The sequence below is a fragment of the Malaclemys terrapin genome, chromosome 7 (assembly GCF_027887155.1).
Source record: "Malaclemys terrapin pileata isolate rMalTer1 chromosome 7, rMalTer1.hap1, whole genome shotgun sequence".
Taxonomy (NCBI): Eukaryota; Metazoa; Chordata; order Testudines; family Emydidae; genus Malaclemys; species Malaclemys terrapin.
The window spans coordinates 42,427,321-42,994,368 of NC_071511.1; the positions used below are offsets into that span (position 1 = coordinate 42,427,321).

Below are 567,048 nucleotides of genomic sequence, written 5' to 3' on the forward strand. Positions count from 1 at the left end.
TTCATCTCTTCTTTGCCTGTCCTAGTGGTGTATAGATCTTGCACATCACATCTAGCTATGTGTGTCATGGTACTTAAGTCTTGCAAGATTTGCATCTGTGGATTTTATAGAAGATTATTGCTACAAATCATAAAGGCCTAGAAGTACAGCTAAACATGGACATATAAAATTGCAAAACAGAAGTTATAGTATTCACTGAGAACTAAAAATAGTGACGCCAACAAAATTTCAGCCAAGTCACTACATTAATTTACTGGTCACTGCTCTACAGGCAAAATGCTTCTGAAATAAATGTAGTCAAACTTTACTAATTCTGGGTCACTGAGAATGAAAATTATGTTTAAAATTGTTGATTGGCTCTAGTTTTCAAGATATGCTATTGGGTCAGTATATACGACCCTTGACTTGGGAATGGCGGAGGATAAATGAGTTATAAAGGGAAGGGATCTCAATTTAAACCAGAAATGACTAAAAAATGACTGGATCTATGAATAAATCTATGACTGGGTTTGGACAGTACGTGCTTTTTAGGCAAAACAATGAATGATGCAATCTGAAGCTGGTATTGCGTCATACATGATATGAATTGCATCATGTTAGTCCTAGAAGTCATGGATGATGCAATCATAACGAAGCTTACATCACCCTGCTGAACAAATTGCCCTATATCAGCTCTAGAAATCATACAGTGTCGTGCTCTCTTATTTGTCACTGTTTGATTTTGCAAAGGGACACATTTCTGTTTAGCCAAAGTGAGCAGAGATGCCTCGTACTTGTGTGAACAGTGCAGATAACTTCTGCTATGTTTGTGGTGAAGTGACTTTTGCATCACAAAAGCGCAGTATAACCACTATGGTTAAGAAAGCCTATCACCTTTATTTTGGCTGCAAAATTGGAGATCAGGACAAGAGGTGGGCCCCACACATATGCTGCAACACTTGTGCAACAAATCTTCACCAGTGGTTGAACAGGAAAAGGAAATCTATGCCTTTTGCAGTGCCAATGATTTGGAGAGAGCCAACAGATCATACTAGCAATTGTTACTTCTGCATGGTGCCTCCAGTCGGGAAAGGGGTGTCAAAGAAGATAAAGTGGACTGTGCATTATCCAAACATTCCATCAGCTATATGCCCAGTACCCCACGGAGAAGGACTGCCGGTTCTTGATGCACCAGAATCATTCTCACTTGAGTCAGACGAGGAAGAGGATGAAACTTCTGGTCCTGAACCATCAATGTCACCCACATTTTCTCCCATCCTCCTCCTCTGAACCACACCTCATAACACAAGGTGAACTGAATGACCTTGTCAGGGATTTGGAACTACCCAAGAGTAAGGCAGAGCTGTTGGGCTCCAGACTACAGCAGTGGAATCTCCTGACAGGTGATGTTAGGGTTTCCATGTTCCGTGACCGTCAAAAGGATCTTGTCCCATTCTTCTTCATGGAAGGTGATCTTGTAGCCTGCAACAACATCGATGGTGTGATGGCAGCCCTCAGCATCGTTCACGATCCAGATGAGTGGAGACTGTTCATTGATTCATTGAAGACGAGTCTTAAAGCGGTTTTACTGCATAATGGCAATGTTTTGCCATCAATTCCAGTTGGTCATGCAGTCCATATGAAGGAAATCTATGACAACATGAAACAACTTTTGAGGTGCATAAACTATGACCAACAACAGTGGCAGCTTTGTGGCGATTTGAAGGTTGTTGCTCTCTTGCTTGGTCTGCAGACTGGATACACAAAGTACTGCTGTTTTCTCTGCGAATTGGATAGTCGTGCAAGAGATTCCCACTACATCAAGAAAGATTGGCCACTCCGACAGTCATTGGAGCCTGGGAGGAAAAGTGTTCAGCATCCACCACTTGTTGAATCAAGGAAGATTTTGTTACCACCCTTACACATCAAGCTGGGTCTGATGAAGAACTTTGTCAAGGCCATTGACAAAACACAAGCAGCTTTCAAGTACCTCCGTGGAAAATTTCCAAGGTTAAGTGAAGTAAGATAAAGGAAGGTGTCTTTGTTGGTCCTCAGATTCGTGAACTTCTTCGAGATGATGCATTTGACCATGCACTGCGTGGCAAGGAAAAGACAGCATGGGAAAGCCTTCCAGTTAGTGGCAATACATTTTCTCGGAAACAACAAGGCAGACAACTACAGGTTGTTGGTGGAAAACCTCCTCAAGGCATACAAAAGCCTTGGTTGCATCATGTCACTGAAGATACACTTTTTGCACTCTCATCTAGATTTTTTTCCACCGAACTGCGGAGCAGTGATCGACGAGCACAGCGAGCGATTTCACCAGGACATTGCAACAATAGAGAAACGCTATCAGGGCAAATGGAGCCCATCAATGCTTGCAGACTATTGCTGGACAGTGACAAGAGATGCTCCATTTAATGAATACAAGAGACAAGCCAAGAAGCGCCGAGTAGACACTGAATAGGACTAAACTATGTACATAATAGTTTTTTGCCTTTTGTTTCATAATAAATTTTATTCATATAACCCTTTTGCTGATTTTTAAAGTGTTACATAAACAGGACAGGTGAAATATTATCATGGAAAGCAACCATAAACACATGAAAAGACCTAGGTTTACAATTTATGATTAAAACTCTACTATCTACACAATATACATAGACATAAAATGTAAAAACTTAAATATCTTAGAAACAGTAGCCAATCAGTTGTTTTAACTGTCATATTTGAATTCAGCACATCAAAATACATAATAAATAGCACATTTTATCTCTGAAGCAGACGACTTCTCAAAAATTGTAGACCAGTGTTATCAATATATAATAAGTTTTGAATCTTTACGGCAAGCAAATTTTGGGAACAAATGTTAAATTAATTTTTCAAGAAGAGAAAAGCTGCTGACTTTCCCACATTCCTTCACTTCAGAACATGTTGCTCACTTAACTTAAAATTTTTGGGAAAAAAGCTCTCTTCTGACCTAGGACTGATGTGAAATTTCAGGCCCAAATAGGTTGTTTCATCAAGTGTGTAAGGCACGGGGAATCAAAAGGCAAGTCTTATAACATTAAGACACAACCACAATTCCACCATGTACTGGAAGAGAGCAGGTGTCTTTTTGCGTCCTTTGTAGCATAAGTCAAATATTTCCTCACTAAACTGTAACTGAATTCTGGCCTAATCTCAGTTTATTTTTGCTAGCTTCTGCCTTCTGAGATATTGAAACTATTACATCCTCATTGCACTAAGTTTGCAGTTAAAATCTCTTCACCCTGGTTCTGTTTGTACAGACAATATGCTTCCTTCCTTTAATGGGACAAACTCCTAGTCGCTTTGAAACTGAGCAAAATGAATATTTGTAACCACATGGGAATGCAATGTTCTCCTCCACTTTGTCTTACTCCATTATAAAGGTCAATACTGCCCAACCCATCCACTGTGACTGATACTGTAATCAAGCAACAGGACTAAAAACGGATGACCAAAAAACTATTGTACTACAGTCATTTAAGCCTTTTTTGTTTTGAAAACTAACTCAGTGACAATGACCACTTCCTGTCCTAATGGAATTGCAAGACTCATGAATGAGAAATGTTACACTTGATTAAAATAGTGCACCAAATCTATTCTAGAGTCAAACTTAGATTTCAGTAATTCAAAATCATTGTCCAAGTGTTGACATCAAATTAAACTCTGGCAGATTTACTTCTTAGGCCTTGTCTACACTAAGAGCACTGTAGTAGTGTAGGAATACCACTATGACTATATTATTCCAGGAAATTGCTTTTAGAGTGGATGCAGCTATATCAACAAAGCTGTACTTTTTTATTGATACAGTAAAACCATCCTCCACACACACATGAGCAAAAGAAGCTGTACTGGGAAAAGCCCAGTTTTGCCTGTTTAACTGCATATACACTAGGGGCTTCTGGTGGCACAGCTATGTTGGTCAGAGATCACACTTCTTCATACTCCTGACCAACAGTGCTATGCCAGCATACGTCCGTAGTGTAGACTTGGCCTTACTCTGGCAATGCCCATGAATTTAGACCCTAGTTTACACTTAAGTTTTGCCAGCATAGGTTTTGCATAGGTATGTTGGTTGGTTAGGGGTGTGATTTCCCCTCCCCACTCCTAACCAACATAACTATGCTGGCAAAAGATCTGGTGTAGATGCAGTTTCACTGGCAAAAATATCCTTTTACTGGTATAGCTTATTTACTGGTATTTTTTTGCTTATATAAGCTGTGTTTCCACTAGCTACACCAGCAAACCTTTTCTAGCGTCGGCAAAACTTCAGTTACTGAGGTAACAAGTTAAATCCAAAACTTAATAGTCAGATAGGTCACAGAAATGCAGTAATGGAGCAGAGTCAATCTGCTTCCTCTGAAATCAAAGCGTGAAAAAAAATCCCAGAGCAATAAAATCGAGACTAAAGAGACTAATGGGCTTGTTTTCCTGCCTATATAGCCACTTAGGGCTTACTTTGAGAATTCAGGCCTCCTGCGTCCATCCCAATAAGGTCTATGGCCCAAAATATAGAAGGGTTTGATGACTCTTGAAAGCTGTCTCTGCCGTTTAAGAAGAAAACTTGTCCACATTATACCCCTTCCTAGCCACTCTCAAAGGGGATAAAATTATGTTTCTGACTACAGAAATTCAAAGGCCACTCCAAAAATGAATATACTCAAACGCCAACTCTGATGTACGTTAAAGTTTAACTAAAAGAGCCTTTACATTGTCAGAAACTGAACTGTTGGCAGCAATAGTTGATGACTATTAACTAGAGGGTCATACACTTCATTGTTTTATAGGCAGAGTTCATTACATACACTGTATGTGAAATGGGGATAATACTTGCTGATATTTGTGAAGTTCAGATAAAAAACTAATTACTTAATTTAATACTTCGTAAGTATTTCTGTGAAAAAAAAAATCTCAGAAGATTACCGTACTCTGCTGGAACAACACTGACTTAAGTCATCTCACTCAGCTGTAATCTAACATAGTACCAGGAATGAACTTCCAGAACAGAAGTTGTTCAGCAGCAACTATTTATAAGTCAGTTATTTAATTAGATGCAAACGTAATATAGCATCTGCTTATAAACTCAAGCTCCAGGACACTAATGTGTTCTAAGATATTTCAAGTTACTGAAACACTACTACACATATTCTACAATTAATAAGGAATATCTCAAAGAGGGGTAAAAATAAGCTGGCTGTCATCTTTGCTTCTCCTTGGCATGTGGGCTAGAGAGCAGTACACAAAGAAGATTCTGACAGAAATTAAGTTAATCAGCTACCCCACCTGCCCAATACAGTACTAACAAATTGACGTTCTTTTAAAAACAAGACAAAAACACTCTTGACAATCAAGAAGAACTCCTTACATGCAACAATAGATTCTTTCTGATCTTTCCATGTAGATTGCATGCAAGGGACCTCGTCTTCCTAAAGAAAAGTAAGTCAGAATTAATTTGAGGACTAAACAAAGAGCTGCAGGGAAGGCTTTTTTATCTCTACTTTTCTTGTACAACTTCCTTCTTCCAGTACAGGACAGTCATTCTGGTTTATCCACCTACAAACTGTATTGAAATTTCCTTAGTTTGGTGTTTACCTGAGAACACGATTTCACTGAAGTTAAAATCTATACAAGCTTATCTGGCACCTAGAACCCTCAAAAGGAAGGGGTTTGCTGTCTTCTTATATGGATGCTCCTGTGGGAGGCTCTGGGCTCATTTTGCTAGAGGTCAGGCTATAAGAGGGCTAAACAGGACCACATGGAAAGAAGCTCTCTTGTTAAGAAGTTGAGTTACCATATATATTTGTTCATTAGCCCATTCGTTTATAAGCCGACCCCCCAAGATGGTTAGGTAAAAATAGCAAAAATTGTATGACCCTTTCATAAGCCGATCCTATATTTTAGGGGTTGGCAAACTTTGGCTCCTGGCCCGTTAGGGTAAGCCTCTAGGCGCGCCACTTTCCGCAGCTCCCATTGGCTGGGAACGGCGAACCACGGCCACAGGGAGCTGAGGGGCTCCATGCCTGCGGATGCTCCAGGTAAACAAAACGACAATGTATTAGATATTCAATTCAATGATTCCATAGAGTTTAAAATCATCAGATTTTGGTGTAGACACATTTATAAGCTGACCCCCGCTCTTCGATGTGTCACTTTTTTACCAAAAATATTCGGCTTATGAATGAGTATATACGGTACTTAACAGATTATAGGGAGAAGCTGCTGTTATTCACTGCTAGGGAAAAGTTAGTTTCTAGGGTTTTATCCTGGCCTATCAAAATGTCCTTATAGCATCTTTTGTGCCAGTCAGAGTATTTGTGTTTATAGCTTTAACACCTGCACTTTTCTAGGACACATAGGCCCTAATCAAAGTCAGTGGTCCATCGTGCTATACAAACAAGTGTACAAGGAGTTTAAAATCGAATGTGAAATACGACATTAAAGGTAAAGGTCAATCCATAAGAGGGAAGGTGGAGCAGAGGAAAGGGTAAGATTAGTAGGGCTTTACAGTTAAAATGGCTAGCTATGTGCACAACTTGATGGTGCTGTGTGTTTTCTTTTTGCCATTGTACCATTAAAAGCAAACTGACTTTACCAAATGAAATCTGAACCTTCCCCTAACCATTCCCTTTAATAAGGAAAAACTGCCACTAAGGCATGAACTCTTAGATCAATATTAACACAGTTAAGGGCAGGCAGTTTCTTTCAAGGCTGTATCACTCCACAACCAAGCACTGGAAAGCATGAAGAGAACAATGCTGTGCTCTTACCCTGGGGATTGAGAACGACACTTCATCTCTGATTCCTAAAGTTATTCTTCATTTCATGTCATCCACTCATCCCTGGAGTGTATTTTGGATATACTAAATATCAGACTTTTCAGCACCCTTGTGAGTGTAAGTAGGAATAAAACTTCTTACTGAGATAAAGAAATAGTAAGACCCTTATACTCGAAGGAAAAACAAAAACAATATTCACTATTAAGTTTGTTACACTAGATCCATCACCAGTTGATAATGTATGCTACTGTTGAAGCCTAAAGATAAAAGTTTTAAAGTAAAATTCTGTGCACTTCATAAACACTGAAAAGGAAAATATAGCAATTTTCTTCAAGCTGCTCTTTGAATTAAATAAATCTGATACCTCTTAGCTTTGTTTTTCACTATTATTCTAGTCCTGCAAACATTTAATGCTTAATATTAAATACAGAAGTAGTTCCATTGCCTACATAGCTTATGTTCTTAAATTAAGCACATGGTTAAATATTTGAAGGACTTTGCTTCTTTAATATTTTCACATCTATAGAATGTATCCAAGGCTACCAAACTACTTTACAATGAACTCAGCCTAATAGCTCCCCATGAGATGGGCCTTCCACTTCTAACTTCTTACCTATTACGTATCCTAGGATCCAGGGTATAAGCTTTGCCATTGAGTACTTAGTTTGTAAGGATAAGGCCTTTTTCTGTAGTTATATTGTAAGGACTGAGGCCTTTGTCTGAAGCCATATTGGGAGAGCAGCAGCCATGAGCCAAGGAGCAGAACATCACATCCTCACATTCCATCTAAATTACATTAAAACAATGTAATATCGGGCTGTTAAGAAGATGATCCTGCCCTAACAGTACCCACCATCACCAGATAAAGAAACAGATCTTAAGATTGTTAAAGAAAACTTTGCATTTTGTCTGGCAAGAAACCATTTATCAATAGTTGTGGTTGTGAAATCCCTATTTCTTTATTTTTTTTTGTCTTTATGGTCCCCACTTCTCTGTTGTTTATCTGTATGGTCTCTGTCTGGTTCTTTGATGTTTCTATCTGTTACATAATCAGTTTTGCTAGGTGTAAATTAATTTAGGTGGTGGGGTATGATTGGTTAAAGAATTGTTTTACAACATGTTAGGATTGGTTAGAGATTTGTTTAGTAATATTTTAATAAAATGATTGGTTAAGGTATAGCTAAGCAGGACTCAAGTTTCACTATATAAACTGGGGTCCAAGAAGGAGATCAGCAAAAGAAAACGAAGAAGGAAAGACCTGGAAGAAGAACTCACCTCTAAGACACAGCCTAAGATCAGAGCTGCTAAGAATCCTCTGCACAACCATGATGTGCAGCAACCAGAAGCCAGACGAGACCAACCTTGCCTGGCCAACAGGGAAAGTCAGCCTCCATGATCAGGATTGGTGAGCATAGCATTGTATGCTTAGCATGTGTATTGTTTGGTAATTGTTAATAAATAGAGGATAAGGATATTACTGTAAGGCTCTTTCACTGGTAAAAAGTCCTGCAAATCTGCAGAAGCCCTAGTAACTGGGTAAGGATGGGTGCCTTTTGCCCAGAGCCCAAGGAACTTGGAAAGGGTGGGGGTGCCTAAATTAACAGGGTTATGCCTTGAGCCCATGGAAAGGTAAAGGTGGGTGCTCTAGAGTGTGTGTAACAGAGAATTGTGTGCAGGTAACTAGTCCCCTGAAACAGGATCTCTCTGTTACTGACATTCATCCCCCATTTGTAACACAGGTATTAAAATATTTACCCATCACACAGGGAAAGTGGTTGTGAGGCTTAAATATATCCATATTTGTAGAGTGCTTTGAGAGGTTTTCATGACAGGTATTTTTGTTACTACATTTGCTTTTAGTCTATAATATTTTAATATCAACATAAGGTTTGTAAAGTATGTATCACTGCCATAATTTGCTGCCAATACATTTTATTCTCTTGACAGTTGTTTTTATAAATCAAATCTTTTTTTAAATTCTCCATCTTTCAGTCCCTGGCTTGTCAGAGGATGGGAATGTTTCAGAGACAACATACTCAGCCACTCAGGATATGGCTACACTGAAGCTGGAAGTGAGCCTTCCAGCCTGGACAGACAGACTTGTGATAGCAGAACTACTGCTAGCATGCTAAAAATAGCTGTATTAACATTGCAGTCTAAGCTTGGATAGCTTGAAAGCTTGTCTCTTTTAACAACAAAAGTTGGTCCAATAAAAGATATTAACTCACACACCTGGTGTGTCTAATAATTTGGGACTAACATGGCTACAACAACACTAGCAACAAAGTTATTGGGGGATTTTCCTCAAACTAGTTATTTTAAAGTTTCCCTTTCTCTTGTATTTCAGTTTCCTTGCAAATCAGATCCCAGAACCAGCTTTGTGTGACACCCTGCAAATTTCATGCTAACATGTCACATCCACTACAGAGTGAACGTAGTTTTTAGGGTCAAGTGGAGGCTTTTTTTTTTAAATTATTATTATTAAAGCATACTGTGCATATTTATACCTTTTTTGTGTCTTTGTTTTATGCATAGTAGGATATAAAATAAGCACATTTAACTACAAAGTTAAGAGGCAAAAACTTAATTCCCTTGGTGCTAGTGCCTTGACATATGCCTCTGAATGTTAAAATCTGAGTACCCAAGTCAGATAAAGCAATTCAAACTCCTCACACTGGATTATGTGTAGGTGAGCTAGACAAATTCCACAGTGTAATTATGAACAACTGAAATAAAGGATACATAGGACTTGCAAAATAGGTTTGACTGAAAGACACCACGCTTCTCAGATGAGCTTTGTAAAAATTAATCTTGTGTGTAACTGTGCATAAGAAAGAAGAAATGAGAGAGAACATTGACCTGCTACACCCAGGGTTGTGAGTTCAACCCTTGAGAAGGCCATTTGGGGATTTAGTTGAGGATTGGTCCTGCTTTGAGCAGGGGGTTAGACTAGATGACCTCCTGAGGTCCCTTCCAACCCTGATATTCTATGATTCTATGAAATGTGCTTAAAGACAAAACAGCCATACCTTAAGTGGAAATAACAAGTAAGTTTCTCTATTACTTGGACTACATGGCCAAGACCTAGTCCAGTATACTTCCTACAAGCAATAAGAGATTTTTTGATCAGAAAAGAAAACCTCATTTTAGAAGAGAGATCTAACTATCCATTTTTGGAGAGCCAACACAAAAATAATAACTCTCTTCAGTTGTCTTTTATTTTTGACTACCTAATCAAATACAATTCATAACACAAAGTAAGTAAACATAAAAAAGTTGCTCATCCTACTCCCTCAGAATTTTTAAAATGTTTTTTCAGTAATGCCTACTTTCCTATGAGACTGCCCTCTTTATATGAGCCCTTTGAAAATTAAGGGCAGCTGTCTGGTCTCCTCTTTAATTTCCAGGGACCACTTCTGGGTCCTTGCACCACCCCTCTCCATCATGAAGACATTATGTTGCTTCATTAGAGAAATTGGAATTTTGGGGACGGTGTGTCACAAGGGCTTTAAGCGCCGCCTTTTGGATCCTGTAGGGTGTATATCACCAAAACAGATTATGAGCAAAATTAGGCAGTAAGCAAGTGAAAAGAAATGATCTGTTATAGAAGCCATTTTAAGAATGGATCAATTTAGCTGCATGGAGGCTACAGTTAAAGTCATTGACTAAATTAACAGAGTTGCAATGATACTGAGAATGATACTGCAATGCTACAGAAAATGACACTTTACACTTGTCACCCAGAGATCTCCAAGTGTTTTACAAAGATTGGTAAGTGTTATTATCCACATTTTACAGAAGGGAAACTGAGATACACGAAGGATGAAGCCTAGTTCTTACTAGAAAACATTTGCTGATATAGCTGCGGCAATATAGCCATACCAGTAAACCCTCCTAGTGTAGATGCAGCTTCTACCAGCAAAATGCTTTTGCCGATCTAGTTCATATTGATTCCCCAAGCAAAATAATCTATACCAGTAAATACACTTTTATGCCAGTATAAATGCGTCTACACAAGGATTTTTGCAGGTATAGAAATGTAGCAAAAAATCACACTCCTAACCAACATTACCACATTGACAAAAGTTTATAGTGTAGATCTGACCTGAATGTCTTGCCCAGGGGCACCCAGGAAATTATTGAAAAAACTCTGAAAAGAACCCAGTTCTGATTCCTATTCCCCTGCTTTAAACATTAGACTAGCTGGTTTCTCTTGAACCACTTGCAGTCATGTCTCTGTTGTGTAGCTTTCAATTGTTAATCTTGCATTCTTCTTTCAGAAAAAAAATGAGAGGGAACTGAAAAATATGATGACAGTATGATTAACACCCTTCATATAATGCTGCTGATGCAATAACAATACCAATGGTTTTTACCAGTGTTATTCTGTGTTGCATCATGTTCACCTATTTTTTCTGCAGTTTATTCTAACCAAAAAAGCCCAACCAACCAAAGGCCTTACACCCTCAGTTTTGAAGTCATAGAAATGAAAATTGCTCTGCTAGGATCACCACAAGACCCAATGTTTCTATAATCATCTAGATAGTCTCAAGGTGATCCTCCACAACAATCGAGCTAGGAGTCACAAAGAGGGTGACCATCTATGTTTAATGGAAATAATGAATAATGAAAAACTATATGAAAAATACAGGATAACAATTTTAAAGAGCAATGTGCCATTTGTGGGACACAAATCATGTTTCCTGCAAAATCTTAAATTCATAACATGTATACTTCTTTGCACAATTATTGCTGAAATACAGTATAAAGTGTACACTCCCATATATTATTGAATTGGTACAGGGCATTAGCCACCATAGAAAGAACATATAATCAAATAAGGATGGAATGTGTGTACAAAACACCAAGATATCACAATACAAACATGTAACACTATGATGTATCATGGCACTGTGATGTTGTCACAGTGTCATGGCACCACAATATTGGCAAACAATGCCAGAATCCATTATGGTGCTTCTACTTTACCAAACGATGCCATAATGCCATGATACTGTCAGGCTAGGCCCTGGTGTGTCATGACACCATAATGCTGCCAGATCAGGTCAAGCTATGTCTTTGTACCAAGAAATCAAGCTATGACATGCCACGCTGCACCATGGTGCTTCAACCCAGAGCACTGTGACACTACTCAGTCAGATCCTGTCACGTGCTGTGGTGTCACCAAGCAAGGTACTATGATGTGCTATGATATTGCCAGGCCATGTCATGTGCCAGGCTGTGATGTCAGCAGACCAGGCTGTGATGTCAGCAGACCAGGCTGTGATGTCAGCAGGCCAGGCCATGTCATATGCTGGAGTTACCATTCGTCCGGATTCCCCCGGACATGTCCAGCTTTTTGAGATAAAAATAGCGTCCGGGGGGAATTTGTAAATGTCCGGACTTCCCCTCCCTCCATGCAGAGCACGCGCGGCTAATAGGGCAGCCAGCCAGATGGTATCACTTACGTGGGGCTCCGACAGCCAGAGAGAGCCCCTCCTCCGCATCCCCTGCAGCAGAGATCATTCCCTCCCTCCTTCCCTGCATTTGCAGATTGCCTCCGGCAGTCTGGCGCTCCTCCCCCGCTTCTCCTCCACTGCTGCCCAGCGTGCCGGGACGAACGGCTCAGGCCGTCCCTGAGCAAGTTCACAGAGACATTAGGCGAAGGCCAACAACAAGGGGGCCAGGGAGTCGGAGAAAAGGCAGGGAGGTTTTGGATGGGGCAGTCAAGAGACAGGGGGTTGGGAGTTCGGGGCGGGGGGCTTTCTGGGGCGGGTGTGGATAAGGTTTTGGGCAGTCAGGGTACAGGTAGGGTCCTGAGGGACAGTTGGGGGGGGTCTTAGGAGGGAGCAGTTAGGGGACAAGGAACAGGGAGGCTTAGGTAGGGGGTGGGGTCCTGGAGGGCAGTTAGGAGCAGGGGTCCCAGGAGATGTAGTCAGGGGACAAGGAGCGTGGGGGGGAATGGGAGTTCTGAGGGGGCTGTCAGGGGGCAGGAGTGGGGAGAGGGATCGGAGCAGTCAGGGGACAGGAAGCAGAGGGGTTTAGATGGGTCGGGAGTTCTGGGGGAGCTGTCAGGGGGTGGAGAGTGGTTGGATGGGGCATGGGAGTCCCAGGGGTCTGTCTGGGGGTGGGGGTGTGGATAAGGGTTGGGGCGGTCAGGGTACAGGTAGGGTCCTAGGGGCCCAGTTAGGATGGGGGGAGGGTCTCAGGAGGGGGCAGTCAGGGGACAAGAAGCAGGGAGACTTAGGTAGGGGGTGGAGTTCTGGGGGGCAGTTAGGGGCAGGGGTCCCAGGAGGGGGCAGTCAGGGTACAAGGAGCAGGGGGAGGTTTGGGGGTACTGAGGGAAGGGCTAGGGCAGGGGAGGGGTGGGGCTAGGGCAGGGCGCCTCCCATCCTCTTTTTTGCTTGCTGAAATATGGTAACCCTACATATGCTGTGATGTCACCGGGTAAGGCTGTGAAGTTAACTGGCTACGCTCTGTCAGGGGCCACACTGTTCTGGAGGTGGGTGGCTTTGTTCTTTATCCCCACATTTTATCCATGTCATTCTCCCACGAAGGAGCCTCCAGATACCGGTCGCTTCAGGGATCCGGACTAGCGCGTAGAAACAACAGGGTGCTGAGGCAGGAAATGGGGCCTGCTGTTCTAGGCCTTATCCCTCACGCGGGCGCGTGACCAACCACTGACAAATTTACAGAGCTGGCCAATCGCTGAGACTCTTATATCCAGCAGCTCTACGCCCCTCTCTATCTGATCCTCCAGGGTGCCGTAGCGAGTTATGCTAGCCGGCCGTGCTCTGATTGGGTAGTGGGAATAACTGCTCGCCGCTGATTGGCTGCGCTGGCTGGCGGGGCCAGAGAGGGTGGGAAGGCAGGTGGTGGGGGTGCGCACCCTTTCGGGAAGGCCGCGATGCCGGGACAACAGCGGTGAGGCGGAGCTTCGTTCCTAGCCCTTGTGTGAGCGGCGACGAAGCGGAAGCTCGCGCGGTAACGGACCCGGTTGGGGAGGCAGTGCGGGCAGCTGGGATCGGACAGCGTTAGCCCCCCGCTGGGGGACTGTGCTCGGAGCTCTTGCTCCCGAGACTGTCCGGGGGTGGGAGCCACAAACCTCCGGGCCGGGGGTGCGAGGGGCGGGGCTGTGCGCACAGGTACATCGGACACCGTGCAAGCTATGCTCAGCTCTGCTCGCTGTTCGTGGGGGTCCCCATCCCGCTAGCGTGTCCAAGGAGGAGCTGTAGGACAAGAGCCCGGCGTGGTCATAGAGGATCTGATCCTTGAATATGGCCAGACGGACCCCAGCGCCCAGCCTGGCTTTTGCTTCCCCAGTTAGCTTGTTTTGGCATCCGTCAGAGCTGCAGGAGTGTTTCTGTTTGGTTTGTCTCATATGGCATCAGAGCGGACTCCGGCTGGAGATAATCGGAGTTCATTCAAAACCAGTGATTGTGGTTAGAAATATATTGTTTATGGCGGCAGGTGTCGTCTTAATTTCTTCCTGAATTACTTTTCTGTGTAATGTAACGGAATTGAGTAATGCACCTTTACTGCCCTGCATTAGAGAGCATAACATAATCTTGATATGATCTGACTTGTGTTAATGTAAAAGCAATCAAGAAAGTATCAAAGCAAAACTTATGTCAAAGACAGTTTAATTATATGTCTTTATTATCTGAGTAGTACTTTATTTTCAACTCAGAGATGTTAAAGACCTTTTAGGTTATCTACTTAAAAATACTCCTGTCTATAGTGGTGGGTTTGTGGGGGTTTTTTTGGGTGGAGGGGTACTTTTGGATGTCCCAAACAGAATGAGGTTTCTAGCATTTCCTTTAGGAAACCCAATTTTATAGTTTTTATAGAAATATTTTGATACTCAGACTAATTTTGTACTTCTTTATTTAATGAAACACTGGAGAATGACTTAGGCCCCCAACTTTTACAAACCTTTTAAAGAACATGTGATGATTATGGCTTGTCTACAGTTAAAATGCTGCACTTGTCTACAGTTAAAATGCTGTAGTGTTTCAGTGAAGACACTATTTGCATCAACCGGCCTCCTTGAGAGGTGGTAACTAGGTTGACGGGAAAATTAATCCCTTGACCTGGTGCTGTCTACACCACGGGTTAGGTTGGTTTAACCACGTAAGTCAGGATTGTGGATTTTTTCACACCTCTGAGCGACATAGTTATACCGACCTATTTTCCTACTGTAAATCAGGCCTTAGAGTTAAATGTTGCTTTCTAAAACAGATCTTGGCAGGACTGGCAGAAGTCTGTACCACTCGATGTATGTCATATATGGGTACTTTGATGCCAAGGGGACAACTATCAAGAAACTAAACATCTTTAGTGTGTTCTAAACTTTATCAGAGTAATATACAGATAGTGTTTTACTATGCATATGTCAGAAAGCTGCTTTTCTAATTGGGGGGGAATTAAAATAAAACTGTAACGATGTTATAAGGCACTCTTTTGTTCAGATTGTTAGCTGATCCTATGTATCAGCTAGTTTTGACACAAGATTGCTCTAGAATCTAATGCAACTTCAAAAACTATGTTGCTGTTTTTAGGCGTACTGTGACAGTTTTATGTTCTTGTTTAACTTATACAGAGACCCTAAAAATAAGACCATGTTGTGTCTTGCTCTTGGAAAACATGAAGTATAGAATTTCAAGGGCATGAACAGGGGCATGTCTCCTCCTTTTTCTCGCCTCCTCCAGAGCACTTTTTGAAAGTGTGTTTGGCCCTTCTGATTCATGGATAGGCTCCTCTTGGAGTCCTATAGTTAAATTTCCATGGTGTTAAATAATAATCTGTAGAATGACATTTTTCTTATGGATGTAAACAAAACTACAATTGTTTCTTTTGTTCATTTCTGATGGCATGAAAAGCTTACGTTTCTATGTTGCTCTCCATTAAATGATCCAAAATCCCTTTCCAAATGGATGGGAAACTCTGGAGTTTGCAACATCACTTCATCTTTTCCAGTCAGTTAGTGAAGGACTGTGCTGGAGACTCTTGAACCCAGATCACTGTGTGGTAGCACACTTGTTTCTTCATAAATTCAATTGTTTGTATTTTGTGGAATAAATTTAATTTGGAAAAAGGTCCTTTGAGCATTAAAATGTTTTGTTTTGTTTCACAGGGTAAATATTTATACAGAATGTCAGTGAACTCATTATTTGGGAATAAGAAGAGAAATAGCTCCATATTATATGATGTGGATCAGGCACAGATTATGGCTTCATCTTCTGTTTATCGAGAATCCACTAGTCGAGGATGTATTGGGAACCACGGCGATGGCTTCCCCCCAAACAAGCGTTACAAAAGCTTTGAGTCAAAGTCCAAGCAAACAGAAGATTCTTTTGGAGACAATGATGACTTCACAGCTGATGACTTGGAAGAAATAGATATAATTGCTTCACAGGCTTTATCACAAGTTCTAGACTCAAATACTCTTTCTAGAACAACACACGTCCAGAAACCTGAACAGAATGCCAGACCATCCTTAACCCCAAACAACACCAATCAAAAATCTTTAAATATTGAACAACGGAGTGTTGCCTCTAGTGCAGAAAGAAATATGAAAGAGCAATTCGGTAAGTGTAGTCTTGGAATATGGGAGTATAATTAGGGATGTGATTGCTTTGGTGTCTCCTTATTTTTCAGATCAGGGGATTGACATGCTGAACTTGTTCTTCCTAGAAAAATGTCTAAAGTAATTATCTTTTGAGTAGATTCTTTAATCTCAGCTCCAAAGTAAATTTCACTGTTGCTGAAATGTTCATTTAGGTTCTTGAAGCTATCTTGAGTTACCAGAACTAGTGGGGGAAATTGTTCTAATCGTCAGGGGAATCTTAGTTCCTGGATAACTTAACTGTCAACATTTCAGAGTTGGTATGTACATCTAATGACATGTCTTAAAGAACTAGCTATAGAGCTTGGCAAATAGTATGACTGCATGTGATAAAATAGCATTAAGTAAGAAGTACCCAGAAGCTGTGCTCCAAATAAGTGTGATCATTTGGAAAGATCACACTTTGATATGTAGCACTGTTTTGTGTGTGTGTGCAACGCTTTATCTAAGGAAAGTAAGCCAATTTAGCAAGCTTTAACTCAGTCACATAATGGCTCTGAACCAAGTTCTACTGTACCCATTACAGACAGTTAAACTGAGGTACAATAAGGTGAAGTAGCTTGCTGAAGGACAAGCAGCAAATGAGAGGCAGAAATGGAATTAGAAAGCAGGAGACCTGGCTTCCCAGACTTCAGTTCTAACCACTAGGTTACACATGTGATTGTGTAATACACCTCTACCCCGATATAATGCGACCCGATATAACACGAATTCGGGTATAACACAGTAAAGCAGTGCTCCGGGGGGGCGGGGCTTTGCACTCCGGTGGATCAAAGCAAGTTTGATAGAATGCAGTTTCACCTATAACGCGGTAAGATTTTTTTGGCTCCTGAGGACAGCGTTATATATCGAGGTAGAGGTGTATCTGTCATACCCACAAGTGATTTTTAAATTCCCTTTTGGGAGAGAAGGGAAGGTGACCTGTTCATAAATATCATGCAACAAACTTGAATCCTCTGAATGGATAGGATCTTCTACTCATTGTAAACGTTGATCAATAACTTTTTCTGGCCAAAACTAACCTCAATTGTTATTTGCAGTACTGTTTATAACATTTGTAATTTAATGAGAATCTACTAGTGGTCTAAGCACTGGTTATGAAATACCTCACTTCCCTGAAACATCACTTTTTAAATCCTAGCACAGTTTAAATCAGCTTTACATCCTTTTGGAGTACGTAAATTGAATTTTATGCAACTTGATTGTATATGGAGTCTTTCAGATAAGACAGGAATATCCATGTTCCTGACTCTTCGGCCAGTATGTGAAAGGTCCTGTAGCATTTGTGTAAGTAGAAGTTTGCCTGTGCCCTGGCCAAAATGCTCCCTCTCTTCCCAATTCCCCCCCCCTCCCCCCCCGAAAGCTGTACAGCATGCTGAATATGGCTGTGTTTCATCGGTGCTATATGCATAGTTTACATAGCACCTTACAAACAAAAGAAAAATATCTCAAGTATGAGTGTCTGCCAGTTGAGTAAGCTGTAATGGAAAAGAGAGGTTTTTTTTTTTTTTAATTGTTAGGAATTTAGCCTTAACTGGTCAGTGTCTGAATTTATAAAAGCTAAATTGATCCTTAACCCTGAAGTTTCTGTTTTGTGGGCAAAATTCTGTGCTGGTCCGTGGAGCCAGTCACAAGTTCAGAGCCCAGGTTTATGTCAGTTTAAGATTTGATGGGTGGGCACTGGAGAATACCTGGTGTTCTGAGCTCATTGCTTATCTGTGATAACAATGTGTACGCTTAAAGGACACTTTCTGTTAAATTTGGCTTAAAATCTAAGTGGCGTGTGTGAGAATGGGGTAGGAGAAAAGAATCTTCTACTAACTTAAGACCAATAGAAGTGATTGCATAAATTAGAAATCCAGTAATATTTATAACCCAAACAAGTCAAAGTGGATAGGAACATAAAAGAAAAATAGAATCTTTTTTTGTTTGTTTGTTTTTAGTCAACTTTCATTGAGGACGAATTAAAAAAGTAAACAATCAAGATAAATATCAAAAGTAAACTAGATGTTTAAATTCTTCTAATTTCCTAGTTTCCAAGGCCAGAAGTGACCATTGTGATCATCTAGTCTGGGGTGGACAAACTTTTTGGCCCGAGAGGCACATCTGGGTATAGAAATAGTATGGCGGGCCATGAATGCTCACAAAATGGGAGTTGGGGTATGGGAGGGGGTGAGGGCTCTGGCTAGGGGCACGGGCTCTGGGGTGGGGCCAGAAATGAGGAGGTCAGGGTGCAGGAGGGGGCTCCAGGCTGGGGCAGGAGGGTGGGGTGTGAGGAAGATGAGGGCTCCAGCTGGGGTGCAGGCTCTGGGGTGGGGCTGAGGATGAGGGGTTTGAGGTGTAGTAGGGTGCTCCAGGCTGGGACCGAGGGGTTCAGAGGGCAGGAGGGCGATCAGGCCTGGAGCAGGGGCACGGGGCTGGGAGTGCAGGCTCTGGGGTGGGGCTGTAGATGAGGGGTTTGGGGTTCAGGAGGGTGCTCTGAGCTGGGACCAAGGGGTTCGGAGGGCGGGAGGGGGATCAAGGCTGTGGCAGGGGTTGGGGCCTGGGGGGGGCGGCTCAGGGATGCAGGCTTCAGCTGGTGATTACCTCAAGTGGCTCCTGGAAGCAGTGGCATGGCCCCTCTCCGGCTCCTATGTGGATGCGTGGGCAGGTGGCTCTGCTGCGCGCTGCCCTGTCCGCAGGCACCTCCCGTGCAGCTCCCATTGGCCGTGGTTCTCAGACAATGAGAGCTGTGGGGGCGACTCTTGGGGTGGGGGCAGTGTGCAGAGCAGATCCCCCTGACTGCCCCAACGCCTAGGAGCCAGAGGGGGGCCATGCCATTGCTTTCCAGAGCCGCGTGGAGCAGCCCCTGACCCTGATCCCGGCTTGAGCGCTGGAGCGGGGCAAGCCGACGGGGGAGCGGGGTCTGGGGAGGTTGAGGGCCGGATTAAAATGGCTGGCGGGCCGGATCCGGCCGGCGGGCCGTAGTTTGCCCACCCCTGATCTAGTCTGACCTCTTGTATAAAACAAACCATAGAACTTCCCAAAATAATTTCTACAGCATATCTTTTAGAAAAATATGCAATTTTGATTTAAAAGTTCTTGGTGGTGGAGAATCAACCTGTGGCCAATTATTTCAGTAGTCTAAGGTACTGCAAATAGGGTGGATTGATTTAAATCTCCAAGTGGAAAACCTCGATTTAAATAATTGATTTTAATCAACTTTTCCATTTGTACTTTAGTTATTTTCTAAAGAAAGGTGCATTCTTATTGGTTGATATAACCATTAAAACATGTTGATTTACAACTAAGTAGTAGAGCCTTTACCCTAGATTTGATACATCTTTTTGCTACCTAGGAGAGCACACTATAATATACATTATTTTAAGCAGTGATATACCTTAATATTTTCAGATTCTTCTTTATTAATTGTACATTTTAGTATGTTAGAAAATGAATGATACATTGCTTATTTAGCAGATAATTAACTTTGTGCTCATGATTTGTCAAGCTGCATTAGGATGGTAAATGGAATTTAATTAAACACACACAAAACACATACATTTAATTCTTATTAAACCAAACAAGTCCTTAATATACTACATAACCTGTTGTGCCATATTTATAAAGCTTGACCTTGAAAACTTGACGTTTTCCCCCCTGATTTTTTTTCTTTATGTAGAAAAAAGCACACTTGGACTCAAATATTTGATAGAGGCTTCTGGATTCAGTGATTTTATTTAAATGTTTTGAGATTATAATAAGTTTAGGCCTTAACATATTCTGTATTAAATTCAGATTTTATTTTAGTCTTACTTTTTTTAAAGAAACACTTATAATTTAAATGATAAAATAAAAATCGTAAATTGTTACAAAGTTGATTTTATCCACCCTCATTACAAATTGTTAGGCTGGGTTTTTGTTTTTGTTTTTTTGAGTAAAGAAATCCTACTGGATTCATTATAGTAAAATTATTGTGGAAATAGAAGTATCAATTTCCTGACTTGGTGCCAAAATACTGTGTGTGTATATATAGGCTTGGCAGAATTTGATTTTTATTTGTTTTATAATTTTCAGTGGATGACAGATTATTTTAAAACATTTTTTCAATTTTAATCGATTTAAATTTTCACAGTTGTGGGAAACTGTGAGGGTGAGGTCAGACAATTATTTAATGACAGTAGATGTTGATCTTCAAAAAGTTAAAGCTTTATAACTATTAAAACACAAATTGTCAACATCACATTTCAAACTATACAAAGAAAATATGCTTAAATCAAACTGAGTTTCCAAACAACATTTTTCTCATTTTCCCGGTCTGTAAATTTTGATTGACAGAAATATTTTTTCATTGGTTTGCAAGTATACAGTGAAATGGACATTTACTGACATTTACCAATAAAAATATAATCCTTAGAAACTAGAATATATGTGAAAACAGCAAGGAGTCTGGTGGCACCCTAAAGACTAACAGATTTATTTGGGCATAAGTTTTCGTGGGTAAAAACCTCACTTCTTCAGATGCATAGAGTGAAAGTTACAGATGCAGGCATTGTATATTGACACATGGAGAGCAGGGAGTTACTTCACAAGTGGAGAACCAGTGTTGACAGGGCCAATTCAATCAGGGTGGAAGTAGTCCACTCCCAATAATAAATGATGAGGGAGGTGTCAATTCCAGGAGTGGAAAAGCTGCTTTTGTAATGAGCCAGCCACTCCCAGTCCCTATTCTAGCCCAGATTAATGGTGTTAAATTTGCAAATGAATTTGAGTTCTGCTGTTTCTCTTTGAAGTCTGTTTCTGAAGGTTTTTTGTTCAATGATAGTGACTTAAATCTGTATTAGAATGACCAGGGAGATTGAAGTGTTCACTTACTGGCTTATGTATGTTACCATTCCTGATGTCCGATTTGTGTCCATTTATTCTTTTGCGGAGGGACTGTCCGGTTTGGCCAATGTACATGGCAGAGGGGCATTGCTGGCACATAATGGCATATACCCTGTTTCCCCGAAAATAAGACAGTGTCTTATATTAATTTTTGCTCCCAAAGATGCGCTAGGTCTTATTTTCAGGGGATGTCTTATTTTTCAGAAATGAAAAATGCCTTATTATCGGTGGATGCCTTATTATCGGGGAGGTCTTATTATCGGGGGGATGCCTTATATTACAACGAGAGGCAAAACTGTAAGTAGGCCTTATTTTCGGAGGATGTCTTATTTTCGGGGAAACAGGGTATAACATTAGTAGATGTGCAGGTGAATGAGCCCTTGATGGTGTGGCTGACGTGGTTGGGTCCTCTGATGGTGTCGCCGGAGTAGATATGGGGACAGAGTAGGCAACGAGGTTTGCTACAGGGATTGGTTCCTGGGTTGGTGTTTCTGTGCTGTGGTGTGTAGTTGCTGGTGAGTATTTGCTTCAGGTTGGGAGGTTGTCTGTAAGCGAGGACTGGCCTGCCTCCCAAGGTCTGTGAGAGTGAGGGATCATTTTCCAGGATAGGTTGTAGATCGTGGATAATGCGCTGGAGAGGTTTTACCTGGGGGCTGTATGTGATGGCCAGTGGTGTTCTGTTATTGTCCTTGTTGGGGCTGTCATGTAGGTACCTACATGCCTCCAGCTTCCATCCAAGACACATCACACGATCCATTGTCTACAGCCAAGCCCTAAGATACAACCAAATTTGCCCCAACCCCTCAGACAGAGACAAACACCTTCAAGATCTTTATCAAGCATTCTTAAAACTACAATATCCACCTGGGGAAGTGAGGAAACAGATTGACAGAGCAAGACCAGTACCCAGAAATCACCTCCTACAGGACAGGCCCAACAAGGACAATAACAGAACACCACTGGCCATCACATACAACCCCCAGCTAAAACCTCTCCAGTGCATTATCTATGATCTACAACCTATCCTGGAAAATGATCCCTCACTCTCACAGACCTTGGGAGGCAGGCCACTCCTCGCTTACAGACAACCCCCCAACCAGCAACTACACACCACAGCACAGAAACACCAACCCAGGAACCAATCCCTGTAGCAAACCTCGTTGCCTACTCTGTCCCCATATCTACTCTGGCGACACCATCAGAGGACCCAACCACTTCAGTCACACCATCAAGGGCTCATTCACCTGCACATCTACTAATGTTATATATGCCATCATGTGCCAGCAATGCCCCTCTGCCATGTACATTGGCCAAACCGGACAGTCCCTCCGCAAAGGAATAAATGGACACAAATCGGACATCAGGAATGGTAACATACATAAGCCAGTAAGTGAACACTTCAATCTCCCTGGTCATTCTATTACAGATTTAAAAGTCACTATCATTGAACAGAAAAACTTCAGAAATAGACTTCAAAGAGAAACAGCAGAACTCAAATTCATTTGCAAATTAATCTGGGCTTGAATAGGGACTGGGAGTGGCTGGCTCATTACAGAAGCAGCTTTTCCTCTCCTGGAATTGACACCTCCTCATCTATTATTGGGAGTGGACTACATCCACCCTGATTGAATTGGCCCTGTCAACACTGGTTCTCCACTTGCGAAGTAACTCCCTGCTCTCCATGTGTCAGTATATAATGCCTGCATCTGTAACTTTCACTCTATGCATCTGAAGAAGTGAGGTTTTTACCCACGAAAGCTTATGCCCAAATAAATCTGTTAGTCTTTAAGGTGCCACCAGACTCCTTGTTGTTTTTGTAAATACAGACTAACACGGCTACCCCCTGATACTAGAATATATGTAGTGAGATGTTGAAATGTTATCAATAATAACTTGTTACATACTTCAAAGTGGAGTTGGTATCAGAATTCTCTCTTTTCACCAGGAAATGGCACTGAAGATATTCGAATTAAAGACACATTTGGATTTGAAGTACTGCAAACACAACATGAAGAAGTTAAGCAAAAGGTTAATTGCCTCTTTCTTTTTTTTTTTTTTTTTTTTAATCTGCTAGTGTACTGTTTATTATAGCAATTTTTGGTGGTGGTTTTAGTTGTGACCTTTGGATTAAGTCCAGTTTAAGGTATCTTTAATCACCTTGCTTATGATACCTGGATCTGCAGAAGGCCAGTCTGCTTAAAAAACAAATCAGTTTACTCTTCAGGAGAACAACTCTAGGCTAAATTGTGATTTCTGTTGGTTTTGGGTGGATTGAATCCATAATATCAGTGGTGTAAATCCACACTTCTTAAAGGTATGCTCTGCTTACAGCTGAAAGAAATACAGGATGAAATCCTTGTTAAAAATGGAGAAATTAAAATTTTGCGGGACTCAATGCTGCAGATGGAATGCACTTTGGAGGAACAGAGAAGATCATACATCCTACTGGAAAAGGAAAAAGATCAGACACTAAGTGAAAAAGAAAAGGAGTTCTCCAAAAAGGTAGCATGTGTGTGGTGGTTTTTTTTTTTTTTTTTTTTTTTCCCTGTGACAGCTGTCTAACTTCTTATGTGGAAAAGCTCAATTGATTACTATTTTGCTTAAGTCACAATCATTACCTAATCAAGAGAAGAGCACTTAAAGCAAACTTTCCTCTAATTTTTTATCCAGCAAAGTTACATATAGGAAAAAACAGGCTACCAAATTATGGTATAATTTCCTCATAGGGGATAGTGGTGATGTTCTTCTAACAAATTATAGGAGTGTTGCACAGGTGGCTTTTGGAAGAACCTGGAACATTCAAACTAGAATTACAATGGTTTTCAGTTATGGGGCTGTATCTCTGTTTTACAGCCAAACTCCAACTTCCGGTATCTTCAGTTTCCCCCAAAGCACTGTGAAAGGTTGCTGCTGCTTACTCCACTACTCAGGTCCTCTAGTGCAATCCTCCCTTGAGTAGCAACTAACTGCTGTAACCATCATAATGAGTTTGCCTTATTGTACCAATGTTTGGTTGTGTTGTATGGTATCTGATTCTCAGCTGGGATAGCATACAAGTGAACTGAGTGTTTGACTTAGGTTGCATTGAGTTAATAATTGTAGTTTTGGTATAGTAATATGGTAATCTATATGTAGGTGTGAGAAGGTTGGTGGTAGCTGAGCAAAAGGTAAATTATTAGCATAAACAAGTATCTCCACAGCGAAGCCCTTTTCTTTTGACACTGACTTGAAAGGGAAGGTTATCTTAAAGCTTCTCAGTAGCACTTGAAACTTTATGATTAATTTGGAGGTACAGAATGCACTTGTCATTTTAATAGGTTTGCTCCTTGGTGACTGCTTATAGATTAAGAAGATTGGTGAGATGCACACATAGAGACATTAGTTTTATTAATAGTATGATCAAGATAAACAAAATCACAGAACTAGAAAAACAAGAATGACAGCAGAATTCACATCATGTATATTCATGAATCCGCAAATCTGTGGGTTCCCCTTAAAATGAGATTTAGCGTTAAGATGGTCACCAATGTGTTATCCCAAGATCCTGCTGAGGGCTGGGTATGATTCCCTTTTTAGCCACGTATTCCTTAGATCCACCTATTTCCAAGACCATATTTGATTAAGTCCTGTCTTTTTGTTTATATTTGCCATTCCTGCTATTCATTTTTGGGACAACTGTTGTAAGCATTTGCACCGATAGAATGTTCTGTATGCAGTCCTGTTAAGGAAGTGTGGCTAAATAAACCTTAATTGTCTAGACAACAAACTATAAAATATATATATATATATATATATTGTTAAATCTTATGACCAAGGTTACTTACTAATGCTAACTTGTACTAGGCCTAATGTGGCCTTATGCTAATTAGTACTGCCAGTAGGCCACAAGCTAAATACTAGGAATCTGACTCACTGCAAAATGTTTTTGTTTATTCCTGTCTGCATTATAGCATTAGTTTCATTTGCATTAATTTAGCAAACATCTTAACTCTTTCTAAGATAGAAATGATTATTCTTGATCTGAGCTCAAGTCATGCGTCAAAGGTCAACAATCTTATGCTATACCATCCCAATCATTGAAGGTTTTAAAGGATACATTAGTCAAACACTGTCAGGATGGTTTAAGTATACTTAATTCTGCCACACCACTTGGTAGGAGGGAAGCAGGGGATGGAATGGACTAGATGACCTGTTGTGGTTCCTGCCAGCTCTCTATTTCTATGATTCTGTGTTTTGTTACTCTTCCAATTTATATAGTGTTTAATGCAAAATTACTCACATTCCTTTTTCAGTTACAGTCCTTGCAGTCAGAGTTGCAGTTTAAAGATGCTGAAATGAATGAATTGAGAGCAAAACTTCAGAACTGTGAAAGAACTAAGCCTGTTACTCCGTCAGTTACAAACGCCAGGTACCAAATAGTTTTGAAAGACAGAAAATTCAAATGTGAATTATTTCACGTATGGAGTTTCATTAAACATTGCAGACCAACTTCTCTACTGGCGTAACTCAATTGGTGTCAGTGGACTTATGCTGGGAGAGAATCTGACCATGTCTCTCTTCATATACAAATGCAAAGAGCAAAGGTTGTTGGAAAATTGCAGTGCACTAGCATTCTTTTGTCAAGTGCAGCATAAACATCACATGAACAAATAAAGTGTGTGAAAATTAGTTTCCCAGGGTATAAAATAACAAAGCTAAAGACTGAAGTGTAAACCTCTGATTTAGTCTCTCTTCATTGTAAAGTTGCTTCTAGCTAAAATGTGTCCTTTACTGTGAATTTTAAAGTGTTAGATTTATTAGATTTGTGTTTCAGGTTAATTCAAAGCATAGTTTTGATACAGCTCTAGAATATTTATTACTCAGATTAAAAACTGTTCAGTTCTCCGGGTCTTTCGTAAGATCAGAGAATTCTTTTTTTTACTTAACACATGAAAAATTTCTTTAATGTTTTGGGTTCAAACTCTTAGCATAGTGCATGCACTGATATCTGTAATCATTAAAGATCTAGAAAACATGACCTATGAGGAAAGATTGAAAAAATTGGGTTTGTTTAGTCTGGAGAAGAGAAGACTAAGAGGGGACTTAATAACAGTTTTCAAGTACATAAAAGGTTGTTACAAGGGGGAGGGAGAAAAATTGTTCTTCTTAACCTCTGAGGATAGGACAAGATGTGCTTAAATTGCAGCAAGGGAGGTTTAGGCTGGACATTAGGAAAAACTTCCTGTCGGGGTGGTTAAGCACTGGAATAAATTGCCTAGGGAGGTTGTGGAATCTCCACCATTGGAGATTTTTAAGAGCAGAAATGGTCTAGATCAGTGGTCCCCAACCTTCTTCATCTGGCAAGCGCCAGACGATGAGCCACGGAGGACCGTGGCGACGGACGAGCATCCGCCGAAATGCTGCCGACAAGTGGCAACGTCAATCGGTGCCGCCGCCACCAACAAGCAGCGTCATCCAGAGGCGTTGCCGCCGAAAATCGGCGACATTTCAGCAGCAACGTGTCTGGATGATGCTTCTTCTCGGCGGCATTTCGGCGGATGCTCATCCACCGGCCAGTACGCGGGCGCACTTAGACACCCAAGCAGGTGCCATGCCGCCCGCAGGCACCGCGTTGGGGACTCCTGGTCTAGATAATACTTAGTCCTGCCATGAGTTCAGGGGACTGGAGTAGATGATCTCTCAAGGTCCCTTCCAGTCCTATGATTCTATGTTGCATAAGTTCACCTAACATGGTTCCTTTGTCCTCCATTAGCCTAGGAGGATGTGTCTTTTTTTTTTGCTCTGGCCCCCACCAGTCCCAGATACTTGTACAATGGGATTTTAAAGTTCCCTGTGCCTTGCTTGGCTTTTAAATTGAGAGCTGGACCAGGACCCACATGTTTTACCTCTTGGAGCTGCTTGAGGGGGGTTATTTTAACTTTAATCTTGTAGTATACTACATGCCTTTACAGTCATAACTGGTGAGACAGTGGATCCATAACAGGAAGTTGTAGAGCACAGAAGACGAGATGCTCTACTGTGAACTCTTCCACTGTGCCTGTCATAACAGATTTTTTTTTTCTGTTGACCCGTGATAAGCTGACCTCTTCCCCCAACAAAATAAGTTTGACTTTTTCAGCCAGCCTCTGCATCTTGCATTGCCCCAAAAGCTATATGTATTTTGAGCTGGATCATGCCCTAGCTAGTTAAGTAATTCAAGTGTAAATAACATACACTAACAATACTGTAAATACAGGTGGAAATATAGTATGTTCTTGTTTTGATTTCACAGACAGTTAGCAAACACTTCAAAATGTGCAATTTGTCTTTGCGTAAATTAGTACATAATGCAATACCTTTGGCACATCAGAATTAATGGAAATTGATGTGTATTAAAAAAAAAAAAAGTGTGATACTTCTTATTCGTAACATTCAGAAATTAGCACAACACAAGTAGTACTTTATCCAAGCATTTGATTTAATCTTTTAGCCCTAGGAAGAGTCCCTCCAGAATTGTAAAATTGGAAGCATGTTCTCTTCAGACTGGAAAAAGATCTTTCCCTACAAAAGAGACTTTCAGCGCTGACATGTCCCTTAAAGTATCCTGTTCTGCAGCAAATTTGTCTTCTGAGACTTCTTTGAACAAGGAGGGTAAGGCACTGTTTTTATAGCATCCAAAAAGTAGCTAGATGTAAAGCTTTGGGTTTCACTGTTGCTTGTATTCATCTTGTACTGTATGTCTGAACAGTTTGTATGGCCTTTCTTCACTTACCATAGTAACATACTCTGGCTTTCCATTCAAAAATTCTCTTCTCCTTTGCAGCTAGTTGTATTAACTTCCTCTGGCTGAAATTTGTTTTAGCCCTCATGTACAGTCTCAGGAGCATGTATATTGCTCTCAGTCAACTATGAAATTTCTTTTAGCACTAGTGGGAGTTTTATATTGAAAGGCATGGATTTAAATGTACACGTTGCATAAAAGCTTTCTGTGCTGTCTTAGTAGTTTTTAGCCTTTTTTTAAAAAAACCCACACATTTTCTGTTTCTTGCCAAAAAACCAAGTTCTTTCCTCTTGAATAATTACCTTTATTTAACATCTCTTTCTGGATTTTTGGATTAGTACCTCTTGTCATTTAATAGCCTAATATTTCTTTCCCTTCAAAAAGGAAGGGATGTACGTATTCTATGTGTTTACTCGTAATGAAGGATTTGGAAGACTGTTTGCACAGTTATTACTTTTGAATGGATTTGGGGATTAAATACCATTAATAAAATTGTTTCAGTTGCTGGACACTGGAAGAGTACATGACTATTGGAGAACCCTACTTTGAGAGATCTGACTCTGCAAGATTCTCTCAATGAAGTAAATGGAATTACTCATTAGATTCTTTGTGAGAGTAAGGGGTCCAGGATCAGGTCCATACACCCAAACAGCAATTAAAATTTCATCTCTTCTAGAAGGTTGGTAATATTGCAAAAGTCTGCCAAAAGGGTGTAATAGTTCATCTATCTCTCAAAAATAAATATTTTAAAAATGATGTGGATAAGTAAAGAATACTTTAAAAGACAATTTGAAGCTGGGAAAACAACTAAATACAGTGATGTAAAGTGAAGTAATGCACATGTGGCAGAGTCACAGATTAATGCTAGGAAACAATAAAGCTCAGACATCTGCTCAGATCTGCAAGTGGCCAAACGATCAACTAACCTTTATAGGAACAACTAAGCTGAATCAGAGCAGTTGTCAATCTAGTCTAGTATCCTGTTGCAAACAAAGGGCAATACCGGCTGCTTTAGAAGAAAAGTGCAAGAAACCTCGCAATAGCTGTGAAGTATAAAAACTTACACATCCATTTCAAAACACTGGATTTTTAGCCATTACTGTTACAACATTCAATATTGTTATTTATATAAATGGCTAATATCTTTTTTTTAATCTGGCTAAAGTTTTGTTCTTAATTGTAACTTTGGGCAAGGAGTTCCAGGGGTGTCATTGATTATATAGTAAAGCACTTTGACATCCTCAAGTGGAAAGAACTATAAAAATGTTAAGTATTGTTGAGGACTGCATGGTCACTCTGAAAATCTAAGTCCACTTATATCCTCATTCCTTGACAACTAATGTTGATTAACTAATTTAAAAAAAAAAAAAATCACTGTGGAATGGTAATGTTGAACTAGCCTATGACTAAACTGTAGAGCAGTGGTTTCCAAACAGGGGTTTGTGAACCCCTGTGGCTTCGCGAAATGTTACAGGGGGTTCTCGGGGGGGGGGGAAAATTACCTTATGGTGGACAGAGCTGTTCCTAGGGACCCTGGGCAGTACGGGGCCAGCAGCCCGGAGCCCCTAGACTTCCAAGAGCTAAGCAGATCAAAGCAAATCTATTTATCACACTGAGGAGATTTAAACTTCAAGACTCATTATAAGAAATGAAAAGGGAGGTGGATATTTTTTTGCTGTTTTTAAAATTAAATAGGCAGCTAGTATTGTTTTTAAAATTACTATGAAGGACAAGTTTAAGCTTTATTGTAACATGAGTTGTTTGCCTAGACTGCTCAAGATCTGAATGCTTGTGTAGGAGGAACTCTTTGAGTTGGCTACTTAAATACCTTCATGCTGTTTCACATCTGATACTCCTTGATGAAACATAGGAGCCTTGTTTTATAACCGGCTTATTCAAAGTGATACACGCTATGAAAGTGAGATCTTGGAAGAGTGTTGCCATTTTCATAACGTAATAAAAATACTGTAATGATAAATAATAATTAATGATAGTGTGTAATAAGCATGTCACAAAAACAAATTCTATATTTCCAAGATCACTGCTTTTATAATTTATACTCAGGTAAAGAAGAAAATCCCTGGAAATATTCATTTTTAAGAAAGGGGGTTTGCAAAACTTGACCTTTTAGTGAAAGGGATTCATAGGTTGTTAAAGTTTGGGAACCACTGCTGTAGAGCAAAGGTACACTTTTTCTGTTGACTTTCTCACTGTCTAATGCAGAGGGATCAATTAAGGTTGCCACATCAACATTAACTCTTGAGACTTTGTTTGAAATAACTGAGTTAAGGCAAAGTAACGTAATCCATAATCACACTTTTTTCTCCAGGTACTTACTAGCTATATCACAACTGTTATCTGATTGAATATGCATGCCGATTAAATACAGTTACAAATGTATAAGGAGCTGGTTTTACTACTTGCATCACTGTACCCTTTTTGTTTCAGACAGTAAGATCCCCTGTCCTGAAATCGAACTTGTGAAGCAAGAACTGATGGAGAGAAATGTGTCTTACAGTTTTGTTCAAAGACAAAACACCCAAGGTAACTCCATCTTCTTAATTCAGAAATTAGGTGGCACCAGAGCCAGAAGTTGTCAAAGGACCACTGGGTATACTTCTATTAAGCAACATTATTATGTAGTATACAAAGTACAATATTATTGTTCAGGAAGGTGGTGATGGAATAATGTTTTCATTATTAGGACCGGGATCTTAATCTAGAACTTGTAGGAAGATATTGTTATCCTATATTGCTATAACCTTTCTCAAAAATGTATTTACTTTGGCACCAGTGGAAAGAGATGGGTTGAAAAATTTCTGTGGTGTAATTATATAGCCACCTCTTTCTTTGACTCTAAATCAATTGATGTTATGATTGCTTTTCACTGTAAAAAGATGTAGAAGAGAGGAAAGAATAGTTTTTGTTTGTTTTTAAATATAAGTACATGCAGTAAGAGTATAGCAGCATCTCCAAGCCTTCAACACTAGGAAGCTACCAGTACGCTATTTTATTCTGAGGTCAGAGTGGCATTATATCTGTTAACACCTAGTTTGGCTCTTGGATACTGTCCTGGGGGCCAAATAAGTAACTAGATAGAGTAGGTGTGTTACTAGGCCTTTGGATAAGGCATTTTACTAAATTGAGATGAGATAGGGAATCTGTGGATATGTTTCTGTGGTGATGACTATTGACCTAAAAATGTAATTCATGTTTGGAGATCTGTTTCCCTAATTAAGGTGAAAAAAATATTCTAGATAAATCTTAAATTCACATTTGTGTTAGGTGTACTACAAATACTGTGAAGTCTGTTTGGAGTTTAGATTCCTTGTTTCAGTGAGAGTCTTTTTAGTTTCACATTCCAATGGATAGAAAAGAACATCCTAAGACACTTATATATCTTTGCAGGTTCTGTCTTACTAAATGCACTGATGAAACAGCCTATTGCCCCTGGGTCATTACTAGGACTCTGTCATCTTCTTAGCAGTAACTCTGAAGTGCTATCTGGATCTGTCTTGCAGCCTAACTTTTTCAACACGTAAGTTTTTAACTGTAAAAGGATGATAATGGTCATAATTTATCTCTTTAGAGATAAATTTTACTCTTTACAGGGAGTACATTTACAGTACATTTTAAGTTTATTTAAATATGAATGTGGGACAAAAACCTACGTGCATAGGCCTTGCAGCATGGCTTACGAGATTGTTTTGCTCATTTCTGTTTGCCTAATTGCTTTTTGTAGATCAATCTCTTTTCACTTGATGTCTCAAAATAATTTATCCTATGCTTAATTATTCTGGTAAACAATCCTGTGCGTTATTCTTGTTAAGTGTCTTGCCAAACATGTTTGCTCACAATCTCTAGATCTTGCTGATATTTGGGGTTTTTTGTACCTTGCAAATGTTTTCTTTGATGTAATTATTCAGAGGTCTCTTAGTACATATAAAATTGAGTCACCATAAGTCTTGTCAAATTATGCTTTTAATTAATATTGCTTATAATGGAGGAAATTTATCTAAGCCTTCTCTGCGCTGCAACTGTCAAAGCAGTTATATAAGTTCTAAAATGTTAATACTGTAAGTACTTATATGGCATCTAGTTAATGACCTATACATTTTCAACTTTAAAGGATCTACAGTAATTTTTTGATGTGTATTTTATCTCTGGATCTGAAAGGACTGATCATTTTAGATCCAGTTGTATTTTGGGTGCATATCTTGAAATTAATTTTTTTTTTTTTACACCTTTTTTGGTTTTTCATCACTCTGACTTTCAATTGTATAGAAATCAATTTCTCCTGTACTTAGCTTCTAAAGTATCTTAATCTTGCATATCTTGCTCTAAAAGTACTAGTGTTTTCTCTTTTCAGATATAGTGTTCCAAGCCAAGTTGTCTTCAATACCATAGCCCTAACTATTTACATAAGTAAAAGCTGTGCAACTGATTTCTATGAGCCGCCATTGTTGCTTCCCCCAAGCCTCTCCATTGTTCGTTCTTACCTACTACATTTCCTGTGACCAGTTTACTCTCCATTGCATCAGATTGCCTACAATACAATAATTCTGCCTCTTGTATTGTTTGTCTGTGTTTTAGCCCTTCACTTATGGCTTCTACGTATTACAAGACCCTTCTTCCCAGAAATCGTGCTGGATTCCTCTAAATCAATTTGGGCTTTGATGTCTTCTTAAACCCTTTCATCACTTGGTGACTTTCCCTGTAACTAAAGCTAACGTAGTCTCGTCGCCAGGGCCGGCTCTAGGCACCAACAAAACAAGCTGGTGCTTGGGGCGGCACATTTTTAGGGGCGGCATGGCCGGCGCCAGAATGCTGCCCCTAAAAATGTGCCCCGGCCGCCCTAGCTCACCTCCGCTGCTGCTGCCACGGCGCGCGAAACAGCTGATTCGCGTGCCGCTACTCGCCCTCCCTCCCAGGCTCTCAAACCTGGGAGGGAGGGGGAGATCCTGAGCGGCCGTTTTGTGCGCCGCTGCTCCCCCTCCCTCCCAGACTTGAGAGCCTGGGAGGGAGGGGGAGAAGCGGCGCCCGCGCCGCAGCCACTTGGAGTCTCCCCCTCCCTCCCAGGCTCTCAAACCTGGAGGGGGGGGGAGACTCCGAGTGGCTGCGGCGCGGGCGCCGCTTCTCTCTCTCCCTCCCTCCCTCCTAGGCTTGAGAGCCTGGGGGGAGGAGGCAGGGCTGGGGATTTGGGGAAGGGGCGGAGTTGAGGCGGGACCGGGGGTGGGGTAATTAAATAAGGGGGGCGGGGGCGGCCAAAATTATTTTTGCTTTGGGCGGCAAAAATCCTAGAGCCGGCCCTGCTCATCACTATGACATTCTCATTTGTTCCAGGCAGCAAGAGCCTCTTAAACAATTGCATTGTGATGCTTATCTTGAATTATTCACTGTAGCAGATGAGCTGTTGCTTCTCTCATTTATTTACTTCTATTGAAATGGTAACTGGTGGTGGTTTGTGTGTGCGTTTATGTAAAATTAGATAAGGGCATTAAGCATATATAGCTCATGAAAGGTTGCTGAGGATTATAGCTCGGATGGATGAAAACCACATGACTCCAATCGTATTAATGCTATGATGTGTATCTGGAGGGAAGACTAGGGTTCTTCATGCACAAGCCTAGTATCCATGCTCCATTTGTGCTGTTCCTTATGGCCAAAAAACAAAAACCTGGGAAAAATCCATGTTATCTTGTATCCCAGATTCTTTTTCTGACTGGTCACCACTTCCTCAATAAATAAAACGTTTCCAGGCGTGCTTTCTTACTCCTTGTGCAATGAATTTGTATAATAGTCCAAACTTCCTCCTCTTCCTTTTAAGAAATTGTCTCCATGTTACACTCATTATTGCAGAGCTTTTTTTTAAGGCTCTTCAGTTTTTGTACAATTGAAGTACTCCAGCAGCTGAAACCATGCAAATGCTTGTATGGAGTTTCAGGTTTCATAGTATGTTAGCATCCATTGCTTTGTCCGCCACCCGATCATTCTGAAGAGAGGGCATGACAATATCATAGTACTTGTATGCATCATCATCTGGTCAGGACAAACTTGGGACAGGAAGTACTGTAGATTTAAAAGTTAAAAAATGACTCTCTAAGATGTATTTTACACTTTAAGAAAACTGTGTGTGTGCAATAATGAAAATGACTAGTTGGTTACATATGTTACCATATCTCCTAAAACCAGGAGACACCTACATAGAGTTTAGATGTAAATTGTTCCTCTGCCAAAGATGACGGAAATAAATGAGCAATGCAGCCATTTAATTTTACTGAGCTTCATCAGCAATCCTGCTAAATAGTTTATCTAATGAACATTTACCATACTTTTAAAAAAAAATGTACAATAGAGAGAATTATATATCAAATAAAAAATGTACACGCTAATTCCCCACATAATCAGTGGGGAAAAAATGTCTCTAAGTCCCATTGTCAGTGTCAGCAGATTAAGGATGCAAGTGATAAAACAGTAATAGTAGATTTTTTTTTTTTTAAGCCTAAAGTAGTAAGGGATCTTTCAGAATATTCTATTTTCTGTTTTGCAATTTAAATAAAACAGACTTGCATTTATTCACCATGTAGCTGACTGAGACAATGAAAAAATGGCCTTCCAGCAGCAATTCTACTGGGAGGACTAAAGATAAGGTCAACTGTCAAGTTATGCTGCTTGCATGGTAGGAAAGGGTGCTCTAGTAGAGCATTCTTTCTCCCACATGTGCATAAAACAGTGTCTTAACTGTCTTATTTTGAAATTGGACATCTTAACACAATTCATTTTTCATATTACATACAGAACATGAGTAGCCAGAGGATCAAAGGATATACATGGTCATTTTGCTATCTTTGGTACATTGCATGTATTGAACTATTTCATTTTGTTTTTTACTAGAGGATCTACAGGAATATCCAGCATCAGGACAACTTATTCTCAGGATGGAACTCCTTCTTCTCTTGCTGCTTTAAGAGAAGCTCAAAAACTTGCAATAACGGGATTGAACTTGATTGCTATGGATGAAGGATCATCCAAGGGAGACCTGACAGAAAGTGAGAGGGGACTATTCCTTCTTAAACGCTTTAAGATCCCAGGTGCAGTGCATCTTCTACCTCTAGTGGAATACCATATCAGTGCATACTGTCAAGCTCTGCAGCTGTCGGCAAAGTCAAGAAACAGTCCTGAAAATCAATCAGTTAGTTCTTCTAGAACTAACTCAAGTATAATATCAAGTACCGAGGATTTTAGATCTACTCTGCAAGAGACTACAATTACATCTCTAGGTGTTCTTTATTACTTGGTATATTACAGCTGGGATGTGGTTTATATATTACTATCTTCTGAAGTGAAAAGTGTGTCTGAGATGGAGAAGAACATGGTGTGCAATCATCAATCTGATGGTAAAAAAGAAAATTCCAGACCACAAGGCCAAACTGTAGAACCACAAGATGCTGCTAATAATGACCAATCCCAACATTCTTTGTTCAAAAAATTGCTTCAGCTGTTAGCTTTGTCTTCTACAGCAACAGGTTCCCAGACCAACAGTATCATGAATCAAAGCCTAAAGGTTTTGGTGAAACTAGCTGAGAATTCAACAGTTGAGTTACTAATGAGGTAAGACAGCTCGAGAATGTTAAAAAATTATTCCATGCCTTTTGTTTTACATTCCCAAACAATTCCTATTTTCCTCTTCAAAACTGTGATTCACACGGATTACAGCAAAATGTGTTATGTACGTGAGAGGATCACAAATTCCTCTCTGCAGCTACCTCTAATAGCAACTGAGGATCATACCAGTGCCTCCATTACTCATGAACATGATAGGTGCCCACAAGCAGTAAAACTGAACTGATTCCGCTAAGCTTACACTTCACAGCTGCTGTTGCCCCAGGAGGAAACTATCCCATTTGTCACTGGCAAGTGAAAAAATTTCAAGCTTTTGTTATAGTCATAATGCCCCTAAACATGTTCCATTGTATGATCAGAGTCACTGGTAAGTATGTACAGAACGTGGACATCTTGCTATGTGATTTGTGAACAAAATCCCACTTAATAAATGTAGCAAACCTCTAAAAGATCATTTGACCTGCAAGTGATTGTATGCATAACTGCAGGTTCAGTTTTAGAGGGTGGATTAGAGGCCCCTTTGAAAATGTACCTGACTGAGTCAGTATATTTACTTCCAGTGTTTTTCTTTTTTTCTGACAAATAGCTTTTCTCCCAAACTTGAGGAATAGCTGCATAGCAGACCTGTGTTTTGTCTGGCTAGAGCAGTGGTGGGCAACCTGCGGCCCGAGGGCTGCAGGTTGCCCACCACTGGGCTAGAGTCTCCTGTCCACATTATTGTTTAAAATCCTGAGTAAAATGATTTGCTTCCTAAAGTCATCGTGTTTCCAATTTCTAACTCTGATTTCCTTTTAAAAGTTTTTGGCACTTGCTAACTAGCCAGATGTTGCTTCGCTGTGTGTGTCCTGAGACCCCTTTGTCTGCTGTCCATCTGACTGTGCGGCTGTTGGCCATGCTTATTCATCACCAGAAGCTGGCTGCTCAACTTTGTTGTCACTCAGGTAAGAGAGAAATTACTAATCATCATCATTCTTAAACAACCTATTTATGAAACTTAGTTGAAAATGTTAGTATTTTTATAGGTGTGAATTATGGGTGTTATGCATAAGTCTTGCGCCAGTTATTAACTCAGAAAAGCAAACTATGCAGTATTACCTGAAAACTTGCTAGCTGATGCTAGTTTTCAACAATCTGAAATTTTAATAACCATGTGGATTTCTCTTGGCTATTTTCCAGGCCTACTTTCAAGATGTTAAAAGTTTTTAATATGGAAAAGTGCTACTGAGAAGTAAAAAATCAATTTCCCTCTAATTGGTACCTGACCTTAAATGACACTGTTGGTCTCTGGGGCTTTGGGACTCTAGACACATCACAAATGTCAAGTAGAAGGTCTTTTTCTAAGAGTCTACTTGATAGTGGATTCTGAATAGCAGTTCCCCAAAGCCATATAAATTAACTATTGAAAACTACAACAGACATATATGGTCTAATGCATAATGTACTGAACTAGTATTTCTTATGTAATGCTTAGTAAAGGTAGCTGTATCAGAGTGGATTGATTTAAATGACTGATTTTAATCATGATTAAAACCAAGCAGGAAACCTCGGTTTAAATCTATATTTTTAATTGTGTTTTGCATTGATGTATTTATTTTTCCCCAAAGAAAAGTTGATTCTCATTGGTTGGTAACCATTAAAACATACTGATTTGCAACTAAATGTAGCCTTTATGGTAAAGTAGCTGCTTTTTTCCTAACTAGGAGGTTGCACTATACCTATACCCATTTACTTAAGCAATTATGTAGCTTAACTTAAATCTACTCAGATTCTTAATTTTTCCATCTTTTATTATGTTAGAAAATTGATGAATCATACATTTCTTATTTACAAGATGGCTGCTACTTTACTTCCAATTTTGATCAAGCTCTATTTGGATGGAAGTTCAAATTCAATTAAAAATGCAAAAACATTTTCATTTTTTAATTAAAATTATCTTTAATGTGCTGAATGCATAAGAAAAATGTTTATCAAAGCATGTTTTGCATTTAAAACTAACTGATTTTATTAAACAAAAATTATCTGTAGTTAGTGAATTGAATTGATTGTTTCTTGTCTCCATGTCCTTCAACATATTAGAACTAGTAGATCTCATCCTCAAACACGTAGTTTGTATCCATGGATCGGAAGAGGGAAAACAAGCTTTCCTGCTTTTTCAACTCCTAGTTGATTTCTTAACTTTGAATGATCTAGTCATTGCACTAAACTAATTTAATAAACTGAAATGAAGAAAATATTCTCTCTGCACCTGCAGAAGAGGCTACTGCTATCAAAAGCTGATTTAGCATGTCAACAAACTCTTACTGGCTAAGCCCCTGGAATCACTGTCACCAATTTAGTGGCTTGACCTTCTTTAAAATTCAGCCGCAAACATGTACTGCTTAACATTATATTTATATTTAATTTAAATTCAAAAAATCCAATTTTTTTAATTGTAGATTTTTATCTGCCCTTTAGTCTAGCTTTGGACTAGAATTCATGGAACTGCTGGCTTGGTGAGCAATTTGTAATGGACTAGCTAAAAAGGCAACAGATAAATAACAAACATCCTTGGTTTGACACGAAATGAAGCTGTCTCTTAAAAACCCACATCTTAGAAAAGGGAGATTTATAATATTAAAAGAAAGGTTCAAAGGGAGGAAGGTATCATTTTACCAATAAATTGGCCGTTGGTCAATCTAGAAACTGAGTGACAATATATCCAAATTAAACATGCCATCTCTCTTTAGGTTGACCCCGACGCATGCATTGCCCCAGGCCCAGCCAAACTGCTTTCATTTCTTCAAATATTACCCAGAAAAAATTTAAACACAATTGAGAGGTTGTGGGGGGAGGGTGGAACTAGGCCAGTTATTCTCTGCTAACCAATGGAAGCAGGTTTAACTAATGCTCTGAACTGCTTCTTAGACCTCCAGTTAAGATTAATCCATCAGAAAATCATAAAGGTGGGCTGGGACGTGGGTTCAATTCCTGCATCAAGTTCCCAGGAGCACTCAAACCACTGGGCTATCCTCCCTGCCCAGGAGAAAAGATTTGTATCAACAAACAAACTACTTAATAGAAGAATTAATGAAATTTGTTAAATATTATTTCAGAAAGCTGTCTTCTTCTTGCACTGTACATGTATATTACTTCAAGACCAGATAAATCTGCATCTGAAAGGCTTTGGCTTCAGCTGGAACAAGAGGTAAACAAAGACTTTGTTTTCACACATGCTTGCTTGTTGTTTCCTGATAATGGAGAAGGTTTCCAGTACTGCCCAAGAATCAGCCTTGTAGCTGATTTGGTTGTGACATTGAAGTTATCTGCACTTGTATTAAGAAACTAAACTTTTGTTTTCAGGCAGAGCTATTTGAAACTTTTAATTAAGCTGAAACTATTTTTACAGCTGTACTCAGTCATGTTCTTGTTGGCCTATTAGTGTGAGTAGGAAAGTTTTTTAAAACAGCTGTATGCATTCAGGAACTTTATTCTGCTAGAGAAATGAGTTTCATAGTGATCTGTAACTGCTTCAGAAAATACTTGCCTTTTCCTCAGTGTGTGTCAATGACAGATTTTTTTTTCTATTATGTTTAAGTTCTTAGAATGTTATTCACTGTGGTATGAGTTCAGATTATTGGAGTGTAACCTTTATATTTTATTATGCAGTTATATGTAATAGAATCAGTCTGTGCCAGACAAACAGTTCCCAGTACAGAAAAGTGAAAAACAAACTTGTTCATAATAGTACAAGTACTAATATGGAAAAGCTGGCCTCTGATTTGTTGCTGAAGCACTTGCTGTACTGATGTACAGCAATGGCTTGCTCTGTAGGCTACTGTCCCTCATTCCTTTAGCATTGTAAATTCTTGGCATTTCTTTGAGATAAAACAGTTAACTTTGAACCCTGTTCTTAAACTTCAGCATGTCCTTACTTATTTTTTGATTGTACTGCTGTCAATGTAGCTTTAACATTAATTTTCAAGGCAGCTGGGGTTTGGGTTTTGTGCGCTGTGAAGATAGAATATATTCTGTTTTACCACTACTTAGGAACATTGGCACCCTTTCTCTGCAGTGTTGGAGAGGTTTTGCTTGCTAGTCAGGAGGAGGATCAAAATGTAAAGTAGCATTGGAAAACTGTTTATATTAGATTTGTATAAAAAAAATCTACACAACATTAGTTATAAAAAACTCGGGAATCTTTGAAACTAGTAATGAAATGCCATTCCCATTTTATTTGCAGCATAATCATGGTTGCTTAATCTCCAGAATCCTAGTTCTCAGTGTAATGCAATCTGCATGTTTTTTTTATTAGACTGTTAGATTCCTGACTAAGTGTGTGCGCTGCTCCAGTCCATCAGTTTTACTACTTGGTACAGATTGCCAGTGCAGCCTCGAGGTATGTAACTAGAGCTGTTCAATTAAACATATTAAAGAAAAATTCCACTTAACATTGTTATAGTAACAACATACATTGTGATTTAGGAGTGTTTAAAAGATGCTTTCTAATATGAAGCTTGAATTTCTCTGCTAGACTAGTATCAGAAGGGTAGCCGTGTTAGTCTGGATCTGTAAAAGCAGCAAAGAGTCCTGTGGCACCTTATAGACTAACAGACGTATTGGAGCATGAGCTTTCGTGGGTGACTAAGTGGGTATTCACCCACGAAAGCTCATGCTCCAATACATCTGTTAGTCTATAAGGTGCCACAGGACTCTTTTCTGCTAGACTGTGTCCTGAAACTTGGACACTTTCTATGGCTGACTCCAGTAAAAGTCATAACAAAATAATAGAAAAACAAAATGTTTTCTAATATGTAAATCTCCTATATGACTCTTTTTCTTCTGCAGGTAGTCAAGGCGCTTATTATAATGTTGCATAGACAATGGGTGAAGGTTAGAAGATCTGAGAGCAACTTGAGTGCGTATAGAGAACGAATTGTTCAGTTTTTACGGGACACTGTTTTGCTCTTGCATAGTCTATCTCAAAAAGATAAACTGTTTCATGAACATTGCCTGGAAGTTCTCCATCAATATGATGAAGCCATGCCTGGTGTCAGAGCCATCCTCAAAAAAACTCTAAATTTGAAGGCCTCTGAAGGTAAGGTCCTGGCAGAAACTAAAGTTGTGTTTTTGTTGTTGGTTGGTTGGTTGTTGTTCTCTGCTGCCAGGGTAATGGCTTTTAGAAGGTGTAACTGTATTTTATTTTGTAAACTATGAAAATTAGCCCTAAAATACTGTAGATACTGTATAAATAGGTAGTATTTTCAACAGGTAACTAACAGTTGGAAACACACAGCTAAATTTAAGGGGCTCTTTGGAGTGGTTCTTGCCTCCAGGTTGAGTTTCAACACGCGCGCACACACACACACCTCTCTCTCCTCTCTCCTCCCCCCCTTCACTGGATCAAACATTCTGAACTCTGCCAGGATAGCAGTCTTTTAAAAGGTGTTCTTGGAGTGGGAAGAGGGGAATTCCAGAGCAGAGTATTCTTGTTTCCTTGAATATTTGTGTTCTTAACCATATTAATTTTGGTTATGTTTAAATATATTAACTGAGGAATCTGATGTTTAAAATTATGTTCTGACATTTATTTGTAAAATGATATTCTGTTTCAGAGTTGGCTTTGGATGAGTTGTATCCTCCTGAGCCAGAAGTAGATGATCAAGAAATGGACTGCAGCTAGTAATTCAGCAATAATCCACCCCCCTCTGAATTCTTGTTTCTCAGCTTTGTTGCCGATATACATGTGAAATTTAACTTGTGTGAAATATAACCTGTATTGTAGTAAACTTCTAAATTAATGGTGTGCTAAAGATCAATTACTGTCACTTAAGTGTAGCATGGCTCATTTTACTTAATTGCCAGCTAAATTTAGCATTATAAAATATTTTTTATATCAAAAATCTTTTGATACTTAAAAGAGAATTAAACTTAATTTTGTTTTATTATGTATTTTTTCAGTTTGAAAATACTTATAAGTGACATGGAACTAAAATTGGCACAAACATGCTGTGAATGAAGTCAAAACTTCAAACTGTCGCAACACTTTCCACTTAACTCTAAGTCATTATGGTGTTGAATGTACTGAGTCCCAAGATCATTGTAACTTTAACACACAAGACATTTTTTTAAAAGTGTGTGTGTTCTCATATTTTTATTCAGTGTTTTGTCTAAATTACTCTATTTTGGGTTTGACAGACATCAAGAATTTGCTCAATCTGATATTGGTAGATGACTTTAGTACTCTGATTTTAAAATATATGTATTGCATTTACATAGTTGACAACTTTTGCCTTGAAAAAAGGTATTAAAACCTACTCTGCCCCTGCAACTATGACTAATAGTCATCAATGTTTCTGAACTTCGTAACGGGCAAAATCTAGGAACACAGACGTGGCAAGGTGAAACCAGTGAATCTCAAACCTTTAAAAGAAAAAAAAATGCAGTATGTCATCTTGTTTGAGGGTGCAAATATGAGGCAGTAGATTTTTGGGAAAAATCCTTCTTTCCTACTTTGCAGAAGAATGATTTCTCTAACGGATTCATCATGTGTGTGCATTGCTTCTTTTGCAATATTTGATACTATCTGCAGTAGTAAGTGTGTGTTAAGTCTTCATCCTATGATCTAGCAACACTGTTTGGAACAATGGAACATTGTTTAACTTTTTATATGTGCTGAAGCCATTCAGTGGCTATAATCTGTACAAATCCACTGTACCTTTACTGAGGTGGGGGGAGAGGATTTATGCTATTGTGGTAGCATCACCTGTGCCAAACATGCTTTAAAGATGAGATTTCTGATACAGCTTTTATTCTGTATATCTTCCTAGAGCTAGAATATATTTGTTTAATTTAAACTGTATGGAATAAGGCGGTTTTTGTAACTCAAAATAGTTACAAGTGTTTTTCAGAAGTTTAAATAAGAGATTCTACAAGCCTGGAGCTTAGAAAATGAAATAAATGCATCTCTTCCCCCTGAAGAATTACAGTTAAATTACCAGTCCTTTTAACATGCACAGAATTGAAAAGGTATTCAAGGCTAAATCAGTGGAGGTGTGTATCTAACAATGTAAGGTCAAACTTAATTGCATATCTCTGTTTGTAATGTGATAAGTCATTAATGCCGCATCTTTTCGATTCCAAACATTCAGGGAATATTCCAGGTAGCAACAGACATAACACTGTTGATTTTTGTGGAGATTAAAGTGGGAAAAGCCTGCTCCATGTGGAAAACCAGGTCCATTTACCTGCCTGGGGCAAGTGCTAAAGATAGAGGAATCTCTTTGTTGTCTTTTAACTTGGTGGGGGTAGGAAGTGTGTTCCTAGCCTGGTCGCTGACAGACAGAAGGTGGCTTTTATATCATGGCTGGTGAAAGAGGGAAAGCAGGTACCTAGAGGGAGAGGAAAGAAGAGTGGAAGTGGGGGAAGGAACAAGGGGGCAGAGTAAAGAACTGAGGAAGCTGTGCTGGGGGAGCTAGGCTTATGGTTTGAATGAAGTTGACTTACCAATGGCAGTTGCAAACCCCTGAAGTAAGGCGTACTGATGAGGGAAAATCAGGTGGCTGTGGGGGTAAGCAAGTTCACAGACCCCCTCTTGTGGTAGAAGGAGGGGCAGTGTGTGTGTGGGGAGAAGTAATGGAGAAAGGTTGATGCAGGACAAGTGCATTGCACTCAGCAGGTGCTTCTTGCCTATCAGCTGTGAGACCCCTTTAGTAGTATTTATGTTGTCATACTTAGACCCTGTCATTCAAAAACAGGCAATGAAGATAAGTAGTGGTAGAGTCAGGGGGACATGGTCTAATTCTAGCACTAAAATGCTGGGTGGGCGTACTGAGTAAGGGCACAGCTTCCATTTTAAATAAAGGCCTTCATCGCTGCCCTCTTTCAGTGGGGTAATGGTATAAAGTTAGTATTTACATTAGTGCTAGAGGTTGGATACTAGTAGTTCCTTACTCCTCCACATGTGGCAGAGATGGTTACTGCCCTACAGTTACCCCTCTCTCTTAGTTGTTCCCCCGTTACCCATAGCAGCTTCTCTTCCTCATGGCTGGGCAAGCACGCCAAAGGGCTGTAGAGCTTTTGATTTCAGCAGGGAAGTAAATTGTGTTCCAGTCCCCCACACACAGATTTGACACATGTCCTCACGGCTTGAGCTGTTCCTGCAGGGAAACACTTGCTGGAGCGGCCCTGTTTCAGCTCCTCCACTCACCAAGCCACCTGTGAGTACAGCCCAGCTTCTCAGTGTGCTGGGCTCTGCAAAGCAGCATGCTCGTGCCCTAGCAGTGCTGTGGAGGGAGGGGTACCAAAATTAAGATAGTAGAGGGCATCCTCCAGGGGCTCTTGCATAGTATATGCCTGCATGCTTGGTGTAATAGATTGCTGGGATCCAGGCAGAGGACCTAGTCTGTGTTTTGCAGGCAAGCATGATGGGTTGTTGTCCCCCAGGGTGCAGTCTGGGAGCCATAGGAACCACTTTGCCCCTTTAACCACCCAGCTGGGATGGCCCTGCTTTGCTGGAGATACAGCCAGCCTCACCAGGCCCTCATCACCCAACATGACAGCAGGTGGCACCACACACCCCACTGTGTTACCTGAGTGCTTTACTCTAAGCCACTCAAAGACCGACAACGCCAATTTCCCAGCTCCCCAGGCTTATACCCCCTACTAGAGCATAAACCCAGAATTATATAATCTTACACTGCACAGGGATCTGTACAAGGTTAGTTCATTAATAAAGTTCACCTTCCCCTAAATGTGGAAAAGATATGCAACAACCATTGCTCACAGAGCTGAGATTTCCCCCAGACATCTCACTTAAAGGCAGACTGGTTTAGATAAAAGCTTACAACAAGTTTATGAACTACAGAAAAGTAGATTTTAAGTGTTAGCCAACAGAGCAAAGTAGATTACCTAGCAACTAAACAAAAACGCAAACTAAGCCTAACATTCTAGATGGATAGGATCTGAATTAGCAATTTCTGACCCTTACTCATGATACAAGCAGTCCACCAAGTTTCTGTACACAGGCTAGAAATTCCTTTAGCTAAGAACCAGCACTTCCTCCAGTTCAGTTGTTGTTCCTCAGGTGTTTCCAGGAGGTTTTTTTTGTGGGGGGAGTAAGTCCCAGAGATATATCACCCCACTTTATATAGCTTTTCCATACAGTGGGAACCCTTTGTTCCAAATAGGGTGACCAGACAGCAAATGTGAAAAATCAGGACAGGGTGGAGGGGTAATAGGAGCCTATATAACAAAACCCCAAAAATCAGGACTGTCCCTATAAAATCAGGACATCTGGTCACCCTAGTTCCAAGTTCAGCTTGTGGAAAAGTACAGGTGCCAAAATGGAGTTCAGTGTCATGTGGTCTGGTCACATGCACTTGCTGAATCACAGCAACCATTACTCAGGGGTTGTCCGGAGCATTCTTAGGAAGGCTCACCAGGTGGGGGATAAGCTTCTCCTAATGTTTGTTTCCCTTAATGGCCCATTATCTTGAATAGAGCCTTCACGGTAACCAGCTGTCTAGACTGGAAGCATCTTGCCTAGTGGGTATTACCCAGGTGTAACTACATTTGAAATACTGATTGTCAATATTCATAACTTGATACAAAAATGATACATGCACACAAATAATCATATGCAGCAAATCATAACTTTTCCAGTGACACCTCACAAGCTGCATCTTGTACTAGCTGCATCATAATTACCATATCATCATACAATATGGGGTGCAGTGTCACAGACCTTTACTCCTGTTATCTGCACTAGCTGGATTCCAGTGTGCTTAATTTTAGTGTCTTTTTTCCAAGGAACTCAAACTGTTTAAACAGTAAGACTTTGTGAGCTACGGTGTATCCCTACTTAACAGATGTGATTTGAGAGGAACAGACTCTAGATCACAGCCTAATTTAAACTGACAAGTTATTTTACATACCAAGTTTTGATACTAACTTTCCACATTGGGGAAAATAGGAGAGAACTGCTTGTTTGGCATAGCTTCTCTGATTTTTCACGTCAGTGTCCCATTCTCCCCGTCCACGGATTTTGAGATGTGTGCCAACTTCTTCCATGGGAAAATTAATGCAGAGTGTAATATAAGGAACAGTTGCTTAAAATTATGAGAGCCTCACCTTTCTCTTTCAACATGGTGAAAAGTGCAACATGCCTCACCTTTCTCCTTCAATATTTGAGGCTAACATATTTGGAAGCAAGGTGTTCCTCCTTTATACAATATTCTGCTTATCCATTTTAAAAGGTCACCGTTCTTTGAAACAATGAACTGCTGTCAGGGAAAACAGTGAGGGTTTATAAACCAAGGACCAGGTCCTGTCTCCTAGTTCCATGCATGGAGGCCATCTGAGCAGCACCTGTTCCTTTCAAATTTTGGTCATGTGGCAAAAGAGAAAACTACTGTAAAATTATGAAAAAAAACAGATGAAGGAAAGGAGTTAGGAAGAAAAGCATCAGATAGGACTTTGTAGGTAAGTGGTTGACAGAAAATGGGTTGAATTTACTGATTTATTACAATCTCAGTAGGTCCAGATACAGTTTCCAGCTTAGACATTAGTTTACAAAACAAGAATGACACTAGCTACCTGCAGTCTGATTAATTTTGAGATTGGACTGTACATATCTACTGTCTAATACGTCAAGAGCAATTTAGTTGAGAGGACAGTGTGAAATAAAGTTTCTACACTTCATGTGTACACTAATTATCAAATTACACCTCTACCCGATATAACACGAATTTGGATATAACACCGTAAAGCAGTGCTCCGGTGGATCAAAGCAAGTTCAATATAACGCGGTTTCATCTATAACGCGGTAAGATTTTTTGGCTCCCGAGAACAGAGTTATATTGAGGTAGAGGTGTATATACAAAAGATTGCTACCTTCAAGGTGGAATGAGATCAGTGGAATACTCGTGATTATTCCAAGGTAAATAAATGCCTACCTAAAAACAAATTTTTTAAAATTAGAGATTGGGAGAGCCTGATAGTTCAATATTCTAATAATAACTGAAGGGTTCTGTGTCTCATTAACTCAAGACTTCTCAGTGACCTATATGAAATGAGTGGGAAGTCTAAATTCAATTTCTAGTACACAGGATCCATATTACAAAATCATCACCTCATTTGGACAGCTATATGCTCTTCTAGGCAGAATCAGAAAAGCTTACTACTATGCCTTGAAAAAGAAGAACAGGGGTACTTGTGGCACCTTAGAGACTAACAAATTTATTAGAGCATAAGCTTTCGTGGACTACAGCCCGGCATCCGAAGAAGTGGGCTGTAGTCCACGAAAGCTTATGCTCTAATAAATTTGTTAGTCTCTAAGGTGCCACAAGTACCCCTGTTCTTCTTTTTGCAGATACAGACTAACACGGCTGTTACTCTGAAACCTGTTACTATGCCTTGTTTACACTAGAGTAAAAGGTGTGTTAGTTCAAATGTTTTAACATAGAAGAGAAAGCACACTCCTCTTAACACGTGCTACATTGGTCAAGTTGAAGCATGGGGGTGCATCAGCTTTAATCAATCAGTTTAATGTGTGTTTAAGTGTATACTCGATTGTCTATACTAGACTTTCCCAAAGTGTTGGAATGTGTTGGCTAATGCATTCTAATATCACACCTTTTAATCCTAATCCAGATAACGCTTTACAGATGATCCTTTTAGATTAGGTTTGAACAATATTGTCAAGTCATAATGCCCCGCCATGTCTATTTTTGTCTAAAAGGTAAGTCTGAAGTGGCAGCAACCATGAGCAATATATTCACCATACAAGATGACTAGAAATACAAATGTTAGAGCTGTCAAACACACTGGCGCAACATGTAGCTAACCATGCATACTTTGAAAGTTGTCACATTTAGAAGTAATATGAAAACAAAATGGACACTATACTTCAGACATTTCCATTTATTATAAATAGATGTACAGACTTTATTCCAGTTCTTCGGAATACTTCTCACGTGTAACTACAAACTACTTACAAAGCAAGGTTATAATTGAGAAAAAAAACTAAAAATTATATGGTAAATTAGTACAACAGAATATTCTACTGTATTTAAATCACTAGACTGTTTTCAAAATGAAGGCACTTAGAGTTTATAAAAACAAAACTTTTGAAACATGTAAAGTTTGAATTCCATTCCTCTTCTCCCTTAACACTATCAGTTTTACATTTGCAATGTATAAGCTACTTTTGACTAACATGTTATCAATGCATAAAATAAGACTTCATGGGCCAATTTCTGCTCTTAATTACACCCACTATTAACATAACTACACGAGTTACATAGAAACAGAATTCACTGGGTTACATGGGAACAACAGATTTTGGTCCAATGTCAATCTTTTAGCTATGATTAATATTCACTATACACTAAGAATGAGAAACTGAGTTAAGTACTTCCACTATGAAACAGAAAAATATACAAATCTGCACTCATTTCCTCCTCCTTCACCCTGTCCAGCTCCAGGGGTAATTAATTCATTAAGCAATTTTTCATTACAAACACACAGCTTCCATTAACATATACACAGTGAGGAAAGGATACCACACATGCAGTTTCTATCCTACCCCTAATCACACGAGATCCTCCTCTCCTAGGATAGCAGGTCTCTCTCACCGTCCTGAAATTATCCTAAATGTCCATTGTACAGAATCTGGTCTATAATATCTCTACTATGGATCCTTCTTAGAGGGACCATTTTCTCAGGGCTATGGGATAGTAAGTCACATAGGCAGGGTATATGCCTACACACAAAGTTCACTTTGTGCCATGCTCTCCCCTTAAATGGAGAAAACCCGAGAGGAATAGTTATGTCCCAAACTGTACCACACTGTGGTACCGCAACTCAATGGAGTTACCACTTTAAGCAGAAGAAAGGACAAAAAGGCAGAGGCCACAGCTTTGTAATCACACAGAACCAAACTACTAAGGAAAATCCCAGCCCCAACTCTGAGGACCTCAGGTCATCTGTGCTGAACAACTGCCCCTTTCTGTTCAGCCTCTACCCTGGCAGCTGTCTAATCTGGTTGCTGTGATGATCTTGGTCCCCTCTACTGCGCCTCTGCACTCCTAATTGTCCAGCCACCCACACAGATAGAGGCTACAGAAAAGGAATTATGCCAGAAAACACTTCAGAAAATAAGACATACAGGATTTGTAGGGGAATATACCACAGCAGAAACTCCTCAGCTTATCTATCCCTCCCTCTCCAGCTGTTCCCACACAGCTCCAAAAGTGCAGTATTTACAGTGAGGTGCTACCCCATCTTCTGGTTGCAAAGCAGGGAAGAAAATGCACCATATAACAACAACTCCTTTCTGCCTGTTTCATGGCCCCATTTAATGTTATTAGCACAAGTGCTCCCCTTGGTGCTATGTAGCAAGGCAGACACGGGGTCTCCTATCAGAATACTGGACAACTGCTGAAAGTTTGTGAAATTCCCTGAAGACCATCTCAAACAAAGGTTGAAAAATCCAGGCACAGACTGCCTTTTAATTTCTATTTTCACTGTCTGATACTATGTTGAAGTATGGACAAAGCTGTTTTTGAAAGTTAGTTTCAGTCACAGCCATTCTGCAGATAGAGGCAAGATAAACAACACTATCAGTGACAAGATCATGTCTGTACAAACAAACTTGATTATATATATATATATATATATATATATATATAACCTATCACAAGTACAGGACCCAAAAACAAGCAGCTTGTAAACATCTCTAAACAAATGAAACCAGAATGAGAGTAATGTCATAATATTCCATCAGTTCAGCTGCACTGAAGTAATAGTTAACTGATTAGCTTCATCACTGGACAATAAAAGCCTATTTCAATTTTAGAGAAGAGTTGTTGAGGGTTTTTAAAAATCAGATTGTGCAGTGTGTCTAAAATTGTGACTAGTTTGGTAAATACAAGCTTTAAAATTGAAAGTAATGCCGTGATTGGTCACAATTACAATGGGTTATAAAAGTCAATATTTTAACACAAAGCTTTTATGATAGACAATTTTTCCCCCTGTACTTGTGCAATTCTCCCCGAAGTAAGCTCCTTTGCATCTCTGGGTCCAAATCCTGCCATCTTTACTTAGTCCAAACTCCCATTACACTCAGTGGAAATTGGAAGGATAGCAGGATTTGGTCTTTGCTGTACAGCATGTTGAGATTTTTTTCCCCAGTATTTTTGAAGTCAATATTTAATTTTATTGGAAGAGGTATCTTATAAAGTTCCTGTCTTAGTGTAAAAACACACTCAGGAAGTCCAGGGCTTGATCTTGCTGGGAGGCACATGGGGTACATCTCCATTTCTCTTAAAATTAGCTACTGCACACGTGAGTGAGCAGGATTTATAACTGGGTCGGACTGCTCTTCTGCAAGTTTGAGAAGCAGTGTTTTCATCACAGGGATAATGCATGGTTCTGTCAAGGTGAAATGTTTTTTGCAATATCAAAATGTAGTCAAAACTTGCAATGATGAAGCAAACAAATTCTCATCCAATTGTTCTCATGCAGCATTCTTAGGTTTTCAGCTTGTTGACATGTTTATTTAATTGAACAGTGGAGGGTTGGTTTGTTTTTTGCCAGGGATAAGAGAGAATTAAATAAAGGAAGTGAAAAGACACCTAGTGACTTGACATGTTTTTAGCTTTAAAATCGGAAAGGAATAGATCAACCCCCTGCCTGTTGGGCACAAAATAAATGCAACCAGTGTGGGAAAAAGCTATTAGAACATGTTCCACTATCCCTTTCTGAACACAATTATATTCCAGCAAAGGAAATTTCCCTTTAAAAATCACTAAGTTAAGTGTAGCTTAATTCATCATGTTAACTTGAAAACAGGAAGATCAAATTTTAGTAAAGTTTTCTGACAATTAGGTTTATATTTTAATAATATGCAGATGAATGCTACAGCTTTGGGTGCTTACGACTGTTTAACTTATTTCTGATCATTCTTTTCGAACACCCTTCAAATTATTGCACAATACACATTACCATGCTTCTTGTATCTGAACTATTCCCTTTTCACCCTTTTGTCACTGGAATTTGAACAAGTTCTGCTATTGTATTTGCTTGAGGTATGGAGTGAACTTCAAGTGATAAATTCTTTTGCTTGCTGAGCTCAGTGTATTTTAAAAAGCTACTGATTTAGATTTCTCTCTTTACAGAGAGACGAGGGACTGCTGCATTTTAAGAAAATGTGCCACAGCTGTATGGTGTAAACAGCATGTTATACTTTACAAAAAAGTTATGCACAGAGGCATAATAGAAAATCCATTCAATAGATGGGCTTCTGAGGGTCCATGTAAGCAGGATTGTAGGGGGGTTGATTGACTGGGTAGGGCACTCCAGCACCAGCTGCAAAAAACAAAACAAAACACAGGTATCATATATTAATGTTCTCATTCTATACTTACTTTTCAATGATAGCTCTAGTTCCTATTGCATAAGTCAAAGATTCAGCTTAGGTTGCATTTTAGTTGTGTTGGAGAATAATTTACTAGCGATAACATGAGAAATATTCACACTTAGCCCTGGTCTACACTACGAGTTTAGGTTGAATTTAGCAGTGTTGTATCGATTTAACCCTGCACCCGTCCACACAACAAAGCCATTTTTCCGACTTAAAGGGCTCTTAAAATAGATTTCTGTACTCCTCCCCCGACGAGGGTATTAGCGCCAAAATCAACCTTGCCAGGTCGAATTTGGGGTAGTGTGGTCGCAATTTGACGGTATTGGCCTCCAGGAGCTATCCCAGAGTGCTCCATTCTGACCGCTCTGGACAGCGCTCTTAACTCCGATGCACTGGCCAGGTAGACAGGAAAAGGCCCGCGAACTTTTGAATCTCATTTCCTGTTTGGCCAGTGTGGCAATCTGCAGGTGAGTGCAGATCGTATCAGCAAAGGTGACCATGATGGAGTCCCAGAATCACAAAAGAGCCCCAGCATGGACCGAACGGGAGGTCTGAGATCTGATCACTGTATGGGGAGACGAATCCGTGCTATCAGAACTCCGTTCCAAAAGACGAAATGCCCAAACATTTGAAAAAACCTCCAAGGGCATGAAGGACAGAAGCTATACCAGGGACCCGCAGCAGTGCCACATGAAACTTAAGGAGCTGAGGCAAGCCTACCAAAAAACCAGAGAGGCAAATGGCCACTCCAGGTCAGAGCCCCAGACATGCCGCTTCTATGATGAGCTGCATGTCATTCTAGGAGGTGCCCCTACAACTACCCCACCCCAGTGCTTTGACTCCGTCAATGGAGTAGCATGCAACAGGGATGCGGGTTTTGGGGACAAGGAAGATAGCTCACAGCAAGCAAGTGGAGAAACCGTTTTCCCTGACAGCCAGGAACTGTTTCTCACCCTGGACCTGGAGTCAGTACCCCCCAAATCCACCCAAGGCTGCCTCCCCATCCCACCAAGCGGAGAAGGGACCTCTGGTGAGTGTACATTTGTAAATATTATACATGGTTTAAAAGCAAGCGTGTTTAATGATTAATTTGCCCTGGCATTCGCGGCCAGTACAGCTAATGGAAAAATCTGTTAACGTGTCTGGAGATGGAGTGGAAATCCTCCAGGGACATCTCCACAAAGCTCTCCTGGATGTACTCCCAAAAGGTTTACTTCCTGATTGACTGCAGACTATATAGTAAAACTTGAGTTCTGCTTAGCTATACCTTAACCAATCATTTTACTGAAATTTAACTATCCAATCCTAACACATTGTAACAATTATTTAACCAATTATATCCAACCACCTTAATTGGTTTACACCCAACAAAATTAATTATACAGCAGACAGAAACAATCACAGAACCAGACAGAGATTATACAGACAAACAATAGGGAAGTGAAGACTACAGTGATAGAACAATACAGAAATGAGGATTTCACATCCCAGCTATTGATAAGTGACTTCCTGTCAGACAGGATGCTATCAAACTAAGTTTTCTTTAAATCTTTTTGGCTCTTCCCTTTCTCTGGCAGTGATAGATCGGATCACCTTTCTAACAGCCCCAGATTGCCTTATTTCCATGTGACTAGTTTGCAATGGGAGGATGTGACCGTTCACTTCCCAGTTTATGGCTGCCTCTGCTGCTTAGCCAAAGGCTTAGCCTAAGAACAGGGCCTCAGACTGTCACAGTACGAGAAGGCCCTTACACCGTCAGACAGTGATTTTGATTCTCTCTTTTACACTCTATAACTAGCTAAGTGATAAAAATACAACTAAATTCTTAAAGTACAGGCCTTTGCAAATAGGCCTGAATATTTATATCCTAACATCCCCCAGTCAGCAGGATCTTTTTTGGCTGGTGTTATATAAAGTTATGTCAATGTGGACATTTGTTTTATCAGAAGGTGCTGAGGTTCATGGGAATTCTGAAGTCTTCCAGAAACAGCTTCCACAGTAATGGGGTAGTTGCTGAGTAAGCTGTCTCCAGCACTCAGACTCATCCTTAATATTAACAGTTTAATTGTCCCAGGGAAACACAGCTATTGTGAAATATGATGATCATAGAGCATGACATTACCTTTCAGGTAATTTCCCTTTGCTATGATTATCATAATTTCTTTCTTACAGCTTCCTCAAGTCCCGACTTGTGTTCAGTGATGCTGCCCACTTCCTCTTATGTACAAAGCAGCACAACCATAGTATCTCAGTCTTTCATCTCCACTGGAAGGACTTTTATTTTACAATCCAGTTCAAGGCTGGCTTCCTTGTTTTCAAGACCCTCTTTGGACTCTAATTCTAGTTCCCAAACCTTCTCTCCTCCTCCTACTCATTGCTCCCTCTTTTTAAGCACTGGCCTCCTCTCTCGACTTCATCGTGAATGGTACAGAAGAATCTGCTTTTTGCTGATTCTGTCATCTGAAACATCTTTTCTGTAGAGCTCTGCCCAATCGATTCTAAGTTCCAGCACAAGTTCTCACTTCTCCTTTCTCTATACTTCCTAATGTTTTTGTTTCTGCTGTTTTTCTTTAATTATTTTATTTACTGAGCATCCTGAATTAAAAATATTGTACTTCCAAAGAGCTACTAAGTGTGCTTGTTTTCCATGCTACTCATGATAAGAAAATATATCCATACTTACATAAATTGTCTTTCCATCTAGTTGGAAAGTCCACAGATATTTTATAGTGGATTTTCAGCCTATTTGCACTTTGCAAGATGAGCATCTGTCCTCTAAACTACAAGCAAGCTGAAGCCCCCTTTATAAGCCATCTGTGAACCTTCTTCCATAGAAAAATTTTAATTTTCCATTTGTAAGTGATCCTAACAGTGGCGACTGGCAAGAGACACATATAGTACATGGAGCTATAGCCCTGGTCTACACTACAGAGTTAGGCCGACACAAGGCAGCTTACATTAACCTTTATAAGTGTCTACACTAAAATTTCGCTCCTGCTGACGTAACTTGCCCACTACACCAACTTAACTCCACCTCCATGAGAGATGCAGAGTCAATGTCGATGTGGTTAGGTCGATGCAGTGTCAATGTAGACACAGCGTTGCTTACATCGACTGTTGCTGGATTTCAAAAGTGATCCCACAATGCCCCACACTGACAGGTCAGTCTGTGCAAGTGCTCCTGGTGCGCACATGCACTGCCAACACAAGGAGCAAATTGTAGACACACAGAAGCGATGTACTTACTGCAGTAGCTATATGCCGCTGCAAATTAGGTGGACTTAATTTTGTCATGTAGACATGCCCTTAGAATGGATTAAAATGGTACATTTTTAATCTATTTTACTTAAAAATCCCATTTGGATAAATACAAATGAACAGATCACCTTTGTGAAGTATCAGTCATGCATCTGACGAAGTGGGTATTCACCCACGAAAGCTTATGCTCCAATACGTCTGTTAGTCTATAAGGTGCTACAGGACTCTGTCACTTTTTACAGATCCAGACTAATTAATCGAATCAGAGGGGTAGCCGTGTTAAACAAACAGACTGGTGGTGCTCATATGTATAATTAACACAGATTTGTTACAAATGCATTTGTCTTCCTAGTGCGCTTAGTGTAAGAAAGAAGAAACATGATGTTTCTCTTCAATTGTGGTTTGCCCTCCTTGCTATGGCCTTACCTGCCACTGTCTCATGGTAGGCTGGTGGTCCTGAAACTTGCGTTGGATAAGGTGGAGGATACTGTGTTGGGTAGGGTGCTGCTGGCATCCCGTGTTGTGGCTGGACTGGTACAGGATGATATCCTTGATAGGGTGCCACTGGGTAACCAGGTGGTATCCCGGGCTGCTGGGGATATGGTGCATGGACCACTGTCGTGGAAGTTGTGGTGGTCACAACAGCTATAAATATACAAAAGTAAGATGCATTTACTACTGATGCGTCAAGCAGACATCCAGAAGAAGTAATGAAGATAGGGAATATTTTGAATGTTCTTTCCTATTTCCAAAAGGGAAATCACTGTTTGATTTGCCTTTGTAATTCACACCAGGTAGAAACCCCAGTTCAGAGTTCTCCAACATATTCAGAGACTAGTACCCCCAGCCCTCACATTTAAGTCCATGACTAAACTTCCATCAACTTCCATGGGAGTAGAGCCATCATGAGCCAGGACAATGGTTAATTTACCTCCTCCTTTTACTCCACAAAGGAGCCTGAAAAAATATTCTTTGACTCTTCAGAAACTGAGAGCTCATCTGAGAAGTTACTCACAAACCTCTGTAAAACAGATTATCATCATCCAATCATATGACTTTAAGGCAGAGAAGGTAACAAAGAAATTAACTAGATTCTCTTTAGGCAGATAGTTTTTAATTCCGTGTGTGAGCATTGTTTTCCACTGGTTCCTATCGTACTTCATTAGGCTTTTTTTTTTTTTAAATCTGTTTCTTCAATGCATGCTGGCACATATTCATCTAACTGAGATTGGTAGCAAAGTACATGGTTCATGTTTGTTACTAAATTACTGGCATAGGTTAACACTAACAACATTTGATCCTTGTTAGACAGTTCTGTTACTCGGCATATTGGCTGAATAGGCACTTATTTTCACAGCGTTTGTTACATGATATGCCAATTACTCCATTAATTAATTAATTGTCTCCCAATTTATCTTACAGAAGGGTACTCGACTGAATTCTCTACCGTGCCACTTACCACCACTTTATATTGGCCTTGCAGCTTTATCATATACTTCATAAACCCTGTGTGATGGTGTTTACAGGCCACATACTAAAACATAGCAAGGCATGGGGCAGTACTGGGCCAGAGAGACCCTGCCCCTCAGCAGATGCAGGGCATGGTCCAGGTGGAGGGACAGTTAAAAGGGCCCTGGGTAGTCCATGGGCAGCAGGGAAGGAGTTACCACAGTATTGGTAAGGCCACTGTGGAAACGGTGATCCATAAATTCTACCCCCCCTTTCTCCTGACTTGGGAAACCAAGAGAGGACCTGAAGGAGGGGATGTTGTGTCCGCAGCAGAACAATGCTGATTCTGCAAAGACTGTGACCATGCTCCAAACAGAGGAGCCACAGTCTGGTAGGGAGTGACTCAGGGGAATTGTAACTTAGGGTGGCATAAAGAGTGGTCCAGAACACTGTAACACCCCTTTATAGCCCTGGATCAGAACTCAGTGGAATGGGAGGGCCTGGGTCCCCCCTCTTCTACTTCCCCTCCCTTCTGTCATGACAGAATCCTAAGGTGGATAAGAAGGGATGAATAGGAGGGAGATGCCTGCCATATACGACCCAAAAGAGTTCCATCTAGAATGAGCGGAGGGAAGAGAACTGTGGAGTCACCACCTGACCACTAGGCCAGCTTGCTATGAGACTGACCTGTTACACACAGTAAAATACATTCCTCTCTATAGCTAACAGTTAAATGGCATGTTTGTTCTTTAAATTGAGCAACTAGAACCATTTTGTTTCCTGTTTTACCTCCTCCCCTCACCCTCCCCCCCCACTCGAGAAGCATGGATACCACTCAAGACCTCTTTAAGCACAGGATTTAGTCCACCATACCTACTTTTAGTCCACTTTATCCTCATACCCTGCAAACATTCAAGTTTTTGATAAGCAGCACTGTAGCGGGGCTGGAATCAGGTAACAATTAAAGATTTTAAAGTGGTCTTGTTAATGTAGTCAAAACTAAATATAAAATAGGTTTCTAATTAAAATGTTCCCTTGTCTACTTGGTCAATAATATTAGTAGTTTCACACATGTTGGTCCAAGTGTGGGTTTTTTCTTTTAAAATATAAAATAGATGTATTTAAAATAGCACAGATTTTCAATATAAATACAGACATTCCAAACATTCTTTTGACTTCATGTCATTCTGGTTTTTAAAAGTTTAGGTTCTGGAAAATTATTAAAATAATTCCCATTTCAAACTGAATTCTAGGGGGATATCTAGATAGAAAATTAGGAGTTAAGACTTAGAGTGGTACAGTACGCTTTGAGTCAGTCAACACAACACAGCTTGTCCATTAACAAAAATTTCCTGTTTTAATTGACCTAATATGACTAGCTCAGGAAATGATTTAGATAATCTGTTCTTCAGTGATAATCCAAAAGACAGATCATCAAGATTCCTTGTCATGAGATGGAGAGGAAGAAGTCTCATTCTCTGAAGATTTGTTTAATCTCCTGGCACTGATGACCTTTCAGTAATTGCAACCACAGTTACTGTTGCACTGTTTGAACCTTAGTATATTTCCCATGGCCCCTTTCTTGCGAAGACTGCCATAGGGAGGAATTTTTAAAGGAATCAATTATTCCAACTTTTGCTCACTAAAGAAAAAACATTTGAAAACAGGAAAAGACAACTATGTCCAAAAAGATTCAGAGATTCCTATAACTACATCAGAGTTTGAAGTGTCTCAAAATGCTTACCTCTGGTATTCTGCGGGATGGTGTGTGGGAAGGGCGGGGAGAGGAGGAGTTGTGCTAGTTTGACAATGATGCTATTTACTAAAAACAAAACTTCACTGAAAAGAGATAAAAGTTAACAAAAACGTAAACAAATACTCACGCCGTGGCCTCCGACACGTTTTATACAAGCAGCAGCATGAACAGGTGAAGCACAGAATGACAGTGACTACGAACACCACGAAGAGGGTGACCCCTATAGCAACAAAGGTCCCAAAACTGAAAAAGAAGAGACACTTGAAAGTCACACTGGTTTTCGTACAGCTTCATTACCACACACCTACAGTAATATTCTTCAGCTATGCAAAAACGCTTAGGAGTCTGTGTGTCATTCCATTTCTATTTTTATTACCATTTATTGTTCACTATCACATATTTGAATAGTAAACAGTAAATAGTAAAAGTTTAAGGGTCCAGTCCTGAGTGAACTCAAATCTACTGAAAGACAATGCAAGCAGAAAGCTGCTCAGCACCTCCTAGGAAGCATTAAATGTTTTGCATGATTGAACCCTAACATGGATAGTTTAATCTTTTCTATTGTGATGTGGTTGTGTGTGTGTATGTACTTTCAAGACCAGAGATATAAAGCTTCAAACTCATTTTAGTCACATCTTGTATTTTTGGACAGTGGTTCTCAAATGTTCAGAAGCCCAAGACCACTTTTTTCATTAATAAAATTATAGATCCCCCATTAAACATGGAATGCTTGAATCAGTGAGAACCCAGGTGTTCTGTTTGTTCTTTCCAAGCATTCTCCCACTCCAAAGTCTTCACAGACCTCTTGGTGATTGCGGACAATGGTCTTAGACCCTGTGTTTTGCAGGTCTTGCCAGATCTGGATCTTGTGCAGTTTGGATGCAACCAGAAGTTATTACACTATCCAATGACTATCTAGTAGTTTGCATTAGAAGATCTGGTTTTAGTGCAATTTCTGAGAGACAGGAATACTCATCACAGATAGCACCCTTGTTGGCAGTCTCAACATAGGCGAACCAAGGATTGCTTTGGCATTTTCTTTTTTTTCAGTAGTACCAAACCAAGGAGACAGTACATGGTGTTAGGGTCTCAGAACTTTTTTTTTATTACCCCTGATTATTTACCTTTTCAGTCTAGCGAGTTAGATACTTAGTGGACGTCTCCCATTTTTGGCAGACCTTTTTACTGCCATGCCAGGTCCTCAAGCTTTTCTTAAAGATCATTGTTTAGACTTCCTACGTAGTCTTCTTTACTGATACATAAATCACAATGCCTGGGTTGTTCAAGCAAAGGCTTTTTATGCTTTAATTATAAAGTAGCTCAAATGTATGCATTTAGCCGATCTGCTATTGTTTTCTGTGATATGAAATCTAATGAAGCACTTCTTCCATTCAGACTATTTTGTGGAATTAGACTGAAAATCTTGTGGACAGTTAAATTTGGCATTTATATTTCTTCTTTATACTAGTTCAAAATGAATGAAGTTCTGGCACATAATCATCCAACAATGGTAAAAAAACAATAACAGGAAATCACTTTGTTTTAACAATGAACTTTAATAAGGAACACAAGATTATGTTTAGAATTATCCTGCCCTCTGCTTCATTGCTGAGCTTCTGCCTAAAGTATTACCCAGACTTCTTCCTGTCTTGCTTCCTGTCACAGTTTTAAATGAAACATATGTATGCCTACAACCATTTTCACATTGGCAACTGAATAGCTATCAGATGGTGATTAGTTTTCACTACTGACAACCCAGGCAAATTGAATGACTGACCTGAATTTGAGAGGCTTTGTGCTCCTATTACCAATTCTTGAGGCCTCATGTCTCAGTTTTCCAGTAGCCTATTAAGCAGCCAATAAACACTAGTGAAATTAGAAGTAAAGGCTCTGTACTGTTATTTATTAAGTGAATGGCCAGTGCAAATTAAGACTGGGCCACACAGACCCATTACAAGGTACTTTAAGCACATACTCAAAGGAACAAGAGGGAAAGGAGTCAAGTGCACAAAGAGTCATACATGAGAATAATTTTGTTTTGTGTGACTATTTCTGTATGTCCACAATCACAGCACAAGAAGATTTAAGTACTTCACATATGGTCTTGCTACATGTTTTGTATTTTTAAGAAATTAACTTACTTTAAAATAAAGACATTTCTGGCTCTTATTTTACAGATTGTCTTCACTGACAAAATTATGCCCTGGTGTCTAGTTGTTCTCTTTGCTTATATGACTTACAATGGCCTTTCTTACCAGCATTGTGATATAGATATAACTCACAGTTCAGCTGCATTGCCCACCAAACCATCATATTATAGTAATGGAGATATCCCATCTCCTAGAACTGGAAGGGACCTTGAAAGGTCATCGAGTCCAGCCCCCTGCCTTCACTAGCAGGACCAAGTACTGATTTTGCCCCAGATCCCCAAGTGGCCCTCTCAAGGATTTAGTTTAGTACTTAAACTAAGGCCTTGTCTTCACTGCTAAAAAAGGTGTGTGTTTTTTACCTCAGGGTAACTAACATGAATGAACTATCCTGAGGTAAAAACTACAGTAAAGACCAGACACTTCAATTTTATCATAAGGTAAACAGCTCCATATTTCCTCCATAAGTTGATCTCAACAAGTGTACATCATGGTAAAACTGAAGTGGCCAGGTCTTCACAACGTTTTTACCTCATCTGTTTTGGTTACCATGAAGTTAAAAAACAAAACAAAACAAACAAAAAAACATGAAACACACACCTTTTTAGTGTTGAAGACAAGACCTAAGTTGCAGCCTGCCTGTGATTGCCCCCGACACCTTGATTCCTTTTTATATGCCTATTCTTGTACTGAACTTAACATTGTAGGATCTCAGACCAATCCAAGGAGAAAAAAAAGTGACAAACTCTTGTATAGTCACTTCTCTTAACTGTAAAAGGAAATTATATTTGTTTTTATAAAACACTGGTTTGCTATGTGCTGCTGTTTGTGAAGACTAAGTTGAAGTTAGTTTCCGTACTTGATCAACTAGCTAGTTCACAAAGTTCTATTGCCAAAAAACTAGGTAATAAACATTTTGTCCAATTTTTTTTTTGACAGAGTACTAGCTGTAGCATCCTGGTCACTTAGGTAACTGCGTAACAGAAGGTGTGCTAATAATCAGCCAAACAACAACACAGGACTTAAGCTATTTCTGGCAAAGTGTTTTGTTGGGAGCAACTCTTTTCCCCATATTAAGTAGGATCACTTTTCTCGGTGTTATCGAGCCTTTGGTAAGCATTCCAGACAGAAGTCAGGCATACAAAACACACACAAAAAATTATGTATTCAAACATTTTGGGACTCCTAGAAACCATCTTCAAACTATTCCTCACACAAAGGGCCAGTTTCCTCCAAAAATACAACTAACATCAACAACCTCCTTCAGATTAACAGTCTTGCCACCATGGATGTCACCTCCCTATACACCAACATCCTTCACAATGACAGCATCACTGCCTGCCTTAAATATCTACAAGACAACAGTCAACACTTAGATATCCACCCGAAATACATTGCCAAACTCATCCAATTCATCCTCACCCATAATTTTACATTCAACAAACACTTTGTCCAAACCCTGGGAAAAGCCATCAGCACTAGAAGGGCTCCCCAATATGCCAGCCTCTTCATGGACCCCTGGAGGAATAAGTATGCGACAAAAATGCATCACAAAACCAATGTCATACCTAAGATATGTTGATGATATTTTCATCCTCTGGACAGACAACCTAAACTCCTTAACAGATTTCCACTACAACTTCAACAACCACCACTCAACCATTAAATTCTCTCTAGAACACTGCTACACTAGCATCAACTTCCTGGACACCACAATCAGCTTCAATAATGGAACTCTACAGACAACTATATACAAGAAACCTTCAGATCACCACATGTACCTTCACAAATCCAGCAACAACCCCAGACACACAAAGCAATCTCATCTATAGTCAGGCACACAGAAAAGAAACTAAGATATACACCTTAACACACTTAAAACTGCCTTCACCAAAGAAGGATACTCCACCAGAGTAGAGATTGCATCCTGGAATGGAACACCCAAATATTCAGAGAACATGCTTCAATACAGAAAAATACCTCTGATCATACATCTCTAGTTGTCACCTACCACCCCACTTTGCAACCCATATGGGGTATCATTAAACAATTACGACCCATACTCAATGGGGACCACATCCTGAAAAAAATCTTTCCCATACCCCTTCCACTGGCCTTTGAACAACCCCCCCCCAATTTTGCCATGCTCATCATCAGAAGAAACTCCCCACAGTTCAGGGCCCACCAAATCAAAGTGGCACCAGACCCTGCCAGAACATCAGATTCAAAACCTGCAGACACCTCTCCACTGCTATGATAATCAATACATCCCACAATACACCTTTCAAGATCAATTGGTCCTACACATGCCAATCACAACGTGTCGTATACCTCATCCAGTGCACTAAATGCCTCAGTAACAACTATGTGGAGGAATACAATACACCCATTACCCTCTCAAATGAACTCACATAGAAATATGACAAAAGACAACACTATATCACCTGTAGGCAAACACATTTGACAAAGTGATCACTCTTCCTGACCTCTCAGTCCTCATCCTCAATGGAAACCTGCACAATGCCTTCAAAAGTCAAGACTGGAAGCTTAAATTCATAACTTTACTAGACTCGACAAATCATGGACACAAAGACACTGGATTTACGATTCATTACAACAATCGATAACCCATTAACCCTCCTTTGTCCTATGACTGCAGAGGTGTTAACTACCTACGTCCCCTTAAAAAGTCTCTTGCAATATGTGTTACCTCCTTAAGCTAAACAATCTGTTCCAACTTGTATTTAGCTGTGACACTGAATAGCTCTCCCAGATCTGAAGAAAAGTTCTGTGCAAGCTAGAAAGCTTGTCTTTTTCACCAACGGAAGTTGCCTCACCTACCTTGTCTCCCTAAGTTCCGCAAAAAGTATTTACAAAGATATTAGCAAACATGCAGCAACAGCTATGTTCTAATCTCACAATATAAACATGTCCTTACATATATTCTCTTATGGTGCTCATACATTCAATCTTTTCCAACATTGCTGAGTGATGTATCTTTCTAATATCTTTCAACCAACAATGCAGAGATACCAGCCTGAATGTTAGTGCTGTATTATGGTGCTTCAGATAGAAGCTTTCAAAGAACAAGAACTGATTCACTCTGATGAAGAATGATGTGGATCAGCTCCAGACTTTAACCAAAAACCACACAGCAGGTATTCCGGTCTCCAGCATCCAAACACCCAGCCCCAATGGGATCCAAACCCCAAATAAATCCATTTTACTCTGTATAAAGCTTATACAGGGTAAACTCAAATTGTCCGCCATCTATAACACTGATAGAGAGATATGCACAGCTGTTTGCTCCCCCAGGTATTAATCACATACTCCGGGTTAATTAATAAACAAAAGTCATTTTATTAAGTATAAAAAGTAGGATTTAAGTGGTTTCAAGTAATAACAGACAGAACAAAGTAAGTTACCAAGCAAAATAAAATAAAAAACACACAAGTCTAAGCCTAATACATTAAGAAACTGAATACAGATAGTGGAGTGGCGGTCCGCACGCTGCCCCTGCCCCCAGCACCGTCTCTGCAGCTCCCATTGGCCGTGAACCAGCCAATAGAAGCTGCAGGGGCAGCGCTTGCAGGCGCGGGCTGCGCACAGAGACACGCTGTCCCCCTCTCCCCAGGGGCGCGCAGAGACGTGCCAGCCCCCAGCTGGTTCCGGGAGCAGTGTGGGGCCATGGCATGAAGGCAGGCAGCCTGCTTGAGCCCTGCTGTACCTCCCGGCTGGAGCCTGCACCTCACATCCCCTCTTGCACTAAACTCCCTCACAGCGCACACCCTCTCCTGCACCTCAACATTCTGCCCCAGCCTGGAGCCCCCTCTTGCACCCAAACTCCATCCCAGAAAGAAAATAATATAACAGCTGTTCTAAGGTAAGAAGTAGGCTATTTTGAATTAACTTAACTATATTCTATATGTTTTAAGACTGAAATGTAACCACAGAATGGCTTTATGTTAATTAAAAGGCAAGTTTAGTGTAGCATTTAATAGCCTCGATGCCATAATTGTGATCATTTTGTTTTAAATTAGGAAAAAGACTTGTATACAGGGGCTCCACATTATCTAATACCCCGGGCCCACAGGAGAGTTAATCTAGCCCTGGCAACAGCATACACTGCTCCTGAAGGTAGCACATGCCCCATTGCTCTATACTACTGACCACTTCTAACTAACTGAAAGAGCATCAGCAAAGTCCAGAAGGAACCAGGCTCCATGAAATACTTTGTATATTCTTACTGTTGTCTGCTAGCATCTTCATTGAAAAATAAAGGTGCTGTTGCATGATACACATTTAGATGTGGCAGTTTAAGATGTAATGAAGCCAAACACTTCTATTTAACTGTGAGCTAATTACCGATAATTACATATTTCACAATACTGCACTATTTTTGCATGTGAAGAGAAACAATATGATTCTGTTGTGTACTTTGAAATATTGTAAGCTTTTAATTTGGGTCTTGATAATTGTACAATAGTTGAGGGTGCAAGGAATGAGCATTTTCTTTTATTTTGTGAGGAAAAAATACTGTAGTAATTTTTATTTTCCACTTTAGAAGTCCACTTGCAGATTCAATGTCAGCAGGTAGGCTCATTGAACTATTGCTTTTAAATAAAAAAGTATTATATATTTTAGTGTAGGAAACCCACCAGCCTAAATTTCTGCTATGAATATTTATCCGTCAAATACCATCTCCCTTAAAAAAAAAAACAAAAAAACATTTTCGAGTTATTCCTACTCCTAGCTCTTTTCAGAATTTTGGCATAAATTTCTTTATCACTGGACACTGACTTAGATGAATTTTTAACATTTATCCTCTGGCTGTTATCAGGGACTTGCATGACTCTGAACATCTAGTTTCCTTTTTCAAGTAATTCATGCACCACTTTTTGCTAAGCTTTTAGAGTAATTAATTATTCGAATCCCTAGAGTTCTGGTTGCCTTCCTGTACAATTTTTGTACTAGTTTAGTAGTAAGAATTGCAGCACAACCTGGCCATCTTAATCCAGTGCCAGAATTATTTCTCTGTTACTTGTGTTCAGTTCCTTATGAATACCAAACTCACACTGGCTCTCTCCATGCACTCACCTTTAACCTCAAATGGCTGTTAAATATTTGGCATAAACACAGTCTGCCAATACTAAAAGTAATTTATGATAAACCTCATACTGTTTTGATAGTATGTATGTGGCATACAACTGCAGAAGCTGATTTTTTAAATCCTCCTTGCAATCCAGGTCAAGTTTTTGTTTTGTTTAAAAACTACCAAAATGTATGGCCCATCCAGACCCCTGGCACGACAGTTGCAGGAATAGCTTTTAAGAATGGTTTTCCTCATGACATAACAAAGGTATAAATTGGGGTCAGAAACACTTAGTGCTGGATTTACCATTCCCCAAAATCTTTATAGTTAATTAAATGTATTATTGTGTTCAATTAACAGTAAAAATGCCACTTTCTTAGCTCAATAGGCTAACAGTTTAAGAAAATTAAGTATTGTATTTCAGAGTTTACTACTTGTAGTGCCAACTATTCCCAATGTTATCAGAATGGGTGTCCCAAGCTAAAATATTTCAGAGATGCTTTATCCTTTATTTGCTTTGTCAGAAGAGTTTTTAGTTTTAATAAATCTTAACTTAAAAAAGTCTCATGAACTGTAGGGGCCTAAATATACTTAAAAAATATATAGCTGCTTCCATTTGAAGATCTCAAACAACTTTATAAATATTCAAGAATTAAGTTTCACAACCCTCCTGTGAGATGGGGCAAACCAAAGAAGTCACGTGACTTGTGGTAAGTCACCCGGAAAGCATAAGCAGAGCAAGATCAAAACAGCTCTTGCATTTCCTAGTCAAATGTCTTAAAAGACCATCTTTCTTCCCCCCACATTCGCAAATCATGCAACTTGTTAGTAAATTAGCCAGTTCCAGCTTAAAGGTTGAAAGTGGAGATTGTAGTTTAAAATAATTTTTCAAACACACTACTTTTTTCTTTAGGGAACAGGAATTTTTACCATTACGGTGAGCAACTTACTTGATTAACTTGAAACTTGGAACAACTCAAACTGTTTGTCAAAATCTGCAAATCCCTGAGTGGATCTAGGTCAATTTAGTGTTTGGGCAAAAACCACGAGACAACTGGTGGCTTCACAATGTTTCTACCCAAAACCAAACTTGGCATTTTTTGGCTGAGTTTTCACTCACATTTCTGAGTTTAAAACCTGAAATGCTAATGATTATAATTCACATGACCAAAAAAATAAAGAAGTCTTCAAGCCTCTGAAAACTGAAGCCACTGTTTTGCTCAGGTCTAGTTTCCACCTCTTGAATTATGATAGGTGGGGGGAGGGAAAGGTCTCTATTAAATAGAATTTCCATCCAGAGTTTCTTTAAGCTGCTTTATGAATAGGAGAAAAGCCAAATGTGAATTTTTTATCTTAACTAAGGTTATTTCCACTGCAAGGTTAGCCAAGCAAAGAACTTAGTTCTGTGACAGGTTTCAGAGTAGCAGCTGTGTTAGTCTGTATTCGCAAAAAGAACAGGAGTACTTGTGGCACCTTAGAGACTAACAAACTTATTAGAGCATAAGCTTTCGTGGGCTACAGCATCCGAAAAAGTGGGCTGTAGCCCACGAAAGCTTATGCTCTAATAAATTTGTTAGTCTCTAAGGTGCCACAAGTACTCCTGTTCTTTTTTTAGTTCTGTGAGTTCTCCAAACAAAGACTTTTGACTCCGAAATTCAGGATGGCCAGAGTAAGGTAAACCATCTTTAAGTTAAAACACTAACGTATGGTCTCTTGCAACACATGCTCAAGTATAAAACTAAACCTCACATTGTTATGAACAGCTTGACCTTATTCATTGCCATTTCCTGTTTCTTTCCCTTCAGACAAGAAACAAGTGCTCAGTTTGCCAGTAAGGAAAATTAAAAGCAAAACACAAATTAATAGCCACTTTTACTGAGGCAATGGGAAAATTTGATCAATAGCACCAAGTAAGGAAAAATAAATATGAAATACTGGTGTACCCTGTGGGTCTCTCCAGGCTAACATTATACATATGGCAAGCTTAAACTATAGTTGTAGTTTACATTTAATATTAAGGTAAACAGATTTTTTTATTCAAAATGTGTTTAGGAATTTATTTAAAGGACAAATTATGAATTAGAGCCTATTACACCAATCTCAATACTGAAGATGAGAAAATGGGCATGTAAAAAAAAAAAAAAAGAGTCAAAACTGTTAGGCATTTTAAAATTTGATAGAAGGAAACAGAGGACCTGTGGAATTATAGACCAGTCATCCTAATTTCAATACCTGGGAAAATACTAGAACAAGTTATTAAACAATCAGTTTGTAATCACTTACAGGATAATAGAGCTACAAGGAATAGCCCACATAGATTTGTCAAGAACAAATCATGCCAAACCAACCTAATTTCCTTCTTTGATGGGGCTACAGGCCTAGTGGATAGGGGAAGCAGTAGACATGATATAGCTTGATTTTAATAAGGCTTTTGACACAGTTTCACATGACATTCTCAAAAACAAACTAGAGAAATATGGTCTAGATGAAACTACTATAAGGTGCAACAGAGGGTCCTTGCATCTGAAGAAGTGAGGTTCTTACCCACGAAAGCTTATGCTCCCAATACTTCTGTTAGTCTTAAAGGTGCCACAGGACCCTCTGTTGCTTTTTACAGATTCAGACTAACACGGCTACCTCTCTGATACTTGATACTATAAGGTGGGTGCACAAGTGGTTGAAAGCCCGTACTCAAAAGAGTAATTATCAATGGTTCACTGTCAAACTTGGAGGGCATATCTAGTGGGGTCCACAGGGGTCAATCCTGGGTCCAGTACTATTCAGTATTTTCATTAATGACTTGGAAAATGGAACAAAGAGTATGCTTATAAAATCTGCGGATGACACCAAGCTGGGAGGGGTTGCAAGCACTTTGGAGGACAGGATTAGAATTCAAAACAACCTTGACAAGTTGGAGAACTGGTCTGAAATCAACATGAAATCCAATAAAGACAAGTGAAAAGTACTATACTTAGGAAGGAAAAAAAAAATCAGAAGCACGACTGCTGAAAAGGATTTAGGGGTTATAGTGGATCACAAATTAATTAAGAGTCAACAATGTTATGTACTTGTGGAAAATGCTAATATAAATCTGAGATGTCTTATTCAAGACATGGGAGGTAACTGTCCTGCTCTACTCGGCACTAGTGAGGCCTCAACTGGAGTAATGTGTCCAATTCTGGGCACCACACTTTAGGAACGATGTGGCTAAATTGGAGAATCTAGAGCAGAGCAACAAAAATAATAAAGGATTTAGAAAAACATGACCTATGAGAAAAGATTAAAGAAACTAGGCATGTTTAGTCTTGAGAAAAGAAAAGTGGAGTGGAGGGAAAATCTGATAAATCTTCAAATATGTTAAGGACTGTTATAAAGAGGGGTGTGATCAATTGTTCTCCATGTTCACTGAAGGTAGGACAAGAACAAAGGACTTAATCTGCAGCAAGGAGATTTAGGTTAGATATTAGTAAAAATGTCTAACTATAAGGAGAGTTAAACTCTGGAATAGGCTTCCAAGGGAGGCTGTGGAATCCCCATCTTTGGATTGTTTAAGAACAGGTTGGACAAACACCGGTCAGGAATGGTTTAAATGTACTTGATTTTGCTTCAGCACAGAGGGCTGGACTTGATGACTTCTAAAGGTCTCTTTCAGCCCTATATTTCTATTATTCTACAGAAATGCAAGGCAGTTTACAAGTTTTCTTGCAAGGCAGATCTTACCTTTAAGGATTCCATCAATGACTTTTCCACCTTTTTTACTGGCTTATTATAGCCCCTGCTATATAAGCCAACTGCATATACCTGTTTTCTCCATCATGCACATGCAGAGTTTATTTGCAATAGTGTACACTGCAAGTTGGCCCTTAAAAGGAAAAAAACCCATAGTTCTTCAGCAAAAAAATCATCTAACAAGACTACTAATTTCTAAAAGTAGTTCTTGAATTATTCTGGGATCTGTTCTGTTTTGTAAGGAATGTGTTGACCATGTCCCTTACCAAGGTGCTTCATGAATATTCACATTTAATAGCATCAAGAGTGATCCAGAAGTGTTTGGAGGTCCCCTCCACCATCAGTAAGTCAGTAAAACGAATACAAGAACAGTTATAGTAATGATCCACTCAGCTTTCTCAATAGCAGGGAGCTTCTGAGCAACTTCATTTTGCTGTTATCTATCTTAGTGTTTTATGTTGCAGCCCAGAACCATAGGCTGATCACCTGCCTCGTAAAAATCAATAGCAGAATCCCAAGTGGAATTCATGGAATCTCTGACTCTCTCCCCCTTTACAAGGACAGAACTCTGGGGTAGGTTTTGTGGGGAGAGGGGGAGGCAGTGCAGGCTTGGATTTGTGAAGGTCACTTTTGGTGGAAAGACTCTCTCAAAGAGGAAGGTTTTGCAATACCCCTGGCCACGCCCCTTTCCCACCCAGCCCCACCCCAACTCCGCCCCCTCCTCCCTCCCACTCCCAGCCACGCGAAAAGGGCTGCCCGAGCGCTACCAGCTTCACGGTTTGCCGGGCAGCCCCCAGACCCTGCGCCCCCGGCCGGCGCTTCCCCAGCGCAGCTGGAGCCTGGGAGGGGAAGCGCCCAGCCGGGGGCGCAGGGTCTGGAGGCTGCCCAGCAAACCGTGAAGCCGGTAGCGCTCGGGCTTCGGACAGCCCCTATGCCTCTGGACCCTGCGCCCCTGGTTGGGCACTTCCCCTCCTGGGCTCCGGAGGCGCAGGGTCCGGAGGCATGGGGGTTGCCCAAAGCCCGTAGCGCTCAGCTCTTAAACAGAGCCGAAGAGTCAGGGGAGGAGCAGAGCCGCCGCGGCCGGAGGCTCTGCTCCTCCCCTGACTCTTCAGCTCTGTTTAAGAGCTGAGCTGCCTGAGCACCACCGGCTTCGGGCAGCCCCCATGCCTCCGGACCCTGCGCCGCCGGAGCCCAGGAGGGGAAGTGCCCGGCCGGCGGCTGGGGTCCGGAGGCAAGGGGGCTGCCTGAAGCCCATAGCGCTCAGCTCTTAAACAGAGCCGAAGAGTCAGGGGAGGAGCAGAGCAGTCGCGGGAGGGGAAGTGCCAGGCCAGCATTTTCCCGGACATGTTCGGCTTTTTGGCAATTCCCCCCGGACGGGGGTTTCATTGCCGAAAAGTCGGACATGTCCAGGAAAAACTGGACGTATGGTAACCCTACTTAAGCTGGTGTCAGAAGCTGACTGAAAGTCAGTGGAGGAACTTGAACGCAGGCCTTCTGCACTCACAATAGCATGAAACATGGAGAAGCTTTGCAACAATATTCTGAACCAGCTGGTGCCTCTGCAACATCTTCATATTCACCTTCAGATACAACGGATTACAGTAATCCAGCCTGGAGGTGGCAAATGCATAGATTAATGTGGCAAGTTTCTCCTCTAGGATGAAGGCACAAAGTTTCTGAGCAAGCTGGAAGTGAAAATGCATTTTTGGAAATAGATGTTACCTCATTATCCAAGTGAAGCAAGGAGTCACAGGACCCCAAGGCTTTGCACCACTTTGACAAAAGGGGCTGTCAACACTTTCCAGTGGGCATACAAAATCTTGGGCAACACTTTAAAGCGCTTCTCTTTTCTGACCAATATCACTTTGGTCTTGGCTGGGTTCAGTTTGAGCCAACTGCTCTTCATCCAAGTTGTTATAGGCATTCTGACATTTTAGTAGTAGTGGCGGTGGTTGCATCAGTTGAGTGTCAAAGCCCATGAAGTCTCACTCTCTCTCCCAGTGGTTTCAAGGAGACATTGACGAGAAGAGGGGATAGTCTGGATCTCTGTGGGACACTGCAGGTTAGGGCTTTTAGAGTGGAGGAGCAGTTATCTATCACCTCTGAGTTCTGCTAGAGAGGAACAACTGAAGCCACTGCAGTGCTGGGCCATTGACTTCTGTTATGTCATGTAGGTGTGTTAATAGTATCTTGTGGTCACACTGTGCCAAAAGCTGAAGTGATCCTGTAGTACGAGCATGGAGATCTTACCCTTGTCCATGGCAATGAAGATGCAGTCTTTTGGTGCTAGTAGAGCAGACTCTGCTGTGCCCTGGCCTGAAACCTGATTGTGAGGCATTCAGGATGTTGGCTGATGTGACATGTTATTTGGAGCTTGGTGGTTACTACTTTCTCAATTAATTTTGCCCAGAAGAGGGTACAGTTGCTAAAAACAAAGAGCAAAATGAAATAAGTTTGGATATAATTTTTGTCCAGTTTTCTCAAGGTATAATCTTGAGAATAGTGTACAAATGGACTTGCAGGATTCAGACAAATGAACATTGTCTCAATATCCACTGGGAAACCGAACTGGAGCAATTTAGAACAGTTTTTGGATAAAACAATATGATTTTGGACTGTTTGCAAGCCAGGATCTTTCAGATGGAGCATCAGATTTTGCAGTTTTAGAGTAATGTGCTTCCCAGTAGTTAAATACTATTCTGGGGGCAGGGAGATTCAAAATTGAATGGAGTCACATTTCCAGGTACCACATACAAGTTTTACTCTTGTATAAATACTAAACAACTGTCCATCTTCTGAATTCATCTGCTGTAAATTTCAAGGTTCCCCAATTTTTCACTGCAGTTTAGAAAAGTGTATCTCAAGATTCATCACTGCAGCGGCAGGAAACAGTTGGCAAAACAAGTGGTAGATTTGACACACAGTCCTTAACTTGGTATTCCAATCAAAGTGTTCTTGGGAATTGCTCTAAAGAATCATTACTGGAAGAAAATTAGGGTGTGTATACTTGAGTAATTTTTAAATCATGCTACAACATGCAATACAGAAGAACACATTGTTTTACTGGATTTGCCCATCTCTGGGCTTGTCTTTACTGCAAAGCTAACTCGGGTTAAGTATAACCCCTAATGTGAGTCCAGCCCTAAACACAAAACTCACACTCAAGTATAATGGTGCTTTTAACTCAAGTTGGCTGGCCAATCAGTGGCTCAAGCTAAAGTTCAAGTTAACACAACTAGTCAGTGTCACCGAATGCACCTCTGTATTCACACACTATCGGAATAATCTTTGACAAAATATGCTTTGTGAGGTATCATTTGAAAACTAATAACTCACTGGTCAATAATATGATGTAATATGTGTAGCAACATTATTTATAAAATTATTATCATAAGATGAAATTATGACTGAAATGTGATTACCAAACAAGTCTGGCGAAAGGGTAAACAAGGAAAGGACTGAGACACCCTGGCACCCCAATATTCACCACTGTCATGTAATTAGGATGTGTTTTGTACAAAGTATGCCTTGCGAAGTATCATTCTAAAAGTCTTCATATGCTAGACATTAACATCTCATTAGATTGTAAGTGCTATTATTGTATGTGAAGTTATGAAGTTTGGCTATGTATGTGTTACTAAAACATGTTGTGAGGTTGAACAACACCCACAAGGAGCCTTTCAGATACAACAGTAAAAAGGCCAAACAATGTTAATGGCTCATTGAGGAAATGCGCACAAGCACAAGGATTACCCCAGGAACTGTGTACTACAGAAACCTCTCAGACATAGCTGTACACAATGGGAACTGTTTGACCCAGGTCACAGCAAAAGAGCTTTCCAGCAAGTGGGAAGAAGATATAAAAGGGGGATAATGATATCATGATGGTACCTCACTCCCCCTAACATCTGGAAACACTCAAGAAACAAAAACTGAACTGTGGGAAGTGATGGTCCCAGGCTAGAAGAATTTTTAGCCTGTATATGAAAAACTGAGAAAGCCAAGGCAATTTGTGCCTTAAGAATCTGCGAGCCTGTTTATCACTCAGGGTGAGAATTTGCTAATTCATATCCCACCTATTTAGTGTGTTAAGCTCAGTTTGTGGTTTTGTTTATTTACTCAGGTAATCTACTTTGATCTGTTTGCTATCACTTAAAATCTATCTTTTCTAGTTAATAAACTTGTTTTTGTTTTGTCTAAAACCAGTGGGGGGGGGGATCATAACATGGGGCAGAAAGCTGTGTATATTCCCCTCCACACTGAGGGAGGGGGTGAATTTCCTGAACTTACGCTGTACAGTTCTCTGTGCAGCACAAGACAGTACACTCCAGAGGGGTTGTGCATTTTAACTGGGTAGTTCCTTAGCTAAGCCTTCCCATGCAGAGCTGATCTCAGCATCTGTGTGTATAGCTGCAGCTGGGTGTATCCCTACCTGTGTGCCAGTAAAGTGCAGTCTGAAGCCTGGGGGAAGGCTTGGCTGGCTTGCCTTGCCTCAGCAATACAGTGTAAAGGGAGCCCAGGCTGGTGGGTCAGGCAGGCTCAGTGGTGCCCCAGTTCCAAGTGGCACCCGGGGGGAAACCCATCACAAGGACAAGCTATTGCTTCTAGCCAGGTGTCATCAAAGTTGATTGGCAATTGCCTGTCAAGTGGCCATTCTTTGGCAATGAAGGGGGGCAGTAATAGATCGAGCCGCATTTTAGTAAGCAACAACATGGAACCTTTTTCACCACAAGACCCTATGTCTCTGTCCTCACAACTGGAAGGAACTTTATCTAGGGGTAACTCTCAGAAAAATGCATTTCAAAGGATAACTAGACTATAAAAGTGAGGGGCAGAAACACCCCAGGATCTTTCTTTCTCCCACCCCTCCCTTTCAGCTAAGATGACAAAGGAATCAGCATTTTGACTTTGGGGGTGGGAGGATTCCTGTCTTGAGATTTTGGTCAGCAATGTTGCTAGGAGCATATGTTAAGGATTTTACCTTGAAACAAGTCTAGCCTGTTAAGTTTTAGTTACTAGAAAGCGTTTTATTTCTCTTGTAACCATTTCTGACTTTAATACCCTATACTTGTACTCTACTTAAGCTCTCTTTGTAGTTAAATAAACTTGGTTTTTTTTTTAAATCAAAACAATTCTACTGTTGTGTTTAAACTGAACTGTTGGGTAACTCCAGGTAAAGTAGCAAGCTGTTACATATTGACCTCTTATGGGGCAATGGACCTTTAATATCTGAACTGCCCAGGAGAGGGCTGCACAATGCACAACACACTGTGTTGGAACACCCTGCAGGTAGTAATCCAGGCTGCTGGAAGCCAGAGTATGGCTGGTGTGTTGCTGAGAGGCTGCTGGGATCAGAGTTGCTGGACCCAGGCTGTAGCTATACACAGATACTCAATGTGTGACCTGCATGCTGTTAAGTTGTTTGTGAGCAACACAGGTGGGAGCCACAACAGCAGAGCATTGTGAGGCACCCAAGGTTGCAGGGCAGGTGGTGACAACCCCTCACTGGTCTGCATTGCATCCCAGAATGTAACAGTCAGCTGGTAAGACAACCACTCCAGCGTGTGACCGCAGGCCACTGGAGTGCCAGTAGTCCTTCAGTGCCTTCCCACAATTCTCTGTGCACCCAGAAAGGACAGACACTGTCCCACAATTCACTGGAAAAGACTTTAGAGAGTATCTCAGCTTACTGCAGCACAAAGAACAGTGGGGTATGCCCCTGGAAGTCTTAGTGCCACAGGGGTGCAAGCACAGCACCTGTGTGGACACAGCAGCCCAAGTGTTATTTTGGGGTCACTGTTGTCACTCAGACAATGCTACCTTAGAGATTACCTACACTTCAGTTACCTCTTTTATTAACTCTGCAGTTAGACATATCCTATTAAATTTTATTCCATGTGTTTCTAGGTAAGCATGTTGTATGAACAATGGCCTTCTCGATCTGTATGTTGGAATTGTCTGTGGCTGGTGGACTCAGATAATCTGCACATGATCTGTAGTTTGACAGAGTACAGAATTTGTAGCAGCAAGAAATTGAAACAAGGCAGTGAACTAATTGATATACAGGGAGAATATGATGCAAAGTTACATATCTTAATAGACAACATCCTGCTGCTGCCTAACTGTGAGCAGCTCCCATAGCAAGTTTGGAGCCATTACTTTTGACTATGAGGACTCAGAAGGAAATTATTATATACCTACCAGATTTGCTATTTCAGAAATATACACATTGGACTTCACACACACACACACACACCTCACCCTCACAAGCTGCAATTGCAAAGGAGCCAGTATCACTCACACACACAAACCCAAACCGGCTGTGCAAAATGAGCACTATGACATAATGTACTAAATGTGTCTTATTTGAACAAATATAGGAGAAGTAAATATGGGTAACTTTATCCAGATTTAAACCTCCAAAATAGTACACTTCACTTTCATATACACGAAGAAAAGCCCAATTCAGAACACACTTAACTATTATTTTAGAGAGAGACTCATTTTTTTAAAATATTTGTAACACTATATAAAATAATGTTTAACATGTGCAGCACAACAATTTATTTTACGTCAAAGGCAATTAACTGGGGGGAAGGGGAATTTCTTGAAGTTTGTGGTTTTACTCTATCATGAAGTTGAACATCAAGAGGCAGCAGGTTTGGTACAGAACCTCAGCAAGTACACATTCCCTGGTAGACAAATATTTTTCTTTTTTTGTCTATAAAGGGAAAACTGAAACTAAATACATCTGTTTACATGAACTCCTTTGTGGATGTAATAGATTTATCATTCTCAGGACAGTGTCCAGGAATACTCCCAATATACACGCTGGTGGATCAGATAATTAATATAGTACTTCTAAGCTATGGAAAAATATACAAAATACAAAAGGGGAAGTATTAGCAGCTGCATTCGACATATAGAGCTTTATGCTACACTCATTCTGACAAGACTCATTGCGTTAAGAAGAGTGGGTTTGAGCCCACAGAGGAGTAGGCAGACATTAACTTAAATTTAAAAAGATGAGAATAACTTCAGACTTTCAGATGTTAGCAAATGTTCCACCACTTCCTAATGGTGAGGTGGAATTAAGGTGGTGAATTTATGCAGTTACACTTAACAAATTCTTATAAAAAAGAGCTCCTTAATAGCATAGCAGGGGAGTTGCAGTTCAGACTTGAAGTGTATTCACAAAGTTTGTGAAAATTTGTTCAGTGCTTTTGTCCACCATCCCAGGCTGCAGCCAGTGCGGTCAATTTAAGACTTGACTAAATAAATTAATCCATTTATTAAAAAGAACGAATAATTAACAAGTTTTTCGGCAATTGGGCTGCAGTCACCTTTTTCTGGAACTTTTATACAAAGAGCAAATTTGGAAGTGGCCAATAATTTACTGAATTATCTGAAGAAAACCAAGCTTTTGGCAATGCAGGAAGGACACACTGGTTTTCTGGGTAACCGGTTAGCAATGAGGGAAGTTTGGTGGAAGCAAATACAGTACAGTACTGTGTTAAACAAACTACAAAAAAAATAAAGCGAAACAAGCATTTTTCTTCTGTATAAAGTTTCAAAGCTGTATTAAATCAATGTTCAGTTGTAAACTTCTGAAAGAATCACTATAACATTTTGTTCATAGTTACTAACATTTCAGAGTTATGAACAGACTCCATTCCTGAGGTGTTTGCAACTCTGAAGTTCTACTGTATTTCTTTCATCCATAGAATCATTTACTAATAAATGGAAATAGAGCCCTATTTCCTAGCAATTGTCACTAAAGTGCTTTAAAACTCAATTTTAATGGTAAATAGGTATGTCAAAAAGCATAATTTCCAGACAAGGCAGGATTAATAAGGCAGTTAATGCACTGCAGAAGCATAATCAATTTTTATCTGAAGCTATTAAACATGACTTTTCATGTATAGTGCATCTGAACTGATACATGCTTTTCGCATTGATAATGAATGTTATGCACAGATATCTTCTGGTACATTTCTAACCTGCAGACTCTCTCTATCCTTGATATATTCATAAAGCAACATGGAAGTCTGTCTTGAATGGACATTAACAGGTGCAGCTTGGACAATACAGAGTTAATAGATATATATATGATTCCACACTTTAATGGAATGATAGATATTACACATAATTATGGATTCAGACAAAAACATGGATTAAGATGGCAATAAATATGGGCCTGTAGAAAGGCAGAAAGCAATTCAGAAGGAAAATGCATAGAGAAACTAAGATTGTGACCTGCGTAAGTGGGTGAGTATTTAAAAAAAAAAAAAAAAAAAGAAGAAGAAGAAGAGTATATATCCAAATAGAGTCACCTCTCGTGTACATGTCAGAAAAGTCTGCATCTTCAAGTGTTAATGTGAAGAGATGGTTTCCTCACTAAGGTTGCTCCATATAGTTCACACAAATAGGTCAGAAAAAAGTATACCTTTTGGGATTTTGTTTTTCCAAAAAACTCAAAATGGAACGAAATCCAGACTAAACCTCCTCCCCAAAGTGTCTCTCTCTCTAGCATTCCTTTCTGAAGCCTGCTCAATCAATTCCTTAGGTCCCTTCTCTACAGAGGCACTCCCACTTCCCTTATTTCAAGGTGGGGCAATAAGCCACCTGCCAAAAATGAGTGACTAACCATACATTCTTCAGCAGCATAGTCATCTGCTCACAGGGGGAGTGTTCCAGGCAAGCAGTGAGAGTCTGTTACACCTAATCATCCAAAATGCTCTTAAATCCAATGTAAAATGAGAAAAACCAACACCACAACCATTTGTATGGACAACTAAGTTCTGGAGAGCACACCCCAGCAACATTTAAGGTATCTAAAAAGACCTAACAAGTTTCTGCACTGGCACAAAGTAGTTTCTCTGAACTCCAGATGAAAAACAGGAAGTTATTTCTGGTGTACCTCAAAGGATTCAAAATACAAAAATAAAACAAAGCAGAAAAGTTGTTTTTCTTCACAACTCAACATTCAAAGAAATCAGACTTTACCTGTTACAACCTGACCCAGACCCACTCTTTGGATGGACAACAGTTTGTTGTGATTGGCTGTAGTGGCTGAATCCCATGTGCTTTTAAGCTCCCTAGGTCTGAGTAGCAAATGATCACTGTTTCTAGTTCTGGGTCTATCAGGCACACTCCCAGGTGCAGATCCAGTGTCTGACACGTCTTGGGAAGTGGGACCCCATAGTCCAACTGCCAAGACTCTGGAACCAGTGTAATTCTCCTTCTGAGCTCCCAGTTGCTTAGACATGTTCCCCCGAGAATGCACCTGGCTGTCAGAGATCTGATTTCCTAGTTACGCTCTTCAAGGACAACATGGCAATAAAACAAAGCACACGGGGTTAGCAAAACAATTTCTCATCCACGAACACTTTACTCTTAAATAGACATGAATCTATGGAAAACAACTGAATGCAATCCCCTCATCTGACCTCACCACTACTGAGAGTCCTAGGTTTGGCCCCAATCTTTAGGCCCAGCAGCTCTTCTGGCCTGGTAGTCTTGCTTCTGGCAATGGAATGGCCTCCCTTGCTGAGAAAAGTACACCTTTTAAGGACAACTCAGTCACGTTTCCCCAGTGTTGTAAGCTGCAGGGAGGTCCAAGCACCAGCTTCTGCCCAGAGAGACATTTAAAGTCATTGGTTCTGCTGAGAGAAAACCCATTTCCCAGTAGGCAAGAGCAATTCAAAGTTGGTGGCCTTTGATTGCTCTGTCATAGCTTCTCAGACATAGCCTGTTCAATAGGTATCAAGCCTCTGCTACCAAATGGATGCCCTAATCCACAATGAAAGTCAAAAAAGGTCAGAAGTAGTGAAAACAAAATGGTTCACAATTTGACAGGAATATCCCCAGATGGTCCTGACATGCCTGATAGTTCTAATGCAGATTAATTTGAAATAAAGCAGGTTTTTCTAAGTGAAATTCAGATGTGAATTGTTCCTAGACATGAACTTTCTGTTTGGTCCATAAAAGAAAGTTCAAGTAGCTTCAGGGACTAAGCCCACCTTACTTTCTAGACTCCTTGCCAGTTTTTTAAAATACTGCAACCACATTTTGATTTAAACAAGTATTTCCCTCCCAGCTTTGGCTGTGTGAACAACCCAGAAGGAAGGGTAACTGTGTTGTCAATTTCATCTTAAGATTTTCAGATACAGGCAGTGCTGTCAAAAGCACAAAGTATATCAAATTTTAAAAAAATAAATCTGTAGTAATCTTACTTCTACTTGTAACAGTAAGTAAAAGACTCAGATCTCAGTGGTTTTTTTTTTTTTTTTTTTTTTTAACATTGATAGTGCCTGAAACTTAAGAAGTTACACGGTAAGTTGTCAAATGTGTATTACAATAAAAATGACCTCTTTTTAAACACTCCTGATTGTAAAATATGTTCTTACTTGCTAGGTTTACATTGCGGCTTCACTTTTGATAATGAGATCTGGATTGTTTAAAGTCTTTGTTGCTTCCCACCTCATGAAATATACCCACCATTAATACAGGTCTCAGAATTCAACTCTGGTTTGCTGTTGATTCTTGATCCTTTGAATTTTTCCCAAAAATTATACTACAACTTTTTAAAAGTTAACCTTTTATACAGCAAGGAAAAATTAACTCATCAATATCAAGCAAGTTATATATAAAAAGAGTGTTACTCAAATGTAACATAATCCAATAGTTGTATGAGTCTACTTAAGACCAGTCCTGCATTTTAAGTTATCAATAACTAATTCAACCCAAAAAGAACAAGGCGTACTTGTGGCACTTTAGAGACTAAAAAATTTATTTGGGCATAAGCTTTCGTGGGCTAAAACCCACTTCACCCCAAGAACATGATACAGTTCTGCAGTGACCTGAAATCCTACTTTCGATGTCTCCGACTCAAGGAATATTTCCCACACACCTCTGAACACCCCATTAATCCACAGGAAGCTTCCTACCAACACTACAAAAAGAAAGATTCTGCGTGGACTCCTCCTGAAGATCGAAACAACAGACTGGACTTCTACATAGAGTGCTTCCGCCGACGTGCACGGGCTGAAATTGTGGAAAAGCAGCATCACTTGCCCCATAACCTCAGCCTGCAGGACACAACGACATCCACAGCCTCAGGAACAACTTTGATATCATAATCAAAAAGGCTGACAAAGGGGTATTCTATCTGCTTCTCAAGATCCATAAACCTGGAAATCCTGGATGCCCCATCATCTCAGGCATTGCTACCCTGACAGCAGGACTGTCTGGCTATGTGGACTCTCTCCTCAGGCCCTACACTACCAACACTCCCAGCTATCTTCGAGACACCACTTACTTCCTGAGGAAACTACAATCCATTGATGATCTTCCAGAAAACACCATCCTGGCCACTATGGATGTAGAAGCCCTCTACACAAGCATTCCACACAAAGATGGACTACAAGCCGTCAGGAACAGTATCCCTGATAATGTCACGGCAAACCTGGTGGCTGAACTTAGGGACTTTGTCCTCACCCACAACTATTTCACATTTAGGGACAATGTATACCTTCAAGTCAGCGGCACTGCTATGGGTACCAGCATGGCCCCACAGTATGCCAATATTTTTATGGCTGACTTAGAACAACGCTTCCTCAGCTCTCCTCCCCTAATGCCCCTACTCTACTTGTACTACATTGACATCATCATCATCCGGACCCATGGAAAAGAAGCCCTTGAGGAATTCCACTATGATTTCAACAATTTACATCCCACCATTAACCTCAGCCTGGACCAGTCCACACAAGAGATCCACTTCCTGGACACTACAGTGCTAATAAGCGATGGTCACAAACACCACTCTATACCAGAAACCTACTGACCGCTATACTTACCTTCACGCCTCTAGCTTTCATCCAGACCACATCACACGATCCATTGTCTACAGCCAAGCTCTAAGATACAACCGCATTTGTTCCAATCCCTCAGAGAGAAACAAACACCTACAAGATCTCTATTAAGCATTCTTAAAACTACAATACCCACCTGCTGAAGTGAAGAAACAGATTGACAGAGCCAGAAGAGTACCCAGAAGTCACCTATTCCAGGACAGGCCCAACAAAGAAAGTACTGGAACGCCACTAGCCGTCACCTTCAGCCCCCAACTAAAACCTCTCCAGCACATCATCAAGGATCTACAACCTATCCTGAAGGATGATCCCTCACTCTCCCAGATCTTGGGAGACAGGCCAGTCCTCGCTTACAGACAGCCCCCCAACCTGAAGCAAATACTCACCAGCAACCACACACCACACAACAAAAACACTAACCCAGGAACCTATCTTTGCAACAAAGCCCGTTGCCAACTCTGTCCACATATCTATTCAAGGGACGCTGTTAGGATATAGATATTCAGGCCTGCTTGCAAAGGCCTATACTTTAGCTAAGTGATAAGAATACACCTAAATTCTTAGATATAGGTGTATAAAAGAAAGAATCAAAATCACTGTCTGCTGGTGTAAGGGCCTTCTCGTACTGTGACAGTCTGAGGCCCTGTTCTTAGGCTAAGCCTTTGGCTAAGCAGCAGAGGCAGCCGTAAGCTGGGAAGTGAACGGTCACATCCTCCCATTGCAAACTAGTCACATGGAAATAAGGCAATCTGAGGCTGTTAGAAAGGTGATCAAATCTATCACCTCCAGAGAAAGGGAAGAGCCTAGAAGATGTAAAAGGAAACTTAGTTTGATAGCATCCTGTCTGGCAAGAACTCACTTATCAATAGCTGGGATGTGAAATCCTCATTTCTGTATTGTTCTATCACTGTAGTCTCCACTTCCCTATTGTTTGTCTGTATAATCTCTGTCTGGTTCTGTGATTGTTTCTGTCTGCTGTATAATTAATTTTGTTGGGTGTAAACCAATTAAGGTGGTGGGATATAATTGGTTAAATAATTACGTTACAATGTGTTAGGATTGGTTAGTTAAATTTCAGTAAAATGATTGGTTAAGGTATAGCTAAGCAGAACTCAAGTTTTACTATATAGTCTGCAGTCAATCAGGAAGTAAGGGGGTGGGGGGAATGGGAATAGGGATTGGGGGTGGGGGAATTGGAATCATGTTTTGCTAAGGGGGGGGAAATCAGAACAGGGACACAGGCAAGGCTGTCTTGTGTCAGAGCTGGGAAGGGGGACACTGAGGAAGGAAACTGGAATCATGCTTGCTGGAAGTTCACCCCAATAAACATTGAATTGTTTGCACCTTTGGACTTCGGATATTGTTGCTCTCTGTTCGTGCAAGAAGGACCAGGGAAGTGAGCGGGTGAAGGAATAAGCCTTCTAACAGACACCATCATAGGACCTAATCACATCAGCCACACCATCAGAGGCTCGTTCACCTGCACATCTACCAATGTGATATATGCCATCATGTGGCAGCAATGCCCCTCTGCCATGTACATTGGCCAAACTGGACGGTCTCTACGCAAAAGAATAAATGGATACAAATCAGACGTCAAGAATTATAACATTAAAAAACCAGTCAGAGAACACTTCAATCTCCCTGGTCACTCAATTACTGATCTCAAAGTCGCAATACTCCAATAAAAAAAAAACTTCGAAAACAGACTCCAATGAGAAACTGCAGAATTGGAATTAATTTGCAAACTGGACACCATTAAATTAGGCTTGAATAAAGACTGGGAGTGGACGGGTCATTACACAAAGTAAAAACTATATCCCCATGCTAATTTTCCCCAACTGTTACTCATACCTTCTTGTCAGCTGTTGGAAATGGGCCATCCTGATTATCACTACAAAATTTTTTTTTCTCCTGCTGATAATAGCCCACCTTAATTGATTAGTCTCGTTAGAGTTGGTATGGCATCACCCATTTTTTTAATGTTCTCTGTGTATATATATCTTCCTACTGTATTTTCCATTGCATGGAAGTGGGTTTTAGCCCACGAAAGCTTATGCCCAAATAAATTTGTTAGTCTCTAAGGTGCCACAAGTACTCCTCGTTCTTTTTGCTGATACAGACTAACACAGCTACCACTCTGAAATCTGCCACCATGCTAGTTCAACCTAGTGTGCAAACTGAAATCCCTTACTGAGATTAGAGAGTGCATGACTGAATGCAAACAAAATAAATACAGAGCTAGAATTAAGAAGTATGCAGTTTGGTTTAACTCATAATTATGGATTATGTAAAATATTTAAGGCAAGCATTTTAAAGGATACCTCACTCTTATGAGCAGAGAGAAGTTTTCCAATACAAATTACAACTTTTTATAGGTAAGTGATAAATTATGGGCCTGTAACCAGTCATTGAAGCAAATTACTATGACGGTTACAATTTTGACTCAGGTAGACTTTTTGACTTCCAGTTGACTTCCACTTACCCACAATGTCCCATGTGATGATTCACTAAGTAATGTGAAGTGAGGGAGAAAGGAAAGTATATTAACCAACGGGTCCATATTTCACCCTCAAAAAGCATAATATACTAAAGGAGCGTCTCAAGATAGGTCGATCAGTCATAATAACCAGATCTTCAGGTAAGAAGTCACCCTTTCTATCTTTAGATCCACAGCTTGAGCTGATAAAGTTTTGTACAACAGTATTATATCCCAAGAATGAGTAGTGGAAGCAGCAACACATTCATCTATATCAAAGCAATACCCCAAGGACTAAAATTTTTCTGAAAATCCAAAATGATCTTTGAGTCACAGGAACAAGCAGCAAGGGAGAAAAACTTTTTTTCCCTCAAATTGAAGGTTAATACCTACACACACTTCAACCTTCCACATCCTGGAAAGTGCAAGACTTTCCAAAACCTGAAACTACATCACTAAGATAATGCATTCCCAAGGAAGAGTCCCCAGAAATGCACCCTTCCTAACCCTTATATAGAGCAACACTGCTAACTTCAATGGAATTTCTGTAAATGCATAACTCTGAAAGCCTCTTCCTCCTCAACTCCATGATATTTAAAAAATTTAAATTTTGTAATGACAATAAATTGCATCATTTCCTAGCTTGTCTTTTGATCACGTTAAAATACCAAATATGGCAAGGAGTGTCAAGAACATCATAACTGCAAAAACGGAAAACCTCCAGTTGGTAGAAGACTTGCTTAAAATATAGAGACTAACAGATGGAACCCTTCCTCCCCAGACACATCCAAAAATAAGAGGACTAAATACAGCAGTGGCAGTGCTTCAGATTTATGTACTTTTCCTCTTTACTATTGATGAGGCCACTGAAATGGAGTTGCCGCTATAGGAATGAGGGGGAATCTGTCTGAGGATGGAATCTTTATAGGACTCTTCTTTTGTTTTGGTTCCTTGGACCACTTTGCTCTTCTGAAGTACTAAAAAGAGTGGCTGATTTAGTTCTCTTCATGGTCCAAGCCAGCCTGTTGCAATTTGTGACAATCCCCAATATGAAAGTAACATTATCACAAGAATGAATTGTGGAAGCAGCAACACATTCAATTATATCACGTGGGGTGGCATTTTGACCAATTATGAACAATGTGCCAGACTGGGCAAAATTGGGTGAGAGACTGAGTCCCATAAAGGGGTGAGGAACAAGGCATTCTCTCGGTCTCAATGTTTGTACCCAATGGAAAGCATCCTTTCTCCCTGATCAGGGGCAGTATCATGGCAAAAATATTTTGACCACGGAGCGTTGGTAGTTTGTGAGGAGCACTACAACATGAGACACCCATGGGATTGGGGGAAGAAAGGAGCAGGGAGAGGCTCTTTTCTGGACTGAATTTTGTAAAAGCGGCTAGTTTAAGCTGTGTGAAAGCTGGCCTTTGACACATCTTCCCCCTATGCTAAACTACTGAAATTAAGATCAGCACATACACTCAGGCAGAAACCTGCTCAGTACGAAAAAGGAAGTTCCAACCCGAATGCCTAAACTAATGTCAAACCTCCCTCTCCCTGCACAAAATGCCTTTTTTTGTATATAAACTATCAGAGCACACTGCAAAGCCCACCTTTAACACACATCTGTGTTAGGCTAAAGGCATGGAGAGTGTAATACACTGTTTTCCTGACTGGTTGTTTTATGCAGGTGCATTTTGCAGCTTTTTTGAAAACCTTGATTCAGTTTAGTTTTGTTATGACGTGTGCTTTGGGGTGCCCAACTTGACACTTTAAAAAAGCCTAATGTTCAAGAAGTGCTGGGCACCCTATGTGCCAGCTCATACCATGGCCAAGGGCTTCACTGAACGCTGACAAATGCATAGTTGGGAACCAGTCTGACTCACCTGTGCGTTAGTATAGTTAAAATAGATATTAGTGTTGTAAGACTGTGTTTAGACTTTATGGATGCTTGTAGGATGCTGCATATATTAATCCTACTTATATCATCTGTATAGTTATATTGAGTGTTTACATTGTAGGCCTCTGCAATTGTGTAACTCAAACAGGAAAAGAAGCATTCATTAAAGTAAAATGCTCAACAAGATGGCCCAATGAAGGCAAATGAAGCACTGGGTAGCATCAAAGGACAGAGGCCTTGTTGATTGCATTCCTTACTCCTTCCAGGAAGGGAAGACCTATGCATGAACTCATCCCATCAGCTTGGATTCTGGAGGGAGGGGGGTAAAAATCCCTGACAAGGAGAAACTGGGTTCTTTATGCTGCCTGGACTCTGAGGGACAAAGATTCCAAAACATAAGCAATAGATATCCAGATTGCTTGGCACAGGTCAGCTCTAAAGCATATATACACATCTGCTTATTATAAAAGCTTATATTACCTTTTCAAATCTAAAACTAACTCATTTGTGTGTATGTATGTTTGTAAATAACTTATTTCTTTTTCCTAGTTAATACACCAACAGTTAGTTTATTGCAGGATTGGCTAGAAGCGTTGTGTTTGGTCTGAGATCTGAGTCCAATTGACCTGGGGTAAATGATTGATCCTTTGGGACTGAGAACCTGAATATTATTGTGATTTTGGGTGTAAGGGACCCTCATTAAGTCCAACTTGCCAGGGTGGCAAGATAGACTGAACGCCCCAGGGAACGGTCTTGTGACTGCATGGCAAGGCTGTTACAGAGCTTTGGGAGTTCACACTTAAAGGGTTGGTGAAATCTAATTATAGAACATACAACCTGTTTGGGATTTCTGTCCTGCCTTTTGATAGTCTGCCCTGAGGTTGGCACTCATCGTCGTGAGCCACTCCAGACAGTGTGATACACCCATCCTCTGATAGTCAGGCCCTTTAAGAAGTCTCAAATCAGGTACCGAAAATTCACTAGTAATTTCTGAAAATCTTGGTATATAGTTTTAATTGATGGCAGAGCACCCAGAGCCTAATTTAGGCTTCTGTAATGTTTATTAAATGAAAAATAATTTCTGGGAATTGTGATGGCATCCGGCACTGTTAAAGACACTCAACAGGACAACAGATTGATACAAATACTAAGTCATTTGGACATGAGCCAAGTTTTAAAACCATTATGACACAAAGGAAAAGAGACTGGAAGAGTCACTAGTAATCCATTTTCCTAAGGCAGATTCACCTTCCAAGCCTTGGGGGGGAAAAAACACAACTGAGAAAAGTGGGATCAGATCAGTTAAGCGATTCTTTAATCTAATTTACTTAATAGTCACTTTGATAATTCTACCTCAATACTGTGAAAGGAGTTCTGAATTTCATAGGGTGGGCCATATTTTCAATACAGAGGTGGTCTTGGACACCTTCCCTCTCCCATCCTCTAGCTTCCCTCTCGCAAGTACAGCCACTTGCTTCCTTGGAGAGGTGCTACTAAGCAAGTTTATTTTTGTGTGTCATACTCCAATTTAGCAGCTGGAAAGAGCATCAGTATTTTGTAAACAGCCAATCTCTGACGACTGACAGCAAGAGTAAGGGCATTGCAGACAAACAGTAGTCCACAGATCAGTTTGTCAACTCTGAGCCAAGAGTGTCCATCAAGTAATAACTCTGACTGCAAGAAAAATGCCCCATAGCAATAATGCTCATGGCATCTTGATTTATCAGCCCCATTGATGCATTAGCCATAACTGCAAAGTGGGGCACAGGAAGATCCGCTTCAAGTTATCTGTTGCATATCCCATACTATTTTTTTTTTTTAATCTCGTGACAGGCAGATAGGATTCCTGGGTCCATGGAAATAAGAGACTCAAAGCAGTTATCCCAGTTTACACCTGATTCTGATGTGTTATGTTTATATTATCCCTGGGTGTCTTTAGTGGACTTTTTTTTTCAATAGCTCCTTTTTGTTTACTTATACCAGCGGTTCCCAAACTTTAACCTGTGAACCCCTTTCACTAAAATGTCAAGTCTCACAACCCCCCCGCCCCCTAAAAATTAATATTTCCAGGGATTTTCTCCTTTACCTGAGTATAAATTATAAAAGCAGTGGTCTTGAAAATATAAAATTTGTTTTTATGACATGCTTATTATATACTATTTATTATTATTATTTATCATTACAGTATTTTTATTACATTATGAAAACAGCAACACTCTTCCATTATCTCACTTTTGTAGCTTGTATCACTTTGAATAAGCCTGTTATAAGACAAGGTTCCTATGTTTCATCAAGGAGTATCAGCTGTGAAACAGCATGAAGGTATGTAAGAAGCCAACTCAAAGAGTTCCTCCTACACAAGCATTCAGGTCTTGAGCAGTCCAGGCAAACAACACACATTGCAACAAAGCTTAAACGTGTTCTTCATAATAATTTTAAAAATACTAGCTGCCTATTTAATTTTAAAACCAGCAAAAAATATCCACCTCCCTTTCCATTTCTTATAAGGAGTTTTGAAGTTTAAATCTCCTCAGTGTGATTGATATGCTTGCTTTGATCTGCTTAGCTCTTGGAAGTCCAGGGGCTCCGGGCTGCTGGCCCCATGCTGCCCAGGGTCCCTAGGGACAGCTCTGTCTGCCATTAGGGAATTCCCCCCCCCCCGAGAACCCCAGTTTGGGAACCACTGACTTATACTAATGGGTGTGGCCCTACATCGGTCTGCAAAGTCAGGCTCAAAGCAATGAAAAACAGAAGAGCTAATAGTAACAACATTTAACAAAGCATTTACTTTTTTCCAAAGGTTATGGTTATCCCCTGTATGGTATGTCATGCCTTAAAATATTTAGACAATACTTCTGTCTGTTGTATATGGGGAATAAAAATAGGACTAAAAATACAAAATCTGACATATGAAAATAATTTGGGACAATTTTCTTGGCAACAAATTCAAATTATGGACCAATCCTGCAAATATTTACTGTGGGTTGTAATGCTTAGTGCCAGTCCCATTGACTTCAACCTTTGAACATTTCTTATTTTAATGGGACTACTCAAACATTATATCCCACAGTAAATGTAATTATTGGCAAGAACAGGTAATTATTTGAATCTCCAAATTCAGAACAGTTTATTCCTGACACATATACACCTTTACTAATGAGACAACACAAACTTCATTTCTATGAGCTCAATACTTGAATTATCATAGCTATTGTACATACAGATTAGAATTTCATACTCTGCATTTTTCAATTTAAGCTATTTAGAGATTCCAAATATATATGAATAGTACAGGAAAATAAATCCCCCATGTGTGTCATAAATCCCCCACTTGTGCTCTTTACGCTAGACAGGAAACAAGTTAATGTTTAAGAAATCTTATCTCCATCTACATTAAACCTAAACATTATGCAAGGGTTAAAATCCCCATGTCATTGTTCAAGAATCCTTAAGTAACCCACTTCAAAAATATTTCCATTTTAAAAGTTAAAAGTTTGATGTTTATACACGGACCTTGCTTTGTTTTTGTTGAATCAATTTCAGCTGGAAATTTTGAAATAATGGGTTAGCTGCTATGACAACTCTGACTGCTTTCTCGGTTGTTATACAGCACATGGCTCATTTCATATCACGTCTGCGCACAGGAAGATTCAAGCTTACCCCATTTTAATTTAAATTAAGAGCTTCTGATCCAAAGTCTTTCCTTGAAATTCTTCCTTTGCAAGTCTTCAGGCTGTCTCCCCTCTCACTGAGAAATGAAACTGAACTGCATTTCTTGAAATGCCTCCAGATTTTGTTCAGTGACATCAGCTGAAAGACACACCTCGCTCAATGCTTAGAAAAGCCTTCTTAAAGGCACAGTGCCTTTCTCTTAGTTCAGGGGTAATTCTGTTTATGCACACACATTGAAGACAACATGACTCTTCCAATTTGTCCACTGTTTTCCAATAATTACATCTCAGTCTGTTAACCCAAGTAGTATGGATAATATTAAAACAATTGCAAATTCAGACAGACATTCACATTTAACCTGCTAACCTACATATTAAAAGCACCTGATGTCAAAAAGCAAAACATTTAAAGCATACCAAAAGTGTAAAAGTAATTCATGTTAAAAATTGAGTACTCTGCATGCAACTCACCATGGAAAGGGCTTGAGAGAAGTACTTACTGCTCAATTAGCACCATCAAGGCTGACTACAGTAACCATACCTGGACGGGGGTTAATAGTACTGTGGGCGTTAGGCACACTTTAGTCTGTATGGAGTCTCAGAGAGGAGCTGGCTTCTGTGGACATAAGCTCTGTGCACAAAAGCCATCAGTTGCCATCAAAGAGTATCGGAAATAGGTACAGCTGAACCTGGTCTAACTGAAAGCATAAGAACGGCACTACTGGGTCAGACCAAAAGGTCCATCTAGCCCAGTATCCTGTCTTCTGACAGTGGCGAGTGCCAGGTGCCCCAGAGGGAATGAACAGAATAGGTAATCATCAAGTGATTCATCCCGTCGCTCATGCCCAGCTTCTGGCAAACAGAGGCTAGGGACACCATGCCAGCCCATCCTGGCTAATAGCCATTGATGGACCTATCCTCCATGAATTTATCTAGTTCTTTTTTTAACCCTGTTATGGTCTTGGCCTTCACAGCATCCTCTGACAAGGAGTTCCACAGGTTGACTGTGTAGTTGTGTGAAGAAATACTTCCTTTTATTTGTTTTAAACCTGCTGCCTATTAATTTCATTTGGTGACCCCTAGTTCTTGTGTTATGAGAAGTTGTAAACAACACTTCCTTATCTAGTTTCTCTACACTAGTCATGATTTTATAGACCTCAATCATATCTCCCCTTAGCTTTCTCTTTTCTAAGCTCAAAAGTCCCAGTCTTATCAATCTCTCCTCATATGGAAGCCATTCCATACCCTTAATCATTTTTGTTGCCCTTTTCTGAACCTTTTCCAATTCCAGTATATCTTTTTTGAGATGGGGCTACCACAGTATTCAAGATGTGGGCGTACCATGGATTTATATAGAGGCAACATGATATTTTCGGTCCTATTATTTTTGGTCCTATTATCTATCCCTTTCTTAATTATTCCCAGCAGTCTGTTCGCTTTCTTGACTGCCGCTGCACACTGAGTGGATGTTTTCAGAGAACTATCCACAATGACGCCAAGATCTTTCTCTTGAATGGTAACAGCTAATTTAGACCCCATCATTTTATACGTATTGTTGGAATTATCATAACTCATATTGACAGAGTGAATAAAGCCCTACAAGCAAAAGGCATCACTGTTTCTCAGGCTTGTAAAATGATCAACGGATTATGAAATATTTTACAAGAGATGCGTGAAAGCGATAACGATATGGTCAATATTTTTACAGATTGTAAAAAAACGGCTGAAAATATAGATACCAGCAGAATTTATTGAATCCAGAAAGCGAAAAGTAAAAAGGCAGCACCTTTATGAATGTGCAGATGTATCTTCTAATTTATCAGCTGAACAATCTTTCAAAGTACAAATAAAAACCGTATTTGACACCATAATAGTTGAGTTAAATTGGAGATATGAAACTTTAAATGAGATATCTTCTGATTTCGATTTTCTTTCGGGTGATTTGCTTGTTAAAATGGACACTACTAATCTTCAAAAAGCAGCAGTGGATTTAAGTCTCAAATATGACAGCGATTTGAATGCCTCAGAAATTTCGTCAGCGATTCAGAGTTTTACACATCAGGCATTAGCGTTGTTTCCAAACATTTCATGTGCAACTAGTTTGGACCTTCTCCAGTTAATTCATGAATATAATTTGGCCGAATCTTATCCAAATTTAGAAATTGTATTAAGAATATTTTTCTGCTTGCCAGTAACTGTGGCTTCTTACTGTTACTGTTACTGTGGCCAGTAACTGTGAAGCTTCAGTAAGCTCAAATTAATTAAAAATTACCTTCGAGCAACCACAGGTCAGGAGAGATTAACAAATATGTCCATCTTGTAAATAGAACATGAAGTAGTGAATAATATTAATTTTGATGCAATTATCGATGAATTTGCCTCATTAAAAGCGCAAAAAGTACAATTTTGAAAAATAATCGTTAATCGTATCTGATATGATTCTACAGCTAAATTTTATTTGTGATTATTTAAATACACCTCTACCTCGATATAATGCTGTCCTCGGGAGCCAAAAAATCTTAATCATGTTATAGGTGAAACTACGTTATATTGAACTTGCTTTGATCCACCGGAGTGTGCAACCCCGCCCCCCCGGAGCACTGCTTTACCGCATTATATCTGAATTCGTGTTATATCGGGTCGCGTTATATCGAGGTAGCAGTGTAGTATGTTACATGCACTATGATGCACACCTGATATGTATTAGTTGATTTTGTACGCGGAAATTATTAAAATAAATAAACGTTCTATTATCATTATTATTCTTGTTATTTACGTATTTTTCTTTTTTTTTTTACAAAGTAACTACTATGAAATTATATGGAGGGGGGAGGGCGCAATTTTATATTCTTGCCTCGGGCACAAAAATAGCTAGTTATGGCTCTGGGATTATGCTTTCCATTGTGCATTACTTCGCATTTATCAACATTAAATTTCATCTGCCATTTTGTTGCCCAGTCACCCAGTTTTGAGAGATCCTTTTGTAGCTCTTCACAGTCTGCCTGGGTCTTAACTATGTTTAGTAATCTTGTATCATCTGCAAATTTGCCACTGCACTGTTTACCACTTTTTCCAGATCATTTATGAATATGTTGAATAGGACTGGGCCCAGAACAGACCCCTGGGGGACACCACTATTTACCTCTCTCCATTCTGAAAACTGACCATTTATACCCTTTGTTTCCTATCTTTTCACCAGTTACCAATCCATGAGAGCACCTTCCCTCTTATCCTGTGGCAGCTTACTTTACATAAGAGCCTTTGGTGCGGGACCTTGTTAAAGGCTTTCTGAAAATTTAAGTACACTGTATCCACTGGATCCCCTTGGTCCACATGCTTGTTGACCCCCTCAAAGAATTCTAGTAGATTGGTGAGGCATGATTTCCCTTTACTAAAACCATGTTGATTCTTTCTCTCAACAAATTATGTTCATCTATATTTCTGACAATACTGTTCTTTATTATAGTTTTAGCCAGTTTGCCTGATACTGAAGTCAGGCTTATAGGCCTGTAATTGCCGGGATCACCTCAAGAGCCCTTTTTAAAAATTGGTGTCACATTAGCTATCCTCCAGTCATCTGGTACAGAAGCTGATTGAAATGATAGGTTACAGACTACAGTTAGTAGGTCTGCAATTTCACATACGAGTTCCTTCAGAACTATTGGATGAATACATCTGCTCCTGGTGACTTATTGCTGTTTAATTTATCAATTTGTTCCAAAACCTCCTCTAATGATACCTCAATGTAGGACAGTTCCTCAGATCTGTCATCTAAAAAGAATGGCTCAGGTTTGGGAATCTCTCTCACATCCTCAGCTGTGAAAACCAATGCAAAGAATGCATTTAGTTTTTCCGCAATGGCCTTATCGTCTTTGAGTGCTCCTTTAGCATCTCGATCATCCAGTGGCCCCCACTGGTTGTTTAGGAGGCTTCCTGCTTCTGACGTACTTAAAAAATTGTTATTACTTTTTGAGTCTTTGACTAACTGTTCCTCAAATTCTTTTTTGGCCTTCCTAATTGTATTTTTACACTTCATTTGCCAATATTTATGCGCCTTTCTATTTTCTTCACTAGGACTTAATTTCCACTGTTTAAAGGATGCCTTTTTGCCTCTCACTGCTTTTACTTTGTTGTTTAACCATTGTGGCTCTTTTTTGCTTCTCTGACTATGTTTTTTAATTTAGGGTACACATAGCCAGAAACATTGTGTGCATCACCACTTCTGTGACTGTGGAACTAACAAGTAAGGGCACTGTTGGGGATACACCTTTCACACAGCAGGATCAGAGTGTTCTACATAGCCATGTATGGGTGTGAAAGGTGTCATCCTCCAAAACTCTTCAGCTATGGGAGTTTTTGCCAATTTTATACTGGAGGCTTGAGACTCAAGAATGACAGTCATGGAGATATTATCCTTTAAGAACTGAACTTGTAATAGAAAACATGTCACTGGCAATTTATACCAAAGTAGAATAATAATTGTGACGAGAGAGATTACTGGTACGGGCATTAAACTTTGGGATTCCTGAATCCATTACCCCAAATACCAAAGCTAAAGATTCAGTTCTTCAGAAGGAACTGGAAATCTTCATAAAACATGCTTCAATTTTTAGAATTTACCTAGTAGAATTTTGAGGAAAGAGAGGAGATGATTGCACAAAATGGTGAACTGGAGTAACCTGTGTGATAGCACTAGAATAATAATAATAATAATAATAAAAGCACTAGAATAATAATAATAATAATAAAAACATGAATAATTTTTTCCTTATGCCATTACAATAGTGACATTTATAGCTAATGATGACATAAGACACACATTCTGAACACTTATTCTTAGTTACCTTCAGGACTGAATTTTTTAACGCTTCATCTCAACTCACATGAATTTCATATGCATTTTCTTTGACATTTTTCCACTTATCAAAAACAGAGTTAGTAAAGAGTAATTTTTATTTAACAAATTCCTGATTTTTTTATTGTTTATATATTTTTTTTTTTGGCTCAAAGCCCTAGATCTACAGAGTGGCTTTGTCTTAGAATTGAGCATGTATATAGTCCTAAATGAAAACTAATGTCTGTCATGCTTGAAAAAATGGTTGCTATGAAATAATAAAAGTTAAAAATGTCTTGAGCATGTACAGTTTACTTTTTCCTTTAATCTATCCTGTTGAGTTTTGCTACAGTGAAACATGGGGAAAGCACAAGATTTTGCATTTTCATGCTAGGGGCTCTGGTGAACACTAAACCTCCCTCCCACATGGTTTCTGCAGTATTAGTATCCTTGCCATATTCAAATCACAGATACTGTTATACAGCTATGTTGTCAAAAATACACAACTTTGAGATTTGCAGACAATTTGAGACAAAATTTACTGGCAAAGTGCTCTGTGGGCTGTACCTTATACCAATAAATGTTGGGGCAAAAAAAAAAAAAGCCATCTGGTAGGGCACTTCTTTTACAACATATATTGGTGGATCCTAAAAGAAAGGGATTAATCTTGCCAAATAACATATTTTTCTCTGAATTACATGTCCACCAATCTGAATTTAAGATTTTTTTTTTAAGAGAGCTAATACGCTATTACAGGTTATTAGTATTAAGTATTTGAAGTTCAGCATCTGTTTGTTCTAATATATTTTTGTATCGCCATCTAAGAAACTTCAGGAAGAGCTTGTGATGGGGTGGCCATTTAACAAGTCAGCCTTGTAACTGACATTTGTTTCACTAGTAGAGAACATGTCCATTTCTGTGACTGATTGGTGGACATAAGATTAAAATTAGATTCCATTTGCTTTAAGAAATTTCCTTAAATACTTGTTCATTCAAATTCTGATCTGATAGCCATATGTGACTGTTAGCAATTGCCAAAAGTTACATCCAAAATGAATAGTTCAGATCTCTCCTAATTTATAGAGGAATCATGTAAATTAAATCCACAGAAAGAATTTTATTAGGCAAAAAAGTTGTTTCTTCCAATTTTCAAAGTTTGGAATCCATTCCAATACCTTTAACCAACTCTCACTGACATGGAAAAGGTTTAACTTGTAATGGATTGCCTCCTAGTCTACAAGCCAGCCACAAATCAAGCTCACAGAAGCCCAGATGGAATTGCAAACAACTAGGGTTCATCCCTTCACCTAGCATCTTGGAGTAATTGAGGTGAGGAAAGGCAAAATGCTGAACTTTGAGCCAGTGGGAGTGTTGCCTTTTATTTTAATGGGAGAGAGATCTTATCCTTAAAGCTTCCATGGAGAGAAAACAGACGTGCAAAGTCCCTGGCCTTCCTTTCCCCACTTAACTTTGCAGTGTTTCTTGTGAACTTTTTGTTGTTCCTTTAAACACAGATTAACAGCATTCATACTGCTCATGCACTGCACACTTCCTCCTGCTTTAAGGCTATTCTGAAACAGTTGCTAGCTGTACTAGACAGTCGGATGTAGATGTTGGAGTATGGCATTTGGCATTTTCATTCCCTCCACCATCACCACCACACCCCCACTTTGTGCAAGTACTGCTCAGAGTTAAATATATAAAACAGGGATTGGCAACCTTTGGCATGCAGCCCACCAGGGTAAGCACTGGCCGCGGTTTGCTGTCCCAGGCCAATGGGGCTGCAGGAAATGGCGTGGGCCGAGGGATATGCTGGCCACTGCTTTCCGCTGCCCCCACTGGCCTGGAACGGTGAACCACGGCCAGTGGGAGCCGCGATCGGCCGAACCTGTGGATGCAGCAGGTAAACGAACCGGCCCGGCCCACCAGGGTGCTTACCCTGGCGAGCCGCGTGCTAAAGGTTGCCGATCCCTGATATAAAATGTTATCAGCCCTAGCTAATTTCTTCATTTCAGTTAGCTCATGGGTCAAACTTAGAAAACAGATTGTAAAGCTGAACTGTGAATATAAGAACACAAAAATCAAATAGAACAGAAGTCTATATAGCACACCTTCTTGTTAGATACAGCGCACTCAAAGCCACGGGATGAGTATCACTCAGTCTTAACCCCAACACAAATCACAAACAGAAGAAAAAAAAATAACCCTTGAATATCCTGTTAAAATCTTCCATTTTATATCTTTTGAAGCAAAAGTCCTGTTCACTCCTTAGATGTAAGAAATATATAAAGTGCTTCCCTGAAATTATGGATATGCTATCTCATTTGGTCATTAATCTTGCTGATCGGTTTACTGTTGCTTTTTCAATACAGCAGCTGCTCAGAAAAAAACACAATGCTTTAGCTCCTACTTTGTGCACACTTCCTCCAAGTTATTTACTTTCTTTTGCTGAAAATAGGAGGCTTGCACAGAGTAACTAACACTAGCTTTATGAATCATAGCACATAGTGACAGAAAAAAATATATACAGTAGAGCTGGAACCCTTAAAAGATATGTTTTCCAAAGTGTTCAGACATCTAATAAAGCAAAGCATCATTACTGAGATGCAATAGCCTCTCTATAGGTAAGATGGCACCCAACTTCCATCATAAAGCCATATTTTAAAATCAGTGTTATATATTTTTTCCTAATAATGTTCAGGTAGGAAGTTGTTCTGAACGCATTAGAATGATAAATTACAAAATATTAGTGAAGTAAGTTAATATATTAACTTTATTCCCCACTAAACAGTATCTTTTAAGAAAATATTGATAGCAAAATCAAGGTAATAAGATATATGAACAAAGCATGGCCCTCTTTCTCTATCTCCACCTCCCCAGGGCCGGCTCCAGGCACCAGCTTAACAAGCAGGTGCTTGGAGCGGCCAAGGGAGATAGGCGGCACCTGCGGCAATTCGGGGGCAGCAGGTCCCTCACTCCCTCTAGGAGCGAAGGACCTGCCACTGAACTGCCGCCACCAATCGCGGCTTTTTTTTTTTTTTTTTTGCTTGGGGCGGCAGAAATGCTGGAGCCAGCCCTGCACCTCCCTTTCCAATAAGTCTACGGGTCAGAATTTAAGAAACCATGGGATGAATTAAGGATTTATTTGTACCTTGAAAGCATAAATGTTTAAATTAATAACATGGCTATTGGAAGATTTAGTGCTCTAAGTTTAATTCTGGGGGGCTTTTTATAGAGAGCTTAAGTGCTATAAACTACATGAGGGTTAAAATTAATTGCCATTTAGCAACCTTGACTTTTTAAAAAAATGTTAAGTTCTTTTTCAATTCTAATAGAGCTGAGTATCAATTATTTGTGCATACTTATTATATCACTCAAAATATACTCCACAACTCTACAGCAGTCTTATAGTCACATGAGTGGGTTTTAAGGAGCACTGAATACTTGGTGCAATAGAAGAAAACTAGTACAATAGGGCAGCAGAATTATTTAGTATAGAAGAGCTAATGGTTAAACAGGACCCCCCACTGCTACAAAAGCATGCCCCTCTCTTTCTCTCCTCTGCTCTATGAGTTTGTAAGTTCTACCGCCAATACCTAGTTACTTTGTTCTGTGGCTGGGGATTTTCCATTCGCCAAACCCGAGCCCAAACTGAGAAGCTGGTGACAACTGGTTTCCCCCTAGACTTCAGCTATTCCATTGCTCTGTCTGGGCTAAGGTTGACCCTTTCAAAGACTTGTAGACTGCCCTTCCTTGTGTCACCACCCCTGGGACTTACAATCCAACACAGAGCTAAAAAGACAGGGACCACAACTAGCCCCACATTCAGAATGGAATTTGCAGCCCAACACTGACAAACTGAGTCCCCAATATCAAACAGAATTTGTAAGTTAAATACAGACAGATTCCCTAAACCAACACACCATGTCATCACCTTTTTAGCTTGCCTTTCACTACCACATCAAATGTAATCTCCATCCTCATCTTCAAGACCTTTAACTCCACCCTGCCTACATATCCAGCTGTTTCTTATTATGGTTGTCCCCACCCACCACCTATGTCAGCTTTCTTGTACATTTGCCTACTCTTCCCAGAATCATTTCTGTGCTATTTTTCACACTTCCATATACACCTCTACCCCGATATAACGCGACCCGATATAACACGAATTCGGATATAACGCGGTAAAGCAGCGCTCCGGGGGGCTTGGCTGCGCGCTCCGGTGGATCAAAGCAAGTTCGATATAATGCGGTTTCACCTATAACGTGGTAAGATTTTTTGGCTCCCGAGGACAGCGTTATATCAGGGTAGAGGTGTCCTACCCTCCCAATTCTGGGCTTTCTAGTTTCTTGCTGGCTTCATCACTGACCCTAACTCATTCAAATCCCTTCTTTTTTCCATGATGCTCATAAGCAAAAAGAGTCAATTTTAAGTAATATTAGATAAACTTAGTGGAGCCATGAAGGTGTGCACATACTTAAACTAGAAAACCACATGATATAGTTGTATAAGGCAGACATCACAGTCCTCATCACTAAATTAGCGTAACCTTTGTTCTTCCTCTATCTCCTTTAGTCATCATATCCAAAATTAAGTTTTAGTTGCTTCAGTGCAAGAACGTAGTTTTTTATTTGTACCACACAATACCTAACATTCTTATGGGCACTGTAATAAATAAACCTAAAGCAAAAAAACAACTATTTATTAAGGCAGGTGTACTTAAAGCTTTTACCAGTTAGAGAACACTGATAAAACCGGTAATACTTCTCAATTCCATATACAGAGAATGTCAGAAATAATTAGACTCTTAAACAAAAGAAGCATTTGAAATTTAGCCACTATATGCTAAAAAAGTCTGCCAATGTTTAAAGAAATATAGTACATGAATAACAATGGTTTAGAAAAACTCCCATTCACTAAACAAGATGGAAAATTACATACTGTTCAGATAATGGCCTAAACTAACATTACACAATTTTTATCTCCAAGTTCCTATTTCTTCATATAAACTAAAATATACAGTAATCTTGAGAATGTTGTGGTGTGACTTGTTAGTATTTTCATTTTGCATGTGTTGTATACACCACATTAATAAAGTATCTTTGCTAAAAACAGGTTTAAGCCTTAAGTTATTTACCTGGGTCTAGGTTCCCAGTCATCATCGAAGTGTGAACGCAACTTCAACGTTTCTTCCTTGATGGGTTGATATGTCCTGTAATAAGACAAATACATGTCTCAAAAGTGGAATTTAAGTTCTTTTTACCAAGTACTCCATGCCTTCTCAATGACATTCTGTTCACAGGGGAAAGGCCAATCCAACCAAAACTACACTTGTTTCCACTCTTCAGAAGTCAGTGTATTATCTCTGGAATTCCTAGTACACATGAAAAACCATATGCCTACTCCCATGAGTACTATAGCTCAGGAGAATATCTTGAGCTCACTAACAGGAAAAAAAATATAAAGCCAGATGAAATCCAGTTAACAACTGCCATTCTCATTTTCAAGTTCAGTTTGATCTGTCTTGGTTAACAGAGATAGACGTTACTTTAATGTAATGCCAGACGGATACGAAGTATAGCATTCTTGTTCTCAAAGGCATCATCCTTTTCATGGTGAAAAGCCACAGCGATGTGCATATTAATCTGAATAGTCCCAAGCAGTTGTTCCCCAAACTTTTGAAAGCTGAATCAGGGAAATGAAACCAATAGCACCCATCTTCATCCTTGTCACGACATTAAAAGTCTACTTATTTTAATTCTTAATCTTTTGCAGTCTCCCACATGCAGTAAACACTGGCACAGAGTAACAAAATGATTAGGGTGGTCAATTAATCGCAGTTAACTCACGCGATTAACTCAAAAAAATTAATCACGATTAATCCACTCTGTCCTACTTCTTGTTCAGCCACTAGGTAAGACAAACAAGTTTGTTTGCATTTATGCGAGATAATGCTGCCCACTTCTTATTTACATCACCTGAAAGTGAGAACAGACATTTGCATGGCACTTTTGTAGCCAGCATTGCAAGGTATTTACATGCCAGATATGCTAAACATTCATATGCCCCTTCATGCTTTATCCAAAGGACATGCTTCCATGCTGATGACAATCGTTAAAAAAAAGTGTTAATTAAATTTGTGACTGAGAATTGTATGTCTTCTGCTCTCTGTTTTACGCACATTCTGCCATAAATTTCATGTTATAGCAGTCTCAGATGATGACCCAGCACACGTTCGTTTTAAGAACACTTTCACAGCAAATTTGACAAAACGCAAAGAAGGTACCAAATGTGAGATTTCTAAAAAGATAGCTACAGCACTCGACCCAAGATTTAAGAATCTGAAGTGTGTGGTGCATGCGGTCAAAGTTTTAAAAGAACAACATTCCAATGTGGAAATTACAGAACCCGAATCACCAAAAAATAAAATCAACCTTCTGCTAGTGACATCTGACTCAGATGATGAAAATAAACATGCCTTGGTCTGCACTGCTTTGGATAGTTATGGAGCAGAACCCATCATCAGCATGGATGCATGTCCTCTGGAATGGTGGTTGAAGTATGAAAAGACATATGAATCTTTAGCACATCTGGCACATAAATATCTTGCAACGCCTGTTCTCACTTTCAGGTGACATTGTAAACAAGAAGTGGGCAGCATTATCTCCTGCAAATGTAAACAAACTTGTTTGTCTGAGTGATTGGCTGAACAAGAAGTAGGACTGAGTGGACTTGTAGGTTCTAAAGTTTTACATTGTTTTGTTTTTGAATGCAGTTATTTTTTGTACATAATTCTACTTTTGTAAGTTCAACTTTCATGATAAAGAGATTGCACTACAGTACTTGTATTAGGTGAATTGAAAAATACTATTTTATTTTTACAGTGCAAATGTTTATAATAAAAATAATTATAAAGAGAGCTCTGTACACTTTGTATTCTGTGTTGTAATTGAAATCAATATATTTGAAAATGTGGAAAACATCCAAAAATATTTATATAAATGGTATTCATTATTCTTTAACAGTGCAATTAATCGCACGATTAATTTTTTAATTGTACAATTAATCAAGCTTAATTTTTTTTAATGGCTGGAAAGTCCTAAAAATGATCTTGGCAAAGCGATGGCTTATTTCTCTTTTTTTGTTTTATGCCATCATTACAACAAACATTATACACTAGGTCACAATTTAAATTTAAGCATCCAGTTTCTCCATGTTTGAAAAATATTATGCAACTAGTTTATACTGCAAAAAGACTAATTCTCCACTGCTTTCATCCGAGGATCTCAATAAGTCTTGCAAACAAACATTCAACAAATTCTACAATCCTGTCAAGTAGGCAAGAGTTTATGCCTCAGTTTACCCATCTACCAAATGCTGTTAAGGAAATAAGGCTTAGTGAAGTCCATGATTCAGTGACATGGCTAGGAATAAAACCCGAAGGACCTACCATGGCCGTAACCAGTATGGGGCGAGTGGGGCAGCCGCCCAGGGCGCAAAGCCGCAAGGGTGGAAAAATGGGGTAGAAAAACAGTAGGGGGTGCAAACATGCTTGCTTGCCCTGGGCGCTAAAATGCTTAGTTACAGCTCTGGGACCTAGTTCAAATTCTCTGTTCTAACCACAAAACCATATATCTTTATCTATCATCTTTTGGTATGCTGAAAAAAATGTTGTGCTAGCCCCACACTGGAGTTTGTCACATACCTGTCATCCAGCACATTACACATAAATTGTTCATCTTCTCCAAATTTATATGACCTATCCAAGCAGCAATATCGGCTGATGCAGTTTCCACAGCAGAACTGGGGGCAGGATTTTTCAGAATACATGCGTCCATCAGAATCTGTGTATGCCCTACAATATTCACCTGAAGCTGAAAATAAGGAAATAACCAACAGTCAGACATTAAAAAAAATCAAACACGTTTAGATGTATCTACATTAACTGTCATCTCATCTAGTGTCATATCATAGAATCACAAAAGATTAGGTTTGGAAGAGATCTCAGGAGGTCATCTAGTCCAACCCCCTACTCAAAGCAGGACCAACACCAACTAAATCCCAGCCAGGGCTTTAAAAACCTCTAAGGATGAAGATTCCACCACCTCCCTAGGTAACCCATTCCAGTGCTTCACCACCCTCCTAGTGAAATAGTGTTTCCTAATATCCAACCTAAACCTCCCCCACTGTAACTTGAGACCATTGCTCCTTGTTCTGTCATCTGCCACCATCTGTCCTCTTTGGAACCCCCCTTTAGGTACTTGAAGGCTGCTATCAAATGCCCCCTCACTCTTCTCTAGACTAAACAAGCCCAGTTTCCTCAGCCTCCCCTCGTAAGTCACGTGCCCCAGCCCTCTGATCATTTTCGTTGCCCTCTGTTGGACTCTCTCCAATTTGTCCACATCCTTTCTGTAGTGGGGGGCCCAAAACTGGATGCAATACTCCAGATGTGGCCTCACTAGCGCCGAATAGAGGGGAATAATAATTTCCCTCGATCTGCTGGCAATGCTCCTACTAATGCAGCCATTAGCATTATTGGCAACAAGGGCACACTGCTGACTCATATCCAGCTTCTCCTCCAACATAATCCCCTGGTCATTTCCTGCAGAAGTGCTGCTTAGCCAGTCGGTCCCCAGCCTGTAGCGGCGCATGGGATTCTTCTGTCCTAAATGCAGAACTCTGCACTTGTCCTTGTTGAACCTCATCAGATTTCTTTTGGCCCAAGCCTCCAATTTGTTTAAGTCACTCTGGACCCCAACCCTACCCAGCATATCTACCTCTCCCCCCAGCTTAGTATCATCTACAACATCATATCAGAATGTAATAAATACTATTTCAGTTGTTTCTTCTAAATTAATGATTTCCATCAGAGCTAAGGTGAGTTCTTAGCCTTCAGTCTTTCCATTTATAATATGCTGTCTCCAACCAAGATAGGTTAGCTCTCTCCAAGCATTCTCCCAAGCACATAAAGGATAAAACTGCTTGAAAATAAAGTTATAGACATTCCTTGTGGTGTTATTTTCATCACAATGGCTGCTAGCAAATATAGCAATGACTTTCAAGGATCATGGTACCAAATTTATCAGCCAATCAGCGCTCTTCTAAAAATCAGTGTTAAAAGAAAAACTTTTAATAACATTTTTCCAGGGATTTGATTTGATGCACAAGATGCATCAGAGTAACATGTACTAAAGATTCAGATGCCTACATGGATCTGTATCTTTTAAAGAACTGGGGCAAATCCCAATCCTACAGAATTCAATGACAAAAATCTTTCATTGACTTCAATGAATCCAGTGTTTGGTCCCCCCAGTTTTCAAGATGATCTGCAAGACTTTTATATTATGTTTTGTTTGATGTTGTTCCTTTTTCTCCCTATTATGTATAAAGAAGGAAAGGTTTATTTTATGTTTTTTCCTGCATATTAACTCTAGAAATATAATAAAGACCTCATCTGGTCTCTCTTTTGGCTAGGGGGTCTTAGAGGTGTGCTGTGAACTTTCATAGCTTAACTGAAGGTTTGGGGTGATTCAGCTTTAACCAAGTCATCACTTCTCTCCAATTTTTAGCATTGGAGCTAGGTAGGCAATTTATGTGATCCAACTTAGTCAAGTATTTGAGAAGGCAAGGGATTTTAAGTCTGATCTCTTGTGAAGTCAATTTCACAGTTAGATAGAAGAGACCTGCAGACCTACTGTTTAAAAAAAAAGTTGCACACATTTTACACATTTTTATACATAAAAGGCAGTTCAGTTCATCCTTCTCATTTTAAGGTCATCTTTAATATTTTGGCATATAAAATTCTGGAGGCTGATAATACTTCACTCCTTGCATCTGAGGATTTCAAGAAGCTTTACAATTTATCAGGTTCCACAGCATACTTTAGAGTTAAGTATTAGTGTGAAGACCAGGGATGCACATTTTGTGGGCAGAGGAGAAAACTCCTTGTTACTGAACTATTTTTGTTGTTTCAAGATTTATTTCTGTTAATAGTCTATAAGGTTTTGACACTTTCATTAGCCATATTTTAAAGCATCCAGTATAACCAAGTCAGGATCTGTTATTTAAAATAAATGTAGTTAAAAACAAAAAAACCTACGCGAACAATATCACTGAAAGATTGAAACTGTGGCTATCCCATTTCACACAACTTAATATGGCAATAAATGAGATGGTAGGGACTAACCCCTTATTGGACTTTTATGGTTTTAGGTTTGTCTCCTTTGGATTGGATTTGGGATTTAGAGATTACCTTACCTATGAGACAAGAGTAACCAGACTCATTGTTGCAACACGGAACTGAGAACAATATTTCCTGGTTTCTATTCCCTGCTTGACACTTCTGTTTACTCACTGTTTAACCATGTGCCCATCACAAATTATGTGCCTCAGTTTACCATCTGCAAACCAAGGGTAATATCATATTGTGAATTAACCAATGACGGTAGAAAACTTTGCCCTTAAAGCACCTTTTTATCTGAGGAGCTCAAATTATTTCATGTGTTATTGTTTCTCTGACAGTCTGTACCTTCTGAATAAGGATGTTGAGTTATTGTATATTAAAATATTCAATTAACATATTTTTATTAAGAGATTAAGAAGTTATTTTGGTTGTATTTTAAACTGATTCTGCTGTAGTTTAAATAATCTCTCCTCTCTCTGTTTCCCTCATTGCATAGTTCTCCAATACTAATCTTCATCTGAATATTTTATCCATCTCTAATTCTGAAAAATAACTATGTTCACCGTACCAACACAAAAAATAAAAACACCACCCAGATATGAAGACTCAAATATATTCAAAAGATAACAGGAAATTCTGGTTTATTAATACCTTCCACAGTGGTTCTGCAAATTGTGCCCATATGATCTCCCTACTGGTATAACAGTTTTCTTATGGAATAAAGAAATATGTTTGTGTAGAAAGCAAAAATCACAAACTGTTCTGCTTCCTCTATAAAATAAGGAAGTGCAAAGCAATTAAGATGCTTCCAGATACATTACTTCTGTGTTGCACAAAGACAAAAACAAAAGCGTTTATCCAGGCTTACCACAGGCCTGAGCACAGAGGCAAACAAATTGTAGGGTATTAAAATAAAGGCAGAAGAGGCACATTCTAATCTATACTAAGTTAAAAAATAGACAAGAAACATATTTGCAGGAAGGACTACTATAAAAAATGTAAATTTATTGTTTAATTTTACTGCAAGGTATAATAAACTACATATGAGCCTCATTTATTTTCAACTCCCTGTTATCCCCAAGGCCCTATTAATTTAATTGACAAATGAGTTTAGATAAACAAAGCTGTCAATGATAATGTCCTCAACTTCATTATTAATTATTTAGACCACACTAATGCCCACAATCTAGATTGTGCTAGGTGTTCTTTAAAATATAAGACAGTTCCTGCTCTGAAAAGTTTAAAATCAGGTGAGGGTGGGAGGGAAGAGAAGGAATGTAATAAAGTGGTCAACGTAACAGCTAGGAAGCACAGTTGCCAACTTTCACATGGTAAATAAGCATCGCAACTTTCACAATAAGCCAAAAATCAAGCTAATCCCATTTCAAAACGAGGCCACAACAAGCCAATCCCTAAGAACCCCAACACTCTATGTGACTAGATCCCCCCCAGAGTGCAGTTTGGGACTGTGGTGGGCCCGTTGTGCACCCCTGACTCTCTCCCCCCCCTTGCTCCTGCTTGCTGGGAGCCTATCAAAAAAAAGAAGCAACAAGCTACACACCAAACAAGCTACAAGCCAAAAACTAGCCAACACGCAACTCAGAAGCCAATTAAGCCAAAAACAAGCCCAATTGCTGTGTTTTTTCATGGGTTTGGCATGTCTGCTAGGAAGCCTACTGGTAGTTCTCCTTTTTAGAATTGCATCAACTATCCCCAAATGTTCTTACCTAATAATCAGCTAATTTAGTTGAGTTACTTGATTGGATAAACTCCTTATCAGGGAATTGTCCCATCACCAATTGCTACTGTTCAAGAACAGATTCATGTCAGTATAGGATTCATAATTGTTACCATAACTCCTCCACGACCACCCCAACAGATGTTTTATTATACTGTCAGTAAGTCAACATGGACATAAGTCATAGCTAACTTGATTAATAAACTTCAAAACAGATCTGTGAATATTCCTCTCTCTCCCTCCCCCCTCAAATGAATGGAACTAACTTGCACTGAGTGTGACGACCTTGATGTAAAGGAAAAGCTGAAGCTCCTTTACCTTTGACTTTTTCCTGAGCTCCAAGCCAGCTAGTCTTCCTAATTAAGCTCCTTTCCTGTAAATACTTTCCACTTATGCCTGATGTCTTAGATCAAAAGTTTTCTTTGCATGAAACAGGTTATTAGAGCTGTATGAAAAATTTAAAACCAATTTTGTAAACCTTGACATTTATGTGTTGACTTTTTTGGATGCCCAATCTTCATTACCTTGAAAATGCTCAATTTCCATAAGTGCTGAGCACCCGCTTCTTTAAAGAAAAAGGGTTCCTTTAAAGATTTCTAGGTACTAACAAAAATAATAAAATAAAAATGGGGCCCCATAAATCACTAGTCATGTTTGAAAATCTTAACAAGAAAGTCCAGAGCAGCGTTAGTCACCAGTGTTATTTGTGACTGTGAAGTTCATCCAAATTCATATGATCATGGTAGGACATTAACAGCCTTGTGACTTTTTTAGCTCAGTAGTTTACTCAGAACATGCCACCATCGTAAAAAAATAAAATAAAACCCAAACCAAAAAACACTGTAACAAGATAGCACAAGGTAAAGCGCATCTTGGTTTATCATGTGAAAACTATTACACCCCAAGATCAATTATATTACTAAAACATTCTCTTGGGAAACCATAGCCTTCTACCTGACAGCTGCTTTTTAGTTTTGAAAAAGAGTGGTTTGATGTTCTGAACATTTTTGTTTATTTTTCTAATTCTTGTGGTAAAGGGGCCTCAAGCCATCAACAGCAGCTAATATATTTTTTGAAGAGCCCCAGGGCCACTTGCAAATATGCTTCTGGTCTATTTGAGCTTCCTATGTATTCGGACAGACAGGAAACTGGACTGGATGGACAGGAGAGGGTTTTTACATTAGTAGCAGTTTGGGGGGAAGGGTGGAATTGTATCTAATGTTAATGCCTAAATGTTTGGGACCAAACATGCCACAACATGAATTCAGAATGAAAAGATGTAATATTCAATATTGTTAAGAAATCAATCAGGAACACATACAAAAATAAATCTGTTAGTCTTTAAGGTGCCACCGTCCTTCCTTGTTGTTTTTGTGGATACAGACTAACAGGGCTATCCCCTGAAACAGGAACATATATGTTCATTACAATTCCTGATAAGTCATCTAGTCACTCCTTCTCAGCCTATCGGCCAAGGCAAGATTGTTTCCAATGATACTCTCCAAAGCTTCATCTAATTTTAAATGACTCAGCTATTAGGCTCTTCATTGCTCTCTCCTACGGAATCTATTCCATGATCTAATGGATCTCGCTGTCGAGAAAGTGTTTTCCAGTATCTAGACAAAGTTTATTTAGTCCCTCCTGCTGAGTAAATACTGAGTATTTACTATTCTCCCCCGTTGCCTCCCCCAATTCCCCTTTACAACGGTGCCAGTAGCTGGAGCCTTGCCGTCACTGCCTCTCCTATACTTATGGGAGACTGAAGAGTGGATCCCTGACGGGGACATTTGAAGAGAACGAAACCAAGCCCCCGCAGCACTGAAATTAGCTCCCCCACGCCCAGCCCCAGCGAGGCGCTAGGGAGAGTTCCCTCGCTGGGATGGTGACGTTTAAAAGGGGGATTCCCAACAAGATGCCTGAGGGGGGAGACGACAAAGCCCCATCCCATCCCCCGTGGCGTCTGTCCTGGAGACTGTCGACACCCACCCTCGCTCGGCCCCTGCCAAGGGCCTCGGGAAGCAGCACCTCCGCGCCCCAGTTCACCAGGAGCAGCCCTCACTGGGCCACCTCAAGCTCTGGTGTGCGGGCTCTGCCCAGCCCAGCCGCCCCCGCTCGGCACTCACCGCCGGCCAGTAGGAGCAGGACGCTGAGGGCCAAGCGGCTACAAGCGCCGGCGGGAACCATGGATCGTCCGTCCGGGGAACAGACGGCAGCCGCAGCTCGGTGGTGGGTCGATGTGTGACTGTTTTCCAAGCGAGGCGGGCTGAGCGCCCCCTGCGGCCGGGAGCCCGCCCAAGAGCCCCGGCCTCCGTCCGCCAGAGACTCCCCCTGCCTGGCTGAGGGGAGGAGTAACCAGCGCCTGGCGGCCTCCCCAGTTCAGCGCCCCCTTCTCCTCCCATTGTGGCGGCGGCCCACGCACCTCCCGCCTGTAACCTGAGGCGCCGCGGGCGGCACCAGAAGCCCTGCCCCGACCCACTTGGTCACCGGGATGCCTAGGTTCATTCCCCCTCTGCCACAGATCCCTCCGTGCCTTGGGACCTTCGCCAAGGCGAGCCTCCCCCTCAAGGAAGCCGGGAGATCCAGGGTGTAACTTTAGCGGTGGATTGAGGCAAAGTATAGAACTGGCCCCTTTGGTCAGGTGCCCTTTTGAGCTGGAGGCTGCACACTGGCAGCGTTTAAAACATGAGGAGAGCGGGATCGTAACACTCCCCTCCGTCAAAGGGCTACATGCCCAGAATGGTATAGGAGAGACCTCAGAAAGAGAGAGCTCTTCCCAGCCCCAGAATTCAAAGGGCTTTAGCTGTAGGGGTTCTAGTGTGGACACTTTTCTTTTTAGTTTCCCCTGGTACCGCAATAACTAGGGTGGTTTTATTATTTATCATGGAGTTTAGTATAGGAATCAAGTAAACGGGTCAATCCTTCAAATAATAAATATTTGCAGACTAAGTTCACATAGGTGCTGCTAGATTGAATATAGGTGAAGTAAAGCTTTGCCAAAAACAGACCTAGCCTTGGAAAACAAAGACTTTGCCCCCTTGTGGAAATAAGTAGGTAATAGCAGCAAGTTTGTGTATAACGGGACTAAGGGGGGTTTGAAAGTCACCATTAGACTTCTGGCATAACTGATTCTGTGACAATTTAATAGCTTTAGCTGAGCTCAGCCTCTGCAAAATGAGGAGTACTTTGTTACCTTAGAGGATCTTTATAATGACGAATTGAGGCTTGTAAGATTCTCCCACATTATAGGGAGTACGGTTTAAGAATTTAGATCATTCAAAACACAATTTGATCCCATAGCTCAATGGAAGTCTGTGTGATTTGTTTCAAGGGGATTTTTAAGTTTAACTTCCTGCTGCCGTGTGTAAACTAATGGCAGTTGTGCAACTTGTACATGAGACACCCATATGAAAATGACTAGAGGCAGATGAGAAACAGTAGAACTTCTTTGTCTACTGAAAGAAATGCAGAAAACAAAGATGACCACTATAAACACTCTCAACATGAACTAATCCTCATCGCTGCTGGATTATATAGATAATTATTTTGATGGGGGAAACTAAGGCAGAAAACGTAAGTGAGTGGGTCAGGACTGTAGATGGAGGCATTGTCAGAACCAGTGTTTTAGTGAAGGAGTTCTGGGCTTGCTGCTTTGTTGAGAGTGCGTGTGCGCGCGCACACACACACACACACACACACACACACACACACTTTGTTTTATTCATTTAAATCCATGCAAATGTTTCATTTTGAAAAGTAGTATTTCATCTAAGCTGTCATTTTAAAGGTAAATGTGTTAACTAGAGTTACTCACTTCATCTTGAAGAAACAAGATTAGTTAATTGTCACCCTCCTCCCCCTGCAGTCTTCTGGGTTGTGTAGAAAGTTACTGTTCACAAGAAAGCAAGGGAGGGAGAACATATCTTTCTCGGCCCCCAAACACTGTATAAAAGTGGTCCAGTTTACATTGTGTTTGTAAATTAGTGATTTACAGAAACTATCAAATGCTAGTATAAATTTAGGGATTACCATGGTAATACAAGGTTTCAAGTTACCTTCTGTCCATTTACTCTTATTTGTTAGGGCAAATATTAATATAAACTCAAACATTTATTAGCAAGTAACACTGTATGAAGAGATTTACATAGCTGTGTAAATAGCTCACCCCTAAGTTGTGGTTTGGAAAATATTTAGCTCGAATATATCTGTGATAAATAGAATCTTATCACATTTCCAATAGTGCCAATCCTCAGCATCCAAAGATCAGCATATCCTCAACAAACAAACAAACCACCACAAAACAGACTTAAAATAAAGATTTAATATGCATGTAAGGTTTTTATTAGGGCTATTGATTAGAATCCTAGAATATCAGGGTTGGAAGGGACCTTATAATAAATAAATGTGTTAATTAAAATTTGTGACTGAGCTCCTTGGGGGAGAGTTGTACATCTCCTGCTCTTTTACCCACATTCTGCCAGACATTTCATGTTATAGCAGTCTCAGATGATGACCCAGCATGTTGTTCGTTTTAAGAACACTTTCACTATAGATTTGACAAAACGCAAAGAAGGTACCAATGAGATTTCTAAAGATAGTTACAGCACTCGACCCAAGGTTTAAGAATCTGAAGTGCCTTCCAAAAAGCTGAGAGGGACGAGGTGTGGAGCATGCTTTCATTAAATCTTTCAGAATCTTAAAAGAGCAACACTCTGAGTCTGAACTTTTGATGAGCTTAAACTTAACCCAGACTTGATATCTGTCTGAGCTTTTAATCAAAGCTCTGACCTGCGAACTACTCATGACACCCCTCTCCCCTTAAGTAGCCATCTCCCCTTTTCTCTTTCTGAATTTACATTTTAACCTGTTTTATCCTGTAGAATCTTAATTAATTATACATGACCATTATGATCTGTTAATCACTTTGTTTACTTCTGTGTATAAATATTGATGCTCACCCCTAATAAACTTGCCACACTTACTCTGAAGCTTTTCAAGCTAAGGATAGTGTGAGCCCGTTGATCAACGAATTGGTGTCTGGTCTCTAACAAATTGTAAGACCCATACCAACTCCGCACGAACTCGGGTGCTGGAAAGGTGAGTAAGAACTTGCTTTTTACCTAACAACTCCACTGCAGAAACTACAGAAACTGAACCACCAAAAAAGAAATTCCCGCAGCTCCTATTGGCCGGGAAAGGCAAACTGGGAGCTGCGAGCAGCCGTACTTGCAGATGCTCAGGTAAATAAAGTGTCTTGAGGCGTGCCAGGGGCTTACCCTGAACAAGCTGCGAACCAAGTTTGGGAACCCATGTGCTATTGGTATCTGCACTGCCTGCTTCTATTTGGCAGGTGGGTCCAACAGTTCTATTGGTGTTCTTTACAGCTGCAAAGATTTTCATGCAATGATTTGCTTATTTTAGTATTTTGCAAATGTATATTGATTTTATCAAACAAATGCCTTTTTTGTAGATTCATTTCAGTAAGTAGGTTCCATAATACTGAATGGGCATTAATTGCTTTGTTTCTACAAAGATACATGTGTACATTTACCAGGTTGCAGTGACTTTGGTGTAGGGCGATGTTGTTTCTAGACAGATTTTTGAAGAGTTACAGTTGTTGCAAACCTTGAAGATGAAGTGGGCAGAGAGGGCGCTTCCCCTCCACCAGCCCAGCCTGTTTCCCTTCCTTTTTTACCCTTGTCTCTAGGAGAGAAAAGTATGGCAGCAGCTTTAAATGCTTTTTTCTTTTTCTTTTTGTAGTTGTATTTCTAAAAATAAAGATCTTTATTCCCTGTCTGAACCTTACTGTAGTTTTGTGGTTTGAGAAGTTTCAGTTCCTGCTGCCCTTTTCCTGAACTCTCAGGTCCCTAGCCATCTGTGCAGAAGGCAACACTGATGCAATGTCAACTATTGCTCTATTTATGCCCTGCCCTAGTGGAGCAGGGAAGATAACTGAGTTACTTAAGATACAGACTTCTTTTACTGAGGATATTGTAGTTTACATTGCTACATAAAAACAGGGAAAGAAGCCCTCAGATTTACAAGTTCTCTTTAAAATGGGGATTTTTGGATGCTGTAGTACACACAAAGCAGTAAAAAGAACAGGCGTACTTGTGGCACCTTAGAGACTAACAAATTTATTAGAGCATAAGCTTTTGTGGACTACAGCCCACTTCTTCGGATGCTGTAGTCCATGAAAGTTTATGCTCTAACAAATTTGTTAGTCTCTAAGGTGCCACAAGTACTCCTGTTCTTTTTGCGGATACAGACTAACACGGCTGCTACTCTGAAACCTGACACAAAGCAGTGACATTTTGGATGTGGAACCATAATAATCTCAAACTACAACAAATATACTATCCTGATTAATTTGACTGTTAGAAAGGATAATACCAATGTGGTGTCATTAAATGAAGTGATAACAGGCTCTTTTACTTTAAGTGTATTTTTAAAACACAGTCGTACCATGATTAGCTGAATCAAAGTAGCAGAATTTACATATTTCAGGTGGTAGCTGTGTTAGTCTGTATCAGCAAAAAGAACACTGAGTACTTGTGGCACGTTAGAGACTAACAAATTTATTTGAGCATAATCTTTCATGGGCTAAAACCCACTTCATCGGATGTGTGCAGTGGAAGATACAGTAGGAAGATACACACACACACACACACAGAGAGAACATGAAAAAATGGGTGTTGCCATAGCAACTGTAACAAAGGTAATTAATTAAGGTTAGCTATTAGGTGAGCTATTATCAGCAGAAGAAAAAAAACCTTCTGTAGTGATAATTAGGATGGCCCATTTCCAACTGCTGACAAGAAGGTGTGAGTAACAGTAGGGGGGAAAATTAGCATGGGAAAACAGTTTTACTTTGTGTAATGACCCACCACTCCCAATCTTTGTTCAAGCCTAATTTAATGGTGTCTAATTTGCAAATTCATTCCAATTCTGCAGTTTCTCATTGGAGTCTGTTTTAGAAGTTTTTTGTTGGAGTATTGCGACTTTGAGATCAGTAATTGAGTGACTAGGGAGATTGAAGTGTTCTCTGACTGGTTTTTGAATGTTATAATTCTTGACGTATGTTTTGTGTCCACTTATTCTTTTGCGTAGAGACTGTCCGGTGTGGCCAATGTACATGGCAGAGGGACATTGCTGGCACATGATGGCATATATCACATTGGTAAATGTGCAGGTGAACAAGGCGCACTTGTGTCATCAGTGTGGTTAACTCAAAGAAAATTAAATACAACATTAACAATAATGAGTTAAAGTCTACTGAAATAAAATAAGCAGAGAATGAGTTGGTGTAAACTAGATTCTAAACCAATTTCCAAGCCCATAAATGAAAAGTTAATGTGGAGTGGAATCCAGTCCTTCCACACAACCGCTCCCACACATTTGAGCCTGTGGTTGAATTCCTAGGCCATCCCAAGGGTGAGGAACACCAACTATGGCAGCAGTGATTTGGTTGGCATAGCATTTAAGAAGCTTCATGTTTCCAGTAGATTCTGCTTAGAATAGGGGAAGGGAATAGAAGAGGAAGCAAAACATGAAGTTATTCTTTAGCTTGCATGCATTGCAGTATTGCACCTACATTTTCTAACAGTTTTCCTTTAAAAGATGCTAAAATAATGGTGCCTATACACAAAAGCATGTCTATAGGATTTTGGAACTGGGGCAAAAGTACTTTGGCAGGGTGGCAGTACAAGGGCCAAAATTTCATGTAATGGGCTAGATTCAGCTTTAGTTTTCACCAGTTTCTGCAAACATGATCCAGGGCCCCTTGTGGTAGAATGTCCTCCTGAAAGGGGGGTTGTAATGACAGTGCATGGCATCTGCAACCCACCCATCCAACAGTGGGCTTTTAACAACCTTAGCTTGGGTAATGGCCTAGGCAGCCTCCCCTTGCAATGTTCCAACCACACTTCAGGACTGTTCGCCCTAGCACTATCCCTAAGGGGTGTGATGGCAAAAATTCCTGATCTTCCTTTAGGAGCACATCCCCACTGGGTCAGGAAGTGGAATTTACACTTGCCAGCAGTAGTTGGGGTAACAAGCTCATTTACTGCACGTCAGCATGATTATTTTTTCTTCCACCCCCCTCCTTCAGGTAGTATGTAAAAGGTATTTGCATCTCAGGACAAATAAGTGCACCTCCCAGGCATAAAATTGTGTTAAAAGGAAGTATTCTAATTAAAATAATTCATAGCATCAAGATAACTGTGTGAACTTACTACAACCCAGCCACTAAGCCAAAGATAAAACACATTTTGTTGAGATAAAAGCATAATATTGTTCAAGGAAGTCAGAAGTCTGAGTCAACACCTAGGATCCACCTGCTCTAGCCCTCCAGAAGTTTTTCGCCAAGTGAGACTAAGGGGAAAGTTACACAAGTCAAGAAAAAAAAAAGGGGGGGGGGCACAAAATCTAAACTACTACAACATGGGCAAACTCTTCAACCCCACCATTGTGCATGTCAATCAGAAAGGTAACACTAAAGAGTGTCTGGAACAGGCATCTACACTAACTGCAAACAGCAGTTATGCAGAGCATCTACACTAACCATTTTGTTTCAGATGCACAGTGCACCACATCCACATATAGAAGCACTGTTGGGTACATTATATCCACTGTCTATTTAGACTTCTTGACAATTGTTTGTTACATTGAACATGTCAGTTTTCCTGAAGGAAAAAAAAAAGTACATGTATGTCATCAGGGTCAGCCACTATGCAAGCACAAGCATGCAGCAGAGTAGATGCCATAGGGAAAAAAAACACACACACCTCATCAGCTCCCTCTGGACCACTTGCTAGATTGCTTTTGGGCCATGAGGTCCAGTGTAGATCATTGCAAGCACTGACAACTTTTGGTCTTGGTTTTTGAAGTGTAGTGTTTGATTTAATTCATTTCTCCCCCCCCCCAAAATAATTGGGTTTTGTTTTATTTTATTTGTGGAGAAGGTTGTGTTTTATTTTGTTGCTATACCAGTGGTTTCTTTCTCCAGTGTTTCTCTTTAAGAAAAAGACTGGAATGGTGTGATTCCAGGTGATACTGCTCCACATACCTCCATCAACTAGTGGAGTGTTCGCTGTCTCCTTTATCACATAATGCAATAGAGCAGCAGGGGATGTACTGCTTCTCAGGAGGCAAGTGGGGAGGCAGGGTAAATTTAAGTGATTTTGTGCCATGTTTGGTGACAATGCCGTTGTGTTCGCTTTCAGATTTCAGAAGTGACACTGCTGGGGCAGTGGGCCTAGACAGCTACAGCAATCCCCAGTGAAATGAGTGAATGAGTCTTGTTTGCTTATCAGCCATTGATTTTCATCCTGGCTTTTTCTGATGCAATCTCAAAGGAGAAGAGATTTTTAATGTGTTTTTTAAAAGGTAGATGTCCAAGCTGTCTTTATTATGCTTATCTGTTTTATTGATTTTTGGGTTGAGGTGTCAGGGAAGGATGAGACAGCTGCCCAGGGCAGCTGACTTCAGCCTGATACTTGGGCAGCACTCAGATTAGACTCATCATGAACAGTTAGGAGGAGGCAGAGCTGAGCAGCCACAGCTGTCTCAGGCCTGTAGCAGCCAGTTTGACAGGTAACCAAGCATTTTTAAGTTATAAAGTAGTGCCTGAAGGGTGGCCAAGAGTTTTGTGCGATTCCACTGGGAGGATTAGTTGAAACAGTGTAGCTGCTATACTACTTCTTCCTATCTACACTGTTAGTCCACTGGAACATATTGATATAGTGGTGGACAAACATGGTTAGTCTTAGAGCATGTACCATCACAGTGGTGGCCAAAGCACCATTGAGGACAACATTATAGGCATGGTAGAGGATTAATAAAAGTGATTTAGGCTTTGTCTATGTCAAAAGTCTGGTGTACTAGAGAACATGGAATTTTGTTGGCCATCCTTGTTACCATATAGCATTGCTAAATACAGTTGGGAGCAAGAGGGAACTGTACAAAAATCAGTACTGACACTTATGGCATTCATGAAACCCAGCAAATCTCAAAGTAGTTATCACTCTTGGGTTTCAGATTAAATATCCTCTCCACTACTACCCTCAGGGAGTGGATTATGGGCCTGATTTGGGCCTCAATAGCCACTCCCACTGACACTAGCAGGGCTGAGAGTACTCAGTTCTTTGCAAGAGTAGGCACTAGTGGCCCTTATTCACCATTCAGTATTTCTGCAGAATTTCCCAAATATCACTGGGAGCTCTGCTTGGAGACAGGGATAGAGTATGCGCCAACCTTCAGTCAAGCTACCCTCTGAATTTAACAGTGAAACAGGAGCTGTGCCACTTGTCTCATAAGGAGTGCAACTGAATAATTAAACCCTGTCTCTGCAGTGATGCAGGATACCAGCAAGTGTAATTGATTTTCAAATGGATGTACTGGGGGGGGGGGGGGGGGTCGGAAGGCAGCTGAAGACAGATAAGGCCAGTTCAGGCCTTTTTCTCAAACTGTCCTTAGAACATCCTTCTTATGTGAAGCTTTTTCAAATATGCATGAACTGTCCTCTACTCCAAAAAATTACACTCTCAGAATATCCCTACCACTGATCTACTCCACACCCCATGGAATATTTTTGTAGTCTTCTTGATTATAAGCCCCTCAGGTCAGTGACAGTATCTTACTATCCATAAGCTTTCATCCACACCAGAGCGCCACACAAATATTCTTCCTGGAGTACTTTAACAGTAATACAGTATTTCTAACAGTGCTCTGCACAGGTATAGCATCTTTCAGCTGGGGATATCAAACATCTAATCCTCAACACCCTCAGGAGGAATGTTACTGCACTTTATAGAAGGAGAAAGTGAGGCACAGTTAAGCAATTTGCCCTAGTCACAGCTATTTGTTGGTAAAATGGAGGGAGTTTAACTCAGTTTGTGATCCCTAGTCCTTTCTTCTAACCATTAGATGTTTTTGCACTGTACAGCCAGTAATGAATAGAAAGTAAGCAGTTTCATTTATTAGTTTCATCAGGGTTAGTTGCTCCTCTACCTAGAGTAATGGCTTCAAGAAAGCTACTTAACATTTGGTTGTTACTATGTGTATTATCCCTCACTGCTACTTCTGATTAGCCTTTTTTGGGCATCTTCCCTGTTGAGCTCATCTGTGCAGCTCTACTGGCAGGAGAGCTGGCATAGACAGGGCATTGACATTTTTATCAAAATGACCTCTAGACCTGAGTGGCAGAAGGGATTCAGGTCAATAGAATTCTGGAGGACTCCTGGAGCCTCATCTGCACTAGTGCTCCAATCATTGCTACCGCTAGTGGAGCTGAACCAGTGCTGTTAGTGGGAATTTCAGAGGAAAAGCATATAAGCATATGCCCATACCTTGAATACTATGTGCAGTTCAGGTCGCTTAATCTCAAAAAAGATATTAGATTTGGAAAAGTTACTGAGAAGGGCAACAAAAATGATTAGGGTATGGAACATCTTTTATTTAAGAAGAGATTAAAAAGACTGGGACTGTTCATCTTAGAAAAGAGATGAACGGGGGGGGGGTAAATAGAGGTCTGCAAAATGATGAATGGTGTGGAAAAAGTGAATAAGGAAGTGTTATATATCCCTTCACATAACAAGAACCAGGGCTCGCCCAATGAAATTAATAGGCAGCAGGTTCAAAATACATCTAAAGTAGTACTTCTTCACACAATGCACCATCAGCCTGTTTAACTTGTTGCCAGGGGATGTTAGAACATAAGAACGGCCATACTGGGTCAGACCAAAGGTCCATCTAGCCCAGTATCCTGTCTGCCGACAGTGGCCAATGCCAGGTGCCCCAGAGGGAGTGAACCTAACAGGTAATGATCAGGTGATCTCTCTCCTGTCATCCATCTCCACCCTCTGCAAAACAGAGGCTAGGGACACCATTCCTTACCCATCCTGGCTAATAGCCATTAATGGACGTAACCTCCATGAATGTATCCAGTTCTCTTTTAAACTGTTATAGTGTTCGCTTTCACAACCTCCTCAGGCAAGGAGTTCCACAAGTTGACTGTGCGCTGTGTGAAGAACTTCCTTTTGTTTGTTTTAAACCTGCTGCCCATTAATTTCATTTGGTGGCCCCTAGTTCTTGTATTATGGGAATAAGTAAATAACTTTTCCTTATTTACTTTCTCCACATCACTCATGATTTTATATACCTCTATCATAGCCGCCCTTAATCTCCTCTTTTCCAAACTGAAAAGTCCTAGCCTCTAATCTCTCCTCATATGGGACCCGTTCCAAACATCTAATAATTTTAGTTGCCCTTCTCTGAACCTTTTCTAATGCCAGTATATCTTTTTTGAGATGAGGAGACCACATCTGTATGCAGTATTCAAGATGTGGGCGTACCATCGATTTATATAAGGGCAATAATATATTCTCAGTCTTATTCGCTATCCCCTTTTTAATGATTCCTAACATCCGGTTTGCTTTTTTGACCGCCGTTGCACACTGCCTGGACATCTTCAGAGAACTATCCACGATGACTCCAAGATCTTTTTCCTGACTTGTTGTAGTTAAATTAGCCCCCATCATATTGTATGTATAGTTGGGGTTATTTTTTCCAATGTGCATTACTTTACATTTATCCACATTAAATTTCATTTGCCATTTTGTTGCCCAGTCACTTAGTTTTGTGAGATCTTTTTGAAGTTTTTCCACAGTCTGCTTTGGTCTTAACTATCTTGAGGAGTTTAGTATCATCTGCAAACTTTGCCACCTCACTTTTTACCCCTTTCTCCAGATCATTTATGAATAAGTTGAATAGGATTGGTCCTAGGACTGACCCTTGGGGAACACCACTAGTTACCCCTCTCCATTCTGAGAATTTATCATTTATTCCTACCCTTTGTTCCCAGTCTTTTAACCAGTTCTCAATCCATGAAAGGACCTTCCCTCTTATCCCATGACAACTTAATTTATGTAAGAGCCTTTGGTGAGCCTTGTCAAAGGCTTTCTGGAAATCTAAGTACACTATGTCCACTGGATCCCCCCTTGTCCACATGTTTGTTGGCCCTTTCAAAGAACTCTAATAGATTAGTAAGACATGATTTCCCTTTACAGAAACCATGTTGACTTTGGCCCAACAATTTATGTTCTTCTATGTGTCTGACAATTTTAATCTTTACTAAAGAAGGCCAGAAGTAAAAATGGGTTAAAAAAATGAATAAAATAAGCTCATGGAGACCATTAGCCAAGATGGTGCAGGATGCAACCCCATGCTCTAGGTGACCCTTTACTTCTGACTGGTAGATTCTGGACTGAACGACAGGGGATGATCACTCAATAGTTGACCTGTTCTCTTCATTCCCTCTGAAGTCTCTGGCACTGGGTCCTGTTCGAAGGCAGGATACTGAGCTAGGTGGACCATTGGTCTTATCCAATATGGCCATTCTTATGTACTTACAAAGCCGCCAAGTCATTCTCCCCATGTGCTGAGTGAGGGTATGTCACAGGAGAGTCAAGATGCATGGGTTGATGTTTGCAGATGTAAAGCATTATACAGCTTTTACTAATGGGGGTGTGTGTGTGAAAATCCACTCTAGTAAGTTATGGTAAAATACAAGTAATAGAATAGCCAGATAAACAATAATTAATCTTCCAAGAGTTGGTACACTCTCCAGCCCTCAAGAACTTCAGTGGGTTAGTTTTAAAATATATAGTCAAAGACAGCCCTAATTTAGCCCATGGAACTCCATTAATTTAATTAGGCCTGTGCAGGTTGCAAACCAGGGTGGAGTTTGGACCTTATTCTCCACTGCCTTGCGCCTTATGAATTCATTTACATCTGAGCAGAGTGAATCTAACACTATCATTCTCTTCTGGTAGAAGTGCAAGGCAATGGGCAGTCTGGTCGTTAGTCCCTTACTTGCTATATAGCATTTGCCAACTTCCTCCTGTATCGAGTGTACAGTGGGTCATTTGAATTATAAATAAACCCAGATCATCTAGGTTTTCCTGCACAAGATCATTGGTTCTCTTTCAAACAATTCAATATCAAAAGCTGAAGCTACTTTAGAGAGCTGCCCTCTAGTGCTGTACAGTAAATTAAGGAGCAGTTGTATTATAAAAGCTTATTTCAGATATTTCAATCAGAGTTTGCCTGTTTTTACACTTTTCTATTGCATCTTGTGAAAGTGGAGACATGGCTTCTCATCACAGGCAGGGCTGGTATTGCCACCTATTAGGGTTGCCTGACACTTTCCATTATAAACCCTGCTTTCAGTTGTTTATATATCTTTGCCACAGTCTGCTTTTTTTTTTTTTTTTTAATTTCAACCAAAACGTCAGCCATTTCCAAGAATAAGGCTAAGAAAAATTAATTTTGCTATGTGAAATTCTAGATACCTTTTCTCTAGTGTCTCCATCTTTCAGAGCAGGTATTTTATATTAAGCAGGAGGTGGCCTTTGTTTCAGGGATATGACTTCTGCTGTTCCTGTGTCAATCTAACCAAATTTTGCCACATAAGCCTTTAAAAAATTAGTCTGTACATGCTCAGTAGAGAGATTTTGGCAGCTCAAGTGTCCAAAGATTGTGTGCACACTGAGCGCACTTATGCCTCACATGTAACAGTATTGCAAATGCACTATCCCCACAGAGGATTTGAACACGCTTCCTCCAACCCCAGGCTACAAGGTTAATACTGGACTTTCCCTGTCATGGTTGCTCTGGCTGGGACAGGGTGTGGCTGGGCACCAGAACTGAGACCAGCGAGCATTTTTCTCCTGTGCTTTCAATGGCCCCCTGCTTAACACTGAGGCAGCATGGATAGGGTGACCAGACATCAAATGTGAAAAATCGGGATGGGGGTGGAGGGTAATAGGAGCCTATATAAGAAAAAGACCCAAAAATGAGGACTGTCCCTATAAAATCGGGACATCTGGTCACCTTAAGCATGGAGAAGGGAGCTGCCTGACTCCAGTGCAGAAGGGACCTGGTGAAGTAGGGAGAGGGCAGGCGGGGAGTTGATTGGTACAAAGAGGTAGGGGGCAGGGAGACAGGTTTGAGTCTGGCTGGGGGCAAGAGAAAAACTGACTGGGAGCCAGGCAGGGAAATGGGGTGAGAGAGGGACTGGATGCTAGCAGAGTGGTAGAGAGTCAGACTGGATCAGGAGCTGGGAGAGACTGACTGGTTGGTCCAGAAGACTGGGAGCAGAGTGAGGGGAGGACTGGGAATGAGTGGGCAAGTAGGAGTTGGAGGGGAAGACCGACTTGCTGGGTAAGAAGACTGGGATGAGAAGCGTAAGGAGCAGAGACTTGCTAGATGAGGAGAAAGTCCGGGGAAGAGTATTGAGATTGGGCAGAACAGTTGTCCACTATAGCATGCTCCCCTTGAGAATGGAATAGAACCCAAGATCCCAAAGTCAAACCATTCCTCTGCCATCAACAAGTCTGTAAAACCTACAGGCAAAGCACCCCATCCTCTAGTGCCAACCCACAGAGGATAAAAACCCCAAATGTCTAGTAGCTCCATTATCTACTACTATGATCAAAGAAGGATAACAAACATCTGAAATTTGCTAGTAACATTTGGAAGTAGTGGAATTGCTAATTCAATACATTTAAGAAACCACCAAGAGACATTATGACTAATTGAATATATCATTCCCCTACCCAGTTAAAAGGCCTAATTAAAAACAGTGTACAGCTCAAATTTAAATGAATATTTGATTTTACATTACATTTTTATATTTCACACCAAGATCAGTAAATAAAGCATACATGGATATTGAGGAAGCCAGTGGTACAGCCCAGTGTGCTTCAGCTAAATGGGATGCATGTAGGGATGATTCTGAAAAAGGCAGAGAGCATCCTCCAAGATGCTGAACACTTACACCTCCCTTTACTGTAGTAAAGGAGACACTAAGCACCTTGCAGGAGCTGGAACTAACTGGGATGTTTGCTTATTTGGAATATCTCACATGGAACCTAGTTATCCTAGTGATAATGAATAGCAGTTACCAATATCTAATAAGGAAACCATTTGTTAAACTTCATTTAACAGGAGCAGCCAACAAGCCAGTACCAACTAGTTAACTGGCAGATGTTAATAGATGAAGTTTACAAGTCCAATCCTTAGTCCCAAACCTCTTCCTACTTGTCTTCTCTAGAAAAGTAGGAGGTGTTAAACACAGCCAAAGTTGTGTTGATTAATATGAGATAAAACAAACATTGCAGTCAGCATACACTGCCATGTTTAACATTGTCAGCTCATCCTGGGTAAACCCTCCTGGAACCACAGAGTTAACTGCAGCCAACTGATAGGATAACAGCTTCACAGAACACTAACCTCAAGGCTTGTTCAACATTATGCACTTCATATGACACCCCCTTCTCCCCCAGGTCATGTTCTAATAGGATCTAATTTCCTAATTGACATAATCCCAATACATTCCACCAGCCTTACAATAATCCCAGTCCTGCAAGGTGGTGAGCATCTTCCAGTTATTCAGCAGCTCCCAGGAAGAAGGATCAAATGAAAATGAAGAGCAAAGAGTATTATTTTTACTTAGTATAGTATTTTGTCAGAATTTTCAGACTTCTTGTAATGGCCTTTAATCAGGGCAGCTGATTCACCAAGACAATAGGCTACTTGTGTTTCTAATTAATACAGTTGTACTGGTATTCATTTCTGATAGGAAGTATTTAAGTACAATAAAGGGTATTGAAACTGTCAAGTAAATTAAGCTGCGAATGTTAGAACCAGAGCAATATCACTGGAGGAAACAGTGTTTAATATGATAAGGAGGGAGAGCAAAAATATCTTGTAAGGAGATGATATAGAAGTAGGGAGCACCATGACAATTGAGTAGGAAGGCACAACATAGCAGACATATGTAGATTGACACTATCAGGACTTAAATTCTCAAAAATAATATCCTGGAACACCCCTCCTCCCAAATTTGGGGATCTGTACTTCATCCCCATGGGGGGATGGAGAGGGGCAAACACCCCTTGCAGGGCTGAAATCCTGAACCCTGGCACCACTCCCCAACGGGGCTGAAGCCCCATGGGAGACACCAGGGATCCTGTGGTTTGAAAATATTTACTAGAGCTCTTCTCAGGTGGGCTCTGGCTGAATTTAAACCTTGTGCTATATAAGGACAATATAATTCTAGAGAGAAAACACTAAATTGGAATTTGAGAGAATTGTGTGATAGTGTTTGGATAGAACCACAATCTATCTTTTGTACTGTGTCCTGCTAGTCAGCAGCAAACAGGTTGGTCAGACTACCAAATTTTCCATGTAGATTGGGTCAGGGAGAGGGCATTTTCTTAGGCTGGGCCTCATGTTCTGAATCCTGTCACTTTCAAGTAGAATTTTTGGTGCTGTTTACATAACATGTCCTAATTAATTCTACTGTCCCAAACAACCATTTAACTCCCCCTTGTTTCCATCATACTGCTACCCCTTGGACCCAGGTGGTTAGACAAATTTAGGGTGTTGGTTGTTCCAGTTTGGATGAGAAATTCATTGTAGAGCAATTTAAAAAAATCCATTGTTATTTAGAAGATTATACATAAAGTCCTCTTTCCCTGAACACAATAGGAATCAATCAGGAAGAGACAGTTTCTTTGCTTACTGTTAAAAGTCTATCTTTCTATCCAGCACTCTGTACCCAAAAAGCTTTCTGTCAGGAACACATCAGCATTTCTGTTATGTCTGCTTGACTTTGTCTGCTTTCCCTCACACCCTCCCTTGCCCAAACCATGTCCAACCAAAGCTCTCCATCCATAGTTCAAATCCCTGGGCAGACTCCTGTAGGCCATTGTTTAGATGAGGGGCTGCTTAACCATCTCACAGCTATCTTAAATGAAGGACAGCATTTACACCTGACTCAGAACAAGATTTAACCCAATCCACATCAGTAATTTCTTACACGTGCATGGAGAGGAGGATAAGGGTTGGATGTCTGTGGCTAGGCCATTGAACCAAGATAGGATTATTTTTTATCATTATTATTATTTTTTACATGTGCAGTGCCCAGCAACGTGTTTAGTTACAAATATTTAATAAAATTCAATAAAAGCAAAATACTCATCTAATTTGTTTGTATTACAACAACCACCTGAGGTCTTCACCAGGATTAGAGCTGCATTGTGCTACATGCAGTGCAGACATATAGCAATATATATTCCCTGCCCATAAAAGTTTACAATTTAATTTGAAATTAGATGGATCAGTTGGGTTTAAACATGCACTGGGAGAAAATAAGGGTTCCAGTGATAACAGTAATAAGATCACTTGGTTGGCTAGACTAGCTAATGCACAACTTGAAAGTTGTTCTTAAATAGTCTGCTTACTTTAATTCAATTCATTGCATTATTCTTGGTTTTATTTTCTCACCTATTGTATTTTAGCTTCTGCCTACTTTTAATTTGCCTTTTTAGACTTGGTTTTACAGTATTGTAGCAGGTACTGTACAAAAAGTGTCAGTCCTTGCCCCCAAATAGCTTGTGCTCTAAATGAGCTTTTGTCTATCCATTCAATCTATTGTATTTAAAATTATATTATGGTAATGGAATTTTTACCTTCCTTTTTTCCCTGTCCATGTCCTTCAAGATGATCTCATTGCACAAGGGAGGTCTTCTCAGGGAGGACTGGGGGCCTTTTCTAGATTCTCCTTGGCAGGAGAAATTGACACAGCCTACTCAATAGGTGACTCGTGTCCTGTATCCCTCAGTCTTTTCAGCTTATTGTTCTAGCTTCTGCAACTACTTCCAGGGATCAGCAAGGGCCTTTTTTATTAGACTAAGTATTAAATACATTTCTGCACATGAGTAGTAATTTTTCTGGGAGGTCCATCATCAACTGTGGATGTGTGTGTGTGATCATGTATCCTGAGGAACACCATTTGGTGGCTGAAGTAGACAGGATGTGTTTTGGTAAGTCACTTTCAAGGCTCAGTCTAAGTCCAGAATCTCAACATCTCTCAGTTGCACCTAGCTGATTGATGTCTCCTTGATAAAACTGTTTACCTACACTGGACTTGATTCTTCTCAAACCATTTTTACACCTGCCCTTAACTTTAGTGGAGTTAATCCTGATTTAAGAGATCAAAATTTAGCTCATAGAATCCAGTCTTGTGAGGCACTTGAGGCACTAAATAACCTCGTTTCCGAGTTGAGGAAGTTCAGCACCTAACAGGACTGGATCAGTATGGACCTCAAAGTTTAGATTTTATAGAAGTTTAAAACAGCTCAAAGATTCACTATTAAGGGACTAGCATAGTCAGATCATGTCCATGAATAGAAGAATCCTGTGAAGTCCTTCATGCGTAGATGAAAGGTATAAAGGTCACAACTAAAACTGGAAAAGGGCAATACAACTCATGCTCTCTCACTTCTAAAGTTTCACCTTTTACAAAATTTAGATAAAAAGTAACATTGTAAGAAGATGCATTAGAGTACTTAGCTTTTTATTATTAGTGTCATGTACATTCAATGCAAGATTGAGGATTTTCTGTTATATAAAAACAGTGATTCATTGGTAACAACTGGTCATGTTTAGTTCTTAACTAGTGCCACATTAGGGCTTAAATAGTTAAACTAAGTCTAATTAATGTAAGATAATCATATGAGTTATGTGCCAATTTTTTTTAGAGAAGCTATTAAAATGGTTCTGTTGCTACTAGCAGTGAAATAATGTATGTTTCACTTCACTGTTAATTGTTTAGGGCTCAGTGATGCACAGCAATGAGAAAGGCCGGAGGGAAGGTTAAAAGTTAAACTGGTCACAAGGAGAAGTTCAAGTTAATATGCCTGGACTTTTGAAATCATGAAAGATTTGGGGACAGTGTATATTATTCATTGAACTGGACAACTGAAAGCCATTTCCATAAGTTCCCTTCCCCCTTGTTGGGCATTAGAGTCCCTTTTATTTGAGCTATTTATGACCCTGAGCTTGTTAGGAAAATGTCTGCATACGCTGGCTGCAGTTTTTCTATTTCTATGTATTGCACATTTTCCCCACATGAGGCCACCACTTTCCTCAAAGTCAAGAAATCATGTGGCCCAGATATTATATCAAATAAAATGCTGAAACAGCAATGACTGCTTTAGGAAGGCCTATTTTAAAAATCAACTCAGACAATTTGTGAGGTACACTGAAAAACAGATGCCCTCAACCCACACTAACAGACATATATGTTAACTATAGTAACTGCAAATTCTTTTGTAATATCTATTAAAATACATGGCTTGACAAACAATATAGTCCCTTAAAAGTCAGGTTGGATTCCTCTTAAAGCTGCAAGCCACATTTTTATTCTACAGATACTCAGAAAAAAACAGAACAAGGTAGCATTTGCCTGCTTTGCAGTCCTCCCTCTTTCCCCCACGCACCCCAAAGAATCATTTAACTCAGTCTGGCACCTAGTATTAAATCTTACAATGATTAGAAAATAGAATTGGTGGAAAAACAGGACATGAAATCCATATGCTAATCTATCAAATGTAGGATAGAAATAAAAATGCAAATAGGTTAAATCAAGAAAGGAAAGCCAACTAACTTTTTTCAACACAGTCAACAGTGATTAACTTGCCATATTGGAACCAGCCCCAAACCTGGGATTTGCACTAGACAATTAAATGCTCATTGATTTTTTTTTTCCCCTCCAGCAAACAAAAGTCTCAGTATTTGAAAGAAAAGGCAAAAAAGTCACCAGACTAAACTAATGCTTGAGACATAGAAATCAAATACAGCCTAGGTTATACATACCTGGGCTCATAAGAGAGATAGCGTTGTTCAGAATTAGACAAGCACTCCAAGCAATCTGTGTGGGCCTCTATACCATGAAGAAACCACTCAACACTCCAGTAAACCCTTTAACAGTGTACTCCTACTCATTCTACTGTTACACCTATTAGGACAAAACCTTCACAGAAACCCTGTGTCAGCTACAGGCTAATAGCACTTCTGATCCCTCTCAGTCGGAGCACACCCTCTCTAGGTCTCAGGCCTCTAGACATCACCTCTCATAGTGCCCTGGGTCACAACTGTGATTTACCTCAGCAGGTCTCACTTCTGTTCCCTATGGGGCAATGACAGTGGTAATCAGTTACCAAACAGCCTCATGAAAGCAAATATTTATTTACTGCAAAAGCATTTTCAGAGAAGGCATATTTAAAAAAAAAGAAAAGCCAGACTATATGCATGTCTAGCTTACCAAGAATGTAACTATCTTCTACTTGGGAACTCTGGTAGGTCTGTTCTGCAGAGCTGTGTCAGCTTGTCTCCTTATCAGCTCCTGGCAAGTCAACCCCCTTTGCTATAATCAAACCACTTTTTAGACTGTTTGTAGACCTTTAATAATAATAAATGGAGATATCCTATCTCCTAGAACTGGAAGGGACCTTGAAAGGTCATGGAGTCCAGCCCCCTGCCTTCACTAGCAGGACCAAGTACTGATTTTGCCCCAGATTCCTAGGTGGTCCCCTCAAGGATTGAACTCACAACCCTGGGTTTAGCAGGCCAATGCGCAAACCACTGAGCTATTGCTCCCCCCCACTTAGTAAATTGATTTACTAATTCCTACTTTAGCAAAACAAGATTTGCCACTGGTTGGCGGCAGGAGCCTTGAAGGCAACAGCCTGCCCCATTGTCTTCCAAGTGTGTTTGAGTGTTCTTATTTGGGAAGCCACTCAGTCACCTTCATGCAGAGACCTCATTGAAATCAAGCATTATAGACATGTAGTAAACATTCCACTACTCCCAATGTAAATATCAATTCAGTCACTTGAGAATTTTTATTAACCCAATATACAGTAACTTACCCTGACCCAGTCACCTACAGTGTTCATAAAATTGCTCTCAGTATTCATATTATGTATAAGCTTTATGTCACTACCTTTATTTACAGCTCTTTACAGCTCTGCTAACAGATGTGTACATGAAGTCCTGCAATAGGGTATGCAGAGCAGAACTGGATCAATTCCCCTTATAATCAACACAGAAGTGAACACTGGACTTCTGGTGACATCACAACCAAATTTTCCCTGTACTACAAAACACAGGAGACTGAAAAACAAAACAAAAAACCCAGTGGATTATGTTTTCATTTAATGTCATTCCTGGGACTCAAAACTAGACTTCCAACCAGTGAAAGAAACAACCCCACCCAGACAGAAAAATGGGAGATCAACAACATTAAATAACTGGAAAAAACAACCCAGTTAGGCTGCTACATATCCCTGCTCCAAACTACCAGAATAGCAGATTTCTTCACAACAGTGAAGTATTCAGGCAGATAAATGCAGAATTGAGGATTAAGATGTGGAACGTGTAAAAAACAAAATTGGATATTTTATCAGATCTGGGCAAAATTCAAGGAAAAATACCAAACATTGTCAAACACCTTTCTAGGCATGTAACGGATATATGCTATCCAAAATAAGGGCCTGATCCTGTGAGGTGCCTAGACCCCCAAACTTCCATTACTTCAACGTTATAGTTAGGATTGCTTGGCATTTCACAAAGGGCACTCAGAATTTTGCAGGCTTGGGCTAAATAGATTATGTAAATTGTACTATACTGCACCAGGGGCAAAGCCTATTACTAGGGGTTTGATCTTACAGCCATTGAAGTCAATAAGATCATTGTCATTTACAACATTTGGAGCAGGACTGGGCTCTTGATTTTTCATACATCCCAGGAGGACTTTTCGTACCTAAAGATTTTGCTAACTGCCAGACTTGTGAGCTAAGTAAGTTTAACATGGATTCTGGTGAATAAAAAACAAGATGGCCTTTAATATCTTTACAAAGCTATCAGCTTTGGGATGTGTAAATACATTAATGAAACTTTCTTTACTTGAAGGAGCAGAGTTGGACATTTCTCCTCCTAGGATACAAGAAATTTCTCAAAATCAATATGTTGGAATTCTATCCTCATCAAAAAGTAGTTTGTCTAACCTTTATTTTAGGTTTAATTCTCCATCTGTGCAGCGAAGACTTTCACTGGTACAAACTGCCATTTTTTGTGCAAAATGGTTTGACGCTGTACTCCATTTGCTTTATGAAAATATGCTTTGAATGTGAATATAATGTAACTGGAATATGCTTTATGCAAAAGGTTTCTTGTAAGATATCATTACAAAGCTTATAATCCTCTGAGTGTTCATCCTGTTTGTATGCATGTATCATTCTTGTATCTGAAGCTAGAAATATGAAGTATAACTCTGAGGTCCTATTGTAATTATGCAAAGTATGGGCCATTAATGGTGGTTTAGAATCTTGATGGCTCCCATTGACTAGGACAATTAGTTGTAAGTGGTTTATTTACCTGCAAGCCTTCCTGTGTACTTGTGAGCCAGCCCAGGAAGAATGGAGGCTGGGGTCACACAGGATATGTGAACATGTCATCTGATACTGGAATCCATCTTCAATCTGGTACTTTTCCACTTAGAAGGAGACAAAAGATTCCTGCCTTGGGCCAAAGCTATAAAAGGGGGGTGGAACAGAACAAAGTGGGCTGCCAGTCATGAGAAAACCCCTAGTTTCCACCTAAGATGTCTGATAACAAGGACTGTACTGTGGAAAGGATTGGGCCCAGACTAGGAAAGTCTAGTCTGTGAAAGAAACTTATTAGAACATCTCTGAGGGTGAGATTTTACCTGCAATCAGTTTCTTAATTTATTAGGCTTAGACTTGTGTGTTTTTGCTTTATTTTGTTTGGCCACTTACTTTGTCCTGTCTCTTATTACTTGAAACCACTTAAATCCTACTTTTTATTCTTAATAAAATCACCTTTGTTTATTAATGAACCCAGAGTAAGCAATTAATGCCTGGGGGAGCAAACAGCTGTGCATATCTATATCCCTATCAGTGATATAGAGGGAAAACAATTTATGAGTTTACTCTGTATAAGCTTTATACAGAGTAAAATGGATTTATTTGGGGTTTGGATCCCATTGGGAGCTGGGTGTCTGGATGCTGGAGGTAGGTGACCTGCTAAGCAGTTTTTGGTTAAAGTCTGCAGCTTTGGGAGCATGGACCAGACCTGGGTCTGTTTTGCAGCAGGCTAGCATGTCTGGCTCAACAAGGCAGGGTTCTGAAGTCCCAAGCTGTCAGGGAAAACAGGCTCAGGTATTTTCAGCAGGTGACAGTCCCAAGGGGGTCTCTATGACTGAACCAGTCACAAATTGATTTCCAGTCAACAGTTGAAATGGAATTACCATGGCCAGTTTTCCAATATTCATGTTGGTTTTGTACAGTTAAAAAAACTGACATGCATTTCAAGTAGTGAAGTGTAGCCATACACCTATTTTGCTAATACTCCCAGGTGAATGCTAGCTTTAAGACGTACTCTGCCGACTGTTAGAATAAGAAATTCAGATAAATACTAGTACCCAAGTCAGTCATTGTTACATGATACCATAGATTAAATAAAGATAGTATCAGTCTTTCATGCAGAAGTCGCAGTTCAACTCCTTCAGGATTACTGTAAGCACCACATCATTTTACCAAAACAGATTTAAGATTATGCGCCACTCCAGAAAAACTCAGGTTAACATAAAGAGAAAAATCCACATTAAATCAATCTGGAATCCAATTTATCTTAACCCTTTTTGATAGTATATCTTCAGCCCTCACTGGGGTCAATCGGATTGCATAGGCTAATGAGCCAAATGTGACCCTCAGAGTTGCTAAAAGCTATACTTGACATAGATACATGTGCCCATCCCACATGTGATTGTATCAGCACTGGGATGTGCAGACCTTAATACAATCCAAATGAAGGCTATAAGTTTCTATCAACTGTAGAGAAGCAGGATATCCATGCAGACTCTGTCAAGGATGGTAGGCCCAAGAATTGACCTTCCTTGACAGTAATACCATATTGATGTACAGCTTCATGTATTATTTTTTTGGGAGGGGGATGGGGACAAAACAAAAACCAGATGTTGCTGCTCAGAAAAACAAAGTTAAACCCCAGACATTGTGACTTACTGTGAGATACAATAATAATAATAATAAAAAAAAAACTAGGGCATGTGCATTGTCTGAGTCATGTGTTTCTAAAAATTTTATTTTTATTTTTGGACTGAACAATTTTTCCTCTTTATGAACTACTACATGAAAAACTCTTAAAGGTAAAACTTTGATAGAATCTATGTCATGCTAGGACAATTTTAGACATGCTGGTCAGACAGTGTCTATTTATGACTCAAAATTATTCATTTCTCCAGTATCAGGAGATTGAGAAGATATACTTCTGACAGAGAAATTGTTTAAATAATTGTATGTAAAACACTGAGACAAGGCTATTGTTTTGTGATCAGCTTATCAAAGTAAATTTTCTTTTCATTCACTTTTGTATTGTTTGACCTCAAAACAAGCTAGCATGGTGTTGACATTTTCAAACTTACTTAATACAGGATTTTTCATATCCCAAGTCAGTGTGATTAACTATTTTAAATTACTCACAAGCATTGCTAAGGCAAAGAAAAATCATGAAGAATTAAATCTTGTAATAATAATAGTAGTCTAGCTGTGAAGCTATTGTCTGTCCACTAAATTAGTCCAGAAATCCTTCATTTTCAACTTGGTTTAGAGAACGAGTCTCTTTGGCCGTAGATAAACCACTCACTTATCTGCCTCAGTTTCCCTATCTGGAAAATTAATCTAAATGTATTTATTTCATAGCAATTTTTGTTCTACTTTGAAGACAAAACATTCTAAGAATAAACTTGAAACTTTTTCCCCCCCATGTACGAGTATCACTACATAGTTTACATAATTAATAGAATTAAGGAATTATACACAATATACAGAATATAGACATGGGATAATATGTTAGCTGTTAAGGGTAGTACATTGGAATATAAAGATACATTAATTTTTTGCTCTCTCCACAGGAGATGATTTTGGAAAAAAGCTTTCACTATTAATCTGCATATTAGTAGGTTGGCTTAATGGACTCTCTCTCTCTTACTGACAGTCCAGGAGATTGATAGAAGCCTCTGTCCTAAGAGGATCCACAGCATCTCTGCTAAAGATGATCAGTTGTAGCATGAATCTTAACACTGGGAAAATGTCGTGTGACATACGAGCCATTACGCGAGACTGCCATAAACAGTTTCACAATTTTCAACAGCAAGCATGAAGGAAAGAGAGAGAACTTCCCACTAAAGAAAACAGTTAAAGCATGAAGATAAAGAATGGGGTCTTTGGAAGTAATATTTGTTTACATGATAACTAGATACTTGATAGATTAGTGCATTAGAATACCTTAGTCTAAATTATGTATGATATACATTTTAAGTACTTTTTAAAGATATAGCACTTCATAAATTATACACAACAGCACCAAAACAGAGTAATTTATAGGGTGGAGTTTGCAACATACCATTTGAAGTCTCAGACATAACATACAATGCTATTATTTCAAAGTAGTGCTAAAGTGCTATTTGAAGACCTATTCTTCTGTACACTGTTAGAAACAAGTCCCTCTGATCTTCTATACAACACCTGGACAGCCATGACATACAGAGGCTCACAGAAATCTTAGCAGGCATTGGGGATGGGAGAGGGGCAATTTCAAGGTTCTCTCAAAACAGAGAAATTTTAAATAGGAATTTACACTGGATTATACAGATAAATGAATATAAAACAAACACACTAAGTTACTATATAAAGCAAATACAGTGTGTCTTACCTGTTAAAAAAATCAGTTAGAAGTTTTCTAAATAAAAATACTTTTAGCAAATAGAACTTAGATCTTGTTGAAGCCAAAGACTTTAAAGGGCTTAAACACTTCCTTTTATAAGGCCTTATTTCCTAATGAGACCCAGCTGTGAACCTCTCATTCTCTGATTGACAGTTCCCACACTCCCTTTGCAGTGTTAACAATTTTTTTTTAAACTTTTTTCCAGACAAGCTCTGTAACTTTTTCTTCCCCTTGTTAATTACAGAGTACATACACTCTGCTATGGAGTCATCACAAAGGGTTAAAACAAAAAGAACCATGTTATCCATCAAACTAAATAGCTTTTTGAATGAGATGTTGTGAATCAAGGTGCTGGATTTTTTTTGTAATTTATTAGCACAAAGAACTTGGTCTCATGCTTAAAGTTAATCCTGTGTTTGTGTTTAAGTGTTTGTAGAATCAGGAATTTACTTGTTTTTTATTCCTCCTATACAAATAAAGAGATCTTTTCCCCTCTATTATTTTAATTATTTACTAAACTACTTATTTGAGTACTTTCACAGTTTAGATCTTGTTTTTACTTTGATCTCTGAACTGTTGTAAATGCTTCCTGAAGGCCACTCGGCCATATACAAATTATATGTGATTAGACATTTATATATTGAAGTCAAAGGAAGCTACAGGTTCTCAGTACTTCTGATAATCAGGCACAAGCTGTTTTATGTTGGGTACCCATAAACTGAGGATCACAAAATCAGTGTCCTTTTTTGAACATTTGGGCCCTGATCTTTCAAACATTTATGCATATGTGTGTTCTTCCATTGACTTCATTGGGATTACTCTTGGAAGAGTTTGCAGGACTGGGTCTTAGTTTGGGTTGTTCAGGATGCTTTTTGAATGTTATTGTTCTAATGTGCTATGGTACATGGAAATGGCCCTCTGTAAAATAAATAATAACAATAATTGCTAAGAAATCAAACAAGTGATCCATATGTAACTGATATGATTTCAGACATGGCTTGCAAACTGAACCAGTCCATATATCATAGAATTTTGGGGTTGGAAGGGACCTCAGGAGGTCATCTAGTCCAAACCCCTGCTCAGAGCAGGACCAATCCCTAGACAGATTTTTGCCCCAAATGGCCCCCTCAAGGATTGAACTCACAACCCTGGGTTTAGCAGCAGGGCCGGCTCCAGGTTTTCTGCGGCCCCAAGAGGCAGGGGAAAAAAAAAAAGCTGTGGCAGTGCGATCACGCCGCTCCACTCTTCGGCGGTAATTCGGCAGCAAGTCCTTCGCTCTAAGAGGGACTGAGGGACCCGCCGCCGAAGACCTGGACGTGCCACCCCAATAGCAGCTGGAGTGCTGCCCCTTGGTATTGGTCACCCCAAGCACCTGCTTCTTTAGTTGGTGCCTGGAGCCAGCCCTGTTTAGCATACCCACCATACCTGTCACTGGTTGACATCTACATACTTGGAGATATGTGTGATATCCACCACATGTCTATAAATATTTATGCATGTCAATAGGCCTATTTATATGAGTAAAGTTAAGCATAGACCATTACAATAGAATACTATAGTACTTTTAGATTAGGTTCTAAAAGTGTGATTGAAAGTTAGAGTATACTGGTTATTATGTCATAAGCCACAGAGAACAAATATTTTGTCCATGCACCTAATACTTTATGCCACACTAATTTACTGATTCTCTAAATGGAATCCACTTGTGCATATGTAGTTTGCACCAATTGCACATATTAGTTAACCTCTTTTCAAAGGTGTGTTTTACTCTTCACTCCAATATGGGATACACTAAGGCTTCAGTCCTGCAAACACTTATACAGATGCTCAACTTTAAGCCCGTGAGTAATCCTGTTGACTTCTGTGAACTGTTCACATGCTTATAGTTAAGTACATGTGTAAGTGATTGCAAGATTAGGTCCTACATTAACAATGGACAGAGATTGGTTATTACAGGAAATTGACAGGTTATCTTGTTTAGATTTTTCTATATAATGAAAACTGGGTAACTAACTGTGTTAGTAATATAGAAAAGTGAAAATAAGGGTTTTAGAGACCATTAGTAGAGATTTGATTTTATGAATATGGCATTTTTAAGAAATGTTGCTTTTTCTGGTAATTAAAAAAATAAGATAATGACTCATTCTGTGTTCTTAACTAGGATAATTGATAATAAGAAGAACATATATTTTAGTTTTGTGTTTGAAACTAGCATTAGTTACTGAGTCCATAGTCAAGACTTTCCTTTGTGCTGTGTGGAGAAATATATGGTTAAGAACTACCAGCAGTCTTTTCTTGTTGAGTAGTTGCTGTCTCTAACAAGTGTTGTATTTAAACTGAGTTTATGTTAAGAAAAGGGAGGTGCCTTTTGTCCTCTATAAAAACAAAAACCTTTGGCAGGAGGGAGGGGAATAGTGCTAGACTTTTAGTTTCTTGTATGTGTGAATTCCCTTCTATTATTAGATGTATAGTAAACAACTATAAACCAAAAATATAGTTGGCTATTAGTAACTGGTTAATCTTGAGGTTTTGGGGTGGGTTTTTTTATACTTTTCAAATTACTGAAAATTGTGTAGTCTTGTTGAAAGCAGACCTTTATTAATATCAAAATATAGGTGGTGTCCCTGCCTTGAACTTGGTAACTGAAAACTAATTATATTAACAATTATACTCTTCAAACTTATACCTAAAGGAATATGTAGAAGGGAAGAGTTGAATATTCAGCACAGATAATCCTGTTATTTCAAACTTGGAGGTAGTTTTTAACCTGTTAACAGATAATAGTAAACCTGCATTGGGTAATATGCTCTCAATGTGTCACAGATCTAATCATTCCTTAAACAGACTCAGTAGGGATTGTTAAAATTGATGAAAATGCATGGAATTACAAGAGGCAAATACTTATTCTATACAAACACATCCACTAACTTTTCTTCCATTGTTTCAGTACCTGTGTTTGAGATGCCTTCACCGTTACCTGTGCCTCAGACAAGTCTAACTTCTCCTAATCCTGGAATTTCACCACCTCTATTTTCTGTTTCTCAAACAACAAAAGAGAGGATTAAATGGAAAGGAAAACCCAAAAGAAACAAAATAAATAAAGATGACATTAGTTATCCGAGCAACTTCAAGTAAGTGAGGAAAGAGCTCTTATTTGTGGATGAAATACTAAATTGGCTTATGTTGGTCAGTGTAGTATCCAGTGGGACAAAAATATGTATCTAGCTTGCAAATTGTTTGGGTATCAAAAAGTTATTTAACAAATCTAGCAATTGTTTTTCAACATTTTCTGCACTATTAATAAATATCCAAAATTGCTTTTTCTTATTCAGTACAGGCCTTATTGTATCCTAGGGAAGGACTAGGAACTAGACTTCCAAATTTTCAGGTACTTTAAGCTGGCTGCCAATAGATAAATGTGCATTGTACTTACTAGCACCCAATATCTACTCCAACTGAAACACACGCAATCTCTGCGTAACAGTGAACATGAGCTTTTCAGGTAAAATACTTGGCCCTTACAGAGTGCCTCAGACTGTTGTTATGGGTGTTTATGAAAGTGCTGTTAAGTAAATAATGCACACATTGTACAGATGGCAAACTACTGCATGGAGTCATGATGTAAAGAGACAAATGAGTTAATGGCAGAGGTGGGACTAGACTCTAGGACTCCTTGGCCACAATTTTCCAAGAGGTGGACCATCTGAGAATTGGGCCCCTTTATGGCTTATCAGGTTGGGCACACAAAATTTATAGTTGCTTTTGAGAATTTTGGCCCTGAATTAGTTCTGATCAGACATGAAGTAATATCATTTTCTCAATAGAAGGCAAAGTGGGGAAGTTAACTGGAAGATCAAATATAGCCTATAATACAAGGATATATAAATTTGGTCAAGCTTGTCTTGCCACCTGTAGAAAATAAACTACCATAATTTAAAGGTCGATAAATCAGTCTTTCTTTCATCCTCAAACTTTTGTTGGCTTTGCGTACTTTAAATGGTGGATAGCAAATAATGTCTGTTTCTGTTTACTTCTGATTTGTCAGATGATTCCCTAAATACCAGTTGAGGAGTGATACAGTTGTGTTACTGTAGACTACTACTACCCTTTAAGTCCTTCCCTGGCTTACTAATGAGAACCCCTTATAGGGCCAATACTGACTTGGGAGATACTGAGCATCTATTTCTTCTAAAAGAGAATATTTACTTGAGCTATACTTCATAGATCCTAGAAAACTGCTGTCACACCCCACCTTGTTCTGAGAGGGAGAACAGGGTTGAAGTTACTGTGGCTGTTTTGAATCGTTATATGTGGCGTCTCTAAAGTTGCAACAGTTTGCAAGTATGGGCTTTGCATAGTATTGAATACCAGAATGAGAGAATACCATGGTACATGAAGGACTGGGCTGTTTGTCCAAGGATTTTGGATGACTCATGCTGTAGAAGGCTTCTACAATGGAAAGCATGAGGAAAGAGAACAAAAAGTGGGTAGTGTCAGTTTTCTCTTCTTCAGATGATTGAAGAGGACATTTTAGTTCTAGCTAGTCTAGGGTAATCAGATGAGAGGAAGAAAATGTCAGACACGGGGGGTGGGGGGGGATAGGGTCTGCCAGCGGAGCGCACACAAAAAAAAAAAAAAAAAAAAAAAAAGCCGAGTGCTGCCAGCCGAGCAAAAAAAAAAATCAGGACAAACATCTAAAAGTCACTCTAAGCTAGTCAAATAAAGGGACACCACTAAAGAGACCCAAAAGCTACTGACACATCTGAATTGTTCTTTGTTGCCTGACGCTATGTTTTGAGACTTTAGGAGGGAGGACTAGAAATCTGTCACTTTGTCTTGATTTTTTTTGTGGTCTATGAAAGACGACTAAAGGTGGAAGGAGTTAATAAAGAGACTGTTAGCTGTGGCAACTTCTATAGGTAGCACAGAAGGACTTAATATTCTGTGGCTCTTTTCTAGGACTACTGTAATGTACCATCGCTTGTGAATGTTACTCTTGAAGTCCCTCCATAATGTTAAAATGAATCCACTTACTTAAAAAAAAAAAAAAAAAAAAAAAAAAAAAGTGGACTTGCTAGACTCCAGAACAAATGTTGCTACTAAAAGTCTACTAGACAAAATGGGGATATACACACATAATCTAAACTTATTCTTCAGCTATTCCTGAGGCAGCGTATGTACATCATATGATAAGGACTCTTATTTTCTATGCATGGGCCCCGTGGTGGAGTTTCCATGATCACTTCAAATACAACTGTTACCCATGACATTCTAGAACTTGAGTGCAACTGACTTCTTGTATATTTTCAATATGTCTCAAATAAGGTGTATATGGTGGTGATTTGACTAATTTACTTACAACTGTTCCTAATCTTGAATCGTATGTCTGCAGTGTGTGGTGCTAAAATGAACAAATATTTTCTCCCTAGGCACTTGGGCCATGTGGGATGGAATCCACTAACTGGATTTGCTGTAAGTATTTACCAATACAACTATCAAACCTAACTCATAATGCTTCAGCTTGTGTGGAACAATTTTAGAATCAAGAGTTAACTTCTATTAACTCTTAATAGTTCAGTATTGTGATCATGAGATTAAAAATTGCACTGGATTGCAACTTGGCATTCCTTGAGTTAAAACTTGTATGAAACTTTCTTCAACATCTGTAAGGAAAGGTGTGGGGGAAAAATGAAATGGAAAGGCCTCTTCTGTCTTGCTGAAGAGTGGCCAAAATGGAATAATGAGGGTATATTGTTAAAGAAAGCCAAACCACTTAAAATCGGGTGGATAAGAGCTTTAAACTTCTTTGCAACATATTTTAAGAATAGATAAAACAGTAGATCTAATAAATCACACTTCAGAAAGCTTATTTCTCATGGTTTTTATTAAAGGTCTCTTCCAGACTGAATAGTCACTTGAACTTTTTCTAGGATAAAATAGTTGAACTTCCCCCAAGGAACTAACAAGAAACATGAACTTGCTTCAGCATAGAGCTACACTTATTAATCCTCTTAAAGTAAGATAGTGGAATGTAAACAGATTTCATTTAGTGAAGGCTTTCACAAACTTGTATTGCATTCAGTGTAATCTGGAGACTAATGGGAATACTCAGTTTGAAAAGCCAGGTTTTTTACCAGTTAGCTCCCCAACTTTTTTTTTGTTAATTGGCTTAAATTTTAAGAAATATTCTGGAATCTAAAAAAACTGATAGCTTGTCTCCAATAGTGTTGCTGAAATCGTCTCCTCATTATACTTCTTCTCATGCAGCCTCAGGAAGGGAAACACAAATAAATATTAGTATTGCACTATTTAAGGTCAATGAGTGGGAAAAAGATCTGAGATTAGTTCTGTCACATGACTAGCTTAACTGGACTCTTACTCATCATCTTGTAGACTATCTTGGATTCAGATCTGAAGAAGCTATTTATTCAGGCTGGTGTAACAGAGGATCATCTAAAAAACAAGAGAACCTCTGAAAAGATCTTTAAAACAATTGAGAGGAAAGGAGGAATAGAAGCTGTACGGAAAGAGGTCCAGATAAGAGGTACTTATTCATTAGTGCAAATTAAGCTTAGATACAGCTTAAGTAAGATACCACTTTGCCAGTATTTTAGCATTCATCTCGTTACAGTAATATACTGGATTGAAGTAGGCTCTACAAGCTTGCCTTGTTACAAAAGCAAGTAAAACGTGACTTCATAGATGATATAAGACTGAGGTAACTGAAGGTTCTTTCCATATTTAATAGAGAATCTGTTTAGAGGCATATTGATAGTGTGTGAGGGCAATGCAAGCCTCAAAGGTTGGATTTGAGCTTTCCTAAAATACAGGGGTGTTCACATCCAGAGGTTTTGCTCTAGGCACACTTAGTAGGCTAGCTATATTAAGAGTATTATTAGCTAGATAGCTGATACTTTCTCTAGTGCCGTATAATGTCTCATCCCTATCCCTTTGTATCGTACAACATAATATGGGATAAGTGCCTCGGAATTCTGCTTCTTTAAGAGTTCTGATAAGTGAAAAATGTTGCCAAACAAAGGCTAGGTGCTGAGGTTGATTGGGTAGGAAATCAATCCGACACAGATATACATTAAATCTAAGAGCATAACTTTATTTTTCTATAGCCACATCTTCAAGATCCAGTTCTCATCCTCTACTTCATTCTACATCATCTTCAGAGCGAAGTTCAACCATCAGTCCTAGTATTGAACTAAACTCCCCAGTTCTAAGAGCAGATGATGGACTCAAAGCAATTCTACTAGCACCTCCCTCTACATCAAAAGTGCTGTTACCTACATGGAATGTCCCTTCAGTTGTCATTGCACCAGCACCTCCAATGCCACCTCCTTTGTCTCCTTCTAAAAGGGCATCACCAATGGGTCTACATAAACCGACTCTCAGTCTGAAAGGACCGCAGCTGCATAAAATAAAAACTGAAAAGACCCCAATTACTTTGCATCAAAATGATGCAATGGGTCAGATCAGAAAGGGAATCCAGCTGAAATCGGCAAGTATCTTTTTTTTTTTTTTTTTAACCAGTACTAATTCATACTAGTGAGCATATGAATTCTCAGCAATAAGAAAAGCTAAGTATAACTAATAATATATCCCAACTGGAGCAAAGGAGAGTGTGGAATCTAAGGGTGCAATTTAATACTTGATGTAGGCCTGTATGACTATTGCACAGTTGTGCTGCAGCTAGAAAGCTGACTATGATACAATGTAAACATAACTCTAGAAGACTTTTTTTTAAAGGGTATCTTATTGTCAAGATACAGACAACAAGAATGTGAAAACTGAGAATAAGCAACTTCAGAGTAAAATGCCCCCCTGTGCTTGGATGGGTCACTTCCCCAATCTTTGCCTCTAAGTGGAACTTGCATGGAAGGTGCTGTAACTTACCTTGGAGTAAGGAAAGCAGTGACTCTTCAAAACATGATTTAAGCAATAAATGAATGTGTTTAAAAGGTATCTTAGGTAGAAATATAAAGTTGAACAACTAATACGTTTCTTTCAAAGAACTCTAATTTATAAAGTGAAAATGATCAATGTAGTATCAAAACTCTTATTCGAGAACTGTCAGGGTAGTTAAGTAGTGAACTGTCACGTCACCTGTAGAGTTCTGCTACTTAAAGTAACACTCAGGTTGATCAAAAAGATCAAACAAGGTTCATACTAGCCAGTCTGGATGAGCACATTAAACTTCCTCCTCTTGTAAAATTGCACATAAAATAGCCTAGAAACTGGGCCGGCTCCAGGCACCAGCGCAGCAAGCAGGTGCTTGGGGCGGCCAACGGAAAGGGACGGCACATCTGGCTCTTCGGTGGCAATTCGGCAGTAGAACGAAGTGGCGCAGTGGAGCTGCCACCGAAGTGCTGCCGATCGCCCCTCTCCCCCCAGCCGCTTGGGGCGGCAGAAACACTGGAGCCAGCCCTGCCTAGAAAGGAATCTTTCCTAAATATGGCTTAAAACTAATAGCAAGACTTGAGACTTGCCTTTTCTCTGCTAAATGCATAAATTAGTGGTATGTGGACTTGTGTACCATCAGTCATATGGAGAATCCCAAAGCACTTAAATGTTAGGTAGGTAGGCTGACTTGTAAAGGTACATGGTGAGGCAGAACTAAATAGAATAAAGAGTCCAAATTCTTTTTCTGCTTTGATCTAAAGTTGAGATTCATTTCCAAAGCTGTTAGAGTGGAAATCTTGCAAAACTAGGCTTTCTGCTGGTGCTTCTGGTGAAGTTTTATTCTGTACTCATGACCTGTACCCCAAACTGCCAAAAAAACCCTCAAGTCTGAGGCTCTGGCTATACTAGAGAGCTTACAGCAGTGCAGCTGCAGTGCTGTAAGCTCTCTAGTGTAGCCACTCAAAGCCGATCGGAGTGAGCTCTCCCATCAACTTAATTAATCCACCCCACAATGAGTGGCGGTAGCTATATCAGTGGGAAAAGCTCTCCCATTGATGTAGTACTGTCCACACCAGCATTTAGGTTGGTGTAATTTATGTCACTCGGGGGTGGCATAGTCCTACCCCTGAGTGACAAAACTTATACTGACATAAGTGGTAGTGTAGATATAGCCTGAGTTCTTAGATCCTGTGAAATCACATGAATGGTTGTTGTAAACAGAAAAATACCACCCTCTTTGGGAAATTCCAGGCACCCTGATGTCTGGATAAAAAGAGCAACTGGAGCTCTATGCTTAGAAAACATGCACATACAGTACAGTGAACAACAGAATTTTATTTGGAACTGCTAATGTAGTTAAACTTGAAAAATAACATGAGAAATCAAGAGGTTGAGTTTTGGAACAGCTGCTGCATCATCTATAGGTACTATAATCATTTAGCCCAGCAGTACTAACTATAATATTTAGTATAGCTGTGCTCAAAATATGCTATTTATCAGCCTCTTTCCTGCAACTTTCTGTGCTAGAAGCTACCAGATGGGTCTCAAAAGCATTCTCATTTGCTTCATATCTGTTTCAAGAGTCTCTGGGGGGAGGTTAAGGGACATAGCTGTATTTTCTCAACAGCATGGGTTCTCCAGATGCTGACCATTATTGTAGCATATCCTCAGCTAGCTGAACACTGCCTCTTGCTGCAGTTCTTTATCCTATCCCATATAAACATGATTATGTTCTGTCATAACAATCTAACTGGATCTGGTTAATTGCAGATGGAATGACTTGAAGGTTGGACTTCAGTTGTAAAAGTAATGCAGACACTAGTGCTGGGAACGTGAAATAGACCCAACAAGTGTCAGTAGTACCTGCTCCATATGTTTGTAGTATTTGCTTATGAAGCTCTTGATATATGGGAAACTGAGTTTATCCCACAGCTGTGTGTCATATAATGGCCTAGTTCTGAGGAGGGAGTACAGCATCAAAATAAGTAGAAGGGACCCATTTTATTTTGAGCATAGGTTTCAATGATAAAATAATGCTGGTACTCTCTAGGGTGGGTTTAGGAAGCTATTTATAGTAGCTTTCTTTTACAACTGTCATGGAAGAGGACCCTTTGGGTGCAATTAAAATGTTATCAGAAGTCTTTTAGTTGGGGTAGTTAACCACAGAGAAAAGTGGCTTCCACAGACAAAAATCTGAGAGCCTATGAAATCTGATAGCAGAGAAAGCACGCTCAGTGACTGTAAAGAGAGACTCTCTAACAGGAAGGCATGAAAAAATTCTTTCCAAACAATGAAGTAGCTTGAGTGCACTTCTCCAACCTGAAGAGGGCCCTGAGTCTCACAAGGAGTGTGTGTTGCTGGCTCCTGCAATGGGAGAGGGCAAAAAGGACAAGACAAGCTGGGTCCTGTGAGATTTCCAGTCTTTACAGGACATTTGGGGTAGGCTTGAGGTCTCATAGGATTTGACACATGATTTGGAGCCATAACAGCCATGTGGTCAGAGTTACTTCCTGGTTTCCAGTAGTTAACCCAACCTCACTCCTTGGCCCACCTGGATAGGGCCACAACAGGGAAGCTTCCCTAGGCTTTGCCTCATGCTGCTGCAGGTGGGCCAGCAGCTATGCAAGATGGTGAGAACATGCCCAGATGGGTTTACTTCAGAGCGATTCACTTTCATGGTGCCCCATCTGGAGCTGCTCATGGGCCTGGGCCTGGCCCAATGTAAGGGCTGTCCTACCTCCCCTGTGGGCCCTGCAGGGCTCAAGGTGCTAGGGCAGTGGGAGTTAGGAATTCCTAGGGAGGACAGGGGCCAGGGCTGAGCCCCATAGCCTGGGCAGAACCCTGGTGGGAATCCTGGCTGCCTCTGGCTGTGGGACATGCCTATGAAGAGCTGCTTGCTGCCTTGTCACTTGAATGAGGCCCCTCTCTTCTCCCCCCCCCCCCCCCCCCAACCCACACATGAGGTGGATTTTAGCAGTGATTGTGCCTTGCTTTGCTAGTCTAGTTGGTTCTTACCTGGGTCCCATCACTGCTTCGGCAGGGCAGTGTGGTGGCTGGGTTGATGGCTTTGATCTGGGACTAGGTCTGATGCTTCCTGGCTTGGTTCTTGTTCCTGGTGCAGAGACCCATTCTATTCAAGCATTCCTTTATGCTTGTCTATCCCTAATCTCCTGTGGACTAGTCATGCTTGCAGCCTAAACCTATGCACAACATAGAAACTGGCATTTTTGGAAGTGAAAAGGGAAACTCAATCACTAGCAATAGACAGTATATCTGGTGTTGCTGCTGGTGACTTTGTCCCTGTGAGATGTGGTCTGCAAGACTGATCTAATCAGACACCTATTGAGGAGTGTCCTTTTCTAGACTCAAGGTCTTTTTCTGCAGCAGTTTAATGGGCTAAAGCATTTCAGTTAGGGGTTTGCAAACTTCCTTAATGTAGACTGCAGAGACTGTCATCTGTCCCCACCCGAAGATGAGAAATTTTCACTTCTAAGCATACTGTTAGAATTTTCCACTGCATTCTAGTGAACTTGGCTGTCAGTGCCCATAAACCCCACTGTCCCTGCAACACTTACAGAATAGAAGTTATAAAAGGTGCCTCACCCCCACTCCATCCTGGGCTCTGGGAACTTCGTCCATGAGAATGCAGTCTTTTAAATTCTAATGTACACTACAAGCTGAGGGAGGACAATCCTCTGCAGTTGGAAGGCAAATGACTACTCCCACACCTTCCTGAGCCCACCTTTCCCAAGGGAAGCCAAGACGATGGGGATACAAATAGGTTGTCTAACGAAAGGTGCTTGAAAAGCCCTGTGATAACCATACAGTGAGCAGACCGTGATACGGACTCAGGGAAGGGGCTTGAATGAGAGGCTGTACAGAACTGATATTGTTGTTAGCTTATTTTGGCTGGTGTAATGTTTCACTGGTGATATTCCTCTCAATGAACCCTTGCTTCTAAAGCTGAAGTGACTCTTCTTGTTAAGTTAGAAGCCACCTCTACGCTAGAATCTCTACCATATTGTGGATATGGATAAACATGGTAGCCCCTGATGTACCTCTGTGTCTCAGGGCTCATGAGACTGAGCCAGATCCCCAAAGCATGGTGCAACCTTCAGGTTTGCAGGGCTGCAGTCTGGTCTATTAAATGGGAGAATCTAAAGACCGCTTCCCTGAGCCCCATGTTCTAACTGGGGCCAGAAAACCAGGTGTTGGTATAGGTGGAAGCTTAACCTACTATCCTATGTCCGGATTATTAGACTATGGCTTAAATGGCTTTGAGTGTTTGTCTCTGTCCTTGCATAGCAGTCCTGCTCAAGCATGTCAGTCAGTGACAGTGCAGAATTCTTCCAATCAGCTGGGTGTTTCACGAACCCACAGACTGGCTACAGTGAGTGCACCAGTCACTTGCTGGATGAACTGAACACACTCTACTGGTTTTCTGAAACTTGGGGGAAATGGTTCAGCTTTGGAATGTCTTCTATATCTCTCCTTGTGTGCACTCAAGTGGCATGGGGAATACAGATCAGGTTCTGAGATGAGCAGAGCCACCTCTGGGATGGAGTCCTACTTGCCCCAAATAGTCCATGCTTTTGAAACGTGCGCATTGTGCTCTGAACAGAGGCTGGTCTGTCTCCTCTGTCTTGCCTGATAGGAGCTGGAATGCACTTAACTCCACTCTTGCTGGAATGATTTAAGAGCAGGACATATTTTGTTGTGTGTCACCCATAGCCCTATGGAAAAGACAATTTCCCTTCTCTCGGGGCACAGCAGCCCTTCACAGGGAAGGGAAGGAGTGACTCCATCTGCATGGAATTCTTTGTGACTAAGGCTCTCAAAACACTCTTTTCTGTCTAGAGACGTTTAACAATTAACGCTACCAAACAGAAATCTGTATGCAATATTCATTTCACTGCCAAGCATGTGCCTGGGCTTAACAGCAGTATAGCTGCTCTCTCAATTGCAGACAGCAGATTCAGAGCACTAGCACTGGAAGCCAAGGAAGTGCCAGAACAGAGGTGGGCGGCTCTATGGAATCTTGGTTGCTAGAAACAGTATTCACAGCCAAGGGAGCATGTGCATCATGCACCTTTTTAGCTTACACAATGGCGTTTGTTTGTTTTGTGTGTGTGTGGGGGGGGTGAAGGTCTACTAGGGACTTGCCTATACCAGAATCCCCAAATTTGGAGCTTCATGGTCTTGCTTTAGGTAACTGGTTATCTGTGGTGGTCTCATTGCAGGTCAACCAGACCCCGTTCTGGGGATTCATAAGTCACAGGATGCAGGAGAGTTGAACCCAGCCTGCTGGGACTTGGAGCAATGTCAGGAAGCCAGTGACCTTGCAGATCCTTAGGCAATTAATTCAGGCTCTTCCTTGGGTTTGCCATTTAGGGGGGTGAGACTGCACTGTTAAAAGCAACCTTTCTGTTGGTTTTCTTCAGGGCCTTCTGGGTCAGTAAGTTATTTCCCTTGTGCCAAAGGAGACTCTTTGGATCAGTAGTGTAGCTAGGGGGGGGAGCGGGGCAACGGCCGCTCCCCCACTGAGCACAAGTGGTGCCTTGTCAATTTCTTGGTGCCTTCTTACTCACCTGGGGAGTGATCAAAGTTTGGGGTGGGCTCTTGAACTACAGGACATGCAGTGGAGAGGTGAGTCTGTACAACTTAAGGTGCACAGATCACAAACTGATCAAATTGGGGTTGGTGAGGGTGACCTGTGTCCTATAGGGGCATTGCAGGCATATGTGGCTCAATAGCTATCTGGTGAGGGTCCCCTGCTCAAATTCCAGTTTGTGGGAGTGTGTAAGAAGGTGCTGTCATTCTTAAACTTGCCACTGGAAGATTATGGCTCCCACTTCTTCCATATGGGGCCTCAACAGCAGCTACCCAGTTGAACATGGGTGCGTCAGAGGTCCAGGCTATAGGGCACAGGTGATTTAGGCTCGAAGTTCTTTGTGTGGTTGCCTGAAGGGAAGCTGATGGAGTTGATGGGCCATAATCACCACAGGCTTTCACAGTGTCTGCTTCCTTCCCCATGTCTATCATACAGAATGATGTAGGCATGCATGGATGCCTACAGCTGGGGATATGGATTTGGGGGCACAACATTGTGCACTGGGTTTACAAGAAAGCAGCTGGGTATTGGGCTGGATGGAGTTGTGTTTGGCACAGCAGATGGACATGTGGTGGGATCAGCCCATTGATCTTTTGAATAGCCTGATGCTCCATCAGGCTTGTTATCCACCTAGGATGACCTGGGAATGTGCCATGGGCTCCAACTGATCTGGGAGGCTAAGTGGGTTATTGGACTACTGGTTGACTTGGTTTCCTGGTGTGAGGATAGTATGGTTGGACATTCTAGCCCACGGGATTTGGTGGACTGCTGTCTATCCACAAAAAAGGTGGCTAGGGCCCAGAGGAAAGCCAGTTTGAAAGAATCAACATGGCTGGAATCCCAAGGGGACTGAATGCACTTCTGATATACGTGCTGATTTGTTCCTGGATGATCTCAGTATTGGGTTGGCCAAAGTTCTAGGCAGCCTATGCAGAGTGGGGTGGAGGCACCCAAGCTGATCCTGGTGCCCAGGGCTGGCTCCAGGCACCCAAGCACATGCTTGGGGCGGCACCTGGTAAGGGGCGGCGGGGGGAGCTCAGCGCGGCATTCCGCGGGGGGGGTGGCACTCCGGCCGTGTGGCGCTGGGGGGGCGGGCTCCAGTTGCGCAGGGCTCGGTGAGGGGGCGGCGCGGGCGCGGCGCTGGAGGGGGGTTCTGGCGGCACTCGGCAGGGGGCGGGCTCCGGCGGGGGGGGCAGAGCGCAGGGCTCGGTGGGGGTGCGGCGCGGTGCCAGATGGGGGTTCTGGTGGCGCTCGGTAGGGGGTGGGGGCGAGCTCCGGTGGCGTGGCGCTGGGGGGGGGCGGCAACGGGCTCGGGGGGGGCGGGGTTCTGGCGGCACTCGGCGTGGGGGGGGGGGGGGTTTCCGGCACTTGGCGGGGGGGGGCTCAGGGGCGGCGCTTTTTTTTTTTTTTGCTGCTTGGGGCAGCAAAAAAGCTAGAGCCGGCCCTGCTGGTGCCTCCTTGTGACAGGTGCCCAGGGCAGGAACTCACTGATTTAGGCTCCAGATACAAAAAGGTAACATAGTGAACATTGTGAGGGCAATCTATATGAGAGGGGGCATTGTGTCTAACCCCCAGAGGAAAGGTGAACCAGGGGCTGGGGTTGTCTGGGGGACCATCCCGCTAATGCTGAATGTGGTGCTGGCTGGGGGATCAAGGTCCCCTCCAACCACAACCCCTGGAATGGGAAGGGATATTAGCGGGCAAGTGTAGGTTCCTAGAGACCATCCCAGTGTGATGACTGCCTCCCCCAGGAATTGGCAAAGGTCAATGGAGTGTGAGTGACTGTGCTGGGCTGTCCCACAGTGGTAACCTTGGTTGCAATTTGATGAATAAAGTTGCAGCCTGATTAAAAGCCATATCATATGTCCTTGCCTCCTTCTGTGTGGTGAGCATACTATTTTCCATTACTGTGGGTAATAGAAAAATACAGCATTAGCAATGGAATACTCCATTAAAAGCTGCTAATGCTTGTCTGGCTGTGCTCCAAGCTTTAGTTCCTTTTCTTTTGAGTAATGCTTTGAACCACAGCTTGCTATCTGTATTGAAATGTAGGTGGGGAGCCATGTAACTTCTGGATTGACCTTGCAAAAACTCTGTGTATGGAGGTGGAGTCCTTTTGGGGCTCTTTAAATGCTACAATAATTCTATTCATCCTTAAGTATTACACTCTGCACCCTTCCAGTCTCCAACTAACCATAGATGGAGATGGTACTTTCTCATAGATTTTGCTTTTTTGGGTGGGTTTTGCATTTAAAAATCATGCAGTTGTGATCTGTTATGTTCTTGTATTGCTATTTTTAGGAAATATGGGGGAAGTTAAACTGGACCATAGACTATGGCTTTGTTTTGACTTTGACAGAAATAACTAATCCCGCAGTTGCAGAGAACTGATGAAACAGTACTGTACAAATTCGTGCATGTCAAGACTGAAAACCTCTGATGCAAAATTTGCGTTAACAAAACATACATTGGTGACATTACTCTCTTTAACTTTACTGCTGATGCTTACTGACAAATGTCTAAGCAAATTGTAAGTAGTGAGCTCTGATGCTTAAGCTCTAACAGTTACACGAGCAAAAGTGCCTTGGCATGTGGAAGCTTGTTTTGATTCTCTTGTGCTTAAAAAAATAAATAAAAATAAAGCCTAGTGGCTGGGCAACTATCACAGCTGCTTCTTTGAAGCCAGGAAAAAGCTGTCTAACTCAGTTTAGTTAGACAACCTGCAGTTGCTCCAGACATTCTCTGATACTCCAAGCCTCATCTTCACTGGTTTTGAACATTAACAGTCTACAAAACTAGGTGGTTTCTCCTAAACATCTTCCCTCCTGGGAGGAGTTGTTCCTTCCCTACAAAAGGCTTTGTAATACAGGGAGGGTTGATAATTTCACTATAAATGCAAGTACACCAAGCCTATCTGAAAGCAGAAGTGTCCCTCTTATTACCTCTCTATCTGCAGTATTTTCTTGTATTTAGGAAATACTTGAATCTCTATTTGAGGCAATTCACAAGTTCTTAAAGGTAAAGTATGAGTCCACTGCTCAAATCTGGGAAAAGCATGTGTACTAGCTATTTTCCATCCTGAGGTTAAAATTGGACAAACTGTGGTCTTATCCTAATAACTAAGTGGCAGTTTCATTCCTAATTTGAAAAAGGTCAGGGTTGGGTCTTGTAAAGCTTCAGTCAGTTCACTTAAAGCATCTCGTCCAAATTAATTCATTTTCCATGACTTGTTTAGCCTAAAACTAAATAAACAGTGATTCCAAATGCTCATATGTGCATCATTATTGATGTTTGTTTGGTCAGGTTTTTCATTCTGGTAATATTTTAAAGTAAACATTGGATGCTTATAGCATAATTATTTTGTAAAAATAACTTTAATAGTAATATTCCCACCTCATATCTGGAGTGGAATTTCTAATGTTTAAGATTTCTTCAGGGAAGAGTTTTGCTTCAACAGATTGTTAATCATAATTCCTAGTTAAGTAACAGTCTAATAGCCATAATCCTCAGTGCTAGTTTATTGATATAATCCTGTGAGGTATTTTTGGCAGAACTATGCTAATCTAATTTGGAAACTCTTACAAATAGTTTGTTCCAAGGCCTTCAAAGCCCTTTGTATAAAGCATTTGTTCATGTCTACGTAGTCACTGTCTAGTAAAATGAACATCTTTCATGATCACTGTTAGTAGCACGTATTACAATAGGTCAGAAAGGACAACAAAAAGCTAGGAGTTGCAGTGGCTTCTGTTTCAAAGTTTCATTTGTCTTGTTCAGTGACAGTATCAAGGGCTGTCTCTAAAATGGAGACTGGAATGTGAACACCACATGGTATTGTGGATGGAAAGTGCAGCCTTTCCGGGTCCTAACCTGGAATTCAGTATCTCTTGCCAGTGTCCAGGTTCTTCATCCAACGTCCATGATGTCACCATGATTCCAGGTCTTTATGGTGGATGGCTGATTGAAAATCTTCTAAATTGTGTAGCTCTGAGTGAAGTCTGTGCTCCATGTAAGGTGTCAGAAAGATTTAAGTCCTCTTACCACAGAACTGGCAGTTGGAGGGCAGATAGGCTTGGTGTATTTGCATTTATAGTGAAGTTATCACCCCTCTGTGTATTACAAAGCCTTTTGTAGGGAAGGAACAACTCCTCCCAGGAGGCAAGACATTTATGGGAAACCACCTAGTTTTGTAGACTGTTCATGTTCAAAACCAGTGAAGATGAGGCTTGGAGCATCAGAGACCACCTTTTATCTCTGAAAGAGCTGCAGTTGCTCCAGGCACTCCAGCTAAGCTTAGTTTGCTTCCTCCTGTCCTAGAGTGGCTGTTTGGGATATATTCAATCCTAGGCTGCCTTCTAAGGATGCATACATCTGAAGCTGAACTGAAATCACTGAGTACAGATCAGCTATACTGGGTAAGAACTAGTTCTGTCTGGCTTTTGACATGGAACAAAGTTGAAGTAGGGAATAACTAATTCTATGTCCCCTGCCAGTGGCATGAACACCAACCTGCATGTCTACCACCCAATCAAAGACCAGTAGCTTCATGGTACAGCTATCAGACTAGCTTGAAATAGGGTATGTGGTTTCTAGCTGTAACTCTCCCAAATACTGTATAAACTGACCCAAAGTTAATGCAGAGTTATTGAACTAAAACAAATTTTATTTCTTATTTTGGCCAACCAATTAATCATCATATAATACACTTAAAGAACATGTTGAATCTTTACTAAATACATTCTTGCCTAACTTAATAAATAGTAACTTAAACATAACTCCATATTTCTGGTCTGAATAGCTCCATTATACAAGTCTAAATGATCACTCCTATTTAAACAGGTGACTCCAAGTCCAACATCACCACAGTCACCCAACGATGGAGGAATAGTAGCTGCTCTTAAAGATGTTGTTCAGAAGAGATATAAGGCCCTTTACTCTTCAGGTAGGCTTTAAATCTTTTCTCTTTGCTTAGAAAACTTTAGTATTGTGCTTTTCTCTAAAATTAGGAAATTTTACCAGTGTCTATTGGTATAGTAGTTAGACTGAGCGCAGTAGTGTTCCTCCAGCTTGGTTCTAAAAGGTTCACTGTCTCCATTTAGTCTGGATTTCTGACAGACGTGGACATGGATTTGGGAAATTACCTGTAGACAAGAGTTAATGCAAAATTTAAAATAGTAGTCCAGTATCTATTACAGAGGCTACTTCCTAAACTGGTGAGTAATACCTACTAAGTAATTGCAAAAAAATAAGTGTTGCTGGAATAGCATTCTTGAGGTATGATAGCTTACATCAGGGGGTTTCAAACTTCATTGCACCTTGACCCCCTTATGACAATAAAAATTACTACACAACCCCAGGAGGGTGGAGTGAAACCTGAGCCCACCCAAGCCCCACTGCCCCGGGTGGGGGGAGAGCAAGCCCAAGCCCAAGAGCTTCAGACCCAGACATGGGGGCTGTAACCTGAGCCCCACCACCCAGGGCTGAAGCCTTTGGTCTTGGGCTTGTTCTCCCCTTCCTCCCCCCCTCCCCCCCGGGGCAGTGGGGCTTGGGCTTTGGCTTTGACCCAGGCCCCAGCAAGTCTAAGCCAGCCTGACGACCCCATTAAAACAGGGTTGTGACCCACTTTGGGTCCTGACCCACAGTTTGAGAACTGCTAGCTTACATGTTTATAAGGAAAGTGATCAAAACCAAATACATCAACCAAGTATTGTATAGGCAAAGGAGAAGGAAGGGCTGCAACACTAAAGCTGCAACACTAAAGCAAATACTTAGTTGTATCAAATTTAATATTTTGTTTCAAGTCTATTTTTAAAAGATAGCTGAGCAGAGATGAGTATGCTCTAAAAAGAGTCTCTAATGAAAACTCCTGATTGACCTAGTCAGGCTAAGAATGTAGTAGTAGTTGGGGGGTGTGTGTGTAAAAAATATAAATAAACGGTATATCTTTCTTTCACCACAGCTCCTGTTCTTTTTGTAGTCTGGATCATCCCGTCCCTTGACTAGCAAACTTTTTTTTTTTTTTTTTGGCCTGAGGGCCGCATCGGGTTTTGGAAATTTGTATGGAGGGCCGGTTAGGGGAGGGGGACATGGCCTGGCCCCCCTGCTTCTTGCCCCCTGACAGCTCACCCCCAGGACTCCTGCCTCATCCAACCCCCCTGTTCCCTGATGGCCCCCCAGGACCCCTGCCCCATCCACCACCACCCCCGATCCCCTGACTGCCCCTGGAACCTCTGTCCCTGACTGCCCCGCTGGACCTTTGCCCCATCCAACCGCCCTGATCCCAATCCACACCCCTGAACTCCCCTGCCCTCTATCCACCCCCCCCCCCCGCGCTCCCTGCCCCACTAACCGTGCTGCCTGGAGCACTGGTGGCTGGCGGTGCTACAGCCACACAGCACAGAGCACCAGGTCAGGCCAGGCTCTGCAGTGGCGCTGCCCCAGGAGCTTGCAGGCCTGCCACCCAGAGCATTGCGCTGGCGGTGGGGCGAGCAGAGGCTGCGGGGAAGGGGAAACAGCTGGGGAGGCGCTGGGTGCTAGCCTCGTGGGCCAGGAGCTCAGGGGCCAAGCAGGAGGGTCCCAGGGGCCGGATGTGGCCCACAGGCCATAGTTTGTCCACCTCTGATCTAGTCACTTAGTACCTGTAATCACACTTGCATACAGGTTTAATTGTTCCACTTACTGATACCCAAAAGTTAGAGATGGTCCTTCTTCAAGAGATGTCCCTGTGGGTGCTCCACTCCAGGTGTTGGTGCGTCCCTGCGCCTTCGCTCAGATTTTATTTATTTATTTTTTTTTTGTAGCAGTACTCGTACTGGCCACGCATGCGCATAGCCTGCCCCCTGCTCGGAGTTTACCTTAATAGTACGCATGCGCAGCCGGTCTTTCTCTACCGGCCTGAGATGGAGCTCAGCAGACTCGTTAAGAACTTCTTTCCTCTTGTTACAATTACCCTTCTAGTTAGTTTGTTAGTCATAGGTAGATACCATTTCTATCTTTTTCTTTAAAAAAAAATTTTCTTCGTTCCTGTCAACCGCAGCCGCTTCGGACATGCCTGGCTCCACAGACTTTAAGCGCTGCTCTACCTGCAAGGAGCCTATCCCCGTGTCAGATGGCCACTCACAACGTATAAAACGTTTTGGGGAGACCCACATCCCCCAAAGATGTGCCCACTGCAGTAAACTTAGCTCCAGGGCACGGAAGGACAGGGAGCTTAGATTGAAACTGCTCCTCCTTCAGAAATCCCTAGGCGCAGCTTCAGACCCAGGCGCTACTTCCTGCTCCGCTGACTGCCACAGCCCCCCCACCTCGAAGAACAAGAAAACTTCAAAAAGAGGGCACCTTTTGTCATCCACAAAGGAAACCCGGTGAGACAAGATTTCTCTGGGCAGATCTACCACTTCCCTCCCTGTGCTCCTCCAGCACCGTGTGAAACCCACCTGTGGCGTCGGCGCAAAACTCCGGTGCTGAGGCTTCCAGTTGCCTGCCTTTCTTCTGGCACCATTCGGCACCGTGACGGATGCGGTGCCGACATATCACGACCTGCCTGACCCCCTGCAGGCTGATATTGATCTTCTGGCACCGACACCTGCTGAGCTGACTGGCAGTGAGCCCAGGCTCAAAACCCCAGTGCAGAGGAATTTCTCCTCACAGCAGCTTCCTCCTGCACAGCCTTCACCTCACACAGGAGCCTCAGCGCTGCAATTTACTCAGTCAAGAGATCTGCTCGTGTCACCTATCCTGCAGTCACCCCTCCTGAATGCCTGCTTCTCTCCAATGGCTGAATCAGGGTCTGAACAGCCTTTCTCTCGTGAGGAGGAAGCCAGACTGCAGGGGGATTTTTCACTGTATCAAGACTCCCATCCTCAGACCCCAGTCAAGAGGTCATAAAAAAATTCCCTTATCCTAGTCTCAGGATTCTGCCCCCTGGTGTGTGTGAATCCCTGGATGGCACCACCGATGCCCTTCCCACCACCATGGCAATATTGGGCCCCATGGGCATCGTATCCTCGAACACATGCGCTACTCCACCTCAACCAGGCGCAACACCTGCTGTCCCCGAGCAACAGCATTCTTTCAGCTCCATCAGAGTCCATTTAGCTGCTATTACAACCTTCCATGACAGAACCGACGACACCTCTGTTTTTGCTCATCCAATCACCAAGTGTTTCCTCAAGGGACTCCAAGCCCTATACCCAGACATTAAGCAGCCTATCCCTCTGTGGGACCTTCATTTAGTACTATCCTGCCTAACTCAACAACCATTTGAGGCCCTAGCCACTTGCCCCCTTTTACACCATTCAGTGAAAACAGCATTTTTAGTGGCAATTACCTCTGCCAGATGGGCAGGAGAAATAGCAGCTCTTAGGGCAGATCCACCATATATGATATTTTTCAAGGACAAGGTTACCCTTAGATTACATCCCTAATTCCTTCCAAAGGTGCATTTCCCCATTCCACATTAATGAGGTGATAAACTTACCGATCTTCTTTCCGAAACCACATGCGAACTCTTTCGAAGCCACAATACATACGTTAGATGTACGCAGGGCCTTGTCCTTCTATTTGGATAGAACCAAACCTTTTAGAAACTCTTCTAGACTTTTTGTCTCCATCGCGGACCATTCCAAAGGAACACCTATTTCTACCCAGAGACTTTCAAACTGGATTTCTGAGTGCATCCGATTGTGTTATCAGATAAAGAAAGTTACACTGCCAGCTGGCATCAGAACTCACTTCACTAGATCTCTGGCTGCCTCAGTGACTTTCTTACACAAAGTTCCCCTAGCTGACATCTGTAAAGTGGCCACTTGGTCCTCTGAACACTCGTTTGTTAAACACTATGCCCTTTCTCAGGGCCCTCTCTCTGATACACGATTGGGCAGGGCTGTATTAGCTACTGCATTCCTATCAGATCCGAAGTCCCTACCTCCTTGAGACATACTGCTTTTAAGTCACCTGTAGTGGAGCACCCACAGGGACATTTTTCGAAGAAGAGGAGGCGGTTACTCACCCTGTGCAGTAACTGACGTTCTTCGAGATGTGTCCCCGTGGGTGCTCCACTACCCACCCTCCTCCCCTCTACTTTGGAGTTGGGGTAGCCTCCGTTGTAGAGAAGGAACTGAGGAGACTGGCTGCGCATGCATACTATTAAGGTAGACTCAGAGCGGGGCGCAGGCTATGCGCAAGCGTGGCCGGTACGAGTACTGCTACAAAAATCTCCGAGCGAAGGCACAGGGATGCACCAATACCTGAAGTGGAGCACCCACAGGGACACTCATCTCTAAGAATATCAGTTACTGCATAGGGTGAGTAACCGCCTCTTACATATTGTTATGCCCCCAAGGCTGCTGTTGTGATCACTGTATGATAAAGTTGTACTTCTCCTATGCAGAGAGGCATTAGAAATTATTTCAAATCTCCCATACTGACTATTCTTTCCCCCTGCATCTGTCCCTCATATAATGGCATGGGTGCTGGAACAATTTGTATAATGGGAGTGCTGAGAGCCATTGAACCAAACTGCAACCCCTGTATATGATAGGAATCACTTCAAACCAGGGGTGCTGCAGCTCCCCAGCACCCCTAGTTCCAGCACTATGAATAATGGGGTTACTCAGGTTGATAGTCTCTCCTCCACCACCTAGGTCCTTAATAATGGCAATAGCGGGTGTTGTGTGTGTTAATTTGAGAATGCACAGAGGTCGCAAGTATTAATCTGACCTATAGAGGGGAAACGTGCGTTTTGAATCCAAAAAGGCTGGTGCAAGTAATTGAGAACTACTACATCTGACCTGAAAATGAACTACTTGTAGAAAGGCCTCCATAAGTTAGTATCCCAATTCATGCTTACTTACCCTCCTCCCTGCCTGACTTTTGGATTGGTAATTTTGATACTGAGTTAGCTTGTAAAATTACTCATGTACAGGGCCAGTGCAACCACTAGGCGGTCGCCTAGGGCACCAAGTGATTGGGGGCGCCAAAAAGCTCCCTCTGTATTTCGCCGGATATGTCCTTTTTGTCTTTAAAATAGCCATCCTAGAGGAATTGGTAGAAAGATCTGGGATTTCTCCCTCCTCCCCCCCATGCAGAGTGCGATGCGGCTGATTGGGCGCCTGGGCCAGATTGAGCCGCTTCCATTGGCCTCCAGCAGCCAGAGTCCCTCCCGCTGCCTCAGCGCTGCGTCACCAGCATTCTGCGGGGGAGGGGCTCTGCGCTTGGCAGCCTGTTTGGTTTGGCTCCACGTGGAGCCAGCGGCTTGAGTGGCATGGTGGTAAGGGGAGTCCCAAGGGGCTGTCAGGGGGTGGGGAGAGGGTTGGATGGGTTGGGAGTTCTCGGGGGGTGGGGGAGCTGTCAAGGGGCAGGGGTGGGGAGAGGGATTGGAGCAGTCAGGGGACAGGGGGAGGGTTGGATGGGTCCGGAGTTCTGGGGGGGGCTGTCAGGGGGTGGGGAGTGGTTGGATGGGGCGTGGGAGTCCCGGGGGTCTGTCTGGGGGTGAGGATATGGATAAGGGTTGGGGCAGTCAGGGGACAGATAGGAGGCAGGGTCCTAGGGGAGCAGTTAGCGTGGGGGGGGTCTCAGGAGAGGGCAGTCAGGGGACAAGGAGCAGAGAGGCTTAGGTAGGGGTTGGGGTCCCGGGGGGAAGTTAGGGGCAGGGGTCCCAGGAGGAGGCAGTCAGGGGACAAGGAGCGGGGTGGGGGATTGGGAGTTCTGAGGGGGGCAGTCAGGGGGTGGGAAGTGGGAGGGAGTGGATGGGGGTGGGGCTCTCCCACCCTCTTTTTTTGATTGTTGAATTATGGTAATGCTAAAAAAGCGGTGCCCTGGCTCAGCAGGGAGAAGCCGCCTTCCGGAGGCACTGGAGAACCAGAGCATCGGCTTGCGGGGGTGGCGAGCTCCAGCCATGGAGGAGCCAGCATGGTGCAGGGGTGCAGCAGCCCTGCAAAGGCGGCGGCACCATTGGTGGGGAGCAGCTGCGCCTCTGCCCCCCCAGGGGCTCCTGCAGGCCGCAGCAGATGCATGCGGTCAGTGGCCCCTGTGCGCCCCCCGGCTCTCCCCTGGCCACGCTTGAGCTCTGCAGCTCCTGGGTGTGTGAACTGCTGCTGTCCCTCCCGGGGGGAGGCTCATCCATGGCTGGGGCTCGCTGCTGCCACAAGCGGGACGCTCTGGCTCTCCGGTGCCTCCGGAAGGCGGCTGTGCACCCTCCAGGGGGGTTCAGGGGGTGGGGAAGGGGGCAATCTGGCCCCTGGGGTCTATAAAGGCTCGTTGGGATTTGCCCCTCAATGAACCGATGTGCGGGGGGGGGGGGGGGGTGGAGGGAGAGGGCGCAAGGTGGAAGTTTCGCCTAGGGTGCAAAATATCCTTGCACCGGCCCTGTTCATGTATTACATTTAATTCCATGGACTGCCACTGTGCCCTGTGATCTGACTTGTTAACTTTTAGGCTGACTGACTTACAGGAAGAATCATCTGAAGATAAACTTGAAACCCTTGTCCTGAAGGCCCTACATCGCTCTCACATCAATAATTTTTATAAGCAGTTACTAAATGAAGAGCTATGTATTGTAATTTAAGTCTTAGGAAACAGCAATAATGAAACATATGCCTGTCTAGCTTAGTTACAATACAAATCAGCTAGCACTTCTAGTGAATCTATGATAGGGAAGTTCTTAAAAATCTTTTGCCTAGTATGGGACACTTATACTCTAAAACTCATTTTGCAGGTGAGGAGACTGGGTCAGAGAACGAAGAAGAATGGAAAGACTAAAAGGTTTTCTTTTTCCTTGAGGTATAAGAAAATTACAAGCAAACTCCCCCTTTCTTTCTCTCCCTCCCCCCCAACCCCCATAGGGAAAAACTTGAACTCTCCAGTTGCTTTAATGTAAATACTACCTACTAAAATCTCAATGTAGATGGATTTTAAACCACCAACTTTCAAATGTGTTGTTAGTATGGGGTGTATAAAATAAACTTTTTTTTTTTTTTAAAGTTTGTGCTTATTAGGAAATACTACTTCACATTTGCAAGTGGTCAAAAATGTAATGAAGACCTGCTTTTTACTGCATGATTAAAATACAGTACAGAAAACGCCTAGAAAACTAACCTTTAAATTATTTACTTCAAATATTTATACTTCAAAATAGATACCTTGGGTAGGTCCATAAAATTAGACATGATGGACATCCAGGCAATGGTTCTGTAAAAAGGGAGGAGGGGGAACAAACAAACTCTTCACTTAAACTTCTAAGGGCTATTTTTTGCTTCCATTGAAGTAAGTGGATGCTTTCCACTGTCTTCAATGGGTGTGGAATTTAGCCCTAAATTGTAGCAAAGTATTCAGCAAGCTGTTGAACACTAAACTTAAAATACCTGGGAACTTGAAGAATACTAAAGAGCGTCCTCTAGCTAACACATTGCCCAGAACTGAAAATGCAACTCAACAGTTGAGCAGGGAGGGGGAAAAAATTACTATATAAACTAACCAGTGGAGGCTTTATAGTTGGCAAAATTTTGCTGTGGAAAGTACTATGGTGGCTAGTGACAAAAAGCAGTGAAATAGCTAGGTTTCTATGTCTCCTACAAACAGATTCTCCCAATGTCCCTTAGGGCATTGGTCATAGGAAACTTAATGGTTTATGCTGCCTCATGCAGCAAAAACTAAGTTTAGTAATGAGCAGTACAACAGGTCACTTAAAACTGCTTAATTTTACTTTGAAAGTTGCTGTGGTAAATTACAGCAGAGAATATCAGCAAAGCAGGTAACTCTTAATTTAAACGGTTGTTGAAAACCTGGTCCAGATAGTAGTATGCAATTACTATTCAACAGGATTATCACTTTATTAAGGAGCTGCTTCATGTGAACATGCAATAACAAATTGAGTACTTACCACAAGAAGAATCTATCAGTAGGTCTCTTTCCACAGGCAGTTCCTAATCCATTAGGTCACAGTAGCCTTAGCCATCTAACTAAACCTTTGTGCCTTAGTTTTCTCCATATGATATGGGGGCTAATGTTGGGCACTTCAACACTGCCCTTTCACCTGGGGAAACTTAAGCACTTTACAAAGGTGAATAAGCATTAGCCCAATTTATATGGGTTTCCTAAATAAAATTTTAAGCACCCTGCAAAAAGGCTCTGTGAACTATTGGCTAAGACATGGATCTGTTGCCTTCAAGTTCAAGATTTTGCTTGTGGTACCACAAGCTTATGCCCTGATTCTGTAAACACTTGCCAGCATGAGTTAGGCCCATTTACTAGAGTTCAGAAAAGGGGAGAAGGAAAGAGTGGGTGGGATTAATAAGGAAAATCATTAGGGAAAAAAGTGATAAAAGAAACTTAGTATAACTTTTTAATTTTAACATTAAAATACAGAGACTGTTCTTTAAAATGCAGGGGATGGGCGTTAGTAGGGTAGAGTAACACAGATGAACACTTTTCCAAGTTCTACTTACATGCACTCTATCTGTAGAAGTGATAGCAATATGAAACTGCAGAGCTAGTGATAAATTTCATTCACCTGTGTCCACTTATCTGTGGCCCTTGGATTTATTCTAATGTTCTTAAACTCTGAATAGCTTCAAACTACCACTCTTAAAAACAAAACAAAAATTCCCTATATGTTGTCACCTCTTAAATAGAGAATTTCTCCCAAGCCATACCTGCTAACGAGCCAAGAAAGGCAAGATACATTTAAGGGCAAATGACAGCAATTCTACAAACAAGTGTCACTGCTTCCATATTGAGTGTAGTGTTTTTGCAGGGCTAGAAATGGGAGGGGAAGGTGTGAAGATAATGATGTACTTCAGTCGTGACTGCATAAATATAGAGAAGCTCGTTGTTTCCCGAAGCCACTTTTAGACATTTTGTCTTTTCTGACTCTGGTGCATATTGACTCGGTGGTAGGTATCTTGTATGGCAGTGCTTCTCAAAGTCGGGCCGCCGCTTGTTCAGGGAAAGCCCCTGGTGGTCCGGGTTGGTTTGTTTACCTGCCACGTCTGCAGGTTCGGCCAATTGTGGCTCCCACTGGCCGCGGTTCACCGCTCCAGGCCAATGGGGGCTGCGGGAAGCAGCACGGGCTGAGGGATGTGCTGGCAAACCACGGCCAGTGGGAGCAGCGAACCGCGGCCAGTGGGAGCGGCGATCGGCCAAACCTGCGGACGCGGCAGGTAAACAAACCAGCCTGGACCGCCAGGGGCTTTCCCTGAACAAGCGGTGGACCGGCTTTGAGAAGCACTGTTATATGGCATATTGAGGAATAGCTAAATTCAACCTTAAAGCATTTGTAAAATTCTTTACTGAATTTATATCAGTACAGGGCGGCCTAGTATCCCAAAATGTTAAATGACCGTTTTGGGAAGACTTGCATCTCTTGAGGCTTTGCCAGCTGGGTTTTACGGTATATTCCAGTATCAAGCTGGCAAGACTTGTATCACACCACACTTCTTCTTTGGTGTATATCTCACACAATGTGTCTCTTCCCTTTAGGTCTATTAGACCCATATGCCATAGCTCCTTGTGCTTCTGTGGAGTTAAGCATCTATGTCAACAGGAGGCAGGCCAAGCAAAGTGTTTATCTAGATACTTCTAATGTGCCTGTCACCTACTATCTCCTAATTTAGTAGATGCTGCTGCCTGAGGTGCTCTTAACCAAACATGCCTCTCTATTTGTACCTTTTGATACAACTGGAGAACTGGGACTTCAGACTAAAGTGCATATATTAAGTAACAGATATGATTAGTAGACTTATACTGTTTAGTTTTTTTAGGAGGTGCATTTACAAAATATTCCTTTCATATGCTGGGTTGCCTTCCTGGCTGTTGGCAGTTGATTCTCAATCATCTTTTAGGTGGGCTCTTGCAATTCATTCCAGAATAGTTTTGGTGAAGTTAATTTACATAACTTGCTTTCTCTCTTAATGAGAGAATCAGCTTGATCTCTTCCTTCTCACCCACCCCCAACAAAAGAAGTTGATTGCTCTTTATTGGAATGAACAGTTTATTTTTTTTAATTGTAGTGGTAAGCTATCACTGGTTTTTCCTTTACATTTTGGTATTCAAATGCTAAGCAATAAAGCAGGGACCCCTAAATCTAGTTAAAGTAGAAACAAATGTCTAAAAATCTCTTTGGATTTGTTTTAAATGTTTTACAAATGTAGTTTGCCTTACCTCCTCAACAGTCTGTTAGAAAATGTAACCAACTGAAAAGGTTTCATTCTAGTTCAGGTAACTGCAAATGGTCCCACCTGAAATAGAGAATAGTTCAATGTTTTAAAACTATACAATAGAGTGAATGGGACATAGTAGCCATAAATTTTTCTGACCATATTAAATGGGACAGGGAAGCGGTAACCGCATTTAAAATTTCTATCCATCCAAACAAGCTGTTACTCATGTGCATTGTCCTATCTACTTCATGAGTAATGGCACTTGTCTTGATCCACTGAACAGGGTCTACCATCAGTTGCATTATGTTCCAGTAACTCAATGTACAGCTGTTTGGACCTGGGCTGCTTCCTGAGGTAAGGCAGGGTCATGAGGTACCTTGCTACCAGCTACCCTTACTGTGAGGAAGCTTTGTCCATGCCTGGAAGTGGTCCACTCTCTGACGTAACAGGCACCATAAGCACACTTCTCTCAGGTCATGTCTACGCTGGCAAGTTTCTGCATAGTAAAGCAGCTTTCTGCATTGTAACTCCTGAGGTGTACACACTGCCAAGCCACTTAGTGTGCAGAAACTGCACAGTTGTAGCACTTTAAAAAAACCACCCCCACGAGAGGCGTAGAGCTTTCAGCACTGCAGCTACAGCACGGCAGTGCCAATGTAGACACCAAGGTCGATTACAGCACTGCGATTGGCCCCTGGGAGGCGTCCTACAATGCCTGTTCTTGCCTCTCTGGTCAGCGGTTTGAACGCTACTGCCCTGCCCTTAGGTGACCAACCATCACCCCCCACCCCATAAATTCCTTTGGAATTTTGAAAGTCACCTTCCTGTTTGCTCAGTGATGTGTGCAGTGGTCTCCGTGCATCTTTCCAGGTGGCCATGCCTGCTCCATGCACCAGGTGCTCACCTGCTTGGGAGCAATGCTGAGCTTCTGGACCTCATCAGCATTTAGGGAGAGGAGGGTGTCCACTCCTGGCTGCACTTTACGGACAGATTTCACGATGCATGACGGAAAGGGGGCATGACCAGGACACAGTGCAATGCAGGGTCAAAATGAAGGAGCTGCAGAACACCTACCACAAGGTGCAGAAGGCAAACCGCCATTCTGGTACTGCACCCACGAGCTGCTGGTTCTACAACGAGCTGGACATGATACTCAGTGGCAACCCCACCCAGGGCCGGCTATAGGCCGATTTGGCTGAATTGGGCCCCGCGCCTAAGAGGGCCCTGCAGCTGTCCATCCTGCAGCTGTCCATCCTGCCCCTGCCCTGAACGCTCCGCCCCCCTGCTCCTCCCCCTCCCCTGCTTCCCACGAATCAGATGTTTGCGGGAAGTCTGAAAAGAAGCAGGGGCAGGCAGGCACCAGCAGGTAAGCTGGGGCGGGGGGGCGCGGCGTGGCCCCGGCCGAGCACGTCCAGTCCTGGCCCCAGTGGCTCTGGCTCCAGCCCGGCTCGGCTCCTGCCCCTGGCCGAGCGTGCTGGCCTGGCCCCAGCCTGAGCGGCTCTGCTCCAGCCCAACTCGGGCCCTTGGGTGCCAGCCCGGCCCGAGCGGCTCTGGCCCAGCTCGGGCCCTGTAGCGCCGGCCCAGCCCCCCGGCGCTGGCCCGAGCAGCTCCAGCCAAGCACCCCCGGCTCCGGCCCTGGGTTGAGCGGCCCTGGGCCACTGGCCCCGGTTCCGGCCCAGCCCCAGCGGCTCTGGCCCAGCTCGGGCTCCAGCTTAGCTCGGGCCCCAGCCCGGCCCCGGCTGAGCGATTCCAGCCTGAGCAGCCGAGCACCCCCGGCCCTGGCCCCAGCGGCTCTGGCCCGGCCCTGCCCCAAACCCCGTGACCCCGGCTGGAGTGTGGCCCACCCCCAGGAATCAGGCCCAGCTCTTGCTAAGGCCGGCCCTGACCCCATCTCCACTGCAAAGGCTACTGTGAATACTTTAGTGGCTCCCATGCCAGTTGAGAGTGGACGGAGCCAGGAGGAGGAAATCTTGGCTGAGGATGTGGAGGGGAAGGGGAACCCAGAGTCAGAGCTGGGCTACTAGCAGAAGGCACATGTGCATAGGTAGGGCCCATGTGCTTTTATTAGTGGTGTCTAGAGTGCAGCTGACAGGGTAATATAAAGCCTGAATCCAACTTGCACCTCATGTTCCCTCTGCTGCAGCAACTGGGGAAGATTGCGTGACAGCTACTGGTACATAGTATGCCCCTTTCTCTAGTGGGCCCTGAGCCACCATTGTAAATCAATATTAATGTAGTCCTGCAAATCATCTTGGATGGGTCCTTAGCTGTGCAGATGGTTTATTAATAAACTTGTCCCCATGCCATGCATGCTTGTGCCTAAGAATAGGCAGGATGAGATGTTTCAGGAAGGGGGTGGGGCTGACCATTGCCTAAAAAGAGGCAGTAGTGTGTCTGGGTAGCAGAGAAAACTCAGTCCCTCCCAAACTCTGATCCTTCTGACTACCCCTTGTTGGGGATGCTCACTTTAGAAATGGAAAAGCTAGTGATCTTCCTCTTAGGGGATACCATCCTTCTAGGGCCTTCATATATGTGTGTATGTCTCTGGCTGTAGGAAAACAAAATATCCCCTAGTTGCAGCAATGAGCCTGGAAACAAGTGGGTCTCACCCATATAAGAAGTGTCCCTTTCTAAGCTGCCTGGAGATGATGCAGACTCCCTTTGCTCAATATCATGTGGTACTGAGGTACTGTGCCCCAGGTGACAATGAACTTCGGGATATTTCGGGGGTAGCCCTAGGAGCTGAGATTGGGTAGTGTGGGGGTGATGGTGAGAGAATGATACCTGCCTCCAATTTGTATATTTTGATTCACACTTATTCGAGGGGCTCTAGTTGATCCAGTGTGTAAAACATTAAGCCTCCCCAAACATCTCTGCCCTAGATAGGTATGCTATATTTAAAAGCTGGCCGTCCTGACCCCTAGTCCCCTACGGGCGGTCCTTTCTTTCTCCCGCCTACGAAGCGCTTTGAGATCCCTCGGAACGAAGGGGCGCTGCGCTGGTTATTATTATATCATTCCTCCGCCTCCTTCTCCACCCCGCCTGCCCAACCTCTCCAATCACCGTGCCGGCGTTGCGGGAGCGGCCGGTGCCCTGTGCAGCGGGAGCGCACACCCGCTTCCAGCGCTGGGGGACCCTCTCCAGGGCTCTGCGCCCTCAGCGGGATGCCGCCGCGCCCGGCTGCGTTACCGACCCGTCTCCTTCACCTAAGCCCGGCGCAGTGAGCGGGACTGGGCGCCCCCGGACCCTGCTCCTTCCAGCCAGCCAAGGCGGCGGGTCTGGACGCCCCTCGGACGCTGCCGAGCCGGGTCAGCGGCTTTAGGCGCCCCCTTGCCTGGCTCAGCTTGCAGAAGGGGACGCGGGTGCCTCTCCGCCCAGGCGCAGATGTCGGTCTCCAGGTGCAGCGGCGGCGGCTGTCAGGGGCGGCCGCAGAGGCGGGACTGGAAAGGTGAGGGCGGCGGCAGCAGCGTCCCTGGGGAAGGGGCCCGGCTGTGTTCACGTACACACACTGCCGGAGGGCAGGACCCGCGGCACTCCGCCCCCCGGGCGGCTGTGGAGGCGTTTCTCCTGCTTCGGCCCAGCCCGGCCGGCTGCTCGCTGCCTGCCTAGGGGCCTCTTTGCTCGGTCTCGCCCGGTCCCCCGCTCCTCATGCCCCAGGGCCCGGGGGCTCCGGAGCCGGACTGAGGCTGCCGCTTGCCCTGGTTCCCGCTGACATGAGGAGTTGCCCCTCTGCTCTGCAGGGGGGCTTCCCCCTTCCTCTCCTGTCTGCGCTGTCGCGCTCCCCCTGCGCCCTTGGAGTACGGAGCTGCTTCCCTCCCTCACCCCTCGCGGGGGGAGCCGCCTCCTTCCCAGGTTGGAGAGTCCTCCCTACCCATGTGGGGCGGGGAACTGCTCTCTTCCCTGCTGCGCCTAGGGCTCCTGCAGTTGCCAGAGCTCGGGGGGACTTCCCGAGGCGTGGGGCGTTCCCCTTCCCCTCTCTGGCTCCTTTCCCTCGCGGTGCCTGCCTTGGCTTGGGCGATTTCTCCCCGCCGCTGAGCTGCCGTTTGTTTACCAGGCACCTCACTGGGGGGAGGGGCAGGTCTGGAGCTGCTGCTTTGATTCCCGTCTGCCGTGTGCTGCTGTCACGGAGGCTTGGCTGAAATGGGTCAATGGTTTGTGAAGCCAGGCCCTTTCCAGCCTCGAGTCCCAGGTCGCGCTATAGGAGGAAGTGGTGCTGGTGATTCAGTAGGGAGCCGCCTTCCTCCTGAGTCAGGGCTGAGCTAGTTCCTCGGCTTGGGGTTCTGGGAGGACATAGGTCAATGCCTCTGGGGTACCAGGTGTCAATCTTCCTCTGACCTCCCAAGCTTTGGTTCCTTTCCCCTGTGATCCCTTAGGGTACATCTACACTACAGGGGGGAGTCGATTTAAGATACGCAAATTCATCTATGTGAATAGCATAGCTGAATTCGACATATCGCAGCCGACTTACCCCGCTGTGAGGACGGCGGCAAAATCGACCTCTGCGGCTTCCCGTCGACGGCACTTACTCCCACCTCCGCTGGTGAAGTAAGATCGTCGATTCGGAGATTGGGACGCGATAAATCGATCCCTGGGAGGTCGATTTCTACCCGCCGATTCAGGCAGGTAGTGTAGACCCAGCCTTAGAGGGAGCGGGAGGGTTGCTTCATCTCTAGCATCCCTTTGGAGGGTACAGGAATTGAATTTACCCGTGAAGTGAAGTCCACTCCGCATGGCATAGCACCTAGAAACCACAGGATATGAAGTGGCATCATGGTGCAGATTAGCACTGGCTGAAATGCTATTGGAGATGACCCATTCCTGTTCCTCTGCCCATCCCTGTTTTGGGGGGGTTGGCGAACTCCTTGATAAAAAGGGGAGAAAGATGCACAGACTCTTTTGGAATATGAACAAGCTAAATACACAGCCAAACTGCAGAATATCATACCTCTCGTCATTGGTATCTTTTTAAACCAGCAATTAATTCTCCAAGAGGTGGTGTTTCTGTTGTAATACCTAAGGGTATTGTTGAGCTTGGTATTGTACAAACATGTAAATAGGCTATCAATTTTTAAAGTATTTCCAGGTTCTTCCCCCTCCATGCATTCATCCAAGGGCTGGTGTTAGGCTTGGTGTCTGAAGGGAAATTATGACCCAGATACCACAGCAGGTTGTCAGATGGGAAATGGAAACTTTGGCTTACACTGGGAGAACTGGAGCAAGTCAGGGTGTCAGAAGCCTGAGGAGAGATTGTGAAGTGGGAAAAAGGCATGATGTACATAAATGTATTAGAATGCCAGAGTCTGTGACTTGTTCCAAACTAGTTTTTAATATTGCTTCCTTACTGGGGTGTTTTGCTGCTGGAGGTGAGATCTTTGGAATGAAATGTTTACTTGTGGTCACTATAAACATTTTGCCAAGGGCAGGTTGTTAACTGCAGTGTTCTGGTAAATTCTTAGGAAGCCAACTGTTATCTTTTGTGTTTTTCTACTCTCACAAAGAGAAGCTGTTCTTAACTTTCTGTCTTAAACAGCTATGTAGTGCTACTAAGAGGAGGTCTACCCTAGAAAGGGCTGAATTTCGGTAATGCATTAAGTGCTCAGTGTATTGATAAAGTATTATGAGTAACAATTCAGAATGAAAGGTGTCCCACAAATGTAGTTTATTTAAAAGATACTGAATGTTTTGAATGCTGGTTCAGTGAATCGGCCCAGCTGATTAAGCCTTTTTAAGGAAAAGTGTGTCATATAGATATTCCAGAAATCATCTCTTACATCCGAAGAAGTGGGCTGTAGTCCACGAAAGCTTATGCTCTAATAAATTTGTTAGTCTCTAAGGTGCCACAAGTACTCCTGTTCTTTTTGCAGATACAGACTAACACGGCTGTTACTCTGAAATTTGGTGAAAGGGTGAGAATAGATTTGAATAGTATAGACAGTCCATCTGTATCATAATTCTCAACCTGTTAAGGCCTAACTGGACATCAACCCAAAATGAGGGACCCAAGGAGATTGTATATCCTAATGATAAGGATGATATAAAGATCTTGGTAGATGATCTAATAATGCAGAAAGCTTAAAGTCTTGAGAGACTCGTGCTTTTTTAATATAAATGTTTTCTGTGATCCTTGTTTTTAGCTCCTTGCATGTGTATTGCATGTGAACAATTTGGATTAAATACTAGATAAAAGCAAGTTAGTGTGGGACAAAATTAGGGTAATTTGAGAGGTATCCATGGTATGGTCACTTGTTTTTACAGTGCTATGCTTATGTAAAAAGCTAAAAATGGAATTGAATAATAATGATTATCAGGCTTCAAACCACACTTCAATATACTATTGAGCAGTTCCATTTTTTTCCAAAAAAATTGCAAATGTGGTCTTACTCAGTTGTTAGATGCTACCTTAATTATAGTTGCAATTAAAATTAGCGATTTAATGTAAATGAAAAATAATAAAAGCTTGAACAAAGTTATTACTGCATTTATTTATGCACACAATTTGTATAAGGCCTCAATCCTGGAAAGAGGCATATGCTCAAATAGGACTAATCATGGAGTGATAGTTAGTCCTGTGTGTAACTGTTTGCAGACTCAGGTCCTAGATTTAGAGTAAATCTAAGACCACTTCAGAATTAATATCTTGAAGTAATTCAGTAATTGTCTTTAATTGTTGGCAAAGCAATAAAAGTATGTATATAACCACTTACTAATATTGCAATAAGAACAGGAGTACTTGTGGTACCTTAGAGACTAACAAATTTATTAGAGCATAAGCTTTCGTGGACTACAGCCCACTTCTTCGGATGCATACCATCCGGGCTGTAGTCCACGAAAGCTTATGCTCTAATAAATTTGTTAGTCTCTAAGGTGCCACAAGTACTCCTGTTCTTTTTGTGGATACAGACTAACACGGCTGCTACTCTGAAACCTAATACTGCAATGAGAGCTTGCTTTTGACATTTACTGTTTCTTTGGGGTTTACATTTTCCATATGTGATGGTGTGTGTGTGTTTTTCTCTTCTGTGGTCAGGATGAACATACATTTTGTCTGCTGACTCTGTTCCCCTTTTCAGAAATAAAGAGGTTGTAAAGTTCTGACTCTTTTTGTTTGTTTTGAGTATTACTTTATTTTAGAAGAAAATTGAAACAGCTCCTTTTATGGGAGGGTCCTCATTTTGACACTTCTGGGGGGGAAAAAAGAGATTTCAATTGAGGAATCTAATGTGAGCCTGTGCTTTCAGACGTGGAGTAGGCAATATGAGTGTGATTCTATGATGGGGTTGCTTGTGATGGTAGGGGGCAGGGCTCGGCAGCTCTGGGGCTTACTTATGGTTTGTCGTATGTGCCTAGAAACTCATAGTTAAGAGTTTCAACCGACCATTTGCAGGGATCAGGAAGGACTCAATCATTTCCCTGCAATTATGGGAGCCACAGATCGTGATGCACTGTGGTCATTACTGTTCTCTGCCTATGGTACACAATAGTTTAGTCTCCTGTGCACTGTAATACTTTGGCCTAATTTCAGTTGTTGGGTATAGTGTGTGGGTGCGAGGTGGTGGTGTGTGATATTCTGGAGGTCAGACTAGATGATATTGTGGTCTCTTCTGGCCTTAAATTCTATGACTCTGTGCTTCTTAGGAGAATTCACAGGATGCTTGTGATAAGATAAAAAATTAAGAAAAGAAAATATGATTAAAGAAATAAAAGGGACAAATCTCACATTCATTTTTTTCTTTTGTTTTTATCACAAGATTTTTCCCATTTCAGATAAATTAGTGTAACAAACAGTGATAAAAGTGAACAAACATAGTAGTTGTCCGACTATCTCTGGGGGAATTAAAGCTCTGAGAGTCTGCTGGTTGGGCTTTTTGTATAACTGGACCCTTTATCAATTTGGCCACTGAAAATAGACTAGCCAGTTTCACATTTTGTTTTTAGCCCATTTCTGTGAAGTGTTGGGATATTACTGGGATGAACACCATATAATAGCCTATAACACAAGGAAATCATAATGTTATTCTTGAAGGTTGTGAACTTCTTAAAAAGTAGGAGTAGACTGTGCATGGGCCTAGTTCAGGGGTTCTCAAACTGGGAATCAGGACCCCTCGGGGTCACGTGCTGTCGGCCTCCACTCCAAGCCCCGCTTTGCATCCAGCATTTATGATGGGGTTAAATATATAAAAAAGTATTTTTAATTTATAAGGGGAGGGGGTCTCACTCAGAGACTTGCTGTGTAAAAGGGGTCACCAGTACAAAAGTTTGAGAACTACTGGCCTAGTTTCAGATAGTCTTTGATGACATTTTGCCTGGTTGATTATTATTAATTATTATAATATTAATAATATATATATTGTTGTTTCTGGGCACCTACAAGAGGATGGGCCTAAATGTGTCTGTCACATATTAATATGAATGCAGGTCTTAAAACTTGTTTTAATACATATTCAGATGAATATTAATCATTTTTTTGTAATTGAATATCAGTATGTACCTAAACTGATGTATGTGGCTGTTTTTTAAAGTGAAGTGACTTTTAAAAAATTTAACATGATTTGCTTGTAAATGTGTATCATACTAAAATAAGAAATCATTTCATTTTTTGTGGAAAATGTATTGCAAATGCTATAGTTACAAATTACACATGTGATGGAACATCAATATTGACAGCCTTTATGAGTTTTAATTTCAGCTAAGCCCATTAGCCCTGTCTGAGTTAAGAAGTTGCAAAATAACTCCCAATACTATCTTCAGTAATTTCAAGGACCAAGCATCTGAATCAGCAAACTGAAATTGGTATCAAAACCTTTACAGACGTAGCAGGCCTTGTGCATGCTAGACACAAATGGTAACTGTTTTAGAGAACACTTTTAACATGGTTTCAATTGCATAACTGTACTAAGTGCTCTAACCCGGATGCTAGAACCTCCATAGTACTCTTCCAGGAACCCGTTCAGATGTGTTCTGGAGCACATAGAATTGTGTGACAGTTAAAATGGTTTTTCTCATGTTAGTTTGTATATACACAGTAGGAAGAATGCCACATTGCTTCCCCCATGGAATATATTGTATTTTTGTTAGCAGCTTTTATTCACAGCTGTATTCAGTTTTTGGTGCTACAGGTGAATCATACAGTTGAGACGACGACACAGCATTGGTCTCTAGAAAAGTCAGGACACTTAGTCCCTGTGTGGTGATCAGGCATTCATATGTAACTACAGTAAATAATAGGTGTATTAGACTGGTTTCTCAGGTCCCCATTTCCTGGTCTCATTAGATAGTTGACTGTTTAGCTGTCTGACCCATTTCTAAAAAACTGTTTTCAAGATAATTTTTTCCACACTCACTATACAGTATCATACATTTCACTTAGTTTCTTACCCTGGAAAGTAACTGTTCTTCACTCTTATAGTTGGCATAATGAATTGCCAGATTACCTGGGAAAACCGACAATCAAGGGTATGCATAACTCTTCTTTCAACTAAAATAGTTACAGCAGATGCTAGCTACTAATTGCTTGCAGTGTTTGTACATAGTTCTGTAATGTCATTGAAAAGTAATTTAGAGGTGCGTACTGTGGACACAGCCGTATTCGTCGTTTTAAAAGTGGTATTACTTTCCTTTGAAATGGGTTAAAATATGTAGTGGGATCAGGCCTTCAGTTTCACTGGAGCGAGCCAGTGCCTGCTTGCAGAGGAATACAAACTTTGTGTTTAGGTTAATCCCTGATGTAACTCCATTGATTTCATTTGAGTTGCATTAGGAATGATTTGGTCTGGGATGTATTCTAGAATCTAGATAGTTCAAGATAACTTCCATTAAGTAATGAGAGAATTTCTGCCCTCCTGCAGATTACATTCAGTCTATGAATGTGTAGCTCAAATCATGTGCAAGACACAAAGCATAGAATATTTGTGGTGATGTATTTTTAGTTGCTAAAGCCAAGCTTCCATATGGTACATGAACTCTTCTTACATACTAATTCTCTGTTGAGCTCAAATGACTGGAGGATTTTAATAGGCTTGAAATATACTTCCATCAGTTATCATTGCCCAACATGCTATCTGGATTTAGGACTGTCTCACTCTTCCTCTTAAATTCTCTCATGCTTAGATTTCCCTGAAGACTTAGTTGATGCAGTTAATGTAACACATGTTAAGTTTGTGGTTCATGGGAATCCTGATTTTTGTCCTTTCCATTCCTTGAAGTCAGAGAATTTCATGGCATTTTTCTTCTGTGTTATTTGGTGGGGAGGAGAGGGAAAAAAAAGTAGAAGAGCGTTCATAGTTTTTCCATCATTAGTGTGAAACAAATCTTCCCAAGACAATGGGTAGTTTTACAGGGGTTCATGACCTTTCTCAATTAAAAAGTTCCAAGTGGGCCTGTAAGAGCAGTCCCGTGAGAACCAGGCTGGTGAAAAATACAGCAACACATCTCTGTCTGAGTGAAATATTCCTGTTTGCACTTGCAGTTACCCTGACCCACATCCATGCCCATTTTTCACTGTAGAGCAGTGTGGCTGTTCATATAGCTGAGAAACAGTTCCTCTTTTGTATTGGAGAAGGAAAATTTAAATAACATCCCAATAAACTCATGTTTCATTGAAAGGAGCCAGTTAATTGAAAAGCATATAGTTTACATTAACACTGTGAACCTGGTGTGTGTGTAATGTGCGTATATATAAACAAACTAGGGCAGATCTTAAGGTTGTGTGAATTGTCATAGGCCCATTAACTTGAAGTCAATGAGCCTATGACAATTTACACATAGTGATGCAAATGCTCATCTGCTGTGTGTGTATATATTGTACATAAGCAGCATTCTTGGGTAGTCAGAATCTCTGTGGCTGAGATTGGATAATGGACACTTAGACTGGAGTTTTCGAAGGAGCCTATGTAGTGTTATTACAGTCTTTTGTACCAATTTTGTGTGTGTACGAGGTACCATTTTCCATTCTGCTTGAATAACAGACCATCAAAAATAACTTGTTCTAATTATAGCATTAAATAATGGTTTGTCTGTTTTCAGAATGCCATCTTAATTTCTTTGTCACCTGAGCCATATAGGTCTGCTATTCTATCTTGCCTTGAGTTTGTGTATTATAACTTGTGATATTGCAGTCCCTTCCATGTTCCATAGAGGCATGCAAGGTTATGACCTCTCTAACAGCCAAAGCAAAATGAAAATTTGTTTCCTAGGGCTAAATCTCGTATTCAAACAGAAATGTCTTCAGTAATAATAGTGAGAAAAATACAGGGATATTACTTCTAGTAAAATCTTTGTCTAATTTTTTTTGGTTTTAGGTTTATTTTTAATGCAAGTATCTCATTGGGTAAATATTTGCATTTATCACAGCTCTGTTTGCTCATGTTACTGCTCCTGGTTAGTTTATCTGTGTTTGATAAATTAGATTATTTTGGATGTTGTAATTTTATTATCCGTCCTATGTAAATTTATTCACCACCTATGTTTTGTTCTTGAAGATTCTCAGCCCACAAACTATCTAGCCAGGCTTCCAAATGCAGGAAGATGAAAAATCTACCCTAAAGGCCATGGGAACAAGATTCCATATCAGATCATGGCATCTCAGCAGCTGTCTGTCCAGTCATACTTGTTCCTTGTGAACTAGGTGTTAACATAATATACATTAGGGGTTGGCAACCTATGGCACGGGTGCCGAAGACAGCACACGAGCTGATTTTCAGTGGCACTCACACTGCCTGGGTAATGGCCACCGGTCCGGGAGGGCTCTGCATTTTAATTTAATTTTAAATGAAGCTTCTTAAACATTTTAAAAACCTTGTTTACTTTACATACAACAATAGTTTAGTTATATAATATAGACTTACAGAGAGAGCTTCTAAAAACGTTAAAATGTATTACTGGCACGCGAAACCTTAAATTAGAGTGAATAAATGAAGACTTGGCACATCACTTCTGAAAGGTTGCCAACCCCTGATATACATATTAGCATTACACTTTTCTAAATTCAGATTAGTTTAACTTCTCTTCAGATTTTAGAAAGGGGTTCTATAGAAATGGTTTTCTGACTGCTGTGTTTTTAATATAAGGGTTTTTAAAATTATTATTCCTATGTGCATAAATTGCTTATTTTTTCCTTTAACTTATTTTTTTAAAATATGTCCACAGAAGCCCACTCATGTTACTTTCTCGGTGACTTTTCTTTCATGGCTTACGTATTATTAAAATAACTAAGTAACAGACTACAAAAAGTCAGCCTTGAAAACAGAAGCCATCTTTCTGTCTCAGCTTCTTGGGGGTATACATGATATTTGCTCTACATCAAAGATTGTCTACAGGTATGCGCCTGATGATCAACTATCCCAGTGATCGGATCCTTTTACACTTCTGTACTTCCATTGTCCCAGGCTCACTCCTTTCCTCAACTTCTTGTTGTCCTCTGGCACCTTCCCCATACAATACCAATATGTCATGGTGTACTCTGCCCTCTAATATTCTTCCTTTGAAATCACGTGTCTCTCCATCTCCCTCCTCTTCTTTATTGAGTATAGTGTGTACCTCAGTTTCTCCTCCTCCAAGACTATCTTGGATCCCTTCCAATTTGGTTTCCATTATCTCCAAGGAAGCCTGCTCTTGCTAAAACGGCTTTCACAAAAACCTATGCTCCATTCTTATCCTTGTCCTTTCTGTACTGCATTTTGCACTGTCAGTCATCCTCACCTCCTTGATAGTCTGTCATTGGGCTTTCATGATACAATCCTCTCTTTCCTACTTGGTATGTGTGTGTATCTATCTATATGTTCCATTCTATGCATCTGATGAAGTTGGCTGTAGCCCACAAAAGCTTATGCTCAAATAAATTTGTTAGTTTCTAAGGGTATATCTACACTACGAAATTATGTCAATTTAATAGAAGTTGATTTTTTAGAAATAGATTAGATACAGTCCATTGTGTGTGTCCCCACTAAGTGCATTAAGTAGGTGGTTTGCGTCCACAATACCGAGGCTAGCATTGACATTCGGAGCATTGCACTGTGGTAGCTATCCCACAGTTCCCACAGTCTCTGCCGCCCATTGGAATTCTGGGTTGAGCTCCCAATGCCTGATGGGGCAAAAACATTTTTGCAGGTGGTTCTGGGTACATGTCATCAGGCCCCCCTCAATCCCTCCCTCCGTGAAAACAATGGCAAAAAATCGTTTCTCGCCTTTTTTCCTGGGTTACCCGTGCAGACGACATACCACGGCAAGTATGGAGCCCACCTGTTATAAAGGGTAATACAACCAAGATCCATTTAGGAAGATAGGGACTACACATCTTGAAGACTCTCCAGTTACAGGTAAGTAACCTCCATTACAACTACTTTTTTGTGATGGCATCTTACTTTTCATTCAGTCAAGGTGTTGTAAATGTAAGGAGTAAACAGAGCATATACTGAATCTATGAAATAATTTGTAAATTGAAAAAATTTCAAGTGGTGTTAACACAGGTAAGGATTTGTTTAAAATGCTGTACATTTTTTTTTCCTTCAGTGTTTCTTTAACTGTATCTTGGCTTCCACACAAGCAAAACCAAACTGTGAATTGTGCAGAGCTGTTGTATCAAACTTACCTTAAGAGAATGACAGGCTTCAGAGTAGCAGCCGTGTTAGTCTGTATCCGCAAAAAGAACAGGAGTACTTGTGGCACCTTAGAGACTAACAAATTTATTAGAGCATAAGCTTTCGTGGACTACAGCATCCGAAGAAGTGGGCTGTAGTCCACGAAAGCTTATGCTCTAATAAATTTGTTAGTCTCTAAGGTGCCACAAGTACTCCTGTTCTTTTTAAGAGAATGGAATATTAAGAATATTTTCCAGGACATGGGAGTCACTGTTGTCATTTTAATCTGCCCAGAAAAGATGATGGAAACATCACAGTGACTAGGAGATTCCTCCTTTCCCCCTGCCTCTTCCTCCTCAAATATTCTGAATGCTTTTAAGCATCAGGCCTTCTGACTTGCATCACAATTTCCAAACAGCTGAATCCACTTGCAAGTGAAACTGACAGTGCTGTATCATAATTCCAGGAAGGACAAAGAATGTTGTAAATGTTTCACAACACACCCACAGACAGCCGAGAGATTGCGTAATATAGTACGTGCTGTTGCTGTAGTAACATCATTGGTTGCTACCAGAACAAGGCATAGACATGACAGTCCTCAATAAATTTACCATGTTGGAAATAGAGGGTGTTTTCAGTTACACCTCTAGGTCCTTTAAAGAAATTGGGTAACTTCTGTAGATGCTGTGTCATTTCTCTTTACTGTATGTTGGTACTTCTCTCTATGCATATCCCCAGAGACGGACAGGGGAACACATCTCCCACACCCCCATATTTAGTTTGAACGCCCAAGTCTGTACAAAGTTACAGGATTTAAACACTTGCTGATTAAAAGAATTTCATTGTGTATGTTTCTGAAAACGTACACAATGAAATTCTTTTAATTGGCATGTGCATCGGTCTATCCTTACCCTATAATTGGCAGGTTTAAAATAGAAATTGTTAAAGATATTGTGCTAGACACTCATCTGGAGAAAATGGAAATCAGTTGAGGATCTGGACCATTGTTTCCTCATTGTGTATGAAGTTATGATAATGTTGTACAGGGGTTGCCTGACTAGTGTGCAAAATAGCTGTTATTCTAACAATATTTCAACTCTAAAGGAAGAGGAGGTGAGCTAAAGTAGACCAGCATAGGTCTGTACACTATCTTAGGCCATTGTAAACATTAAAACGAGGGTATTTTTACATGAGTGCATCAGCAGCTAATTGGTGTACTTCCCCATCCCCCCAATATTATTTTGTTCTGTTTCCGTATAAGTAGTATTTCATACAACTCTCTGAACCTGGTTAACCAGAGTGCTGATTAACTGACTTCTTCATATATTAAAAGAGGAGGGAGTAAAGCTTCACTTAAGATCAAGCTTCTGAGAATGGGCTTGGGTTTACATAAGGGTAACAAAGGAGGAAATGATTATGATAGTATAGCAATGAGTGACTGTTCATCTCTTTAGCAAACGAAAATATTCTTTGCTGTGTTGTGTTTCAACCATTTGGCTATGCTTGGGATTCTCATATTATAGGGCCCTACCAAATTCACAGTCCATTTTGGTCAATTTCATGGTCATAGAATTTTTAAAATAGTATATTTCATGATTTCAGATATTTAAATCTGAAATTTCATTATGTTGTAACTGTAGGGGTCCTGATACAAAAGGTGGTTGTGGGGAACAGTGCAAAGTTATTGTGTGTGTGGCGGGGTGGTCATGGTATTGCCATCCTTGCTTCTGTGCTGCCTTCAGAGCTGGATGGCTGGAGAGCAGCAGCTGCTGGCCAGGCATCCACCTCTGCTGGCCGGGCACCCAGTTCTTAAGGTAGTGCCACCGCCAGCAGCAGTACAGAAGTAAGGGTGGTTTGGTATGGTATTTCCACCCATACTTCCGTGCTGCTGCTGGCAGGGCGCTGCCTTCAGAGCTGGATGCCTGGCCAGCACCGCCGCTCTCCAGCCACCCAGCTCTGAAGGCAGCACAGAAGTAAGGGTGGTAAAACCACAACCCCAGGCAACCCCCTTTTGGGTCAGGGCCCCTAGTTTGAGAAACGCTGGTCTCCTCCAAGAAATCTGTATAATATAGGATAAAAGTTACAAAAGACCAAATTTCACAGAGGAGACCAGATTTCGTGGTCCGTGACGCATTTTTCACAGCCGTGAATTTGGTAGGTCCCTAGTCATATAATATGTAGGCTGTTGTGATATTACTCTTCTCTGATAAGATGTACCCCAATCATCTTAGTTAATTAATTTATAATGCTATCTTATAGATTCTGTGTGCTCCTGAGAGAAGCATATGCTCCAAATAGGCATTTCCAATGTGTATTAGCATAATTTTCTTCTGTAATAACACTAAGCAAATCTTCAAAACTGTAGACGCAGTGAATATTCCAAATCCGGTTACCATTAGCTCAGATCATCACTATGTAATTTTTTTTTTTTTATATTCTGCACCTAACCGTGAGAATCAACCCAGACATTCACAAATGCTCCTCTAAGGGCTACACATCCATGGCTTGTAATTCATTGTCTGGGCAAGATATGTTGGGATGTTTCACTGAATGATTCTGGGAAACAACATAAATGCAAATTCATTTGGTATTTACTTTCTCTCCCACAAAAGGGATGTTGGGATGAGGTAACTGGATGACTAAACCCTATCAATTCTTTTACTTCATCAGATTAGTTTTATTAATACGGATGTGAATTAGTTTCTCACTCGATGTACTTGTTAACAGTGCAGACTGAGAACTAGAACACTATCTTGCCTTCAAATTGTCTGAAAACTGAGGGGATTTAGTTGTGTGAAGCAGTACTATTATAACACAGGTTGGGGAAACTCTCCTTACATTATGCATTTGCACAGCTTTGTTTATGTGTAGGGTCTAAGCTGCTACTTTATTTCTGATTTGTTTAGCACTGAACAATTCTTTTTTTAACTGTTGCTCATTCTCAAATAATTTGTCATGTTGATTCACCTCTGCAATAGTCTGGCCTACAGCTAGGAAACTTAACCATAAAGTGTACATTTTTAAAATGAAACCATTTTTTAAAAAAAATATGAATTACAAAAAGCTTATTTTTTCATACGCTGACTCATGCTAGGCTTTTGATGTTCATGTATTAACATGAACCAACCTTTGAAATAAAGATAATTGTGCTGCCAACACATGGAGGTTTCTCTCTCGCTCTCTCTCTCTCTCTAGATAATCATAGAAGACATAATAAAGAACTAATGGTAGCAATATTGCACTCACCTGTTTAAAACAGAATATTATATTAAGGGTCTGATTGTTAAAGGTGCTCAGGATCCTAAGTTTCCACACTCTTCAGTGTAAATAAGGGCCTTGATGCATAACTCCCATTAACTTCAGTTGGCTTTGAAGGAACTACCAGGGGAAAGGTCTTCAGGTGACCCGGCTGAATTGCTTACCTTGCCGTGTTGGTAGCTCTGGATGCTTAAAGTGTTGGGGTACTTTGTTTTACTGTTTTCTCAATTCCGGTGGAGAGACTGTTGGGTAGTGTGGCGGGATGAGACTCACCGGCACGGTGCCTCCTGCTGGTTGTCCTGGGAATTAGCTCTTCCAGCCTGGAGCACCCTCTGCAGGCCGGTGTCTCGCCTGCCGCTGGCCCCCCCGTGTTCCTCCTCCGGTGCCCCTCTACGTTAGGGTTCTGCCCCAGCAGTAAACCTGAATCTTGGTTTTCCCCACCCAGGGGAACCCCCAACCCTCTATCCCCACCTTGCCTTAGTGGCTACTGCCAGTCACCATCTAGCCCCCACTCACTGGGGCCAACTGCAGTCTGTAAACCACTCATCATTGGCAAGGGGGTTAGGACTTGCTACCTTTCCCTATTCCCAGACTGCCCCTCTGCAGCTCTAGTACCTTTGTAGGCCTTCACCAAGGCCTGCAGCCTGGGGTTCTACTAGGTTGGAGCTCCCCAGCTCCCTCTGCCCTTCCCTAGCACTGCTCCACCCTAGGTACTCTCTTCAGCTCCCAGGCAGCCAGGTCCTTCTCTCTCAGAAGCTGGAGAGAGTGTGTCTCCTTCCAGTTCCTGTTCCACAGCCCTCTTATCAGGGCCAGCTGGGCCCTGATTGAGCTGGCCACACCTGTGGTCAACATAGTCAGCTTTCCCCAGCTGTTCTCACTCCCCTTATTTCCAGCTGCAGCCCTCTCCAGAGCTGCTTTTAACCCCTTTCCAGCAGGAGTGGGGCAGCTGCCCCACTACAGGTAGGGATTGGGCTAAATAAGTGGAGGAACAAAGGAAGGCATTTCAAATGGTGGGATGCAGATTAGGGCAGCAGAATGTTTGGGAAGAAGGGAAATGCAGAAATAGAACAAAAGACACGCACTGAACTTAAACTGTGTTACTTTGCTGCTTATTGCATCCATTTCTCTTAAAGAGGCTAGGACTCTTCAGCTTGGAAAAGAGGAGACTAAGGGGGAATATGATAGAGGTATATAAAATCATGAGTGATGTGGAGAAAGTGGATAAGGAAAAGTTATTTACTTATTCCCATAATACAAGAACTAGGGGTCATCAAATGAAATTAATAGGCAGCAGGTTTAAAACAAATAAAAGGAAGTTTTTCTTCATGCAGCGCACAGTCAACTTGTGGAACTCCTTACCTGAGGAGGTTGTGAAGGCTAGGACTATAACAGAGTTTAAAAGAGAACTGGATAAATTCATAGTGGTTAAGTCCATTAATGGCTATTAGCCAGGACGGGTAAGGAATGGTGTCCTTAGCCTCTGTCTAAGGGTGGAGATGGATGGCAGGAGAGAGATCACTTGATCATTGCCTGTTAGGTTCACTCCCTCTGGGGCACTTGGCATTGGCCACTGTCGGTAGACAGGATACAGGGCTAGATGGACCTTTGGTCTGACCTGGTAAGGCCTTTCTTATGTTCTCATTCCTCATTCTCTTCTTTTGAAGCTCTTGAGGGCACGGAACCTGTCTCATTCTCTCAGTGTGAATCTGTGTAATATGGTAATGAATAAATGGACCTTTTATGTTTTTATATCCTCTGAAAGATGGCATTTCCCTAAGTACAGTGTGCTTTGTCTTGTGCAAGAGTGTTGGTTCAGTGCTAACCCACAGGGAAGAGAGCCACCTATTGAATCACCAATATCATTTCCTTCCTTCAGTTCCTGGGATTTACTTGGATTTCCCCTCCAAGCCCTAATCTGGCTCCTTATCTTATAAAATATGGCAACATAGCAAGGTTTAGTGAAGCTGCATGTTTATTACTAAAATCATTTCCTGTTGGATTCTCTCTTTTGTGTTCAGTATTTTTAGCATCAGCACTTCTCTCTGTGGTTGTCTCATTTGTTATCTTGGTTACCTTTCTCCTGCCTTGATGGAATGTTGTCATTCAGTTCACAGTTCTTGATCAGCAGCTGCTTCTACATCTGTGTTTGTGAGGTGCATTTGTGGCGATGCATTGGCCACATGCATCTCTTAAACACGAGAGAAAGGAACATAATCTGGGCTCCCCATTTCCCGCAAACATGGACAAGAATGTTTCTTTCATGATGGAACCTTATGTGAAGATGCTGGTAAGGGGAGCATGTCTTTCCTCTGCCCCTGCTGACCTAAGTTGGACCTGGCAGATGGCTATCTAGAGATTGTATTTTAAAGTTAAACATGGAGGGGTGGGTAACCTGCTTTGTTATGTTTGTTTTTGTGTGTAGTGGTTTTTGCACCTTGTCATTCTATCCCCAGATCCAAATCTTGAAATTTAGAGTGTGGTTTTCTCCATGCAAATTTTACAAAAAAAATCTTTATCAATCACAATTTTCCTTTGTCTGTTGAGAATGTTGTAGCATTGGCCAGTCACAAGGATAGTGACTTATATTTTCATGCTGAGTGTTGGCCAGCTAGCACACCCAAGACAGTCTGCTGGCCATCTAAGGATCTGCCACAGCTTTGAGGAGCTGTTTGAGTTTTGTTTTACTAGTGAGGAACCATCAGAGATTTCCTTTGCTCCGTTGGTAGTATATGCAAATAATGTGGCTTAAAGGTAGGGCAGATCTTCAGCTAAGTAGTATGTTAGAGCATGCATTGAAGAACATGCTTATATTTGTAAATTTCTTTGAATACAAACATATTATCTCTAATGCTATGTATGAATTATGTATTTTTATTTAATATCTCTCACATCCTTTAAAAAAACACCTTGCATTATTTTACCTGTTTGAAGAGGCTCTTTTGGAATTTGGTTTCATATAATTTTTTAATATAAAATATTATCCTGGTGTATAGTGTGTTCATTTTAAAGGTTCTGAAACTTGGACTCTTTTCAGTTGAAATCTATGGAAATAAGTGCATTACCGGAAAGGATTATTTAAACTAACTGGTGATACCCTGGTTTGAAAGTGAAAAATAAGTCTGTCTTTAGTTGTTTTGGAAAGTAATGAGAATTTGAGTCTGTATTTTCACTAGGTACACACGCTTAGTGTGTTATCTCAAGTAAGTGTGTGTGTGTGTGTGTGTTTGAGGACTGCAAGATTTAAAGACATCAGCTATTCTGACCTCCTTTTCAAATTAACGTATGGTTGATACTGCAGGGATTCATTTTTTATTTGATCTTGTGACAGAGCAGAAAATGAATTGTTTCAGAGAAACAGAATTGCTCAGGCTAAATGTAATGAATAACCTGATAAATTAGTATTTGACATTTTGAGAGATTGGCATACTCAGCCCCTCTTAGGATGTGTGTGTATAACAGTGATCATCTACTTTTGTCAGTAAATTGAACAGAATGGTAACATTCTTTTTTATTACATGAGTTTACTACTGCGATGGAATGGTTTAGCAAATTGAATGGGATTAATAATTAATTAATTAATTAATGGGACTTACTTGGGTAAAATCCAGAGGAATTGATTTGTCTTGTTTTCCAGGAAACAAGACTTGTATAATCCCATGTCTATTGTACTTGAAATTGGGTGTATTAAACACACAATGCTGTATGAACTAGGTAGTCATGGGAGACTTGGAATAAGTTCCAGTATCTGTGGTGGTTACATTTTAATGCTAACATTTTGTGAAGGTTTAAAAGGGCTGAACTTGGTATCTTGTTGGCCCCAATGCTGCAAATAGTTACACACAAGTAACCTCTAAAGTTACTCGCATGCAAATGTCTGAAGCATTGGGATTTAAGTAAATAAAATTCTCTTTCTCTGTCTCTCTCTCTGTGTCTCTGTCTCTTTCTCTGTCTCTCTCCCTCCCAATCATTGCCCCAGGTTTGGTTTGTGTCCAGTTTTCTGTCCTAAGTGAAACTAATTGTAAGTGACTTGTGAAGTGAAAACATGAAAGGAAGTAAAGATACCAACCAGTCGGAATTACATAGTTAAAATATTTCTTTAGAAAGCTAATCAGGTCAATTAGAAATCTGCTGATGAGACTGTCTTTTGTAGAGCATTAACGTGTTTATTAGTGTAGTGATGTTTTTATATAATGGTGAATTACGTGTCTTTGATTCTGAATCTCTCTCAAAGTGTTCATGCAGCATCCACATGATACTGGTCTGTATGCTTAGGAACTACTTTTCTTAAAACTTTGTAATTGTTGTGCGTAGAACATCAGAATATATGTTAATCTAATATAATTATACAGTTCAGGTTTGTGTTCTGATCCTCAGTTGGCAACATATTAACAACCTTCAAAAGGCTTCTTTGAATGTAGCATTTGGTCTGGAACCTTTAATAAAGTGTGTGTATTATACAGCTATATTTTATATTTAAAGAAATAGTCCAGCCTTATATGTAAAGCATTGAAAGACTGAAATATTCTGCAGGATAGTGGGTTTTTTTAAAATAAAGTATAGCGCGCTAATGTAACATAGCTTGGTTTGCCAGGTTCTGCTTCTTATGCACTCTTGCAAGATGAAAAAGTAGCAGTAGTGCCATCTGTTGGGCAGTGCTCTTCCCAAAAATTTTTTTTATAATATAATTTTTCCCATTTTCAGAACTCAAGTAATTGTTCACACTGCAATGCAAGCTGATCAGTAAAAAATATTTTTATATCTGGATATCTTAACACTTCCCTTACAAGAATAAAAGTTGTTAATCTTTGTGTGTGTGTGTGTGTGTGTGTGTGTGTGTGTCTGTGGGGTGAGTGTAGATGTAATCTATTTAGCAATGTTTCACCCTCACATATAGGTAGCATCTTGGCTTTTATTCTCCTTGTCATTCTTAAGACAATTGCTTACCATACACACACTTTGTGTGTGTGCATGTGTGTAATTAAAAAAACCAAACAAACTTCATTCCAGCAGTCTTGTCAATTTAACTGTTAGGTACTATTGTCTGATCATATAACTATGATTTTATAACTAACTTTTAAACTTGCCTCTAGGCCAGACGGTGGACTTCAAGGTCCCAATCCTGCACCCACTTACAAGTGCATATTTAAGCATGTGCTACTGAGCTTCTTGGTTAAGCACTTAGGCAAGTGTTCATAAGACTTGTGTAGCGCCCCTCTCCACCTGGTTACCGTCTTTAATGGCAATCTGCTTACAGGTTTTGAGGGACAAGTCTGGGTTCTTTTGGATCCCGCCACCCACTCAGCAGGGTGAATCTTTTTTTCTTGTTTTTTTTCTATGAAATTATTTGGTGGTGCCTCCACCCCCCTTCCTGGCAGGGTCACCAGGGCAGCTTGGGTGGAAAATTCTAACTACAGAGTAATCCCCACTTACTTGCCAGATAGTTGGAGACTTCCAAGAAATAACACAACACACAAAAATATATTCAACACAATAATTATATTAAACAGGCAACAAATACAACATAACAGGGTGAAACGCTATTTTTAGGGTCATCGGTGCCCACACTGAAAATACCCGTGACTTGATGTAACAAGTGTAAAATTAGTGTCCTGTTGGTCCGCGTACTTTGCTGGGGCCCTTGATGACCTATAAAATTCTCTGCCGTGGTTTAGCAGTTCAGTACAGCCCAGAGGACCCACAAGTGGGAGGAGGTGGTGAATCCCTCCACAGGTATTATAAGCAGCAGGTTATAAAATCCTCAAACCCTTACTCCCTGGCTTGAGGACACAGTTCAAGGAGTAGGGGGTCCCCAAAACAAATTCCCTGACTAACTAACTAAAAGACGGTGCACTCACGAACTCTATGAATGATCTTCAGGTTTGAAGATGACGCTGGACTTATCAGTCACTGCAGAGGGGCTGCTGTCTGCTGTCAGAGATCCTCCTCAAGCAGATATCAGGCTGCGTTGGTCCCAGGATTTCCCCTCACCACAAAGGGGTGCAGAGCTCAAAGTGTAGGTTATACAACTACCCTAACATCCAAACTGTAACCTCCAACCCCAGCCTCCAGTCATACACTCAGCAGGCAGCTTCCCTGGACTAGCAGAGCTGACCATGTGGTGACTAGTCTCACCTAGGGAGCTGGAGGTGAACCCAGCCTGGCTGGGGAAATTTCTCAGCAAACACTACCAACTGGGACTCATCTGTGGGGAAAGAAAACCCAGGTGAGGGATCGGCTGTCAGGTTCCTAGAGGCCAGTTCTCAGGGGGAACCTTGCTTGCAGGCCTGGGACTCACCAGCTCCCCACACAACCTAGGGTTACCATATTTCCACAAGCAAAAAAGAGGACACTAGGGGGGAGGAGCCCTGCTCTAGCCCCGCCCCTACCCCACCACCATCCACTCCCTCCCACTTCCCACCCCTTGATTGCCCCCTCAGAACTCCCAAACCCCCCCCCCCGCTCCTTGTCCCCTGACTGCCCCCTCCTGGGACCCCTGCCACTAACTGCCCCCTAGGACTCCACCCCCTATCTAAGCTGCCCTGCTTCTTGCCCCCTGACTGCCCCCTCCTGAGAACCCCCCACCCTCACTGCCCCCCTACGACCCTACCTGTCCCCTGACTGCCCCAACCCTTATCCACACCCCCACCCCATATTCACACCCCCGCCCCCAGACAGACCCCCGGGATTCCCATGCTCTATCCAACTGCTCCCCACCCCCTGACAGGACCCCCAGAACTCCCGACACATCCAACCCCCTCTGCTCCCTGCCTGCCTCGACCCCTCTCCACACCCCTGCCCCCGAAAGCCCCCCCAGACCTATCTAATCCCCCTGCTCCCTGTCCCTGACTGTCCCAACCCCTCTCCACACCCCTGTCCCCAGAAAGCCCCACACTCCCCCCGAACTCCCGACCCATCCAATCCCCCCTCCCTGTCCCCTGACCAGGGCTGGCTTTAAAGAGCACAGGAATCGGGCTGCGCTGCGGCTGGAGCTCCAACCAGGGTTGCAGGGCTTGGGGCCGGGCCGGAGGTGCTCGGCTGGAACCGGGGCCGGGCCGGGGGTGCTCAGCCAGCGCTGGGCTGGCGCGCTCGGACGGAACCGGGGCTGCCACCCTGGGGCCCGAGCCAGGCCGGAGCCGCTGGGGTTGCCGGGCGGCACTCGGGCCGGGCCAGAGGGAGCCGCTCGGTCAGGGCCGCGCCTCCCCGGAGCTCTCCTCCTCGCGCCCCCCCCCCCCCCCCCGGCTTACCTGCTGCTGCCTCCCACCTGCCCCTGCTTCTTTTCAGACTTCCCACGAAGATCTGATTCGCGGGAAGCAGGGGAGGGGGAGGAGCAGGTGGGCGAAGCGTTCAGGGGAGGGGAGGAAGGGGAAGACAGCTGCGGGGCCGGACAGTGTGGTAAGGCTGCAGGGGATGGGGGTCGCTGGGAAGGGGCTTTGGCTGCCCAGTGGCGCTTGGCCGCCACTTTTCTGTCTATAAATAGCCGACCGGGGTAAATCCCAGACATTTTTAGATTTTTCAAAATCCTCCCCGGACAGCTATTTATAGACCGAAAAGCCGGACATGTCCAGGTAAATCCGGACATATGGTAGCCCTAACACAACCAGTCCTGCCCTTGCCCTGGCTGGCTCCAGCCTCTCCAAAATGGCTTCTCCTCTCTCCTGAACTCCCTGGGAGGGGCATCTCACTCCCTATTGGTTGCCGGGCAGACTCTGAGTTTGCCTTGGCTCCTCCTCCCTGAGCTGCCAGCAGACAGAGCTCCAGGAATCTATGTAATCTCCTTGGGGGTTACACTTGGGAAATACATTAGTGTGGGAGAAGTCAAGCTTTCATAAAACCAAATAGACTTTGCCCCATATTTGGGTGAGAGCGGGAGTTTTAAGATTCTGTGTTTTCTTTTTCTTTAAACAGAAAAAAGAAGAGAAAAAAAAAAAAAAACACAGCCGTAAGGGAGGAGGTGGGAAGACACTGGCAAAACCGCAGTGTCCTGGATGCCAATCTCTCTCAATAAAAAACAAGAATGGTTATAATCACTCATAGGACCATTTATAATGATGCCATTTCAATGTGCAGCGGCATTGACATATTGGCTGTAGTACTATGACCATTCCCCCAGCTTTTTAAGAATGTTTACAGCTTACAACACTCCCATTATATTTCTTAAGATAGACATGAGAACTGCATTTCAACCAACAAGAATGACTTGCATTAGTTGACTGTCTTACACACCACTGCTGAATTGGAGTTCTTTTGTAAAGAGTTGTTAATGTAGCTTTTCTATAACTGAGAGGTGGTTTTGTTTGCAAATACCAAGTCAGATCACCACATGCCATAGTATTGCTACAAATGAGTTCTTTAAACTCAGCAAAACCTTGTTAAAATTCCTCATTCCTACAGTATCTTCATATGATGCTCAATGCTGACAATTATAACTGTGTCTGGTGGGTTTTTTTCTTAAAGCCTTAGCTCCAAGACCCATGTTATGTCATTCAAATATCTTAGCTTTCACTTGGGGAAAAAAAATAAGAGTAAGTTTCTAGGCTCTCATGGTTGCAGAGAAAAGCTTGAAAATGCAAGTGAAAAAGATTTTAAAAACTAAAGGCAAACAAACCCCCATAATGTATTGCCTTTTTTAAAAAGTCATAATTTTTAAGCCAATTGATAACTTTCAGGGGGAAGAAGGAGGGGCAGGAGGCACTAACTCCTGATTTTTGAGCTCTAGGGATTGACTGTGCTGGTCCTGAGTCTCTATTCAGAATAGCTAATGAGGTTTTTGCTCCTTTACTTCTTCCTTTGGTATGTGTAATCACTGCTTTCCTTTTCCCTACTTCTCTGCAGCTTCATTTCAGCAACTAGTATTGCATGGTATGTATTTGAGGTGGTATTCGATGTGAAGGAGCTAGCAGGAAGGTATTGGTAGAAACAGTACAGTGATGTAATTATTGTAATATAATTATTAACTGACCCTCTTCCAAATTCGATTAAGTCATATGGACATATAATAAAAGCTTGCTCTGGTGTAATTTAGGGTATTAATATATAATGTGCATTCAAAAAGAGAAGTGGAAGATAAAATACACAGGAGTGGAGGTAAGAGGAAAATGAAAATGAATATACACCTCTACTCCGATATAATGCGACCGGATATAACGCAGTAAAGCAGTGCTCGGGGGGGGGGGGGGGGGGGGCTGCACACTCCGGTGGATCAAAGCAAGTTTGCTATAACGTGGTTTCACCTATAACGCGGTAAGATTTTTTGGCTCCCAAGGACAGCGTTATATCGAAGTAGAGGTGTATAATGCTTTGAGTTACTGTGAACCATAGAAATGCCGTGCTTCCATTTTTATTTTGTGAAGTAGAACTTTGAATAGAAAATGTGTGTAACTACTTGTTGTGTCAGGAGAGTCTTTAGATCTGTAGGCATTTACATGCAGCATCACTCTTTCCTTCAATATTGATATATACAAGAATCTTCCTTGCCAAGGATCTGGATTCTTGTACCTTTCAATGCCCAGTTCTGTAAACTTCCAAATATGGAGCTGATCAGCAGAATGGAGGTAATGATGTGAATATGTGCCTGGATCATGTGCATGCTGTACACGTACATATTTCATGAATAAATCAGATATCTAGAGAATATTATTACTCCTCAGCAGAGCTAAAATTTCACAGATTCATAGATTCCGAGGCCAGAAGGGACAATTGTGATCATCTAGTCTAACCTCCTGTATAACACAGAGCATTTAACGTCTCCAAAAATCATTCCTAGAGCATATATTTAAAAAATAATAATCCAATTTTGGTTTAAAAAATGCCAGTGATGGAGAATCCACCACAATCCTTGGTAAATTGTTCCAGTGGTTAATTACCCTGGCTCTTAAAAATTAAAGCCTTATTTCCAGTCTGAAATTGTCTAGTTTAATCTTACACACATTGGATCATGTTATACCTTTCACTGCTAGACTGAAGCCCCTTTATTATCAAATTTTTGTTACCCATGTAGATACTTGTAGACTATGATCAAGTCATCCCTTAACCTTCTCCACGTTAAGCTAAATAGATTGAGCTCTTTGAGTCTGTCACTATAAGGCATGTTTTATAATCCTTTAATCATTGTCGTGGCTCTTCTCCAAACCCTCTCCAATTTATCAACATCTTTGTATTGTGCACACCAGAACTGGACCTAGTATTCCAGCAACAGTCACACCAGTGCCAAATAGAGGTGAAATAACCCCTACTTCTATTCAAGATTCCCTTGTTTATACATGCAAGGATCGCATTAGTCCTTTTGGCCACAGCATCGCACTGGGAGCTCCTGTTCATCTGACTGCCCACCACGACCCCCAAGTGGTTTTTCGGTCACCGCTTCCCAGGATAGAGTCCCTCATCCTGTAAGTACAGCCAACATTCTTTGTTTCTAGATGTATGACTTTCCATTTGGCCATATTAAAATGCTTATTGTTTGCCCAGTTTACCAAGTGATCCAGATCACTCTGCATCCGTGATCTGTCCTCTTCATTATTTTCCAGTTCCTCAATTTTTGTGTCATTGGCAAACTTTATTGGTGATGATTTTATATTTTCTTCCAGGCCATTAATAAAAATGTTAAACAGCATAGGGCTAACAACTGATCCCTGTAGGACCCCACTAAAAACAATCTCTTGATTCCCCATTTACAGTTATATTTTGAGGCCTCTCCGCCGGTTTTTAATCCATTTAATGTGTGTTCTGACTTCTTAATCAAAATGTCATACAGTACCAAGTCAAGGGAAAGGATTCCTAGAAATGATTCTCTCTAATCTCTGTTCAATTATTATACCTCTTCTGTGACATCGCAAACATACATCTCTGTAACAGTCTGAGACCTGCACCAGGCTTCAGTAAGATACTTTCAAATCAGAAAAGCTGTTTGTGCAGAAAATGAAAAACATTTCAGCATGTGCTGCTTGGAGTTGATTTATGTCAAATAGCAGACTGTAACTTGCAAATGTAACATTTAATATAGCTCCCAAACACTTGATTTTTAGCTCACTTAGTAAACCTACTCTTTATGGATTACCAAAGCCCCAAGTCAAATTCTTAGCTCTGAGGTCATGCAACGCACACCTGAAGTCCTGATACCATAAAATACACTCCAGTTCTAGTCAACCAATTTGCAGAGTGTCAATTTTTGTTTGTTTTGGAAATTTATTGTCAGCTGATTATCCACCATGACCCCCAGATCTTTTTCAGAGTCACTGCTTCCCAGGATAGAGTCCTGTCCCATCGTGTAAGTATGGCCAACATTCTTTGTTTCTAAATGTATGACGTTCCATTTGGCAATGTTAAAATGCTTATTGTTTGCTTGTGCCCAGCTTACCAAGTGATCCAGATCACTCTGTATCAGTGACCTATCCTTCATTATGTACCAGTCCCCCAATTTTTGTGTCATCTGTAAACTTCGTTAGTGATGATTTTGGGTTTTTTTAGGTCATTAATAAAAATGTTAAATAGCATAGGGCCAACAATTGATCCTTGCAGGACCACACTAAAAACACACTGGCTTGAGGAGTCCCTGTTTACTGTTACCTTTTGAGGTCTGTCAGTTAGCCAGTTCTTAATCCATTTAATGTGTGCCATTTTAATTTTATATTATTCTGTTTTTAATCAAAATGTGTGGTACCAAGTCAAACAACCATCTGCCCCTCCCCCTTAGAAACCCTGGGAATTTTTGAAATTCCATTTCCTGGTTCATCCTTTACCGCCAAGGATCTCTGTGATTGTGTGTGCTGTTTCTTGTGCAATAAAAGCAAACTTTTATAATGGTAAATCATCTTTATTTTTGTTCTACAAGGTGAGATTGCAGGCACTGCCAATACATGCACAGGCATTTTAATCACTTGATGACAGGAATATAAGGCCCCAAATGTCACCATTGCCCTCTAGGAAAACTACATGTAATATAACATTGAGGTAAAAGGCACTTTCAGCTGTCATCTGGGACCCACTGAACCTATTGTTGAACCACTCGTTACTGCTGTCCAGGTGTTCTGTGTAAGGTTTCATGAGCAATGGCTGTAAGGGTTACACAGGGTCCCCCAGGATCACTATTGGCATTTCAACACCCCCCACTGTAATCTTCTGGTTAGGAAGGAAAGTCCCTGCTTGCAGCTTTCTGTTCAGGCCAGTCATGGGTGAAAGTAACTTAAAGGACTTACCGGTACGCCGGAGTCCTGAGCAGGGGCGTGGCCTCAACTGGAAGAGGCGGGGCCTTTCAAGATTTAAAGGCCCTGGGGTTCCGGCTGTGGCTGGGAGCCCCAGGGCCTTTAAATCACCTCAGAGCTACAAGCTGCAGAGACAGCTGGGAGCCCCGGGACAAATTAAGGGCCCGGGGCTCCCCGCAGCTGCTGGAGCTCTGAGCCCTTTAAATCCCCGTCTGAGCCCGGCTGCCGGAGCTCCGGTGGCATTTTAAAGGGCCCGGGGCTCCCCACAGCGGCAGGAGCACCGGGCCCTTTAAATCACCGCCACGGAAGCCGGTCCAGTCCGGCACGGTGTACTGGCTCTTGCCGGTACGCTGTACCGGCTTACTTTCACCTCTGAGGCCGGTGTTCCTGAAGATGCATGCATTGTGCGCCTTCCCAGAGCACCTCATGTTGATGTCAGTGAAACACCCACAGTGATCCACAAGTGCCTGCAACACCATGGAGAAATACCTCTTCCTGTTGATGTACTGCATTGCAAGGTGATCTGGTGCCAAAATTTGGAATGTGTGTGCCATCTATCACCCTTCCACAGTTAGGGAAACCCATTTCTGCAAAGCCGTCCACTATTTCACGCACATTTCCCAGCGTCACAGTCCTTCGTAGCAAGATGTGATTTATTGCCCTGCAAATTTGCATTAACACAGCCTCAACGGTCGATTTCCCCACTCCAAATTCATTCATGACTGACCGGTAGTAGTCTGGAGTTGCCAGCTTCCACACAGCAATTGCTACATGCTTCTCTACTGTCCTTGTGCCACAGATCTGGGGCGAGCTCTGTGCACAGATCCAGGAAGGTGGCTTTCCACATCTGAAAGTTCTGTAGCCACTGCTCTTCATCCCACACCTGCATAATGATATGATCCCACCATCCAGTGCCTGTTTCATGAGCCCAAAAGCGATGGTCTACCTATGCACCTGCTCTGTGAATGCCAAAAGCAATCTAAAATTGCTCCATTTACAAATGTAGGTGACTAAAGATTCCGATAGGTGCCTGCTGGGGTTTTCAAAAGTGCACTCACCTACGTGCATCTTTAGTCACCTAAATATACCTTTGTAAATCTAGCCCTTTGTCACTAAAACAAGCTGTTTCTCTGGATGCATGTGTGGAGCAAATCTGCTGAGGGGAAGGTGTTTCTTTTCCGTAGTCAGTTTTCAGAGATGAATTGCAAAGAACTGGGGGAGAAATTGACTTTTTGCTATTTCATACTTTTAAGTGTCAAGAAGGCCTGAAAAGCAGGTGTGGTTTTTATTTGTAAGTAAAAATATTATTTCTGCTTATTTTAGTTTTGTAGATATCAGGAATGTCAAACCTGGACATGCTTGGCTTTACTGGAGGACTATTTGTCAGTTTTGGAGGATGTGTATTGTGAGATTTTGCACATCAGTTGAAGGGGTGAGGTGCTGAATCTTTCACAAAGATGTATATTTTTTCCAAAATGTTGATTACTCACTGGAATTAAATGGTTATTAACAAATAAATTAAGAGTTTTGAGCAGTATAAAAATTCATTTCTCTCTCACTTGCTCAGCTTTAAGTTTCTTGACTCTTGTGACATATTTTAACTCATTCTCCCATTGCTATCAAGTCTACTGGATAGACAAGATATTGAATGCGATGGACCTGCAGGGAAACACTGAACACTAAACAAGAGGAGGGGAAATGAGATGGAAGGGGAGAGAGAAACCAAGCAAATGGAAGTGCTAAGGAGAGAGAAAAGAAATATGCAGCATTGCCAACTCTTGCAGTTGTATCATGGGTCTTGTGATATATAGTGTTTTTCGTACAACACCAGTTTTGTGGTTATGTGTGAATCTCAGCTTTCATTTTAAAAAGTAAGTTTCCAGCCTTTGTGGTTATGAAGAAAAGCTTGAAAACATAACCCCTAAAGGCTCAAAACCCCTAAAGGCAAATAAAAAGGGCCCACCATTTATTTTTATTTTTAAATCTCATAATTTTTAAGTCAGTCTCATAACATTTGAACACTTATTGGAAATAGAAAAGGTTAAAATGATTTAATGAATATTTAATGCATTTTATTGAATGTAGATTATTATAAGTGAAAGAATTTTGAATGTGTCTTATTTACTTTGTAGAATTTTTCTCAGTTTGGACAATGAAATTAGCTTAACTTTTGTTTATATTCAGATTCACTGTCTGGTCCTAAATTGTTCGAAATATTTAAGTTTCAAAGGCTGAAGATGCTTGGGTACTAGGGTGATTAGCACCAGTACAGTATAAGAACCTTGATATATGTTTGTTTGAAAACAACTGTATTCGCTTGATTTTGTGCCCAATTGTGGGACCTTAAATTTTACCCAAAATGTAAAGTTTTATGAAAACAACCTGTATTAAAACCCTTAAGTGTGTAATGTCCCTTTTAAAGACTAACCTCTTGGCATGGTTTTAGCTTTTAGTGCAGAAGATGACATTCACATATTTGAAGAAATATGGATAAGAAATATCTTCATTACTGTTTTAGTATTGTATACTGCAGATGTGCAGTATTTTTAATATGGTTTTAAAGAATATTCTGAGGTATATAGTGTAACAGAGTTTGATTGCACTTGCTTACAACAAGTCCATCTGCAGAAAAGGAGAACACTTCCCCGGGTTTGTGTATAACATTTTGTGTATTGTTAATGGCTGCAATACAATGCAATCTTATTTTTTAATTGAGTACTGTCTGCCGTGTAACTACAAATTACCATATTATTATTTAGGGTACAGAAAGTAATTTTGTGTTCGTATCTTCATCCCGTTAGTGCAAGGGTGCTGGAACAATTTGTACAGTGGGGGTGCTGAGAGCCATTGAACCAAACTGTAAATGCTGTATATAATGGAAACCACTTCAAGCCAGAGGGTGCAACAGCACCCCTATTTCCAGCACCTATGCTTTAGTGTTCAAGACTTCTTTTCCTTTGGGTATTGTGTGTGGAGGTTTGGATGAAAGATGATACATAAAAATTTATTATATGTATTGCCTCTTCAGCCCAGATCAGCCTCAGGACAGCATGAGGCTGTGATAATGGAGTAATAAGGAGCATTAAACTGTAACAAAAGCCTCCTGCCTAGAATCAAATTTCATATGCAGTGAATTGAAATATATTACCCCCTCAGAAGCAAGCAGAAAGGTGTATGCAAATATTTTTTTAAATTGGCCATTTAATCTTAGAATAAATCCCACTTGCTAAAGGGGTCATGTTGAATCCTTGTTTGCGAGCTACGAAAAGAAACTGTGGAGTCCTCGAAAATAAGCAGTTGGACTCTTTTTAAGGGGGGGGGGGGGCGTATCTGATATAACTATGGCCAATCAATGTTTGGCAGTTGATATAGACAGGCCAAACTGCTCCAGAAATGAGCAAAGTGTGGTTGCCATCTCCTTGTGCATCAGGAATTAAATAAGACTTGTCCTCTTTATGCCAGCAGTAAAGGTCATTTACAGTACAGGGGTAGCTCATGGCAGAAGAGGCATGTTTGGAATAGAGGTTCAAACCTGGCTCATTTTCCAGAACAAATGCAAGCAAGAAAGGCTAACAGACTTGTATCCTCACCAGAGTAATCAATGTAAAAAACTGTGGTGGAGAATTAGCTCTTGACTAGCCCTGGAATAAGTACTTGCTCCTGCCTCTCTTACCCAAGGTACAAAAACTGATTTTAAAAAAAAATTATTGCCTACTTTTTTTAAAAGGGACTAGAGGTTTTCAGTGCCTCCATTTCTGGATGTCCAGTTTGAGACAAGTTTAAGAAGCTTGATTGTTCAGAGAGTTTCCCCTGCAAACTGCAGAAATATATATAGCTGTATAGACACACTCTGGTCAAATTTATATAGCAGGGGTCAGCAACCTTTGGCACACGGCTTGCCAGGGTAAGCACCCTGGCGGGCCAGTTTGTTTACCTGCCGCATCCACAGGTTCGGCCGATCACAGCTCCTACTGGCTGCGGTTCACTGTCCCAGGCCAATGGGGGCAGTGGGAAGCGGTGGCCAGCACATCCCTCAGCCCGCGCTGCTTCCCGCTGCCCCCATTGGCCTGGAGCGGCGAACCGCGGCCAGTGGGAGCCGCAATCGGCTGAACCTGCGGACGCAGCAGGTAAACAAACCGGCCCGGCCTGCCAGGATGCTTGGCCTGCCAGGATGCTTACCCTGGCGAGCTGCGTGCCAAAGGTTGCCAACCCCTATTATATAGCGTAATGGGGATGCTGTCTGGTCAAATTCAGCCAACAGTTTAGGCGGTGTACAATTAAGCTCCAATAATTTCCCAAGGCTTCCTTATATTACGGAAAACTGCACTGAGTTGACTACATAGATGTAGTTTTGTTGACCCCTAGTGTAGACACATGTCAGCCTGTAAACCTGAAGTAAAATTAGAGATTCCTGTACAGTCTCTGTTTTTTAAAGTATTTATTTATTTGTATGGTTAACCAACGTAAGTGATTTTAGCACAGCCATGGGAAGTAGTAAGCTAGGGTTACCAAACATCCGGATTTTCCCGGACATGTCCGGCTTTTGGGGGCTCAAATCCCCGTCCGGGGGGAAATCCCCCAAAAGCCGGGCATGTCCGGGAAAATCGGGAGGGAGGGCTGGGCCGGGGTTGCGGGGCCGGGCGCGCGGTGCCGGGCCGGGGCCGCGGGGTCGGGCCGCCGAGGGGGTGCGCTGGGCCGCGGGGCCGGGAGCCGGGGGGTCGGGCCGGGAGCCGGGCCGCCGGGGGGGTGCGCTGGGCCGCGGGGGTCCGCGGGGCTGGGAGCCGGGGGGTCGGGCCGGGAGCCGGGCCGCTGGGGGGTGCGCTGGGCCGCGGGGCCGGGAGCCGGGGGGTCGGGCCGGGAGCCGGGGGGGTGCGCTGGGCAGCGGGGGTCCGCGGAGCCGGGGGGGTGCGCTGGTCCGCGGGGCCGGGAGCCGGGCCGCTGGGGGGTGCGCTGGGCCGCGGGGCCGGGAGCCGGGGGGGTGCGCTGGGCCGCGGGGCCGGGAGCCGGGGGGTCGGGCCGGGAGCCGGGGGGGTGCGCTGGGCAGCGGGGGTCCGCGGGGCCGGGAGCCGGGGGGGTGCGCTGGGCCGCGGGGCCGGGAGCCGGGCCGCTGGGGGGTGCGCTGGGCCGCGGGGCCGGGAGCCGGGGGGTCGGGCCGGGAGCCGGGGGGGTGCGCTGGGCAGCGGGGGTCCGCGGGGCCGGGAGCCGGGGGGGTGCGCTGGGCCGCGGGGCCGGGGGGTCGGGCCGGGAGCCGGGGGGGTGCGCTGGGCCGCCAGGTCGGGCCGGGAGCCGGGCCGCCGGGGGGGTGCGTTGGGCCGCGGGGCCGGCCACCGGGGGGGGGGGTGCGTTGGGCCGCGGGGCCGGGCCGCGGGGTCGGGCCGCCGGGGGGGTGTGCTGGGCCGAGGGGTCGGGCCGCCGGGGGGGTGCGCTGGGCCGCGGGGTCGGGCCGCCGGGGGGGTGCGCTGGGCCGCCGGAGCCGGGGGGTGCGCTGGGCCGCCGGGGGCCGGCTGGCAGTGCTGGGCGGGCCGGGGGTGGTCGGCCGGGGGCCAGGGCTGGCACCCCAGGCCCCGAGCCGACCCAGGCTGGAGCCGCCGGGGGGGCCAGACTGGGCCGCACCCCCTCCCCCCGCACCCCCCCTTACCTGCCCAGGCTTCCCGCGAATTAAATGTTCGCGGGAAGCAGGGGAGGGGGCGGAGACTTTGGGGAGGGGGCGGGGCTGGGGGCGGGGCCAGGGCCCCGTGGAGTGTCCTCCTTTTGGAGGCACAAAATATGGTAACCCTAAGTAAGCTGCAAAAGGATTGCAAAAGATACTGACGCTTCTGTAGGTTGAGCAATAGGTTTGATTTATTTATTTTTGTTTGTTTGACCCAATGATATATTTAAAAAAAAAAAGGGGGGGAGGGTTGCTATATGATTAAGACCGTTTTTTGAGAGGGTTTGAATGTTGGCCTCAAACTATTCGCTGCTCACTTGGAACCATTGTAAGTGCCACAACAAAGAACTCTGGTTTCTCTCGGCCTCCCATCCCTCCCAGAATCATGCGGACTGAATGAACGGCCAGTAGGGCGCTTCCCGCCCCTCCGCCTCCTGTGCGTCGGTGGGTAGCCCCGGCTTGTGGGGACTTGGGAGCTAGCCGCCCCTCCCTGGTGCAAGGCTCCGGGGCGGGGTGTTGTACGGTGCTCCCTCGCCTTCCCTGCGCTGTTCGAGTCCGGCGCTGGGGGCGCGTTTGTTCAGTCCCTCCTCGTCTCCTTGTTCCGGGCCTCGGTGGGCCGAGGAGGCGGAGCTGCAGCTACACTCCGCCGGCTGCCGCTGCAGAGTGCCCGGCTGCTACTACTGCCGGTGGATCGGGGCCCCATGCAAGGATGGCGGCGTCGCCGGCCCGGGAGCTCACGCAGAACCCGCTGCAGAAGATCTGGGAACCCTACAACAACGGGCTCCCGGCCAAGCACAGCGCCCAGCGCGGGGGTGAGCACTTGGGGGGACAGGATCCGCAGGGGGAAGTGGGCGAGCTGCGTTATAACTAGGAACAGAAGACACAAAGGGGTTGGGGGAGCTGAGCAGGAGACACAAAGGGGTTGAGGGTTCAGCAGATGGATAGGGGATTGGGCCAGCAGGATAGTCTGGGGGAGGTATAGTGCGGGTTGTATGCAGCAGAAAGGCAGGAGAGGGAACAGCTTATCTAAGGGGGGGTGTGTGTAAAAAGCAACAGAGGGTCCTGTGGCACCTTTAAGACTAACAGAAGTATAGGGAGCATAAGCTTTCGTGGGTAAGAACCTCACTTCTTCACTTGCATCTGAAGAAGTGAGGTTCTTACCCACGAAAGCTTATGCTCCCTATACTTCTGTTAGTCTTAAAGGTGCCACAGGACCCTCTGTTGCTTTTTAGATATTCCGACTAACACGGCTACCCCTCTGATACTAAGGGGGATGTAAATGTGTAAAATACCGTACATCCTGTACTGCTATATATTGTAACAGGGACTGAGAGACCTTGGGGGAGAAGTGCAAGTTTTTTAGGGGGGCAAAATAGAGGGAGACTGTGCAAGATGTGACTCGAAATAAGAGGCAGTGGAGGAGGTCATGTTTAGGGGACAAATCGGGGGGAGGGGACAACAGTGTCTCGAGCAAATGTGGAGTTGGGGCAATGCTGGTGAGGTGGTAATAGATGGAGATGGAATTGGTGGGTCATGGGAGTTGCAAAGGACTTGGTGGAGAAGATGCATGGAAGAGGTGAGGTGGTGGAATTGAGGGGCAGAACAAGACCTGCGCCGAAGATGAGATTGGGGGACGAGTGTTTGGGCCATAGGGCTAGCGTGGGTTAGGTGCTTGGGGAAGGGGGACAACACAGGAGTTGTTTTGGGCAAGGGATTTGGCAGTGGAGGCAGAGCAGGAGTTAAAATGTATGGACTGGGAGACATTGCAAGAGCTGGGAGGGGGGTATAATTTTGATGGTGAGGAACAGCGTGGCATGATCTTCAAGTTTTTTATTGTAAGCTACACTTGGCACATTGGGAAATGGAGAAAAATCTCTGATTCCTGTAATTTTTCTTTTTAGGAAGCATAAGGTGATTCATCTGGAAGTTCTCTCTGTTCTGTGGTATGGATATTTCCTTGAGGTGAAGTTGTGAGGTTTGAGGTAGAAATCTGGAGTCTGAAGGGAAATACAACTTGCCCTTTGAGTAAAGCCCTATCTGAGTTGCTTAGAACCTCTTGTACTTTGCACTTTTTGCTACGCTAGTGCTTATAGAATCAGTAAAGAAGTCTGAATGACAGAGATGTCTCGTGCCTTTTACATTTTAAGAACATTTGGTTGGCTTCGGAATTCTCCAGCTCGCACTAAGGTCCCATCTATACTAGAAAAACTAGTGTGTTGTGGGACTTGGTTACAACATGATAGTCCTTGTCAACTATTGATCTTATGTAGATGGGACCAAACTGCAGTCCAGAACCTTGCTGTAAATTTGAACTTCATGTGTCTTCTGCAGCATGACTTGGTAACTCAATTAAAATTCGGTTTGGTTCCATCTACACTTGGAAGACTGAACCATACATGGTACTACCATGTTACAGTGTGGTAGTTTTAATAATGTAGGCCAGATCTAAATAGTTTGTATTTAAAACATACAGAAAACCCTGTGAAGTCACTCTTCCACAAATACTGTAAATGAATGCTGGCTGGAAAGGCACTTTAGTGGTGTTGGTCTCTTTTACTTCATATTAACCAAGTAAAGTTAAGGTGTTAAGAAAATTAATATTCTTATAGCGACTAGTGGATCTCAATAGCCCTGAGACAGGATCATAAATGGTAGAAGGACCTTCCTCTCACATGAAACCCTTTCCCCTTTCTGCTGGACTGCAGTAAATCCTTTTGGTTTCCCTTTTCGTTCCTTTCTGTTTAACTTACTCATTGTATTGCCGTATCATAAATCATTTCTAGCTCAGGACAGGATTTATCATTTTTTACAAAGCTGTAGCTAAGGCTGCGTGGAGGATTTATTTGCATCAAAAACAGATCTGTTAAATAAAAAGAGCGTACATTTTCACCTGACATGGTTTTGTTCATTTATTTGTTTTAACTGCAAGATGTCTTAAAACAGTGGGCTAAACTCAGACCTGGTATAAGCAGATCTGATTGTATGAAGTTAATGGAGTTGCACCTCATTGGGCCAAAGCTAAATTTGGCCTAAGGAATTTAACTACATGTTTCAGGTGCTTTTAGATGATTCTAAGTTAGTTAATTTTTTAAAATGAAATGTTTAACTAGGACATCTGTTCTGTCACTTAATAGATTTTTTTTTTTTTTGAGGTCTAGCCAACCAAGTTATTGGGCATTAGGACTTATGGTTTCAGGTTTTGTAACGTTGTAGTCAATTTTGTAAGCGATTTCATCACAGAAACGTTTGTCTCAATTTAATTAAAACCCTACCACGCTTAAATCATGATAACCTTATTGGGCCAAGTGGTTTCAATAGTACTGAATTCAGTAGTGGATGGACTGCAGTTATTGTGGTCTTTTAAGGCAAATACCCACGATCATGTTTACGTGATCTAAAGCAGGGGTCCCCAATGCGGTGCCCGCAGGCGCTGCGGCACCCGCTGGGGCATCCATGTGCGCCCGCCTCTTGGCCGCCGGACAAGCAGATGCTGAAATGCCACCATGAAGCGGCAATGTCAAGAAGCGCTACCGCCGAAATGCCACCGAATTTCGGCGACATTTTGGCGGCGACGCCTCTTGATGACGCTGCTTCATGGCGGCATTTTGGCAGCGACGCCTCTTGACGTTGCCGCTTCATGGCGGCATTTCAGTGGCTGCTTGTCCGGCGGCCACGGTCCTTGGCGGCTAGTCGTCCGGCGCCCGCCCCACAGAAAAGGTTGGGGACTACTGATCTAAAGTATCACTTTGGTCCATCCATTAAAAAATGCTCCTAAAGATAGACTATGAAACTAATTTTTGCATATGAAATAAATCACTCAATTAAAAAAAATTGTGTAAGAGCAATAGAATATGGAAAAAATGGAAAACCACTTAAATATCAGTTGCTACTGCAAAAAACACTTTGGAAGACTTACAGTTACTTCAGCCAAACTTGTATCTGTTTTCAATAGATGATAATTTGTTACAGTGGCAGCTTTTAGATAGGTAAAGTGCTTCTGAAAAAGAAGGCCTGAAGAAACTAAAATTTCATGTACACAATGGAAATGTGTATTAGAAATCGGTGAACGGATTATCTGCATGAATCTTCTCAAACAAAAATAAGTGGCTTCTGATGGTAATAAATAACAAGTAACCAGCTTAGACTTTTAATTGTTGTTATTAGACTGTTCTGTTTCTTGGTAAAGTTCTGTAACTCTTCCACAGGCAAGATCTATTTAAATAGAGAAGCCTTTTCAGCAGAGCATTAGATAATATAAAAATAAATTTGAATTCTTAAAATATTTTCTTCTGCTCATGCACATTTTTCCAGATTGGCCTACCTTTTTCACCTTTTATGTTTGTTACAGTATTATTTTTTTAACTGATTTAAGGTTTTATTTTTAAAAATAAGTATAAATCCTAATTATGCATATACATGTTTATATTAATTTAAAAAATGTATGTTTGCAATGAAAACTTTCACTCCTTTAATTGTTGTAAGCTCCAAGCTTATGCTGTGCTGGGGCACAGAACCAGAAAATGAAACTAACTAGTTTATTTTAGCTCCTGTCTACATTAGTTTTTTAACAGAGTCTGAAACTAGTAACAGGTTTCACAGTGGTAGCCGTGTTAGTCTGTATCAGCAAAAAGAACGAGGAGTACTTGTGGCACCTTAGAGACTAACAAATTTATTTGAGCATAAGCTTTCGTGGGCTAAAACCCACTTCATCAGATGCATGCAGTGGAAAATACAGTAGGACGATATATACACACAGAGAGCATGAAAAAATGGGTGTTGTCATACCAACTCTAACAAGACTAATCAATTAAGGTGGTCTATTATCAGCAGGAATAAAAAAATGTTTGTAGTGATAATCAGGATGGCCCATTTCCAACAGTTGACAAGAAGGTGTGAGTAACAATAGGGGAAAAATTAGCATTAGGAAATAGTTTTTACTTTGTGTAATGACCCATCCATTCCCAGTCTTTATTCAAGCCTAATTTAATGGTGTCCAGTTTGCAAATTAATTCCAATTCTGCAGTTTCTCGTTGGAGTCTATTTTTGAAGTTTTGTTGTTGTTGGAGAATTGCAACTTTTAGGTCTGTAATTGAGAGACCAGGGAGATGGAAGTGTTCTCCGACTGGTTTTTGAATGTTATAATCTTGACATCTGTTTTGTGTCCATTTATTCTTTTGCGTAGAGAACGTCCAGTTTGGCCAATGTACATGGCAGAGGGGCATTGCTGGCACGTGATGGCATATGTCACTTTGGTATGTGTGTAGGTGAACAAGCCTCTGATGGTGTGGCTGATGTGATTAGATCCTATGATGGTGTCCCTTGAATAGATATGTGGACAGAGTTGGCAACAGGCTTTGTTGCAAGGATAGGTTCCTGGGTTAGTGTTTTTGTTGTGTGGTGTGTGGTTGCTGGTGAATATTTGCTTCAGGTTGTGGGGCTGTCTGTAAGTGAGGATTGGCCTGTCTCCCAAGATCTGTGAGAGTGAGGGATCATCCTTCAGGATAGGTTGTAGATCCTTGATGATGCGCTGGAGAGGTTTTAGTTGGGGGCTGAAGGTGATGGCTAGTGGCGTTCTGTTATTTTCTTTGTTGGGCCTGTCCTGGAGTAGGTGACTTCTAGGTATTCTTCTGGTTCTGTCAGTCTGTTTCTTCACTTCAGCAGGTGGGTATTGTAGTTTCAAGAACGCTTGATAGAGATCTTGTAGGTGTTTGTCTCTGTCTGAGGGATTGGAGCAAATGCGGTTGTATCTTAGAGCTTGGCTGTAGACAGTGTATTGTGTGATGTGGTCTGGATGAAAGCTGGAGGCATGTAGACAAATATAGCGGTCAATAGGTTTCCGGTATAGGGTAGTGTTTATGTGACGGTCGCTTATTAGCACTGTAGTGTCCAGGAAGTGGATCTCTTGTGTGGACTGCTGCAGTGAAGTGGGTTTTAGTTGAAACTAGTAAGTGATTTAGCTGGGTCTAAATGTAATCTATGTCTACATGCAACATTGTTAATACTCTGTTAGGAACTACAATGCTGAGTGTTATATGCGTCCCACCATCTTTGACAGAAACAGGGATTGTTTTCCTGTAAACAGGCTGTAAATCAGGTGTTTTATGGTGTAGGCAGGATACTATAACTATGTCTGTGTAACTGCCCAGTCCTCCTTCCTCCCAAATTTTTGTGCTCACAGAGTATAGTACTGCTGTGTGTGTGGATGGGATCCCTCCCCAGATTTTTATAGAATACACTCATTATGCATAGGGGGTAAATAGTGAGGCTGTTGTTTGTACACCAGCATGGTTGGCACATGGCTTTGTTAGTAAATGATTCAGAGAAAGGGTGTCAAAAGCTGGTGATTAACATCAAGGTTACAAACAGTGTGGTGGTATTGGCTAAGCTATTTAGAATGCAAGAAGAGAAAGCAAGATAAATGGTGAAAGGAAACTTCTTGTTTTTTTAAAGTATGTTCAATTGAATTGATCTAAAGTGGCATTTAAGAGGTAAGGATTTAGTTCTTTTGTCTTGATAATGTCCCTTTAAATTACTTGTATTATTTTCTGTTTATCTTTTCCTTGTCTTTCTGTTTGTTTCCTGATATATTTCAAAAGTAGCTCGGCTCTTCCGATGGCATACCTGTGGTTAATTGGACTTTCTTTAACATTGAGACTGGATAATACTTAGTGGATTCCATGGATGCAGTTACCTTTAGTGATCTTATCTGAGTTGGAAGAAACCATATTAGGTATCTCAGTAAACAATTAGAACACATGAAACACTAATATTTTTAGATTCTGCCTTGACCATGATAATCCAACAGGAGTAAATCTGTATAATTTTGGACTAGTAAAAAGCACAACAAAGTACCATCTGAGACAGCTTGGTGTGAAAATATAGGGCTTTTAAAAAGTGTATTGACTTCACTAAGGTAAAGTGAAAATAAATTGTTCAAAATGACACTGTAGCTGAAGTAGGGGAATAAAACTCACTAAAAGTCAGCTAAGTGTCAATTTTATTTACATCCCCCCGTAACTTTTACAGTAGTCTGTCTTGAAAGCATTCTGTAACTGGTTATTTGGGTGCAACTGGATATGTCTATAATTGGCCTAGATCAAAGCTACTTTCAGGTTCAGCTATTGGGTTGCTTTAAGTTCTGTGCATCTAGGAATCAAATCTAAGCCTGAGATTTAATTGAGAACAGTGAAATATACCAAAGCTAAATACTTTTTTGGGGGGGAGAGGGAAGATTGTAGAACAAAGGTGAAAAATAAAGGCCACGTTTCCTGCAATTAAAATAGTTTTTCCTGGAACTGTTTTTCCTGGAACTGTATACATCAGTTATTCTTAAAGATAGAATTTGACAAGTTGAGTAACTTTTTTTTTTTTAAATTTGAGATTCATATAGCACTGTAAAACTAGGTCACTTTCAAAAATATAAAGACAGACATGATCACTGCCCTGGAGAGCTTACTTTAAGAGCTTGTAGGGCCTTTAGATACAGTTATCTGTATAACACGATGAAGGGGCTTAAATGGGGAGAAGGGGACGATGGTGGGCAGAGCAGCTGTAGAAGATGACGACTACAACAGTATTTTGGATAGATGAGAAGAGGGGAAAGAAAGTAGTGAAAGGCAGATAACTCAGAGAAGGGAAGGTTACAGTAATAAAATGTTAGATGACCAAGATGAGGTAAGGTTGGTGTGGTAATATCCTTTATTGGACCAACTTCTGTTGGTGAGAGATACAAGCTTTAGACTAGAGCTACACAGAGCTCTTTTTCAGGTCTGGGAAAGGTACTGAGAGTGTCACAGCTAAATACAAGATTGAACAGATAGTTTAGCATAAGTAGTTAGCACATATTCTAAGGGACAGTTCAAGGTGAAGTGGCCCATTAACACTCCTGTAGTTATAAGACAAAAAGGGATGATTAGTGAGTTACAGATTATTGTAATAAACTGTAAATCTGTGACTTTAGATGAGCAGTTTAGCATTGGGGATAGGGAAGATGTCTTACAGGGAAAAGCAGCAGGATTTGAGAAGAACAGGAATGTGAATGGGTGCGTTGAAAATCATACCAAGATTACAAGGCTGGTTCCAGGAGGGTACTGGATTAGTCAATGCTGGCAGAAAAGAGAGGCTGTGGAGAGGAATTGTGAACAAGGATGCTCCATATCGCATATCGTGTGTTTGGGATGTCCAGGAGATAGATATCTGACAAAGAGCTGGAAATGTAAGACCAGTTTGAGAGCAGAGGTAAATTAGGAATCACCTACATGAAGGTGGTAATTGAACTTGATTTGAAAGGGAGAGAACACACAAATGAACCCTGAGAGGCTTCCACAGATAAGGAGCATAAATCTGTAAAGCAAGCAGATCAGTAAAGCAAGGGGAGAACCAGAGGCAAGAAGGAGGATGACCACAATCATCCGTGTAAATACTGCATATAGATCTAGAACAAGGGCAGAGCAGTGCTCCATCCCCTCACTAGTTTGTTAGTCTCCTTGGTCAAGATACTTTTGTTGAAATGAAAAGGGCAGAAGCTAGATAGGAGGGGAAATCTGCCTTGGCAGCAGGAGTAGACAGTGGAGACAAAGAGAGGAGAGAAGGTGACAATCGGAGAGACAGATGGGGCTGAGTGAAGTTGTCAGGATATGCATCATAGGTGTGTATCTGTGCTGACTGGAAAGAATTGAGGGTGGGAAAGCTGCTATAGGTAAGGGAGAGGGAGCAAGGTAGGAGAAGGAGCAGCATAGTGTAACCCTATCATTCAGTGTCCTGGTAATGAAACTGGATGGCTTCAAAGACAAAGTAATACATTAGAAATGCTGGGCAGAATTAACATAAATGGATGTTACTTCAACGTGTGTATGTACAATTTTATAAAATTTGCTGCATCACTGGCTCATCTTCCAACCCGTAGGGCACTCCTAGTTTTGAATTGCTTTTCTAAGCACTTTGTTAGAGATGTAGCTGCTATCTGTTGTTGGAGGAGAATCAGGCCAGGGTTACTGCTGTGCTCTTCTTTGTCTTCAAGATCAACATGCTTTTGCAAAATGAGCACTGCATTTAGCCATATGCTTTTGCAAAACACCGAAACAAAAATATTTAAATTTGACAGGTCATAGGATGGGACACAATATGTAGAACAGTCTTATTTGGGAGGGAGGTATTTTCAACCCTCTGTCTATTCTAGTCAGAGAGGATGGTGTGGGCCTATTTAAGAGCTAAATAGTGCTTTAATTTCAGAGACTAAGGGCTTGATACAAAGCCCATTGAAGTTAATGGAAAGGTTCTTTTTGTCTTCAGTGTGCTTTGGGTGATACCCTAATACTTCTGCTGACCATAAAAGTTGATTTAAGTACCAAATAGAAATGAGAAATTTATTCATCAGTTTTAAGTATGTGGAAGGGGAGGGACATTTTCACTCACATAAGTGAAACATAATTTTTAGGCAGTATGTAAACTTAAAAATAAGTTAAGACATAAGTTTCACAAGTTCACTTGTTAAATATTCCGGTCTGATTTCAAAACATTGACACAGCATGTGAACATCTATTGTGAAATAGTCCAAGTAGGAGGAAATAAAAACATCACTTGTTTTTTCTCAGTCTTCAGAAGTTAATAATTTTAACTCCTTTGTGCTCACTATTACTTTTAAAAGGCTACTAGACAATCCTAACTTTACTTTATTGTGGGGAACCTATTTCCTTTCCTTTTTCAAAATTCATATGGAATCTAAAATGAAAAATTTGCTATAGAGTGACAGGTTGGTATGAACAATGCTATTTCACATAGTCACATTTTCATCAGGATAACAAACTATATTTGTTTTTCCCAATTGTGTTATAACTTGTGGCCATATGACAATTTCTGTCTGTTGCTTGGTAATAGGAAAATGATTTGACAGGGTGAATACACAATACTTTTCTTGATGTGGTTACTTTTATAAGCTTATGACTATTTGGTTAAAAAAAATCTTATTTGCTTGCATGCATTACATATATTTCTAAAACAAGACTGAGTAAAGTATGCAATACAGTCATGAAGTCCTGGATTGTAGCAGTCCAGATTCCCTTTGCCATTCTGCATGGTAGTGAATATAGTAAGGTATTACAGTGTTCTTGAAATGTCAGTTTCTATTAAGAATACTCTTGTAGTATTTTTCTTTTGGGAAGCAAGAATTATTGTAGACCCTGAATGCATTGGGGGCATTGGAGGCAATTCTGCTAATCACTGCCATAGTATTAAAGTAATGCTTGCACTATGTTTTAGTGGTAGTATTACAATTTCCTCTTTAAACATTTTGCGTTGTAAACATAATTTTATAGTTTGAGGTTTTATAACAGTTATCCTTTTCCTATCCCTCTTTCCTCCCTCCTTTTCGTTGGGTGCACTAATAATTAAAGAGCACAGGCCATCTAGACTAATTAGATCAAATTTTTATTTCTTGTCTCTTAATTAAATTGAAAGACGTTAAAGCCCAAGGGGGGAAGATCTCATCTAGTTGTCAGGAAATGGAGAAGGGAACAAAGCTCAGCTTCCAATACTAAGTGGCATTGTTCACAGGGAGATGTGAAAATAGGGAAGTTTCAGTTATTTTTAAAAAAAGGGTTTACATTTTTTGGCAGTTTACATTGGCATGGTGGAATTTCTTAAGCTGCATCACCTTAGCCCTTGGGACACTGGCACTTTCCATGCTATGAACTAAATGAATACATACAGTAATGTTTCTGTACATGTGTTGTACTTTGTCAGGAGAAGTTTCAGAGTAACAGCCGTGTTAGTCTGTATCCGCAAAAAGAAGAACAGGAGTACTTGTGGCACCTTAGAGACTAACAAATTTATTAGAGCATAAGCTTTCGTGGACTACAGCCCACTTCTTCGGATGCATATAGAATGGAACATATATTGAGGAGATATATATACACACATACAGAGAGCATAAACAGGTGGGAGTTGTCTTACTAACTCTGAGAGGCCAATTAATTAAGAGAGAAAAAAAAAAAAAAAAAAAAAAAAAAAAAAGCTTGATTATCACTTCAAAAGTTTTTTTTTTTTTTTTTTTTTTTTTTTCTCTCTTAATTAATTGGCCTCTCAGAGTTAGTAAGACAACTCCCACCTGTTTATGCTCTCTGTATGTGTGTATATATATCTCCTCAATATATGTTCCATTCTATATGCATCCGAAGAAGTGGGCTGTAGTCCACGAAAGCTTATGCTCTAATAAATTTGTTAGTCTCTAAGGTGCCACAAGTACTCCTGTTCTTCTTTTTGTCAGGAGAGAAATCTATAGTTAAGATTATGTGAAAACTTCTGCTATCTCCTTTTTCTGTATATTTGAAACTTCCCAAAAAGTTCTCCCATTTTTTCTGACATTTAATACTTGGTCTCAGCCAAATGTGACTCTTCCCCCCCCGCCTCCCCCCCCCGGAAACTAATGAGGAAAAATAGTGTACCCGTTTTTTGGTTAGGTGATTGTTGCAGGGAGAAAAAGTAAAAAGCTTTATTTGTTCCTGCTGAACTCAAATGTCTGAACTTCAGAAGTTTAAACTTCCCAGGTGGCTAGTCCTTGCTGAGGGCACATCTGTCTTCAAGCTACCTTACTACTGAAATATTTCAAGAGTAATAGAGTATTTCCTCTAAGGTTAGTTACAGTATTAGTTGCAGGACTGTGGAGTTAAGTAAATACACAGTACTAGAGATTATAGTGCCTTAAAGGCTAAGGCTGAATTTAGTTTTGTTCCTCTTCCCTTGCATATGTAGTAGCTGTCGCTTATTGGTACCAGTCTCTTTGTAGATGGAAGGCATCCCCCCGACCAACTTGGCATTTATAACTGAAGTATTTAGTGAGAGTGGGAATCAGGGCTGCTGTTGTAATTGGGATCAGCAAATTATTCCCTTGGCTTTCTAATAGTAGGGTGACATATCCAAAGAATTGTGCCTATGGTGATTAGAGCACCAGATTCGGTACATATATTAAACAGTAGGAGCATAGGTTCCTAATAAAGGGAGCCTTGTGAAATTGTACTTATGGGAGTTATTCTCCGTCTTAAGCATAGTTAGACAAAAAAACATTAGTCATATTTATGCTACTGCTCTTCACAGTTATGGAATAAAATGTGTAAGGGCTATCAGCCCATGTATTTCTGAATATAACCTGGCCACTCGCTCCGTGGCATTCGGAAGAAATGTCCCTCATGGACATGCTGCATAATGGATGTGGGTTTTACAGCTTCTTCTATGGAATCTAGCACTAGTTTGTGATGGGACGCTGAGGTATGTGGGCCATTGGTCTAATCAGAATGGCAATTCATATGTTTGTCAATGAATTACATTATCTAAAAGAGGTAATAGTGCTGCATGGTTCTGAACAGTCCGTAGGTCTGCAACATGAAGACTAGGGGCATATTTACATGAGCACTTGCTGTGTGACAAGCTGGGATGTAAATGTACAGCGTTCCAGCATGCTGTGCACTAACTGCCCATGGGTACCCTGCAGATGTACACTAGAAGTTCCCAAGTTCATTTTCAAACTAGGGAACTTTTAGTGTGCTTCAGCAGGGTTCCCATGGAGAGTGCACAGTAAGCTGGAGCGCTGTTGATTTACACCCTAGCTTGGCATGCTTGTGCTTGTGTAGATGTGGCATAGGAATCTGTGCTAGTTCAGCAATATGGAAAGTGGTGTCCCATTGTAATGCCATATTACAAGTCTTTGTAAGTGTTCCGTGAAATGACTGCTGTGGAAAGAAGGTTGAATCTGCATTGCTCACCCTAGGCAAATGTCAGTATTTATTGTAAGAATAATTTTGAAGTCGTATATGTTAGCCATACATGTCATGTTAAAGTCTGGAAATTCTGTTCAGAAAGTAAAAAATCTTTTTGGTTTACACAGGCCCCGTATAGAGTATGTTGAGCGAAGCAGCATTGTGAGCTTTCTCAGCACATCAGTTGGATACAAATCAATTGCTTATTGTCAGTTTCTACAACTTGTATTCCAGTGCTTTCTCTGGATAACTGTTCAAAATTCGAATTGAGTATTTCAAATGAAATCTGCAAGATGTAAATAATGATGCATCTCTTGGACATTCTAGGGTCACTTCGATTTTTCCTGGCAATGATGTCTCGCATCTGGGATTTTTCAGGGAGCTTGTGAGAAAAGCTGACAGGAGAATAAATACCATACTTCTTCCATTCCACAAACTTCTTGTATCCCCCCTCCTTGCTATTTGGAATTATGGTTCGCAGAATTGAGAGAGAGGAAAAATGTACCAGAAGACATTATGGTCCTGGCTTGACAAGAATGTCAAAGTCCGTACACAGACAGTACTGCTTGGTTTGGTAGCTGCAAGGTTTTTACCAGTGTCTTTCTGGAGTCTTAGAATCACATACAATCTAAAGTATCAGGGGGTAGCCGTGTTCGTCTGTATCTACAAAAACAACAAGGAGTCTGGTGGCACCTTAAAGACTAACAGATTTATTTGGGCATAAGTTTTCGTGGGTAAAAACCTCACTTCTTCAGATGCAACATTTTACCCACGAAAGCTTATGCCCAAATAAATCTGTTAGTCTTTAAGGTGCCACCAGACTCCTTGTTGTTTTTATACAATCTAAAAGGAGTTTAAATTTCTATTCTGATTCATCCATTTTCCTGGAAAAATAGTTTGCTTTCTGCAACCTTTGCTTGATACAGTACAGTAACTCATTTAACATTGTCTCACTTAACGTTGTTTCAGGGTTATGTCTCTGCTCAATTAGGGAACATGTTTGTTTAAAGTTGTGCAATGCTCCCTTATAACGTCGTTTGGCTGCCTGCTTCTAAGATTTTGTGGAAGAGCACCGACTTTACAAGGGAGCATTGCACAAGTTCTGCTTCTCCGCCTCTCCCTCCCCTCCCAGCTCGTCCCCCACCGCCAAACAGCTGTTTGGCAGCGCTTAGGATTTTCTGGGAGGGAAGGGCAGAAGCGGGGAAGCGCTGTGTCTCCACTCCCCCTCCCTCCCAGAAAATCGTAAGTGCTGCTAAACAGCTGTTTGGCGGTGCTTAGGACTTTCTGGGAGGGAGGAGCAGGAGCGGGGAAGCACTATAGTGAAAGCGCTATAGAGAGAGGAAATTAATGTCTGAATTAAGTCAGGGGGAAAAAACTATCTTTTTTGTTAGGCTGTTTGTTTTTCATTGTTATAAAGGCCATGGACTATTTACATATGTTCTTTCCTTTTAGGCAGCCTTGTACTATAAAGTTTCATTTGTAGCCATGATGGATTAAAGGAAGGTAGTTGAATCCATACTGTTTTACCACTTAAAGTATTTGAAACACTTGCCATTTGAAAGGAATACTGCCAAGGTTTTCAAACCCCAAATTTAACTTGTTTTAAAGTATAATTTCATGAAATTGTCTAATTTTAAGCATATATATTGAGAATTATAGTTGTGGTGATGTTTTATTATCTTATCCTCTGTTGGCTGGACAACAGTAGTTAACACAAGCACTGTTTCTAGAGCTGTGGTGACATCAATAGTGTTTGGAAAGAACAAGAGAGTGCTGTTTTGGTATGATAGGGAACTCCATGATGTATTAAACAGCAGCAGTCATGTTTGTTTAATCTCCACTTGAAAAACAGGAAAGGAAATGATTAATAGGACTGAAAACTTGCATTTTAAGAAGACATTAAAAATTGAAAGTTTTAAAAATGAGACAAACATCTGTGTCCTTTCAGTGTAAATGCAGAACTGAAGTAGAAGGCTTCATCACACCCACCCCTGTTGTTTTTTAATGAGTGCAGATGTGTAAGTTTATTGTTTGTTATCCACATAGCATGGATAAATGTCCAGTGTTGAACTGCTTCCACTGATTCACTTTGCTAAAGCTGTGCACAAATTAGAACAGAGTCCAGTTGCACTGCACTTGCTAGGGAAAATTTTGAAAGTGGTGTAAATGGAATGCTGTAATGGAATAACCACTGAGTGCATGACCTGTCTGATCAGCCACTTCCTTAGGGGCTTACACGCCATAATTTCCTGCTTTTACTTGAGCCTTTGCTTGGCATCATGTTAATTGTAAACATTTCTTTTTCTTTCAGTCTGTATGACCAATTGTCCTACACTGATTGTCATGGTGGGCCTCCCAGCCAGAGGGAAAACATACATCTCCAAGAAACTGACACGCTACTTAAACTGGATTGGAGTGCCTACAAAAGGTTTTGTTCTGCTTTTGTTTACATCACAAGGTTTCTTTTGGGACTGTTAGCTTTTTTAATATATTTCCCTGTTGTTTCTTCTTGCCCTCTTGTCAATGTCCTTCATTCGGTGTATACTTATTTCTTTATTCCATTTAAATTTCATTCTGTATATCAGCTGTTTTGTCTGATCAGTTTTCCCCTTTTTCTAGACAGATTCCTGAATGAACTCTCTGCATTTATCTTCCATGTACTGACTCTTACAGTTGACTAACTTGTTTTGGTATCTGAGAAGAGATTTTGTTTACTGGAGGGGTCTAAGTTAGCACTCCTGGAATCAGTTCCTAACTTTACCATTGCCTTCCTATGTGACCTTTGAGGAAATCTCTTAATTTCTCTGTGCTACTCTTTATCTTTATTACATAAAATGGATGTAATAGTATCTATCTCATTGTTGCTCACTGGGTAATGTTGGTAAAGCACTTAGAGAGTCCCGAATAAAGGCACTAAGTAAAAATAAAGTTATAGTTTATTTGTGGAGTGGCAGGGACTCTGAATCTTTAGAGATGACTAAACAACTAAAGTTTGGAAGACTTAACCAACCCATTACTAAGTGTGAAGACTCAGAATGTTACTACAGTAATGGGGTGGGGGGGACATATAAATACTATAGATATCTACCTATAATGCAGTTAAACAACATAGTTAATGTGAAAGGTCAAACTTCTGATGCGTATATTGAGATCAGACACTCATTTCTTAACTGCTTTTGAAGGAAAAAAAATGAAATATGGAAAATGTGTTCTGGGCTGAATTTAGACTGCCATTTGACTTTGTCAAACCCTTCCTATTAAATTTAGGATTGGACTTTTAAAATAATTTATTTATAATTTTATAAATCTCTAACATTATTTGCATTGGGTAGATGATTCTGGAAATGATATATAGCTTATTCGTAGGTGGTAGATGCTCAGTGTTCTTGTGGAACAGTGGGGTGTATATATAATATTTCCAAAATATTGTTGTCAGTTCTGACACCAGTGTCCTCTCTGACGAGTGGTAGCAAAAATCCAGGGCCTTGTACTTTGGTTTCCAGTGGAGGAGAAATCACTGATTCAGATTCAGGATACCTTTTAAAGTGTAACCTGGTTTTTATAAACACATGCAGCAGTCATGAAATGAGACAGTCATGTAGGCCATTGCCTTCTTACAGGAAACTCAGGCCAACACTGCTGTCTAGTTCTCAGGGAGGAGCTCTATGTCAAGAAATTTTCCTAATCAGAGCCCAAGGCAGAGAGCAAATTCTCCTGCTGCTCACACAGTTTCCTCTCTCTCTCTTCCCCCTGAAGCTTCTTCTAACCAAAATTAACATCCCCACAGAGTCAAAACTTGACTCCCAAGAGTCAAAACTTGCTTGCACATTAAGAAAAATAACTTAGAAGGCTGTGCCACCTGTTGACATCTCCTATTCAGATGATGGGGCAAATTGACTTTATTTAAATTTTTTTTTTAAAAAAATAAGGTATCTAAGGCTGGGTTTACACTACCCGCCTGAATCGGCGGGTAGAAATCGACCTCTCGGGGATCGATTTATTGCGTCCCGTCGGGACGCGACAATCGATCCCCGAATCGACGCTCTTACTCCACCAGCGGAGGTGGGAGTAAGCGCCGTCGACGGGAAGCCGCAGAGGTCGATTTTGCCGCCGTCCCTACAGCGGGGTAAGTCGGCTGCGATACGTCGAATTCAGCTACGCTATTTGTGTAGCTGAATTTGCGTATCTTAAATCGACCCCCCCCCCCCCCCGTAGTGTAGATGTAGCCTAAGGGTATGTGTACACTACGAGAGTATTTCGATTTTACTTAAAGCGAATTTGTGGAACCGATATTACAAAGTCGAACATGTGTATCCACACTAGGACAGTAATTCGACTTTGTGAGTCCACACTAACGGGGCAAGCATAGACATTGGAAGCGGTGCACTGTGGGTAGCTATCCCACAGTTCCTGCAGTCCCCGCTGCCCATTGGAATTCTGGGTCAAGCCTCCAATGCCTGCTGGGGCAAAAAATGTGTCGAGGGTGGTTTTGGGTAACTGTTGTCATCCAACCATCACTCCCGCCCTCCCTCCGTGAAAGCGTCGGCGGGCAATCAGTTGGCGCACTTTTCTGGTGACTGACAGCGAGGACGCCACAGCACCGCGAGCATGGAGCCCGCTGCGATCATCGCTGCAGTTATGGCCGTTGTCAACATCTCGCGCCTTATCATCCACCTTTTTCAGAGGCAGATGCTGCGAAATCGGGCGAGGAGGCTGTGGCAGCGCGGTGAGGACATTAAGTCTGAGAGGGGCACAGACCTCTCACAAAGCATGGGACCCCACGCCGTGGACATCATGGTGGCAATGGGTCATGTTGATGCTGTGGAACGGCGATTTTGGGCCCGGGAAACAAGCACGGATTGGTGGGACCGCATAGTGCTGCAGGTCTGGGATGAATCACAGTTGCTGTGAAACTTTCAGATGCGTAAGGGAACGTTCCTGGAGCTTTGTGAGTTGCTGTCCCCTGTCCTGAAGCGCAATGACACCCGGATGCGAGCAGCCCTGACTATCCAGAAGCGAGTGGCCATAGCCCTCTGGAAGCTTGCAACGCCAGACAGCTACCGGTCAGTCGCGAATCAGTTTGGAGTGGGCAAATCTACCATGGGGGTTGCTGTGATGCAAGTAGCCAACGCAATCGTTGAGCTACTGCTCTCAAAGGCAGTGACCCTGGGAAACATGCAGGTGTTCATAGATGGCTTCGCTGCGATGGGATTCCCAAACTGCGGTGGGGCTATAGATGGAACTCACATCCCTATCCTGGGACCGGACCACCAGGCCAGCCAGTACATTAACCGAAAGGACTACTTTTCAATGGTGCTGCAAGCACTGGTGGACCATAGGGGATGTTTTACCAACATCAATGTCGGATGGCCGGGCAAGGTTCATGACGCTCGCGTTTTCAGGAACTCTGGTCTGTTTAGATGGCTACAGGAAGGTATTTACTTCCCGGACCACAAAATAACTGTTGGGGATGTGGAGATGCCTATAGTGATCCTTGGGGACCCAGCCTACCCGCTAATGCCCCGGCTCATGAAGCCCTATACAGGCGCCCTGGACAGTGAAAAAGAATTCTTCAACTACCGGCTGAGCAAGTGCAGAATAGTGGTGGAGTGTGCTTTTGGACATCTGAAGGGGAGATGGAGAAGCTTACTGACTCGCTCTGATCTCAGTGAAACCAATATCCCCATTGTTATTGCAGCTTGCTGTATGCTCCACAATCTGTGTGAGAGCAAGGGGGAGACGTTTATGGCGGGGTGGGAGGTTGAGGCAAATCGCCTGGCTGCTGATTATGCCCAACCAGACACCCGGGCAATTAGAAGAGTCCAGCGGGACGCGCAGTGCATCCGGGAAGCTTTGAAAGCTAGGTTCCAGAGTGACCAGGGTAACCTGTGACTATTACGTTTTTTAAAACAGAAGCTGAACCTGCCCCCGTTTCTTTACACAGTTAATGTTGACTATCCTCTCCAGTTACCAACTCCCTTCCCCCCATTCCAACACACCTTTAAAAATAAAATAAATGAAACTTTGTTCATTAACACCATTTTCTTTATTAAGGATTTCGCGGTAAAGGGTTGAAACTGGGACGCAGACTGGTGGGAAGCGGGTGTAGTGATGGAAAGGACGCTTCTAAACTCGAGGAATGACAGGCTCCTGCTCCTAGAGCGGTTCGCAGTGGTGGACTGGTTGTTTCAATGGAGCCTGCCACCCCTCCTTTTCGGGACTCTGTGTGTGGGGGCTATGTGACTTTGTGGCGGGGGAGGGTGGTTACAGATCCCCTGCTGCGTGGCTCTGTCATCCAGGCTAAGGACCGCTGCATAAGATTTGTAACCGCCCTCCCCTGCCACAAATTCACATAGCCCCCCCCCCCACAGAACATGAAAACCACCTCCCAGACTGACCAGTGTGCCTAGTGACTGCAATGTGTGTGTGACCTTCTGCTGAACCTGCCCCTGTGTCTGTACCCTGGTAAAGGTGACTGTGCTTTCCAATTACCAACCCCCTTTCCCCCCGTTCAAACACACAGTCCTCTAAAAGAACATGTCGGAAACAGTAATTAACAGAAACATATTTTTTATTAAGAACTACACACTTAGGGGATGAAACTGGGACAGGGGCTTGGGTGAGGTGCATTTGGAGGGAAGGAAAGGACGTATCAAATCTTTGGGAATGAGAGCCTTCTGTTACTTGAGCAGTCTGCAGGGTGGAGTGACTGTTTTCACGGCCCCTGCCGCCCCTCCTTCTTGGGACTTTGGGTGAGGGGGGGATGGGACTTTGTGGTGGGGGAGGGTGGTTAGCGATAGAATGCAGCGGGGCTCTGTCTTCCTGCCTCCGGTCCTGCAGAACATCTACAAGGCGCCGGAGCGTATCCGTTTGCTCCCTCATTAGTCCAAGCAGCGTTTGAGTCGCCTGCTGGTCTTCCTGCCACCACCTGTCCTCCTGTTCGCTGTGTGATCGCTGGTATTGTGACATGTTCTCCCTCCACTGGGTCTGCTGTGCCGCCTCGGCTCGGGAACAGACCATAAGTTCTGAGACCATCTTGTCCCGTGTCCTTTTCTTTCGCTGCCTGATCTGCGCCAGCCTCTGGGAGGGGGATGCCGGGGTAGCTCGGGAGACACTCGCAGCTGTGGGATGGGAAAAAGGGATTGAATTCCTCAAAAAGAAACATTTTTGCAAACAATAAATATAGTCTTTCTCTGTGAACAAGACCATGCACAGTACCTATCACATGTGCAGTCAGTACAAGGTCAAATTTTCTGTCTTCACATTGAGTGCCTGGGGTCTTGCTGTACAGATCACACAAGCGGGGCCAGACAACGGAATTCTGCTAGCAGGCAGCCTTGGTAAGCCGTAGACTTTTGGCTGCTTAAAGTTTAATTTACAGCAGTGACCTCCTTTCACGTTCCAAGCAATGCTCCTAGCGTTGGCCAGTTCCTGCTGCCGGCGATCCGGCCAGCATGAACTCTGCCCCTGTCCCACCCCCGGCGCGGCTGTCCCCGGGAAAGATCCCTGCATGCTGCCGGCGAACCGCTCAGCAGGAACGGTTCGCCTCCCCGCCTCCACTGCGTGGCTGTAAACCGCCGGTTACAGTTATTTAAAGGAACAGGCAATCAGTCCCCATACTAAAATTCCCCTAATTCAAAGCAGGTCACCATGAGTGATATCACTCTGATGAGGATTACAGAGACAGAGAAAGACCGCATGCTGCGTGAATGCCAGCAAACACCAGGGCCGTATGCCGCCATGCTTTGCCAGGCAATGATACCGGAGTACCTGCTGCTAGCCTGGCGCGGAAAAGTTTCCTACCATGGAGGAGGCAATAAGGCCGCTCTCCCCAGGAACCTGATGCAAAGGCTTTCACATTACTTCGTGGAGATGTCCCATGAGGATTTCTACTCTATCCCCAGATATGTTAACAGACTTTTCCAGTAGCTGCACTGGCAAGGACTAAAAACTTAAGCGCCTAAGGCAAACTAATCATTAAAAACCCAGTGCTAACATACCATGCCTATTCAATTCAAAATAAATGTTTAAAACGCTTATTACTGATCCTTCCCCTGATTCCGGTCTGGGTTACCGCCTTGGGAGGGTTGGTAGGGGATCTCCGTGAGGGTGATGAAGAAATCCTGGCTGTCGGGGAAATCAGCGTTGAAAGCGCTGTCGACTGTCTCATCCTCCTCATCTCCTTCCTCACTTTCCCCGTCCGCGAACAGCTCCGAGGAAGCGGCCGTCGACAATACTCCATCGTCAGAGTCCACGGTCAGTGGTGGGGTAGTGGTGGCGGCGGCATCTAGAATGGAATGCCGTGCCTCGTAGAAACGGCATGTCTGGGGCTGGGATCCGGAGCGTCCGTTTGACTCTTTGGTCTTCTGATACGCTTGTCTCGGCTCCTTGATTTTCACGCGGCATTGCGTTGCATCCCGGCTGTATCCTCTCTCCGTCATGGCTTTTGAGATCTTCTCGTAGATCTTTGCATTCTGTCTTTTTGATCGCAGCTCCGAAAGCACGGACTCATCGCCCCACACAGCGATCAGATCCAAGACTTTCTGATCAGTCCATGCTGGGGCCCTCTTTCTATTCTGCGATTGCTCGGTCACCTCTGTTGGAGAGCTCTGCATCGTTGCCAGTGCTGCTGAGCTCGCCACGATGTCCAAACAGGAAATGAGATTCAAACTGCCCAGATAGGAAAAGGAATTCAAATTTTCCCAGGGCTTTTCCTGTGTGGCTGGTCAGAGCATCCGAGCTCGGACTGCTGTCCAGAGCGTCAACAGAGTGGTGCACTGTGGGATAGCTCCCAGAGCTATTAGCATTGAATTCTGTCCACACTAACCCTAATTCGACATGGCCATGTCGAATTTAGCGCTACTCCCCTCGTCGGGGAGGAGTACAGAAATCGATTTAAAGAGACCTCTATGTCGAACTAAATAGCTTCGTTGTGTGGACGGGTGCAGGGTTAATTCGAATTAACGCTGCTAAATTCGACATAACCTCCTAGTGTAGACCAGGCCTAAGTGTAATATCCTTTTAAATTCAGCAAGCTATTATAGTAGCCAGGATTCCTCTGCTGCCTTATCGTCCTTATTGGGGATAGTTATCGAGCTCAAAGAGATAAATGCTGCACACTCAACTTTGCGAAGCAAAAATCCTATGTTGGACAATACGTAAGACACTGTCCATGTCCAAGATTGGGGGAGTAGATTCTGGGTCTCGTCCACAGGCACTGGCTTCCAGTTGTCCTGGGGGGTGCTCAACCCCTGCTCAGCCTCAGGCCCCGCCCCCACTCCACTTCTTCTGTAAATCCCTGCTCCGCCTCTTCCTGCCCGATCCCCACTCCATCCCTTCCCCCAATGCTGCACCCCAACCCTGCCTCTTCTCACCCTGCCTCTTCCTGTCCCCTCCCCCAAGCATGCCTGGTCCCTGCTCCTCCCTCTCTCTCCCAGCGCCTCCTGCACGCTGTGGAACAACTGTTCCATGGTGTGCAGGAGGCGCTGGGAGAGAGAGGGAGGAGTTGATTGGCAGGGCTGCTGGCGGGCAGGAGGCGCTGGGGGAGGTTGGCTTATCAGTTGCAGTAGGCAGGGATGGTTGGCTTGAACTGTGGTAAAAGTTCCACAGACTTAAATAACAGGTCTGTAAATTTAAATGTTTGTGTTTTAAAAATTAAAATTTTAAAATGAACTGGATATTCAGGAAGGGAATCCTTCTGTATCATCTCCATTACAAACCTTGCCATTTGTATGGCTCAGTTGCTATTTCTAATTCCTGACTAGGCTGTCAGTGAGGGTTGTCCTGATAATGGCTGCTGGGGATTTACAGTCATATGACCTGTAGTCTAGTCCCCCTTGCTACTGTTGGAAAATATATCTTGCATTTAATCTTTAGCTTCAGAGGAACAGCTTGTTGTTTTGTCATCACGAATGCAATTTCATCAGAGCTGAATCAGTTTAAAATACCTTTCCTCTGATCGAATAGATAGCTCTTGCGTTGTCTATCACTCTGTTGTCATAGGCTAACTTGATGGATGATATTTGTGTAATAAATGTCTGGTCATGTACTCTTTTTCACTCTGAGGTTTCTTAATGTCATTTAAAAATAACAGAATGTACTCAGTATAATAAGATTTTATAGCCTTTGATGTGGGTATGAAAATTACTAGATTATCAAAAATCCAGAGATCAGGTGAGTGGCATCTTCTCACGTAGCTCATGTTGAATGAAATAAAGAACATTGAGACAAATAGCCTGAGACTCCCATAATGAGAATTATTTAAAAAATAATTAGACACTTGCTTTTATCCTTTCCGATCAAATCAAATCCAAGTAGCCTAAGGGAGCTAAGTGCTCAAATTCAATTGAATTTCAGTGAGATTTGGGTATTCTACTTCCTTTTGGAGGCTTTTTTGGATAATCCCAAACTATGTACCACATTTGGACCACAAGGTGCTAAATTAAATTGGGTTTCTTCAGTGAGATTTCTGTATTGAATAGATACTAATCATAAGGAAAAGGGTGCCCTAGGGAGAAGCAATATAGAATCTTTTTTCTTTTAGAAAGAATTTCATGTATGGCTAATTTTGCAAACTGTACTTTTCGGTAGTTCTTAATTTTAAAGGGCTTTGACATGAAGAAAAGATCTGTTTCTTAATAAAATAATAATTCTTAAAGTTCCTTTCCCTCTTCTGCATATTCTTCTCCTGGGTTTGTAAACGATGACTAGTTTGTGTGGAAATTGTCCTGATGCCACTCAGGACATAGATGCCATTCAGCTGGTTACTAAAGTTTTCATTGGCTGTACTAGCTAATTTATTGTGATGACTGTTAAAGTTCAGCAGTATGTTTTGTCCAGGATTAAACTACTATTAATTTCCTAGTCTGTGACCCTTTTTAGTGCTGTTGTCAGGAGAGTCTGAACAACAGCTCAGTAGTTAATTTCCCCTATTTCTTTATCTTCTTCTGGAAATGAAGACTGGCAAGTAACAGTAGTTCCTCAAACAGAATGTTCAATCCAGGTTAGTTTAAACAAATGCTCAAGGTACAGCAAAGAAAACCCATAAACACAAAAAAAGATAAACGTTAGTTGCTGTACTCAGAGCCCTATTTTATAAACTTAATTATGGTACAATTCCATTTGCCTTGTTTGCTAAGTTACTGGTGCCTTGCTTTGATCATCTGTGCTGTGACACTCCTGCTGGCGTAGACCTTTGTCCAGACACAAGACAATTGCCCTTTGATCAGTGATGGCACATTCAGTGTATGTGCAATAAATGCACTGCGCTTTGTGCCCCTCTATATATTTTTAACCTATAGGAGGTTTTTCGGATGGTATATACACTTGTTACTTCTTATAGAATATAAATAAATAGGTTGTGTTCACATAATACAGTACATGGGGGGGAAAGTAAGGTGTATTTAGCCAAAAACTAGGCTGACTAATTCCATATATAACTCTTTTCTCTTTATGTAATAGTTAGTCTTTGGATATTAGGTGCTATGGAAATACAATTTCACTATAATAATTTGTGGAAGGAAAAAAGATTATTGAAGTGCTTTACAGAAATGAATTAAATTAACTCAACGTTTCTGTGAGGAAGGAAGTAACTTAACCTATTTTACAGGTGGGGAAACTGAGGCACATGAAGGTGAAGTGATTTGCCCAAAGGTGCACAGAAGGCTGTGGAATAGAACCCAAATTTGCTCACACTTGGTCCTGTTTTGTAACCACAAGGCTTTACTTTACTGAAATGAGATGTATAACTAGTTTTGTTGTCCAGGTACAAACTAGACTGATTCCTGGAGGTGAATTTTTTCAGAACTGTCATTAAATGTGTTTTTTTTTTAATGCTAATTACTTGCAGGATTATTAATCCCAACTAATAATGACTTTTCTCCACAGAATTTAATGTTGGTCAGTACCGTCGAGATTTGGTAAAAACATACAAATCCTTTGAGTTCTTCTTGCCAGACAATGAAGAGGGCTTGAAAATCAGAAAGTAAGTTGGAATATTTTTGGCTTTACACAATACCAGTTTAATTCTAATGATATTTTATAATGTACTATTGGGAACCACTGTATATTCTGATTTTGTATGCCCTGGAAATCTCTGTAGGACTATATCAGATACCAAAGAAATGAAATCTTAGAGGAGCAAAAACAATGAGGAGTCCGGTGGCACCTTCAAGACTAACAGATTTATTTCGGCATAAGTTTACCCATGAAAGCTTAAACCCAAATAAATCTGTTAGTCTTGAAGGTGCCACCGGACTCCGCATTGTTTTTGTGGATACAGACTAATGGGGCTACTCCCTGATACTTAGAGGAGCAGGGGCAGAGTCTCTTGTTTGGACTGTTTAAAATTTAGTTTAATCTTTGTTTTAACTCAAACAACTAAAACAGTTGGCTTTATTTAAAATTCATCACCTCTGGCCCTTCAACAGGCTGTGAATGCTGCCATTCCATTTCACAGGTACCTCAAGTAGACTGCCAATAAAAACCGAGTAGATGAGACTTGACAGTCCTAGTATTTCTAAGGTGGTAAATAAGTAGACTCCCTTTGTCCCCTTTTTCCCACTGCCAAAAAGGGTGCACACCTATCTTTTCTCTTTTGCCGCACATATTAGAATTTCTATTCTAATTTAAAGTGTATTTGAATATATTCCAATCAGTGCTTCAGGGGAGCTGGAACTGCACTGTCTTCGTCTGACAGCGTGAGAACTGCTTCGTATTCTGTATGCAGTCAAGTCTGCTGGTGAATTGCACTGATTAGCTCTCTGTTTGCTATGCCTGGGAATTAGGTGGAGGGAGCGGAGCACCAGTGGTAAATACTGCGGACAAAGAAAGCAGATGGAACTCCTCCAAACTATGAGGAGGAAAGTCTGTTGGTCATGGTGAGAGAACCACTGGTATGGAGTGGGGAGAGAGTTTTTCTATCACAGAAGCAGAGATAAGGGAGGCAGATGGGCAAGAGGAAGCCAAATCCTCTCTGAATTGTGATGCAAAACCAAATATTTGAAATTTGTGTCTTTTCCCCCCTCCATCACTGAGACCTTCTGTTCAGTATTTTGTATGTCCCTTGCAACAAGCAATATCACTAATACAAGGAACAGAAGAACCTGCTGTGTGGTTTTGACATGAGATAGATGCGTTTCATTGGCCTCCTAAGTCTCTACCTTTTACTTGTAGCTAAAATTCAGCTTAATGTGCCTCCATGATGCTTATTAGACTAAATTACTGGAATTACAGTAATTGATAAGCCACGTGATCAAATCTGCCCCATTTGCTGCGAAGGGAATGGGAAGTGTGTTTAGTTATCGAAGGATTTATTGATGCATCTTAATTTACAAACTCTATTAACAAGTAGCTGTTGGTATAGAAATGTTTGCAATGTAAAAGTTGTTGGAATTAAAAAGCACTCATTTTTTCTTTTAAGACAAAATTTTTACCAAGAGCACAGAATATCAGTTACACTTGGAAAACTAGACATTTCACTCCAGAACCTAAATTAGAAAAGCAATGCCAGTAAAACCCAGTGTAGGATATTGAGCCAAATCCGGCCTGTTTGGCAGCTACCATATGTCATTTAGGTTGGTTGTTAGCAAAAATTGTTGCTATCTGATGGTTCATGTGAAATCCCATTTCCTGGTAGATAAATTGTCCATTTCACAAAGAATAAACAGACATTATCCATAGTATTATTTAGGTATTGAAAATTTCATTTTGAGATTATTACTAGATCTGGTCAAATAATTGAGTGGAAGAAAATTATCTGAACGTTAAGCCATTTTAAATAAAAAAATGCAGGGTTTTCTGTGTTCTTCCAGCCAGTTCTAAATATTGTCTTGTATCATTTGTGATTCAGTTTCAGACTAGTGGCTGTGGTTGTGTTAATTTACATTAAAACGAATACACACTAAGTTTAAGACAAAATGAGAGTCGAGCATGCTAAAAACAAGAGAAAAACCATAAGAAACCCAGCATAGAAGTCCAAAGCAAGTAGACTACTGAGAAATATCTTGAGACAAAATGGTTGTAACAATTATTTATTTTAACCTAAGAAAATGAGGCCACAACTCAAAACACTGAGCAACCATGTTTTCTTAATGGAAGACCAAATTAAGAGTCAGCTGCCCATGGGTAAGCGTTTGGGGGAGGAGAGGGAGGAACCTTTCAGCTTAAGTGGCGTTTTTATTATAGTATTATTTTATGGATCTGTGAACATTGATCCAGGGTTGTAAGCTGGGCAGTAGAACATTCTGTATGTTATGTGCTGACCTGTGCAACGTGTCAGATTGCCAGAGGATGTCTGCTTTCGTTTTTGTCCAAAGCTGCGTGCCTGTGATCTATGGCCTTGGGCAAGTCAGTTCACCTCTCTGCCCATTTCCCCACCTGTAATGTGGAGATAGTACATATCAAATATATTGATGACTGACTAATGTTTCTTCAGCACTTTGAAAGCAAAGAGTTGTGTAGTGCTAAGCATAATTATGGATAATTAAATTAGTTAAACTAGCATGTGTCTTTTTTCCTTTAAGACAGTGTGCCTTAGCAGCTCTGAATGATGTCCAGCAGTACCTCAGTGAAGAAAATGGGCATGTGGCTGTAAGTTTTCTGTCTTCTTGAAGGCAAATTCTTGGAGTGTGGTCTCTGCAAAATCACCAACCTGTCCTGGATTATACATAATCTGATTCAGTCCAGAATCATTTAATTGTGTGTCTTACATTTTCTTTGTAAATGGAAACTGGATTTATGTTGCTGCTGCAATGGTCATTTTGTGAAAGGAAAACATGATATTTTCATAATTAAATCCTGAAACAGCCTCCCTTAGAAATGTGTGGGTGATGTCTAATGCTACCAAGCTGTGCTAGTGCTGAGGAAAGTGCCTGTGCTTTTATATGGTAAAATAGCCTGTTTAATCATAATATAGATGCATCCAGAACCATTTGGTATCCTACTCCAATGTTTAAATCAAAGGTAAAAATGTTTTAAATTTTTTCCTAAAAGAAGTGACTTAATACTAGTGTTATTGACACTCTAAAAATGCCTCTGAGAAGAAGTAGGACAAACCTGCTGAACATTTTCTTCCCTTGTGAAAATAAAACCCAGTGGACCACACTCAATGGGTTGTCAATTAAAGTTAATGCCACCAATGTTGCACATAGTGTTTTTAATTTTGCTGGCAGTTTGATCAGTGATGGCACAAACTCCTGTTGGAACACAGTTAATATAACTGTTAATGGAAAACTACTTGGGAATGCACATGCACACGCTTTTACTTTCTACTAAGTTGTAACTTATTGGCTTGGTTTTTGAGATTTGAATCTTCAGTGTAAAATTTGGCTGTTAGAATCTCTGCTCATCTAATGCCAGTAATATGCAAAGGATTCAAAACATGGGCTGTTCATTCAAATGACATTTTAATTTTGTTTCCTCTGGGGGATTATTAAGGTTTCTGCATAATTTGAACTCTGTTTTTGAGACCGTTGACATGTGCAGCTGTCACTCAGTGTTCAGTGAGTTAGTCAAACTAGCATTTTATTGTAAATTTAAGCCATAATTTGGGACTCAAAATAACATTTTATATCTTATATACTATTTAAATGTTGCCTATGAAGAAATTGATGCCTGTTTCACTATTAGGAAAACCTACAATTCATGGGTATGGTTTACAAGTTATGCAAGGCACCTGCTCTCTGTTTTGATCATTACACTTTACCGTACATTTAATGTTTTGACTAATGTAGTGATTGTTTATATAATAAGGTGTATACTTATCTGCCAAAACAGTTTTTCCATTAGAACATGTAAGGATCTAAATGTGCAATATGAATTTATTTAAAAACTCAGTCTGTCTGTGAGTTCATAGTAGTGCAGGTATCTTTTTATTTCTGAGTATTAAAAAAAAAAAATTAGAAGAAGCTAAATTTTATCCTGTTATTTGGAGTGTTGAAAAATAAGGACATGCTATTTAAAGGACATTTTTTACTTTTTATGCTCAATTTTAAAAATCAAAATAAATTGCCAAATGCAACCCATTTCATAGAAGTCTCAACAAACATGAAAGTTTGCATAATAGAATGTATGTGGCTGAAGATATTTTGCATTTAGTCACCCATTTTGCGATATACCCAAGGTGTGTGCAGTTATCTCACAATAATGTTCACCATGTACATTCTGCTTATGAATAGGAAAATTATGAATATGATTTCTAAAGTCATTATAAATGGAGTATAATTCATGCCATTTATTATAGTCAGAACCTCTCTTTACATCAGACTTGCTTTTCAGTTTTTATATGGATAATCACATTCTCTTATGGAGGTTTTCCCATCTTATCTAGTTTCTGAAAGCTTTTGGCAGCTGGAAAACTTCTACAGGGAAATCCAATAAGTTTACCTCTTTGTATAGTGTTCAAACAAGAGTAGGAGTATATGCAGCTATTGAAATGTATGGGAGGTACATGGCATAAGTACAAGAGAGCAGAACAGGATCCCATGAGATCATGCTCATCATGTTTGTTCTTGAACTGAATAATATTGTGAGGCTTTTTATTTTCTAAAAACGTGGCATGTTAAATTAGGCACCTTTGAAAAATTCCAGCTTTAATCATCAGCAGTACTGAACTAGATTGTGTGTGTCTGTGCGGCATTTACTTTTTGAAAGTGTAGGCCACTTTAGAAATGTAACTTGACATTTTCACTACTAGGACAGGTAGAGATGCTTCAGAACAGTGGGTTCTCAACCCAGGTGCTATTTTATTTGTTCAGAATTCTTATGGCCGTAATCTAGTGCCAGCAAAGTTTTTGACATTGTTCCTGGGAATGACTTATTCCTGTTTATAGGGTTTGTTTGTTTGTTTTTTAAGTTGAAGGACTTGGAAACTTTTATTGATCGTTTAGTGCTGTTGTTAAGATGTGGCAATATTTTGACTCTACTATGATACTGTTGTCTCTGTCATTTGTCTTAGGTTTTTGATGCTACAAACACAACACGAGAACGCAGAGAAACCATCTTCAGATTTGGTGAGGAGAATGGCTATAAGGTGAGTCAATAGCTAAAATGCTTGGGATATTAATCTGACTAATGTGGATGCGTGGTTTTGTCTTGTGCTCTAGTGACATTCTGATCAGAATTGTGCTAACAGCAACTAAGTTTTTAAATGATGTTGGCCAGTAGAAATCTAGCACATTTTTTCTGACGAGTTTACAAAGGTGTTTTTTTCCCCCCTGAGAATGCTGTTTTCATCCTGGTGAAATTAATCAGTAGCCCTGTTTTATGTTTTGGCTTCCTATAACAGATAAATGTTCATATAAATGTTAGCAATAACTGTTTCAAACATAAACAACAAGGAGTCCGGTGGCACCTTAGAGACTAACAGATTTATTTGGGTGTAAGTTTTCGTGGTTAAAAACCTCACTTCTTCACTCCATGCATCTGAAGAAGTGAGGTTTTTTAACCATGACAACTTACGCCCAAATAAATCTGTTAGTCTTTAAGATGCCACCGGACTCCTTGTTGTTTCTGTGGATGCAGACTAACACGGCTACCCCCTGATACTTGTTTCAAACATGGTTGTCATTAGCCCAGTTCTGATTCTGTTCTGAACAAGGTCCTGTCACTGCCTTCCTTTAGTTACTTTGATAAAGGGAAAGAGGTTTTCTGTTTTGTTTTTATTCAGATAAGTTTCTATTTAAAAGACTGTATTATTTGGGTATAGGATTTTTTGTCATTCAGCATTTTCCTAGTAGTCTGTTTTTTTCCCCCTGATCTAGCTTCTCCATAGATCTTTGGGAAAGCATGTCATGTACATCTCATACGTAAGAGCTGCTCTGTTAGTTTTAACACCAAAATGCTTTTATTTCAAAGGTATCAATTACCTTTAGGAGTGCTGATTCACTTTCTTCCACTCTCCATTTCCGCTTCTTTGCCAATCTGAATTTTCTTGCCATAGAAGCTTTCTGTTACTGAAAGGTGCTTGGGAAAATTATAGAGCCTCATGCTGCAAAGTGCAGAGCACCCTCAACTTTTAGTGGGGCATTGAGTACCCTGTAAGACCAATCCTAAGTCGACATAGGAATGTTTGAAGCATGGCATAATTAGCAAGACTTGATACATGAACTGGTGGAAACTGTGGGTTTGTGTTGTCAATTACTGGAGCAGTTCTAAGGTCTCTCCCTTCTTCCCTCCTTCCTTACATGTGATTTCCTGTTTGGATTAAAGACGTTCTTTGTTGAATCAGTATGTGTAGATCCAGAGGTCATTGCTGCAAATATTGTGGTGAGTTATAGAAAAGTTTTCTTAAATTGGTTGAAGCCGGGAGACACTGTAGCGTCTCTAAAATCAGCCATATGATGATGACTTTTTTAATGTTACCTTTCATTTAGTCTCATTTTCCCTCTCCTTTCACACTGGTCTTGCTGAAGTACAGAACAAGAATGTAATTTCATGGCAGTAATATAAAACTGTACCCTTTCATTTTATTTTAAAAGGAAAAATTATTTGGCAGTTGAGTCACCCTTCACATGGGTTCTGTTTTTTCTTTAATCTACCTTTAAATAGGCTGTTCTTTGAGTGGCTTATTTTAGCAGGACTCCTAAAAGAAAAGAAACATCATTTATCTCCTTTTTCCTTTTGATTTGTTTTCCTACCCATTTATATAGTAAGTACGGAATTTAGGTTTAATTAAAAACAGCCATCCATTGCTACACACATTTGGTTAAAATGTCTTTAAACTTTGCTGAAAATGGGGAAAAAATGCATGTGCTCTTTTATCTTTACTTTAAATAGCAAGTGAAACTTGGCAGTCCTGATTATGTTGATTGTAGTAATGATGAAGCTACAGAAGACTTCATGAAAAGAATAGAGTGCTACAAGAACACATATGAGATGCTAGATGAAACTCTGGACAAGTAAGTGGCAGAATAATACTGTGGTCACAACCACTTTATTTCATGACATTACATTAGGGAATGTGTACTCAATCTCATTGTCATGGAAATATGTCACCATTTTTTTTTTGTTTTTTTTGTTTTACTATCTCATCTGTTGGCAATTTAGAGAGAGTTTTTCAAAGGCCTTAGCAGCTTGCCTACACGGGGAAATTTACTGGTATAACTATTCCACCATAGCCGTCCCTGTGCTTTATTCCAGAATAATTACTCTGGATTTGCTATAATCAGAATAAAGTCACTTTTATTTCAGAATAGTGTCCCCATGGGGAAATTCCTGAATAGCTATAGTATTCCAGGATAGCTATAGTGGAATTGTTATTCTGGAATATTTTTGCTGGTCCGTTTCCTCTAGGTAGGCAAGGCCTAAGTGATTTAAGAGCACAAGTCACATTGACTCTTAAATCCCTGTGGCAACTTTGAATGCCTTAGTCTTAAGAAATTTGACATCCAGACTCATTTGTTCAGTGTTTTAAATGAGGTGTACTTACCATTCACATTTAACACACTGTGAGATTAAGGTAGAGTCTGGAAACTGTGGGAAGAACTTTGTCATGGTACATCCCAGTACCAGCACTCAAGCTTTCTTCCTAGGGTTTTATGCTAGACTCATCCTCTCAGTAAATTTCTCAGTGTTTGTTTTGTGGCTGTTGCCATGCTGAAAAATCATTTTAGTGTAATTGACCGTGAGCAGTGACAAGCTGCTTCTGTCAGATCTATCTGTGCATATCATGTCTTTAAGAGCCATGATATTTGTGCCTGTGCAGATCAGTAATGATTAACGTCAGCAAATGCTTTCAGTGATTAAGTGATGGTGGTTGTTCCTTACTGCATTTAATAATAGGTTATTTTTTTTTTTTAATCACGTGGTTTCTCAGCTGAATGGGCAAAACGCAAAAAGGCTAATTTTAGGCTCCCCAATCTTGACACGCTTTTTTGTTAAGTTGAATGTTGCTCAAAATTGTTAGCTCGACTATACAAGTTGGTGGAGATGGGAGTGGAGAGGAAAACAAATAGATAATATGAGTCAGATTGTACCTTACCCAATGTGAGTGGGTAGAACTTGGGTGGGAGTGGGGCTGGCCAAAGAGACATCCACAAGGTGGCTGGGATTGCTAGCTCTTCTGGTGACCCTTTTTAGAAGGGGTCAGTGAGGCATGTGGATGTGACGGTGGCTCCAATCCCTTTCTGTACCGGACATCTATTAGGTGTGGGGAGCAACAGCTGCAATTTGCAGAATGGTGTCAGGCTTACATGAGCAAGTCAGAATTTTTCCTGGGACTGCTCCTGAATCTTCCTTTCAATGAAGGGCTTTGCCTTTGAGGATCTAGCTGGGCGGCAGTGCACAAGTGAAGTGGTACAGAATGGTGTGACATGAGAGTTTTACATGTGAGGAGAAAATTAATTGTTTGCATGAGTTCATTGCACCTCTGTTGACAATACTTTGCTGCCATGCATCAAGGCTGAGGATTTATAATGAAGATTAGCCCTTTTGAACTGATATTATATATTTTCACATATCTGAAGATTTATTCAATTTGTGGTCTCTTTGGCAGTTGCCTTTTTGTTTTTGAGTGGTGATGTTTGTTGGTGGGGCTTGGTACAAGTTAGAGGAGAGAGGAAACCAAATGATGATTTATGAGTCTCATTTGTTTACCATGAAAGGGATCTTTCCTATATTAAAATCATGGATGTTGGAAGGAGTTACCTTGTGAATAGAGTAATGGACCATATCCAAAGCCGGATTGTCTACTACCTCATGAATATCCATGTAACTCCTCGCTCGATCTACCTCTGTCGACATGGAGAAAGTGAACTGAATCTGAAAGGGAGGATAGGAGGAGACACTGGACTGTCCCTTAGGGGGAAAGAGGTAAGATCATTTTTATTAAGTAACTTCAAATAAATGGTGTCCTTGTGTGGGTGGATGTTGGAATTATTGTTTATGGAGGATTGGTCCATCAATGGCTGTTGTCAGGGATGCAACCCCATGCTCCAGATGTCCCTAAACTTCCAACTTTCAAGATCACTTGAAATTGCCCTGTTCGGTTCATTCACTCTAAAAGCATCTGTCACTGGCCACTGTCAGAGACAGGATAGTGGGTTACGTGGACCATTAGTCTGACCCAGTATGGGTGTTCTTATGTTGTTGACCATCTCTTACAGCTTCCTTTCTTTCCTCTGTCCTTTCCTTATAACAAACATAAATATCCCTTTTACCTTGACTGTAATGTCATGCAAGTGGGTAAGAGGTTTGAATGGGCAAGTTGTATTGTAGTTTGCTGGTAGCTCTTCATATATGGCTTCTATTTTCATTCTTCCCTGATACACTTGTATAAACCTTGAGCTCAAAGCACTTTTCAAGGAGTCCTTATTTTAAGTTGGGTTTTGATTTTTAAACCTGTGGCGCTCCTTAGTTGGTGGACACCTGTGAACCTTTGTAAGGTAAAGATGGAAGAGGAAGTTGTTTTGGGGCTGGAGTGGGGTACCAAATAGGATTGTTGTCATCTTTGTATCATCTTTTCATTGCTGAACAGGAACTGTCATATTCTTAAGAAAAGTCTAAAGAACCTGTTTAAAGTAACATAATGAACTTGCAGTAAGGGACAAGAACCGATTGGGTTTCAACTCAAGCACAGTATATTGGCACTGATCCCTCATCCAACCTCTAATGTCTTTTTCAGTTTGCCAAGAGCTTGGCGCAGTTCATTAATGAGCAAAACATCAAGGATCTGAAAGTTTGGACCAGTCAGATGAAAAGGACGATTCAAACTGCGGAGGCTTTGGGAGTGCCTTATGAACAGTGGAAGGTTTTGAATGAAATAGATGCAGTAAGTTCTCCCGGGTTTCCGTTTTTGTAACTATTCAAGAAAGTGGTTTTGTTTCAGATGGGGGGAGTACTTTATTGTGCAGTAATAGGGTTTGTGTGGATTAGAAGGTAATTAGTAGTATGGTTCTGGAGATCAGGCGGCTTATGCCCTTTCCCCATTAACAGTGTTAAATATTTTAGTAAAAGGTGCCCTAATGAATTTAGACTTAGTCTTGGTTAAACGGTATGCAACTTAAAGGGTCACTGTGGTAGGGCGCTACAGGGGAAGCCCTAATCAGCGCCTGCCACTCCAGCCCCAATCAGGGGAAATGAGTTGGGGCTGAGCCACTAGCTAGGACTGGCCTGGAAACTGGCCACACCTGCCAGCCTTGTTAACAGGGGCTAAAAGCTAGAGAGGAAGTGAGTTGGAGGGGAGGGGGCAGAGACCAGGAGGGGAGAGTAGGCTCAGAAGGAGCCAGGAGCCTGATACCCTGTTGCCACTGAGGCCTGTGCTAGGCCAAACCTGTAAATACTCTGTAAATGGAGCTTGGTGGTGGGGACCGGACACAGTAATAAAGAGCATGGGTGTTGCCCCAGCTTGAAGTGGTCCTGACTCACTGGGGAGCGGGGCCAGGAGGCTGAACCCAGCGGGGTGTGGTGAGCACCCCGTAACAGTCACACAGTTAATTTCTTCTGTAGGCTGAGCATGGGTACCTTCGCCACCCTCACAAGCTCCCTCTCTGCTGCTAGGGGCGCTGTGGTGTTCTTTTCTCTCTCCCACCCTGCTCAAGTCCCCTTTTCCTCCTCACCATTCTTAAGTCTTCCTCCCCTCCCCCTTTCTGGGAGATAAGTCATTTAGGGTGTCTGCATTTTAAACTCTTATTGGGGCCATGAGCAGAGCTGAGATGGGGGGGAGAGTATTGTTAGGTTAAAGGTGTTAGTGGCTACTGTCAACCAGTTCTTCGATATGTAGACAATTGCAGACTTGTTTGAAGCTAGTAGCTCTGCATGTTCCCTCATTTCACCCGTCCGGTTTTCTGACTTTTCACAAATTCAATAGCATTCTGCCCATTGATATCTAGAATGTTCCTTGAAATTTTTTAGTGGGTCATATGCAACATTCAAAGGTTATTGCATTATAGGCAAGCAGAGAAATGCCATCAAGTTGTGTGTTGGACCAGGCTAATAAAAAGGACACTCAATATAATTCTAGGTCCAAAATTTCAGACATGTTCTTAGGAGAGAGAAAATTTTAATATTTGGCACTTGTCACTTGTTTACCATTGTAAGGCACTTATACTTATAAATTTTGAAGTTTCTTTGGAGACCACATGTAGGATCCTTGAAACTGGTAGCTTTCCCAATTGTCTGTTAAGTGTGTGCTGGGATGTTCTTATCTGGGAGTTACTGTCATCATTCTGAGGACATCCTGCATTGAATAAAAGCAGTATATGTGGATAATAAATATTCTTCTACCTCAATATGACTGTGAAATTGACACAGTCTATGTCAATGACTGGGTCACCTATAGGATTAATACGTTATTACATAGAAGCTCCAAATTTGCCACTGTGGGTTTGGGAGATAAAGATCTACTGATATGCCCATGGGCCTGATGACTCTCATGGATATTGTGTGCCTTTTGTTTTTGTTACCCTTAGGGAGTCTGTGAAGAAATGACATATGAAGAAATTCAGGAAAACTATCCTCTTGAATTTGCTTTGAGAGACCAAGACAAATACAGATACAGATACCCTAAGGGGGAGGTATGCTGCTGTTTTTCTTTCTTTCTTTTTTTTTTTTTTTTTTTTTTTTTTTTTAAGTTAAGAGAGCGTCATGTTTTCTAAGATACTAGGTATCTTGAAGAAAATTGAGTAATATGTTGTTTTCCTTGCCAGGTGGAAGGACTATAGGAGCTTGTAGATCTTATTTAGCCAAAACCTTTTAGCTGAATACACCCTTGATGAAGATTTATGGGTTTTTGGGTTTTAAAATAAATACCATATTTGGAAATATGCCTGGAAGGATTTTCGTATGTTACCATTAATTTTATATTGATAGTTTGGTTGTTTCACAAGGTGGCTGAGCAGGTTTTATTATTATTATTAGACATGCAGCTATATGCTGTCAAGACTATTTATAATTGTCATCTTTGTGTGTGGTAAATGTCACATATCACGTGCATTTTTGTTCAATACTGTGTAAATCTGTAGACACATTGGCTTCCCTTGTAATCTAGCAAGTCTTGCACTTCAGAAACAAAAATGAACCTGCTAGCATTTTTATAAGGAGACTAATATAATTAAACTGAGGCAATTAATGGATAGTCATATGGTCTGTCTTTGTATGCTAAGGATTAGGATTCATGGAAGCAATTAGAACACCTGTTGTGATGTTTCTGAAGAGTGCAGTGGACTTCATTGGTACATAAATGAAGCTTTGGTGCTCTCTTCCATCAATAGTCTGAGTGATCATCATGCCCAGAATAGGTTTGTGATAAAGTGTTTTCTTCTAGATGTGAGTAATCCATTTAGTAATGACACAGTCACTAAACTGAAAAGTTTTTAATCTACTCAAACAAGGACTGTTGGTTTTTTACATCAGTGCTTACTCTGAAAGATTACACTACTCAACAGCCAAAATGCTTCTGAAATAAATGCAGTCAAACTTTACTAATTCTGGGTCACTGAGAACGAAAATGATGCTTAAAATTGTTGATTGGCTCTAATTTTCAAGATATGTTATTGGGTCAGTATATACGAGCCTTGACTTGGGAATGGCGGAGGATAAGTGAGTTATAAAGGGAAGGGATCTCAATTTAAACCAGAAATGACTAAAATACATCTTTGACTGGATCTATGAATAAATCTATGACTGGGTTTGGACAGTACTTGCGTTTTAGGCAAAACAATGAATGATGCAATCTGAAGCTGGTATTGCCTCATACATGATATGAATTGCATCATGGTATTCCTAGAAGTCATGGACGATGCAATCATAACGAAGCTTACATCACTCTGCTGAACAAATTGCCCTATATCAGCTCTAGAAATCATACAGTGTCGTGCTCTCTTATTTGTCAGTGTTTGATTTTGCAAAGGGACACATTTCTGTTTAGCCAAAGTGAGCAGAGATGCCTCGTACCTGTGTGAACAGTGCAGATAACTTCTGCTATGTTTGTGGTGAAGTGACTTTTGCATCACAAAAGCGCAGTATAACCACTATGGTTAAGAAAGCCTATCACCTCTATTTTGGCTGCAAAATTGGAGATCAGGACAAGAGGTGGGCCCCACACATATGCTGCAACACTTGTGCAACAAATCTTCGCCTGTGGTTGAACAGGAAAAGGAAATCTATGCCTTTTGCAGTTCCAATGATTTGGAGAGAGCCAACCGATCATACCAGCAATTGTTACTTCTGCATGGTGCCTCCAGTTGGGAAAGGTGTGTCAAAGAAGAAAAAGTGGACTGTGCATTATCCAAACATTCCATCAGCTATACGCCCCATACCCCACGGAGAAGGACTGCCGGTTCCTGATGCACCAGAATCATTCTCACTTGAGTCAGACGAGGAAGAGGAAGAAGATGAAACTTCTGGTCCTGAACCATCAATGTCACAGGACGCACATTTTCTCCCATCCTCCTCCTCTGAACCACACCTCATAACACAAGGTGAACTGAATGACCTTGTCAGGGATTTGGAACTACCCAAGAGTAAGGCAGAGCTGTTGGGCTCCAGACTATAGCAGTGGAATCTCCTGGCAGGTGATGTTAGGGTTTCCATGTTCCATGACCGTCAAAAAGATCTTGTCCCATTCTTCTTCATGGAAGGTGATCTTGTAGCCTGCAACAACATCGATGGTGTGATGGCAGCCCTCAACATCGTTCATGATCCAGATGAGTGGAGACTGTTCATTGATTCATCGAAGATGAGTCTTAAAGCTGTTTTGCTACATAATGGCAATGTTTTGCCATCAATTCCAGTTGGTCATGCAGTCCATATGAAGGAAACCTATGACAACATGAAACAACTTTTGTGGTGCATAAACTATGACCAACATCAGTGGCAGCTTTGTGGCGATTTGAAGGTTGTTGCTCTCTTGCTTGGTCTACAGACTGGATACACAAAGTACTGCTGTTTTCTCTACGAATGGGATAGTCGTGCAAGAAATTCCCACTCCATCAAGAAAGATTGGCCACTCCGACAATTATTGGAGCCTGGGAGGAAAAGTGTTCAGCATCCACCACTTGTTGAATCAAGGAAGATTTTGTTACCACCCTTACACATCAAGCTGGGTCTGATGAAGAACTTTGTCAAGGCCATTGACAAAACACAAGCAGCTTTCAAGTACCTCCATGGAAAATTTCCAAGGTTAAGTGAAGCTGAGATAAAGGAAGGTGTCTTTGTTGGTCCTCAGATTCGTGAACTTCCTCGAGATGATGCATTTGACCATGCACTGCGTGGCAGGGAAAAGACGGCATGGAAAGCCTTCCAGTTAGTGGCAATAAATTTTCTCGGAAACAACAAGGCAGACAACTACAGGTTGTTGGTGGAAAACCTCCTCAAGGCATACAAAAGCCTTGGTTGCAACATGTCACTAAAGATACATTTTTTGCACTCTCATCTAGATTTTTTTCCACCGAACTGCGGAGGAGTGAGCAACGAGCACAGCGAGCGATTTCACCAGGACATTGCAACAATGGAGAAACGCTATCAAGGCAAATGGAGCCCATCAGTGCTTGCAGACTATTGCTGGACAGTGACAAGAGATGCTCCATTTAATGAATACAAGAGACAAGCCAAGAAGTGCCGAGTAGACACTGAATAGGACTAAACTATGTACATAACTTTTTGCCGTTTGTTTCATAATAAATTTTATTTATATAACCCTTTTGCTGATTTTTAAAGTGTTACATAAACAGGACAGGTGAAATATTATCATGTAAAGCAACCATAAACACATGAGAAGACCTAGGTTTACAATTTATGATTAAAACTCTACTATCTACACAATATACATAGACCTAAAATGTAAAAACTTAAATATCTTAGAAACAGTAGCCAATCAGTTTTTAATTGTCATATTTGAATTCAGCACATCAAAATACATAATAAATAGCACATTTTATCTCTGAAGCAGACGACTTCTCAAAAATTGTAGACCAGTGTTAACAAACCTTTCAAACTGTCTCAATGTTTTTAGTGATTAATGTATTTTGTTAATTTCTCAAAATAAATGTATTTGTTGGTGATAACAGCAAAGCTGAGTCATTCAATATTACCAGGTTGGAATATATTCAGTGTTACTGTTGCCAAAATCAAAATAAATAAAGTTGTAAACGTTCATGCCATTTATATTTTAGCTTTATCATACACACAAGAACTATTAAAAGTATTTGTGTGTGAATTCATTGCTTGAGAAAGCAGCAGGTACAGAGTGGGCGGTGGCAATAAAAATTTCCTTATAGTGTCTTGTCAGTGTGCTTGTAACAGTCAACTTGAGAGACAACCTTTTAGAGGTGACAGGGTAGCTTCTGTGAAAAAGGTGTATAGAGTTTGATAGAGAATGTTATCTTTTCTACGTGTTCAAATCAACAAGCACGATTAGGGCTGTCACTCTCTGTGAAATTCAGTTGTCTTAGTAGAGTGGGACTTATTTTAATAGTAAAGTAAATTTACTATTTTGAATTGTTTTTATTATTTTTTATTTTTGTGTGTAATATGGGTAGAAGATCAACAAATGGACATGAGATGAAAACAAGTTTTAGGGCACGTCTACACTGACAAAGTTACAGCACTGCTCAGAGAGCGCCAAAGGAAAACCACTGTTGTGTATTCACGCTGACAGCTGCCTGCGCAATAGCGTGTTCTCGCTTGCGGTGCTATTCAGAGCAGTGCACTCTGGGCAGCTATCCTACAGAGCACCTCTTTCTCTTTTTCTGCTAAGACTTGTGGGAAGGCGGAAGGAGTTGCGTGGCATCCTGGGTCCTGTTCCAGTGCCACGTGATGTGTTGCTTCGCATCCCAGCAATCCTTGTACTTCCGTCCACATTTGGCGTCAACTTTCAATGGTTTGTGTACTGTGCACCCTGCCCTGCCTCTTTCTGGCTGCAGGAATGGATTCTGAGCTGTTGACATAAATGGTTCTCTAAGAACTTGTGGATCATTGTGGGCGTTTCACAGACATTAACGCAGGCTGGTCTGGAAAGGTGCATGACACACGCATCTTTCGGAACACTGGTCTGTTCAGGAAGCTGCAAGCAGGGACTTTCTTCCTGGACCAGAAGATCACCATAGGGGAAGTTGAAATGCCCATTATGATCCTGGGAGACCCCCGCCTACCCCTTAATGCCGTGGCTCATGAAGCCATACGCAGGGCAACTTGACAGCAGCAAGGAGTGGTTCAACAACAGGCTAAGCAAGTGCAGAATGACTGTGGAGTGTACGTTTGGCTGTTTAAAAGCCCGCTGGTGATGACTGTATGGGAAGCTGGACATGGCCGATGACAATATTCCTATGCTTATAGCCGCATGCTGTAAGCTCCATAATATTTGTGAAGGGAAGGGTGAAAGCTTCACTCAGGGCTGGACCTCAGAGGCTCAATGCCTGGAGGCTGAGTTTGAACAGCCAGAGACCAGGGCTATTAGAGGGGCACAGCGTGGGGCCATAAGGATCAGGGATGCTTTGAGGCAGCAATTTGAAGCTGAAAGCCACTAATATTTGTTGCTATGCTTGGGATTGCAGTACTTGTAATGCTAGGAAGTGATTGGTGCACATGATGCAAGAAGGAGCTTGTAGTGGGGCGGCTGCCCTACTCCTGAGGAACAGAAGTTAAAAGCAGCCCTGGTGAGGGCTGCGGCTGTGAAGAAAGCCTCGGCTGTTTGGGGAGCCAGCCACAGATGCGGCTACGCCCCAATCAGAGCCCAGCTGGCCTTTATAAGAGGGCAGTGGGCCAGGAGCACGCAGAGTGTGTGTGTCTCTCTCTCTCTCTCTCTCTAGCAGTAGAGAGGAAAGGGCCTGGCTGCCTGGAAGCTGAGAGGCTACCAAGACTGGAGCAGGGCTGGGGGAAGGCCAGAGGAGCTGTGGAGCTCCGGCCTAGAAACCTCCCCCCAGGTTGCAGGCCTTGTTAAAGGCTAGAAAAGAGTACTTTCGTTGCAGAGGGGCAGCAGGTCCAAACCCCCCTTGCCGGTGATGAGTGGCATTTACACTGCAGTCTGTCCTAGTGAACAGGGGCTAGGTCGAGACTGGCAGTAGCCATAGTCTGAGGTGAGGTGGGGATAGAGGGTGGGGGTTCCCCGGGGAGGGGAGACCCAGATCTGTGGGGGTACTGTCAGGGGGCAGCACCCCTGAAAGGGGCACAGGGGTCCAGGAGGGACTCGGGGCCTAGCGGCAAGCGGGACACTGGCCGGCAGAGGGCACTCCGGAGGCTGGAAACGCTAATTCCCTGGATGACCAGCAGGAGGCACTGTGCCAGTGAGTCGTTGCCCCGCCACAGGGCTTTAACATTATTGCATGTTGCTTTGCAGTGCTCTTTTTGCTTTCACTTAATAGAAGAATAAATATTGCTTTCAAACCAACACAATTCTTTTTTTGAAAGACAACAACCAAAGGAGAGAATCAAACAAAAAAATTCATCAGCGGGGATGGGGGAATGGAAAGAATGGGGGAATGGAAGGTCTCAAGAGGAGGGAGAGGTCCTAGGACGGCTACTGATTTGTGTATGTCCAGGGATCATACCCAACCTTCTCCTTTGGAGTACGATGCAGCGAGTGCTGTACTTCAGCAGGTCCAAACTGCAGATGGATGGGTGTTGAGTGCAGTGAGTATTGGGAGTCCACACTGCTGGACTGTGAGGAGGAAGGAATGTAATGCTGCGGGTAGAGAGTGGAGCCAGGAGGTTGATAAGAGTGTGTTGGCGGTGTGTGTGGGGAGCGTATGGGAAAGAGTTTTGCAACAGCGGCTGCAGGGGAGGGCAGGTGTGGGGCTGCTCGGTTTGAAGAGCTAGTATTGCCTGGAGCGTGTCCGCTTGGCCATTCCATAACTGTTAAGAGTCGCTCTGTGGCTTCTTTCTAGTGTGCCACATTCTCCTTTGGTTCCCTCTTCTCGCTGTCCTGCCACTCCTTCAATTCCTTTTTCTCGACAGTGGAGTGCATCATAACCTCACGCATAAAGTGCTCCTTAGTTCCTCTTGGACGCTTTCTAATTCTTTACAACCGTTCTGCCGCCAATAACAAAGAAGGAGGCTGTGCTCCCAAAGTCATCTCTGTAAAGTTTAAATGCAACATTTTACAGAAGCAGTATTGTTTGCAACACAGACAACACCGTTTCAGTGCTTTAAAACAGCCACTACACTCACACCTGTCACTAACTGGCTGACCCCAGGCAAGCGCACATAAGTCACAAGACCCCCAGAATGGTGAGTAGCCGCAGGGGCAGGGTAAATCACTGTTCTCGGACCCTGCTGTACACTGGGCATGTTGGCTCTTGGGCACTTGGGGAGAGCCAGCACTGTTGGGGGAGCCTGATAATCATTCCTGTCCCCACACTTTCCACAGGAGGTGATCATTATGGAAGATATCTTACTGCTGAAAGTGAACAGGGACTCAAGGGAGGGTCTTCTCCAAGCCTGCGGCTTCTGCCCTCTGACATCCCCCCTCCTCCTCTCTTCCCCCCCCATGACGGCACAGTGGCGCGGGAAAGTTACAGTGAATGGGGCAAGAAACAAAGCAGCTCTGCCGAGGACCCTGCGGGAGTGGATTTCCCAGTATCTCCACGAGAGTTTCCTGGAGATCTCTGAGGGAGATTCCCGTGAAGTGAAGGAGTGTATCAACAGCCTGTTCCACTGCTCAAACTAGTCATGAGGTGGGAGACAAGCTGCTTTCTACAACCCTCCTGACCCCAACAACTTGCTTCAGCAGTTCCCCAAATCAGATCCACTTATCAGGGGCCTCATCTCCTGCTTGCGCTTTGCCAAGATCTGATTGGCTAGGCTCCTCCAGGGTAGAAAAGAGCTCCTGACTGCATGCATCTCTGGCCTCCGAGACATCCTCTGCCACTGGTTCCCCCACCTCCTCTTCATCCAAGATTGCCTCCTCCTGGTTTGGTCCACTCTTGACTGGCAGTGAAGCCAACGAAGTATCCACAGTGGACTTCACAGTGGAGGTGGGGTCACCACCGAGTATTGCGTCCAGCTCTTTGTAGAATCGGCACCTTGTGGGCGCAGCACCGGAGTGGCGGTTTGTCTCCCACACCTTGTGGTAGGCATTTCGCAGCTCCTTCACTTTGATTCTGCACTGCAGTGGGTCCCGGTCATGGCCCTTTTCTATCATGCATCTAGAAATCTGTCCATAGGTATCATAACGCCGACAGCAGGAGTGCAGCTGTGACTGCACTGCCTCCTCTCCCCAAATGCCAGTGAGGTCCAGCAGCTCAGCATTGCTCCAAGCGGGGGATCGCCTGGTGCATGGAGCAGGCATGGCCACCTGGAAAGATGCGCTGAGACCACTGCATGCATCACCGAGCAAACAGGAAGGGGACTTTCAAATTTGCAAAGGAATGTATGGGGTGGGGCTGATGGTTGGTCCCCTGAGGGCAGGGCAGTAGAGTTCAAACTGATGTGAGATGAGAACAGGGATTGCGGGACACCGCCTGGAGGCCAATCGCAGCGCTGTAATCACCACGGTGTCTACACTGGCACAGCAGCACTGTAACCATGGCGCAGAAAGCGTTACACCTCTCATCGAGGTGGTTTTATTTTAGAGCGTTGCATCTGCGCAGTTTCTGTGCACTAAGTGGCTTGGTGGTGTGTACACCTCAGGAATTACAGTGCTCAAAGTTACTTTACTGCGCACAAACTTGCCATTGTAGATGGTGCCTTAGTCACCACTCACTGGTAACTTACAGGTTTAAAAGGTATATGTTTTTGTTTAAATAATCATTTAGGCATGGGGCACTTTTGTATCAAAGTCAGACTCTAACCTTTTTTTTTTTTTTAAAGACCAATATAGAGCAGCTACATAAATGTTATCACCCTCAGGATCTTCTTGCAGAAGTTAAATAATTGTGGTTAAGATGACCCAAACAAGAAGGGTTATGGTGTTAACTGACTACGGCTATGTCTACACTAGAGATCTTAACAGTGGCACAGCTGTACTGCTGCAGCTGCGTCACTGTAAGTTCTCCCGTGTAGCTGCTCTGTGCTGACAATAATTAAATCACCCCCAACAAGCAGCAGTAGCTGTGTCAGCGCTTCTGTCGGTGAAATTTATGTTGGTCGGGGTCCGGGGGTGGGAGTGTGTGTTTTTTTTCATACCCTGGCCAACAAAAGTTTTCCTGACAAAAGTGCTAGTGTAGAGATTGCCTAAGATGAGACAAAGCTTAGGGTTTTTTAATTTTTAATTTTTAGTTTAATTGAGCAGGCGTAATCCTGAAACTAGGGAAATAACAAAGAAACAAAAACACGCGTTGACTTTGGTCAGTCTTCTTTAGTGTGTGGTTAGTGTTAATCTCTGTTCAGTACAGCATTTTACCACATGCTAAAGTTGCATTGACTTCAAGTTGGCATGCTTAAATGCTGTCCTGAAAAAAGGTGCTTTTCTGAATCGGAGTAAAAAAATGTAAGATGGAAGAGAACCTAGCAACCAAATTAGTAATGAAAGGTTTGGTATTTCCCATTGGAAGGATCAGGCCATAAATTACCAGCATAGGATATCCCATGAATGGGAAACTGAAGTTAAAAAACAAACTAACCAAAAAAGTATGAGTAAGAGTACATCAAAGTATAGAAGTTCATGCAAATAGAGGGAATTTTCAGATAAATATTAATAGTAAAATTCTATATTTGAGAGGGTTGAGTGATAATTTGGCTTCAGAGATGATGGCAAATGAGTAAACCACTTCCTCTACAGAGCAAAAAAAATTGTAAACTTTTTTTATTTTTCTTTCGTGGAGTGCACTATATAGATGTAGGACCTCCTTTCTGGTCAATAGCCTGTCTTAATAAAATGTTTATAAAACAACTAGCATTAGTTGTTCCTTCTGACTGTGCAGTAATTCCTGCCTAAGTAAGCCTCTGACTGCTCAATATGCTTTTGTTTTCCAGTCATATGAAGATCTCGTTCAGAGATTGGAGCCAGTAATCATGGAGCTGGAAAGGCAGGAAAATGTGCTTGTTATATGTCATCAAGCAGTTATGCGCTGTCTGCTTGCTTACTTTCTGGACAAGACTGCAGGTATATGCCCTTAATCAGTATTGATGTTTTAATACAATGGGTCCACCTTAGCCTTGCAAATGGTCTTGGCAACTTATGCAGCCCAGGCACAAAGCTCACCCTTCCCTTGATGCGATGTTAATGTCACACAAATTCTAACATGATAATTTACTTCCCCTGGGTGAATAGGCAAGTTGAATTTTTTTTCATGGCTGACCAACCTTTCTGCATGCCTGGTGTGTGATTTATATTTAACAATTCCTGTCTTTGAATACACAAATGTTTTTTTGCTCAACCAAAAAACAGGTCTCAGTGTCACTTAGGAAGAAAAGCTTTTTAAATAGTTTTAATATAACAAACATTACAGCTAAGTGAATTTTCTTGTTCCCAGTGTTTCATATGTATTTTTGTTTTTCAATTTCTCAGAACAACTGCCTTATCTCAAGTGCCCACTCCATAGTGTCTTAAAGCTAACCCCAGTGGCTTATGGTAAGTTAAAACATTTTTTTTGTAAACATGCTATTATCAAATTCCACCCTTGATTTTATTAAAATAAAGATACATAAAGTGAAGTCCTTTCCAGTATAACTTTAGGGAGAAGTCCTTATTTAATTTTCTTTCCCAATATCAATAAAATTATTTAGTCAAAACACATTTTTGTGAAACATCTTTACAAATTTCCTTTATTGGAAAAATAAATAGTTAAATCTATAAATGCTGAGGGCCAAATTCTGTCCTTATATATTCATGTAACTCCCTTCCAAATTAATGGGTGTGTGCATATATGTATTTGTGTGTTTTGATTACACCAGAAAAGTGTATAATAATGAAGATATGAAAATACCAATTTGTGTGTGTGTGTGTGGACACTTTCTTGTGTGTATTTCATTAATTTAGTCCAGATGATATTTCACCAACTTAACCAGCAAGCAAACCTTGACTATGTTTGTACTGTGCCAGCTCTAGGGGACCCCAATGCTGGTTGGGTCTTTTGGGCACTGATTTAATATCCCTGCTAATTAAAAATAAGCAAGTGAAATTCTGAAGGTTGCTCATAAAATGGAAGTTTGGTAATTGTCAAACTTTACCCCCAAAGAGTCTGCTGGTTGTTTTTTCTGAGGTATTTATTTATGGTCTCTTTCTTTAAAAAAAAAAAAAAAAATTAAAATAAAATAAAATAAAATTTCTTCTTTCCTGGCTGTGTCTTCATTAACAATTATTACTGTTAGATTGTTTTTCAGCAAATCTGAACTCTTAGATTTACCAGAAGTCTACAGAATACAAGAAATAAAATTCAATAAATTCTAGAGTGGTTTTTCAGACACAGTTCATAAACTCATTACTACTAAGATTAAGTGCATCTCAACCCGGATTCAGCATGTCTTATTTTAATATGCATCATTACATTGTCCTTAGAATAGTTGTTTAATTTTACACAGTGATGGCTAATCACTGTTCAGAAGATTAATTGTAAAAAAATTTCTCACGATTTATCTGGGAACAAGTTACCAAAAAATCATTTGACAATTTAACTACACGATGGAATTCAAATGGCAAAGGCTAAACGATATATATATCCAATTTAAACAAAAACAAACCCAAATTGGCTTCTGTTCAGATGTAAGTAAGATTAAGGAAATAGTTGTTAAAAACCAAGGGAATTCATATCTGGAAAAAAGAGATTTTTATAGACTTCATAACAGTGATCTAAAATATTCTTGCTTTTTAAACAAGCTAAGAGAACTCTTCACTTTAGTGACACCTGGTGTCCAAAATCATTTATAACAAGTTGCAAGGCAGATGTGCTGGGAGTTCTGATATTTAAAAATATCTTAACAGAGAAGGAAGGCATCTTGTACAAGTTACCAGTCCCAAACTATTCTAGTGTTTCATATAGAAATTGTACTGAACTGTTAAGTGATTTTGAGTACTTTGTAGTCTGTATTTGGACATTGGACCTGAATGTTATTAACAGTATTTTAAGATACCAGATAGGAAAACAGAATTAACATTGAGACCCCCTCTAGCTCCTATTGACTAAAATAGGAGGAAGGCTGTGCTTATGAGGATGGATTTTTGTATTTGTATGACTGATAGGTGCAGCATAACCTACTTTTTAGTAAATTCACCAACTGAAACCATGACATTTGTCTTCAGAAGTTAAAATATATAAATATTTTAATTTGTTAATATTTCTGGGAAACTAATATTGATGTGTCACTTGGATTCCATGAGACAAGATGTGAAAAAGCATGAGATATTTAATAACCATGTGTGTTTCATGTGTTTGGGAAACCTTTGTCCCCTAGTAAGTTGTCATTACCTAGTGCTTTGAACTTAACATGTCTTAGTCCCTTTCTTATGTGTGTAATTGTACTATGTTAGTTCCCATAAGTACTTGCTATGTGTCAGATCATTCCCCAAGAATCCTACTTGGCAGTGTGTTCATCCCTAGTGACTAGTGGGGATGGACAGATGGGTTATGCTTATTATCTTAACACTCCCCTACAATGCACTCCGAGGCAGCTGCTTAAAAGTTAACCATCTGATGCTATATTATCTTCGATACAAAATTCTGTGATTTTGGACCCCCCTTTAAGGAGATGAGGCAGGGAGTCTGGGGCTCTGAGAGAATCTCTCAGTTAATGGCAGGGAAGCAGAAGGCTCAGAAACCTCTGTGGAAATAGTTTTAGAATCGAACAGTTCCCCAACAGTTGCACATATTACTCCTGGGGGGATTTTGTGCCAAAAAAAATAAAAATTCTATGCACAATATTTTAAAATTCTGCGTATTTTATTTGTCAAAATAACACAATATAATCAAGCCAGTTTCAAGTATTTTGGTAATTTATTTAAAAATATCTGTCAACAAGTATGTCTGTAACAATGGAGACAACAAAAATCCAGAAAATGTTTTTGACAAATAGATTCCTTACTAGTTATATTAGTATAGAACTTTAAGTAATAATTCATTTAAACTACAATACAGAAATGTATTTCCTGCACCCCTCAGAAGCAATGTAAAGGCTTGGGGGAGTCAGGAGTAATGGAGGAGCTAAGGAAGAGGGAAGTAACTGCTGGAAAGAAGCCCGGGAGTGAACCTGGAGGGCTGTTGGGTATGGGTGGGAGAAGAATGGAACAGTTTGGTTTTTGGGGGGAGGGATTGTTAGAGAGTTGGGGAGTCTCACCTATGCAGACTCTGTCTGACTCCTAACTTTTCCCATTCAATCAGGCACATCTGCCCCATCCCCATGTGTCTCTGCGCCTTCACTCAGCCACCATTCCTCTCGAATCCCCATGTACCCCTGCATCCTCACTCCCATTCAGCCCCTGCCCCAGTCTATCCCCCCACTAGCCCTTCTGAACCTCAGTCTGTCAGCACCCTCGCTCTGTCCATCCCCCTCCATGTTCTGTGCCTCCTCACCTGGTCCCATTGGCAGGGCGCTGTGTGGAACACAGCCTCGTCTCCTCCCTATTGGCAGAGGGCTGCTCCCACCCAGAATCAGTTGCCCTCTGTTTGGGTGCCAGAGCAGCCCCTGGTGGGCAAAAGGTGTAACTGCAGCACCTCTCCAGCAGAATGTATTTTCTTCAGAGAAAAAAATTCTGTGGGGAGCATGTGCACAGTAGTGCAGAATTCCCACAGGAGTAAAATATCAGGGGTTTGAACCCTTTGCTGCTTGTATGTGGGGACGAGAGTGCCAGTGGAAAAATTAATAGGGTTCTTCCTTGAGGAACAGAGTTTCACCCCTGGCCCTTTTAATGGGGTTTTCTGCAGGATATGGCCAACTGGCCCAGTGTATTCTCTCATTACTAGTTGCAAATGGGTTTCTCAATATTAGCCTTGGTCTACACTATGAGTTTAGGTTGAATTTAGCAGCGTTAGATTGATTTAACCCTGCACTCGTCCACAAGACGAAGCCGTTATTTTCGACTTAAAGGGCCGTTCAAATCAATTTCGGTACTCCTCCCCCGACAAGGGGATTAGCGCTGAAATCGACCTTGCCGGGTCGAATTTGGGGTAGTGTGGTCGAATTCGACAGTATTGGCCTCCGGGAGCTATCCCAGAGTGCTCCATTGTGACCGCTCTGGACAGCCCTCTCAACTCCGATGCACTGGCCAGGTAGACAAGAAAAGGCACGCGAACTTTTGAATCTCATTTCCTGTTTGGCCAGCGTGGCGATCTGCAAGTGAGTGCAGATCTCATCAGCAGAGGTGACCATGATGGAGTCCCAGAGTCACAAAAGAGCTCCAGCATGGACCGAACAGGAGATGTGGGATCCGATCGCTTTATAGGGAGACAAATCCGTGCTATCAGAATTCCGTTCCAAGAGATGAAATGCCCAAACATTTGAAAAAATCTCCAAGGGCATGAAGGACAGAGGCTATAACAGGGACCTGCAGAAGTGCTGCGTGAAACTTAAGGAGCTGTCGCAAGCCTACCGAAAAACCAGAGAGACAAACGGCTGCTCTGGGTCAGAGCCCCAGACATGCCGCTTCTATGATGAGCTGCATGCCATGCTAGGGGGTGCAGCCACCACTACCACACCCCTGTGCTTTGACTCCGTCAATGGAATAGCATGCAACAGGGATGCGGGTTTTGGGGATGAGAAAGATAGCTCACAGCAAGGAAGCAGAGAAACCGTTTTCCCTGACAGCCAGGAACTGTTTCTCACCCTGGACCTGGAGTCAGTACCCCAGGAACCCACCCAAGGCTGCCTCCCGGACCCACCAGGTGGAGAAGGGACCTCTGGTGAGTGTACCTTTGTAAATATTATACATGGTTTAAAAGCAAGCGTGTTTCATGGTTAATTTGCCCTGGCTTTCGCAGTAGGTACAGCTACTGGAAAAATCCGTTAACGTGTCTGGGGATGGAGTGGAAATCCTCCAGGGACATCTCCATAAAGCTCTCCTAGATGTACTCCAAAAACCTTTGCAAAAGGTTTCTGGAGAGGGCAGCCTTGTTCTGTCCTCCATGGTAGGACACTTTACCACGCCAGGCCAGTAGCACATAGTCTGGAATCATTGCATAACAAAGCATGGCAGCATATGGTCCCAGCGTTTGCTGGCATTCAAACAGCATCCGTTCTTTATCTCTCTGTGTTACCCTCAAGAGAGTGATATCATTCCTGGTCACCTGGTTGAAATAGGGTGATTTTATTAAGGGGACATTGAGGTGCCTGTTCCTGCTGGGCTGTTTGCTGTGGCTGAACAGAAATGTTCCCCGCTGTTAGCCACTCGGTGGAGGGAGGGGTGAAGCGATCATCCCAGAGACTTGGGTGTGTGTGTGGAGGGGGTTTAGTTGGGTTTGTGCTGCACGTTAACCCGAAAACCTCAGCCCCTCCTCCTTTTAAATGGCCAACCCAACGGCTGCTTGGTATGGGAAATGAGGGCGCTGCTGTTTGAAATCATTCTCACATGTAATGAAGGTTAAAGAAGCCAAAAGACTGTGTCTTACCATGGCTGCCTGCAAGCCAAATTCTGTTGCCCGGCCCTGTATGAAAGATCTCTCACACCAAACCGGCATACCCTCAATAAGAGGCAAAATGCGACCTTGTACCGAAAGCACATGTGCTATGTAATGTTAACAGCAAGGTTTACCATGAAAGAGTCTATCCGTTGTCCTCTAAAATGTGTGTTTTTAATTACCACTCTCCCTTTTTTTTTCCTCCACCAGCTGCAAATGTTTCAACGCTCACACTATCTTCTCCTTCCTAGAGGCTAGCGAAGATTAGAAGGTGAAAAAAATGCACTCACGATGAAATGTTCTCTGAGCTCATGCAGTCCTCCCACACTGAAAGAGCCCCACAGAATGCGTGGAGGCAGACAATGTCAGAGTCCAGGAAAGCACAATATGAATGTGAGGACAAGTGGCAGGCTGAAGATAATAAGTGGCGGGCCTAAGAAGATAGGTGGCGTCATTCAACCACCATTCTGCACTTGCTCAGCCTGTAGTTGAACCTGCCCCATTAACACCACGATCTCCATATTGCCGGGGCCCGTACTTTGAGAGAAGTTTGTGTCCATGTCCTCATCACTCTCGTCACCGTGCTGCCGTTGCCTCCTTGCCTGGTTTTGCTTTTGCAGGTTCTGGTTCTGCATATACTTCAGGATAATGCGCGTGGTGTTTACAGTGCTCATAATTGCGGCAGTGATATGAGCAGGCTCCATGCTTGCTGTACTATGGTGTCTGTGCTGAAAAAAGGCGCGAAACGATTGTCTGCTGTTGCTCAGATGGAGGGGTGAGCGACTGATGACATGGCTTATGCTCAAACCACTGAGCTATCCCTCCTCCCACTATTCATGGAGGGGGGAGCAAATGAACACAAAACAAATCTGGTCTCTTTATTGTTTTGATCCACTTCATCTCTCTTATACATCTTAGGCTGGCAGCAGACGGTGCAGTATGACTGCTAGCCATTGTCGGCTTCTGGCTGCTCACCAGAAGATGGTGCAGTACGACTGCTGGGCATTGTTGTTTCCCATTTATGTCCAGGTGCCCCCGGCTGACCTCACGGAGGCCAGCCAGGAGCACACACATCTGCCCAGGTGCTCCAGGTCGGCTAAAAGAGCACCCAGGAGACGACGATGACGGCTACCAGTCATAATGCACCGTCTGCTGCCAAAAGGCAATGAGCTGCTGCTGTATAGCAATGCAGTACCATGTTTGGCAGCACCCAGGAGACATATGGTGACGGTGAGCTGAGCGGGCTCCATGCTTGCCGTGGTATGTCGTCTGCACGGGTAACCCAGGAAAAAAGGCGAGAAATGATGTATTGCTGTTGCTTTCGGGGGGAGGGGAGTGACGACATTTACCCAAAACCACCTGCGACAATGTTTTTGCCCCATCAGGCATTTGGAGCTCAACCCAGAATTCCAATGGGCGGTGGAGACTGTGGGATAGCTACCCACAGTACAATGCTCCGGAAGTCGATGCTAGCCTCGGTACTGTGGATGCACTCCGCGGAGTTAATGGTCTTAAGTGGGGGGACACACAATCAACTGTATAAAATCGATTTCTAAAAAATCGACTTCTATAAATTTGACCTAATTTCGTAGTGTAGACATACCTTAGTAAAAAAAAATCCTCCTCTAAGGAACGGTACAAATTTGTACCATCCTGACTGTTGATGTAGCTTTAATTTTTGGAAGTAGGGTGGATTTCTGCTTGACTTGCATTTGGGGAAAGAATGCATTATAACTTCTCTGATTTACTGTAATTAGTAAGTGAACAGACTAATTAGAACACACATAATAATGCATCACAAATGGTACTTTGCTTTAATGTTGTGTGAGGCTTGAGAGCATATACTAATAGATATTTTGTAGTGTATTTCATAAAAATAATGCCTTAGTAATATGAGACCTGAACTACAGCCATTGGTTATTAAACATAGCTGAGGAGTGAGGACAGACCACCAAATTATGGCGAGTGCAGATTTTTTTTTTTTTTTTTTTTAAATGCACTGGATAGTCACTAGTCTGTAAATGGATCAGTTTTTGCTGGAGGCATCTGTTAAAACCAACCCAGCATGAGAGGCAAATATGGCTTTCCTACTTTCTCTGAGCTTACTGGCTCATCCAATAGGAAAAAAATTGGCTTTTTCCCCAGAGGTTAGCTTTAGATTTCCATTTATATAAATTGTTAAAATGTTAGGTAAATTTAATAATAATTTAATAGCCTTGCCTGTGCCAGCCTTAGTAATGTGGGCTTTTAAAAATCTGAAATATACATGCATTCGGTCACATTCACCGTTATTAAGAGTTTGAGGTCAGTATTTATCTTCTGCATTACAATGTGATGCTAAGGCTAAAAATATTCCAGAAAACAGAAGTGGATGTGAAATTTTATGATTGTGTGTATGCCTATCATCATTTTTGAGGGTTTTTGAACAAAGTGAATTACTTAGTTTCCTTGTCTTGTTAAAAGTAAGAAGAAGAATGTGAGGTTGAAGATAGTGAGAACTGGATTAATCACCAAACTGGGATAAATACTAAATCCACTGGGGTTGGTTCATTGTGAGGCCAAGGACAATCAGAACTTAGCAAAGGAATTCCAAGTAAAAGCTAAGAGGTGGAGGGAAAGACGGGAATAATCTTTTAAAGTTAGATCACATATTTACTGTAACTTTTTTTTTTAAAAAGCAACACAGTTTTAGAAACATTAATTGCTTATCTGGTTAATTTCTCTCAACAGGTTGTAAGGTGGAATCTATATTCCTGAACATTGAAGCTGTAAACACACACAGAGATAAACCAGAGGTAGGACAAGTGTTCAATACAAATACCTTAATACATTGCATTTTCTGAGATGATTATCATAAAAAAAAGTCTATTTCCCAGATTTAGAATTAATTTGTTACAATTGCTGAGCATATTTAACTTTACACACCAACTTTGTGTAACCAGTACGTTACTCATCTGGGTATTGTTTTCTAGATAAGTTTGTGAAAAGAAATGTTACATTTCAGACATAAAGGTAAACTCTGGCTCTTGCATTCAGAAATATCAACTGTGTGTACATAGTGTTACTAAGTCAATGCCTTTTATATTTTTATGTTAGAAAACACAAATGCCAAAGACTTAGTAATGATCAAAGCAATGAATAAGCTATTCAGTCTGTTAGGAACAAGCTTATCATGCATCTATTTCACTTTCCAAGTGCATGATAATGTATTTTAAACATTAGAGGAAAATTTTGTTTGAGCTCTTTTTCCAGTTTGGAATTGGCATAGTTCCCCATGCATTTCCAAAACGTGCAAGAACTGTTGGTAGTAGGGATTAATGAAGTCTCTCTTGCTTTAGGCTGACTGCAATTACAGGGCTTTGTCTATACTGAGAATTTTTATCAATGCTAGCCAATGGTGGGAACACTAGCACAGAGAAGGAACGGGTGTTTTTATATCTGTCATCTTGTCCACCTCAAAGCAAGCCCAGCCAACTGAGACTTCATCTTTTCACTGCAGAAGATAGGGGTGTGTTTACACTGAGATACCTAAGTTGAGATATCTTAGTGGATGTAGCTAGTCAAGGTCAACCCGTATACCCCCCCAGTGGCTTGTATGTGTGTAATGTGTAAGCAGAGTTAGGAAGTCAGGCTTGTGGTAACTTATTGCATTCTTGCTGAATCAGAGTATGAGATGCTGTGTGGTGCCATAGCATTCTATAGTAACATGAGTTTGGATCGACCATATTACTCCCAAAAGGCTCTGCCATTGATGGATTATAAAAGCTTACCCAAACTTGATATGCATGGTGCTTATGCTACAAGCTTTTGTGTCTACGCTTTGTCTCCCTTGAAGTAAATCGGCTACCATTGCAAAGAATAATATGGGTAGAGTTGAGGCGAATGGATTAGTGCAGTATAGTCAATTTATATTATAGTGAGAAGTTGGGATTTGTGGTATTGATCAGGGCCATACGTGTGTGAAGATATGAGTTTTTGTATGTATGTGTGCATGGAAATGATGTGTGTGTAATATGATTTATATATATGGCTTTTTTGTGACTAATCAGTTTATTGCATGCTGTTTGCTACCGGGCTTTGCAAGAAGTTTTATTATCTTAGTTACACTGAGTTGACAAAACATTGGTTTCAGTAGCGATTCTAGTCAAGTGCTTTCATTTATGGATGTTTTTTTTACCATGTTTAGGCTTCACTGCTTTCATTACTTCTTTCCCTTTGTGTATTACATTTTACCAGATTTTTAATTTATTCTTGTTGATGCAGCTTGCATATTATGCTGAAAGCCACTTAATAGGAACAGAGTGTAAATAATGGGATGCTTTCTGGCAAACACTTCACCTCACCCATCAGATGGAATATTAAACAATTCTGACGAATTGAACATGTTCTTTACCACCAAAATGACATCCTTATGTGCCCCTTTGTGAATATCCTTATTTTCAAGCCATGACTTTTTCAGTGATGATCCATCTGCAGTTCAGATGAAGAGCTGCTGATTAACCTCAGTCTGCCACAGTGTCTTACAGCATGCCACATATTTTTGGGAATATTTATTATGATGTTAGCTTATTAAAAATGTTTATTTGGGACAAAAACCTGTTGAGTCACCGCATTAGCTCTAAATGTTATAATTATGGTTACCTGAGCACCTAATGCTGTTACTTAGAACCTTTTGACCTGAAATGCTTGACAAACTACACATCTGGTACTGCTGAAATGTAATCATGTTTGGGGAGAAGGGCAGAAGTCAGGCAACAACTGTACAGTAGTGAAATTAGTGGAAAAAATTGACAAAGGATAGCAGGGTAAACCTGAGTTTTTTTTCAGGGAAGACCCATGGGGATTTTATTACCCATAGAGAGTCACAGACGGGACCTGTATTTGAGATGTCTTCTGAAAGACCCACACTGAGTAAACTTCGTAGTATACAGTTAAACTAACTAGGCAGGATGAAAGGCTAAGTTGATTAGGTCAGGATTAGAGTGTGGTATAGAGTATAAAATATTTCCTTTATGCTATCTGTGTAAATGGGAACTGCTATTGTAAAATCTAATTTTAAAATACTCTTTATTAAAGCTGAACAACTGTAGTATTTAATTTTAAAAAATTACCATTACAAACAAAATACTTTCCTAATAATTGTACTGTGTGCGCCTTAGATATAAATTCCATATCAATACATAAGGCATGCTATAGTGCATAGCAGATGTTGAAAAAACTGTTTTAAAATACTTTATGTACTCTAAGAAAAATTCAAGACTGTCATTTTTACATTGCAAAAATACATATAAAGGAGTAGAATAACTGACTTTCCCGTGTTTTCTATAATAAAGATGATCTATCTGAATTTGGACTGCAGATTTGACTGGTCATGTACAGTAGCATCAGATTTGTAATGACTTCAGTCTCAATCTGGATAGGATGAAGGAGGAGTGATCTTTGTTTTTTCCCATAATAAATCTTATGGAACTACTTCAACAATCATTTGAGTTCTCTCTCTGATGTTTTGGATTTTATTTCAGAAAGCAAGTTTAATGCCTTTGTGTGGCAGGAAAATCTATTTCCTTTGCTACATATCTTAGTCCATAAATTAGAGATTCATTGCAAAAACTCATTTTAGATTATTTCAGTTAATTCAGTTTTTATCATAAAAATAAAAGAGAAATTTGCTCACCCTAACACAGAATCAGGGAAGTGAACAAAGAGAGAAACATGTAACCCAAATGCCCAAAGCCTTTTTTTTAAATGGAAAATATATTTTTGGAATTGAAATGGCTTTGGTTTGAAGAATGAATTGATCTTTCAAACTGAATCTGAATGCACATCATTTGGTTTTTATTTAAAGTAGTAGGTAGGGTACTAGGTTAGCAGGTACTTTGTTTGAATTTAGTGATACTGTTGTAGGCCCCCAACTTGAGCTGCATGGGTGCAGCCAACATCAGGCTTATCAGCTAAACTGTCTTGGAACACCCTTGGAACGCGTGCTGCATTGAACATGGGCAATACTGTACACCTTCTGCAAAAGAATCAGACGTCTACCCATAGGTACCATTTTAGTCTTGGAGGAGGGATTTTGTCATAACTCACTGCATCAGGTGTAGTTTTTGTGTTCTAAACTAGCTATATTACAAGTAAAGTGAAGATCATGCTATGGGAATGCAGTGTACGGCTCTAGTTCAGGAAAGTATTGCTATTCAGAGAAACCAGTTTATATACTCAACTCCTATTGAAATCAAGTATGTGCTCAGTGGTTTTCCTGGGTAGGAATAGATTTAAGCACATGCTTAAGAGTTTTCCTGATTGGGGCCTATAATAGGAATCCTCTACATGTGAATAACTGAAGTGTTACAAATAAGATTTATGTAGGATTGATGGTTATTTTATATAAGTTGTGCTGCTGTATGTTCTAATGCATTAAAAAGCTGTTACTTCACTGAATTTTCTGAGTGAAAAATCTTCTGTTGAAGTGCAGCTGTGTACTTGTGAAGGAATCTGATTGATATTTTACTGCTGCTTATTGCTGCATGATAAATATTCTCCTCTGTATTTTTATTATTATACAGAATGTAGACATTTCCAGACCTCCCGAGGAAGCCCTTGTAACAGTCCCTGCTCACCAGTGAACCCGTGTCCAGATCAGCTATCAAACGCGTGGTGCTGTTTTCATCCTATTACTTTAAAATACATCTTTAAAAAAATCATTCCAATCACTTTGAAATCAATTACAAAAATAATATTTAAATCATTGTACAGCACATAACGTCTAAAATTGTCTAGGCATAGTGAAACTGTATTATACTAATTCAGTTGAACCTTAATTGGCTGCTGTTTGCTGTTTTTTTTTTTTTTTTTTAAGATTTCTATAATCCTGTGATCTTGCAGTTTTAATTTTTAAATTGATTTTTTTTTTAGGTCCAGTAACTGTTGGTCTTTAGTTGAAGTATGAAAGCTACGATGCATAACATACTGTGTGTGATAAGCACAAGCTGGGCACAAGTAGTACTTGTTTCCCCGACCTTGGGAGTGATTGGACTGTTAAATGTAGCAGAAAATAACATTTCCATAGTTAGCAAAACATTTAGTTCTACTGATCCATAGTGCTAGTCTGGTAGATCTGTTAGATTACCAAACTCTTTAATGATATATATTTGAAGAGGAAGCTAGTAAGTTGAAGCTTATTTTATTCCAGACTTCAAACATAATGAGGAGAAGTATATGAGTAGTTTAATGTGTGCGATTTTTCTTAAAATATATTTCTGCATTGGGCGAATGGCAGAATTCTTTGGGCACATAGTAACAATTTTCATTTGGTTTCTTTTGTTTAGGAATTAAGAAACACAGAATCTTAAAGTTCCCTATTCATGGTCTGGCAAGCAGCAGCCACACTTACTCCTAGTAGTATGCTGCTCCTAGCGCATATGTGGATGACCTTTGAGTCATCACATAGTCTTTGAGTCTTCAATAGTGCATACATCTTATCAGAGCTTACCTTGGGTACAATACAAAGGGCAATGGCCATTTCAGATTAGTCTGTACCTAGATTTTAGCTTATACTACAAAAAAAAAAAAAAAAAGTTGGTTGGAGGTTGTCCTGGCTAAAATGGGTGCATACACCTCCCGAAGCATGAATAGAATGTTTGTGTGAAAGATGGCGTGTTTACTACGGATTGTCAAGCAGTTATTCACCAAGAGAGTGCAACATGCCAGTGTCTAAAATCCTTTACACATTGTACAAAAAGAGACTGTAGCTCATTTGAAAGTTGAGTAGCAGCACGACCTTGCTGTTTTCTGGGGGATAGAGACCAAATTAAAATTAGAGGTGTCCGAGTAACAGGAGCAGCTTTGTTTTCATTGCATTGAATCTTGGAAAATAGGCTATTTTCTAAGCAATTGCTTTTCATCTAAAAGAATAGCACAAATCCCTTGTTGTATAAACTGTTTGTTCAGTTAATAGGTCTATTTCTCCAGCTTGTACATTTTTTACAAACATTTTGCATTTTGTTGAAATTAACTATTTGCATTTTTTGATAATTTCTGTTGAGGTCATGTACCCCATTATGAGCTCCTAAATACTATAGTGATAGGGATTAATTGATAGCTAGCTGGCTCATGTAAATAATCTATTGTACAGATAAAATCCTAGTATAGAATTTGAAGTTTCAAGTGATAGCATGTATCACTGGGTAGGACATTAGACTGGGAGTCAAGTGACCTGGGTTCTGCTCCTGTTGCTGCCATGGGTATCCTTGAGAGGTTTGCAGGGAAGTTAGTTATGTAAACCAGAGATGTGGAAAAGTAACAAGATAGTGAGTAAATGAGAGTGTGTGTGTGTGGCCCATTACTAAGGAGAATCCCATGCAATAGTAAATATATATTCAAAGTTAACTTAAAGCTGTTTCTGCTGTCTGATGCCTGTATACTTATATCCTGCAGGTGTAGGTAAGAGTCAGTAAGTAGTTCTAAGAGGTCTTTTTCAGTCTGTATAACTGCCTGGATGTGGCAATGGAGTAAGTGGTTCAAAAACCGCTTACAGTTATTGTAGCACTAGAGAAAACCCTAGTAGAGGACAGAATGGATTTTTAACTGTTGTTTGTACAGAGCTCCAAGGGAAATCAGCTAGTTATAGTTCCCAAGCTGCTACAATACACTGATTTAAAATATCTATTCATTTATTTTTATGTATTTTACCTTTTGGGTTTTGGATGTAAATGCTTTCACAAATTGAGTCTGGTATTTTTTTATTTTTATTTTTGTGTAGTAAACTAGCCATGTCTGCATTCAGTGTATTTAACAACTCCTTGTCTGGCTTCTTTCTGAAAAATACTGTCCTCCCTACTTCATTGCTTCCAGACTTGTTTTTCTTGCAAACCAAGGATATCCTGGAGACAGGCATAAGCCCATCTTGGCAGTCTCAAGAGCTGCACAATTCCTGCCAGTAAAAAACCACTATTAAGCTCTCTCCCATCCTGGTTCCATCTACTCTCACAGACATGGTTGCCATAGGTATCTGAGATGAATCCCTAGAAGATTTAGGACTATGCCCAGAACTTCTCATTACCAGACAATGTAGCTACACCATCCTTTCTCTCCCTCCCCAAATCCTTTCTCCCTCATTGCACTTTTTCTGATAGAGATGTCTCCCTTTTTTTTATCTTAGGCCTCCATCTATTATGGCATATAGTCTACTCCAACAAATTCTTGATCTCCTCTTATTTTCCCTGGGATTTCCTGGAATTTGGCTTCTTGCCTTCCATCTTTTTGAATCAACAGCAAATGCCCAGCCTTCCATATACTGCAGCCAATATTGGGGCTCTCAGGCAGCCCACATAGACAACCCTTCAATAACTTAGTCCCAAGAGCCTGGTGGATGTGTCATTTTGATCCAAGTGTTGCACAAGTTATTCTGAAAAATATGGACAGATTGAACAAATACCATCATCATTGCTCCTTTGTGGTCATTCAAAGATTGGCTTGCTAAAGGCCAAATATCCATAGACAGGTGTTGACTCCAAATCCCTTATAGTCTCTCCCAAAAACAGGACAGTCACTCTTTTCTCTCCAGAATTTGGCCTCTGCTGGTTTGTTGCACAAGAGATTATTGCTTCAAGAAAAAGGAGTCTCTGAAAAGATCATAAAGGCTCACTTCAACTCCTGGAACCCCCTGATCCCATTAAGAGTTTGAAAGACATTCTGAATTTGCTGCCTACCCAGAGAAAACTCAGCTTTCAGTGTCATCAGAATGACCTCTTGAATTTCCTCTGGAGGGATTCCATATGGGCTTAGTTGATGGCAGTGTAGGTTTCAAGGTTTGGTTTCAGGCTTGCAGGTAACTTAACTTTCAGAGTGGCGTTTCCATAATTCTCTCACAAGACTCAGATCTCCTGTAAGATATATTGCCCTAGTCTGGGGTCTTAACCTAAGTCTTAATAACATTATTGGAACCACTCCTTTAAGTCTATTGGCACATCTCTGATTAGACTGTAAACTCTTCAGGTTCTGCTTGATTACTGTTTCAGCAAGGAGAGTCAGTGAGCTAACAGTCCTCACTTATCACTCTCTCACACATTGTCTTCCTCAGTTTTAAGATGGTATTATGTACTGAAACGCCTTCCAGGAACAGGACCGTCACCCAATTTTATTGAAATGAAAGGTGGTTCTGCTCTTGATTCTCTGCTGGGCAGAAGAACAGATTCACTGCCTGGAGCTCAAAAAGCCTGCAATGACTCATCAATGCTCTGGCGTTAGTCTTTTCAGAAACCTTAGCTATTTCAGTGTGTGTGAGAAAATAATTTCTGTGTCTATCCAATGCTATAAATGTTGATTTGAAATAAAGGGAATGAATTAAAATAGAGAGGTTTTAAAAAAGAAAAAGTGGGGGTGCCCTCAACTTAAGAAAAATCACAGGCTTTTTTCTACATACCGTTTTCACAAGTAAGAGCTAGATTTCTGTCACTGAAATAGGGTAGAGGAAAAAACGGATTTCTCTGTTTTTCAATTACTTTTCTGTGTGCTTTTGACCGTTCTCTATGTCTAGTCAGTTCAGCCGCTTCCGCTGTGTATAAGTCATTGTATGTCTTCTTATTAATGTAGGTTTTTACAGATCAACAAGAATATTTTTTTAAAGGCAAATATGAGTATAAAACCACAAAAATTGACTAGCAGTTGTGGTTGTTGGGCATATTGGCAGGTGTAGAACCCTGAAACATGTTTAAACTTATTTTTGAAAACAAATTGTTTTCCAGTAACTTGATAGTATCCCATTAAGTATAATAAAGCAACTTATCATCCCAAAATCAATTTTCCAACTCACTTTTTTATTTTTTCATTAAATCAAGTCATTGCCGGGATGGATGTGTGCTGTAGAGGAGGAGCTTGATAAACTTACTAAAAGTGCCAGCTCTTATTTTTTAATAGTTATACTGCAATAGTTTTGCCCCCTCATTGCCCTTTAGACCAAAACAAAATCAGAAAAGAAGTTCAAATCTCTTTTGAGACTACATAGAAACATGGGGGGAGGGGGCAGGGTTCTGGTGAAATTTGTGCAATTCATGAAAATCTGAAGTGCAGTAATAAAAGCAAGTTCAAACAGAATTTTCAGTAAAGGTAGTTTACAATGTTTATAGTAGGAGAGTGGTTTTGTGGTTAAAACACAGAACAGGGAGATAGTCTGTGGCAGAGTCAGCAATAGGTGCTATATCTCCCATCCGTTGATAATGGGCCTGATGCAAAGCCAGCAGGAGTCTTTCCTGTGACGACATTGGTCTTTGCAGCTGGGGTTTCCTCTTGTTAGTGGTTGAAAGAAAGGGCTCTGCAGTAGAGAACCCTAAGCATGCAAAACTTTTCTGCAACCATCTTCTTCCCCAAGTTCTGTAGACTTGTTACTTCTCAGTTAAAATTTATATGGTTTCAGAGTGAAACTAGAGTGGTATAGAAACTATATGCTATCCAAACAGCTTTGGGAACAGTATTGCAGTAGAGATGGTAGAAAAAATGGTTTTAAAATCACATCTAAATGTCAACCACTGGCACCTATCCGCGTAATATGAATGATAGTATCTGTATGCCCTAACAGTAATTGTATGTGTGTGGGGAGGGGAGAATAGATCCTTCAGTTTTATTTACATTTTGCTTATCCAGCAAATAACCTTGAATGTGTGTGTCTTGCCCTGTGTGCTTGGTTTTGTGAGACCAGAGAAGATAGTCAATGAAAAACACTTTCTCTAAGACTGCAGAAACCAGTAAAAATGAATTCACTCAATTTCAGTTAATATAAAATCTGCTAGTAGCTAATAAAACTTGAAATCTGAACAGTTACTATTTTGGGGACGAGTAAGTGAATAACTCGGGGACCTGACCCATGTTCCTCATCTTAGTCAAGCAGGCCCTAATGCCCAGAGGTGTGTGACAGTTATTGCTAAGTGCATAGTGCTACCTCATTTTCCTATGGAGTCTTTGCAAGCCTGTATCTGAGGTTATGCTCGTCCACAGAGCGCAGTTCCAGCTAAACTGGCATAGCGCACAGTGTGGAGAAGGAACCGCATCTTTAAAGATAAACTTAATAAGACACGTGCTCAGTGGACAATATGAGAGTGTTTTAACAGCTGGCATAATGGATGTCCTAACTGATGCTTTTTTATTGGCAGCAAAGAAGGCCTGTGATCTGGTATTAGAGAGTTGGCTTTGTAGAGAACTTAAGAGCTGGCATGAAGTTTTAATCATGGTTTTTGAACTCTATATACTGGCTGGCGTAGGTGTAGATTGGGCCTTATGTCTCATTTTATTAAGTCTTCTGAGAAAATGTGTCCAAGGTGCTATGTAAGAAAAGCAAATTCTGTCTGTCTTTTGCCCTTTGTGATGTGCCATAGACTGAGTAAAAACCTACAGCAAAGCAGGAAGAAACTTTGCTTAAATCCCCTTTCTGTCTTTGGCTTGCAGAATGTAGGTGTTGATCGCTCGAGAGAGGAAGCCTTGAGGACAGTACCTAATCATCTATAACTCCCGTGGACCATGACAATATCCCCTGCCTGCCACAGAAGCGCTAAGGAAATAGCCTTACATGAGACTGGAGAAGACATCCAAGGAGGTCAAGCAGTGTCACATGCACACACTCCCTCTGACTGTAAGGCTTTTAGAATGTGATTCAATGACTTGTGGGAAAACCCATGATTCTGGAGGACCCTTAATGCTGCAAGTTGAAATGTGCAAGGCTGGAAATATTTATGGGGAAACCCAGTGAAGTTGCTATTAATTTTTCTTCTGTGAATATGCAGTTTTTCAACTGTTTTTATTCTTCACCTGTGGCTCATGCAAGATTGTTAATTGCTCATCAGCTTACTGTCAAGTTTTAACTGAACTTTTACTTTTTTCAATAATGGCTTTTCTAAGAGTACCTCTTATTTTTACTGTGAATGACTGCCTAGAATTAGATGACTTTTTTTTTAGTGTGTGTGTATATATATATATATTTTTTGAATACATGTGAAATTCTGCATTTAATGCTCTGTAGGCTCCATTTGCTACAAAACCAGTTCATATTGGAGGCTTGCTCTGAAAACGTTTCTCAAGTACTTTTTTTCCATCCCCTATCTATGTTTGAGCATAGTTCAGGTGTTGCAAAGCACCGTGTATGTGTGTCTTTTGAAATAGGGATTCTTTCCCCTTTGCCAAGAAAAAAATATTTGATATTATATATTATATTATATTGACAGTGAGAGAGGCTTTGCTATCACAGTAAGTTCCTTTATCATCTTCGTGCAAAATGGCATTTTGTACCATGGTGGGGGTGCACTATTATACAGTTGATCGTTATAGAAGGATGGTTTTAAGTTCAGATAGCTGGCTTGTTAATTGTCTAATTATCCTAGAAAGAGATTATAAAGGGTAAGATGACAGGATATCCTTCAGAATATCTGTACTGTCCAGGTTAAGCAGCCTTTCCAAGAGAGAACACAACTTCCACATTCAGGGTGAAATATACTCCCATTCAATGGGCCCTCAAAAGACCCAATGCATCACTTGAATGCAGGAAAACTTCAATGTAAACCCTAAATGGGCTCTAATAGAGTGAATTTCACACTAAAAGTATAAGGTTTTTTATGTGGGAGCATTAAGTAAATAGAAGAGAATGTTAAAATAAAATTTTAGCCTCCTGAGAATTGTATAAGTACAAAACCCTTGAGTGAATTTGGAAATTGATTTTTTTTTAAATGTCATCTCTATATTTTGTTTTTAAAATCTTCTTAAACTTCCTGTGAAATTGCAAGTGCATTTATGTCCAATGCTAAAAAGTAATAGAATTTTCTATGCATGTCAAGGCCACTCACTACCTTCGTTGTTCCAAGCCCCTCTCTCTCTTTCTATATATATATAAAAAAAATACATGCGTTGTTGGATGATAGAATTTAGGTAGCAACACCTAATTGTTAATGAAATGAAGAAAGCTGCCCATTAGTTATTGGAGTATCTTTTTGATGTCTGCTAATCTAACTCTTGCATTTATCCGTTAATACATTTAGTTGAATTTCAGTGCAGAGAATTGAGTTCTGTCAAAGTAGCTTGCAGGCAAGGGCTAAATTGTTTTTTTGTTTTGTTTTATGCAGGGCAGGGGACTCTAATATGTGCTGCTGTTGTGATTTGTTTTATTAAGCTAGTCTTAGCAATACAGTCAATGTACTGGAAGTAAGCCATATAGCTAGATTTCATTTCAGAAAACGAATGCATAGGATATCAAAACACTTGCTTGGAACCTTAGCATCAAAAGCTTTTTGTCTGTAATCCATGCAACCAGTAATATGCATTTAAAATTATATATTTATTTAGCTGTATTAATAGTTATTGTCTAATGTTATAGCACAAAGCACTGCTAAGACATTTATTGATGCACAGCAAAACAAACCCTAAAGATGCTTATGGAGAGGGAAGAGATGCTATATAGTGGTTTCCCTTCTGATAATCTATTTGTTCATAGTTCAGAAGAACAGCCCTATCCTCTAAGGTGCCCTATTTCCTCTGGATCTGGGCCACGACCTACAGTAGGGATTATTTATGTTTAATGATGGTAAATTGAGGAAGTCTAGCTTTTATCCATAGTTATCCAAGGCAAATTCCCAAATATTATGTTCTTAATGTGCTTTGAAAAGCAGAGGTTTACCAAGATAGTTTGGATTACTGTAGTTTTGAGCTTCGTCCTGGTAAAGAAAGCGTGGTTATAAAAGGGAAATGTTTCCCTATATGGGTTTTTAATCTCAGAACTTTCAGAGGTGCTGTAAAATTCTATATAGTTAAATGTTTTATGTATAGTAGATATTTTTATAGACTGTGTGAATAAATTGTGTCAGTACTTGAAAATAAAAAGGAGAATCTGAAGCTGTCAATTCTGTTTTAATTTACAAATAATGTCATTGACTGTATCTTAGTTAGTAAAAGAAAAATACTAGAATGTAAAAATAAGTAAATGATCACCCCCATCTCTCCTGTAAAAATTGAGAGTTCTGGAACTATATTGCAAGAATTACTCATTACTATCTAAAAGCTGTATACATATTCCCATATGTTTCGGAAAAGTGAGTCATCATCCAGAGGGGGTAACTTCTAAGCATGGTCTAGTATGTTTGTTTTATGTTGTAGTGATTGGATGGGATTAAACTAACCTTTCTGACATGACTGGTCTTCAATTTAATCTTCTAGGCAAAATGAATCTCATGTGATCTTTGAGCCAAGTAATAAAGATCAAATGTTAAAACTCAAGATTTGTGTTTCTTTCCTTGTCCCCTTAGACCAGCTATACTACAGTAACATGTAGAGTTGTGTAAATATCTCCTCAGGTCAACACACTTTATGAATTTGTCCACTGTGGAAGGCTCTGAAATACTTTTTACGAAATCTATCTCAGATAGAGAGAAGTGTGAGAGTAAAGATTAAGTTCATTTCATTATCATCTGCTCCAAAAAGAGGTGAGATATACTGATTATACTACCTACAATGTGTGACAGAAGCTGAGATCTGCTCAGGTTGGCAAAAATCTTTTGCAATAACGAAGAAAAAGCAATAGTTCAGATTTAAAATAGAAGAGGAAGTCAAAATTCATGTGAAATTATGATTGTAAATTGAGGCTTTGTGAATTTCAATGAAAATTAACTGTTACATTTTGTCATTCTAAATGTTTAGGATTCTAAAACAAGACAACTTTGTTTTTTAAATGATTAATTCTCATCTACCTCATCTAGTCTTCAGTACCAATAGCTGCAAATTAGTAAGTAAAATGTTAATCTGCTGTAGCATTTGGATTTAAATAGTCCATTATGCATGTATAAATAACCTAGACTGCATTGAGATGCAATAGCATTAGTAATGCTTTTTCTATTTCTGATGCAGTTTATGAGAAGGCAAAACTTACCAGAGGTCATTTGTCTAGACTAGGGGCTCTCAAACTTGTTCATATCGGGAAGCACAGCTTACTGTGTTCACATCTCCTCTTTGGAAAGTACTGATCGCTACTAACTTTAGTCCCTCGTGGTGGTGTATTATCTACAACAGCAATTGCTATACCCTCTTCTCTTCCAATGTAGTAGCATTCTTTATTAGAGGTAACTCATTTCCAGGTGCCTTTTTTTAAAAAGCCTTGAGACTGCTCTTTGCAGTGAATTGAATGGACACTTAGCAGCAGCTGGAATTAAGAACACCAGCCCTTGTGCCCAGTCTGGGAACCAGATAGAAAATAACTGCAGTCTACTATCTTCCACAAGGTGGCTCTCACACACAATGGTTACAGAAAAGAAGGTATGTAATAAAGGTTGTAAATCTCTGTATTTAATTATTGGCTGATGATGATAGTGATCTAACACTCCATTTATGTCAGTTCCATTTATCAGTGGGGAATTAGACTGTCACTTAAGTAGCAATACATCAAATATCTATAATGTATTAAATCTGAAATATTTATTATGCTGATGCAGATAAAGATCACAATGTGTGTCTGGTTACTTGTTGGAGGGTATGTTAGTTGGTCTGTTAAGCCTCCTGATACATTGATGTGCATGTGTGACACCAATTGGCTGAAGCAGGCATTCCCAGCAAGTCATTTCAGCATCTCCTACCAATTAGAGTGATGTGCGAGAAAAGAGAGCTTTGTAGAGTAGGGTCATCTCATATTTTAAAAGAGGAGCATGGGTAAATGTAACCGGTTAGAATTCTATTTTCTTTTGACATATTTTAAAATTCCTTCTTTCCTTGTTTCAGAGTAACAGCCGTGTTAGTCTGTATCCGCAAAAAGAAGAAGAGGAGTACTTGTGGCACCTTAGAGACTAACAAATTTATTAGAGCATAAGCTTTCGTGGACTGAAAGCTTATGCTCTAATAAATTTGTTAGTCTCTAAGGTGCCACAAGTACTCCTGTTCTTCTTCTTTCCTTGGTTAAAGCAGATACACATTTTCCCTGCTTGAAGGCTGAGAGCCTGATTTGAAACTGTACTTGTAATAACTTACTTTTAATCTTAGGGTGCATCTCTACCATTCTGTTGCAGAAGGATCAAGCATCCATAGGCACACCAATCTCAAATATAAAGAACAAGAGTGTAGCCAGGCAAAACATACCTAAGCCTTCTCTGTTCTGGTGATTTGCCCCCTTTTCAGCCATTGGTTGGCAGCCATGGTTCTGTTACCTCTGCTTGAAACCACAAATTGCACTTTGTTTATTTTTGTTCTGTCTACACTGAGGGTTTGCATTTATGCTGCTGATATTAGGGCAAATCCCCAGTGTGTAGGCAAACCCTTCCATATGAAATAAAACGCCAATCTGGGTCTCCCTATATAAACCTGAATTTATTATGAGAACACTGAAGCTGTAGGTCCCAGCTTTAAAAGGTAGCACTGTTTTTATAAAAAACAAAACCAAGAATGTATTATATGATTGAGTCTACAGTGGAGCCTCTTTTAAAAAGCCAGAGCTGTCTTCCTGCTTCAGTAGTACAGGGCTACAGAGGTTTCATCTGCCTGAGACTTAAGGTATGTCTGCGCTTGGAGCTGGAGCTGTAAATTCCAGCCTGAGGAAACATACCCAAGCTAGTGGGCTCAAAACTAGTGTAGTAGTGGCAGGAGGGGCTAGCAGCACCAAGTACATATGTGTTCGAGCTGCTACACATGTACTTGTGGCAGCTTGCCCCTCCTGCTGCTGTGGCTACACTTTTTTTTTTTTTTTTAAGCATGCTTGCTTGATCAGCACTAGGGCAGGTATGTCGCCTTGAGCTGGAATTTACGCCCCCAGCTCCAAGTGTAGACGTACTCCAGGTTTTGCTATTCTTTCACTATATGTTCTGTAAAATACTGTAGCATGCTGTGAAGTATTATAATTAAAAAAACTATGCTGGTCAAATTAACGAGTGTATATTTTGTGATTAATTCTTTATCTGCTTACTCACTGTTTGGAAAATTAAACCTTTCTGCACTGGATTTGCCAGAGATGGCAAGGTTTTCTTGTATTTAAATGAATTATACTCACCTTCTGCCAACTATTCTATGTTTAAGCACTGCACTCAGTAGAAAGTTTTTCTAAAACTAACTAGCCTTAGTTAGTTAGCATAGTTCATCACAGTACCTTAGGAAGGTTTTCAATAGGGTATTCTCATGTTCAGTAACAATAGTTCCTAATTCTAAATTCTGAGAGGACCCCCCTCAATTTTTTTGGTGCATCTTGGATAAAGAAATCCAAAGGAGGAAATGATTCCCTTTTGATCTCAGCATAGTGGCTTGTAGCCATTTAAATTTTAAGTACATTTGATTGTTGAATTAATGAGCAGTTTTGATTATGAAATTAACATTTATATAGCTTCTGTGCAGAAAAGAATTTTTTAAACTTAATGGACATTAGGCTAATAAATATGCTGAAGCACCTACACTTAATGGTTCTCTCTCACACACACATATGCTGTCTTCTGTGACAATCTGGTAGGTAACTGTTTTTATTCTTGCTGTATAGCACTATTTGCTGAGCTAATGGCAGTTACATAGCTGTGGAATATTTGTACTGGTTAGCAAATCAGGGCCCTCTTTTATGCAATACACTTATAGAACAGCAGCACTTCAGTATTGTTTTTTGATCTATGCACTAGTTTAAGGTCCATAGTATGCCACAGGCCCAGTTATTTTATGTAGTAGAGCAAGTGGTGTATGTCTAGCTCTATAGTTAATGTTGGTTATGATCCAAATCATTAGAGGTGGTGCATTGAGGAAGTCAACTTTCTATTTACTTGGAAGTAGACCTGTGTGAACTAGTTTTGTATTAATGAAAGTGGTTTAACCCAGATGAATCCTTTCCCCCCATCATGTACAGATGTTATTGAACTGTGGAAAGTTCACATGTGGTTATAACCTACTAAATGGAAGTATGGCTTTGCTTTAACATCCGTTACGCTAAAACACATGGAGCCACAGATGTTCTATTTGAAAGCTGGGGATTTATATGGAACAGCACCATGTCTGGCAGTTCAGCAGAAATGTTCCATCTCTGAAAGGCCAGGTAAGTGGACCCAATATTCCATATAATAGCTGAACCAGGGCTTTTTTGTAAGAGGCAGTGAGCTTATTGCTCACATCTACAGTATAATAAATGCACTTTATACTTTAGCAGTGGAAACTTGTACTTCAGTCTCTAAAAATTTACTCCTAGTGGGTTGTTGCCAGATACTTGGGCCAGAACATCTGATGCATATGTTTGCCAAGAATAAATATTTAGAGTAACCAATGAAGCATAGCACATGGAAAAAAGATGTCACACAATGAATTGGAACTAGTTTCTTTTTTCCTAATGTAACCCATCCTTTTGAGTTACATTGCAGGTGGAAGGTTGTAGCAGTTAATCTTGTAAGTATTGTAATGATGCAGGATAGAAAGGAGATGTAATATTGGTTGGAGGAGATGAATGATTAAATACTGCTGAATTTAACTAATTTTTATATTTCAAAAACTAGAGCGAGACACTGAGGCTAAACTTAAAGAATAGCCAGTGTTTTATCTGCAGCCGCAGACAACAACACATTTGTTACTTAATTGTGGCATGAAATTGTTTGGCACAGAAGACTCTGGAGGCCCCATAGTTACATGAGTTCTTAAACTTTTAAAATATTGGATGTTGTCTTAAAATAAAGTATTAGTTTGTAATAAGGCAAAGTTGTTTGGTCAGAATAAGCCAACAGGCAAGCATCTGACACTAAGAGAAACTAGTGTTGGGTACAGGTTTCAGAGCGGTAGCCGTGTTAGTCTGTGTCAGCAAAAAGAAAGAGGAGTACTTGTGGCACCTTAGAGACTAACAAATTTATTTGGGCATAAGTTTTCGTGGGCTAAAACGAAAGTATGGTGTTGCCATACTAACTATAACGAGAGTAATCGGTTAAGGTGGGCTAGTATAAGCAGGAGATGCCAGCAATGCCATGTACATTGGCCAAACCGGACAGTGTCTACGCAAAACAATAAATGGACACAAATCAGACGTCAAGAATTATAACATTCAAAAACCAGTTGAACACTTCAGCCTCCCTGGTCACTCAATTACAGACCTAAAAGTCGCAATTCTCCAACAAACAAACGTTTTGAAAATAGACTCCAACGAGAAACTTGAATTAATTTGCAGACTGGGAGTGGATGGGTCATTATACAAAGTAAAACCTATTTCCCCATGCTAAATTTTACCCCCCCCCCCACTGTTACTTACACTTCCTTGTCAACTGTTGGAAATTGACCATCCTGATTATCACTACAAAAGTTTTTTTTTTTTTTCTCCTGCTGCTAATAGCCCACCTTAACTGATTACTCGCGTTATAGATAGTATGGCATCACCCATGTTTTCATGTCCTCTGTGTATATATATTTTCCACTGCATGCATTCGATGAAGTGGGTTTTAGCCCACGAAAGCTTATGCTCAAATAAATTTGTTAGTCTCTAAGGTGCCGCAAGTACTCTTCGTTCTTTTTATAGTGTTGGGTACAGTATCCTTAAAAAACAAACAAACAAAAAAAAAAACTTTGCTTTTTAAATCAGGAACATTTCTATAATCTTAATTTACCTCTTTCAATAGATTGAGAGTAAATGAGAGTCATTTTGGAGAAAAAAGTGTAATTGCTAAAATCACAAAAAGTTTAATATAACTTTTACTGAAGATGAATAAAAGGGCCTCAACCATATTTAAAAAAAGACAATCTTTTCTAATGTCTTGTTTCCAGAGCAAAATATACAGCATATATATATCTATATATATATAAAATTACCAAACACAAAATTTACATTTTCCCAATTAATGCACACGATTCTTAATATCTTAAACCTGACCATGCAAAAAACCACTGCCAGTTAATCAGCAGTAAGAAATTTTTCATGCTACTGTATATTATTTTGAAGGAAAGATATAGAGACAACATTGTTGGACCACATGTCACTTAAACATTGTAAACAGGGGCTTCCAAATGCTAACCCTAAATGTTCAGAGACTATTTAGCCAGGATCTGTTCAAACTTAGGGTTAATAAAAGAGAATCCAGCAAATGCAGACTGATCCATAGATTCAATCAAGTTTTTGTCACTGTAAGATAACCGTGCCTTCTCACTCAGAAACTCTCGGTCAAAGTTGTTGTAGTCACTTGCTGATTTCTGTGTTAAACAAAGAGGGTGGAAATATAGTTAGTGGCTTCTTTGCTTTTCTGCACAGCTTCAGCCTAATCAGATTTGCTAAAGAGAAAGTTTAAAAACTCGTAACTGTGAGCACAACATTAAAATGCTTCATTTACTATATGTAAGATCTTGAATCCCCACAGAGCATTACTTGAGCATATTTTCAGAGTTATCACCCAACTAGTTCTAGTCATTGGAAGAGTATTAAATCACACTTCTTTACTGATGTAAACTCAAGCCAAACTAGTGAGAAGGAAGTTAAGTAATGCTTTGTTGAAGTTTGAAAAGTTTAGAAGTCTGTAAACAATGTTCTTGAAAGCTCAAAGTGTCAATCTTTCTACATTTACTTTGTGGGAAGTTCACTTTGAGGTAGATGAACACATCCAGCATTTCAAAAGAAAAAGGCAGTTCATTTTAGTCAAAGATGTCGTAGTTAAAACCGTAACGGATAGGCCAACAACTAATGATCTTAATACTGTGCTAGCAGATGATGGAGATATTAGCTAACATGATCCCAGTAGAGAAAACCAGAACACTCATCTGTTGAGTTGTTCATTCTCAGTCAACAGAAAGATTCCATGACTATCACTAAGAGGTTTAGACACGTTCTAAGATGTGCTTTTTTAAAAGTGGTATTGCTAGAATTCCACCATGGCTTAGAGGCTCTCTACAGGGGAGGAGATATCTAAGTAATAATTAAAGGCAAATAGCACTAGGCTTGATAGTTCCTTCTGCTGTGTACGTAGGGGGAAAGAGCCATGTAAATACCAAACAAAGAAAAAGCTAAATTGAGAATGAGTACTAGCCAATTTAATATGGGGTACAACACACATGTGTATAGATAGCCTAGGTACTACTACTGGAACTTAATCAATAAAATTGACAGGTGCCTGGGCCTATCCTTGGCTCTCCTTAAAGAACTTAACAGTTAAACTGTGCAGATGATGGAGATAGAAATCCTTTCTTCCCTCTAGATATTAAAAGAAAACTGATTCGAGGTAGTGTGGAACACTTGCATTTCCTAGACTGGTACTAGATAGGCTATTGCCTCATGTTTTGGCTACTGTTCCATTACAGGAAAGCAGCATATGGTGCTAAATGAAGTGTTTTACGTATGTCTATGGAAGATTCCTAATCCATGTATAAAGGTACTGTATGTCAAGAAGGATTATAGTGAAAGTTATCTTTAACCATATATTGAGAAATGCAATCATTGTTCAGATTTTTTGGCCTGAGTGGCAGTGGTAATGATTGATTCTTTATAATAGAATATACAGTTTATATATAGTTATTTTGAAGTGTCATCTCAAGTGGTAGTATGAGTTGTTAATCTTTTATCATGTGAGCAATCCCACACTATGCTTGATAACATGCAAGTACAGGATGCTCTTAGTTGGACCAGCTGTAGATTTTTCCATTGATTGCTTTCACTGAAAAATCCTTATATCCATTTCCCCCATTCAGCTTTAACTAATGGGACTGTTCACATTCCATTCCTCCTGTTAGGAAACCTTCAAGCTTTTTTTATCATGTTGTTTCTTCAACAAGCACCTTTATTAGTGGTATCCTCATAGCCATACTATCTAACAGTTTTTGTTTACGTCACCACCTGTCTCTGGTTTCAGGAGAGAATTGGGAAACTCAGAATGGCAGCAGCTCTGGCTCTTATAGTCAATATGAATTATCTGGGTAACCAACTCTGTGAGAACAGTGCAAAACCATGTAGAGTACAATAAGTGTTGGAATGATACATACCACTTTTGGTTTGAAAGGAGGCTCTACCTCCCTCTTCTCTAGTGCTGTCCAGTTGATTGTTTTGAAGAAAGAATGCTCCTTGATGTTCCCAGTAATTCCTAGTCTCTTTGTTGGATCCCTTTCAAAGAGCTTTGAAATAAAATGTGTATCAGATTGAGTTCTGTATCATTACATCTCCTCAGTGGGAAAGGGAACACAGGGCTTTAGCTGGTTCTGGGGGTACATGGGCACTGACAAAGACAGTGGAATTGAATCATATGTACTGTTGAAGGGAACAGGTAAGCCACTGACCATGTGATTGCTGTGCAGACATACTTTGTTTTCATGGAGTGATAGCTCAGGTATGTCTACATTGAACTGCAAACTTGAATCAAGCTAGCTCCGGTACTCAAGCAATGAAACTGTGGCAGCATGGGCTTCAACATAGGCTGTACAAGCCCATCTAAGTCACTGTTCTAGTACCTGAGCATGCTCTGTGACTGCAGATCAGACATACCTTAAGGGTTTCCCTGTCCCCTCTAACATAGTATAGACTAGCCTTAGTGCTAAATCTGCTTTGGTTTCAGTTAAATAAAAATCTTTCACTGCTTGCCTAATAATTGCACTTCTTTGAAAGGTTTAAAATTATGAGGAGATACTTTACTGAAAGTGCAATTTGGTAACCTGTGAAGTTAGTGCCAGCTACTCTTCCCTTAATACAAACTTAACAGTAGGACCTACTGACTGTGTCAAAGGCTACACCTACCTTCTCTAATAGGTCCTTCGATTCCTTGGTAATCCACCGCGGGTAGTGAGGCGTGTCCACTCGGATTGACTCGAACAACTCATCCTCATCATCGCCATGGAAAGGAGATTGTCCAATAAGCATCTCATACAGCAAGACTCCAAATGACCACCAATCCACAGAAAATGTGTACTTCAAGCCCTGAAGAATCTGTTGCCATGACAGGACATGTGCAGGGGAGAGAAACACAAATTATAATAAGGAAATGCTACCTCCAGAGGCTCACTTAACTAGATCCGCAAAGACTTAAAAATAACTTTTTGGTCATGTCCAAAATCCCAATCTGCACCTTAAAAGGTTAAATCAGTTTAAATATTAAATCATAAGTACTTAGATAAATGGATTACTGGTAGAAAACTGATTAGGGATTTGCAGCTTCTTTTCATACACAATGTAGACCTGCATGTCAACTACAGCACAAAGAATGAGAGGCATTTTCAAACAGCAAAATCTTCATAAATCAAGAAGCCATAGAAGAAAAAAATAAGTAAGCTTTTGACATGATTATGACCTACAAAAAGGAGCTTTAGGTCCTACTTAAATGGGTACACTTTAGATTGTAGCTAGCTGGATATGGAAATTGTGTAGCTATTTTTTGTCCAGATTTGTAAATATATTGGTTGTTCACTTGTAACATGGACTTCCTAGGCAGAAATATTGTTGGACACCTGACAACTTGGTTTTTCAATCTTTAGAAGATAGTGTAAGTCACTATCACTCCTCTGCAAGATGAGGAACATGATAAATTGTGATCAAAGAAAATAATTTACTAATGAATGGACATTTGCTGGGACGGCGCTCTCATAGCTGTAACTAGGATTTCAATTATTTCATTCTGGACTATAGTATAGGTGAGATTTTAAAAGCAAGCAAGTGATTTAAGAGCACAAGTCCCCTTGAATTTCAGTGGGACTGATGTTAAGTCACTTAGCATTCCCCTGCCCCAACCCTCCACATCAAAATGTTTTATACCTACAAGCTGGTTTCATTTTGAGTTTCATGATGTGGGAGAAGGAGTCAGCAACGACCAGCTTTGATTTTTTTCAAAGAAAGGTATAACAATCCAGTGGCTGGAAGTTGAAGCTAGATAAATTCGGACTGGAAATAAGGTGTAATTTTTTAATTGTGGAACAAACTACTAAGGTTTGTGGTGGATTCTCCATCACTCAATTTTTAAATTAAGAATGGATTTTTTTCTAAAAGATTTACTCTAGGAATTATTTTGGAGAAGTTTTATAGCATGTGTTATAGAAAAGGTCAGACCAGATGATCACAATGGTCCCTTATGGCCTTAGAATCTGAGGCATGTAAGGTCTCTAATGAAAGCCTATGTCACACAATCATTGCAACATGATATATATATATATATATATATATATATATACACACACACACAATTATGTTCTTAAGGTCTGTGACTAGTCACCACACAAGTAAAAAGCAGGTTTTCTTTCAGGCACAAAATGTCTGCTTACACTGTAAAATAAGTATCATGGTTCATAGTGGCCCTCTATTTACTGTCTGAGGTCAATGTTAAGAAAGGATTGTGAAATCTTCAGAAAGGAAATATACAGGAAGACATGAACTAGCACTTTATAAAAAGGACAATGAACTTTTGGTGGTATAACTATGGGACATGGAGGTATATTCTCATTCTTTCCATCTGTGCAGCCAAGCTGCTAGCAAGCTTGTCCTTAGGAGATGGGGGTCTTAGTCACTTGACTTGAAAATGCTGGGGAAAGGACAGGAGGTAAACGATCTTGTAGGAACTAGGGGAATGCCTTGTAATTAAGTTTTAGTCTCTAGAAAGTGCATGGATTTTGTTTTATATGTAACCATTTTTCTAGTATTCTGACTTTCTATCATGTGAACCTCTTCTGTTTGATAGTAAACCTAGGGTTGTTTGCTTCACCCACAGCACTCATGAAAAGTGTTGATCCTGAGTTGAATCTTACAGCTTGGTGTGTACTATTCCTTTGGGAAGAGCAGATCTAAGTTCTGGGAGTGTTCAGGGGAACAGAGGCTGAGCATTCCTGAGGGACACTCTGACAGCCCAGTGGATGGGATGGGCCTATCACTACCTGTACAGAGAGTGAGAGGCCTAAAAGGCAGTGCTTCTGTTGCCAGAGGGTAATGATTTTCGGGAGCTGATCCACAGCAGACAGAGACAAGACTTCCTCACACTAAGGGCAGGAAGGTGATAGGGAATAGCCAGCATGGATTTGTAAAGAACAAATCGTGTCAAACCAATCTGATAGCTTTCTTTGATAGGATAACGAGCCTTGTGGATAAGGGAGAAGCGGTGGATGTGGTATACCTAGAATTTAGTAAGGCATTTGATACGGTCTTGCATGATATTCTTATCGATAAACTAGGCAAATACAATTTAGATGGGGCTACTATAAGGTGGGTGCATTATCAATTTTTTTGTACTGGATTTACTAATGTTGGGAAACATGAAACAATTTGGAACGGAAAACTTCAGACATTTTATGTTCTAAACAAATAAATGGAATGCACAAACTTGTATGTGGATGCATGTGGATTGTACAAGAGAGCTTGTTTTTCTACATACCGTTTACTTACCATAGTAGTCAATATACCAAAAAATATACTTCTTCAGTGTTCACTAAACTACACAATATTGTGTTTTGGAAGGAAGTTCTGCAAAGCGTAAGCCCTCTCTGTTCTTTCTCCTGGTGCAAATCACAGCTGAAATTTCCCAAAGTCCAGAAGCTCAATAGAGTTAACTTAAATCCTATAACTTTTATTTTATCTCTATTTTTAGTCAATTTATAAATACCAGGCAAACAAAAAATTTAAATGAAAATATTCTCTCATAATTCACATGTGTAAAATATGTCCCAAATGTCCGGATGACCAAAATGGCTTGTGTGTATGTATATATATGTATATAAAGCTTCATTGTTGGATGGAAGCATTTTTTCACTTGCTCAGAACTTTCTGAATAGTTTCCATGGACAGACTCATGGGTTAACCTTAACCCATATGTGACTTTTTTGTTGTTGGAAACTGGAGGCTTTAGAATTAGATAAATACTAATGAAGCTTAAAAAAACAATTAGCTGTACTTCTATGAATGGAGCTCTGAAAGTTCAGATTTCATAAGTGGCAGGTTTTTAATGATCAACATTCATTTTGCTAAGTTTGGACAGACCAAGAAAGTCAAGTGATGAAAAATATGTGCTGGTGCATGTACAGTGTTCTTACTGAATTTTTAATTGTTAGTTGTCTGAGGCACTGTGGAGTTGTGTAAAATCCAGTATGATAATGTTATGAACTTAACTCAAAACTACAAAACACAAGCGCAGAACTAAGCTATAGAGTCCAAATGGTCAACTCCACTTCTAGAGAAAGATATGTGAAAATGTCATTAACTCTCAATTGTGCAAAAGCACACATTTTTGGCTAATTGTGCTTTGGAAGACTTGGCCAGGCTTGGGGCAGAGCAGGGGGATACACTTTGACATGCACGTTATTCCAGGTTAGTTTAAAGTTAAAGCTGAGTCTGGCATAGTTTACACCCTGATGAAGCAAAGCATTATTAAGCACCATGCTTAAACATGTGCTTGAAGTTATGTCCTTTGTTGAAATCCAGCCTCTGTTCAGCACATGCTTAAATGCTTTGAACTGGGACCTAAATATCACAAGTACCTGGCCCTTGCTGTTGACCCTCCATCCCTTGAGGGTGATATGGTAGTCTTACAGTGTGGGTGAGAGGCAGTGGGAGTAGGCCTCCTGTGCTGCCAATAGGAAGAAGTCTAGGGAGTAATGTGTGGATTTCTTGGTCCTCCATTTAGTTGTTCCAAAATCCTTGATGCTTCCCAATGATTCATTGGAATAGCAGAGACTTTGAAGGCAACGGGCCTGTCATAACTATAAAGGGAAGGGTAACAGCTGTCCTGTGTACAGTACTATAAAATCCCTCCTGGTCAGAGACTCCAAAATCCTTTTCCCTGTAAAGGGTTAAGAAGCTCAGGTAACCTGGCTGGCATCTGACCTAAAGGACCAATAAGGGGACAAGATACTTTCAAATCTTGGGGGGGGAAGGCTTTTGTTTGTGTTCTTTGTTTGGGAGGGTGTTCGTTCTCGGGACTGAGAGGGACCAGACATCAATCCAGGTTCTCCACATCTTTCTAAACAAGTCTCTCCTATTTCAAACTTGTAAGTAAATAGCCAGGCAAGGCGTGTTAGTTTTCCTTTGTTTTCTCAACTTGTAAATGTACCTTTTACTAGAGTGTTTATCTTTGTTTGCTGTACTTTGAACCTAAGACTAGAGGGGAGTCCTCTGAGCTCTAAGTTTGATTACCCTGTAAGGTTAATTTCACAGAGATGATTTTTACTTTTTTTCTTTAATTAAAAGCCTTCTTTTTAAGAACCTGATTGATTTTTCCTTGTTTTAAGATCCAAGGGGTTTGGATCTTGATTCACCAGGAGTTGGTGGGAGGAAGGAGGGGGGATGGTTAATTTCTCCTTGTTTTAGATCCCAAGGGGATTAGATCTGTGTTCACCAGGAGTTGGTGGGAGGAAGGAGAGGGGATGGTTAATTTCTCCTTGTTTTAAGATTCAAGGGGTTTGGATCTGTACTCACCAGGGAATTGGTGAAAGGTTTCTCAAGGCTACCCAGGGAAGGAAGTTAGCCTTGGGATGGTGGCAGCGGAACCAGAGCTAAGCTGGTAGTTAAGCTTAGAAGTTTTCATGCAGGCCCCTACATTTGTACCCTAAAGTTCAAAGTGGGGATCCAGCCTTGACAGGGCCTCATCCCAATCCCTCTTCAGGAAAGGAACTCCTTCAGACACTATCTCCAGCTGCACCAGTTTGAACTCTCAGGATTTTTCTGTAAGAGGTGTGACAGACCCAGACCGGTGGGGTACAGGAGTCTGGTAGAGGGCACTCTGACAGCCCAGTGGATGGGATGGGCCTATCACTACCTGTACAGAGAGTGGGAGGCCTAGAAGGCAGTGCTTCTGTTGCCAGAGGGTAATGATTTTCGGGAGCTGATCCACAGCAGACAGAGACAAGACTTCCTCACACTAAGGGCAGGAAGGTGATAGGGAATAGCCAGCATGGATTTGTAAAGAATTTCAACTATAAACTGTATACCACTTATTTTAGACAAAATTGTTAGAAATAGCACATCATCAATGGGAAAATGGTTAGTAGCAAAGGTAAAATGACAGATGTGAAGAAAAGCTTTTGTGGCATACTGGAGAAGACAGGCAAGATTAGGGTAAAAAATGTATTCATACTCTTAAAGTATCATATATCAAAGGTACTCAGAACACTTTACATAAACACTTTTCAAACTTCACAGTACTCCATGAGGTAGTTTAGTTTCTTCTTCGAGTGCTTGCTCATATCGATTCCAATTAGGTGTGCGTGCGCCGCGTGCACGATCGTCGGAGAATTTTCTACCCTAGCAACACCGGCGGGTCGGCTGTGGAGCCCCCTAGAGTGGCGCCCTCATGGCGCTGAATATATACCCCAGCCGACCCGGCACCCCCTCAGTTCCTTCTTACCGCCCCGATGGTCGTTGGAACTGTGGAGCGCGGCGTAGCTGTTCTCCACTCTCCCTAGCTTATTCCGTTTATTGATAGTTATAGTTATAGTTCTAGTTGTATATAGTTAGATAGTTGTTTAATTCACTTTATTAATAGTTGTTGTATAGTTAAAGGGGATTAAGGGGGTTGTCTCCCCCTTTTTCCCGCGGCGCGTGGCCGGGCTCATGCCCAAGGCTCCCGGCTTCAAACAGTGCACGTCCTGCGCTAAGCCTATGCCAACAAGTGACCCGCACGACTCGTGTCTGAAGTGCCTGGGGGAGTCCCATCAGACAGATAAGTGTAAGATCTGTAAGGCCTTCAGACCGAGAACCAAGAAGGAGCGGGACTTTCGGCTTCGGCAACTCCTTATGGAGGCGGCACTTAGCCCAGACGCTCCATCGGCGCGTCAAGCCCCAGCACCAAGCGCCTCGGTGCGCAGTGCCCCGGCGGCACCGACCATTCCGACTACGCGAGTGGCGTCGGACAAGCCTCCACGGCACCGGACCCCGTCGGCACCGCACTCACAGCAAGTGCCTCGGCGCCGTTCATCATCGCCGGGACATAAAAAATCCCATAAGACGCAGGGGACTGCCGTACCGAAGACGCCGGCTCCCCCGGGGGTAGAGCCGCGTCCGCCTGTGGAGCACCAAAAACAGGTGCCTCCGGCACCGTCTACTCCGGCTCCGAGGCCGTTGAGTCCGGTGCAGACAGGGTCACCACCACGACCGGCGGTGATACAGTGCCTCCCGTCGACCCCAGAGACCTTCGCGACGGCGAGAGACTTGATCGCTCTCACGGAGCCGGCACCGCCCCAACCACCGGCACCGTCGGCGCCGTTGACTCGTCCAGTCCAGTCCAGGGGGAAACCTGCCTTGTTGCGCCCTCCATCGCAGGGACTGGAACCATGGCACCGTTCCAGGTCCCGAAGCAGGTCCCCACGCCGCTCGCAGTCCCGGCGCCGGATATCACCTCGGCACCGGTCGTACTCGCGGCTAAGATCATCGTCACGGCACCGTTCTACGTCCCGGCACCGCTATGATCGTCGGTACCGGTCAACATCGAGACGTAGTTCTCGGCACCGTTACGATCGACGCTCAACATCGAGGGGTCGCTCCCGGCACCGGGCCTACTCGAAGTCGTCGTCCAGGTCCAGGTCCGACTCCCGGCACCGGCGCGGTCATCGGCACCGATCGCGATCTCGGCACCGATCGCCGGCACCGCACAGAGATAGAACATCTCCAGACCGGCACCGTGCGGCACCGTATCCAACGGGGATCGTCTCGGCGCAGTCGGCACCGCCATGGCCATCGAGATCGGTGTCTCGCTCCTCTGAGGACGTATCGAGATCGGCATACCCCCCTCAGGGGCAAGCCGAGGAGTAAGATATAGGCCACTGGTAGGAGTTAGCAGAGGACCCTGCTCACGGCCCTTCTCACTGGTCTTTCTGGACCCCGTGGGCGTACCATCAAGCGCAAGGGGCTCCACTAACTTCAGCCTCTCGCTCGGGACACTCTGATAGAAGGGCCCCAGAGTCCACCATCTCTCGCCCTCCTCCAGGGGGCATGGAGGCTTCCGTGCCCGCACCACCTGACGTCCTGGACCCAAGGGCAGGTGATGCTCCGTCCCAGGAACAGGGAGACCAGGACCCTCCCTTGGATCCCTTACCACCTGAGGCATCTTCCTCTTCCTCTCCAGATGAGGCAGTGGCGGGCACGTCGTGCACAGGTCCACCCCCGATAGATCTTCGGGCTCATCAGGACCTCTTACGTAGGGTGGCCCGTAATATGGACCTACAGGCGGAGGAGATAGTGGAGGTGCAGGACCCCATTGTAAATATCCTCTCGGCGGATGCCCCATCAAGAGTGGCGTTGCCCCTGATCCGCACGATCCAGGCTAACGCCACTACGATATGGCAAACTCCTGCCTCTATTCCACCCACAGCCAGAGGGGTGGAGAGAAAGTACTTTGTCCCCTCAAAGGACTATGAGTACCTGTATACTCATCCACAGCCGTGTTCACTGGTGGTGTCATCGGTGAATGCAAGGGAGCGCCACGGTCAACAGGCCGCAGCGCCCAAATCGAAGGAGGCTAAGCGCCTCGATTTGTTTGGCCGTAAAGTTTATTCAGCCGGAGGGTTACAACTCAGAGCGGCTAACCAACAGGCGCTACTGAGCCGTTATAGTTTTAACTCCTGGAACTCTATGGGGAAGTTCAAGGAGTTGATTCCCCAAGAGTCCAGGGAAGAGTTCGGGGCCCTAGTTGAGGAAGGTAAGAAGGTGGCTCGGACTTCCTTACAGGCCTCATTAGATATAGCGGACTCGGCTGCGAGAACCCTGGCGTCGGGTATCGCTATGCGAAGGACCTCCTGGCTCCAAGTTTCGGGTTTGCCCCCTGAGTTGCAACAAACCCTGCAGGATTTGCCCTTTGAGGGACATGGGTTGTTCTCTGATAAGACGGACTCTCGCCTGCAGAGCCTCAAGGACTCCAGGACAATCATGCGCTCCCTGGGGATGCACGTTGCGGGTCCTCAGCGCAGGCCATTTAGGCCTCAGCCTCAGCGCTTCTACCCCCCCCCCCACCTCGTCAGAGACAGGACTCTGCCCGGGAGCGAGGTGGTAGAAGAAGGTGGACCGGCCCTCAACCTGGTCAGAACCAAGGGCCACCAAGGCCACCCGCAGGCCCCAGGCAGAACTTTTGAAGGTGCGGTCGAGGACGGCGCCCCAGTCATCCCCCAGGATCCAGCCTCCTCCTTTCGGGATCGCCTCTCCCACTTCCACCGTGCTTGGTCCCTTATAACTTCGGACCGTTGGGTCCTTCGCACGGTGGAGAGGGGATACGCTATCCAGTTTTCTTCAATCCCTCCCTCCCACCCCCCTTCCCCGTCCCTCTTCAGGGACCCTTCTCACGAGCAACTTCTTATACAGGAGGTTTCCACGCTCCTTGCTATGGGGGCCATAGAGGAGGTTCCAGTAGAGTTAAGGGGCAGGGGATTTTATTCCCGTTACTTCCTGATCCCCAAGTCCAAAGGGGGTCTGAGACCCATCTTGGACTTGCGCGGACTCAACAAATTTATAGTAAAGTTGAAGTTCCGCATGGTCTCCTTAGGAACCATTATCCCTTCCCTCGATCCTGGAGACTGGTTCGCCGCCCTCGACATGAAAGACGCATACTTTCATATTGCAATTTACCCGCCCCACAGATGCTTCCTGCAATTCGTGGTAAGCAAGGTGCACTATCAATTTGCAGTCCTTCCCTTCGGCCTATCCTCGGCCCCAAGAGTGTTCACGAAATGTATGGCTGTCGTGGCAGCATACCTTCGTCGACAAGGGATACAGGTGTTTCCGTACTTAGACGACTGGCTGGTACGCAGCCGCACCAAAGAGCAAGTTCGAGCTCACGTCCACATGATAGTGCACACATTCAACAAGTTGGGCATCCTACTCAACAAGGACAAATCCACTCTAGAACCTACCCAGAGAATAGAATTCATCGGCGCAGTCCTAGACTCCAGACGTGCACAAGCCATCCTACCGGACAACCGCTTTTGTACCATCACGAGCCTCATTCAAGGGCTCAGGGCCTTCCCAACTACCACGGTGAGGTCGTGCCTCACCCTGCTGGGTCACATGGCTTCCTGCACGTACGTAACCAGACATGCCAGACTTCGGCTTCGCCCACTCCAGACCTGGGTGTCATCGGTATACCGCCCACATCGGGACAGCCTGAACTTGGTGGTCATGGTCCCGAACTCGGTCTTGACCTCCCTCACCTGGTGGCTAGATCACAGTGTGGTTTGCGAGGGGATGCCGTTTCACGCCCCTCTCTGCACCTGGTCACAGACGCTTCATCTCTGGGTTGGGGCGCCCATCTCAACGAACACCATACCCAGGGCCTGTGGACTGCACCCCAGCTAGCCCTGCACATCAATGTTCGGGAACTGATGGCGGTGCGCCTGGCGTGCCAGGCATTTCTCAATCTCCTACGTGGCCGCTGTGTGTTAGTTCTCATCGACAACACCACGGCCATGTTTTACATCAACAGGCAAGGAGGAGCACGTTCGTCGACTCTATGCCAAGAGGCGATTCGCCTATGGGACTTCTGCATCGCCCACTCAATCCATCTCACGGCATCGTTCCTCCCTGGAGTCCAGAACACTTTAGCGGACCGACTCAGCAGGTCCTTTCAGACGCACGAGTGGTCTATCCGTCCGGACATCATACATTCCGTTTTCCAGAAGTGGGGGTTTCCCCAGATAGACCTGTTTGCATCTCGAGACAACAGAAAGTGCCACGTGTTCTGCTCCCTGCAAGGTCGAGCTCCGGGCTCCCTCTCGGATGCGTTTCTCCTTCCCTGGAAAGACCACCTGTTTTATGCTTTCCCTCCATTTCCTCTGGTCCACAAGGTACTGCTCAAATTGCGCAGAGACCAGGCACAGGTAATTCTGGTCGCTCCAGCGTGGCCGAGACAACATTGGTACACCACACTGTTGGAACTCTCGGTTCAGACACCGATCCCGCTTCCATTATGTCCAGATCTCATCTCTCAGGACCACGGCCGGCTGCGTCACCCCGACCTACAATCTCTTCACCTCATGGCGTGGCTGCTCCATGGTTCACCCAGGCAGAGCAACAATGCTCACTCTCGGTCCAACAGATTCTGTTGAGCAGTAGGAAGCCCTCAACATGAGCCACGTACTTGGCCAAGTGGAAGCGGTTCTCCTGTTGGTGCGAACAACGAGCCACGTCCCCGTTACAGGCACCTATTCCTCTCATATTGGAATATCTCCTCTCCCTAAAACAGCAGGGGTTGGCGATATCTTCAATTAGAGTTCACCTGGCCGCTATATCGGCCTTTCACCCAGGGGAACTCGCGTCCTCGGTATTCTCTAACCCGATGGTCGTTAGATTCCTCAAGGGCTTAGACCGGATGTACCCACAACAACGTCAGCCCGTTCCGACGTGGGACCTCAACCTGGTTCTCTCCAAGCTCACAGGTCCTCCATTCGAGCCATTGGCCACCTGTTCACTTCTGTACCTATCCTGGAAGACAGCCTTCCTCGTAGCCATCACCTCAGCAAGGCGCGTTTCTGAACTCAGGGCGCTTACATCCGAGCCCCCTTACACAGTTTTCCATAAGGATAAAGTGCAGCTTCGTCCACATCCTGCCTTTCTCCCTAAGGTGGTTTCTCCATTTCATATCAATCAGGATATATTTCTCCCGGTCTTTCATCCTAAACCACATGCTACTCGCCAGGATCAACGTTTGCATTCTCTGGACGTACGCAGGGCCCTGGCTTTCTATATTGACCGCACAAGGCACTTTAGAAAGACGACGCAACTCTTCGTTGCAGTGGCCGACCGAATGAAAGGCTTACCGGTCTCCTCACAACGCCTATCCTCCTGGATTACGTCTTGCATCCGGACTTGCTATGACCTGGCAGGTGTCTCAACACCGCACCTCACCGCTCACTCCACGAGGGCCCAAGCTTCCTCGACTGCTTTCCTGGCTCAAGTTCCGATCCAGGACATTTGTAGAGCTGCAGTTTGGTCATCAGTCCACACATTTACAGCTCACTATGCACTAGTGCAGCAGTCCAGGGACGATGCTGCATTCAGATCAGCGGTTTTGCACACAGCAATGTCTCACTCCGACCCCACCACCTAAGTTGGGCTTGGGAGTCACCTAATTGGAATCGATATGAGCAAGCACTCGAAGAAGAAAAGGCGGGTTAATCACCGTTGTAACTGTTGTTCTTCGAGATGTGTTGCTCATATCCATTCCAAACCCGCCCCCCTTCCCCACTGTCGGAGTAGCCGGCAAGAAGGAACTGAGGGGGCGCCGGGTCGGCTGGGGTATATATTCAGCGCCATGAGGGCGCAACTCTAGGGGGCTCCACAGCCGACCCGCCGGTGTTGCTAGGGTAGAAAATTCTCCGACGATCGTGCACGCGGCGCGCGCACACCTAATTGGAATGGATATGAGCAACACATCTCGAAGAACAACAGTTACAACGGTGAGTAACCGCCTTTTACTTTACGGACTCGGATGCTGAAAACATGGTGAAGTCACAAGTCATACAACAATAAAATGACAGTGCCTGGAATAGAATCCTAAAGTCTGACTCCTCTCTTGTGCTTTTAGATGAAGTAACACCCAAAGGTAATAAAACTCTACAAACATATAACAAAATGGGAAACCAATCTGATAGCTTTCTTTGATAGGATAATGAGCTTTGTGGATAAGGGAGAAGGAGTGGATGTGGTATACCTAGACTTTAGTAAGGCATTTGATATGGTCTCGCATGATATTCTTATCGATAAACTAGGCAAATACAATTTAGATGTGGCTACTATGAGGTGGGTGCATAACTGGCTGGATAACCGTACTCAGAGAGTTGTTATTAATGGTTCCCAATCCTGCTGGAAAGGCATAACAAGTGGGGATCCACAGGGGTCTGTTTTGGGACCGGCTCTGTTCAATATCTTCATTAACGACTTAGATATTGGCATAGAAAGTACGCTTATTAAGTTTGCAGATGATACCAAACTGGGAGGGATTGCAACTGCTTTGGAGGACAGAGTCATAATTCAAAATGATCTGGACAAATTGGAGAAATGGTCTGAGGTAAACAGGATGAAGTTTAACAAAGACAAATGCAAAGTGCTCCACTTAGGAAGGAACAATCAGTTTCACACATACAGAATGGGAAAAGACTGTCTAGGAAGGAGTATGACAGAAAGGGATCTAGGGGTTATAGTTGACCACAGGCTAAATATGAGTCAACAGTGTGATGCTGTTGCAAAAAAAGCAAACATGATTCTGGGATGTATTAACAGGTGTGTTGTGAGCAAGACACGAAAAGTCATTCTTCCGCTCTATTCTGCGCTGGTTAGGCCTCAACTGGAGTATTGTATCCAGTTCTGGGCACCGCATTTCAAGAAAGATGGGGAGAAATTGGAGAGGGTCCAGAGAAGAGCAACTAGAATGATTAAAGGTCTAGAGAACATGACCTATGAAGGAAGGCTGAAAGAATTGGGTTTGTTTAGTTTGGAAAAGAGAAGACAGAGGGGACATGATAGTTTTCAGGTATCTAAAAAGGTGTCATAAGGAGGAGGGAGAAAACTTGTTCACCTTAGCCTCTAAGGATAGAACAAGAAGCAATGGGCTTAAACTGCAGCAAGGGAGATTTAGGTTGGACATTAGGAAAAAGTTCCTAACGGTCAGAGTGGTTAAACACTGGAATAAACTGCCTAGGGAGGTTGTGGAATCTCCATCTCTGGAGATATTTAAGAGTAGGTTAGATAAATGTCTATCAGGGATGGTCTAGACAGTATTTGGTCCTGCCATGAGGGCAGGGGACTGGACTCGATGACCTCTTGAGGTCCCTTCCAGTCTTAGAATCTATGAATCTATAAGTGGCAAGGTGCCTCACAATCATGGAGAAGCACCACAGTAGAATTATACCAGTGTTCATTGGGCAATAAAGCAGAAGGGATAACGGCTGCTTAAAACTTCACCAGCTGGATAGATTTAATATAAAAAATGAATTGATATTTCAATAACCCAATGCATGCTTTAGAGTTCTGCAGTATTTTTTAGGACAGCATCTGGATTAATCTCTTTCTAATTGGATTACTAGCATTTAGGAATACATATTTTTAAAATGCTAACTTTTTAAAAGTAAATTCAGTAACAGGAAAGATAATTACATGTTGGTGAATGCCAAAGGAGGCTTTCTAAACAAATTCCACATAACTATTATCAGAGCTTTGCTCTTCTAAGCACTTGACTGGTTCTGTGCGTACCTCAGGTGCTATGTAGTCTGGGGTACCACAGAAAGTGCTTGCTCTGTTTTCTCCAACCACATTCTCTTTGCACATCCCGAAGTCAGCTATTTTAATGTGGCCTTCTTTATCAAGCATCACATTGTCCAGTTTGAGGTCTCTAGATGGAAAGGTAAAAAAAAACAAAAACAAAATTTCAGTATACTACTATGTTGAAAACAAGTGTCACACATTACTGTCAGGAAAGGTTAAACGGCCTCTCACCAGGTGAGCATACTTTCAAAATTACTAAAATAAGTAGGTTTTCCCCATATGTCTCAGTGCAAGTTATTTATATTGTTAGTAGATCTGGGCAAATAACAGGTTTTTTTATTTGGGTGGAACCGAAAATTTATTTCCAAAACTTTCAGCAAATCAGAGAAAAAAGTTTTCATTTATATTTCAGGAAACTTAAACAAATGTCTTGATTTTATTATAATAATTCACCAAGATCTACGCAAATCTCTGAAATATTTCAGTGTTGGCGTATCTGCAGTCTTTGCAGAAAAAAATTTCACCCGGCTGTAAATGTGAATCCAAAAGACAATCTGTTGTGTGCCCTCTCCTCCCCCTCCATGTTTTAACTATTTCCACATTAAGACAATACCTAAGAGGTGAGCTAGGTAAAACTGAAGTTTCTGCAAGCATAACCACAGGAGCTATGGCTAGGTGCAGCATTCCTACTATTACTTGCATCTGTTATAACTATGAGTTCTCCCTTTCCCTGTAAGCACATGGTAAATTACTATAATCTATTTTTCTATCCTTACCACATGTGCCTTTTGCCAAAATCCATTGTGATATTATTATTACCTAGAAGGAAATAGACTTATGTTCAGGACAGTCTCTCCTGGTCCCTGTTTTCATTGGTGGCTGAAGGGAAGAAGTTAAATGTTTGGTACAGAATTACTTAGTAAGTATCTGGAATTAATAACTCACAATTTGTAAAAACTAAAAGACCTGAAAACAGCTACCTTCTACAAATGGCTCACAAATATTTTGCAAGGGTCTCTGCCATAGCGTGAAGGGAAAAAATCATAGGCAAAGTGTCTGAGGATTTTGGGACAGCAACGTGTACCTTCCAACAACTGTTCTGAAACTATTCCACATGAGAAGCTATTGCCATTGAACAGATGCCTGCACAATGAGTAACTGAAACATCTTAGCTCTTCCCTACTCATGTTGCAAAGATGGCATTTGTCCAGAATATCTTTGAAAAATTGAACAAGGCTAATCACTAATTTCATGTATTGGTATCCTCTGTGGAAATCCTTGGGACACTAATGAACCACAGAACAAACTTATCTTCTGCTTTTCAGCAGCTCAATTTGGATTCTACATCTCTGTTTTGTAGCAAGTAAAAGGATTCTTATTTCTGGCTGGGATTTTCAAAAGTGGTTAGGTGACTTAGGAACATAGCTCCCTGTGCAAGTTGAATTCTTGCCTTCAGTTATTTTCTTTCAGGGTTAAAAAATAGTTCCAACTACCCTGTCATCGCTTGTACACTGCCAATAGAAATAGCAATAGCTCTGACATATCCTCAAATACCTGAACACTTCATGATTTAGATGTAGCTGAAATGTCAGCCTAATTTTGTTTAGTTGTGAAGATTATAGACCACTGCATTATTGCTAATTCTGTTCTATAATACTAGATCCTTGCTTTGAATTCTCTTAGGGCAATGTTCTGTGTGCCCAGAAACTCACTCAGATTCATTTGTACTACATTTTGTTTTTGGAAGTTCGGCATGACCAGAATGAGATTTCATCCAAAGGCCAACCAACTTGGCATCTAGTCACAGATGACTGTACAAGTATAGGAGCAGGGGATTGCACTATACTTCACAGTGACCACAGTAAATTAATGTTAAACACTGTGTTCACACTGTTTTTCTGAAGTCTTGTTAAAGCATTTAATGGTGTGAACATTATTGATGCAGTATCTCCAAGTCTGCAGGAAAAGCAGTTACATTCCCTTCTTCAAAGCATTATGCATTTTTTTGTGTGCAGCTGGATGCAGCAACACATACCAAGGAAGGCAGACTGAACAGCTGCCAACAACCCTGCTACTGACCTATACAGACATGATTAGAGCAGATGTTTCACAAGATGACTGGGAATTTTTTCTTCTCCTTGGTGAGTTCCCCAAAGCAGCTGCTAAGATTGTCAAGAGAGGGTGATCTACTGCTCAAGACCATGAAACAAATGTCAGAATTGTCCCTGACCACTCCAGAAGCACATGGTGTGACAGGCTGCACCGTTAATCCTCTCTGCAAGATTGGACATGACCCCCTACCTGTCCCATTGGATTATAGTTGTTGATACATAGACAGACGTCATTATTCTCATTTAAATGATTGTTAGTTTACTCCATTAAAATCAAATAACCTTTGAAAATTCACCTGGAATGTGTTCATTCCAGCATCACAAATGTTAAGTTTGTATTGATTTTTAGGGCTTGTCGACGTGGGAAAATTTACCAACAGAACTCCCTTTCAGGTGGGGGCACATCTTCTAAAATAAGAGTGTGTTTCCACCTTTTGTTTTTGCTGGTAGATGTCCTCATACAGATAAATCCTTAGGCTGTTAAACAAGGGTTTTTCATTTGATTGTCAAGTGTCTTGGGGTCTGCTTCCATTGCCTTCTCCCATGCCACCTGTACATTACAGCCCCTCTGTGAAGATACAGTGTGGGCTGCCTTGAGCAGCACCCACTTTCAGAAATTTGCTAGTAGTTGATGGATGTATACAGGAGATGCAACCCAAATATTCACAGGAAACATGAAATGGAACATTTTCTCCCCTCTGCCTCTTTAAAAAAAGAGGGCCCATCCCCACCCTTCAAATTTAGCACATAAAGGCTAGTATGATCAGAAATGCTGACTTGCATAACTAGCACCAGCACTATAGCATATGGCTAGTCTTCTTTTTCCTAGGTCCACTACTAAATATGGGCGAGTGTACATATATGCTGAACCAGGGTATTACATAGTAACTTAAGTCTTAACCTTTGCTGCCTCTTACTTGTATGTTTCAATAAGGGAAAGTGGTGACAGTTTGATCTCAGCAGCACCAGGAAATGGAGTTACATCATATTTACTCAACTGCACTTGAGATCAGTATGTAGCCCACAAGGTCTAAACACAGTGTGAAGAATTTGGACATCTGCAAGCTCATTTCTGACTTGAAGTTACAGCCCTGGAAGCAGTGTCTCTCTCCTTATTTCCTAGAGACGGCAGCAGCAGAGAGCTTTAGCCTCAATGCTTTTCACAAAGTCAAACACAGCCTCAAGGAACCTCTAAATCTCCATTACCACCAACATAAAGTCAAACTGTCTCAGTCTGAGTACTGGCAATAACTAATGTGAAACAAAGACACTTCTGTGTAATATAAATAATATTTCATTATGCTTGTTGCCAAGGAGAAAACACAAGAAAACAATCATAGATTCATCTCAAGTACTTGCTGAATTGCATCTTAATACCCTTGGAACAAAATCAAATGTTTAATGAAGAACTGTTTCTTATATATGTCTTGGTTGTAGGTTAATCACAGAATCCACTAATACATCACAAGAAATATACCAAGTGTTAAGGGCCCCATATCAGAGGCGATCACCACTCACCTATAAATAATGCCTTTGCTGTGAAGAAACTGTAAACCGCATACTATTTCAGCTCCATAAAACCTGAAATAGAGCAACAACACTTCAAACGGGCTTGCTTAGACATTTACTACATTGTGAATGCAACTAAGAAATTTTTTTTATGAAAGATGAATAGTATTGTAAGTTTACATAATTTAATTATTGGGGGGGAGGGAAATCCCATATATTTAGTTTTTGCATAATTACTTTGTATATCTTGCAATATGGACATAGTGCAGTGTTGAATACTATTACTTGTGAATTACTGTATGTAATAAAACTGCAGTTAAAATTAATATCTCATACCTTTCCAAGGAATGTGGCCTGAAAGCTACAAGGTTTTTGTTATAACACTACTGTTCAGTTCTATACACACAACTCCAAACATTATGGAAGATAGCAACTTCCTTTTCTTCCACCATAGAGCATTCTCCCTGATCTAACCTTTAATCTTCCTTTACACACTTGCAGAGAGGTGCATAGCTGAGCTTCAAGAGGCAACAGTAAAGAATAAAAGGTCAGAGTACCAGGAATCTCATGGGATCACCTTAAAATGGATGGGGTTCTTCATGCAAGAGAACGTTACACCCCATCTTTCACTAGTAAACCTGGCTATAAAAGAAATCAGTGAAATAAAGGTAGAGCTGAACAAAGCTAAACACCTTCCTTCAGCATTCACCAAAATATCTGTGGCATGGGATTTTTGTTGAATTTTACTTAGATCTTGAATGGAAAGATCTCCATCTCTGATGAACTTTAGCTTAAATTATAGAGAAAACCAGCCTTAAGATGTTACACAAGAGGCTGTGGTTTAATAGAGGTTGGTCTTGTAAGACAGACAAAACAGAACTGTAGGCAATTTGGGGATATTGTAGGGTATTCTTTTAATGAAAGTGGCCTCCTGTAAAGTTTGTTGGGAGGCTCACTGCTGTTTGGGGAAACTGGAGTCGGATCAAACTCTGATCCTAGCAGTACACTCAGGATCTGGACAGGAGGGAGCTGTCTCTCGTTGTCTATGTGGCACCCTCTGGTGGTCCTAAAAGTAGGATGTGCCAGTCTAACATGGAGTATTTGAAGGGGGAAGGAAGCGAATAAAAGGATCCCTTCAAGCTTCCCATGCCCCCTCCCTTTTGTGAAGAACTATACTGAATAATTTAAAAACCCAACTGCCAACTTGTTCTCATTCCTGGAACAAGATACATCTGGCAACCAACCCAGAGCTTCTGAAAAAACACACTGTGGAAAGAGAGACTCTCCATATCCTGCACTCTAACCTACTGTTCAAGTAAAAGTAATTTGAGACGCTTTCTTATTGAAAGCAATGCAAATAACATGACTGGATAGCTAGGCATGAGAGTGAATGCTGCAAGGTGGGTTCCCTCTGTTGGAAATCCATCTTGGACTTTGCCCCACAGCCCTTTATGCCAAAACTCTGTGATGAAATGAAACTTGATATTTGTTAATACAGTGTATAGTAATTTACATGTAATCCAAACTGCATATAATCAAGTCCATCGCTAGGGTTTTTTAATTTTTACAGTATCACACACAGATTAAACGTTTATCCAATGCCCTTCCCTATTAAAATTTTTGCACACCCTAAATTTAATGAAGACAATAAAAGGGCTAGTGCCTTTTTTAAACCTGTTTCACAGAAGGCATCTATCTACCAACCCTGTTGCCTGAAGTTTAATTCCTTCTAAATCATATGATTATTTGCTCAATGTGCCCATAAATGATGCATAATCATTACTACTAAAATATGAATGATTTAATTTTTTTGTGATTTTTTTTTTTTATTGATAGTCTCAGCTAAGAGAACAGGAAGTATTTGTATCTGATCAGTCTCCTTTTGCTAAACACTCAGAAGAGAAATTACATTTTTATGAAGTTTAAACAAATAAGTGGATACTGTACTCTAATGCACCAGCCTGTTAGCTTGGTGTTTTTATTCTGCTAATTTTTGGAACTTAAGAAAATAAATGAAGCTTGCACTTTAAATTTGGCTTGGAGTATGAGGTAGATCTGTGGGAAATTCTGACATCTCTTCTCACTCCAAATCAGGACATAGAATCATAGAATATCAGGGTTGGAAGGAGATCATCTAGTCCAACCCCCTGCTCAAAGCAGGACCAATCCCCAATTAAATCATCCAACCAATTTTTGCCCCATATCCCTAAATGACCCCCTCAAGGATTGAACTCACAACCCTGGGTTTAGCAGGCCAATGCTCAAACCACTGAGCTATCCCTCCCCCAAGGACAAGAAGTTGAAATTTATAAAAAATAATTCAGAACAGAAATTTTTTTATTGAACTAAATCTAAAAATGAACCATTACAGGTCAGTTTAAAAAAACAGAATATTTGAATTCTGAAAGATTTCATTTTGATTTTCCCAATGGAAATGGAAATGCTTGAAGGGAAGGCAGAAAATGTTTGGATTCTAATCTGCCAAATAAGTAGAGAGTCTCCATGTACTATATCAAGTTTGCAACACAAGGCATCCTAATTCACCAATGGTTACTTGTTTTTACTATGCCAAAAAATAGAAAATTGAAGGGGGTGGGGGAACACTTTTCTCACATGTAGGAGTTCAATATATAAGGATGTAGGCCCAGAGTCTAGCACGAGACACTATCCTAATAGGAAAATTGCATCTGAAACACTGCTAAGAAACATAATTCACATTCTGCAGCTTCTTTCTTGTCTAGAAATGGCTTATTAAGTTCCTCTGGCTATTTGATGTAATTAAACCCAACTTTACAAAGGAAATTAAAAGAAGGATAAGAGAACATTTCCCTGTGCCACCATACACCACCAGTCCATTATTACAGAAGGTCATTCAGTGTATGGAACAAATGCTTTCAAATATGTCTTGACTATTCAGCCAATTAAATAGATTGGCTGAAATCACTAGGTCTTTAGAACAGGGATCGGCAACCTTTGGCATGTGGCTTGCCAGGGTATGCACCCTGGCGGGCCGGGCCGGTTTGTTTACCTGCCGCATCCGCAGCCCCCATTGGCCTGGAGCGGCGAATCGCAGCCAGTGGGAGCCGCGATCAGCCAAACCTGCGGATGCGGCAGGTAAACAAACCGGCCTGGCCCGCCAGGCTGCTTACCCTGGCAAGCCACGTGCCAAAGGTGGCCAATCCCTGCTTTAGAACTATAAGTAGTAAAAAAAAATTTTTAAAAATCATGAACTGTTCTCTCAGCCTAGCTTGTCCAAGATGCATTTTTTTGTTTAAATCTTATTTTAAAAACTCCAAGAAAAGCAAGTAGCAAAGTAGCTCACTTATTTGGGACTTACGTTGCTCTATAGAGATCAAAGCGCCCCTTATCCTGTATGTGGAACATCAGGTCTCCTCCATTCAAGAACTCCATAACAAAAAACAGATGATCCTATTTACAAAGCAGGAGAGAACACAAAATTAACTTGCTTATGCAATTGTGACTCAGCATGGAGGTGCTGCTTCTCTCTGACCAAGAAAAGGAATAAGAACTGGTGCGGGAGAGAGGAAGTTGGCAAATGGCTTTTATGGAATGGTCTTTGACTTTCCCAGCACGCTCAAGCTTTTCCCTCCTGCTCCACCCCCACATAAATCAAGAGTCCCATTACTACAGATTTCATTAGCTCAATGACATCCTATGCATCTTATTTTCAGAGTTTATGTGCTTACAGATCGGATATGAATGTACATTTTAATAAATCTTCCATTTGTGCTTCCCTTAACTTATGTGAGTCATCATTTTAGATCGTGGATGAAACCAGTAATTGAAGTATTAAGTGTTTAAATTAAAACTCCTCTCTCTGGCTGTAGACTTTGTAAATGTTGTACTTTACCAGTCTGACTTAGTGTTATTTTACACTCACTTTGCACAAACTACTACCTAAAGTGCAAGGCAGGGAAGAATCAGAGCCAATACCTCCAGTCAATTAAAACATATTTCACTCATGCAGAGAAACAGATTGTATCTGGTCACTAATCCATTTTGCTTTGTTACTGATACCAGTATTCTCATAAAGGCAAACGTTAAATCCATATTATACCTTAGTCTGAAATGTGCAGTAGAGGTGAGTAAGAAATGGGTTTTCCCATGCAAGAGCTAGGACCCGCTTTTCCACCATGGTACATTCCACGTCATCATCAATTAGCACCACATCCTTTTTCAGAGCTTTAATAGCAAAGAATTCATTCTTCCCTTTCAGTTCAGCAAGCAGAACCTGCAAACACAGGAAGACTTCAGGGCATACGTAAGAAAAGTTGATTTAGCTATTGCTGCTAATCAGCAGAGGAGAATTTTAGGACGAGGCATTTAAAGAAGGTTGCATAGCACTACAAAAAAGTTATTAAAAAATAGGGAGATTCACACCACCCCTCTATAGCCCCTCAGCTCAAAGGCAAAGCTAATGGATTTTATGATGGGGTGCATCACAGAAATTACGGTGTACCAGCCCAAACAGGTGGCAAAATATAGGACATCTCTGCATTTCCTCTGTTGCTATCACTTGAGCTCATGGACTAGAAGAAAGAACATGAACCCTGTTCATCCCTTTGCGATTTTTCATTGCTGCATTTTTCATTGGTGTGAAATAACCCAACTAACGGTCATGTCCAAAATCCCCCTCCTTATTGACCTGTGCAGGGCTAGCATAGAACTCCGCTCCACCATAGACAGAGGACATGGAGTCACTCCTGCTCTGCAGCAACTCTGCTTCTGTCCAACTCAACTCATGGTGGTGCCACTGCACTGGGGTGCTCTGTAGCCACCGCTGTGTTGTGCATATGAGTGCACAGCATTATTTCATACTGTAGAGCACAAAGGCTTATGAAGAAATCAAGAAACAAAGGGGCGGTGGGTAGTGCATTGTAGGTCCTTTTTTGAGTCCCAACACTGCTCTTAGTCAGTTAAATTTTACAGGCGTTGGGATTTTTAATGACTGAGGCTCAGATGATCACAATCCATTCCATTAGCAGTAACAGTTTCACAAGAAAGGGTTAATAAAATTCTCTCCCCACAAAATGAAGATTGTGTTTACTTAAGTGAAATTAGCCCATAACACTTGAGAATAAAAGGAAATCAACTTAAGCGCTTGTTACGCACCTTTCCAAAGCTTCCTTTCCCTAGTACTTTCTGAAAGACAAAGCTGTCTATGGTGAATTGTCTCCTGGTTCGTGAAGCTGGTCTTGGTGTACTTCCCTCCCAGAGCTTATCATACTCGCTGTTATCTGCTAATGCAAACCATGATTTTAAATTCAGCATGGACACTTTTCATGACAGAGATCTCTATAATTTCTGACTTTCAAGTGCTAAAATGCCAATAGTTCATCAAATCTGCTGCTGCTGTTAGTGACCATAAACATGAGGACCTTACAAAGAAGCTGAATCATTCAAATGGAGTTAAAATTCGGGGTATAAATCTGGGATTTTACTAAACTCAAATCTTGGATTACTAAACAACATCTGGCATTTTACTAAATTCATATTATGCTCAAAGGCCCTGAATATCCGCTCTGCCCAAAGAATACAAGGCATAACCTTGTTTAGGGGAAGGGTATTTGTTAAAGGCTGCTTTAAACCATCTGCTCTGATCCTAGGTCTGCTGTGCAGCAGATTACAGCCTGCTTACTTACACCAGGGGACTAAACTTCTCTAATTTATGTGGGGTGGCAGTGGGCCATTGTAACAGCTACGGACTGCCGCGAGGCAGGGAAATCTTGGCTACACCCCTTTTTACCAGCCATGCACTCAAACATGGTTGCATAGGGGTATAAGCACACGAGTTGTTATTCCATCAGAGGATCCTCATATGGTAAGTTGATTCTCCCATTGAGGGCGGTGCCAGCTTTAGAGCTGCTTTGCATGTCACAAAGTGGCTGTACTGCAGGAAAGAATTTGGTCCAATATGCCCTTACTATACTTTTTTAAGGCCTTTCTTGCCAGAAATTAGTATGGCAAATTGGAAAGATACATTAAGAGTGATCATTTACCAAGCAATTCAATAAAATCAGCTCAATACATAGTAGCTTCTATCAGACTTCATGGGACCATCTACATTGGTATAAGTCATTTTGAATTTTAACTCCAATATTCTGATCTGTGTTACTGAGGATTTCCTCCCCTGATTACCCTATCGGTTCTCACTCTCTAAAAATATTTTAATTATCACATTAGTAGAATAATAATTACGTTGAGAGGACTGATACAACTCTGACAGTAAGATTATATTAAATGTGTTATAAAAATGACATCCCATTCTCTATATTTTTGAACAGAACTGCACACATGGAATTAGTGTTTGTGGGTTTTTTAAGTACTGCTTCCATTTAGTCCCAACTAATATATTTTAGTTGACTCCAGTTTTTCAGATCAACAGCATGCTTGTCATTTCACAAAGATTTCTACATTCCGTGAGCCAGTCAAGATCTTAAGAATATGCACTGTATAGATTTCCCATTACAATATGCTGAATATTTATATGTGCACCTCTCCAATTAATGTTCCTTTCCCAAATTCTGTCAGAGAAATTATGCTAGAATGAGAATATAGCAAAATCTGCAGGAATTTGAGCTTGCTCTCATTTATCTCAATACATCTCTGGTTACTCTTGGGCAAAGCAATCCACAGATCTTTATAAATGTTCATATTGTTTCACAATGTTCTCTGTGTTTTTGAAGAAAAAGTGTCCGAGGAATCAAATTTTACTAATATTTTCAGTATTCTAGGGGAGTTTCAGTCAGCAACCTTTTAAGTATAAATTAATTACTTATTTTAATCATTTAAATTAAATTAATGTATTAAATTAATTGTAAGTCTAAATTATTAAAATGGTATTGATGTGTTATTGATATTTCATGTTCACGCTGATATTTGCAAAGCTCTAAACATTACTTATCTGAACATAAGTTAGTCACAAGAGTTGTGCAGAGACTGTAAATCTCTTTGTATATTAAATCTGCCTTTTTGTTAGAAAAATAATAAAACATTGTTTTCAATGTATGGTAATAGCAAATAACTGCCTGTGATTAACATTTCAGTATATGTGTCAGTCTGGTAATTACCTATGCATAATTAAGAGAAAATTCAATAAATTTCATTTCTTACTTGTATCTCCACCCAAAGCTTTAGATTTCTTATCAAAATCCTGGTAAATACCAACATTTTCTAGTGACCCAGAATCCGATTTTCTGGTTGATTTCTGTACAGGAGTAGAAGGCATTTGAGGTTATTAATAATGGTAAGTATCAACTGAGACGTTTTAGTTGTTGTTTTGCCTTTATTATAAGCAAATCTCACTCATGCAAAATGTGTATTTACTACTTTGTCTAGAAGCCTTTGGTAATGGAAAGCTGAAGAATATTAATACACACACTTTATTCACTATAATCCCTTTTATAGCATCCGCACTCTCCACTGTCATACGTTGTAAGAAAATAAACAGAATAAAAAATGGTGTTAAAAATGTTTGAGCACTCTATTCTACAACCTCTGCCAGTGCTATCCATTGAAAATTATGGGTTCAAAATACCATAGCTTTAAATGATAGAGAGGGAGAAACAAACAAGAACCAGGGCAGGAATGCTGGTGGGGGAACAGCCTTCACAAAAGTGTGTATTACTTTAAAATTTAAGCAATATACAGGAGGAGTCATTATGTCCTAGACACAGAAAAGAATCACTAGGTTATTGGTGTTGAGCACACGTAAGCAACTTTTCCGTATTGATGTTCTTTACTTAAGTGCACTGTTTAATTTTGCTTTAGTAGTTAACCTCTTGAGATTTTCATGTAGTGAAATATTCTTCTATCTGCCCTAAGATTTTTAAAAAGTAAATATCACACAAAAGCTTAGGAAAGGTAGCTTGAGATGGAATTCTGAGATGTACTTCACTTTGTTAAGAATGTGGCTCTATGTTTTTCAGTTATGCTGGTATTTCACAACCAGTATACAGTTTTCTGCTTGTAAACGAAAGCCAGTGGTACCCAGCTGTAAAAGAAGCAACCACCAGGCTCAGGAGATCAAGAAGTTAATACTGGGGATGTGTTAGTTCCTCTGATAAGCTAAAATCATGGAGTAGAACATTTGTGTTTTCGACATGTCGTGAAAAAGTACAGAGATTACTAAAAACAAAACTTTGCAAAATCTGATTCGTTTTTCACGATTTACACCAAACACTGCAGAAGAATGTTTAAATACAAAAAAAAAAAAAAAAAAAAAAAACACTTGTTCTTGTTGGCATTAAAAAAACAACAACAGTTCAGTAGAACGTTTCCAATTATCTTAGTTTTTTTTTTTTTTTTTTTTTTAAACCTGAGGTTTCCCTTTAAAGCCTCAAAAGGGCTTTCACCACTTACAATGAGGCCCCCCAGCAGCATATTTCACTTAATGACCAAAATGATAAGGAAAGGAAAAACCTCCTTCCCATGCTTGTAATACAACTAGTTGAATGACAAACAACAGTGCAACATACCTGGCTAACTTGATTTAAAGCTTCTGCTAATAGTTTCTGGTTGATTCCACATAGATTTGCCACTTTCTTTTGACATTTGTGGTGCACATTCATCCCACACTCTAAAAGAAAGGAAAGGACAGTAATGTGAATTTCATGCAAAATATTGTTAAACAGTAGATCCATCAGAAAGATTTTTTTTGTATTCAGTACTTCTGTTCAGAAACGTTTTCATAGCTCAGATTTGGGTATGAACAAATTGCTCTTTTAATTGATTATAGCCTTTAATAAAACTGCAATTCAAATTTTACCTTTCTCCCCCGCCAAACTCATTTAAAATGGAAGTTGCCAAAATCACCACAGGAATAGAGAGGTAAAGCTTTGCTGATTTGGAGTTATGCCTGTTTAATTCAGCTGTAATTTTGGCCCATTATCTTACAAACTAGAAAGAATACTTTAATTAAATTTTGTCTTTCTGGTTGGAGAATTATGACGAGAGGGATTTATAGTTAACATTCAGAAAATGCATCGCCAGTTTGGGAGTATGTACTCAGATACTATACAGCATGACAAATATACTCAACTGCATTGCATCTGGGGGCTACTTTTCCCTAATGGTACCAAAGAGACAATTTTTCTTGCTCTTGTCTCCTCTGTAACACTGCAATAATCAAAATGCTCTTTAATTGACAGAGCCAAGTGTTGTTTTTAAGAGAGCTTTTTGTGAATCACAAGATGTCATACAAACTCAAGAACATCCACAAACAAGAGACTTGGACACACTTCACCACAAATTAGTTTTTCTATGGAAAACACCCTGGCAATTCTCTTTTCCCCATCCTCCATAAAAGCGGAGACTCAAATAGCACAGAAGCCCCTTGCGTACCTTCACACTTTAATCCTTGTTTAACTAATCCCCAGAGAAGGCTGCCGCAATGATCACAAAAGGTGGGACTCATGTAGTTGTAAACTTTAAATCGATGAGGCATATCAATGTTGAACCGCTCCTTCTGAAACTGAAGGCATATTTACACAAATAAATCATCTTTTCAGACATTAGGGGGCTAATCTCTCTCACACTCGTGTTTATAATTTCAAAATCACATTTAAAAAGCATTCACAAATGATCCAACACTGAGTACTTTAAGTGTACAGTCTCTGAAGAAATGTAACATGCTGAGTTCGGGTGAAATGTGTGTCTATCAAGGGGAAACTAGATGCCTACTGGCAAATTAAAATTGTTTCAGTCAAAAGTTGACTCATTGCAATGCACTAGTCTACCTCTCAGCAGAAGTATCTCTCGTGTGTCACATATTTACATTTTATTATGGATGTGAAGCCATTGTTATAGATATATGTATTTATTTTGTTTTCAAAATGCCTGCATGTGGAGGCCTAGGTGCTCTGACAACAATGAAAAACATACAATCACAAAGACTGTTGCCCAACAGGATAATACAATAGAACAATTCACATAGCACAAAGTATGAAGTGCAGGGAAATATACCCCCGTTTCTTGCTTGTCCTGAAATCCCTGACCCTCATAATTCCTGAAGAGATAAGCCACATTGCAAAAACTTTAAGATCAACAAATTTGAGCTGTGTTGTATTTTAAAATGTCCCCAAACCCATATCTGTTACTGCATAATTTATTCAACTCAAAGAATTAAATCTTTACTTGGGGAAAAAAAAAGTTTCTGTCAAGGGATTGTAACTGCTCTGCCTTCTCCAGAGTTTCACCCGTGCGCCATCTCCATAAAATGTCTAGTATCTAAAGGAGGCAGTAAACAGCCATTGTTATGCAGCAAAGTACTTCCCAACTTGCAATTCTTAAACTCAAGGAGCAATGCTCTCAAGTTGCAGTGGGGGAGGTCCAGGTTGGATATTAGGAAACACTAGGAGGGTGGTGAAGCACTGGAATGCGTTAGGGAGGTGGTGGAGTCTCCTTCCTTGGAGGTTTTTAAGGCCCGGCTTGACAAAGCCCTGGCTGGGATGATTTAGTTGGGAATTGGTCCTGCTTTGAGCAGGGGGTTGGACTAGATGACCTCTTGAGGTCCCTTCCAACCCTGATATTCTATGATTCTATGAACTGGATCTTGCTGTTTCCATCGAAGTCTTGCCACATTTACAATCAAAGTCTTGCCACATTTACAATCATACATTCTTAAAGAAATTTTTTCATCTCTTACCATTGTGTCTCTGCTGTTGGCTGCAGTACCAGTACATCTCCCAATGATTTTATCGATACATTTCTTATGAATAGCAGCATTGCATTCTTCAAGAGAGAATGAAAAGGAAAATAACCCATCAGTTAACTGATACAGAGGATTAGGTGTTCCTCTTTGGAAAAGTTTAATATGAAATATGCATTCTCTAAAATCTACAAGTGTTAATCCACATTTCTCAAGTGAAAGTGCCTCTCTCTGTAAGCAAGAGAGGTATCTGTAGGAGATTACTGTCTCTAGTTTATGTCTTTATTTCTGAACCACCAGCCTCTCCTGTAGGTGATGCCACCAGCATTTGAGGGTGAGGTGTGTGTGTGAAAACATTACTACATTTGCAAATTTTGGAAACAAAAGTACTTTGGCATCGACTGATGCTACCATATAGCATACATCAAGATCTACTTTGACTAAAAGGTACTGCTATCACTAACTACATAAGAAATGAATCAAGGGTTTCTTCTGATTGGAAAAATTGCAATTCTTAAACTCTATTTAGAAGATTTCCCATATGTTCCAATATTTACTAAACACCAAAATGGAATTACTGGACCCAATTTTTTGATGTTGTAAGTGGGTGCAGCTGTTATCTTCAATGACATTTCACCCATTTACACCAGCAGAGAATTTGGCCCATTAACCTTATTACTCAAGGCTCTATGATGGAAAGGTCAATCATTTGACATCCAACTACAGAGCCCTATGTTAGCACTTAACACGTTATAATTAACATCCGTATCATTGAGAAAGTGATTATACACTTTGTATGATAAATGTTTACACAGTATATTATCCATGTTACATATACCCATCTACAGAGTAATATTAAAAAGTTTGTCATAGTTACAAAATGCATACAGTCAACTCACGTCTACATTTGTATCCCTGCTTGTTAAGTCCCCTGAAAAACAAACAATACAAAAAGAAAATCACAAAGGTAGAAAGTGTAGCTCTAGATATTTGTCTTGTTCAAAACAGATTTTTTTTAGTTGCTTTCACATGCCTGAGATTCAAGGTTTAAATCACAATATTTATGCTGATTCTATCAGTCTAGGTCCTGCTATTATAAACGTTTCTCAATGAAGCATGTAAAAGATTTCTGCTTCTTCTTCTCCAAGAAAACTTCCATAAAAGGTTTGAACATCACTGCCTTATACCCAAGGCAATTATCAGACATATTCCTTTGAGAAGGTTTTGCCAGTTAAGGGCCAGATTTTGCTCCCACTGAAGTTGATGGAAGTTTTGCCAATTACTTCAGTGGGCTCAGGATCCATACTTAAATTATTACTATGACATAATGTGGGAAAAATGTATGAGTTGGGCTTCTAAGTGCTACAGTACTACATAACATAATATATTGTTCTCATCCAATGTGATACATAACATGTAACATCAAGGGCTATAGAGTGATTTACAACATTTCCCATCATTTCTCAGTACATCTGAAGCTAGTTGTTTTTTAATCATTTCACTCCCAAGAATAAACCTGAGCTTACATATATTGTTTCCTTCTTACCAGACAAAGTCTTTACAGACAGAGCAAAATGTGGGCTGTCCAAAGAAGGTGGCAATAAACTCATGATTTTTGATGTAATGGATTTTGGCTTGCTTGATAGCTCCTCTCCTATTCATAGTCACAATCCCCTCATCTTCCCTCATTGACTGCTTGCAATCTGGGGAGAAAAATAAAGAAAGAAACTGTTTTAAAATGATACCAAGTTGAAATGAAAATGAATTAATACCACCTTCCCAAAAGTTATAATTTAGTCTTCTAATTTAGATATATATGTTTATCTCTCTCTCTCTCTCACCCCCCCCCCCCCAACATACAGCACTATGAAATGACAAAATTATCCTTATCAGGTTTTAGACCCAGACATATTATAAAAGTTATGTGTAAAAGAAGGTCTATGTTCAATACTCTTTCCTCGTCAATGTCAAGCTTTTTTAAAATTTAAGCAGCAACCTTAAACACTTTTCCTAGTACTGAGTGCATTCAATGGCATTTTCTTGAACAAAAACTGCTGCATAATTTAAATGAAATGAAAGTGAAATGATGTAAGACAAGCTGAACCAAAAACAGGCCATGCTGATGTTTCAAGTTAACAGAGGAAGAGGGGCGGGGGAGAAACCAGGGCCCGTGCAGCTTCAGAAACACATAAGAGGAAGTGAGCTTCTCAGACGCTGCCAATATTCCCTCTTTTAATAAACATGATATATTTTTCAATACTTCTACAGTTGCCCAAGAGGAGACAACCCTATGGTGCAGCTTTGAGACAAGGATCCTACACTACCTTGGTGAGGAGTATGACACAAAAATCCCAAGTTGCTAAAATAAGTGGATCATACAGGTCTTGGAGCGACCTTATTACTAATCTTTCATTTTCATTAAGGAGATACAGAATTCCAAGTAAAGTGATTCTCTTATTAATCCCTTCAGTGACACTTGTTCACATTCAACCAACTTTTTTTTTCAAAATGTAAAGGCAAGAAAAGATATTGGAATGGGATGATCCTAACTGAGACATTTTAAAGTGGTTAAGAGAAAGTAAAAAAAAGACTGGAATCACTGGTATAGCAGTACACTCAGCCCCAGAAAAGGAGATGTGTTTTTTTTGCAGGGCAGGGGATAAGGAAATGCTGCTCAAGAATGACCCCATCTAGCCAGTTAAGGAAAAGCACAAGTCAACTATGGAGAACTGATCAGTTGTTCAATGCATTCAGAAATGCTCATCCACTGCTCTTTGTCTGGGGTGGCTGAAAAATTTATAGTAGTGAGAGGTTGTAGTTTGGGATGTAGAGAATTCCATGGTGATGGAGGGAGGAGAAAGTCAGGTAGGAACAGACAAGGGGTAAGAACCATATCCCTTGTAAGCATAATTATTTTTTAATACGCCTAAGGCTACGTCTACACCATGAGCTAGGTGTCCGATTCCCTAGTCAAGTAGACACACTCATGACAGCTGTCATCTGAGCTAGCATGCTAAAAATAGTAGTGTAGACACAGTAGCACAGGCAGTGGTGCACAGGCTAGCTGCCTGAACCCCATGGGTACATACTCAGCATGACTAGCCCATGCCATTGCTGCTACTGCCCATGCTACCACATCTATCCTTCTATTTTTGTGCACTAACTCTGATGAGAGCTAGCATGAGTATGTATGAGTATGAGCACCCCTTGCCTGCGGTACAGATGTAGTCTAAGTCGATTTCAGCACCGTGATAATACAGCACCGCAGTTAGCAGCCTGCCTTGAAGCATGCTCTCCTGGAAGTCAAAGGATGTTTTGCCAAAGTCTTCAGTTGGAGCCAAGTTGGCCCCTCTATCAACAAATACTCAAATATTCTATGTATTAGAATACTACCATGATATTCAAACTTACTGCATCCAACAACCTTCACATTCTCCTACTTTCCCATGGATTTCTGTTTCAGACATGTCCACTGATCTGAGTGATAGTTTTATTTTCCATTCTGAGGTACCGTTTGAACACACACTGTATGCAGCCTCTTAGTGGTGGTTATCCTAAATTTACCTTCAGTCCCATTAATGAAACTGAATTGAGGAGTAAACAGAGCTATTGGAAAATAAAATTTTACAGCCAGAATTGACAAAATAACAAATCTATGAATACTCCAAACCATGACCTATGATGATAGCATTTCTCAAACACTGGTGAAGTACGTATTCTCCTTCTAGCATGACGTTGCTTTTGCCATTAGATCAGATGGCTGTCCCCACCACACTTAAAAAGGAATCAACAAATGACAGAACTTGGGAGAGTTATTGTCTGTGTATACCGCAAGGACAGGAGACTTGTTAGGGGTTTTAATCAGGCCGCAACTTTATTATATAGATGTCTGGGACTACCCGGCAGATAAAGTGTACAGTGCAGGCAAATCCATGTTTATTCAAATCAGTTCTCCTAGGCTTCCACCAGCCCCCCTTTGTTTCCATCCAGGTCCCCCAGCCGACCCATGGCTTGGACCTTACCATCCACCAGCCTCGCAAGAAGCTTAAGGAGGGCTATGAGAATGGAGGAGGGGTTGGCTCTCTGCCGTACCGGTCATGGGAGTCCCTGAACCCCCTCCCCCATTCTGTTTCTTTATCTAGTACCTCCTTTTAAGTCCTTTACCAGGCCATTTATCTGGTCACTGGCTGCCCTCCCTATGGAGTACCTGCACTGAACATCCGCCACAAGGAGGTGCCAGCCATTTGCTTGGCTGCCTCCCCCCACCCAACCCCGCTGGGTTCCCAGACATCCGCAAATGGCCTCTTGGCTAGCAGCCCTACTGAGGAGAAAGAACCCACTGTTCCATGTGTGATCGTCAAGGGACACCAGCAACTGCATTGTCCTTGACCTGGTACTGCAGCAACTGCCCTTAACGGAGGGCCGCATAGGCCACCCATTCTCTGGATACTTGTATTGACAAGACTCCTTAAAAGAAAACAAAACAAACAACTTGAAAGCTGGAGACAAAAAAAAAATAAATCTGCATTTCGCCAGCCACATGACATTCCGAGGTTGCAGAGAACCCATAGCAAACTGGAAATGAGACAAGGCATCTGCTATGCCATTATCCATGCCCAGCACATGCTTGGAAGAAAAAACAGATGTTGAAGTTAAGCACTGGAGAACAAATGCCCTTACCAACTTTCCAATCCTGTGTGATCTGGAAGTTTGGCAACTGATAACCTGTACCACTGCCATGTTGTCACACCAACAGCACACCCGTATATTAGACCCAAATTAATAACCATTTGTACCTCCACAATGATACCCCCTTAAATTGACTTAGAAAACTTTTCCACACCTACATCTGTAATTGTGTGGTCTGGCTATGCCAGCGATTGCCACTGCCAGCTGGGCTCAAAAAGCCCACCCCGGGGCAACAACCCTGCAAGCAAAATTCAGCTCAAAGCGAAGAAGTGAGGTTTTTACTCACGAAAGCTTATGCCCAAATAAATCTGTTAGTCTTTAAGGTGCCACCAGACTCCTTGTTGTTCAGGTAGGTTAATGTCGTGAAAGGGGTCTTCTGTTTTGTCCTTTGCTAGGGGTTTCCCCAACTATTTAGCCAGGGCCTGAAATGTGTCCAACAGGTGAAAACACTCATTTGACCCAGCTCGCCCTGCAAACAAAAATTGTGCAACATTGCACTAAATTTCTGAAAAGCTGCACAGGATTCTGAACAGCCGATGGGCATAGCCTTGAAATAAAATTACCGGTGGTAGCGTCTTAAATAACCACCATTATTAAATGCCCAGCAAATACTATTACATGCCCGGAGCCCTTTTTGGGCTTGTTGCGGTATGAACAAACCGCTTGCGCCCTTGGTGTTATGCCCTTGAACCAGAGTGTGTGATGCCACCTTATTCCAGTTTGTGTTGCTGCCCTTAATGGAACCTTCTTATGACATGCCCCTGAACATATTGGGTGCCCGCCTAATTATGTTCATATAATTAACAAAGGCCGGGCTGCTATCTGGGTAGGCCTGTACCATAACACCCGCCTAGACGATGAGGGCAGCCTCCCAATTTTTTCATGTTCTAGGCATCTTTGGCCTCTTGGACAGTTCACTGTTTTGCTTGCCTTGTCCATGTTTACTGTCTGTGAACCCCTTCCCGTGCCATAGGGATATTACATGCACAAATTGCCTGTGAGGATTCTATATTTAGTTGCGCTGAGTAGGTGAACGCCCATCGGGTAAGCTACCCCGGCATAACCGTACTGCAGAGCTCTGCTCCCCCGGAGGCCCCCCAGGAGTGTCTACCCTGTCCCCTGCGGTTACATGCCCTGATGACCGATGGGTTGTCATGTGCCCCTTCCTTGTCCTGCTGCTGAAACTTGAACCCATGCTGGGCTACCCTGTCACCCTGTGCAGACCCCTCACATCTGGCTGCCTGAAGCTGCTGTTGTAAATGCAAATTAGCTTGCATCAGCTGTGTAATACTGTCAGTGATCCCCACTGAAGGTGCCACCCCTAGGTGGGTCTGCCCAGGCTTCTCAACCTTCCACTCCTGGGCCCAGAGTATTTAATAACCCAATCGGCTGACTCCTGTTCCCCTTAGGTGAACTCACTGAGTGACCGGTTGAGCACCGTCCCTGCACCTGGCTGTGGCCCCTGCAACTGCCACCCTTTGCCAGGCTGGAAGGCCGGATACCACCTCTGCCATCCATTTCCCCAACCTCTGTGTGGTTATTACACTAACCCCGGGGATCAGCCATCCCTTGTGTTAGGTGGAAGAAAACATCATGGTTTTTTTAGGTGACCCTTGCACCCTTTGAAGCGTAATGCTGTGGAGAAAACCTCAGAAACAATGTCACTGACCATTTGCTGCACATCTTAGCTGACCATCCCATTAATGCACACAGCCTGCTCACCTGAGTGCGTGGACACTTTCCTATGATCATTTGCCTCCCTTAGTCCTTGATGCTGCCGTGGGTTATTAAACACACCACGGGAAGTAGCAGTCCACGTACTTGTGAGCCCCCCTACCCCTGCTGCAATACTGGCTGTCTTGGGTTTCCTTCCAGTCCAGGGGCTCCCTTGGGGCTGCCCTGCCTCTGCCTGTCCCCTTTCCAGCAAAGGTATAGGCACATGAGCAGCAAGCAGCACATAGCCATGAAACAGTTAAAATTTCCTTTCCTTGCTGCTTTCACATAGAGACTTGATCCACCCAGGTTTCCTACCTTTATGCACATTCGTGTGTGTGTGTGTGTGTGTGTGTTGCAAAGTTGACCACCAAGCACCTTTTGCAGCACTTTCTGACCTTTTTCCTCTCTTCCCCCACCCCCCAACCACAAAGCAGAGCTGTCTTTCTTTGGGTAAGCCCACACAAATTCTGCCCCACCTTTAGTTGTGGTGCGGTCACTGTCCTGAGTCCAGGTGCTGTATCCCTGCCTGATAACTGCATTCACATCTACAACCAAGCTTGGCATGCAATCAATTCATATGTCAGGATTTAAGAGCACCCTCAACTGGTTTTCTGGTTTCACTGGAATGGGAAGAAAGAACCAGTGATCCATGAAATCTTAGAATAAAGGACAGACCCAGTTTTATGAGGTAAGGCGAGGAAGAGACAATTAACTGTGAGAAGACGTCAATGGCTGGTGCTGCTAAATGCAAATAGAGTTTCCTGAAAAATTTGGGAGCCATTGGCTTAAAACTACTGATGTTTGATCTTAGCCCACAGGAGAACTTACTCCAGAACTCATACTCTAATATTAAATAATCATGATGATGATAATGATACACATAGTAAATCACATCTCTGCACCAGGAACAAAATTAAAAATAGTTCAGTTTTGCTGTTTCAACTTATCTTATTGAGATAGCCAACCCAAGACTAACCACAACAGCAATATTTCACTTGTAAACCATATTACCCCACTGCTTAATGCTGCTGAGCAAGTGGTATTTTGATATATACAGACACCAAATCTTTGAATGCTTCAGTAAAATCACACACTGAAAAATGTGTGCAAGTGTGTAGGCTGGGGAAAGGAACATAATAGTAACTCTGCCAAATGTTAGTAACATTTTGGATTATCAGATGCATAAAACAGATTGTCCAGGGGAGTGATTTAATCAGCATTATAGCCAAATGGGGAGAAAAGCTGTTTCTTGCATAACTGTACCCCAACAGCCTCTCTTTTCAGGCCTATATTTTGATAATTTAACTCAATGCAGATGGAAAACATATAATAAATTAAAGCTTCTCAGGTGGGGAATCGAATGAAAATATAGCTTCAGGAAAACCTGCAAGCTGTGAACCTAACAGAAGAGTTCACCATAAAAATGGGAAGTAGTTCTCTTCATGCTGAGGTTACTATAGCAATCTAATACTGTTGCACTCAATTCCTAGCCAGCTGCTGATCAGTACATGGGACAAAATCATAATATGTTTCCCCCACTTGAGGTAAAACTGACAATGAACTCCAAAGAAAAGCATTAGGCTGGCCTCTAAGCTTCAGAAGTCGGTGCATATAGGTAGTGGGAAGCATAATTTAAAGCTAGTAAAACAGTCACTGTACTTAACCATTGCATCCCCATTTTATCTTAAGAATCCTTGCAGACAGTATCAATGTCAAAATCTGTATTCCAGAACAACCTGCTTCTACAAGTGACTGCCTTATTAAATTACATATCTGCACTGCTTTGGCCGAAATCAACCAATATATCAAACTATTATTGAAAAGAACATTTTCACCTCTGCTCCAGAGCAAATAGGGAAGTTTGCACAGCAGCTGTTAGACTGCATCTGAGAAGCTAAGACTGGTTTAAAATGATATCTAAAGTGAATTACAGTAAGATTACAGTATAGTCCATTTCAATTCTTTATATAAATGCCTTGTAGTACATATTGCCAGAAACCACTTCAAAAAGCGGAGCTATCATAAGGTCAAATGGGAAGAAAGATTTTATTTGTGAGCTGAGATTCAGATAGCAGTAGTGGCTGGGAGGAGCAGGCTGTGGAAATGAGTCAGAATTCCAAATAGTTGGGGGCCACACACAAGCATGGGGAACTTTGCCCTTCCCCAAAAGCGTGAAGTCATGGGAAGTGCAACAGAGATTGGCAGGATTTTCACAGACTAGATCCTTATGCTATACATGCTCAACACACTCAGAAATGGTAACATGCCAACTGCACAATCAACAATTATGCTGTTGATGGTGTCAGAAAAGTCCCCACAACAATTGTAATTACTATCTAGATTTGTAATGAATCATTTTAATCCCAGAACACACCATTACATTTAGCTTTTCTAAATGTTTCCTGCCTAGTAAATAATGAGAAAATAGAAATTAATGGAGATAGCCCATCTCCTAGAACTGGGAGGGACCTTGAAAGGTCATTGAGTCCAGGCCCCTGCCTTCACTAGCAGGACCAAGTTATTTTTAATTTTTCTTTGTTTACTATGTTTGCTGCCAAGTTAAAGAAGTATGGGCTGGATGAATGGACTGTAAGGTGGATAGAAAGCTGGCTAGATCGTCGGGCTCAACGGGTAGTGATCAATGGCTCCATGTCTAGTTGGCAGCTGGTTTCCAGCGGAGTGCCCCAAGGGTCGGTCCTGGAGCCGGTTTTGTTTAATATCTTTATTAATGATCTGGAGGATGGTGCGGACTGCACTCTCAGCAAGTTTGCAGATGACACTAAACTAGGAGACGTGGTAGATACACTAGAGGGTAGGGATCGGATACAGAGGGACCTAGACAAATTAGAAGATTGGGCCAAAAAAAACCTGATGAGGTTCAACAAGGACAAGTGCAGAGTCCTGCACTTAGGACGGAAGAATCCCATGCACTGCTACAGGCTAGGGACCGAATGGCTAGGTAGCAGTTCTGCAGAAAAGGACCTAGGGGTCACAGTGGATGAGAAGCTGGATATGAGTCAACAGTGTGCTCTTGTTGCCAAGAAGGCTAACGGCATTTTGGGATGTATAAGTAGGGGCATTGCCAGCAGATCGAGGAACGTGATCGTTCCCCTTTATTCGACATTGGTGAGGCCTCATCTAGAATACTGTGTCCAGTTTTGGGCCCCACACTACAAGAAGGATGTGGAAAAATTGGAAAGAATCCAGCGGAGGGCAACAAAAATGATTAGGGGTCTGGAGCACATGACTTATGAGGAGAGGCTGAGGGAACTGGGATTGTTTAGTCTCCAGAAGAGAAGAATGAGGGGGGATTTGATAGCAGCCTTCAACTACCTGAAGGGGGGTTCCAAAGAGGATGGAGCTCGGCTGTTCTCAGTGGTGGCAGATGACAGACAAGGAGCAATGGTCTCAAGTTGCAGTGTGGGAGGTCCAGGTTGGATATTAGGAAACACTATTTCACTAGGAGGGTGGTGAAGCACTGGAATGCGTTACCTAGGGAGGTGGTGGAGTCTCCTTCCTTGGAGATTTTTAAGGCCCGGCTTGACAAAGCCCTGGCTGGGATGATTTAGCTGGGAATTGGTCCTGCTTTGAGCAGGGGGATGGACTAGATGACCTCTTGAGGTCCCTTCCAACCCTGATATTCTATGATTCTATGAAAATATGAAAAATATATAACAATCACTTATTATTCAAATATCTCCTTTTCTCTTCTTAAAATTCAGATCCTTTTCTCAAACCAGCTCTTTTAATATAGCTAAAACCTACTCCCAGCATTTATAAATTGAGATAGGGGATAAAATCAGCCCCCAATCATGGCACTGCTATCAGACCAGAAGAACTGTATCTATATGAACATAGTTTTTATTTAAATTCTTCAGTGCCTAATCCTGCTTCTAGGTAAATCACAGTAATTGAAACAAGTAGTATTTCATACTTTTAACAATCTATAATATATTTTATTGAGCTACCTAAACAATATTACTAGATCTAACCTAACCACGACAATAACCCCCATACCAAGAGCATGATCTCAGCCCAATCAGCCCATTCGTTTCCAAATGCCCAAGGAAAAAGTTTTGCCAGAAGCTGACAAACCAATATTCATAGAGAGAGACAGAGAGCTGAGCTCTAAAGGGATTAATTTATTCATTATACAATATGGATTCCCCCCTCCCCCCCCCGGAAAGCTTAGAAATGGGAAAGCAAATTGTGGGATTTGAAAAAAACAGAGAGCTTGCCATAAATGTTTCACAGTGGTGGATTTGTGTGGATAGGTGAAATCCAGTTTTGTGGTAAATGGCTGACCAGTTAAAGGAGCACTGCCAATGTAAAAACAACATACTGCAAACACATTTTCCCCCATGTTAATAATACCACCTTCAATTTAAAACTTACTAAAGCTGAAGTTCACAGTGTCCCTTTAAACATTCTATTGCATTGCTATTGGTTTGTTTGAATGTTAACAAAGCCCTTCGGGCCAAATTCAATAAAAACGTCCATCTAGAACCTTTGCACAACAATACACATTTTTCCCAAACTAGATTTCTTGCCTTGCACAGGCTCGTTCAGCTCAGAGAAAGCAGTTCTTCAACCTGGCCCTACAGTCTGCATGCATGTTACAGACACACATGCTATACACACACACACGAATGAATTATCTGTACAAAAACTATTTTAAAAGGGAAAACTTTCCAGAACTCTACATTTTAATAAAATAATAAATCTAAATATACATCTGCTACTCTTGATTATTTTTAATTTTTCTTTGTTTACTATGTTTGTTGCTAAAACAGTATATTTTGTTCACATTTACTTTTCCACCATCATGTATATTCTTGTTCTATGTATTTTAATGTTCTCTGTATTTTATTTTATCTGTATCAGCTTGTTTGTTCTGAGAGTACTTGTGCATTTGGCTTTGATGACATATTTTAGGTTTCAATACCAATAAAATTCTGCATTTGTTTACTAACATGAGCAGTACCCTCTTGATAGTGATCTTGCATAGAACATTCAATCTAAATCTACACCAGCCCTAGGCAGTTATGCTAAAACCTTTTATACGAGTAACTAATCAAATACTCTTTTTTCCACGGAACCTTTTAACAGGACTTATATATTTAGAAGTTTCTGCACTTCCATTGCAAGGGTAACTGAATGAGTTAGCTGTATAGCTGTTTTCTTAGACTGCCAGGGCACCTTGCCCTATAGATATATATGAGAGAGAGAGAGAGAGTGTTAAGTAAATAAATAAATAAACTCCACACCAAGAATTGAGCTGACATCCCACTGCTTTGACTGAGATACTGCAGCATAGTATTACGGGAATACTGCACTTATATCTACCTTTGAGTGTGATCTAAAGGTCCTGGTCTTTGGTGAAAGTTAATGTTGCTGAAGCACTCTTAGAAAAAAGACAAAGTAAGGACACCAGTGTTTTAGCAAACTGCCTTTTAAACAAGGGGCGGGGGGACAGATTAAAATGGACAAATCTGCAGTCCATGCATTGAACACCACAGCCAGCACAAGTTTTTAAACACCCAAATGGTAGGGGATCACACTGAGAAAAGGAGTAAATAGACAACTTACTTCTCATTTAAAAAATTGCTAATGCTCATTCTTGAGAGGTGCTACTGGTCCTTTTCTCATCATGTTATTTCCTCCGCACCAGCTTAGTGGCTTAGGGCTTGATCCTCACCATTACAGTTAACAGACATTTTTCCATGGACTTGAATGGAAGCAGGATGAAATTCCTAAATCCTACTGTCACCAAGCTGCTATTCTCCTGCCTGACATACCACCTACATCAGATGCAAGGCAAGGGAGGAACTCAGGATTTCCAGCTGTGATGGTTTGCGTGTGAATAATGGTTGAATGGCAAGAGGCAACACTGTTGCAATATTAAAGTTTTCACCTTCCCACTCCACCCACCTACTGCCACAGCAAGGCGCTATGGGGTAGGAAGTGAGGAGAATTCAAAGGGTGAAATCCTGACCCCATTGATCTCAAAGGGAGTTTTGCCACTGACTTCAATGGAGCCAAGACTTCACCCTAAATGTTTTCATAGAGTTAACATGTCTGCACAGAAATGCCTGATAGTTCTTGCTCTCTGTAAACAGAGGTACCCTATTTTAAAGCACAAGGAGAACCAGTGCATCCTAACATCTGAAAATACATTATCTACCTCCTGTGCATTGGCAAAACTAAATTCAGTTCCCTCTGTCTTGTGGTTTATGGTACTTGGCTGATACTGTATATTGCTGGCTTATTGTCTACAGTGTAATTTGTGTCTATGACAGAATAAAATAAATTTAATATTTTATTTGATTTTCAAAAAAATCTCACCTTCCAGAGGTATGATTTTCAGGAAGTCCATTTATGGTCCCGTATATAAACCATCAATTTATTTGAGGGAGAGAACTGAAAGTTCAGTTTAGTACAAGACAGATCACAATATACTGAATACGGCATCTCTTAAGAGATATTATTCTCCCCCAGAGTTCGCAGATAAATTTGCTCTCCCTCTCATCTTACAAATTATAGGGCCATCTTCTGACTTTTAATTTATCATCATTATGATTTATTAATATTTTTAAAAGGAGACAAGAATGCCAAACATGCTTTGCGCACCACAGAGATTGCACTGTATTGGAATTTAGCCCTACCCAGCATGCAGATGGTGTTAGCAAAACACCTGTACGTCTGTCTCTTAGAATGAAAAATAAGCTAAATTATATCTCCCCCTCTTAAAATTTCATGTTCAGTTACTCAACACTCCCCACACAACATGTAGAGAAGACACATTACATTTAAAGCAGTGTACACACATCTTTGAGCAATTCATATTCCCTCCTCCCAACAGGACCAGCTAATTTGCTGGAAGTAACTTGTGAAGCATTTGCCTTCCGATATAACTTATAACTCTGAAAAGAAAGATAATTCACTAACCCCTTCTCCTAGAAGCTGAAGCGAGCAGCATGGTAATTCAAAGTCCAGAAACAAATAAACAAAACAAAACAAAAAGATATTCCAACTGCTTCCAAGCTGCTCACACACACAGTGAGGCTCAGTCTTAAACCATGCACTGTGATGCTGGGTTTTCTTACTGGATAAGGTCATTAACTACATTTGAATAAACAAGGTCAAGCAAGGCATAAAATGTATTGCATCTGCACACTATTAAGCTGCAGCTGCTTTTTAGGAGCATCACTTATTTCCTATTACACAATATGAGGGTGGGGGAGAAAGTACATAACATTATAGATTGTGAGGGGGTCACATGCCTTACTCCCCATTCCCATTTTCTGTTGCATGAAAAAAAGTCACCTGAGTTCCATCCGCAATATTCTCTCTTTAAAGGAAAGGTAATACGGAAGGCAAGAAGAAATTCTCAGGACAGGACAATCTGGGGGCCTTGGGTTCAGGTACCTGAAAGAGTCCTTGAGAAAGGAACTTCAAGGACTGGGAAGGAGACCTTTCTGTCTCCAAATTATCTAGCAGGCTTCCTGTCAGACCCTAATCTGCAACAAAGGAACATGAGTTAAGTGCTACTGCTATATCTCAAGGCAGCCCTTCTTTGCTTACCATTTTAATAGCAATTTATTCCAAAGAAACTATGCTGTAATAATATATTTGACGGGATATTATATATATATATATCACAATATTAAACACTGTGATGTTACATCCCATATTCTTTATGGAAATATGCTTATGATATGAATATGGCATAACTGAGATATATGTTATGCAAGATGGATCTTGTAAGGTATCATCGGAAAGGTTTTAATTTACTGACTGTGATTATCCAATTTGTATGCATATATCATTTCTGTATCTAAAGTTAGGAATATTGACTATATAACAATTGCAACTGTGTGTGTATTTGGGAGACACCCACCAAATAACAGGTCATCGGTCTTGATGGGCCATTAGGAAGAAACAATAAGACTTTGAAGATACTAATCTCTCGCCTTCCTCCTAGCTGTGACACTACTAGGTCAGGTGGTCCTGTCATCTGGTACTAAACATCATCTTGGACTTCTAGTAATTTTCCACTAAAAGGAGGGGGAGGTCAAGAATAGGAAACAAAAGATTCCCGCCTTATGTAAATTTTATTTAAGGCTGGGGAATAAGGCAAACAGGGATCTTCCCCATTGCCTTCCTGCCCAAGAAGAAAGACTGCTGAAAATACCTGAAGAGACAAAGGAACTAAGCTGAGGGAAAGGCAAGGGCTGAGTTCAGACTAAGACCGGAGTCTAGTCTGTAAAGAGAAATAACTGGAACTCTAAGCTACAGAAACTCTGCAACTTGCCTAAAACAACATTTAGGGTGAGAAATTACTTCTTGAAACCAGTCTCTGTAAGACCGTAAGCTTAGTATGCATGTTTAGTTTTATTTGCTTAGTAATCTGCTTTGTTGTTTGTTATCCCTTATAATAACTTTAAATCGGTCTTTTATAGTTAATAAACTTGTTTTGTTTATTATTAAACCCAGTTTGTGCAATCTCTAACTGCGGGGGACTGGCAAGAAATTGTGCATATCTTCCTCCACATTGAAGGGGGGTTGAATTTATGAACTTACGTTGTAAAGATTTCTCTACAATGCAGGACATTATTATTTTGGATATACTTTTCAGAGGGGAGCTGCACTTGAGTGCTGGGTGAGTTCCTAGCTGAGTCTTCCCATAGACAGCGGTGTGCAGACTCTGTATGATTCTACAGCTGGTGCGTCCCTACCTGTGTGTGTGTGCTGCCAGAGGCAAGAGAGCATAATTCAGCAAAACAGGGAGAGGGAGCTTGGGCTACTGGAGCAGGCAGGCTCAGTGAAATCCCAGTACATCAGGTGGCATCCCAGAAGGGGGGTTAAACCCGTCACAAACACCATATAAACAAACATTTAGGACAGAATTAAGGAAAGGTAGTATTGTCAAGGAGGCAATAGTGTGTGTCTAGTAATTAAAACAAGAAACTGGGAATCAGGTTGACTGGTCTGATGCATTGCTTTGGGCAAGTCATGGTCTCATTTTCCCCATCTCAAAAATGGGGATGATTATACACATTTGCAAAATGTTTTGAAACCTTCAAAAGCAAGGTAATATATTAAGGCAAAATGTAATAAATAATATCAGCAATATCCTAAAATAAACTGTCAGAAACCTGAAATACTAGCTCTAAAACAATCTTGTTTTATATTATTTTAGAGAAATCAGCAAATAAATTTAGGAGATTTTCATGAAAATATATAAGCCTCCGAGATAATAACAAAACCTTGTCTGCACGGAGATGTGGCTAAATGTAATCTCAGTTCCTCTTTATAATAACTGTAGCTTTTACTGTAATAGCCAATGGTTGTATTGCCAATACGAAAAGTAAAGATGAGTGTGCAGACATTCCTCAAATGCACTAACAAACTTTTCTGCTTTAACAGTTAATTGGAATTCTACTTATAGCATTAGTATATAGTGCAATGCAGTCAAAATACTTGTTCTGCAGAACCCAAATCATTATCTCTTTACCCATAAAGATGACAAAATGGTTTGTTTTCTTCCGATTATTTTTGAGGTTGATTTCCCTCCCCCCCCCAATCCATTATTGCTGCTTATCGAACAGTTTTTAAGTTGATATTGGAAATGGGTGTTGAATTGTCAGTGCACGAATGGCCGATTCCTTTTGTAAAACGCACATTTAAAAAGGCACTTAAGTGCAAGTCTTGAAGGTGCATCTTCACTGACTGAACATCCTGCACCAGAACAGGGGGTTAGCTTGTAATTGCTCTGAAAGCTAGGAAAGGCTCATACTTCCCACACAGAAGTTCTTGTTGAATTTTTTTTTTTACGTAACAGGAAAATTAAAATATGAATCTAGGCCAGTCAAGATGTCCTACATGGTGATCTCTTTTTATGTTTGGCTCAATATTTAGGCTTTTTAAAAAAAACCAACCTACCGGTACTTAAATTTTGAATGTCTTAGTTCATAGATACATTTTTTGCCATCAAGCAGCCAGATGTAACCCCACGTTCTCACATACAAATGCTTCCCTCTCTCAACACACCCAATAAGCATATACACCTTTTTATAAAAAGTAGCATAAATTATTGTAGCATTGTATAAATGTTGGCTAGAGCAAAACATAGTCTATGTAGAACACTTAAACCCCTTATGTGATGTCTTAATGTATCTACTCTTTTTTAGTTATCAATAATTAGAACCTCTGATTTTCTGTTGTGATATGGAATGACTCATCAGGAAAAACAATATTTAGCTGTCCCTTTTTAGAAACATACTCTGGCAGGATGGCAAAATACCTCACAAAATTCTCACTTACAATCCCAGTGTAAGCATTAATTCTTTTGCCATTTTTGCTTCTGAATAGATTACAATCTATTGAGACAAATTCAAGAAACAAAAGTTCTCTGAGTTGTGATAATTAGATGCTTGGCTTTTAATTAAAACTCCTGCCATCAATTAGGGCATTTAGCCATAGTTCTTATTGTACAAAGCCATCAGCTCTCAGCTTTCAAATATTTAAATATTAGTCTTTCTGAAATGATTGTTCTGCAATTTTCATTCTAATTTTGGCCCTTTTGGCAGGGTGCATATTCTTGGTCCACACCCTCAAAAGTACCTGAAGAAGTATTAAGCAACTCTCATGCACTGCAACAAGGTAACTTTAGAGCACAGCACAGCAACCTTCTGCTTTACTTACAGTAAATCATATCCTTTCTTAGGGTTTGCCCATACATGACGGTTTATTCAGAATACAGGAGGGTGTGAACTGAAAGTGGATTAACTATTCCTGATTAAGGTAATTTGGAGTAAGGCACTCTTATTCAAGACTAAGGCTACATCTACACTACAGAGGGGAGTCGATTTAAGATAAGCAAATTCAGCTACGTGAATAGCGTAGCTGAATTCGATGTATCGCAGCCGACTTACCCCGCTGTGAGGATGGCGGCAAAATCGACATCTGCGGCTTCCCGTCAACGGCACTTACTCCCACCTCCGCTGGTGGAGTAAGAGTGTCGATTCGGGGATCGATTGTCGCGTCCCAATGGGACGCGATAAATCGATCCCCGAGAGGTCAATTTCTACCCGCCGATTCAGGCGGGTAGTGTAGACCCAGCCTAAGAGCATCCAAACTTGAAGTTAATCAGGAATAGCTATTCTGGAATAAATTTTCCATGTAGACAAGTCATCAGTATTATCCCATCCACATGAGTGAGAAACATTTTAAAGAAACTTCTGCAGTAGTTCAATTAAGCACTATAAACTGATGATACTATTATGATACATTCCTGTCTCATTCGAGGTTTTAGAGATTTGTTGTTGGGTTTTGGGGGTTTTTTTGTTTGTTTTTTATATGCGGGGGCACAAGGGGTAGTTGGCATTTGCACCTATATTTTACAGTTAGGAATAGGAGATCATAGGACTGAATAATTCAGGAAGCCAATTACCACAGCTCAAGGCCTTCTGGTCTACATCTAAAATGGTCAATAATTATTAATTTCATGTAATTTTTCTTATCTATATAAAAGCTGCTCCCATTCTGGGCATTTACTTATACCCATGGAAGCATCCAAAATAAGATGCTGTTTTGCCAGCACTCTCAAACTGGTCAAACAGCCTAATGCATGTGCAGCATGACATGCAATGGATTGTATTAGTTTGTCCTAGATTTAAACATTTCAACTTTCAGTGATACAGATCATGGTGCCTAACTTTCCACTCTACTCCCTAATGTTTTCTTCCTTTGCCAGTTCTCTCATGAGCTCAAGCCATCTATATTCTCGCTCTGAGCAGCTTCCTCATTTCCTTCTTCGATACTGAAGAGGTCTAATACATAGCACTAGTGTATTGAATAATTGTACCATGTATACACATTGTGAAGGGTTGGGTCACAGAAACACCCTTGGGACTGCCACCTAATGTGCTGAGACTACCTCTGAGCCCGCTTTCCCTGCCAGCTTGGGACTCCAGTACCCTGTCTTGTTGAGCCAGACACGCTAGCCTGCTGCAAACATAGACCCACGTCTGAACCATGTTCCCCAAACGCTGCGGACTTAACTGAAAACGGCTTAAGAAGTGCTCCTGTCTCCAGCATCGATACCCAGTTCCCAATGGGATCCAAACCCCAAATAAATCTGTTTTACTCTGTATACAGCTTTTACAGGGCAAACTCAAATTGTTCGCCCTCTATAACACTGATAGAGAGATATGCACAGCTGTTTGCTCCCCCAGGTATTAATTACTTACTCTGGGTTAATTAATAAGTAAAAAGTGATTTTATTAAACATAAAAAGTAGGATTTAAGTGGTTCCAAATAATACCAGACAGAATAAAGTAAATTACCAAGCAAAATAAAACAAAAACACGCAAGTCTAAGCCTAATACAGTAGGAAACTAAATGCAGGTAAATCTCACCCTTGGAGATGTTCCAATAAGCTTCTTTTACAGACTAGACTCCTTCCTAGTCTGGGTCCAGCAATCACTCACACCCCCATAGTTACTGTCCTTTGTTCCAGTTTCTTTCAGGCATCTCTTTGAGGTGGAGAAGCTATCGTCTGAGCCAGCTGAAGACAAAATGGAGGGGTTTCCAAGGCCTTACATAGTCTCTCTCTTGTGGGTGGATACCCCTTTGTTCTCCTGTGTAAAATCCCCACTACAAGATGGAGTTTGCAGTCACTTGGGCAAGTCACATGTCTATGAATTATTCAGCTTTTTGCAGGTTGATGCCATTGTTTACATGTTAGTTTGAACGTTCCCAGGAAAGCTCAGATGTGGATTGGCATCTCCCCAAGTCCATTGTCAGTTAAGTGTTTCTTGATTGGGCACTTACTGAGAATAGTCCTTTCTCAAGAAGCTGACCAAATGCTTCACTAAGGCTACTTAGAATCAAACAAATTCATAGCCAATATTCATAACTTCAAATCCAAAAATGATACACACATACAGACAGCATAATCATAACCAGCAAACTACAAACTTCCCATAGAAATCCCACTTGGCCTCCTCTATATAAGAACTGGTGCAACCATAGGACCCTGGTTGCAACAATGATCTATACGGTCACAGTTTATGTCAATAACGTCACACACATCTTTTATAATGTAGGTTAGAATGACCCAGAAGCAGGTAGCCAAAGCTCTTATGTAAAAAGATATATTTGGATCTAATTACAGGAGCATGTAAAGATCATGCAATACTCAATTCAAAACAAGTGAAGCAGTGTCTGCCCTGTAGAGTGTTAATTAGTCTAAACTTATAAGTCTATTTCTAACTGTCATTAAGCAAACACCTCATATGTTATGTTAGTGGAATAATATTTATCTTATAAAAACAAAGCCCTACACAGTAGAAGAAACAAGGTGAAATGTTTGGAAACACCTTAGTGACTTAGGAGCACAAGTCTTTCAATGGGACGTGTACATCTAAATACTTTTACAAATCTTATCCTTAGTTTTCTGGTGTAAACTGAAAAAATAGAAAGCCTCAGGGAAAATCAGTTTCCCCTACAAGGCTTTCCCCTATAGTATAAGAATATTAGCACTATGCTGTCCCTAGTTTTCTAATGTTCCTTTTTAATTTAATTTCTCAGCAAGAAGTCATGTCAGCAATAATAAAGGCAAGATTAATGCTGAAAAATATGTAACACTCCCTAGCTATAACACACAAAACGACTATTCCAAATATCTTCTTTTTTGTTTTACTGAAACTGCCAAACTTGCCTGATCATAAAACCAAGTACAAAAAGAGAAAGAAAGATTTAGATTTAGATTGACAAGAATGAAGAGCAAACTGTCTTGGATACTGACTTTATCCAAAGGTTTAACAACACTATAGATTAACACTCTCTCTGTGTTAATTATAGGATGATTTCACTAATTCACAACTGAGAGACTTATGATTTAACAAAGAAGGAGGTAAAAAAGCACAAGGATATTACATCTATTTTCTCCATTTGTTTTGATAATTGCCGTTTAGTTTTAATTATTATTATTAAAACTAAACTCATAGCATGCCAGCATGCTGTGTAGTATATTAGAATTTTCGTAACAGCACATCACTGCTACAATAAATCTTTGAGAAGAGACTATAGGCTTGTGTGTGATAACTTTCAAAATGCTATGGTATTTACAGTGCAAACTATGATTATTTTTCATACTCCTTAGTGAGACAAAGATAGGCCTCAGTCTTGTTAAATGAACCATCAAAACATATTTAGAAAAGTTCACTTTGCTCACTCTCAGCCCAGAACATTGCAAGCTTTTGACAATCAGATTTCTATACATTATCCCTGTGTTTGTCAAGTCATATGCTGTCATAGTACTACTCTCTAAACTGCAGCAATCTTGCATGTGAACCAGCGATGTGTGTGGACCAAGATAAATGTTTCCTAACACACTTCCCTGATGCCACTTTGAACCCAGACTGGAATAGTGTTGACCACTATATATAAAGCATTCAGATTTTGAAGAGATTTCTGTTCATAAATCCTTCAGATTCACACAAATTTTGTTGCTTTACAAAGTTTTGTTATTTAAGAGAACAATCATTAATGGTATGTCCAAACGAGAACTCTGTGATCACACATATCACACTATATTTTATCTTTAGTAACCATACAGTAGGTTTCACACAGATGGTACATGTGGTGCAAAAGGACTTCATGTTGAAGAGTTTCACTACAATAGAATCATTTTTAGCTTGATTTTTTTAAACTCCCGTTTCCTTGACATTCTTTTAAAATATGTTTTATGTATAACTAGAACATAAAAGGATTACCTGCAGCAGATTCTTTTCCAAAATACTTTTTTCCTTTATTTATTTTTCTGTGCAAATGTAGTGCTTGTCAAAGGTGCCAGCCTATTTGAATCTTGGGTAAGTAGGTGGAGCCCACCAAAGAACAAAGTCCTATCCCTCAAGTAAGGGAGGGGCTATACAGCCCAGGATTTAACTAAGTATGGGGGACAAAGAATGAAAAAAAGCAGGGATGAGGGTGCAGGTCTTGGGGTCAAAACAAAGGATTCAGAGATGGAGAACTCTAGACAATGTCCATTTATATGAATAGTCCAAGAAGTCAGTGAATGCTGCCTAGAGGAACTCTGGCTGAATGAATGCATTGTTGAGAGACTAGAAAAAGACCCTACACTTGTAGAGATATCACGCACCCTCCAGTCCAGATTCCTCTTCCAGTGCCAGAAGGAAGCTGATAAAGAGATATTTGGACTTTATGTGGCCACAGATGGGGAGTGCATAGAGTAACAAGTGCAGGGAGAATTGCCAGATGGGTAGTCCTAGAGAAAGAAGCTTGTATATCTTATCCATAGAATAGTTACACCACACGTAACAAGAGTACAGTCTTCCTGCCCCATCATTCCCCCATGAATGTGTTTCAACCTGGTCTTTATAGTCTGTTTAGTTCTTTGTTCCTCTCTTGGGAATTCCAACAAGCATTACTGCTAACTAGGGGATTGATTTTTTAAATGTCAACACTTGTCTAATAGCAACAGATCTGGGCTGAGTCTATCAGCTCCATTTGTGTAGGTCAAACAAACAGCAGGTGGCAAAGCATTTCCAAACTAGATGGGATTTGAACTGGTGTTCTGCAGGTGAAAGTGTCCTAATTAGAGTTGTGCAAATATTTTGAAATGAAATTCAAACTGTATTAAACTCTTCTAGTCTTACGTGTGTGGTGTGACAGACCCAGAGCAGTGGGGTACAGAGTCTGGTAGAGGGCAAATATACGGGTCACTGGATGAGTAGTTTTCTGTTCCCTGAGTGACCAGAGCAGGGGCTACACTAGAGTAATCAGGAACCTGCTAGAACAAGTTAAGGCAGGCAGGCTAATTAGGACACCTGGAGCCAATTAAGAAGCTTCTAGAATCAATTAAGGCAGGCTAATCAGGGCACCTGGGTTTTAAGAAGGAGCTCACTTCAGTTTGTGGTGGGAGTGTGAGGAGCTGGGAGCAAGAGGATGTGCTGCTGGAGGACTGAGGTGCATAAGCGTTATCGGACACCAGGAAGAAGGTCCTGTGGTGAGAATAAGGAAGGTGTTTGGAGGAGGCCATGGGGAAGTAGCCCAGGGAGTTGTAGCTGTCATGCAACTGTTACAGGAGGCACTATAGACAGCTGCAGTCCACAGGGCCCTGGGCTGGAACACGGAGTAGAGGGCGGGCCCAGGTTCCCCCCAAACCTCCCAATTCACCTGGACTGTGGGTTCTCCCAGAGGGGAAGGTCTCTGGGCTGTTCCCCAACCCACATGGTGAATCTTTAAGGCAAGAAAATCCGCCAGTAAGCGCAGGACCCACCAAGATAGAGGAGGAACTTTGTCACACTGGTGTCAGGTGTGGGATCTTGGGGTGCACAGCGCGGTGGAAGAAGGAGGGTGATTTAAACAAAAAACAAAAAAAAAGGGAGAGGGTTTATTTTATATTTTTCATCCCCAATGGATGATGTAGTGTGGGCACTGATACAAGCTACAGTGGCCCAGCAGGAGGCTACCCGTGTCCAGGCAGCAGCCCAATAGGAGGCAGTGCGGCTGCAGCAAAAGACTAATCGCCTGCTGATAGACCAGGCTGCTCAAGACCGAGCTATGTTGCGGGAACTGGTAAACCAGGTAAAGTCCCTTACAGAGCTGAATCACAGCCATGATGGGACGCGACTCATACAGGGCAGCCATTGGTGGCAGAAAATCACACGGGAGGATGATGTAGAGGCCTTTGAAGGACAGCCCTATGGGAGGCCTGGCCTCGAGATCAGTGGTCTGGCATCCTTGCCCCATTCCTGTGTGGGGAGGCCCAGAAGGCCTACCATGATCTGCCTGAAGAGGCTGCGGAAGACTACCCCCAGCTGAAAGCAGAGATCCTGGCCAGATCTGGGGTAACGACAGCAGTGAGGGCCCAGCAGTATCACGGTTGGAGGTACCAGGAAGACAAAACCCCGCAGTCCCAATTGTATGACCTCATCCATCTCGCATGAAAGTGGATGCAAACAGAGTCCCGGAGTCCGGAAGAGATACTAGCAGTTCTCGTCATCGACCGATACATGAGGGGACTACCACCAGACCTTCGTGCCTGGGTAAGCCAGAACGAACCCTCCACCTATGATGAGGTTGTCGCCCTGGTAGAGAGGTGAAGGACAGCGAGGGAGCTGACCCGACCAGTTAAGGAAGAGGCACCCCGGGTTAAACTAGCAGCACCAAGCCCTAAAGTTCAGGTGACTGGGCCACCAGGAGGGCCCAAGTGGAAAAAGAGAGAGGCTGAAGGCCCATTAGAGGCCACAAAGAGTTGGAGCACTGAGGGAGAAGAGGATCGTGATGTTAGACTGCCCAAACCAAGAGACCGGGAAATGCCTAGGGCTCCATACAGAAGTCATACCTGTGGAGAGTGGGGACACACAGCTGCACAGTGTCCCAATGCTGAGGAGTCTATGCAGTGTAACCTGGGGAACGGGGCAGATCCATGCTCCCTAATCCACCTTGTGGGGGTCTCACTAACCCCACATATGTATACCAGACCAGTGAAACTAAATGGGGTAGGGACCATGGCACTGGTTGATTCGGGGAGTGCTATCACGCTTATCTCAGGGAAGCTCGTGAAGCGTAGTCAGCTGCTTCAGGCTAAACGTACGGGGATAACATGTGTCCATGGGACAGTTATTTACTACCCCACCATCCCAGTAAAAATCGAGATCCAAGGGAACACTACTGAGGTAGCAGCAGATGTAGTCCCTAAACTTCCATACCCAGTGCTCATAGGGAGGGGCTTCCCAGGGTTTGGAAACTTACTCCCAGTAGGGGGATTGGAGAAAGATGGGGACCCTAAAATTGATGAGGCATCCACAGCAGACTGTCAACCCCCAATCTTCTCTGAAATATCCCCAGATTTGTTCTCCACTCCCAGACAGGGTAGAAAGACAAAAAGGGAAAGAAGGGCAGCAAAGGCCTTGGGAACCCGAATACTGACCCAAAGCCAGAGGGTCGCTCTTGTAGGTAGGCGGACCTGCGCAGCTGAAAAGGAGGTCACGCAGGAGGGAGAAGCACCTGAGTCTGACCCCCACCCTAATGCTTCTGAACCAGTAGAGGCAATAGAGACTGGGCCCCTAGATCTTGGGCAGATTAGCCCCGGGAGAGGAAATTTAGGATGGGACCAGGCAGAAGACCCAAGGTATGACAACATTAGGAAGGAGGTGACTGAAATAGATGGGGTCCCCGTGGAAGGAAAAACCCAGGGACCAGGACCCTACTTCATAATGAAGAAGGATCTCTTATACCGGGTTGCACCAGTACAGGGGCAGAAGGTACAGCAGATCCTAGTACCTCAAAAACACCAGAACGCTTTATTAAGTCTTGCTCATAGTCATCTTTTTGGGGGCATTTGGGGTAGAGAAGACCCTGGCACGAATCCTACGATGGTTCTTCTGGCCCGGAGAACATGAAGAAGTGCGGAGGTACTGTGCCTCCTGCCCGGAGTGTCAGCGGCACAGTCCCCGTCCCCACTTGAGGGCACCTTTAGTACCCCTTCCCATCATAGAGGTCCCCTTCGAGCGAATAGCCATGGACCTAGTGGGACCCCTGGAGAAGACGGCTCGGGGCCACCAATATATAACTTGTTGTTTTGGACTATGCTACTCGCTACCCAGAAGCTGTCCCCCTGCGGAACACGGCCTCTAAAACTATAGCCAAAGAGCTACTGGGGATCTTTGCCCGAATGGGGCTACCGAAGGAGATATTAACCGACGAAGGAACCCCATTTATGTCGAAGCTAATGAAGGACCTTTGTACGTTGCTCCATATACATACCCTGAGAACTTCGATCTACCATCCATAGACTGATGGGTTGGTAGAAAGGTTTAACCGAACCCTCAAGGCTATGATAAGGAAGGTGGTAAGTCAGGATAGGAAGGATTGGGACACCCTACTACCCTACCTTATGTTTGCTATCTGGGAGATACCTCAGGCCTCAACTGGGTTTTCCCCCTTCGAGTTATTATACGGGCATCACCCCCATGGCATACTAGATATCGCCAAAGAGGTCTGGGAAGAGGAACCCAATGAGGGGAGAAATATAATAGAGCATGTAATGCAGATGCGAGAGCGGATAGCCCGGGTTACCCCTATTGTACAGGAACATTTGGAGAAGGTACAGGAGGCCCAGCGAACCCATTACGATCGCCAGGCAAAAGTGCGACAGTTCCAACCAGGGGATCGGGCTATGGTGTTGGTACCCACCACAGAAAGCAAGCTTCTGGCCCAATGGCAGGGGCCCTATGATGTGGTTGAACCTGTGGGGGAAGTAACCTACAAGGTGCAGCAGCCAGGATGCAGAAAACAAGAACAGATTTATCACGTTAACCTTCTGAAACCCTGGCATGCACAAGAGGCATGCACAACGGTCCAAAAAGACCTAACCCAGGAAAAACACCAGACACCAGGAGGAAGGTCCTGTGGTGAGAATAAGGAAGGTGTTTGGAGGAGGCCATGGGAAAGTAGCCCAGGGAGTTGTAGCTGTCATGCAGCTGTTACAAGAGGCACTATAGACAGCTGCAGTCCACAGGGCCCTGGGCTGGAACCCGGAGTAGAGGGCGGGCCCAGGTTCCCCCCAAACCTCCCAATTCACCTGGACTGTGGGTTCTCCCAGAGGGGAAGGTCTCTGGGTTGTTCCCCAACCCTCATGGTGAATCTTTAAGGCAAGAAAATCCGCCAATAAGCGCAGGACCCACCAAGATAGAGGAGGAACTTTGTCACAGTGGGTAGAAATGAAACAAACTGAGTTTCATTCCAACCATGACATGAATCTTTTTGCCATCTCCAAATAGGCACAATTATTTTGGAGACAGAGTGGGTCATAGTGCTACGGCTTCTAATTTACTGGAGACACAGTATAAAATCACAGACAGATGAGAGCTATCAGTGGTAGGTAATTCAGCTCATCTCTCTGCCAGTGCAGGACTGTTCCCTGGGCATACTTAAAAGTCCACTGTTCAGTCTGAGTTTAAAACATCCCAAGTGATGGGGTTTCTACAACTTCCTAGAGGAAGTTATTTACAGCCTGTCAGGAAATGTTCTCCATTTTTCAGCCTAAATGTCCCCTTTCTTAATTGTATCCCATTACCCCTAGTTTTCCTGCATAAACTATATTCATTCCTTCCCAATATATACAAAATTTACAGCATTTAAAATAAAATGGTACAGCACTGACTTTATTAACATGCTGACACGCATTCAATTATTTCACTCATATGGTTTTTAGCTTCAGTGGTTAGGACACTAGCCTGGGACTTGGAAGATGCGTGTTCAATTCCTTGCTCCACCACAAACTTCCGGTGAGACCCTGGACAAGTCACTTAACCTCTCTGTACCTCAGTTCTAGAACAGCACTTCCTTAATTCACAGAGGTGTTGTCAGCCAAGATACATTAAAGATTGTGAGGTGCTTAAATGCTACCACAATGGAGGCTATACAAGTATCTGAGATAGATACATTAGATATGCACCCAAGACCAGTCTTGCATAAAGTGATGGAATTACAAAAGCATAACTTCATACATTAGAAAATTCCACTGAGTACAATTTTTCTGGAAGAATGCACTTTCCACAATGTGATTTCATTTGTAGAAGACAAAATATAAGAAAACGTTACAAATGTTGGTACTTGACAAAAATAAAATGTTTACTTTACCTGCATCTTCTAGAAGATATTGCACAGCCATCAATACCTTCCCTTGAGGTTGTAAGTCAAGCTGTGAGAGGAAAGACCAATAGTGAATTATTGGGTTGATAGGATAATTGCAATGATTTAGTTTAATTGATATTTCTCAATAGAATTAGAAAGTGTCATTTAAGTAAAATTACAGGATTACGGCTTTGGAAACAGGGATATTTCTCCAAAACCCTTGTATTTCATTGCAGCGACAATGCCAACTTTATTTCTTTTTATCTCTTCTTACCTCTTTCATTGCTTTGATGTACCAGTGTCAGACAGACCATGCAGTACAGTCAAAGTGTTGCTGAGCTTTTTATTTTGTTTCTGCTGAAATCAAGACAACTGACTGAGTGGTTAGTTTTTTTATTTTCTTAATTTTGATTTACACAGATCTTCCTGCTGACATAGTCCACCAGTATGATAAACAGCAGGGGTAGTTAGGGCCAACCCCTGGTGCAGTGTGGTTTAGACTTCAAAGGGACTTGTTTTTCCAAAACATGTTCAGATCACTCTTAAGTCATCTGTACAGAGCATGCACCATAGTTATTAAACCTCAGGCTGGTGTGAGCATCCTTCTGGGTCGATAAAACTCCATAAACTATCCTGTTGGTATTCTAACTGCTTTTCTATCCCTTGCCATATTACAAAGATGGCACCGCGTCCTCTCCTAAAGCTGAACTTTTTTTGTTCCATCATTCTCCTATCCCTCGCTTCCAGTATCTTCATCCCATGCAGCAACAGCTTTATCCATCAACAGTTTCCGTGTTAATTGATGCTTCCTTTCTTATGTATTAGGACCAGCATAGACTGGCATCTGTCTTCAGGAATTCTCTTGTCTTGCCATATAGTTTTAATGACTCTGTTCATCCATTTTATGTCTCTCTCGCCCAAGACTTTCATCAAGTCCTTACCACTCTTCATTTCCTGGATTGCATTTCTGACTTTCTCCTCTGTTATGTCAGGGCCAGGCACCACATAAGGATCACTAGAGAGCTGGATGGTAGAAGGAAATGTAGTGGGAGAATGGAGTTTACCATTCTCATTCTCAAAAGTCATTACCTTGTGATGAATGTCTGCTGGTCTATATAAAGTTAGTGGTGGACAAGGATTCACACCACAACTCCTATTAGTTGGCGGTCTCTGCAGGCAGACCTAAGACAGATCACTGGAGACTGAACTACCTTCTCGTCCCTAGATATGGTCCCTTCAGGTCAGGATTAACGCAATATGGAGGAAGCTTGCACAGTTGCTGCCTGCACCGTACCTGTTGCATGGGTAATAGAGGACTTCAGTCTACAATGCTGTCTATACAGTACCATTCACCTGTGCTCAAATTCAGCTTTTTTTTATTTTTAACTTCCAAAAAACGAAACATGCAGGTCTGAAGAACTGCAGGGAACCCATGCAAAGTTTGAAAGTGTTACATTGGAATACAAAGGATGAACAAATACTTTAATATTGTATCCCAGCAATACATGTAAATGAAATTAGAATTAAGCTTGTTTTAATAAAGATGTCCTCTAAAACCTGTTTGGCCCATTATCTTCTATACCGCTAAGTTTAAAGTGCATACTGCTACCATATTGGTGTGTGTAGCATCAACGGAATGACATGTCGTCTTGGACTCACATTCTAGATACTCTCTCCTCACCTTGTTTCCCATGTTATTTTTTATTACTACTTATAGTATGGTAGTGTTCAAAAGCCACAACCAATATCAGGGCCTGAACAGTGCTCGGTACAGTGCAAACACACACAAAGACATGGTCAGCAATGTCATTTTCCTTTTCATTGGTCTTCACTGGCCTCTACTGTTTTTTTGGATGGTCAGTCTGGGTTGGGGAAGACCTTAATGGTTAAGGCTCTCTCTTCTCCTTCAGCAAGGTGAGAAGAGGCCTTCGAGTGCAGCAGAATCCATTTTCAGAGCAATCCATTAGTGGAGCAATACAATCAAGCCTCATCCTGTGGTGAAATATCCTGTGTTGCATCATTTAGATTTTGCTGTGTCTGTATTACTGGGTGCAGTTAAAATACTTGTTGCCACATTGATCGGAATCTGCTGAGAGCCAAATCCTGCTCTGTGTTACAGAAATATACTTGTAAAAGGTGCAAAAGGCCTTCCTGTACCCAACCGACGCATGTAACAACCCCTGGGCTTATATAAATAGCGTTCAGAAAGGGCTAAGAGGGGCCCATGAAGCCACCACACCTGCTTCCCAAAGGGGGAGTGGTTTGTTGGTTATGGATGCAACCAAACCACCTTCCCAACCCTCTGCCTTTAAGCACATATACTGCAGCGTGTTGCACACACCAAGAAATTATGCACTCCACTCACTCCTCTTCAGAGCAGCAACAAGAATACTCCCCACTATTGTTCTCCACCAACTGTCCTGAGCCATCCTGCCGTGCACTGGCAGGAGGACTCTAACTCACTGTGCAAGCTGGCACTTGTTTGTTCCCTCCTCCCACGCCAAGACACCCAGTGGTACACTCTCTCCTTGAGTAATTGAGTTCTGGGAAAACCTAGCTGCTTTGATGCAAGCTTTAAACGTCAGAATAACATAAGAGCTTCTAAGGAGGTCAGGTCAGCCCACTCTCATTGACTAAAATTTTCCTCCACACTCACCCCACTAGCCATGCTGGGAAAGGCAGAGATCTACTACATGGATACCACACACTACCCTCACATCATCAATCTATCACGACTACCCCTAACTGGAACTGAACTATCCATACTCTCCAAGGAACTGAACTTCTTCTGAACTGGAACAAACATGTGGAGAACTACAAACATTCCTCTGCTGACTCTGCCTCAAGGAATTCTTTCACAACAAAGATGACACCTCCCTCAACTACTAGGGGGGAGGGATAGCTCAGTGGTTTGAGCATTGGCCTGCTAAACCCAGGGTTGTGAGTTCGATCCTTGAGGGGGCCACTTAGGGATCTGGGGCAAAATCAGTACTTGGTCCTGCTAGTGAGGCAGGGGGCTGGACTCAATGACCTTTCAAGGTCCCTTCCAGTTCTAGGAGATAGGATATCTCCATTTATTTATTTATTTACCACTCCCCACAGACGGTCACAAGAAAAAAGAATAATCTGACTGGACCCTCCCCCAGCGGACGAAAGCACAGACTGGATCGTTACATTGATTGCTTCAGGAACAAAATAAATCAACGGAATTCCTCAAAACATCACATTCACCACCATCTGTCCACCACTCAAAGAACAGCTATACCATCCTTGAATTCCAACCACCAGATAGTAATCTAACCAGCACACAAATCGGGCACCATTGTAGTCCTTAATCAGATGGCTGTGCCAGTGAGGCCAACAGACACTCTCTGACCCCACCTACTATAAAAAAGGCAAAGACCACCCCGCCCCACAATTTACACAGGAATTTAAAGACACCATTAAATCCTTCCCCAAACATCTCTGAGAAAAACTATCATCTTGTCCCCCATGATCCACCTAAGGGACATTCTACTTGCTTCTCAAGATACACAAACAAAGGAAACCAGGCAGACCCATATCTCACCATGGCACTCTTACTGAAGGAATATCAGGATACACAAAACCATCCTCAAACCACTCACCATACAAAGGGCCAGCTTCCTCCAAGACACTATCAACTTCCTCCAGAAACTCCAACCTCCCACAGAACACCATCCTTGCCATCATAGAGGTCATCTCCCTATACACCAGTATCCCTCACCATGCCGGTATCACTGCCTGCCTCAAATACCTACAAGATAATGTACAATGCTCAGAAATCCACTCTCAACAAACATCAAACTCATTTCATCCTTCACATTTAACAACAAACACTTTGTCCAAGCCATGGGAACAGCCATGGGTATTAAGATGGCTCCCCAATCTGCCAACCTCTTCAACGGCTACCTCAAGGAAGAATTTCTGGAAGAACGCACCACAAAACCAAAGATATGCCTGAGATACATTAATTATTTCTTCATCCTCTGAACAGATGGTCTAAGCTCCCTCATGAAGTTGAGATGGAAATCTAACCACCACCACCCATACATCAAACTTACTCTAGAACACTCCCACTCTAGTATTGACTTCCTGGACACCAACATTAGCTTCAAAAATGGAACCCTAAAATTGACTATATACAAGAAACTCATGGATCACCACACTTCCCTCCACAGATCCAGTAACCACCCCAGACACACCAAGAAATTGGTTATCTACAGCCAGGCACTCAGATACTGCAGAATTTGCTCCAAAGAGGAAGACTGGGATACACTAAATGCACTTAAAACTGCCTTCACTAAACACTAAATCTGCCTTCACAGAGAAGTAGATCACATCTTAGAACGGACCACCCAAATACCCTGAGAGAACTTGCTTCAATAAAGACGAAATACAATACAAAAAACTCACTGACTGAAAAACTCTATTTGTCACCTACCACCCCACACTAGAACCCATATTGGGTATCATCAAACAATTACAACCCATACCTGATGGGGACCACATCCCAACCCCCCCACTTCTGGACTTCAAACAACCCCCCAACCTCACCACGGTCATCATTACAAGCAAGTTCTGCACAGACCAGGACACAGTAACTAAAAGCGGCATCAGAGCCTGCCAGAACAGCAGATGCAAAACCTATAGACATATCTCAACTGTTCTGATGATCAATACACACCACACTATATCTTTCAAGATCAGTGGGCCCCACACATACCTATCACAACCTATGGTGTACCTCATCCAGTGCATCAAAGGCCCCCAAAACAACTATGTGGATGAAACTGGACAATCACTATGCTCTTGAATAAACTCACTCAGAGAAACGATACAAGACAAAAACACAATATCATCCGTGGGAGAACACTCTTCACAAAGCAACATACTGACCTCTCAGTCCTTTTCCTCAAACGAAACCTGCGTAATACCTTCAAAAGACAAGCATGGGAACTTAAATTCATAACTCTGCTAGACACTAAAACCACAGACTTAACAAAGACACTGGTTTTATGGCTCCTTACCACAATTTGTAACACACTCCACTGCCTGTTAACCCTTAATTGCCCACATCATTTTAAGTGGACGCCTACAGCACGTGTGCACCTCTTATGTTTAATTATCTCTCCCACTTTGTATTTAGCTTAGACGAACTGGTTACCTTCCCCAGACCTGAAGGAGAGCTGTGTGAAGCATAAAAGCTTGTCCCTTCCACCACCAAAAGTTGGGCCAATAAAAGTTTACCTCATGTATCTTGTCTCTCTCATGGGCAGAGATAGACAGGTTCCTGTATTATCAGACACAGCAGCCTTCCGGTAGAGCTCTCTAGAGTCCACTTTTACCCTTACATGCATATTAGGCGATGTAATACTTTCTTACTAGGTACAATCATAATTGGGTGTCCCCAATCATATAAATGGAGAGGTCCCATCCAAATTATGGCAAGCATAAGCCATATTTACAGACTCTGAATTATTAGGCAGGTATTTCTGAATGACTGATTTAATATGCAGAGACCCACTAATATTTTAAACACGGATTATGCCACTGCTGTAAGTAATGAGAACAAGCACTTCAAAATACCAAAAAAAAAAATCTGTTGGATGCCGCTAACTCATCTTGACCTTGAGTGATACAGCAGCTCTGTATTATGGGATTAGGGTCTGGTCTACCTCAGTGAATGAGGAAAAAGGGGAAATCACAAATGCATTAGAAAAATATTTCCTTGTTCACTTCAAATGTATGAAACTATGGAAGTGTAGAAGGGGAAGGGGGAAACAGTTTTGTAATATGACAGTTAGGATTTTAGTTAATGAAAAATTAGTTAAGTCAAATTAATCAAATGAAAACATCAATATATTAAATATATATATATTTATATATATAAATGGGATGAGTTAGTTGGGAATTGGTCCTGCTTTGAGCAGGGGGTTGGACTAGATGACCTCCTGAGGTCCCTTCCACCCCTGATATTCTATGATTCTATGATTAGAGATGGACCTAGGCTCAGTGGTGAGCTGGAGCCGGTTCCCACCGGTTCGTGGGAACCGGTTGTTAAATATAGAAGCCCTTTTAGAACTGGTTGTCCCGGGACAACCGGTTCTAAAAGGGCTTTTAAATTTAACAAAAGCTCCAGCAGCTCCCTGCCCTGCCTCTGGCCCCAGCTCACCTTGCTCCGGCTCCGCCTCCACCTCCTCCCCTTAAGGCTTCTGCTCCCCAGCTTCCCGCGAATCAGCTGTTCGTGCGGGAAGCCTGAGAGGGCTGAGAAGAAAGCAGCAGCTTCCTGCAGGTGAGCTGGGGCGGGGGACGTGAGGAGGGCTCCAGGCACCGCGCGGCTCCAGTCCAGTCCCGGGCCCTGACTCCAGCCGGCCGGGTGGCAGGGTTCTGGGCCTGGCCCCAGCCCCGACTCCGGGCCGGCCTGCAGCCCTGCGGCTCAGGCCCGGCCCCAACTCCGGGCGGCGTGGCTACAGCCCCCGGCCCCGACTCCAACTGGCCAGGCGGTGCAGCCCCCATCTCCAGGCAGTGCGGTAAGGGGGGCAGGGAAGGGGTGTTGGATAGAGGGCAGGGGAGTGGATTAGGGTCGGGGCGGTCAGAAGGCAGGAAACAGGGGGATTGAATGGGGGCAAGGGTCCTGGGGGAGGCAGTCAGGAAAGAGCAGGGGTGTTGGATGGGGCGGTGGGGGACAGTCAGGGACAGGGCTTCCAGGGGCAGTCGGGATAGAGAGAAGGGGTGGTTGAATGGGGCAGGAGTCCCGGGGGGCCATCAGGAATGAGAGGAGGGGTTGGATGGGGCGGCAGGGGGCAGTTAGGGGACAGGGAAGGGGGGGTGGATGGGGCAGGAGTCCTGGGGGGTGGGGTGTCAAGGAACATGGGGGGTTGGATGGGGCATGACCCCCGGGGAGCAGGGGAGGCATGACCCCCTCATGGGGTGAGGAGGAGGGAACCGGTTGTTAATATTTTGGCAGCTCATCCCTGCCCAGGCTGCAAAGTTTGAATTCTGATCTGAATTTCACCAGATGTTTGGATGTTCAGATCCAGGGTTCTGATCCCGTTTCTATTGAAAACATAATTTTGAATGTTTCCATCTTTTTGTCACTTGAGGTTTTCAATGTCTACCTACCCAGAATCATTTCCAAAATGATTAACTCAGACTCGGAACTGTGTTTAGGAAATTTGTAAAATGTCATGAAGCAACTATGAAAGTTCTGATGAATTTTATATTGCCTAATTTGAAGCCACTTTAAACACAAAGGTCCCCTACTTTGTTATTTTTCTATGCTTGAGTCAAGGTTTTATGGCAGAACTCATTTAGTAAAATAATACATATGGAGACCACAGGACTACTGAGAAAACATTCAATCTTTTGAGATAAACCAGACCCTCATCCCATAAGACAGAGCTGCTCTTTACTCAAGGGCAAGATGAGACAGTGGCATCCAAAAGATTTTTTTTATCATCTAAGTATTTAATGAGGAAGTTTTAACAGGTTTGCAAATCATTTGCCATGTAAATAGCAGAGACAAAATGATAATCATTGCAACAGTGAGCTTTTGTTTAGAAACAAGGCATTCAAAACTGCATTTGTAAACAGAACTGGTCACATGTGTCCAGGGCCGGGGCAAGGATAGTTTGCAGCCTAGGCGAAACTTCCACCTTGTGCCCTCCCCCCTCGCCCCCCGCACATCTCTTCACTGAGGGGCAAATCCCAATGAGCCTTTATAGAGCCCAGGGGCCAGGTTCACCCCTCCCCACCCCCTGAACTCCCCTGAAGTATGCACAGCCCCCATACGAGCCCTCCCCACCTCACCCCAGTGACCCCCGCCCGAGTCCACTCACTAGCTTTGCCAGGCTTGGGCCGCTGCAGCAGCTCGGCAGAGAGGAGCCGCCTTCTGAAGGCACTGGAGAGCCTGCTTGCAGCAGCAGCAAGCCCCAGCCGTGGAGGAGCCTCCCCCCGGGAGAGGCAGCGGCGGCTCACACACACACACACACACACACACACAGGAACGGCAGAGCCCGAGCGTGGCGAGGGGGGAGCCGGGGGGCGCACAGGGGCCGCCGACTGCATGCATCTGCTGCAGCCTGCAGGAGCCCGCCGGGGGTGCGGGGGCACCGGGCCACAGCATGGGCAGGAGGCGCGGCTGCTCCCTGCCAGCAGTGCCGTCGCCTTTGCAGGGCTGCTGCCTCCCTGTGCCATGCTGGCTCCTCCATGGCTGGGGTGCGCCGCCCCCGCAAGCTGAAACTCTGGCTCTCCAGTGCCTCCAGAAGGCGGCTCCTCCCTGCCGTTACCATATTTCAGCAATCAAAAAAAGAGGATGGAAGGGGGAGAAGAGCCTCGTCCCCATCCACTCCCTCCCACATCCTGCCCCCATCAGAACCTCCAACCCCTCCGCTCCTTGTCCCCTGACTGCCCCCTCCTGAGACCCCCCCACCCTATCTGCCCCCCTAGTACCCTACCCCCTACTTGTCCCCTGACTGCCCCAACCCTTATCCATACCCCCGTCCCCAGACATACCCCCGGGATTCCCACGCCCCATCCAAGGGCGGCTACAGGCACCAGCGCACCAAGCGCGTGCCTGGGGCGGCAAGCCGCAGGGAGCGGCCTACCGGTCGCCATGAGAGTGGCAGTCAGGCTGCCTTTGGTGGCATGCCTGTGAGAGGTCCGCTGGTCCCGCGGTTTCGGCGGTGGGTACACCGAAGGCGCGGGACTGGCGGACATCCCGCAGGCATGCCGCCGATTCTGCATTACCAGCAGATCTCCCGCAGGCATGCCGCCGAAAGCCGCCTCACTGCCGTGCTTGGGGTGGCAAAATACATAGAGCCGCCCCTGGCCCCATCCAACCACTCCCTGCCCCCTGACAGGACCCCCAGAACTCCTGACCCATCCAACCCTGCCTGCTCCCTGACTGCTCCGATCCCTCTCCACACCCCTGCCCCCTGACAGCCCCCCCCAGAACTCCTGACCCATCCAACCCTCCCCCCACCAGCCCCCCGGGACTCCCCTTACCACCATGCTGCTCGAGCCGCTGGCTCCACGTGGAGCCAAACCAAACAGGCTGCCGAGTGCAGAGCCCCTCCCCCGCAGAATGCTGGCGACGCGGCGCTGAGGCAGGGGAAGGGGGAAGCGGGGGAGGGACTCTGGCTGCTGGAGGCCAATGGGAGCGGCTCAATCAGGCCCAAGCGCCCAATCATCCATGCCACACTCAGCATGGGGGTGGGTGGGTGGGGAATCCCGGACCTTTCTACCAATTCCTCCCGGACGGCTATTTAAAGACGAAAAGGACATGTCCGGGGAAATACGGAGGGAGCTTTTTGGTTCCCCCAACCACTTGGCATCCTAGGCGACCGCCTAGTTCACCTAGTGGTTGCACCAGCCCTGCATGTGTCACAGGACATGAGGGCAAGAAAGGGTGATCAAATAGCAAGGGGTCAGGAAGGAAGGAAACAACTTGTTCCAGCACAAGTAGAAATTATTTTTGAAAAGCAATACACAAAATGAAAGAGACTTAGAATTAGCTTCACTTTTTATCATATACAGGTTAATTATGACAACCCAACTCTATTAACATATATGCTGATCACACTCATAGTCTGTGGTACTTTTTAAGATAAATTCTGAGTGTGATACGGGTCATTATTTCAGACACTGAAGCCTAGGATTTTACTATCAACTTCATGGACATTGACATTTCATTATCTACATCATTAGCAATTCTAAAATAACTGTCTTACTTAGACAGACTGGCATGCATGTCAAAAGGGAGCAAACACTCATATTTTAAAAGCAAAATGGCATGTCTATTCAGCTTGAGTGAAATCACACAAGACAAAAAACACAAGAGTGATTTTGAACGGATTCATCTTCACACTTACCCAGAACTCTGCTTTGCCGTTGCCCTTCTTGCATCTCTCTGCCAAGACTGATACCCCTACGGTAACCTCGGACAGTGGGTCTTCTGCTGCCTTCATGAGAACAATTTGAATGACACGCCCTTCATAGATGTGGGCATCAAAGGAAGATTTCCATTCTGGGTACATGGTGGGTTTCTTCTGGACCAAAGTTTTTCCCCTCTCTGAAAACCTCACAGAAAGTGGGGTAAGTGGTAAGTGATGGCTCTACATATGACAATATCTGATTTGACTTTAAATGGAAAAACAACATTGAGATGACGCTTACTATGAAATCATAAGCAGGAGAGAACCTCAGAAAGCATGAGGTTGTGGTTGCCACCCGGATAAGCACCAAAATATTCAAACATTGGTAAACTCTCTGATCCCTGAGAGTTATGTTTATCCACATATCAGTTATAGCACAAGCACCAGCAGTGAAAATGCAAATGTGCATCAACTTGGATCTAGAGGGAAGAGCTATATGGTAATGTTCAGAGGGTAGTTCAGTGTTCATGGACATTCAGTTCAGTCATTAGACTGTTTGCTGAAAATGCCCAGAAGGCATTAGTATATTGTGTGATGGGGATTAGATCACTAGCTTCTCATGTCAGGCATCCACTACTAGATGACAAATTAAGAGATGTTTAATGCTGGCCTAGTTTGAATTGCAACTGGTGGCCTGAAGCTGAAAAATCTCATTAACTAGTCTCCTAACCTATTCTGACATTTTTCTCACAGTTCTATTCAGAAGCAGCATAGGGAAAAGGCATTCTAAACAGTACTGTGGTCTGATCCAGTCATGATTTCTACAGCTTTCAAAGTATTGCAGGACCTCCCTCTTGCTGTACAGCATGCATGTGCTTCAATTATTATTATTATTTCTATTATCATGGTGCAGAGAAGCCTTAGTCACCAACTGGGATTCTCCTGTGCTAGTGCTGTACAAACCAGAACAAGAGCACAGCCCCTACCCAAAGGAGTTAGGCCATGATCTTCCTCCCATCAAAGTAACTGGTAGAATTCCTGTTTACTCCAATGAGGGAAGGGTTGGGCCCTTATTATCTAAACACCTTTCTGAAGCATGAATTCCAAGTTAAGTTTGTATTAATTCAATAACAGTTTGTTTGATGCACTCTGCTCATTGTGATGAGCTGTCTAAACAGCAGTAAAGAATAACACCTTAGTATTGCTTTATTAGGGAATGCCTGCCAAGAACAGCATTACAAATTACAGCTTTGACAAGTAAGCTTAAGTCTGCTTGCCAAAAGGCATTCTCAAAACGTTCACAAACAGCCACCTGAGTATCTCCTGCATTTTGTTATGACCTTCTGTTTTTTCTCCTTTACTTGTATTCAAAAGCTTTTACCTGGAATTCAGTCTTGTAGACAGCTAATCATAGCAAAGGTTTCAATTTATCAAAAGTTCCTTCCAGAACTCAGCACTCTCTATAGCTACTATGAAGGTTTTTAGATAAACAGATAGTGAGAGTAACTATAGAAAGCCCTAAGTTAGACAGAACTTTTATTATAATCCTAAAGGATCTTCTCATACCCCTGTTTTTCTTCTCCAACATCACGATCATCTTTCAAACAAAAGATAGGAATGGCTAACTGGCGATATACGTGGTTGTACTTAATTAGGTGTAAGGGCGTCTGTTGAACCACAAGACACTTCCTAAAAATCTATGGGATGAGCATGCTATCTCCCCATTGCTTGGGGTTTCTGCTGCACCGGGCAATAAGAAACTGGCCATCAAGACTAGGTTTTCTGCATGGCACATCCAGTAGACCGGTCTAGTCATCTGATTGTTAAAAACGGAACCCTCTCCTCAGAAAGCACTGTATTATAGAAAGTTGCCCCTGGAACATCAGAAAGAGTAATATTAATGAAGAGATCCTTCAATATAGAGAGAAATATATGCACCCATCCCTGCCTTTTTAGGTCTGTTATATGGATCTTATAAGTCCCATTAAAAGTGCTCTGTTACAGCAGAGTTACAGAAGTTACAGCACTGAGCATCGGGAAACCATTCCACGGAACAAAAAAGATTCCCAGGCTTCTAGAAACCTTTTAACTAAACAAAAGTCTATTAGACACTAGCAGGGACCCATTTCCTGTGGAAATTCTATGTGGAAACTTGTTTAAAGTTTACACACTGAATAGGTATTTTACACATGTACGTATTCTTTAAAAATATTCAAGACTGAAGGAGCAGCCAGAGTTGCTGGAGATGATTCCACCAAGCCATGCTGATTTTTATTTATTTATTTATTTAAAATAATTCATATTAGTCAGGATTTGTCATTGATCAAGTTACCTGCCTACAAATATTAATACATCAATGTCACTGACGAACAGCAATAGAGAAGAATGTTCAGTCATTTCCTATTTTGTCTATTTACAAGAGTCTCTTTAAATTACTTTTTAATGTTTTATAACAGGGGTTGGCAACCTACGGCACGCATGCCAAACACAGCACGCGAGCCGATTTTGAGTGGCACGCTGCCTGCCTGGTGAGAGGAGGAGGAGAAGGGGCGGAGGGGCCGGAAAGTGCCACGCTGGGAGAAGAAGCGGGGGAGGAGGGAAGCTTGGCTGCCGCAGGACCAAGCTTCTGCCTCCTGCTCCCACAGGGGAGAACGGTGGGGGGGTCCTGGCCCCCAGCCCCACTCAGCTCCCCCACCCACTGCTCTCCCCTGCGGGGGCAGGAGGCAGAAGCTTGGTCCTGCAGCAGCCAAGCTTCCCCCCTGTCCCGTTTCTTCCCACAACGTGGTGCATTCTGGCCCCTCCTCCCCCCAGAGGAGCAGAGCCGAGCGCAGCGTGCTCGCTGCTCCATAGAGCAGGCAGAGAGAGGTAGGGACGGGCCTGGGGGAAGGGGGTGGAACAGGGCATATCCCTCCCAGCCTTCTGCCCTGCACTCCCCACCCCTCTACCCTGAACCCCCCACCCCAACACAAACCCATCCCTCTGCCCTGCACCCCCACAGCCTCATCCCTCTGCCCTGAACCCCCCCCAGCCTTGTGCCCTGCACCTCCACACCCCCCAGCCCTCTGCCCTGACCTTGAGTCCCCCCCAACACCCAGCCCTCTGTCCTGAACCCCCCCCACACCCAGCCTTGTCCCCTGCACCTCCACACACTCCAGCCTTCTGCCCTGACCTCGAGTCCCCCCCCCAACACCCAGCCCTCTGCCCTGAACCCCCTCCCCACCCAGCGGGCTGAGCAGGCTGGCGGCGTAAGATCAGCATTTTAATTTAATTTTAAATGAAGCTTCTTAACCTTGTTTACTTTACATACAACAATAGTTTAGTTATATAATATAGACTTAGAGAGAGACACCTTCTAAAAAATGTTAAAATGTATTACTGACATGCGAAACCTTAAATTAAAGTGAATAAATGAAGACTTGGCACACCACTTCTGAAAGGTTGCCTACCCGTTTTATAATCTGCTTAATCCCAAACCCCATGCAAATTTACTTTTTCTAGTGTTTCTATATTTGTCCCAGGGGATGATCTTTTCCCTACTCAGGATGCAGTAACGTTAAGTCCCAACAAAATTATTCATGACACCCTCTAGCTCCACAGAACACACCCATGAAAACTGGAAATGAGCTTCTTTCTCCCACTGTAAAGGCCCAATCCACCACCACTCCAAAAGGAGAAAGAGATTGGGAGGGAAAAGGAAAGCTGAGACTGCACCTGCTTTCTCTCCCTTTCCTCAGTAGTCCTTCTCAACTGTTGGACCTTTTATCCCAGAAAGGGTTTGTGCATTCATCCATATTGATTGTGTGTGACTCGGCCAGAGGGCTGAGCCACTGAAGACCCACCTGACAAGGGCAACAGCTGACGGGGGGGGGGGGGGGGGGGAGAGCAGGGGGAAGGGTGGCGCACCATGAAGAGAGTGTGTGCAGGTTTGCACCCACCCGACAGGAGGCGCTCAAGCCCCCTAGTGAGCCTCTTTTTTCCAACCCCATTAAAACAAGATTTTCAGCATGAGGTTGCTGGATCTTGTTCTGTGTCACCTTACTGCCTGTGACCTTAAGAACCACTCAAGGCCAACTGGCAAAAGGGTTCATTGTTCTGTAATAGTAACTTCTGACTGGCTTGACAAACTCACTACACCCACCATATTGCACAAATACTATGAAAGCAAAGACCATCAAATGAGGTCTCTACTAAAAGCTTAGGTCATACTGATCCTCATAATCATTGTGAGATGTATGTAGGGTTGATATTTACAGAGCTGTGTATATGTGTGTACACACACACAGAAATACGTTTTAAAGACTGAATCAAAACAGGCTTAACAAGCAGGTTTTGACCAGACAAAGGATGTATACTTCTGCCTTGGTTCACATGTAAAATAAGCATTGTAAGCTAACACAATGGAAGCCTGTTTGCATATGACAGTGACATGAGGATGTGAAGGCAACATGGAGTCAGCACACATGGGAATAAACCACAATTGTCATCCTGACTCTGGGGACAAAACACTGACTTTGGGGATACAATGGGAAGGCAAAAAGGACACCTTTTTGTCCTTCACTGAGGAAGCAAAAAGGTCAGTGCTTTTTGAATTCATGAAAGAGGGATCCAAGCAATGTTGGCTGGAGACACTGAAAGATTACTTTAGCTGAGAAACTATTGTAGACAAAGGTTTTAGCCTGATAAAGTTAAGTTGAGACTCTATGAAGCATATTATACTTAGTTTTATATATACACATTTCTCTTTCCTTTGTTATCCTTACTCACTAAATTTTAGCCTTTTGATAATAAACTTATATTTATAGTGAAAACAATCATATCTCTGTGCTGTAATGTTATAGGTGAATCGAAGAAGCTCATGTGTGCACTGTTCTTTTGGGGACAGTTTACCTGGTAATTTCTGAGAGTGTTCAGTGGCTAAGTGCTGGCCATGCAGGGGAATGCTTCAAGGAGGTTTGGGGACTGGCATGCATCTAGGCACAGCAAGGACTGGCAGAACCCTGAGGAGATTGCTTGGGTAGCTAACACCCAGTTAAGCACAAGGAAGTCTCACTCTCCTTCTGAGGCAGGAGGGTAACAAGATGAATCACAATCCTGGGTACCCCGAGAAAGCATCATACTGCCCCATCCTGGTGTGTTGTTATTGACCCTACAGTTTAGCAGCTGTGTAGGACCACACTCTGTGCAAAACCAGTCACTGCATCTCAACCCCCCCCCCCACCACCACCAATAAAACTGCAAGGTTCGAGAGGGTTCAGAGAAGAGCAATGAGACTGATCAAAGGCCTGGAAAAAACCTCTCATGAAGAGAGATTGAAAAGATGGGGATTGTGTATCTTAGAATGGAGACAAGAAAGAGACATGGTAAAAGTACATAAAATAAGGAATGGTGTAGGGAAGGGAAATCAGGAGTGCCTGTTCTCCCTGTCACAGAACAGGAAAAAGGGGATGTGCAAGGAACTGGAATGGTTGAGACATTTAAAACAGAGAGAAGGAAACGCTTTCACACAGCACGTGGAATTTACTGCCACAGGAAATCACTGAGGCCAAGGATTTAGCAAGATTCAAAAAAGGATTGGATATTTATGCAGGTAACAAGAATATTCAGTTATAGTTAATTCTAACAATTTTTAGGAGGGATGTAAAACCTCATGCGTCAGATCTTAAGACAATCTCTATCAATTATAGATTGGGGAGAAGATTATCCCATATCTGCCTACTGTGGTGTTTCTTGCTATTTCTCTGCAGGATCTGGTGCTAGCAACTGTCAGAGATACAATAATGGCCCTTGGGTTTGAAATGGCATAGCAATTCCTATAATTTTACTGCCCACTCAATGCAGCTATCATGAGTGACCACAAGATAAATATCATAGGAAGAAATGGGCCTAAATTCTTGTTATAGGAAGACAGTTTCTACAGGCCTCTAAATCCTTCAAACATGTTAACTTTGTTTTGTTTAGTATAGCCATACTGTACTAATTTAATTTTGAAATGAAGGTCAGAGAACTTGCCTCCCACCATCCCATAGGTAATTATTATTGTTTGTGTTGCATTAACATCCATGTAAATATACTACATGTGCTCATAGGGACATGTTGACATGGAATACAATTAGTTTCAAACAAATTAATTCCTATCAAGAACCCTTGGTGATAATAATAAACCAAATTTCCCACTAACATATATTTCATTTAACGCACTGCAGCCATTTACTGTCCTGCATTTGAGAAAAAGGGCTCTCATCCCAGTGCAATTTAGAGTGCTTTTCCAGGATACCACAGTTCTCCCAAAACTTTCAGGTAAGCATATTTTACCAATTTAGAAAACACACAGACAGCGGATTTGCAAACGTTAGCTCATTAGCTAGTCACCACAACACCCCATGCAAATAGGACAATTAGACAGTTTTGCCACGTACATTTCTTTTTTGTAGAGAAACAGGAAATTAATAAGGAAGGATTTGATCCTGCAAAGCACTGAGCAATCTGGGCCACATCCAGCAAAAGCATGGACTCCACTGAAGTCAATGGAACTTCTCACATTTCTTTAAGTGAAGCCAACGCTTCTAAGTGCTTTGCAGGATCAGGGCAAGAGTGCACAGCACCTTGCAGCACTGAGTCTTGAGTCCTGCAGCCCTGCCACAGCACGTGTGTAATTTCTAATAAGCATATTTAAGTCCAGAAATGTGTCAGTCATTACTGTACCTGTTGTCAAAGCTTCTTTCATCTTTATAGCACAGAAGGGCTGCAGCTGCTCCCCGTCATTCTGCATAGGTCCCAGCTCAAATGAGTTGAAAGATATCCGTAAGAAGGGAGCCATTGCTCACAACAGTGGAACAAACCTAGGTGAACAAAAGAAAATATAAAACCTAAAATAAAAAATTGGTCTGAAGCAGATAAGAAAACCAAAATCTAATATGGAGATTCCTCAATCAGAGTGACCCCCAAATCCAGTCTCTAAATTTGCCCTTACAACTTTTGCTAATGCATCTATTTGAATGTGCAAAACTTGCATGGTAAAAATTTAGGGGCAGGTTTTGAAAGCATGACCTTAAAACTAAAGTGTAATAAAGACACATTATTATATATGGCTAAGAGGATATTTTAGCCAGACAAGTTTGAAGAGACCTCCTCCCCAATTCATCGTCATAGTCTTCATGCCCCTTTGAAAACATAAGGCTGTGCAGCACATTGTTAATAGATTAACTTTGATGTTAAGCTCCATACCAATAGAAGCGCTTAGTCAATGGATTAACGAAGTGTTTCTATTGGTATGGAGCTTAACATCAAAGCTACAGAAACACTCAACATAGTGTCTATGAGCTACAAAACTCAACTGTAACCCAAATATATTGACCTAACGTGCATTAAACTTGTTGAGCTTCCACTGCCTTGAATATGTTTATCTGTTAAGACTAACAAAATTATGATTTTTTTTGGAAGCACTTATGTGATCTGACAAAGTGGATGTGACCAACTATCATGCGGCATGTTGGCTCACTTGGCATAATTAGAGATGTTAATTTTTTTAAAAGTGCTTTCTCCCAGTTGGAAGATTCTCTTGGAAGTTTGCCTGCTCTACTCCTGGGGGAATTCTGTGCCACTGCATGCGCAGAATTTATGTCCCCAGCAGATTTATTTGCTTCCCCACAGAAAAACGGCTTTTTGACAGGGAAGCAAAGGGAATCCACAAGAGCAGTCATGTGACCCTCCCCAGCAGTATGTTTCGAGTGCCCAGGGCAGCTGGCAGAGACGTAAAATCACTGTGGGGCAGAGAGTGGAACTGAGGAAGACCCGGCTGGTGGCTCCTACCCTGCATCAGGCTCAACTGCTAGTCCTGGCTTGGCAGGACAGGACTTCCTCTTCCCCTGCACGACATCCGGAGCCAGGTCAGACTCACCCCCAGATTTCTCTCCCAGCTGCAGGAAGCTCTACAAACTCCCTCCTCCCCTCCCCGCCCGTTTCCTGTACCCATCACTCCTCAGCTGCAGGGGGAGGGATCCCTGTACAGCTAGCTGCTCCCCCATCCGCTCAACCAGACACCCTCATACTCAGACCCTCCTGCTGAGCCTCACCCCCCTTGCACTCAGAACCCCCCCAATGAGCCCCACTCCCCTTGCACCTGGACCACCCTGATGAGCCACCCATACCCAGATCCCCACCTCACCTAGCCCCAACCAGCTGCACCTGGATCCCCACCCCACTGAGCCCCGCTTCCCCAGCATCTGGACCTTCCACTGAGCCCCAGCAACCTTCACCTGGACCCCCCTGCAGAGTCCCATTGCCGTTGCACTCAGAACCCCCCAACAAGCCACTGTGCATCCAGATCCCCCAGCACCCGGATCCCCCACTGAGATGCCCACACCCAGATTTCCCCACACAGAACTCTCTCAACCCACACCTGGCAGATTTGCATAAGGTACCTTTAAATATAGACTTCAGGCTATATATACATTTCTATCATTTTCTTTGGCTCTAAGCTAGTTCTGAGGAGTTTAGAACATTACAACTTCAGTAGAGGTCTAGCCATCAGTTCAAGCTCAGTATGACTAAAATAGGGGTTTTCATCTATCTCCTCTCGCGATCATTTTGGACACCATCACCATTTACCTGTCACTCAGGCCCATAGGCTGGGTGTCATCTTGAGTTGGACCTCTCTCTCTCTAGGCCTTCACATACAGACTATTTCTAAATCTTGCTGTTTCTTTCTTCATAACATCTCTATATTACAGCATTTCCTATCCATCCAACTCAGCTAAAACTCTTGTCCAGTCTCTTATCTCATGTCTCAATTATTGTTACATCCTTTTTTCTGTCCACTGAGTTCACAACTAAACCTTGAGTACTCAATGTTTGTTTTATCATTCACAGAAACACTGAATCCTTTCAATACATCAGTACTGATAAAAATCAAATACAACTATGAATTGTTTTGAAATAATGGAGAGACGAAGACCTGAAACTGTCAACACTCCTCTGATTAAAGAAGAATAAAGAAAATAAATCTAAGATTAATTTATAGTACTGAGATCAGAAAATTCATAATACAGTGGAACACCAAGCTATCAACGGCGGGTTCTGCCCAAGTAATCATAGAAAAGTTTTGTTTGCTTACCTAGTTTTATTGTTAAATGAGGTTTCCTTTCTAAAGGGACATTGGAGGACATGAAGGCTGCCATGACAAGAAAAAACATTTATTGGTCTGTCATTACATTTTAAATTTCTTCTGTTAGGGAATTGAGACCCGATTCTGATCTCACCTATACTATTTTAAATCAGGAATAACTCCACTGTGTAAAACTGGTGTGAACAAGATCAGAATCATGTCCTTCATGTTTGAAGTCTAGAACTTACCAAAGCACTAGTAAGCATTTTAACTTAAGACAGGATTCTTCAGTAATTCAGATTTTAGGTCAGGAGACCTGTGTTCTATTCATGACTCTGCTGCTGACCTGTTTGGTGACCTTGTGCAAGTTACTAAACCTATCCGTGCCTCAGTTTCCCCATCTGTAAAATGGGAATAACAACACTGACTTCCTTTATAAAGCTCTTTGAGATCTAGTGATGAAAAGTGCTATATAAGAGGTAAGTGTTCAGTGTCCTGAATTTCAGAGGGTAGCTGCTCAGCACTTCTGAAAAGTCAGACCTCATTAACATTTATTTTTTCAAATATAAATTAAAACAATGAAGCACCCCAAATTAAGTCACTTTTGAAAAATTTAGGCTAGGCTTTTGCAAAGCTTGGAAAATCTAACTTAGCATCCACTGAGCTATCATTTTCTCATAGGTCATAGTAGCTGAACAGATATCCAGTGATATGTTCAATTCATGCCATCATTATATGTTGTATGGTTTCAAGTCCTCAGAAATAAACTTAAATGTCAAAGTGGTTTATTTTTCTAGTTTAGGAAAACAAACTAATTTAAAAAAATGAAGCAACATATGGTTTGCAGACAAGATATAACAACTGGTGCTTCAAGTCTCATATCCTGCCACAAGCAGTGGCCACCAACTGATGCTTCAGATAAAAAAAAAAGGGGGAGGGGGAAGGATGTAAAAAAGCCATAATGCACTTAGCCAATTGTGTGTGTGAGAGATGGGTGGGGAGGAATTTCTTTCTTTGTGAACCCTGCAATTATGAGCTCATTACTTTTGTCTTAGCAAGCCTAATAAAGTTATCGCTCATCAAATTATCCAGCTCCTTTTAAAATTCAGTTCTAGTAGGAGAATTTGATCTCCTGGAGCTCTGAATCCCACAGGCTGACTCCAAGCTCTGAAGAATTATTTCCTGTTATTGGCTTTAAATTTACCCAGCAAGTGACCCCTTGTTCAAGTGTGCCAGAATAAGAGAAGACTGATGAGATTTTAACTGCACATACACCGTTCTCTAAAGAACCTCAACTACTTTCCCTCTTCTCTCCCTTCAATGCTAATTTATTCTATTTTTTTTTTTTTTTGCAGTCTCCTATGTACTTCTATCTCTGTTAATTTCTGTGGACCTTTACAATTTTATTAAACACAATAAAAAAAAAAACTAACTAGAGAGAGGGGCACAGTTTTCAATCACAAATAATGTGTCAGTTCGACCCGATCAAACTAAATTTCCAAGTGTGGTAGTGTTTTGCCTTTAGTTAGATTCACTATCAATTATATTGCAAGTTATTGAGGACAAGCACTTTATTTTCATACTTGTACTCATACATAGTTGTGACTAGCTGACTGTTAGCAAAATATAAATGCTGCTAAATAATACATTTCCCTGAAGACAGATGAGGTTCACTAACTTGGAATTCCCAGGGTTTCTCTTGGCTCTGTTCCCTCCCTCCCCCCCAATTAGGCACTAAATTCTTCAGGAACAGTTGCTATTTTCAAAGCTGCATTGAATAACTGTGGCCTTGGCTACACTTGAGAATTCACAGCGCTGCTGCGGCAGCACTGTGAAGCGCGAGTGTAGTCGCGCCGCCAGCGCTGTGAGTGCTCTCTCGAAGCGCTGCAACTACTCCACCTCTCCGAGGGGAATAGCTTGCCGCGCTGCAGGTGCTGATTACACTGGCGTTTTACAGCGCTGCACTCGCTGCGCTCGGGGGCGGGGGGGGGGAGGTTCACACCCCTGAGCGCAGCAAGTTGCAGCGCTGTACAGTGCCAGTGTAGCCAAGGCCTGTGTGAGAATCTCTTTATCTCTTCTTTGTCACACTTCATTTCCTTCAGAAACAAGAAGGCCTGATGATTTATTACACTTGAGTTTCTCAAATTGCTCCATAATCAATATTCTTACAGACTTATACGTGTGTCACGGCCACACAATGCTCTCCAACAAGAGGTGCCTTTGGGAAAGACATTATCCCATCGACAGTCAAGAATGAGGCAAAATATTTCAATTAACTTTTCTATTATTTTGTTATACTCCCTCTGAAAATCCAGGTCTATGGTATCTTTACGCTTCTTGGTTCTCATACACCTATGTGTGAAGAATATTTGTTTCCCCTGCTCTGGCTCTCATAAGGTTTGCCAGCTTTCACAATGTTATTGTGAATCCTTCAGTATTTGGTGTTTTCTTAAATCTCCAGCTCTTGGATTCAAGAGACTGAATGAGAGTATAAGCCTTTGGTTTGTTAAATAGGGTTCTAGTCCTCAAAGTCATGGAAAAAAGCTTGAAAATGCAAAGAATGTGCTCAGAAACCAGCGGGAAAATAAAAAGAACCCAAAATGAATTTTTAAAATATCTCAATTTAAGTCACTCATGATTTTTTGGACCTGACTCAACACTTTCAATGGTTAGAATTGAGCATACTACTATCTGAACATCATATCATGTGTCTTTATCCTTTATCTTGAAATTGTATCTTACTCAGCATTGTTTGTTTTCCATTTCATTTATATTTTTTAGGCCATTTCCCAATATTTTTAAACTACATTTTTAAGCTCTAAGCAACCTGTGCATGTCACTTAACCAGAGAAAGGTATAACATGATTCAATTGCTTGAAGTTGAAGCTAGACAAATTCATACTGGAAATAAGATGTACATTTTTAATGGTGAAAGTAATTAACCATTGGAACAATCTACCAAGGGTTGTGGTGGTTTCTCCATCACTGGCAATTTTACAATCAAGATTGGAAATTTCTCTAAAAAGACTCTCCGGCTGGTGGTGCTGCCGCACAGCGAGGCTGACAGGCTCCCTGCTAGCCACTGAACCACGCGGCTCCCAGTAAGGAAGCAGCTGGCATATCCAGCTCCTAGCCTTAGGGGCAGCCGAGGGGGGAGGTGGACAGGGGTCTGCATGTTGCCCCATCCCCTGCTGCTCCCATTGACTGGGTGAGGGTAGGGGAGAAACTAGCGTGAGTGTGATTCGCGAGCGCTCAGCAGGCGGCTGTTGCGGGGTTGCGTGGCACACACCTCTCCCGCTGATGCCCAGTCCTCTTCTCCTCGCACTCCTCGTGTGGCTGGGCTCGAGCTGTGGTGCGTGCCCTGCAGTGAACCACTTTCTGTCTATCGCCCCATCACCGGCACCCAGGAGTTCGAGGTATGTGTATCCCCATCTCTGAGTGGTGGGAATGGGCTGCACCCCCATTCCCCCATCATTCCCTCCCTCCCCGCCCCAACCCCTGTGCACCCTCATCCCTGTCACTGCAACCCCGCCCTGCCCCAACCTCCCCACACCCCCATCCCCTCACTGCATCCCTCCTCGTCCCAACAACCCCATCCCATTTTGTCCTGCCCCCCACACCTAACCATCTCAGCCCTGTACCCCTTATAGCGTTCTCCCACCCATCCTCCCACCTCCCAGAGCTGCAACCCCCATGTCCCTCATCCCCCACAGCCCTGCACCCCATTCCTCTCCATACACTGCTGCACTCCCATTATGTTCCTATACACCCCTGTGCCCCCCACATCCTCATGCACCTGTAGCTTTCTACCTCCCCTTGCATCCACGCCACATACCCTCCTGAACCCACTCCTCTCTCCTTTACTGCCCCCTCTCACCTCCACCCTGCTCTCATCCTTGGCCTCTTTCCCTCCCCATCCTCTCTCTTCCACTCCCACCCCATCTTTTCCCCTCCAGTCCACCCTCCTCCCTTCCCAACTAGGTGATTTAGGCAGCCCCTGGCAAAGTCTATGAAAAAGTGTCTCTGTGTAGGCCAGTGTGTGCATGTATGCATTGTATGTGTGTAAGAGACTATGTGTCTTTGTGTAAGGAGGTGTGTGTATTGTCGCATGTGTGTATACTTGTGTGAATAAAATTTGCAGCCTAACTCTTTGACTGTTATTATTCCCTTTGCTGGCTTGCGAACAAAAAAAAAATTGATGAAATAAAACGTGTGTATTCATTTCATACATTTTTAAAAGAGAAGGGAACTCTAAAAGAAATGTATTATTTCTTAAAAAATGAATGTTGTTGACTAGTAATTGCAGAAGAGCCAATGTATCATACATTTCTCCCACCTTTGTCTAGCTACATTATAAACTCTTTGTTGCAGACTGTAGCGGGGTGGCTACCCTGCTCCTAAAATAGAAGGGGTTGAAAGCAGCCCTGGAGAGGGCTGTGGCTGGGGACAGCTGATTGGGGAAGCGGCCACACCCCAATCAGGCCACAGCTGGCCTGTATCAAAAGGCTGTGAGCCAAAAGCCCAAGAGAAGTCTCTCTCCAGGCTGGGAGAGAGCCGGGCCTGGCTGCCTGCAGAAAGGGTACTGGGAGTGAAGCAGGGCTGGGGAGAGCCAGAGGAGCAGGGGAGCTCCAGGCTGGCAACTCCCCAGGCTGCAGGGACTGGTCCAAGGCCCATAGAGGTATTGGAAGGCAGAGGAAGGCAGCAGGTCTGAACCCCCTTGCCTATGATGAGTGGCTTTTACACTGCAGTCTGGCCCACGAAGCGGGGGCTTGGTGATGACTGGCAGTAGCCCAGACTGAGGCAAGGTGGGGATTAGAGGATTGGGGGTTTCCCAGAGGGGGGAGACCCATAGAGATTGGTGGGGGTATTGCCAGGGGGAAGCCCCCGGGTAAAGGGGCACCGGGGTCCTGGGAGGGACACGGGGGCCAGTGGCAGTGGGACACCGGCCTGAAGAGGGCGCTCAGAGGGCTGGAGAGCTAATTTCGTGAGACGACCGGCTGGAGGCGCCGCAAGGGTGAGTCACGCACCATTACACAGACTCTCTCTTTTTATGTGCATGTCCAGCACCTACCACCCTGGAGCCCTGATCTTAGTTGGGGTTTCTAGACACTAAACAACAATTGTAATATTAAATAATGTGGAATTATATATGTTAGTGCATGCTAGATGTGCACACATGAATACACATTTGTATCTGCATGCAGGTGTGGGAGTCAGTTTCTACAGATTTATTTATATAGCTATCTGGACAGGTGTGGATTTCTGTGGTTGTACTCTATAGATTTGTATTTGGGCTTCAGGAGTGGGCCTTTAATGCACCCATTGCAGCTATGATAATGTGTGGTCCTAATTCCACACATAAAATTACAACTACTTTAGTGAACAAAAAACATGGAGCTGGTTACAAAAAATGCGAAGAGGGGAGGGAAAGAGTCATGAAAACCTTTCATTTTTTAAAAAATTACCCATTTTGACTATCTTGCTGCCAGCTCTAGCATCCTGCAACAAATAAAACCTGAACTTAGCATAATACATCTGTCAAAACAATCAATATGCCTGTTTGAGCCTTGCAGTGAAAATGAGCATGTGAAAGAGGGTGGGGGAGAGCAAGTGACGGAGGGAGGGGGGATGGAGTGAGCAGGGGTTGGGGTCTCGGGAAGGGACGAGGCGGGGCAGAGCCTCAGAGAAGGGGCAGGGCAAGGGTGTTCAGTTTTCTGGCATTAGAAAGTTGGCAACCCTAATAAACAGAAGTATACTATATTCTAAAATGCAATCACTTAGGTATTAATAATCTCTCTCCAAACAATTCCTAGATGAATGGTTCTGTTAGTTGATAATGGAGCAGTTAATATTGCCCATTACAGTATTATTTTACCAGAAAATACTGCAACTTCTGTATTATGAAATCTTGATCACTATTCTAATCAGGGGGCCTGCAGGCTTCCTCTTTGAATTATGGTAGTATTTCAGTTAAGTGAAATTTGTAACCAAATAAACTCCACTCACTGATCATTTCCACCATGGGATGATACCCTGATTATACAGAAGATATCTTTCACAATTAATTTAATCCCTCCAATTTTGCAAAGTATCCTGCTTAAGTAGAACCCAAGAATCCTTTATCTCATTGAGCCTACATCCTAACACATTTCTAAAATGAAAATTTTGCTGATTCATTTGAGAAGCCAAATGTTACATCTCTCTTGGTTTTGGTCTGAATCTCTGGATTTAGCATAAAGGTAAGTATATTTTTTATGTCTAACAGGAAGCCTGTGTTTATTAATTAGCCTAATTTAACTGAAAATTTTTGTCTGTACCTTATTTGATATTTTACTGTGAAATATAAGATAAATGGTCAATAAATGTATGATCTTTCCTTCACTAAGTCAAAAAAGATCCATCACATCTTCTGAATCACTAATTTGCACAAGCAAAATGTTTACTCTTGGAAGGATAGGCTGGCAAGGTAACACTGAAGACTAGAGATTTCACCGGGGTGGTGGAGGGGAGAACCTCTCTCTTTTTTTTTTTTTAATATTTTATCTGGAAAACAAAGTTAAGAAGTTGAAAAAAGTATTGCTAATATGAGAGAAAGTATGTTTACTTATGTTTTTATATTACAGAATTAGTGATTTAAGCCAAGGGCTATGAAGCTAGGAAAGCCCATATGAACCCATGACTTCCTAATGACATTTTATAACCAAATTCAATGTTTACAAGCTTCTTAGATATATAATGAACAGCAACATCCGCTTTTTGTTATTTTAATATCAGTATTTTGATACTTAGGCAATAGCTGTCCAACCAGCAAACAAGGTTTCAACATGTAATGCCTCATCATTAATTTTCTTAGTTCACTGTAGAATGCTGGACTTGTCCTAGATCAACTGTTTTTGCCAGCAGGTAGCACAGGTGTGGCCTGGACTTTATACCAACTTTTTGGACAATTTATGAGATCTTTCTTTGCCCTTCCCCACCCTTCCAGCTAGCTACCCTCTCTTTACCAGCAGAACATAGTTATGCTGTTCTTTCTGGGAGAAGAATGTGGAGAACTATTCAAAATCCTTCATGGAGTCAAGACAATTTGACCCATTACTCAATTTCTTTAAAGCACCTCTTAGCCAACCCAAAATGCTCCACATCACATGACTAGCATTCTTCTATTATTAGGTTCTCTTCAGAGCCTATGAGCATAATTTTTCAAATTGCTCAGAACCATCACTGTTGAGCGGCAACAAGCATTTCTTCCCAACCTCAAGGGGATCAGCACACTGTCATTTAGACAAAGGATTGTGAAATCTGAGAAAGTCAGTGTATTGCAAGGGATATATTTGTTAATACTCTTTTTTTGTGTGCCATACAACTACTATAAACAGAGACCTTCCTACAAAAATTGTAACAGGAATATTTTACAAATCCCCAAAATAAAATAGTCTATGTTAATTTTGATCAATGGCCTGTTCTCCTCCACAACAACAACAACAAAAGCTGAAAGGCTATGTTTTATTCAGCTTTGCAATTACCTGGTGACACTATTTAGCCCATTGGACAACTGAGAAGCACCACTATAATGCAAATATCCACAGTATGTCATCCAGGCACTAATAAGATAACTCTGCTATGCTGAACCTCAAGCTGATTTGCTGGAGTTCCATTTGATGGGATTAGGGATTCAGATGACCTCCTCAAGAAAGGAAAACAGCTTTAGTAAAAGTAACAAATCCCAGCTATACCTCACACCATCCACTGATAAATTCAATGTAAATATAATGCTAATCAAAAACTCTAATGAGGAACATGTTCTAACTGCTAGACTAGGAATCGATACCTTAAATGGCTGAGCAAATCATCTGCCAACACAAGAGTACAGATACAGTAACTCCTTGCTTAACATTGTAGTTATGTTCCTGAAAAATGCGACTTTAATCAAAACGATGATAAGTGAATCCAATTTTCACATAAGAATTAATGTAAAGGGGGGGGGGGTATTAGGTCCCAGGGAAATTTTTTTCACCAGTCAAAAAACTATACATTATATAGATATACACACAGTATACATTTTAAACAAACAGTTTAATACTGTTCACAGCTATGATGATTGTGAAGCTTGGTTGAGGTGGTGAAGTTAGAGGGTGGAAGAAGGAGGGATATTTCCCAGGGAATGCCTTGCAGCTAAATGATGAACTAGCACTCGGCTGAGCCCTCAAGGGTTAACACATTGTTGTTAATGTAGCCTCTCAAACAAGGCAGCACGAACAGGAGGGAGGGGAGACAGCATAGCAGACAGAGACAGACACACACTTTGTGTGTGGGAGAGAGATGCACACTGCCCCTTTAAGTAAGCTGACCCACTGTTAAGTGCATTGTCTTTAAGTGGATCAGGAAGTTGAGACAGCAGCTGCTGCTCCAAGCTCTTTCTCGGTCCTGACCCCACTCAGCTCTATATGGAGAAGGGGTAAGTGGGGTGCAGGGGGAAGGGGGACACGCTGACATTAGCCCCCCCTGCACAGCAAGCAGGAGTCTCTGGGAACAGCTCCAAGGCAGAGGGCAGGAGCAGCACATGGCAGTTGGGGGAGGGACAGCTGAACTGCCAGCAATTGATAGCCTGCTGGGTGGCTGCAGCACAGGGAACTTAGGGGAGTGAAGAGTTGATAGGGGGAACTGATAGGGGGGCTGCCGGTCCACCCTGGTTACAAGCCCCCCACCAGCTAGCTGCAACGGGCTGCTCTTATTGCAAGCAGTGGACAAAGCAGGCAGCTGCCAAACGTTAGAAGGGAGCTGTCATAACTATAAAGGGAAGGGTAACAGCTGTCCTGTGTACAGTACTATAAAACCCCTCCTGGCCAGAGACTCCAAAATCCTTTTCCCTGTAAAGGGTTAAGAAGCTCAGGTAACCTGGCTGGCATCTGACCTAAAGGACCAATAAGGGGACAAGATACTTTCAAATCTTGGGGGGGGGGGGGGGGGGAAGGCTGTTGTTTGTGTTCTTTGTTTGGGAGTGTGTTCGTTCTCGGGACTGAGAGGGACCAGACATCAATCCAGGTTCTCCACATCTTTCTAAACAAGTCTCTCCTATTTCAAACTTGTAAGTAAATAGCCAGGCAAGGCGTGTTAGTTTTCCTTTGTTTTCTCAACTTGTAAATGTACCTTTTACTAGAGTGTTTATCTTTGTTTGCTGTACTTTGAACCTGAGACTAGAGGAGAGTTCTCTGAGCTCTTTAAGTTTGATTACCCTGTAAGGTTAATTTCCATACTGATTTTACAGAGATGATTTTTACCTTTTTCTTTAATTAAAAGCCTTCTTTTTAAGAACCTGATTGATTTTTCCTTGTTTTAAGATCCAAGGGTTTTGGATCTTGATTTACCAGGAGTTGGTGGGAGGAAGGAGGGGGAATGGTTAATTTCTCCTTGTTTTAAGATCCAAGGGGTTTGGATTTGTTTTCACCAGGGATTTGGTGAAGGTTTTTCAAGGCTTCCCAGGAAGGGAATCCATTGAAATGGTGGCAGCCGAACCAGAGCTAAGCTGGTAGTTAAGCTTAGAAGTTTTTCATGCAGGCCCCTACATTTGTACCCTAAAGTTCAAAGTGGGGATCCAGCCTTGACAGGAAGCATTGCACAACTTTAAACGAGCATGTTCCCTAATTGATCAGCAACGTAACAAGGAAACAACATTAACCGGGACGACTTTAAGTGAGGAGTTACTGTAGTGAGTAACAGGTAGTATGCACGGATGACTGGGAACCAGATGCTGTAGACTTTCACCTCTGGAGAGAGAGATTCAAGTCAAGTCCTGATTAGGTCATAGGTGAAAATGAGTTGAATGGTTTAGATCCTAGTCCCCCTTGGAAAGTTAATCAGATCATCAAGTCCCCACATAATTCAGCACAGCTGGGAAACCACTAGTTAAATAAACCCAGGACTAGGACTAGCGGGGAGCTCTAAACTGAGATTGAGATGCATTGGCGAGGCTGTGTCTGGTTCAAGCCAGTGTTAGTCCCTAGAGTGAACATAAGCCCCATCACATGAACTTTGAGCATTAAATTCATAACTACAATGTAAATATATTGAAGAAGTATGTGTTTTCTAAGTGAACCAGTGATCTTTCCCCTTCCTGATAGCCAGGTGCAAAACTGACCTTTCAAGCCCCAGATGTAGTTGTCTCCTAAAAGCTGTATTCTTTTTTTTTCCCCACGACAGTCAACTTCACTGTGAACTCAAACACTTACCTACGTGTAATCAGCTTGCCAAAAACCAAAAACATACACGTGGGGACAGCAAGATCCACCGCACACTAATTGTACTGATATGAGCAAAGTCAGTTCAAGACTGCTGGCAAAAACAGAGGCTACTTCTGCTCTTTTATTACCAATAAAAATGAATTCCTCTGGGAAGTAAACTTGCTCTCAAAAGCAACTCTGTTTTCTTTACACACACAGGCTATGTCTTCAGTGCCAAAAAGGGTGTGTGTTTGCTGCCAGGTAACAAATATGTATTAGCTATCTTGCTGTGAAATCCAAGTGCACACAAGGGTCTGTAGTTTTTATCCACAATGTAGGTAGTCAAGGACAACACTATTTCCTCCACTCCACATCTGCAGCTGACCTCACCTAGCTACATCATGGTAAAAGCTACAGAGACTTGTCTCCATTAGGATTTTACAGTGAGATAACTAATGTGCATTAACTATCTTGCTGTAGAAATACCCACCTTTTTGGGCAGTGAAGACATAGCCACAGAGACTCATTCTAATCAACAGAAATTTCTCAAAATCCCTGCAGAATATCCAGTCATCTAAAGTTCAGTCACATTCAAAAAACAAAACAAAACCCAACATATGCACATCTAGTCAATATACAGAGTTCTCTCCCAGTGTTTTCTGTAAACTAAGATCCTCCCCACCTCCCACAACTTCACACTGGAAGAATCATGAGCATCTGAATGCTGATTCAAGCTTTTAATTACAGCATTTGACAAGAAGTCAAAAGGTGCTGCAAAAAGTCAACCTATGAAATAAGAAAGGGGAATTCACATACAACTCATGAGAAATTTATTGCTGCTATTAAATATGACAGCCAAATGGCTTTCCCTTAAGCCCTTGTCTTCCTTCAAACCTAATGGTGGGAAAATTGAGATGTGTGCTCTTAAAGAGACCAATGGAAGTTGCAAGTTCTATATCTCAAATAGTTAAAAGCTCAATGTGTCTCTTATCTGAAATAAAAAAAGGGGAAAAAATCTTTCATAACATTGTACATAGAGAAAATTGCAGATGCTGCATCAGACTACAGAGTGTGACAGACCCAGAGCAGTGGGGTACAGGAGTCTGGTAGAGGGCAAATATACTGGTCACTGGATGAGTAGTTTTCTTTTCCCTGAGTGACCAGAGCAGGGGCTGCACTAGAGTAATCAGGAACCTGCTAGAACTGGTTAAGGCAGGCAGGCTAATTAGGACACCTGGAGCCAATTAAGAAGCTGATAGAATCAATTAAGGCAGGCTAATCAGGGCACCTGGGTTTTAAAAAGGAGCTCACTTCAGTTTGTGGTGGGAGTGTGAGGAGCTGGGAGCAAGAGGCGCAAGGAGCTGAGAGGGTGTGCTGCTGGAGGACTGAGGACCACAAGCGTTATCAGACTCCAGGAGGAAGGTTCTGTGGTGAGAATAAGGAAGGTGTTTGGAGGAGGCCATGGGGAAGTACCCCAAGGAATTGTAGCTGTCATGCGGTGGTTACAGGAGGCACTATAGACAGCTGCAGTCCACAGGGCCCTGGGCTGGAACCTGGAGTAGAGGGCGGACCCGGGTTCCCCCCAAACCTCCCAATTGACCTGGACTGTGGGTTCTTCCAGAGGGGAAGGTCTCTGGGCTGTTCCCCTACCCACATGGTGAATCTCTGAGGCAAGAAAATCCTCCAATAAGCGCAGGACCCATCAAGATAGAGGAGGAACTTTGTCAGAAGAGCCATTCTCAGACAGTGGCCAGTACCATATTTCACTGCAAAAAGAGTACTCTAAGCAACAACTCATGTGCTCTGTGCTAAGCTAAAGCAAAATTCTACAGCAAAAGTCCATGGATTCTGCAGTGCTCTGGCAGGCATTCTGAAAATTCTCCAGCAGCTTCAGGTTAGTTTTAGAAGTTGGAAGTTTTTAGGGAATTACATTGGAAAACAAATCAATCCATACAGTCATCTTTGAATTATTAATCTTGAGAGATCACACAAGTAGTCCAACATTTGCTCACTAGTAGGGTTACCATATTCTGTACCTCCAAATGGAGGACACTCCACGGCCCCCGGCCCCGCCCCCAGCCCCGCCCATACCCCCTCCCCAACCCCGCCCCCTCCCCAAAGTCTCCGCCCCCTCCCCTGCTTCCCGCGAACATTTGATTCGCGGGAAGCCTGAAGCAGGTAAGGGGGGTGTGGGGGGGAGGAGGCGCAGCCCAGGCTAGCCCCCCCGGCGGCTCCAGCCTGGGTCGGCCCTGGCCCACCACCCCCGGCCCGCCCAGCACTGCCGGCCCCCGCCGGCCCGGCCGACCCGGCTCCCCGCCGGCCCGGCTCCCCGCGGGCCCGGCCGACCCGGCTCCCGGCTCCCCACCGGCTCCCCGCGGGCCCGGCCGACCCGGCTCCCCGCGGGCCCGGCTCCCCGCCGGCTCCCCTCCGGCCCGGCTCCCAGCCCGGACCCCGGCCCAGCACCGCGCCCCCAGCTCCCCGTCCGGCCCCGCGCCCGGCCCTGCACTGCGCCCCTGGTTCCCGGCCCGGCACCATGCCCCCGGCCCCGCACCGCCGGCCCCGGCCGAGCACCACCCAGCCCTCCCGATTTTCCCGGACATGCCCGGCTTTTGGGGATTTCCCCCCGGACGGGGATTTGAGCCCCCAAAAGCCGGACATGTCCGGGAAAATCCGGACGTATGGTAACCCTACTCACTAGTGAGGGGAGTGTGTGTGTGTGTTTGAAAATCCTCATAGAAAAATCAATCGGTGCAGTCTCAAACATTCCAAGCCATAAAATATTGCCATTACAAAGTTCAGCTAGAGCAGAAGTCTCTTCACTAACAGCAGCTGCTGGTGTGAAAGACAAGGGGTTAATGTTGTATCCTCTCCCATTCCCCAAAGTCTTTAACAGATAGCTGGAGCTCATAAACAACAGCACTCAAGTCAGCACTACAGACTTGTTAAAGTTCCTTTGTTACGGTGTAGGTAATTCTTTCTTGTTAAAAAACAGCAAAAGCAATCCACCTCTATAGTGATCCAAAAACACAGACATAGTTGCATCTCCTCTGCATCAAAGTAACACCAAAGCTGTGAGTTACATCATCCAGAAGAAACAATGACAACCCTACAATAGGCCAGAAAACAAGACCCATGTGGGCCAGAAATCCAATGGGTCCAAGCAGTGGACACATTGTTCAGCCACTGACATAGACACAATGTTTAATAAAAGCTTCTGCTGGTTCATGTTTCCGATTTCTTAGCAGCCCACAGAGAGACAACCAAGTTTCTGCATATTGCAATATGGACCTACTGCACATACTAAAAGGGTCACGAACTTTTCCATGCTGTCTGGCAGGAATACTTGAAGCTGCATACAAAAACTGTTTTCTTCCAATAGTAAAGAGTGCACATGGCTGTTAGCTGATGCTGTACTTGCAAGGCAGCCAAAGGCCAAATAGCACAACCCCTTTGGCACTTTAGCTGTTTTATTATTGCTTTGTTTCCCCCTGCATGTAATATCTGAAAGCTATAAGGCAATAATAGTCTAGCAACATTTTTTTAAATCACTAACAAGATTAATGATAATTAAAATAAGACAATTGCTTTAATTTAAAATGTCCCTCTTCACAAGATTGGCTTTTAAAAATCCTTCTGGGGATAGGTTCAGAGAGCAGCCTGAACCACAATCCCACCCCACCTGCCCCAGAAGTGAACCTGGATCTTTTGCATGCTTGGACAAGGGCCTCCCTTCCTCCCAAAATACTACTTTTCTCTTATATGCATTCATTACTACAGTAGGTAAGCATCTTCCAGCAGCATATTAAACAATATGAATAACATCTCCTATGTCTTTGTTCTCTCATCCTCTCCCCAGTGGAGGGTTTTGTTTTGGAATTTTTTTTTGATAGTAACAAATTATACACACACATTGTTATAAATTTGTTAGAGAAGGCAAGGTCAAAATATGCACCGTGTACTTGCAGTGGAAGATGGTGAGGTTTGTAATGGTCATTAGTTCCTGGGGGAGTTCTTTCCAAAGTAGTGGGCCAGCTCTGAGAAAGCTATCTCTTGCACAAAGGAGTTTTACTCATAGTGCAAAGCTGTCAACCACAGTCTTCATCCCAGAGCTTTAGGTTATCTTTTAGATACCCTGGGACTAGGCCATGGAGTGCATTGAAGATAAGGACCAAGACCTGGGACCTGATTTGATATTCTGTGAGAAGCCAGTGTAGGGAGCAGAGGACAGTATAGATGTGCTCATGGTAGCCAATATTGGCAAGATGGCACATTGCAGCATTCTGTAACAGTTGGAGTTTTCTAGGTGCTGAAGGTTTCATTTCCAGGTATATTGTAGTCCATCTGAGAGGTGATGAAGGCTTGAATAAATGTGGCCAGAACATCATAGGCCAAGATGGGACAGAGTCTCCTAACCAACCCAAATGGTAGAAAATGTTACTTGTGGATGCTGTAATGTGAGATCATAGCATCAGTGAGGAATCCAGAAGCACTCTTCTTGAGTCAATTGACCAATTAAACCAAAAAGAAACTACACTGTGCCTGAAAACTCTACAAAATGCCCACTAGCATAACCTCTGCCTTACTCTGGTTTAGCTTCAACCAGCTCTTCCCATCCATGAGCTGATCTCGTCCAACCTCTGGGCCACCTTGGTGGTCCTGGAATGGCTATATGTGGTGAAAGACAGGTAGTAGGCAAACTTTCAATAAGTGCCATGCTGTTTCTCTTCTCCACAGCCTCAGCCTGCATCACTGAGACCTGGCTGGGTTAAACCACAAGCCCTGTGCTAGTCCACCTCATCCCCCCTATGGTACACCATAGATCTAGACTCCAACAAATTCCAAAACCCACTAAAGGAAAACAGCACCTCTCCCACAAGACAAGGAGTCGAGCACTTGTTAAATCATTAGCAACATACACATGCCTCAACCACTGACACGCTGACCCCCAAATGGCATCTTCCTCCCCACTGCCCACCCAGATCTCCCTGATTTTCTGACACCCTGTGCTGGATGAAGAGAGAGGGGCAGAAACAAGTGCCAATGATGGAAAACAAAGGCTGATTTAGACAGGATGAAACAAATTCCCCAAAGCCTGTACTGAGGCTGTATTACAGGTCCCTCCAAAGAGGCTGCTAAATTCCACCCCCACCGAGCAATCCTGAATTCTTATACAACCTGCATTGGAGCTCAGCACCAAGCACTGTGAAGAATTATCATCTTCGCTGCAAGCAACTCCTCCTGCACCTGCCAGTCAACAGCCCACCTGCATTCCCAGAGTTCAGTACATTCACTCATCAAAACGTTCTGGATACCCTATAGGGATCCTGACCCAAGACACTTGAATCTGACCCAGGCCCTTCCTGGCTTGTTAAAGAGAGTCATGAACAATTGGTGCCAGTCCTGACCAAAACAGCCAATGCCTCATTCAGAGAAGGAATTCTTCCTTCCTCCTTCAAAACATGCAATAGTCTGACCAACACTGAAGAAACCTGCTCTGGATACTTCAGTCATAGCCAACTATTACCCAGTGTCAAACCTCCCAGTTCCGAGCAACCTCAGAGAGAAACTAGCAGAAGGCCAACTACAAGCTCATCTAACTCAACCCAACAATCCAGATCTAGCACAATCTGGATTCAGGCCAGGACATGGAACTGAAAAATGCTGTAGTGGCATTGATGGATGATCTTCTTCTTTTAATGGATAGAGGACAGGCAACTACTCTCATGCTTCTAAACACTGCTGACTTGCTGACCATGACACACTGCTGTTTTGCCAGAGAGAGGTGGCAGGAATTCAGGGGAATGCATTAAAATGGTTTGTGTAATTCCTAGAGGGATGCCCCCAAGAAGACTAATGATGGGAAACTGCATTTCCACCCCTATACCCCTCACTTGTAGTTTGCTACAGCAAGTTTCAGTGTTTAATTTCTCCATTTATGGTGAAGTATAAGGCCACCAATGTGTCTGCACATAAAAGAATAGTGATGCGGGTGACCTTTGTGGAGTTTGAGGGCTTTTGCAAAACTACCTGAATGACTTTTCATTTAAAAATATTCATTCAAGTTTTCCAACGTATTTTTGTTACAAATTATTATGTATAGACTATGATTCAATTTATAAAAAAGCATTTTGCTCTCCCATATATTATATATATATAATTAGCTACAGGGAAGCCTGTGTAATTTCCCTAAAACTTAGCTGCCATGAAATGGTTCCTTAGATACACACATTTATTTTACTCATTAGAGTTCTCTACCCTTCTCCATTTTTCAACTTATTTTTTTAAGCTTGTTTTTCCCAACCAGACTCGAATACTGTACTTCATTGTGTCAGTCAGCTTTTCCATCAGAGCCTCTGACTTTTATGAGTTTATTAGTCAGCAGAAAAAAATTCACTGCAGGCTGAAAGAAAGAATTTGTCATTGCAAGTGTAAAAAAATAGTTTGACTCATGTGATTTAAAGAAACTGCAGTAAAGTTAATAGGATTTCAGCAGACTTAGACTTTGCTACTTTCATCTCCTACAATCTGATTTTCAGAGGTACTGAAAATCGATAGCTTCCTCTTACATCAATGGGAATTATTGTACGTATGCAACATAGCTTGGAACCAGCCCTTAAACTTTACCTTAGCTGTGGAGAATAAAAGTCAGGAAGACTGTTTATGTCTACTGATAATAATGAATGGATCCTATTAATATTAAAATCCCTAAATAGTTGAGTTAATGGTACATACAGAGTAACTACCCATGTAGGGTTTTTAGTACATACAGAAATTTCACATGTGCTTTTGTTTTTATATCCCTATATTCACTGCATGCAACATAATGCTCCAAGAGATCAGCTACAACATCTGTTTGCCTGACAAAACAGATTTATTTTATTATGTTAATTACGGAGCAGGATTTTGATATTCCAAGAGATCTGGAATCATCTGTTGTACAGTATAAAATGCCTCTTGTAATACCCTAACAGATTAAAATGTTTTCTTTTTTCCTCCCCTTCCCTAAAAAGATCTTTCATACCCTCCCAATCCCAGGATCATTACTAGACACCCTCAAAAGTTGCATTGCAGCCACTGCCTTGGGACTCCATTTGAAGCCTGACAGTCAGGGGCAGCCTGTCCATATAGGCGAACTAGGCGGTCACCTAGGGTGCCAAGTTAAATGAGGTGCCAAATTCAAGGGGGAAAAAAAATTAAAAAAAAAATTAAAAAGATGGGAATATGAATTATAATTCATTTCTCTACATTTGAGACTTTATTAATATGTCAAATCTTTTATTTACTGCAAAAATAAATAATATTTTAGCAAAAAATATTTCAATTTGAGACATAGGGTCAAGATGACCCACTCCGCAATTCTGATAAGCAATAACTCAGTCACAATTAAACACATCTGCCAGCAGCAAGAACTGCCATGCTAGTGACACCTGACTCGAATATACATCAAGGTCACATAGCTGGAAATTCATGTAGACCGGAGATATCGTGAGTTGATACATGTCAAACAGTCATTTTAACACACGTCGCAGGTAGATGGTTAAGAATCAAGCGAATACTGTAGAAAATTGTGTTTCTTGGTACCAAAGAATAAAGAAAAAATATCTTTCAGCATTATAAATCCAAAATGTGAGTATCTTTAAGCGTTATTAAACCTGAGCATTACTATCGGGCTATATAATTATGAACTCTTCTTTGTTATAACTGGTTCACATGTAATAAATAAGGTCCATAAAAGAAAAGTAACAGTGTTAACGCTTAACAGACTACAAAAGTGATGACATCACACTCCAAGCGGGTAACCATGAGGAAGGGGATTACTTTCCAAACAACCAATGTTGGGTTATAACATCGAAAAAGGTCATTTTGTTTCTGTGTAAATGCTGTAACTGACTGTTTTAATAGGTAAGTGAGTGTATGTTACTAATCATTGAACCTTGAAGCAGTGAAAAGACATGTTGGGATGGCTGCAATGTGGTTTAAATCGCCAACCATGTGGTGGGTATGTCAGCCATCCTTAACGCTATAATGCTTGCAGTTTGGAGCACAGTACATAATATTCAAATGCCCCATGGCAGAAAGAGGAAAAAGAAAACCCTCAGGAGCTGAGTATCGTAAACGAAAGGCTGAGAAGGAAAAGGATCAAGCAAAACAGCAGAGATCCTTCCTGAAATATCTTCTCTTTAATCCAAATAAAGATGGAAGCAGTTCATAGCATCCAGATGAAGGAATTTTACTTGGAGAGGAGGTTAGCTCACATCTGCATGGAAGCAGTTTGGAACATCAAGATGAAGGTATATTACTTTGAGGTGAGAGTAGCTCAAATCCATAAAAAAGCAGTTTGGAAACTCAAAAGGATGGAAACTTACTTCTAGATGAAGGCAGCTCACAACATCAGACTGATATGGAAGTGGAGAAAATTTATTCACCTTCAGCGACACATGCAGAAATTGAAGTAAATGAAGTAGAAGGAAGAAAGGATGAGGAAGTTACAAACAAGTTACAGTATGGGGACCCAGCTTCATGGCCCAGATGTGCTGACAGTGTGCGGCAAATTCTTGTGGAACATGGACCCAAACAAGTTCATGAATTTCCCTTCCCTAAGGATGGAAATAAAAGAAAATTCTCTGTTCAGCAATACAAGAGGAAACTTATTAATGGGGAAGAAATTAATCAAAACTGGTTACAATATTCAGTGTCGAAGGACTCTGTGTTTTGCTTTTGCTGCAAGTTGTTTAGAAATCAAGCAATTGGTACGTCATTTACTGAAAATGGTTTAAAGGACTGGAAAAACGTATCTTCAATTCTCTCTTCACAAGAAAGAAGTACAGAACATTTGGAATGTTTTCAAAATTGAAAAGAACTTGAATTACGATTGAAAAAAAGAAAGCTATCAATGAAGAAAATTTACATATGATCAAGGAAAAAATAATATTGGCAACAAATCAATTAGAGCGTCTGATTGCTTTAATGAGAGTTCTCAGTGGGCAAAATTTAGCATTCCGCGGCTGCAGTAGAAATGAAAAATTATACACTCCAGGTAATGGAAACCTTTAAAAATTTGTTGAATACCTAGCTTTGTTTGATCCAGTCATGAAGGAGCATCTATGTAAAAGAACTGATCATGAAACACGGGTTCATTACTTAGGAAAATATATGCAGAATGAACTGATTCAAATCCTAGCAAATGCAATTAAAAAGAAAATTGCAGAAGCTGCCCATTCTGCAAAATACTTTTCAATAATACTGGACTGTACACCAGATGTGAGTAATGTTGAACAAATGACTATCTTTTTTTTGTGGATAGGGAAAAGTCTGCAGATGAAGATAATGTTGTGGTGCTCATAAAGGAACATTTTTTGGATTTCGTATTGTGATGTTGACTCTATGATTTTATGCAAATATGCTAATGAGTGTGAATATAATGTAACTGGAATACGCTTCATGCAAAAGGTCTCTTGTAAGGTATCATTACAAAGCTTATAATCTACTGAGTGTGGTCATCCTATTTTATGTATGTATCATTCTTGTATCTCAAACTAGAAATATGAAATATAACTCTGACGGCCTATTGTAATTATGCAAAGTGTGGGCCATTAATGGTGGTTTGGAATCTCGATGGCTCCCATTAACCAGGGCAACTGACTGTAGATGGCCCTGTTTTACTTGTAAGTCTTCCTGTATAAGTGTGTGCTGGCAAGTGGGTAATGAAGTCTTACAGTGATATGTGATCATGTCACCTGAACTGGAATCTATCTTTAACCTGGTGCTTTTCCATTTCGAAGGAGGGGTAGGAACCCAGAGAGAGACAAAGGATTCCCGCCTTATGCAAAAGATATATAAGTGGGTGGAACAGAACATAAGGGGCGGCAATCATGGGAAATCCCCTAGCTACCACCTGAGCTGGAACAAGGGCTGTACTGGGGAAAGGATTGTGCCCAGACTAGGAAGGTGTCCAGTCTGTGATAGAAGCTTATTGAAACATCTCTGAGGATGAGATGTCATCTGTATTCAGTTTTCTCACTGTATTAGGTTTAGACTTGCGTGTTTTATTTTATTTTGCTTGGTAATTCACTTTGTTCTAGCTGTTATTACTTGGAACCACTTAAATCCTATTTTTTGTATTTAATAAAATAACTTTTTACTTATTAATTAACCCTGAGTATATATTAATATCTGGGGAGAAAGGGGGACGGGCAAACAGCTGTGCATCTCTCTCTATCAGTGTTAGAGGGCGAACAATTTGAGTTTATCCTGTATAAGCTTTATACAGGATAAACGGATTTATATGGGGTTTGGACCCCATTGGGAGTTGGGTACCTGAGTGTTGGAGACAGGAGCACTTCTTAAGCTGTTTTCAGTTAAGCCTGCAGGTGTTGGGGGACGTGGTTCAGACCTGGGTCTGGGTTTGTAGCAGGCTAGTGTGCCTGGCTCAAACCAGGCAGGGTTCTGAAATCCTAAACCGGCAGGGAAAACAGGCTCAGAGGTAGTCCCAGCACATCAGTTGGCAATTCCCAAGGGGTTTTCTATGATCCAACCTGTCACACGTACCACTGAAGGAGACGACTGGAGCATTTATGACTGAAACTATTCTACAAGAGCTTGAAACAATGTCATTATCTGTTGAAAACTTACGTGGCCAAGGCTATGATAATGGGAGTAATATGAAGGTAAAGACAATGGCATGGAAAGGAGAATGATGGAAATCAATCCTTGGAATTTTTTTGTTCCTTGCAGTGCACATTCTCTGAATTTGGTTGTCAATGATGCTGCTAAATGCTGTTTGGAGGCAAGCAATTTCTTTGACCTGGTGCAACATGTTTGTGTGTTTTTCCCAGGCTCAACACACCATTGGGAGATTCTGACTCGCCATGTGAATTCTCGAACTGTGAAGCCTCTTCGCTATGAACTTGGAAACATTTATGATGCCCTAATTGAAATGTCTGAGGATATTATTTTTACTGGATCATCTGGCAATACGGCACGTTCAGATGCAGAAGCTCTTGCAAATGGCCTTTCCAAGTTCAAATTAGTGACTTCACTCATTTTATGGTACAATATCCTTTTCGAGATTAACCTCACTAGTAAGCAGCTTCAGGAAAAGAACTTGAACATACATTCTGCTATTCAAAAACTGCAGCAAACTAAAAATATTCTGGAGGAATTCAGAGGTGATGAGTTCAAAAGAACACTGGTAGATTCTCTCGAGCTTGCTGAAGAAATAGACTTTCACACAGAATTTGAACCAGAGCCAGTTCACATTCGGCAAAAGAAACAGCAGTTTTCATATGAAGGATGACACACACCCATTCAGAACCCAAAAGAAAGGTTCAAAGTGAATTTCTACTTCGCAGTCCTTGATACTGCTATTCACCCGGTTGATGAAAGATTTCAACAGATGCAGCAGTTAGTCAATATTTGGCTTTCTATACGATATCCACAGCTTGCAAAAGAAAACAGCAAAACAGATAAGGGAATTTTGTAGAAAACTGGAGTTGGCATTGACTCATGAAAATTCAAAACACATTGATGCTACACATTTGTGTAGAGAGCTTCAGGCTTTTTCAAGACGACTTAAGAAACATTCCACTCCTGAAGAAGTACTGAAGTTTTTTTGTGAAAATAAACTCAGTTTTCCAAACATTTTTAAAGCTCTATGCATTCTTTTAACTTTGCCAGTTTCTGTAGCAAGTAGGGAACGTAGCTTCTCAAAGTTAAAATTGATAAAAACATATCTGCATTCAACAATGGTGCAAGAGAGACTTGCCACAATGTCAATAGAGCATGAAATAGCTGGAAAACTGGATCTAAAAGAACTAGTGACTGAATTTTCAAAACTTAAAACATGACTTTTCTTGCTTTAAGAGCAGAGAGTGTATTTTATTCGGAGTGTTTTGTAAATACAGGTTAAAGTTCATTGAAGAGTTTTCTTATTTCTTTCTATATTGGATGTGGTGGTAATGGCATTTAAACAGGATAGTGGAATGGATGATTTTGGATTTGTAATAATAAAAATAATTAACATTTTTAATGAATTTTTATTTGAAATTGAACTGAAATATAATCTAACTGTTGTGTACAAATCTGTTCTGAAAATTTCATGTCTCTATTTTATCTGATCTCAGAAACATTGATTGGACAGACGGATGGATGGACAAACTGAATAATTAAGCCTCTGTTTTAAAAATCAGCTGAAGAGCTCACAGTTTACACTGGGATTTTCAAAGGAGTGTAAGGATTTTCAATGAGAATTTGACTCCTAATTCCCCGAAGCCCCCTTTGGAAATTCCAGCTGAATGATTTGAAAGCACTTTGTTCACAGTCCTGCCAAACAGGTGAGCCACAGACTGACCCAGGACAATATCAGTCTCCTGCACAGCGACATAGATCATAGATTAACACAGGTAAAAACAGATGTTTAAGCTAAGAGTTATTGTACCATGGTGACATTATAGAAGATACATTTTAAACAAAAGCTTGTTTCACGATGTCATTTTTCTAGAGTGAATTACTACCATAATTTCCACAGAGATACCAAAGCATCCTCCCCTTGAAAGGTGCTAAATGAATCTCTGGAGACCAGAGCCCTTTGTTTATCCAAGGGCAGCTACACCAGAGGTGGCAGAACAGAGATGTGGAGGGGTTAGGGCTACTGCCCCTGCAATGGAAATATTGGGGGGATGGATCTATATTTCTGCCTGCCCCCCGATGTTTTCCACCCCCACAATGCCTCGTGAAGATGAGAGCAGGAACTGGAGGAGGGGCTGAAGAGGCCGCTGGCGTATGAGATCCGGCCAGCCACCCGGGAGCAAGTAGGACTTCCGGGCCCAGCATGGTCCTGCCTTCCAGCCACTGAGAGTTCTGGCAGAGATGGATAGCCCAGGAAAGGGGCAGGAACATGTGCATCAGCCACCAGGGTGGGGCAGGGTACAGGACAGGGCACCGGCACCTGGGCGTGGATAGAGGGGCATCCCATAGGAAACTGTAGGACTGCCAACAAGGATTACAGTTGTGCCACTTGTAGGCATGCTTTACTGGTATGGAAACCTGCCCTCTAGAAACTGGAGTGAAACTATCCACTCCTTTCACTCAGACCACCAAACATGACATGAGATGAAGACTTCTGGTCATTGCTAAACTGGGCTGCATTTCAACTGGCAACATAGAAATAAAAAACTCCATATCCCATTACTCTTCCCCTGACCAGAGGATCAATACTTCCTAATGGACCTACTCCTTGTCATTTTGAAGTCAATTGCAAAACTCCCATTGACTTTAATGGAACATGGATCTGATCCAGTGACAGATTCAGGGTGAAGGAAGGTAATTTTCTCTTCTGATTCTACTTTATGCTGTCAAGTCAACATCTTGCATGTGTTTTTCAATGAAAACAGACTATCACAATGAATTAAAGTCCATATTAATGCCCATGGCATGAGATTTTCTAGGATACAATATTTACAGGTGAGTCTCACATATACTTAAATTGTCTGAACACCCAATAGAGGGTCCTGTGGCACCTTTAAGACTTATAGAAGTATTGGAGCATAAGCTTTCGTGGGTGAATGTGTCTGATGAAGTGGTCATTCACCCATGAAAGCTTATGCTCCAATACTTCTGTTAGTCTTAAAGGTGCCACAGGACCCTCTGTTGCTTTTTACAGATTCAGACTAACACAGCTACCCCTCTGATACTGAGCACCCAATGTTTACTTTGTACTTGATCCTAATGGCTCAAAGGAACTCTGGCTATAATGTTTAAATAAAAGTTTCTGATATACATTAAATTTGAAACTACAAAAGAATCATACGAAGAGGTAAGACAAGGATGCCAATGCAGAGTACAATAAGAAGGATATGACTGCCTCCTATAGGCAAGTATTTGTTTGCTGCAATTATTTATTTGATTCATTTGCACGTATAAAGGGATCCTGAACTGACAATCAGAAATATGGAGGTTTCCAATAATAGTTTTGATAAAATGCCAAATGGAGTAGCTGTTATAAAGAACAAAGTAATAAGAAGCTTTTCAGAATTGGAGATACAAAAATAAGAGCTGTAAAATACTTATGCAAACCCACTGTATCCTTGAGCAGATATTTTTATTATTATAGAAATAATATGTTAGTAACTGACAAGCTGAAACAACCACCACTACATGAAAACATAAATATATACCAAGAGACAGTCCTTGCTCCAAAGATATTCTTGCCATCCTATTTCCAGTCCGACCAGAAGCACTGGAAATGCCCCCAGATTGCCATGTCTGTTTTGAAGATCCAAGACGTTATAAGAACCATCCAAAATTATGGCTGCCTGTTCAAATCATTCATTTCCCCCCATCATTAGTGTGAAATGCCTCACAAATGCTGAGGGTCAAAAGCCCTTGTCTAACCACACACACACACACACACTAAAACCTTCCAAGTTGTTTTTTAAATATTAATCCCAACTCGAATGACCATCTGATGACATGTGATTAGTCTAATAATCACATTTAGCTATTCTTAAATTGTCTGAATGCAAATATGTGGCAAGTAAGACATATCTGGATATAAGTCCTAAAAGTACTGAACTTTTGAGAGAGAGTAACAACTGAATCTCTGAGTAGGTTGGGTATGTAAGAGATATTATAGGCATAAGGTAGAACAGTACCTTGTAAATGGAATGATTGTACTTCAGGGTGTGAATGAAAATTTAATTTGCCAACAAAGTTATTTTTCTCAATTGCTTTGCCACAGTGGAACACAAGAGTTCAATAAGGTATTTGTTTTGTTTTGAGGAAAAAGGAGTTTTCCACATTTTTGGGCCTAGTGCAGTCTCTTTTTGTTTTTGAAAGCACAGGACTAACTGGTAGATAGAAACAATTCAGAACTATGGCCATTTTTCACCACTGTTACTAAAACCATGTTTGAAGCAGACATATAATTAAATTCTGCTTAATAACTTAAAGCAAAATTCCAGATATTTAAAAAAAAAGCTGAGGGGAGGGGGGCAGAGAGCTGCCTGCAGCCCACAGAGTTTTCTCATTATTTTATTGGAGATAGTGCAAGCCAATCTCACTTGAGTAAAAACAGCAACATGGAAAGATTAAAATGTCTAGTTTGGGAGGATCTAAATGTAACTCTGTATTTTAACAATTCAGAATGGGACTTGTTTTTAATAAATCGAGTTTTGGCCCACAAATGACCTAAAAACAATTTCCCAAATGACATATTTAAAATTATTGTCTACATTTTACAAATCAATATTTTTTAATACCCTGCAGTTTCAGGTCTGGTTTACTCAACCCCATGGCCACAAATGGGACAGGTATCAATAAGTGTAGCCATCAGTTAAAACAGCAATTTAGGATATGGGTCTGTGCTCAGCATCAGAACGGTCATAGCTGGGCTGCTACCTATCCCAACTCTGAGGTTCATTCCTGTGTGATAGAACCCATCCCCAACCTGCCTCCACTGCACCAGCACCTCCTGTCAGGATTCAGCTCTCTGCAGTTCAGTTTCTGAAACAGTGTTCCCATTGTAAGAAACGCATACCTCACAGATCCATAAGTCAGATAGGAGAAAAAACAAACAAACAGAAGAACAAAAGAATACCCAGGCATGTAACCTGGCACATAAGGTATCAGCACAAACATTTTGTTTCTTTGATTTTATAATGTAGCCATTTTACTTTGTAACAATTTAAGAATAAGGGGAGAAGAAAGAGAAGATGATCTGTGGATTTCAATGCTCCTACCATTCCATGCTCAGTGTTGGGACTAAAAAACATGGCTTCTCTTTTTAAAGAAAAAGAAGGAAATTCTACCAGCTGTTATTCCTTTATGTACATGAGCATTCTTTGGTCATCTCTCTCTCAAAAAAAGGTTCAAACCAATGAGATCCTGAAGTATAGAAAGCAGCTTTTTCATTACAGAATTGCTAATAAAAAAGGCACACTCACCAAAAATACAAAAAAGGATTGTCAGCTGTAAAGGATTACAGGCACTTTGAAGAGTACGATTTCTGTTTATTTAAACATTTTGGCTCCTCAAGTATGAGGCAGAAAAGCACCGTGTGTTCAAACAAGGGGAGGGGGGGAAGCGAGCATATGCATAGGACTCCTGCCTTCTACAGCAAGACTGTCATATTCTTCACATCCAGCTCTTGCTATCAGTCCTCTTATCTACAGGAAGATAATTAATTGAGTTGCCAACCTAACATCTATATAAGTATAGATTTGGGGGCAGTATTCAGATCCTTTCTGCTCTTTTTCAGTACAGAACTCAGTAATATCTGCAGTTCATTGTCCTCTATAAATGTGGCATATAACCCTTTCCCCAAGAAGGTCATGAAAATACTATTCTTTGGAAACAAGCATGGATTCCACCAATTATGATCTGTACCAGCCTCCAGTTGTTTTGGTACCTGGATTAATTAAAAGTAAAGATACTGTAGGGAGCGGATTCCTTTAAACTCATTCTCGTAATTCAGTTATTTAAAACATCTGAGTAAACACAAATAAGTAGGTCAACTGTACATTCTTCTGTTCTGTTCCTCATTGTAATAAATGAGGTAACAAGAAACTGCTCATTTACTTCCTTTGAGTAACCCCTACATGCTTCCATCACTAATTGTCCCTTGCCAACTGTGCACTTTCATCAGCCTCTGTCCGTAGCGAGGCACAAGGCAGACTGCCCCTCATTACACTCACAATGTTTCTCAGCACACTATAGCTCTAGGGTTTGAGAATGCAGCCAGATACATTTGCTCTATTTTTAAGTAGCTTAAAAATAATATTTAACACCCTTTACCATTAAAAAAGACAATTAAAAGCCAAAGAACTAAGGAAGGAACAGTCATGGGTGAACAAAGGAGGTCCTGGGCTCTTCATGAATCTAAGGCTGAACCTATCGTAGAGTTTTCGATACAGGTATATTTAGAAAAGTCTATCCTGCCCCTTTAACTCCACCCTCACTCAATATTTTAGACTAAATATCTGGATATTCAGGATCCAGTACACAATTCCAGATTTTTATTTTATATGTTTTCATTGGAACATATTTCTCAGGGGATTGATTAAGCCTTCCTATTCCCCACAAAAAATGTAAGTCTACAATACAGACGTGTTGACACCAAACTTACACAAACACAACGTGAGAGCATTTCAGTGTAAATATTTAAAATCGGACATTGAACTCTGTCTCTTTCTTTGGAGAACTGCTGATTTTTAGTATTTTGTTGAGGAGAAAAAACAACATATTTCCCCTTAAAACTGGAACAATTGCACACCACAGAGATTATGTGTGAATTGTTTTAATAGTGAATGCAACTGGAAACCTGTTTCATTTCAGTTTTAACTGGTTAGTGTCACACATCGCTATGAAGGAATTAAAAAAATGGAAAAAGAGCAAACTTGCATCAAATCAACAAGAGTTAAAAAACATAACACCCGCCTTCTAAAACGTTGGAATTAGAAGGCAGTTTTGCAATGTACTTTCCAGAACATCTGGAGACTATCCAGCCTAAGTGACTCTTTTTGGGTACATCTACAGAGGGTTAAGAGAGATGCGGTGTGGCAGCGGCTGGCACTCTGCCTTGCAGGGTCCCAGAGCTTGAACTCCTGCCCAAGCCCAGGACTCTACCCTGCATCCACATACTTATGGCAGGACTCAATAAACAAAGAAAAAAAATAGTGCCTCAGATAGCCAAAGACTTGGTTGAAAAAATAAGCCTGCAACATGCCCTGAATATTAACTAATTAAAATGTGATGGATTGAGCTAATCCCACAGTCTGGGACTCCATCGAGAATGTCCTTCTGAAGTCCCTAGACTTCTGGAAATCAAGAATACAGCATGACCTTTTCCAGCAGACATACCACCACAGTACCCCTTGCAACAGGAAAATTATAGAATAGGTATATGTGTATAACATACAGGAACAAAAACACACACAATTAGTTATAGAAATATATAGGAAAAAATAAATCTTATACATAAGAACTCCACTTAAAAACCTTGCCAATCACCATCTGTTTTGTTGCTCTACTTGGTCATCTTAGTACTGAATATAGTTTGTCTGAAAAAGAAGGCATAGACTGCAGTATCCATATCAAATGGATTGTTAGAGAGGGAATAAGAGTAAAATAACCGACTTGCCCAAATACTTGCACATTACCTAGAAGTGACTAAACTAGTATTACTTCACTACAATTCAGCATTACTGTCACTACGCCCACAAAAGCAGTACAGCATTGAATGGTTTAGCTACAAATCAGCTTTCCCTGCTCAATATTTTCTTTAGTTTGATCTGCCATAAAATGTTAACCACAAGCCCTTTGATAAATGGACTGAAAGTCTGGATAGTTTCATTGCAGCTTTTTTTAAGTACTTCTGTTTCCTTTGCTACAGTGTTATTTTGTAATGATCCACAGCCATTTGTTTTATATTCACTTACGTATCCCTTCCTGGCCTGCAGCCATATCATCATAAGCTGTGATTTTATTGGATTTTAAGGTAAGAAGGATCAGGCACAATTAGTACTGGCATAAGAGACTTTACAGGAAAACATAGAAGCTGTAAGCAACAGTGTTGGCAAATCAGTAGATGGCACCCTTCTCTCTGAATCAATATTTGAACCCCAGCAGGTGCAAATGAACACTGTACTGCTGCTGTTTGTGTGATTTTCCTTGCAAATCAGTAAGAATAAGGTGCTTGGCTCCTGTGTCCCAGGCAAATTCTGGCTCAAATAATCCTTTCAAAACTCCCCCTGTACTTTCAATTGAGTGAAGAATTCTTCATTTTGTTTTTGCGCTGCAATGTTGTGTTGCACTGCACTATTAAACAAGTGCATTGCTTCAGCCCAGAAGGCAGCTGCATTTTATGTTATATCATACACAGTTCTCTCTAGCTGTTAATTTCTCCTTTTCCAGTATTCTGACATATTCTGTATAACCTCTTTCATACAAACTAAGTTGTGTAACATACAGTATATAGTGTTAAAATGCTAAAAGATCTGTAATTAGTTTGATTAATGTTAGCCAAGGGCTTTTTAGACAAACAGCTACAGAATGGAAGCCTTCTATACTATCTTTTAATGGAAAGTGCTATATAAAAACATCTCAGTTATATCACTTTTCCTAATACATCTACCAGAAACCACAGGGAGAAAGGAAAACAATATTCCATCACTGAAAGCATAAACTTTACATTATAAGAACTGTACTAACCCACTCTATATAGATACCAAAAAGTCCTACTCACTATAGCAACTGGGGAACTGAAATTAGGTGTTTGTGCTACAATATGATTAAACATCTAAGAAGCTTGTTGTGATGGTGTGAAATGATGAGTACATGTGAAGCCAGCTGTAACAGGATGGGTACCATAAAAGATTAAACAGGTCAACAGCAGCATCCTTGTTCCATACCTCCCAAGTTTCAAACCTGCAAACTTTAAATTTAGTTATCACACGTGAATTTAATCCTCATGTCCATTCCAGACACCCATGTTGGGTATGTGCAGATGCACCAAAATGATTCTGAGAAAAGCAGTGCTATTGCCCTCTGAGCCGGTGTAAGGGCAAGTGATGCTACCAATCACTTCTTGAAAGCAGTACTTATAACTCTTACCTCAGGAAAAGACTGCAGGAAGATCTATGCATGAATGATTGGATGCAGTATTTGTCCATGCAATGGTCTAGTGGGTCTTTGCAGTAACACTACATTTGACAAACTTTTTTGGTGCATTCACATGCAACGCTTCTTAAAACCTCTGTTTAATCAGTGCATTTTGGAACTCCTTCCTGCCTCCAGTTATTACCACTTTTCCTCCTCCTTTTCTACTTCTCTGTCTCTCCTCCACTTTCATGCTTTTGACCCTGGCATAGGGAAGTTTCTCTCAAAAGTTTTTAGGTGTGGATGAGGAAGGGAGGGAGAAATGACTTATGGGTTAAAAACCCTGCCCCTAAGCAGGATTCATGTGCAAATCAACTACCATTCAACAGTCCTAATATGCAATACTGTTAATAAGCACTGGTCTCCCTTGAATAGACAGCATGGTGCAAGTACGGTGGTATGGTCCAGTACACCGTACCAGTAAGATATTTATAGCCAGGACAGCGTACTGGAAATACACAGGAGGAGTCTGCCCTCAACCCCGCCCCCAGCCCTTCCACGCATCTGCATCTTCTGAGTCTTCTTGCCTGGGGTCTGTACAGCAGCCCCGCTGGAGGACAGAACTGGGGGATGGGGCAGGGTTGGGGGCGGTATAGCCGTTGTACTGGAGGAGCTGCCGGCATGGGGCTGCCCGGTGGCCCTACATTCTGCTCCTTTCCCCGCTGCAGTTCCGGAGAGCCCTGATCACCGGGGAACCGCAGCGGTGAAAGAGCAGAATGTGGGGCAACGGGCAGCCCCATGCCGGCAGCTCATCTGGTGCGGCTGTACTACCCACAGCCCAGTCCTTCCACGCAGCTGCATCGCCTGAGTCCTTCTGCCTGGGATCTGTACAGCAGAAGTCTCCAGCGCAGCGAGAGGAGGACAGAGCCCTCCCTCCCCAGGTAACGTGGGATGGATGTGGATCATTGAGAGAGAACGGGGACAGTGCAGGGGCCCCAGGCGGGGGGCGGGGAAGAGTCACGTGGGGGGATCATGTGGGGAGGTTACATGCCCCCTCTTTGTGTCCCTCCCATACGTGCAGAGTACCAGCAAGAAATGATTTCTACTTGCAGCACTAGTAGACAGTTTTCTGCCACAAGATACTAAGCTAAAGAGCAGTCCAGATCCCCCATTTTCTCTGATTTAAACACAAGAAGAATTTTTTTTAATTGAACATTGTCATGATTGTGGTTCTTGTTACTTAACTTGCACTAGTTTATATTTAGTATCATATAATTCCCTCTCCCTACTTCCCCTTCCCCACATTCAGGCTGTCATCAGAGCCTGTTAGTTCTTCCTCTATAACTTCTAAATAATTTTTTGCATAGATTGTAAGGCCAGAAAGTAGTTATAACATCTAGTCTGTGATATACCAGAGGTCAGACTGTATAATTTCACCCAGTTACGCCTGTATTCAGCTCACTAACTTGAATTTGACTGAACATATCTTCCAGAAAGGCATCGATCAGTCTTTGAAGACTTGAAGGGATGAAGAATCTGTCACTCCCCTCAGTAGTCTGTTCCAATGGTTTTTCACCCTGACTTAAAAATTTGCATCTTATTTCTCATTTGAAATTTTTAACTTCCAGTCATTAGACCTTGTTATTCCCTTCCCTGCTAGATTAAAGAGCCTGGTGAACCTATTTATATCATCATCATCAAGTCACCTCTTGGTCTTTTTGATAAAGAGCTCAATATCTTTAGTTTAAGTCTCACTCAAGGCACTTTCTCCAGCCCTTCGGTCCCTCACTTCTCACATCACCCCTCTTCAATTCATCAAAAAATGTTGCTACTCTTCCCTTGACTTTGATCTTGTCACCCTACTTCAATCCTTTTACATCAAGAATAAACTTCTCCTCCTGATCTTTAAAGTTCAATTCTATTTTTAAAAGGGTTTTTATAACAACATAGTGAATTTCTCTGTTGATTCTCTCTCAGTGACTCCAGATCAACTGTGTCCACTTTTCAAGTAAAGATGATTTTTTTTTAAATTGCCAGATCTGTATGACTTTGAATATGCACAGCGAGCAGAGCAGCAAACAGAACAAGTGCCATTTTTTTTACAAAGTGACTTTTCAGAATACAATGTAGATGTGTATTTTAAGGCTCTTAACTCTCCACCCACCTGTCTCCAATTACTACTGCAATTCCCAAAACGGTTCCCTTTTTATCTTCCTCCTTCTTAGCTTGACAATTCACTCCATGCTGTCCTTAATGGGTGACGCTCTCTTCCTCTCTGGGCAAGCTAAGCAACTTTTTTGAACCCTCCCCCCTTCCTCCAGGCAGCCAATTATATAGTGTCCCCTCACATTGCAATGAGGCCATTTCCGGTCCACCCAGTGCTTTGTATACTTGAATTGCCTTGTTTTTTATACTGTAAACTCCATGGGGCAAGGACCATGTCTTTCTTTTTGTTTCATACATCATCACCTCTCAAATTCGATCTTTGTATGTTGCTCAGGTAGCTCTCAGTCTGCCCATGTAAAACCATACCATTACCACAGCCTTTAACATCCATTTGATCCAGGAAGTTTGAACAGGGCTTCCCTGTGGTTCACAGTGATCCCTCAAGGCAGGCTATGGACCCTGCCATGTGGTGTTGGCTCTCCTCCATGGCTCCAGCTGCTTGATTGCACTACTCCACTGTCAGCACATAAATACTACCCTAATATTCTTTTCCCATGTAAGCAATTACTGTAATAGACACAGAGATGTTATGTAATCAGGAACTAGAGGCAGTTCACATGATCAAAATTTGGTGGGAAAGTGTTCAAGACAGACACTTTATTAAGTTGTGGTCTACACTATGAAAAACTTTGAGAATCCCTTCTTTAAGTGCACAATAAGGAAATAATTTTTTTCCACTGAAAACTAATTCTATGGGAATGGTCTGTATTTTGTACTGTTGCATTTAATACTTTCATCAGTTTCTACTACACAAAGTTAGTTATGGGGGTTTTAAAACTTAAAATCTAAATATTTACTCTGGGCTGCAACAAGACTATGCTGAAGCAATTTACTTGCTTGTGCTGTTTTTACTTAGTTCCCTAAAAACTGGGGCTGTAATCGGAAATGTGACTTCATAAAAGTGACATTATAATGGATTTTCATAATCCAGGTGCCCAAAAGAAACAGTATTTTTCTTATTGGCCACCCTGAAAACAAACTGAACAAAAAAAAAAAAATAAATAAATAAAAATAAAAATAAAAAAATACAACCCACACAGCTGAGGTCTTTACTTCATACATAAAACACCAAGAGCGAAAAAAGTTTAAGAACTCAAAATTTAGCTTACAGTAGAACCAAGAGTAGAATCCACATCGCCCTCTTATATTGCAGTTGCTCTGTGGGGCTAACAGAAGAAAAAGGAAACAACAGAAATACTGAGACACTTATAGGTGTCAGTAAAATATGTAGATGTGACTGATATGCACGAGCAGCCGATATGCTGAATAAGAATAGCCATTTTCACAGGTATTTGACCACACCAACATTTTTTGTTCTGCAGGGAATCAAGTTCTTTTCCATTTTAAGCATGTCATGACAAAATATTTGCATAAAAATATATTTGCAACACAACCTTCACTACTGAGAACATACAGAAATGTAGAACAGCTTCCTGAACAAAGGGGAGGGGGGAAATGAACTTCTGTATTTAGATTATGTAAAAAACACAGGAAGGGACCTTTAGACAACTACTTGTAGGAATACTGTATGTCTGAAAAGTCCTTGCTATAATAAAAATCAGAAGGTGGAGGTAAATGGGATGTACTATGTTACCACTCAAGTTTAAAAATAAATGTACATAGTTAAATAAAAATATTACTTCACATCTGAGTGCTTTTCATCCCAAAGCACTGCAAGTTTCCCACCCACACCTCTCCACACAAAATGCAAACATATGAAATTATGTTTTCATACAGTATCACTGAAACCCAGGAGCGGCAACTGACAACACATGCTTCATAATACTAGCAAAAGGGAAATTTTTTACACAGTACCACCTGAGCAAATCCCATTCTTGTATTATAGATATTATGGCCGGAAGGGATCATTATGATCATGTAGTCTGTCCTCCCTGCATAATGCAGGGCACAGAATTTTACCAACAGATTCCTGTATCAGACCCATGATTTCTGGTTGACCTGGAGAATATCTTTTAGAAAGACATGCTATCTTGGTTTAAAGTCTTCAAATGGCACAGAATCCATCATATCGCTAGGTAAATTGTTGTAATGGTTAATTATCTTCACTACTAAAATTTCCCCCCTTATTTCTAGTCTGAATTTGTCAGCTTCCAGTCATTGGACCTTGTTATGCTTTTTTCTGCTAGATTAAGGAGCCCTCTACTATTGAATATGTTCTCCCCATGTGGGTACTTTTAGATGGTGATTAAATCAAGTCAGAAAGTGCTATATCTCTTGCTGTGTCTACATGGCTGGCACAAGGATTACGATTCATAATGGACTAGAAGCAACTTCCTGTTTAGGAGATATTCTCTCAGTTTGCAAGTTTCATAGAAACAAATGTGTTCTACTATATGCTAGGGTTTTTTTGGAGCAGAGTGGGGGTGGGGGGGGATCCTTTATTGCCTTTTTTAGGCATCATCCAGAAGAGCCAGCCTACAGTGCACTCAATTTATCAGTTGCAGCAAGATGCAGTGCACTGATTCTGCCAGTATTTATAAAGCAAATATAAATTTAGAGATTAAAAAAGATTTTCCCAGCAATATCTGAAAACATATGAACAGTCAGACACAACAGCCTCAGAAACAACTCTGACATCATCAAAGGGGCTGACAAAGGAGGTGCTGTAGTCATAATGAACAGGTCGGATTATAAACAGGAGGCTGCCAGGCAACTCTCCAAGACCACATTCTACAGGCCACTATCCTCTGATCCCACTGAGGAATAGCAAAAGAAACTATACCATCTGCTCAAGAAATTCCCATACAGTACGGGAACAAATCTACATGGACACACACCCCAGAACCCCGACCAGGGGTATTCTATCTGCTACCCAAGATCCATAAATGCGGAAACCCTGGACGCCCCATCATCTCAGGCATTGGCACTCTTATAGCGGGATTATCTGGCTATTTGGACTCTCTCCTCAGACCCTACACTACCAGCACTCCCAGCTATCTTCGAGACACCACCGACTTCCTGTGGAAACTACAATGCGTTAGTGTTCTTCCTGAAAACACCATCCTGGCCACCATGGATGTAGAAGCACTTTACACCAATATTCCACATGAGGATGGACTGCAAGCTGTCAGGAACAGTATCCCTGATGAGGCCACAGCAAGCCTGGTGGCTGAGCTTTGTGACTTTGTCCTCACCCACAACCACTTCAGATTTGGGGACAACTTATACCTTCAAGTCAGTGTCACTGCTATGGGTACCCGCATGGCCCCACAGTATGCCAACATTTTTATGGCTGACTTAGAACAACGCTTCCTCAGCTCTCATCCCCTAGTGCCCCTCCTCTACTTGCGCTACATTGATGACATCTGCATCATATGGACCCACGGAAACGAGGCCCTTGAAGAATTCCACCTGGACTTCAACAATTTCCACCCCACCATCAACCTCAGCCTGGACCAGTCCACACAAGAGATCTTCTTCCTGGACACTACAGTGCAAATAAGAGATGGTCACATAAACACCACCCTATACTGGAAACCTACTGACCGCTATACGTACCTACATGCCTCCAGCTTCCATCCAAGACACATCACATGATCCATTGTCTCAAGCCAAGCCCTAAGATACAACCGAATTTGCTCCAACCCCTCAGAGACAAACACCTACAAGATCTTTTAAGCTTTCATAAAACTACAATACCCACCTGGGGAAGTGAGGAAACAGATTGACAAAGCAAGACGGGTACCCAGAAATCACCTACTACAGGACAGGCCCAACAAGGACAATAACAGAACACCACTGGCCATCACATACAACCCCCAGCTAAAACCTCTCCAGCGCATTATCCACGATCTACAACCTATCCTGGAAAATGATCCCTCACTCTCACAGACCTTGGGAGGCAGGCCAGTCCTCGCTTACAGACAAGCCCCCAACCTGAAGCAAATACTCACCAGCAACTACACACCACACCACAGAAACACCAACCCAGGAACCAATCCCTGTAGCAAACCTTGTTGCCTACTCTGTCCCCATATCTACTCCGGCGACACCATCAGAGGACCCAACCATGTCAGCCACACCATCAAGGGCTCATTCACCTGCACATCCACTAATGTTATATATGTCATCATGTGCCAGCAATGCCCCTCTGCCACGTACATTGGCCAAACCGGACAGTCCCTCCGCAAAAGAATAAATGGACACAAATCGGACATCAGGAATGGTAACATACATAAGCCAGTAAGTGAACACTTCAATCTCCCTGGTCATTCTGTTACAGATTTAAAAGTCACTATCATTGAACAAAAAAACTTCAGAAACAGACTTCAAAGAGAAACAGCAGAACTCAAATTCATTTGCAAATTCAACACCATTAATCTGGGCTTGAATAGGGACTGGGAGTGGCTGGCTCATTACAGAAGCAGCTTTTCCTCTCCTGGAATTGACACCTTCTCATCTATTACTGGGAGTGGACTACATCCACCCTGATTGAATTGGCCCTGTCAACACTGGTTCTCCACTTGCGAAGTAACTCCCTGCTCTCCATGTGTCAGGATATAATGCCTGCATCTGTAACTTTCACTCTATGCATCTGAAGAAGTGAGGTTTTTACCCACGAAAGCTTATGCCCAAATAAATCTGTTAGTCTTTAAGGTGCCACCAGACTCCTTGTTGTTTTTGTAGACACAGACTAACATGGCTACCCCCTGATACTAGTCAGATGGATTCTTCTTCATAGTTCCTGTCACTGGGAGATGTCTTTATCTTTCCACAACAGCATTTTACATTTTTTTAAATGGAAAGACGAGTCAGGTGTTCAATAAGCAGAAAAGGGAGGACAAGGAGATAAGGTATCTGACATGCAGATTGGAATCAGTTGATAACTATTTTTTTAACTGGCTCAAAGCACATTCTCCAAGGCCTCACATTAATTCATTACACTGATCATAGTCACAGTTCTATATATTAGTACAATGGCTTTCTGCAAAATGCTTTACAGATATTAACTAATGAAGCTTACTATAAAGTACATAAGTATTATTGAGACCCAGGGCCGGTTTAGGGACAGGTGACCCAGGCTCGTGGGGCTGCTTTTGTTGTTAGTGACAAAAAGGAAAACAGAAAGTTTTAAGTAAAATATTTCAGGTATTCCACATATGGATTAATTTTTCACTAAACTCCTAGAATGTTCTATCAGCTTAGCGGAAATTAATTTTTTTATTTGTTTATATATGGCATGAATAAATACAGATTTACAGATCCTAGCATGCAATATGAGATCCTCTTCTTATATGACAGGGATAAATCAGGCATGCAAATCGTGCATCAAAGTCATGAAATGGGCTACAAATGCAACCAAAAAATAAGATATTTAAAAGTTTAACAAATGCGGGGGTGGAGGGGTGGCACTGAAGAGACTCTTCACCTAGGGTGCCATTTGGTCTAGGGCCGGCCCTGATTAGACCCACACAAATTGGTACGCTAAGGTTACAAGAGATTAAGTCCCTGGGTTACTCAAGGCCTTCCTAATATTTACTCTGTTGCTACCCGCAGTGGAACTGAACTAGCAGGAGTGATGAGCTGTGTTCCCTCTAATTTTTCCCACCCATGTGCGGAATAAATTTTGTTATGTGCACCAATATGGAGGTGATTTGTGACACATCACCTCCATATTGGTGCACATAACAACATTCATGTGGCGAGGGAGGGACCAAAGGGTTCGGAGTGTGGGAAGGGGGCTTAGGGTTGAGGCAGAGGACTGGGGTGCGGTGGTGGGGGTGAGGGCTCCGGGGCAAGGCCGGGGATGAGGGGCTCAGGGCTGGGGCAGAGGGTTAGGGTGTAGGGGGTGCGGGCTTTGGAGAGGGCCGGGGATGAGGGGTTTGGCGTGCAAGAAGGGGGAGGGCTCTGACTGGGGGGGTGGGGATGAGGGGTTTGGAGTGAAGGCTGCCCAGGGGCTACAGCAGGGAGAAAGGACTCCCCCACAGTTCTCTGTCCCCGCCACAGCACCTCTCCCCCAGTCGCGGTGGGTCCATGCCGGAGCTGGGTTGGGGCCACGGGAGGGATGCCTCACCCCCAGCAAGTCCGGGGCAGGTCCGTGCTGGGGCCAGTGGGGAGGGGCACCTTTCCCTGCTGCTGCAGGTACGTGTTGGGGGAGAGACATCTCTCCTTGCCGCAGCCCCCAATGATGCCTAGTGTAATACACTTCCCAAAAATGACCTTTCTTCTAAATTAGCAGTGGAGCTGACAGGCTCTAGAGTCCTCCTTTTGATACACATGATCCAGAGTGGAACCTTAAGCAAGAGTTAAATATTGTTGGAGTATTAAAAGACGAATTGAAAATAATGAAGCAGTCAAAAGCAGGGCAGGATGGGTTCCACAATTACAATTTATATACCCCACAGCCATGTTGAAAGCTTATCAGGAACAGCACATAATGCATTGGATTGTGATTGCTTGTGGGAGACTGACTGGTATTTTTAGTTTTGTTTTCCATTTCAGTTAATTACTACTACTACTACTACTACTACTGCTACTGCTGCTGCTACATATTGGTTGAAACAAAAACCTCTCTGCATGCTATGTAACAAGCATCAATTACTGTGTTCTCCAAATGGAACTCTCTCTATTATCTCATGTCAAGTACATTAGATGAAAAAAAAAAAAAAAAAAGTCCACTCGAAGTATACTAACATTAGAAGAGGTGACCGCAGGGTAGCAGGTTCTCATCCCTTTTTCATAGCTCCCAGGCACAATAATTATGATTTAAAGTGGGGTAGGAGGAACTTCATGTTACGTGGCTAGTTTCTTGCTTGAAAGTTTCATAGCCGCAATGCAGGGGATCATGTTTTAAAACAGGTACCTTTAACTCTTTTTCAAGTCTCTATGGCCTTCATGAACAGATGTTACCTAGCTGAGTTACAAAATAAAAAGACAAACAACTCCAGGATAAATGGGTTGTTCTATGTTGTCTAGCACAATGGGTTACTGGTCTACACTTAGGGCCCTGAAGCACTGCAGTAATGCAAATAATCAACAACAAATACACACAGAAAAGGAGTGGAAGGACTATGATTAAGGCATGTGGTAAGAGTTAGCAGACCTGGGTTCAGTGCCCAGATTTGTGACTGATTTGCGATCTAAACTTGGTGTCTCAGTTTCCCCACGTGTGAAATGGCAATAACTCACCTACCTTAGGGTATGTCTACACTATGAAATTAAGTCGATTTTTATAGAAGTTGATTTTTAGAAATCGATTTTATACAATCGATTGCATATGTCCACATTAACCGCATGAAGTCAGTGGAGTGCATCCTCACTATCGTGGCTAGCATCGACTTACGGAGCGGTGCACTGTGGGTAGCTATCCCACAGTTCCTGCAGTCTCCGCTGCCCACTGGAATTCTGGGTTAAGCTCCCAATGCCTGATGAGTCAAAAACATTGTCACGGGTGGTTTTGGGTACATGTCGTCATTCACCCCTCCCTCCGTGAAAGCAACGTCAGACAATCGTTTCATGCCTTTTTTCCATGCAGACGCCATACCAAGGCAAATGTGCAGCCCGCTCAGCTCAGCTCACCGACACCGCCGCTGTTGTGTCCTGGGTGCTGCTGTCAGCAGACGGTGCAGTAGGCCTGCTAACCGTCATCATACACCACTGCAACTCTGCTCTGCTGCTCTTGTCTCAATAGCGAATTTCTCCATGTTGTCTGTCATGGGCTCCCAGGTACGTGTGTTCTTCCTTGGGAAATGCGCGCGGTGCTAACCGTTGTCCTCCACTGCTTCCACTGCAACTCTGCTCTCCTGGTACCATGAATCCACCTTGCAGGTCCTCTCGTCGTGCTGTATAAATATCTATTCTCATAGCATCCGTCATCATCCACCGCTTCCGCTGCAACTCTGCTCTCCTGATGACGCCATACCACAGCAAGCATGGAGCCCACTCAGCTCACCGTCACTGCTGCTATTGTGAGCATTGTAAACACCTCACGCATTATCCTGCAGTATGTGCAGAACCTGCAAAAGCAGGTGAGGAGCCGACGCCAGTGCGATCACGATAGTGATGAGGACATGGACACAGACTTCTCTCAAAGCACGGGCCCTGGCAATTTGGACATCATGGTGGTAATGAGGCAGGTTCATGCCATGGAATGCCGATTCGGGGCCGGGAAACAAGCACAGACTGGTGGGACCACATAGTGTTGCAGGTCTGGGATGATTCCCAGTGGTTGCTAAACTTTCGCATATGTAAGGGCACTTTCATGGAACTTTGTGACTTGCTTTCCCCTGCCCTGAAGCGCCAGAATACCAAGATGAGAGCAGCCCTCCCAGTTCACAAGCGAGTGGTGATAGCCCTCTGGAAGCTTGCAACGCCAGACAGCTACCGGTCAGTCGGGCATGAATTTGGAGTGGGAAAATCTACTGTGGGGGCTGTTGTGATCCAAGTAGCCAACACAATCACTGAGCTGCTGCTATCCAGGGTAGTGACTCTGGGAAATGTGCAGGTCATAGTGGATGGCTTTGCTGCAATGGGGTTCCCTAACTGTGGTGGGGCGATAGATGGAATGCATATCCCTATTTTCAGACTGGACAACCTTGGCAGCCAGTACGTAAACCACCAGGGGTGCTTTTCAATGGTGCTGCAAGCACTGGTGGATCACAAGGGACATTTCACCGACATCAACGTGGGATGGCCGGGAAAGGTGCATGACGCTCGCATCTTCAGGAACTCTGGTCTGTCTGAACAGCTGCAGGAAGGAACTTACTTCCCAGACCAGAAAGTTACCGTTGGGGATGTTGAAATGCCTATAGTTATCCTTGGGGTCTCTTAATGTCATGGCTCATGAAGCCATACACAGGCACCCTGGACAGTAGTAAGGAGCAATTCAACTATAGGCTGAGCAAGTGCAGAATGGTGGTAAAATGTGCATTTGGACGTTTAAAAGCTTGCTGGTGCAGTTTACTGACTAGGTTAGACCTCAGCGAAATTCAATATTCCCATTGTTATTGCTGCTTGCTGTGTGCTCCACAATATCTGTGAGAGTAAGGGGGAGACGTTTATGGCATGGTGGGTGGGAGGTTGAGGCAAATCGCCTGGCGGCCGATTACACACAGCCAGACACCAGGGCGATTAGAAGAGCACAGCTGGGCGCCCTGCGCATCAGAGAAGCTTTGAAAAACAGTTTCATGACTGGCCTGACTACGGTGTGACAGTTTCTCTTTGTTTCTCCTTGATGAAAACCCGCCCCCTTGGTTGACTCTACTTCCCTGTAAGCCAACCGACCTCCCCCCTTCAATCACCGTTTTCAGAGACAATAAAGTCATTATTATTTCAAAATCATGCATTCTTTATTAATTCATCACACAAATAGGAGGGAAACTTGCAAGGTAGCCTGAGAGGGGTGAATAAGGAGGGAAGCACTGGGTGGGGTACTGGATGAGGGGAGGAGGGAAGGACAAGGCCACACTACAGTTCAAAATTTATTGAATGCCAGCCTTCTGTTGCTTGGACAATCCTCTGGGGTGGAGTGGCAGGGTGCCTGTAGCCTCCTTTCCCCCCTACCCCTCCCCAGCGTTCTTGGGTGTCTGGGTGAGGAGGATATGGAACTTGGGGAGGAGGGCAAGCGGTTATATAGGGGCTGCAGCGGCGGTCTGTGCTCCTGCTGCCTTTCCTGCAGCTCCACCAGACGCCTGAGCATGTCAGTTTGCACCCTCATTAGCCTCAGCATTGCATCCTGCCTCCTCTCAGCATGCTCCTCCCTCCTTTCATCGCGTTCATTTAACACTTTCCTGGATTCTGCCATTGTTTGTCTCCATGTATTCTGCTGAGTCTTTCAGTGCGGGAGGTCTGCATGAGCTCTGAGAACATGTCATCGCAAGTGTGTTTTTTTCACCTTGTAATCTGCGCTAGCCTCTGGGACGGACACGATAGGGGGAGCATAGAAACATTTGCAGCTGCAGGAGGAAAAAAAGGGAGAGTAGTATTTAAAAAGATAGATTTTAGAGAACAAAGGAAAGACTATTTCACACTGGATCAAGCGATTCACATTACATAGCACATGTGCCTTTAGTACCAGGTCGCATTTTGCCTCTTATATTGAGTGCCTGCCGGTTTGGTGTGAGACATCACACACACTTGGCTGGGCAACAGAATTCGGCTTGCAGGCAGCATCGTAACGCAAAGGGTTTCGGCTTCTTCAACCTTCATAACATGTGGGAATGGTTTCAAACAGCAGCACCCTCCTTTCCCATACCAAGCAAAGCCCGTTGGGTTGGCCATTTAAAAGGAGGGGCTGCAGTTTTAGGGTGAATGTGCAGCACAACCCAACCCCTCCCCCCAATTCTCTGGGATGATCGCTTCACTCCATCCCCCCACTGCGTGGCTAGTATCAGGGAAGATCCCGGTCAGCCAAACGTGAATAGCTCAGCATGAACGGGCCTTCCCCCCACCGTGTGGCTAACAGCAGGGATGATTTCTTTTCAGCCAAAGGCAAACAGCCCAGCAGGAACAGGCACCTCTGAATGTCCCCTTAAACAAATTTCCCGTATTTCAACGAGGTGACCATGAATGATATCACTCTCCTGAGGCTAACACAGAGAGATAAAGAATGGATGTTGCTTGAATGCCACCAAAGCCTGGGCCCATTTGCAGCAATGCTTAGTTCTGCAATGATTCCAGACAACTTGCTCCTGGCTTGGCGTGGTAAAGTGTCCTACCATGGAGAACAGAATAAGGCTGCCCTCCCCAGAAACCTTCTGCAAAGGCTTTTAGAGTAGCTCCAGGAGAGTTTCATGGAGATGTCCCTGGAGGATTTCCGCTCCATCCCCAGACACATTAACAGACTTTTCCAGTAGCTATACTGGCCGCGAATGCATCCCAAGTCTTCAGGGCAAATTAATCATTAAACACACTTGCTTTTAAACCCTGTATTATATTTACAAAGGTACACTCACCAGAGGTGCCTTCTCTGACTTTGGAGGGTATTGGCTCCAGGATGATGAACAGTTCCTGGCTGCCGGGGAGAAGGGATTCTCTGCTTGCCTGCTGTGCGCTATCCTCAACCTCCTCCTCCTCATCTTCCTCATCCACAAAATCCTCATACCTGCTGCGTGAGACTCCCCCCTTGCAGGTGTCCATGGACAGGGGTGGGGTAGTGGTAGGGGCCTCCCCTAGAATTGCATGCAGCTCATCATAGAAGCCGCATGTATGGGGCTCTGACCCCGAGCAACTGTTTGCCTCCTTTGTTTTTTGATAGGCTTGCCTGAGCTCCTTAATTTTCACGTGGCACTGCTGTGTGTCCCTGTTGTAGCCTCTGTCCATCATGCCCTTGGAGATTTTGGCAAATATATTGGCATTTCGTCTTTTGGAACGGAGTTCTGCCTGCACAGATTCTTCTCCCCATACAGTGATCAGATCCAGTACCTCCCGTTCAGTCCATGCTGGAGCTCTTTTGCGATTCTGGGACTGCATGGTCACCTGTGCTGATCAGCTCACCACGCTGGCCAAACAGGAAATGAAATTCAAAAGTTCCCAGGGCTTTTCCTGTCTACCTGGCCAGTGCATCTGAGTTGAGAGTGCTGTCCAGAGTGGTCACAATGGAGCTCTCTGGGGGTACATCTACACTACAGCGGGGAGTCGATTTAAGATACGCAAATTCAGCTACGTGAATAGCGTAGCTGAATTCGACGTATTGCAGCCGACTTACCCCGTTGTGAGGACGGCGGCAAAATCGACTTCTGCCGCTTTTTGTCGGCGGCGCTTACTACCACCTCTGCTGGTGGAGTTAGAGCGCCGATTCAGGGATCGATTGTCGCATCCCCACGGGACGCGATAAATCGATCCCCGAGAGGTCAATTTCTACCCGCCGATTCAGGCGGGTAGTATAGACCAGACCTGGGATAGCTCCCAGAGGCCAATTCTGTCGAATTGCGTCCACACTACCCCAAATTCAACCCAGCGAGGTCGATTTTAGTGCTAAACCCCTCGCCAGGGAGAAGTACAGAAATCAATTTTAAGAGCCCTTTAAGTCAACAAAACAGGCTTGGTCATGTGGACGGGTGCAGGGTTAAATCAACCTAATACTGCTAAATTCGACCTAAACTTGTAGTATAGACCAGGGCTTAGAGGGAAGTTACAAGAATTAACTGATGTAAGATTGCAAAGTGCCAAGAGAAGATGCTATCAACGCATTATAAACCCTGCTGCTGACAAGCTCTTGACATTTTATTTCATATTCTTTTTGATTATTTCATCAAATCTATTGCTAGTCATTTAAAAGACTGAACATTGCGCTTTTTAAAGGAGAGGTTAGCTCATTTTCGTATTCATTAAAAATCTCTCCTCAAAAAGGATTTTCATTAATCTTTTTTAAAACCCTGGATCATTGAACTCATCATTCAAGACCCTCAGAACCACATCCTCCTTATCTGCACAAGCAGAATCCTTCATAGTGGTTCTCAGAGCCTTCTAGGAGGAGGCACGGCTAGAATCAATACAAACATTTAGCAATTTTGGGAGAAACCAATATGCAAGCAACTGCACTACTCTGCTTCGGCAGATCAGAGACACGGAAAGGGATGAGATTCCCCTCGCACACTACCCCCTCCCTCTCCCTGGAAACACTTGACTTCCTTGGTCACTCATAATTCACAGACTGAGACCCATATCTGAGAGTGCCTATCAGGTTAGTTTATTATTCTGAAGATTATTTTTAACAGCAGCTAGAATTTCTACATCAAACCTTTCAACTATAACATTTAATATGCAAGAATCTTCTCCAGCTTAAACTTGATTTAACAAATATTTAGGGACATTGTTCCTTTCAAGGGCTAGTGGCCAAGTGGCTCTGAACAACCCTTAAAATTGACATTGATTACGTGACTATGGCACAAGCTCAGGGCAGTCTCCCAGACAGATAGATTCCAGGCAACTTAGAACACTATAGCTCAAACCAACACCTCAGTCATCACTCTGAAACCCCACTGGCAGCCAATGTAGATCCCAAGTACTAATGCAATATTACTCAATGATTTACCCCAATAAACAAGTAAGCTGCTGCATTCTGCCTCATATTCAATTTTCTAATAGGTTTAAAGTATATCCCAAAATAGAGCACACTGTAGTAATGCAGTCTAGAAATGCGGAGGATCCGTCGGTTTCATATTGGGGAGACCAGGAAAACAGATTGAATGCTTGAGTGTGATTGTGAGGAGCTCGACGTGAGCTTTGTGGGCAGTTGTATATTGGAACAGAAAGGGATTTTGCTGTAGAGCCGAAGAGTTTGAACTTGCACACACTCATGTTTGGGTGAGAAGGTATGCAAGCTCAGCTTGGCCTGGAGGTAAAGGGCTTGTCTACACTTCCCAGGGGATCAATGCAAAGCGATCGATGCATCGACCGCAGATCGCTCTCCCATCAACTCCTGTACTCCACCTGAACGAGAAGTGCAAGGGAAGTCGACAGGAGAGCATCTCCCATCAACATTGCGTAGTGTGGACCCCGCAGTAAGTAGATCCAAGTACGTCGACTTCAGCTACGTTATTCATGTAGCTGAAGTTGCGTAACTTAGATCCATCCTCCCTCACCCCCCGTAGGGTAGACAAGGCCTTGCTGCCTTAATTGGGGATTACCTTGACTTTTAGTGATTGCGCTGATAAGTAATACAGTTAAGGTCAATCAAGTGTAAGTTTGTTGTATAAACTCCTACACAAAAAAAACTATCACAGTATATAGTCCACCCAAACCACATAAAAATAGCCAAACCTGCTGAATGATGCATGCTGGATGGACCAGGGAAGTAGAAACAGAAGGATTAAAAGTACTTGTAAGAGATTTAAAACAGATTCCTCTAGATTTACCAGCCAACAAAAGCAACCTTATAAAAATTTTATTTAATTCACTCTATTTTTCCTAAAAACCTGACTGAATGTTATGACAGGAGTGATACCTCCTACTGGATGACTAGCAGAAGTTATCTCAAAGGCAGATTCTACACAGAGAGACTGCAAGATAGAACAATGAGAATGCATTTTAATCCAACAAGGGAGGAGAATTATTTCCAACACAAGAAAACAAACACCTATCTCAGGCACAATATCAATCTTTTTCTCCTTCTCTCTGCAGAAACCTTTGTTAATGAAGAAATAAAGATGGAAAAAAGTAAGTAAGAGTCAGGAAATGCACAAGTTAATGTCCTCTATTCTTACCTTGATACAAGTGTGCAGCATCACCAAGATTCACAAGCTCTTATAAAGGGGAAAATTAATACAATAGTGTCCTTTAAGATTTTAGTGTCCATAAGATAAGAACAATTCTTTTTGACTAGGATATGAATCACTGAAATTCTCCTTTTCAACATTTAAAAATAATAAAGAATAACTGTTATATTAGTGACAAATTGTATTGTCTATTAAACCTGGGCAAAATTTTTCAGACTGCAGTTATCTAGAAGAAATGCAGCAGAGGGAGGGGAAGGTAGAGAGGGACTCTAAAAATCATGACTTTTGTAACTTTTTTTTTAAATTTCTAATTAAACAGACTAAACAATTTAAGCTAAATCTGTCCTCTACAAGAATCCAGAAACTGCCAATGCCTTTTCTAGGGGATGATCAGGATTTTGGCAACTGGACAAGTATCAACAGCTCTCATTTCGCAAATAAATATAGGTTATAAACCTCTTGTAATTTTGAGGTCCACTGCAGATGCAACAATGACAGCATCCCAGTTCCCAGTTCTAACAAACTAACATTTCTGGACTCTAAGAGAGAAGGGCAGTGCACTGCCCTTTCAGAAGTTTTCCAGTGGCTACTACCACTGAGCAACACACATTTAAAAAAAAAATCCTGCTATCATCACACTTCTATTATTTCATAAGAATGGCCATACTGGGTTAGACCAGTGGTCCAGCTAGCCCAGTATCCTGTCTTCTGATGGTGGCCAATGCCAGGTGCTTCAGAGAGAATGAACAGAACAGGCATCATCGAGTGATCCATCCCATCATCCACTCCCAGTTTCTGGCAATCAGAGGTTAGGGATACCCAGAGCAAGGGGTTGCATCCCTGACTATCTTGGCTAAGAGCCACTGATGGACCTATCCTCCATGAACTTATCTTTTTTAAACCCTGTTTTAGTTTTGGCCATCACAACATTCCCTGGCAATGTGGTCCATAGGTTGCCTGTGCATTGTGTGAAGAAGTACTTCCTTTTGTTTTAAACCTGCTGCTTATTAATTTCATTGGGTGACCCCTGGTTCTTCTGTTATGTGATGGAATAAATAACGCTTTCTTATTCACTTTCTTCGGACCATTCATGATTTTATAGACCTTGATCATATCTCCCTCCACCCCCAGTCGTCACTTTTCCAAGCTGAAAAGTCCCAGTCTTTTTAATCTCTCCGCCTATGGAAGGTGTTTCATAACCCTTCTAAACTTTTGTTGCCCTTCTCTGTACCTTTTCCAATTCTAATATATCTTTTTTGAGATGGAGTGACCAAAACTGAACACAATATTCAAGATGTGGGCATACTATGGATCTATATAGTGTCATTATGATATTTTTTGTCTTATGATCTATCCCTTTCCTAATGTTCTGTTAAGCTTTTTGGACTGCACATTGAGCGGATTTTTCAGACAACTATCCACAATGATTCCAAGACCTTTTTCTTGAGTGGTAGCAGCTAATTTTGATGATATAATTTTGTATGTATTGTTGGGATGTCTTCCAGAGTGCATTACTTTGCATTTATCAACATTGAATTTCACCTGCCATTTTGTTGCCCAATTTTGTGAGACCTCTTTGTAACTCTTTGCAGTCAGCTTTGGACTTAACTATCTTGAGTAATTCTGTATTGTCTGAAAAATTTGCCACCTAATTGTTCACCCCTTTTTCCCCGATCATTTATGAACATGTTGAACAGCACTGGCCTCAGTACAGCTCCCTTGGGGACATCACTATTTACCGCTTTTCATTCTGAAAACTGATAATGTAGTCCTATTCCCACCCTTTGTTTCCCAGTCTTTTAATCAGTTATCAATCCATGAGAGGACCTTCCCTCTTATCCCATGACTGTTTACTTTGCTTAAAAGCCTTTGGTGAGAGACTTTGTCAAAGGCTTTCTGAAAGTCCAGGTACACTGTAACCACTGGATCACCCTTGTGCGCATGTTTGTTGACCCCCTCAAAGAATTCTAATAGATTGGTGAGGCGTGATTTCCCTTTACAAAACCCATGTTGACCCTTCCCCAAGAAATTATGTGCATCTATGTGTCTGATAATTCTGTTATTTACTATAGTTTCAACCAAATTTGACAGGTACTAACGTTAGGTTTACTGGCCTGTCATTGCCAGAATTAGCTCTGGAGCCTTTTTTAAAATTTGGCATCATATTAGCTACCCTCCAATCATATCATACAGAAGCTGATTTAAGTGCTAGGATACATAGAGCAGTTAGTAGTTCTGCAATTTCATATTTGAGTTCCTTCAGAACTCCCAGGTGAATACCATCAGATTCTGATGACTTATTACTTACTATTTAATTAACCAATTTGTTCCAAAACCTCCTCATTCTGGGACAGTTTCTCAGATTTGTCACCTAAAAAGACTGGCTCAGGTGTGAAAATCTCCCTCACACCCTCTGTCGTAAAGACAGATACAAAGAATTCAGTTAGCTTCTCTGCAATTTCCTTGAGTGCTACTTCAGCAACCCAATCGGCCAGTGGCTCCATTGACTGTTTGGCAGGCTTCTTGCTTCAGATGTACTTAAATATTTTGCTGTTAGTTTTTTAGTCTTTTACAAGTTGCTATTCAAATTCTTTTTTGGCTTGCCTAATTATATTTTTACACTTGATTTGCCAGAGTTTATGCTCCTTTCTATTTTCCTCAATTGGATTTTTTGGTCCTTTTATGATGTTTTTTTAATTTGGGGTATAACATTTAATTTAAGCCATTATTATGGGTGTTTTTAAAAAATTTCCATGCAGCCTGCAGGCATTTCACTTTTCTGACTATACCTTTTAATTTCTATTTAATTAACTTCCTCATTTTTGTGTATTTCCCCTTTCTGAAGTTAAATGCTACTCTGGTGGGCATCTTTGTTATTCCCCTCCCCCCACAAGGATGTTACATTTAATTATATTATGGTCACTAAATAATTCAGCTATATTTACCTCTTGGACTAGATCCTGTGCTCCACTTAAGACTGTGGGTTCCAGGACTGGCTGTGCCAAGAAGCAGTCATTCATGGTGTCTAGAAACTTTGTCTGCATCCTGTCCTGAGGTGACATGTGCCCATCAATATGGGGATATTTGAAATCCCTTATTAGTACTGAGTTTTCTATTTTTATAGCCTCACTGGTCTCCCGGAGCATTTCACAATCACCATCCTGGTCAGGTGGTCGGTAAGGTATTCCTAGTGCCATATTCTTATTATTCAAGTATGGAATTTCTATCTATATAAATTCTACAGTACAGTTAGATTCATTCAAGATTTTTACTATACTTGACTCTATGCTTCCTTTCACAGATAGTACCACTCCCCCTCCAGCCCGACCTACTCTGTCATGCCTATATTTTTTGTACCCTGGTATTACAATGTCCCACTGATCATCATCATTCCACCAAGTTTCTGCAATGCCTATTGTATCAATATCCTCATAACAGACACTCAAGTTCACTGACCTTAGTATTTAGACTTCTAGCATTTGTATACAGGCACAAATAAAATGTGTCACTTTTCAGCTGTCTGCTATTATGTGATGCAACTGAATGGAACTCCTTTTCATTTGACTGTTTCTCTTTGGTTCTTACCAGTACTTCATCAACTTCTATCCTCTCCTCCTTACTAGGATATAGAGAATCCATGATAATAGATCCTCCCCTAAGGGATGTCTCTGTCCCAACTGTGTGCTCCTCCATACCTGTTGGTTTCCCCCAGCCCTTAGTTGAAAAACTCTTCTACAGCCTTTTTAATTTTTTTACATGCCAGAAATCTGGTTCCCTTTTGATTTAGGAGGAGCCCATCCTTTCTGTATAGGCTCCTCCTTTCTTAAAAGGTTCCCCAGTTACTAATAAATCTAAATCCCTCCTCCTACACCATTGTCTCATCCACACATTGAGACCCTGCAGTTCTGTCTAACTAGCCCTGTGTGTTGAACTGGAAGCATTTCAGAGAATGTTACATGGCAGTCCCGGATTTCAATCTGTTACCTAGCAGCCTAAGTTTGGCCTCCAGGATTTCTTGCCTACTTTTCCCTGTGTAACTGGTACCTACAGGTACCACGACCACTGGTTCCTCCCCACAAAAGTCTATGTAGATATCTTGAGAGATCTGCAAACTTCACACCCTGCAGGCAATTCACCGTGCATTTCTCCCAGTCATCACAAAGCCAGCTATCTATATTCCTAATGATCGAGTCCCACATTACTGTTACCTGTCTCTGCCTAATAACTGGGATTTGCTCCCTTGGAGAGGTATTCTGAGTGCGAGAGGATATCATGACATTTCTCTGCTTATGTGAGCAAATGAACTCCTGCAAGTCTTTCAAAGATCAAGATAGTTACTCAAACTAATTATCAGAACACATGGAAGCAGGAAATGCAATACGAAAATTTTATGCGGAATGAAGACAAATAAGGCCACAAGTGGGCTGATATCAGGGCTTGAAAAATATTTACCTGACACCTACTAATCTGAGCACTAAGCCCCCTAGTTAGGGTGAAAAAAATAATTATGGCACCACAACCTCAACAGCCAGGGACTCCACAACGTAAAGAAATTAACAGTTGTGTGCTGTTTGTTGTGTAAGGTAGTTAAATGTAAGTCTCAGTTTTACTTTCTTTTCAACGCTGGGGAGAGGTGCTGGGATTCCTACCAGAATGCAGTCCCTGGACCACTTTTCATGATAAACCCAAACATTAGATAAATGTGAAGTCCCCTTCCACATATTCAAATCCTGGTGGCTGATGAAACAAAAGAAATGTATTATCTTTGTTTCCCCCACCTAATTGAAGTGTCCTGCCTAATGCAATTGGCTAGTGTAAGTTGCCTACTTGTATCTAGCTGTGACACACCGAGTTCTTTTCTCCAAACTGAAAGAGAGCTCTGTGTAAGCTCCAAAGCTCGTCTCTTTCACCAACAGAAGTTGGCCCTCACCCACCTTGTCTATTTTGTTCTACTCCTCCCAGCCTATGTTTCTGAGTTCTCCTTGGCAAATAGCTCTAACACCTGCCTCTGTTGGTTTTCAGAGCTTTCTTAAGTAGCACAGCACCAAATTGATCCAATTCTTTCACAGCTGCCAACAAAGTTTTAAAAAGAAAAGACTTGGCAAAATAGCTTTCATTCTGCTGTAGCTTTTGAATGTTGTAAGTAGCAGCAAAGGCCCTGAAACAGTCCATCTGCAGGCATCACTGCATCAGTTTACGCTTAGTTCATGTTGGAAATATTTTCTTTCCAACCATAAAGACTAGATGCCACACAAGTTTATGGCACTGCCTGGGAAAATTTTCCATTCCCCACAGGCAGGTGAGTGAGTAGATTTTTTTCCAAGCCTTAGGTGACAATTTCTCATAATACAGTGCCTACATCATCGGACATGGTACAACTTATTTATGGTAATTTACTTCTTAAAAGTATAAAAGCAGGCTAGAAAACTACCAGTGCTTTCTGGGTTGTGCTGACTGTCTCATGTGCAGAAGTACTGTGATTCTAGTTACTTTTATCAGCCAAAGGGTGAAGTGAAAGTTCCATGGGGGCTGAGCAGGGCAAGAAGTCAGTACCTGCTTTTTCAGTTGCTAAACTGCTGTCCTTTCAGATATTCTCTGCTTAAAGACGTTCTGCAATTTGCTGCTCGAAACTGATGCCCATCATTACTTTTATTTCTTCCACATTATTGTTAGGGCTTTTTGTAGACCAGTAAAACCAGACAGGTTACTCCTTGGTTGTCCATCATGGGGATTTGTACACTTTGCTCTGAAGCAGCTGGTACTGGTCACCATTTGAGACAGGATACCTAGGCAGATGGACCATTTGTCTATTCTAGTATGGCAGTGCCTCTTTTGCCAGGAAAACGAAGTAGGGTGTGTTAAGAGAGAATTTCGAGTTTACCTTTTGGAGTCATTCCACACTTTGGTGAAATCTATCCAAGCATATTTCTTCAGTATTATCTATATACAAGTATTTCACTGTGGCACCAAATATGCACTATACATTGGTCCTACATCATTAACACATTATCTGAATGTGTATACAATTAATTTATATTATACCCAAGCAATCAGAGTACAAGCATATCTGAGGCTGCTTCTCTCCTCTTGTTTTCTAAATATATATTTTCTGAATCACAGGGTATATAGTTAACACACATTTTTTAAAATTTGCTCAATCATCTGCTCTACACATTCAGATAATAAAAATAATTACAAATCTTATAAACTGCACAAGAAGTTATAATCTTTTCCTTACTCAACTGACTCATTAGAACTAGCAGCTGCTCCAGTTGCCCACATATTATAGGTAGGGCTGGTAGCACACTTCCTGTTCTAAGAACATGTTTTCACTTATTTATAACTTGGTCAAACTTTAACCATTTGAGCTGAAATTTTACTTATCAAGTGTCGGCCCCAAGCTGCATTGTTGTGTGGAAAATCTCAGTCAAAATAGTTCAACCATTTTTGTGAATGAGGCTAGGCAGAATTACAGTTTGCCCACATTAAGAAATTCTGGTGACCTTTTCTCTGAACAGCTCTAGCTCCTCTATTTTTTGGAACAGGGACTTGAAATTTGGCAGAGGTATGGCTTGTGTATCAGGGATATGTCCTTTGCTCTCCCCATGAAAGTTTGTCCAAATCTGCCCAAGTTATAGGCTTTTGAAAAAAAAAAATCACAGTTTGCACATGCTCAATAGAGATTGATTTTAGCAGCTAAAATTGAGCACCCAAAATTAATGGAAATTTTACTTTAATTTCTCTGTGACTCAGTTCTCCATCTATAAAATAGGAATATACCCTCACATCACCACACAGGTTTGTTGGGAATATTAATGTTTCTGAAGCACTTTTCTAGTATTCTAGAAAAGCTCATAAAGAAATTAATAATTCTTTGTTCAGAGCCGAGTTTGAGCAGTTTGCAGTAAACAAAACTTGGAGCCACAGGCTGAACAATGAGGATAAAAAACAACATACACAATAGCTGCTTAGTACCACAAAAGCATCTTTGGCCTTCCCTTGAAGTCTATAGATACCATGTGAAAAATATGATGTCTGAACCTCTCTCTCATCAAGTTTGCATTTTCTCAGGAAGTATTGCACAACAACCCACCCCTTCTAAACAATTATCTGTTTCTGTTGCAGCCCGACTACAGAAAAATATCAGGATATGCAGTTCAAACACCAAGGGATACAATTCAGCCTTTAAAGGCCCAAATCTGACATGCCCTCTTAAAGTTTACATTTAAGTATCTTTTTCTCCATCCATTTTTTTTTAAGTTATCAGCTCTGCAAATCAAAAGCAGCTGCATTGTTAAAAATCAGAGCTTCTTAGCTGCCACACACCGAATTCCCAGTGTTGGGTGCAGCACATACCTTTCTGCATACACCACAACTGGCAGGTTTGTGAAACTGATCAGAATCCCACTTAGTGAGCCCTGTACTGGTATCAGTTTGAAACCCTTTCTTGGTTTTCCTGATAAACTAGGTGCAACAAATAATAGGAAGAGATAAGTTTTCTGCATCACAAACAGAAAACGCAAGTAGTCAAGCTGAAATGCATATTCCTCATTCTCTTGTGCATTCACATTGAAGGTCAAGAACAACTTGATTTGAATTAGTACATATGGTTCATAATAAAGATAATGAGAGAGTTCCAAACGGAATGATTAAAACTTTCCGAGAATATTACAACAGTTATCTACTCACAACTGGTGCAACATCACTGTAATGAGCTAGAACATGAATAGCATAATTTGTTCTGAGAGAATGACGACTTTTTTGTGTATTCTAAGGGAGACTACAATTCCTTCAAGTCCCTTTCCTTGGCAGACAGACAATTAAGCTAAGTGTTTCCTACAGTACATCATGTTGGAAGTTAACACCCAACTAAAATTGTTCAGAAATTTCAAAAACAAGTTAAAAAAGATCAAAAACATGAATATTGCAATATTACATCCTCAGGAATTCTTACCCACACAGAAAAGGAGCCTGTGGTGGAACGCAGGAACAAAATCAAATGCTGTTTTAGGACGGGAAATTAAGACTATACTGTAAACTACTGGGGGCCTTTAGGGAGGCAAAACAACATATAATTAGAATGTCATCAGGACACTGTGGTGATAACCCTTAGGCCAGAGCTATCAAATATTCTTCCTACTTTATGTATTTATGTTGCATGCGGGACATAAAATTGGACTGAATCAGATTTCATTTTACATTTTTTTGAAGTGCCTTTCTAGCCCTCATGGTTGCAAAGAAAACCTTCCAAGTGGACAGTGATGTCCAAGTCTGCAGGCAATAACTCAGAAGTGTGAACTCCTTTACCCCTATTAATTTCATTGGACTGTCAGCTCTAAAGCCCAGGGATGTTGCTTCAGTGTCAACATAAGCTATTTCATTGCTGATCATTTTAGCAGACCGACTGTGGAATCAAGTAAGAGTAAAGCTCATGGGGAGGTGGGAATTTGGAGTTCCTATAGGAAAGGAAATGCAGGAGAAAGAACAGAGGCGAGGGAAACAGGGAAGGAGGAGGAAAAAAGAGAAATAAAGGACAGAAATAGCAGTGGTGTAAAGGGGAGTTGATTTTCTCACTCAATGAGGGTGAAAGTGACAGTAAAGTACAGAATAAACAAATACCTAAAAGTTGTGTTACTACATAAAGGGCAGGTTATCTCTGTGATCCCTTCACAACCTTCAGTGTTCTCAATAGGAGACAGCTGTGTCATCAGTACTTACTTTCTACTGCACCCGGATTTTCCTTGTAGTCCCCCATGCAAACAGCATCGTAGTACAATTGTACTTAATCTGAAAGATTTTACTGAAATGCAGCCAAAAGAGAACTTTGGCTTGTCTCTCTTTTGTAAGTGCAGGGGAAGACCTAGCTGATCAGTTATTGGAAGCTTATTTTATTGATGGTGAACACTAGAACAAGCAATTTCTATTCACCTATCAAAGATGGTTGTGTGCATTTATTTTTTATATGACCATGCAAAGTTATATGCAAACTAGGAGCAATTCTCCAATCCTCACAAGTTGCCGGTAAAAGTTACATCATAAAAAGGTTGGGCAATATTGTCCTTGAAGCCACCTATCACAATGATGATATAGCTGCAGGTATGTGCTCTGGGAGGGGTTTCAAGTATAAGCATACATTGTAGCTGCTCAGCACTGGGTCCGACAGTTTTTCTCACTGGTTCTCTACCAATAAGTAGTTTAAAGGTTTGTTTGCAGCTACCTGTGATACCAGCAGGAAAAGAGAGAGCCTGAGAGGTTAAGATAAACTTTAGTCTTCTTGTGTTTCCAAGCTTTTGCAAAATTTAGTATCCATACTTTTTTTTTTAAATGTCCTTCCAAAGTTTTGACCTTAATATTCCCCCACTGATTGCAACCCAAATACTACAGCACTTACATCTTGCACAAAAAACAAAGTAGGATTACTAGTCCATGTAATTTTTTGCACTTTTTTCAGTTCAGACTATGAAAAACAAAACAGCACAAATTTAAAAAAAAAAAGTTTTTTTAAAAATAAAGGGACCTTCAATAATTTAAAATACTGTATTAACACCACATATGGAAATGTTTTTTTAATACGTTTTTATCCTGATAGCATCCCTTTAAATTTGTAATTACCAACAAAAATCTGAACAGTTAAGTGTATGTGGTCCAATTAATTGAAAAGTTGTTGACACCTTTTCTGTTGGTCACTGGAGCCAATAATACTTAAATCTGTGGTTCCCATTTTGAGAAAAAAAAAGTGTTCAGAATACCCTTCAGGCACTAGGTGACAGAAGACTTAAGTTTATGACAAGGTTGTACAGTAGAACCTCAGAGTTACAAACACCAGAGTTATGAACTGACCAGTCAACCACACACCTCATATATGCAATTAGACAGCTGCAGAGACGAAGACAAAAAACAACAACAAAAATGCCAATACAGTACAGTACTGTGTTAAATGTAAACTACTACGAAAATAAAGGGAAAGCAGCATTTTTCTTCTGCATAGTGAGTTTCAAAACTGTATGCCGTCAATGTTCAGCTGCAAACTTTTGAAAGAACAACCATAACATTTTGTTCAAAGTTATGAAAATTTCAGAGTTACGAACAACCTCCATTCCCAAGGTGTTCTTAATTCTGAGGTTCTACTGTAATAAAATCAAACTATTGATGGAGTTAGGAGTGAGCAAAAGATATTAGATATATTTTGCAAAAGTCAGAAGTTACGTTTTCACTACACTGTAACCCAGACAGCTTTTTGCAAGATTTAAGTCACTCTCTCCTCTGAGAACATTCAGGCCACAAGAAGTTTAACTGTGCCTCTTCTACAGGCGGGGAAAACAACACAAAAAAACAGGGCTTAGAACGTACAATGAAGTTGCAGCCGTAATACTGGCTCCATAATCTCTCTCAGAACCATTAACTGATTACTGCTTACGCAGTATTTCAGTCAGGGTGAGTGAGAGAGATAAGCAGGAACATATTAAAGGTCCAAATTTACCAGCTGAATAAAATCCAATCTGTTACATTTTTCATGACCGGGCTCTGTTCTAGCCCAGAATTTTATTACATCAAGCAAATCCAGTCTAGCCAACTTTCCCTTAACAGAAAAACTCTAGCCCTGTGTATCAACTGCAGAAAGAGCCACAGAGCACAACAAAGACCCTTTCATACAGAGGAAAATTTAGCTATAAGGACAAAACAGATTCTGTAAAAGAACCAGTACTTACATACCCTAATATATTTTAAAGGGTGAGATTGTACAGGAATGCATTGCAGTCCTGTATTTTTCCTCCACAAATCTGGCACTGATATAATATCAGTTTTGTAATGCATTTTCCTAAACAATTTAAGTGATGACAAGTTCAATTAATCAAATTAAGAACTATACACATTGCAGAATGGGTTTAATAAGTTATGGTATTGTTTCCTTGAATTTTATGCTGAGTATCCACATCTTTGTTGACTTCACTTCAAGAAAGTCAGAAAAGAAAACATTCACACTCTAATGAGTGTTAGATCATTGTGTATCTCAAGCAATGCTAACAGTAATTAGTTTTATTGGACATACAGTAATTGGGAATGTGTAATTAATACAAGAAGTGAGTGACAAAATGTAAATACCATATTTTTTTTAAAATGAAATTATCCAGTTCAATGAACAGTACGTGTTGCTATCTTCAATGAATAGATGAAGCACAACAAACATAAGTGAATTAGACATTACAGATTTTTGGAAAGTTTGGGCTGAAAAACTGCAAAGGACTTTGGGATGGTATACAAAGGATTCTAGGACATAAAAAGAGAAAAATAGGTAGCTTTGGTGTTATGAGAGAACCTCATCTACAGAGTGATAAGGCCTTTGAAGATTACAAGCCTACCAGTGATTTTTCTTGTATCACTGATAATTTCTGCACTGGTTATGTATTGATGTTAAGGAATTACACTGAATTCAAGGCAACCTGTCCCCTGAAGTCAAGATGCGGACAGTGGAAAGGTTCACAATCAGCAGTTCAGATATAGCAGGAATGTCAGCTTCAGAAGTGGATCACCAGGATGATTGATTTGGTGAATTTTATATAAATTTCTGCAAACAATTCTTAGAACAACTTTCTGCTAGCATTTCCTTTAACAAGCGGAGGGGAGGGGGTAATAAAGCAGCACACACACAATGGAAAAAATATGCTGGACAAAGAGGGAAGTAAAATACATAAATAACGTGTGTCTGGATCATATACAGTTTGAACACTTATCAGCCTTCTGTGAAAAGGACAAAATGGATGAAAACCAGGAAAGTTTCTTAAAGTAGCTATTGACTAGTTGCTTCTTATATCTTGTGCAGTGCACAGAAACTAATGCCAAACAACTCTGGGAAAGATTATTTTATTCAGCAGAGACACAATTTAGAATGCCTTGGTTTAAAAATTAAATACAACTCTTTCCACAAGAAGTCATTTAGAGGCAGAAGTGCTAATCTAAGAAACTTTGGAGCTAGTTCAGGCATAAGAACACAAGGTTTAGAAAACAAAGATGGAGTGCAGTAAACAGTAGGAGAATTAGAGCAGGGTTTAAAACAAATAATTTCCTAAAATCATAAACTTAAGACTCAGCTTCTTGCCAATTATGTTAATCATGTCGAAAATAGAAATAGCAGAACTATACAAGCAATTACACCTGTAGGTTTAAATTTCTTTCTTAAATTAAGACATACTCAGAAGTGTGCTTTCCTCCTCTCTGAGGCTTTTTGTACACAAAGATTTTCAGACACGTAACTCCAAACAGGTGCCGCCCCACTGACGGAAGACACTGCAGTGTAGGAAAAGCTCAGGTGTATTTAGAATCAAGTTGCCATGTAGTCTAGCTCTGCTTTAAGTATGGCGATGAAAATACAAGTCCTTCCAATACTACAGTTTCCACTACAGTGCTGCCATGGAGTGCACCTATCGGGAATTACATGCCTGAAAAGTTTTAGTGAAATACAGCCTTCTGGCTTGTCTAAGCACAGATTTACACCAAGTTTCAGAGTAACAGCCGTGTTAGTCTGTATCCGCAAAAAGAAGAACAGGAGTACTTGTGGCACCTTAGAGACTAACAAATTTATTAGAGCATAAGCTTTCGTGGACTACAGCCCACTTCTTCGGATGCATATAGAATGGAACATATAATGAGGAGATATATATACACACATACAGAGAGCACAAACAGGTGGGAGTTGTCTTACCAACTCTGAGAGGCCAATTAATTAAGAGAAAAAAAACTTTTGAAGTGATAATCAAGCTAGCCGAGTACAGACAGTGTGATAAGAAGTGTGAGAGTACTTACAAGGGGAGATAGAGTCAATGTTTGTAATGGCTCAGCCATTCCCAGTCCTTATTCAAACCGGAGTTGATTGTGTCTAGTTTGCATATCAATTCTAGCTCTGCAGTCTCTCTTTGGAGTCTGTTTTTGAAGTTTTTCTGTTGTAATATAGCCACCCGCAGGTCTGTCACTGAATGACCAGACAGGTTAAAGTGTTCTCCCACTGGTTTTTGAGTATTTTGATTCCTGAGGTCAGATTTGTGTCCATTAATTCTTTTGCGTAGAGACTGTCCGGTTTGGCCAATGTACATGGCAGAGGGGCATTGCTGGCACATGATGGCATATATCACATTGGTAGATGTGCAGGTGAACGAGCCCCTGATGGTATGGCTGATGTGATTAGGTCGAATCAAAATACTCAAAAACCAGTGGGAGAACACTTTAACCTGTCTGGTCATTCAGTGACAGACCTGCGGGTGGCTATATTACAACGGAAAAACTTCAAAAACAGACTCCAAAGAGAGACTGCAGAGCTAGAATTGATATGCAAACTAGACACAATCAACTCCGGTTTGAATAAGGACTGGGAATGGCTGAGCCATTACAAACATTGACTCTATCTCCCCTTGTAAGTACTCTCACACTTCTTATCACACTGTCTGTACTCGGCTAGCTTGATTATCACTTCAAAAGTTTTTTTTCTCTTAATTAATTGGCCTCTCAGAGTTGGTAAGACAACTCCCACCTGTTTGTGCTCTCTGTATGTGTGTATATATATCTCCTCATTATATGTTCCATTCTATATGCATCCGAAGAAGTGGGCTGTAGTCCACGAAAGCTTATGCTCTAATAAATTTGTTAGTCTCTAAGGTGCCACAAGTACTCCTGTTCTTCTTTTTGCAGATTTACACCAGTTTACCTTAAGCTTTGATTTCAGAGTGATTTAGTTGAAACCTTGCAAAAGGCTGTGTGGACACGCTTATTTTGGTTTGAACCAGGTTCATTTCAGTTTAGAGTGTCAGTTAGGAACAGTTTTAGGCTAAACCAAAATGCTAAACCAAACTCAAATCTAAATAAGATTGAGCCTACACACAGGTTTGAACCGGTTAAACTAAATTGTTGCAGACGTGTGTGTAGACAAGGCCTCGGTGTAAACACAGTTTTAGGACCCTGTTCTTCACTTCACTGGGGGTTACAGGAGCCCAACAGTATTAGGCCCTGGTTTAGGACCACACTCCTTACTGTGGCAAAAGTCCTTGACTTCAAATGTAAGTTTTTCTTAGGATGGCATGCATATCAGGCAATTCCAGATTGACGAAGCAGCAGCAGCAAAACCAAGGACCAAATCCTGCTTGCCTTGCTTATGTGAACAGCCTAACCATTGAAGTCAACAGGACTACCTATCTTGGAAAGGCAAGCAGAACTTAGCCTCCGAGGTGTAAAAACTCTAGCACTGGGTGTTAACATCAGAGGCTAGCTGTGAACACTGAAATGCTGGTACTATTAAACAAGCTACAATATTTGGTTAAGCAACATGCGCCGACTGATTCCTTAACGTGCCCATCTATAGTAGTAGAAAACAAAATTAAACATTATTAAACTCTGGTTTTGCTAAAAGCTATTAAAGGACTGTTAAGGCCAGACTGAATCATTTGGGTTACGCCAGTGGTTCCCAAACTTTAATAACCTGTGAACCCCTTTCAATAAAATGTCAAGTCTCGCAAACCCCCTCCTAAAAATGAAATTTCCAGGTATTTTCTCCTTTACCTGGGTATAAATTATAAAAGCAGTGATCTTGGAAATATAAAATTTGTTTTTATGACATGCTTATTACACACTATTATTATTTATCATTACAGTATTTTTATTACATTATATAATGTAATAACATTCATCCAAGATCTCACTTTCATTGCCTGTATCACTTTGAATAAGCCTGTTATAAGTCAAGGTTCCTACGTTTCATCAAGGAGTATCAGATGTGAAACAGCATGAAGATATTTAAGAAGCCAACTCAAAGAGTTCCTCCTATACAAGCATTCAGGTCTTGAGCAGTCCAGGCAACCAATGCACGTTACAACAAACCTTAAACTTGTTCTTCATAATAATTTTAAAAACAATACTAGCTGCCTATTTAAATTTTAAAAACAGCAAAAAATATTCACCTCCCTTTCCATTTCTTATAAGGAGTCTTGAAGTTTAAATCTCCTCAGTGTAATAGATGTGCTTGCTTTGATCTGCTTAATTCTTGGAAGTCCAAGGGCTCCGGGCTGCTGGCCCCGTGCTGCCCAAGGTCCCTAGGGACAGCTCTGTCTGCCATTAGGGAATATTTCCCTGAGAACCCCCTGAAACATTTCACGAACCCCCACAGGTTTATGAACCTCAATTTGGGAACTACTGGGTTATGGCATTATCTGCCTCCATCCAGAGAGGCTGGACCAACTAGGTATTAGAACACAGTTGGGCAAAACCAAAGTTTAACAAAAGTAGTTAAATTTGGTTGCATTTGCAGCATAAATAGGGTCTAAAGCCTAACTGAAGGACAGAGGCAACTGGTTTTGGCTGTGGTCTGAAGTTAGACAACAGTGCTTAAGACATCAATGCCTTGTCTACACTAGTACTCCTAGCTCATTAAAGGATTAGTGGATCTGAACTGGTGGTAGCAAAAAAGTGTGAAATTTTAGGGAAAAAGTCTCTTTGACTCCTCCTTACATCCCATGACATCCATCCCCGTTGCTACTCCATACACCCTGCTGTTCTGCAATGTCCCACTATGCAACAATGATGTCACAGTTACTGATTCAGTCTCTTCTTCGGGACTCTGAAGATTTGTGCAGTAAGAACATGTAACCAAAATATCTAAAAGTTTTATTTTAAAACAGAAGTTTATATTCTTGGCTATTCAGCAACATCTGTGGAAAGCCTGTAAACAGACAGACATCACAGATTGCCAGCATTCTGCTCAGTATAGTCAATTCAATGTCCAATTTGACAATTACAGTAGAGATAGTGTTAGATGCATTTTGAAACCACCACGTATTATTCTGTCAAATTCAATCAGCACCTAGATTCTAGGGCCTACATAAAAGGAATAAAAGCTGCAAACACACTCCTGTCCTAACATACTCCTCATTAAGAAAAGGAATTACTTACCCACAAGAATTATTAGCTTCTAAAATGAACAAATTTTCAGACAAGGCATATTTAAAGAACATTCTCTGCTTCCTGGAATGATGTATGTTACAAGAAGTTTGTAATGAAGAAATTGCATCTCTGTAAATGTGACACATAGGCTTTCACTGGAGACCTTACATGACTCAGATTCCAAGGCCAGAAGGGACCACTGCGATCATCTAGTCGGCCCTTTGTATAGCACAGGCAATAAAACTTCCACAAATTAATTCCTTGTGCAGATCTTGTCTACCAGGTCATGCACACACATAAAGAGAAACTATACTGTAAGCATAAAACAAGTTGGAAAGAAAAAAACATTAAAAAAAACAAAACTTTCAGGATCCTCTTTATGCACCATAAAGCAGCAAAAAGGAAAAAAAGGTACATGAGCATTATTTGTTTTGCCTAAAATGTCATCTTTAAATTACAACCTTATGTGTCTGCAGAATTGTTTACCTTGTGTTCATTTCATTAGAAGCCTTGACACAATACTGTATTTCAGACAAATTAGTCAGGCAGCAATATCTTTAAATGATTAATTGTTATTTTTAAGACAGTAGCACCCAGAGGCGCAACTCAGATGAAGATCAGTTTATTGTAGCCTAAAGATTGTAAACTCTTCAGGGTGGGAACTATCTAGGCAAACAATACAGTTGAAAGGTGGGAGAAAAGAGGACTCTTATTTCACACAAGGAGGAACTGAAGCACAGAGAAATTGACTTTCCCAAGATCACACAGCAATTCAGTGGTCAAGCTGGGAATAGTATCCACATCTCCTGACTCCCTGCTCAGCACCCTGTCCGCTACATCACTCTGTCTCTCATTATATCTCTTTATCTCCCTGGATCCTACTTCAGTTTGTTTTCTCTTCCATTGCTGACATGGTATTTATAGCATTAGAGCCAGTCAACATATTTTTATACTTGCTCATCCAAATATAGGGGTATTTAATAGCATGCATCATTTTGAGTTTTGTAAAGTCTTCTCTTTAACACAAACTAAACAGGCAAGTGTTATTTAATGTTTAAGAAATATCAAGAGTGTTCTTGTAGTTATAACATTTTCTGGCCAAAAAAAAAAGTGATTTTCAAATTGACCATCTCCCGTTGACAAAACTGAATAGATGGTGGGTGCATCATGATTTTTAGAGTATTTTTAGCTAAAATTCTAATGTTTACATTTCTGCTATGACAACTAACCAACCTTATCAATGAGTAAAAATCTCAAATTCTACAGAGGACCGAACTATGTCCCATCCTATTCCTTTATGATTTTCTTATTGTTTATTCCAAGTGGCCAAAGGGAGAAGGGACAGATTTTTCCTGGACACTCCTTAAATTACATTCTGATCAGTTTATAAGAGACTTATGTCAATTTAGCTTAATTCAGTACAAATAATTGTGGCAAATCAGTTTACAAGTGTGTTGACTGATGGATGTGCACACCAGGCTTTGCTCTGATTTAACTAAATCAACATAAAGCTGATTTTTATCTAAGCCAATGGGACTTGTGTCGGTAGACATGGCCTTATCAAAAATAGCTGGACCAATTTAAATAAGAGTGAAACTTAAGTGTATTTATGCTAGAGGCTTGCACCAGCTTACCTAGAACAATTTTTAAATGGCCTTAGTTATACAAATGCAGTTTTTTAATATAGATAAGGCCTGAGTGAGAAAAAGAACTAGGCATATCTAGAAATTAGCTATAACAAGATATACATGGAACATGTATACACAACATGGAACTCTAGTTACTACATATTAAAAAGTATTCACAAAAATAGACGGACTCCCTCCGTGTGCCTTAAGGGTTAAATATTCATCCAACATCTCCATCAAAATGGAATACTGCAAAGACTTATTTATATACTTGAGCCATTTTAAGAATTAACCAGAAATATAAGCAGTGACCTAGCTTGCAGTTCTGATCTACTAGCAGCAAACTGTGTGCTCTGAAAACGCATTTAAGTTTGGAAGGTGCTCGCAAAAGCATCTCTCTCTGTTCCTGGTTCAAGTAAACTCAGTCCATGCTCCCTGATCCCTACCACTACACTCACATTCATTTACAGTTTCAGGATCAATACAAATACTTCACACAGCTCTGAGTTTTTGCATAAAAGATGCTTATCACATGCCTATCACAACACATAGTGTACCTCATCCAGTGCACTAAATGTCCCAACAACTATGTACGTTCTCAAATGAACTTGCACAAAAAACGGATAAAAGAGAAAAACACCATATCTCCCACTGGTGAACACTTTACACAATGCAATCACTCCACATCTGATCTTTCAGTCTTTATCCTCAAAGGAAACCTGCACAACACCTTCAAAAGATGAGCCTGGAAGCTTAAATTCATAACTTTGCTACACAATAAAATCATGGACTTGATAAAGACACTGGATTTATGGCTTTTTACAACAATCCCCACTAGCCCCTCTTTTTTTGTCCTATGACTGCAGAGGGGTTAACTGGCCACATCACCTTGAACGGGGTCTCTTAAAATATGAGAGAGACAAGGTGGGTAAGGTAATAGCTTTTATTGTATCAACTGCTGTTGGTGAAAGAAACAAGCTTTCAAGCTTACACAGTCTTCTTCAGGTCATAATCTTACAATACGTGTTAACTACTTATGTTAAACTATCTGTTCCACATTGTATTTAGCTGTGACATTCTGAACATGTTTCCCAGACCTGAAGAAGGGTCCTATGTAAACTCGAAAGCTTTTGTTTCTCACCAACAGAAGTTGGTCCAATAAATGGTATTACCTCACCCACCTTGTGTCTCTAATATCCTGGGACCAACATAACTACAACATTGCAAACATTTAGAAACAAAATCCATCCAGGATCCTTGGGCAAACAATAAAGTCCACCTACTTATAGACATAAATTTTCTCAAACACAGGTGCCACTCAGGTGGCAAAGGCAATCTGATATAGCATGTAACCTGATATAGCATGTAACCTGATATAGCAAGTTAGTAACTTCATAGCACCTATGTGAAAAAAAAATGCAACCTGTTAAGCCAGTTCTGCTGTAGCCTGTTATAGTGTCAGCAGCTTTTGAAATGAGAACAACTGTATAATAAGATTTGCAACATATTTTTATTCTGGCTGGAAGTTAAGTGAATAATGGATGAGTGACACAATGCACTTCCAAAATCCAATTACATGCCTGATGAGCTTAATACACAACTGCAAACAGTTACCATCTCTTGACTGAACTAAGGATTTAGGGCTAGATCTTACTCTTATTGGAGTTAGTGAAATTTTTATCACTAACTTTATCAAAATAAGATCAGGCCCATAGTTGCTAAAAAATAAGAGAACAGAGACAATTAGACACAAAACACCACAAGAAAGCATGGGGGAAGCTTCTAAATTACAACAGTTTTCATCCACAAGAAGTCCACACTGTCTCTGTCCTTCCCCAGCGAGGGTAAATTCCAAGTCTTAACAACATAATGAGATACAACAGCCACAAAATCTGTGGGAACAAATATTTCATAACTTCTTCTCTTTTTTAAAGAAATGCTTCTCTCAAGCAAAGCTACGTTTGCTTATCTTTACCCACTGGAAAAGGAAAGTAGATCGATCCAACCTACAATACCCAACATAGGTCAGAAGATCAGTCCAGCAGACATATTTCATTAAAGCTCTGGGATTGCCTTTGGAGACTGTTAGGACATCAGGGACATTCCCTGAAGAAAAACAGTTTATACATTAATGCGAAATAGAGGATAGACTTTACAAAGTAGCAGTGCTTGACTTCCCCCCAACCCAGTGTGCTCTCTTTCAGCTCTTCCCCAGAACCTTATAATAAAAAACAGAGTTCCCAGATATTTAGTGAAACCACCAGAAAGCATGTGAGAATACCATTGGTATGCTGCATCCCAGATAAACCTGGATCAGCAATTATAAGCAGCGCCATATGGCTTGAAAACTTGGTCTTCTGTGGTTTTTCAGGATAATTATGATTTCCCATATTCTGCACTAGGTTGGTTCCCCCTATATCCCAGGCTCCTCATTAGCTTAGTTCAGCTTCACCCATTACCTCGCTCTCCCAGTTCTGTTCTCTCCTCTGGCTCAGCATCCCATTCTATGGGAGCTCCTACAAGGTGGGTTCAAAAATGGCTGAAAAACTGTTCCTAGAGAGTAATCATCAGTGGTTCACAGTCAAGCTGGAAGGGCATATCAAGTGGGGTCCCACAGGAATCAGTTCTGGGTCCGGTTCTGTTCAATATCTTCATCAATGATTTAGATAATGGCATAGAGAGTACACTTATAAAGTTTGCAGATGATACCAAGCTGGGAGGGGTTGCAAGTGCTTTGGAGGTTAGGATTAAAATTCAAAATGACCTGGACAAACTGGAGAAATGGTCTGAAGTAAATAGAAAAAATTCAATATGGACAAATGCAAAGTACTCCACTTAGGAAGGAACAATCAGTTGCACACATAGAAAATGGAAAATCACTGGCTAGGAAGGAGTACTGCAGAAAGGGATCTGGGGGTCATAGTGGATCACAAGCTAAATATTAGTCAACAGTATAACACTATTGCAAAAAAAGCAAACATTATTTCAGCTGTATTAGCAGAAGTGTTGTAAGCAAGACATGAGAAGCAATTCTTCTGCTCTACTTCGTGTTGATTAGGCCTCAACTGGAGTATTGTGTCCAGTTCTGGGCACCACATTTCAGAAAAGATGTGGACAAATTGGAGAAAATCCAGAGAAAAGCAACAAAAATGATCAAAGGTCTAGAAAACATGACCTGTGAGACAAGATTGAAAAAACTGGGTTTGTCTAGTCTGGAAAAAGATAAGACAGAGGGGACAGGATAACAGTTTTCAAGCACATAAAAGTTTGTTACAAAGAGGAGGGAGAAAAATTGTTCTCCTTAATCTCTGAGGATAGGACAAGAAGCAATGGGCTTAAATCACAACAAGGGCAGTTTAGGTTGGACATTAGGAAAAACTTCTAGGGTAATTAAGTACTGGAATAAATTGCCTAAGGAGTTTGTGAAATCCCCATCATTGGAGATTTTTAAGAGAAACTTAGACAAATGCCTGCTCTAGATAATACTTAGTCCAGCCATGAGTGCAGGGGACTGGACTAGATGACCTCTCGAGGCCCCTTCCAGTCCTATAATCCCTCATGATCCCAGCCTCCCCAATTATGATACCCCCCACTGTTTCAGCCTCCACGTTCCTGCTTTTCCTCATTCACAAGTCCCCATTCCCTTCCATGCATGCTGCCCCATCCCCCAGTTCTCATACGGCTCTCCAGGAGCAAAAATTTGACTTTCCCCTTTCCCAGAGCACAAGCAGCATTCCTGTTCATTGTAGCTTGATACCCTGTATACGTGACTGCTAGCTCCCTACGACGAGGGGAGTTAAGACTACTCTGTGCATTCTGCTCCTCACCAGAGGGAGAAAAGGAGGGGAGCTGAGGTCAGAATGAACCAAAGTTTCCCCTTTTCTTTCCAGTGTAATGCAAGAGAGGCAGAGTCATGGGCTGGCCTAACAAGAGCCAGTGGCCATGTTCACAGGCCCCCATGATGCAATGAGTTCAGTCTCTGGTGTACACGCAAGTTCTGGTACAATGGCTCTGCTGGTAAGACCGCTGTGGGGATGGTTGGAAGCTGACCATTTGGGACTCAGAGGACTAGTAATTTGGAAACCAGAGAAGTCTGGAAATAATCAATCATACAAAGCAAACAGAAGAGCCTGGGGTCATTTTTTTTTAGCCAAGAACCTTCATTTGAGGTAAAATGAAACTCTGCCCTCACTTGCCAGATATTCTCTTTGTAAAGCCAACTTTTGTCACAATGAGATTCATTCCTGATTAAATGAATGAGTGAAATGTGGGTTCATAAACACCTTCCAATTGCAAGAGATCCCTAAAGTGCTTACACAAAGAAGCAAGTTCAACCTACTGCGGGCAAAGGGAATAGTCATCATGAACTAAGTTAACAACCTGGTTCAACTAGAGGTGGAGGGGCAGGGCACAAGCAGACTGCAGATTCCATAGTTTTAATGCTCATTCTGTAGAAATTAGTCTGTTGTTGGTATTTTGTTTTTAAATAAAGACAATTCCAGGCCAAATCTCCAAGCCCCCAGGAAGTCAACAGGAATGCCCTATAAACCCTTTGGCCCAAATCATTCCCTCCTTCAGAAAAGCCTGTATAAGGAGTCCCTAGAACAGGGGTCGGCAACCTACGGCACGCGAGCCGATTTTGAATGGCACGCGGCTGCCTGCCGCGGTTCCGACCCCCAGCCGCACTCAGCCCACCCACCGCTCTCCCCTGTTGGGGCAGGAGGCAGAAGCTCCGTCCTGCAGCAGCCAAGCTCCCCACCTCCTTTCCCCAGCCATGGTGCAGCCTGCTTTCCTGCCCCTCCTCCTCTCCTTCCCTGCGCCGGCCCTTGCAAAGGGATGGGAGAGGAGTGGCTGCGTGCTCGCTGCTCTGCAAATGCCCCGCGGCCGGAGCTCCAGCCTGCGCGCAGCAGCCCCTTGCTAAAGCCAGCCCTGGGTAAAGGAGGCAGAGAAGAGGTAGGGATGGGCTTTGGGGCAGGGGGTGGAACAGGACATATCCCTTCCAGCCCCCTGCCATGAGCCGCTCAGGGCAGAGGGCAGGGAGCACCCCCACGAGCTGAGCCCCCCAGCCCTCTGCCCTGAACCTCCCCCACACCCACAGCCCTCTGCCCTGACCTCTGAAGCCCCCCACACCGCCAGCCTTCTGCCCTGCACCCCCCCACACCCCTCCAGCCCTCTGCCCTGACCTCTGAAGCCCCCCACACCGCCAGCCTTCTGCCCTGCACCTCCACACACACCCAGCCCTCTGCCCTAACCTCTGAAGCCCTCCACACCCACCCTTCTGGGGGTGTGGGGGGCTTCAGAGGTCAGGCCCTACTCAGCCCGCTGCCAGTCTAGGGTGAACAGAACGCCAGGCTGGCAGCGAGCTGAGCAGGCTGGTGGCATAAGATCAGCATTGTAATTTAATTTTAAATGAAGCTTTTTAAATATTTTGAAAACCTTGTTTACTTTACATACAACAATAGTTTAGTTATATAATATATAGACTTATAGAGAGAGACCTTCTAAAAAACGTTAAAATGTATTACCGGCACGTGAAACCTTAAATTAAAGTAAATAAATGAAGACTCGGCACACCGCTTCTGAAAGGTTGCCGACCCCTGCCCTAGAAGATGGAAATTTCTACAAGGATCCCTCAAAAAGCTCCTCTTCTACTATTCCAATAGGATGGAAGTGCAGGGGTAGCCTCCCTGCCCATTGTGGAATAAACTACAGACTCTCCCTTACCCTGGCAAGCTCTCAGGGATCTGCAGCAGGCCCTGTTTCTTCACAGTGGCTCTGGCCTCCAGTAGCCCCCAGTTCCATAGCAGAGCTGCTCCATTGGAGCTGCATTATTAGGGAGTCTTTATGGCCAGGGTGGTCCCTTTGGGCAGGGAGATCTCTGGGTGAGAACACAGATTCAGGCTGTATTGTTTTTTGGAGCCACTGGAAATTCTGCATTAACAGAGCTCTAATGCATCAGCAAACTGAATGATAAAGAATTAAGTCACTCTATGATCACACCACCCACCTAAAATCTAGAGCAGTGATACTCAGATGCAGGCTCGCGAGTCCCAAGTGGTTCTTTAATGTTTCTCCTACAGCTCTTCGAAGCACTTGATATTAAAACACTGTGATTTATTTATTAGCCAATCTAAGTTTTAACCAATTAGGATGCTTTTACTATGTTATTAACCAATTGTAGTTGATAAAATTATAATACTTGGTCAGTCGTTTTACTGTGAGAATATTGTGTATATATAATTCCTCTGTCATACTGTTTAAATATGAATATATAGTACAACAGTAAATGAAACATTTAATTCACACTACTATGGCTCTTTGGGTAATGCTGATCGATAATGCTGAACCACTGAGGTCTGAGTATCACTGAACTAGAGAGTATGAGAAATGTGGTATTTTTGCAGCAAAGATCACCAGGTACTTTTGAAGAGTCTTCTGTCAATACTAAAAGCATCTTTAGTCAAATCAACTCCTACTCCATCACATGCACACATACTTGTATGACTGTATGGGGTTTTAGTTCTTATTGTAGGAATCACAATGTGAATCTATAAAGGAAGCAAAGTTTGCTGTCAAAAGCATGAGATCTTAACAAGAGACAAACACCCATCCACCCTGAAATAAATACATCAACTGTGTTCTTTTCTTACATGTATTTAAATGAATCAGAAACTGTTTAAAAAAAAGCAATAAATCCTACATAGACAAAAGGTTTTCCATTAAAATATTATCTGACATATATTTATGTCATTGCCACAAATCAGCATTTACACCAGTGTAATCCAAGTAACACTAAAAAAAAATTTAGATACAAAACACTCCTTTCTTTAGTTACTTAGTTGAGCCAACCAAATGCAAAGTCATCCAGGAGGCATTACGAAAGCTATTATTTTATTATGAGATTCACACAATTAAAAAAGTTAGTTTCATTTTAACATAAAAACGTTTCAGAGTACTTGAATGATGCTCATTCAGCTCCATCACTGACTCTTCTGACAACAGCAAACAGGGCCGGCTCCAAGGTTTTTGCCGCCCCAAGCGGCACAAAAAAAAAAAAAGCCGCAATCGCAATCTGCGGTGGCAATTCGGCGGGAGGTCCTTCGTTCCAAGCGGGAGTGAGGAACCGTCTGCCAAATTGCCGCCGAATAGCTGGACGTGCTGCCCCTCTCCAGAGTGGCCGCCCCAAGCACCTGCTTGGCAAGCTGGTGCCTGGAGCCAGCCCTGACAGCAAATGAAAGGCAAGGGGTGAATCGTGCTATCTGTATTTCCCTAAGATGGTACTATGGAAGGATTTGGCCTGGAGTTTCTCAATTGTTATTAATTTCTCATGCAGCAAGTTTTCTTTAAATGAAAAAGCCTCATGCCTCACTCTGCTTCCCACCCGGCCCAAATCAATTCCCAAATAGAAGTTTTTGGCAAATATGCATACTACCTGGTAAGCTTAGTTTTAAAAAACCTCACCAAATAGCTCTGTTAGCAATAGACTAACTAAGCTGCATTAAGTAAGTGGCAGTTTTAAACAAATCAGAGGCTTGCAGGGTCTAGTCCATAATATTTGACTAAGAGCCAGATATTTAAAGGTATTTAGGCACCTACTGGGATTTTCAGAAGCACCTAGGTGCCCAAGTCCCATTGGTTTCAGTGGGAGTTAGGTGCCTTTGAAAATCCCATTAGGTGCCTAGCTGCATCTTTAGACACCTAAATACCTTTAAATATCTGGCCACAAGTTTCCAGAAATGTATTTCAATCAGCAGGCAAACAAAAAACAAGTCTGATAGCACAACAAACAAGACTTCCTCCTCTCTGTAACTCTGCCCATATTGCACGTTGACACAAAATAAATCTGGTGCATTGACATATACGAGCTGCCACAGGCATGATGAGGACCAAACTCTGTAATCACTGAGTGTTCAGGTTTAGCAAGTTTCTTAGTCAGGCAGAAAAATGTGGTGGCAAAGATAAACTGCACTTCCTCAAGAAACCATGGACTTTAAAGTAATAAGAGGTGCAAAAATCAACATTCACAAACATTGCTTTTAACAGGTTTGCAATACAAAGGTACTCGGGGGAAAAATGAGGTTCTAAATGGCTTATTATGTAACTTGACCTTTAACTTAATGGGCCTAAGAGTAAGGGAACAAAAAGGTGAAACTATCTATCTGTCATCTCATGAAACCAACACATAATAAAAAACTAGGTTAAGCCAGCACAGGACTAGATTTTCATCCCTCCAATAACTTTTTATGTTGGGGGGGAAAACATCTATTGTTCTTGCTGGGCATGTTTCATAGAATCATAGGACTGGAAGGGACCTCGAGAGGTCAAGATATACAAATGTTTTTTGGTCACACAGCCAGTATTAGAACCAGGCCTGTGATCTCTAAATCACCTCTGCAAACCAAGGAAGGATGATACTTCCTATAATGAAAAAGGTGGCCTGTGCATAAATAAACATTGGTCTCTGATTGGGGGCTCATAGGAACTACAACCGCACAAATAAAAATAATACTGTCAATGAAGTGTAAAAACACATTATTAGATGACATACCAACTAAGCAAACAACCTAATAATACTTCACCCATGACTGTAATGCCACCCAAATTATCTCTTGTTCTTCTCAGTAATTTGCCCATCTGCCCTGTTCTTTTAAGCAGGTAACATATTGGAATCCACAAGAATCCTTTTCTGAGCCAAATTTTTGTAAGTTTTGATTCTCTGCCCACTCAAAAAGATAGGTGACAAGAAGCACCCCCCAACCACACACACTCTCCAAAACATAGTTGAACTTGTATTATTTAAGGCCTAGCAACTTTGAGTGTGTCCCTTTCCAGGTAAAACCATTAAGGTGCATTACCCATGCTACAGTTCTATGAAATTATCTGTGACAGCCACATAGAAACACACCGAACAGTTTATTAAGCTGTTATCACTGCATGAATACCAATTGAATGTGCTTGAGAAAACACCCTTAAATAAACTTTTCAACACCGCACACAACGGCAAACTAACTACATGTTAACCCAGATTCATGGGAACTGAAATACCTAAAATTATTTTCTATTTATGTAGATGTGTTCTGAAATTCTGTTTATAGAAACTGATTTTACTTTATAATGTCAGATATCAATCACATGAAAATGATTTTAGTGTGTGATCATGTGCAGCAGCCATACTGATACAGCATCATCACTTCCGAGGGTGAATGTGTTTTAATATTTATGCTGGGGTTTTTAAAACAAGTTAAGTACCCAACTCACATTGAGTCTCAATCTTTTGACAGCTTCAGCCTTAAGCATTAAGTGACAATAAACTATGCATTTATTTGAAAGGCTTAACAAACCCATAATCAGAAATACACACACACATTCTCCAGCCCTTCAAATCACTCAGCACCAACATTGCAACAATTTGTAAAGGCCCTCTATTTCTCAGATGGATCAAGAATGTTCCCAAGTTTCATGAACTTTTAACCCCTCCCATCAGCCCCAAAGCACTTGCATCCCATCATCATGGTCCTGCTGACAAAGGAGGAATGGATGGCTCTCTTCTGAGATTGCTGGCTGAGTAGCACGAGGCATTCTCTCCAGTAAACTGAGTGCCAAGCTACTGCTTTGCTCCTTGTTTCCATCAACCCAGTTACTGAAAGATACTGATCTGCGATACTGCAATGCATATTCTATAGCTTTTTATTAATTCTGTGCAGTTGCTCTCCCCTTTAATTTAAGGAACATTTATAAAATACTAATATTAAAGTCTGGCACCTCAGCTTATGCCTTTGGAGTTTTCCCTGCTCCTCCCTCCTACTAGCTAGAACAGCATCAATTCTAACTGAATTTTTGTCAATTGGAAAAAAAAAAAAAAAGATAACAAGCAACAGCAAGTTTGACAGGTCCAAAATCCAATTCAGTCTGGTGAAAAAATAAATCTTGCCTCTGACAGGTGGAAGCTTTTCCTGGCAAGTGGGCGTCAATACCTCTATTTCTGCATAAACTAACACATACTTTAAAAAATTAAACAGCCTGATTGCCATAGGTCCCGAGAGCACCCACAGTTCCCATTACACAGGGTGATCAGTACCTATGGGGAAAAAATAAATAAGTCAGGCTATCACTCTCCAGTGCCTATGGCAGCTAAGATAACCTTCTACATAGGACACAATGTAAACCAATGTAGTGTTTTCTTTCTGAGTTTGCAAAAAGAGAGCTCTAGTGCCTGTCTCTATTGCTCATAGCTTTGCCAAATACAACAGATTCAAATTGGCATTATTCTTGATATTTTCCACTGCTGTCCAGGGGGTTCTGAATAGCAACAGTGAAAATGACCAGAGTATGTTAATTTTATCCTTTTGCAAGACTCAGGTTCCTTTCTTTGCTGGCATTTAGGACCCCTTGCACAGCTTGAAACTATCAGGAACCAACTCGGGCATTGAGGCTATTCAAGGAGAGGAGGACTCAAAGGAAGCTGTCCAGAGGTACAGTAGTGGAGCTCCACAAATAGTTACAAGGCTGAATGGAAGAGGAAAGAGCATTCATGTTTATTAGGCACCTACTAGCCAGAAGCTGATATGCAAGACGGAGGCCCAGACTAAAGTCCAAGGAGAACATTCTGGTAGGAATCCCAGCACTCTTTTCAACAGCCAACGATAGTGGGAGAGTTGGGTTTCTAATAACAAGTGGGTTACTCTGGAATTTCACTGGTGGTTCCCTCCTTTTCTTTAACCTTTTCTAGCTGCCTTTGACTAGTGTTTGATGTTTCAAGCCCTGGTCTACTCAACTTTTTTTTTGTGGGAGGTAAATGTCTTTCTGATCTTGGTGGTGAAGGAGGAAGAGTTTCTTATCTCTTCCTCAAATCTGAGGTCTAAGATCTGAACTCCAACTCATTAGAGAGCCGATATCTGGAACACGTAAATGTCTTGCCTACTCCCCAAAATTAAGTAGACAAGCAAAGCAGAGGGACAGCATGACGTGCATGTCCTTGAACCAGAAACGAGAGTGGCAGGTCTAATTTGAGGCCTAGAGCCAATTTAGAGAGTGGCTTTAATACAAAAACTTTGTTATTAATAATGATATTTACTATTATTTTGATAAGTAAATAGATTTGTTTTTGTTTAAGTATCCTTCCAAAATTTGCAAGCTCACAAAAGTAAATACGTTTAAGCAGCGCTTCCTTCCTCGTAGCCCATCTTCTTTTCACTGTGCTGTGAGGTCAGAAATTGGAATTTATTATATCTCAGTATTTCAGGCTCACCAGACCAATGCCACAGTGACCGAATTATGACTGCACAGTATGTTTGAGCACAAGGAAAAGGCAGGCTATAAGTTATAAAAAAAAAAAATACCCCAAATATATTCACAAATAATTATGGCATAGGCAAGATACCAGACAAAGTAAATTGCTTCCTATATTTAAGAGATCTCTTTTTATCAGGTTTGTCTCAGCATGGGAATCACTGTTTTAAACAAGGTGGTGTTTTCTTGGCTCAGTTACTGGGGGGGCAGGACTCAGACTATTTTCTATGAATTCTACTTCACATCAGACAAACAGTGACTCTTTGCTGCATTTAACAACTATATTGGCCTTACATCAACAGAGCTTTGTAACAGATGATAGTTGCCTACACTCTCATATTGAGCCATTCATTGCCACTGAGCAGCTGTAATAACTTGATGGCTAAGTTTGAACTCCTAGAATTAGATTGCTAAAGTACTGGTAGTTCTTAACTCCATTTCATTTATCATTACACAAAACCATTTAATTTGTGCTTAATGGAGTAATATTTCTCATGTGGTAGAAATTTTGGTTTAAAAATACAATTCCAAAATGTACAGTTTTTACCCTCTCTGTCTCTCAGCCCCTTTAGAAATAACAATATTTAAATGTCATGAAGAGGTAATGTTTAATTGAGGGCCATTATAAGAAGGTTTTATAAAGAAGACAGTCAAAGAACCTTAAGTCAAGAAGAGTATTATAAAAAGAATAAGATAAAGGGTATATGCATGGGGATGCATTTGCGGAACCTAATGATTGTATTTTAACATATGACTGGAAGTAGAAGCTGAAAAAGAAGATAATGTTCTGAAGCTGTGTGTTGCAATCTGCAGTGTTTAACTCTTTCCCCAAAGTTTGCAGACTTTCCACTGTGGCTTTGGGTAACTGATAATCCATCAGTCAGAATATTAGATATTAGCTCATACATTTTTGTAACAGACATTTTCAGGAACTGCTCTAAACAGGAAATACTGAACATTTTTTTTTAAATTGCTGAAGTAGCTGTTGAGCTGTTAAGGAACATTTCAGGAAAACTACAATGTTGCTGCTTCAGCTTGACAAACTGCAGTCACCTCAAACTCAATGGCATTTCTTTCTCTGGTTGTTTCTTTGGTGCTGGGCACAGCATGCATTATTTGCCGGTGCATTTAACAGTAGCTAGCGAACCGAGTGAAAGAAGCACTTGGGGTATATGCCTCCACTGCAAGTGGAGGTGTGATTTGCATCTTGGCTAGGCATACCTATGGTAGCTTGAATCTAGCTAGCTCACTAAAATGGCAGTGAAGATGCAGCAGCGCAGACTTCAATGCGGGCTAGCAACCAGCTACGTATCTATGGGGACTGGGCAGACTTGGAAAGCCCATGTTGAAGCCAATGCCTGCATTGCTATCTTAGTGGGTTAGCTAGACTAAAGCAAGCATGGGTATGCCTACACAAACTGCAAATCACACCTCTGACTGCAGTGTAGACCGAACCTAAACGTGTGCATGAGGCCAAGAAATTACCAAAATTCAAAAGAAATTGGACATTTATATGGATAACAAGAATATCCAAAGTTATGAAAGTTAATGTGAACAACATTTTGTTAGAGACTTTAAACTTAATGTTTCAGGTTAAACCAAACTCTATTTGAGATTAACAGAGTGAGACAATGTGGAAGGCAGAGGATCTCCCATTTGTCTTCAGTGGGATTCTTACAACTTCCCCTGGTCCTGCCCACTGTCAACTCAGAGGATATTAGACTAGATCAGGGGTAGGCAACCTGCGGCACGTGAGCTGATTTTCAGTGGCACTCACACTGCCTGGGTCTTGGCCACCGGTCCGGTGGGCTCTGCATTTTAATTTAATTTTAAATGAAGCTTCTTAAACATTTTAAAAACCTTATTTACTTTGCATACAACAATAGTTTAGTTATATATTATAGACTTATAGAAAGAGACCTTCTAAAAACGTTAAAATGTATTACTGGCACACGAAACCTTACATTAGAGTGAATAAATGACGACTCGGCACACCACTTCTGCAAGGTTGCCAACCCCTGGACTAGATGGACTTTTGGGCCTGGCAGTTCCTATGTGCAAACTAATATTATCTCCTCTGTGCTACCTAGGTATTTTAGGAGAGAGATAGCACAACATCCAACCAACCCCTGTAAATTAAGACTTCAGATATGAACATAAAATGCTATATTTCAATAATGTTAAAAGTTTTGGAGAATTCTGAAGTTTCCTCTATGAACTTATACATATAGTAGGGGGTATGTGTGTGCATATATTGCATGTATACAAAAAGGGGAGACCAGAAAAGTTAATTTCTTAAATTTTACTGTTTTCCAACTGCTTTCAAAAGATCCATATTTGATCACATAGCGAGGGATTTTATAGCTTGACATGCTGAGCAGTTTACTTATGGTTCAAATGTGCTGCATATCCAATAGTGATCCTTGAGAAACAAAAACTGATGATACGTGTGTCTGGACTAAAAAGACTAATATTACCATACTTAGGATCTATATTAAGTGCAAATGTGACAGATACCATCTTGGCTGACATGAGAAGATTTGAACCCAGGACCTCAAAAATTAACAGCATGAGTTTGGCCTGGTCCCCACTAACCCCCCACTTCGGACTAAGGTACGCAAATTCAGCTACGTTAATAACGTAGCTGAATTCGAAGTACCTTAGTCCGAACTTACCGCGGGTCCAGACGTGGCAGGGAGGCTCCCCCGTCGATGCCGCGTACTCCTCTCGCCGAGCTGGAGTACCGGCGTCGACGGCAAGCACTTCCGGGATCGATCCCAGAACATCGATTGCCTGCCGCCGGACCCTCCGGTAAGTGTAGACGTACCCTTTGAGTGAACGAGACAAGGCTCAATAATTGGACACTGTAACAACTCACATCCTCCATGGATCAGCACAGAGGGGCCTATAAAACAAACAAATGCCTATACACGCACACACAGAGTGAAGGGTTGCCAACCTTTCAGGACTATCCTGGAGGCTCCAGGAATTAAAGATTATGTCATGTGATGAAACCTCCAAGAATACGTCCAACCAAAACTGGCAACCCTAAATTACACAAACTCCAGATATTTGAACAGGGATTGAAGATGTAAGAATTCCATTATCTTGTCATATAGTTACAATTTGCTTAGCTCACTGAAAACTCAACTTTGCTCCCATTTGCTTTCGGTGTATATATATTTTTAAAGTCTGTTCTGCTGATATGTTGCTTCATCTCCCAAATCAAAGGAAGCTACAGCTGTTTTATAATCAAACCTTTAGCTGACATGATAGATAAATAAATTACTTCATACTGTAGCATTCCTGGAGTTGTATGGGCTAAATTATGACTCCTCCCTGAACACAAAGTTTCCCTGTCCAGGTTAGCTATGCTTCCTGGAACTAATGATCACTATTATCACAGTGAAACCAGAAGACATGCTAAGAAAGTCCACACAAAAAAAGTCTCTCATTCAGACAGCTGAGCCATCTCACATACAGGGATACAACAACTTTTACTAACATGTAGAAGAGTATAAGCATCCTTACTTCCTGGCCCCTCACTTCTGAAGCAAGAGCATCACTGAAAACGCCTAATTAAAAACTATATGACTGCCATCATTTGTTGCAAGGACCATTTGACTGGCATCAGTTGTCATGTTGGCTATATTTCAACAACAATTTTAAAAATGTCAATGTACTCTTGCCAGTTCCCATCCTCTCAAGAAGAGGGGAAACACAAATCAGCTAGGAAGACTTTTTTATCTGCTTTATAAATGTACTAAATTCAGGTTTTGTTACGCAAGTCCATTATCATGTATATTAACTGGCATCAGCTTCTATGGTCACTATCTTAGCTCAGAGTTAGCCAGAGACCCCTGTTTCAATAGGTTTACTGATCTGACTCTCAAATATTCAGTAAGCGATTTAACAAAAATCACTTGCTGATTTACAAACCACCACTGACCAGCTATTACACGCAAACAAAGTTTAGCATGTAACAAGTAAGGCATTTGCAGCAAGACCCTGGGAAAGTAAAGGACTAAAGTAAATAGCGTAACTCTTAGGGGCAAGTTCACCCAGAAGAAAAACAGGATCCGAAGTCAACAAACAAAACGGTCAAGAAGACGGACCAGGCCGATAGAAGGACTTACAGGTATCGCTTATACTCCCTGATTTCTGTGCATTCACCACGGAGTCATTACACAAAATATGGAGGCTCACAGAGCCAGGAAGCCATGGTGGAGTTATCTCCTCGGCAAAGGATGTCAGAGGCAACCTTTGCTTACCCCAGAGCGGTGCGAGTTCTGCGGAGCAGTCCCGACCGTCTCTCCTTACGACGCCAGGAGGGGAAGACAGGACAGATCAAGGCTCCCTCGTTGACTTACATGAGTGTACCCGTCCCGAGCCCAAAGCCAGCTACGCCCGCCACCCTGCCGGTGCTGCGAGGGGAACCTGAGTGAGCCCCCGGGGGCGGCTAAAGGGAGAGACCCAGGCTGGAACAGACCGAGCGCTGCCCCCCCCGCGGAGATGCACACCCCCTAAGCGGGGACAGCACCCGCAACCAAGGCACGAAGGAGCCTCCTGCAGAGGGAGGGGTAGGACAGGCAGCGCCTGTGCCGCTTCCTCATTCACCCGGCGCCAGGCGAGGCAGGAACTGCCGTGCGAAGCGGGAAACTCCCCGAGCCAGGGTCCCGGCGGCAGGTACCCGGGCGGCAGCCCCCGCGCGGACCCCAGGCACTCACCGCCTCCCGGGGGAGCTGAGCACGGCGGGGCCGGCGTCCCGGCCAGACGGCGCGGAGCTGCTGCAGCTCCCAGGCCGAGCGCTGTCCCAGAGCTAGCGAGTGCCCAGCCCAGCTTGGCCGGCCAGCCCGCCCCCCTGCCGCTCGGCCCGCCCCCCGCGCTCCGCCCCTCGGGGCACGGCTCCTTCCTCCGCCCCGGCCCGCTCACCTGCCCCGCCGGCTCCGCCTAGTCACAGGACGGGTGTGTGTGGGCTCCTGCTGCACAGGGTCCGCGACCAGCCAGATGCGGGAAACCCAACCCCAGAGCCAGTTCTCTGGTGGCGGGGCGCGGGACAGAGCCACCCTCCTGCTCCGGCTGCGCTTGCTCCTTCGCCTTCCTTGTTTTCTTCTCTTCTCCCTTCCCTCTCTCTTACTCTCCTTTCCCCCTCCCTTCTTTTCCTCCCCCCTCTCTTTTAGTCTCCTCCCTTCCCTGACGCTCCCGTCCCCCTCTCCCTTCCTCTTCTCCTATCCTTTTCCTTCTCTCACTCTCCTCCCTTCCCTCATGGTACTTTCCCCCTCTCCTGTACACTCCTTCTTTCTTCACATTACCGTCCCCCTTTCTTACTCTCCTCCTGTCCTTTTCCTGTTCTCACTCTCCTTCCGCCTCTTACTCTCCTCCCTTCTTTTCTTTTCTCTCACTCTTCTTCCCTCTCTTTTACTTGGCTTCCTTCCCTCATGGTACTATCCCCCTCTCTTTTATTCTTCCCCTTCCTTTTCCTTCCTTCACTCTCCTCTCCCTCCCCTTTTACTCTGCCTCCTCCCTCATGTTGTCTTCCCCTTCACTTTTACTCTCCTCCCCCCTCTTTTTCTCTTCTCCCTTCCCTTTCATGTTTGAGTTCTCCTGAGACCAGTAAGGAGCTCTCCCTGACCGCTTGACCCAAGAGTTCAGTTCTAGGTTAACATTAAAGGCAAAGGTTCCAGCATGGGACCAAACTCATCCAATCTTAAGCTCCTATTAGTGTAGTTGCAGCAGCCCTTCTTCTTTGGGAGGTGCTTGGCCTTTGGGGAAGCCAGCTTACTCTATTTGAACAAGTGGTTTTAATGTTCACTCTAGATATTTAGTAATCCTGGCAGCAAGGCCACAGCGGTTTTCTTGATGTGTCACTTATCCACCAGAAATTGGACAGAAGACACCAAACGCAATTGAGGTGGCTTATGATTTTCAGCCATTGGTGATGTGCATTTGAATTCCATCTGTGTAAAAGTTTTTGCTGGACTAATGCTTTGAATACATGCCTAATCCTTTGGGAAAGATTGTCTTAAGTTTACAAAGTGCTTTTTTTTTTTTAAAGGTGAAAAATAATTTTTTGGTGGCTTTTAAATTGTGAGTTGTATTGTTAAAGAATGGCAAAAATACAGTAGGCCCCAATCCTGTAAACACTTTCCACATGTTTAACTTTACACATGGGAGCTGGGGAGCAATCATTGGAACTACTACATGTACATGATGTTAAGTATGTGTATCAAATGTTTGCAGGATCAGGGAGTTTGCAGGATCAGGGCAGGAGCTGTCTTCCTGCATGTTTATACAGTGCCCTCATTGGGGGGGGGAGGGGATGACTGACCTTGATTAATGCTTCTGAATGGAGTTCCCCAATATCCCTCCCATTGTCTATTTTTAAAATATAGGCTATGAGGATGGTGAATCAATCAATCTAAAGTTTGTCTTCCTTTATTGAAAAGCATCATTTCCACTTATAAAATTAAACCTTTATAATTATAAAAAAGGAACATAAAGCATATATGCCCAGAACCATTGATAAGATAAATAAAACACACATTTACTCTTGATATGGAAGAGAGAAACTTTCCTAACAACCTCTTTAGCACTTAGCTGCTTTTTCTTTAGTAAAGTGGACTTCCCTGTCAGACCTTCACCTAAATGACTTTATCCTTCTCCAATTAAACTTTCACTGAATTCAACAGTAGTAAATCTAATGTACTTTCACCTCTCTAGGGCAGTACAGGAGCTACGGGACATATGTATCTTTAATTTTCTTTATTTACAACTCTCTTTGGGCTAGATTCTGGGAACTGAGGGTGATCAAAACCATGCAGATTAGGTACTGTCAAGGCAGAAAGTCAAACCCAATGTATATGGGCTCCAGTCAACCTCCTCCTGAATTTTTGATATTTTATCCCAGTCATCCATCCACCTTTCCAGCCTATAGCTACCAAAAGTACATAGGGTACAACTTGAGAGTTTCTAAAATGTCTGAAGACCTCTGAATCTACTGCAGAGACCACATCTATCACAATTCCACTTCGAAATGAAGAGCAAAATCAAAAGTAACATCTCAATTTACAGTTTAAAAGAAAAAAATATGAAAGATTATCTGAGCACTAAGGGAGATGTAATATAGTTACAGCTATGCTCAGAACAAAGGAATGGAAAACATCTTTTTTTGATCATAAATGAAATCTACTTAAATTGCACATATCTTCATACAATTACATGTTTTTATATCTTGTGATGAGATTTTAAAGTTTGAAAGTATAATCAAAGAGTTTGTGTTTATGACACGGGAACTTCACCCACAGACTATAATTTTTAATTCTATTTTAAAATCTAGTATGTCTCACTGGAACCTCAATAAAAAGTAGCTTGTACTCACTGCTATCGCATAGAATTCCAAAGCAATTTAGAAGATGGAACTTTCTATATGGTAGCAATTTATGGATACTTTTCTGTAAAACAAAACTAAAACTACAAGGATTAAATGACAGGTGAAAGTGAAAACAAATTCAAGAGCCATGATTCAGATCTGTCCAAATAATAGTTTCCTGATTTCAGTACTTCCAATGGGCTTCATCAAAATGGGTAGCATTTTATAATGGATGTCAGATCATTTCTTATTAATTTGGTATTTAAAGCAATATAAAATGCACAGGGAGAATCAATTTTCTTTTATGGTTGCACTATATAGTTGCACAAAAACTTGATTGCTAGTTCTGTTAGGTATCCATTACTTTAAAATAAGCCTTTCTAAGACAAGTAGCTTCTTAATCTTTGGACTGTAAGATTTTCACAAAACTTATAAAAATTAAGAATAGAGATTTTCAAGTCCTTATGAATATAAATCCTCAAGTCTTTACTCAGAGCTCTCTAAAGTCAATGGGGAATTTGCCTGCATTGGGACTGAGTAAGAATTTAAGATTTGGCTCATGGAGAGTACAATGTAGAATCTTTCCAACTTAATAAAGCAAATTCTTGGCCTTAGCAATTTGAGGTTCCTTCCAATCCAATGACCAATGTTTCTAAAACTTTAGTTTTGTTTTATTATGTTTTCAGTTGCCTTTTCCTAATGACTTTGGTTTGTTTCTCTAGCTTCACCTTAAAACTAAACAATGGATTTTGATGATATTCTTACATTTATTATTATAGTATATATTTGTTTGTATTACTATAGCACGTAGGGGCCCTACTCCTGGATCAGGACCCCATTGTACTAGGTGCTGTATAAACACAGACCCTACTCCAAGGAGCTTACAATCTAAGTATAAGAAAAGAGATGATAGATGGATAGAGGCAAATTTATGGAGGATTACAAGGAAACAATGTGACAGTATTGGTCAGTATGATAGGCAGTGGTCTCAGTATACCAGCAACCTAACTGTTGTCAAGTTTTTTTTTTTTTTTTGTAGGCATCATAGCAAAGGACAGTCTATGGATTTGAAGGTGTAAATGTGGTTGCTTTGTGGATGTTTATGTGGAGCACATCCCAAGCATGTAGGGCAGCATGCACAAAGGTGCTTGTTTGAAAATTAACAAGCAGGCAATAGACACTGGCAGTCATGGGCCAACTGAAGGTTGTTGTTGACAGTTTAATAATGAATGACTGATGATAGTGTGAGGATTGACTTTGAAGGTCTTGAAAGTGAAGACAAGCAGCTTATGTTTGATGTGATAGAGGAGGAGTCAGTGGAAGAGTGCAAAGAGTGGGGTGACATGATCAAAGTTACTGAATAGGAAAGTCATCTTTGCAACAGCATTCTGAATGGATGTGAGTAGGGCAAGACTGCACTTGCCAAAGCCAGCAAGAAGGATTTTAAAGTAATTGAGATGCAAGATGATGAGAGCATAGATGAGAGTTTTAGCTGGATGGATGGATGGGAAATGCTATATCTTAGAGATGTGATGCAGAAAGAACCAGCAAGATTTAGACATTGCCTGGATGTGAGGACCCTAGAGAGAGGAGTGAGCGGAAGAGTATGCCCAGGTTATGGGACTGAGTGACAGGCAGCATGACGATGTTGTCTACAATGACTGAGAAAGGAGGTAACAGGGAGAACTTGGAGGACAGGTCAAAAACTACGTTTTAGCCCTGTTGCTCTTGGGCTGATGGCTATGTGTCTGCAAGGTGATAACGATAATGGAGAGACAGGCCGAGATTTTACTTTGGACAGGAGATAGGTCTTGAGGAGAGGTAGACCTATGAGTCAACACAGCATAGAGATAGTTGTTGAATTTGTGGTTATGGATGAGATTACCCACAGGTAAGGTAGAGAGGGAGACGGAAGGGGGACCAAGGACAGGGTACTGTGGGACTCCCACCGAAAATTGAAGGGCAAAGGAGGATGATCTTCTAAAGCACATGCTGTAGGAGTGATTAAAGAGGTAGGAGGAGAACCAGGAGAGGAGAGAGTGATAGTGTCTCATCTGGGTAGATTCCAAAACACCTTAGAAAGCATTACATATTTATGTTTGTACAGTCACTTTGCTGACCACAGATGGTTATTCAACAATGGTGTGAAAACCAGCAATTGTTGAACAGCATACAGCACTCCACTACAACTTTTAGGTCAGCAGCCAAGCATGGTGTATGTAATTGAGAATACAGGGGAAAATCAGAGATGTAAAATGTAATCATACAAGCTGGAATTCGGTCAAGACACTGGGGCTAATAGTTCTACTCTTGTGAAGTATACCATGGGATTTTTTTTATCACCTTAAGTGGTGACAATTGTGGTTTTACATTGCATCTGTCAGACTGCACCATAGGTAGCACAATGTCCTCTGCACCATGCTGAGGCATTGAATTAATACTGAAAGTACTTGGGTTTTCTTTAGAGATCTCACATCCAAAACACTCACCTTACCTCAGGCTGCTTAGCATGTGAAATCTGATAGGGTCACAGTAGAAGGTGGTATGTCTACAAGCCATTTTACAAGTAGATGGAAAGAAATGAGAAATTAAATTTTCTACAGTGAAGTGACAGCAAAAGATTCACAGCTGAGAATGAGAATGAAAATGAGCTTCCTGAACACACCAATCCACTATCTTACCCAGCACTTTTCCAAGGTTGTGTGATTAACTCCTTTGAGTTGGACTAATACTATATATTTTTCATGGGGCCAAAGGACTCCGATTCAAATTAAGGAAAGGTGTTTTACTGATACACATGATTATGTATGGACAAGTGTCAATTCACAACAGAGAAATAAACATGGCAGTTACAGTTGTACTTTTATTCACCGAGCCCCATGATGCAGCTGGAGGGTGAGCTTCTGTTGATCTCTGTTTCCCAAGTCTAAGCAACAAATGCCTAGTCTCACTTCCCCTTTGCTCGCAGAGACAGGGGAAGGGAGTGACAGAGGGAGGAGCCTGCTACAATCTCGTCTAAAAATTATGGGGATTTCCATTAATGAGAACAGCAAATGTAGGGAGGCTGAATACTTTCTGAACTAATCTGTTGTTTTCTATCCTCTCTATTTATTTTTGAAGTATTCAGAAAATTGATTATAGTTTTAACTAACTGGCTTTAGAATGTTGGAATCTTCTGCAGGAACCCCCATTTACCGCCCAAACTTTTCCTTCAGTTTCTCATACTTACCTCCAAAAGCATGTTTGTGGGTTAGCACTGAGAGTTAGATGTGTAATAGGCAGGATTCATCGATTTAATAAAGTCTGCCTGCCACATCCATTTGAGAGACTGAGTGAAGCGGAATTCTGCTTTAGGGGATCCCTCCACAGCAATATGAAATTTAAAAAAAAATGTTTTAATTTTGATATTGACTTATAAAGTTGTTTTTCTTTGTATTAGTCAGCATGTCTTTTATCATGATCTGCACTTGAATCAGTTTTTCTACCTTTTTAGGCCTTGCTTCTTCAATGTGTACAGGGTTGTGCCTGCACAGATGGCTACTGATATCAGCAGAGATCTCCACAGGTAGAGGCATTCCATTCATGTGCTACATGTTGCAGGATCAGAGACAGAATCTTCATGTTTTAACTTATGTTTGCATCAGATTTTTCAATTGCATAGAGTTCAATAGATACTAGGAATTAAAAAACAAAAACAAAACACCATGGGTTTAGTTTTCCCTGACTGTTGAGGTATATAGGTCAAGAGTTAAGAGATTCTCAGTTTCAGATCCAAGCATATAAATTCCTCCATATTTTGTATAAGCAATTTTTTTTATTTTAAAAAAGTATGTTTCTAGTCTTCAGAATTGTGAGAGGTGAAAAAGCTCAAAAACATGACCTATGTGGATCCTAAAGGATTGAAATCCAGGATGACAATAAAAAGAACCTAAAATGTTGGGATGTTAAAAGTTTTTTTTTTTTTTTAGGTTCTCATGAGTGCTGAATATTGGGGCTGGCAATACTGCAACCTGTGTTTAATCCATGTTCATGAAAAGAGTTTTTTAAAGTTTTTTTTAAAAAAAGACCTCCTGGTATGATTAAAACTCCACAGTGCACATACCCTTCTACTAGGTCTCACTCTGCCTGCTGTTAAATTGTTAGTATCTGTGTTGACCAGCATTGCTGTGACACTTCCCCTTATGACAATGCTAGTTTGCAAAGAAAGCATGAAGTGGTGAAGGTTATAGCACAACAAGGAAGGGTGTGTGTTGGTGCAGTTCTGAAATTGACCACAGTCCTATTCCTGGTTGCTTTTACATTGTTGTGATTGCTGCAGGAGGAGCTATGGTGTTCAGGAATGTAGCCAGTCTTCTTTTGCTTTGTTTGCTTTGCAATAATTCTCTTTGATCTTAATTCTGCTAAAAGGAGATGAAAATTGAATTCCTATTTATCTACAGAACAAGGACAGTATATATACAGTGGCAGTTCACACTTCTAGATATGAAACACAAGTGTGCCCCTGTCCTGGCTAGAGGTAAGGACTGATTCTCTAATTGTCATTGCTGCTGAGATCATCAGCACTATTTATGGTAGTGTTGATGGTTATGATTTGGATGCATATTCACTGGGAAATTGACTGAGACCACCAAAGAACTTAATACAGGCCACAAAACAACTTTTTGCTTATTATTCACCTCAGATGCATTATAGGCTCTGTTGCCCATAACTAGTCACCTGAGCTATTCAATTCTCACTTGCCATGTATACCTTTTATTTACTGGTTAAGTATGATCAGCCACACATCAAGGGTGCCAGCAGTCAGGGGACTGCTGCTGATTGATGGTGTCTGATTAAATAATAAGGCTGTTCAAATAGTGTGAGGGGAAAAAACCCAACATACCAAACCTATCTAATTCACAAGTTATTTTCATGGATAAGAGTTGTATTCAGTTCACTGTGATTCATGGTACCATAGTTGTTGTTCATTAATATTCAGACTGCTACTAGGTGTTTATGAACATTTTGAGGAATCTTTATTAATTTTAGCACAAATTATTATTTAGCTGAGCATCCATCCCAGAAGGGCATTAGTCATTATTTAGTTTTTCTCCTGTTTAAAATCTTTTAGCCATTTACTCAGAATGGAAACAATATAAGGGACCAGTCACACACCCAGTTTGAATAAGGGATTGTTTAAGTCAACAGTTCACAGCTGTGTAACCTTAACAAATAGTTCTGCCCCTCTGTAATGCCCAGCTTACCTTATGCATCACATGCTTCCAACTGAAATTTCTTTCCTAAGTACCACTTCTATATCCTATTTGTTTGCTACTATTTTGGGCTCTAGGCCTGACTTAAAAGGCTTCTGGGATTAGATGCCACTGAATCTTTTTCATATCATATTTGTGATTAATAATATTGTTCTTAGTTTTTATGTTCTCTGTGCTGTCTCATTCAGCCCCTTCCCCAGACAGGAACACAGTGCTAGTCTAGTCTCTTTTTAGTAAATACTATTTTATGACAGTGGTGGCCTGAGTCATGAAAAGTTTATTAGGGTGTTTTTTTTTTTTTTTACTGGCAGTAAATGTACTGGTATTAAAAGCTTAGTATCAGTCAAACAAGGTAACACGTGCAAAGTACACTCCAATCAGCCTATTAGTCAGCAGGAACACTGGCTGTGAAACACCATTCTGTGTAAGTTTGCACAGTAAGAAGGGTGGGGCAGAAAGCTGAAACAGCCTGCAGTGGTCATGTTTGAGTTTGCTGAACTCAACCCGGCAAGTTCAGCTTAGCAGATGGATTTATGCCTTCAAAATGTCTGGAGTCATGACAAAAATATTACATCATGCTACGCTAAGGCAAAGAGGGTAAACTGCTTCTCTTCCCCGAAGAGCACTGTGATCAGGGATTTGAACAGTGGAGAAGAGATGATAGTTCAGGGCTGAGATCTCTAAACTTTGTCATGAAAAGTAGAAGCTGAACTTGCATTGCCTTTGCTTTCCCATTGCTACCTGTAATTAGGTAAAGCACAGGATTTGGACCATCCTTTAAACCACATTATAATAACTAAGATAGCTACAGTGAGAAAATTCAGACTAGCTTTTAGAAAGTAGATAAAAGGAAGAAACTTTCTTTCTAAAGGCTCAGTTATGGATAGCGATGAAAGGAGGTCAGTAGCAGAAGAACTAAGGAGATCTGCTCACCTCAGAGCAGAGCTACTTTGCCCACTTGTGGATGGATCACTGTAAATACTGTCTATAATGCTCCTAACAGCAGAATGTATTTAAAGATGGCGTTTCTTATTCCCACTTTATAAATGAGGGTCCATTGGTGTTGGCCACCCTCTACGGCCCCCATTCCCAAAAGTAATTAATTTTGCATGTAACACACATTTATGCACAACAGGGTGTAACTTCACTGTTTTGAGCATGGCATATGTTTCTCCACATTGTGAGATTGAGGCATTACAGGATCAAACCTGAATCGTGGACCACCTGTTATAAACACTTTTTGAAAGTTCAACTCCATTAAACAGAATACATATACTTTAAGTGTTCAAATTAGTGTTAAATCTTTTGCTTCAAGATTTTGAAATACAGAAGCCAATTGCCTTTGTGCATTATTAAACATTGCATTTAATGCTTACAACAAAACTGGTCTTTTAAAATATGACTTTATAAGAAAAGTGTTTTTCCCCAATAGGTAGGGGCATCACAGTCCACCACTTGATACTCTTTCATATGCATAAATACCAGTCTTCAGTTTCGCCATTCAGCTTTGAACACTCCCATGATAGAAACTTGCCCGGGCACTGTTGGTATAGATAGAGAATGGAAGAACCAGTCAGATTACCAAATATTAGCTAAGATGATGTTCTTTTCATCCAGCCAACACAGCAAACAATGTATTCCTACAGACAAAATACTTGAGCTTATATTTTAATTCTCCACCTCTTCTCAAATGTGTTTTAAAAAAACAGAACAGAATTTTAGATGGTGAAGTTTTCAGTGTTTCTGACTTCTTCCTTCTTGTTCTTTAATTACTAGCAACTTTGACTTATGAGTTCAAATATAAAGCTATGCAAAAAATGTAGCTGAAGTCGCTGAGACTAGTTCTCCACTGTCTGGTACCTTGTGTAGTCATTTGTACCCATCCAGAGCAGTTATAAAAATCAGTATTGTTTGAGTAGCATTTTGCACACTATTTGCACAGATGTGCATAAGTGCGGAAGGACCAAGGCAAGAGAAGCAGGATCTCTGTGCTTGGTTACGCATGTGCAACTCCCTTTGAATGCACTGAGACTTGAGCATATGTATCTTGAAGGCAGAGTTTATTGCCCTGGCATTATCATAACTGGTGGCTGCAGAAAACAATGTGTTCCCAACCTATAGATTTATGACTACAGCACTGCTGGAAAGATGGAAGTAACCAATTTTAGAGAGTAGGAGTGACTCAAGATGTTGGGAAGTGGGAAAGGAGCAATGGTTTTCTATTGTACTTATCTGACCAGGCTATTTTCAGCCAGGCCAAGCACTGGAAGTGAGAAAGTCATTCTTGCTCTAAGGAGGTATAGCTCCTATTCCAGCTAAGGGGGAAGAGTGGCAGTTCAGAGCAAGACTGCTTTTTCTTTCAAACATCTAACTACTGCAAAAGCAGCTGGAAAGGAGTTGCAGTCACAGCCTGTTCACATTTATTTCTCCACAAAAAGAACTTTATTTTTCCTTCCCATCATTAGCTGTAGATATTTTTGAAACAATTTGTGATGGGTTGGATCACAGAAACCCCCTTGGGTGCTGTGACCTAATGTGCAAACACTACCCCTGCTTCTGTTTTCCCTGCCAGCTCAGGACTCCAGCACCCTGTCTTGCTGAACCAGACACCACCGTCTGCTCCAACACAGACCCAGGATCTGAATCACTTGCCCCAAAGCTGCAAGTTTACCTGAAAACAGCTCACAGAAGTGTGCTTGTCTTTAGCACTCAGATGCCCAACTCCCAATGGGCTCTAAACCCAAATAAAATCCGTTTTACCCTGCATAAAGCTTATGCAGGGCAAACTCATAAATTGTTCGCCTCTATAACACTGATAGAGAGATATGCACAGTTGTTTGCTCCCCCAGGTATTAATACATACTCTGAGTAAATTACTAAATAAAAAGTGATTTTATTAAATACAGAAAATAGGATTTAAGTGGTTCCAAGTGATAACAGGCAGAACAAAGTAAGTCACCAAGCAAAATAAAATAAAATGCACAAATCTATGTCTAATCAAACTGAATACAGATAATCTCACCGTCAGAGATGCTTCAGTAAACTTTTTCTCAGACTGGACACCTTCCAGGCCTGGGCACAATTCTTTCCCCTGGTACAGCTCTTGTTGCAGCTCAGGTGATAGCTAGGGGATTCTTCATGATGGCTCCTCTCTCCTTGTTCTGTTCCACCCCTTTATATATCTTTTGCATAAGGCGGGAATCCTTTGTCCCTCTGGGTTTCCACCCCCCCTCACTGGAAAAGCACCAGGTTAAAGATGGATTCCAGTTTAGGTGACATGATCACATGTCACTACAAGACTTCATTACCCACTTGCCAGCACACACATATACAGGAAGACTAACAGGTAAACACAGCCATCTGCAGATAATGGTCCTGGTTAATGGGAGTCATCAAGATTCCAAGCCAATATTAATGGCCCACACTTTGCATAATTACAGCAGGCCCTCAGAGTTATATTTCATATTTCTAGTTTTAGATACAAGAGTGGTACATTTATACAAATGGGATGATCACACTCAGTAGATTATAAGCTTTGTAATGATACCTTACAAGAGACCTTTTGCATGAAGCATATTCCAGTTACATTATATTCACTTATTATCGTATTTTTATAAAAACTATTCCAGTTACATTATATTCACTTATTATTATGTTTTTATAAAACCATATAGACTCACAACGTCACACAATCCTTGAAAAAAAGAATCCAGTAGGACTGTGTTGACTGTTACCTTCCTGTGACCACATTCCATGCTTACAGTTAGAGCAAACAGGTCAATATACAAAGGAAGCACTAAATATTATCAATTGACTGGAAGTATGATGTAAACCAAGTACAATTAGTGATGGTTCTGCACCAAAACTCTGTATCCATCCTCTTCTCCATTTTGAGGAAATCCAGCACAAAATCCAAACAATACTGTTTTAGTCAATGTGCAACTGAAACAAGTGACTGAGCAGATGAAAGTTAACATGCATTGCTCTAGTGACTTCTTTTTAAAAGTTGCCCATGGTCACCCTCTACACTGCATGTTTTTCATATCTACTTTTTGATTGTAGATTAGGATCACTGTAAAACATTTTTTCTTTTTGGGTGCTTTTTGCGGTGCCTGGTTATAGTCAAGGAGATGTACTCAGACACCACCCAAAGGTAGTTATGGTGAGATTTCCAGCCCAATTGGAATTGCTGACTGAACATCTGCTACACAACATTTTGGAGCATTTATCTGAAATTGATTTGCTCTCAAAGCTTTTGCATTTGGCCTTTACTAAGAAAAAAGATACAGCCTCAGTGTAGGCAAAAGGAAACTGAAAAAAAAAATTGTGCAGTTGTCACACTTGAATTCTTCTGGTAAATGCTTGATTAGATCACTCACTAAGAGATTGCACTTCATTTAGTCCATTATACAACATGCATCTGAAACAGGACAATAAGCGTTTTAGTGTAGGAATATAGGTGTTCCACAGCCCTTGTTTTCTGTAATATAATCTTATGGTCCTGCTTCTCTTGTCTTTTATTCATTATAAATTATAGCTTTTATTTTGAAAAAGCAGATTTCCCCCCTTGTCTTCTAAAGAGCAGATTACCACTCAAAACAAAAAACACAAGTTTCAATTTCTTCTGTAAAAATTGCTGTAACTTGAACTCTGCACTCCCACACATTTAAAAAGATTGCTTTATAGTGGAGCCTTAACAGCGTTTCCAGACATTCCAATATTCATTCTCAGAAAAGATACAAAATTACCCATGTTTACTTCTCCCTGTGAAGTGCTATTTTCCCTTCCACAAACTTTAAATCCAGGAATATGAATCAATTAAGGATTAGTGTACAGCTTGCTTCTAAACTAGTGGTTCTGAAGCAGATAGCATTGGAACACAGAGTTTAGAGAAAAGAGATCTTTATTTCTGGATCATTGTACAAATTCAGACATTATGCCCAATTATTTCTGTTTAGGAATGGAGTGGCTATATGAGTGACTAATCCTGGGTAGAATTTTCAAAAGCACCTAAGTCCCATTGACTTTCAATGAGACTTAGGCTCTTCAGTGCGTAAGTCACTTTTGAAAATGGCACTCAGGCTGAAAGTTTCAAAAGAACCTCTCTGTTTACAGCTATTTCATTTGGTACCACATAACTTCTCCCATTCTTTTCTGATCAATGTCAAATCAAGGTGATTTTTATGAGGAAATTGGATAAGTTTATGAACAGGATTGTATGACAGGGTTGCCTGTGATAGCAGGGCTCTGGCCTTAGTGAACAAGGAGGTCCCCTCCAGTCCTATGTCCCTAAAATTTCATGCCTCCCAGGTGTCAAATTAGTGTGAATAAAATTTCGTGCTGTGGAGAAAAGGAGTTATCTGTGTTATTTTTATGATCATCATTAGCATCTTGTTTTACTTGTTTGACATTATCATGGCTGACTGCATGGCATTAAATCAAAGGAGGCTGTTAGGAGGCAATAACCAGGAAACAAGACAATTGCAAAGATAAAATCCTACTGGAGACAATACTAAGGGTCTTTATGGTAACAATGGGGAAGCTATTAATTGGGAAATGCCCACCTGCCTGGCTCCAACCAGGCCAGCAGGTTGATTTTCCCCCGATCTGAGCCTAGGAACTACGGGGCACCAAATCATTAATAATCCCAGCCTAGAGAGGACAGGGTTGGTGAGTTGGCAGCACCATTTGGGGGTGAATGTCTGACACTGACACTAAAAGAATGTTGCAGGGGCTCTCTCTCCCAAGCCAGGAGCAGAGGGTCTAGACTGAGTGGAATTTACCTAAAATTGATTTCTTTTCCTTGCAAGTTTTGGGTAAGACCCAGGCAGAGGTCTTTTGTTGTTTTATCCCTTTGCTCTGCATGCTATGTACCTTTGGGTGAATTAAAACATAATGCCTTGATTTGAAGAAGCTGAGTCATTTTAATCAGCTGTTGGGTACAAGCTCCTGGAGGAAGAGGAATTATAGGTACCAGACAGTTTTGCCTGTTGTGTTATCATGGTTGGCAAACAGCCCAAAGACCAAGTCTAAGAGTGGTAGGACTGCATGGTTCTACTCAGAGAGGGGTGAAAGTACCAGAGCCTATCACCAGAGATGTGCACTTGAGAGGGACTAAAAAGCTCACTAACTGTGACACACTGACTCATCCAAGCCAGGAAAGTGCTGTATTTTTTCCACTGAATTCATGTCACATAAAACACTTACACTAAGGGGAAACTTCTCCCCTCTGCACTATAACCAATCCAATTGAGTTAGTACAGGGAAATCCTACAGGATTTTGGAGGCAATGACTGTCTTTTTAGCCAGCTGTATATAGCCACTACTGTTTTAAGGCTGCAACAGTGTTCAGTCCAAAGAGCCCCAAAGAGCAAATGGAGAGAACCAAAAGCTGTATTTCTTAGAAGGGAACAGCTACTGTATCTTGAACTATGCAAGAGTGAAATTAAAGTTGGTTATTTGATCTTATGCACATTTGGTATCAATGCATCCAGTTTGATTACTTGGGAATAGCTATGAAGTTCCAGTCTACTGGGCAGGCTAAACAGAATTGAGGGTCCAGTTCTGTAAATACAAAGAGCTTGTCTGCACATAGTAGTTCCCCTAGTTTAAAGGTGTACATTTAAACCCCTGTAAGTAAGCAGGTGGAAATCTCTGGTGTGGACACTTCTATAACAGTTTGACCCTGGTGTATACTGGTTTAAGCAAACACTTATAGATTACAGGGGCAAGTAGGGTGACCAGACAGCAAATGTGAAAAATCGGGACGGGAGTGGGAGGTAATAGGAGCCTATATAAGAAAAAGACCTCAAAATCGGGACTGTCCCTATAAAATCGGGACATCTGGTCACCCTATGGGCAAGCCAAACTGATATGTGTCCATTCATTAAGTTACACTGTTTTAATTAAGTCTGTTTGAAATCACACCTTTAATTCAACGGGTGCAACTTCTATTTAGAGCAGGCCCTAGGATCCAGTCTAGCAAAACACTTAAGGATGTACTTAAATCTAAGCTTGCATGTAGTATCATGTATTTCAAGGGGACTAATTGCTTGCATGAAGCTAAGTGTATGTTTAAGTTGCTTTGCTGGGTCTAGGCCTTTGTGTCAATCAAAGGGTTCACTGCTCTGAACTCAGAGCAGTAAGTACTCAGCAGTAAGTCCCATGCTTGGCTGTCAGTGTTTGTAGGACCAAGCAGTCCCAATCCATCCAAGAATCTAGTCAATAATGTAATTAAGTGGACTGGAGGGGATTTTAAAATGCTTTCTGCCCTTCACTTTCAGATACCTTGACATTTGGGAGTGGGGGGTGGGTTGGGAAGCCTGTTGCCAACACTATAGATTGTCTGGAAAATAAACAGCAGTTCTGTTGGAAGCAGAGAACATAGATGCATTGTTTCTTATGAGCAATAATTTACTCCCTGAGCTCCCCATTCACTTATGAATGTGTTAATGGGGCAGTCTGTGGAGGCTGAGGACTTATTTCATAGATGCATGATATTACAGTGCATAAGGTAAGAATAACATTACAGCAGAAGAGCTGGAAACTTCAGTCTAAGCACCTGTTGAGTTTCCAGTAATAGAATTTTAAAATGCACAGATCAGCAGTGGAACTGAGCTAGGGTTGGGCCAGTTTCTCTTAACTAGACTTGCATCCAGTTTTCTGTTCCAGGCCCAAGTCCCTCATGCATTTGGACCCAAACTTCACAGCTTAGGCCGATCCATTTTTGACCTCTCTGGTCTGTCATGAGACATTTCCTCATGGCTTCAGTCTTCTCAATAATTGGTCCTTTATCTTTCCTCTTGTCCCATCTCTTCCCTTACAGTTGCCTGTACCATCCCCCTCTCCTCCACACTCTTACCCCACTTCTCCTTCCTTATTCTCCCTTTTAACTCTGTTTCCTCTCTCCACTCCATATTACTATATGTGAAATGAGTGGCTCATTTCGGTCCAGTTTCTAGTGGACAAGTAACCATATCACAAAACCATTTCCACTAGTGGCCCTAGCAGACATTCATGTCAGCAGGCTGAACAAAGAGGCCAAAGACTTGACTGTTCTCTCACCCCTAGAGATGGTCACTCCAGTTCAGGGTTAATACATTAGCAAGATGGTGCAGGAGAAGCTTGCACTGCTGCTTCCTAAAAGGTACTAACTCAGTGGGAAGGAGACTTATTTATTCCTCATTGAAGGTGCCATGAAGAGAAAGTCTACCAAAGAAAAACCTAGTTTAACATGGCAATATGGATAATATGTAAACTACAGATAAACAGACAAAGCCAGTTTTCTCAACATACATGGTCAAGATGGGTGGACTATGTTAAACTATTCTGGTTCTTCCATAGTATGTGATCCTTAGCTAGGTTTGGATTAATTAGAGTTTAATCAGTAAATAAAGTGTCATTGATTTCTGCTTCCACTCAATAAAAGCTAACATGAAAATCAATTGTGAATCATCAAGACATTCAAAGGGGGAAATATGTTTTGTTGCAGAGTAATATTGTTTGAGAGCAAATACATCATTTGTGCAAGTGGCTCTAGCAAAGAATTTGTTTTCCTCTGATATTTAAATTATGATATTTTTATTAAATATTGTGTTTTTATTTTTAATTTCAATTTAGACAGCCAAGAAATTGCATATAAATATTAGTAACAAAAATATCCTGATAAAAATAAAAACATGTAGAAACAGTATTAAGTCAACATTTATAAAAATAATTCCTTTTAAATGCTTATGGAATGGTATAGAATTTGGGTTTTCTATCTTGAAATGCTTTAAGTATTAGTCAAATACTGACAGTACAGCAAGAGTATAGGCACTATACTATAGAAACTCAATGTATGCCACCTGCTGTATCATCAACTGATGGCTTGTCTTCTCACCAGGCCTCTTATAGCCCCCATATGCTGCCCTGCCCTCTTTATTGGCCCAAGTGGGAATACCTGGATTGGAACAAGAGTGCTGAGTGCTCATTTAATGGGTTAGCTGCCCTGTTACATAGCCCTATAACACAGGAAGAGAGATGATAATCCCATCACTAAAATCAGGAAAAAGTCCTGGATCAGATGGCTACAGCTCTGAATTCTATAAAATATTTAAAACACAGGTAATTCACTTCTCAGCAATGGAGTGCTTACAAAATACCTTATATCAAGCAGATGTGGTTTTGATACCTAAACCAGTGGTTCTCAGATTGTGGGTTGGGACCCCAAAGTGGGTGGTGATCCCTTTTTAATGGGGTTGCCAGGGCTGGCGTTAGACTTGCTAGGGCCCGGGGCCAAAGGGGCCTGCTGCGCATGACCAAAGCTGAAGCCTGAGGGCTTCAGCTCTGGATGGCGGGGCTCAGGTTACAGGCCCCCTGCATAGGGCTGAAGCCCTTTGGCTTTGACTTTGCCCCCCCCACCCCCACCCAGGGGGCAGGGCTCAGGTTTTGGCTCACCCCCTCCCCCAGGGTGCCAGGGCTCAGGCTTTCGTCCCCCATTCTGAGGTCATGTAGTAATGTTTGTTGTCAGAAGAGGGTCATGGTGCAGTGAAGTTTGAGAACCCCTGACCTAAACTAAATATGGACATATCAGATCCAGTGTCTTATAGGCCCATCTCATTAATAAATATAGATAGTAAGATTTTAACTAAAATACTAGTATCTAAATTAGAGACAGTAATGCCTAAATTAGTGCCCCAGAGCCAATCTGGCTTTATAAAAGGAAGAAGCGCCTTAACTAACATACAAAATCTCCTATATTTGGTACAGTGTTCCAAGAGTGCTAGTAAAGAGGCCTACATTCTAACTGTAGGTGCAAAAAAGGCTTTTGACACCATAGAATGCCCATTTTTTCTTAGACTGTTAGAGAAATATGCTTTTGAGGACACTTTCAGAAGTAAATTAAAATAATCTACAAAGGTCCTACGTCATGTATTTGTGGATGTGTCACATTATACAGAGGAAGAAGACCAGGGTGTTCTTTGTTACCCCTATGATATGATTTGATTTTTGAATTACTAGCACAAAAGATCAGGAATACTGAAGAAATTCGTGGAATAAATGTTGGGAATAGAAAACAGAGTTTCATTTTAAATAAAAATATATTCAAAATTGCATCTGGTCAAATCAGAACAGAACATCCAATTGAGATCGGAGGCATGGTGCTACCAGTCTTTGGGAGACTTTATTATAAAATAATGCGCTGGTCTCAAATCCCAAAATTCCAACATCCATGAAATATCACCTGCTACTAGGCTTGTCAACAGTCCCGTATTATAAGGGATGCCCCTTATTTAAATAGAAAATGTCCTGTCCCATACCATGACGCCTTTTATTCTGCATGTCAACAGCAGGGGGCCAGTACTCATGGGTGCATCTTTCCACTCCCCTCCTGACCCTGGCCTTTCCGTGCTGCACAGGGAAAGCAAACAGAGCGGCACTCAAGGGCTAGGGTCGGGACTGAGGAGGGGAGTAGAAAGATGCACCCATGAGTACTGGCCCCCTGTTGACTCTAGCCCTGAGTGCGTCCCCATCTGCTTTTCCTGCACAGGCTCTGTCTGGCAGGGCAAGATGGGGCTGTGTGCCCTGGAGCTGCACTAAAGGGCCAGGGTCTGGAAGGGGTTCTGTCTGGCAGGGGGTCAGCACTCCTGGGGTGTAGCCTCCCTGCTTGTAGAGTCTCTGCCAACATCACCAGGAGGGTGCACAATGCTGCAGCAGGCAAAGACCAGCAAGTGCAGCCTCCGACCTAGCTCCTGATGCCCAGGCAGAACCTGAACAAGAGTTGCAGGGTCTGCTAGCCCAGCACCTGCGGCCCTGGGTTCTCTATAGCTTCCAGAGCTGGAGAGAGAGAAACCCTATGAAGCATGGGATTGAGGGGAAAGGGACTTGACCAGAGGTTCAAGTCAAGATTGGGGACATCTGAGGTCTCTCCTGTATTTTTTAAAGACAATGTTGTCAACCCTAACTGCTACTTAAAAATGCACTTACTAACTGGGCATATGTGAGGCACCTGACCAAACAAAAAGAGCAGATCACGCTAATATCAAAAATAAAAAATAATAGGGCTTTCAAATCCAGTCTGAAAAAGACAGTTTTTAGATTTTGGAGCAAATGTCACTATGATAAGGGGAAGCAATTCTTTAGGATGGACAACCCTTAACACAAACAGATGTAGCTGATATAGTAAAAATAATGAATGTGTAATATGAGTTTATAGAGATTGCTTATTTTATTAAAAATACTTTTAGTGAAGACGGTAATGAATGAAACTCTCTGTATTAGAAAAATTTATGCACAGACTTGAAGTTTCAGCAACCAAGATTATGTCCAGAATATATAATCTCAGGATTATGTTTTTAAAATCCAAATTGCATGAACTATTAATTTATGGCGTGCAGAATGTGAATATAAAGTAACAGCAAAAGAATGGAATGAGAGAATGCAGAGACAAATATTGTCTCTAATACTAACCAAATAGTGCAAGTTCACTACTATTTAGTTTGCAGAAAGTATGTTTCACTATTTCTATGGAATAAAATACATAATATTTCCCAAGATATCTGTGTGAAATGCAACACAGCCAGGCCATCTTTCATACACGTGATATGTGACTGCTAGATGGTAAAAAAAAATTTGGAAAACCATCCTGAAATAAATAAAAAAAATAAAAAATAAAAATAGAGATAGAAATTGACCAGGACTGAAAGACATGTTTATTGGGAGTTGGCCTGTTAAAAAAGATTCAAACTAAGAATAAGAAAGCTACTCCTATTCTTGCTTTTTACAGAAAATGAAAAGAATCTTTTCTTTCCTTTCTTTCTACTTTCCTGTAAATATATACACAAGCTTAACAATATATATATGCCCACCCATACCAACACACATGTTAAGATTGTGCTTAAATAATTTTGGGGGGAAAAGAAAAGAAAATGTTAATGATAGAACAATATATGGTCAATATGCAACATCTTGCTTAATATTGTTAATTCTGTATTTTATGTTCCTATACATGTCAATATAATGTAATTTTAATGTCTTATTGCAAAAAATCCCAAATAGGAATACAAAAAATCTCCCCCCATATAGCCAGAGATTGAAATACATATACACACACTCTCTCTCTCTGAATGAAAATTTTCAAAGCCACCTAAGGGATTTGGATACTTACTCTCCATTCATTTTAAAATGGGAGTTAGGGTGAGATTTTCAAAGTTGCCTAAATGTCTATTTGGCCATCAGTGCATGAACACAATTCCCATAATGGGAATTATACAAAGAAATTGAAGTAGAATTTTACTCTATAGTGTCAATTGTTCTCTGAATGGCATCTGCTTTACAGAAATTGGGTACATTCTTTTACAGCATGGTTACTGGATACAATATAACACATTTATCCAGCATGGTTAGTGGATACAATATAACTAATAATGAGCACATAAAGGTGTAACATTGTAATGCTTGATATAACTAATAATGAATACATCTAAGATGTTGTATTGCCTGAGCCTGCAAGTGGTTAAATTCTCTCAACTTCCATTGACTTGGGGGCTAAAGGCATTCAGCACTCCAGCATGAGGTCCACTACAGACTAACACAGTTACCACTGAAATATGTGGATATAGTTTTGGATAACACTATTTTATTGGCTGGTTGAAAGCATTTCATTAGCTAACACAAGTTATTAGCAGTAATTTATTTATTTCAGTACATGACATGTGAGTGTCAAAAAGAATTAGGCTGCAAATATCCCCACAAATATCCATTAAAACATTTACGTTTTGGTGAATGTACCAATGCTTTAACTGCAGTGGGTTGGAAGGAAAATCAGTTTGCCTATTTGTTCATTCCTAAGCAATAACTAAATTGAAAACAAAAACCTTTATAAACAAGAGTTGACAGAATATGAACAGACCTAATTCAAACTATTGAACAGACCTAATTCAAACTATTGGGAAAAAAGAAAGACAATGATCTGAATTAAGGGAAGAGATAGCTTTAAAATCCTGCTTTTCTTTTTGCTAACCTTAACACTGTTGTTTTAAACCACAGACTTCTCTTTTTAAAGGAGTTTCAAGGAAGTGCACAAAGTGAACCTGCCCCATAAATCCATATTTAGCACCATGTCAGTCTAGCCTGGATAGTTCAGCACCACAAAAGAGCTTGTTTTCCATGTTTTTTCCTTGGCAAAATAAAATTTAATTATGTATGTTAGAAGGTGGATGGAAAATTGAAAACAATTCAAATAGTCTGATTGGCTATTGTACAGGGAAACAACTCTCTTTTACAGATCAATTGAAACTTTTCCACCAATTAAAAATATTGATTACTTGAATTTAATTATTTTCATTTTATAACAGCAATAACAATCTCCTTATGGCATATACATCCTGAAGATTTATGCCCAGCAGGGGTTATGGTGCTTGGCAAAGACTCAGCTCATCAGCTCCAGTCATTTGTTGCCAGGAAATGCCCTATGCTTGTCTTTACTGCTTAATTATAACGAGTTATGAAAATGTTTCCCTGCAAATGTTAATTACTCAGACATTTTTTTAAAACTTTTTTTGTTTTTTTTTAAAAAGGGCAACTGACTTTATAATTCCATGACCGGGATTGGGAATTAAAATTTTTAGAACTCAAATTGTTTTATCAAAGTGGAAAAAAAGTCATTCCAATGTGATTTTGGTTTTTGCTCTTTTAACTTAAAAATACATCCATTGTTGAAAACATGTAAAAAAGGAGTTGAGCTACAGGTCTGAACCCAAGTTCCAGAGCAGAGTTTGCTTCTGCAGCACAGTTATATAAAGCCAAATATTGAAATTTATAATAGATGTGTTATGACAAACCTAAGAGTGGTCAAATTAGCATTATTATTATAATGTAGTGGGTAGGATGCTGAGCACATTCAAATCAATGGGCACTGAGGGCATACTGCACCACTGCACAGCTGTTTCCCAGATTCACTTTGAATGTTGCTACTGAACTTAGCTTTCATCTTAACTGGGGTTACTTTTGAATTAGGGTGACCAGACAGCAAGTGTGAAAAATCAGGATGGGGTCGGGGGTAATAGAAGCCTATATAAGAAAAAGACCCAAAAATCGGGACTGTCCCTATAAAATCAGGACATCTGGTCACCCTATTTTGAATGTTCATTGCTAACAGGGAACTATCTGCCTATATACACGTAATTTTAAAGTATGTATCGTCGTCCCAACTTAAAGCTTGATCCTGCAAGTTTCTGAACATACTGACCCTGATTCAGCAAAGCACTTAAGCATTGCCCCCACCCAGAATTTCAAAGCTACTTTAAATTGAGCCTAAATTTGTTTTGCCATGTGGCTGTAGTTAACATTTGTAGTTAGGCAAGATAAGACAGTGATACATACAATTAGTGCTCACGTTTCAGGTTTAAGCTGATGCCCTGCAGGGTCAGAAAGGAATTCCTTCCTTCACCTTCTGCACTATATAAAGGGCTAAGTGGAACATGAGGGTGGCTTCATCTTTCTCTGAAGCATTAGATATTGACCATGGCCAGAAGCAGAATAGGTGATCCAGTCTGGTACTTTGACTGTTGTGGCTTACCCAAATGCACCTTAGGCCTTGTTTACATTGGGGTTTTTTTGCACAACTGCACTGGTGCAAACCCCTAGTGTAGACACGCTATGCTGGTGTGAAAAATGACTTGCGCTACCACGCTTTCTCTGTTTACTCTCTAGGGTTAGCTCTGACAATCATCTAACACATCCATGCTAAGGGCAAAATACTGTTCAGCTTTGTTGAAAAACTTGCAGACACGCACGCTAACTCAGTGCTTTTTCCTCAGTGCAGACTAAGCCAATGTATCCAGGTTTGTATGTTACCAATAGAACTAAGCTATTCTGACCCAGGGGTCAGAGAAGTTTAATAGGCTGAGCTCACTAGTATCATTATGAAGAGTCTAATAATGAGATTAACTAAGGAAGGAGATCAATTAAGATTTGTGGGCCAGTCTCCTATTCTCCCATGTCATGGTCTATACTGGCTTTTAGGAATTACTGGTAATGCAAAACAGAGCTAGGGGAAGACATACATATTTATTTGTCAACATACATATTTATTTGTAAATCTTTGATATAGATTTTCTTTAATACTGTTGGTGTTGCAGAAATTGGTTGCTCCTACTGTTACTGATGGCTTGGGGATGAGTAATTATGGGTGGCTCTAACAATTTTCATGAGCACTGTGTGTTCTGATGGACAGGGCATAGGACTGAAAGTCAGAAGAGTTGCTTTATGATCTTGGGAATTCATGTCACCTCAGTGTGCCTCACTGTAAAATGGGAATAATAAAAGTTATCCCTCTTTGTAACGTGTATTAAGGTCTCCTGATGAAAAACTCTGTTCAAGGTAATGGATTAAGTTCAGCAGCTCAGTAAGTGAACACAACACTGATGACAAAGGAGCCAAGCCCTCATCTGCAGTGTCTGAATTTGACCCACCATTATTGATTTTGATCTAGTGTTGTTCTGAAGAGCTCACTCTACAGAGCAGGTGGGGCACATTTACCCCATCAACTTACCCCTGAAATGGTTGCATGGTAAAGGAACCCTTTGACTTTACCTATACGATGAAGTAATTTGGCATTTTCAGATTAGCTCAATCTGTTTATCTATTTTTAAATTCGCTCTTGGGACTAAGAGGGACCAGACATCAATCCATGCTCTCCAAATCTTTCTGAACAAGTCTCTCATATTTCAAACTTGTAAGTACAGCCAGGCAAGGCGTGTTAGTTTTACCTTTGTTTTCTCAACTTGTAAATGTACCTTTTGCTAGGGTGTTTACCTCTGTTTGCTGTAACTTTGAACCTAAGGATAGAGGGGGTTCCTCTGGACTCTTTAAATTTGATTACCCTGTAAAGTTATTTTCCATCCTGATTTTACAGAGATGATTTTTACCTTTTTCTTTAATTAAAAGCCTTCGTTTTAAGAACCTGATTGGTTTTTCCTTGTTTTTAGCTCCAAGGGGGTTGGATCTGGATCCACCAGGAGTTGGTGGGAGAAAGGAGGGGGGGATGGTTAATTTCTCCTTGTTTTAAGATCCAAGGGGATGGATCTGTGTTCACCAGGGAGTTGGTGGAAGAGTCTCTCAAGGCTACCCAGGGAAGGGAGTTAGCCCATTTGGGAGTGGTGGCAGCGGACCAGATCTAAGCTGGTAGTTAAGCTTAGAAGTTTTCATGCAGGTCCCCACAACTGTACCCTAAAGTTCAGAGTGGGGAAGGAGCCTTGACATGGTGGCAGAGAGGTGGGATCATTTTAAACCAAAAGCCAGTAAGATTTTTTTTCTCCTTTCTAGCTGCTTTCTAGCAGAGCTGAAGGTAGATGCATATCTTATCTCATCCTTGCATGAAGGCAGAGGTGTTAAGTTTTTTTAACAAGGGTCTTTGTTAAGAGAAGGGTTCAAGCAGTGAGCAAGCAGCTGGCAAAAGGAATTTACAAGCTGAATTGTTTTTTTTTTTCTTTCTACCTCTCGAGTATAGCTAGTTAAAAAGTCTCTGTTAACTAAGCCAGCCCTGAGCTGAGTGCATCCCAATTTCAGTGAACTGCAGAGGGGTGTGGCCCAGCACAAGAAAGCAGGAAAATGACTACCAGTGAAGCAGCAAACAAACTAGAACTGGCTAGACTGGAAGCATCAGAAAAAGAAAACGAACATAAGAGACAGATGGAACTAAAATAATTAGAAATTAAGGCAGAGGAGGCTGCCCACAAGAGAGCTATGGAGGAGAGGGAAAGAGAGAGGGAGGAGAGGGAAAGAGAGAGGAAGCATGAACTGGAATTAGCAAGAGCTAGGCCGGATATACCAGCCAACCCTAGCAACCCCTCTCCAGGTACCGCTTCCCATTCCAGAAAATTCTGCACCTACAAGGTAGGCGATGATACTAAGGCCTTCTTAGAAAATTTTGAAAGGGCCTGCCTTGGGTACAGCATCACTACAGACCAGTACATGGTAGCGCTGAGGCCGCAGCTCAGTGGACCCTTAGCAGAGGTGGCAGCTGAAATGCCTAAGGAACACATGAACAGTTATGAACTTTTTAAAAACAAGGCCAGAATCAGAATGGGGCTAACACCTGAACATGCCCATCGGCAGTTCAGAGCCCTAAGGTGGAAACCAGATGTGTCATTTACCCGACATGCCTACCACATTAGGAAAAATTGGGATGCCTGGATATCAGGCGCAAGTGTTAAATCTACAGAAGAGTTGCCTTTCCTAATGCAAATGGAGCATTTTTTAGAGGGTGTTCCTGAGGAAATAGAAAGGTACATCCTAGATGGGAAGCCCAAAACTGTAACCGAGGCGGGGGAGATTGGAGCCAAATGGGTGGAGGTGGCAGAAAAGAAAAAAACTAGTAGCAGTTGGAGCGAATATCAGAAGAGGCAACCCGAAACAAAACCTTACCACCGGGGACAACCCAAGGTCCCACCTACATCCCAAGGGAAACCCCAGAAGACTTCTCACCCCACCACACCAGTCTCCACCAACCAACATCGCCCCAGTGATACCTTAGCAGGGCGATGTTTTAAATGCAATGAACTGGGACATATAAAGGCCCACTGCCCCAAGAACCCCAACCGATTACAGTTCATTACACCACAATCACACCAAAGATCCCCAGGCCCAGATGCCTCTCAAATACCCTCGGAGCGAAGGGAAACCTTGAGAGTGGGAGGAAAGAAGGTTATCACATGGAGGGACACTGGGGCACAAGTGTCGACTATCCACCAATCCCTAGCGGACCCCAAACTCATCAACCCGGAGGCTCCGGTGACAATTCAACCCTTTATGTCACACTCTGTAACCTTGCCTACAGCCAAGTTACATGTCCAGTACAAAGGCTGGTCAGGAATGTGGACTTTTGCAGTCTATGACAATTATCCCATCCCCATGCTGCTGGGGGAAGACTTGGCCAACCATGTGAAGCTAGCCAAGAGGGTGGGAATGGTCACCCGCAGCCAGGCTAAGCAAGCTTTCACACCCATCCCTGTTCCTGAGCCGTCCACCAGAGCCCCGTCTGTGATACCAGAGACCCAAACAAAGGTGGTGGAACTGGATCCCCTGCCAATGACTGCAACAGCCGTAGTGGATCCAATCCCAGAGACCCAGCCAAAGCCAGTCCCAGAACCGGAACTGGCAACACAACCAGCACCAGAACCATTGCCAGCACTGAGTACAGCGTTTGCAAACCCGTCTACACCTCCAACGCCAGAGGGCACCAGTGAGCCTGAACTGTCAGAAACAGTAGATGGCTCAGCCAGAGCCTGAAATACCACATGGTGCACCAGCGGACAGCGGTTCACAGTCAACGGAAACAGCCCCAGCACCTGCATTGCCTCCAGAGGGACCAAGTCCACAGTCCAAAGAGGAACTGATGTCTCCAGCATCAAGGGAACAGTTCCTGGCTGAGCAGGAAGCAGATGACAGACTTTGTAAGCAACCTACAAGGCACCCTCCGACACTCTTTAGCCCTTGCTAAAGAAAACCTAAAGGATGCTCAGGAAGAGCAAAAGGCCTGGTATGATAAACATTCCAGAGAATGATCCTTCAAAGTACAAGACCAAGTCAAGGTCTTAAAGGCGCTCCAGGCCCATAAAATGGAAGCATCGTGGGAAGGACCATTCACCATCCAGGAGCGCCTAGGAACTGTTAACTATCTCATAGCATCCCCCACCTCCGACATAAAGCCTAAAGTATACCATGTTAATTCTCTTAACCCCTTTTATTCCAGAGAATTAAAGGTTTCCCAGTTTACAGCCCAGGGAACAGATGACGCGGAGTGACCTGAAGGTGTCTACTATGAAGGAAAAAGTAATGGTGGCGTGGAAGAGGTGAACCTCTCTGCGACCCTTGGACGTCTGCAGAGACAGCAGATCAAGGAGCTGTGCACTAGCTTTGCGCCAATGTTCTCAGCCACTCCAGAATGGACCCAACGGGCATACCACTCCATTGACACAGGTAATGCTCACCCAATTAGAACCCCACCCTACCGGGAGTCACCTCATGCCCAAACTGCTATAAAAAGGGAGATCCAGGACATGCTACAGATGGGTATAATCCGCCCCTCTAAGACTGCATGGGCATCTCCAGTGGTTCTAGTTCCCAAACCAGATGGGGAAATACGCTTTTGCATGGACTACCATAAGCTAAATTCTGTAACTCGTCCTGACAACTATCCAATGCCACGTACAGATGAGCTATTGGAAAAATTGGGACATGCCCAATTCATCTCTACCTTAGACTTAACCAAGGGGTACTGGCAAGTACCACTAGATGAATCCGCCAAGGAAAGGTCAGCCTTCGTCACCCAGGCAGGGGTGTATGAATTCAATGTACTCCCTTTCGGGTTGCGAAATGCACCCACTACCTTCCAAAGACTTGTAGATGGTCTCCTAGCGGGATTGGGAGAATCTGTAGTTGCCTACCTTGATGATGTGGCTATTTTTTCTGATTCATGGGCAGAACACCTGGAGCACCTGGAAAAAGTCTTCGAGCACATCAGGCAGGCAGGACTAACTGTTAAGGCTAAAAAGTGTCAAATAGGCCAAAACAGAGTGACTTACCTGGGGCACCAGGTGTGTCAAGGAACTCTAAATCCCCTACAGGCCAAAGTGGATGCTATCCAAAAGTGGCTGGTTCCAGAGTCAAAGAAACTGGTCCAATCCTTCTTAGGCTTGGCCGGATAATATAGGCAATTTGTACCACACTACAGCCAAATCGCCGCCCCACTGACAGACCTAACCAGAAAGAAACAGCCAAATGCAGTTCAGTGGACTGATGAGTGTCAAAAGGCCTTTAACCAGCTTAAGGCAACACTCACGTCTGACCCTGTGCTAAGGGCCCCAGACATTGACAAACCGTTCCTAGTAACCACAGATGTGTCCGAGCGGGGTGTGGGAGCAGTTTTAATGCAGGAAGGACCGGATCAAGAATTCCATCCTGTCATGTTTCTCAGCAAGAAACTGTCTGAGAGGGAAAGTCACTGGTCAATCAGCGAAAAAGAATGCTACGCCATGGTGTAGGCGCTGGAAAAGCTACGCCCATATGTTTGGGGACGGCGTTTCCAACTACAAACCGACCATGCTGCGCTAACGTGGCTTCATACCGCCAAGGGAAATAACAAAAAACTTCTTCGGTGGAGTTTAGCTCTCCAAGATTTTGATTTTGAAATACAACACATTTCAGGAGCTTCTAACAAAGTGGCTGATGCACTCTCCTATGAAAGTTTCCCCGAATCAACTAGTTAAAAATTGTTCTTGGAATGTGGGACATATTGTTAGTTTTTATATAATCAGTAGTATGTCTAAAGGTGCATGTGTCTTATTAACTCTGTTTTCTCCTAGAGCTCCAGGAAGAAATCACAGCCAGTGTGGAACCGGCTGTCCAACACTATCTGTGATTTGGGGGGGCGTGTCATAACTATAAAGGGAAGGGTAACAGCCCTCCTGTGTACAATACTATAAAATCCCTCCTGACGAGAGACCCCAAAACCCTTTTACCTGTAAAGGGTTAAGAAGCTCAGGTAACCTGGCTGACACCTGACCCAAAGGACCAATAAGGGGACAAGATACTTTCAAATCTTGGTGGTGGGGAGGCTTTTGTTTGTGCTCTTTGTTTTGGGGGGAGTTCGCTCTTGGGCCTAAGAGGGACCAGACATCAATCCATGCTCTCCAAATCTTTCTGAACAAGTCTCTCATATTTCAAACTTGTAAGTAGAGCCAGGCAAGGCGTGTTAGTTTTACCTTTGTTTTCTCAACTTGTAAATGTACCTTTTGCTAGAGTGTTTACCTCTGTTTGCTGTAACTTTGAACCTAAGGATAGAGGGGGTTCCTCTGGATTCTTTAAGTTTGATTACCCTATAAAGTTATTTTCCATCCTGATTTTACAGAAATGATTTTTACCTTTTTCTTTCATTAAAAACCTACTTTTTAAGAACCTGATTGATTTTTCCTTGTTTTTAGCTCCAAGGGGGTTGGATCTGGATCCACCAGGAGTTGGTGGGAGAAAGGAGGGGGGATGGTTAATTTCTCCTTGTTTTAAGATCCAACGGGTTGGATCTGTGTTCACCAGGGAGTTGGTGGAAGAGTCTCTCAAGGCTACCCAAGGAAGGGAGTTAGCCCATTTGGGAGTGGTGGCAGCGGACCAGATCTAAGCTGGTAGTTAAGCTTAGAAGTTTTCATGCAGGTCCCCACAACTGTACCCTAAAGTTCAGAGTGGGGAAGGAGCCTTGACAAAGGCATTGCAATCTATTTTAGGTAGTGAAGTATATTACATGTCGGCTAAAGTGATACAGGTGTTGTACACTCTGCACTCTCTCTAGCTGTCTGCATACAAATTGTGTCCTTGATTTTTACTTGTTCCAATTATATGATATGTTGTCATTCATAACTGTAGTAATTTAAAACTCTGTTTTTGATTGCTGATTTTCCAAAACAAACTATGATAAAATACAGACAGTTTCAGGTGGGGTCCTGGAATGACAGGTTTTCCAGGTTTTAAGCCTGAAAGCTGCAAGACACAGGACAAGGTTTGAAAAGCACACCTTCAAGGAATAGATTTTAGTATTATGTTAGTATACTAAGAAGCTGCAGACAACAATGCAAAGTGCTCAGATGAAACACATGATAAAGCACTTGATCAGGTTTACCTTTCAGTGTATTTGTTACCCAGCACAACATATTGTAAAGAATAGTTCAGGGTGGAGAACATGGAGCTGTATCAGTTCTCATAGTTCTTTTGAAAACTTCATTTCAAAAAGTCTGGATTCAGTAAACAAGGGAAGAGCAATTGACTAAACTATTCTGTTTTTGATAATGAGACCTGATATACACTTATGTTCAAGGAACCTGAAGCAAATTAATTCATCTAAACTGAGGCCAGTGAACACAAGGGAACTGCACTCTGTGCTTTTGCCTCTAAAACCAGCTTTTATACAGAAGCATAGTCATCATCCAAGTGGTTTTCTTAAAATTTTTTAAACCAATATCCTTTCCTACATTGGATACCTAGTACTCATCCACAGATCCTTATACTTTCCCTTTTTTAAGACGTAACTTCAAACTACTGCACTTTAGATTTTGGTCGTTGTTGTTGTTTATTTTCCTGTAAAGAGAAACAATATCTAAAATTACTCACTCTAGATGAGCACACTTTTGCAAGATCGGGGAAGGAGAGGTGTGTGAACAGAGCCAAATATCACTCCATACATCTATCCACAGGAAAATCTGAAGCAAGTAAAATGGAAATAGACTACAAAAATCTGGCTAGTTCTTTCATTCAGGGTCTGATCCTGTAAAGTCCTGAGTGTCATTACTTCCTGTTGATCTAATACCATTGGGCCATAAACTGGTAAAGGCACTTTATACATTGTTCACAGCTCCCTAGAAAGATTTTCTTGCAAAATCTTCCCCTAGAAAAACAGCTGTTAGTCTTTATGTCCCAAGAAATGACTCAAGCACATGATTCTGTTTTCGTCCCTTCAAGGGTAGAGGGGCTGTAGAGGTTGCATATAAGGCTGCAGGAAAATGCTTCCAAGTTTGTCTTTGGGAGCAACTATTTGCAGCAATATAATAGAAGTAACTGCACTTAGACCCCCGATTCATCAGGGTAATTGTGCACTTTGTAGTCCCATTGAAGAAGACTCACATGCTTGCAGTTAAGCATATGATTAAAACCTTGCTGAATTGAGACCTTAAATCTCTCTTAAATGTGTGAACCTTCTACCACAGTCTACCACAGTAAAAGAGTTCTGCCTCTTCTTGACATTTCCCCTGTTTTCCCCTTCTAGGTTTTCTTCTTGTTCCAGCCTTTTGGCAGGGCTTTTCCACACACTGAAAATTTTTGTTACAGTTTTGGCAGAGTTGTGGACCAACAAAGGTTGCCAGTTTCCATGTGAAACTTGCTTTTTAAATTTGATTCCTTCTGTGGCTGTGTGATTTTACTATTGAAACAGGGGTTATTTTGAAGTGATAGGGGAAGATATATTTCTTCTTAGTGAGCTATAGTTAGTTAAAGTGCTACTTTCTTTCTTTCTATGATGGGTAGGAAAAAAGAAAGGAAAGGAAAGAAAACAGGGAGTTTGCCATTTGTCCTGCATACAGTTAAGAACTAGCTTACATAGTCTCATATTCCATTCCTTCTCTGATCCATTAGTGATCAGTAGTTGTGCATACGATGCTTTCCTGAATCAATTATGTAAAACTAAAACCCCCATAAGTTGGGAGCATAGTGAATGTTTAACAAAGAGTGCTACTGTTCCCTTCAATCCTATTATGTTCTTTGTAAAGTTCACTCCGTTTTCCAAAATGCTCATTGGGTCTTCCATATGCATCCTTTATTATTTTTAAAAATATATTTATTTTCTGTTTGCTTTATTGTAACACAGAAGAAGAAAAAGCTGTGAATCTGGGTGGGGAGAGAAAGTAAAGGAGGTTTGTTTGGAATGTTACGTTCAAGCCTAGTACATAGGGTTACCAACCCTCCCAGTTTCGCCGGGAGACTCCCAGAATAGGGCTCTATCTCCCGGAGGCTACTGAAGCCAATCCGGGAGATTTTTAACTGCTGAAAATTCAGCGGCACAGCGGGGCTAAGGCGGGTTCCCTGCCTGCCCTGCCTCGCGCTGCTCCTGGGAGATGGTCCCTGGGGGAATAGTTGTTGCTTGGAGGGAAAAACCCAGGCTACTGTTTCTTTAAGGGGCTAGGTCCTGGTGCCTTGCAGTGTAGGTGGGACAATGCTCCCTTCTGTCTCAGCCAACTGGGAGGAGCCCTGAGAAGAAGGACAGCATATATGCTATCTTTTCCCTTATAATAGAGGCAATACCAGCAGGGGTGAAGAATTGCTATCCTTGCTCAGTCCAGCGAGGAAAGGTAGTGAGTTACAAAGGAGGCTAACTGGGAAGGAAGCTAGTTTAGAGTTGCAAGGAACCTGAATTAGACAAGCCCTAAGAAAGAGGATGGTCGGACTGCAGGAGGGAAAGCCTGAATGAATCATTGCAACCCCCTTGACGGGCTGGGGGACTCCTGAATAAAGGAGAAGGAGTAGGAGCAGGCCTGAGGGCTAAAAGACTCTTTTGGATTTTGGAAAACACCTACCACCACAAAACCCCACAAACAGAGACTCTTATGCCAAGAATTGTGGTTTGAGAATAAGTCATTGCAAGGAACTAAAAGGAAACTTGGAGCACAGTGCCTGCAAGGCTATATCAGGCCATGATGAAGTGCTCAGGGATGGTACCAGTCCACAGGGTTGTTTTTTATTTGACTGCTGGTTTTTGAGCTTTTAGGGTGTACTTAGATCATGTTTTCAAGCTTCCCATACAGCCATGAGGCCAAGAAACTTCTTTTTTTTAAATAGAAGGTGACATTCTCATGTAATTACATGAATCTTGGAGGTGGTTTAAAAAAATCTAATATGAGTTTTGTTATAAGAGTTCTTTAATGGTGACTTGCTAAGGATTTTTTAAAAGAATGGGGCTTGTGTCCTTTTCTGTTTCTTGATGTTGGATAGATGGTTTAAATATTTTTCTGCTCTTTTTTCCCCCTTGGTAGTACCAACAATATCAACTCTTGTCTTCCTGGAGAATGAACTGAACGTTCTGGAAGATGCCAGTTGTTATTTCTCATACTTTAATTGAAAGAGTGGGGTATAGAACTTTCTACAAAGACATCCTTTCTCCAGTGTGTTCACTAGACAAAGCTGACTAGGTGTTTTTTGAAGTATTTAAAATAGTGACTAAAAATCTCTTCCATTCACAGTTACTCAGCTTTCAATCAATTCTTTTGTGAAGAACTAGTTACCACAGAGTTTTCCAGTAGTTTGTGAAGTGACCAACAATTTAAACAAACAAACAAACCTTTCATTCCTGTTTTATACTCCTGAAGAAGTAAGGGTGGGCATAAGTGCAATATCCTTAAAAAAGCAAGAAGGTGGGATCAGGATAGATTTACAAAAGGCAAGAAATGTTGAGCCAACAGGATGACCTAATGGGTGAAGTTTGGTGAATAACATCACCAGAGTTTAGCACAGGTTACAGGCAGCCTACTATGTAACAGATATATGTTCCATTCTATATGCATGTGAAGAAGTGGCTGTAGCCCACGAAAGCTTATGCTCTAATAAATTTGTTAGTCTCTAAGGTGCCACAAGTACTCCTGTTCTTTTTGTAGATATTTCTAGGAGAACTAAGACAAAGGTTGATCCTCTGACTACAGCAAAATCAGATAAATGCAGCTATGACTATGGCACTCTGAGTAAAATTCCAAGGCCTTTTAAGAGTAACCGGTAGTAGGGTGACCAGCTGTCCCGATTTTATAGGGACAGTCCTGATTTTTGGGTCCTTTTCTTATATAGGCTCCTATTACCCCACACCCCCTGTCCCAATTTTTCACATTTGCTGTCTGGTCACCTTAACAGGTAGAAGTCAATAGAAGTCAACACCAAATCCCACTGCAGATAGTTACATACAGTACTGCTTTCCTAAATTCCTTCCCTTGCGGTTTCACTTGGGTGTTATATTTCAGGTCTCCAATTTCAACAGTTGTATAGCACTGCTGTGGGCTGTATAGCAGATGGCCTATTTTACTGAAGAGATAGGTCACTTCAACTACCAGTGAAATGTAGCTCTCTGTATATCTTATTTATCATCAATTTCAGACCCTTTAGGATGAAAGGTAATATTATTACTACTACTATGTTTAAATAAAGCTTTTCTTTAGCCTCTGATATAAAACTAGTCTAAAGGGACTTTAATGTGTCAGAATCTGAACAAATAACCAACTTTGATAGCTTGAAGTAGTTGCCCCTGCACAGTATATGCTTTTCATACATTTTCATAAGTATTGGGCAAAGAATCCCAGCCATATTTACCCATAAAATGTATTCAACTTTATTATTAATTATAGATTGAACTGAATTGTTAAAGGTAGATGTGACAATGCACTGAAAGATGCAGTTAGAGCATGTGATGTTGAGTTAGCAGCATACATTTCCCATAGAATTATATTAAATTTGTTACATAAATAGAGGTTTCATTAAGTTTTTTTTTAATTGACTTAAGCAGCAAAGGAAATTACTAGAAATATTCCAGGTTAATGCAAATGAGGAAATTCCCAGTCAGAGGTGATGTATACCAATTATACAGTGTTTCTTCTTTGACTGCCTTATTTGTCTAGCAATGACTCAGCATGCAGGATCATGCCAGCTCAGCCTGAACTCAGTGTTTTCTTGTCACCTTGCATAACTTGAAAGGTCCTTGATTTTTTGTGTGTGTGTAATGTTACTGAAGGGGGTTATTCGGTAGTAGGTTTCTGTGTTATTCAGCGTAATGTAAGAAATATAAACACTGATAAACATTTCACAAGCATTAAGCCTCAGCACAAATGAGAGAGTACTCTGAAAAGTAAACTGAGCATAAAGTTAGCAGGGGAACCTCCAGAAGGTCTCATTTTGGGTGCTGCTCTTGACTGTTTCCTGGAGACCTTAATGGAAATGAGAAGAGATCATGCATCATGAGCAGCTGGCATTCTCCCAGCATAATCTGCCCTGAACTTACCATGGGGCAACTGCTCAGTTAGGAAACACCCAAGAAACAAGGCACAGCCTAACATCCATAGCATCTGGGGAGAAGCTGTAGGCAAAGCCTATAGCAGCCTTTGTGGTGGTCTCATGGCAACTGGTAGACTTGTACCTCCAGCACTCTCCTCCCCTTGGTCCCACTTGTCTGCATCCACTCATGTTGTGTGGAATGACGTAGCTATGGGTGCTGATGATATGCCCTCAGTCCAATCCAATATTGCAGCAGCCTACAGCTTCTCTGCTACACAAGCGTCTTACGTTGCCCCCAAGGCTGATCCCCTTAATACTAACTCCCAGTGAAACCCCATCACTAGTCCTGGGTGGGTGATGCAAGCAGCTATTTAGCATTTTCAGGTGCCACCAGCCCAGTCTACAATACCTGATAATGGCTGCCAACTTTTAAGATGGCTCCAAAGCCATTACCTAAATAGCCTAAGAGCAAATAGAAAAGCCCTCAAACAGTAGCCTCAGTTGGCACTTTATCACTGGACCTTTTTCCTTTCGTCTTCTTGTCAAACGTCCTTCACTAACTGCATTGATAAAAAAGTACATTTTACCCCATAACCATGTTTATTCTGTCTTCTAAGCATGTTTCCATTCTAGTTTAAGAGTCAAGTTTGTGGCATACAGCCTGTCTCTCAGTGGAGTGAGAGGCTGCTCTCTGGGATTATGGATATCAGTCTGCTTGCTCTGTTTAGGGGCATAGGGCTGCAGGAGACCCAATGAGATGCTGTTATCAAAGCACCTTCACTCATACCCCCGAGGGTCTCATCTAAGTTCCAAGCACCTCTAGCTATCTTTGTGTTGTTTTGAAAATGCTGTGTGAAGACCCACATCCCTCAGGCCTGGTCTACACTACGGGTTTAGGTCGACTTTAGCAGCGTTAAACCGAATTAAGCCTGGACACGTCCACACAACGAGGCCCTTTCTTTCGACTTAAAGGGCCCTTTAAACCGGTTTCTTTACACCACCTCCGACGAGGGGATTAGCGATAAAACCGGCCTTTGCGGGTCGGAATTGGGGTAGTGTGGACGGAATTCGATGTTATTGGCCTCTGGGAGCTATCCCACAGTGCTTCATTGTGACCGCTCTGGACAGCGCTCTCAACTCAGATGCACTGACCAGGTAGACAGGAAAAGACCCGCGAAGGTTTGAATTTCATTTCCTGTTTGCCCAGCGTGGAGAGCACAGGTGACCACGCAGAGCTCATCAGCACAGGTAACCGTGATGGAGTCCTCCCAGGATCGCAAAAGAGCTCCAGCATGGACCGAACGGGAGGTACGAGATCTGTTCGCCATATGGGGAGATGAAGCAGTGATAGCTGAACTCCGTAGCAGTAAAAGAAATGGAAAAGTATTAGAAAAGATCTCCAAGGCCATGAAGGACCGAGGCCATAACAGGGACACACAGCAGTGCCGCGTGAAAATTAAGGAGCTACGGCAAGCTTACCACAAAGCCAGAGAAGCAAACGGAAGGTCCGGGGCAGAGCCGCAAACTTGCCGCTACTACGCGGAGCTGCATGCGATCCTAGGGGGTGCAGCCACCACTACCCCAACCGTGTGCTATGACTCTCTCACTGGAGAAACACACAGGGAAGATGGTTCGGGGAACGAGGAAGATGACGATGGAGGTACTGTAGGTAGCTCACAGCAGCAAGGAAGCGGAGAAACCGGTTTCCCCAACAGCCAGGATATGTTTGTGACCCTGGACCTGGAACCAGTAACCCCCAAACTCACCCAAGACCCTCAGGGCACACAGGAGACCTCTGGTGAGTGTAACTTTGTAAATATTTGTAAACATTACAAAAAAAAAGCAATCAAGTCTGTTAACGTGTATGGGGATGGAGCGGAAATCCTCCAGGGACATCTCCAGAAAGCTCTCCTGGTTGAAATGGGGTGATTTTATTAAGGGGGACATTCAGAGGCGCCCGTTCCTGCTCTTCTGACCAGAAATGTTCCCCGCTGTTAACCACGCGGTGGGGGGAGGGGTGAAGTGATCATCCCAGAGAATCGTGTGTGTGTGTGTGGGGGGGGTTACTTGTGTTTGTGCTGCATGTTAACCGGGAAACCGCAGCCCCCTCCTTTTACATTGAAACCCCATTTTAAATGGACAACCCAATTCATCCTTGATATGGGAAATGCGCTGCTGTTTGCAACCTTTCCCACATGTTAAGAAGGTTAAAAAAGCCAAAACACTGTGGCCTACGAAGGCTGCCTGCAAGCCGAAATATGCGACCTTGTAATGAAAGAGTGTACCCATTGTTCCCTAAAATGTGTCTTTTTTAACCACCTCTCCCTTCTCCTCCGCCAGCTGCAAATGTTTCTCCTTCGCAGAGGCTCATGAACATTAGAAAGAGAAAACGTAAGACGAGGGACGAGATGTTCACGGAGCTGCAGATGTCCGCCCAGGCTGATAGAGCACAGCAGAATGCGTGGAGGCAGTCAATGTCGGAGATGAGAAAAGCCCAATATGAACGAGAGGAGAGGTGGCGGGCTGAATCGCGGGAAGAACAGAGCAAGTGGCGGGCTGAAGACGATAGGTGGCATCAGCTTGCAGACAGACGGCAAGAGGCAATGCTCCGTCTGCTGGAGCATCAAACTGATATGCTCGAGCGTATGGTTGAGTTGCAGGAAAGGCAGCAGGAGCAGAGACCGCCGCTACAGCCCCTGTGTAACCAACAGCCCTCCTCCCCAAGTTCCATAGCCTCCTCACCAAGACGCCCAAGAACACGGTGGGGGGGCCTCCGTCCACCCAGTCACTCCACCCAGATGATCGCCGAAGCATCAGAAGGCTGGCCTTCAATAAGAGTTAAAGTTTTAAAATGCAGTGTGTCCTTTTCCATCCCTCCTCCCCCACCCATCCCAGGCTACCTTGGCAATTATCCCCCTACCTCTGTAAGGAACTAATAAAGAATGCATGAATGTGAAAAAACAATGACTTTATTGCCTCTGCAAGCGGGAGGGGAGGGTGGGGTGGGGTGGGGTGGTTGGTTTACAGGGAAGTAGAGTGAACCGGGTCGGGGGGGGGGGTTGGAGGGTTCATCAAGGAGAAACAAACAGAAGTTTCACACAGTAGCCTGGCCAGTCACAAAACTCGTTTTCAAAGCTTCTCTGATGCGCACCGCGCCCTGCTGTGCTCCTCTAACCGCCCTGGTGTCTGGCTGCGCGTAATCAGCGGCCAGGCGAGTTGCCTCAACCTCCCACCCTGCCATAAATGTCTCCCCCTTACTCTCACAGATATTGTGGAGCGCACAGCAAGCAGCAATAACAATGGGGATATTCTTTTCGCTGAGGTCTGAGCGAGTCAGTAAGCTGCGCCAGCGTGCTTTTAAACGGCCAAATGCACATTCCACCACCATTCGGCACTTGCTCAGCCTGTAGTTGAACAGGTCCTGACTCCTGTCCAGGCTGCCTGTGTACGGCTTCATGAGCCATGGCATTAAGGGGTAGGCTGGGTCCCCAAGGATCACGATAGGCATTTCAACATCCCCAATGGTCACTTTCTGGTCCGGGAAGAAAGTCCCTTCCTCCAGCTTTCGAAACAGAGCAGAGTTCCTGAAGACGCGAGCATCATGTACCTTTCCCGGCCATCCCACGTTGATGTTGGTGAAACGTCCCTTGTGATCCACCAGGGCTTGCAGCAGCATTGAAAAGTACCCCTTGCGGTTTACGTAGTCGGTGGCTTGGTGCTCCGGTGACAAGATAGGGATATGGGTTCCGTCTATGGCCCCGCCACAGTTTGGGAATCCCATTTCAGCAAAACCATCCACTATTGACTGCACGTTGCCCAGAGTCACTACCCTTGCTATCACCAGGTCTTTCATTGCCCTGGCAAATTGGATCACAGCAGCCCCCACCGTAGATTTGCCCACTCCAAATTGATTCCCGACTGACCGGTAGCTGTCTGGCGTTGCAAGCTTCCACAGGGCTATCGCCACTCGCTTCTCAACTGTGAGGGCTGCTCTCATCTTGGTATCCTGGCGTTTCAGGGCAGGGGAAAGCAAGTCACAAAGTTCCATGAAAGTGGCCTTACGCATGCGAAAGTTTCGCAGCCACTGGGAATCGTCCCATACCTGCAGCACGATGCGATCCCACCAGTCTGTGCTTGTTTCCCGGGCCCAGAATCGGCGTTCCACGGCATCAACCTGCCCCAGTGACACCATGATTTCCACATTGCTGGGGCCTGTGCCTTGTGAGAGGTCTATGTCCATGTCAATTTCCTCATCACTCTCGTCGCCGCGCTGCAATCGCCTCCTCGCCTGGTCCGGGTTTCGCCTTGGCATGTTCTGGCTCTGCATATACTCCAGGACAATGCGCGTGGTGTTCATAGTGCTCATAATTGCCGCGGTGATCTGAGCGGGCTCCATGATCCCAGTGCTAGCTATGGCGCCTGGTCAGAAAAAAGGCGCGAAAGTAGTATCTGATGGACCAGGAGAAGGAGGGCGGGAGGGAGGGCCGAGTGACGACATGGCGTACAGGTACAGGAACAGGGAGAAACACAAACAACTGTCACACAGAATGGTCCCCCCAAAGATTAAACTGGAAACCCTGGGCTTAGCAGGCCGTTGATTTCACGGAGGAAGGGGAAGCAAATGAACACAGAACAAATCTATTTTTTACATCTTAAGGTGGCAGCCGACGGTGCAGCATGAGTGACAGCCATACCAGTACGATGACGATGGGTACCAATCATAATATACCATCATCTGCCAAAAAGGCAAGGGACTGCTGCTGTGTAGCAATGCAGCCCCACGTCTGCCAGCCCCACGTCCGCCAGCACCCAGCATCGCCCTCGGCCTCTTCTGGGTGCTTAGCAGACAATATTGGGCAATTGGCAGAAAATAGTATATTACGACTGGTAACCATCATCATCAAAACAGTAGCATGTCTGCCCAGGTGGCCATGATTGACAGCCATACCAGTATGACGATGACGGGTACCAGTCATAATATACCATCGCCTGCAAGGGGCTGGTGCAATGCAGCCCTACGGCTGCCAGCCCCACGGCTATCACTCATGCTACACCGTCTACCGCCAAAAGGCAGTTAGCAGCTGCTGCTGTGTAGCAATGCAGTCCCACGTCTGCCGGCACCCAGAGGACATATGGTGACGGTGAGCTCAGCTGAGCTGAGCGGGCTCCATGCTTGCCGTGGTATGTTGTCTGCACAGGTAACCCAGGTAAAAAGGCGCGAATCTATTGTCTGCCGTTGCTGTGACGAGGGGGGAGGGGCCTGACGACATGTACCCAGAACCGCCCGCGACACTGTTTTGCATCATCCGGGCATTGGGATCTCAACCCAGAATTCAAAGAAAAGGCGCGAACCGCTTCTCGGCTCTCTGAGCTGTGGCGCAAACGTAGTATCTGACGGACTAGGGGAAGGAGGGAGGGGGGCCGAGTGACGACATGGCGTACAGGCACAGGGAATTAAAATAAAGAACGGTGGCTGTGCATCAGGGAGAGACACAAACAACTGTCACAGACTGGTCCCCCCCAAAGATTAAACTGAAAACCCTGGGTTTAGCAGGCCGTTGATTTGACGGAGGGAGGGGGAAGCAAATGAATACAGAGCAAATCTATTTTTTTACATCTTAAGACGACGGTGCAGCGTGACTGATAGCCCTCGGCATCTTTCTGGGTGCTTGGCAGCAAATACGGGGCGGTGTATGACGATGGTCTTCAGGCCTATTGCACAATCGGCTGCTCAGGGAAGACTCTGCTAACGTACGATGACCCGACTTGTAATAGGATGGCTAACAGTCGTAATACACCATTTACTGCCAAAAGGCAAGCCCCACGGCTGCCAGCACCCAGATCGCCGATGAAGGCTACCAGTCTACTGCACCGTCTACCGCCAAAAGGCAGTTAGCAGCTGCTGCTGTGTAGCAATGCAGTCCCACGTCTGCCGGCACCCAGAGGACATATGGTGACGGTGAGCTCAGCTGAGCTGAGCGGGCTCCATGTTGTCTGCACAGGTAACCCAGGTAACCCAGGTAAAAAGGCGCGAATCTATTGTCTGCCGTTGCTGTGACGGGGGAGGGAGGGGCCTGACGACATGTACCCAGAACCGCCCGCGACACTGTTTTGCATCATCCGGGCATTGGGATCTCAACCCAGAATTCCAAGGGGCGGCAGAGACTGCGGGAACTGTGGGATAGCTGTGGGATAGCTACCCATAGTGCAATGCTCCGGAAGTCGACACTAGCCTCGTACTGTGGACGCGGTCCGCCGACTAGAGCACCTAGAGCATTTTATTGTGTGGACATACACAATCGGCTGTATACAACCGATTTCAATAAAACCGGCTTCTATAAATTCGAACTAATTTTGTAGTGTAGACATACCCTCAGAATACTTGCTCCCTTGTAGTGCATGGTTTCCGGTGTGCTTCTTAGACATCTTCAGCTAACCCAAACCCCAGCTTTGAAAATATCCACGCTACTGAAGTTACACCCCCACTGGACACCTTGTTATTTGAAGTGACTTACTCTGAGTCAAACCGTGACTCAGAGGTGAACCTGAAAGAGAACCTTAGGGTCCCAACTCCCATGCTATAACAGCAGAACTGCAGAGGCTAGATTCTTCTCATCAGAACCAGCCTAAATTTGGTATAACTAATGGAGTCAGTTGTGTTATTCTGGATTTACACAAGTGGAAGAGAACAATTTTGCTCCATTTTCAGTCAGTTTATCTCTAGACTGATCTATGGGGAATCTGTACATTTTTGATATAACAGAGATAAGGATAAAACAAGACAGAACTGCTTTCAGACACAGGAAAATCCCTTTTCTCCCTTTGGAGAGAGAACCTTTCCCAGCAATCAACAATTCAGCCTAGGATTTATCTGCGACTATCAGCAATGCCGACTATCAGCTAGGTACTCAAGCTTGTCAAGGACTCCTTCATCACATAGTTCACTGACAATAACTCATCAATTCTGTATGCCCTTGTTTAAGGCTGGCTCCGGAAATGAAAAGAAACACCATTACCTGGATAAATGTTTTCCTAACATCTTCATTTATTTTGTTTAGTGGGATAGTTTTTCTGATTCTACACCATACATAGTGGACTATGGTTCCGTCCTGATGTGTACTCTGGTAACTGCACCCTTCTGCAGTGTAGAAGAAGCTTTCATGCCACTGGTCTTCTGGAGCTGTGTCAAGCAAACCACATGTACTTTGTAATTTGAATGCTCAAAGTGAGATTTGCCCAAGTGTTTGAAAACTGGAGCCAGAAAGGAGAGGAGCTGTGTCAAGGGGTTTTGTAAAATTTGCCACCACCAGAGTCTGACTTCTTTATTTTAGAAGATTTGGGGCTTTTCTACGAAGTATGAGTTTGATGAAAGCGGTCTTTTGTGTTTTATCAGAAATTGGAGTTAATTCATAATAGGAAAACTTACCATTTACTCTACTGCACAGACAATGATTTGAGAATGTCAAGAACCAAAATGTTTTGCTTTCTCAGAAGCCTACAGCACAGTGATTCTTCACTGGTATCAAAAATGTGTTTATTCAGCTGTCACCTTGTGTCCCTTAAACTGTTCTCTTCTGTGGTCAGTAGGCGTTTCCCGTCTGTCTGACCGCAGCCCTGGAAGGGACACATCTTGTGTCCTTCGGACAGAAAGCTAGGCTCCAGAAAATCTCCATTTGGAAAAAATGGTTTCTCTCTGGGAGAGTCTGTATAAAATTCCCAAATCATCATCTAAGACTCAAGCCGTTGAATTAACAATAGAGAGAAAATCAAAAGAAAACAAAATAAATACTTTGCAAAGTTCATCTAGTCATGTGAATACTGAAAAGAAATACAGAACTAGATGGACCTCTGGTCTGATCCAGTATGGCAATTCCTAAACAATTTCTAGTTCTCCATTACATTTTCCTTAGTCCATCCTGAGGGTCTCTCAGTCTGTCAGAAACCCATCACACTGGTTCCAGTCCCCCTGCAAGTTCCCTTCATGGCTCTGATACACCTTTAGTTTTTTTGATATGGCTGACTGATTTATCAAGCAAGTTGACTCCTCCCCTCCAAGCTTCAGTGATGTTCTTGGGGCCTGTTCCCAAATTCAATCCAGATTGTACCCAACACTGTGGCTAGGTGCTTTTAGAGCCTGCTTGTCTGTTCCACCAGATCTTTCTGTAATGGTGGATACCCACAACTGGACACTTAGGGCTTGTCTTCACTACCCGCCCGGATCGGCGGATAGAAATCAATCTCTCGGGGATCGATTTATCGCATCTCGTAGGGACGTGATAATCGATCCCCGAATCGATGCGCGTACTCCACCAGCCCAGGTAGGAGTAAGCGCCATCGACGGGGGAGCCGCGGTGGTCTATTTGCCGCCGTCCTCACAGCGGGGTAAGTCGGATCAGATACGTTGAATTCAGCTACACTATTCCCGTAGCTGAATTTGCGTATCTGAAATCGATCCCCCGTAGTGTAGACGTAGCCTTAGTCCTTGCCCATGAGTAGAAATCACCCCTTTCCTTATCTGCACTAGAAGTTTGATCCAGTGCAGCTATACAGTTTGTTGCCCCTGATGGCTGAAGTCAGAGCTGATCACTAAAACAGACAAGGCCTTGCTCCCCACTCACACTCTTCTTCCTGCCCCCTTCACACTTCAGGTGACTTGTCAGAGAGAAAGGCCTTTTAGTATGTTATTTAGGCTCCTTTGTAGTGTTTTACATCTTACCTTATTAATGTAAGAGAGGTTAAATATATAACCCCTCATCTTGGATGTTTTCCTAAAGATTTTCTTTAACATTAAACAATGGTAATGATGCCTATGAGAATAATTCAGAGACTGTTGAGATGCTTGCATTTGTAAAGCAACCCTTACTTAAAATATGTAATTCAGTATTCCACAGTACTGGTCCAAAACACTTCAGCTGTGAGTAGGTGAGTTTTTACCATTACTCTGGTACTTTTGCATAAAATGGAAAGTAACTTATTCCAGTCAATTACTGTTGCAGTGGGCACCCTTCCCACTATCTCTCCTAATTTTTAAAGCTCTCTGCCCTACATCCATTTCTCCTTATTACTAAATCACTGAGGGTGTGTCTTCCCTGCAGTGTAAGCCTAGAGTTTGAACTGAACTCAAAGCCTAACCCCCTTGAGAAGGTTGAAGCCACAGCAAATTGGCAGCTAAACCTGGGAGCCTGGGACATCTGAACTGTGAAGTTTTACAACACAAACTGAGGCCAGTGCATCATCATGTTCCTCATTAGCTGCGTAGGAGAGGGGCATTTAGCACAGAATTGACTTAAAAATTACTTCCCCTGCTTAAATTCTTCTGGCTCTTGCCACTTAGCAGAAGACATGCCAGCTTACATCATTCTGTGTTTTACCTGAATGTCACAGAAGATGCATTCTAAGATATTACCGAAGCCCCAGAATAATGCATTATGGGATATCAAGAAACTAGGAAGCACTAGGTGAATTTCACAGAGAAATTAGAGTTAAAACTTAGTTTTGATAAAATTTCCCAGATGGCCTCATTAATGAATCATTCAGCCTAAAGTCTGGGAATAATTCTTTTTTTCTAGTTCTCCATTTTCAATTGTGTAATTCACTCCCACTTGGCAGAAAAATAAGGCTGCACCCTAATTAGCCACTAGCGCCATAGTTTAGGGAGACTGCTGGACTTTTGTTTTTCACGGAAACCCATATATGGCCATTTTCTGTTTACGCAGAGAGGATATGACTGATCGACTGAAACATTGCCACGTCAGAGGTCAGGTGACCTGAATTTATGTAATTCTGCTGCTATAACCTCTGAATTACAGTATGCAAAAATGAAACTGACCTGCCACTGCCTTCCTTACAAGAGAGAGTTTTATGTGGAAAAACTGTGTCATTGAGGGGCTGGGAAAACAGTTTGGTAATCTCAAAAGTCAAGGGTTATATAGATTAATCATGTAATAATTTGCTATGATCAAGGTAGCTTGCAAAGGAGATAGTCACTTATCCACTTATTGCTAAGTAAATAATAACTGGGAAAACTGAGCGAATAAAGTTTCTCTGTTGACAACAGGAGTAGTACTTATTACCTCATTCAGTAAATCTGGTTTCAGTACGCTTAACCAAGTCCTATTTTTAGCCTCAGGGGTGTGGCCACAGTCACATACTGATGACTAAACCTTATAGAGTGTTTTGTGGCCCTATAAATACAGTGTGCACTATTTCAGTAGCAGTACCTGTCCAATGAATTAGAGAGAGAGAGAGAGAGAGAAAGAAAAAGGCTTCCAGTAAGAGTAGTGCTTCAGTTAGGTACCTGTGAAAGAACTTTCTAACTTGCTTGGATGCTTTGTGAAGTACATTACTGGACTGTATTTAATTACAGTGTGCTCTCTCAAAAGCAGCCAAGGTTATTTTAATTTTTAAATTGTTACTTCTAAGGCAAATGTTAGCCAGTGAGAGTTTCTAAAGAGCTTCATTGGAGCCTGGAGCCAGAGGGCTTATAACCAGTCTTGCTTCAAATGGAGCAGGCCTGCAACTAAAATGTCATCATTCTTCATACTGTACTATATTTGCATGGTCTGTATTGCCTTTTTAACAGCTACAAACATCAGTTACTTTTCCCATGCTTGCAGCATGCAGAATTTGAGAACAGAGAGGGAAACTGAGTTTCTTTAGATGCCAGAGGGGTCTCTTAACAGATCTGAAAATGCTGAACAAATGTTACATATTGGAATAAATTTGCTTAACTCCAGGTATAGGGATAGCCTTCTACATGGCTGTTGTGGTTAATTTGCCCACCAGTCCTTTTATGTTTAATTATCTTATTTAATTGGAATAGCTGGAAGAAAAAGAAGTTAAGGTGTAATAGTGTCTCGCTTGCTTGAGCTTTGATTTACCACTTCAGCTCAAGTGGCAAAACGCTTCAGTGAAAGGAATGCATCCTCATGTTCTACTACTTGAACTCTCCTTTTCAGTGGCTTCTCTACCAGCACCTTCCAAGTTCATTGCCTGCTATTCTGAGACACTTCTTTCTTGATATAATTAGACTTCCATCTCCCCCGTTATGGTCCATTTTTTTGTAAAATTAGATTCATTATGGAAGGGTGGTGTGTGTGCTTTGTATCTTACTCTGAAGCATCCGGTGGGGCTCCAGGTTTATGAAGTTAGCAGCAGAGCACATGCTTTAGTGCCAGTTAGAGCTGGAAGAATAAAGCTAACAGTTAGTGTTCATGAATATTAATTAGAATTTTTAAATAAATTTGCTTTGCCTATGCACACTTTCCAGTTTGTTTTTGATTTCCAAAAACACTTGAACAGTTGAGTTTGACTGACTAGCAAAATGTTAGTGATAGGTAAATTTCAGAGTCCTATGCACAATTAGTTGCAGAAACCAAATTTTGGTGCACAAGTGCTTGTACACTCATTCAGTTAGGGAACGGAACAACACCTGACCAGTCACAGCAAGTCAACACAATTTGTTTCAAATTTGTGTTGAGTCAGTGGAATAAAAACATGCAAACATCAGAACGACCATTCTAGGTAGGCAATTTTGAATGATCCATCCCTTGTCATCCAGCCCAGCATCTGACAGTCTTAGGGACACCCAGAGCATGGGGTTGCATCCCTGACCATCTTGGCTAATAGCCATTGATGGACCTATTCACCCTGGCTATGTCTAATTATTTTTTGAACCAAGTTATACTTTTTGGCCTTCACAACATCCCTTGGCAACAAGTTCCAAAAGTTAATTCTGTGTTGTGTGAAGAAGTACTTCCTTTGTTTGTTTTAAACCTGCTACCTATTAATTTCATTGAGTGACCCCCTGGTTCTTGTTTTATGTGAAGTGGTAAATAACATTTCCTTATTCACTTTCTCCACAGAATTCATGGATTTTATACATCTCTACCATATCCTCCCTTAATCATCTTTTTTCCAAGCTGCACAGTCAGTCTTTTAACTCTCTCCTCATATGGAAGCTGTTCCTTACCAATAATAATTTTTGCTGCCCTTCTCCATACATTTTCAAATTCTAATATTTTTTTTAAGATGAAGCAACAAGAACTGTATGCAGTATTCAGGGTATGGGTGTACCATGGATTTACATAGTGGTATTATGATATTTACTGTCTTACTATCATAGACTGTTAGTTTGATTTGGTACCAGGAGCCCACTGATGGGTGCAGGCCTGCCAACGGGGGGCAGAGGGGAGGCAATGCCCAGGGGCCTGGGCAATTTAAAAGCAGTAGCGGCAGCAGCCGGGAGCCCTGGGCCCTTTTAAATTGCCTGGGCGGGCTGCAGGGCCTGCTCTGTGAAAGTGACGGGTTGGGGAAGTTGGTGGCTGCCCCGTGCTGCCCCTGCAAGGAAATGCCTCCCCTTCACCGTGGCTGGGCACCAGTGCTAGGCAAGTAGGGTTGGGTGGGGCCCCAGGGATGGGACTGCTCTGTGTTCCCAAGCTTCAGCTGTCCTGCCCCCTAGGACCGTGCTGGGAGGGGGGATCCCTGCTCTGTGCTGGCTCCGCAGGGCCCGGGGGGGAGGGGGAGGGCATGGGGGAGTGGGTCTGTGGGGGAGTGCTGGGCAGTGGGGTCAGCCTGTGTGTACTGGGGTGCTGGGCAGTGTGGGTCTGTGTGGAGTGCTGTGTAGTTGTAGTGGTGGGCTTGTGGGGAAGGGCATTGGGTAGTGCACGCTAGGGGAGATCTGTGTGTGTTGGGGTGCTGGGCAGTGGGGGGGTCTTTGTGGGATGCTGGGAAGTTGGGGTGGGGTTGTGGGCGGGGGGCACTAAGCATAGCGGGTCTGGGGGATGCTGGGCATAGGGAGTTGGATGGAGGGGCTGTGTGGCACGGCATGGACTCACCCCAGAGGGGAAGGGGCATGCTGGTAGCACAGGGCTGGGTGGGCCAGTATGCGTCTGGCAGCTGCTGGTTTGTAAACAGAGCCCTCGTGCTGGGCACAGTGGGGCTGCCCCCTCCATGCCATTGCCCCTAGGGGCCCCACAAATATGTTTGGCACCGGGCCCACAAAAGGTTAATCCAGTCCTGGCTCCTAGGGTGTGCGCGGGGTGGTACCAGAGGCAGTGAAGGCAGCTGCGTGAGCACATCCCTTTCTAGGGGGCCCACTGACTGTTCAGCCTTGGGGCCTGGAACTGCTGTCGGCAGGCCTGGATGGGTGGTGTTGTGATAACTAGACTTACAGATTTATCCTTTTTGTGAGCTCAACTGTAAAAAGTGAATGTGGGTTTTTAATAAGACAGAACAGTGACCTATTACAACAAATGTTGATGGGAAAAGGTGCAAAAAAGATGACTGATTTTATGTCAGCAGGGTTTAACTCGAAGACTGTGTTAAGATCATGCTTGGTAAACAAGAAAAGTGTGGAACCAGAAATCAGTGAATCAAATTGGTCTAATCAGTGGACAAAAAAAATGAGGGGGTGGGCTATTATACCTGTTACTCCCTTTTTGGGTCCTTAAAGAAAGAGAGTTTGGGGAGAAAAACTGGCTACTGGAGCAAGCTTCACCATCATGTCTGCCATCCCCACCGCCACCTGGGGACCCCAGATCTTCTTCATCCTAATCCTGAGAGATGTCCTGACGAGATTGGGCCAGAGAGAGGGGGAGCTAGAGGACATTCCACCTCCACTAGCTAAATCCCAAACACCACCTGGCATGTGAGACTGTCTCTCTCCCCTCCTCCACCCTCCAGTGCATCTTTTTCCTTCCCCACCTTATTTCTTCTGTTTCCCATCTTTCTCCTTTTGTCTAATAAGAGTCTGGTTTATCTGGCCAAAACTACATATTTTGAAACACTGCCTGTAACCAGAGAGACAGCTAAAAGTAATGTCCTAAACAGGCCAATGCTGGTACAAGTTTGCCAGGTCTCATTGATAAGACTCTTTGCTGTGCCCGTGTTTTCCCAGCAGGGAGGTTGCAAGTGAGAGCCAACAACAGAGACAGAGGCTGTATTTTCTATTTTCTTTGCTATTCTTTACTCTCCCCTTGTGTGTGTGTGTGTGTGTGTGTGTCCTCTTTTGTCTTCTAGGAAACAGGATCAGACTTTAACAACAACAACTGCAGCCCATTTTAACTAACTTCTTCTCTTTTCCTCAAAAAGAGAGTTATCTTCTTCGATACCATCTAAGAGACTGTCGAAAACCTCTTCAACAAAAGGGAAAAGGAACAAGAAATGTTGTTGAAATGAAAGGCTTACTTAATACTTTACATTTCAAATGCTTTGACTGTTTTTCTTTCTTTTCCTGTGTCTTTTAATGAAAGGTTAAAAGGATTTTAAATGCTATGTTGGCCATGGCACTAAGCAGGCTGAGATGCCTGTATAGCAAATCCCAATCCTTGTTTAACCCTGTTTAATGTTAGACACTTTCAGGGTCATGTGAACTGCTTTGACGCTTTCAAACATGTCAAGTCTCACTCATTGGGTGTGAGACTCACTCATTAGCACACTATCTCACTCTCACACACATTCCTAAACGTATTTCAATACTTTTACTCAGGGGCTGAAAGAGACAACAATATACCCAGGGCCTCTGGCATGGGGCTTGAAGCATGGAAAGCCACTTTCCAAGATTGTGCACTGTGGTAACCATAAAGACTACAAGCCCATGTTCTATAGTCAGGAGAGAGGAGGCTACATGGTTTTGTGTGTGTGTGTGTGTGTGTGTGTGTGTGTGTGTGTGTGAGTGAGAGAGAGAGAGAGAATGTGAATACTTGAGGGTCAAAAAATATGAGTTTGCCCAAAAAACGACCAGGACTTAATCAAAAGTTTGCAGGTTCTGCTAAATACAGTTCAAAATTTAACCACACTGGACAAATCCATGGCCCTTCACTGTCCTGGTAGCAGGCAAGACTTCTTTTTTTCAATGTGATCTTCTCAAGTTCCATTTCTGTCCTTGGTTGCCAGGCTTGTCTTAGTTTTATTCCCACTCAAATGCAGGAGAAGAAGAGTGTTCGTCTTGTTTGAAAGAATAAGACACCATTCAGACCAAACCTTGCACTAGACGGGACACTGTCATCTTTTATCCAAGTGAAGCTGGCAAATCCTGAGCCATGTTACAAGTTTGAGCCACCAAAAGAAGTTATAAAAACAGCAAAGGGAGTCTCATGGTAATATAACAAAGCACATGAATCAAATGTGAAACCAAATTAGATATTAAAAGAAATGTGGAATCGGAATCCTTTATCTACAGTTTGTTAGCTTCAAAGTAATTAAATTCAATGCAGTTACTTCATTTTTATATTAATTAATGTATTGTTTGGTTGTGTTTTATTTTAATTTATTTTGCATTTATTTATTTTGGAATCTGATTATTTTAGTTTGCTGTAAATGTAAAATGAGCAATAATATACAAATAAATAATATTTGTACTATGAAGTGTTTTTCAAATGGATGATCACTACGACAAGGTGATATGCAAAATAAACATGTATTGATAAGTTTTCTTTTGTGTTAGGTTTATATAAAAACAGTTGAATATTTCTCTTGTTCTGTCCACTGACTTTGTGTCTAAACCAGGGGGTAACAACTCTGGTCCTCCGAGATCTCCAACCACCCAGATTTTTGTTCCAAACAGCAAATAATTGATTTTATTAAAATCCACTGGTTTGCACTGTATATAGAATTCTCACGTGCCCTAGATCTCACTATGAATTAGTACATTTAAGTGTTTCATATGCATTATTAAGCAGTGTACATTTTAAAACAAACTATTAAGTGCTAGGTGGATTAAAAACCTGGACTATTGGTCGCCAAGAACCAAAGATGAGAGTCCCTGTCTTAAGCAATGACCTAACACACTGCTCTTTGGGGCTGTAGATCTCACTCTTAAGGACAGCCAACCCTTGGTATCACTGTGCTTTGCACCCCTATATTCCATCTAAATGAATACAACATTGTTAAAGCAAGCTGCTGGAGCTGGGGACTGCTTGAAAGGAAGGGGGCCGAATGCTGAGCCCAGTGGAGCTGAAGATTCTTTTGGTTTGTGTTTATGTTGGACTTACTCTGCTTCCCTGGAAGACGCTGAATTCTCTGCGTCTGGGCTAGAGGGCTTAGCCACCCCCTTAACTGGAGTGTGCTGATGTCTGTTGAGGAAACTGAGGCAGAGCTGTTCTAGTGCTCTGTATGCCACAAGGAGGTGTGTAGGGGTGGCACCTCTGGCACAAGGAGTATGAAGAGGTTGTTGAAATTGCTCCTTAGAGAAGAAAGGTTCATCCCTCTAAAATATGATTTGTTTGTCTCTAAGATACAATTTTCCATTCCCTATTTGAGTTCCTTACTGATTCCACATGCTCTGTTTTTATGAGTTCCTATAAGAGCTTCCATGGTTTCTGCAGGCCTTTGTACCCTTGGGTAAAGACATGATTGTTCATGGCCTAAGAGTTTTATGACAATGTTAAAGAATCATAGAATGAGTCACTTTCTTCTATTACTGAATAAAAAACTGTATTAGGGTAAAGAAGAAGGTATTATCCCTAAAACGGTCTCCATCTGCACCATTGCAGAGCTTTCCTTTCTTTCCCTCCAGTATCTGAGGTTTGATACTCAACCCGCTCTCCTGAAGCTCTCTAGTCCACACTGTTCTATGAACAGCATGTCCCCAATTTCAGTTAATAAAAAAGTGACAACTTAAACTGGTACCTGCCTTTAAATCTATTCCCTTCTTCAGCTTTCTAACACTTGAGACAAAGGGAAATATAGCCTACCCCTCTCAGGGCCTTCACAAAACACATTGTGGGGAAAGAAGATTTTTAACCCAGCACTGGCCTGTTCTTCCCTTATACCTTTTCCCAGTGATAGCTGTTCTGTCACACAGAACAATGGTGTGTTGTGGATACAGGATTAAAATCTGGCTCATCCCTATGCAGGAGACAAGGAGAAGAGAGAGAGGACAAGATGTCTTCATCCAGCCTTAGACTTATGAGTGGGGTACATAGGTGTGGTCCCTGTGCTCTCCTGTATTCAAGGACTGCTCTTTGCTATCACCTTCACCTATACAATGTGGAGGCAAAACATCCCCCCACATCTCTGCATGTGCCAGCAGAACTGAGCCGATGCACAGGGTGAAGCACGTGGCCCCCCCCCGTGAAAGGGTGTAGGCAGCATGAATGCTCCCTGTGTGCAGTGGGAGCTTTGGAAAGGATTGAGCACAATCTCTCCTCAAGGAGAGTTTGCTTTTGAATATTTTGACTTTAATCCTTGCTCCTTAGTTCCCCATCCGTAAAATAAGGATAATAATTTCTAACACAATAGGAGCATTTGAGGTAAGGTAATTGAGGACTGACATGCTCTGATTCTATAGTGATCAATACCAGAGAAATCCATAAATAAAATAAAATTGCACACAGACTAGTTCCTCACTCCAACACTCAGAGTAGCTGGGCTTGATAATACAAATGCTGTGGAGGATTGCCCCTCCCTTCCAGCCACTGTTCCAGCTACAGTAGCCTTTGCATCTGTAATTTCCCCTACTCTCCATGGGGAGTGGAGAAGCTGTAAAACCCAAGGGTAACTTAGGGCTGGTCTACACTAATGCTGTAAGTCAATCTAAATTATGCTACTTCAGTTTCGTAAATTACGTAACAAAGTCAATGTAACTTAGGTTGACTTATAGTGGTGTCTACATCGTGCTATGTCACTGGGAGACGTTCTCCCGTCTACGCAGCTTCTGCTTCTCAAGGAGGTGGAGTACAGATGTCAACAGGGGAGCGCTTCGCCATCAACTTAGCGTGTCTTCACCAGACCTCTAAATCGACACTGCTGCATCAAACATAGCAGTGACGATTTAGCCCATAGTGTAGACATGGCCTTAGTTAGCTACAGCTCCAACTGTCATTTCCTTCGGAGGAGCATTATGATGCAAAACCATCCGTGCAGATGGGCTTCAGATGCATACCTCTCAAACCCTGCACCATCCCATTACAAGGTGCTGCTGCCTTTGTACGAGAGCTAAGAATACCCACTGAGATTTGACTCCTACCTGCAAAAATGTTTCAATGTCTGACAGATTTAGTCAAGTGCCTAAAGCCCTCCTTCCCATTAGCCGGGACCCTGAATCTTTTCTACCAGGAAACCTGTGTTTTCTTGACTTTACATTTAATGAAAGCAATTTTCAGTCAGTTCCATCTACAATTGCCATCCACAGAGGGGAAAAAAATCCATTCCTAGAGGAGGAAAGATAATTGAAAACACAAGCATACTCTTAAATTATATAGAGCTTTGAAGCAAAGTGCCAGTGACACAACCACACTCAATATCATTAGCTGGAACAGCAGACTAAAAGCAAAATAAAAGGGAAGTACATTGAATATGACCCCTCAGACCACAGAATTATTGAAATGGTTGGTTTGGGGTTTTTAAGGATAGAGATTAAGAAATTATTTTATGGCATTGGGATTTTTCCCTAACACCAATGTCCCCACCAGGGGATGGTTTCTCTATGATTAACAGTGAACCTATTTAAAAAAAATATTAACAGACTGATTCTTTTATCATTTTCTGCTGCAGTTTGCTTTTTAATGGGGTTAGATTGCAAAATGTCAATTGTAGGTATTGATATATTGAAATGTTGTTGTGTTTTGCGAGTTGTATTTAATCAAGTGATCTAAATGTATTGTCTCTAAACAGAGAATTTTGATATACCTGTACATCCACAAATGTAAAAACTTCCCAGACTTTTATTGGAGTCAAATTTTATATTATCTGCTATGGGCTTTACTTTATTTAGAAAGCTAAATTCCATACCCATCACTTCTATCCCAAGTTTCTACTGTTGCCTTCATAAGCGGCTGGTTATATATTTATTTTGGTTTATAGGATTTCTTAATCCAGGGTATCATATGGAGTTTGATTGCACAAACATAGAGCTTGTTCAATCTGTACCCAGTGTTTAGTAGGGTTGATGTTATCTAGTACATTAGATTTCTGATCTGACTAGCTTGATAATAGTGCTTAGTGTTGGGTGAAGCCAATCCTCCCCTTTGCCATGGCCTTTGTAAAGTAGATTGCTAAACCTTGAGTATCTTATTTTCCCAAATGAATATATTTATCATGGATGTCCATTGATCCATGGACATCCTGGGACTAAAATCAGGAGCATTTGGAAAAGGAAGTTGATTCAGAGTAAGAAATTCATTTTAATTGTCACAATTGTGTCTATTTTCTGGATCTGTTTCAAGTTTTGACCAATTTCCTGGATCTGTTTCAAGTTTCTTAATCAGAGATGTATAAATAGTGCTATACATGTCTTACATCTTTTACAAGTGTGCATTCCCAGGTATCTCACTGAAGTAGTTACCCATTTGTGCTTATATTTATCTTTTATATCTTTCTGTAGATCAGAGCCCACGCCCACATGCAGGCATTCTGACTTGTCACAGTTTATTTTCAATAAACTGATTTCTTGAATTCTTTTCTGGTTTTATAGAAGTGTGATATCGTCTCAGTCTCTAATAGCAAGCCAAACCAGTGCATAATGCGACCAGGAGATTCAGACTTGCAAGCTGCATGCTAACATTGCTGAATTAAGCAACAATATAGAGATTAGAATCATATCGATTTCCCTGTGGGGTACGGAAAAAGAATCCTCTTTCCTTTGGATAATAACACCTCTAAGCATCAGACAAATCATGTTTATTCATTAGAGATATTAATTCTGTCTGATTTTCTATCCTTTAATACACTGCTCTGTCCAAATCTTGGGTCTAGAACACAATTATAATTGATTGATTGATTATTATTGGAGGCAATCTCCTTCTCTAAAGTCTTCTAATATTTAGACAATTTTCTGAATAGAGGCATTTGATCTGGTTTAGGGGAATAAATAGTGCCTAATGTGAGCAATCAATAACCAATTGTACCTTTAACTAATAGACATCTAACTTCATGATCTGTATATTTATCCTTTTATTGGAAAGGTATGTATAATGATTGCTACTCCTCTTTTGTGTGATGTTCCTGGAGAAACATAAGAAGTGTGGGACCAGTTATTATTGACGTATTTATTATGTTTTTTCTTTAGCTGTATATATTGCAGAAAGCATGTATCTGGAGCCCCAGCTTTGATAGCTTGAAAAGCTTTTTTTTCTTGTTAAACTACTGTTAAGACAATAGGTAGTTATGGTATAGATATAGAATTTAATTGTATTAGCCATATTAAGAGATGTAAATTGTTAGCTGGTACATAAGATTGTATAAAGAAAAAGGAAAGCCAAATATCATATAAGACCCTAATTCTAATTATTAGGTTTTTTACCTCTGATTTTGTAGAGTGTATTTTTTAGTTGAAAGTGTACTTGTATTGTTGGTAGGTCTCCCCACTCACTTAAAGCAAAAATATTATTCAGCATGAAATATCCATGTTAATTCTTCAATCTAAATATCTGTCCGGACCTAAAGATTTTGTTGATTACTCCGGTGTATTCATTTAAAGGGAGTAAGTGGGCCAAAGGTGTTAACATAAACCTGTCACTGTCTGACGTTAAACTGTATTAAACAAGGTCCGGGGTACAGAGACCTCAGCCTGCTTAGTACCATGACAAACACACCATTCAAAATCTTTAACCTTTTATTAAAGATACATAGAACGAAGAACAGTTAAAGCATTTGAAATGGAGGGCATTAAATAAGGCTTTCATTTTAACAAATTTTTTTGTTCCCTTTCCCTTTAGCTGGAGAGAATTTTAGAAGGAAATAACTCCTTGTTGGACAGCCTAAAGATGGTTATAACTGTTCTTTTGGGTAAGAGAGAGAAATTTACTTCTGGGTGGAATTCTGCACCAAAAAATTAAAAATTCTGCACACAATATTTTAAAATTCTGCATTTTTTTTGTCAAAATAATGCAATGTAAGCACGCTGGTTTCAATTATTTAGGTAACTTATTTAAACTACAATGCAATGGATGGAGAATAGGAGTGGGGAGCATTAGAGGAAATCTCCAACCCCCCTTGCCTAATAGTAATGTAGCTAGGTTTGAACCTTTATTTCTAGTTATTAGTCAAATATATGCAGCCATATGCTCAGTATTACATCATAGGCAACTGACGAGCAAGTGAGGGCTGGGGAATTGAACTCACAATTTATATGGTTACTGACCGTCTCCAGAAAGGTCAGTAGCAAACAGTTCATGGAGCACATTTTGACAGGAAATGTTTTCAGTCCAAAAGTTTAGACCAGTTCTAATCACTAAAGCACCATAAGCATTTATAAGGCCATACTGTCCTTTACACCACTCTGGCAATATAAAGGAGCCTTACAACTTTTACACCTGTTTTATACTCCTGGGGGAATTCACAAAGACATTGGGAACAATTCTCTAAGCACATAAACTGCTACATTCTGCTCTGCCTGTGGGGACAGAGCCTGCCCCACGCCTAACTCCTCAGAAACACCCTGAAGCTCTGCCCCTCCATGCTGAGTGTGCCCCAATAGCGAGCGAGAGGGACAGAGTGTCTCTCTCTCTCTCACACACACACACACACACACGACTACCCAGTCCCCGCCCCGTGATTTAAGTCTCTACCAGCTGCTCTGGGTGCCTGAACTCACCTGCCTATGCTGCTGGGGATCGACACGTGACCACTCTTGCGGCTTCCCTTTGCTTCCCCATCAGAAGTAATTTTTCTGCAGGGAAACAAAGAAATATGCGGGGGACATGAAATCTGAGCACGCGCAGTGATGCAAAATTCCTGCAGAAGTAGAAATTAGTTGGTATGAGCTGGAGCTGTTATTGCTTCTGTTAAAGTGTGATCCTGTTTCATCTCAGGTGGTGTTTGGGATTCAGCAGGTAGTGATGTCATCTGGATCCCTCTCTTTAGGCCAAGCTGGATTAAGACCAAGAAGAGTGAGGATCCCAGGAGATGGTGGGGAAGGCAGCAATGATGGTGAAGCTTGCTCCAGTAGCTTCCCTCTGTTCTTTTCCTCCCAGTGTCTAGGGGGGAAAACGTCTAGGGGTAAATAACACTTCCCTACTCTTTCTCTGCACTGTTCATGACTTTATAGACCTATCATATCCTCCCTTAATCATCTCTTTTCTAAAATGAACTGTCTCAGTCTTTTTAATGTCTCCTCGTATGGAAGTTGTTCCATATTCCTAATCACTTTTGTTGCCCTTCTCTGTGCCTTTTCCAATCCTAACATATCTTTTTCGAGACGGGAACTCACACAATATTCAAGGTGTGGGCATACCATGGATTTATATAGTAGCATTATGATATTTTGTTTTATCATCTATCCCTTCCCTAATGGTTCCTAACATTGTTAGCTTTTTTGATTATGGCTGGTGCACACTGAGCAGATGTTTTCAGAGAACTATTCACAATGACTCCAAAAATCTCTTTCTTGACTGGTAACAGCTAATTTAGATCCATCATTTTGTATGTACAGGTTAGATATTTTCCAATGTGCATTACTTCACAGTTGTCAACACTGAATTTCATCTGCCATTTTGTTGCCCATTCACTCAGTTTAGTGAGATCCCTTTGTAACTCTTCACAGTCAGCTTTGGACTTAACCATTTTGAGTAATTTTGTATAATCTACAAACTTTGCCACCTCACTGTTTACCACCTTTTCCAGATCATTTATTAAACTGTTGAACAGAGTCTGTATCTTATCTTAAAGCTGCTGGGACTTCAGCTAGCTCTCTTCTTGCACAAAATAGTGAAGTCTCTTGGTTTATTGGCATTTAACGGGGGGAGCATACCAGGCTTTGTAAGCTCTGTCTATCTCAATCTCTCTTTTATCTCCTGGGTTTAAGAAGGTACATAGAACTTCCTTTAGGAATTGCTGGATCCCCTTTCTCCTCTCCTTCAAGGAGACCCTTGATCCTTAGGTCATTTCTCCTCTCTCAGTTCATGTCTTCCACTTTCTCTGCCCAGTCTCTCTTTTCTAGAATCTAAATTCTTATCTGCAGCCCAGCCTCCGCTTCCACTTTCTCCCCCATGCTGTTTTCCAAGCCAGTCGCTTTCACCCCCAGTTCACTGAAATCAGCCTTAATTTAATCTAATTTGGCATCTAGAATGGATTTTTTGGGATCTAAACTTGTAAATTAGCTCCCCAAAATCTTCTGTAGGAAGAGGTATCCCTTTCTCCTGCTCCCTTCCTCCCATGAGGGGCCTGGGCCCAGCAGCTGCCATCTTGGATTTTTCCAGCTCTGCCTGCTCTTGCTGCCTTCTGAGTTTCTTTTCTGGAAATAATTTTTCAGAATTCTCTCTTTAAATACTAACCTAAGGAGTAGGAGAGTCTCTTTGGGGAGTCACACTGGGGCAGTAACCAGCCATGTCTGCAGATTCTGCCAGCTTCAACACAGAACTAAAGGCTAAAGCAGTAATTCAACTCTGGTAATCAAGTATCAGGGGGTAGCCGTGTTAGTCTGTATTCACAAAAAACAAGGAGTCTGGTGGCACCTTAAAGACTAACAAATTTATTTGGGTATAAGCTTTTGTGGGTAAAAAACACTTCTTCAGATGCATGGAGTGAAAATTACAGATGCAGGCATTATATAATGACACATGAAGAGAAGGGAGTTACCTCACAAGTGGAGAACCAGTGTTGACAGGGCCAATTCAATCAGCGTGGATGTAGTCCACTCCTAATAATAGATGAGGAGGTGTCAATTCCAGGAGAGGCAAAGCTGCTTTTGTAATGAGCCAGCCTCTCCGTCCCTATTCAAGCCCAAATTAATGATGTTAAATTTGCAAATGAATTTTAGTTCTGCTGTTTCTCTTTGAAGTCTGTTTCTGAAGTTTTTTTGTTCAAGTATGGCTACTTTTAAATCTGTTATAGAATGTCCAGGAAGATTGAAGTGTTCTACTGGCTTTTGTATGTTACCATTCCTGAACTCTGGTAATGTCTCTTCCCCCTAGTACGCATTGTGCTCATGCCCTCCATTGGCCAGAATCAGGACTGCGGTCCACAGGTTGAAAACCTCTGTACTAATCAATAGGCTGCATCAGTACAGCATTTCTTCATATGTAGGAAGAGCATTTCACAATACTTGCTGTTTCACCACCCACTGTATATCTCATAGTGTATAGCTGTTTAAGATGCAACGACTTTCAAAGAAGGAACACTGAGACAGCGGAGAGAGTGAAGCCTTTTTTTTAAGGGGGGCAAAAGGTAGACTTCAAACATGACTATACTGCAGATTGGCTGAAGAACTAATCTTGGTCAGCTATATAGCATTCGCACTGCAGCAATATCCTACACAAGCCCTTCCTATCCCCAACACTATCACTGCATTCAGTTTGGTTGACCAACATATGCTAGCTAGCATATATATCATACTAATACTATGTAGTATCTGTAGCATAAATGCATACTAATATATAAAGCACAAATACTATAACAATTATATAGACCCAATTAGCCTCTATAATCCTGTTCACTTATGCCAAGTATCCCATAACACCTTGCATCAGCTGAAGTAAGCTTTGCCTTACATAGAATGGAAAGTGTTCAGGATCAGGACAGATGAGTATTTTACTATAGCAAGAGGCAGGGAATTATTCTCTCAGGCCCATACTGGAATGTCCCAAAGAAAGAGGATAAGACGTATGATTGTTCTACCCTACTACAAACCTCTGAGATGCCTTCATGCCCTTTGGTATCTGGAATGCATGTGTTCAGAATAAAGATAAGAGGAATACCCTGGTACCAGAAAAACAAAGTAGAAAATGAGATTGGTTAAATCTAGTTTCGGGTGATGTACACAGTATCTTTTACTCATAAACAGGTAGGGTATAAAAAGATGGCTTGAGGAGTATATCTCTGGGAGCATAGCTGTGTAAGGTGCATGGAACAATGCTGCACGAGACGCTTCCCAGAGATTGAGATTGTATTGAACTTTTTCCCCGCACTACATTATTATTGGCTTATAGCAATAAACCTGACTGATATTGGTTATTTGATCTCTTGAAAATATTTCATAATGAACTAAAGCATGGTCAAACAACTGGCTATACCATTTATGGACACTTTGCTATTTGAGAGCTTGTTTTAGTCCACAGGCTTAAGGAAATAGGGTTCTGCTGGTCTTAACAAGACCCATTGTTAATAATGCAGAAGATACAAACCACAGTTCGGGGGTGTCAGGAGTCTCAGGGCTCGCTTCTTCAACTAAAAATTAACAGAATTCCTACTGTTCCTTTTCTGTGGCACACTTAAACTTTCACTGGAATTGCCTGTAGATTTTTTTTTACAGTATTCTGAAATATTTATTTCAGATGAGCATAGTCTCTGATCCCACCCACCATGCAGTATGAGATGTTGTCAGAATAAACTACATGCAGCTGCTTTTGTGGCACTGAAATTATCTCCACCCACAGGCAGATTTATATTTGCTTCACAATCTTGGCACCCAGCTCTGATAAAAACAGAGATACCATAGCAGCAATTCTCAGTGTATGACCCCCCAATGGGGATGCCAGCCATTCTCTAGAGAAGCTGCGTAGGGAGATGGCCTGCTTTTGTTCCCTGTGTCTGATCTGGAACTAATGTTGATTTCTCAGCCACTTGCAGCTGGGATGCTTCCTTTGAAGAACTGAAGTTTTCTTTGACATATCATGAGAACTAACACAATGGATTCTGGGCAGCATTTGAGGAGGACCTGTTGCAAGAGACTCATTAAGGGGTCATTGGAGAAAAAAAATGCCCGACTTCTAAATTTTTCAAGCATTGTACAAACTTTAATTTTCCTGTCATGCAGTAAGTTTGGTCATACACACTAATGGAATACCAGGGAGCATGCATCTCAGCTTTTGAGTTTATTGGAAGTTGAATACCTTTTGCAAAGTATATCAGATGCTTATATTAAAGAGAAAAGGGATACTTGTTATACAAATAGAGAACAGCAACCACCCACCAAAGCCTTAACCACACATCTGTTTCCTGAGATAAACTGCTGAAGAGGTTTACGTTATTATTGGCTCTTTTATACACCTACTAGATTAGATTAAAAGGATACGTTGACAGTGTGAATGCTTTTGGCTTTTCTATTACTTTTAAAACCTGGGGTGAATGGGGGTGGGGTGGCTCTATATTGGCTTTCAGCTGCTTTCGTGCTGCTGTGCTGCACATACCTCCTCTATAGAAGGCAACATGATCATAATAGTTTGGGGAATGCTATACCATATCTGACATTTGGTCCATAGAATCTGGTACCTTGTTTTAAATACACCTCTACCTTGATATAACACTGTCCTCGGGAGCCAAAAAAATCTTACTGCTTTAGAGGTGAAACCGTGTTATATCGAACTTGGTTTGATCTGCCGGAGTGTGCAGCCCCGCCTCCCCGGAGCGCTGCTTTACCGTGTTATATCCGAATTCGTGTTATATTGGGTTGAGGTATCAGTACCAGATACTTCAAGGAAGCTTCATGGACAATTACAGAATACCCTATCCATAGAGGAAGTGTCTTCATAATATCAGGGAGTTAGTAGTTGCAGTTTTGCCAACCCCAAATGGTTTTAAAAAACTATTACAAAAACGCTGGGGTTCTTTTTATTTATCTTCTGTTTCATGAGTTTTAGCATGCACTTGATGTCACGTTTTCAAACTTTTCTCTGAAAGTGTGAGGGCTAGAAACTTACTTTTTAAATGAAAGCTGAGAGTGGGATGTATTCATATGACTCTAGCAGCTGGGCCTTTAAGAAAAACACCAATCACCGAAAGACTCCCAATAAAATTGCAAGATTTGGCAACACTTTGGATGCCTCTGAACCGCCAGCAGCTGTTGCCCAATATACCAGGCATGTCACTTGAAAAGCTGATATGTTACACTAGAACATCATTGCTTAAGAAAACTACTTAATGCTGCAGCGATACAAAAACTCTGATGGAACTCCTTAACAAAAGAGAATTCATATAACAAGCTTCATATTACTGCCACTGGGCTCCAATGACTGTGCAAACAAGCAAATACAAAGACAGATTATACTAAAAATAATTATGCATTATTGCAGCAGGAGCAGTGTTGGGGTAGGAGGAAGGAAAAGATATTGCATTATAGAGTCACTTTGTCCCGGTTAGTTCAGGGACAACAGGCATCAGTGACTAATAGCAAAGTACAACTGGCAAGGGGCAGGGATGGACTGGAACCTATATGAGCTCTGGTATATCAGTTGCTGCTAATACTAATCTATATGAGGAGAGTTACTTTTGAGTTACACTTTTGCCTTTATTAGCACATTTTGTCTTTAGCATTATTTTCTGCATAAATGAACATTGATTTCCTGTCTCCTACTGAAGATGGTAAGGCAAGACCCTTTATTCTTTCAAATCCCCACAGCAAAGTAAGGGATTGGAGCTGCTTAGAGTGTGGGGAAATTGGCCAGCATAGAAGAATTCCAACACCCTCAAACTGATGGAGAGGATGGTCAAGAATTTTGAGCTTTGACAATTGAGAGGTTTTTTTGCCTGGGTGTGCTTGTGGCCTTCCTGCCGCTCTCCCCACACATGGCTCAAGGTTCTAAGAAATGGAATCTTATTCCACATTTGAGGAGTAAGAAGAAAGGCGGATAAGAGGTGGTAAAGCAACCAAGATAAATTATTAGTATAATGTCTATTTCTGGGACCAGAAAGTTAACTCAAATGGCAGATAATGATAGTTCATGTGTTTTTTACAAAAGAAGAGGTGCAAATAATGCCTAATGAAAAGGTAGCCAAGGAGAATGTATATCACAAGGCATATGCCTATTATCTTCCTGATCATTTTGTCGGTATAGTGTATCTCAGAAACCACATCTTCCTATATGTTTTGAACAGAACCTAGCACAATGGGGGCCTAATTCTGATTGGTATCTTTGGGCATTAGTGCCTTATGAATAATGGATATTAAGTATTTAATATGCCAACCACAACTCAACTGTCCTTCAGATGTGTAGCTTGCTAAACAAAAAAATGTGGTGAAAGGGATCCAGGATCAAAAAAACCCCACAAAGTTAAAGTAAAGTAAACTCCACTGTCCAATAAATGATTTTATGTTTGTGTCTGTAATGCTCTACCTATGCACAAGGGCCTCTGTTAATTGAAAACCTCCTGCACTCCATTAGGAAGAACCTCTGCTCCGCAAAAAGTCACTGTTGTAATATTAAAGTGTAACAATGGTGCCTCTAGAATGTCACAAACATTGCTTTGTGAACTCTTGAAAGGCAAACTCAGGTGTGAAACATTTGGTGAGGTATTGTGCATAGAGGAAACTATCCCTAGTAGGCTTGTCACACAGAGAGCAAATACTTTCAGAATGGTTTAATTTAAGGATAGATAAAATCTAAAAGGAACAAAAGTAAAGTCTCCCTGAGAGAGCATAGTACCTACCTCTCTGTCCCTGCTGAGAGCAGGCCCCATGAAACTTCAAGTTTCAATACCTCAAAATTCCTGTTATATGCAAATATACACTACAATTGCCTTGAAGGTTGGAGAGACTGTGCAGGATGTGGGGACTGTACAAACCTTAAATTGAACATCTCATTAAATTCTAGCCTTGAAACTATAAATAGAGAGCTGAGTACCTTGAAGATGAAGTTTCAAGATGGGCACCAACACATCAGATGTGATCCTCCCTCAACTTCAGGCAAGTTCACATTTGAATGCAACTCTGGGTCCTTTAGCTAGGACTGAAACCCACCTCTAGTTAAGATAGTGTTTTTACTGAAGGAAAAAGTAATATTTTCAGAATTTTAGTTTTGTCTGGTCCTGGCCTCTCCTAATCCGTCACTCTACCCACTATATGTGGAGTTTACATAGGCAGCCACAAGGAAACCAACACTTGCTGATGCTGTCAATCTCTAAGTTATCTAACACTTAGGTTTACAATACATCTGAATCTGTCAAGAGACTCATCTGATACCCTCCACATCAGTGGACTGAAAATCATGGTGAAGGAGCATATAGTTCGATTCTAGTACCATGAATATAGTATACTTACAATAAGACATTTACATAAGCTTTTTTCCAGTTTTTTTTTTAAACTATATACCTATTTATACCTCTTGGCCATGCAGTCAAAATTATTTTTGTCACAATTTAAACACCCTCCCAACAATTCTGCCTTCCTAATTATTTTCTATGTTATAACTGCCCCACTTTCTTCTTTAGAAATGTAAACTTTTCCTTGTAAAACCACATAGCTAGTACACTATTTTGATTTGTTTAGGAAAGTCAGAAAACAGAGGAAAAAACAAAATAAAAGTAAACTTGATGAGCCAAATTTAGCCCTGGTGTAGCTTCCTCGAATGCAGTTAAGTTGGTCTATTTAGTTCATGGTTCAGTTTGACCTTCATGTGTCTAGTATGTGTTTATTTAGCTACAAATTATATAAATTTATGGTAATAGCCAAAAGCATCTTCAATCTAACTTTCTAAATCTAAACAGATACACTACAGTTACGAAGTAGTAGTAAGGTACAAGAGGAGATGAGCAGGCTAATCAATAGAAATACATTAATTCCTGATATGAGACAGAAATGGCCCCCCAGATATGTTCAAATTGCTCTTCATCATCACTCTCTTGAAATAAGTGTCATCCACTGGTGAGGAGAAAAGGATTTTAGTTAAATTTCAAATGTCTCAAAATATTTTTTGCTAACATTCATTGGGGCTAGCCATTCCTTAGGACACCTCCCAAGCCTCATATTTAAACCTGTCTCATATCAAACCATTCTTGCATAGCATATTACATGACTGAATATGGACAATGCACCTTAATATAGATTTCACGAATATTTAAAATCATGTGGTTTGGGGGCAACCCTTGACCCTAGTGCAGAGATGAGTAAATAGGCAGTATACTGGCAGATCCACAAGAGCTGGGCTGGAAATACAACCCTCTCTCTCCCTTGAACTGTGAGGTTAAGTTTGCACCAGCTCCATTTTAGTGCCATACATGAAACACCTTAGCATAGTGCCATGACACCCCTCCTACAAATACTTGCATTGCCGCTACCACAAATTACAGGGTCCCAACTGACCAAGATGGGCAGGGCTTGGTTTCTTGGTCCTTTTTATGGCATTGCAAATAGCTATGCAGTTATCCCGGAGTAACAGTGCAACAATACAAATTACAGACTAACTCAGTGTATCAGTGTCTTGATCCAGGGCCTTGCTGTTTATTATAGCCTCGCAATTTTAATCATGTGACAAAAGGCAGCTGGATATTCAGGGAATGTTCAAGTGTCAAATAAGATACCTCATGCTTAGATAGGGCCTTTCTTCCTAAAATATTCTACAAAACTGACAAACTATACATAGACTAGACATCACTGCAGCCATCCATGAAACAACTCATCCGAGAGTAACTCGACAACATAGCAGCGCTATAACAACAGTTCAGGCAGGGAGTGGGAAGTCCCCTATGCAACTGAAACTGCAGAGTGAATATAGGGAGACAGATCAGAGCTGGAGTTTGAGCAGAACACAAGAACACCCTACTCTTGCAAAGAATGCCACAGGACCTTTAGGCTGCATCTACACTGGCTGATCCAGAGAAAGGACAAAAATAACATCAGTCTTGCTAGACTCTCCAAGTACACTGAATGTCTGGAGTGATTCTTTGCCCCTGCAATGCTCCATGGGGAAGTTTGGGTAGCCCTCAGACCTGCCCTATCCAGAAGCCACACTAGTCCCCAGAAGGCCCTAAATAAAGGAGTTGCAAGCCACCTCCTGTTAGTCTGCCCCAGTGTCTGTGAAAGGATTAATCTGGACCAGACCGTGAGATGGAATTTAAAGTCCATATGTTACCAGTTAATCCTTGATCTCTGACCAGCTGGATTATGCAGTGCAATTGCTATTGCCAATGTAAATTGTGATTTGAGTAACACTGTAAAAATGTTCTTACTCTTAGCAATTGTCGTTGAATAGTAATATTTATGTGTTGTGCCCAGGAGCGCCGCCAGATTTTCTGCCGCCCTAGGCGGCAGAAGGTCCTGCCCCAAAATGCCTCCCCCGACAGAGGCGGCGGCAGAAGGTCCCGCCGCCACAATACCACTGCGGTCGCCGCCCCCCAAATTGTAGCACCCTAGACGACTGCCTACGTTGCCTAATGGGTTGCACTGGCCCTGGTTGTGCCTCCCTAAGTGACCCTGTCAATCTCTTGACTAAAAACATTTACGTCCCCTGCTGAAAAATCTGGTTGTCTTCTCTCAGCTCCTGCCTTACCATGGTAAGGACAGGTACTGCATCCAAATATTGCTCTGCTGCACTTCAATTTTTTCTTGGCAGGGCAAGAAAGCAGGTCCCACAGAAGTAATTTTAGGTAGCAGCAAACCAAGATTTCTTGCTTGATGGTAGTAATCATGATCCTAGGGTGACCACTCTTTCTGTATGGAAATAAGGGGCAATGCTTTATTTTAAGGGACATTTTAGGGAAAAACCGTTTTCCTAAACATATGTATTTTTCTCTCCAGTATACATTTCTACTGCCCTCAGGTATACAAAGCAATTACCATAAGCTTCAATTTGATGTTTAAAATGGTATTTATGAGTTTTAATACATCTCAAAATAAGAGACAGGTGGTCATCCTAAGGGACAAATCAATGAAATAAGGGATGGTTCCTTAAAATAAAGGCTGGGTGTTTACCCTACCTGATCCTTCTTGGTACTAGTGGACTTTATGCCATCAAGAATCTAAGCAGTAAAGACCCAGCAGGGAATATAAGCCAAAAGCTTTTTAACCTTTGTTGCCCTACAACTAGTTTAAGTAGGATAAGATGGGATTTTCTTCTTCTGACCCCAGAGTTAAACACAGAGGGCCTGATTTCCCTCTTACACCAGTGAATATATCAAACATAAATCCATTAAAGTCAGTATAGCAACAATAGTTTAACACTACTGAAAATAAGAAGGATCTGAGGCAAAGATATTTGGCTACTAGTAAAACAAGCAAGAATTATTAATGTTTTGAAGCCTGGAGCTTGACCACTACCACCCTATTGTTACATTAGAGGCAAAGTGAGTCAGATTGCAACAAAAAAATTTAATCCAACATAATTCTTCCTCTGGGTCTACCCCAAAAGTGTTGTTTCCGGTTTTAGACTGCAAGCTTATTAGAGCAGGGACTATTTTTATGACTTTTACAACTCAGCACATTGTCAGTACTTTAATACATTAGCTATTCTCTGTTATTAGAGTTCTTTTCAGTTATAGTAACCAAGATGGGAATTTCCTACAAAAATAATCTCTGATCCAGGCATTTCGGGATGGTTAGATGATGAATTCCTGCAGGTGATGCACCTGAAAGGAAGAACTTTTTATAGTTCAGCCTGAGGTGTAGTTCTACTTTGAAAAATTCACATTGTAAACATAGCACCTTTCTAAGACAGTGCAGCTAATCCCCTAGATCTATTTTACATTAAAAAACAGTGATTACAGCTGTTAGTCTTGTAGAACCAGCATGGCTATGGAAGAGATAGTCTATTCTAGTTTGTACAACAAATCATTGTAAATGCAGGGTGCAGTGACTTTAATTTACACCAGTGAAACTCCACTGAAGCCTCAAAAGCTGCATCGTGTAAGTGATGGGAGAACCTGGGCATCCTCACCGGTGAAGAATCTGTGAGCCAACTTGGGAAGAGAACCCAGCTGAACTTTTTCCAGACTGAGTTTGCAAGACTGACATGTAGATAAGTCATTTTTTATCAGCACATTTGACCAGGAAATCCATACGACAATACAAACTGAGCTTTGCAAAGCCTTTTTGCAGAGTCATTTTCATATGGACTTTCTTCTGGTTTTGTTCATCTACGTACTACCGGTATGCATGGAACATCATGGACTTAAGCAGCACTGGATGTGTGTAACAACAGGATGTGGTCCATTTGGCAGATAAGACTGAAGTATGGAAGCCTTATAATTTCAACCTTTTGTCCCATGAAGTACCAGTTCAGACATGAAACCTTGTGCAGCACAGCTCAAAAAAGGAACTGGCATCAGTTGATAGTTATGGTTAGGAGCCGAGAGCTACTAAGCCAGCCGCCTTTATTCAAAGGTACCATCTCTGAGAATTGGTTGAAAGTGGAGAGAGAACCAGAGAGGAACGGATTCAAACATTAAAAATCCCTAGCAATGAATATTTTATACAACCATAGGTGTGCTTAGTTTTTCCACCTAACATTAACTATTAATAGTCATGTGTAATAGTAATGACTGTCCTTCGCTCAAAAGGCATTAAAATATGTCTTAGCTTTTAAACTTATGTATACTATTCTGTTCCCCCACCCACAATAGTTGTCTGGATCATTGTGTTTCCTAAAGGCCACATATTCTTATACTCCACTTCATCTCTACAGACAGCACTCAGTGACATCAATAAGACTTCCATGTGATGCCTGAAACAGTATTCAGCTCTAACACTGCTGATAAGCAGACAGCAAGGCAAAAGGCAGACTATGATTATAGTGTTAAACCAGTCTATTTTTCTTTCGTTTCATCTTCTATTTCTCTTTTCCAAATCCTCCCCAGGCAGCAAGATCCTCTTAGCAATATTACTTTCAGTGATGCATTTTATCAGGCCATTGATGACCACCTTTAATTAAATTAAAAAATTTCAAGAGAATTTCAGCTCCCCCATAAGAGTTTAAGAATTAGTGATGAGCAAACCTCAGTAGGTTTGTTGGTTCTGTTAAACAACCTATGATCAGATGTTTATTCAAACATCTTTGGAGGAACAAAAAAGAAAACAAAAATCAAGCTTACTTTCAAATTTCCAAAAAAAAGCAAAGCTTAGATTTGGTTCGGTTTGAGATGAAGGGTCAGGTAAATTCTTGTCTTATTTACTTATCCTTAATAAAGACGCTATGTCCCTGAACCAAATCCCCAGATCCAAAATATTGTGTTTGAAACTGAAACTGCAAGTGGGCCTTGCTGTTTCTTTATAAGGCACTGAAACAAAGACTTCAAAAACTTTTGCGTTCCTCAAAACCGTGTTTTGGACCTAAAACTTGGTTTGACTCCATTACGAATTCCCAAATTTTCACGGCTATGGTGGAAGCATCCCAATTGGTGAAACTTAAAATATTCACTGAGAGAAAACTTGTAACTGAAACCAATAAATGTATTTCACCACTATGGTTTAAAAAACCAATACTATTTATAGAAATGTGGCTGATCAGAGTTAGAGTTGAAAGGTCAGTTACTACAGTTTTAATAGAACTGAACTTCTGACGAGAAGTGGGCCAAATGAAATGAAATGACACAACACCATCGATAACTTACATATTTATATACTTACTCTAGCTCAGCCTCCAGTGCCTGAGCTCTGCTGTATTCTTATCTCTTGTCACCCTCTTAACTCTTACGCAAGACTTTGGCTTTTATGGCCAAAAATTCTGTTAATCCATTCTAGCTATGCTTCGTTTAAGACAAGCTACAACACATTAACAAGAATTCCACATTTATCACAGGAATGATAGCTATTTTAGCTCTTAAGTGAGTTATTTCCCAGGACACTCATCTTGTCCATCTCTGAAGCACAGGCTTTACTTTCTGTTTCTGAGCTCAGATATTGACTTTCTTGGAAATGTTAGTAGAGCTATAACAACCCTGGTTGAAACTGCAAACAACTTATCTGTTCATTGTAATTCTATTTGTAGCCTGACTTCCCCAAAAATGAAGAGGTTGCACTGACATCTGCTTTTGTTTTGAATTGGGTCATCCTGATCTGGGCTCATGTTACCAGATTTGCCCGTTACTTTGAGGTATGCTCATTTATTCGGGTTACTCTTTGGGGGGGCGGGGGAATTCAATAAGTCTATCAATGTACTGCTTGTGTCACTTGTTTTTTCATATGGAGCTCTTCTTCTCCCTTCCTTAAATCTCCTCCCAATGGAGCTATCCTGCAGGACCTAGGTTCCCTAGGGCTGGGTTCCTCTCCCCAGAACCAGTTGAATGCACACACACATTAACTGAGCAAGTCTGAATGGACCGGGTCAATCAGCACTGTCAAGCTGACCCCTTATGTCTTTGGACTCACTGGGCTGGATGAAGCAGTACTTTCAAGCTGCCTCTCCTTATATGCCCCTGGGCTCCATGGACTGGGTCAAGCAGCACTTACAAGCTGTTACCTGTATGCGTCCCCGATTCAGCACATCCCTATCCCCACTCTCACATCACCATTGTACTGGCAGTAACCTACTTGATGAGCAAACCCCACAGTATTTTGGACGCTGCAGGGATCTTTAGCTTAGGTAAAAGAAGCGTTGCTGTAGAATAAATGGGGGAAGCTAAGAACACAAAAGAGTAAAGTTCAGCAAGAGAGAGAGAAGCAACCAGACATAATTAAAGGTTAACACCTAAGGTAGAGAGGAAAACAGCGAGAGAAAGAAGGAGATCTCACCGCTCCCTGAAGCTTGAACTGGTCGGGGTTCCTAGGTGATGGTGGTAGTTCAGGGTCCTAAGGGCAGGAGAAAGGCAGAGCCCCCAGCACGATCAGTCAGGAGATGGCGTCCCAGTGGAACTGATGCAGAGCTTGGGTCTATGCATCAGAACACTTACTGGAGGGTGAGTAGGGATTTTTGTAGAGAAAATACAATGGGGCAAGGGAGAACACTACATTTGTTTATAGGTAAACTGATAACTCAAGGGTTTTCTTTAGGCTAGACAATAGGAGCTGATCACTCTTGGCTATGGGTGGTGTTTTCTTCCCGTGAGCTCACAATGCAACTAGGTGGCTTCAGTATTTTGGATATCAATCAAGGATTCCTTACTAGAACTGGTCTGATAACTGCTGAGCTGGGTGTGGAGCAGAGATTCCCATGATGCAGTGCTTCCCTGCTTTTTCTGGTCCCAGAGTTCAGTGCGGTTCTCTGTTCTCCATTCTGTATGCAAATTGAGATGTCTCCCTGTCCCATCTTTCATGCAGATGAGGCTAGGGGAGTTGTCTCTGTTCTTCATTCTGTATGCTAATCAGGGGCTCCTCCAGGCACCAGCGCAGCAAGCACATGCCTGGGGCGGCAAGCCGCGGGGGGTGGCCTGCCGGTCGCTGTGAGGGCAGCAGGTAGGCAGCTTTCGGCAGCATGCCTGTGGGAGGTCCACCAGTCCCATGGCATCGACTGCAATTCGGTGGCAGGGAAGCCGATGGCGCGGCACCGACGGACCTCCCTCAGGTGTGCCACCAAAAGCTGCCTGCTTGCCGTGCTTGGGGCGGCAAAAAACAGAGCCGCCCCTGATGCTAATGGAGATGTCTTAATCTTGTCACCCTTGTCAGGAGGGATCTAGGTGTGTCTCCCATCCGCCCTTCATTGCTCTCTGCAAGTCTTTTCTCTGATGGGTTTTGGTTTAAGCAGAGGCTGGTGGGGGGTATTTTGCATGAGTCAGGCAGGCTGGATACTGCACCCTGGTTCCCCAAGAACACAGAGCTGACTGGTATCACTCATAAGGGGCAGGTTCACTCCCCCCTTGTGCATGCTTTGTTTTGGATCACTGTAGTTCACAGCCTTTTGGAGGTTAAGAATTATTTCAGGATTTCCCTACACAGATTCATTTTTATAATTGCTATTTGTGTATGTTTGCAACAAAAGGTTAGATCTCAAAATACATGGCAAAGGGCCAGATCAGTATGTATGTGGGAGCCTTTCAAAGCAGACCCACAATGCTGGTGATTCCTTATATGGCATAGTGCCCTGAATCTGTATTGAACCAATGCCCCAGCTTTGTGTTAGAGACACAGCTGTTAAAGGTACTGTATTTCAGAATGAACAAAAATCAAGGTTCTGACCACTTGTCATTATGGATCCATGGCACTTTCCACAAGAGGACGCGTGTTAAACCAAGATTTTGACCAAGTTTTAACTGCCATCATTACTTTCTGCCCACGTTTAAATTCTGCTGGTGACAGCATTCTTTTCTGAACATAAATTGTTTAACAGCACGGCAAGATTGAACAGCTGCTCTATGTCAACACAGAGATGGCCCTACCAATGAGTCTGAAACCATGGGATCAGGGCCGGCTCCAGGCACCAGCCCACCAAGCTTGTGCTTGGGGCGGCACCTGGAGGGGGGCAGTGCGGTGCTCCGGCCGCCGGGGACAGCGGGGCCACGGCCGGGGCTCGCCGCCCTCCCCCCGGCGCTCTGGCTGCCCTCCCCTGCCGCGCTGGGGGGGGGGGGGGGGGGGGCGGCCGGAGGCTTTTTTGCCTGGGGCAGCAAAAAAGCCAGAGCCGGCCCTGCACGGGATGAACCCTGTGAGCTAGGAGAACTCATATAGTATGTTTAGGTGGAGAGAATCTACAAGACTTATCCAGCCTCAAAGCTTCTTTGGGCTTGTCTCCAGGTTCTACAAGCTTGCTACGAGGAGAGCAAGAGATATGACATGTTACAGTTCTATCAAGTTACCAAGCTTTTATTAAAAAGTCTAAGTGACAAATAATGAAGTTGCCCTTTCCTTGCCAGTATCATGTTATCAATTTAACAGGAGGTTTCTTTCAGAATTTGTGCTGATGTCCATTGTGAGCACCACAGCCCCATTACGGCTGGAAATGCTACAGAGCTTTTGAGAAGGGCTAGCATGCCTCAAGTGCTCCTTCTTTGTAAATAGATATGGTCATTAATAAGTAAAGCACCCATCACAGACCATCGATTATTTATTATTAGCTCCATTCTATTTCCTTTGTTGACAGCAATGCTCTTGGACAAAGTTTTTCAGCAACAATCTGTTCATTCTGGCATTTTCTGTCTAGGATGGCTGTTACCAAACAATGATTCATGTTTGGTAATGGCCTATTGAGTGGGTTGAGTTCTGGGTCTGGTTCTGTTCAATATCTTCATCAATGATTTAGATAATGGCATAGAGAGTACACTTATACAGTTTGTGGACAATACCATACGGGGAGGGGTTGTGAGTGCTTTGGAGGACAGGATTAAAATTCAAAATGATCTGGACAAACTGGAGAAATGGTTTGAAGTAAATAGGATGAAATTCAATAAGGACAAATGCAAAGTACTCCACTTTGGAACAATCAGTTGCACACATACAAAATGGGAAATGACTGCCTAGAGAGGAGTACTGCAGAAAGGGATCTGGGGGTCATAATGGATCACAAGCTAAATATGAGTCAGTGTGACACTGTTGCAAAAATGTGAACATGATTCTGGGATGTATTAGCAGGAGTGTTGTAAGCAAGACATGAGAAGTAATTCTTCTGCTCTACTCTGCATTGATTAGGCCTCAACTGGGGAACTGTATCCAGTTCTGGGTGTCACATTTCAGGGAAGGTGTGGAAAAACTGGAGAAAGTCCAGAGAAGAGCAACAAAAGTGACTAAATGTCTAGAAAATACAACCTATGAGGCAAGATTGAAAAAATTGGGTTTGTTTAGTCTGGAGAAGAGAAGACTGAGAGGGGACATGGTAACAGTTTAAGTATATAAAAGGTTGTTACAAGGAGGAGGAAGAAAAATTGTTCTCCTTAACCTCTGAGGATAGGACAAGAAGCAACGGGCTTAAATTACAGCAAGGGAGGCTTAGCTTGGACATTAGGAAAAACTTCCTAACTGTCAGGGTGGGTAAGCGCTGGACTAAATTGCCTAGGGAGGTTGTAGAATCTACATTATTGGAGATTAAGATTAGACAAACATAGGGTTGCCAGGCCTCTAGTTTTGGACCAGAACACCTGGTCCAAAAGGGACCCTGGAGGTTCTGGTCAGCACCGCCGACCAGGCTGTTAAAAGTCCGGTTGGTGGCGCAGCGGGGGCCCAGGACTAAGGCAGGCTCCCTGCCTGCCCTAGCTCTGAGCAGCTCCCAGAAGCAGCCGCCAGGTCCCTGCAGCCCCTAGGCGCATGGGAGGCTATACACGTTGCCCCCAACCGAGTGCCAGCTCCGCAGCTCCCATTGGCCAGGAACCGCGACCAATGGGAGCTGCGGGGGTGGCATCTGCAGGCATGAGGGCAGCGTGCGGAGCCTCCCTGGCTGCCCATGCACCTAGGTGCTGCAGGGACCAGGCAGTTGCTTCCTGGGAGCCATGGTAAGCACTACCGGGACCCCACATCCCAAACCCCACATCCCGAACCCCCTCCCACACCCCAACCCTCTTCCCCAGCCTGGAGTCTCCTCTCACACCTAAACTCCCTCCCGGAGCCTGCACCCCACAATCCCCCCAAGCCCCTCATCCCCAGCCCCACCCCAGAGCCCACACCTCCAGCTGGACTCTGCACCCATCCTGCACTATAAACCCTTCAGCCCCAGCCTGGAGCCCCCTCCTGCACCCCAAGCCCCTCATCCCTGGCCCCACCGCAGAGCCTGCATCCCCAGACAGAGTCCTCACCCCCCTAGACATACACCAACCCCCTGCCCCAGCCTGGAGCCCTCTCCCACACTCTGAACCCCTCATTTCTGGCCCCACCCGGAGCCTGCACCCCCAGCCCATACCCCCCGGCACAACCTCACAACCCTGCCCAAGTCCAGAGCCCTCTCCCACACCCTAAGCTCCTCACCCCCAGCTCCACCCCAGAGCCCGCACGCCCAGCCAGAGCCCGCACCCACAACCAGAGCCATCACCCCAATCCCCTGCCCCAGCTGGTGAAAGTGAGTGAGGGTGGAGGAGAGTGAGCGATGAAGGGAGGGGGGGATGGAGTGAGTGGGGGTGAGGCCTCTGAGAAAGAGCAGGGCAGGAGTATTCGGGTTTGTGGGATTAGAAAGTTGGCAACCCTAGACAAACACCTGTCAGGGATGGTCTAGATAATACTTAGTCCTGCCATGAGTGCAAGGGACTGGACTAGATGACCTCTCTAGGTCCCTTCCAGTCCTACAATTCTAGGTCTCTGTACTGTTACTGCAATCTTGTGTCGGGTTCTTTAGGCTCCCCCTTCCCTACCTTATGATAAACCTCTTATAACAAAGGCCCCAGTACACTGCCACTGCAGCTGTTGTGCTTCAACCTACAAATATGGTATTTGAAACACCCCAGTCTCCACACTGAATCTGAGTGCTAGCCAGCTGACAGTGAAGGTCCTTGGTCCAAAAGGGTAATGTCAGAGGAAAACACTGGGAACTGGTTATCTAGAATAAAGGCCTGTTACTGCTCCCAGAGATTAAATGGTAATACCAAAAGACCACAACTTTCATGGACCTGAAATAATTCTATGGGAAAATTCTGATTATGGTGCCAACCTGTGGCATTTTCTTCTAATTAAACTTGGAGATGAATCTGAACTGTAACAACTGATCTGATCCTCCCCTCCCTCCACTACAAGAAAAAAGAAAGGAAATTGATTTCCAATCTGGATACAAACTTTGTAGACCAGATCCCTCTCTATTTAAAGTGCTAGAAGTGTATTCTCTCCCTGATGTGCATATAATTTCCTTACATCCTCTGATGTTTAATAAAAGCAGTAACTTGATGCGACATCTCATTTCTACATTTACTTCTGCTCATACTTGACTGTGCCGTCCTAAAGGAGAGAAATAGAATTTTCCTTGAGAAACAGATCATTCAAAGATTGCCTAGCACACTTCTGTCTTTGTTAGCAGGAAGCAGGTATTCTGATAGACTATTCAAGATGAAACTATCACACACCTGGGGAAAGAACTCTTTTCTGTGTGAAATGCACTTTCAGATTTCATCAGCTCTCTTCTCCCCTTCTACTCACGTTTTCCACCCACCTTCAAGCTGTGCTTAGATTTGTTAGAAGAATTACTCCATGAATCTGTGGGTGCTTTTGAGACATGTACAGTTAGGCCAATACACTTGCACATTTCCCGTATGAATTGTGAATTAAAACCACCACCACCAACAACTTTTCCTTGGACACTTTGCAAGGTCGATAAAGCATAAAATGAAACTATTTTTGTGAAAGGACTCTTTCTTTTCAGTTCCCTGGCATCACATTTTATGCCATGGTCAACATGGTCTTTCTTCAGATTGGTCCTCTAATTGCTGTGGGTTCCACACAATGGCAAGAATTTAGATGGTTCTAGTATTATGTCTCCTGTTGCCGGCATCTTCCAAAAGTCACTTACTTCCTTGTACTGTAACAACCACCACCACCACCACGTGTTACAATTCACAGAATTTTTTCAAATTTACCATTTTTGCAGTGATAAAAATTGTTTGTGATGGGGGCTGTTGGCCTAAAAACTTTCATGCTCCCAAGTTCAGACCAGAGAATGTGGGGACAGGTTTTAATACAATTCAAAGCAAACAAGAAACCAGATGTTGTAATTTTCCTAGAAGTAAGCACAATGTCTCAGAAAGATTAAAATCTTTACAAAACTAACATTCTGACATAATGTAGACTTCAGATAAAACGACAATGAGTGTTAAGGTAAAACTCTCTTGGGTCATAACTGCAGTAACTCTTGAATAGAAAAATGAATATTCACTACCTGAAGGAAACCAACATGACTATGCAAGTTTACATGTTTTTTTGTTTTGTTTTTTTTGTTTTTTTAAGGTTTTATAAACAATACACCACAACTGTCCTCAATTTAACTCTCCAATGATCTTACAACTGCCTGGGCAACTGGATAATTTAAGACTGGTATGCTCAGTCTGCCAGTGGAATGTATCCAAAAATCAGAATTGCACAGACAGTTTCTCATTATTATGCTCTCATTTATATCATACATGGATGTAGAAAGGTTAGAACTTGTTCAACATCAAAGTTACTCCAACACATAATAGACAAAAAATAATGCTTGTGTCAAGTTCTCCCCGATATGGAAGGTAGTACAATATAAAGTTTTTGAGCAGTAAGTAAGCACCCTTTACAATTCTTCTATTGGGGAGTGAAACATCCCTATTTGAACACAGGATAACTGAGGCAATGAAAGGTTCCGTGTACAATGTCATGCAGGAAGTACGGCAGAGCTAAAGACAAAATCCCTAGATAACTGAGTCCTTTGCATCAGTCTCTAACTCATTTTGTAACATTTGACTCCATAAAGCATGTGAAACCCTCAACCAAATACTGTACTAAAAGCCATTGTTTGCCACCCTCACAGATAAAGTTTGCCTTAATTCTTAACTGAATATTTCTTCATTCAACTTTTCTTTTCAGGATTGGGATGCAGGGAAAGGAACTTGTCTGGCTCATACCCCCCCCCCCCCCAGCTGTTTGTTATAGGAGGTCACACACCTAACAGTCACCAGTTTGCTGATTCTAGATGCCTTCCTGAGGAAAGGATAGGGAAAAATAACACTTCCACTAGTCAAGCAGATCACGATCACAAATTAAGTCTGAATTTTGTTAACCATACATTTTGACACACATTTATACTCTGCTGTTTACACACAAGGCCCATAACTACAGGACTTGATGAACAAAGTCATTAAACCAACTCTTCTCAAAATAAATCTTTCCTCTCCCCCCAAATTTAAAGTTTGCTATCTGGAATTGAAATACTTACAAGACAGGCAGCAGTATCAAGGTGGGGACAAGACTATCTGTAGTAAGAGCAGCTACAGCCCACAAACACAATGAAATAATGTTTTTAATTTTTGTGGGGGGGCTGGGTACATTTTTGGACCATGTCTCTGGAGCCTAAGGGAAGAACCCTAGGTTCCCACCCACACTCACCATTTACCGTAACACTTTTCGACGTTCTCCTTGTAACATTAGAAAAGAAGCAGCAGCATTTCCTGTATGGGGGCTGAGGAAGAGCACACAGCAGCATTCCACAGCACCAGTGCAAGATGAGGGGACAGGCAAGCCTTGGAAACTTTTAAAGCTGTACACACTGCATCAAGAATTTGGTTATTCCTGTGCAGGGTACCCAAGTCAGGGAGGGTAGGACGAGAAAGGCTGTAAGAAGCCTTCATGCATATCTGTCCTTAGTCCTTGCATTCCCAGTGGGCGAGGTACAGGATAGAGACTAATGTTGCAAGCTTCATTGCAGCACAAATTTAAGAGTTTAATACATTGTCTATGGAAACCTAAAATCCATCCTTGGAAGTTGATTGGGAAGTGGAGACAGGGATGAGCCTTGCCCCAGGGGAGGTGGATTTCTTACTCCAGCCCACATCTAGTTTCTTCCTGCATCAGTTAGCCCAAAAAATCAGAGGAGCAGCTTGTAGCTGCCTGTACTGTTTCTTTTTGTGTGTTTATCAATAGAGTACAAGGCACTGGATGAATTTTTAAGAGAGGGCCTAATCCTGCTCCCACTGACATGAGCATCTGAACTCCCAGTTACTTCAATAGGAGCAGGTTCTAGCCCAAGGTCCTTGCTCTGAATAACTTAGTCTTTATGCTTTAGCATAAAGTCTTTAGCATAAATGCTCCCATTTATGACACTGGATGTTTTGCCCTTTATTTCAACACCAGCAGATCTGGGCACCAATTCAGATAAATACAAAAGATGGGGATTATTCGAGTCACACATGTAGTGGTATCACCAGTGGAGAAAAATAAATAGGAAGACATCATATAAAATGTTTTGGAGGAAGCATGCAATATTTTAAAAATTTCTATGCTGTAAACTATTCCACAGTATACCTGACATTTTATACACTCCAAGAGTGATAAAGAAAGGAATGAATTTATTCCTAACTATGGATGGTCAAAGAGTATTCCCTGTACTCTTCCAATTAAAAAATAGAGGGGCAAAAAGAGGGTCAATTACTGCTCTGGTGGAGACTGGTAACTGCTGTGACTCTAACATGGAGGACATATAGGGAATTCTAAAACTGCATGAAAATGTAATACACTATCGACTACACTAAGCTATGGAATTAGTTTATGCAGTCAGGTACAACCTCATTCTGGTGGTTAGCATGTGACCTGGAAATCAGAACTGAGGAGGGAATCTAATATTTTCTCCCACTGGCTCACTACAAATTGAGCAAGTCCTGAAACCATTCTGTGCCGCTGCTTCTTCCATCAGTAAAACAGGGATAATCCTTAGGGATATAGAAGTGAAGGAAGATTAGTATTTGTATAGTGTGAAGATGGTGATTCCCGTCATGTAGGAGGGGCATCACTTCATTCATGAAAATATTCCACATAGTCAGTGAAGCTGTTGCTTATTTATATTGATCCTATCTATGTTGTATGACTGTCATACACATATTTGGCTGGAACTCTGTATGATTCTGGAAGTCCCTTTCCACTTAGGCTATATCTACATTTAAAACGCTACAGCAGCACTGCTGCAGTCTTCAGTGTAGACACTTACTACAGAACGCTATACGTAATCCACCTCCCCGAGAGGTGGTAGATGGAAGAATTCTTCCATCAGCCTAATGTTGTCTACACTGGGGTTAGCTTGGCTTAAAACATTTCTCAGGGATTTGGATTTTTCACCTCCCTGAGAGATGTAGCTATGCTGATGTAACTACTCAGCATAGACCAGGCCATAGTGTAAATCTTTATGGCACTGGTAGCTTCCAGACTGCCAGCAAAATGAATGCTTGGGATTAACATTGTCTGCTGTCTGATAAGAGTTAAGAGTTAATCCAACCAATTCGTTTCCCCATTCACACAGTAAGTGGTGCCACTTCAATTATTCTGGTATTCAGAAGCTGAATAAGTTATATCAGTATAAGGCACCTTTTAATACTGGTATAATTGCGTTCACTCTAGGATTTAAATCAATATAGCAACATCAGTAAAACACACATATCTAACTGACATAGTTATGTCAGTAAAACTTTCTGGGGTAGATCAGCCCTAAGAGGTTTAAATTATCACATAATACCAGAGAAGACAAATGTAAAAGAAAGACACCCACTGCCTGCTTTTAATCAGATATCTGCAGACAAAAGGTGGGTGAGGTCTTTATTGAAGAAAGCTGGCTTATTTGCTAAGATGTGATTTAACTAATTTTAGAAATCATGTAGGCTCCGAATTGCCACAAAGTATTAACTCAATCTTGCAACTGCAAGTGCATACATGGAGGCAGCAGCTTATTGTGGGGACCTGAAGTATATGGTGTTCACTGGAGACTGGAGCTTGAATTCCAGGCACACCTACTACTCCTTTTGAAGCTAATATAAGTTTTGAGTGCACTAGGAATACAGGAATGAGCCTCATGGCATTTTTGTTGTTGTTTTATTTACTGTTGAAAGAGGTTAAACAAGTTTAAAGGCCTCCATTCATGATCCATAATTCTATGCAAAAAAAAAAAAAAAAAATCACTGACATGTTTTAAGAAATTGATGAACTACGAACCAGAAATATACCTCATTAGTGGCACACAGACAATAAGGGTGTGCATGCTCAAGCATACAGAAACTCAACATAATGCTACAAAATGCAACAGTCATAAAATGTACAAGGCTATTAGTGAATATTTCTCACTTAAGAAAAAAATATCAAGGAGCGATAGTCAAAATAAGAAAGTACTAATAAAAGTTAGAAAAATGTGTACTGTCAGATTTATAAAAGTAACTTCTAGGACGGTGAGCTCATTCCTTGGTGCCCTGTTGAGCAGTATTCCATCTGAGAGCTAGACAACTGGCAACCAGTCAAGTAGTCATTCCCTTTCAGTAGTTTTAACATGCCTTTTGAGGAAAAAACAATTTTTCGCTTTCAACATACACAATTGTCTTGGTATCAGTGACCATTCTGTGAACATTTCAAAGATGAAAAGTTTTATACTGTGAAAAGCCAAGAATGAAACGGACTATATTTTCACAAAAGTTTTTTTGGACATATCTAGTTCTGAGCCTGCCTGTATGACATACGCAACTTGCTATTAATTGCTACATCAGTTCTTCAGATAATGGGGTAACTCAAGGAGCCAAACTCAATGTGTGAAATTGAACACATTTGGCCCTATATTTAAACTTCAGTTCAGTCCCAATTCTGTCACACTAGGCTAAAATATTAGAAACATACCCAGGGTGCATTGGCTCATATTTCCTAAGCTTATTGGACCATGATGTAAGAGGAGGATAGGTCAAGGCAGTGGCCTTTGAAATGGAGGGACTAATTATTAATGTCACCATTACCTTAGTGTACAGTCAGCAATACTTTTTGTAAGCATTGTGAACTACTAAAGTTTTAATATATCATTGTGTAGATTTAACATACAATCATGCAGGGACCACAAAGTAAGGCATTCCTGGCTGCTAGGAGCAGTATGTGTGCCTCAATATTTGCAATGCTTGCACTGATGTCCCCTTGAGTTAGCAAAATGGCAACATTAAATTCTGGTGACATGATCTGTGTAGTTGTAGGGATGCCATGAATGTGTCATTTACTTTTTGGAAAACAGGTGCCTTAATTCATTTGGCATCTAGATGGTAGTGATAGGTAGAGCACAGATACATATGGTAGGTAGATGGTGTTTTATAAGTTAGGCATTTTACCCAAAGTTACATGAGTACAGTCAATCTGCTACATACTGTCAGTAAGCTAGGCTAGGGAGGCTGCAGTAGACTGAGTCTATGAGGGAGATTTTCATCCTGAGTGACAGTTTCTGTTACTTAAGATGGATCATTCAGGTTGCCTGATGGAGAATGCATTTGATTAGCTTTATTTTGCATATCACACTATGGGCCTGATTCCTGGTCATAAATGAGTAACCCCACTGATGTCCATACTAGCAGTGTAAAGCATGGTTGTAGTATTTTTTTTGTTTTGCTCTCTCAAATCCTGGATAAACGTTAACTTAAGGACATTACCACATCTTACCATTTTGGAACACTAGTAGCAAAACCAGGCTGATATCCATTTGCTGCAGAAATTAATTGACCCATGGTTACAATCCAGCTGCTGAAGGTTCAAGACAGGCCTCTTGTGGCCAAAGATTAATAAGCAAGCTTCCCACAACAAACATTCAAAGAAAAGGAAGGCTGCCTATTGCTAGAGCATATCAGTGCTCTCTTGTGCCAGGGAGATTGCTCATTTTTCCACTTCACTTACAGAACTCTCAGGTCCATCAGACCTTTTACGACCATGTAATTCTGAGCAGGTTTAGTTAACAAAGTTCTTTATAAACCAGTGTCCACCTACAGCCCTATCTACATTAGTGCTCCCACCAGTTGGGTGGGGATACAGACATGTTTCAAAATGATTTAACTACATGGCTCATTTTATAGCATGACAGGGACACCGTCTTCATAAGTTTTTTAAAAGTTGCTTCAACACTTTTACTTGGTCCACACAAAGCATGTTTAATCCTTGTTTGTTAAAATGGATATTTTCTCAGGGCTGGACCACCTCATCCGATGGTTACATCCAGCAGCTTAGGGCTGAAAATCTGATGTCCCCATCATAGACATCCCACAGATCTCCTGAGATCCACAGGGGACTAAGGCCATCCCTGCAGAAGTTATGTGCCTCTGCATCAGCTCTGGTCTTGGTGGCCCCCAGCTGCTGTGGGAGCACTGCCTCCTTACGGGGAGAGATTCACTACAGAGGGCACTCTGGAAAAGTTCCTCTTTTCTTTGAAAAACTCTGATGGGTTGTCTTTTCCCCTTTGACAGCCCCCTGGACCAGTGGAGAAGCCTCCACAGAGTTCAGGGGAAGGCAGAAAGGCTCCCCCCTTATTTGCAGAAAGGACCTTCGGCACAAATTGGGGGTATGAGGGAGATTGTGGGAGATTGGGCATCATGTGATCATGTTCTGAAAGCTCAGTAACTCCTGGATTTTTCAGTGGCTTCTAACCAACCTATTCTCATGGTTCATAAACAAGAAATCTGCAGTAAACCACTTGCTGAACAGCAGGGAAGGACCTATCATTTTCAAAAAACGGAAAAAACTTTGAACCTCATGAAGGATTAGAAATTTAGTGCAGACCTCCTAGTTCCTTTAGTGAAAGTACACATTTGGACATCATTCGCTTTGCTTATGTGCTATTACAGTTGTTATTTCAAAGCAGCATTTACACTAGAATCAGGGAACACACAGACAAGTCTTGTGTGTTCTTAGTCTATATTTTCATTTGAAAAACAGGCACAATTTGTTTAAACAGAACAAGGAGACTAATTCACTAAATATATTGCACACTGATAACCCTCAGGCTATAACATCATCAGTACAGCAAAACAGAATGCAAAATCCACAGTTTGGTGACTGGAGCCACTGAGTCATAGCTGCTTCACTATGACCTTTGAGATTCCTTCAGCTAAATTGAAAATAAAAACAACTTTTGTTAGGATTCCCTCATTGTTAGAAAGAGCCTTCTGACGAGTTATTTATTATTCTGGGGAAAAACTTGCAGTAAATAAATGCTCCCTTAGAAAGTTATAAGCTCCAGCCCTCTTCTGCAACAGCATTTTGGTCTTAGCTGACAACGGATTGAGTGAACTTGAGGGATGGGAGAATTTCAATCCTGTGTTTCTGAGGCTGCTTATTTATGAGATTCAGATTAGTCTAGAATCACAGTACATTTGTCTCCACTTTAGACAAATGGAGAGCCTTTTCTCCATGGCAAATTGAGCAGAGCTCTGTTAAGATAAAAGGACATGGAATGCATCTGAAAGGGCTGCCAATATCAGCCTGCTTTTTCTGCAGATGCTGCAATCATTTAAATCTGTCTTTCAGAAAGGCTGTGTTGTTTTCCTTTCCGTCCTATTGACTTCAGTGATTTTTCCTGGCCTTTCATAGATAGATCAGACTTGCTCATCTGCCAAAGCCTATCATTAAATTCGTTTCCCCTAAAAATAAATTGCTTATCTCCTGAACAGTAAGTAGAATCTTGTGCTGCTTCTGTTTCCACTAGTGCTTTCTTTGCTGTTTTTGATCATCACGGCTGCTGGGTCAGATTCCAGTCACATATTGTTTAGTTCACCAAGGGGTATGTGCCAGCCTAGGGTGCCCAGTGTAGTGTTAATATTTCATTAAAATGTAGAAATATTTATCCCTGCAGAGGAAGCTATTCAGGAAAGACACAAGATTTTGTTTTCCCTTTTAACATAGCCATTTGACTCAACATGCTGTGCCGGTACTTCTCTCAAGTAGCACTGTATTTCACATTTGCTTTTGCGGTCTAGGTTAGGAAACCCAGGTGCGCCATGCACAACATCAGATGTTGAAAAATCCAGCTTCTACCACCTAGAATTAGGAAGACTTGATAGTATTAGGCTGACCAGGTGCACCAGATAATTAAAACTAGTGTGTTATGCTACCTGACAATTTTAATAATGCTTTTTATGCCAGTAAAATTTAGAGATAGAGAACTCCAGGTTTGACAATGGGACATGCAGTCTGAATTTGTCCCTGGTAAGTTATAGTAATTACCCTCTGAGCTAATCATTTCAGGCTAGTTTCTAAAGGACAGTCAACACACCATAACTTTGGCATCCTTGATGCCAGCTAGACCAAGTGTAAGAGCCTACGGGCTTCAAACCTGGACCCCTGGGTTCCCAGGTAGCCCACCCAGAAATACTGGAAGTGAGGGGTTAGCAGCACTCTGACCCCTCCCAGAGGCACCGCCCATAAGGATCTTGACTGGGGACAATAACCAGCCACACCAGTGGGGCCAACCCTACTTTTTAAGCCAAAAGAAACACAGGAAGTTGCCTGAGTGACAGAGAGACAACCTGACTAGCTTCTGTACCAGAACTGACTCTTGTTTGATCCCTCGTTCATGATTCTGGCTCCTGGCTTGGACTATGGTTCTGACCACTAGGACTGATGACCATGTCAGAGCACTCATATCCCATTCCTGACACCAAGTATTGCTTGAACATGAAGAATGCATCACTCTTGCCTCTTGAAGTGGTCCTTTTAAGTCAAAGTTGAGGCACTTTCTTGGGATGAGCAGTGTGGGAGAAAAGCTTGCACTATCTACAGGGTGGCCAGTATATTCAATTTGATCAATTTAGCCACGTTTATAATGCACAAATTATATCAGCATATGATGTAGCCAGACCCTATTACATTCCATTGAGATATACTTTTATTTTTTGTTCTGCTTTCCTCCCTCTTTTCTCCCACTGTTTGTTTATAGCCATCTAAGAAGTGTTGTGTAGACACAGAGATGATTCTTACGTCTGTCACTAAATGTATTGAGATCCGTAGTCATTCAGAAGTCTGCTGGAAGGGAGTTCCTCCGCTAGGTCCAGCCACTGACCTCTCACTTCAGTGAGTCTTGAGCCTGTAAGTGCCTTTGTTCCTGATGACTACAGCTAGTGTAACAGGTCACTGTCCTGCAGAGAAGTTGTCCCTGAGATAGCCATAAGAACATAAGACCATAAGAATGGCCATACTGGGTCAGACCAAAGGTCCATCTAGCCCAGTATCCTGTCTACCGACAGTGGCCAATGCCAGGTGCCCCAGAGGGAGTGGACCAACAGGCAATGATCAAGTGATCTCTCTCCTGCCATCCATCTCCATCCTCTGACAAACAGAGGCTAGGGACACCATTCCTTACCCATCTTGGCTAATAGCCATTAATGGACTTAACCACCATGAATGTATCCAGTTCTCTTTTAAATGCTGTTATAGTCCTAGCCTTGACAACCTCCTCAGGTAAGGAGTTCCACAAGTTGACTGTGTGCTGTGTGAAGAAGAACTTCCTTGTATTTGTTTTATACCTGCTGCCTATTAATTTCAGTTGGTGACCCCTAGTTCTTGTATTATGGGAACAAGTAAATAACTTTCTTATTTACTTTCTCCACATCACTCATGATTTTATATACCGCTGTCATATCCCCCCTTAGTCTCCTCTTTTCCAAGCTGAAGAGTCCTAGTCTCTTTAATCTCTCCTCATATGGGACCCATTCCAAACCCCTAATCATTTTAGTTGCCCTTTTCTGAACCTTTTCTAGTGCCAGTATATCTTTTTTTAGATGAGGAGACCACATCTGTATGCAGTATTCGAGATGTGGGCGTACCATCGATTTATATAAGGGCAATAATATATTCTCAGTCTTATTCTCGATTCCCTTTTTAATGATCCCTAATATCCTGTTTGCTTTTTTGACCGCCTCTGCACACTGCATGGACAACTTCAGAGAGCTATCCACGATGACTCCAAGATCTTTTTCCTGACTTGTTGTAGCTAAATTAGCCCCCATCATATTGTATGTATAGTTGAGGTTATTTTTTCCAGTGTGCATTACTTTACATTTATCCACATTAAATTTCATTTGCCATTTTGTTACCCAATCACTTAGTTTTGTGAGATCTTTTTGAAGTTCGTCACAGTCTGCTTTGGTCTTAACTATCTTGAGCAGTTTAGTATCGTCTGCAAACTTTGCCATCTCACTGTTTACTCCTTTCTCCAGATCATTTATAAATAAGTTGAATAGGATTGGTCTGAGGACTGACCCTTGGGGAACACCACTAGTTACCCCTCTCCATTCTGAGAATTTACCATTAATTCCTACCCTTTATTCCCGGTCTTTTAACCAGTTCTCAATCCATGAAAGGACCTTCCCTTTTATCCCATGACCGCTTAATTTACGTAAGAGCCTTTGGTGAGGGACCTTGTCAAAGGCTTTCTGGAAATTTAAGTACACTATGTCCACTGGATCCCCCTTGTCCACATGTTTGTTGACCCCTTCAAAGAACTCTAATAGATTAGTAAGACACTATTTCCCTTTACAGAAACCATGTTGACTATTGCTCAACAGTTTATGTTTTTCTATGTGTCTGACAATTTTATTCTTAACTATTGTTTTGACTAATTTGCCCGGTACTGACGTTAGACTTACCGATTTGCAATTGCCAGGATCACCTCTAGAGCCCTTTTTAAATATTGGTGTTACATTAGCTAACTTCCAGTCATTGGGTACAGAAGCCTATTTAAAGGACAGGTTACAAACCTTAGTTAATAGTTCTGCAACTTCACATTTGAGTTCTTTCAGAACTCTTGGGTGAATGCCATCTGGTCCCGGTGACTTGTTAATGTTAAGTTTATCAATTAATTCCAAAACCTCCTCTAGTGACACTTCAATCTGTGATAGTTCCTCAGATTTGTCCCCTACAAAAGCCGGCTCAGGTTTGGGAATCTCCCTAACATCCTCAGCTGTGAAGACTGAAGCAAAGAATCCATTTAGTTTCTCCACAATGACTTTATCGTCTTTAAGCACTCCTTTTGTATCTTGATCATCAAGGGGCCCCACTGGTTGTTTAGCAGGCTTCCTGCTTCTGATATACTTAAACGTTTTGTTATTACCTTTGGAGTTTTTGGCTAGCCGTTCTTCAAACTCCTCTTTGGCTTTTCTTATTACATTCTTGCACTTAATTTGGCAGCATTTATGCTCCTTTCTATTTGCCTCACTAAGATTTGACTTCCACTTTTCTCCCCCCCATCTCTCACTGCTTCTTTTACATGGTTGTTAAGCCACGGTGGCTCTTTTTTAGTTCTTTTACTGTGTTTCTTAATTTGGGGTATACATTGAAGTTGGGCCTCTATTATGGTGTCTTTAAAAAGCGCCCATGCAGCTTGCGGGGATTTCACTTTAGTCACTGTACTTTTTAACTTCTGTTTAACTAACCCCCTCATTTTTGCATAGTTCTCCCTTTTGAAATTAAAGGCCACAGTGTTGGGCTGTTGAGATGTTCTTCCCACCACAGGGATGTTGAATGCTATTGTATTATGGTCACTATTTCCAAGCAGTCCTGTTATAGTTACCTCTTGGACCAGCTCCTGTGCTCCACTCAGGACTAAATCTAGAGTTGCCTCTCCCCTTGTGGGTTCTCGTACTAGCTGCTCCATGAAGCAGTCATTTAAAGTATCGAGAATTTTTATCTCTGCATTTCGTCCTGAAGTGAAAAGTTCCCAGTCAATATGGGGATAATTGAAATCCCCCACTATTATTGGGTTCTTAATTTTGATAGCCTCTCTAATTTCCCTTAGCATTTCATCATCACTATCACTGTCCTGGTCAGGTGGTCTATAATATGTCCCTAATGTTATATTCTTATTTGAGAATGAAATTTCTATCCATAGAGATTCTATGGAACGTGTAGATTCACTTAAGATTTTTACTTCATTTGATTCTACATTTTCTTTCACATACAGTGCCACTCCCGCCCCCGCACGACCTGTTCTGTCCTTCTGATATATTTTGTACCCCAGAATGATTGTGTCCCACTGATTGCTCCCAGTCCACCAGGTTTCTGTGATGCCTATTATATCAATATCCTCCTTTATCACAAGGCACTCTAGTTCACCCATCTTATTATTTAGACTTCTAGCATTTGTGTACAAGCACTTTAAAAACTTGTCACTGTTTATTTGTCTGCCCTTTTCTGATGTGTTAGATTCTTTATGTGAATGTTTATCAACTGATCTGGCCCTTACATTATCCTCCTCCATCCTCTGCTCCTGACTATAACCTGGATATTCTCAATCATTAGACTCTTCCCCTAAGAGAAGTCTCTGTCCGATCCACATGCTCCTCTGCAGCAATCGGCTTCCCCTCCCCCCCATCTCCTAGTTTAAAAACTGCTCTACAACCTTTTTAATGTTTAGTGCCAGCAGTCTGGTTCCACTTTGGTTTAGGTGGAGCCCATCTCTCCTGTATAGGCTCCTCCCATCCCAAAAGTTTCCCCAGTTCCTAATGAAAGTAAACCCCTCCTCTCTACACCATCGTCTCATCCACGCATTGAGACTCTGAAGCTCTGCCTGCCTACCTGGCCCTATGCGTGGAACTGGGAGCATTTCTGAGAATGCCACCATAGAGGTCCTGGATTTCAGTCTCTTCCCTAGCAGCCTAAATTTGGCCTCCAGGACATCTCTCCTACCCTTCCCTATGTCATTGGTACCTACATGTACCATGACCACCGGCTCCTCCCCAGCAGTACACATAAGTTTGTCTAGATGCCTCGAGAGATCCGCAATCTTCGCACCAGGCAGGCAAGTCACCATGCGGTTCTCCCGGTCATCACAAACCCAGCTATCTACCTTTCTAATGATCAAATCTCCCATTACTAACACCTGCCTTTTCCTAACAACTGGAGTTCCCGCCCCCAGAGAGGCAACCTCAGTGTGAGAGGTAACCCCAGCACCATCTGGAAGGAGGGTTCCAACTATGGGAAGGTTTCCCTCTGCTCCCGTTGACTGCTCTGCTTCCCTGGGCCTTTCATCCTCCTCAACAGCACAGGGCTGTCTGACCGGAGGTGGGACAATTCTACAGTGTCCCGGAAAGCCTCATCAACATACCTCTTTGCTTCCCTTAGCTCCTCCAGTTCCGCCACCCTGGCCTCCAAAGTAAGTAGTGGTCTCTGAGGGCCAGGAGCTCCTTGCACCAAATGCACACATACGCCACCCACCCACAGGGCAGGTAGTCATACATGCTGCACTCAGTGCAGTAAACTGGATAGCCCCCACTCTGCAGCTGGGTTTCTGCCTGCATTGTCTCCTAGTTAATGAAAGGGTTGTTTAAGCAAAGGTTTTGAATGTAGTTTGGTTTATAGGGTTTAAGGGGAATAAAGGGACCCCCACTCCTTTCCCACTCCCCTTGTGAAACTCCCTGTTCGCAGCCCCTGGTTGCAAAAGCTCCCTGGTTGCTGGTGTGCTGCTTTTTAAAGCCCTGGCCTATGTCAATGCTCCGCCCACTGATTAAGGCTCAGCCACTTACCAGAGGCTTCTAGCTTTCAGACCTTCCTTTGAAGCTCACAGCTTCCAACTGCCAACCACAGCACACGGTCCTTCAAACAAGGAACAACCAGACTGACAAACACAAGCTCAGCACACAGCAAGTAACCCCCAAACACAAATAAACACACACTATAGTCAGTCAATTACCCCAAGGGTGCCAGGTCCCAGACTATAAAGGGCTTTAACAAAGAGGATCACAATCTTAAACAAGAAGCCAGTGGAATGTTTGTAACATCCATGTTTACAGCTTGTGTTGCTGGGTCACCACATGTTAACTTTCTAAAAAGTTCTTGAAGGCATTCACTACCATCCCCAGAGAGTGCACTGCAATAACTGACCCTGTAGATTAGCAGAGTCTGGACCATCCTGGCTAGTTGGTCATTCAACAAGAAAGCGAAAAGCTTCCCAGTCAGATAAAGCTGCAAAAAGTATTTTTGATTACTGTCACTATTTGGGATTTAGGAGCAGGTAAGGCTGGAGAAGGACTCTTAAAGAGGATCCCTTAAAGACCCACATTAAGAACAGCAGAAACCAATACCATCAGTTGAAAGTTTAATGATTTTGGCCAATTTTTCAAAATATTTTCCTCTTCCCACTAGAATCATCTATCTTTCCAAGGGTCATGGTTTAGTTAGTGTAAATTTCCACCAGTTTAACTATATTATACCCATTCTGCCACATTGAACAATTTTTCTTCTCATCCCCTTCAAATACAAATCCCATCCTACATGTGCTCAGATATTTCTAGTCCTGATGAGCTTGTGTGTAAAATACACCAATATCTTTTACTTGAGTTACTTATTAACCTTGAAATTAGTTATGCATCATTATTAGACTAGTCAAAAGAATTTGGGTGATGTTTCTCTTATCAGTACATATACAGAAACAAAGTAATTTAGGATCTTTTCTTTAAATACAAAAATGTACCTTTCTATGAAAACCAGAGTTGCTTTCCATCTGAGGTAAAAAGGAGGCTGCTGTGTTGCTTTTGTCAGGGCCTGAGAAATGGTAGCATTCCGAAAATATCAATTTATTAATGCAAATAAAGTTTGTAGTGAGCCTGAGGCAAGGAATCAATACTGTGTAGTTTGCACTAACTAAGCAAAATCCATTCTGCTTTACTGAACAGTTTATCAAGAGAGACAGTCACCTGGCTTCTTTTGCCTGAGATGCTTGATGAAAACCTTCATTATTCTTACAAAAACATGCTTGGTTAGTTCACTGTATGGCTATTTCTTTGTACCACATTCATAGGCTCTTGTTAACAATTTAATCAATATTTCCACTTTCAATGCACTATGTTACCTCCAGTTAAACAGCTGTAATACCACCTGCTTCTGATCACTGTGGCCAACTCTCAGAGCAATTGAACCTGCGAATAAGGAAGCCAGCAGTCATATTGTTTCCAATAAACAGGGCCAACAAGAGATGGGGGAAGCCAGTACAAATTACTGGGGCCCGGCGGTCCAGAAGGGGGCCCGGGGCCTGGCTTCCCCAGCTTCCCCCTTCTTGTCAGCCCTGTTTAGCCTGTCTGTCCTCGCTGGGGGGCCTGAAAAAATTCCGGGCCTGGCTTCCCCCCACCCCCTCGTCTGCCCTGTTTAGCTAGTCCGCCCTTGCTGGGGGGCCTGAAAAACTTTTTACTGGGGCCTGAACACACTCTCGGCGGCCCTGAATATACCTATCTGTTCACTAGGAAATAGTATGAGACCACTCAAGTCATGGTTCTATCAGTTCCCAATGTGGTTCAGATTTCAATTAGTGACCTAGTGCCTTTCATCAGTAACATTTGTGAAACCATCCAATCTACATTACTATCTAAGTGAATTTACAAAATTTCCCCTAATCACTCCTATGTCACAGTCATCTGAATCAATGGCAACTCATATATTGCATAAATTAGCTCACAGTGCTTTTTACTAAGCTCTGAGTCAGCAACATCCCATCCCAAAACAACTTGTGACCTCAAGGAGAAACTGGAAGTCTATAAGACATTGGCTTAATTAAATCCAAATCACACTGCATTTTTGGAATATCTGATCTCTTCTGTGCTGCAGTTTGATAATAAACAATGCTACCAGAAGAATCTATGGTGCAGTCTTTAAGTAGCAGTAATAAGTTAATAGTATCTCTTCTGTTTTTCCCCAGGAATATACACTCCTTATTTTACAAGCCTCATTCTTTGGCCAGTTTTTTCCCTGGTTTCAGTACATTGACAATTTTTTCAGTGGAGTAAGCCAGGAATGAATGTGGTCCTTTGTTTAAACATGTCAAGGCTGATTCCCCACTCTGGGACTTTGAGTGCAGAAGGTAAAGATTCTAAAAATTAATACTGGCAACTCCAGTATTAACTCCCAAGGTTACAGCTTCTTTCTGACCTTGGATGGGTAGATGCTGCCACCATCCAAATGTGAAAAAACCCTTTGAGAACCCAGAAAGGCACACTTGGGAATTCCTTCCTGTGGGGTACCCTCAAGCCCTTTCATCCCCCCCTCCGGGGAAGAACTGAGAAAAAACAAAGGAAGTTAGCTGTTGCCTCCAGCTAATTCAACAACATATGCACAAACCTCTTAGGACACCAAAAATCCAATCCTGTTCTTAAAAAAGGTAAATTTTATTAAAAACAAAAAGAAAGAAAATATATCTGTAACGTCGGCTTTTGCTAGATTTAAAAAAAAAAACCACCACCTTACAAAAATCAATCAAGAATAACCTTCTTGCTATCCAGTTTAAAGGTTAGAAACAGAACAAAAAATATTTGGGGTTAGCACAGAGGAGTCCACAAGCCAATAAGAAATAAACAGAAATAAACCTAATTGCATCTTTCTAAACATTCCTAATCTACATACATATCTGGGTTGTTAAATAAGTAGTTCAAGATGTGATCTGATGATTTTCATATCTGGCCTTCAGCTTCTCACAGCATAACTGCTCCCTGTTCCCCTCTTTCCCAGAGAACAACTCTACAGACAAAGGGAATTTCCCCTCCAATTTTAAAAGCTCTAGCCTTCCCATTGACTCTTTTGGTCAGGTGCCCACTCCTTTCCTTTTACCTGTGGACTTTTTAACCCTTTACAGGTAAAGCAAGTAGAGAATACTACTAAGAGCAATTTTATAGCTAACTGGCTGGCTGGCTACCCATGAAAGGGAGCTACACCCCCCTTCATTTATCAGAAACATTAGGACTAAATTTACTACCAGAAACTGACTTATCACACAGTAATCAAAGCAAATGGTGTGGGAGCTTGCCTCTGTACTCAGCCTTCTTTCACTAAGCAGCATAAACATGTCCTGTTTTATGTATCACTCTTGCACCACCTACTTTTAAAAAAAATATTTGATTACATACATTTTGCAGACTATTCCTCTCAGGAAAAAACATCAAATCAATTTCACAAGTTTTGGGAAACAATGTCTTAGGTTTGTTTCTAAAATTAATTTGAATTACAGATAATATACTATCCTCTTTCCTAATTTTCCAATAGCATCAAAAAAGACACCAAGTTTATTTGGTATATTTACTTTATAAAACTCCAGGCTGTTTATTGATCATGGTTCTAATCCTCCAGAATTTAAGGATTATTTTAATATTCTGCTGGATGTTAGCTGGCAAGATCACGGTTTCTTTTTCTGTTGAGTGGTAGCATTTGCTTCCCTTCTTCCCCCCGCCCTCCCCCAGTCCTCTGGCATCTCAATAGCTCCTCCTTGTTTTTCAAAAACAATTACTTTTATCAGCTTGATATTCTCTTAACGTGATCAGACGCTATCCAGACCTCCCAATGTATTTTCAAATTTTTCCCAGTGTCTCTGTATCTGGATTTTATCAATAGCTATTTTTACAAGGTCTTCATTACCTCCTAATTGTCCCCTTTTCTTATTTTTATTAAGAAATTATGAAGAGACATTCACACCTCATCAGTTTAGTTATTCTCCATTCCCCACACCGTGTATTAGAGTTACTTTCTTGCTATAGTAATACTTTTTCCATTTGATATTCATCTTAAAGTCCATCTTATTCCTTTCAACTCTTCAGCACTAACTCACTACACATGTTTAGTGCCATCATTCATTGCCTGAAAACCTTTGTTTATTTTTCTCCTTTTCCAATTTAATTGCATGGTGTTATTTACTCTCAAATTGTTTTGTGATTCTTCATGGAGCCTTATTAACTAACTGCTTCATGTTTTTTTCTCTCCCTTCTTTTTTTCCTTTGGAGGAAGTAATCTTATTTTTCCACACATAGATTTTAATAATTTCTCCTGTAGTACCCTACCCACTAAGTTTACTGACAAACAATTTTTCAAATCTAACACTCCTGTACTATTCTATATAACTATTCATCTTTATATGGAATTCAGCTAGTTCATGAACATTGGTCCAGGCTTCCCTATTACTCAGTTATTATTTATGCTATGGTGGTACGCAGTGGTCCCAATCAAGACAGTCTTTGTCATGAAGAGGCTACTGAAGTAGAATCAGCCCAGAAGGTTTAAAGTGTGTAATTTCATGTACAGAAGGGTGCATGTAGAATTAAGAGCAGTGCACAGTTTTATGGTAATTCCACATAGATTAACAGTTGGATGTCCATTATTTTTGGGACGAGGGTTCTAGCCATGGCTGTGCTACCAACCTGCTCCATGATATTAGCAATTTGCTTCAGTTTCCTCATCTACTAAGTGTGGACAATTATTTTCATCTTCCTTTATGAACACTGAGATCTACAGCTGAAAGGCATCCTAAGTGTTTTGGTTAGGCATGAATATGAACATATTTAATAAAACTGAAGATGACTGTTCAATGCTTGCCTCATGCCTTGTTTTTCCTGACTTTCCCCTCCTTGACAAAGGCAGAATATATATTTCAGTTTTGTATATTAAAAATAGATTCATAAGTCAACAAAAAAGGTGCGGTATCGTCAATCGTCTAACAAGAGGCAGAAGTAGTCATACTCCTAGGAGGTGAATGCATCTTAATCACAGCCCATGTAATAAGGTCAACCTGACAGGCAGACTGCTGTGTGACTGAGGGAATTCCCCTCTCTATATTTCAATTTGTCTTTCATTACAGTTGGATGATGCTAAGCAGTGGAGAAAAGATCTAAGACATGCAGAAAATCTATGGGCGAGAAATTTTTAGATCCTAACACCTTTCACATAGCAGTTCTATATGTGTTATTACTAATGAGTGAATGTGATAGTAAAGAAACTAAACGGTCGTTGTCCCAGTTATGCTTTACGAAATTTTTGCAGGAGGCCATTACAAAGTAATTAGGGATACATGAGTGAAGAAAATACAGAAGTACTTTTGAAAGCTAAAGTACACAAAATTCAGACAGTCCACATGTCAGCAGTGGATGTTCCTCAGATATTAATATAGTTTGACAATGTAATCAATGCCTCACTACAGTGACTGGCATTTAATTGTATTCATGTTTTAAATCTTGTATTGATTCTTGCAGTCTTTTATGCCAACTGTTAATTTACTGTCTATGGACCTTGGGAGACTTGTTTGAAGAGGCTATTAATACAAACTTTTCTGTTTGTTCTGCATCACCTACAGGTTACTATACCTCTACTATATCCCTTCAATATAATGTGTGAAACATTGTATGAGTCATGTTGCCAAGCAGGTCTCATGGGAAAGTACTATTGCTGTGACTGGGAAGGCATGTGTATTATTACAAAGTTGTTCTAAGTGCTTGACACTCTAGTTGCTAAATCAATCTCACAACAGCAAGCACCACAGTTATTTTAATCCAAGAGACACAATTCAAAAATATAATCTGGAAGCAGTTTATAGGTGACATTTAATTTTGAAAACTTAGAATAGAGATATGAAGAGTTCCTGCTGAAAAATTTAGCAAATGGGTAAAAATACAATATATTAGTGAATTAGGAATTAGTGAGATTGTAATCTGTATAATTCATAGTTTGTCTACAGAATAGTGACAACCTCTTCCTACTTTTCAGTAAGGATTTAAGAGCTGGGTGTTCATTACTTTCACAAAACAAACTTCAGGTTATTTACTAGTGTTTTATGAAGTGTAAGCATAGCTGTACTATTCTTGTCTCAGTATTTCACAATAGGTCTTTTAATTACTACTATTAGCAACTTTCTACTGTACTTTGCATTTATACAACATTTTTCATCTTGTGATATCACATCCCTAAGAGGTAAGGAATTATTTTTATATATATGGTTGAAAATGAGGCACAGAGAAGTTAGATGAATTTCCCAAGGTCAAAACTCACTGGCAGAGCTGAGAACAGAATATGGAAGTCCTAGCTCTCAATCCCATTTTAACCACTAGATCAAAATCCATTTTAAACACTAATTTCTGCTTTGCAGACACAGAATATTGAAATAACTGGAGAACCGCAAGTCTGGAACCCAGTCAATTTGCACAGCTGCATTGAAAAACTTGCTTTGCACTGCCCATTTGATGTTGGAGAGTACACTTCGAAAGAAATGGAGTTTCGTGGTCATAGTAAAAAATTTGTGAGAAATCCTTCTGACTGTCAAATCACTCAAAATAAATAAAGGTTTAAGAGAGTGCTCTGGCATTACGCAAATAGAAAAATACAGTAGTTTCTAAAATGTCTAAGGTTATGTCTTCACTAAAAAAAAGGGCTTTTGGTTGTTTAATAGGAGGATAACTAATGCACATCAGCCATCCCCCTGCAAAATCCTAGTGGAGACAAGGCATATGTAGATTTTAGTGTGAGCTAGGGGTCAGGTCAGCACTATACTTCCTGCCTGTAGCTGATCTCACCTTGCAGTAAAAACTACAGGTGCTTTGTTTCCACCAGGATTTTACAGTGGGGTAGCTAATACACTTTAGTTATCCCATGGTACAAAAACCAAAACCAAACAAACGCCTTTTTTGTCAGTGAAGTAAAAGCCGAAAAGAAAAGATTAAATTATGCAGCTATGCCAAGTGGTGCACAATTCTACTTTTCACCTCTAATCCCTTAATTTAATCAATTTGTCCATACTGCTTCCAAGAACATTATTGGATTAACAGCACAACCAAGCCTTAATCTATTCACAGGATAAAAGTAACACACACTGAAGTGCTAGTACAGCCACTTAATTAGGCCATAGATTTTTATCAAAATGATAGCTATGAATGGGGACAGTAGTTCTATTTCTGGTTTAGTGATGCTTAGGTTTTAGTGGTACGTCTCCCAATCTTACACTGGTTCTGTTTCTCTCTCTATGGGAGATTTCAGATCCTCCTTAGCTAGTATATGGTGCAGGGAGCTGGTCCCCTGTAAGCAAAAGGTTTCCTTTCTCTTTCCCCCACACATTCCCCCCCCCTCCATTATGAGATTTAAGAATACCTACTGTGAAGTTGGAAAGAGAATGTCTGATGGCAGGCTTCCACACCCAGGTTCTGTAGTCTGTGTAAGCCTCCCAGGTTCATAGGAACTTGTTTTGTTTTAGGCTGGTAGAGACTTGGTCCTACTGAAGTTGAACACTTACAGCTGTTTTATTTGTCATACTCGTCACTCCATCAGTTTACAGATGCATTCAGAAAGTTTTTGAAACTGTTCCTGAATCACAGTGCTGTTCATATATGTTGGCACATGGTGCACAGAAGCTTTATTTATTTATTTTAATGCACGGAGGCATTCAGTGGCAGAGTCCAGGAAAGAATTAAGTGAACGTGAAGAGCTGAGGCAGGACGTGATGCTGAGGCTAATGGGGGAGCAAACAGACATGGTGAAGCATCTGTTGGGGGAGCAAACAGCCATGATGATGCGTCTGTTGGAGCTGCAGGAAAGCCAACAAGAGCACAGACCCCCGCTGCATGCACTGTATAACCGCCTACCCTCCTCCCCATGTTCCATAGCCACCTCACTCAGATGCCCAAGAATGCGGGGCGGGGGGTGAGGGGAGAGGCTCCAGGCACCCAGCCACTCCACTGCAGAGGATGGCCCAAACAGAAGGCTGTCATTCAAACAGTTTGATTTTTAGTGTGCTTACAATAAGCAATGTGGCTTTGTCCTTCCCTCCTCCCCCAGCCCACCTGGGCTACCTTGTCCATTCTCATTTTTTTTTAAAATAAAGAAAGAATGCATGGTTTCAAAACAATAGTTACTTTATTTTGAAGGGGGGGGGAAGGTGGTTGGCTTACAGGGAATTAAAATCAACAACGGGGACAGGTTTGCATCAAGGAGAAAAACACACACAACTGTCACACCGAAGCCTGGCCAGTCATGAAACCGGTTTTCAAAGCCTCTCTGATGTGCAGCGCACCTTGCTGTGCTCTTCTAATCGCCCTGGTGTCTGGCGTGAAACGATTGTCTGACGTTGCTTTCACGGAGGGAGGGGCAACTGACGACATGTACCCAAAACCACCTGCGACAATGTTTTTGCCTCATAAGGCATTGGGAGCTTAACCCAGAATTCCAATGGGCCGTGGAGACTGTGGGATAGCTACTGACAGTGCATCTCTCTGTAAGTTGATGCTAGCCACAATTGTGAGGACGCACTCTGCCGACTTAATGCACTTAGTGTGGATATATGCATCGACTGTATAAAATCAATTTCTAAAAATCAACTTCTGTAAAATCGACCTAATTTCGTAGTGTAGACATACCCAAACAGTCACTGCTTCCCTAGACAAGATATTCCAGTTTTGTAAGGCTAAGAAACCCCAAGACAAATCTAAGCATGGCCTCTGTGTAATTTAACAGCATCCTCTCTTCCACAGTTGCAGAGGATATAAGAATCCCTGAAGAGGGGGTCCATTGGTGCCTCCAACTCAATGTAAAAGTTAATCCCAACAAATGTCTCCTGGGAAATGTGGTGGTTCATGACAGAATTACAGAGACTGAGATGGAGCTAAATTTACTAGTACTGTCATCCCATCTGCCAACAGGAAAGTGGACCTTTATGCAATACAGTGATGCAGTCAGCTTGTGTGATTAGTTGTGAAATGGAAACCTCTGCCTGTTAAACATTAGTGCACATCTGAAACTGTAATAAACCAATAAACCAGGTATCTGACTCAATGTCAGCAAGCCACTGATATCACAATCAAGAGTAGAGAATAGGATGTTACATACAGGGCTGGCTCTAGCGTTTTTGCCATCCCAAGCAGCAGCAGAAAAAAAAAAAAAGGGCCACGATTGTGATCAGCGGCAATTCGGCAGCAGGTCCTTCGCTCCGAGAGGGAGAGACAGCCCCTCCACCGAACGGCCACCGAATGGCCGGACGTGCTGCCCCCTATTCACTGGCCACCCCAGGCTCCTGCTTGCTACGCTGATGCCTGGAGCCGGCCCTGGTTACATACTATGTATATCAGAGCTAGGTAGACATGTGAAAAAGAGGAGCACAGGAGTGCTGGTTGTATGCAAGAACTGCTGGATTTTCCATACTGTGCAGCTTGAAAATCATCTACTGAAAATGAAAGTACAGAAAAGCAGAAGGAGAAAGAGTGAAAAAGCATTTCCAGTGCAGTAACTCTTCTTTGCCTTGCTACAGTCCTTCCATCCTAGGATCTCAAAGTGCTTTATAATCATTACTATACCAAGTCTCAAAAAACCCTCCGGAAATGAGCATTAGCTGCATTTTACAGATGCAACAACTGGTAAAGCATGCCTCCTCAGAAACATTTTGCATCAACTGTCCCACAAAGTAATAGCTGCCCCTACAAACAGCAGCTCCTAGAATGTAAATCCAGTACAGAGATAATGACATAACTACATATGTAACCTTAAGATTATGTTACATAATCTTCTAGAGCTCCTACTTCCAGAAGTGATGAAAACATCACATGGTGTAGCAACAAACTATATTACTTGTGATCAGATTTTAAGTTATAGCTGGAGGTACTTCACTCTTTGCAGGCATGCATGAAATATCTAATGATTGCAGCTGTAAGGCACATGATAGAAAAGAGCTAAAGAATCATTGTGCGTGGGTTAAGAGTAACAATCTGAGTCAGTCAAGACAGCTGTCTTCTTTGAAATGAAACCATCCCTGGCTAGTTTCATGAACAGCAAACTAAAGATATCACTCAGGAAATCACTCATGTTGATCTGGCACATGTAGTTTTGTCCCCACTTATTTCTCGAACAATACATGGATAGGAGACCCATTAGCAATGATTCCCTCTGTCCAGATAAGAGGAATAGGACAATGGCAAAAAGGACTGTCTGGTGTAGGCAGCTCAGCAACTGTTTCAAATAGGCAGAACAGTAGATTGAATAGCTGTTTTCCGCATGCTGGGATCACTCCGAAGAAGTGGCCTCCAGTACATGAAGACAAGGTAAGAGACTCCCATTGCAGCTATTGGAAACTTTTATACAGGAGGTGGTGATTAATTCCTACCTTGTCTGTGACAGGAAAAGGGGTTGTTACATTGAGTCTTTCATTATCAACTATGATGCTCAAATAGCTGCTGGCTAATATTTGATAAGCCCTTGTTACAAGGTCATCTCACTCCAACTCTTTTCAGTTGCCATGCCCCGTCTCCTTCTCTACATCAGTTTTCCTTTGTGGTACACAGTCTCCTTCAGGCTAGTTAAATGCTTTTCTTGATTTCACCCTCTAGCCACATCAAAAGGGTTCCCTTCTGGGGATAAATGAGAGTTCAAACCAGACCAAAAATCCCACACACACTCTTGAACTGAGCCCTTTCACTTTGTTGCAGGTGAAAGAGTGGATTTCCTATGACCCTCCCTAGGACATCTAGGACAAAGAGCAGCTGTACAGACCAGGCCACACCACTGCAAGTGTGCTAGGTCAGACAGTCCTTTTCCCTAATGCAAGCTTTTAATTCTCTTTGGCATCAGAGCTTAGATTCCTTGGTTACCAGGCTTCTTCTACAAACCAAGAGATTTCTAGCATAGACACCACCCCTTCCTCAGGGTACTTTTACCCGGCCTTTTCTTAGGCCTCTTTCCAGGTTCTAAACCCTTTCAACCTCTTTATTGAGAAAAGGACAGCCAGTGCTGTTCTTCAGTTCTTCTTTCAAGGCATCTTCCTTGGTTACTGTTGAGAGATTCCCAAACATGTGCTGTGGGTGGTGATCTTACTGAAGGAGTCTTGTAACCCTGTCATCACTTAATCCATATTCAGTCACTTGACCCTGCAGTCAGGTTTTAGTAGGGCCCATGCCTCCAATTATGGGGGACGGCAGCACCTCTCTTTAAGGGTCAGCTTGCTCGGTTACAGTCATGACATGGAGGGGACCTGACCAGCTGTGATCATTAAAGATACCATGTCATTTTTGCAAGATTATGGAGTTAACCCTTGTGCTTATCCGTATTTTAGTTTCAGTTCAACTAGCAGTTTCATTTGAATAAATATTCTTCATTTCCTGCCCTAACCTGTTAGACAGTATTACTTGCACTCACTCACTCACTCATGCCCGTCACCCCAGTCGGGGTCAACCACAGATCTCCAGAGTCCTTTATCCTGGGCCATTTGCTCTAGCTGGTTCCAGGTATAGCCCATTTTTTTGCTATCAGCCTGAAGGTCGCGTCGCCAGGTGTTTCTTGGACGGCCTCTTTTCTGCTTGCCTTGGGGGTTCCACCGCAATGCCTGTCTAGTGATGTTGGTTGGCTGCTTGCGTAGTGTGTGTCCTATCCAACCCCACCTTCTCCTTCTAATTTCTTCCTCTGCTGGAAGTTGATGGGTCCTCTTTAAGAGGTAGATGTTGCTGATGGTGTCTGGCCAGCGGATCTGGAGAATCCTTCTAAGGCAACTATTTATGAAGGTCTGGATCCTCCTGGTGGTTGTTTTAATTATCCTCCAGGTTTCAGCTCCATACAATAAGACTGATTTCACGTTGGAATTGAACAGTCTAATCTTTGTTGCCAAAGACAGCTCTCTAGAGCTCCAGATGTTCTTGAGCTGTAAGAAAGCTGCTCTTGCCTTACCAATCCTTGCTTTGATGTCTGCGTCCGTGCCACCCTGTTGGTCGATGATACTGCCTAGGTAGGTGAAGGACTGCACTTCTTCCAGAGGGATTCCATTCAGTGTGACTGGGTCATTACTGATGGAGTTAATCTTGAGGATCTTGGTCTTGTCCTTGTGGATGTTGAGGCCAACCTGTGATGACATGGCTGCCACTACGTTGGTCTTCTTTCGCATCGCAAACAGCAGATGCAAGAGGAGTGCAAGGTCATCGGCAAAATCCAGGTCATCAAGCTGGGTCCACAACGTCCACTGGATTCCGTTCCTACGCTCATAAGTGGATGTCTTCATAACCCAATCAATGACAAGGAGGAAGAGAAATGGTGACAACAAGCATCCTTGTCTGACTCCGGTTCGCACCTGGAAGCTGTTTGTAAGCTGCCCTCCATGGATCACTCTACAGTGTATGCCATCATATAAGTTCTTAATCAGGTTGACCACCTTTGCTGGGATGCCATAGTGCCGAAGGAGCTTCCAGAGAGTCTCTCGATCCACGCTATCGAATGCTTTTTCATAGTCAACAAAGTTGATGTACAATGAGTTCCACTCCATAGACTGCTCGACTATGATGCGAAGCGTTGCTATCTGGTCCGTGCATGATCTATTTTGCCGGAAACCTGCTTGCTCATCTCGTAGCTGTGGGTCGACGGCATCCTTCATTCTCTCTAAGAGAACTTGGTTGAAGACCTTCCCTGGCACCGACAGAAGTGTGATTCCTCTGTAGTTGGCACAATTGCTGAGGTCTCCTTTCTTGGGGATTTTAATAAGATATCCCTCTTTCCAGTCTGCTGGAATCACTTCTTCTTCCCATATCTTCTCAAAGAGGGGGTACAGCATTTCCACTGAAACATCCAGATCTACTTTCAGGGCCTCTGCTGGAATATCGTCAGGTCCAGCCGCCTTCCTATTCTTCATCATAGTGATTGCTTTTCTGATCTCATCTCTGGTTGGTCTATCACAATTGATTGGAAGGTCTTCGTTGGCTGGGTCAATGTCTGGTGGATTTAATGGTGCTGGTCTATTCAGGAGTTTCTCAAAGTGCTCCGCCCATCTATTCATCTGTTGTTCTATTTCTGTTATAGACTTTCCCTGCTTGTCTTTGACGGGACGCTCTGGTTTGCTGAACTTTCCAGACAGTCGCTTGGTGATGTCATACAGCTGTTTCATATTACCGTTGTATGCTGCCTGCTCCGCTTCTGCTGCCAGTCCATCCACATAGTCTCTCTTATCCTTCCTAATATTCCTCTTCACTGCTCTATGGGCTTCAGCATACTCTTTTTGCGCTTTAGCCTTTGCTGCTCTAGTCCTGCTGTTATTAACTACTGCCTTCTTCTTCTTTCTATCTTCTATCTTAGTCAAGGTCTCTGCTGTGATCCACTCTTTCTGCTGATATTTCTTAATTCCAAGCACTTCCTGGCATGCTGACCTAAGTGTCTCTCTCACTTTCTGCCATCTGTTGGATACACTGTCTTCCTCTTCCTCAGACCGATCCTGTAGTACTGAAAACTTATTCTTCAGCGTCAGTCCAAAATCTTCCTTGATCTTCAAAAGGCTAACGTTGAACTTCACTCTTCTATCTGACGCGTCTATCCAGTTCTTCTTCAGCTTCAATCTGGCCACCACTAAGTGATGGTCGGACGCTACGTCTGCTCCTCTTCTAACTCTAACGTCCTGCAAAGATCTTCTGAACTTCCACCCCAAAGCTGTCACTATTCATAGGAGGATGTCATAAGGCTGGCCCCAGAGGGGCATCAGGCACCCAGCCCACCTGTGATAGGCTCAGTTAAGGAGAATGAGCCTACACATTAGGCCCAGGTGTATCTTGCCTATGAAATTAACTATCCACTTTGGATCTGGGTTGGCTCATTCTCCTAGCCCTATCACAGGTGGGTTGTGTGCCTGATGCACTGCTGGGGCCAGCTCCTGTGACAGAGAACAAAATGATTTAAGATTTTACATAAAAAGAAAGGGTCTGGGATCCTTTGGGATGAAAGAGTGGTTTATGAAAAACATGACATAACTTTGATATATAAATCAAATCCAAAAATATTAGATATGGTAAAGGACTGGTGCTTTCTGCTTGTCAGTTGCCATCAATATACTGTAGTGCTTACAAAGTTTTATAACTCCTATGAAAACATCCAGACTGAGAATACTATTTTAAAAAAATGACAGCTAGGACATGATCAAGACTAAATAGTGACATGCAGTGAAGGAGGAATTTCTGCACAAAGGTTCTCACTCAAAGCACTTGCATGCACTTTTAACTACAATGGTTGTTGAGGTCCATGGGACTTAAGTAATTATTTCCAGTTAAGCATCTGTAAGGGGACTGTTGCCCCCTTACTAACACTCAGTGGGGGTGTTTTGGTTGGCTGCTCCCAGCACTAAAAGGGGAAGGGTCGATGGTAAATCAGGAGCCTGAGACTGACTGTCCCCAGGTACAATGGGGAGAGACCAATGCTCCAGATCAGCCTGATTGACAGGGCGGGCAGGCTAATCAGAGAGTCAGGAGGCCAGGGGGGCCCCGTCCTCCGTGTGAACTGGAATGGCCTGGGTCAGACAGAGTGGGGCCGAGCTAAGGAGAGAGCAGGGGCCCGAGCTGAGCTGCTGGGAGCAGAGCTGCAGCCCCAAAGCCAGAGCACAGCCCAGAGAGAGCAGAGCTGCCCTGGGAGCAGAGCTGTAGCAACCAGAGCCAGAGGGGCCAGACAAGCAGCCAGGAAGCAGGTCAGAGCTGGGAGCAGAGTCACAGAAGCAGCCTGCAGAGCAGAGCTGTGCTGGGGGCAGAGCTGCAGCCACCAGAGCCAGAGAGGCCAGAGAAGCAGCCCAGGGAGCTGAAGGCAGAGCAGCAGCAGCCGCCGTGCTGAGGCAGAGTGGAGCTGGCCGGGGCTGGAGCCGTCCGGAGCTGGAGCTGGGGCAGTCCGGAGCCGTGTGCAGTCAGAGTGCGGTGAGCAGCTGGGGAGAGTGAGGGGGACCCTGGACAGTGGGCCCAGCACAGGGAGACACCTCAGCCAAGATGCTCTGCAGGCCAGACTTGCAGGGGGATCATAACCCCGACTGGGCGGGGGCGACGCTGGGAAAAAGGGTCCTGCTACCTAGAGCCTGAGAGTGTGTGGCCACCGCCAGAGCAAGGGTCCAACCCACAGCGTCTCTGCAGCACAAACAGGGCCTGAGAAGGAGCCTGGGACCTACAAGGAACAGACTGAACTGCCCTGACGTACCAGAGACACTGTTTGTGATGTTCCCTGCCACAGAGCGGGGTGATGTGTTTTCCTTTAACCTTTCCCATTTTTCCTTATTCTTTTTTAAAATTAATTGTTTAATTAAACAACTTGTATTTGCTTTAAATTGTATGAAATGATCAGTGGGTCAGGGAGGTGCCCAGTGCAGAGAGAGTACCCCGGAGTGGGAACACCCTAGCCCCTGTCCTGGGTGACCACAGCAGGATTGGGGGTCGAGCCCCCCAGGAATCCTGGGCCCAGCCTTGTCGGGGTTTACGAGGACACTGCCAGACAGGAGAGTGGAAGGGGAGTCCTCAAGGGCAGGGAGGCCTCTAGGTAAAGGAAGTGGGAGCAAGGACTCGGATCCTTTCGCTAGCCCACTTCACCGGGGTAGTGCAGAAGCCAGGAAAGTTCCCCACAATAGCGGGACCATTCCCCCGCTTACACATCTAATTAACAACGTTGCTGAATAGGGATGGACTTACTTAAGCATATGTTTAAGTGCTTTGCTGGATCAGAGACAAAGCCTCTCTTTTCAGCCACTCATAACTTTGGAAAAATGTAATATTTTAGGTTGAATCATTCTTTAACCAATTTGGCATAGTTTGGCTTAGTCAGTTTGAGTTACAGCAACAACTCCCCCCAAAACTGCTTTGTAATTCAGCAGAAGGCCAAAATCTGCACAGTACTGTGGCAGTCACTAAAAGTAGTGCAGTGTACTGCTTTCAATGCATTACACATGTCAGAACCAATATGCATACAACAGGTCAACTAGTAGCATATGTCACTGCAAATCAAGGGCAGATTGAGAATATAAAGATTTATATGAAGCTCCACTCCTGGAATATGTGAAATGTAGGTACATATGCCCCGAGTCTCTCATTGCAAGTCTTCATTCCCTGTCCTAGTTACTAGAAGAACCCTGTAAGGTAGCTGAAGTAAACAATTATGTTAAGTTAGAGTCTTGGTTGCATAAAAGGGATTTGTCTTAAATTTATGGTGCAAGGATTTTTTCAGTCCAAAGGCCTTTGTCATGAAAAATGCCTAAAGAAGATTTCCTGAAAGCCTTGTAGCTGAAATGTTCTTATGAACATTGGCTGGGATTGTCAAAGGAGTCTAATGGAATTAGCATTCTAATTCAGTGGAATCTGAATGCTAGTTGTGTGCTTAATTCCTTTAGGAACTTTTGAAAATCCCAGCTGTTCTTTTATGTCATCATGCATAGAAGCCAAAGGGATCTGATTACAGGACTGGCATGATCCCAGCTCTGATCCAATCCAAACACATTGTGCGTTTGAGACTATCACTCATTCTCTCTGTGCCTTAGTAGTTTTCCCATTCCAAACAGGGATAATGCTAGTTACTTACTACATAGGTTGTAGAGATTAGTGGCTATTGGTACAATATTCTGAACACAGTAAGTGTGAAGAATGATTATAATCCTTCTGATAGAGTCACATGGGTTTAACAAATCAGGAAAGTTTGTATTTTAATTTTGAAAATGTATATGTTTTCATTAGATAAAAGCCCATAGCCTTAATCAAAGAAAGACATAGTAGTGCTTTTTCAGATGTGAATGGAGGCAAGACATACTTTCTACCACCCTTGCTGCAAATGTTCAGAATACAGACAGGGTCACAATAATCACTGTCATTTTATAATAAATCACACTCCCAAGTTTTCTGATATTCATGGTAGGATGCTGTGACTCTTGATATGCTTTCCATATGATGCCTATTGATTGTAAGAATCCTGTTCCTCCCACGTGTTCACACTCTCCCATAGAAGGACTGAAATGTTTTGCCACTCCACCTATTATTTTCTTATCTCAAAGCTGACATTGTTGTAACAAAGAAAATGTAATGGTCATGAATTGGGCTAGAGAGACAGTCTGAAATTCTCTAGTTATTAATACAACAGTGCTAGTAATATATGGAGAATAACATGGGAAACTACCCCAAAATAGCATATGCCTAAAAGCAATCCTAGAGAAAGTTTAGTTTCCATGTCCACACAATCCTTGCCCTCTTTGCTTAGCAACAATTGTAGTGGATGGTTTTGTAACATGGATCTCTTTTCCCTAGTGGATCTGAAATAATGACTGGAAAAGAAAAGTTTGGCCCCATATCACTTTGTCAATCCCATCCAGGACCCCCCGTGATGTTTTCCAAATATGGATGTGGAATCCACAGACTAGCTTCCTAAGACAGAAACATCATTTTGTAATTATCGTTTTAAACAAGTCATATGTCATGACCTTCCTTCCTATGATTAGTTGTCTACATGTTCAGGAAATGTACTTCAGTTTTTCCTTCTGCAATATGAATGAAGTACTGTGGCTAGTGCACATTTTTCTATTTCACTTAGAGTCAATTTTAGAATTCATTTTATTTTTTTGTTGGTTTAATATACCCGTCAGTATCTCCTTTAGTTCAGTTTTTAAGCAAAAAAGCATAGACAAGGGTCATCAGGCCACAATATCAATTTTATCTTTCCATAAGAATAGCACAGAACACCACCTGCCACTTCGATAGCACTTTTAAGTCTCATATCATTTTACAAAAAGAGCAAAGTTTTATTATCCCCATTTTACAGAGGAGGCAATTGAGGCACAGGGCAATTAAGTGATTTTAAGATCTCACAGCAAATCAGTGGGAAATCCAGGAATACAATGCAGTTCTTTTGAGTCCTAATCCATTGCTCTACCCATGCTGCCTTTCACAAGGATGGCGATTTCAAGAAAGTGTCAATTCTGCTCCCATTTAACCTAATTATTAATTTATTCTACAAGTGTCTCCTTCTGTACATGAGTTGTCCATGACCAGCTTATACGTGCCACAGATTCATTCTTTGTAACATTTATTTTATTAATACCAAATAACAGTAGATTTTCATGAGCAGTGTGTCTTAGTGTTGTTACCCCTTTTGATCAGAGCAGCTAGCCAAAAATTAGCAGTCTTGTAGGTAGTTCCAGTTGAGAGGAGAAACTGAAGATGCTGTCTGGTGCCTTTGAAACAATCTTGTTTATTTACAATGCATGTAAAAAGAAAGTCTTGTTTCTCTGAACATGGTACAAATCAAAATAGCAGGAGACATTGCCTTTGTTTGCTTTTCTGAGCTTGCTTTTCCAGCCAGCACTCTGTACCCCAAAAGCTTTTTCTCTAAGCGTGGTCTGAGGGCCACATTTCTGCTCTTCCAGGATCTCTCTGCTTGGCTCTCCCCCGGGCCCGCTTCTGACTCCTCCCTCCCATCCCTGTGTCCTCTCTGTGCTTCTGTCTGCACTTCAGCTTGTCTCTCTCTCACACATGCCCCTGCCATCAAACAATACCCAGTGGAACCCTCCGCCCACATGGTGCTAATTTCTGTGTGGGCTCCCATACCCTTTGTCTTAAGTGAGAGTTTGTGATTAACTTGTTTTTAAATGGCAACAGAGAGTCCTGTGGCACCTTTAAGACTAACAGATGTATTGGAGCATGAGCTTTCGTGGGTGAATACCCACTTCGTCAGACGCATGTAATGGAAGTTTCCAGAGGCAGGTATAAATATGCAGGCAAGAATCAGTCTGGAGATAACGAGGTTAGTTCAATCAGGGAGGGTGAAGTAGTTACTATGATATCTGCACAAGGAAATAAGGAAACAAATCAACAGAGCCGGACATGTACTCAGAAGCCTCCTGCTACAAGACAAGCCCAAGAAAGAAACCAACAGAACTCCACTAGCCATCACCTACTGTCCTCAGCCTAAACCTCTCCAACGCATCATCAGTGATCTACAAGCCATCCTGGACAATGATCCCTCACTTTCACAGACCTTGGGAGGCAGTCCTCACCCACAGACAACCCGCCAACCTTAAGCATATTCTCACCAGCAACCACACACCACACCATAACAACTCTAACTCAGGAACCAATCCATGCAACAAACCTTGATGCCAACTCTGCCCTCATATCTACACCAGCAACACAATCACAGGACCTAACCAGATCAGCTACAACATCACTGGTTCATTCACCTGCACATCCACGAATGTTATATATGCCATCATGTTCCAGCAATGCCCCTCTACTATGTACATTGGCCAAACTGGACAGTCACTACATGAAGGATAAATGGACAAGTCAGATATCAGGAATGGCAATATACAAAAACCTGTAGGAGAACACTTCAACCTCGCTGGCCACACAATAGCAGATGTTAAGGTAGCCATCTTACAGCAAAAAAACTTCAGGACCAGACTCCAAAGAGAAACTGCTGAGCTCCAGTTCATTTGCAAATTTGACACCATCAGATCAGGATTAAACAAAGACTGAATGGCTAGCCAACTACAAAAGCAGTTTCTCCTCCCTTGGTGTTGTGACAAGATGGTCAATATAGTATGGTGGGTCCTGCACTTTTCTTGGTGTGGGGGGGCTAAAATTCCACCCCTTACCTCTGCTCTTGGGGCACCAAGGGCCCCATTAGTGGCCCAGGAAGGTGGTAAAGGAGGGAAGTGGGGGAGGGGTCTGGGTTTGCACCTCACTCTGAGACCCAGCCCCTCTCAACACCTACAGATTCTTCCCCTCTTCCCCCTTGGGTGGGGTACCTTCAGTCCTTAAATGCTGGGGAAGGGAATATCCCTCCCCTGCTGGGGCAGGGTCTCCCTTATTCCAGTTTTCTGTTCCTCCAAGTCTCACAGCACACCTCCAAGCTCCAGTCCTCTCTCCTTCCCCCTGACTGCCTGAAGCAAGGGGTTTTATTAGGTTTCTAACAGGGCCTTAATTGATTACAGGTGCTCCAATTAACCTGTAGCAACCCTCCCTAATCTACAGGGAACCAGGCCTTAATTAACCTAGGGTTTATATACTTCCCTTCTACCACTTCCCACTGCTCCCTGGCCCTCTTGTATCACAGTGTTCACACCTCAACTGCTAGCAGAGGACCACACCCTCACTGATTGAACTAACCTCGTTATCTCCAGACTGATTCTTGCCTGCATATTTATACCTGCCTCTGGAAATTTCCATTACATGCATCTGATGAAGTGGGTATTCACCCACAAAAGCTTATGCTCCAATACATCGGTTAGTCTTAAAGGGGCCACAGGACTCTCAGTTGCTTTTTACAGATCCAGACTAACACGGCTACCCTCTGATACTTGTTTTAAATGAAGGGTAGTAGTTAAGCTTGTAACAGTTTTCAGTATGCAAAATTTGAGCTATATTGGTACATTTTGATTGTTCACAGGTCTGATGGTATTGTCTTTTCCCCCATTAGATAAACACACTCTTAATATCTGGTTTGAAGTGTGATTATTTTCATTTACTAGTATAAGATTATCCATGAGTATGCTCCAATAGTAGCTTAAAAGTTGCTTTTCCTACAAATATTTCTGTCTGTTTACTAGTTGTTTATAAAACTAAAAACAACACTAACAGCTGTTGCTATATCAGACTTATTTAACTTGTACTGTACTTGAGATGAATTATTTGGAAATGTTATTCTCTTCTACTTGATTATATGATAGGGCCCTGTAAATCATTCCAAGTTGCCCATGCATACAGTTAAATGAAATAATTTTTAACAGACTGTCTTAAGATTACTTGTCTTTAAGGATGTTTGTTTCTAGCATAGAGGTGAAAAAAATGACTGACTATAATGCTGGTTCAGAGAAGACACCATGAACAAATTTAGTGAAATGTAGTTTGGTTTTGACCATCCATTAAGTGTTTGTATTGTTTAAATAAGAAGCAGAACACAGTATGTGGTTATTTGTTAATATATGCCTAGGACAAAATACTACTTTTTATCCATTTTCATATGGTAGCGTTTTCTATTATCAAGTTTATAATTACCGATTACATAGCTATTCGGTAGCAATTCTGCCACTGTAGATTTCAGATTTAGAGACCTGTAACTTCTCCAAACTGCTCTAATTCTTTTTGCACATGGCAATATATAGAATGTCAGTAGAACATTAAGAAAGCCCACTATGTAAGTGGCACTTTAAAAGCAAATAACTTTATTCATAAGGAAAGGCAATTACACAAACCTGTAATTAGTAGTCAGAATTGATGGCAGTCTTAAAAGAACAGACAGTTTCGTTCTTGGAAAAAAAGAAAAGTAAGATGTAAAGAGTTTCAAGTATTTTAAAGTTGCCCACAGTATGTCAGATTTACTGCCAGATTCCATCCTGATCATGTACTTCACAAGAGAATCTTGTTTTCTCCTCCCTATCCCTATCTTTTTTCCAGTAACTAAACAGAAGATAACTAGATACAATACAGTCTTACAGAAGGTTATGTAACAAACAGTGCCGTAAAGCCACATGAAGATCAACTCTATAGAGGCTGTGCCTCCTGCTAGGAGACCATTAGTACATGATGGTAATTTATGCTCACTGTCTTACTTTAATGCCATACATATCTGTATGCTGATGAAAGCAGATTACCGTAGGCTAAATTATGTAAAGAATATCACCATTCCCTGTGGTCTGACCAAGAACTATCCAGAATCCCAGTGTATGAAGGCAGAGACCTCTGCATTAAGCCAATGCACCCAGGGGCAGAATTTGGAGTCCAATCCAAACCTTTAGAGAACAAAAAGAGTGTTCTAGCTCTAGCCAATTTGGTTGTTTTGGATAATGGCTGGGACTTGGGCGAAGGTTCTTGTTTCTTCATAAATAATTTTGCCAGCATCTCATAGCTAACATTGAAAAAAGAATATTGGGCACTAAATGACAAAACTATCTGGGCTATTGCCAGACTAGCAGTATCGAGATAAGAGTGACTTGCTGGGTGAGAGGTATAACACATCCTTTTTAAGCCCTCTGTAAACATGCACAGTAATGAGGGCAAGTAACCAACAACCAACCTTATGGATTAAAGCACACTGAGAAACCAGGAGTTGTACTGGACTTCATGCTCTGGATTGCTCCCTGAGCTTCTTCCAGGATGATGGGCAGACACCAGGAGCTTGAGGCCACCGCTGTATCTGAGGGAGGGTGAGGCAATTAAAAATCTATGAAAGTCCTTGGTAGAGTGAGTGGTGTCAGTGGAATATGGTGAGTCAGAAGCAGAAGAAATGGGTGTGAGCTAAGTTGTGAAGTATGATGCTTCTCCTTTGGGTCCCTGCTGGCAAAGATTTGAAGAGCTAATTTGCTGCAGCAGACACCAAGCAATCTGCCTGATTTTATGTTAGGTTCCCAAAATGCCTGGAGCAAGCAGAAAGTTGTTATGAGCTAGGGTGAAATATTGTTATTGGTTGAGTTAAAACCTCATTCACACTGATGTGAGAAAAAGTCCTCCATTTAAGACAGTTGTAAGAGACAGTTAAGGGACCACACCTAAAACAAAGCCTAATAGAGTCTGCCCAAAGACTAGCATTATGTGGGCTGAGGGTTTGATTCGCTATTGTGACCAGGTGTATGGGTGTGAGAGGGAACACGTAGAAATTGAGGGTAGACAAGAATAGAAGTGCAGAGGCAAAAAAGAGAGAGAGAGAGAGAACTGCGCAAGCTTTTGGGTCCATTGGCTAAACAGTCTTGGGGCTGTACGCTAAGGGCTTCTCTGCACCGGTGAAGCTGTGCCATTGTAGCGGTTTAGTGAAGACGGTACTATGCCAAAAGGACAGTTTCTCCTGTCGGCATAATTAATCCACTTCCCCAAGAGGCGGTAGCTTTCTTGACAGGAGAAACTCTGCCACCATTATAGCACTGTCTATGCAGGGGTTTAGGTTGGAACAGTATTAAGTCTCTCAAGGGTGTGGATTTTTCAACCCCCTGAGTGGGGGGGTTATACTGATATAGGTCTGTAGTGTAGATCTAACTTAAGAAATTGCTCTTTTTGTTTTTTGTTTCTTCTGCATTCAGAGATGCAGAACAACTGTATCAGAGAAATACCGGACCAATTTCTGCTCCCAACTGGAATGTCTCCAGGGCTCCAAAACTGGAATAGCTGCTCAAGTCTAAGAGGGGCAACAATATTGTGAAATCCACATGAACTCTGAAGTCCATTTACTTCATAGTAGGTATTTGCTTTTGGACCATGGTGTGGGTAGGAGAGGATACACACTACTGATCTACTCTTAGGCATTTGGTCAAATCCTATTGTTTCAATTGTTCCAGATTCTCTTAGGGTACGTCTACACCACCCGCCAGATCGGCGGGTAGCGAGCAATCTATCGGGGATCGATTTATTGCGTGTAGTGTAGACGCGATAAATCGATCCCCGATCACTCTCCCGTCGACTGCTGAACTCCAGCTCGGTGAGAGGCGGAAGCAAAGTCGACGGGGGAGCCGTGGCCGTCAATCCTGCGCCGCAAGGGCGCGAAGTAAGCAATTCTAAGTCGATCTAAGATACGTCAACTTCAGCTATGCTATTCTCATAGCTGAAGTTGCGTATCTTAGATCGATTTCCCCCCCCCCCCCCCCAGTGTAGACCAGGCCTTAGATGTGAATTACATTATTCCATTGTGCAAGGACTTAAGTGACTCCCACAGCATGTCCTGGAAGGGGCTGTGGCTTCATTGGTCTCCAGGAAGAGACTAGGGCTTGTCTACACTGGCACTTTACAGCACTGCAACTTTCTCGCTCAGGGGAGTGAAAAAACACCCCCCTGAGCGCAGCAAGTTTCAGCACTCTAAAGCACCAGTGTAGACAGTGCCCCAGCGGCAGTGCTTTAAAGTTGCCAGTGTAGACAAGCCCTTTGAAAGGGCCTGTTTTAGGTAGGAAGGAAGTGGAGGGTCTAAGCTGAGCAATGTACTGAAATGTACAGTAAGCCTACAAGAACAGGTACATGATTAGATAAGATCAGAATGTTAGTTTATATTACAACTGAGTATGAGTTGTGGGCTAGGGAAGAGAAGGTGTGTGTGTGGGGAATGGTTTGAGTTTCTAGATTTCTAGCAATGCCATGCTGAAGAGAAGTGCTAATAGTGGATACATCACTGGGGGGCTTAGGTCCATGGCAACCCAAAGAGTGAACCAATGGGGAATCAAATTGTGAGTATGAAGTTTCTTTCAATGAATCAAGCCGTCCTTTGGACACAAACAGGGCCATAGAGGCAGTGGGAGAATTCTGGAGGGCCCTAAACACAGCCTGTTAGTTTTCTCTTCAGTATAAGACCTCAGCAGGAGCATATGCCCCTCACAGTCTCTAAGCAGTGTCTGGACACCATTTCTAATGGAAAAAATAGTGCAATTCCTCTGGCCTGGGAAGAGCAAGAGCGAATGACAACAATATCCACCCAGATTTTTCTTTGGTAAGGTCTCCCTCCTGTAGTAAGGACACCCTAGTTATGATTTTTTCCAGAATTGGTGGGTCTTACTTTTCTGCATGTTTAATGAAAAGTTTAAATAGGTTCTCTCATGCTAACCCATCTATATTCATCCCTTTTAGTCAGTTTGCTAAAAGTAGGCTGTGCTGAGATCATGCATGTTTGTTAGCTCTCATAAGTTTTGTGTACCTAGCACAGGTAGAACTGGCCATGATCCAAAAGGATTCAGAGAAAGGATATCTCTAGTGTCTGGTAGAGTTAACTACCTTGTTGTAGGGAGTCCCTCTAGTTCACTGGGCCATGGGGATTGGGAGTGCTGTCCCCAGGGAATAGAAAAGGCAGTGGCAAGTCACAATGGGGTCTCATCTAGTACAATAGGGATATTCAATCACTAGGATGCAGTTATGTTTTCAAACAGCATAAGCTCCCATACAGGAGGATATGGGAGTGTACAGAATGAAGACTTATTGGCATTGAGATGCCAGTGTGGACCTGGGATTAGCTCGAGGGAGAGAAGAGAGCCCCAAGAAAAGGGCTAGAGCCCTTACTCCTATACAGGTGCAGCAAAGCCACAAACCAACATCTATTAATCTGAAGAGGGGCTGCTCAGCAATGCAGGACAGCGTCCAGCTACAATACAACCAGTTCTCTGTCTATAACAGAAAGCAGGAATGTCAAGGAGTGTAATAACACATCTATAAAAATCTATTGCTACAGGAGAACTTTGCCCTCAACAGGGGTGAAAGTAACTTAAAGGATTTACCGGTACGCTGGAGTCCTGAGCAGGGTGTGGCCTCAACTGGAAGGGGTGTGGCCTCAACTGGAAGAGGAGGGGCCTTTCAAGATTTAAAGGCCCTGGGGCTCTGGCTGGGAGCCCCAGGGCCTATAAATCACCCCGGAGCTACCAGCTGCAGAGGTGGCTGGGAGCCCCGGGGCACAGGGGCAAATTAAAGGGCCCGGGGCTCCGGCTGCCATGGAGCTCTGGGCCCTTTAAATCCCCACGGGAGCCCAGCTGCTGGAGCGCCGGCGGCGCTTTATAGGGCCCGGGGCTCCCTGCAGCGGCCGGAGCTCCGGGCCCTTTAAATCACTGCTGTGGAAGCCGGTCCAGTCCGGCATGGCATACTGGCTCTTGCCGGTACGCCATACTGGACCGTACCGGCTTATTTTCACCTCTGGCCCTGAAACTCACTAACTTGCAGGAAGAGAAGGGGGAAGTGGAACAGCCAGCCATTAGTATTGACTAAGCCAAATCCATCCCTGCTGTAATTCTCTAATCTTCAAGGGGCTTACCCCAGGGATAATATTGGCCCAATATACCTATTGCTCTGAATGGGATCTGTGTTAGTGAGGTAACCAAGGAAGGAGTGAACATTCTTGCTTTGTCAGTTACAGCTAGACCCTTAGCATTTTGACACTGTGGTTCATTTGTAGTTTAATCATATTTGGTTGCAGAAAGGGAAGTGTGTCTTTCTACTTGGTTGCTTTAACTGCCTTGATGTAGCACAAACTCTTTCAAGTGAGCGGTAAAGCTGAAGAAAGGAAGTGTGTGTTTGAAAGGAGACATACCATAATAGTTTATTTTATGGGGAAGCAAGAGGGGGAAATTTACTTGAAGCCTTTAAGTAAATAAGGGACAGGTCTGGGGAAATCCCATAATAATGTTTATGTGAAAGAAGATCTCATGTTTGTCTTAAGACTTTCAGAAAGGTGTCTCACATGAGCACTGCTCTCGTTTGTTATTTTTGTTTTTCCACCAGCATTATGTAACTCTTTGTGATTCAGGCAGATGGCATTACACTTGCCTTACCCCATACCATGCAATGCTGTTCCCTTTGATCCCATAAGATAAACAAGGTGGGGCGGGTAGTCAGTATTTGGGTAAGTGTCTTCCAAATAACACCTGAGCACTACAGGAGTATTGGTAATACAACACGTGACAATGTCTGAAATATTAATACATCTGCATTGTACTGGGGAGGTACAGTTTTTTGTAGGCCATCTGTAATATTACTGCATGCTGTTAAATAGGCAACATGTCTCACTCTTTGGATGTCTTCATTTCAGTAGTGACAAAGAAACTTGTGTACAGTTTGTATCATTTTAAATAGATTAAGTATCATAGAATATCAGAGTTGGAAGGGACCTCAAGAGGTCATCTAGTCCAACCCCCTGCTCAAAGCAGGACCAATTCCCAGCTAAATCATCCCAGCCAGGGCTTTGTCAAGCCGGGCCTTAAAAACCTCCAAGGAAGGAGACTCCACCACCTCGCTAGGTAACGCATTCCAGTGTTTCACCACCCTCCTAGTGAAATAGTTTTTCCTGATATCCAACCTGGACCTCCCCCACTGCAACTTGAGACCATTGCTCCTTGTTCTGTCGTCTGCCACCACTGAGAACAGCCGAGCTCCATCCTCTTTGGAACCCCCCTTCAGGTAGTTGAAGGCTGCTATCAAATCCCCCCTCATTCTTCTCTTCTGGAGACTAAACAATCCCAGTTCCCTCAGCCTCTCCTCATAAGTCATGTGCTCCAGACCCCTAATCATTTTTGTTGCCCTCCGCTGGACTCTTTCCAATTTTTCCACATCCTTCTTGTAGCGTGGGGACCAAAACTGGACACAGTATTCCAGATGAGGCCTCACCAATGTCGAATAAAGGGGAACGATCACGTCCCTCGATCTGCTGGCAATGCCCCTACTTATACATCCCAAAATGCCGTTAGCCTTCTTGGCAACAAGAGCACACTGTTGACTCATATCCAGCTTCTCGTCCACTGTGACCCCTAGGTCCTTTTCTGCAGAACTGCTACCTAGCCATTCGGTCCCTAGTCTGTAGCAGTGCATGGGATTCTTCCGTCCTAAGTGCAGGACTCTGCACTTGTCCTTGTTGAACCTCATCAGGTTTTTTTTGGCCCAATCTTCTAATTTGTCTAGGTCCCTCTGTATCCGATCCCTACCCTCTAGTGTATCTACCATGCCTCCTAGTTTAGTGTCATCTGCAAACTTGCTGAGAGTGCAGTCCACACCATCCTCCAGATCATTAATAAAGATATTAAACAAAACCGGCCCCAGGACCAACCCTTGGGGCACTCCGCTTGAAACCGGCTGCCAACTAGACATGGAGCCATTGATCACTACCCGTTGAACCCGACGATCTAGCCAGCTTTCTATCCACCTTACAGTCCATTCATCCAGCCCATACGTCTTTAACTTGGCGGCAAGAATACTGTGGGAGACCGTATCAAAAGCTTTGCTAAAGTCAAGGAATAACACATCCACTGCTTTCCCCTCATCCACAGAGCCAGTTATCTCATCATAGAAGGCAATTAGGTTAGTCAGGAACGACTTCCCCTTCGTGAATCCATGCTGACTGTTCCTGATCACTTTCCTCTCCTCCAAATGTTTCATAATTGATTCCTTGAGGACCTGCTCCATGATTTTTTCAGGGACTGAGGTGAGGCTGACTGGCCTGTAGTTCCCCGGATCCTCCTCCTTCCCTTTTTTAAAGATGGGCACTACATTAGCCTTTTTCCAGTCATCTGGGACCTCCCCCGATCTCCATGAGTTTTCAAAAATAATGGCTAATGGCTCTGCAATCTCACCTGCCAACTCCTTTAGCACCCTCGGATGCAGCGCATCCGGCCCCATGGACTTGTGCACGTCCAGTTTTTCTAAATAGTCCCGAACCACTTCTTTCTCCACAGAGGGTTGGTCACCTTCTCCCCATGCTGTACTGCCCAGTGCAGCAGTCTGGGAGCTGACCTGCAGCAGTCTGGGAGCTGACCCAGTACTGTGAGATCTTCCTAGGTGAAAGGTGCTATTGCAATACAGCAGAACCTCCAAGGTTACCATGCACTATTGCATATTACACACCATTTTTCTGGTGTGGCTGTACAGTACAGCTGTCAATCATAGTCTGAAGTGAACATATTGTCAGTGGAATTTTGGAAGCTAATGATGTCTGGAGGGATTAATCAAGAAGCTCAGAATTCTCTATAGCAAGGTGGAACTCTGAGGGAGCCTCTATAAGCAAATGGAGGCTCAGGAGGGCTGGGGCATTGGTTCTGGAGTTTAAGGGTGCCAGACAGTGGGTTCCCACTACCCAAGAAAGGTGTCAGACATGGGTCTGGACCTAGAAGTGTGCCTGAGAGGTGCAGAGTGAGGTAGAGTGACCAGTCAGTACCCTAACCCAGAGGGCTTAGAAGCACATGGGATCCAGCCATTGGGTCCACTAACAACAGACAGGTGCCCTATGAGAGAAGGAGACTCTGTGGCCCTATCCCAGTAGATGAGTCCCCAACATGGAGTGGGAAAAACCTCCTAGGACAGTGAAACTGGGTTTATGTCTGTATGCTTTCATGACAAGAGCACATTTGTAACATCACAGCAGAGAAGTAATAAATAGATCAATTAAATGATTCTGAGGTACAGGATGCTATTGGAGAGACTAAAATATGACTTGACTGGGCTGTAACAAAATGTTGATCCCAAGTAGTAATTTGAAAAACAAACTGGTCAAAAAAAGCTCATGACACAGAAGGTTTGAAGATAAATATGTTTCTGCAAAAATTTCCTGCTTGTCTCTTGGAATGATATGGCCATCAGCTCATGAAGTAACAATGCTGCCCTCTGTCTGTCTGCAACATAATAGAATGAAGGGAGGAGAATGATTTAAAAGTGCAAAACTGCCAAGCATTAAAAAATATCTTGAGTCAGAGCTCCATTTACTAAAAATCAATATGTTAGAAATAATTCATTATTGATTCTTTATATTTACCTTCTAGTTTGAGACTTTAGGATGCACTTAGTTCATGTTTTTTAATGTTTCTCCACAACCGTGAGGGCTAGCAACTCTTAAAAGCTGAAATTTTCACATGATTACAGGAGTTGGGGATTTAAGAAAAACACCAAATCTGACAAGATTTGCAATAAAAAGTGGCAAGAGTTGGTCACACTGAGTATGATAAAGTATTTTTACAGTACTACTGTATTTATGAGTTGTAGAAGGTTCTTTTTTTCTTAGTTAAGCACTGCTGACTAGGAGATGCAACTGAGGAGGATAGTAAGCTTCTATAAAAGTTAACAGTATTTCTGAGAAGTAGATATTTTAATATGGGAAATGGACAACATGGGTAAGTACCTTGTCCAAGTAGCTGATTACAACTCAAGACATCCTGGCTCCAAACCTTTTGCTCATTTCTCTAGACTACACTGCCAAGGAGTAAGTATTTTTAGAGGTGCTCCCACTAGAACAGAGGTCTCCAAACAGTGGCGCACACCCCTCTTGGGGGGCATGGAAGCCTCAGCATGGGTCTGCTCCTGGCCTTGGCCCCAGTCTCAGCCACTGGCTGCAGCTCCATTCTTAGCCCGGGGCTGAGGCTGGGAGCAGGGGCAGGGCCGGGAGTAGAGCCAAACCTGGTCACAGGCTCAGCTGCTGACCCTCTCAGCAGCCTGGCTGCGGCTCTCCTCAAGCCCACGCCCCCAAGCCTCAGCCCCTGGCCGTGGCTGTGACCCATCCCCAGACCCACCCCCAGCTGCAGCCCCAACCTCAGCCCCCTTACCCCTGTATGCGTTCCCTGTCCTCTTCCCCTCCCTCCCCCCAGCTGCAGCCCTGCTCTCAGCTCCAAGGGGGAACAGGCAAGGGTAAGGGGGAGTGAGACTCTGAAAAGTTTGAGGAACACTGCACTAGAATGTAGACAGTACGTTTGAGAAGTCTTCTTGTCTTTTGTTTTCAGCTGATGGGAAACTGCTGTGTGCACCTAGCTACTTGTGCCCCTCTTCCCGCTAGTAACTTGTCTAATAGGATTTGGTGTACTGGGTGTGAAGTTTGCTCACGTTCCATGTAATGGTAATGTTGGCCTTTCCCGGGGGGAAAGTAATTTACATTTCTTTCCGGTACAGTCATATCACAAGCAACCCACCTCTTCTACATACTTCATGGATACCTACCTTTGCATGACTTAGATATAGAAATTAAAGCTACTACTATCAATACTAAAAACAACAAGGAGTACTTGTGGCACCTTAGAGACTAACAAATTTATTTGGGCATAAGCTTTCGTGGGCTAAAACCCACTTCATCAGATGCATGGAGTGGAAAATATAGTAGACAGGTATATATACACAGTACATGAAAAGATGGGAGTTGCCTTACCAAGTGGGGGATCAGTGCTAACAAGACAATTCAATTAAAGTGGAAGTGGGCTATTCTCAACAGTAGAATACCAAGGGAGGAAAAATCACTTTTGTAGTGGTAATGAGGCCAATGTAAACAGGGTGGCCCATTTCAAACAATTGACAAGAAGGTGTGAGTAACAGTAGAGGGAAATTAGTATGGGGAAATTAGTTTCTGTAGTGACCCATCCACCCCCAGTCTTTATTCAGGCCTAATTTGGATGGAGTCCAGTTTGCAAATTAATTCCAGTTCTTCAGTTTCTCGTTGGAGTGTGTTTTTGAAGTTTTTTTGTTGAAGAATTGCCACTTTTAAGTCTGTTATTGAGTGTCCAGGGAGATTGAAGTGTTCTCTGACTGGTTTTTGAATGTTATAATTCTTGACGTCTGATTTGTGTCCATTTATTCTTTTGCGTAGAGACTGTCTGGTTTGGCCAATGTACATGGCAGAGGGGCATTGCTGGCACATGATGGCATATATCACATTGATAGATGTGCAGGTGAATGAGCCCCTGATGGTGTAGCTGATGTGGATAGGTCCTATGATGGTGTCCCTTGAATACATATGTTGGACAGAGTTTGTTGCAAGGATAGGTTCCTGGGTTAGTGTTTTTGTTGTGTGGTGTGTAGTTGCTGGTGAGTATTTGCTTCAGGTTGGGGGGCTGTCTGTAAGCGAGGACTGGCCTGTCTCCCAAAGACGGTGAGAGTGAGGGATCATCCTTCAGGATAGGTTGTAGATCCTTGATGATGCGCTGGAGAGGTTTTATTTGGGGGCTGAAGGTGATGGCTAATGGTGTTCTGTTACTTTCTTTGTTGAGCCTGGCCTGTAGTAAGTGACTTCTGGGTACCCTTCTGACTCTGTCAATCTGTTTCTTCACTTCACCAGGTGGGTAGTGTAGTTTTAAGAATGCTTGATAGAGATCCTGTAGGTGTTTGTCTCTCTTTGAGGGATTGGAGCAAATGCGGTTGTATCTTAGAGCTTGCCTTTAGACAACGGATCATGTGATGTGGTCTGGATGAAAGCTGGAGGTATGTAGGTAAGTATAGTGGTCAGTAGGTTTCTGGTATAGGGTGGTGTTTATGTGACCATCGCTTATTTGCACTGTAGTGTCCAGGAAGTGGATCTCTTGTGTGGATTGGTCCAGGCTGAGGTTGATGGTGGGGTGGAAATTGTTGAAATCCTGGTGGAATTCCTCAAGGGCCTCTTTCCCATGGGTCCAGATGATGAAGATGTCATCAATGTAGCGCAGGTAGAGTAGGGGCGTTAGGGCACAAGAGCTGAGGAAACGTTGTTCTAAGTCAGCCATTAAAATGTTGGCATACTGTGGGCAGCAACACACACAGCAATGGGGGTGGCAGGTGGGGGCTGCAGCTCCAAGGGGAACCACTACCCACAGCAAAGCCGCCCCAGCCCCCGGCTCAATCCTGGCACATGGAAGGTGTGAGCGGGCCAAAAGGGGCAAGAAAGGGGCATCCATGGGAGGGACTGGTCGGAGCAAAGCATCCTTATAGAAACTTCCACATTGGGTCGTACATCTGCTCTCACTGTTGTCGTGCCATGCCTTGAGATGAATGTGCTGCATATCGGCTCTTTCCAAGCCATAATTTCACATATGGGGGCATGGGATTCCACTGAGTATAAGGAGGTCCCACATGTGAAATGAATAGCAAGTCCACCACATGATGAGTGGTAAGTGCAGTCCGTTTCACTGTAATGATGTTGTTCATCGCACTGAATCCCCTTTCGCAGTCAGCACTGCTTGCAGCAAGGTGTCCACTGCAAGGATGAGTTTTTTAAGTTTTCCGGGAATGTTTTTTCCTCCAGAAGCCTTGAATTCCACAAATCCCAAGTGTGTTTCCTGTTGATTGATTCTCAGTTGATCAGCCAATGCTCTTATTTCCTTTTCTCCAAAGTGGGGATTCTCTGGATTCTCTGTCCATTTTTCAGGATTCAAAACCAACAAATTGTTAATTAAGTTCTCATAATTGGAAGCCCTTTCTTCACTTGTGCTTTGATCGGCTTTGTTTGAGGCAGTTGTGAATAATTTTGTCCTCATGTTGTCAGTGACTGCTTGAGACGAGTTGATTCTGGGGCTTTTTCCAGCACGGTTTAATTTGCTGTTTTTTGAACATCATGGATTGTTCAGCCTTCTGAGCTTTTTCAGAGTGAACTCCTGGGTCTGTTTTTTAGACTTTCAATTCTCTTCATGTATATTTTCATTAGGTTGTCTGCTTTTGGAGTTGTCATGTTTCATTGTTGTAACATCTCAGACAAGTTCTTCAATTCTGTCAGCACATCCAGCGTTAAAGAAAGGTTTCTGATGAAATTTACAGAACACAGCTTTGAGTGTAGTCCTTGAAATTTAATACTTTTTGCTTCCGACTCTTGACCGGTCTTCTGAGGCCGCCTCAAAGTGTTTTGCCAAAGCAGGGTATGTTTGCCACACTGCACTGACTGCTCTCCACATTGATGCCACCCACCTTAAATTGAACACTTTGCCGATTTTTTGAAGTACAACATGTAATTCATTGGCATGAGCACTCAGTTCACGAGAGTTTTTTGGTGATTGACTGTACAAGGAATATAATGCATCCAAAAAAGCCTTAAAGTGACTTCTAAAACTTAATTAACAGCAAGTTCCAGTCTATGGTTGAGGCAATGCCATAATATCACATTAGGAAAGTCCGTTTGTAGTAGTTTTCCAAACACCAGCTTTGACTCCTAATATCACATTTGCGCTGCCACTACAAAAGCTGATCAACACTTCCAATAATAGTGCTTTAGTGAACCCACAACACAGCAAGCATTTCAAAATTTCCGCTTTAATGGCTGCTGCTGTTGCGCTTTGCAACTCAATCAAGTCCAGAGGAAACATAAGTGGCATCATAACTCCATCTATACTGGCTTTCAAAAAAATGATGAGAGTAGAGTTTCCAGCGAGAATAGTTGATTCATGGACAAGTACTGTAATTTTTGACTTATTGTCGATGATTTTGTTGACTATTCTCTTTTATTTCAGTGGCTATATGATTGATTATGTCTACACAAACTGTTCCACTATGCAACAAACACCCCATTTCAATTCTGTTGATTTGCTGTAGGTCAATGAGGCTCTTGTGGTCACTGAGTGGTCGATTTGTTTTGGCAATGTAGTAGGCTGTTTGGAATACACGAGCAGTAGTTTCAAATGCTGCTTCTTCACTTTTAGCATTCAGATTAAGAAGAGTTTCTTTTTTAGCCATGGCTTGAATTTTTTCAGCCTCCATGTGAGCTGCAGATTTTTTATGTTCATTTATTTTTTTGCGAAGGGAGGACAGCTCTGTCTCTTTATTCTTTCCGTACGAGGATGTTTTACAAGAGGCCCAGTTTGGAGAGATGTTAACCCCTCTTGCAGAATGGAGCTTCAAATCGGAAACGTCATGCACCCAAGTTTACTGCCCGAAGCAAAAAGCCAGTAGTTTTTCTTTTTGAACTCCTCAAATTGCATTTTTGACCACACAGCAGGGTATGGTGGTGGAGTATCAGTTTTCTTACCTGGCAATTCAGCAGTTTCATTTGTCTCCTCTCTTTGTGGTGGCTGCTTCTCACCACGTGACAAAGGTGTAAAAGTGTCAGCCTTTTTTCCCCGTGGATGACTAGTTTCAGCTTCTTCATTTGTTGCTGTTCTTTTTGACTGACAATCCCCCATTGCCTCACTTTTATGTTTAAACATACCCATTAGGGTCTGTTGAACGTGTATCTTCTTAGGTGGCATTTTCCCCCACACTTACTGTCCTCCTATTGTTAATTACACGCCTGACAAGACTTGACCAATAAGAAGCAAGCCCACGCGATTACCATGTGGTGGTATGGCACTCAAGCTAACATTCGTAACAACTACATGAACGTCTTCCTGTGAAAATAAAATCTTCTTGTCTTGCTTGATAGATCTATAACTCTCTCTCTATCTCATTCATGAATGTTATAAATGTATATGTACAGTATGGATGGATCTCTCAAAAAAGAGAGCTTTTCACTGTAGGACCAACAGCCCCCCGGGGCAGGACACCATTAAGCAGCACCCAGAAACTCAAAAGCTGGGCACCCACAGATGCACTGGCGGCACCCAGCCAGACCTTGCAGAAGTTCCCGAGGTGTTAGTCATGGAAAAACTGTTTCCCTTGTTCCCCCACCCCTCAAAAGGGTGCCCGCGCCCTCCCCACTCCAGAGTCCCAGGCTGCGCGCTTGGAGAATACTCCCAACCACTGGAATGGGTGGCCGCTTGTTTGCACAAGGACAGTAAATGTAAGTAATATTGTATGTATGTATATAAATGTGTCACAAACAATGCAGTTGCAGCCTGCCGCTGACCAGCAGCGACCCCAGCAATCAGCCCTTGCGGGCTGCTGCCTACAGAGAGCTAGCAGCTGCTGATGAGTCTGGCGCTGGGCTGGATCCACCAAGGAGTAAGTAACCAAAGCAAAAACCACAGCCAGACAGCCAGGAGGTTGGGGGCAAGGGCCTGCGCTGTGCCATGCCTGCCCTAGACCCTCCCTATTTCCTAGCAAGTTAACAGATCTCAAGGATCGTTTAATCTCCCTCCCAGGTGCATAAAAGGGTGCAGGGGGCACACCAATGGGTGGCTAGTAGTAGGATGAAGAAGAAGTGAATGAAGGACAACTAGAACAGCCTTCATGAAATATACAATTTACTTAGAGAAAATTTTGTCAATTTCAGCCTCTGCACTCCGCAGGACACTGAAACAAAACAAAAAGAGATCTCAAATCGCGCCCCTATGTCCTAAGGACATTTCAGGTGTTTAATTGAATATTATAAATAGGGCGGAATGGAAACTATTTTTTCTTTCAAAGGTGGCACAATAATTTCCCTGAATATCCAGTTTTCCCCTCTGATCTCTTCGTGGTTTTGTCTATGAGGCTATTTGCTTTCCCTGTGATTCTTTAGTTGCTTTAACAAAATTTCTTTGCCAATAATAAGCCCTGATCATCATGACACATCTTCCCACCACATTCTCCGTGGTTTTTTTTTTTTTTAAAGTAACATTTCAAGGAGGATCTGCAAGCAGTTTGGGCATCACAACCATCCTCTGATGGGGAAGGAATGGGATAGATTTAAAATGGTCCCCAATTCTGATTGTATTTGTGTATTACTATTGAATCCCCTCATCCATGGCAGAAAAGAACTGCCCCTTGGTCACACCAACAACTGTGAAATAAACAAGGATGCCAGAAATGGCCCCTAATCCTGCAGGTTGAACCATGGAGGGAGCAGGTTAATTTAAGCTGTTATGCAGGTGCCCTGGGCAGGCTTCTCCCTCAGCCAGTCCCCCTCCTTCCCGCAGCAAGCTGGAGAGGAGCCGCAGCAGCCGCTGCTGAGTGCGAGGCAGGGGTAAAGCACAGAGCCTAGCCGCCTTCTGCAGCCTGGCCAGAGGAGGAATGAGGAGAGAAACAAGACATTGAGTTTTCACTTCCCAGGCTTTCATTAGCTCTGAGTTTAAGCTGTTATGCAGCCAAAAGAGGTGAAAGTAAGCCAGTACTGAATGTTTTGGCCACTTTCTTACCGGTATGCCGCTGCACTTTTTTTTACCAGTACGCCATACCAGCCCATATCAACTTACTTTCACCTCTGGCCTTTCCTGAGCCGAGATTAGACAAACGTAGGTTGTGACTGCTTTGGGAAATAGATTATTTGCTTGTGACTAGGGAATAAGGGGAATCCAAAAAGTCTAATTCACTTGTAGCAAGAACTGTCAAACAGATTAGATAAAAACAGAGGGTCCTCCCAGCAGGGAAATGTTAATATTTTACTCAGTTAATTTGTCAGATTGATAACTACTTTCCACAAGGGGAGCTATCCCAATAGAGAATGAAAGTATAGTCAATGTAAGTACTATGACATGAAGGGATACTTGACTTCTATTTCACTTTGTTTTGCAGGCAGGCACATACAATATTTTATAATAGAAAAACATGAAAGCTGTTTTCTATGTAAAAGGTCATTGGTTTATAAAAATATAAAAAATATGATCATTCTATTTAAGTGAGTCCAGAGTTTCCAGACAAAAGTTTTTTTTTTTTTGTTTAAACATATGGTAGCAAAAACATTTCTGATTGTTCCACAGCAGATGTCCCTTATGGCTCATAACTGTGACTTGGACAGATCTTCAGCCACTTAAGATGCATCTCTTTTATTATATTAGGTGACTCAAAGGAAGAAGCAGAGAAGAAATTAGGATGAGCCTAACGTTTTACATTAAATCCATTTTCAGGGGGCCAAATTCCAGTACGTAATCCAGAAGCACACTCTTGATTAATGCTTTCATTGTTCATTTCCCACCATGTTTGATGTGCTATTGATCATTAACATTCAATTGAAATTAATCGTACCTAACACATTTGGGTAACTTTTGCTCATGTCAAAAGTGTCTTTAAAAATGTTTTTGGTACAACTCAAACATAACAGGTGCATTCTGAACAATTTAAGTTGTAAGGCCTCCAGTTCTGTTTTGTGATTATTACTGGAAATAGCTTAACTGAAGATATATAACAAATACTAGTTTGTATTAAACATTTTCTAGCCCTTCTGTTTCTCCACATCTCTGTTTCTCCACATTCTCTCCATTGGAAGTATTTGAAACCCAGAAGCCCTGATATTCAGTATCAGAAAATACTGTGTTATGTTTTTGTAGTATAAAGATGCCAAATACACCTCAGACAGGCTACCAGAGTGTAAATGCTCTCAACTTCAGAACCTACTTCTGATGTTTTTCCTACTGCCACTGTACCTCCTTGGTATGGTGTTCTGTCCCCACTAGTGGGACAAAGACCACTTCGAGATTAATGAATCTGCTACAGCCATGTGACTTTTAGCTCATGCAGTAGAGGCTTATGCATTTAGCTCCAGAAGTCCCAGGTTTGATCCCACCCACAACCAGGATCTGTTGATGTTACATATGTCCATCACTGGAATAGTATGAAATACTAAAACCAGGACAGCACTTAGAATTGTATCAAAGCACAGCAGAGAGTCAGGAGAAGTTTAAATAGTACATCCAGGTTAGGATTGCCAACTTTCTGATTGCAGAAAACCAAACGCTCTTACCCGTCCGCCGCCCCTTCTCTGAGGCCCCGCCCCCACTCACTTCATCCCCTCTCCCTCCGTTGCTTGCTCTCCCACACCTTCACTCATTTTCACCAGGCTGGGGAAGAGGGTTAGGGTGCAGGAGTGGGTGAGGGCTCTGGCTGGGGGTGCAGGTTCTGGGGTCTGAAATGCACCAAGGGTCAAATCTTGAACACAGCATCTAGCCACTGTTGCTGGGTTGAGCTTCAGTCTGTTGCGGAAAAACATAATCCTCCATGCCCGCCAGGTGCAGAGTGACTCTGCAGTGGCCTGTACACTGAACTGGCCTGTACAAATCCTCCTGAGGACCCCTATATTGAGGGCAACGACACATTTCTGCACTGGCAAACCAATTGCTTCTAACTCTTCCCTGGCCAATGGTCTGCTCACCTTTACCTTCTGCAGCTGTTCAGTAGGACAAAAGCTTTTCTCTGTCTAGGGAACATACACAACCTTCCATCTGCAGCCTTCTCACCACTTACTCATGCAGTGGAACCAATATGAAGTTCTTCACAGCCATGGATAATGAGGCTGGATTTCCCTCATGTGCATGATTTAAAAAAAAAATTACACATTCTAATGTAACCTAGACTACAAAGAATTTGTATATTGCAAAGCTAGAGGCACATTCAACTCCTGCAGGAAATCCATAATCTTGGGTTTATAGTCTATTCAGTTAATGCTGTGCTATCTCACATAAATCTTCTAGATTTAATAAAACTGTTTCATCTCTAAACTCAGTTTCTTGAAGACCCCTCAAGTAAAGGACAGATAATTTTCCATTTTCTTTATGCTTGTAGGCTTTATATTGCTAGTTGTGAAACACAATATTAATTTGGGTTAATAAAATACTAAGGTTTCAACTTCTGGTATTGCTCATTAAACTGGCCCTGACTTTGATTCTGGGAAGGGACCTTTATATTAGACTAAATGAAAAATGTCAACTGTTCAGACTCCATGCGATGTCTCGCTGCTGATTTAATAGATTCCTATTTCCCAACTCCTGCTATGTCATTATCATTAATTTGCGAATGCTTGAATCCTAGGAAATTAGCTGTAATATTTTAGTTGAAGTTGATTTCCCCTCTGAGGAAGTGATATGATTGATCAGACCTTTAACTGCACTTAGCACATTTTAAAACTTTCTATAGTACTTTCATGTGCTTTGTTATTTGAACCATTTAAACCCTGAATGCTCTTTTCCTTTAATAGTCTGAAACCAGAAATAAGTATAAAAGAAAGGAGCTTTAATAAGTGAGTAATTCTGCTGGCAAGAGTTATAATAATTTGCATGTATAATGTCCCTTTCATCCTGAAATACATCACTAACTAGCATTGAATTTCAGTCATCTCACAGCTTTTAAACTCCACAAAGCGCTACAAGGAAAGAGAAATTTTGGCTTAGGACAATCCCCTGCTCTTACAAAAGCCCCTAGGAGCCATAGAGCAGAGAAGCTCTGTTTCAGTTCTAGTGCAAAGAAGTCAAACAGACTATGGACTGATGGTGCCTTTGAAGAACATAAGAATGGTCATACTGGGTCAGACCAAGGGTCCCTCTAGTCCAGTATCCTGTCTTCCAACAGTGGCCAATGCCAGGTGCCCCAGAGGGAATGAACATAACAGGTAATCATCAAGTGATCCATCCCCTGTCATCCACTCCCAGCTTCTAGCAAACAAAGTCCAGGGACACCATCCTTGCCCCTCCTGGCTAATTGATTGACCTATCCTCCATGAATTTATCTAGTTCTTTTTTAAACCATGTTATAGTCTTATAGCAAGGAGTTCCACAGGTTGACTATGTGTTGTGTGAAAAAATACTTCCTTTTGTTTGTTTTAAACCTGCTGCCTATTAATTTCATTTGGTGACCCTAGTTCTTGTGTTATGAGAAGGAGTAAATAACACTTCCTTATTTACTTTCTCCAAACCAGTCATGATTTTATAGACCTATCATATTCCCCCCCTTAGTCATCTCTTTTCCAAGCTGAAAAGTCCCAGCCTTATTAATCTCTCCTCATACAGAAGATGGTCCAGACCCCTAATAATTTTTGTTGCCCTTTCTTGAACCTTTCCCAATTCCACTATATCTTTTTTGAGATGGGGTGACCACATCTGCACGCAGTATTCAAGATGTGGGTGTACCAAGGATTTATATAGAGGCAATATGAAATTTTCTGTCCTATTTTCTATCCCTTTCTTAATGATTCCCAACATTCTGCTCACTTTTTTGACTGCAGCTGCACATTGAGTGGATGTTTTCAGAAAACTATCCACAATGACTCCAAGATCTCTTTCTTGAGTGGTATCAGCTCATTTAGACCCCATCATTTTATATGTACAGTTGGGATTATGTTTTCCAATGTGCATTATTTTGCATTTATCAACACTGAATTTCATCTGCCATTTTGTTGTCCAGTCACCCAGTTTTGAGAGATCCTTTTGTAGCTCTTCACAATCTTCCTGGGACTTAACTATCTTGAGTAGGTTTGTATCATTTGCAAATTTTGCCATCTGACTGTTTACCTCTTTTCCAGATCATTTATAAATATGTTAAATAGGACTGGTCCCAATACAGATCCAGGGGGACACCACTATTTACCTCTCTCCATTCTGAAAACTGACATTTATTTCTAGCCTTTGTTTCCTATCTTTTAACCAGTTACCAAGCCATGAGAGAATTTTCCCTCTTATCCCATGTCAGCTTACTTTGCTTAAGAGCCTTTGGTGAGGGAGCTTGTCAAAGGCTTTCTGAAAATCTAAGTACACTATATCCACTAGGTCCCCCTTGTTCACATGCTTGTTGGCCCCCTCAAAAATTCTAGTAGATTGGTGAAGCATGATTTCCCTTTATAAAAACCATGTTGACTCTTCCCCAACAAATTATGTTCATCTATGTTTCTGACAATTTTGTTCTTTACTATAGTTTCAACCAGTTTGCCCAGTACTGAAGTCAGGCTTACTGGCCTTTAATTGCCGGGATCACCTCTGGAGCCCTTTTAAAAACTTGGCATCACATTAGCTATCCTCCAGTCATTTGGTACAGAAGCTGATTTAAATGAGAGGTTACACTTAGTAGTTCTGCAATTTCACATTGAAGTTTCTTCAGAACTCTTGGGTGAATACCATCTGGTCCTGGTGACTTATTACTGTTTAGTTTATCAATTTGTCCCCAAACCTCCTCTAATGACATGTCAATCTGGGACAGTTCCTTTCAGATTTGTCACCTAGAAAGAGTGGCTCAGGTTTGGGAATCTCCCTCACATTCTCAGCCGTGAAGACTGATGCAAATAATTCATTTAGTTTCTTCACAATATCCTTATCATCCTTGAGTGCTCCTTTAGCATCTCAATTGTCCAGTGGCCCCACTGGTTGCTTAGCAGGTTTCCTGCTTCTGATGTACTTAAATTTTTTTTTGCTATTACTTTTTGAGTCTTTGGCTAGCTGTTCTTCATATTCTTTTTTGCCCTTCCTAATTATATTTTGACATTTCATTTGCCAGAGTTCATCCTCCTTTCTATTTTCCTCACTAGGATTTAACTTCCACTTTTTAAAGGATGCCTTTTTGTCTCTCAGACTGCTTCTTTTACTTTGTTGTTTAGCCACAGTGTCACTTTTTTGGTTCTCTTATTATGTTTTTTAATTTGGGGTATACATTTAAGTTGAGCCTCTATTATGGTGTCTTTAAAAAACTTCCATGCAGCTTGCAGAGATTTTACTTTTGGCATGGTACCTTTTAATTTCTGTTTAACTAACTTCCTCATTTTTGAATAGTTCCCCTTTCTGAAATTAAATGCTACAGTGTTAGGCTGCTGTGGTGTTTTCCCCACCATAGGGATATTAAATTTAATTATATTATGGTGACTATTACCAAATGGTCCAGCTATATTCATCTTTTGGACCAGATCCACTTAAGAGGAAAGGCAATTCTTTATTTAGTCCTGTGGGTTCCAGGACTAGCTGCTCCAAGAAGCAGTCATTTAAGGTATCAAGAAATTATATCTGCATCCCATACTGAGATGACATGTACCCAGTCAATATGGGAATAGTTGAAATCCCCCATTATTATTGTTTTTTATTTTTATAGCCTCTCTAATCTCTCTGAGCATTTCACAGTCACTATCACCATCCTGGTCAGGTGGTCAGTAATATATCCCTACTGCTATATTCTTATCATTAGAGCATGGAATTACTATCCATAGAGATTCTATGGAGCAGTTTGGTTCATTTAAGGTTTTTACTTCATTTGATTCTATGCTTTCTTTCACATATAGTGCCACTCCCCCACCAGCATGACTTGTTCTATCCTTCTGATATATTTTGTACCCTGGTATTACTGTGTCCTATTGATTATCCTCATTCCACCAAGTTTCTGTGATGCTTATTATTTCTATATCCCCATTTAATACAAGGCACTCTATTTCACCCATCTTATTATTTAGACTTCTAGCATTTCTATATAAGCACTTTAAAAACTTGTTACTTTTTAGCTGTCTGCCCTTACATGATGTAATTGAATGGGACTCTTTCATTTGACTGTTTTTCATCAGATCCTACCCGTATTTTATCATCTTCCATCCTCTCCTCCTTACTAGGACATAGGAAATCTTCCTTAATAGATCCTCCCCTAACAGAGGATTAAGTTAGGAGCTGACCCTACCAAGTTTCGTATGCAACTCCAATGAACCTAGGTAAATCCTACCTTATGCAGTGTTGTCAATCCCAAGTATTCAAGTAAATCACAAAATTGGCCCAAAAATAATAAATTAGGGGTTCTTTTTATTTGCCTCCTGTTGGAGCTGTGAGAAAACACCTGGGTCATATTTAAAGACTCTCTCTGCAACCATGAGCGCTAAAGACACTTTTAAAGAAGACAGATTCTTATGTAAGCTCTTGACTTCAGAAGCTGGGGTTTTAAGACAAACTCCAAATATCAAACCTTGTGATAAAAATTACAAGATCTGGCAACACTAGCCTTACATACTAGCACAGACTGCTCTTCAAAGGCTTAGCCCTGGTCTACACTACAGGGTTAGGTCAAATTTAGCTGCATTAGGTCGATTTTATAATGAATGCTTCTACACAGGCAACCCTGTTCCATCGACCTAAAGGGCTCTTAAAATAGATTTCTGTACTCCTTCCTGGCGAGGGAAGTAGTGCTAAAATGGACCTTGCTGGGTTGAATTTGAGGTAGTGTGGACGCAGGCAGAACTCCGATCAAAAAGAAGAAATGCTAATATATATGCCAAAATCACACAGGGCATGATGGACAGAAGCTACAAGAGGGACACAAAGCAGTGCCACGTGAAAGTCAAGGAGCTCAGGCAAGCCTACCAAAAGACAAAGGAGGCAAATGGTCACTCTGGGTCAGAGCCCCATACATGCTGCTTCTATGATCAGCTGCATAGCATTCTAGGGGGGGACCCTACCACTACCCCACCACTGTCCATGGACACCTGCAAGGGGGGAGTCTCACGCAACATGGAGGAGGATTTTGTGGATGAAGAACAGGAGGAGGAGAATGCACAGCAGGCAAGCAGTGAATCCGTTCTCTCCAGCAGCCAGGACCTTTTCATCACCCTGGAGCCAATACCCTCCCAAGATGGGATCCCCGACCCTGAAGGCGGAGAAATCCCCTCTGGTGAGTGCACATTTGCAACTACATTACGGGTTTAAAAGTAATAGTGTTTAATGTTTGATTTGCCCTGAAGACTTGGGATGCATTTGTGGCAAGTACAGCTACTGGAAAAGTCTGTTAATGTGTCTTGGGATGGAGCGGGAATCCTCCAGGGACATCTCTATGAAGCTCTCCTAAAGGTACTCTGAAAGCCTTTGCAGAAGGTTTCTTGGGAGGACTGCCTTATTTCATCCTCCACAGTAGGACACTTTACCATGCAAGCCAGTAGCAAGTAGTCTGGAATCATTGCAGCACAAAGCATGGCAGCGAATGGTCCTGGGTTTTGGTCATATTCAAGCAACATTCTATCTATATCTTTCTGTGTTAGCCTCAGGACAGTGATATCGTTCATGGTCACCTGGTTGAAATAGGGGAATTTTTGTAAGGGAACAGTAAAAGGATGCCATTCACGCTGGGCTGTTTGCGCTTGGTGAAAAGGGATCATCCCTGAGAATAGCCACGCAGTGGGGGGAGGGGTGAAGGGATCATCCCAAATAGCCATGTGGAGGGGTGGGGGAAGTGTGTGCTGCATATACACCCGAAAACCACAGCCCCTCCTTTTAAATGGCAAACCCAACCGCCGTTACTTGCAATGGGAAAGGAGGGCGCTGCAGTTTGAAAACATTCCCACATGTTATCAAGGCATTAGAAGCCAAACCCGTATACCCTTTGGCTTACCATGGCTGCCTGGAAACCGAATTCTGTTGCCCAGCCATGTGTGATGTGTCATCATACCGGCAGGCGCTCAATATGAAAGGCAAAATGCAACCTTTTACTTAAAGTACATGTACTGTCTGCTGTGAATTGCTTGATTCACTGTGAAAGAGTCTCCCTTTTGTTCTCAAATGTATCATCTTAAATTTTACTCTCCCTTTTTACCTCCCGCAGGTGCAAATGTTTCTATGCTCCCCCATCACCTCTGTCCCTGAGGTTATTGCAGATTAGAAGGTGAAAAAAACCACACTCACGCTGACATGTTTTCCGAGCTCATGAAGTCCTCCCGCACTGATAGGAAGAGCTGAATGCATGGAGGCATTCAGTGGCAGAGTCCAGGAAAGCATTAAGTGAGCACGATGAGAAGAGGCAGGATGCAATGCTGAGGCTAATGAGGGAGCAAATGGACATGTTCAGGCGTCTGGTGGAGCTGCAGGAAAGCCAACAAGAGCACAGACTGCCGCTGCATCCACTGTACAAATACCTGCCCTTCTCCCCAAGTTCCATATCTTCCTCACCCAGACGCCCAAGAACATGGGAGGGGAGGCTCCGGGCACCCAGCCACTGCACTCCAGAGGATGGCTCAAGCAACAGAAGGCTGTCATTCAAGCAGTTTTGATTTGTAGTGTGGCTACAATAAGCAATGTGGCCTTGTCCTTCCCTCCTCCCCTACCCCACTGGGGATATCTTATCAGTTATCTCCCTTTTTTTTAAATTACTAAAGAAAGAATGCATGGTTTCAAAACAATAGTGACTGTATTTCGTTTTCCAGCTGTGGTCGAAGGGGGGCAGGTGGTTGGTTTACAGGGAGTTAAAATCAACAAAGGGGGTGGGTTTACATCAAGGAGAAACACACACAACTGTCACACCATAGCCTGGCCAGTCATGAAACTGGTTTTCAAAGCCTCTCTGATGCGCAGCGTGCCTACCTGTGCTCTTCTAATCGCCCTGGTGTCTGGCTGTTCAAAATTGGCAGCCAGGAGCTTTGCCTCAACCTCCCACCCTGCCATAAATGTCTCCCCCTTACTCACAGATATTATGGAGCACACAGCAAGCAGTAATAACAATGGGAATATTGGTTGCGCTGAGGTCTAACGTAGTCAGCAAACAGCGCCAGTGAGCTTTTAAACGTCCAAAGGCACATTCTACCACCATTCTGCACTTGCTCAGCCTATAGTTGAACTGCTCCTCACTACTGTCCAGGCTACCTGTGTATGGCTTCATGAGCCATGGGAGCAAGGGGTAGGCTGGTTCTCCAAGGATAACTATTGGCATTTCAACATCCCCAACAGTAATTTTCTGGTCCGGGAAGTAAATCTCTTCTTGCAGCTGCTCAAACTGCCCAGAGTTCCTAAAGATGCGAGCATCATGAACCCTTCCCAGCCAGCCCACGTTGATGTTGGTGAAACGTCCCTTGTGATCCACAAGTGCTTGCAGTACCATTGAAAAGTACCCCTTGCGGTTTATGTACTGGGTACTCTGGTGCTCCGGTGCCAAGATAGGGATATGGGTTCCATCTATCGCCCCACCACAGGGAATCCCATTGCAGCAAAGCCATCCACTATGACCTGCACATTTTCCAGAGTCACTACCTTTCGTAGCAGCACCTCAGTGATTGCTTTGGCTACTTGCATCATAGCAGCCCCCACAGTAGATTTGCCCACTCCAAATTGATTCCCAACTGACCAGTAGCTGTCTAGCGTTGCAAGCTTCCACAGGACTATCGCCACTTGCTCCTTCCTCACATTAAGTTAATTTTATTAAACGATATCATGCTCAAGAACGATAGGCCATATTTGTCTACCATAATGCCTAACTAACCGTTATGAGAGTGTTAAATGTTCAGCACTGTAGGAGTTATTTCAATATACACTTAAAAAAAAAAAAAGGCTTCAGGGCTCTATTGCCATGTGCTTGATGTGTGTGAAAAATACCAGAAAATAAGCATGCATGTGCATATGCAGTCTGTTACCCACAAAATTAGATGCAAATATACATCTGTCTATTTCAGCTCTGCAAAGACACTGAATCATAGAATCATGGGACTGGAAGGGACCTCTGGAGGTCATCTAGTCCAGTCCCCTGCACTCATGGCCGAACTAAGTATTGTCAAGACCAGTGGTCTCCAACCTTTTTACACCCAAGATCATTTTTTGAATTTAAAGGCAACCCAGGATCTACCCTGCCCCTTCCCTGAGGCCCAGCCCCTCCCCCCAAGCCATGCCCCACTCACTCCATCCCACCCCCCATCACTCGCTCTCCCACACCCTTGCTCACTTTCACAGGGCTGGGGTAGGAGGTTGGGATTCGGGCAGGGGTATGGGCTCTGGGCTGGGAGGTTTGCAGTGTGGGAGGGGACTCTGGGCTGAGCCTGGGGCAGGGGGTTGGGATGCAGGAGAGGGTGAGGGGTGCAAGCTCTGGGAGGGAGTTTGGGTGCAGGAGGGGGCTCTGGGCTGGGATAGAGTGTTGGGGTGCAGGAGGAGGTGCAGGGTGTGGGCTATGGGAGGGAGTTTGGATGCAGGAGGGGGCTCTGGACTGGGGCAAAGTGTTGGGGTGCAGGAAGGGGTACAGGGAGGTGGTTTGGGGTGCTGGCTCTGAGAGGGGGCTCAGGGCTGGGGGTTGGGGTGTGGCCTCCTGCTGGGCAGCACTTACCTCTGGCAGCTCCTGGTTGGTGGTGCAGTGTGGCTGCCACTAAGGCAGGCTCCCTGCCTACCCCGGCCCCACGCTGCTCCCGGAAGGGGCCAACGTGCCCTTGCGGCCCCTGTGGTGGGGCATGTGGCTCCATGCACTGCCCCTCTCTGCAAGTACCACCCCCAAAGCTCCAACTGGCCACAGCTCCCTGTTCCCAGCCAATGGGAGCTGTGGGGGTGGTGCTTGCAGGCAGAAGCAGCATGCGGAGGGAGACTGCTGCTCCCCAGCCCCTGGGGCCTCGGGGCCGTGCTGGCTACTTCTGGGAGCGGTGTAGGGCTGAGGTAGGCAGGGAGCCTGTCTTACCGGCAGCCCCGCTGTGCTACTGGAGATCTCGATCGACTGGTCGATGACCACTGTTCTAGACCATTTCTGACAGGTGTTCGTCTAATCTGCTCTTAAAAATCTCCAATGATGGAGATTCCACAACTTCCCTAGGCAATTTATTCCAGTGCTTAACCTTGCTTCAATGTAAGCCCATTGCTTCTTGTCCTATCCTTAGAGGTTAAGAAGAACAATTCTTCTCCCTCCTCCTTGTAACAACCTTTTATGTACTTGAAAACTGTTACCATGTCCCCTCTCAGTCATCTCTTTTCCAGACTAAACAAACCAAATTTTTTCAATCTTCCCACATAGGTCATATTTTCTAGACCTTTAATAATTTTTGTTGCTCTTCTCTGGACTTCTCCAATTTGTCCACATCTTTCCTGAAATGTGGTGCCCAGAACTGGACACAATACTCCACCTGAGGCCTAATCAGTGTAGAGTAGAGCGGAAGAATTACTTCTCATGTCCTGCTTACAACTCTCCTGCTAATACATTCCAGAATCATGTTCGCTCTTTTTGCAACAGTGTTACACTGTTGACTCATATTTAGCTTGTGGTCCACTATGATCTCCAGATCCCTGTCCACAGTACTCCTTCCGAAGCATTCATTTCCCATTTTGTATGTGTGCAATGGATTGTTCCTTCCTAAATGGAATACTTTGCAGGTGTACTTATTGAATTTCATCCTAATTACTTCAGACCATTTCTCCAGTTTGTCCAGATCATTTTCAATTTTAATCCTATCCTCCAAAGCTCACCGTCCCAGCTTGGTATCATCTGCAAACTTTATAAGTGTACTATCTATACCATTATTTAAATCATTGATGAAGATATTGAACAGAACCAGACCTAGAACTGATCCCTGCAGGACCCCACTGGTTATGCCCTTCCAGCATAACTGTGAACCACTGATAACTACTCTCTGGGAATGGTTTTCCAACCAGTTTTGCACCCACCTTATAGTAGCTCCTTCTAGGTTGCATTTCCCTAGTTTGTTTATAAGTAGGTCATGCGAGACAGTATCAGAAGCTTTACTAAAGTCAAGATATACCACGTCTACTGCTTAGAATCATAGAATATCAGGGTTGGAAAGGACCTCAGGAGGTCATCTAGTCCAACCCTCTGCTCAAAGCAGGACCAATTCCCAACTAAATCATCCCAGCCAGGACTTTGTCAAGCCGGGCCTTAAAAACCTCCAAGGAAGGAGACTCCTCCCTAGGTAACACATTCCAGTGTTTCACCACCCTCCTAGTGAAATAGTTTTTCCTAATATCCAACCTGGACCTCCCCCACTGCAACTTGAGACCATTGCTCCTTGTTCGGTCATCTGCCACCACTGAGAACAGCCGAGCTCCATCCTCTTTGGAACCCCTCCTCAGGTAGTTGAAAACAGCTATCAAATCCCCCCTCATTTCTCTCTTCTGGAGACTAAACAGTCCCAGTTCCCTCAGCCTCTCCTCATAAGTCATGTGCTCCAGACCCCTAATCATTTTTGTTGCCCTCCGCTGGACTCTTTCCAATTTTTCCACATCCTTCTTGTAGTGTGGGGCCCAACCCTGTCAAAGAAAGCGATCAGGTTGGTTTGACAATTTGTTTTTGACACATCCATGCTGTTACTTATCACCTTATTATCTTCTAGATTTTGCAAATTGATTGCTTAATTATTTGCTCCATTATCTTTCCAGGTACAGAAGTTAAGCTGACTGGTCTGTAATTTCCTGGGTTGTCTTTATTTCCCTTTTTATAGATTGGCACTATATTTGCCCTTTTCCAGTCTTTGGGAATGTCTCCCATCTTCCATGACTTTTCAAAGATAATGGCTAATGGCTCAGATATCTCCTCAGTCAGCTCCTTGAGTATTCTAGGATGCATTTCATCAGGCCCTGGTGACTTGAAGACATCTAATTTGTCTAAGTATCAGAGGGGTAGCCGTGTTAGTCTGGATCTGTAAAAGCAGCAAAGAGTCCTATGGCACCCATAGATTAAGACATATTGGAGCATGAGCTATCGAGGGTGAACACGCACTTCGTCGGATGTATTCACCCACAATAGCTCATGCTCCAGTATGTCTGTTGCTAATTTGTCTAAGTAATTTTTAACCTGTTCTTTCCCTATTTTAGCTTTTGATCCTACCTCATTTTCACTGGCATTCACTATGTTAGACGTCCAACCACCACCAATCTTCTTGGTGAAAACCAAAACAAATAAGTGATTAAGCACCTCTGCCATTTCCACATTTTCAGTTATTTCCCCCCACTTTGAGTAACGGGCCTACCCTGTCCTTGGTCTTCCTCTTGCTTCTCATGTATTTGTAGAATGTTTTCTTGTTACCATTTATGTCTCATTTTGTGCCTTGGCCTTTCTAATTTTGTCTCTACATACTTGTGTTATTTGTTTATATTCATAGTTTGTAATTTGACCTAGTTTCCACTTTTTGTAGGACTCTTGATTTTTAGATTATTGAAGATTTCCTGGGTAAGCCAGGGTGGTCTCTTGCCATACTTCCTATCTTTCCTCTGCAGTTGGATAGTTTGCTCTTGTGCCCTTAATAATGTCTCTTTTTGAAAAACTGCCAACTGTCTTCAATTGTTTTTCCCCTTAGACTTGCTTCCCAGGGGATCTTACCTACCAACTTCCTGAGTTTGCTAAAGTCTGCCTTCTTGAAATCCATTGTCTTTATTTTGCTTTTCTCCCTCCTACCATTCCTTAAAATCATGAACTTTACCATTTCATGATCACTTTCACCCACCCAAGCTGCCTTCCACTTTCAAATTCTCAACCAGTTCCTCCCTATTTGTCAAAATCAAATCTAGAACAGCTTCCCCCCTAGTAGCTTTCTCCATCTTCTGAAATAAAAAATTGTCTCCAATACATTCCAAGAACTTGTTGGATAATCTGTGCCTTGCGGTGTTATTTTCCCAACAGATGTATGAGTAGCTGAAGTCCCCCATCACCACCAAGTCCTGGGCTTTGGTCGATTTTGTTAGTTATTTAAAAAAGCCTCATTCACCTCTTCTTCCTGGTTAGGTGGGCTGTAGTAGACCCCTACCATGACATCACGCTTGTTTTTTACCCCTTTTATCCTTACTCAGAGACTTTCAACAAGTCTGTCTCCTATTTCCATCTCAACCTCAGTCCAAGTGTATACATTTTTAATATACAAGGCAACACCTCCTCCCTTTTTTCCCCTGCCGGTCCTTCCTGAGCAAGCTGTACCCTTCTGTACCAATATTCCAGTCATGTGTATTATCCCACCAAGTCTCTGTGATGCCAATTATGTCATAGTTGTATTTATTTACTAGCATTTCAAATTCTTCCTGCTTATTCCTCATACTTCTCACATTATGATACAGACATCTAAGATACGGATTTATTTCCCTCCCCTCCCCAGTTAGGTCTTGTCTCTCCTTTATCCCTGCTATAATAGCCCATGCTCCACCCAAATTCTGATGCTTGTCCCAGGTCTCCATGTTTTTGACTTACCTGTGGGCTTTGGTCACCTACCCCCTTCAAACCTAGTTTAAAACCCTCCTCACTGGGTTAGCCAGTCTGTATCCAAATATGCTCTTCCCCTTCCTTGATAGGTGGACCTCATCTCTGCCTAGCAGTTCTTCTTCCTGGAACAGCATCCCATTGTCAAGGAAGACAAAACCCTCCTGGCGACACCATCCTCACACCCAGGCATTCACCTCCAGGATTCATCTGTCTCTGCCTGGGCCCCTACCCTTGACCGGAAGGATCGAAGAGAACACCACCTGTGCCGCCATCTCCTTCACCCTTACTCCCAGAGCCCTGTAGTCACTTCTGATCTGCTGAGGGTCATACTTTGCAGTATCATCACTGCCCACATGGATGAGTAGTATGGGGAAGTAGTGAGAGGGCCGGATTATCCTCAACAATCCCTCCGTAATGTCTCAAATATGGGCCCCTGGCAGGAAGCATACCTCCCGGGATGCCATGTCAGGCGACAGATAAGTACCTCCATCCCCCCTCAGAAGAGAGTCATGAACAACCTCTACCCTACATTTCCTCCTGGGAGTGGTGGCTGCTATCCTCCCAGCCTTGGGGGGTACATGGCTTCTCCTCCTCCACTTCTGGGGGGTGATTTCGCATCGCTTGTTGCCAGGGCAGCATATCGGTTTTCCATCACCATGGTAGGTGGGTTGCTGGTTGGGATAGAGTACTGCCTGCTGCCAGAAGTAACCAGCAGCCAGTGTTCTCCCTATGAGAGACCCATATCCTACTCCCCCCAGTGGTGTGATAGCAGTCATCTGTAGCTGGATAGCTTCCTCAGCCTTGGATATCTCCATATGAATACTCTGGAGGAATTCCTCATGGGCACAGATGCTTCTCAACCTAGCCACCTCTTCCTGTAGCTCTCCCACCTGCTTTCCTGAGAGATTCCACCAGCAGGCACCTTTCACACTGGATGGTCCCCGCAGCCTGGCTTTCTGTGAGTGGGAAATGCAGACCACAGTCTCTGAAAATCCACACCAGGATCTGGGTAGAGGTATCTATGGTTAGGTTGTCTGTCTGGATACAGGCGCAGGTGGAGGAGACAGGAGCAGTGTTGGCACTGGTGATGAGGCCCTTTCTAACCATAGTGATTATATTACATCTCTCTCTCCCAAACTCCCCCATTTGCTAGCTCCCCTTGGTTGCTTAGCTTCTGGCATTTAAGGCTTTCTCTCCTAGGTCAGCCCTACCCTCTCGTTAATCACACAGGGGGAGGGTGATCATAAGGCTGATTCAGGCTGATCAAAGATGATCAAGGCTGATTCAGGGAACAAAGCTCAAACAGTCCCCAGACACACAATCCCAATTGATTCTGTAACTGAAATAACCTGAAAGAGAAAGAAAAACACAAACAGCCAATCAAACTTACTCATCCCAAGATTAGTACTGGCAGCTTGTTCATTCAGCAGGGGGATCTCCTTCTCCCCTTCTCAAACTCCCCTGTTTGCTAGCTCCCTTTCAGGCTACAATCATTGTTACCTATTAATAATCTTCATAGGAAGTCTTACAATGTACCCGACCAAGTCTACAGGGGTTCTTCAAAATCTTCTCAATTAGAGTTTGAATAATTCTTTTTTCTCTCAGCTGCAGGCATGCACACAGTCCTTAACTAACACAACAACTTAAATCTCAGTAAAAATTATTTCCTGAGTCAGACGTCAGAATTACCCTGTTTACATACAGCTGCTCAGCTTTCATATTCTGCTGTGTTCCCAGAATGCTCATGCTTAAAAGACTAAGACCCAAAACAGGAATGCTGGATGGTACCTGCCCTTAAAGGGTCAGCATGCTCTTACCAAACTGACTTGCCAATTATTCTGTCTTTTGTGGGGAACAGATACATGAGCTCCAGCCAGTCAGAAAAAACATGAAGAAAGCAGAGTGTGGAGGCAGAGCACATATACAGATGATCCTTTATTCTATGAAGCATTTGAAGTATCTTATGCTCATGACATTTGGCACAATCACACTTGTGGGGAGGGTTAGAATATATAAATAACTGATTAAAAAGCTGGGGAAATATTGCTTATTTAAAGATATTTGAGTACCGCTACATTTGACATATGTTTGTCCCTCCATAATCCATAAAGTTAACACAGCATAGATGCAACTAGTCTGTAAATAAATATATAATGAATTGTTAGATAAATGTATATTAAATAATGGTAGAGAATTAGATATTATATATTTAATAGTTATAAGAAAATATAAAAGGGATTTTTCTGCTTTCTGTGTGTCGTGTTGACACAGCTCTCAAAACTCTGCTAAAACAATTTCAAAGGTTGTAAAAAACCAGAAAGCTGTCTTATCTACAGTTGATTCTTGATCTGTGTAGATAATGGAGTAAAACCAGACAAATGTGTGACTTACTAGCCAGGCGCAGCTCTCCCTAGTAAAACAGATTAGGGAGTATGGACACTGACTGGACAGGACTAACCAACCAGCAACTCCAAGGCCAAAAGAAGCAAATAAGTAAGAATAAGACAACTGTTGTAAAAGACAATGGAACACATGAAAGTAATGAAATGACAACTAGAATGAGTAAGGAGGAGGGTAGCAGTGGTTACAAAGGATAGATAAGGAGGTACCAATAGAGTTTTAGCAAGCTAAGTAAAAATGTATTAGAGCTATTATGATGTGTGTATGAAATTATATTTGGAATATAATGATTATAGATAAGGTAGTTTTAATAATTTGTGCTTGCATGATATTATGAGACAAGGTATAAAGGATGTGTGTTTATAAAAGGGAGGGTAGAGCAATGCAGGACACCCACCAGATCAGACCAGCATGGACCTGATGAAGACAAAAACAGCCTACCTGCACTCCAGGACTTGGTAACTGATTGTTATTCTGTCTCGCGCTGTCTGTTTCACTTATGCTTTATGCTTGATTATGGCATAAAATTTTCTTATTAAAGCTTTAAACTAGTGAAGCTTAGTAATTGGTGTGGACTGCTTTTCACTCCACAAACCTTTCATAGGCTTAGGGGCTATACATGTGTATCTGTTTGAAATGGAATCCTAAATACTGTTAACCATTTTGCTGCTGCCCCTGTGCAATGTTAGAGCACAACATAGTGATGTGCCAATGTACGGGTGGACACAATCCAGTTAATGTGACAGGAACATGCTATTGGAATACTAGCACTGCAAAGGGAACATATTCAGTACATGCTTACTGCAGTGACAACACTGAGCCAGAGTCTGGTCTTGCCATGTTCTTATCACATAGCAAAACCCAACTCTTCATGTAAAGATATTCTTGTAGAAAATAACCAAAGCACTCAGATACTGCAATGATGGGTGTAAATAAAATAATTTAATAGGAATGAGTCTGCTCAGAGCGGTTAGAATGAGAGGTAACATTAACATAAAGCTTAGAAATTATGCACACAGATACATTAAAAATGTAGACACAAATGGCAATATAGGAAGTGCATTTTATGCTAGGAACCCAAAAGAAAACCACCCCAAAGGTTAACTATATCATCTTTGGTGTCATCTTAACAGAAGTAATTCATATAATTTACTGCAAATAACGTCTCTTCAGCAACTTTACAGAAACAGGAGAGTCACAAACAGTATTGATTTGCACGTGGCCATACACATCTCAAATGTCCATCATTTTGAGGAACATGATTTATTTTACTCTCAAAGTTCCCTATGTTCCATACAAATTTCTGTATCTTCAGTTTTGTTGATGAAAATAATTTACATAGTAAATAAACACAAAGAGCTATTTACACTAAAGGAATGCACTCCAAATAATTAATTTTCCTGCATGAATGATTTGTGTGTTCCTCATTTTTTGGATCTTTACGTCACACTGCATTCCACATTTGGGCCTTAGCAGGTGTTGAGTTATAACCATGGCTGTTTGTTGCTTTGGTGAAGTACACAAAAGTTATTTTGACATTATGGGTATCTAAAAACTAAGTGTCTGAGTGAAAGTGACTCAAAAGTCTACACTGGAAACCAGCCTGAGTGATACAGTGACATATTGGTGGTCTGAACTCTTGG

At 41.9% G+C, this 567,048-nt stretch overlaps 4 protein-coding genes, 2 long non-coding RNA genes and 1 pseudogene across 17 annotated transcripts in view; 4 read left to right on the plus strand and 3 right to left on the minus strand.

Moving 5' to 3' along the window:
• Positions 1-9,063, plus strand: part of LOC128840827 (uncharacterized) — a 12,043-nt gene extending 2,980 nt beyond the window's left edge. The window contains exons 2-3 of the long non-coding RNA XR_008445714.1: positions 7,957-8,187; positions 8,775-9,063. This is a non-coding gene — a long non-coding RNA (uncharacterized LOC128840827). The remainder of the gene's footprint in view (positions 1-7,956; positions 8,188-8,774) is intronic.
• Positions 9,064-13,656: 4,593 nt separating this feature from the next.
• On the plus strand, positions 13,657-41,966 carry ATRIP (ATR interacting protein). Of its 4 annotated transcripts, none has more exons than XM_054035698.1 (14): positions 13,657-13,736; positions 15,919-16,372; positions 23,222-23,304; positions 23,608-23,778; positions 25,569-25,684; positions 27,746-27,906; positions 30,485-30,580; positions 31,445-31,574; positions 34,931-35,647; positions 36,458-36,600; positions 38,752-38,843; positions 39,951-40,034; positions 40,484-40,733; positions 41,251-41,966. In XM_054035698.1, the coding sequence occupies exons 2-14, from the start codon at positions 15,937-15,939 to the stop codon at positions 41,316-41,318; spliced, it is 2,547 nt and encodes an 848-aa protein (XP_053891673.1). In that variant the 5' UTR covers positions 13,657-13,736; positions 15,919-15,936; the 3' UTR covers positions 41,319-41,966. The 4 variants fall into 4 exon arrangements, with proteins under 4 accessions (XP_053891673.1, XP_053891675.1, XP_053891672.1 ...); XM_054035700.1 differs by having other exon boundaries at positions 13,673-13,706; XM_054035697.1 differs by having other exon boundaries at positions 13,691-13,766.
• A 5,576-nt stretch (positions 41,967-47,542) lies between these two features.
• Positions 47,543-107,488, minus strand: SHISA5 (shisa family member 5). The gene is made up of 6 exons (XM_054034210.1): positions 107,292-107,488; positions 100,953-101,121; positions 98,385-98,459; positions 57,650-57,765; positions 54,744-54,962; positions 47,543-51,004 (listed from the first exon to the last, which is right to left on the minus strand). The coding sequence occupies exons 1-6, from the start codon at positions 107,350-107,352 to the stop codon at positions 50,925-50,927; spliced, it is 720 nt and encodes a 239-aa protein (XP_053890185.1). The 5' UTR covers positions 107,353-107,488; the 3' UTR covers positions 47,543-50,924.
• A 42,818-nt stretch (positions 107,489-150,306) lies between these two features.
• LOC128840266 (uncharacterized) lies at positions 150,307-163,663 on the minus strand. Its single transcript, XR_008445626.1, has 3 exons — positions 163,576-163,663; positions 160,514-160,590; positions 150,307-150,495 (listed from the first exon to the last, which is right to left on the minus strand). It is a non-coding gene; the product is annotated as an uncharacterized LOC128840266 (long non-coding RNA).
• A 212-nt stretch (positions 163,664-163,875) lies between these two features.
• On the plus strand, positions 163,876-259,300 carry PFKFB4 (6-phosphofructo-2-kinase/fructose-2,6-biphosphatase 4). Of its 7 annotated transcripts, none has more exons than XM_054034067.1 (15): positions 163,898-163,960; positions 173,719-173,825; positions 210,252-210,368; positions 219,827-219,923; positions 222,463-222,529; positions 224,895-224,969; positions 226,148-226,204; positions 226,715-226,836; positions 228,541-228,748; positions 229,560-229,706; positions 231,346-231,450; positions 240,785-240,914; positions 241,320-241,382; positions 249,088-249,152; positions 251,185-252,313. In XM_054034067.1, the coding sequence occupies exons 3-15, from the start codon at positions 210,257-210,259 to the stop codon at positions 251,266-251,268; spliced, it is 1,332 nt and encodes a 443-aa protein (XP_053890042.1). In that variant the 5' UTR covers positions 163,898-163,960; positions 173,719-173,825; positions 210,252-210,256; the 3' UTR covers positions 251,269-252,313. The 7 variants fall into 7 exon arrangements, with proteins under 7 accessions (XP_053890040.1, XP_053890042.1, XP_053890038.1 ...); XM_054034063.1 differs by lacking the exons at positions 163,898-163,960; positions 173,719-173,825; positions 251,185-252,313 and adding exons at positions 195,818-196,003; positions 252,921-253,011; positions 258,793-259,300; XM_054034066.1 differs by lacking the exons at positions 163,898-163,960; positions 173,719-173,825 and adding exons at positions 195,916-196,003; positions 209,889-209,958.
• Positions 259,301-266,980: 7,680 nt separating this feature from the next.
• On the minus strand, positions 266,981-423,908 carry PRKCD (protein kinase C delta). Of its 3 annotated transcripts, none has more exons than XM_054035727.1 (18): positions 423,779-423,908; positions 341,395-341,531; positions 334,690-334,889; positions 324,803-324,863; positions 299,265-299,421; positions 298,618-298,649; positions 297,716-297,801; positions 296,413-296,542; positions 295,548-295,648; positions 294,184-294,277; positions 292,183-292,310; positions 291,128-291,301; positions 290,387-290,478; positions 287,059-287,121; positions 283,418-283,556; positions 270,014-270,202; positions 269,269-269,397; positions 266,981-267,492 (listed from the first exon to the last, which is right to left on the minus strand). In XM_054035727.1, exons 2-18 carry the CDS (start codon positions 341,507-341,509, stop codon positions 267,334-267,336), a joined length of 2,049 nt encoding a protein of 682 aa, XP_053891702.1. In that variant the 5' UTR covers positions 341,510-341,531; positions 423,779-423,908; the 3' UTR covers positions 266,981-267,333. The 3 variants fall into 3 exon arrangements, with proteins under 3 accessions (XP_053891702.1, XP_053891701.1, XP_053891703.1); XM_054035726.1 differs by lacking the exon at positions 423,779-423,908 and adding an exon at positions 423,574-423,683; XM_054035728.1 differs by lacking the exon at positions 423,779-423,908 and adding an exon at positions 423,574-423,682 and having other exon boundaries at positions 292,183-292,307.
• LOC128840323 (uncharacterized) lies at positions 363,079-365,983 on the plus strand (annotated as a pseudogene).
• Positions 423,909-567,048: the final 143,140 nt, after the last annotated feature.

What these genes read in the sequence shown, in the direction of transcription:
- SHISA5 (XM_054034210.1), bottom strand. Translation starts at nt 107,352, where the DNA reads ATGGTTCCCGCCGGCGCTTGTAGCCGCTTGGCCCTCAGCGTCCTGCTC. An exon ending in TGTAATGTGCTGGATGACAG is followed by an intron (nt 98,460 to 100,952) that starts GTATGTGACAAA and finishes GTCTTATTACAG; the next exon opens with GACATATCAACCCATCAAGG. An exon ending in GACTGGGAACCTAGACCCAG is followed by an intron (nt 57,766 to 98,384) that starts GTAAATAACTTA and finishes CTTCTTTTTCAG; the next exon opens with TTTTGGGACCTTTGTTGCTA.
- PFKFB4 (XM_054034062.1), top strand. Translation starts at nt 195,901, where the DNA reads ATGGCGGCGTCGCCGGCCCGGGAGCTCACGCAGAACCCGCTGCAGAAG. An exon ending in GATTGGAGTGCCTACAAAAG is followed by an intron (nt 210,369 to 219,826) that starts GTTTTGTTCTGC and finishes TTTTCTCCACAG; the next exon opens with AATTTAATGTTGGTCAGTAC. An exon ending in AAGAAAATGGGCATGTGGCT is followed by an intron (nt 222,530 to 224,894) that starts GTAAGTTTTCTG and finishes CATTTGTCTTAG; the next exon opens with GTTTTTGATGCTACAAACAC.
- PRKCD (XM_054035727.1), bottom strand. Translation starts at nt 341,509, where the DNA reads ATGGCTCCCTTCTTACGGATATCTTTCAACTCATTTGAGCTGGGACCT. An exon ending in ACGGCAAAGCAGAGTTCTGG is followed by an intron (nt 324,864 to 334,689) that starts GTAAGTGTGAAG and finishes TTCCTCTCACAG; the next exon opens with CTTGACTTACAACCTCAAGG. An exon ending in ACTGCACATTTCAGACTAAG is followed by an intron (nt 290,479 to 291,127) that starts GTATAATATGGA and finishes CTTTGTAAATAG; the next exon opens with GATCATCTGTTTTTTGTTAT.
- ATRIP (XM_054035696.1), top strand. Translation starts at nt 14,060, where the DNA reads ATGGCCAGACGGACCCCAGCGCCCAGCCTGGCTTTTGCTTCCCCAGTT. An exon ending in ATTCAAAACCAGTGATTGTG is followed by an intron (nt 14,225 to 15,918) that starts GTTAGAAATATA and finishes TTTGTTTCACAG; the next exon opens with GGTAAATATTTATACAGAAT. An exon ending in TCAACTTTGTTGTCACTCAG is followed by an intron (nt 36,601 to 38,751) that starts GTAAGAGAGAAA and finishes ATATTATTTCAG; the next exon opens with AAAGCTGTCTTCTTCTTGCA.